This window comes from Colias eurytheme, chromosome 7, assembly GCF_061535395.1.
Source record: "Colias eurytheme isolate Ceu_HAF_F1 chromosome 7, ilColEury1 Martin Lab GWU primary, whole genome shotgun sequence".
Classification (NCBI taxonomy): Eukaryota; Metazoa; Arthropoda; class Insecta; order Lepidoptera; family Pieridae; genus Colias; species Colias eurytheme.
In genome coordinates, this window is record NC_142986.1 from 9,199,551 (window position 1) to 9,712,072 (window position 512,522).

A 512,522-nucleotide genomic window follows, 5' to 3' on the forward strand; every position below is an offset into this window, starting at 1 on the left:
ATTCTAATTTGCGCACTAGATTTGAGCACTGCAAAATAATTTGGATATAGAATATTAAAATAAAGGTATATAAAGGTATGTGCTACTGTTTTGATTTAGAACGATTTTTGTTGATTTTTAAAATAAGAATAGAATGTTTAAAGAAAATCGTTACATACAATATTTTGGCACATTTTTTTAATTTAGTTTATTTTATATTAATTGATCACAAATTGCAAATCAAAAATTAATATGAAATTAAAATGAATTCACTAAAATCGACATAAAAAATCGAACGTTTTAAATTTTTGCGCGGTTATTAATTATCTGTGACGTATATATGCGTATACTCTATGACCAAAGAACTTACAAAGGTCTTCATGTTTGTTAGTACACTGTACACAAATAATGTTACACTGATATCCACTGGAGGGCACATTGTATTTATATAAGAACTGAACCCCACTATACGAGGGAGGTAGATCGCTTCGCAACTGTATGTCAGTTGCATGTTATAGGCGTGTGGGAAAACTGACTTTTCTAGAAGGATTGAAGTGTTTGTTTCGACTTTCGAGGGTTAAACTTAGGTAATATGTTATTCATATTAGGCAAAACTGTAAAAAGGGCATTGATTCCGATAAACTAGCCTTATTTATTTTTGTAATCTGGACGAAATAAAGACTGGCATATATTTTGTCATTTAATTAAATTTCAATTTATGGACCCACCTTAAAATAAAATATTTAGTATTTTAAAAACACTTATAAATATACATAATATATCAAATTCCTTAAACAATCATTAAATGACTTTCATAACCTGAATAAACACACAAACACACAAACTGATTATACTATACATTCAGTTGACACAAACAATTAATACCAACAATCAAAAAGCTAATGCAATAAAAAATTAAGATCTCTCAAGCATCAAGATCTCGGACATTTCTAATAATCCCGTTTTCATATTGCACTGCAGCACAGTCCAATCGCTTCCTGAGCTTTAAAAAGGACAGTAGGTACAGAAACGACCCACATTTAAGATTAAACCGTTTCAAATTCCTCGCCTGATGCAAGGGTTATTAAGTTAACCTATAACTAGAAAAGCTTTTGTAATTTTACGCAAATTGGTGATAGATTTCTGCATAATTATAGCAAGTTGTGATATTGGTGACATTTAATATGGGACCATAGTTTCCGCTAAAATTTATTCAAGTTAATACTATGTAGGTATGTGTTGTGTTTTTTTCGATTTGACCCTACGTAGTTCATAATTCTGTAGAAAATTACAGAATTACAAGTCATTAATGTTATCATAAAGTTCACGCGCGAAAAGTTCGCGCCATTTTTTGTTATGGCTACAAATTGACATAATACATTTTTAATTCGATTAAAAATGATTGTACTCAAGCAAAAATTCGTATGATTTATCATTCAATGATATTGCAACACTGTTTTCTTTTTAATGTATCATTTATTAGTATGATTTAAAAATTAATAACTATAATATTTAAATATGATCTGTAAATTCGTGCTGCACAGCTTAAAAATATTTTCATTCTTAGAAGAGCATAGTTTTGGTTGAAATGATTTGAGATTAAATTCAGAATTTAAATAGGTCATAGGAAAAATGAACGTACCTCGTATTACATGTTTATCAAAATATTTTCAATAGTAAGTTCATCACTACATAGTATAAAACAAAGACGCTTTCCCTGTCCCTATGTCCCTATGTCCCTATGTCCCTTTGTACGCTTAAATCTTTGAAACTACGCAAAGGATTTTTTTAGAAGGATTTTGAGGAGGAAGGTTTATATGTATAATAACATCCATTAAATAGTGGAAAAGTACTGTTATTTTTGAGATTTCTAATGTGATGTCGTAAAAAATTACATTTTCTCCGCTTACATTGCAAACGCAGGCTAAACCCTACGAGTTTTATCAAAATAATGTACTAAGTTATATATAATTATACACATTAAAAAGATCTACAGAAAAGTCCGCGATGGTATATGTCTATCTCTTATGGATAACCCACAATAACTTTTTTTTGTCATTTACTTTTTACGACAAATAATGGCAAATTTTCGATGCGATTTTAACCAATACAACATTAATCCTTAACAAATTAAATACCTTGAATACATTGTTCATTTAATATAGATCTATATGGCCCTTTACACCGTATGATTTAAGTGAATATTTTCGAAGATATTACAGATTTAAAAATTGCGGGACGTAGCGTTTGCGGCGGTACCGGCCGGCCGCCCGGCTATCTATTTTATACCCGTGCGAAGCCGGAGCGGGTCGCTATGTTTTTATATACAACGTTCACAGTTTTTCTGTAGTGTATTTAGTATCAGCATTGCACCCGTGCGAAGCCGGGGCGGGTCGCTAGTAAGTCATAAATTAGGTATTAATAATATATTATCAAGTAATAATTTAAAATCAAACTCTCTTTCGAAAAAAATCAACCAACCTAGTCCTTTTTCAAATCCCTTAAAAATATAAAGAATTTAGCAATATCAACAATGAAATGAATGTAGTTTTTAGTTTTATTGTTTTAACTACAATACTGATTATTGTGATTTAATAAGCATTGTGTCGATGTGTGACACATTGTCTCGTTGTGAATTGATCTCATGATAGTGAGGTAAGTATGGGATTAACGTAATATGAATTATCTAATATGCATAATGTATTGCTTTTGTAAAATACGCCAATTCTAGTACGTATAAGAGGTACGAATCAATTCCAAATGATTTTGAATTAAATAGTTTTTCGTAATGTTTTCAGTAAAAGTTTTTATTTTGATATGATCAGCTGTATGAAACTTCATTTACTAGATGAAATTAAATTTTAAACTAATGACCTTCTGCCCTGGTTGCCTGGAAGAGATCATTATAAAGTGATAAACTGCTCCTTGCTTTTATTTGTGTATATTTTAGTATGTAAGTCTGTTTAGTTGTATTAAAGAGTAAAATAATAAATAAATAAATAAAATAACAATTAGTAATAACCTACAAATCTGGAAGAAATCGCTATTTAGCGATAAGGCCGCCGTTTGTTTTAATTTATAATTAGATTAAGTTCCTAGTTAAGTTATTTCAGAGCAATAAAGAAAGATGAAAATGAATAAATAAATAAATAAATAAACTAAAATATGTGTCATCTCATTTAAAAATAAAATTTAATAAATTGAATTTTTAGCAATAGTTATCACTGAGGCGTTTCGTGTAGAGCCCATAGAGCTGAAAAAAATAAAGTGGCATACCTAACTTCTTAACTCTTCTATCAAGATAAATATGATACAATTATTAGTTAATGGTCGAATAATGCATTTTGATTAGCATTTAGCCATCAGAATATGGTTTTTATCACTACCATACACCAAATACAACATGTCCCTACATTATTGATTGTTATGACCATACAATTATGTCGACCTGCTCCTCTTTCATCCAAGTCGGTAAAATTCACATTATTTCAAGAAATTCGCATTACAAAGGGCTATTATAATCTGGGCACGTTCATTGCATAACAAGTGACCGCGACTCGGCTTGGTCTCACATTTTAGCATTCAAAAACTGAAATTAGCCAATAAAATGCTATCGACTTGCTTCATGCAGGCGATTCCCTAGTTATTGCATCCGGAAAGTATTATAGCAATTTCTGTGTTTTATGGACGTCTACAAAAATAAAAGAATTAAATGGAGCTTAATATTTTTTAATTAGATGTTCTCAGTATTATATGTATAGATCTTGGAAAAATATCTCAAATAGTAAAATCTTAATGATGAATCTTCTTTTTTATTTCCCTTGCTAAATGCATCCATAGATTTATTTTTGAGAGTTTTATTTTACATATTATAAGTTTAATTTTACACATTGAATAGCTACCTAACGACAAACGACGTAAGGCTTCTGTGCTCTACAATTTTTTGCAAAATATAATTATTATCAGGCATCCACGACTGGCATCCGTGAAATTCTAAACTAGTAAAACACGCATAACTACGACAAGTAAGTAATTATTGCGTATAATATATATTATTAATTCTTGCGTCTTGTTACAAGCTAGCAGTTCTAGATTTGCATAGATCTAAATATTATTCTTCACTTAAAGAAAAGCAACAGTATCTCATAAGTATTACATAGTTTTCATTAGTGCCGTGTTATACGTCAAAACTGGCTCTTACATAATCGATCTACAGGTTATAACCAAAGATATTCCATTTATCACAGAAATTATAACGAAAGTATGACGAAACAAGTCGTTGTATCAATTATTCCAATTTACATATTGATTTACTGCAAATGTTCCGTAAATAACACGAAAGGGACACTGTTCCCACACTTAGTACAAAATCATTTAATCTATATGTTTGACATTGTAAACAGAATCCTATGTTGACACAATTAGGTTAGTAATTAATTGAATTAAATTTGCACGGATTTTACTGATAAATGCAAGAAGTTACAACTAGAGATAAAACGATTAAAGAAATATAAGTCTTCTCGCATAAAGTTTAGGTACATTTTAGGTTGTGAGTACACTTCGATGACGCTCTATTTTTGAAGCCTACATAGTCAAGGTCTAAGTTTGGCTGCAACCGTGCTAAGTGGCTCAGTCCTTCACAGATGCAATATTTACCGTTGCCTTTATTAGAAGGTTCTGAACATTCATTGAAGAAGTAATTTGCAATGTGTGAATGTTTTCATTCAACGTACGTTGGTGTTTTGTTTGCTGTAGAGATTTATAAAGTTTAAAATTAGTAGTAGTAGTATATAAGTATAAGGTGTATAAAAGTAAAAAGTATAAAATGTGGTTAAAGTTAAAGAAACAATTTTTAGTTGTACCAAAACACTATTACCTATTTAAAGCCCGCGGATTCGCCCGTTCCCGTGGGATTTCCGGGATAAAACCTATCCGATGTGTTAATTCAAGTTACCTTCTATATGTAGGTATGCTAAATTTCATTGTAATCGGTTCAGTAGTATTTGCGTGAAAAAGTAACAAACATACATACACATACACATTACATTACAAACGTTCGCATTTATGATATTAGTAGGATAGAATAGGATAATATGCCCAAAGTTTTGTAGCTAGAGGAACCGCGGGGCAACGCTACTTTGAACTAATTGTTTAAGTAATAAGTGGAAATCGATCCTGTCCCTCAAGCAATAATGAAACCATTTGAGTGACACATTGCGGAGGTTTTTTGTAGTCGACATTTTGTAATTGATGTGTAATTATTATTGGCATGAGTGAAAAATAACACCGCTTTGTCTTTATTTACGTAAATATCAAGTATCATAGTTGAAATATTTGTGTTTCGGTTTATGGGGATTTCTCATTATTTGTCGGTTTAATTTATTTTATTTTCAATTTAATTTAGTTGGTATAAATTAATTTTATATTATATAGCAGTAAAATTTTGTGAAAAATAGTGAAAAATAGTGAAAAGTGAAAAATAACACCGCTTTGTCTTTATTTACGTAAATATCAAGTATCATAATATTTGAAATATTTGTGTTTCGGTTTGTGGGGATTTCTCATTATTTGTCGGTTTAATTTATTTTATTTTCAATTTAATTTAGTTGGTAGATTCACGCGGTAAAGGAAAAAACGAAACCCCAACCAAGAATTTCTACAAAAAAGCAACTATTCGTAATTCTTTAAAACGTCGTGTGTGCTTTACGAATACTACCTAACCATAAATATTTTTCTTCTATAAAGTTATTTTACAGTTACATTGGTAATGATTAAAATACAAAACAGCTAAACCTAGGTAATTTTGGAAGTCTATCCAATTTCCTAAATAAATCCTACTCTGATGATGGTCGTCCTTTACCTACATTTATGTTTCGCTTTCCTGCACCATAAATAGTAGAAACGTTTTGACTGACTTCAATAGTTAAGTAAGTGTTTGATTATCTAGTCCAGTATAATTGAGATCCAATGTAAATGATGCGGTTCAACGAGTGGTTACCACATATCCAGGAATGTTTTAAGGTTCCGTAAACTGCAGTAGAACCCTTTTTTCATACTTTAAAAATAAATTTATGGAATCTTAAACTAGGTTATAAATAATGTTTAGTTGTGAGAAAGAGCTTTAAAAAACCCTTGAACATTGCTTTAAGCGAGTAAGCTGAGGAGTGTTGGTTTCGATTCTCTTTATACTATGTTGAAAATGAATGATCTAGAATGACATCCATTTTCATATCCAAAAATATTAAATGCGCAACAGTGTTTAATATGTATGTTGAATTATTAAAACATAACAAATCCTTGTAAAGATCTACTGACTCATAATATGCTATGTGTTACGACCTGTACGTTTATTTTGTAAAGTGATTTTAGAATGTAGCGCATCTGAGCTTTGATCCATGGCTGGATTCGTGTGTTGTCCCGGCGGTAGAATAAAAATTATTATCTATTTCAAAATTCATTCAAAATCGATGTAGTTTTGACTGACAAAGTTACAAAGCATCCACCCTGTCATATTTTCGCGTTTACAAAAGTAGAGATACATTGTACATCCATGTATTTGTAATTTGCACATAATTTGCAGGTTCCCTAAAGCGTATTAAAAGTTATCAATGATTACTCAATTGAACTTACGAATTATGAGCAAATACTATGTAATAATAATAATTAAAACCCGTCAATGCGTGAGTTGCGCTCGCGCTTGACCGATCTTATTCACGTACATAATAATCGGTCTTCCTGACTGGTTAAATGTACATAATGAGCAATTAATTGTGACTAGACATTACGTATGTTATTAATGTAGGTTAGCTTTGACATTTTTATGTACGGCTCGCTCGGTTCGGTTATACAAGTTGCATCGGTGAAATAATCGATTTATTTATTAATAATACATCTCATTTGTTACTGATATGGGTATGACTTATTTGTTTTAATTAGGTATGAAAGGTATGTTTTTGGGTTTGTGACAATAATTTTATAAAAAAAAATCAAATGTAGAGCACAATTTTGAAATATTATGATATACCTACTTAAAGAAAATTATACAATTGCTCTCTATAACCCTGAGCTATATATCAGTGTAATTCTAATCAAAATCAGTTCATTTATTTCAGAGATTATACGGAAATAACAGACAAAAACACGGAGATCGTAAGTCATTTCTAGCACAATGTATGAATACTAAATATCCATGTAATAATAATTTATCTGAGCTAAGATTAACTGATAACTATTCCAAACATTTGTAAATTCAAATTTATATACATTCTATGTAAAATCAGTGTTTTTTTACAATTACTATGTAAATGTAAGTAAAATATAGTGGCAGGTTACACTAGTTACTCAAACGGTTGATCGAAGCTGGCCAAATAAGGCCGGTTACACATAACTTTAGCAATCCAATACCTGACTCATCATAGAACTGTTATATTGAAAATTTTACTGCTATATAATATAACTAGCTGTTGCCCGCAGCTTCGCCTGCGTGGAAAAGATAAATTTTCATGGTACAGACTTCCATCCCCTATTTGATCCCCTTGGGGGATGAATTTTCTAAAATCCTTTCTTAAGGGACGCCTACGTTATGACATCTACCTGCATGCCAAATTTCAGCCCGATACGTCCAGTGGTTTGGGCTGTGCGTTGATAGATCACTATATCAGTCACCTTTGAGTTTTAAATATAATATAGATATTAATTTCTATAATTTAAAATTGTTTCGTGTAAGTAAAAGCTTGTCCATCGTTATGGTAAACCAAATAATGTGGAAAACGGTCAGAATTTTGCATCGTGGCTCTCCGTGATAGCAACGCAAAGCATTGTGACTTGTGAGCAATTTTTTCGCTCAATTCGTTGTCGGTTTTTGAGCGTAACATTTATTTTACGCTCAAAAAAAGTCGATTGTAATTTGCCTCCTGGGAGTTGTATTCGATTATAGATTGAGTAGAAGGTTCGAGTCTCTTGTTATTTAAAATATTGTTGTCTATTTCATTAATTGCAAACTAGACATATTTTAAACTTTAGTAATAATACAGGGCAACGACAAAAGAAGGTGGCGGTGTAGTATCATCTCCGTTTTTTGTAGAGAAGTTATAATATGAAGATGAGATCAAATTAATGAATGAATTTGTAGGTCTGACCGCGAAAATCTACTAAAAATACAAATAAGCTATTTGCAAATTCAATTTTCGGTTAAATTCACAATGACATCTTGCAATTCATTCACACTGTTTCATTTAGCATTTAGCGTTCAGTAAAAAAAATGTTATAATTAGTGCCAAAGTGGGCATTTCATTCAATCGTGATGAAACCATGGGTTATGTAACTACACTTAGTATGTATATACTGTACAATTTCGTGTAATCCATATGACAAATCTATAGTATTATATTTGTCAGACAGATAATATAATACTGTATTATATTATCTGTGGAAAATATAGAATTCATTTAGATCATACATTATGTTTAGTTTTCCTTAAACTTATGTTATTATGAGTTTAAGTTAGGATTTAAGTTGTAACTTACATAGTAAATGTGTGTTTCGATTTATATAATAACCAGTGGTATTATGAATTGGTATATAATTAATAAATGTATTTTAAATAATTCGTTCTATAAGTTCCTAGAAGAGTGTAAATATAATGACGTACAAATAAGTATACTTATTACTAAACTAGCTTTGTCCCGCGGTTTTACAAGCATTGCTACGTTGCTATTGGTCTTAGCGTGATGATAATATTATATAGCCTATCTCGATGAATAGGCTATGTCACAACGAAATAATTTTTCAAATCGGACCAGTAGTTCTTGAGATTAGCGCGTTCAAACAAACAATCAAACTCTATATAGATATATTTTCGATTCGATTTTAGTATAGATTAAGACAGAGGTATACATTATCAAACATTTTTGTTAGACAATTAATGCTTATTAATTCTTATTTGTTAGGTACCTATCGCATGTTAATTTAATACTAAACACGTGATCAGTAACACATTAAATATTCATGTTTGCTTGAATGTAGAGCTAAATTGTAACCTATTTATTTATTTATTTATTTATAATTTTTATTGCATACAACACAAATACAAATTTCACACACACAGACAGGACATTTGATGCAAAGGGCGGCTTTATTGCTTCAAGCAATTTCTTCCAAGCAACCTACCTATGTAGAAAGAAAAAAATAAATGCACGTTGACCCAGTGCTCTACATGTAATTTAAAATTGAATTAATTGTATGATATTTTTTATTTTCTTAAGAATCCTAAACTTATGTACTTACTAAAACCAGACCATGAATATTATTATATGCATTAACGTGACTCAGTCAACAGTTAATAGTCAGATTAGAAAATATTATATCTCCTCAATTACCAAAACAAGGAAGTATCACAAAAATAATCAGCCTAATTGAAACACTAACTTACATAATTTAAAGGAAAGCTGTGATTAAGAAAAACCGCCGGGAAATCTCGTAGCCTTTTAAGCAAGTGTGACAGACAAATCGACATTCCGACTCACGTAACATGTTACTTGAGCATTTAGTTTTTGTAACATGTGGTACATATTTCGCATTTTATTATATTGTTAGTACTGTGACCTGGATAGCTGGGCAAAGGGCATGGATAATAAACCGCTTTCGTAAATAGAGATTATTACAAAATATGTACCATAACTTAAATCATTTACTTCATCTGTAACAAGACAAGATTGTAAACTATATGTATATACATTTTTTTCAGTAAAGCCGTAATTAAACATTTATAGCCCAGGATCATTTCTTTCTCATGATTAAGAAGCTGTGAATATCACAAAACGTAAAATTTGTTTGGAAACTATAATCTAATTGAAGTAATAAATATGAAAAATAAAATAATACTCTATCTGCGATAACTCATGTGATAATAACACACATGGCTTAATATTTTTACAATATATGTAGAAGTCTGGTTTGTAACTGGCTTTGGAGTTGCTATTCGAAGGATATCAAAGGTTTACAGACAACTTTGTTACGGGATTTTTAAGAGCGCGCCTTCAAGTAAAAATCCGGTAATGGGACGAGAATGATGATCTCCAAAAAGTATTTTTGCTCTAAAAAGTATTTGCCGTTTTGGATCTGAGTAACTAACCGTACAGACTGAAACCTTAACCTTAAAATGCATTCTATTCCTAATGTAATACTACGAGTAGTTTTTGCCCTCGTATTTACTCCCGTTCGATTTGTAAATCTAAACCACCGGAAAACACTCAAAAAATTCAATTAAAATCGGTCTAGCCCTTTAGCAGAAGTTAAGTTGCACATGCACAGAATATATATAAAGATGTAGGTCTATGTCTGCGTAAACTAGTTCAGTAGAATAATAGAAATGCCGCCAACTGCACATGCTCGTACGTGGAGTGAATGTATCCAAGATTTGAATGAACAACTTTACTGAATGACATATGAGATAGTTATGCTCTTTAGATTGATATTACAGTCATATGAGAGTTAAAATTTTTGCATGTTTAAAACCTTTTAACTCGATAAGGAGGCATATAATTTCCGACAATGTATTACGTATGTATATGTAAATAATTGGCACGTAACATAGCTTAAACAGAATATTAATACCTGATGTAAATAATAAAGTAAGACAAGCTTTATTTTGGGATAAATAAATTCCGAAATAATTTTTCACTACCTAATTTTGTTTCTTGCACTATTCAGATGTAAGTCGAACAACGCACTCTTTGCGACTGGCGCTATTGCAAATACTAAGCCTATTACTAAGAAAACCTAATTCAAAGTATCTAATAACACTTATTTACGTATCGATCTCCGTAGACAATAATTACTGTGTCAAAAACACAATTTCTCGCAGGATGCATTTCGACATTTGAAGCTTGCGTAAACGGTTTTCTTATAAGGCTGTTCCTTGCTCATTCATAGATATTTTAGGATTCCATAGATGTGCATGATACTAAACAAGTAATTTTAGAAATAGGATGTGTATCCTGTTGATAATTATTTTCTATTTATATGGCAACTTAAAATATTATACTTGATTTTGATATTTAGTTTTATAGCATTCAATTATAATTATATATTTTTTTAAAGAATAGAAAAATTGATTACGAGGTGGGATGCGAACCCACGTCTCTCACCTCGAAAATATATTTATCATTTAATTAACATATACATTTAACATAACTCTACATAGAGTCAAAATGCAACAAGGGAATGTGAATTTTTTCATTGTTAGAGCCAGATCACTACCACTTTTTAATGAATAAAGGATGACTGCAAAATAAAAATAAAAAACAATCATAAGTAAGTATATCAATATATTTATTAAAATATAAAACTGCATAAATATACAAACAGTAGTTTTCCAAACAATTGACCAGAAAGTCAATCAATGTAATGAGATCATTACGCGAAGCAAATGTATATTCACCATATGCAAAGCCGATTGCCAAAGCAATAGTGCTCAGGATAGTGATAATAAATTCAACTTTTGTTTCGCAACTGTTTCGTACAATTGCGCAGTAACCGCCTTCGCTAATAAAGGCCAGTCTATGGGATAGGTTATAACTATAACTGTGCCACAGATAATATAATATTATAGGTACTATAGTAAACTGTAGATAATATACTCTAACGAAGAACACTACGCTATAACGAAGCTTTAGGACGTGGTTTTATTCCCGTGATCAGTGGATAGAGTAAAAACTTGTGTACTAGGTACTAAAGATAATTGGCTATATCTGTCCCCTCTAATCCTAGAAATTTTAGCATTTATTATAGTTTTAGGACAGGATTTTTTTTAATTCGGAAGTAGAGCACGCTTCAGCCAGCTTACTCCAAACGTGAATGCTCCAAAATGAATGTATTTTTGGTGCGATGAGTGGAAGAACCTGTGGGCCTTCTCAGTTCATTCCTTTATTCTCGTTATCAGTTCTTTCCTTATCCCTTACTTCATAAGGGACTGGCGTGGGACTGACGGGCTATGAGACTCTATGCTGCAAATGTTTATGGGCGGTGCAGTGATCGCTTATCACCTGCATCAGGCGAACCACGATGTCATTATTTTAATCAGTGTTCTGTCGCTTCGCTTTTCTGTTATTTGATACAAGGAAATAGGGACTCTTAGGCTAAAAATAAGTTTACAAGTGATCGTTTTGTGTTGTCAGATTTTTTGGACTCTACATAAAAAGCGCTAAAGTTCGTGTAAACTCTAAAGTTTAGTCGAATTAATATTAACACTTTGTTAAAAATATTTAACACAGAATTTGGGTGGGAATATGACATTTGGTGATGTGACAGGAAGTGACATTTATTTGGCTTGTCATGTTTAGGTCCCATATAACGAAGGACCTATTACCATAATCATAGAAATCTAAATAACAAGACATATAGAAGTGCTATAATGTCATAATTCGTATGAAAACCGCTGTCGCCAAAATCAACACATTCAAACCGAAAGCTAAATAGTACACACAAGTAAACTATGCCTTTTATTGGACAGCTTGATTTTAGTGAAAACTAACTTATCTATTAAATTAAGCTTTTGAATATGTATCCTAACGCACGAATTTACGGTTTATTTTAGAATAGCATCCCTAAGTATATGAGACTTTTTGCTCCAATACGAACAAACGTGATAATAAGAATGGTCGACTGTGTCATTCATTGTTATTTCGATTACTATGGTGACACTCGTAATACTTGTAAATATTCTATAATTTTAAGGAAAAACGGCATTATTTCTAAAAAAAAATATTTTCCGATGAAATATTATTCCTTTATAAGTATAATTACAACTTGTGGAAGAATTTCCGCAATGGGAAATGCTGAAACACACCATGTATACACTCATACGTCTCCAGAGCAACTGAACAGTGACGAATGCACTGGTGATGTGCAAATCACCTGATTGGCGACAAGGTCACGCACGCTTACGACTTCTAGTGTCTTGTTATTTAGATTTCTATGACCATAATCCATTCACTGTGGAGCTATAAGTGTAATAAAGACCTTACATCAACGAACAGTACGGTTGAATTTGCAATGACAATTAATAATGCAGTTATTAACTAATAAGATGACCTGATGAATTAAATAGTCTCTGCTTTAAATTGTCCGTTTGTTTCGGGATTATAATACATTCAGTTATTATAAAATCACGACTCACGTAGTGTTGATATAGGTCTTACAATTTTCAAGAATTTGTTTGACGTAATAAAATTTTTATAGATATGTATTTAGTTACTGTCTCTAGTTATCTATCAACAAAATATTAAAATATTTTTTATTATTATAATAACACGTTTTGTATTGTGGGGAACAAAAATAAATGACAGCATTACTCATGAGGTTTTATAACTTAACTTTACAACTTTTTATAAATATAAATAAAATACATAAATTATGTGTACATTTTGTATTTATTTAAATGTATTAACGGCTACATGTTAATTAATTATCAACGCAAATTCCACGTCTAAATTAACTACAACTTTACGGTATCGGCTAACCGCGGGTTCAAGCATTTAACCCTTACATAATAAGAACTAACGATTACGTCTAGATCTAGTACAGGCTAGACATCGCCTTAAATGACTGTAAATAAGTTACGGGGGCAAGTAAAAGTACACTACTAGAGCTGTTAATACCACATCGATTTTGAAAATAAAATACAAACAGTTCTAAGTTAATTAAATATTTAATATTTAATTAGTGTTTGCTGTAAAATATTTACAAAAATAAATAAGTGGTAAATAAACGTGTGATGTGATATTTCACATGAATACTTTAAATTAAAAAAAATAATAATAATATAGTGATTTGTCTATACGTTTCATACATATTTTAATTATTAATGCAATAAAATAAATGTTACATGAACAAAGAAAATATTTAATATGAACATATTATAGAAATTATTGGCTCTACAACTTTTCCTACTTGTTCTACAAGCTTTAAATTGACATAATGTCGTCGAATAACTAATAAGATGAAGCTTTCTTTAATGCTGCTGATTATAGAAACATATAGCACACTGTGATCTATAAATACAGATAAACGTTCAATAACCTTTTATCAAGCCACAATTGATTTAAAATAAAAGTCAATGGGTGTATTAACAGCTCCAATAATTATCAACTTTCTTCGTACCTAGAGCTTTTCCGCTCAAGCCACCACACCACATGTCATTTAACATATAAATACGATAATGTGATATGTTACACCACATTACTATCTGGCATCGATACACTTACTATACCTGTAGTTTCGTGACAAAATGACGAAAATATACTTTGTGAGTTTTATTTTTTTACGTATTTTCAAATTTTAGATGGCTGTTATTTACTTTCAATAACCATAAATTTACCTTTCTCTCTTCGTTAAAAATGATGATGACTTTTTTCTCCTTATTTTATTCTTACTTTTCCTTTCAGATATTGCTGGTAATCTGTCTCCACTCGGCATCCAGCTCAGAGCCAAAGAAGCGATCCGCGTCCATACCAATTACACAAACCTACTCAGAATACTACAACAATGTCGCCATTCCCGTGCCCCATCCAGTGCCTATTAGCGTGCCTCGTGCAGTTCCAGTGGCTGTTCCAGTGGGAGTCCCTGTAGACAGACCTAGACCCGTTCCTGTATCTGTGCCACATCCCGTAGCTCATGTGGTAGCGCGTCCAGTGGCCGTTCCAGTTGACAGGCCGTATCCAGTGCCGGTGGCTCAACCAGTTCCTGTGACTGTCACACAAGGGGTTGGCATTCCAGTGCCACAGCCATATGCAGTTGGAGTGCCAGCTGCTGTTCCAGTGAGAGTGCCTGTTGCAGTGCCTGTGGCTGTTGGATCGATTGGAGGTGGAATAGGCGGTGGATCGCTCGGTGGTGGAATTGCTGCTGCATCGCTTGGAGGGGGTCTTGGCGGTGGGTCCATCATTGCTGGCTCGCTAGGCTCTGGGGGTATTATCTCTAGTTCTATTGGCCATGGAGGTATTGTAGGAGGAGGAATTAAGGTTATAAGTGGCTCGAGCTATTCTGTTCCTTATGGAGTATATGGATCGGGCCATGGTTATTATCACCATTGATTGAGCCAGTATGAAAAATTTAACGTTTTTATTAATAATCGTTTGGTTTTGTTGAGTTAACATATAAGATTTGAGAGGAAGTTTGTTTACAAATTATGTCGTCCTTTATATAATGTTTTGTTCAATTTTGTCACATGTGTAATTGCCGCCCTTTTTTTGTAAGGATATCAAGGTTATGGTATTTCCTGGGTTTTTGTTAATCTAGTCTTAGGGTTGTATGTATGTTTGTCCCATCGATTAATGTATGCAGCTTTAATTATTGTAAGTGTATTTGATATTATAGTATAGTATACCTAGTATATATTGTATCTCCATGTTATGTAAGTTAAACCCCACTATTAAAATTAAGGGAATATGTATGTTTATTATTTTAATAAATTTTATTTTATAGAAAATTGATTTATTTATTCCTCGATTTTCATATTATCTATACTAATATTATAAAGAGGAAAGGTTTGTGTGTATGTATGGATTTCACGCATAAACTACTGGACCGATTTTGATGAAATTTGGCACAGATAATCTTTAGACCCTGAGAAAGAACATAGGCTACCTTTTATTGCGAAATATGTACCACGGGCGAAGCCGGGGTGGACCGCGAGTATTATAATAAAGATATATAAAAAATAACTTTTTTCATCTGATGGTTCGTCACAAGGTCTGAATCTATTTCCTCTTATTTTCATAGGTTTATAGAAAAACCACAACCAAATTAGAACTATTAGGTACATTTAAAAAATTCGATTTAAGACATCACCTCTTCACTTCGGGTTGAAATTGAGTACCTACTTAAATTATTAAGGTGCCGCGATTTTTCTTCCGTTCTAAATCTATAGTCTTCTTTATGCTTTTAGAATAGACCGTAAAAAATACTCATAAAACATACGAATCAAACATTCGTGATTCGTCATAATTATTGAAGTAACATAAAACAAAAATAACCAGTCATGGCCTAATCCACAAGAAACTGAAATAAAAATTTACCACTTACACTAAAATCTCTGTACATGTACACGTACATATGTACTATGTACTGTATTTAGTACATAATATGTACGTGTACTTGTGTATAGTATGAATAATAAACGATACAGCATATCAATTACAATCCTTTACACATTCGTCACATCAGTATTCCATAAGGACAAGATATTGTTATCGCTAAATTTGGATAACGATATTTCAAATCCTGATTAGACCATTTGTTATCAGTATCTATTGTTTGGTCAGACAGGACGTTAGTGTGTTGCAGTTATGATGAAGTCAAGTAAGTTATATTGCGACAATATTTTTTACAGTAAATATGCTTTTAGAATGTTGTAGAACGTTCTAGAATGTTCTGGAACTTTCGCGTCTGTTTAATTTTGGACACGCGTTGTAATTATATCTAGTATCTATACTATAAGTTGTATAGCAATGGGTATCGTGTACGTAAGAGGCTGAAAAATTATATTATAAATAAAAGGTAGAGTCACTTATGATGCTCATCTAATAATTGCAATGCTAGTCTTGAATTAATAAGAAATACATCCAGTATTTAACACCTATTTGATATCCTGTGTTTACATTATACTAATTAGTTAGGTATAAGTCACAATGATTATCATTTTCGAATGTATATTTATGAAATTTTATCAATCACAGATATAAGAGTCAAAGTGTTTGATTGTTATCTAACAAACACATTTATATTTTTTTGGATTATACAAATATTAATAAAAAATATATGGCAATATTCATTAATAGGGCAACACTGAATACTCTACGTACTGTAGTCTGTAATATCTTTATTAGCGAGTACTATCATTAAGATAATGTATTTGAAAGTGTTTTAGTTATAATTAACCAAACTTTAATTGATTTTGATTGATATGAATCTATTAGTTTTTTTGTATCGCATTAGAAGCGAATCATGCATCAATTAGAGTTGAAATTAATCATAACATCCGAAGAGTTAATAGTAATATTTCCGGTTAGCTGAATGTACTACAAAATGTAGATTAGGTATCATTGGTAGTTACAATTGACCTATATTATTCACATCATAGTCCGGACTTAAAAAAATTTTTAGTTCCTAAAATAAAAACTATAATTTCTAAATCTTATTTCGGAATTAGAGATGGATATGTATATAATTTGAATGTATGACACGTTAGACGTTAAAAGAAAACAATAATTATTTTATTTTACAGGCAATATTACTTATCGTTAATAATCACACATACCAAGAAATCATTGTCTGCGAACGATAAACATTTACCTTTACTCCCATCGCATTTGACACAAGAAAAAAATGAAAAACCATGTTCAGATACGTGCAGCTCCAATGCGCGGTCGTTATTGGGAATATACATTTCTTTACGCGTGAATACTAAAACTAAATAGAGTGTATCTTCGGACAAAGAAATCAATCGTAATTAACAAATCATTTATGTGGTAATGTTTTGTTTACAAACCAGACCTCGTTAGAGCCAATTGTTCCCGGATACTTATGACCGATTCGTTCATTACCTATAATGTACCAACAAGGTAAAACGAATACGGCAATTAATAAAAATATTTAGAAATCCAAGGACTCTTGATTTATGGCGTTAATTAAATAAATTAATGGATGTATCGCTTCGTAGTTTAGATATAGAGTATAATAGAGCAAATATTATTACTCTTTCAAGTAAAAACAGTTCAATTAAAATATGCGGATGACATTTCATATAGAAATGCATTATAGTACCATCTATCTGTACGCACACACGTGAAACTGATGAAGTAGTGACGGCAGTTGAAACTGTGGTGGCAGTCGGCAACCCTTTAGAAGAGCATGGGTAAATTATTTTAACAACTCTACTATATATTATAACGTGAATAACGTATTGTAATTATTATTACATGTTTCCATCTGTAATCTTCATCTTAAAAAAATATTTTTATACGAATGGTAGTATTACCTAAATAAAAAAAATCATCTAAAATCTAAATCGATACAGTAGTTTAGTCTCAAAAAGAAGACCATATAAGTTTTATTTATTATTATAAAAAATAAACCATAATTATTATTATGGTTTATTTTTTTATTTATGGATCATTTTAGTTCTTATAATTTAATGTATCTTTTATGTTTTCCAGAATTTTCCAGTTCTCTGGACGTAATCCCACGACAGCGAAGTTTCGCCTGTCTTTCCTTGAAATTTGGCAGCATATTTTCGGGTATTATTGTCATTGTAAGTGTAATAAACATTAAATCTATTTATCGTATATATTTCTTCGTAAATTTTGTATTGATTTTGTCTTGATATATACGATAATTTTATGTATCGTATATATATCAAGTTATTTCTAAGTTTTTTTCATACTGAAATTAAATAAACTTAAAAAGATTATCATATTATAAGTATCCAATTTGTAATGTGTGCCCGTCGTGCTGCAAAGAAAGAACAATTTTGGGTGCGTGCCAACTTGCGAGTTGCGAACCTACTTTTCGTTTTCACCTGCATGTTTGTCATTTTTACTAAGATGAATAATACATAAATAAAACTAACGAACACAAAAGTAATCATGTCAAATGACAGACGAATAGATACATTCAAGAAGCTTATATCTAATACACTGGAGATTGCACTATGACCATTAAATTGTAACAAGAAAATATGACGTTGAATGACGCCCGTATGTTTTTTTATCCCTTTCACACCTAACTTGGCAATTTATAATATATATAAGCTATATACATTCGTAGTATCTAGTTGAAAGAATCATCTTTCGACTAAATACTTGGTCCATGTAGTTTAAAAACCACGGAGCTAAAAGTGAAGACGCTTCCTTATAAAACAGACGCTACAAATAATCCCCATCTTCCTAGGGATCATTAGATACCTTCTATCCCCGATCACGTTAGTAACTAACAATTCCTGTATTCCAGCTATACTCAATACTAGCGCTAGCTCAATGCCTCAAGTCCATCCTGCACCTGCCTGCTGAGTTCGACGTCAGCGATTTTAACGTGGCCTTTGCGTATACAGTGGTCATAGGGCTGACGCTGACACATGCCTTTACGCTGTTCCTTACCGCTATATTACTGGTTGGAGTTATTAGGGTATGTATATGGAAGTAAAAAATAAATAAGTAAATAAAAAAGCAAGTATAGTGGTAGATACTAGATAAATGAGGAAACTACTAAGAATTTAAATTTAACGAATCCATAAGATTTCGCTCTACCAGAAATTTTAACGAATTTTATTGGACATAGTTAGTTATGGATATGTTTTGTTTTCTAAAGAAAATATTCTATAAACATAAACATTATAATATGTACAAGCATTAACACTCAATGTACCTATATGAAAAGGCTAAAGAATAATTTTTTTTTTCTTAACTTATTGGTCAAATACGTAATTTTTTTCTAACTTATTTTCAAGGACTAATAATTATGAATTATCAATACTAGGTACTTTGATTAATAATTGGGACTAGTACTATTTGAATCTGAAATATTAGGCTTGTATACTTGTAGTTATTAGAAAAGTGGTAATCAAATGTAGATTGAAGTAATTTTACTATCTATCAATAAAACAAATAGAGTGTGTCTGTCAGGTTGTTAATCAACATGCAATGATTATTTAGCAATGCAAAACCCGCCTCAAATCAATTGTCATATTAATTATGTCCAAACATGTTTCACTGAATAAAATTATAATATACTAATTATAAATGAATAAATTACTGCGTTTTATTGAAGGAATGGAATATTTACGAAAAAAATACCAATAATAGATTAAAGGGTGTGGCCCATCTCTCTTTTTTATGTATCGATTTTTTTATAGCTATAAAATAAGGCCTTCTGTGACCAACAGGCGCCAGACTAAAGCGCGTCACACACGGTGAAGATACTATAATATTTTATCTTAAGATACTGTAATATTTTATATTACAGTGTCTTAAGGTATCCGGTATCAGCGTTCTGACCATCATTTTTCTTATTGTCATTGCGTACTAAGACCCCTGTAGAATCGCCATCCTGTTACAAATGACCCGAAATTTTGTGGGTCAAATTTAACTGACTTGACTAATTTGGTATTAAAGATTACCTTAGCAAAATTAACTACTTCGTACGTTATATTTTGCTGAATGGTCCTTTATTGTTTTGTCGTAATTGTGTACAAATAAAATAAAATTCATTTTCATATTTCATTAGCAGTGTTTATGACTGTTGAAATTTAAAAATAGTTATTAGTACTGCAGTTCCATCAATACCATACCCCAATACTAATAAACAAATTAAACAATTTCAGGAGAAACTCAAACTAATAAAGCCCTGGATCATCTGGACATCCATACAAGTCAGTGTGTCCGTCCTGATGTTCGTGCTATGGAGCACCACGAGCCTCGTCAATCATTCTAACGACAATTCACTTCTGCTGTATGCTATCGAGTTCTTAGCGTTGAGTAAGTATCTGAATCCTTGAAAAATACTATAGAAATATTCGATCATAATCTGGGATTAGAACCTGCGTCTTTTGAAGTAGGTCCCTTTTAAATTTTGTAATCTTAAAAATTTCTAAAATGTTTACAGCATTTTAATGCTATATCTCTAAGGCTATATCTCTAACCTAAACCTAATCCTTATAAACTAAATCATAATAATACGGAAGTGCAAGTGCAGCTTGTAAAATATAATTACTTTACAAATACCGATTAAACATTAATCTTCATCTTCATATCCATCTATTTTTCTTCTTTCTTTACGTTTGTCCAAAAAATATATGAAAATAGCGTCAATATTATTTACACCCCGACTCAGTTATAAACTGTCCTTGTCCTGGGTTGCCTGGTAGAGATCGCTTCCAGCAATAAAGCCACCTTCTGTCCATGTAGCTGTCGTGGCCATATCGTAAATTTGCTCATTTCATGATATGACTGGCCATTTCACGAAATGGTCGCATTTCGTGAAATGGCCAATTTAGTTTGGCCACATCATGATGTGGCTTGAGCAGATCAATGATAAGAAATCGTTTCACGATATGGCCAACTAAACGCGCGGTTTTTTCATGAAATGATCAAAATTATTTGATCATTATATCGTAAAATAGTTACATTAATCATTGGTAGAGGCGCTGTAAGCTCTGTGTTTATGTGATAAGATGGCGGCCGCTGGCGAAAATTTAATTATTCGCAGTTAAAAACTTCATATCATCGTTCATTCTTCACTTCATCGTTTAATAACAATATGAAGAGTCATAGCAAAGAATTTACGACGGTTCGAACTTCGAGTACTATGGAAAATGTGGATATCTTATATGTATTGAAGAAAAAATGCGTCTTAAATAAAATAATTTAAGACGCATTTTTTCTTTTAGGATATATATTTATATATGTATATGTATGTTTATGTATTATAATTGTTTGTTTTTTAAAAAGCGATCCGCTTCTGGCACTCGCCGGCCGCTGCCGCGGCACGCTCGCTTTGCTCGCTCGGCTCGTGCGTTGTTTATCAAAGTCTAACCTAACCTAACCTAACTGTTTTTTTTTGCAAAAACTATTCGCTTCTGGCATTCGCCGGCAGATGCCGCGGCACTAACTTAAATGACATTAAACAAGTTTTTAGAGTATACTGATTTTTTTTTAAATTTTATGGACTCTTTATATTTTATACGATCTGGCCAAATGTGGATGGCCAAATCGTGAAACGTTGACGATTTAACGATCTGATCAAACTATGTTGGCCATTTCATGAAATGCGACCATTTCGTGAAATGATCGATCATATCATGAAATGAGCAAATCTACGATATGGCCACGACATAGCTAAGTTTAAAATTATCTTCAACATGGTGTACAATAAAGATTTTTGAAGTGAAACTTCTTTAGGCGCGTTGAGAGTAATGTTTCACGGTCGTGTCATGGCAATACCGTCACGTCATGGAGTTAGGCGACGATTTTGGTATCTTTGAATCTTGCCAAAGAAGTTTCACTTCTGACACGTGTGCTCGACACACGCTTTTTCATTTCATTAATTATTCATTATTCATTTTCATTATTCATTATTTTTTATTACAGTGGTACGTTTCTACATGCTCATGATAGTGGCGAGCTTTTACAAGCAATTGGAAGAAAATGGAGAAGAATCAGAAAGACTGAAAAGTTTGCATCATATCGATAATTGGTATACTTCAGCTTAGACCTTAAATCACGCGAAATACTTATCAAATTAACTTATTTCTACAATGCATGCTGGAAAACTACATTATATTTCAGTATAAAACCTAGTGCTTATGGTTTTATTGTACATATTTGATATCGATATTAAACTCTTACCTATTTATCAAATTGTTTTGTTTCTTCTAATATTTAGCGAATCGAAACCGATGTAATAGTATCACGCACAGAATTATTTTATGACGACATCACATCGTTGTCACCAACTCACCACGGAGCAAGTAATAGTTGTCACAACTTTCAAACACAATTTAACACAATTTAACACAATTTAACACAATTTAATCTAATTCAGAAGCTTTGTGTGTGTGTCTTCTGAATTAGATTAAACACAATTTAATCTAATTCAGAAGACACACACACAAAGCTTTTTTACACAGAACAGTGTTTTTATGTCAATTATAGTTGGTACTTAGCAGTCACTTATTGATAATATTTTCAGCGTGAGTGATAAGACAACAAAATTACGGTGCTCTACATTATGTAAAATTAACACGTAGGCGTTGGAGATAGAAAACTGTATTTCTTTATTATAAAGCATGTATAGATATAGTTTTTTATTTATAATTAGAATTTCAGAAGTGAATTTCACACTTAAATTTTTATTGTGTAATAAATAAAAATAATAATTTATTTCATTCGAGTAGTTTTATTTTTGGCATAATCACTTAAATCTATGATATACTATTTACAATGTGTAAATATTTCTATGTTTAGAAAAATAACAGAATAATATAAAACTATAAATTCTATCATAAAGGCACGAAGCATCTGTAAATACTAAAAAATATATTTCATTAATTCTTTAATAATATTTAACATCTAAAATATTTGTATCACAAATTGCTTTTAATTTTTTTTATGTTTTTTTTTTTCGCATAGCATCCGCGAAGAACTACAATAATAGCAAATTGTTATGGATATAAATAAAAATTATTAATATAAAATGCTTTCTCTTATCAAACATAACAATAATATGAAATGAAATTACGTTAAACCAACTGTCATAATATTCTTTTGTCCCGTCAAAATATTCTTAGCTCTGCAGTCAGTATAAATTAGAAACATTTAGCTATAGCTGTCTCTTTTTTACACATGGTAATTCAAAGTAGTAAAAAGTTCAGACATGACATTTTATAAAAAAAAATAACAAAGTACACAAGTTAAGTTTTTAGATAGCTCTTATCAGTATTCCTACTGATTTTTATCATAGTTTCTTAACAATATTTGTATTACATAATTATGAAAAAAATGAGCAGATCCATTTTGTATAAAATTCTATAAAAAATCTTCTAAAAGTCTTTAACACCACATCATAAAAACATTTTTGTACATAATTTGAGGTTTTATACGCTAAATAATAAATTAAAAGACGAACGATTACAAAAAAGTATTTGAAAACCACAATTTTAGAAGTTAAAAATTTCTGAACGTATTTTTTCACGATTTACGACATCTTGTATAATCATAAGTACAATAATTATGATTTCATTAGTTTCAATACATATTATATAAATACATATTATGTCCAAAATTTTTGGATAAAAAATAAACAATAAAATAAATAAATTAAACAGTTTCTCTATTCCGCACGTACTTCACGGAGTCATCTCTCGTCATCTTCACTATGGAGCTCCAAATTAGGATCACCAGATAGATTTGTACCACTGAAAAATAAAATAATAATGTTAAATTTGTACCAAATATAATTAAAATTAGGATAAAATTGTTTTTTTTTTTTCATGATCTTTGAAAATATTATTGACTACAAGAATTTGAAATTATCAACATCAAACAGCATTGGAATCAAAGTACACATTATAATACATTAATTTCACTAATATTTGATCGTTTTGTAAAGATTGACTGATATTTTCTACTCGAATGAGGAAGAAGGAAATTCCTACTTAAGGTTTTTGTATTTATTATAATTTCTAAAGTACGATACAATTTTGTAATGAGCTAGATCCTGCTCCTTCTTTTCTTTGACAAGATTTAAGAATTATGGACAAATGTAGAGCATATGGAAATATTAATAAACGTTTATTCAATTTATAGTTTGATAAACTAATGTATTTATAGCTTACTAGCTTTCCGCCCGCGGCTTCGCCCGCGTTTTCAAAGAAAAACCCGTTCCCGTAGGATTTCCGGGATAAAACCTATCCTATGTCCTTTCTCGGGTATCAAAATATCTCTATACCAAATTTCATGCAAATTGGTTCAGTAGTTAAGGCGTGATTGAGTAACAGACAGACAGACAGAGTTACTTTCGCATTTATAATATTAGTATGGATATCGGTATATATGTCTTATATCATCAATACTATTGATGATATAAGACATATACCGAAATGCTATTGATTCAATAGCATTTAACTAATCTAATCCTACCTTAGAAACCTGTTCACTGCTTTCTCTTTTATGATTCTGATATGGCGACGACCGACAAATTTTCTACGACATTTTTTTAGCGAAATTTAATCGCGCCAGGTGTGTATTCTAGCAAACTATTAATTTCATCAAAATATTTGATCATTTTGTTAAGATTATCTCATTATTCTGACTTATAATATTTTCTACTCAAATGAGGAAGAAGGAAATTCCTACTTAAGGTTAAAGACAGACGTCTTCAAATATTGTTTTATCCACTTAAGCTTATTTCTCATCCATGCAACAATAATATGCTACAACGAAGCGTGGCAGAGTACAGCTAGTTATTCATAGATTCAAGCAGGGGCGTAGCTACCGCCGTATCTGCCGTATCAATCATACGGGGCCCCCAAACAAATTTTTATACGGAGCCCCGCCAAGGCAAGGCTTTTGGATTCAAGCCGATGCGATGGTCTGAATCCGATGTGATGCGTTTTTATTAAATTATTAACTTCACCTGAATGTTTGTATAATTAATCGACAACTTTAGTCTGCATTATAATCCACTTTAAACGGGTAGATTTAATTCAAACTACACTACTATTCATAATCTAAGAAAGTCGCGTTAGTTACTCCACTTATAACTCAAGAACGGCTGAACCGATTTTGCTGAAAATTGGCAGGGAGGTAGTTTAGAGCCAGGAGAAGTACCACGGGCGAAGCCGGGGCGGACCACTAGTATACAATATTTTATGCAATTAATCTCAAATTGTCTGAAAGACTGATTTACCGATTTTGAAGATATTTTGTACGCCGATACGTTAAACGTCGTAAATATCGTATAGAATATTTGTTGTAACGCTTACCCAAGAATAAACCCAAGGAAATTGGGAAAGTACTACTTGAAATCCAAAAATAAACATGCCCCAGAACAAACTCAATAAAATGTGCAGAGTATGTACTACTAGAAATTAAAGGAAAACTTACTCAATTGGAACAATATCAGGAACAGTTCACCAGCAGACTCCTTGGTGAGGAAGACCAGGCTGTACACGAAACCAATGGCAGAGAATACTATTTCGAAGTACAGGTACACTTTCATGAGGAGCACGTGTTTCTGGAATGTTCCAACATCGAATATGTTAAGCTTTATCTCTTACAAAAGTGCATTTTTGTAAATACATCCTAATACAGTGAATGAACAAAATACGAAGGCCAATTAATGACAAATTTTCGCATGTGAATGCTTTTGTTACACCCAATACGTGAGTTAAAATCAAATTAATAATTATTTTTGCAGTACCTAATGTGAAAAAGCAATGCCTTTTAACACACTTTTTGAATCTTGGCCCTTTCGTTATTTAGTCATAAAAACATCTTTTATCTAGCTTTAAAACTAAACCAACTATTAATAATAAAGAGCAGCATCAAAGTCCGCTGTGTAGTTTATGAGATCTAAGCATACATAGGGACAGACAGACAGTAGGAAACGACTTTGCTTTGCTTGCTAGGGATGAATCCAAAATTGCAATTTAACTTCAAATCCCTCTTTATAACATATAAAAAACTCACCTTATGCAAAGCGACGATGAATACCACAGACATAGCTGCTTCCAACACCAATGCTGTGGTATCAGCTATAAGCCGCGGGTATTCCGTGCTGTTCGCTTGATCTGAAGTTCGCATGTAGGAGATGTACATTGATAGCATGATGGTGACTGCGATGGTTAGCAGCTGAAAGGAAGCAGCAATGGATTACGTTAGTGTAGAAACTATCGAATGGAGAGCGTAGGAGGTGTACATTAATAGCATGATTGTCACTGCAATTGTTGACAGCTGAAAGGAAGCAGCAATGTTGCGTTTGCGTTATTTGGACTATCTTTATGTATTTTTTGACATTTAAATAAACTTTTTGTAAAGACATTGAGTCTTTGAAATTGTGTTTCATTTCAAAATGACCAAAGTATAAAAAAAAGTGAAGTCCCGTGTCCCCGTAGTGGGGTAGGGGGCAGATGCATTATTCATACATCTGTTTCACTGATCGATTTTTCTTTAGGGACAAGTAGGTGATCGGCCTTCTGTGTCCTGCCAGACTGAGACATTTTTTTTTCGTCTCCACCGGGAATCGAACCCAGGACCCCTCGGTTCTACGCTCACGCGTCAACCACTGTACCGAGGAGTCGGTCCTATGAAAGTATACTATCATTCTATTTATACAAAACTATACATAATATATCCAAGTTTACTGCCAAGTAAGCCAAGAACCTAATTTTTAACTATGCTGCATAAGTAAAACCAACTTTACAGTAACTTATCTTGAAAGATAGTTGGAAATGAAGAACAACTTCATATTTATTCCTAAATTAAATCGAAATTTTACACTCCTCGTTCTTGAGATGAAAATAACAAAAAGTTTAGAAAAATAACAGTCACATAGAGTTTATATTAATTATATTTTATCGATGTCAGTTATAAATGACACATAATATAATAACTGTAGATGCATATGGGCGTGTAAAATAAACTGTGTTATTGACCTCAACGTAGTTCGCAAGAATTGCATAATTAACACATTATAATAGCAGATCGCGCGAACAATTTCACTTTTGAGAAAGTGGTCGAAATTCAACATGGACGACACTTATTAGAAACTTTTTTTTCTTTTTTTGCATCTAGATATAATGTATCTATGCTTAAATCTATCTATACTTAATAATATAAAGTTGAAGAGTTTGTTTGAACGCGCTAATCTCAGGAACAATTGGAACGATTTGAAGAATTCTTCATTGTTGGATATACAGTATGTACGTGATCACTGATCCCTGAATGCTATCCCTGAATGGTATAGGCTATCCCTGAATGGTATATATCCCTGAATGGTATAGGCTATATACATAATATTTACCACGGGCGAAGCCAGGGCGGACTGCTAATTATTATAGGTACGTTTTAAGTTATTAAAAAAAAATCTGTTATAATGGATTGAAATCATCATTATGTTCCATAAAACGTAATTTGCTCATTCAATGTACGACATTATGTAATACATTGTATGAGCAATGTATGTAAGATGATGATTTTCCATACCTATCAAAATTATTGTTTTGGTTTTTAGATTACTACTTGCCTGTAATCTATATATCTACTAGCGGCCCGCCCCGGCTTCGCCCGTGGTACATATGAAAAATAGATGTTGGCCGATTCTCAGACTTACCCGATATGCACAGAAAATTTCATGAGAATCGGTCCACCCGTTTCGGAGGAGTATGCAGACTAACATTGTGACACGAGAATTTTATATATACTTAATTACTATTTTCTCAAAATAAAATATAATACTTACAAGGTTCACATAAGCGAAGGCAACGAGGCCTATTCTCAGCGGAAAGCAGAAACAGCATCTTGTTAATATCGGTATTTCTACTGACTCCCGGATTTTGTCTCTGAAAAATAAGATAAAACAAAATTATACAAATGTTAGTTATATCTATATGATATAATTATACAGAAATGCGATTATTTTTGTAGTGAAACTTCTTTAGAGTAAAATTCCATGTTCGCGTCATGGCATGGTAACATTGAATCTTGCCAAAGTTTCACTTCTGACAAGGAACACACACACTTTTTTTTTAAATATATGTAATTTAGTCGTAAGGCAATACAACTTGAGGGCAAAAGCAAGTGTTTCTATTTTCTATAGCTCATCTACTGATTTAGAACATCAGAAATCTCAACGAAATATGGAAGTATCAGTATAAATTATGTAAAAGCGTTATATAATAATTATGCTAAAGGGGTCATACAATTATATTCATAAAGTACCTACATGAAATACAGCAATATAAATGATTATTTTTCCGACCCAAATATCGACCAATAGAATTGCACCATTCGACGTCACGTGGTACAACCTACATGGTATTATACTGATAATTTTTTGAAAATTTTCTCTGGTCGTTGACGTCAAACTGACAGGTTCAATTCAATTGTGAAATTATTGGCCGACATTTGGGACGGAAAAATAATCTCCCGAATACCACACGAGCTTCAAAATTATCAAATTATCATTCAAAAGTATCTGGCATTTCCTTCAAGGTTCCCTGCAAACAAATAAAGTCGTCAAGTTTTTCAGGAAAAATCACTCGCGCTTCGCGCTCGTGATTTTTTAACCTTGACTAAAAACTTGACTCCTTCATTTGTTTGCAACGAACCTATCGGAAAATACCCGATAATTTTGAAGCTCTTGTGGTAATATAAATGAATAATCTACCCTTTTAACTTTACACAATATAGAGTCTGTTTTGATAATTACAAGTCGATAAGCATAGAGATAGAAAATTTTCTATGAAAATACATGATACTGTTATCAAGAGGATTTCCGCCGATACAACGATCGACAATATGGCTATTATGTCCATAGTTTCTATTCTAAATTAATTATTAGTTGTGCTCCGCGGTTTCACCCGATGATATATAGCCTAATAGCCTTCCTCGATAAATGGGTTATCTCACCGAAAGAATTTTTCAAATCGGAACAGTAGTTTCTGAGATTAGCGCGTTCAAACAAGCAAACAAACTCTTCAGCTTTATAATATAAGTATAGATTATTCTATTAATATTATAAAGAAATTTTGTAAGAATGTTCTAATGTATGAATGTTTCTCCTTCACGTTAAAACAGTGGATCGGATCTGGATTGGCACAAAGGCAAAGTATAAAAGCAAGTTATTAAGTATTTAGGACAATACGGAGATTTGCCAGAACTACACAAAAACGCGTGAATATTTTTTACTCAGTGACTGATTCTGTTTCTGTTTCATTTTTTTTTACTTCTAAGCACTGGGGCAGTATGATCACCTTTTATTTCCAGACAGTTTACGCCCTGAATTAAACTAACTGGCAAATTCAACTTATGATCGCAATAGCCATGGCTGGTTGTTGTGTTAATTTGCCAGGCATTTCCATTCGTAAACTGTCTGGAAATAAGAGGTCATACGGCCCCTGGATCTCTCTTAACCATGCGCGTAAAACTATGATAAAAATCATAAACACCATCTTCATGTGCCTAGAGTTTCGGTCGACCGACTAGGGACTAAATCCGACTAGGGAAGACTACCCAAAACTTAAAATGTAATCTTAGTTTAATTATTTGGAATAAGATTTTAGAGTAAACAAAAAACATCGCCAATCATTAAACGTAAATAAATACATAATAAGTATTCATCAAACAACGCGTTTATCTAAACTTCAAAGGTCCCGCAGAAATTCTTTTAATTTATTGATAAGAAATAAATAATATTTGTACAACAAATAATTTCATGTTGACTAGAGAGAATAGAGATAATATTTTAGTATTTGACGTCACCATCTTTTCCAGGATTTTGTTATCGTTTAAACTGCACACTGATTGTTATGTACGTCATTCCCTTTAATTTAACATTTTACTATACAGCTGATATAGCATTTAGTAAATCATAAATAAAATTACTTTGTTTGATATTTATATTAATTGCATATCGGCAAAATCAACCGCTTTATTAGGTTAGTTTAGTAAGTTGATAAAAGATTTATTAAAATACTGCGTAGGTAGTTATGATTTAAAATAAATTTCCAAATAATTTAATAAACATTTTTTTCTTTTGAAACCAAATTGTTAAAGGTTACCTCTAGAAACAGGTAAAGGCATTGGATCTATTATTTCCTCATGTGGAATAACTTGAAAACGGAATTACTTACGACACTAATTGAATTAAGATGAGCTAATTTTAGCATTGATGAGTGAGATGAGTTAAAATTACCTACCTATTTTATATTTGTGTTTAAAGACTACTATGTCTCGTAAAATAAAACACACGATCAATTTTCGTAGATTATTTTTCCGACCCAAATATCGACCAATAGAATTGCACCATTCGACGTCAAGTGATAATTTTTTGAAAATTTTCTCTGGTAGTTGACGTCAAACTGACTGGTTGAATTCAATTGTGAAATTATTGGCCGACATTTGGGACGGAAAAATAATCCCCCGAATACCACACGAGCTTCAAAATTATCTGGCATTTCCCTCAAGGTTCCCTGCAAACAAATAAAGTCGTCAAGTTTTTCAGGAAAAATCAACTCAGACAACTTTAACCTGAGAAACTTGACTCCTTCATTTGTTTGCAACGAACCTATCGGAAAATACCCGATAATTTTGAAGCTCTTGTGGTATTATAAGTGAAAATTTATAATGTACAAGCTGTAAAATTTCAAATCACTCAAATTCATGTCAAATACTTGCATACCTAATTTTGTTAGTATGTAATTTTGTATTCACATTATTAATAAATGTTATGTGAATTAACTCAGGCTATAAACTCTCTAATATGTTAAACAGTGAATAGAGGATAGTGTCAATATTATTTCACTACGTCTTCACTATCATATTGTAATCAATGTAATCTATTTCTGATAAGGTTAACGCGTAGTAAGATGCACTAAGTTTTAGAGGAACTGAGAATATAAAAATTATAATAAACTATAGCTTTGTAGGCATGCGCTTCAAGAACACGTTAGTTTTACTAAGATTTGGTTAAGCAAATTTTGAAATTATATAAAAGCCCATCCAAATATTGATTATGAGGTTTTTATCATTATACAAGCAACGAAAATAGTCACATAGTTACTAGGCAAACAAAAATTATGAAATAAAAAATGTGCCACATTAAAGTGGTAAGTAGTGCTGACTACAGATATAGTATCCACTGTATTATTTATTAATGTGAAAGTTTTTAGCTATATGTAATCGTAGTGACATCAAGCATAGTCTAAATATTAAATTCTGATAAAAATCTACACAAAGACATACGATGGGCACTTTCTCATGACCTACATTAGCATCTGTCCTACTGTCCGGTATTGGTATACTATGGTAGCAATTACATTTCAATTGCTATATACAGGGTTACTTGTAAAACACCAGCAACCTCGCAGGACAAGATAGCTAACATCATAAGTAACAACATTTGTTCTACGACTTTTGATAATTTATTAGATTTTATTTTCATACAAAAATAAATATAAAATATTCATTTAATTTTCTGTTTGAATATTATAAACTCTACACGCATCCCAAAAATTACGTAAACAAGAAGCGAACGAGAGGGGAAAGGAGGCGTCGCGTCGTCCTTTCGATAATGAATAGAACATAGACTTACAAATGTTAGGAGAGTACAATAAAAACTTTAAAAAAATCATTTAAAAATAATGTATTGCGTTATGCCAAAAGTCGTGGAACAAATGTTGTTACTTATGATGTTAGCTATCTTGTCCTGAGAGGTTGCTGGTGTTTTACAAGTAACCCTGTATAATGCGTACTTTGTATTTAAATGTGACTTATTGATTGATTCAATTTGTAACGTTTAATTTAAATAATGAGATGTTCCCGTGTGGTTAGTTTAACGAGCAGATAAATAAATCAATGGATGGAAAAAAAACTGAAAGTTTGGTGAAAACAAAGACGTTATATGGGTTGTATGTATGTTTACTAGTCAATCACGTCAAACTATATTATGAACGTATATATATATGTATTTAGTCTGTACAAGGATACACAGACAAGATAATGAGCTAGTTATTCGAGGAGTAACAGTAGGTTCATTATTTAGAAATTAGATTATATTTTTAATTAATGTTGGTAATCGAACTTCTGTTTCTGTAATTTTTTGCTTGTTGTTACCAGTAACTGCATTTCGATTATAATGCTAATATAAATCAATTTACTAAGAAGATGACTGTGTTAATTATTTTAAATGAATAAGGCTATGTAAAAAATGAAATGTTTTGCATTAACCACATATAGTGGGGAAATCCCAATTTTTTGCGTGTAAATATTTAATTTTTATTACTTTATAAGATGTCTTATTTATTATGATTACATACATAGTTTATATTACATTAAACACAAACCAAGTTTATACATACAATACCGTTTAGTTAGGATTTGTTTTCTTAGCCAACCACTTGTCCTGAAAAACTCATCTAAGTATATTAATACATATTATAAAGCTGAAGAGTTTGTTTGTTTGTTTGAACGCGCTTATCTCGGGAACTACTGGTCCGATTTGAAAAATTCTTTCGGTGTTAGATAGCCCATTTATCAAGGAAGGCAATATATCATCACGCTAAGACCAACAGGAGCGGAGCCACGCGGGTGAAACCGCGCTGCACAGCTAGTACCTAATATGTATCTCAATTATTATAGTGAAACTTTTATTACATCGTCTCAAACATTTTGGTCTGTGTAGCGCATGTCGCGTGTATCGCGGCTGCCGAGTAGGTATACCTAACCGGTAGGTATACCTCACAGACATGTATCTTGATTACATCTTGATACATGTCTGTGGTATACCTATTCGGAACCGTTCGAACAGTTTCACTTTTACCGTGGTTTCATAAAACCACACAACATTTTTTTGTTAAACTAGCGATATTTTTAAGCATTGTACCTATTAAAATAACGGTTTGTAACGACATAATAAAAAATGTTTGACTACAGGGATAAAAAAATAGACTTTATATTGTTATTTGATTCTACAGTATCTAAGTACGCTGTACGAGTATAATATGATTACAGATAAATCAGTTAAATATATTATGAGGTGTTTTGAAACGCAATATATTAGTAACATAATAATGGTTTTGCGGTTGTTGTTACGTCGTGATTATTGCGGTTAATGTGTTCAATGTCAAGCTTTAGTTTCATCTTCCTTTTTATTCATAACTAGCGGTCCGCCCCGGCTTCGCCCGTGGTACATGTTTACGTTTTCTTTACATAAGAACCATCCTCGTACTTCAAGGAATATAATAAAAAAAGAATTATCGAAATCGGTTCAGCCGTTCTCGAGTTATGCGCTTACCAACACATTTTGCGATTCATTTTATAAGAAGATAATTATTACTGGTTTCATATATTAATTAATACATAATTATCATACATGTCATGTATTTAGTTGCAATCATGTATTGAAATTATCATAAAAATTTCATTCTTCTCTTGCCTACGTCTTATCTATATACATAATATATGTAATATTTTAGAGAACTGAATCTTTCGTACACTTTATTTTGAAATTTGAATGTTATAAAAACTGAATCATAGGCTTAATTTTCTCCGTGTAAATTATCAAGTTTCTATAAAGAATGACATAAAATATAGAAATTAAATTAAATTCGGTATTTGTTTACAGTTTTCTGAGAAACAGATGAAGGTATATGGAATAACCAGTCTAACTGGAATGAAGACAATTTCCATCATTTTTTATCACACTTTGGCTCTAAAATAAAGCAGTTACCTATAAGCAATTTAAAATAATTACAAATGTAGAGATTAATAATTATTGAATTATGTTTTTATTCATTTATTTCTTTGACCATCGCTCCTCCCAATTTTGGGCGGATTCTGTCAATGTGAAATCGAATGTCAAATGAATGTATAAAGATCGTCATTTATTACATTTAAATACATGCGATACTTAACAACAAAGTGCACAATGCATAATTGTACTCTTGGTACAAATGTATTCGACATGCTAGGGAATAATGAGGTATCATTGCGTAGAAAAGTGCTTATAAATTATAATCTCTCGTTGTTAAGTATTACACGACTATAGTATGTTAATACACGCATTTTTGGAACGAAATGAGTAAAAATTTAGTCCATTATTGTATTAAGACGCAAACATGATAAAAAGAAGAAAATATTCAATCTTGTAAAAAGTGAAGTCCCGTGTCCCGTAGCCGGGGTAAGGGGTAGATGCATTATTCATACATCTGTTTCACTGATCGATTTTCTTTAGGGACAAGTAGGCGATCAGCCTTCTGTGTCCTGCCAGACCAAGACATTTTTTTTCTTCGTCTCCACCGGGAATCGAACCCAGGACCCCTCGGTTCTACGCTCACTCGTCAACCACTGTACCAAGGAGGCGGTCTCTGAAAGCAATACTATTAATTGCTACTTAAAAATATTATACCAACTAACATAGACACATTAATATTTATCTGAGTTTAACATCCGTGTTCACAACGTCAACATTTATTATCAAACAAAATAGAAGTATTACTAGTTAACATAAAAAGATGCAACTGACATCACAGTTGTTCCTCATTATTCAAGGATGTAATACTAATTAACAAAATTCTAATACTTACGTAAAACATTTCAATTCTTCAATCGTACGAAACTGTTATTCAAAAATGAAATTTAAAAGTATCATGGTCAAATTCCAAAACTCTAAAATAATCATTTTAAAACTTTCATCAAAATGAGTGCAAAAGAAACTTTATTTAAACTAATTTGAGTAAAAACCAAAGAGCTACCCAGACTTCGAACTAATAACTGTGTCTCGGAAGTCAGTTTCTATCCTATCATCATAACAAAATATGTCAAATACACAATATTTAAATTCATAAAAAAAAATAAGGTTTTTTAGCACAACAGTACACATTGTCCCAGTCAACAGATGTTGTTACGTAAACAGCGACAAGAATGTCTTTCAGTCTAGTTGTAGATGAGACGACATTTATTTGATTTTCACAATAGTTATTGGCCTTAAATGTATTCCAAAGTGATCGGTAAGGGTTCGATGCCCAGCATGATCAAAGCTAAGAATTTATTGAAGTGAAAACTTCTTTAGCGGCGTTGGGTATAAAATCTTAAACTCGCGTCAGGACACGTGGCCAGATCGAAAAAGCGTAAGACGGATGTTTTTTTTTTTAGCCCTTATATTCCATGTGTAAGACGGATACAATTCCAAAATATCAAACATGCTGAACGTTAATAATCTAGTTTTCACTTCTGCCGGCACTCCCGGAGTGCAACCCGTCTTTTTTTATTATATTACTAGCGGCCCGCCCCGGCTTCGCCCGTGGTACATATGAAAAATAGATGTTGGCCGATTCTCAGACTTACCCGATATGCACAGAAAAATTTCATGAGAATCGGTCCACCCGTTTCGGAGGAGTATGCAGACTAACATTGTGACACGAGAATTTTATATATAAGATATTTTAAATTGATTATTGATTCTGTTTTGGTAGAGTTATATTGTTACATATCATGTTAAGTATACCTAGATCAGTAGGTATATGCAAAGAGAATACAAATACTACAGTATATGTAAAGGTGTAATTAATGAATTTTACGAAAGTAACTCCTTATCAAATGTAGATTGAAAAGTGTGAAACACTAAGAAATAAGAGCCATTCAAAATAACAAAAAATGCATATATACGACGATAAGAAAATGCACAATTAGTGATTCTGAAATCGAAATAACTCAAATAGTATCGTCATATTTTAAATAATTAATAATTAAAGGCATATTTGAAATAAAAATAGATTATTATAATGTTAACAAAATCATATAAATGTAAAAAGGTCTCTAGTAATTTTAAAAACATATTTCATAAACGCTGCTATTTCCTACTTCCTATTATTATAAACGTTATCAAAATCACATTGATAAAAATCCTTCAAAATATTATTATAATTAATCAAAAAATCCTTCAAATTATTATTACAATATTAATCAAAGCATCCTGTTGTTTAAATACGCAGTAACTATTTATAATATGTTCAAATGCGGGTTCTCATTGGCTTAACTGTTTATTGGAAGGCTGTGTTTTTAAATATAGGTGCATCGTCTGAATATATAAATAAACCAAACCGCAATGTCTGTTCAATTTCTTTGTGTTCATTTTGTGTTATCAAGTTTTTTTAGACATTAAAGAATTAGGTATATAAATCTACCATTTCTATCGAGTAGAAAACAATATCTTTAATGAACATTTTGTATTAAAAAATCATACACTAAATTAGTGTAGAAAAAACGTGAGTAAGCACAGCATAGGAACTTATATTTTTAAAACCGGTCATAGCAAATTATAGCACTATGGCTGTTACATGCATAGTTTAAATATTAATTTACAAAGCTAAAGAAAAAAGTAAAATATGATCAGACTTGTGTTTCCTAAATGCAACTTCAAATAAATACAATCCATTTTTGTTCACGTTGTCAAACCTCATTAAAACATTAAACCTAGTCAATTTAGCATCAACATAAATAGGTACAACATGCAAGGGAATTATAGCTTCCTAGTTATTCACGAAGCTATTGCATTTGAGCCCAATTTTCTCGTAACTGTGACGTTATTATGCAAATGTTTTATGTAGGGATGTAACGATACATGATTTTGCCGATACGATACCGATACCGATATTTGTAGTAATGTATCGGCGATACCGATACCGATACCGATATCGATGGCTTGGTAGAAAAATAAATAGTGAATTATGCATAAAAAGTTACCAACATTTAACAGAGACAACTGTTAATCGTATTCTTTTAAATAAAAATGCCAAATCAAAAAACAACAAAACCATTTATTTTAGTATTATTATTTTACGAAGTCAGTTAAACTTTAAGTAATAGACATACAATCAGTACCTAATAAAAGTTTACTATTGGTAGAGTTTTTTCAGAAAACAAAGTGCGCACGCACGGGCGGCCTCCCGCATCGTTCATTGGGCGCGGGTTTTTGAATTATTTGATATCAAAAAAATTGGTTGTTTGTAAAGTAGGTTTACGATCGAGATGTTTACGTGATAACATAATGCAGTGGCAGCGCTCGAGATGAAACGGGAGATCGGTCCGTCTCTCTCTCGTTATACCTGCGATCGCGCTCGTGAGGTTTTGGTGTGACACAAGTTTATGAACATGTCACCCGACTAAAACGATTTTAAAAACGTTATCACGTTAAAAATTAAAAAAAAATCAAAAATATTTATTTCTTTCCTTTACATAAACAAATTTGTGATTGGAACACTCCTATAGTCTGTCCACTATAAGAATTGCTTTTTGACAGCTCGACGGGTGATACCAGAAGTGATGTTGAAAAGATTATCGATTGTGATACCATTTCAATTATAAATTCAAAATATTATCATAAATCGAATCAGGTACGTAAATAATAATAACAACGTAAACGTACTAATAACTAATAAGATATGTTATAATGTGACCACATATCTATGCATTGTATGTTAAAACTAAACTAAACTAATATTTTATTATTTATTGGTTTCTATCTTACAATTTGGTTGTCTTTACGGTTAAATTATATAACATAATAGAAGAGTTTTTCTGTATCGGATATATTTTACAGAGTATTTCTATCGATTATTATAATCTATCGACCCATCATTGAATAATTCTGTGTAGACATCACTAAGTGGGCGGGACCTGCCCATGAAGTACGATAATTATTTGTATGACATTTTAACATAGACAATACAATCCTACATAGGCGTGAAGCTGTCAAAAAGCAAATAATATAATGGACAGAGTATAGTAATAGACCGGGAGATACTGACACAAAATTTCGAGTCATTTGTAACAGGATGGCGGTTCTACAGGGGTCTTAGAACGCAATGACAAAAAGAAAAATGATGGTGTGAACGCTGGTACCGGTGGGTTAGTCGCGTGGGCGTTAGTCGAACTCGTCGGAAAAATAGCGAAAGTCAAACGATTTGTAACACAAAAATTTTAGAATTTACCGATAGCCCATAAAAAAGAAGTAGGCGGTAGTGTCATGCCATACTTTTCCGGTATGACTTACAGCCCGCCATACCGACGCGAATGTGTTGATTTAAAAAAAACAATTATTCAACCATTTGTACCAAGCTAACTTTTGCACAGGTAACCATCGTCGTGCAGCCATTTACGAAAATCGCCATGCCATACTTTTCGGACGATTCCAAATGGTCGCCATACCGCCGAAAATCTGCAAAATTTTTTTATTTCGTCTATCTTTTTGTACCAGTATTGCATTTGGCTTTTTGGAGAGTATTTGATAAAATGTGACCATTATTATATTTGCCATACTTCTAGTAGGGGGAAAATGTGCTGTCATACTTGAAAAATAAATTTATTATTAATTTATATAAGTGAAGATTTCCAACACCTAGATCTTTGAAATTTTGTATTTATATTCGTTGATCCTCAAACTTACAGGAAAAATAAGTGCCATACTGTTACAAATCGTTTGACTTTCGCTATTTTCCGATGAGTTCGACTAACGCCCACGCGACTAAGCCGCCGGTACCAGCGTTCACACCATCATTTTTCTTTTTGTCATTGCGTACTAAGAACCCTGTAGAACCGCCATCCTGTTACAAATGACTCGAAATTTTGTGTCAGTATCTCCCGGTCTATAAGCAAATAAAATGCTTGTGTCAGGAGGTTCCGCTCTTCCTTAACACTATTACAGAAACAGAAATAAAACAATATGAATGAATACAATGCAAAAACATAAAAGAAAAGAAAGAATTTAATAAAAAAATATCGGTATCGGTTGATTTATTATCGGCGATACCGATATATCGGCTTGCCGATATATCGGCCGATATATCGGTATCGGTATCGGTATCGTTACATCCCTAGTTTTATGCACACTGCTGGTTTTATATGGGATATTTACGTGGGTTAGTAGATGGAAGCTTCAATGGAAATCCTGGATTTTTTATGTTTGTGTTGTTTTGTAACTAGCCTTTTTCGGAAAAACTTTTAAATACGTGTCCGTCATCAGCTTATATTCGTTATTAACAAACTAAAACTAAGAGGCAGTATTTAAAAGTTTTCTAGTCATATAAATATTATTTAAGTATAAATTTATAATATTGAAATACGTTTAAGATTTAAATCTTTATTATAAATTTCGTGGAAAGTTTAAAAAATTTAATACGCCTAGTTTTCATTTAACGCAATAGGTATGTAAATTTTTGCATTATCTACACTTGAATCTAGGTTGTTTGATGACGAACAAATTTATTCAGATTACCTACATATTTCTTAACTACTTTATACAGGGTGTCCCAAAACTCAACGTCAAGCCAAAACGGGGCGACAGGATTGATTGTAACCATCATGAGAAAAATCTAAAAAAAAATCTATCCCATGCATTTTGAAAATTATGGGCATTTAAGAAAAACCTAAAAATTTGGTCAACCTGTAACTATTTTTCGGTTATTGTGGTTAATTTTTATTATTTTTGTTCATTTAAACCTTGGAACCGTAACCCTAAATAACATTTCTAGAATTACAGTAAAAAATAATGACACAATTGCCCCAAGTTTCCTTGAATTGAAGACTATTTGTTAAACTATGAATTTAAAATTTTCTAAATTTGTCGACTTTGACGGCCCCTCCTTTAAAAAAAATGTACTAGAGTGCCTTGGCAAGTGCCATTAAAAGTTGGCGCATTTAATCAGGATTGTAAAATAGTACAATATTTGTTAGTTTCATACAAAAAAAAATGAATAAAAAAATAAAAACCTCAAGTAACCCGATTTTTGCTAACCCATTTTACTCAATTAAAATGTTTTTTATTCGCAAAAACTCTAGGTAGGTTCTTAATTTTACGGCAAAATGATGAGAGAGATAGACAGTGGACATGTTTGCCATGAGTGAGCGAGACAGATAGTGACGCCACGCAGTGAGACGAAGATGCGTCGTTTAAACGAGTGCGAATGAAATAGATACAGACGCCATACCAAGCAAATGGCTACGCTACCAGTTTGACATCAGTTAGTACGTTTCGCTCATTCGTCTACTGCGCACCTTTCCGTATTCGCTTGTGTTGATTTAGTACTGACAACTTTGGCTTCTCTTTTTGGACTTGGATTATTGTGAATTGGACTTGTTGATTACATACCGGCAACTTTGGCTTCTTTCTTTTGGAATTGGACTTTGGTATTAGCATAATACCCTTGTTATCTACGATGCCTACTCGCTATACTTCACAAGAATATGCAAACATGCACCTCATTTATGGGGAATGCAGATGCAACGCAAGTGCCGCCGCTAGACTTTATCGTGAAAGATATCCAAATTTAGAGCGCTATCCGGATCACCGCGTGTTTGTTAATGTGCACCGTTCACTCACGGAGAGCGGCCATTTCCCGAATCAAATGCGGGCTGGAGGTAGACCTCGCATTCCTTACGAGGAAGAAGTGTTGCAAGAGGTCGCAGATGACCGAAGTATTTCAGTTCGTGGAATTGAAGAAAGAACGGGAATACCCAAAAGCACAGCACATCGTATTTTACAAAGAGCCGAAATGCATCCGTTTCACGTACAACGAGTTCAAAGTCTTCTCCCTCGAGATTATCCTGAAAGGATTTCATTTTGTAGAACAATGCTACAGAGGCATAATGAAAATCCCCAATTCATCCAAAAAATTCTCTGGTCAGATGAATGTACATTTAAAAAAGATGGCTACATAAACTTACACAATTTTCACGAGTGGCATGTGGAGAATCCACATTTAATGCGAGAAGACAGATCCCAGTATCGCTTTAAAGTAAACCTGTGGACCGGAATTTTAAACGGCAAAATTGTTGGGCCTTTTGAGCTGCCTGAGAACTTGAATGGCACGAATTACCTACATTTTTTACGAGAAAATTTACCAACTTTGTTAGAGGACGTACCACTAGCAGATCTTCGCCACATGTGGTATCAACAAGATGGCTGCCCAGCGCATTACGCAGTGCAAGTAAAAAATTTCCTTGACCAGAAATATCCGGGAAGGTGGATTGGACGTTCAGGCACTATCTCGTGGCCAGCCCGTTCCCCAGATTTAAATCCCCTGGATTTTTTTTATTGGGGCGTTCTCAAAGAAAAAATTTATTCAAAGCCCATTGAGAGTGTAGCCGATCTGCGAGAACGAATTTCTCAAGCTGCTGAGGACATCAACACTCGAGGATATGCCCGGCAAATAAGTAGATCTTTTTTAAGAAGATGTAGGGCGTGTATTGAGGCTGATGGCAAACAATTTGAACATTTGTTGTAATAAATAATGTTATTTCCCTATCTGACTTTTATTTCAATAAACCTAAAGTAAACTAGGTCAAGATTTTTAATTATTTTTTTAATTTTACTTACTTTTGTTGACTTTGGTAAAAGTGGCGTCACTATCTGTCTCGCTCACTCATGGCAAACATGTCCACTATCCATCTCTCTCATCATTTTACCGTAAAACTAAGAACCTACCAAGAGTTTGTGCGAATAAAAAACATTTTAACTGAATAAAAAGGGTTAGCAAAAATCGGGTTACTTGAGGTTTTTATTTTTCATTCATTTTTTTTAGTATGAAACTAACAAGTATTGTACTATTTTACAATCCTGATTAAATGCGCCAACTTTTAATGGCACTTGCCAAGGCACTCTAGTACATTTTTTTTAAAGGAGGGGCCGTCAAAGTCGACAAATTTAGAAAATTTTAAATTCATAGTTTAACAAATAGTCTTCAATTCAAGGAAACTTGGGGCAATTGTGTCATTATTTTTGACTGTGATTCTAGAAATGATATTTAGGGTTACGGTTCCAAAGTTTAAATGAACAAAAATAATAAAAATTAACCACAATAACCGAAAAATAGTTACAGGTTGACCAAATTTTTAGGTTTTTCTTAAATGCCCATAATTTTCAAAATGCATGGGATAGATTTTTTTTTAGATTTTTCTCATGATGGTTACAATCAATCCTGTCGCCCCGTTTTGGCTTGACGTTGAGTTTTGGGACACCCTGTATATTATGAAATATTTTTTAAATTAAATGTAATGATGATGTCATTGCAATTAAATCCGAACGCATGATTGAAACTCACACCTACCTACATAAAAATTAAAAACTTTCCTATGTAACCCTAACCTGTTTTTTTTTTGCCACCTCCTTGGTACAGTGATGGACGCGTGAGCGTAGCACCGAAGCGTAGCTTCGTCTCCACCGGGTTCGATTCCCGGACCCCGGTGGAGATGAAGAAAAAAAAATGTCTCGGTCTGGTAGGACACAGAAGGCTGATCACCTACTTGTCCCTAAAGAAAATCGATCAGTGAAACAGATATATAATGCATCTGCCCCTTATCCCATTGGAACTTCACTTTTTTAAGTTGTTTTTTTTTTTTAATTTATTGTTTTCAATGGAAAAATTCAACATAAAACAACGTATCATATGTTTTTTCTCAACATAACCCTGACCTGATATTAAAACAAGCATACATGTTTGGAAAATTACAACTCTATCAAGAAAACTGTTGCACGAAGTTTGTAATAACATGCGAGTATTGGATTTCAAAGTTATTATACAATATTATATTTTATAATCATGTTTTATTTTATGCATTCAAGATTAAGTCTTATCATGACATCGTGAACAATAAAAAAGGTAATAATATGTAGTTAATTTTATAACGTAAGTATAATATTTTTTTCTATTTAAATCAAGGTCTTGTATTTACTCACTTTTACAAAAAAATTAACAAAATATGATAAAAATATCGCTAACATAATTACTTTGTCGCTAACATATTCAATAAGAACTGGTTTGATGAAAGAAATCAATTTCCTAGAACCGAATACCAGTAAATTACGTCCATTAGAATTTATAAAAAATATCCATAATTTTTAAGCTTTCTCCATAACTAAAATGTTCATAATATAAAGTTACCTTTTATACTTTTGACCTTTGACCTTTGATCTATAGCGAAGCGTTTAGAAATACCACAGTACAAATGCAGATGTTTGACCTTTAGATAGACACGATTTGTTATCACCCTTTAACCCTAGAGTTACGTATCAAAACAACTACTAATTATTTGTTTACATTCGAATGATAATCCTCGATAACACGGAAGCGGAATTTTTTTTATCTATCATAAGGCTATTATACTAGCAACATTGTGTGCCTGTACAAATTAAAAAAAAGTAAATTACTTTTTTTTCTGCTATGTCAAGAAGATATAACTATTTGCCAGTGTCAAGTAAAAAAAAGTAGAACATACAGAATTGCCGCCAAGTTTCTTCGTGCATTTTAATACTCTATGGTACACAGTAAAAAAAGGTTGCATATATTTTGATGTTTTTATAGAAAACAGAATGCTTTTAGTAACTAAATAAATAAAATAAATAAATAAACTAAAGGTATATTATATAAACTGTAATTCAAAGTTTAATTAATTAATCAAAAAGCAATCAACTCTACATTTAGTTACGAGCGGTTAATTTGTTCTATTACTTATTGGAATTTACTTAAAATGATTGCAAAAATTTTCTAAAAGTAAAATGTGTTTTTTCTATGTTACTCTACATAACGGTTTTCAACCTTATTTATGGCAGTGGCTGACCGTGACTATGACCGTGACCGTGACCGTCAACTCGGTTTATAATGCTCAGTCGTTTATATACAAATTATAGTATTTATACTATATAAAGACACAAATTACTATATCTATACCATTGAGATATACATATAGAGACGACACCGCCTACATCACTTATGTTCCGATCAACATAAGCCATATGGCTTAATTGCACGCTCATTTTTTATTTGTTTTAAAGTGAAACGCATCAAAATATATGCCTTCGTGTGTTGCACAAATAATACAAATAATACGGAAAAGTGACTAACATAACTTTTCATCGGTAAGTACCTAACTAGATAATAATTTTTAAAACTTATTTAAAGCAAAAAAATGGCGCACAGATTTTGTTCGTGGTGTCTCCTCCATACGTAGTAATATTATCTCAATGATCCATACTAATATTATAAAGTTGAAGAGTTTGTTTGAACGCGCTAATCTCAAGAAATACTGGTCTGATTTGAAAAATTATTTCGGTGTTAGATAGCCCATTTATAAGTTCCGCAGGGCACAGACAGTCGATATATAATTCAGAATGTTTGTTTTATTTAATGTTGAGAGCCACAAACACTGGATAAAATAAATTTAATCAGTACTTATTTATTAGTAGGAAGTAGGAACAGTAATTAATATGTATAAAAATGTATTAGATACTAGATTTCCGCCCGCGGCCTCGCCCGCGTTTTCAAAGGAAAACCCGCATAGTTCCTGTTCCCGTGGGATTTCCGGGATAAAACCTATCCTATGTGTTAATCCAAGTTACCCTATATATGTGTGCTAAATTTCATTGTAATCGGTTCAGTATTTTTTACGTGAAAGAGTAACAAACATCCATACAAACTTTCGCCTTTATAATAGTATTAAGATACAATAAATAATTTATGTATAACTACTAAAAATTGTGTACGTGAAACGAATTTTCTTGAAGACGTGTATTAGAAAAGCGCGCGTACAAATATTTTACTAATAATTGCAATTTAGAAAGGTTTTAATAGCTATTTAATAATTTAATTTCCTCAAACCTAGCCGTTAATAATATATTTTTTGAATCATAGAATACTAGTTTTCCGCCCGCGGCTTCACCTGCATTTTCAAAGAAAAACCCGCATAGTTCCCGTTCCTGTTTGATTTACGGGATAAAAAGTAGCCTATGTCCTAATCTGAGTCTTCAGCTACCTACATACCAAATTACATTGTAATCGGTTCAGTAGTATTTGCGTGAAAGGGTAACAAACATCTATCTATACTTAAAAACTTTTGCATTTTAATCACTACTATAGTATAAAACAAAGTCGCTTTCTCTGTCCCTATGTCCCGTTGTATGCTTAAATCTTTAAAACTACGCAACGGATCTTATGCGGTTTTTTTTAATAGATAGTGATTCAAGAGGAAGGTTTTAGTATATAATTTATTAGGTTTTAGACAAAGCGGGCGAAGCCGCGGGCGGTAAGCTAGTATTAGTATAAGATACGAAGTCAAAAGATATTTTTACAGATAACATTAATGTATTAAATAAAATAAAGTACTTATAAATTTACTAAGTACCTAGATAAAATATGTACGTATGTAAATATTTACAATATAAGAGCAAAATACTAATTAGTATAACATTAATTGCAACGTAATTAACCTTACATTACTTTTAACCTCTGTTTCTATGAATTCGCTTCTTATCTTATCGGTATTATTTTCCGTATTTCCTTTGATTTATTTACGCATTTCTTTATGTATATTTTTTTGTTATTTATTAAACAACTAGCTTACCGCCCGCGGCTTCGCCCGCTTTCTCTAAAACGATTTGAGATTTAAAAACTATCCTATCTCTCAAGTTGGATCGAACTGCACATGGTGTGCGAATTTTATTATAATCGGTTAAGTGGTTTAGGAGTCCATTGAGGACAAACATTGTGACACGAGATTTATATATATTAAGATTTTATGTACCATAAAAAGTTTAAGAATACATATTTTAATATGTACAAAACAAAACAAAAGTAAAACCTAGTAAGTATATTATTATTAGTCTGTGGTAAAACATACATTCATGTAACATATTATAATTTTTATTGCGTATTAAAATGCTCTACTTCACTATTTGATAACATCAACTTATTATTATAATATTATGTTCTTTACATGAATATTAATACCTATTCCGTTGTTTTATAATCTGAGTTCCGGATAAGACGTAAATGACGATTTTTTAAAACATTTATTTAACTGTTTTGCTATCGCAATCTTAAAAAATACACACAAAAATCTGTATGAAGTCTATTTATAATAGTTAAAATCATGTTCCAAGAGTCATTTGATAACTAAAAATTTAATATTCATCAATTTTGATTCCTATAAAACTACACATCATACATCTATGCATTTACAGGCTTTTCTTAGAAGCGCTTAGGCATCGTCATATTACATAACAATTTTGTACCACCGGTACAGAAAGCAGGTTTTGTAGAGAAGGAACTTGATCTCTGCATTGATTAGTAATTTAGTAGTACTTGTACTATTAAAATAAATAATAACTGCGTTAAAAACAACCGACTTCAAACTTGCACTTGCAACATTTACAAATATAGACAAAAATGCTCATAAAAGAAAAACTACTTCGCCTATCCGAATAAAATTTTTATGGGACCAATTCGACACCATCCCACATCGAACAAAAAAAGAATCACGTAAATCGGTTCAGAAACCACGGAGTAATCGGTGTACATACATAAAAAAAAAAAAAAAACATACCGGCCGAATTGATAACCTCCTCCTTTTTTTGAAGTCGGTTAAAAATATATACTAGAATCTCGTTCGTACGTACATAGTATAATGATTGTTCGAATCATTAATAATATAATGAATAAATCGTATTTAAATTCGTTAAAACGCTCTTAATTATAAAACAAATATATCTTTTTTTATGTCAGAGTAGAAGACCCCAATGTCGTAGACCTACTCGTAAGACCAAGATATAACATAGAACTATAAAAATTATTTTATAATAATAATGAAAGTTATTATACTCTATGATTTTTTAGACTGTGACTCTACACAGAAACAAATCAGTAAAAGCACTTTTAAGATTTAATTTTTTTGTTTGCGAGTTAATTACCTGTATATATAATTAACAAACTAAATACAATATTGTAATATTTATTTTTGTTGGAAACCCCAAAGAGTTAGAGCCTTCTAGGATTTAATATTATTTGATTAATGATAATATTGTTACTCCTTATCAGTATTTAACCCGATCCTTCATTTGTCATTCTGATGGATAGCATTACAAATTTAAGCATTTTAATTATCTTGAAAGCGTTCTCCGATTGTAATTCATTTTGTTAATTATTTTAAATAATGAAGGTGTTGTTTTACCATTAAAATCAAGTATATTATGTATTTTGTATTATCTGTATTGTAAAATTGGCGGGAAAGTTTGTTAAACTTGTTTAATTTTATAATTGTTCTTAAAAATAAAGTGTTTTATCTTGAAAGTATTAAGGTAATAAATTTACATTATCGCAATACTATAACTAACATGAGAAATAATTTATGAGTAAAACGCAAGAATCTATTACTTATAAAGCTGAACAGTTTTTGTTTGTTTGGTTGAAAGAGCTCAGGAACTACGGCTACGGGTTCGGATAAAAAAAAATTCAGTGTTATCTAGCCCAGTCATCGAGGAAAGCTGTAGCCTAACATCACGTTAAGAAGTGAAGAGCGGATAAATACGGGTGAAACCAGGGGACACAGCTAGTGAATAATATAGGCCTTGTCATTTGTCGCCAGCCAGCGATTTATTCCAGGCAACCTGTGGTTTGTGAAATTTGAGAGCGGCAATAATAAACCACACAAATTACGTAGAGCACTAAATAAAAAAAATACTTTTATAATAAAAACTTAATACGCATAGGTATAGGAGTTATATAAAAATCATCCGTTTGATAAAAAAATTGAAACATCTTGCGATAAAACGCGCTACGGAAAACTTTTCTCTAACGGTCTATTTCAACAGAAACCTTAATACGTAACACACGGGATGTGACGTGTTTCATCATTTTTCTTAACCTGAAGGCAAAACGCATTATCCACATCAACAATGCTACTGTAATTACGTTCCTCATTTACGCGGCAATCGCACATTTCCTTGCACCACTGACCCGGCGATTAAAAAAGTAAACCACAGAGTAAAAATTAATCACATAGTATAAAAAGCGATGCCCGCTATCGTCGGAAAAGGTGTCAAATTCAACTTTCGCTCGCACTTACTTTAAACTCGTTTGTACTGTGGCGGACATAATGGATGCGTCTTTCCCGCGTCGCGATTTCACGATTACTGGCTCAGGCAGTCAGGCTCTGGTTCTTCGCTGTAACTTTGTTTACCATAGTCGAGTTCACAGTAATTTTGGTCAGCGGTAATGCATTATTTGTGTACGTAATCGGTTAATTATGTGATTTTACAGCGGATTTATCTGATGTTTGTTATTGCATTTATTAATTTTTAAGGCCTTTATGCTCACTAGTTGATTCTACAGTTGGGTTTTTCTGGATTCAATCTGGAATGAATGGATTAAACACATTTTCTACTCACTTACTTAACTTAACTGTCATACAATTTTCTTTAATTTGAATACTGAGAAGCTTTGCTCGGTATTGATAATAAGATTTTAAATAGGTATCTAAGTCATAGATCTAGTTAAATAAGAAAAATACTCTACAATTAAGTATAGGAGAGCCTAATAACAATTTGAATTACATTTATAATTAAAAAATAATATTCATTTAATATTCTGAATCATAAATGTACATAAATCTATAAACATAAACTTGCTTTTTTAATATGGAATAAGGTTTGATTATATTTTAGTAGAGTAAATATCTGTACGTAATTAAGAATGAATTTCATTAGGTAGGTATATGTTTTAATTAATAATTATAAACTGCGTCTGCGATCATTCTCAGTAGATATGTAATATGATATTTGCTGATAACTGCATTTCTACACTTAGCTTGAAAGCAGAAATTCACAGGTCATTTAGTATTATATTATTGATGACGCTATTTAAATACGCTATGTAACTCTGTGCTCTGCTATTTAGAGCAAAATTACTTGTAGTACAGATAATATGAAACCTTGGTATAGTTTCTTAAAAAATCTTTGACCAGCTGCTAGTTGTTGCTCCGTAATCCGTATGACCGCCTCCTTGGTACAGTGGTTGACGCGTGAGCGTAGCACCGAGGGGTGGAGACGAAGAAAAAAAAATGTCTCGGTCTAGAAGGACACATAAGGCTGATCACCTACTTGAACCTAAAGAAAATTGATCAGTGAAACAGATGTATAATGGCATCTGCCCCTTGGCCATTACCGCATATTACGGGGATATGGGACTTAACTTTAGTTTACAAGTTTCGGGACGCGGCTTTACTTGCATAAGCTCTATCTGGGTTTATGCAAGTAAAGCCGCGGGAAGGGATAGGCTTATATTCACACAGTACATATAAAATTTCAGCCATGTAGCGCGATTTAGCAAAGCAACAAGTATAATTATAATAATGTTTTATGAGTGTAAAAACATCAATAAAACTTGTAACTAGATAACCTCATACACCTTGTTTACTTTAAATTACCGTGCACGATAATTTTTGTTTGATATAAAAATATTCCAGGAACCGTGTTTGAAACTCTTCAAAAATGGCTTTACCAATTTTTGCTTATTGTGTCTACACCTAAGTTATATGCTGTCCTAACAAAACAATGTTTACCAGGTATATTCTATATTATTTTGTATAATCTATATACTAATATTTAAAGCTGCAGAGTTTGTTTGTCTGTTTGAATGCGCTAAACTCAGGAACTACTGGTCCGATTTAAAAAAAATCTGTCGGTGTTAGATAGTCCATTTATTTATCGAGGAAGGCTTGGCTATACATATATCATCACGCTAAAACCAACAGGAGCGCAGCCACGCGGGTGAAATCGCGGGGCACAGCTAGTTTTGTATAAATTTATAAATATCAACACAAGCTACTCTATAATGTCTATGAGTAAAATGCTCTTATTGATGTGTATGTGATGTGTATCTAAATATCGAATAAGCAAGCTCTTGCTTTTGCAAGTCTATCGTTTCATTATTCAAAACAATGAATAATATGGTCACTTAGAAAGTGGTATTAACATCTCCATATAAGTACATGACTCCTCTAAAGTTAGCAATCCGTGGGAAACTGCGGATCTGTACATTATTGAATATAACATGTTACGTAATCTTCGTTGTGTGACTGCACTTCGAGATGGGTTCGGATGTCGTGTTATTACAATATTTTCTTTAAGAGTTTCATCATATACATCATGCAAGAGTGAGCTCATCCCCATACTCTTTCAGAGACAGCCATAATCCACCACGCTGGCCAAGTGCGGATTGGCAGCTATGTAATGTTGATTTGCCTTTCCTCATGATGTTTTCCTCCATGCAACTTATATTGTTTTGCCAAATAAACTTTTTTTAACAATCAGCTCGTGCGTTTTGTTTTGCTATCACATAAATAAAGGTAATCACCTAAATTACATTAGCTATGTATTTAATTCCTGTGAGCCTAATAAATAACTACAATGTTAAATGCAAGATTGAAATTCTATTATACGCTCTAACGTATATAAAAACTGATGGAACAAAAACTTAAAAATTATTGGGGCAACCTATACCGTGCCTTTCTTTCGCACCGTATCGAATGAACAATGACCAAGGTCACGGGCAGAGAAAGTCGATTGTTGGCATCCTTTAGCTGCCGTTCTTTAAACAACTACTATTTTAAATGAATCTAATAAACCTATCTTATAATTTTTATATAAAAAAAGCCGCCTGTTTAAAAAATTTGGTTCTAATATTAATAAGCCACAAATCAAAATATGTTTATTACATAATATAGACCGTCATTTGAGAATCTATAGAGCAATGAAAATAAATTGACCTTCTATTTACTCGCGAAAAAATAAGCTCTTGTAACCCATAAGTAAATAATTTATAGAAACAATAAAATCGCGTGGTGTTGTATTTGTTAAATTTTATGTTTGTTCCTTTTACTCGCTTGACTGTTATAAGAGCTTGACTTGGTTAAATTTTGGCATGCCTTAATTACGCCTAAATATCGTTTCTTTTATTACGCAAGCAAACCTGCATGCCGTAACTAGTGTAATTATATTATCATGATAAAACTAAACTATGAGATATATTGCGGTGAACGTAAGATATCTGGAAAGTCAACATTAGTGAGTTGAATTCAATTAATCTCATTTTCACTTTTATCGGAACCCACTTAGAAAATTATTAGAACTCTACCACTCTACGGATAGATTTATTGTTTTGTCAACAGATGGCGCTGAATAAAGATTGTGAGTATAATTTCAAGGTCGCATCTTGTAATACCGTCACGTCATGGAGTAAGGCGACGATTTTGGTATCTTTGAATCTTGCCAAAGCAGCTTCACTTATGACACGTGTGCACTCGGCACATTAGGTATGTGCCGAGTGCCGCTCCTACGCTCTTATTTTAATAATTTAATATTAAGTATTAGTTCACTATATTTGTGTAAGTCTGTTTGTAACACTTTGTATGATCAAGTGCTGAACCGTTTTCGATGAAATGGCATGGGATATAAAATAATTATAAATACTTAAATTCAAATGTCATCAAGATTGCTTTAATCCTTCCTTATTTAATAAGATCTAATATCGCAAATTACTAATGTTGGAATCGTATTTCAATATCAAATATAATGTTACTAAAAAATAAAATAAAAAAAACTATCGCATATTTGCTACATTGAAACTTTGCCTGTAAATCTTAAAGGAGTAAAAAATTACCTGAACTATTGACTCTACATAAACTATAAAAAGTATATTAAAGTAGGAATCCATACTAATATTATAAATGCGAAAGTAACTCTGTCTGTCTGTCTGTTACTCAATCACGCCTAAACTACTGAACCAATTTGCATGAAATTTGGTATGGAGATATTTTGATACCCAAGAAAGGACATAGGCTACCTTTTATTGCGAAATATGTACCACGGGCGAAGCCGGGGCGGACCTCTAGTAATGAATAAAATCTACATACTATTTAAGAAAAAATAAGGGTAAGAAGAAAAAGGGCATTGTCTCAAATAATATTTTATTTTTTCGCTTAACTTACTTATAAATGTACAAATAACTATAAACATAGAATAGCGCTTAACAAATATTTGAATTGTCATAATAAGTGTAACGAAACAGTATTAAATACATAGTAAACAAAGTGTCAAAGTGCTAAGTTCATATTATGTAAAAACTTTTTCAAAACATCGCTATTTTAAAAGAGAGAACAATCTCTCTTTTTGAACCATAATCTGATCCTTCAGACATACATTTTTTCAGTTTACTACATATTATGAGATTCTTTTCCTTACCTTTACAACAGATAATCTTATAATTATACTACATCTACTCTCGATAATATGAGAGATTGCTCTAACCAGACAACATAATACTAAAATCATGATCAAAATCACTCAAATTTTATGCAGACAAAATACCTATTTATTTTGTGTTTAGGTACGTTACGTTTGTTACATTTTTTTCCCCTTAATGGCAAGAAGATGGGACTATTTGCTAGTGTCAAGTATGTAAATAGGAGCTTTTATTTGCCATGTCATAAGCGATTGTTGCCAGTGTAAAACCTATACTAATATTATAAAGCTGAGGAGTTTGTTTGTTTGAACGCGCTAATCTCAGGAACTACTGGTCCGATTTGAAAAATTCTTTCGATGTGAGACAGTCCATTTATCGAGGTTATCGATATATCATCACGCTTAGATCAAAAAGAGCGGAGCAATGCGGGTAAAACCGCGTGGCTCAGCTAGTTAAATATATTAGTTGGGAATGCAGGAACTAGGCGATAATTGTCGCAGAAGCAATATCAGCTGTACACCTGGCTTCTTCCAACTGATTTACGAATTCAAATTTTGCGTTATTCTTCAGTTTCTTGAATTCACTTCTTGATAAAATCAGGAAGTATAAGTGGATAACTGAAAATAGATATTTAATTAATAAGTGAAGTTGACCAATTGTTTATTGTAAATAACATGTGTATTGTGTAGCTCTACACTTCGGCTCTACATGGTAATTTTTATGTTTTTGTACAGCCTTTTTCATTTTAATAGTTTTTGAAAAATAAAATATTGTTTCAGTAAGTACTTTTTGTGAAAAAGTAACAGTCAGTACTGGATTTAATAATCGCTTTTATACAATTTTTCAAATTATCTGTTATCTATCATTAATATGAGCTAACAATAGGTAGTTTTTAATCTTTTTTATTATTTAACAAAACAAACGACGATTCATTTTTTTAAATTAAAAACGCATTTAATGAATTCTTCACATACTTACATTGATAAAATATTATAAACAGTAGCATAGGCATGGCAAACGGTAGGAAGAAAATGACGAACATATATTCTCTTAGCGCGTCCAGTAAATAGCTGATATAGACTAACGAACAGATAAACACTGCACCTAGAACCACTAGGTTATATCTGAAGTAACATCGGATGTATTTGTAGTTTTTCTGTAACAATAATGTTTGGTATTAGTACATGAATTAATAAATACTTACAAAACAAAATCTAGACTTAAATTATTATAATAAATACTGCAAATACGGTCTCTCTGTTGGCAAAGAAACACAACACCCATTTGGATTGAATTTTGAAATGAATAGATAGTTTGGAAGAAATTTAGAAGATCCATGGTCAAACATACATGTTTTTTTTCCAAAATTAATCTCTATAAAATTTAAAGGGGGATGATGGTTTTGCTAAATAATTCCCCTGATATATTCTTACCAATATGTAGTCGGTTATTACGATAAGTATTTAAATATGTAAGTACTACATTTATTAATTTAAAATTACTAACCTTATGAGCGCTGACGATAAATATGATTTGGAATATAGCGTCTACAACAAATGCTAGAATAATAGATATTAGAACACAAATGCCAGGTATCGACACACGGCGATGATAAATTATTATCTCGCATAGATGTGTGCACATCAATCCAGTCAACATCAGGTTTATAATCTGCGAAAAAAGAAAAAAAAAACATTTATCAAGAAAACAACTTCACAATTTAACAATTATGTACAATGTTATACGTATGGTTAGGATTAGGAAACGTTCCAATGCTAGGATTACGTCAGTACTCATTGTTACACTATGCTAGGAGAGCACTGTGTTGACAATTGTGTATTCATGTTATATATTTTACTAGCGGTCCGCCCCGGCTTCGCCCGTGGTACCTACACGTTTAAACTATAGATCTCTCAAGTTGGGTCGAACTGCACATGGTGTGCGAATTTTATTATAATCGGTTAAGTGGTTTAGGAGTCCGTTGAGGACAAACATTGTGACACGAGATTTATATATATTAAGATAATGTATGGAAAACTTATACCTAATTTTGGACTTTAGGATAGATCTATTTTACTACTTAATCGATAATGTTAACGGTCCTTGATTTTTAGTGATATTTTATTATGTTTTAAGTAAAATATTTTTTTAAACACGATATATTTTCTTCAAAATGAAAATCAGCGAAATTGTTTATTTACGAAACATTTTTTAACAGTGATAAAAATGTTTTCAAGTCATTCTCGTACACCTACAGTCAGTGTTATCTATAAAAACAAGAAATAAAGCAAAAAATAAATACAGCTTGTATGATGTATCACTAAGAAATAATAGTATTCTTTGTATTTATTACTATAGTAGTAAGAAAATATTACTTACCAATTTTAAATATCCCCACGCTAGCAAACCCTTTCGCAATGGTAAACAAAAACAACATTTTGTAAGTTCTGGCCACTCACACCTCATTTTTACAAAAAAAAAAACACTTTTTTCAAATAAAAAACCACTACAAATATTTATTTCTCCGCAAAAGTGCCACAAACTCTTTGTGTCACTTTTTTGTTCATAATAAACTTATCACTAGTTAGTTTTGTTATATATTTATAACAATCACGTGCGGATGTATGGCCCACGCAAGTGATTAAAAATGAATGGGAATAACGCATGCAAATCTGCAAAATACCCTGACGTCGGTGGGATGTTAATGCTCGTAAAAGATGGAATCAAATTATTTTGTATTGATAACAGATTAAAATCACATTTTATTGTAACGGCGTGATATATACCTACAACTCTCATATTTTAAAAACATTTTTGTTTCGTGTAAGCAGAATAAAAACACAAAACACATCATGATATCAATTAAAAACAATTAGATATCTGCAGGTGAAATAATTGTCATTATCAATATAGATTTTAAATTTAAATTAAATAGTCCCATTTTATGCGAACTTTTTACTAGCTGTATGTACCCTGCCACGCTTTACCGTTGCATACACAGGTTGCATATTATGATTACATGGATGAGACATGAGGAAAAGTTCTATATCGTGTCAAAGTTTGAGCATGCGATGCAGGTTTTTTGGGCTTTTTAGATCGTCCAGGAACTTATTTTTTTACGTGCATAGAGTAACGTAACTATGTAGTAAGATATATAGTCTATTCTGTATTTTCTATAATGCATATAGTTATACATATTACAATTAAAACTGATTTTAATTCTTATAAATATTCTTAGTTGTAGGTACTATATAATGGATATTATTAATTCTGTGAGGCAATCTTCGTGTTAAAACTTTAACTTGACAATGTTAGACCAAAAAGCTACCCCTGCCTGCGAATTGCGATACACTGTAGTCCATAAAAACAAGGAAAATATAAAATTATTAATTTTAAAGATAATAAAAAGCATTTTTATTGCATAATATTCATTTATTATCCCCTCGATCATCAGAAGGTCCGGCCACTGCTGTATCAGTATGTACTATTATATCTTCCATATCACCTCTCTTCATTATTTTTAATTGACTTCGAATAAGTGAAATTAGATAAAATTGCGTTGCTGAAAAAAGAGCACATTTATTGACACAAATAATGGTTACAGAATCTTATTATTAATCTAACTAATTAATAAAGATACTTCAGTCTCAGATGTACATAGTATAAAGCAAAGTCGCTTCCCGCGTCTGTCCTAATGTCTTAGGTGTGCTTAAAGTTTTAAAATTTCTCAACGGATTTTGATGCAGTTCTGTTTTATAGATAGAGTGATTCAAGAGGAAGGTCTTTAATTTATTAAACTCAAAACTCAAACTCAAACATTTATTTATTCAATTAGACTTCTTGGAGAAGCACTTTTGAAACGTCAATACATATTTTTAACATTTACCACCGATTCGGAAAGCAGTAGGTATCTATGGAGAAGTAGATAAGTATCCATAGTTGCTCTTTTAAATCATTTCAGTTTTACAATTTAATTTTACAAAATATGTAACTGTATATTAGATTTTTAGATTAAGCGAACGAAGCCGTGGGCAGGAAGCTAATGGTTGAATAATGTAACATATTCTTTTAGGCAGAACTGGATCAAAATGGAATGAACTGCCGCAGATTTAAATCTAGATTAGCTAATAGGTTAATTTTTATAGTACCATGCAATAAATGTCACGGATTGAATTTAACTTACTCATTAAAACGAATAAGATCGTGATTCATGGAAACGCTTTGGGGAGGCCTTTGCTCAGCATTGGGACACAACAGGCTAATACAACAACAATTAAAACGAATGTAAGCTTCCTTTCTCTGAACCTCTTTTATTTTGCTTACTTCTCTTATTCGATAAGAAATAATAGTTAAAATACTTACTAATAATAACAGCAGCTACAATTATCATGCCAACAGTGAGCTTAAACATTAGATCCTCTCTGGGGCGCCATCTATATACTTGTAGAGGAATGTAGAAGAGGGCTACAGTCGTTTGTGTTGCGAACATACAAATATTACACTCGTAGTAGGCTTCTAATAGTTCTGTACTGTTCTGAAATAATTATTAAATTATGTAATTAATAATCAAATCATTGATAATTAATTATTATAAATTAATTAAAGCATGTTATAATAGAAAGTCAGTTATTGCTTAAAAAAATACAAAATATACAATAGCACACAACACATTTAAAACAAGTAAAAGGCGGTCTTATTGTTAGGTAGCGATCTCTACCAGGCAATCCTTAAAGTATAGGAAATAAACAAAACAAAAAATCCGGTAACACAAAGGTTACCTCATACATTTTCGGGAACCCCATATTCACTCAATCTGGGTAATGTGCAGTGGGGTGCACGCATTTTGTACAATTCAGAAACAGATACGTAATTACAGTATTGTTTGTATTTTTATTTTTGAAGTGAAACTTCTTTATCGGGGTTAGAAAAAAATTTAGTGTAACATTTTTTCGTTACGCGTGACATTTTGCCGTTACGCGCCATCTTTTTTTATCCCTACCAAGCGTGATTCAACGTATTTCTGTAAAGTTGCATATAGTAAATTATTTTTTGAAAAATAAGGTCATAAAGAAGTTTCACTTCTTACGTGTGTACACACACACACATTTTTTTTTATCTATGTGTGTTGTAAACGCACACATTTTTTTTTATCTATGTGTGTTGGATTAAATGTTTTCTTTCTTTATTTTCTATCTAAATATTAGTGGTATACCTTATGTAGCGCAGTGATCAATATAACGGTGAACAGGAGTTGTATCGCCATCACTCCGAATGACAAAGAGAGGATGATGTAATCCATCGGATCGGTTCTAACAGTCCCTTGGAATATGTCGTTCATACGGAATATCATGTGTAATAAATTGACGTAGCTTATGATCTGAAAGGGTAAATATAATTAGGAGGTTATGCTAAGTAAGACTAAAGATGTCGTTTAAGTATGATAAAGTACATCTATACTAATATTATAAAGCTGAAGAGTTTGTTTGTTTGTTTGTTTGAACGCGCTTATCTCGGGAACTACTGGTCCGATTTGAAAAATTCTTTCGCTGTTAGATAGCTCATTTATCGAGGAAGGTTATAGGCTATGTATCATCACGCTACGACCAACAGGAGTGGAGCCACGGGGGTGAAACCGCGCGGAGCAGCTAGTTTATAATATTTAATAATAATAGTATGTATATTTGTGTACTCAGACAATAAATGATCAGAGAGAATAAATGATCTATGATAGACGATTATGATGATGAAATATGTGTACATTGACGATGGTTATAAAGAATATTGTATTAGGTATTTGTTATAAAGAAATAGTGTCTTACCGCCATAATATATCCAAATGTAAGTAATCCTGGCCGTAAAGGAAAACAAAAGCAACATTTTGTTAATTTAAAAAACATAATTGAATTCAATTATTAATATTATTGAAGTATGATTGTATCTCACAAGAGCATTTGCGAATAAAACTATAAATACTGACACAATCTACAATCTACATAACCTTACGATTGTAGTGTCAAGTGACGTTTAGGTTTTTTGTTAAGGAAAACTTTGTCTTTTTTCTAATTTCACTCTTAGTAAAGTTTCATTATTATGTAGCTCTACGGTCCACCTTAATGTTGACTTCAATAAACAAGTTAAGGTATATATTAATATAAACTACTAATTTATTCGTAATCTGTTTATTAAGCGTAGTAATTTAAAATAATTTGGAAAATCCAAAAGTGCACGCCTCATAATTTTTTTTTAATAAATATTTATTAATTATTATTTTTGTTTATTTAATAACAATTAAACCACATCGAATCAGACCCTGAAAAATGAAAGGGTATTCCTGAGTATACTCAAGCGTAAGAGAAAAAAATAATTTGGAAAATCCAAAAGTGCACGCCTCATAATTTTTTTTAATAAATATTTATTAATTATTATTTTTGTTTATTTAATAACAATTAAACCACATCGAATCAGACCCTGAAAAATGAAAGGGTTCTATTCCTGAGCATACTCAAGCGTAAGAGAAAAAAAAAGACTCGATTAGTAAAGTATTTCGGTCGCTATCGTGTTAACAAGAAAAAGGATCCGCACATACAGACACACGGACGTCCAAGACAGAACTTTTTTAAACTGTTTTTTAACTAGTTTAAATAACAAAAATGACATCAAAAATATCATGAACGTTAAAAATAGTGTTTTTTCTTAATATGTGTGTGTATGTATTATCTTACAAGTGCAATGTATGATACATAAAGACATTTTAAGTTTGAAAAATCAGATGTTTTGCGCGAAGCGACAGTAGTACCCACCTCAACGCTTCGCTTATGAGGCGTGCAAAAGACTCGATTAGTAAAGTATTTCGGTCGCTATCGTGTTAACAAGAAAAAGGATCCGCACATACAGACACACGGACGTCCAAGACAGAACTTTTTTAAACTGTTTTCTAACTAGTTTAAATAACAAAAATGACATCAAAAATATCATGAACGTTAAAAATAGTGTTTTTTCTTAATATGTGTGTGTATGTATTATCTTACAAGTGCAATGTATGATACATAAAGACATTTTAAGTTTGAAAAATCAGATGTTTTGCGCGAAGTGACAGTAGTACCCACCTCAACGCTTCGCTTATGAGGCGTGCAATAAGTAGACCAATTTTAGCTTATCTAAAAAAAAATTGATGACATACGCCCTGATCAGGTTGTCTGGAAGCGATGGCTGCCGTAAACTCAACTATTGGATTAATTTTGAATCGAGAATTGATACTGGATATTGTAATAACAGACGACCTGGTGGCAGGGAGTCGTACTGGAAATCCTAGAGGGAGGCCTTTGTCCAGCAGTGAACGTCCCACGGCTGAAGCGACGATGACGACGACGATTGTAATAAGATCTTCTTTCACATTAGGTACATTGCATGTGGAATAATTATTGAATGTATGATTATCACACTAAAAAACGCTTGGCCTGTAAGGTCACCTTATCACGATTCTTTGTTGGAGCTAAGTACTTTAATATTTTATATGCTATTAAGTCAAACTTATTTCTATAATACCTAGTTATGGACGCGACTTTGTCCATGTTCTATTATGGGATAAAATTTCAACTATTCGCATTAAAATCGGTTTAGCCATTTCAAAGATCGCATCGTCTTTATTTTGAACATTTGAAATGAAATAAAACAACATTTTTTCTGTAAAAGGCGATTTATTTTTAATAAGATAATACATTTAACATGATTTGCCTTTTTTTGGTGTATTAAATTCGTTACAGTTCTTATTTATTGTTTTTATTAAACATTACACTAGTTTAAATATTACAATAAAATTTAAATCTATCCAAAGTACCTTCTTATTTTGTAACGAGAAGTAAGGCTGCAAGAGCTCGATTCTTATATTTGTATACCCAGAGCTTTGTAGACGTCTTTAGCAATAAATAATCTATTAATGTTCTTACAAAACTATTTCAGTTTTAATATAGAGCATTTACAACATACAAATATAGGTGTCTTACGTTCTAATAAATGCAATGTTTATTTCATAAATACAATAATATCATAAATAAAATATTAAATAACACATAAATACAATGAAGTAAATAGTTATGACAAAGGAAGGCCCAAAAAAGGGTAATATTTTCATTAAACAGTTTAATAAACTGCCAATCCACACCATGAAAGCATGTGTTTTTATTTAGGTATTCACTATTAAACATAACGTTTGCAATTTAAAAAAAATAACAATTTTTTTATCTGTTTGCCATTTATGAAAAAAATCCAAATGTCATTTTGACAGTGAAGTACAGAATTGAGGTTACCGTCTTCATTATTGCACACAATTTATTACTGTAATAATTATCTTCTTTGTTTTCACAATTCTAGAAAGTTCTAGTAAACAACGTAAGGTTTTCTATTACAATATTCTGAGCGTTTTGGATCAGATACACACTGTTTTCGCATGCTGCAAACCTGGCTTCGAACTAGCACCACGGTGTAAAGTTGCAACACTGAAAACAAAACAGAAAATAATAATTATTTATAATACAAATTACAAACATATATAGAAAATACAAAAAAATTCTCAATAAAATTAATAAATACATAAGTACAACAATTATTATTAGTATGATTTTACTGCAATGGCACAAGATATGTGAATATATACCTACATTTTGATATTTTCGCTATAGAAGCAAATTTCTAAACTTTTAGATAATTATCTAGACGTTCTTAATGTAATTTCATTATTATTCGATACACCATCACCATACCAATACTTATAAGTACAATGCATATAAGTCTGTAGAGTCTAGACAATCGTGTCATTGATAATCTAAATTTTAACCTAAATTTAACTTAACAAGAACGAAACATAGTGCATCAACGGGTCAAAGGTCAATTATCTCTTTACTAAAATAGGTGTATCAGATTTAGGGGCGTACCTACTATCCAATATGTTTGCGTCATATTTTGTTGATTCATAGAGAATGTAATTACCTATTTCATATAAAATGTTGCATAATTTTTAAAGTGGGAATTGAAGGCTCTTATCATCTTTCTTTGTAGAATAACTGGTTCAGTTCCTCCATAAGAAGAACATAATTGGATTATTTTAATTGAGTTTTAATTTACCTAATATCCTCCTCTCCTCCTCCTCCTTTATATACTAACTAGCTATGGTCCGTGGTTTGACCCACACTGCTTCGCTCCTATTCATCTTAGCAAGATGATAATATTCTAATATGTAGTCTAGCCTTCCACGATAAGTGGGCTATCTAACACTGAAATAATTTTCTAAATCGGACCCATAGTTCCTAAGATAGGCGCAAACAAACAAACTCTTCAACTTAATAATTCTAGTACAGATTATCTACTTACATATAAAGAGTAAAGCCAAAGACATCAAGGCGATAAGTAAGAACCAAACATTCTCTTGATCGTACACATATAAACGATACGATTGTAGTGGAATATACACCACGGCGATGAGGATTTCGACTCCCAGCATCAGTACATTGTATACATATGAGATACGGACTATCGTGATCCTTTGCTGAAAAGAAATGGTAATTTTAAGAAAATTCACTGTAAATCAAGTCCTTCCATACATAACTGTTAAGATAAACCAAGTCAACTGGTTAGTATAAGAGGACATTTAAAATTCGAATTTAAGGGTATTAGTTTATATTATTTATTTAAATTAGTGTGTGAACAACAGGTTCCAAAACATGGTAGAAAAGGAAATGTTGCAAAAAGTTTAGTAAGATAATGGTAAATAATAGATAAGTAATAATATGGATGATAAGAAGCAGAAAATATTTTAAAGGCCGGCAACACATTCGCGGTGCCCCTGACAACGCGAATGCTAATGGGCGGCCGCGGCGGGCATCACTTTCCATTAGGTGACCCGCCTGCTCGCTTGCCCGCTTAACTATAAAAAAAGCAAGTACCTTATGTATCCCAACTATGAGCAGAGTGGTGAAAATAATTTCAACAACTTGTGACACGAGTCCTATGATGTATAAAACTAAATTAATTTGCGCTGTATAATCGTCTATATTTGATGGAGATATGTCCGACAGCATCCAATAGATACAGTTGCTGATAATCGCCACCTAAAACAAAATCAAAAAGTCCTTGTTACTCCGAAAATAAAGAATTAAAAAAAAAACAGGACGTGCATTCGGTGCAACATCTCGTCGTCGACTGACTCTTTTTTAGAGTATAAGTATTCTTTGTCGACTGATTATTATCTAGCTTGGCTTGACGTATATTTGTCTAAAATATCGAAATACCCACATAATTGTTGTTGAAGTAATTGCTCTGCTTCGAATCGATTTAGATCAAATCCTGTTCGATTCTAAGTTGGAAAAGTATTGGGTTATAAAAAATTATTTATCTTGTATGTGTGTTAAATATGAAAAAAAATTATAAAAATCAAATTGGCTATTGGTCAAGGCTAGTAAATATAAGCTAAACTTCTATGTATTCAAAAATGTAACGAAATCAAAATCAGAACAACTTTATTCAACAACAATAATGATGTAATATGTATATGTAGGTATATTATGGAAGTAAGCAGCGAAGAAAAAAAATATGACGGCTTTTATCGATAATTGCCCATTGAAATTGCTCTTCACCCGAAAATATTCAATTTCCTTCATAAATCTGATCACAAAATAAAAAAAAACAGGTACTTACAATTTTTAAATAAGAGAAGGCCAAAAGTCCTTTCCTCAAAGGTACACAAAAACAACACTTAGTTAAATACATTGTTAAAAGTTAATACACACAAGTAATTGCTCCAAAAAATAATTACGAACTGATTTTACTTGACCCCTTGGTCTTAAACATCGAACGATATCGTTACGACATTGCTGCGATATCGTTATCGTTGGACCTTAAAGGGGCGTTCACTTTGTGTTCAGGGAGCAGGGGATAAGTTTCACAATTAATTTATAAGTCCTTACATTAATAATTTAAATAAAAATAATTTAAATCAGTACAAAAGTAACTGGGACTTCTATTTCTTATAAATAAAAATAAAATATATCATAATAAAAATGAATCGCCAAATGTGTCGGTAAGCGCAAAATTCGAAAACGGCTGAACCGATTTCGTGAATTCTTATAATAGGTAGAGTTTAAGTATACTATATAAAATTACCTAGAAAAAAATATAATATTCTAAGAATACGGCTGTTTAAAATGGAATCAAGATCACAGGGTCATGATCGTTTGTTATTTTTTCGTTATCTAACGTAAGTAATTGGAATTATTTTGTGAAAGTCTTCGTTTTGTGAAAGTATCGTTTGCACAAATACTTATGCACTTTTATCTATATTTTAATTTTTAATAATATTTTACTTTTCAATTATCATCCATTAAAAACAACCAGTTAGGTACATACTTTTGGTTTATATCGGAAAGATAAGAAAGAGGTAAACCTTGATTGTGATGATAAATTGGCCTTGATTATATTAAAATAAGTTTATGATAGAAATTTCAAAAAATGACATTGAATGACCAAGCAAAGAAGGGAGAAACAGTGCACATTAAAGTACTAATAGGACTTAATTCTCGGATGGTCCAATAAACTATAATTTACACTATTATCAGACTCATAAAATCCATAAAATGAATAAAATTGTCGTAATTAATCACAAGGAACAAAGTAAATAAAAGGCAAACAAAGAATGTAATTATGTTTATTGTATGTAGCACGTAGGCACATATACAGGGTGTCCCACTATTGGTATACTAAGCGTGAAGGGACTTATAGTTTTGCATACTGCATTACGTCAAAATTGTTTTGCTAATTTTTTCCTTAAAATCCATGTTTTCTTCTCTATCTTCGCGCAGCCGGCATATACCGCTTCGATAATGTGACCATTTTATCAAAGAAAACATAATCTTAAAAGACAGCTCACGTGCGGGTGGCAAAGTTGGGCGGGTTGCTTGTTAGGGGTGTACTATGGGGTGTACACGTAGAGTTTTAAGACTTCATCTAATTGAAAAAAAAGTGCGTCTGGAATTTATAAGTATTTTTTACGTACTCAGCGTATGCAAAACTATAACCCCCTTTGAGCTTAGTAAACCAACAGTGGGACACCCTGTATAAAATAAAATTATAATTAAGTTATTATAAATGAAGAGATATTTTCAATATGAACTATGTATTTCACATTTGTCATGGGTATGTTAAAAAGTTACAAGTTTAGTAATACAAAAATAGTTTGAAGAATTCAATTGAAAATGTTGGATTTGATTTTAAGCTCCAATTAAATTTTCATCTTTTCTTAGCGCAGAGTTTCTCTTTGCTATGAAATTCCTAATGGGTTCTAGAATACCGAAGTGGAGAATATTTATAGAGTGAACAATATTAAGGCTCTTGTCAATATCACTTTATAAAAACATATTCGTCTAAAATTAACTACCACTGTCTATATCCTATTAAATGCGAATTAAACCAACCATAGAAATCTAAATAACAAGACACATAGAAGTGCTAGGTATAATGTCATAATTCGTATGAAAACCGCTGTCGCCAAAATCAACACATTCAAACCGAAAGCTAAACACTACACACAAGTAAACTATGCCTTTTATTGGACAGCTTGATTTTAGTGAAAACTAATTTATCTATTAAATTAAGCTTTTGAATATGTATCCTAACGCACGAATTTACGGTTTATTTTAGAATAACATCCCTAAGTATGTGAGACTTTTTGCTCCAATACCAACAAACGTGATAATAAGAATGCTCGACTGTGTCATTCATTGTTATTTCGATTACTATGGTGACACTCGTAATACTTGTAAATATTCTATAATTTTGAGGAAAAACGGCATTATTTCTAAAAAAAAATATTTTCCGATGAAATATTATTCCTTTATAATTATAATTACAACTTGTGGAAGAATTTCCGCAATGGGAATTGCTGAAACACACCATGTATACACTCATAGGTCTCCAGAGCAACTGAACAGTGACGAATGCACTGGTGATGTGCAAATCACCTGAGTGGCGACAAGGTCACGCACGCTTACGACTTCTAGTGTCTTAAGGTCTTGTTATTTAGATTTCTATGAAACCAACCAACTGAAGCGTGAAGTCATTCCTCTCCTCTTTCCTGTCAATGTGAATTTATCACGCATGATGTCAGAATATTTTAACTTTACTTAAAACTATAAAGGATTTCTGTATCGTTCCTCAGAGGATTCCACTAAAACCTCAGACACGTGGTTCACGAAGCTCAGACCGCTCGATTGTCGAAGCTTCCTTATCAAACTCCGCACCATGAACAACATGTAGATATGAATCACTGTAAGATAACAAAAACGGGAGGTTGGTATTTATTACATTTTGACGTGACAACGTCTTATAATTCGATAAAGCCGACTGCACGCACGAAAAAACATGACTCATGCGGCGTTACCTCGCTCTGAGGCGTTCCATGTAAGGCTTGAAGTGCGAGCGAGAGCGCGGAACGAGCGACAAAGAAGCACAATCGGCCGTTGTCACGTTCAACTATCGTCAGTAAACCGACTTTACAGACAACCAATTTTCAACTTCGAATATCGTTGGCCACAAAAGCTTTCCGTTCCGCTTTTACAACAGAATTAAAAAAGATGGAGAATCTCTATTCGTTTGTTTTGTGGGTTTGTTACTTGAGTAGATTCCACTGGATGAACGGATTTTGATAATTCTTTTTTTTTAAAGCTCGTGCTCTCTTTTCTAATACTTAAAGGAAGTTTGGTTTTTTGTTAAAAATATGTAATACGATTTCTTGTAACTCAATAAATAAAATTATACTATTAATAAACGAAACTTACCAAGCGCCACAAAAATAAAGCATACATCAACTATCACATACATTGAGTCCCTAGATAAATCAGTTACGGTTATCATCAGAAAGGAAGCCAGCGTGGTGGTGATGCCATAATAATAATATATTGTAAGCAGACGTACTCGTTTCTGAAAATAATAATAAACACTTATATTAAAAATGTGTGCGTGTACTAGTGTACACACGTAAGAAGTGAAACTTCTTTGTGACCTTATTTTTCAAAAAATAATTTACTACATGCAACTTTACAGAAATACGTCAATCACGCGTGGTAGGGATAAAAAAATGGGAATGGGAAAAATGTCACGCGTAACGAAAAAATGTTACACTAAATTTTTTTCCAACAACGATAAAGAAGTTTCACTTCAAAAAAACTTTAAAAAGACTACTTATGAAATTATTGTCAACGATCCTTGATAAGCGTACAAAGTTTGAATTAAATCTGTCCGTTATAAGTAGTTCAAAATCGAGTCTAAAGGACCCGTTACATACAAATATACAAGTGTAAAATTGTGTTAAAAACATCCATACTAATATTATAAAGGCGAAAGTAACTCTGTCTGTCTGTCTGTTACTCAATCACGCCTGAACTACTGAACCAATTTGCATAAAATTTGGTATAGATATATTTTGATACCCGAGAAAGGACATAGGATAGGTTTTATCCCGGAAATCCCACGGGAACGGGTTTTTCTCTGAAAACGCGGGCGAAGCCGCGGGCGGAAAGCTAGTACCAAATAAATGAATACGTAATGGTTTTTTCGAGATTATATTTTCCATATTTTGTATGAAGATAAAATGATAATTACGTATTTAGGGTTGAATTGGGATTTTTTAATGACGTAGTTGGCTCTTTGATAGCCAGTATCACCGTTATTACGGAGGCTTGCTTTGATTTCTGTTTGTATAAAAAATATTCGAATATATGTATATATGTTTAAGTATATAAAAATATTTATTATGTCCTGTGAGTTTATCATTAGTTTCTAAAGAATTTAGGTTTAATTTCTCTACATAACTATTTTCAGAGTCGATAAAATGTTTTTACTTTATGTGTCAATTAAATTATTAAAAATAAATATTTGTTTTGTTAATTAAAAACTATCGTTGTATAAACGAGTGCTGATGATAAACAACGAATGCTTTTTGTTTTCACAATTAACCATCACGATAATTATGACATGTCAGTCAATGGCAATAAAAACCTTTTTTCCTAAAAATTGTTTGAGAAAAAAGAAAAAAAGAGTACAAACCATATGCGCTCCAAATAGCAGCACTATGACAAAAGCAATATCCACCAAGTAAAGAAGTATTGCCAACCACGAACGTGTAAGGAAATCATTTCCTCGGTATGTTATCCTGGTAACCCCTCCTAAATCATCTATACCTAGGAATATTTCCAGAGCTATGCAGAGTATCGAAAACACCTGGAATTAGGAAAATTTATATCAGCGCCATCTATTGATACAAAATATAATATGTAATTCGAATTTTTTTGAGATGTGGATATTTATGTACATTTATACATATATTATTTCCGTCTAATATCATTGAAAATACATACTTAGTAAATATATTATGTATTATTTTTCAACAAATGCCCTCATTTTAAGAAACGAATGAAAAATTATACAACTATCACACTATTTCATCCTAGGCTATCTACAGCACGTTACAGTAGGTATGTAAGAAAAAGCTTTACGTATAAAATAAAAAATAAAACAAAAATAACTCAACTTACCAGACTAATATATCCAAACGTGATAACACCATAACGCAAAGGCATGCAAAATAAACATCGTCTGCACTCCGGGATTTCAATCCTCATTTTTTTATTAACCCAGGGAAGGTTCCTAATGTCAGATTTGAAAAAGGAACATTAACTTTTTAATAAATGCCGCGCAGATAAAAATCAGATTTGAAAAAGGAACATTAGCTTTTTAAGCACAGATAACACAGACTATTCGTAACGGTATCATGCCAAGATCGATATAATTTAAGTACTAAACACGAACACCGTTTCAGAACTAATCATGTCAATTGTCAACTGCTCAACTCTTTTGCAATTATCTTGTTTATCGTTTAAGACTTGCGGAAATTCTATTGTGGGCTGCTTACTGAATGTTAGTCATGATTTTTATTCCCAAAGGTGGGTTAGCATCTTCCTTTAGTTTATTCTTATGGGATATACCGTTTTAAAACTATGGCATGAAGTCTTATTTTGAGTGAAAGATCACGACTGCATTAACGATTATCTAAACATGAATTATTGCTCTTGCGCGCTAGCTCTTATTTTTCCTATCTTTTCAGGTTACATGTCACACCGTTGACAGCTATGGAGTTTTTAGGACCTCTCATTGAAATGGGTGTTGAAGCTACGAGCGAAGCTGTGAGTTTCTTTTTTTTATAATATAAAGTAAATATTTTTATGTATGTTTGTTAGAGACCACAGGAACAACTGAAACACAAAATAGAACAATAGGTATGTTAAAATCATATATCAGGATATAACAATAATAATTATAGTGATGTTATCATTCAATACTTTTAAATAATGATAATTAAATGTAATAAAATCATTCTCATTTGGCAAAGAAAGAAGATATCAAGTGTAAATAAATTGACACACATTTTTTTTTGTTACGTAAGTATAATATTATAATACATACTATTAGGAAGAACAAAAGAAAAAGCGAAATAAATAAAACACCATTTATTACTTTCAATTGATAAACATTAGATAATAAATATAAATTGTGACTGTGACTTCTTTACATCCAACTACGTTAACAAGCTAAACATCTTAGTAATTAACGCCCTAAAACATATATATTATAATAAGTAAAAATAACTTAAATTATATTTACAAAATATATTAAACACAGCCTTATTAAGCGAGATAATAAGTATAAGCTTCAATAAAAACATTTAATATTTTAAATTTAGGAAATGAGAAAAAATACATACAAAATTTCGAGGAACCCGGGCTAAAAATATTTCGGTATAATGCCGGTTATGTAACAATAAATTAACAATATTCTGATCATATGCAGTATTTTTTATTAGCGTTTTTTAAGGTTCCGTACCGGCAGTCTGTCTGTCTGTCTCCAGGCTGTATGTCATAAAACGTGATAGCTAGAAAGCTGAAATTTTCACAAAATGATGTATTTCCGCTGCCGCTATAACAACAAATATTAAACATTAAAAAAATGTATATTATATTAAGGAGGGGTTCCCATAGTACGGAACCCTTCGTGCGCGAGTCTGACTGGCACTTGGCCGGTTTTTAATTATTTCAGTTTTTTCAGCAGTTTGACACCGACATTTCTGTTGCTACCTACTTATCCGGCCTACAACTCGTTGAGTATTTAATCCAATTTATACATTACAACAACCTGTTCTAAAACATAGATCAGTCTATAAATAAATATTTCCAAAGAAAAAAATGATTTTTTCATTTCAAGACAAATCCTAAACATAACTCGACTCTCAAATAAATCATAGATTCTACTCCGCTTTTTTATCCTAATTTTTATAATCTAGTATTAAATATTATTCCGTCATGTTATTTATACAGTCTCATTAGGTATAACAGTACTAGGATATACTCCATTTACTACATTCGTTTCAATTTTTATTTCTCCATTTACAAACTGATGAAGTTGGTTCTCATAGGAGTGACCGGAGTTCTCTAATTTCTTTAGAAGACTTCTGACGAGGAGCACTAGGTATATATGTAGAACTGCAACAAAACATTATAAATTATATAAAGATTAAGGATTAAGAAATAGGGGAGATATATTATTACTTACAATCGTGAAATAAAATAAATCTATAGAGCTTTTATTTAACGATAATTGAACTATGTTTTTAGGCAGATTGGCTATTTTTCTGTTTACATCTTTAGTTTATCGCAATAACAGATAGCCGAATTAAATACTTCGATCACGAAATACAACAATAACAATGTTGTTTTTATTATTGAACGAATATTAAATTACAGTTATTTCTAAAAATCATCTTGAGGATGACGTAACAAAACCGAACGTGGTTTATATAATTTTAAAATAAAAGTGGATCAATTGAATTGTGTTCTAAACTATAAAATGCAGGTCCATCAAGAGATAAAAATACGAACTGTAAACTTTATAGGTAATATTTAAAAGTGATTAAAAACTTACGGAACCCAGTAACAAAAAGTGCAGTGGCTTCCATAACCCACATTAGGAAGTATCTCGTACTAAACATTCCAACCATTTGCAGAATGAACATCGCTAGAAGCGTTGTTAGAGCGTAGTAGTAGTATGACTTCAAGCATAAAATATGCCTCTGAAAATATAAAAATATGTTATGAAAATATGTCTGAAAATATAAGAAAATGACTATAATGAAAAGTTCGATTCCACGAGACTTGCCATAGATTAAAATTATATTTTTATAACTTGTCTACATTTTACTGGAGACTTCTACTTTTAGTAAATGTAATAAAAACAATCTATGATGTTTGTGAATCAAAAATTGACCGCATTATTCCAAATCAACAAAATACTCCCAATTTATTGAACAGGGATCATGATTAAGACCATTACTTTACAATTCTCTCAAATAACTGTTCCTCTATATGGTAGTTCAATAAACTTTAAATATATTTACGAAGCTGGCTGTACACGGATGTATTGACCAAAGCAATCATCCAATTATCCTGTTTATTTTGTCTCTGCTGCGACGAAATTTTTAAGGATCACATGACTTCTTTAACCTCGCATTTAATACGGTTAACTTGTAGTTTTGTTTATTTTTAAAGCGTTTTTAAAGGATTAAATCAGGCAGGAGGTAGAACAAGATCAAGATCCTTTTATACATTAGGATTTATTACTTCTTATTACTGCGCGTTACTATAATCAATGATGTTTTACGAAAGCTCGCAAGTTTGAAAAGTATGAAAAATATAGAGTCACTTGTTCAATGTTTTCCCGCCTCTCTATCTTTATTTTAGACATAAAAAGACTAAGCTTTTCAGGACATAACTAATAAAATATGCTCTTGATTTTGTAAAACAAAAAATTTTACAGCAATTAAAAATAATTCGTTTTTTTTACTTCAGGACCTTAAAATAACCTACCGTATGAGCTCCATAAAGTAGTGCCAGACCGAAACAGAAGTCTATCAAGTAGAGAATAAGGCAAATTTCGTCTTCCAACCCAGATAATGTTCCGTGGTAGATGAGAATGAAGCCATAGTCGTTGTGTACTGCAAAACTGTACACCCCTATCATGAACGCTGCGAAGAGCTGAAAAGTAGTACATAACATTCAGTTTTATAACGTTAAAATAATTATAAATATTTAAACAATTTTAAAGAACATAAAATCGTATCATTATCCAAATTGCGCAAGGTATTCTTAAATTTTTCGAACAATGCTGAAGTTACATAAATTAATATTAATTCCTTCACTTTTCTTTATAATCTATAATGTTAGTTCTTGTCTAAACAGATATAATGATGATGAATACCTACGTATTATGTATTTAAAGAAGAGAAATTTAATATTTTGTTTGGAAAGCTTAGATAGGAATAAAAAAGGGGAAGAAAATGTTTACAATTATTATTGTATTGAAAAAAATATATTTTAACAAAGCTATTAATATGCTTTGGAATCTAACGTAAATACTAAATATGTATGATAGATATTCAGAGTCAGATTTCAAGCAGAAACATAAGCTGAACTATGATTGCCCAGGGGACGAAATTCGACCTTCTCATTGTAACGACTCAATCACATCAAACAAATCTGTATTTTATTACGAAAACAACTTTATAATCTACGAATCGAATCTTTACTAATATTATAAAGCTAAATAGTTTGTTTGTTTGTTTGACGCGCTAATCTCAAGAAATAGAGGTTCGATTTGAAAAATTGTTTCGGTGTTAGATAGCCCATTTATCGAGAAAGGTATATCAGGGCAGGGAGGGCTGTATAACCAACCAACAAGAGCGGAGCAATGCGGGTGAAACCGCGGGGCAGATACATAATAGATTTTTCCAAAAAAAAACCCAAAAGAATTTTATTAATGCGAATGTCTGTTACATTTTCACGGCAAAACCACAGCCCGATTTGGATGAAATTAGGAATGAAATTAATTCAAGACCAAGAGTCAAAAGCTTTTTTTGGAAAAACTTCTAATAACAATATGCGAATGCTTTTGTAAGCAATATAAATTGAACAGTTTTACTTATTAACTATTGCGTTGTATTAACAGGAAGACCCTCTGACATTGAACTAGACACCAGATATGTTATCATTTATTATAATTATCTATGTCATACTAATGTACGAATAACGTAGATTTTTTTTCTTATATAGACTACAAGCCCACATAGGACAAAAATATGGGTCAAATGAACCACCAGGGGACATATCTAGAACGATAGCAGAGCAAAAAATAATAAGATTCATCACTATGCCGTCACTTGTAAGCTGTCCAACTGAGTACAGATGAGAATTGAAAAGTACAGGTAGACTCGGTAAATTTTGGTCATATATTTTTGTACGGCATTCTTAACCATCGATAGATCCATTAAAAATAATAAGAAACCGCTCAGTGCCGTACAAAAATGTGGGTCCACCAAGTCGGAATTTTTATTTAATTTCCGAGAGTTACCGGGGGTAAATTTGGTCATTTGACCATGTACGGCATCTGTGTCATACTACTGCTATACTGCTTTTAATCCATTATTCCGCAACGCCGTACAAAAATCATGGGGACAAGGGGAAAAAATCGAGAGATGCAATCCCCTCTCTTTCCCCACTCCAGGGGGTCATTTGACTAAGTACGGCTTCGGTTCCAAAACATTATCTAGCACTCAAAAGTACTATTAAAAGCAATGCCGTCAAAAAATAATTGTTCTTTTAAATGTATACCAATAATCATCTTAATTTCATCGAATTCTTGATATAAAGAGCTGTAAGGTCATTTGACCCTGTACGGGAACTTTTTTTTTAACATGATATTGTAAAATTCAATTGTTGTATAGTATTGCCGTTCAAAAGAAACCGTTCTAAAAAAAGTTATAGAGCAATGCAAAACCAGAAATTTTGTTAAAGTTTAAACATCGTAGATTAATGAAATATAATAGTTTTCTACACTTTATCCGTTGTTTTAAATAGTATTAACATAGATAAATTAGGAAAAAACGATGCCGTACATTTTTGTGCAGACCACATCTTTTAGGCTGATGAAAGCGACGAAAGCTACAATTTTAAGAGTGCTTTATGGCCATTTGATACAGTACGGCATTAACATATTTTTACCCAACTACGGTAAAGCAAAAGGAGGGTTATGGTTGTTTACAGGTCATGTATGTATGTTCATCTATTCCCTCGTAACTTCTAAACTACTTATCAGAATTCGACAAATGACATATCATTAGAGGCGTCTGAATTGTTCACTGGATAACCAACGACCAGCTAGCTAAAGGCTATATGGGGTTTCACAAAATCTAATGTGGCGCCCTCTAGCGGACAAAACATACAGAGTAAAAAAATAAAGTTAAGATAAATATGCAGTGTTTGGTATCATTTGAAAGCGCTTTACTTGTACATTTTGAATATGTATATATTACTAGCATTTGCTTGTGACTTTACCTGTATTCATGGACTGATTGCATATAATTCACATCTTTTCGTTCATAGCTTTTTTATTAGTTCATCAATTTAACGGAGTCCATTCCACCTGACACCGACTTTCCAAGGTGATAATTAACCACCTCGAGCTTCTTAATATTAATGTATATTTATATTTTATTATAAAAATATAAAGCAAATATTTCGTTATATGGATTTTTTTCTTTTTCAGATTTTTCCCCTTTGAACCAACGAAAATGTACGGCACATGAAAAAATATTATCTATGCATAAAATACTTTAAAAATAAATTTATTTCGTGTTGTGTCAAATGACCCCCTGGAGTGGGGAAAGAGAGGGGATTACAACTCTCGATTTTTTCCCCTTGTCCCCATGATTTTTGTACGGCGTTGCGGAATAATGGATTAAAAGCAGTATAGCAATAGTATGACACAGATGCCGTACATGGTCAAATGACCAAATTTACCCCCGGTAACTCTCGGAAATTAAATAAAAATTCCGACTTGGTGGACCCACATTTTTGTACGGCACTGAGCGGTTTCTTATTATTTTTAATGGATCTATCGATGGTTAAGAATGCCGTACAAAAATATATGACCAAAATTTACCGAGTCTACCTGTACTTTTCAATTCTCATCTGCACTCAGTTGGACAGCTTACAAGTGACGGCATAGTGATGAATCTTATTATTTTTTGCTCTGCTATCGTTCTAGATATGTCCCATGGTGGTTCATTTGACCCATATTTTTGTCCTATGCGGGCTTGTAGTCTAATAAATTTGTAATAGCTTAACTGTATTGCACTTTCCAGTTACAACTGATTTATTTTTTCATACTTAAAGCTGTAATAGCTTATGACAAAGAATTTAACATTTTTTTTATCTGTATTTGATGATAAAATGAAACAAATACCTTAGCAAATTTAAAGCTTTTTATAGCACTTAATTCCAATATAGCGTATAATTGCACTTTAAAATCAAAAATTGACTGCCAATTAAATTCCTTGATATTTTTTTTTGTAGGCCTTTACTTGAATCGTCATACTGTGGTCATAGGTATTACCACAGAATACATAATACATAGTAGCTAAACGCTAATACTACAATCAATTTATATTTATAGGTCACTAGATTTCCGCCCGCGGCTTCGCCCGCGTTTGCAAAGGAAAACCCGCATAGTTCCCGTTCCCGTGGGATTTCCGGGATAAAAACTATCCTATGTGTTAATCCAAGTTACCTATCTATATGTGTGCTAAATTTCATTGTAATCGGTTCAGTAGTTTTTACGTGAAAGAGTAACAAACATCCATACATCCATACATCCTTACAAACTTTCGCCTTTATAATATATATATTAGATATATTAGATACTAGCGGTCCGCCCCGGCTTCGCCCGTGGTACATAATATTTACGTTTTCTCTACATAAGAACCATCCTCGTACTTCAAGGAATATAATAAAAAAAGAATTATCGAAATCGGTTCAGCCGTTCTCGAGTTATGCGCTTACCAACACATTTTGCGATTCATTTTTATATATAAGAAGATTAGATTTGTATTATGAACATGAAGTTTTTCAACGACTTCAGTTGGACTGTGGAATATGATTTTCTATAATTTTTTTGGGTTTGTTATCTCAAAACTCGACTGACCGATTTAATAAAACGCAACAACTCAAAAATAAAAATAAACATTTGTTACAAAGTTCCTATTCAATATAAATACATACATACGGTCCCTTAAATACATATTATGTACCTACACCAAACAAGATAAGCAATAAAACAAAACAATACTCACAACATTGATATATCCAAAGAACAGAATGCCCCTCCGCAAAGGCATGCACATACAGCACCTTCCAAACTCCGGTATTTCACAGAACATTTTAACACTTTTCTGTTGTTTATTACGTTGTATATAAGCGTTTAACAGCTGTTGTATAATACGCTGTATATTAGTGTTGAACACAGTTGTTGTATATTATGTTGTATTTTTTAACACACAAGTTGCATCTGTTCAACAGTCCAGAACACACTGATGGTAAGTCGCTCCATTTATCTAATAAAACGATCGGCTGATGCTGCGTAAATAATCAAACTTGGTATCTCTAAAGTTTAGTGTTATGACTTACAGTGCGATATGTATAAACAAAGCAATAACAGACCCATTAAGTTAGTAAATAATAGGTAAACTGGGACTTCTCAATTTGATAATGATGTTATTGTATTTATTTACGGAAATTTCGCAAAAATCATTATCTTTGCTTTTGAATAATAAAACGTAATAAGTGATGAAGATAAAACAATTAGAAGCTCTTCATTTTTGTTTACTGATTTTAATTTAAAAATATATTGTAAGTTGTAACTAAGAGGATCATCATTTCAATAAAACTACAAGTTTTTTTTATAAATTTATTTAATACTTTATAATATAATAATACTTTATTAATATACACATTAAGAAGAAATACTCTTATAATTATTATTCGAATTAGCTTTCATACATTCTTAACTTAAAAAAAATACATTGACATTTTACACACCTTTCCTTTCATTCGTAGATAATATCAAGTTTTTAAAAGTACTGTTTTTTTACCCACAAAATTGGTATTTGTTTTGAACTGGTAACCCTAAAAAGATGTTTTCATTTCTCGGTGCAGCAAACATATGTGATATTTTTTTGGAAATCTTAAGAGATCTTTTTCCAACAGTCAAAGTTGAATTAATATTACGTTTTTATTTTAAGTTTCTACAGGTATAGCAACACTGTCATTTTCTTTCACGTTAATTTCACCGTCTTCCAGATTCACAAATTGATTCAATTGATTCTGGTAGCCATCTTCCGGTGTTGCTGTTTCGATTTTCTTTATCAAACTCTGCACTAATATCAATGTGTAGCTGTGGATGCCTGGAAAATTATTTTTATATGCATTAGTTTTGAAATAGAAAATTATTGACACGTATTCGAGTTTTGGACAATATACGTATATTATGTGGGAACTATTTATTAATCTTCTTATAAGTATATAAAAATGAATCGCAAAATGTGTTGATAAGCGCATAACTCAAGAACGGCTGAACCGATTTCGATAATTCTTTTTTTATTATATTCCTTGAAGTACGAGGATGGTTCTTATGTAGATAAAACGTAAATATGTACCATGGGCGAAGCCGGGGCGGTCTGCTAGTCTGATATAAAGCTGATATTTATATATTCTGATGATTGCATACCTACATTAAATTTTTCGGAAAGAAAGCTTCATACAGTGAGATCGACTTGTGTTTTTTTATAGTTACCTACATATAAAAGTAAACAAGCAAAATATTTTGATTAATTAGTCTCATATTCTGAACCATCTATTTATATAAAAATGAAACCCGTTTTCCGTTGTCACGGCATCACGCGTGAACGGGTGGACCGATTTCGATAATTCTTTTTTTATTATATTCCTTGAAGTACGAGGATGGTTCTTATGTAGAGAAAACGTGTACCACGGGCGGACCGCTAGTTTAATATAAAATATTAAATAAGAAGGTATAGAAAATAACACAACTTACATGCACTGATAATGAAGCCGATTAAACTTGAAATCTCCATTAGAATATAATTCGTCTTGTAAAATTCGGCAAGATTTAAGATAAACAACACAAGTAAAGAAAACAATACGTAGTACATGTACGCCTTCAGCAGTTTTACGTGTTTCTGAAATAACGGATAAAATTTAATTGTTATCATTATCGAATAGTTTTTCTTAAATTATTTATGGTCACGAGTTCTATGTGGCGTACGTTCCTACATAGTACATATTTGTGTATACTTGTATAGGTAGATAAGTATTCTGGACCAAAAAAGTCAAGTTCAAGAAACTTAAAAATTAAGGATATGTAATAAAAAAATAGGCCAGTTATAACAAATTTTGTAGACCGTCTTAAAAATAGACTAATCTTTTTTGAGTTTTTCATTTCTCGTAAAATTACTTATCATTAGCTAAGTGATTGAATAAAAACATCTTAAATATCAAATTAAATCAAATTTAAAAATACAAAAAGAAGATTATTTTAATCTTCTAAACACTTACCAAATGCGCACCAACTACTAGTACGAGGCTTACGACAATGTCAATACTGTAGAGAGCTATCGACGCCTCCCATCCTATATTCAAAAGCAAATTTGAATATAAAAACGCAAACTCCAAAAACGGATTGTAATGTGCGAGCAATAATATCATTATAGCTGACCAGACCTGGAAAAAATATTTACATGTTATTTTTATGAAAACTAGCCTTGTCCAACAACACCTCTTAGAAATATTACCTATTGAACTCAGTCGCTTTCTCCAGGATTATTAAGGAATCATTTAGATTCCTGTCGTAAGTAAAATTTTTAAGGTTGGTAAGTACCTAAATTATTAATTTAATACTAGATTTCCGCCCGCGGCTTCGCCCGCGTTGTCAAAGGAAAACCCGCATAGTTCCCGTTCCCGTGGGATTTCCGGGATAAAACCTATCCTATGTGTTAATCCAAGTTACCCTCTATATGTGTGCTAAATTTCATTGTAATCGGTTCAGTAGTTTTTACGTGAAAGAGTAACAAACATCCATACATCCATACATCCATACATCCTTACAAACTTTCGCCTTTATAATAGTATTAAGATTAAGATTAAGATTGCAAACAGACAATCAAATTCGAATTTCCTCATATTGAGATTCATCTTGTGAATGTGTTGCAAAAAGTAAATTCCCATTCATTTCTGAGAAACATACTTGAACACTCTCTTTTTTGTCGTTTTATAATTTAAATTATTGAGAACTTATCATTGAGATAATATTACTACGTATGGAGGAGACACCACGAACAAAATCTGTGCGCCATTTTTTTGCTCTAAGTTTTAAAAATTATTATCTAGTTAGGTACTTAACGATGAAAGTTTTTCTTTTGCACTTTTCCGTATTATTTGTGCAATATCGTAACACACACGAAGGCATGTTTGATGCGTTTCACTTTAAAACCATTAAAAAATACCGCTCAACATACGTCACATGACGTATGTTGAGTGGAACATAAGTGATGTAGGCGGTGTCGTCTCCATATTAATATTATCTCAATGGAACTTATGTTGTTTATTATACAAATCTTCAAAACTGGTTTGTCAGATGTTAAAAGTTGAGTTGGGAGGTTATTAACTTATCCGAATTTAATATGATGGACACAAATATAATATTGCCCATTCATTCCATAGATTTTACGGAAATAAAGTCCATAAAGACAATAGTAATAAGTACCAGTAGATTTAGATGGCGTATAAATAATTTTTATTCCTAACGGTGCATTGAGATCAAACGAATATTAATTCTAACCCCACTATGTCAAATTATTTTAGTGTAAACAGGCGTATAGCATTCTTTCGCTGTTCTTAGTGCATTCGAAAAGATTATATGCAATGTTCTAATACTGAAAATACTGAATACGAGTTTTTGTTTACATTATAAGATCACGAAAGAATGCTCTTGCTCTAGCTCTATGTTCGTTTGGTTTAAATGCACCGTAAGAGAGCATTGCTCTACACAATAAAATATTGACGGATTTAATTCAAATTTTGTTCGCTAATATAATAATTTAAATTAAAAAGAGTTGGAGTAATAAAAGCGTTTTGTTGACTATGTTTACATGTCTGTGTTTTTATCGTCCCATGTTATTATTTAAAATAATTAGTACAATGTATAATTATTGTATAGTTACATTGAACTCCCTCATCTTTACTCGCAGATCGCAAAATATAGGAAAATCTTAACAACATTTCAACCATTTATTTACGCTTTAAAAGCATAGAAAACATACAAACAACTAAGAATAATTATTTGTACGTTAAAAATAACAATTATTATCTGTGAGCCCCATTTTGTGTCTATGCATCAACATAAATAGAATGAATCATCACATAAATAGAATGAATCATCAAACTCCAATCATGAAAAGATATGAAGGATATACTTAGTTAAAATAGGAAATTACTAACTTACAGATTTGTAATTGTTGGTAATTTACCGAAAAGCCAAAAAAAATTAAAGCGTCACTTCACTAAATAGTATAAAACAAAGTCGCTTTTTCTATCCCTATGTCCCTATGTCCCTATGTATGTTATCTTTAAAACTACGCAACGGATTTTGATGCGGTTTTTTGTAATAGATAGAGTGATTCAAGAGAAAGGTTTCAGTATATTATTTATTAGGTTTTAGACGAAGCGTGCGAAGCCGCAGGCGGAAAGCTAGTTTTATTTATAAACTATTAATGCTTTGGTGAAAGGAAATATAACTCTTAACAAAAAATGTCCTTTTTTGTCCTTTGCCTGAAGGTTGCCTGGCAGAGATGGCTTTGAGCCATAAGGCCGCCGTTTGTACATTTTAAATTGTTTTGTTTTATGTACTTTCATTGTAATATGTTGTACAATAAAGAGTAAATAAATAAAAAATAGTCCTTGGTACTTACGATATTCACATATCCATAGGTAGCAATACCTCTCCGTAAAGGCATGCAAAAACAACATCTTCCAAGCTCAGGAATTTCAATAACCATTTTTATTATGTTTCAATCAACACGACACGTCCTGACAACTGATGATACTATGTTATCACTTCAGTATTTATTTTAATTTTCACCCACGCTGTGTAATTCTATTCGTATTGCTATTAAATTGATATAAACCCTTGACGTCAAAGGGAATTTGTTTTGCGTTCATCCTTTTTGCTGTTAGATTTTCTGTTTTTATTTTCGTCTGTTTATTAGATTACGTTTGAAACTATTGACATTAATAATTAGAGCATTGTTTTTATATATGATACTAGCGGTCCGCCCCGGCTTCGCCCGTGGTACATAATATTTACGTTTTCTCTACATAAAAACCATCCTCATACTTCAAGGAATATAATAAAAAAAGAATTATCGAAATCGGTTCAGCCGTTCTCGAGTTATGCGCTTACCAACACATTTTACGATTCATCATCATCACTACATAGTATAAAACAAAGTTGCTTTCCCTGTCCCTATGTCCCTATGTCCCTATGTCCCTTTGTACGCTTAAATCTTTGAAACTACGCAACGGATTTTGATGCGGTTTTTTTTAATAGATAGAGTGATTCAAGAGGAAGGTTTATATGTATAATAACATCCATTAAATAGTGGAGAAGTACTGTTATTTTTGAGGTTTCTAATGTGATGTTGTAAAAAATTACATTGTTTCCGCTTATATTGCAAACGCAGGCTGAACCCTACGAGTTTTATCAAAATAATGTACTAAGTATTATACACATTGAAAAGGTCTACAGAAAAGTCCGCGATGGTATATGTCTATCTCTTATGGATAACCCACAATAACATTTTTTTGTCATTTACTTTTTACGACAAATAATAGCTAATTTTCGAAGCGATTTTCACCAATACAGCATTAATCCTTAACCAATTAAATACCTTGAATACATTGTTCATTTAATATAGATCTATATGGCACTTTACACCGTATGATTTAAGTGAATATTTTCGAAGATATTACAGATTTAAAAATTGCGGGCGTTTGCGGCGGTACCGGCCGGCCGGCCGCAATGTTTTTATATACAACGTTCACAGTTTTTCTGTAGTGTATTTAGTATCAGCATTGCACCCGTGCGAAGCCGGGGCGGGTCGCTAGTTTTTATATATAAGAAAGATGATTAAAAACAACGTTCATTTAGTTGTAGGTACGGTGACGTATGTAGGTACTTATGACGAAATAAATTCGCGAATATTTCGCAGAAAAATTATCAACTGAAATAATATCTGCTATAAATACTACGTCATTTTCGTGCAATTTAAATTGTTATCTATAAATGTCTAATTATGTCCAATAGTACTGTTTAAAACAACAGATAAATTTGACGCTCAGTTCGAAAAAAGATAGCAGATTATCCCATAATATTCAATCAACTTTTCAAATAGATTTTATAGAAATATCTAATTAAATAAGTCACTGATAAAGAACATTAAGAGATTGAGACCTAATATACCACCTTGCGGGATGCCAAACTTAAGCCACCCATTTGAAGGAAAAAAAATACAGGAAAAAAATATATTTATTGCCATTTCTAAGAGCAATGTTATTTATTTATGTTATTAATAATTGCGGAAACAGATATCTGGGAAAATGTTTTTGTAGTTATAATAGAGGAAATTCCTAATTGAATAGAGATTATATTTGTAGTCCGGGATACATCGCCCATTTTTGCAAGTGATTACTATCAAGCAAATTTTTCGTGAGTAGCTTTATTTTGATGAGATGCCCAATAATTTCATGTACGAAACTCTCGATTGTGGTAGCTTACAGAGGTAACAAGGATAAAAATTTTTGATTTGACGGTTCTCAAATATTTATTACGCAATTTGTAGGACCTTATGTCTGTTGAATTATATAAGTATTAAATAAGTGAAAATAAAAAAATCAGCTGGTTAGTAATCATTTATGATGACTTCGTTATCGATACACATTGGAAAGGGGGACTCTTTGATCAAACCATAGATTTTGTAGGACAAATATTTTTTCGAATAATTTAGATAATTATCTTGAGATTGAACAAAAAAAAACATTCAGTTAGTAATTAATATTTGAGAACCATCAAATCAAAATATTTTATCCTTGTTTCCTCTGGTAGCTACCACAATCGAGAGTTTCGTACATGAAATTATTGGGCATCTCATCAAAATAAAGCTACTCACGAAAAATTAGCTTGATAGTAATCACTTGCAAAAATGGGCGATGTATCCCGGACTATTGCAATTTTGCAGTATTCTTATCGTTTCCATGCGTTGTAAACAATGAATGTTATGAATGTATCATACTACAATAATATTAGAAAGCTTGAAATAATTTTAAAAGTACTAAAAGTTTCATTAATAGTCCTATTATAGAACTATTAGGATAAACTCCTCAGATAAAATTATGTTTAGGAAGAATTAACGCCCTGATTAAAAACAACAATTTTGAGAACTCTTTCTTTATCTCTCGCTAATAAAGATAAAATACTGCAAGGACATTGTATATCTATAAATAAGTTTAATTATCTATATTCAACAATACTTTCAGGTATAATAAATGAAAACCAATAAAAAGACAAATATTTTGAAAATTATTTTTTCTTAATACTGTGACCATACTATGAAGGATTCAAAATCATCTGGTACATAATGCTTCTGTAAACAATAAACTTTTAATCTTTTACATAAATTATTATTTTTTTAACCGTAAAGATCTTTTAAAAGGTAATGTTCTTATGCAGGAATGAAATCCAGATGTTAGTTTCTTTGAAAACATCGTTTATTATCAAAATTACTTTGTCATAATATTATAAAAATGCGAATTTTATTCCACTGAGTTTATAAAATACAAGATCTTTCAACACACGTAAATTATATTATACTGAACACTGGTACAATTCTGCAGATTCTTTATTTTAATAATAATTATGAAATATTCCTATTCAACCTTGATTTGTTTGATATGTTATTTTCAAAGTATATACTCCGCAAATTCTGGTTTTGGAATTATTCTCTTAGTGACTATCTGAATTTGAACACATACTGAGGATATTAAAATCATTTGCTAGCCGCCCTATCTAACGCTGCCTCTTCTTCTGAATCTAATATATTGGATTAACTATTCATTTTAAATGAATTCAGCGTTTCAAGGCTTTAAGAATGTTCACCTTCAAGTTGTTCCTGGTTAAAAATAATAGGGCCATCTTTGAAATTCAAAATCTTCTCTTCGTTGTTTTCTTGTGGATTGTCTGCAGCATCATTATTAGTGTCTTCAGGTGTTTCTATTGGTATATTTACTTGTGGTATATTTACTACATCAGATCTATGTTCAAGGGGAACGGAATTGTAGCAAGTCATACATTGATATAGTGTTGTTTCTGCGAACGGTGTGACTGTTGTGGTCGGAGTTTCTGCACTGTTGTTTTGATTGTTGAGAACATCGCCTGGTACGATCCTTGATTTTCGCGACATTTGCTTATAGAGACTGTTAATTGCCATGAGGTTGTAGCCGTCGTAGCCTGAAAGCAAGAATAGTTATCTGTTATAATTTATTATTATTGTATAAGTATAATATACATATAAATAGAGATCGGAGGAATATCTCTACTGACTTTACTGTACTCTTTAAGGTAATTAAATTATGGCTCGTTTTTTAATTTGACTATTCATAAGAAAATATATTTACAAAAATTATTAATGTTACAAATTTTTAGTTCAAGGTAGTTTAAATATAAATGAAATACATCAGAAAGATGCGAACAAGTAGGAAAATAAAGAAATTATTTTACCTATTATTAATTCAAAGTAAAAACGAAGGTACTTAAATAATTGTATTCTGAAAATGCGTCTTTCCAAACTATACAAGGCCAGTACGCAACGGTGTGAAACTAATCACGTATAGTTTGGAAATAACTTTTTTACAAAGTTCTTCCAATCTATACAACAGCAGTACGCAAATACTCGCGTATACTTTGTAGTAAAGTAAGTAAGAATAGCGCTCCAAAATATACAGCGCCAGTACGCATGCGGACTAATCGTGTATGTTTCGGAGTAAGCGCGGCGTCTTTTGCATTGCTCGCGTTTATATTATTGTATTGCTGTTTTGAAATCTATTATTAAAATGCATGTGTATTGTGTATATAATGTTGCGTACTGATCGTATATTTTTTGTATCGAGGATGCTTGTGTCTTCGACTATACTGCACGGCTTACAATTTACAATAGTGCTAAAATGTAAGAATCTAATAAGTCCAGAAGAAGACGGTTGCGAGGCGACGGAGCCCCGCTTTGCAGGGCTCCTATTTTTGTGTAGTTAAAAAAAACACGAACCTAACCTAACCAATAGGTAACCCTTATATCTGTTACCTATTTAGTTTTCTAAGCTTACCTAATAATATTTTTATTCCATATTTTACTGAATCAATCAAGAAGAATAAAAGTAGATAGATATAGCTGTACAAGTCTCTGATTGCCTATATATTTATTATTTCGCTCAAGCGTAAGTGGTGTAGTAGCTATATTTAGTTATACATATTTTGCGTACTGATCGTGTATAGTTTGGAACGAAGAAGCATGCATCCGCGTTACAAAGTATACACGATCAGTACGCAAAATTCGTGTATATATTGTAATAACAAACTTAAAATCAGCATTACAAAGTATACACGAGCAGTTTCCTATGGATGCGTTCTGGCTATGTATAGTTTGGAAATACGCTCTGAAAATACTTACATGCATCTACCAAGAAGAATATTTGAAAGTACGGATCGAGAAAGAACTTGGAAGAGACCATAATAAGAATATCCACCATCCAGTTGGGGAGGATTATATAGAAAGCTACTTGCAACAATCGAGGCTTTTTCTGAAATAAAATTGTTCAATTTAATTTAAAAAGAAACTATTTCTAGTTACTATTTCTTTTAGTAGGATACTTAAATTTAAAACCGCTAAAATAAAAGTGATACAATTATTATCTTGAACTAGTCCAATAGATCGATTTTATTAAAGACGTTAAATGTTAGATTTTGTTTTATTTGGGACCTACATTCACGTTTTACCAACTTTTTACATTCACATTTTACCAACTTTCTAGCTGGCATATCTATAAATCTCGTGTCACAATGTTTGTCCTCAATGGACGCCTAAACCACTTAACCGATTATAATAAAATTCGCACACCATGTCCAGTTCGATCCAACTTGAGAGATAGGATAGTTTAAACATTTAGGTACCACGGGCAAAGCCGGGGCGAACCGCTAGTTATACTACTAAAAATATAACAAACTTACACAACATATTGAAAACAACGTAGCAAGCACTGCCCAAACGTGCAGAAACTTCAGAGCGATCCACATTATCTCGTAAACAACGAGAGATATCAATGTATCTTGTATGGAAAATAAATCATCATCCGTTAGCGTGATATTTTCTTCCTGACTAACTAATATAATGCTTACTGAATTTAGCACCCATTTCGTTTTAAATATCCGGATAAGAATGAACACGCTGTATATGACTACTGCCACAATCCTAACCTGAAAATTATATAATTAGTCATAAATTATTCATAAACCTAAGATAAGAGCGCAGCTTCTAATGAATGTCTTAGAATTCAAAAATATCAAATTTCGTCATGATGATGATGATATGAAATGATGAAAACATTCATGAAAATATCGAAATGATCACGATACCGTCTTTATCCTAAAAATGTTTAGAAAGCAAGACTTTTTGATAGTTATACCACAGACTAATAATAATATACTACGGGTTATACTCTTATTATTATCTAATTATTATATTAAACGTATGGCATTAAAAAGATTAAGTATCATTTCCAGTATAAATACATAATCGTTCTGAATATCTACGGGCTGTCCCATCGTCGGTAGGTACCTAGTACCTACACTAAGCTCAAAGGAGGCTATAGTTTTGCATACGCTGAGTACGTAAAAAATAATTATAAAACTCCAGACGCATTTTTTTTCAAATAGATGGATTCTTAAAACTCTATTTGTACACTGTACACCCCTAACAAGCAACCCGCCCAACTTTGCTACCCGCATGCGGCATGTCAGGTATCGTTTAAGATTATGTTTTCATAGATAAAATGCTTTAGCGAAACGGTTTATGCCGGCTGCGCGAAGCTAGAGACGAAAACATGGATTTTAAGGAAAAATGTAGCAAAAAATGTTTTATGTAATTTTTTTGTTTAAGTACTTTTTAAGTGATCAGTGTATGCAAAACTACATGTCCCTTCGTGCTTAATAAACCGATAGTGGGAAACCTTGTATATGTTCATGTCGATAAACTATTAATAGCGTAAATTTATCAAATTCAAGAACACACTTACCAAACTTATAAAACATCTTATTGAGATCCCGACCGAGAGCGGACAGCATCCACAGTACCTGCTCAATTCTGGCCAATTTAACCTGAAATTAAAAAAAAATCACATTAGGTACTTACGTTAACTAGGTCTATTAATGTATTTTGTGGAAGGTTTATTTCATAAATCTTATATATAAAATTCTCGTGTCACAATGTTAGCCTGCATACTCCTCCGAAACGGGTGGACCGATTTTCATGAAATTTTCTGTGCATATCGGGTAAGTCTGAGAATCGGCCAACATCTATTTTTCATATGTAGGTACCACGGGCGAAGCCGGGGCGGACCGCTAGTATATCTATAATAAAACTGCTTATAGTTAGTAAACAGGGCTAAATATTGATCATTTGGTCATCGAGATATATTACTAGAGGGGTTATTCCAAACAAAAACATTGCGCGCGGCCGATGTGGTGGGGTACGTGTGGAACGAGCGAGGCGTGGCTTCAAGTTCAAAGATTAAGCAATGCGTGCAGATGCGACACATTGTGCAATCTGTTTACTCGGTACTATCTGGTGGTACTGATACTAGGGAATTAATAAAACGAGGATTTTATATTAAACTATGTATTTTAATTTCCTTTAAATAATATCAATTTATTAAGCTTTTGTCGTTTTGTGTAGTAATCAATAGTTTTATCAGTTTTTGCTTCATGATGTAATTTAAATGGATACGATGATTCAATGTTGATGGCGTTTACGTATAAGAAACTCACATTTTGAAAAATCTCACGCGAGATTCGAGGATGGGGGAGGGGTTGAATAAATTCTCACGACATCTCACCAGGGGGGGAGGGAGGTGCAGAAAATTTAAAAAAACACCTCACGTAATTTATGGACGCCCCCTTACTCGATCACAATTTTTGTAACTTTACTATAAACGGAACTACATTTAAAAATATACTTTATTTATTGAGTTATAAGGTTGCTTCCATTCTGTTTATTTACGTTCTCAAAAACATCAATCGCTGCAGAGGTGGCTTGCGACAAAGGCGGCTTGTGTCAAAGGCCTCGGCGATATCATTTAAGAACATAATATTATGTACTTTAGGCAAACTTGTTATAAGATCTATTTTACTTTCTTATTAGTCCATTTGACAAGGATATTGGGTAAGATACCTATTGGAATAATTTTATTATTATGTATGTACTTATTAAATCCGCGAATAAAAAAAATTTTTAGTCGTGAATATAGAAATTGGGTCGCATTTTTTTAATCCGCGAATAGTAAAAACACGAATAAAGGAAGCGCAATTAAGGAACTTTTACTGTATTAGTTTCTGTGAATGTTGTGTTTATTTGTAATTGTTGTGCATAATAATTTATAAATCCTATTGGAACAACTATTGATTAGGCTTTTTTTAATAAATAAAAATAGGTAAATAAATAAATATTACTTAATATAACCTACCGTTTTACTTTGCGTAGTCGGGTAAAAGTATAAATATTTAGGTACTACACCACGGTAATCTTTCCTAGTAGATATTGTATATACATAGTTAAAAAAATCCAGTTACATTTTTTTAACAGACTCATCGATAGTGTCACGTCTGTGCTGTTAGTCTATGAAAAATGGCGCGAAACGCAGAACGCGTGGTGATTTTTCGCAAAATGATAACAATATTAGTAAAATGCATGACTTACTCATAATAAGGAAACTTACTGGTGAAAAGTCACTCCTCGGGCTTTGTTTGTATTATGGGAACTGTTAAAACAATATCTAAGCAAACACGAAGGCATTTTGAACAGAGCAATAACACGTGTTGACGCGGCAAGCGGGGGGCACAGTCCGACACAGACTAAAGAGACTTGTGATTCTTACCTCTAGCTCGTGTTAAAGAGAGTGTAGTAGCGATCGCCTCTCTAGTACGTAGTACATTCTATCTCGATGCATTTGGTTGGTGAATTTATTAATGTTGTAGAAGATTCGTAATCAATGAAAAACAGGTGTTTTTTTAAGTAGGTACTACAAAACTAAGCGAACGAAAGTAGCATTGCAGTGCCATACATTTTACAGTTCAAAAAAAAACAAAATTGGAAATTTTGAATAAATCAAAGAAAAACAAAGACACCACTACAATGTGACTACAATTTTTCTTTGTATGTTACAAAATAATGTTTACTAAACAAAACATCTTGTGTGAAACAAAACATCTTGAGGAAACTAGCATCAACGAAGATGTACGAGGATTCAAATTTCAACGACTTGTGACTTTCAGCTCTTTCAGGGTGGTGGATCTGGGCCTGGGCCTTCATAAGAGGGTCGTGTCCCAGCAGTGGAAATAAATATGGGCTGATAATGATGATAAAGGTGTTGATTGTGCCCTAAAGCGTGAAATGTCTATGGAAATATAAAAACAGCTGGTAACAGTTATCTAAGAATAGAATATACAAAATAATTACGCAATACATGTTATCTGTACATAAAAGAAATTTTTAACTATCTAGGAATTTCGCGTCAGATATATTGCCGACAATTTTATAATATGGGAACTTTACATACTTATATCACATGCCCTAATGAATAAAGTTGTGACCTGAAGAATATAATAAATTTCAACTATTTTTCAGCGGTGGTATTACTGATGGTCAAATACAACTCGGGCGCCTTTCCATCTGCAAGAAAACTTCCGCGAGAAATGTCCACAGTCTGTCTGACAGCAACTTGTAAGTCTAATTGCAGGTGAAACGCGGAATTAGACTTACAAGTTGCTGTCAGACAGACTGTGGACATTTCTCGCGGAAGTTTTCTTGCAGATGGAAAGTCGGCCTTAGTCATTCCATCAATGATTTTTTTGTGCATGAGCATTAAAAAGGTCACCGACAGATTGTCTCATGGTATTAAATATATTAAAAATCAATATACCTACAATAAAACTGGATTAATTACTTTCATAATAATTATTTTAAATTAATTTAATGGCAAATTATTCGGGCCTCATTTTATCTATTAAAGTCATCAATCATTTATCTTGCAAGAATTAAAACGATTAGATTACCAACATCCTATTAACAATGAGATTTTGTATTTCTATTTACTCTAAATAAATTTATTTTTAACTCGATGAGAAGACAACTTCATACTACAAGTGGATAAATTTAAATTCATCACTACATAGTATAAAACAAAGTCGCTTTCTCTGTCCCTATTTCTCTATGTCCCTTTGTATGCTTAAATCTTTAGCTACGCAACGGATTTTCATGTGTTTCTTGAATAGATAGAGTGATTCAATAGGAAGGTTTTAGTATATAATTTATTAGGTTTTAGACAAAGCGGGCAAAGCCGCGGGTGGTAAGCAAGTAACACATAAAGGAAAACCGTAACATAAGAGAGAGACAAAGTTTTAACAATAATGATAATTGATTATGATAAGTTTGATGATTATTTCTAGAATACAGTAGTATTGTCATTGCATTCGTATAGGTTAAGGTCTTACCTTTGTAAAGACTTCATATTTTTGTTAAATATCGCAACAATTTTGAGTCTAAGACTCATTTTGCTGTTCTCAAACGCATATGTTTATTTTATTTACACATAGTCACTATTAATAATTCCTCACAAACAATCCATTTCAATGAAATAAAAACTAAACGAGACTGCTTACACGTTGAGTAGAATTTACTAAATATCCGTCTTATCTGAGTGTCGATAATTATATCTTATCAATAGTAAGGTAAATACAATTATTTGGCGATGTTATGTGGATTTTTTATTAGTGTAATTACGGTTGAAAATTATTTTGAATCCTGTAGTTTATTGTTTGTAAGATCATCTTTTGAATTAATTTTATGTATATTTGTTTTATTATGATACGAATAACATTTTAAATTATTATGTATGTGTTTCTCTGTAAAGATTAATTCTTATAAGTTTTAAATACTATAGAAAGACTGTAGCAGTCATAAAAAGATTTTTATTTCGATTTAAAAAGACTGAAGTTTTGAACTAAAATGTAGAGTGCAGTAACTAAAGGTGATATTATATGATGATAGATATATTTTCTTTTATTAACAAATTCCAAACAATAAAACAGCAATTTATTGGTTGTTAATCAACTTGGAAACATTTCATAAAACATGTTGATAAGTTTAGATAAATATAAAATGTTCGTGCGCAGTTTCTTACGTTTTATCTTGAGATAATTTAATGATTAAAAATGTGATAAAGCTCTGCGTGATACTTTTGTCTCTTTAATATAATTATTAGGTTTCCATTTTTTAATTTTAATAATAGTGTATCTATTCGATTGTAGCTTAGATTACTAAAATTATCTAAGGATTGTAGCTACTCTATCTAGTATGTATCTACTTGGTATCTACAGTTATCTAAATTTTTTTATAACTTGGTATTCCATTGGTATACAATAGTTCTTGAGAGTAGTAATTATAAGTATTTACATTAAACCACTGTATTAATAGTAAAGTTGAGTAAAAACTCAACCTTTTTTTTAATACCAAGGATAATAGAGTTATAGAGCCATAAACATTATCTACTATATTACTGTCAAAAACCTGTGATAATTGTAAATAATGTATTTTATAGATACATATCTATTTAATGAATGAAAAGGTATTTCATGTTCACTCATAATAAATAATTTTAATTTAGTAGGTAGATATATTACGTTTACAGTTGCTATCATAGAATAATTATTATTATTTAATTTAAGTAATGCCTGACAATAGCCTATTAAAATAGACTTATAGATAAGTAGTTGGATAAGTATTTAATATTGATAAAAAACAGCAGCAGCAGTAACTTGAGGTATTTTTGCCACAAAAGTGGTGAAATGAAAAACGATAGAATATCAATTTCAAGGAAAGCTAGGATTGTATATTTTCCTGTATATTTTCAGTTATGAACCTTAGGTAATAAATACATTTTCGTTTCAGTTATGTGTCTTAATATAGAAGTAATCTTGCCGACTGTGAGAAAGTTCTTATTATTGTACCCTTTACGAAATGGATGTTTATTAATATTTGTGTGGACGTTGGTAAATTATTAATTCTGATTTTTTATATACCATTATATTTCAAATATTTTAAAATAAACCTTAAGCTGTCTTAATATTGGTTTTATAATGTAGTTTTGTAGATAGGTACTCATACCTTTTACTCATTTTCAATTTTAATCTTAAAATTTGGATTTATAAACGCTCTGAAGGAAGAAGCCTATGTTCATAAGATTTATTAAACACACTTGGCAATAAAATTGTTACCTAGGATTATTATCTATTACCTATAATAATTTTCAATGTAATAAATAATAATTGTTCTTAATTTCAGCTCAGAACAAGTTTCGACGTCATTCTATTCTCAACAGCCTTGCTAGAGTCTCTAATTGGAAAGCCTTTTCCTCTCGGCACCTTATTTATTCAAGGAAAGTCATCAGATGACAATTTATACCTTGTATACTATTCGTATATAGTGCTAATTATTAACGAATCTTTGCTACTAGTGTATACTATTCATTTGGGCATTGGAGTATGTCAGGTAACTAAGTTTTTAAGGGCTGATTTTTCAATCCTTGGTTAAAACTTATTCGTCGAATAACGTAGTAAACTACCATTTATGAAAGGTATTCTAATTGCCCGTATTTGACAGTTTACGTGACATTTTAATATTATCGTGTAATACTTTATTGGACGGGTAAGTTTTATCCAAGGATTGAAAAATCGGCTCTAAGTAAAATTTTTATTCCTTCCTTTTTTGTAGTGTCAATGATATACTTATACCTAGGACTTTAGGGAATTCATACGATTGTATAGAAGCGAAAATTAGTGTTTTGTAAATTGTATGTAATGATTATATTAAAAAATTAAATCTATCCCAAAAAAACCAATCGAAACTATATATCAAGCCAATCTGTGAAGCCATTGCATCATCAAAATGTGTTCAGTGGTTTACGCGTGAAACAGTAACGAGTACATAAATCATACAGTTATATTAAGCAAAATTTAGTAGCTATATTGAAATTAGTATAGCCAACGTGACGGGCGTTTAAATCAGTTGCCTTTCCGCACCCTGGAAACCTTGGCAACCCGGGGCTTACCCCATAATATGGTCAAAAGGAATTAACAGTAATAGCACCATATGACATATCTATCTGAATTTACAAAATTTGGAGTGATTCAAATAGGAATCATAATGGGTCTTCCCATACAACGAGAATATGATAAGAAATATCGCGATTATAAAATACATACTAGCTTTCCGCCCGCGGCTTCGCCCGCTTGTCTAAAACATAATCTATACTAATATTATAAAGCTGAAGAGTTTGTTTGTTTGTTTGTTTGTTTGTTTGAACGCACTAATCTCGGGAACTACTGGTCCGATTTGAAAAATTCTTTCTTTCGGTGTTAGATAGCCCATTTATCGAGGAAGCTTATAGGCTATATTTCATCACGCTACGGGCAACAGGAGTGGAGCCACGGGGGTGAAACCGCGCGGAGCAGCTAGTAAATTATATACGTACTACAACCTTCGAAATCCGTTGCGTAGTTTTAAAGATTAAAGCATACATAGGGACATAGGGACATAGGGACAAAGGGACACAGAAAGCGACTTTGTTTTATACTACCTATGTAGTGATGGTGTATCCTTTATCGCTTTAATACCCTCCTCAGTCCTTCATAACATAGAAGTGATACTACAAAATCACTCTGTTGCGACGTGAATGAAAGACAAATATGCCTTGATAATACTACACTTAATAAAAACTTCTAATATTATGTGTATTTCTAAGAAAAAAAATATGTATTATCAATACCATTTTGATGATAAGCTGGAACAAGCAGATAAAGATTTATAATTATTGTTTTGATATAAATATTAAATACCGTAATATATGGGTACTAATAGATAAAACACTTAGTTCGATCCCATGAATAAACCATGCTTAAATGCTGCTAAATATTTTCTTGTATGTTTCATAAGCTTATACACTGGGGTAGATCCCTTTAAAAATAATAAAAAGTGCAAAAAAATCGCAGTCGGATGAAACCCATTAGAAAAGGAGGGGAATATGATGAAAATTAAAGGAAAAATAAATTACGGTCAATCCGAGTTCGGGAAGTGGGGGGGGGAGCTTTTAAGAGAAAAAAATGGTTTCTCTCGATTTCCGACAAAACTACAAGTCCTACGGAAAAAAGTTCAATGGCAAAGTTGTAGGTAATAAAAAAATCTACAACTTTTGTATTGACAATTTTTTCACATAACCTCAAAATTTAGGTGAAAAATTCAAAAAACCAAGTTTTTGGTTTTTTATTTTTAACTACTTCAAAATTTATTTTTATTCTACGACATTTGGTAGAAACTTGCTTTATTATGTCCCAAATACACTGTAATTTATTTGATTGAAAATATTTATTTTTTCGCCTTATTTTGAATTAATACCAAAAAAACAACCTAATTTTCAATCGAAAAGTCACCCGTCAAAATATCAGCTTTTTTCAAAAACTTTGGGAGCCTTTTATTAATCAAAATCTCTACTTTTATATGGTGTAAAAAAAATAAACCTTACCATAGTAAATGTTCTCAGGAAATGCTTACAAACAGTGTCATAATTAGCTTTTACTAAATCAGGCACACTTCTCGAACTCTATATCTTCTTTTGTATCGGCTTTTCGGTATCGGTCAATTAGGGAAAGCTGGCATGTTCACAGTACTCACACTTATGCAATTTCACTTACAGTATGTTCAAAAATAAATGCGACTCTAGTTTCATTTTAGACTTGAATTGTAAAATGGGTGCGTTGTAGATATATATATATATATATATATATATATATATATATATATATATATATATATATTTATATATATATATATATATATATATATGCAAATATAATTACTTATGAAAGCTCTCATAATTTACCTGTAAAATTATAATTTAAAATTAAATCAATTGATGAAGTTAATTATTTATTCTAATAATAATCAATTGGATAAAAGTATTAATAATCATTCAATTATCAAATAATAATTAAATTCCTGACTTTGGTCGAGTAAAGATATCTAAGAAATATTATATTTGTAGTAAGTACGTAATACCTACCAATACGCGCTAAAAAATATGTGTTACATGTTTATTGTATAATTTTCACACTATTGGTTTTAAACTCAAACTCAAACATTTATACAATTAGACTTCTTCTAGAAGCACTTTTGAATCGTCATAACAGTTTAACAGTTTTAACATTAACCACCAATTCAGAAAGCAGTATCTATAGAGAAGAAGAAGAATCTATTTAATCATAATCGTAATCTTCTACTTCACTGTAACTTTCATCGCTCGAAGAACTCGATGTTTCGTTGTCGGAATTTCTTAATGTTATTATAAATGAGTCAGTGTAATTATTATCTACTTTTGGTTCTAATTGAATATATTTTTCCTCATGTTCTCGCGTCTTTCTCCAAACGTCACTAAACATATCCAGACTAATAGCATTTGCTTCCTTTATAAATAATTCTTCCACAGTTTTCAAGTTAAAGTTCACATTTTGTGATGCTACTTTCCCTTTAATTATGCCTCATAGTAACTCTATTGGGTTGAGTTCTGGATGGTATGGTGGAAGGCGCAATACACTATGTCCATGATCTTTGAGGATTGCATCAAGTAGGTAAAAATTGTGTATAGTTTGGCTTATTTTTTTTAATAATGTGATAACTCTGATTATTAATTAGTAATTTGATTTTTGAAAAAAAAATGCCGATTTTAGTCAAAATTTATATTTTTCTAACAAGATCCTTATCATCCAAATTTCCACCTTGGTGAGAAAAATTGACATTTCTGATGAAAATGAACAAAAAATTAAATGATTTTATTAAATACCGTAAAATAGTCTATAATTCTTCCATTTACTGTATCACAAAATTCTTCATAGATTTTTAGATATTCGTACTACACCAATTACATCACCCTGTATTTATAAACAATTGCAAAATATGACACATACATAGGCCGGGAGATACTGACACAAAATTTCGGGTCATTTGTAACAGAATGGCGGTTCTACAGAGGTCTTATTACGCAATGACTAAAAGAAAAATGATGGTCAGAACTCAGAACGCTGGTACCGGCGGACTAGTCGCGTGGGCGTTAGTCGAACTCGTCGGATAAATAGCGAAAGTCAAACAATTTGTAACACAAAAATTTTAGAATTCACCGATAGCCCATAAAAAAGATGTAGGCGGTAGTGTCATGCCATACTTTTCCGGTGTAACTTACAGCCCCCCATACCGACGCGATGCGTTGATTAAAAAAAAAAACAATTCAAACATTTGTACCAGGCTAACTTTTGCACAGGTAATCATCATCGTGCAGACATTTACGAAAATCACCATGCCATACTTTTCGGACGATTCCAAATGGCCACCATACCGCCGAAAATCTGCAATAAAAATTTTTTTTCGCCAAACAATTTGTACCAGTATTGCATTTGGATTTTTGGAGAGTATTTGATAAAATGTGACCATTATTATATTTGCCATACTTCTAGTAGGGGGAAAAAGTGCTGCCATACTTGAAAATTAATTTATTCGTCACGTTTCAAAAATACGACTGTACAATACGTAAAATAATTTTTTACAGTATGGGATCATTATATTCTGTTTGTTTGTATACAATTCTACCTAGAAAAAAATATCGCAGATTGCAAACATGGGGCGGATGATTGTAAGACTTAAGCCAAGACGTAAAAAAAAATGAAAAGAATTGGCGATTTGTACCAGTACGGCATTTTTGGAAAGTATATGATGCAACGTGACCATTATTATATTTGCCATACTTTTAATAGAGGGAAAAATTAGTGCCATACTGCTACAAATCGTTCAAACTACGAATAAAATCTTACAATAAGAAAAAAATCTTATATACATTCGCCACCTCCCACAGGTATGGCACTATCACACTTCTATTTATAATCATTCAGGAGTTGTTGAAAAAAAAATTTAGGGTGGTACAAATCGTTTGGCGAGAAAAAAAAATTCAAAAATTTGCAGATTTTCCGCGGTATGTCGACCATTTGGAATCGTCCGAAAAGTATGGCATGGCGATTTTAGTAAATGGCTGCACGACGATGGTTACCTGTGCAAAAGTGAGCCCGGTACAAATGGTTGAATTGTTTTTTTTAAATCAACGCATTCACGTCGGTATGGCGGACTGTAAGTCACATCGTAACTGTATGGCTTGACACTACCGCCTACATCTTTTTTAAGGGCTATCGGTAAATTCAAAAATTTTTGTGTTACAAATCGTTGGACTTTCGCTATTTATCCGACGAGTGTGACTAACGCCCACGCGACTAGTCCGCCGGTACCAGCGTTCTGACCATCATTTTTCTTTTTGTCATTGCGTACTAAGACCCCTCTAGACCGCCATCCTGTTACAAATGACCCGAAATTTTGTGTCAGTATCTCCCGGCCTAACATGTGCAATGTGTAAATGTGTTGACGTTCCAGCTCTTCTTAATATACCTATAATATTTCAAAAGAAAAAAAATTATCTGTTCTAAGTATAATATTTTACAGCATATTCAAAAGCAAAATGATGTCGATAAAAACATTTCAGGTAGTTTGAGAAGTGTGCCTGATTTAGTAAAAGCTCATTTTCACACTGTTTGTATGCATTTTCTGAGAACATTTACTATGGTAATGTTTATTTTTTTTTACACCATATGAAAGTAGAGATTTCAATGAATAAAAGGCTCCCCAAGTTTTTGAAAAAAGCTGATATTTTGACGGGTGACTTTTCGATTGAAAATTAGGTTGTTTTTTTGGTATTAATTCAAAATAAGGCGAAAAAATAAATATTTTCAGTCAAATAAATTACAGTGTATTTGGGACATAATAAAGCAAGTTTCCACCAAATTTCGTAGAAAAAAAATAAATTTTGAAGTTGATAAAAATAAAAAACCTAAAACTTGGTTTTTTGAATTTTTCACCTAAATTTTGAGGTTATGTGAAAAAATTGTCAATACAAAAGTTGTAGATCTTTTTATTATCTACAACTTTGCCATTGAACTTTTTTCCGTAGGACTTGTAGTTTTGTCGGAAATCAAGAGAAACCATTTTTTTCTCTTAAAAGCTCCCCCCTCCCTTTTCCCGAACTCGGATTGACCGTAATTTATTTTTCCTTTAATTTTCATCATATTCCCCTCCTTTTCTAATGGGTTTCATCCGACTGCGATTTTTTTTTGTTTCAAAAATTATCTACTCTAGTCTATTAATCGATTCTCAATTCAGAAAACGAATGGGGTTTATCAGATCTAAAAACTAAAAAGTCTCCTCTAAAACGAATACAGAGCTTATTCGCGAGAATTTTTGACAAATTCATATTATACCATAATTAACCATGGCTGGATATTGCGTTCATAATACGGATTTTCCAGTCAGTTCGATTCACGGCGTACTCTCTGGAAATAGGAGGTCATTTAATACGGCTCCAGATCGGGTCATAATACCGTAAAAAGCATATCATTCATATGAACTCTACATATTTGCCACATAAACTTGTTATTGTTCTCTTTTAGGAAATCCCATACTTATTGAAGCAGTATCTAATATGTCGGTCTATAACATGGTTTACGGAAATGCTGTTTCTATCAATACTTTGTAGCGTACACAAATCGCTTATCGGGTGGTATTTGGGTATTTTAATATTTGTTGGTAAGTTTTGATCTTTTTTTGTTATTAGATCAACTGACGTAGGTGTTTGAAGTCGACTCTTCTCTATAGAATGAATTTGCTTTCTATATGGACTGGACGATTTAAAAAAGCTTACCTACAAACGAAGTCTGTTGTTAGATTAATCCATTTTCAAATACCCATGAAAAAATATAAGATTTTACCAGCAATCAGCTTCTATCCTGACTTCTGCCAGAAATAAACTCTTGGTGACCTACCGGAATACCACACTTTCTACAATCAAATTATAAGTTGTATTCCTGTCAGTAAGTATTATTCCTCTGTTTTACTTTCTATTTTTTTTGTGTTACAGTTTTAGAGTTCTATGCGTTCGTTGTGGTGTATAGTTTTTACAGCACCCTAGTGGATGATTGTAATATGGATAAATAAAAATAATAAATATGACACGCCCAATTATTGTATTGTAGGTTTGATTAGCCTGCGAATACTTACAGGTAAGAAATTCTTAAATAATAATAGACTTATGAAAAATGTAGGGCCTTACGAATTAAATTAGCTATGTAGCTTCTTGTAAATATTATTTCATTGTTATACGATATTCACACAATAATAACATACCTACCTAATATTATCGTGAATCTGTTCTATAATATTATAACTAATGTACTTACGTATTTACAGAGATGTAATTTTATTTGTTGGAGACACCTTGCTATAAAAATAGCTGCAAAAAATATAATGTATACATAGGTATTATAATATTATAATCATATTATGAGCATAACAAGCGTTTAAAAGTTAGGTATGTACTAGCTGGACGATATTCTTCCTATTGCAGCATTATAACACATGTCATATTTATATGTTATCTCTGAATAGGTATGCTATAAATAAACGCTGGGTTCTGATAAAAATATGGGCAAAATACAATACTTAGGTACCCACTTATCTGACTAGTAGGTATATACCTGTCTATTGGATATTGTGTTTATGACCAAACTCCTCACAAAAATGATAGACCGATTTTTATGAAGTCTTTTGTGTATATTTGAAAGATCTGAGAAATATAGGTCATCATTTTTTTATAGGAAGCAAACTACTGGTTTAGCTAAACTAGCAAGCTAATAAAAAATTGCATCAAAATATTTCTACTAAATCGGTCAGCGTTATCACCGCGTTTGTAATCCTATCTGATAAGAATACAACGATAATATGTCAACCCGGCTACACCTTTCCTGCAGCGAACTAAACTTTGTGTAAAAATTACTAAGGTGTAATATAAAAATAGACGAAAGTATTCATTAGTACGTGCATTAGCTATCAAGAGACATATTATTGACTAGTTCTTAATTAACTGTATGTGATTATAAAATGGGTTTTCAGTTGTTCCCTACTTTCAAATCGTGTTGTTTTTGCCTTTCCCTGAGAAAGGGATCGCTGACGATCGGATATGTTTCTACAGTGAGTAATTATGATTCATTATTTTTATTTATTAGCTGTATTTTTTTATCTAAATAATAGATGTTGTTATTGTGTATGAGCAGTCTTCGATAACCTCTTTAACTCTATGTGAAAAATACCTATTAGGTACTACATATTTAGTTTGCTTATTAAACAATAATAGACAAAATCATTTTTTCAGTGTGTAATATTGAAGTTTGTCAATAGTTTATTAGTTATTACCACCTATTGCGCTAAACCGTACATTTTAAGCTTTTCTCATATATGTATTATTAATAAACCAAGGGTCAACAAGACATTAGACAAGGGATTCCTATCCTATCTATTTGGATTTGGGCTGACAGATGACATTGACATTTGACATTTCTCAAAGTACGTAGTATTGCCATATTTACATTTAATTGTATGTAACATGAAACTAATACATATATTAACTATGTGAATGGGGAAGACAACTGTCAAAGTGGCGCTGTATACGATTGTTCCAAAGTATCTGTCAAATTGTATAGCATCTTAGAGAATTTCTTCACAAATATCATCAAAATGACTAAATGTTGTGTAATTGGGTGTAAAAACGTTGGCATTCACAAATTCCCAATAAATCCTACTATAAGAAGAAAGTGGATAGCTGCCGTAAGGATTAAAAACTTTGAGCCTAAAAAAACGACGAGGTTATGTCGAGATCATTTTCATGAAAATGACTATCAATCATTAAGTGTGACTACAGGTGAGTGTTATAAACGTTAGTTCTTTCATTTAAGATAGCCTCTGTAAACCTAAATTAATAACATTACATAATGTCAAAAAAACATAATAATAATAATTGTTCATCTTGTTTTTAGGTTTGCCTTGTGCACACAAGTTTTTAAAGAAAGACGCAGTACCGAGTCTCTTTTCATGGAACCAAAAAAAAATATCAGCCAGTGCTTGTGCAAGAGACGAAAGACATGCAAAAAGGAACCTTCAAAAGGTTTTTCAACAGCAATCAAGTGAACATCCATCTACTTCAAGTGACCCACAGCCTTCAACATCTACAGGCCCACAGCCATCGACTTCTCAAGATCCACAATATATAATGGAATATCAAAGAGAGTTAGAAATTTCTTCCCTTGATCCACCTGTTGATTGTGGTGACAATGTTAATCAAAATAAACAATCATCAGTTGCTACTCAGACTGCCACAATGCTGTCTCTTTTTTCAGCAGATATTTTACTAAGCGATGAAGAGTCAGTAAAGTTTTACACTGGCTTAGAAAATTATGAAAGATTTCAATTTGTTCTATCAACATTACTGCCAATGGCAAATCATCTTAAATACAGGTGGAGTGGGGTAAGTGGAGTTTCAACTGAAGATCAGTTTCTTATGATGCTGATAAAACTTCGAAGAGCAAGTACTGATCTTGAACTTTCTAAAATGTTTGGTATCAGTAAGACACAAGTTTCAAACATTTTCATCACGTGGGTGAACTTCGTCAATGACTTATGGTCAATGATAGACATTTGGCCTCAAAGAGACCTTGTTCATTTTTACATGCCAGCAGAGTATAAAGAAAACAAAATGCCAACAAGGGTGATTATAGACTGCACAGAGATAGCCATCACAAAACCAAGTGACCCAAAATCACAGCAAATTACTTTTAGCAATTATAAAAATAAAAATACAATAAAGTTTTTAGTGGGCTCTACCCCTGGAGGATTGTTATCCTATTGTTCTGAGGGCTTTGGTGGCTCAATTAGTGATCGGCAAATGATTGAGAGAAGCAAGCTGTTGAAATTGTGCGATGAAGGAGATAGTATAATGGCAGACCGAGGCTTTAATGTTCAGGACCTATTTGCATCCAAAAATATTGGTATAAATATACCTAGTTTCTTACGTGGGAAAGCTCAATTGCCAGGTCTTGCTCTTTTACATGACAGGAAAATAGCCTCACAACGTGTACATATAGAGCGCTTAATTGGATTAACCAAGACATATAAGATATTAAAAAATGACCTTAATGCTTACTATGTGCCGTTAGCTTCGAAAATATTTTTTATATGTTTAATGTTGTGTAATTTCCGAGAGTGCATTGTAAAATAAAATAAAACTCATAAATAAATTTTAGCTGTTTTTATTTTATTATAATAATCTTTATATAAATATTTATTTATGATTTCAGGCTTCACATAATCATTGAAAAAATAATCTAATTTTAGTAACATGTCTTTTAGGAATACCTCATCTTTTTCAATATAAATTACTTTCATGTCTTTAAAAGTATATATAATAAAATTGCAGAATTTTCTGCCACTGCAATACATTTGTCCTTGTACTTGAAAATAATATGGACAGGTTTTTTTTAATAACAGTTCTCCATTTTGAGTCTGAATGTATGGTACAGTTTCAGGACTAATAAGCCTGTTTCTGCTTACATTTTATTTCCAAAACAGTATCTTCGCCAAGTAAGGCATCTGGTGAGGCACTTAGGTAGGGCCTATCTTTTGATATAAACATGCCACACTGCACAGGAACCAGCCCATATGTTTCTGAATATTTCTTCAGTGCATTTGGTTCATTTATTAGACCATGCGCTGTGGCTCGGGATGAAAATTTTTTTTGTTTGAGTAACTGTTTTGCAAATGATTCTAAAGATTGTGCTCTTAGATTACAAACAGTATGAAAAACACTAGCTGTTATCCTACAACTACGATATTCATACCAAAGACAGTTAGAATTTTGATTTCTTGTTTCGTTTTCTATTTCTCTTATTTGATCTGCAGTAATTTCTAATAAATTGAGGCTTTTCAAAAGCATCACATCTGAAGTATCTTTTAAATAATCATGATCTTGTATAACCGCAATGGGGTTAGCAGGTCCATACAGTTGTTTCATTGGCATGTTAGAGTTCAAATTCAGAACAAGGTTTCGAATTCTGTTATTATAGGCTATTTTATCTATAGAATTCATAGGATATGCCTCAAAAATAACATTTTTGCTGTATCTTCGTTTCACAAGATTTTGAGCCTTAACTGGAGTTCCTGTAAATATTCTTTTTGGTCTGTGGAACGTTTGGAGTTGCTGCGTTTGTGACTCTGTTATTAATATTATTTTATCTTTGCGCATATGCAGTATAGCAAATAATACCACACCAACATGTTTGCAGTGTGCTTCAGTACCTGCTCCGGCAGGACATTCACAATGACATTCCTCAATACCACCCTGGTCATCTATCTTGATGTCAACTTGATAAGAAAGTTTTTTCATTGTCTTCTGGACAAATCCTTTTATATAGAAGTATCCACTGACAAATGCAGATCTTATCAATAAGAGGAATCTGGCTTCATATAATTTCTCTGACGCATCGGTTTTTTTGTTGAATCTGCAAAATTACAGAAAACGTTAGTATTCTTGTAAAATAGCAACAATCATCACAATAAATTAAAACCATTAATTATAGATTTACCTTTCAAAATAATATCTAATAAATTGTCTTTCAATTGGTGGTAACAAAGAGTTACTATTTATGTCATGGTACATCTCCAGTGGTGGAAGTACAATAGAGGGTTCCATTGCATTTGGAGAGAGTTGTGGTGTATTAAAGTTAAAGTTTTTGTCATACAGCTCCAACCTGGAAAAAAAAACTATTAAACATCACTCTATAGCCCTGAAAGTTAAAAAAGCCATAAGCCATAGCCTTAGTATGTATAAATATAATCCTGAATTACTTTAGCCTCAATAATTCTAACTTAAATACTTAAGATTAGTTACACAACTGTATTCTTTGCCACCATAGAAAAATGAGGAAAAACATAATAAATTTACAAACTATTGAATAATAAGTTACTCAGTTATGATATTAATTGTTCAAACATTGTAAGAGAATTGATTTCAAAGGTCCAAGTTGGCCTAGACATATGCAAAAACAAACATACAGAATTTTCTGTAGGAGTCCTACCTTTCCACTAAATCAGCTTTTCTTCCTTTTACAGAGGCCCCTCTTCTCTTTAACTCAGCTTTGAGTTCAAGCACGCTCCAAGTAGCATACAGTTTCGCATCCATGTTGTCGAATAATCGACAGTAGTCTCCCCAGAATGTGTTTTTTTTGCTTTGTTTACACGCTTCAAGATTGTCAAACTGACGCCATTAAGAACAACCGTACGCAGCGCCATCTGAGATTAGTTTTATCTTGCCATCCCCAATACCCACTCAAGTGCTGAACGACCGGGAGCCGGTCGATCCACATTCAGGGGCTTGTGCGTTGCGACCGGCTCCCGGTCGATCAACAGTCGTGGGTTTTGCGTTCGCTTTATAAAACGGTCTAATAACCTTCCTCTTTCTAACTTATATGACATGTTAAGGAAAGAACAGGCTAGCTATAAATCAAGATAACAACATAACCACATGATTTAAGTGGCCCACTTTTCATGACACATTGAGTAGGTAGTTTTTTGTACAAAAAAATAAACAAGGAATGTGTAAAAAAAATGTATGGGAGGGTATGATGTTTTTATTTTCTCGTAAGAAGAGTGTAACAAAGGATCAATAAATATTAAAATCTCACTGAACAGCTGTTTTAATTTTTTATTAGCAGACAAAATGTAACAAAAATTACAAGGGTACATTTGCTTTGACTTACAAATTGTTTTTATTTATTTAAATGTTACCATGTTTTGACAAGGCATAGACTATTTTATTATCTATGAATATACATATATACTTGCAAATGTGCTAGATAAAGGAATCTGAGATAATCGACTTTAAAAAAATATTGGACCGCCAAAAACCCCAACTGCGGCGGCACCGGGAGCCGGTTCCGCACAAGACCCGATTTTTGCAAAATGGCTCCCGCACTTGAGTGGTTAAGTTCTGTATAAAAAATAACATTCAAATGTCCAAAACATTTGTTTAATTTTTATCACTATAGATTACTTCCAATTTGTTCTCTTTACAAATCGTCCTAATCATGGTGTTTAAAATCTGACTAAAAAATAATATACTTTCTTGTTGCAGGTGTTGTGTACATTCGCATTGGCCATTATTTCACTATCTCTGTACAAAGTTATAATTTTTGTGAACGAAAAAAAGGATGACACCACCTATGCGGAACATACACCGGAGGAATTGAAAAAAATTGCCATAAGTTTATACATCACACATGCGTACTTGATAACAGTGTTTATTTACAACATAATTATTTGCATTGTTCTAATTGTTGGTGTGCATAAGGTTGGTATGTTTTTGGTAAAGCTTTTTGTTAATGTGTGAATTTTAAATATAGCATTAATTTCCTAACTATACCTACGTCCTAGTTTCGTACATTTTATTAAATTATATTGTAATCTATAATATTATATTTTATAATTTCAGAATAATACAAAGTTTATGCGAGATTATTTTAGAGCTGGATTGTTCTTATTATTATTGGCCCTCGCTAATGTTGTCGTATCAACGATTTTTCTACATTTTGTTGTTACATTGATGCTACTTATGTGGAGCGGTTGGTATTTACTTAAATTATTCAAAATTATGATTGTATTATTGTTAAATATATTTTGCTATATAAACTTATGAGGTAGGGAATAAGATAATTTATGATAAAAATGTCTAGGGAAAGATCCGACCTAACTCAACTTTGTTAAATAAACTAACAGTTACCTAACTAATTATTATGTATTTTTTTTTTTGTTTTCAGTGGTCATTTTTTACTGTCTTGTTATTGTAAGAAGCTGCTATCTGGAAATAGAAGAAGAAAATAAGCCTCCGTCTTTTGAAATGCAAAATTTATACAATCCACCGAGACACCCACCAAATTTTTATGCCTAGTCAAAAAATATATTTATTTTTTATTAATATAACAATAAAATAAGTCTGGATACTTTTAATAACAAATATAAATACATCTACTCCTCAAGATTAAATAAATATGTTTATATAAGATGCAATACTTCTAAACAATAATATAAATATGGCCGATTTATACTAAAACACTTGAATGAATCACAATTATATGAAAAAGTAGAGAGTTAACAGGAGTTAATAATTGCTGTCTGTCAGTGAAAGTCCCATCAAAATCGGGCCAGCCTGGTCCAGCCATTCCTGAGATTGAACAATATGACAGATAAAAATTGTAATAATTACTATTTTGGTATATGTACAGGTACAGTGTATCCATTCCTATGCATTTAGTAAAAATCGGTAATTTCAGTATTAAAAACAGACACTCCAATTTTATTATTAGTTTAAATATATTTGAATCAAAATTCATAATTTATACATTTTGATGTTACAGTCCCCGTTTTCCAATTAACAGCACTAGAGCGCATTATGCGGCATAATGCTTAACGTTGAATGTTCCAACTACAGCAACGCTTCGCACAATCGAGCACTAGAAAAAGTAATGCGCGTGAATTGATGCGTGCAATCGATTTATCGTTAGTAATTATTAATTGTTGGAAAAAAATTTAAAGCTTTCGTTTCATTGTAGTTTTTTCGAAATAATCAAAGTTAATTCAAATTGTGTTAAAAAAATAAATATAAGTATGGATGAAGGTACAAACATTGAAAAAAATGTTAATGAAATAATCAAAATCCAAATTACTTAAAATAACCGTTAATATTTTTCAACCAATTATTATAATGTATACCACTTTATTTACACATTAACGAGGTTATTGCTAACTCTATGAATATTTTTTTTTCAACACTGAACTTAGCGCAACCTGCTGGTGCGTTTCACGTTCCAATTAAGCATCAGCATAATTCGGCATTGTGCGGCACTGAGTCGCATTATGCTCTGTAATTGGAAAACAGCCAGTACCTACGTGTTACAGTTAATTAATAGTGTAGGCAACTGGCAACACCATCTATATTATCCGTCACATGTCAGAGCTTCAATGATTATTAACCACCCGAATGAAAAAGTCGTTAAGTGTCATCATAATATTCACTATTCCCCTTCAATGGCGCCTACAAGTGGTGTGCTAGAAAGAGACGCAACATTAAAAATAACGTCAATGTCAGCCAATTACGTTTTCTATCATTATTTGACGACGCGAAATGTCACGTTCACGTATAGTAATTAGTAACGCAATTCGCGTCGCATTCGTGTTTTCGAATGATGCTAGATTAATTTAATTTTAAAGTTATTTGTCTAGGAATTATCATACAATGAAATAATTGTTCATTTAATTATTATAATAAGTTGCAAAAATGTCGACTAAATTTCAGCAAAATCCAAATGCGGCTTTGGAAAAGCAGGTTCGTTGTAACGTGAATTGTTTTGTATTTATACGATTAAAGTTATTATAATTGGAATTGTTTTTTATTTCCCTTTTCATTTTCAGCTAATACAATGGATAAATGAGGCTGGTATGTCCGACGGCGGGAAAAAATGTGGACTCCTACGAAGGATCGTAGAATTACTTTTGCATCAACTATCACCAATGATTCCTCTATACATGGAGAACGTGTTAAGTTTTGTGAGCGATAAAAGTACTGAAGTTCGCAAGATCGTTATTGGTTTTATACAAGAGTTGAGGTGAGATGTGGTACAAGTACCCAAATAGCTTTAGACTGGAAGGTTATGGAGGATGAACTCAAACTCAAAACCTATTATATGTATATCGAGTTGCGTAGGTGTACCCAACAGATAACATAATATCAATAACAGATAATAGATATATGTATATGTAGGTCCAAGTCATTTACATTGTACGGTATTCTTTATAGGTACGCTATTAATTGAATTGCTAAATAAGTTAGTTGACTGCTACTGCTTTTTACTGAATTTAAAGACAATTTGATTTTAATCTGACATCATGCTTATTTGTAGACAGTTTTGATTGTTGTAACAAACTCAAAAACTACTGTACTGTACTGAATCTGAATTCAACCATTTTCTCACAAGAAGATAGCTATGTTATCCCCAAGTCAGTGTGGACTTTATTTTTGGCTATCTAACATCGAAACAATTGTTCGAATGGGACCAGGAGTTTCTGAGATTAGCGCATTCAAACAAACAAACTCTTCAGCTTTATAATATTAGTAGTTTTATTAAATTTAATATACACTATACAAACAAATGTTATAACTAGTCAGGATATAGATAAATAACAGAAATATGCCCTAGATAAATGATAACTTTAAACTATGTTCTTATATGTACTATATATTCTCTTATTTGAATGCTATCAAACTGCAAATCCACCTTTTCAGCACAAACTTCCCGGACAATCTGCCCAAGGTGATCAGCCAGTTACAACTCCTGGTCATAGATCCAGTGGTTGCTGTGCAAAAGAGAGCCATACAAGCGGCCAGCGTTGTGTACAAGAATGTACTCGAATGGTTGTGTACTTCCTCGAACGAGGCTGACATGAAGTTTGTGTGGGAACAAATTAATAAGTCTAAGGTCGGTTGATTTTTTTTTAAGTGAAAACTTCTTTAGCGGCGTTGGGTATAAAATCTTAAACTCGCGTCAGGACAGTTTTTTTTAGCCCTTATATTCTATGCGTAAGCCGGATACCATTCCAAAATATCAAACATGCTCAACGTTAATAATCAAGTTTTCACTTCTGCGGGCACTCCCGGAGTGCAACCCGTCTTTTTTTTTTAATATCACTGGCTGTGCTCTGTGGTTTCTCTCGTATTGGTCTTAGTGTGATAATAAATAGTCTATACTCTATAGCTTTTCTTGATAAATAAACAGTGATTTTTTTTTTTCAAATTGGATTCTGAATCCAGATTTAAGCGCATTCAAGGACAAGCAAACCTTTAATATTAGTATCGATATAATCTTTTTGTCACATGTGGTTGCAATATAATTTTTAATTCTTTCTACTTTTACTAGAATATTCTCTGTTTTTTATGTGAATGCATTTTATATATTTTATCTTTATTTGAAGTTAACCAACCATTATTGCTATTTGCTATAAAGATCACTATTCACAGTCATTAACTTTTCAATATTTTTTATGATTTTTAATAAGGTTTTTCGTAAATCCCTAGTTGCTGGTACTCAACATGATAGACAGTGAGAATGAAGGAATACGGACACACGCAATTAAATTCCTTGAAGAGGTGGTTTTACTACAAACACCTGACGTTGAAGGTTCCAATGATTTCAGTTTAGATGATTTGCCGAGAACACTTACGTTCTTAAATCGAAAATCGTTAGAAGAAGAAGCTGAGTGAGTATAATGTGATTGAATTTATAAAACATTTAAAAATAATTTTGTTTAAAAGTTTAAAAAAAGTAATGTTATGCATTGAAATAACTGATACTTACGTATTTTCTTATGATCATAGTTATGAGTGTTCAAACAAACAATTTGCTCTGAAATAGACAAGGGTTCTGAATAATTTTGAAATATTTTTTTTATTCTTATTTACAGACACATATTTCAATTATTGCTCAAATTCCACAATTCACAACACATATCAAGCGTCAATCTAATGGCTTGTATGACAACAGTAATATCTCTCGCGAAATTCAGACCCAGATATTTACCGAGAGTGGTCCAAGCGTTAGGCGATCTTCACACAACCCTGCCTCCAACGCTATCACAATCGCAAGTGAACTCTGTGCGAAAACACCTTAAAATACAGATCATTAATCTGGTAAAACACCCGTCTTCTAATGAAATGATTCCTCAGTTGTTACAACTTCTATCCGACATTGGAATGACGCAACAAGAGATCAACAAAGTCATACCAAAAGACAAGAGAAACAAAAGAATGGCTGACGTTAAAAATGGGGACACACCAGCTAAACGCTTCAGACTAGATTCTCCACAAAACAGTCAAAGTAGCGACAGTAACAGCAGAACAGAATTATTCGATGACGACAGTAACCAAAGTGCAAAGACGAGCCCAGTAACCGAGGATTCAATTTACGAAGGATTGAACAACATAGATTTCGTAATAAACCTCGTAACAACGACGTTACTTACTCAGTTACCAACTGAAATGCCACCGAGTTTCTTAACAACTTACAAACCGATTCCAAACTCAGGGACGGCCCCACAAAAACGTAGTTTGGCGAAAATGATCCTTGCAGTGATCAAAGGTGAACCAGAAGTACTGCCTCCGCCACCGATAAGTCAACTGGCAACCACAAAAATACCACTTCTCTCGGAAGACGATGAAAAGATAACCCTAAAGAATGCAGTAGCGAAATTACAAGAATCAACTAAAGCTGATCGTCAAGTTGAAAATGCGGTTTCTAAACTTATGGAAGAAACAAGACAAGAGTTCCTTAAAGAAGAAGAAAGGAAAACGAAAGAAAAGGAGAAGCAAGTGCCTCCACCGACGCCTTCTGTTCCAAAATTGAAGCAGAAAGTCAAACTTCTAAAACTACAAGAAATAACGCGTCCCGTACCGAAAGAAATCAAAGAGCGACTGATGATACAAGCTGTTGCGAGAATTCTAAATTCAGAAAAGGAAGCGGCTATCGGTGGAGCCGCCCAAATTCGCGCGAAATTCATAACGATATTCGCATCTAGTTATTCTCCAGACATTCGGGATCTAGTAATGAATTACATACTGGACGATCCTGTAAGCAGGATAGATTTAGGTTTGTCCTGGTTATATGAAGAATACGCATACATGCAAGGTTTTAATCGACACCCGGCTACGTTACAAAAGGCGAATGAAAAGCCCGATCAGAATTACAGCCAATTACTCTGCGCTTTGGTGACGCAGATTTGCGAAGGGGGGAAACCATTACTGGAGAATAGTAAAGAGGTTTTATTGAGGAGGATATACACAGAGGCTCCGGTAATTACTGATGAGGCGGTGGATTATTTGAAGCATTTGGTGATAGAAGATAAGCTGGTGTTGGCTTTGGAATTGATTGAGGAGTTGTGTGTGATGCGGCCGCCGAGAGCACATAAATATGTGCCAGCACTTGTGTGTCATGTTTGTGAGTATTGTTTTTATACAGAAATTAGAAACTACCCTCAAATTATCAGATATAATTAACTGTTTATTCAGAAGTATATGAAATGTTGTGATTTCTGAAAAAGCTAATTAACGATAAATCAATAATAATGTACATTTTATTAATTTTATTGGCTACAATTTAAATGTATTCAACAAGTAGGTACTATTGTTTTTTATGTGAATAGAAAACTTTATAATATCTTCTCAAACTATAGTATTTGAAATAGCAAATCTGCTTTGTCTTTAGACATTGTTACTAGTTCTAAATATGAAACATAAAAACATAAATAAAATTTCAGTGAATGAAAACGAGGAAATTCGGGAATTCGCATTAAAATCAACAATAAACATCTACAAAAGTGGATCAGACGCTGTCAAAAAGGTCATAGAGAAGAATGCGTTGCTATATCTTGGTTTTATAGCTTTGGATTCGCCGCCATCAGAGCTTATGGGATCGCGTCATAGCTTAAGGGTCTGGTCAGACGATTTGTACAAACTGTGCCTTAATTTGGTCATGGCGTTGTTTTTGGAGAATGAAGGTAAGATTTTTGTACTTTTTGTTTGGTTCCTATAGTAGGAGATACGGATTAAGATCAACCTTCATCCATCTAATAACCAGATTTGACTATTTTTTTATGAAATATAATTTATAAAAAAATATGCCTATGATAACTTATCTAACAAAAAGTGCTTTTTAAATTATTTGCTTCTCTCATTTTGTGTGGTCTATCGTGTGGTTGTTTTTAATTTTCTTTCTTTCTATTATTAATTATGCACTATTAATGTGTGCATGAGTAATGAAAAATTTCATGGTATAAAAATAAATCACAAGTTTTTTGTACACTGTATATTATTAAAACAAAATTTATACATAAAAAAGCATTTCAAACTTAAAATAAGTAACTTCATTAAACCTTATCAAAGTTTTAATTGTAAAAAGCAACCCTGCTCTGTCATGGTCACGGCACTGTGCGCTATGTTATAATCGCTGTGTTGCAGCTGCTCCCTTTCTCTCTTATATTTCTGTCGTGGTCATATCGTAGATTTGCTCACTTCATGAAATGATCGATCATTTCATGAAATGTGACCATTTCATGATGTGGCCAACTTAGTTTGACCAGATCGTTAAATCGTCAATGTTACACGATTTCAGTTTTTAGTTTCCACATTTGGCCAGATCATATGAAATATAGGGAGTCTATAAAATATTTAAAAAATTCTGAATATTTTAATAACTTGTTTAGTGTCATTTATTCAGTGGGCTGAAACAAATACCAATCTCCGCCTCTACTAATAATTACTGTAACTACTTTATACGATATGATCAAATAATTTTGACCATTTCATAAAAAATCCGCGCGTTAAGTTGCCCATATCGAGAAACGATTTCTTATCATTGATATGCTCAAACCACATCATGATGTGGCCAATAGACATTCAACCACTTCATGAAATGCGACCAATTCATGAAGTGATCGATCATTTCATGAAGTGAGCAAATCTACGATATGGCCACGACATTTCCAACATTCCAGAGCTCAATAATGTCCGAGTTTAACGCTAGTTTACAATTTGCATCGATTCTTTTGCATTCACAGGTTTCTAGTTTTCATTCCATGTATTATATTTTGATAATAAGTCATATTTTGGCGTCCTTTCTCTACTGAATGTTTAACTATGATATATTCCCGACATTCCAGAGCTGATAATCGACGTGGCTCGCGTGTACGGGTGCTCCGGCGCGGAGGCGAAGCGCTGCGTGCTGCGCGCGGTGGAGGCGCCGCTGCGGGGCGTCGCGCGCGCGCACCCGCCGCCCGCCGCGCCGCCGCCTTTCCGCGCGCTGCTGGCGCACTGCCCGCGCGGCGCCGAGACGCTGCTCACGCGCCTCGTGCACATCCTCACCGACACGGGTGCGCACACACCCCGCACACACCCGCACACCCCGCGCGCTGCTGGCGCACTGCCGCGATACACGTATACACACCCACACGTGTACACATGCGCTGCACACATACGCACACACCCCGTGCGCCTGTGGGACTGCCCCGATACAAGAATACATGCACAATTACGCACACATGCACCACAAAAGATACACGCACGCGTTCCGCGTTCCTAATTCCTATTGGACTGCGTCAATATACAAACACACACACATATATGCGCATAGACCATGAAGTATATATACTTCATTGATGATAAGTGTGCTTTACTTCGCTGCATACGCACTCGCAAAAACAATTCCACAATATATTTCATACTTTATTAACAATCGCCAGTCACAAAAATTGAATTACGCACACACACACACACACACAATACCTAAAAATACACAAATGTGAATTATATCATAGTACGAAGTTCGAATTCGAAAACCCCCCACTTCACATAAACATGATTTTCCACTATTTTTGCTATCACACCCAGTTTTCCATACATTAGTACTAAACAATAATACTTAATATATTACAGCTCCCCCATCACCAGAGCTAGTAGAGCGAGTGCGTGAACTATACGCGACGAGAGTCAGCGATGTTCGCTTCCTCATACCTGTACTTAATGGACTTAGTAAACGAGAGGTATCTATTTTTTATATGTTTTAAAATAACTTTTTAACTCTTTCATACTTATAGATGTAAAAAAAAACAGTTTATACTGTATAAAAAAGCAGATAGTATAAAAATTTTTGATGAAAATGAATTGTAAAATTATTGTTTATATTTAATAGATGTAATAAGAAAATAGTTCAAACAATATAAATAATACTTATAACTTTTTTGCAGATCCTAGCTGCTCTACCGAAATTGATCAAACTGAATCCCGTGGTTGTCAAAGAAGTATTCAACAAGTTATTGGGTTTGCAGAATCCGAATAATGAACAATTACCTGGTAAGATTTCTATAAGAAATATTTTATTAAAAAAAATGCTACAATAATCTTCTTAATTGTATTTTAAATTCTAACTTAACTAAATTAAAGACTTTATTATAATGTTTTTTCAATTAAATCAAAAAATATTAGATTAAATTCCCGTAATTACAGAATACACAGAAATGATTTGTAAGTAACTGCACCTAATTTTTGCAATCTTTTTCTATCTGTCTTCTATTTTCTAAGTGTGATATTTTTAATGTGTGTTTTAAAAATAATATTCTTACAAAATCTAGAACACAACTTTAAATAAGCGAAAGCAGATAAGAAATCTAATTTCTATTTAGTTATATGTTAAGTAAACTTAAATCAAATAAAAAAAAACTTCTTTTCGTTCTTTTTATTACGTTTTTACTAAATTTTTGTGGTTCTTCTCATATTTAATATAGGTAATTTATGCGTAGGTGTAATATATTTTTTGATTTCAGTTACCCCTGAAGAGCTACTAGTAGCATTGCATCTCATCGATCCCAACAAAGCAGATCTCAAGTATATTATAAAAGCTACTGCGCTTTGCTTCGCTGAGAAAAATGTGTATACGCAAGATGTAAGTACATAATTACAAAAAATAGTGATATTTCTAATATTTTAGCAAGCTTTTCTTATTTTTTGTATTCGTATAAAGGCCTGGAAATATCGTGGGTATTAACACATATGCTTTTAAAACGATATTATGAGGTCTGATTGCCTGATTGATGTCGTTGCCATATCGTAGATTTGCTCACTTCATGAAATGGTCGATCATTTCATGAAATGGTTGAATGTCTATTGGCCACATTACGATGTGGTTTGAGCAGATCAATAATTATAAGAAATCGTTTCTCGATATGGGCAATTAAACGCGAAAAATATCATATTATCGTAAAGTAGTTACAGTAATTATTGGTAGAGGCGCTGCAAGCGCTGGGTTTATGTGTGAATATGGCGGCTGCTGTCGAAAATTTTATTATTCGTTATATTGTTAAAAACTACTAACTAAACATAATTCGTTTAATTACAATATTTACGACAAAGAGGTTCGAGTACTATGGAAATTGCGGATATCTTGTATTCAATAAAAAATGCGCCTTAAATCCTATAACTAGGTGTTTATTATATTATATCCTACAATATTATTATAATTGTTTATTTTCTAAAAAGCGATTCGCTCCTGGCACTCGCCGGCCGCTGCCGCGGCACTAACTTAAATGACAATAAACAAGTTCTCAAAATATTCTGATTTTTTAATATTTTATGGACTCTTCAGTCTTCATCCTAAATTTTATACAATCTGGCCAATGTGGATGACAAAATCGTGAAACATTGACGATTTAACGATCTGGTCAAACTATGTTGGTCAATTAATCATGAAATGCGACCATTTCATGAAATGATCATTTATTAACTGATAATAAATGTTATTTTCAAGGTGGTATCAGCAGTACTCCAAAGGTTGGCAGAGGAACAAGACACTCCAGTCCTGATGATGAGGAGCGTCCTCCAAGCGTTGACTTTATACCCGGCTTTGGGGCCGCTAGCGTTGAATATACTGCAACTGCTTATTGATCGAGAGGTTTGTGAAAAAATATAATTATACATTCAAATATTAACTTTTATATAGAAACTAGCCGCTCCGCGCGGTTTCACTCCCGTGGCTCCTCTCCTGTTGGTCGTAGCGTGATGGTATATAGCCTATATAATAGCCTTCCTCGATAAATGAGCTATCTAACACTGAAAGAATTTTTCAAATAGTACCAGTAGTTCCCGAGATTAGCGCGTTCAAACAAACAAACTCTTCAGCTTTATAATATTAGTATAGATTAAGAAATTTATGCTAAAAAAGAAAATTTTAACCCATTTTTTCTGCATTTTTCATTTATGATAATAACGGTCTAAAGTCTAATTGGTCGTAACATAATGTTTTATAGTCGATAAAATATGGTCTTTACAAAGTAGAATTTTAGTTTAAATTCGAAATAGTAAACATTTTCAGAAAAAGAGTTCTTCAAACAATATTTTAAATCACAAGACTAGGTAGAAATACAATAATTTCAGTTGAAGTTTGAATGTAGCTTCCTAACCGACTTTCAAAACATGGAGTAGGTCCTAAGATATTTTATTAAGGACCGATTATTCAATTCTTTGTTATAACTTATCCAACCACGTTAATACATTAATATGAAATTGACACCTGTAAATAGATAGCAATGGAACATTTTTTAGAAAAAGTTGTTTAACTTTTTATCCAAAGAATAAGTTTAAACTGAAGATTGAGAAACCGTCCCTAAATGCATTACAATATTTATCATTTTCCTCAGGTATGGACAAACAAAGTGGCCTGGGAGGGTTGGGTCAAGTGCTGCGAACGTCTCGGCCCGTGTGCCTCCACAGTACTGGCGGCTTTGCCCCCGAGGGCAAGGGCGGCTTTGCCCCCACATCTTGCCCACGCTCAGGTAAGGGCATTTTAGTTATTTTTTTTTTTTGTGAAAGGGATGTTTAGTGAAATAAGTTGGTCACGTTTGCCTACCAATATTATGTTTAGTTATGCCAGCAATATTTGTGTAATTATTATTACATAATATGAAATAATGCTTAATCTCTAAAACGTTATTATACACAAATGTCAAATGAATTTGATGACTAAGTCCGGTCGCGGAGCAGAAAGAATTTCGTACAATGACCTCTTTACCTACTGACAGTGGTCACAAACATTTTTGAATGAAGTGCAGTTTACATGAAATATTTGGAGGAGAAAATGTTTTTTACTAATTTATTAAATAAATGTCCTTTATTCATTTACAATACTTATTAGTTAGTTACATTTTAACTTTTTCAATAACCACGATATATTATATAAAAAAAAGTGTGCGTGTACACACATAAGAAATGAAACTTCTTTATGGCCTTATTTTTCAAAAAATAATTTACTATGTACAATATTGCAGAAATACGTTAGTCGCGATATATATAGTACGCGATTACAACTTAGGCGGATTTTGATTGGACATAAAGAGTTTGAGGTTTATTCTTGTAAATTTTGAATTCACAAAATCATAATTGAACACCTGACACCAATCAAGCAAACACAAACCTTACGCTCTCAGGTTAAAGGTTTACAATCCCTAAGGACGGCGGTCATTGCACCTGTGCGAGCAAGACACATTATTTTTACAAGGGAGTGACAGTGACAGATAATAACAGGTTAATGTACGAAATTCTTCCTGCTCCGCGACCGGACTTTACTTAATTGTGTACGTGTTTCTAATTATACGTCCACCACTGTATAATGAAAATTATTTTATTTCAGGAGACGTTCCCTCAGCCTGTGCCGAAGCCTATAGAGCCTCTACCTCCCGGCATGGAATGACACTACAACTTTATCACGCGTCTATTAATAACAATAGTCCTGGCTTTATTTTAAATCTTTAATTCATACGAAAACTTGATTTTAAAATCAAATAAATTTTGTATTATATCCAGCCTTTGAAACGTGATTCCTTGAATAATCATATATAAATGATTTTTTAAATGTATCGATGAATTTATGATGCGCGGAAAATTTACTTGGAAGCAATTGGTGGACTATAGAAATAACATAAGACAAAGAAGAGCAGAAATACTATGTAAAACAAAAATAGCCAGCCAATACTAAAATAACTTAATAAAAGGGAATCAAAACGCACATCGATCTATTGAAAAAACTTAATAATCCTGCAAGCGTGATATAAAAATGGATTGTATTATAATGTGTTGATAATAAAACATTCATTACATAATTGTATTTTTATTTATTACTAGCTTTCCGCCCGCGGCTTCGCCCGCGTTTTCAAAGAAAAACCTGTTCCCGTAGGATTTCCGGGATAAAACCTATCCTATGTCCTTTCTCGGGTATCAAAATATCTCTATACCAAATTTCATGCAAATTGGTTCAGTAGTTGATCAGGCGTGAAACAGACAGACAGACAGAGTTACTTTCGCATTTATAATATTAGTATGGATTCATATATTATACATTTTTTAAATAACAGTATCGAAATTTACTCAAAATATTTATAACATAACATTTCGCTAGTTTCACAACTCATTCGCGTGCGTATGGTCATTGGTAGGTCTAGCTATGAACGGTTTTATGAATTTCCATACATTATACATATGACAAGCGCGACTGACGTACACACTGATGGTCGGTGAAGCTCTGCAACCGGCCTAAGCTGAACAAAGAATTTTTAGAAGTTGTGAAACTAGCGAAATGTTATGTTATAAATATTTTGAGTAAATTTCGATAATCTCACTATGAATATGACAATGCTCAAATTAATATCTTAGCAGGTAACATATTACACAAGTACACATTATTTTATAAATTGTATTAATTTCTGTGTTATTTCTTTGCAATATATACTATGAAGTCAACAATAGTAATATAACTAATTAACTAGGTATAAGATATGTACTTAATACATATTATGCATTGAATACATTATAAAATTATATTGCATTTGTTTTCATATTTAAATGATATAAATAGGAGCAAAATACTAATTAATAATTCTAAATTGTTGTAGTACATCAGGTAAATTAAACAAAATAGTGGATTTAGTTAATTATTTTGTCTTTGTTGGTTTAAAAAATTATCAGTATCAGCTAAAGCTGTGTGAAGACTTGTAACAGGTAAACCTGTTGAAATTCTTCACTTCATGATAGTATGTGTGATGGAAATTAGATTCAAAGGGCAATAAAATAAAAAACGAGGAAAAGTTCATAGTTTATTGGGGGAGCCCTGATGAGTCCAGGGCTCCCCATAATCAACACGTTGTTGGAGCCCTATTTGCCACACGCTGCGTGCCGGTGCTGCTGGTACAGGCCGGGGTCGGTTACTAAAAAAAAAGAAATTATGATTAATAATTAATAATAAAAAACTTTATTGACATAAAGAAATAGGTACAGCTTATATATGAATCCATAGACTCCTGAATTAGTTAAATACTGTGTCTCAGGAGCCAGTGGCTTCTCCCATTAAATTCTTAACAGTATACCTACGTTATACAAAAGAAAATTTTAAAAATTACAAGTAAAGGTGGAAAGCGCTTTAATGTTTGTGTGTGTGATAGTGTGAGTGTGAGTATGTATGTGTGTGTGTGTGTGTGTGTGTGTTTGCGTGTAAGATGTGCTTTTATGTGTGAAGTATATCAATATAATATTTATTTATTACTATAATTTTTATTTCCTTTCTTTAAGCACGCTTAAATTATAGATCCTAGCAAGGTTTCAATTTCGTCGTAGTCAAACTTCTCTAGCCACATAAGTATACTTTATTTTATTTTATGATTATTCAATTTTTTAATTTTAATTTCCTTATTAATTTTATTGTAAAGTAGTTGTAAGGTAAGAGGTAAAGTAGAGATTTGTACAATGTCCTTGGTAGATCATATTGTATGTGCAGTCAATCAAATCCAATAATTTTGCCAGGGAAGCCACATATGTGTTGAAGGAATTATTGCCAAACTTCCTTGTCTTCAATCATAAAATATGCATTTTTGATAAGGACAAGTTTGATGTGGGTTTTGAACTTTCCATCGCTAAGTTCTGTAACTGACTTTGGCAACTTGTTATAAAAGCGGATACCTATGGGTATCACAATCTCATGTTTACTGCATGTAAGTTTTGCGAACATACAAAATACTTTCTAGGATATAAAGAAAATACAGTTGAGCAAGTATATGTACTCACCGCATTTCCATGTAACTCCATCTTCCGGCCTGTATAGCAGCAGATGCAGGTTTGTTCCAATCGCCACATGCGATCCGGCATATCGGCGATTGGAACTAACAGTTCCCGCATCTGCCGAAGTAAAACAAATAATGTAAGGATCGTAGCTGATGGCGTTCTGTGGTTTTTGGGCTTCCCCCATGGGAAAGTAGCGTGAGTTTATGGTGTATTATTATTATTCCGTAACTTATACCGAATGGCAAACTATTGAATCATTGGCACTATAGGTACAATAAAAAACGATATATACAAATTTTACTTAATAGGACATATTTAGTCAAAAGGCGGCTTTCTTGCTACAGGCAATTTCTTCCAAGCAACCCATTCGATCAGTGACATAGTTAAAAGTACTAGGGATGATTATGTACACAATAAAATAGAACAAAAAAAGGACATCACATAATATATTAAGTAAAAACATAATTATAAAAAAGAAAACAATTAGGTTTAAGCTAAAAATAAAACACGATTTACTTCAATCTGAGACGTGGGAAGGTTAGGTTAGGTTAGGTTTCCCAGCGTTATAATAAGGGTTAAACTTACCTGCACCTAGGGTTGCCAACATTTCATCATCAAAATATAGTATTTTCCAAAATAAGGTGTAAAAAATATAGTACATTAAAAAAATATATAGTATTTAATGGGAAATACAAAAAAAATAGACAAATATATTTTATTACACGCTTTATATTAGCTTCACCTGTATGTTTGTAACCGACTTCTTTGGGCGCGATTTTGACCCACTTTAAACGGCCAGATTTCGTTCAAACTTTGTAGATTTATTGAGGACCGATGACAATACACTAATTTGATAAAATAAATAATAGTAAAAAAAAATAAAAAATACGCTATTTATAGAAAACCGACCTAAAAGCGTGTTTTTTAGTTTTTTTAAACTATTATTATTTTTATAAATACTATATTTTTTGCACTTCTTGCACTGTGTAACAGCTTTTTGTTTAAAATAAACTAGCTTTCCGCCCGCGGCTTCGCCCGCTTTGCCTAAAACATAATAAATATATACTAAAACCCTCCTCTTGAATCACTCTATCTATTAAAAAAAACCGCATCAAAATCCGTTGCGTAGTTTTAAAGATTTAAGCATACATAATACATAGGGACATAGGGACAGTGAAAGCAACTTTGTTTTAAATTGTCACATTCAATTTTTAGATTAATATAAATCAAAAGCTCATTTTTTATCAATGATACACTACTTCTGTTTCTTTCTTCTCGCCACTGGTATATATTGCGTATATCATCATGATCATATCATATCATATCATGATCATATCAGTATCAAATGGTTTACTGCACGCCAAACAGTTTGGTTTCACAAAGGGGCGCTCTACCACTGATGCTGGAATAGCTCTTTTGTCACATATTATATATAAAGCATGGGAAAATTCAAAGAATGCTTTGGGGATATTCTGCGACCTTTCTAAGGCTTTTGACTGTGTAGAACATACCACTCTATTACGGAAACTAAATTTTTATGGTATTAAAGGTTTATCTCAGGACCTCATAGCTACATATCTTCAGAACAGGGTACAAACCGTTGTTGTTAATGGAGAGAAATCTCGCGGTGTGCCGATTAACATAGGTGTTCCGCAGGGATCTATCTTAGGACCGTTTTTGTTCTTAGTATATATTAATGACCTACCTTATTATTTGCAGGATATGTGTGAAATAGTACTGTTTGCAGATGATACCTCATTAATATTGAATGTGGATAGACATGACACAAATGTTGACGAAGTAAACTCTGCTCTTTTAGTTTTTACGCATATCCAATTGGTTCACTGCTAATAATTTATTATTAAATGCAAAAAAACAAATTGTGTAGAATTTATCCTTCCAAATGTAAAAAAGGTGAAAAGGGATATTATTTTAAACGGGGAGGTATTATACCCTGTGGATTGTGGATTCTACTGTTTTTCTTTGTTTGACACTAGATGAGAAGCTACAATGGGGGGCCCATGTTGCCACCACCGCTGCTAAGCTTAGTTCAGCTGCATATGCAGTTCGAAGAATAAGGCATCTCACCGATGAAGACACGGCTAGATTGGTTTATTTTAGCTACTTTCATAGCATTATGTCCTATGGAATTCTGCTATGGGGCAGGGCTGCAGATATAGAAACTATATTTATATTTCAGAAAAGAGCCATACGCTCTATATATAATTTACGTGCTAGGGACTCACTAAGAGATCTCTTTAAGAATACTGGTATCCTCACTGTACCATCACAGTATATATTTAATAATATTTTATATGTACACAAAAACGCAGACTTACACACAAGAGTAGGAGATAGACACCGATATGGCACAAGGAACAGAAATAAAATTGAAATGCCATTTTATCGGTTAGCTAAAGTTAAAAATTCATTTATGGGCCAAGGTATACTTTTTTACAACAGAATTCCTCATAGTATTAAAGAGTTTAGTAGTGCTAAATTTAAAAATTATGTAAAAAACGTATTAGTTCAGAGAGCCTATTACAGCATTAAGGAATATATGGAAGATAAAAACCCATGGAGGGTTGTCGCGTAAAAACCACAGGTCAGTTCTTTGGCATATTATGATAATATATACGTACAATTACTTACATATTTTGTAAAATTAAAATTGTAATATTGAAATGATTTAAAAGAGCAACTATGGAGTTTCTTGCCGATTCTTCTCCATAGATACTGCTTTCCGAATCGGTGGTAAATTTTAAAATATGTATTGACGTTTCAAAAGTACTTCTCGAAGAAGTCTAATTGAATAAATAAATGTTTGAGTTTGAGTTTGAATAGGTTATATGACTTAGCCATCTTAACAATGAAAAGGAGTGTTCTTATTTTTTTTAATGAAGGATTTGTTTGTTACATTTGTCGGTGTTGAAAATATAGTATTTTTGCGTACTATATATGTTTTCAACAGTATATAGTACGCAGACCCGAAATATAGTACAATACTATATATTATAGTACGGTTGGCAACCCTACCTGCACCGGACAGAATAGAATCATTTTTTCGATTGAAATGTCTGCGGAACGTTGCCATTAAAACTTCTTTTTTATTCTTCAGCTCCTTGACGTGTCCTTGACACTTTTATTCATGACAACGCTGAGGTTAGTCCAAGCGTCATTAATCTTTTGCCGATTCTTAGATCGGCATCTTTGATATTCCAAAGACATGGCTTATTTTTATACGCCTCCAAAAATTTCAGTGTCATAGTTGCTGACCAATCAGACATTTTTTTACAATATAATCAACGAAAGTGTAGCAAATCACAAATAAATACGTCCGCCTCCCACAAGCTCGTGCGCATACGTGGCGGTGGCGCCAGGCGCATACGGGCTACGGCATACCAGAGTCATGGCTGGTTCACACTTTGATTAGTGCGAGTGCAGGTGATGAGTAGTACTACGTGTGGACAGCGACTGTTTAGTGCGAGTGTTTAGTAGGCTGTGTAGTAAAGTGAATAGAAGCGTGTTCTATTTTTTTGCGAGTGGACTGCGAGTAGCCACGTCCCGCGCGCCCTCCCTTCCCCCTCACTCGCAGCGTGCCTGCACTCGCACTAATCACCTTCACTCGCAGTCAATTGGACACTACTCGCACTACACACCTGCACTCGCACTAATCACCTGCACTCGCAGTCAATTGGACACTACTCGCACTACACACCTGCACTCGCACTAATCACCTGCACTCACACTAATCAAAGTGTGAACCAGCCATCAGTGTTGCCAACTTTTTTTTTTCGAACCCACATATTGGAGCCTCGTGGGCCGTGGCCCACCAGAAATCCACTAAAGTATTCGGTCTTTAAAACCACCAGAAAAAACACTAAAAGATGGATATCTTTTTCTCTGGATAGAGACATGTAAATATTGAATGCCCGTTGGCGAATTTTTTGCGATTTTGTAAATAACATCTATTTGAACTAAGTAATTTTTATTTTTGTTACAATATATGTATTTAAAGATCATCTTCAGAAGAATCTGCTTCTTCTAGAGTATGTGAAGAATAAATTTCTGTGAAAGAAATTTTTGTGTGGTTTCGGCATATTTATTGTGAAACCATATTACTTCACAAAATTAATTAAAATACGACAAGCTAGAAGCTACCGGCCGCGGCGTTACCAACCGACTGACAATTATTATTGTTTTTGTACACAAATACAGAATAAACATACATATAACCTTTTGAATCAAATCATACTTTAGATCAATAGTAATAAATTCTATAATCAAAAATATTCAAGCAATAGACAAACAACTTTCGGGGAATTCCCGAATCTTCGTTCTGTTACCACCATGACACAAAATCATACCCTTGTTTCACATAGTTCAAGTCGTTCTTTTTGAGTATTTATGTAAATCTTTCTAGTGGTTGAAAGTCGTACCTTACCACTAATTGAACTCATCTAAACCACTAGGAAAATCCACCAGCCACTAAAACCAATATTTGTCCGCTAAATGGGGGAGCTAAACCACCAGATGTAGTGGAAATTCCACTGAGTTGGCAACACTGACCAGAGTAGGTACAGTGCTGTCAGCACACAGAAAAAAAAATCTCCAGCTTTCTTCATATTTTAACCTAAAAAAATCTCCAAAATTCACTAACTAATTAATTTTATCAAGGGTTAAGTATTAAATAAAATTACAAGTTATTTGTTAAGGAACATAATTTTAATCATAACAATAATAATTATTAATCTTAGTTACAAGTTAAAAAGCAACATAAGTATTTAAAAAACAATTTTACTTAAGTAAATCAAAACGTTAGGTTAGAAATCCACATTAAATACTTCGTTTGGTATTTCTTCGTCATCTTGACACGGTGACGGATCCACTGATGTAGACGGTTGAGATGGATCAATTTTTGAGTATTTCAAATTTCTGCCAACAGCAGAGATCACATCGCTCGGGAGCTCATAGCTATAACAGGTTTTCTTCATTATTTTTAGTTGGTTTCTTATGAAGAGAATACTATTTAAAGTATTTACAGCCATTTTGTTTCTTAGTTTATTTTTAACAATATTCATAGCACTAAATGCTCTTTCCACTTCAGCATTTGAATGAGGAAGGGACATTGCAGATAAAGCGAGATCAGATAACTCTTGAAAGGTATTAATTCCTGCAGCGTTTCTGTAATTTCGAACTTCAATCCAAAAGTCAATAACGTCATGTGTCCATTGCACAAAATTTACTCCATGCCACTGTTGCAGCAATTTGTCTATTGTCTCGTCATCAAATCCGAGTTCTTTGGCTAGATCTGCTATTCGGTTGTCTTTGCCCTGACGAAGAGTATTAATCTAAAACCATGAAAATTGGTTCAGCAGATCTCGAGTTATAAGTGTTGGAACTTGGAACATACACGAGTACACGACTTTCTTTTATATAGTTAATATAGATTTATATAGAAGCTTTATTGCACACAAACAGAAAATACAAATTTTACTTAATAGGACATATTTAGTCAAAAGGCGGCTTTATTGCTACAAGCAATTTCTTCCAAGCAACCCATTCGATCAGTGACATAGTTAAAAGTACTAGGGATGATTATGTACACAATAAAATAGAACAAAAAAAAAGGACATCACATAATATATTAAGTAAAAACATAATTATAAAAAAGAAAACAATTCTCATCGAAATAAAAAAAACTAACCAAAAACAAACAGAGAAAAGAAAAAATTATAAAAAAATTATACACACACACACTTAAAAAAACAAACACACTTAAAAATTATACACACAGCAAAAAAGAAGTTGATAAACAATAAAAATATAGCAAATAAAAAGAAAATAAAAATTAATAAGCAAAATTTTTAACAGGTTGTATATGTATATACATATATGTACATATATGTATGATATAGACACATCACTACATAGTATAAAACAAAGTCGCTTTCTCTGTCTCTATGTCCCTTTGTACGCTTAAATCTTTGAAACTACGCAACGGATTTTGATGCGGTTTTTTTTAATAGATAGAGTGATTCAAGAGGAAGGTTTATATGCATAATAACATCCATTAAATAGTGGAGAAGTACTGTTATTTTTGAGGTTTCTAATGTGATGTCGTAAATAATTACATTTTTTCCGCTTACATTGCAAACGCAGGCTGAACCCTATGAGTTTTATCAAAATAATGTACTAAGTATTGTACACATTGAAAAGGTCTACAGAAAAGTCCGCGATGGTATATGTCTATCTCTTATGGATAACCCACAATAACTTTTTTTTGTCATTCACTTTTTACGACAAATAATGGTTAATTTTCGAAGCGATTTTAACCAATACACCATTAATCCTTAACGAATTAAATACCTTGAATACATTGTTCATTTAATATAGATCTATATGGCCCTTTACACCGTATGATTTAAGTGAATATTTTCGAAGATATTACAGATTTAAAAATTGCGGGACGTAGCGTTTGCGGCGGTACCGGCCGGCCGCCATTGCACCGGGCGAAGCCGGGGCAGGTCGCTAGTTTATAGTGCCTCTCTTTTATTCGTTTTATAAACAATGTGTCTATATCATACATAAATAATTTCCTGTCATTTGGAATTTTTTTTCATTTAGTCATTTTCAAAAACTGAACTTTCAGTTCAGTTTTTTTGCTAATAATTTCCCATAAAGGTCGCAGTCATCGTCTTCTTTTGGTGGTGGTGGTGGAATCTGCCTTTTCCTTAAAATATTAGCCAATTGCCCAAAGGCATTGGACATTTGCCGTTCCGGTGTGTTGAATGACACAGCGGAACGACGACGGAGCACGGACGGTTTTGGTGTGGCTCTCCCCACTTCACCAACTTCTTCATTATCAACTTCACCAACTTCTTCTGGCAATGTTCTCTGAAATAAATATATTATTTACTTCATTTTGATTGTTTTCAGATGCCAACAACGGCTGATGCTTGGATGAATATAGAAAGAGGGTATAGAAGAAAATTTCCACACTATCTTGGTTCCATAGACGGCAACTCTGAAATCGCGAAAAAAAAACAGCTGTTCCATACATGTTGGTTGAGTAGGTTTAACTGTGTATGATAGTTTAAATTTAATTAAGAATTAATAAACCATAATGAAAAAATGTTGTTTTACTAACTTCCTTTGAATGAACGTTATTTGAGCAGCCTGTCCTAAAAATGGTCTAAAAATGACTCCTTCAGATCATAAGCAAACCAGACCGGTCATCAGATCCTGAAAAAATAAAATTAAAATAAAATTTTGTTCGCAAGGAACATAGCAGGGGTGTTTAGACAAATATTTATTGATTATTTAACCCTTATTCAAACGCGAGCCTGTGGAGGAGTTAACAAAAAAGGAAGATATATGTTCCTGGGTAATTTTGGGTCGTAGATTTCAAAAGTACACACAAAAGAGGGGTTAGTGGTGGGGGTAGTTAATGGTTAGGGGGAAGTATATATTCTCTCTTGTAAAAAGGTTGGAAAGGTGGGAACTATAGCTCCCAGTGTCCAATAAGACACCAATATTTAAAAAAAACTAGCTAGTTGCCCTGAATCCACTTGTGAATTAAATTTTAAAGTAAAAAATTATATACCTAAGTAGATCATATTTTTTAATAAAGCAGCTGAAAGTACTCATCAATGCAAGTTTCTTTTACTAAGGGAAGAATTCGGGAATTGAAAAATGAATGACTTCAACATAAACATGGCATTTTTCTAAATCAAAATAAAAGCGATAGGTAAATGCTAATGTATTGAGTTAAGATGTCTAATTATCTGATCAGTCTATATACATCTATACTAATCTATACTCTATACTAATATTATAAAGAGGAAAAGTTTGTAATTATGTAAGTATGTATGTATGTATGTATGGTTTTCACGCATAAACTACTGGACCGATTTCAAAAATTCTTTCACCATTAGAAAGCTGCATCTTCACTGAGCAACATAGGCTATATTGCATTTTCAAAAAAATTAGAGATCCTTACCAAAAATGCAATAATGTAACCCAAGGTGTAAAAAATTCCTTAATAAAAATGCTGTCATCGCGTGCGCTGCGGAATCTATTGAAGATAGAACAAAAAAATGTTCTACGGTATTATAGAATGGATCAATATCTACAAGAAAGTCCGCGATACCATATGTCCATCTTCAGTAGTTATGTTACTACAACAACTTTTTTACGTTTTCAAAGAAAATGGAAGTGCCGACAGTAATTAAACCATGTTATCCATACACATATATCAATCCTTATCCCATTAAATGATGCTTTATTATAGACTGTTTCAATACCAGCAAAATACTTTTTAAATGAAAAAAATTGGATATTCTATTCAAAAGATATAACGAATCTACAGAAAATAGTAGGTATAATGTTCAATACAATGAGCAGGCCGTAGCACAGGCCGTAGTGCGGGACGGAGTAAAGGTGATTTTCATGTGATTAAAAATTAAACCTATAGTCCGACCTATAGATAGTAGACTTTTCACTGTCACGATATCGCTATCTATGCGGGTGAAACCGCAGGGCATTGCTAGTATATCGTCGGTTAAATAGAAAAATGACCTTATTCAAAAAGTACAAATTTTACAGTACAACCGTTTGAATTTTTTAGTTTCATAAAAATTCGTTTTTCTATAAAAGTGTTATATTTACATAGAAGTGTCATATATCATTTAGAAGGTATTTACGAGGGGTTTAAGGTGGTGTGTGTGTTAATTATTTATTTTAGAAATAGAATCATTTCTAGCAAGAAGTGTCTTTTTTCTACATAAAAAAAAAATATGACAAGCACGGATTTTCTAAAAAAAGATGAGAGTCGTATTTGGTTTTTAACGGCTCTTTATCTTCTGCATTATTATAAGCTGCGCAATCCTCACATTGATCCTTTTTTGGAGACCAAAATGAAATATTGAACTCTTTGGTAAATATATTGTAATATATTTGATAATCAGCATGATGAACATTTTCTGTACGACATTTTGTAACATAGTCTCTATGTAATTGTACAATAGAGAGACCTCCTTCAATGTATTCCCGGCTCGTACTAGCTCGACAGTAATGACTTTCAATTCTAGGTATAGAATTGATATGTTCTTTAATCCCATCAATAATTGCAGTGTCAAGCTTATTGTGTTTACCATGCTTGCCTCTTTTGTCATCTTTCAGAAAACCCCCAACTACAGAGTTTTGCATTGAAATTACTGTTCTAATCGGTCTGTCTGATATACCCAGAGTATTTTTAAAAAAGTCTTACAAACTCGAATTAAATCTCTGTCAACTTCAAAATTAAATGCATGATTATAATCTTTTCTTGTACTTCCTTCGCGAATATATCTGTACTTCGGTTTAATTGCAGTTACATGTTTATTGATAAATTGACGTTGCTTATCTAAATCTCCCAGTTTCCAAAAATTCATAAAAATAAGTTGCCTCTTCTCCTCACTAATCTTGTTATAACATTTCAGTTTACATTTTTCAGTACATGTTGGTTTCATTTGTCTTTCCGGCATTGGTTTTTGTGACTTCGATGTCGATATATACGCTTTTCCACAATTTCTTAATAGCTTAGCTTTATTTTTTCTCCATTCTTCAGGAACAGCTTTTCTTTTTCTGCCCTTCTTCGCTTTATCATTTCCATCCTGAACTGTATTATCATTAATTGTAGCGGTTTCATCCTCCGAAGATGATGACACTGCAAGATCTTCGCGTAGTACAAAATCCGGGTCATTATCTGTATCGTCAGGCGAGAAGTCATTTTGACTATCAGGTATGGAGTTGGAACAACTATCGTCATCATCAGAGGATATATCCGATTCCGATATTATTATATTGCTTGAAATCTTGGAATGGAGAACGTCAGTACTTTCTTCTGATACTGAATCACTTACGGGTGTTCGCACAATAATCCTACTAGGCCCAGGTTGATCAATCGGCAGGTATGGAGTAATTTGTGAATCCGAAAAAGAATTTTTGCTAATAAGATTCGACGTCTGAACATTGTTATTCAAATTATTCAATGGAGTGCGTATGGAATTAAAATCAGTTTGCAGTGGCTCTACGTTAATAATCTCGCAAAATTTGGATGTGGATACTATGTTTGATGGTTCTATATTCTCTGTAGCTGAGATATAGCCCTGGACACCTACTTCAGATACGTTAGTTATCTGTTCTTCATTCTTCTCAAGATTATTTTCAGAAAGTCCCTTGGACATAATCATTTTTATCATTTTTTCACCACGCTTCATCCTAAAACAAAGAATTAAACTCCTTATAGTCTCGGAATAAAATGGCTGTGGCATACGAGACAGACAGACAATCATGACGAATCTTTATGGGTTTCGTTTTTTGCCATTCGGCTACGGAACCCTAAAAAGTATAATAAATATAAAAATGAAATAAAAATTATAAAATAATAGAATCAACAAATCCTAATCCTTACTAATATTATAAATGTGAAATTAACTCTGTCTGTCTGTCTGTCTGTCGGTCTTTTCTTCACGCCTAAACTACTGAACCGATTTGTGTGAAATTTGGTACAGACATAGTTTGGAACTTGAGAAAGTACATAGGATAGTTTTTATTACAAAAAAAAATTATTCCGGACATATAGCGCCCTCTATTGGTCAAAACAAAATACTGCCGAAAGTAACTTTTCCCCGCGAACGAAGTCGCGGGCAAAAGCTAGTAGTATAATAATTATTAACATGTACTTTTAACGCTAAGATCTCATAAAATGCGTTTAATTTTACAAGATACACGACATTTCTTTACAAAATCCATACAAAAAGTATTTTTCATAAACAAACACAGTCATATTAAAAATTATGACATTTTTCTGATAAACTTCATGCAACTAAATGTGCAAAAACTATATAGAAAAATGTAATTTGTCCAAATATGTCATGTTTCACTAACTCCATTTCACAAAACGTAGTCACATTTTTAAAAATGACCTTTTTCTATTTAAGATATTGTCATGGTTGGAGTTCAATTTCAAAGTAACAAGGTAATTTCTCAAAGAAATACATTTTTCTATAATATTTCTTACCTTTTATAGTCTCATCCAAACATAATTTTTTAAGAAATGTCACTTTTCTTCAAAAACGCACGTGTGTTCAGTGTCGTGGCCGGTGGCAAATGAAAGAGGGACATTTTTCTACAATCATAATGGCGGATGACCACAGAGAATCGAAATGACACTTGCGACATCTAGTGAACTTAGCGTGAACTTTTTAAAGTGTCGTTTTTACATATAAAAGAATCATATAAGTAGACTCGTTTTAGGTGATAATCTTATTTTCCAAAAAATTTGAAAAATGTCATTTTTCCATTTAATCGACGATATAATAAATCTGTAGAAGGGTCAATTCTGTACATTGAAAATATTGAAAAAATAAATAGCAGGGGGTGTTACTGGATCGTTACCAAACCCAAATATGTGATTAAAAAAATTTTTGTCTGTCTGTCTGTCTGTCTGTATGTGAAGACATCATGTGAAAACTAACGGTTCGATTTCGATGAAACTTGGTATAATAATTATACCTTATTATCCTGGGCGTAAAATAGGATACTTTTTATCGTGGAAAAATACGTAGAAAAAAAATTAATCTTAATTTTTCAGTTTTATCCATAGACGTTGTTCTGTAGAACCGCGAACACACGTTGCGTATTATTATAGGCCTAGCTGTATTTGGGTCCAATAGATATTTATAAGATGTCATTGTCAGAGTAACTCAAAATGGAGAAATAAACCATCCACGCGAAGACCGACATCCGCGCGGACGGAGTCGCGGGCGGAAGCTAGTAACGAATAATAATAAATAAGTTGCTTATACCAATTAAAAATAAAATAAGCATGTTTTATAGAAAAAAACTTTTTCTCTAAAATCAAAAACGGCCGAGATATTCGCCCTCAGAGTTTCAAGGGAGCTAGGACTTGGAAAATTTTCAATGGATGTTGGTATCATTAACACCTATTTATTATTGTTTTATCGTAATAAATACGCTGAAATAAGCATGTTTTGTTGGGGCAACTTTTCTCTAAACTTGATAATTACCAAGATACATGACGGATTGTTGTAAAATGTTATTTTTTTCAATGATGGAATATTATGTATTCAATATTAAGCTGCGAAAGTCCGAATCTAGCTAAAAAACGTTACGCTAAAATAAGCATTGCATTATCATAAGACTTGCCACAGAACCGAAGCTGTCAACCCCGATTCCAATTTCCACGTGGTCTTGTCTGCCCTACCCCAAGCCTCCAAGGGCCAAGAGTGTATGTAAAAAGCCGGAGGCGCGGAGGGAGAGCAGCCCTCGCCCGCCGTGACCGTGCTTTGTCACGCAAGGGCGGAAGGGCTACACTTCCCGTAGCGCCGGAGCTAAGGCAGTGTCTGACACAATATAAAAAAGACATGAGGAGATAGGGAAAGTCACTAGGTTAGGTTAGGTTTTATCATCAATCTTTGAGGGCGAATATCTCGGCCATTTTTGATTTTAGAGATAAGGGTTAAACTTACCTGCACCGGACCGAATAGAATCATTTTTTTCCTTCAGAATCTGCGGAACGTTGCCATTAGTATTTCTTCTTTGGTCTTTTTACGATTTACGTGTCAACGAAAAAGTGTAGCAAATAAATAATACCTTATCTGTGACGTCCGCCTCCCGCAAGCTCGCGCGCACCAAAGAGAATACAATATTATGGCCTCGGAGCAATTAACAAGCCTGGAGAAGTAACAATTAATTGAACGTTTCTTATATAGTGGCTCTCTTTTATTCAATACCCTAATTAATGCGATAGAAAGAGACAACACACTGTATGTGTGTTTTTATCCCTTTCACACCCACTTGCCAAGTTAGGTGGATAAAAAACATACAGGCGTCATTCAAGGTCATATTTTCTTGTTACAAGTAAATGTTCATACTGAAATGTCCAGGTACTCGGGCGCGCTCTTATTTATTTTATTTATTTATTTATTTAACATAATATTAATTCTTGTGATCTAATTTACATTGATGCAATCATAAACTCATTCAAGTTTTTCTGTGCACCATAAGCCCACAAACCGCTACATATGTTTTAATACTTATTGTTAGTTCTCAATCCTAATAAAAACTTTCTAAGTACCCTCTACTTAGAAAATTTTTAGTGACGAGCGACATCGGTAATCTTGCTGGCCGTGTAAACATACAGTATGATCCTTCCGTGAATCTATAATTTTGTATTATTTGTATTTATATTTAGATAAAATTAGTAATAAGTTCTTATTATTTTATGAATGAACAGTTTAATTATATTTTAGAGTAATAGAAGGTTTTTTTTATGATAGTTTATTTATATTCACTAAAAAGTATTGCTTTAGTTTGAATTTTAGATTTTTGTGAGTAATTGAATCTCTTAAAGATATACGGCACTGCAAATTGCAATGGCTGATCACCGTATGATCGTATTGTCGTGCATTGGACAATAATTAACACAGGTACAGGGTGACGTTAAAGCCATTCGAAAAATAGATAACAATGTGATAACAATAAACTTAATAATTTGCTTAAAATCATGTTAGCTGGGATGATTTTACGAATACAGAGTGTCCATATATAAATTATATGATAACTTAAAAACTACCATCCAAAATTGTTATAATCAATCACAATTTGAACAAATAATTTCCACATCAAGTAAAAGAAACAAAGATCCTTAGATAACTACCACCATAAAAACTATGTGTAAAAATAAGGATTTATCTTTTATTGACTGGAAAAATGACCCGACTAATAAAATACTTAGACTAAAATACAATAAATTACGTAACAAAACGCGCAAATTCATAGAAAAATCAAGAAATAATTACTATCTTAATCAAATTAATCAAAACTACAACAACAGTCATGCTTTATGGCAAATTCTGAATTCATTAACAGGTCGCTGCAAAAATTCTATTGACAATTGTATCTTAAAAACATTTAATAAAAATAACATAGACATTAAAACAATAATTGCTAACAATTTTGCACAAGAATTTTATTATAGTATTAAACAAATTATTCCTAAATGCAATAAGCGTCTATTATGTGAAAATGATTATTATTATCCACAAAATAAATCAATGCTACTTAAAAAAGCTAACAGAGAAAAAGTATGTAATATAATAAAAAAACTTAATATCAACAAAGCTCCTGGACTCGACAACATTTGATGTATTGATGTCGTGGCCATATCGTAGATTTGCTCATTTCATGATATGATCGATCATTTCACGAAATGGTCGCATTTCATGAAATGGCCAACATAGTTTGATCATTTTACGATAGGATCAAATAATTTTGATCATTTCATGAAAAAACCGCGCGTTTAGTTGGCCATATCGTGACACGATTTCTTATCATTGATCTGCTCAAGCCACATCATGATGTGGCCAAACTAAATTGGCCATTTCACGAAATGCGACCATTTCGTGAAATGGCCAATCATATCATGAAATGAGCAAATTTACGATATGGCCACGACATTGACATAAAAAATATATGCACTAAAATCGTAGACATTATCGTTAAATTTATTAATGCATCTATGCTATTTAGCATAGATGCATAGGATATTTATCCTATAGAGTTGAAAACTGGGATAATCCGACCTATTCACAAAAAGGGATCGCGAAGTGAGTATGAAAATTATCGCCCGATTACCATTCTTCCGGTATTAGACAAAATCGTGGAAAAATTTATAGCCGAACAAATGCAGAATTTCTAGTGTATGCCGTAAATAAAATTTTATCTGTCTCTCAATTTGGATTTCAACCAAGTAAGTAAACTTCACAACTTTTGTCAAAATTTACAGATGAAGTAAACTCATGTCTCGATAACAAAAAACATGTAACTACTTCTGTTATTTATCGATTATAGTAGGGCATTCGATACACTCAGGCATGACACTCTTATACACAAACTAGATAACTCTGGTATCTGTGGACCTCTTCTGGGATGGTTTAAAGATTATCTTGCTAATAGAAAATTTCGTGTTAAAGTAGGCGATGAAATGAGCAATGAAATGACCGTCACCGAGGGTACAGCACAGGGCTCTGTGTTAGGACCTTTATTGTACTTGGCGTATGTTAATGATATGCAACATGTCATCAACAACTGTTCTATCTATCAATATGCTGATGACACATGTCTCATAGCCTCAGACAAAAATATTAATATTGCAGCTCAACAGTTACAGGAAGATTTTACGCGTATCTTAATGTGGTCGCACCATAGAAATCTAAATAGCAAGACACATAGAAGGGCTATAATGTCATAATTCGTGAAAACCGCTGTCGCCAAAATCAACACATTCAAACCGAAAGCTAAACAGTACACACAAGTAAACTATGCCTTTTATTGGACAGCTTGATTTTAGTGAAAACTAACTTATCTATTAAATTAAGCTTTTGAATATGTATCCTAACGCACGAATTTACGGTTTATTTTAGAATAACATCCCTAAGTATATGAGACTTTTTGCTCCAATACGAACAAACGTGATAATAAGAATGGTCGACTGTGTCATTCATTGTTATTTCGATTACTATGGTGACACTCGTAATACTTGTAAATATTCTATAATTTTAAGGAAAAACGGCATTATTTCTAAAAAAAAATATTTTCCGATGAAATATTATTCCTTTATAAGTATAACTACAACTTGTGGAAGAATTTCCGCAATGGGAATTGCTGAAACACACCATGTATACACTCATACGTCTCCAGAGCAACTGAACAGTGACGAATGCACTGGTGATGTGCAAATCACCTGAGTGGCGACAAGGTCACGCACGCTTACGACTTCTAGTGTCTTGTTATTTAGATTTCTATGGGTCGCACGATGCGGGTCTTGTCATAAATGTTAAGAAAACAAAAATAGTACATGTACACTCGAGCCATTTGAAAAACTTTAATAATTTTAAAATCACTGCACATGTGACTGCACATAATCACGTATGTCTTCACAAAGCTACATATTATAACTCGGACTGCTCGTGTGAATGTGTGGACCAAGTACCTTACTATACTTACTTAGGACTAATTGTTGATAATAGGTTTAATTGGAACCATCATATAGATTATCTGTGTGATAAACTTAGGGCCATACTCTCAAAATTATATATCATCAGAAATAAAGTACCATACAAAATTCTTCTTTGTGTCTACAGATCATTGGCAGAATCGATAATACAGTACGGTATCACAAGTTATGGACGCACATTTAATACTTACATAGATAGGATCGCAAATTTACAACTAAGAATAATCAAAAAACTTGTACGGTCTATTAATATTAAAAACAAGTTTAAAGATAAACCTCTCGAACTATTTAGCTATTGTAATGTACTGCCAATAAAACAAATGTTTCAAAAGTTTTTCTCATAGAACAATTTCATAACATAAACTTTCAAAATCCCATTTCGCATCAGTTTGCTACCAGACAAATAACTAACAATAAATTAATGATTTCTAAAGTAACTACATAATTTTTATGGGAAGCGTAGGTACGTCAAATCTCTTATTACTATACTTAATTCTATGCCACGAAAAGTCACGAAGGTCGTTAATATTAAAAACTACAAAAGAATATACAAAAGATATTTTCATGAATTAATAAAAACAATATAATAAACATAAAAAACATCATTGCAATGAACACCCTGTATTTGTATGTCATGAATAGATAAGGAACTGGTTTAGTAGGCACATCCAATTTGTCTTCCTTGCGAATAACAAACGGTGTTTATGCGACTGTGACTGTGAGCGTTGCTACAAAGTACAAACCTTCTACAAACCTCGTAAGGTTTCGCATCGCAAAATTGTGTTTTAAGAGGGGGCATAAAGCAAAATAACCAATCTTCTATTAGATGATACGTGTAATATTCAAGACCAAATCTAAAAAATAAAATATGTATCAAACTAGATGATAAAACATAAAATATTAAAATTTACTCGATAAAAAAAATCACCAAGTTAGCTCTAATTTTCACACTTTTACGTTTTCTACTTGACATGGTAACTAATACTTATTATGATTTTTTTTTCATAAACAATTATATTAAAACATTTGCAAGATATTTGTCAGTGCATTTTGTGTAATTACATGGTAATTACTTTTAGTTTTGGTTTTATCTGCGATAAACCACTTTTGGCCATTCTTTTGGCGCTCTTTTTTTCTCGAGATAAACGTTTGGTTTTGTCGCGATAAATATAATTATATTTATACGATAATATAATTTATAAATATTATAAGTTATAAGTTATGCATGACTTGAATATAATGCCAACAAAAACATAAATGTAAAAATTGGAGCCGAGTTCAATCATTGACTTAAGTAATTTGCCAAAAAAAGAAATGAGATCTAAATGTGGGCCAAGTTCTGTAGACAGTCCAGAAATTTATTTACAAAGATGTAACAACGTTTAAGCGCGTCACACACGGTGAAGATACTATAATATTTTATCTTAAGATACTGTTATATTTTATATTACAGTATCTTAACGCTTCCGGTTTCAGCGTTCGGACCATCATTTTTCTTTTTGTCATTGCGTACCACCCACCCCTGTAGAACCGCCATCCTGTTACAAATGACGCGAAATTTTGTGGGTCATTTGTAACAGGATGGCGGTTCTACAGGAGTCTTAGTACGCAATGACAAAAAGAAAAATGATGGTCCGAACGCTGATACCAGATGCGTTAAGATACTGTAATATAAAATATAACAGTATCTTAAGATAAAATCTTCACCGTGTGTGACGCGCTTTATTCTAAAATATGATTCTTTTTAATTTAAATTATATATAATATATTGAACCTCATGAATGACCTATTGAACCTCATAATTTGACTTGGCTAGTTTTTAGAACCTCACAAAATATAAACAGTATGTAAAACTAGCCTCATCAAATTATGGGGTTCAATAGGTCATTAGTTGTTTGCTTTACGCTTATACTTTTTATATAGGTACGATTTTTTTTTCTTGCGCTTTCTCTGTATGGTTTGTTTAGTATTAGTATTACCTATGTTATGAATGTCAGCGCACATTGCCCTGTCATTACCTGCAATTTTTTAGACTCGTTTTCTACAATTTTGTGGATCGGCAAATATGGCGGACGTCGAGCTCGAGGTTGTGGCAGCAATCACTTTCGGTTTGAGTTATTTTTATTATAAGTTCAAACAAAATGAACTCAAAAAAAGAAGACGAAGGCGATGGTGGAAAATTCACAAAAATCGTACAAGGTAAGTCGTACAAATAGGGTATATTTTCAGTGTTCGTATTATATCGTAATTCTAATTCACTAATTTTTTTTAGCGGCACTGAACGTATACCAAGCGTATGGAAACATCGCGAACTGTTCCAAACAACCTTTCCTGTGAAGAAAAACCGACACCGGCGCCGAACAGTGGCAAACACCAACACAAACAGACAAACATATACAAACAGCTCTCCACATGGTCGTGTTTGGTGTTTGCTGTTTGCCATTGTTTACAAAGCGTATGGATTAGCCTCAAGATTTATTATACAATTAAAAACGTTTGTTGCAGGTCGAGCCTACCACCGCCGCCGCCGCCGGACAGCGCGTCGCCGCCGCCCGTGAACGACACGTCGCCGCCTCACCGCACCGCAGTCGATGCGCACCTGGATGACGGATCACGGCATGACGACAGTATCCATCAATGATCGTATTAAATGTTGAGAATACGCATTTTTATTTATTTTCTATTGTTTCACGTATGCTTTATCGACTCAGAACAGAAATATAATTGCGAATTCACGTAAATACATGGTTCGGGGTTCTCCGCGCCAACTTTATACAATCATTTCTTATTATTTTCTCGCTTGAAATAATTACTAACACATTTTTGAGCATTATTTTTATGTGGATTCTCACTGCAATACTGCACACCACTTATAAACTTTGAAATTCGTTTCTATAAAACATATGAAATAAATATTTTTTTAATTTTCTTCGCAATGCGTACAAATAATTACGTATTTACCAAAGAGTGACGTCACGCCTACGCCATGACACCTGCGATGCCTGCGAGCTGTTTTGGCACAGTTAATAAATAATTTTTGGAAAATGGCTTTTATCTTCATTAAATTTAAGTATATTACCAAAATATAGGGTTTTTGTATAGTAAACGTATACATGCGTATACATCTAAGGTATACACACATTATGGAAGAGGATTTCAAAATCTTTCGTCATACCTAAAGTGTTTCTATTTGTGCATTAAAGTTAAGATTGAAAATAAACATGAATATCATTTAAGACACATTTTAATTATTGTACAGTTGTTTGAATAGTTATACATATTATATTTTCATTTGAATTTCATACAAAAAATGTTATATACCTACTTAATACAATCAATACCTACACTTTTTTTAATAAAATTATTAAACTCGGATCATATTGAATTTAAATTCTTTTGTGGTACCTATATGCAATATCTTTATCACAGAACAGTAAAAACATATAGAAGTGCTATAGTGTCATAATGAGTATGAAAACCAGTGTCGCCAAAGCCAAACCCACACATATTTTAATTTTTTAAACCGATAGTTATACAGTACACTACAAGTAAACTATGCCTTTGATTGGACAGCTTAATTTGAGTAAAAACTGACTTAGGTTATAAATTCAGCATTTCAATATGTACCCTAACGCACAATGTTACGGTTTATTTTAGTATAACATTCCTAGGTATATTAGCTGTTTTGTTTCTCATTGCACAGAAATTCCAAATTCGAAAACATTCAGCTACTCCACAACAGAGGGCGTTAGTTTTCGATTGATATAACTTTGAAACTCAACACATAGAGATAAGGTTGAAATTTGTGTACCTAAGTATTACTATGTATGTAAAACAAAAATAGCCAGCCAATACTAAAATAACTTAATAAAAGGGAATCAAAACGCACATCGATCTATTGAAAAAACTTAATAATCCTGCAAGCGTGATATAAAAATGGATTGTATTATAATGTGTTGATAATAAAACATTCATTACTTGTATTTTTATTTATTATTCATATATTTTACATTTTTTTAAATAACAGGAATACAATATATTCCTTAAAATACTGTGGGCCAGTTTCACGACTTGCTAATAAACTCACTATCTATTAAAATATACTTCTTGAGTTAAATTTTCATACATTATTATTTTCATGACGGATAAGCTGAACAAAGAATTTTTAGAAGTTGTGAAACTAGCGTGATAAGTTATAAATATTTTGAGTAAGTTTCGATAATCTCACTATGAATATGACAATGCTCAATTAGTTAATATCTTAGCAGGTACATACATATTACACAAGTACACATTTATAAATTGTATTAATTTCTGTGTTATTTCTTTGAAATAGTATACTTGGAAGTCAACAATAGTAATATAACTAGGTATACCGTATAAGATATTATGTAATATTAAGTATTGAATAGATTATAAAATTATGTTGCATTTGTTTTCATATTTAAATGATATAAATAGGAGCAAAATACTAATTAATTCTAAATTGTTGTAGCAGGTAAATTAAACAAAAAATTTGACTTTGTTGGTTTATCGTTTTGATGCAGTTTTCTATTTAATTTTATAATAATTTATACTGGGATCAATTCCTTTGATGATATTTTCGACGCAATATGGTGTATCTGTAACAAAATAGTAGAAATTAAAATCACACACGGAAAATTTTTCTCAATTTTCATTCTTTGTTTGCACGCCATCTATTATTTTTAAATCGAACTACTTTATAATTTTAAGAAAATATTCAAGTAGTTTTGCAAAGCATCGATAGATGGCAGTAAAATTGAAAATTACTATATGTAATAGCTCCTAGATGGCGCCACTAAATTTAAGTCTAAGTATACATCGCGCTTATGAAATTTTTTTTCGATGTATTGATATACCCCCAAAGACCTTGTTCGGGTATCGCTTCTCGGCCTTTTGGCTAAGATCAAAGTGTAGTATCTGTTCTTTTCAGCTTAATATCTGAAAGTTCCCGCACAGCGGGACCAGTATATTAAACTGATTTTTGTAAACCGACGGGATGTTCGGGGCTCGCTCCACTCCCGTCACGGGTCGGCCCGGCATTGCAGTGCCGCCGGGATCGGCCCACATAAATAACGTTAAGATGAAATTATCATCTCAAATCTTAGTGATATTAACCCGCCATTGGTGACGTGAATTTGACTTACAGCGTTGGTGACCCCGGTCTCACGCACCGGGGTTTTTGACTACGAGTTTATCTGTAATTTACGGTTCATGCTACTTTTCATTGGGATAGATATAAAATTTGATCTTTTATTAAACACTTGACCGTAATTTGAAGCTTACTTCATTGAGAAGGTACCTAGCTTTTTCCGCCTATTTTTCCCTCTCTTTCCGTTGTATATATGCTATCTCTCTCGCACACCTCTCCACCAGGTGGCGGGGCGCACGATAATGTCGGGCGCTGGATGTTTTTCATTAAGTATTGCTTAAAGCAAGTGCTAAAAGTGTTAAAAAGTGTATCCCGTCGGATCGGTACAGTGAGTTATTTTTACATCTATTCTAATAATATTTTACTTAAAAATGAGTAAAAATCTTTAAAGTCAACGGTATAATCGTTGGACTTTATTTAAAATGCTGAGGTTTTTAATGAATCCTTCAGCAATAGTTTATTTTTCAATATGCTTAAATACTTAATAGCATGAATAAAGATATTTAAAATTAACGATACATCCGTTACATTTTACTTGAAATAGTAACTTTTCTTTTGAAATATTTCATTATGCAATATGTACTAATTAATATTTGAATTTTTAATACTGTGAGTAAAGCTATTTTAACGGTGTTACCGTTCGGCTTTACTCGAATCGTTAATATTACTTTTGTGATTATTTGATATTACTAGATATATCAAATACCCTCTCTTGTATATAGATATTTTTAATATTTTATTTCATTTTTAATAATGTGTTTTTATTACAAGGGTACAAGTGAATTTTTCGTGGAAAAATTACAATTAATAATACTTAGTATGGATATGAGCCAACTCAAAGCTTTACAGGCATACAATCCATTGCTACGACTTTATTACATTGTCGTTATCGCTAGGAACGGTTCGGAATTCCTATCATAGTTTATTACTAAAAATTATCGAACGAGATGAGTCAGCTCCAAGAAGTCACGACATGTCAGAACACGTTGTGATATTATTTTATAAATCGTACGGGAGTTACCGCTCAACTGAATAATGATGGAATTCGCTCATGTATAGTAGATACGTACCATGAATGTTCCACACATTCAAAACTATCCGTAGTCTATACGTGTCCTTTTATGAGTATTATTCTGATCCGTTTTTATGTGAAAATAGACATATTACACACGGCTAATTTGATTGAAAATTACGTTTCCTATGTTCAAATGATGCAACTTTTTTGTTAAAACGAGTAAGTACCAAAAATTTTACAATTAAATTCTTTGGTTTACTGAACTTGTGCTGAAAGGGTTATCGTATAATAATTATCGAGATATCTTAATATAAATTAGATTTAGATACACTTATTTCAAAGGATTTACAATTCACTTCTAACGTTTTAGAATAATATTATAAACTTGTACACCTTGACAAAAAGTAAAAAATTGCGGGTGAGTGGAGATTATTTTGTGCAATTAAATATAACGTCCTACGACGGTATGGTTGCGTTCGTAAGGAATGTTAACGGATATAAAGCAACTAAATGTTACATCGATTGCATGAACAAAAATAAATATGAATCGAAGTTCATTTTAAAATTTAGTGAATTGATTTGAATTATGAATTTATTAAATGTCGCTAACATTGGAAAATAAGTTAAAGGACCTTGTTAATTGCTATATTATTTAAATGATTATTTACTGCTATTTTTATATTAGCACTAAGGTGTATTCTTGCTCGAAGCAGAATACATAAATGTGGCCACTACTCCTCGCAGGGGTTAGCCAGGTCAAATTCACCCTCGCAGGGTGTCTCTTAAGCATTTTTTGGCAGGCCCTACTTATTTCTAGTTACAAACATCCCTCGCGCAGCTGTCGCTCGCAGGGAAATGGTGCAAATATATATCGGCCCTCGCGGGGCTTTGATTACAATCGTCCCTCACGGAAAAGATGGTGCGAATATATATCAGCCCTCGCGGGGCTTTGATTACAACCGTCCCTCATGGAGAAATGGTGCAAATATATATCAGCCCTCGCGGGGCTTTGATTACAACAGTACCTCACGGAGACATGGTGCAAATATATATCAGCCTTCGCGGGGCTTTGATAACAACCGTCCCCACGGGGAAATGGTGCAAATATATATCAGCCCTCGCGGGGCTTTAATGGCGATTGGTGCAAATATACAATGGATTGATCATTAAAATGATCATAGATATTTGCTTTTGTCAACGAGGACCCACGAAAGAAGTTTTGGATATGACCGTATCGGATCTTCACTCTTCTAAGGTAGGTAGAAAAAGGTTTTGAAATCTACTTCACAGTGGGCAGTATAGTAAATGACCTAATAAATACAATAAAGGTTAGATACGTCAAATAATGGGCGCATGAAATTGATACTTCGTATCCTAAAAGTTTACGCTTCAGGAATCAGGAAACCACCATTGGTTTACCAATTATGGAAATTGGAATTGAACAAATTGTATTTACCAATGCAAAGCCTAATCACAACAAAGGAAGGCGAGTCGGATCAAATATCATCTCGCAGATGATTTGTGGCGGTGGTTTCGAGGATTGTCACCAAGCCTTGTGTCAACGGTATGTTTGGTATCGTAATTAAATGGCACTAGCCGACCAATTTACATATACAAACATCGGAAGAGATTTTTTAATCGCAAAGCGATTGAATGTAACAAATGACGATTGATTACGTATAGTTGACCTCTCATAGGCCTATTTTAGTTGCCCGGTCTTGTAGGCAATTTATTTGACTCGTTTTTTCAACCCATTTGACCTCATTATTGCACCCATGAGGTTTTTTCTTCGGGGCTCAAACAATAAATCGCTGAGGGATTAGGATAATCGTTTGTTAGACAAGTTTTTTGTCATCCCACCAGGATTATTATATTGTATAATAAAGTTATATACAACTATTAACGTAAAACGTTTAAGTACTCAACGAATGCTGAGAATACTGACTGTTGAGTTACATAGGATAGAGGATAAATAACGGAAAGTCAATCTTTCCAAACAAAAGCCTCTTATTATTAGATATTACTTGGAACCCCTACCCTTAACGAGAAAGCTCTGCCAAATGACTTCTCATTTCTTTGCTTTGAGGGGGGGGGAGGCAATAAATGAAATGTACAGGCTATACGGCTTTTAAAATATAAGTCTGGTAAGCGAACTAAACTTTGCTGGTTTAGTTCTTGCTATATCGCTATCCGTGCCTGCTTCTCGTGTTTACGGGTGAATTAAGTTTATCAATAGTCATAAATGCAATGCTATTCAGAGGATATACTGCATTTAAAACATGACAAAGTCTGGTAAGCGAACTAAACTTTGCTAGTTTAGTTCTTGCTATATCGCTGTCCGTGGCTGCCTCGCGTGTTTACGGATGAATAAAGTAATGTCCTGTCTTCGCATCCACAGCTAACTGTCCTATACTGTCATAATCTTAACACAGATTCATTCGACATAGCTCCCCACGAGCTCAGTTCTTCATTTTTGCACTCGCACAACTGTGGACAACACAAGAGCAATGCCTCCATTGGTAGCAGTTACAATCAAGGGATAACTAACCTTAGGCTAGCCATATTACGGATGTTGGAACAACCGACTATATTCAGGGCAATTTTCTTTGTTCAGTGTAACGTTTAGACTGTCGTAGCATTCCTACGGAACAAAGATGGGATCAGATCTGCATCCTTAATGCAGTTAATCGAAAGGAGATACTTTCAGACGACGATAGTATTCAAAACCCACCATATTCCTTAACATAATATTGCATAGTTAAGCTTATAATCTCTCTTGCCATTATCCTGCAGCAGAATTCCTTGGCGATAATTTATCCTCGTTAGAACGAGCGAGGGTTGTTACGATAATATGAGAAATCCTAGTCAGTTAGAGACCTGAACGACGCGATAGAGTACCGCTATTTCAGTAGTAGTAACACCTAGAAGGGTGAAGGTATTCTGGAAAGCGGAACTGAAGGCCCGGTCAGCAGCATCAGCCACCTAATAGACAGTGTTCAGTGCTGCACCACTATAATCTGCAAAATGACTCTGACGGTATGAAAATGTGGAGTACATTTTCAAAATATCAAATGATATAGTTGGAATAAAAATCCTATTTGCCTCCGTCTATCCAAAAGACATACGGAGTAGCTAGTAGTAGTTGGTTGAATTAGAATAAAGTAACTATAGTTAAAATCCTTTGTTACTGACTGGATAAATTTGGCTCTTTTCCTATCTGACGTTCATATAGCTGTTGACTGCCTAGTGTTGTGCACAAACACTATTATTATAAACTAGCGGTCCGCCCCGGCTTCGCTCGTGGTACTTACGTTTTCTCTACATAAAAACCATCCTCGTACTTCAAGGAATATAATAAAAGAATTATCGAAATCGGTTCAGCCGTTCTCGAGTTATGCGCTTACCAACACATTTTGCGATTCATTTTATATATAAGAAGATAAGTCACGTTATGTAGTCCCGAGGCTTTCGGTATATAAGTTCTTTTGTAAATCATAATTATATCTTAAAACCGAATTGATTAAAAGTAACGTACTTGGCTGTAGTAATTGCAGTTTTGGGACACAGATAAGCTCCTTATCATTTTAGTCTCTTAAGAGTTAAGTTCAGTATATTTGTTTCCAGTACAGAGTTTATGACCTATCAGTTTTAAATAAATAATTCATGCATTGTACTGAAAGTACTAGCCATGTTTAGATTATGATTGGTGGCGTTGGCTCTAAACATTAATAGATACCGCACGGTTTGGTTTGATGTTAAAAATCTGTATTATAATTAAAACCGTTTACCTGTTTTGATATTTTATTGCCTTATTCAAGGGGTGACCTTTTAAAGTAATAATAATTAATATTTCTGACCCCAAAAGTAAGGACCAAGTTCTCTTCTTGTCCGCTTGTAGCAGGTTGGGTTAAAACTGTGTGAGTTGAGACAGGTGGTAATTCTATGTAAAGATGATTCAATTGTGCTTCTACAGAGTTCTAATTGAATAAATAAAGGTTTGAGTTTGAGGTATTTTTGCCTCGTCGGGATCAGCTGTTGCTTCATTTTGTAAGTAACATCTAAATGCGTAATTGAAAGTCGTTACTGGCGCTTTCGCAGATTTACGCTAAAGATAGTGAAAATTGTGTAACTTTAACTTTTCAAGCCCAAAAGGTTAACTAAGGTACGCTTGAACCAATCTCATAAGTTCTAATACTTTTAATCATTATGATTAACTTTTTGGTTCTTATTTGATTAACTTTTCATCTGGGATTGTTAATATATTATATAATATAAAAATTTGTGTGATTTATTGGTAGGTATACTATCTGCACACCTTACTCTTTCAAATAAAGAAATAAGTAATTACTTATGTATTCAAATTCACATTGGCGTCCATATATTGTACACCAGGTGGGTAACAAACAGGTCTCAATGAAGTAAGCTTCAAATTACGGTCAAGTGTTTAATAGCTGTGTTTTACCTGAAAATAAAACACATATTAAATACTTACCTATATTTGAAGCTTACACTTAACGTCCACCTGTTGTGGATTTCGACTCAATGAAAAACATCCAGCGCCCGACATTATCGTGCGCCCCGCCACCTGGTGGAGAGGTGTGCGAGAGAGATAGCATATATACAACGGAAAGAGAGGGAAAAATAGGCGGAAAAAGCTAGGTACCTTCTCAATGAAGTAAGCTTCAAATATAGGTAAGTATTTAATATGTGTTTTATTTTCAGGTAAAACACAGCTATTGTCAATAAAACATAGGTATTTAATAAATCAAATCTCTTTTATTAGCATAAGACAACATCTTTGAAATAACTAAAATTGTCAAGTATTTTAACAAAGTTTTTTTAAAACTCAAAAATAAAGCATCAATCTTTATTATTTAACAGTAAAATTAGGCTTAGTCAGTCTTATGACACTGAAAACATAAAATGAAGTAACAGAAATGGTAATACTTCGACCAAAAAAAAAATATATACAATACTAAAATCATTCATCTTCAACAGCCAAACAACTAGAGCAAGTTATTGGTACTACGTGCGATCTGGTTCGAAATTATCTGGTTCGAAGTCACTTCCAGATTCACTTTCCGATGACGTTTGTAATCTGTCCTCATCAGATACTGCTTCTTGCAAAAGAGCCTCGAGACGACACTGATTACTTTCGTAAGACATGCTGAAACAATGTTCACAATTTGAACAAAAAACACGGAATTTCTTGTAAAATATCGATCAAATCTAGCAAAACGCTTACTAATAATAGAATTATATGATTAAACTATAAATTACAACAATAGCTTTATCAAAATAAGTAAAATAAAAAAAATACACAATAACCATTTTACTTACTTAGTTGGTGACGCCGGTCTCACGCACCGGGTTTTGGCCAAAACTCAGTAACGTGCGCCCGCGTCGCTGTCGTGGGGTAGGGGTAGGGTAGGGGGCGCGAAATTAGGCAGCTACTCGAAATCACAGTGCAATTCGATAAACGGTGACAAAAATATTTGGGTTTCTTTAACTGCCCGGTCTCACAGACATATGAGGTCACCAATGGCGGGTTAAGATTGAAGTGATTAATGTGGATTATTTTGATCCGCAAATTACCAAAGCTTCGTAGAAAATAAACTAATTACTTCATATTTTAATTTAAATTTTAAACGTAAAATATATTATTAATATCATTTTTCATTAACCCTTAAACAGGCCCCGAAGAACTGCTGTAAGATATAAAGTGTTATATATGGATTTAGGCTTTGAATAGCGGCCTGTATGATTCCTTATCAACACACTCTGAAAAAAAAAAAACACTGAAAGTCCTGAAAAAAATGCGGGAAAACATATTCCCATTGCCTGGGTAGAGACTACCCTTTATGTGCCATGACTATATTATATAAATGTCGAATGTTTGTGTGTTCATAATTCTAGTGTTTGATTACTAGATCATTATTATGTATTTTAAATTGTAATTGCTAGTTGCGTAGTTTTCAGTAAAAAAAATATATTTAAAAAAAACACAAGAATCGTCGGGTGCAAAGGCTAGTATAAAAATAATAGGTGATTTGAATAGGCAAAGGATATATAGCTCCCACAAATAAGTTCGACTCAACAGGCTTTGGTCACATGTTCCCCACATTATTATTTGCCTTGTTTTAGACAATTTGGCAAGAAATCGACTAGAAATAATGCAAATCCTGCTAGGAAAACTCAAAATTTCTAACATATCAAAAAATTGCACGACTTAGCTTTCTTTGTTTCGCCATAATCTGAATAAAACTACCATAGTCACTCAAAAACACGTCTATAACGGACCGACGAAATTCGAATGGCTGTCAGTGTCACAGAGTTTGCAAATTCGAAACCATAGAGTATGGTATTTACCAGTATTTACGATTAAATTTTGACAGATCGTGGGCTCTTCATTACCAAAACCTGCTACAGCATCGAAAAATCTATGTGGGACGCATCCGTCCTTGGCCTGCTTAAAGCGCATCACACACGGTGAAGATACTATAATATTTTATCTTAAGATACTGTAATATTTTATATTACAGTATCTTAAGGTATCCGGTATCAGCGTTCTGACCATCATTTTTCTTTTTGTCATTGCGTACTAAGACCCCTGTAGAACCGCCATCCTGTTACAAATGACCCACGAAATTTCGAGTCATTTGTAACAGGATGGCGGTTCTACAGGGGTACGCAGTCGGCAGTACGCAATGACAAAAAGAAAAATGATGGTCAGAACGCTGATACCGGATACCTTAAGATACTGTAATATAAAATATTATAGTATCTTAAGATAAAATATTATAGTATCTTCACCGTGTGTGACGCGCTTTAGGGTTAAATTCTATAAACATTTTCATTTCCCACAACTCACCAACTTGCACCCAATCCGTATCAACATGGCCGTACTCCTTCCGAGCCTCACAGATGGCCTCATGCAGCGCGTACGTCACCACCACCGCAAGGACAAGCGCAGGTTCACCCGTCGCTGGAAATTTATTACATTTTAAATTTTAATAATTATTTTTGGAATTTAAATATTTTCGGAACAAGGTTTAAAAAATGTTGATATTACTTTGTTATAATAGCAGCATGCAAATAATTATAATTTAAAAAACATGATACAATAAATTAAAAAATGTTGTTTGGTTTTATGAAACCACGGTAAAAGTGAAACTGTTCGAACGGTTCCGAACACTGCTTTGTGTAGCGCATGTCGCGTGTATCGCGGCTGCCGAGTAGGTAAGTTACCTACTCGGCAGCCGCGATACACGCGACATGCGCTACACAGACCAAAAAGTTTGAGACGATGTAATAAAAGTTTCACTTTAAAAAAAAATGTTACTTTCCTTAGGCAAGTAATGTAATCAGTTTTTTTTTTATTATTGTAACACTATTGATGTTTATAAATATTTTTTAATGTTCTAAGATAAAACACAAGCTTCTTATTTTTTCTATTTAGATAAATTTAGATTTTGCCAACATACCTACAATTTAATAGTTATCAGAAAGCGACACATTCTAATACAACAAAAGTAACTTACTTTTCGACCGCAAAACCCCATTATTATTAAATGAATTCCTCTTAAACGTAATCCTGAAGTCAGCAGGTATATCATTAACTCCTGGAGGCTTGTACGTCCACGTCCGGTCCGTGAGCAGCTGGCCTGATGGAGAGAATATCAGCTTCTCTGAGGTCCAGAGACCTAGACCCATTATGAATGCACCTTCAATCTGAAATATTATTACTTATCCCATGTATTCATAATAATTTTCAATCCTATTTGAAATGTCTGACAGTGAAGTCCTCGGTATTCTAGTTTAATAATTATTAATCTAACGTGAATTTAGGTATAAAATAAATTAAAAAAAAAATGCACTCCGGGAGTGCCGGCAGAAGTGAAAACTTGATTATTAACGTTCAGCATGTTTGATATTTTGGAATGGTATCCGTCTTACGCATGGAATATAAGGACTAAAAAAAAAAAATCCGTCTTACGCTTTTTCGATCAGGCCACGTGTCCTGACGCGAGTTTAAGATTTTATACCCAACGCCGCTAAAGAAGTTTTATTTTTGTTGTTAGTTACCTCCATTACAATTTAAGAAAGCTTGTAGTACTTACAATTTTTATTACATGATAAATTTGATAAAAACGTAAATTTAATTCGTAAATAATAAAATAATACATTGTTTTAAAGCGTGATACCATGGTGATACTATAAGCTTACGTTCATAAAAATCTTACCTGTCCAACATCCAACGCGGGACTAATACTCTGCCCTGTATCCTCAACGATATCCACCCTCGATATCTGGTGAGAACCCGTCAACACATCTAACACTATCTCCGCTGAACCGACTCCATACACTGGGTACGGTTGTAAAGCGCTTTCTTCAGATGTTGCCGCACTTACTTGCAGGTTTATACCTACAACAATCAATCTAGTTTTGAAGATTAAATGATTCGATAGTGCTTTATATTTTTTTGAAGTAATAGCAAGATTAAGTTATATTATGGTAACTAATTTATAGCTTTTACGATTAAGTTTACAACTTTTAAATGCCTACCTATGATATTATGTTGAAATATAGTAATTTTCCGCCTAGCTGTTCTTACAGTAAATTCCTGATATCTAAATAAGATACCAATTCCTTATTTAGGCATCTACTTAGGAGTAGATATAAAGGCATAAGCAGATAGAGATAATGCCGAACAAAATCCTTACCTTTCTCAAATGCCGCCTTAACCACCTCTTCCCACGTCGGTTCATTTAGCCCTTGCCTCACAGGTTCCAATCTCTTTGACAATTCATCACAAGCCTTAATAGTTGCAAATGCTACACTCTCACTAGTAATACTACCACTACTGGCCATCGCATTGGGAGACACAAAACTATCAGCTCCCTTCACCTTTACTATTTCTAAAGGCACCTTCAAGCTATACGCACAAACTTGAGCAACCTTCGTATTTATACCCTGCCCCATTTCTATACCACCATGGGAAATCAGTATTGTACCATCCGTATGATAAACTGATATTGTGACTGGGAAATTCCCGTAATAATTTATAGGATATGCCATTAAGGAAACCCTTAGTGACTTCTTCGTCCATGCATTTTCAGAATTGAATTTAGCAATTTCAGCTCTACGGTCGTCGTAATTGGTGTCCTTTTTGAATGTGTCTATCATGTCCTTGATCGAACTGTTTGTTGATGATATGTGAAGCAATTTTATGTCCAGTGAATCCTTTTTCATAGTATAAGCTATACGTTCCATTAAGTGCTCTGATACCGCTGTCCCTTCAGTAGTAGCTGTAAAACACAAATCAATTACTGGAATAATGTTTTAAAAACTATAATTTTTGACTTGTTCTTTTTTGGCACTTGACCCTCTACTTCTCCTGTCCCTCTGATTTAATACCATCTCCCGTAATATCTGCTTCTATTTAATTAATTAATAATAATATATAGCAACTTACTTGGCGCCCTTGCCCACGTGTTACTAGCTTTATCAGTAAGCACACTATAAGTTTTGATGCTCCATCTCGAAGTATCGTATAAGTTGGACAAAGCCGAGGGCAGGTCACTAGCTGAGGTATCGTTGAAGGAACAACCATTGTCTGAATAGCATGAGAGGTTTAGGTATTGGATAACACCCTCAGCGTTGACTGCTATCTGTAAGAATTAACACTTTTAGCTGATTATGAAGATGTTTAGACTAAAGACAATGAGGGACAGGTTGTATACAAACGATATAGTACTTTAATAGTCGTGTCCTTTGATTTGTTTGTTAGTCTTCTCTTTTGCGCATAAAACAGATTGTATATCTCTATCTCTACGTACATGAGTCGGGCAAAACCTGACTTTCAAATTGCCATTCAAGACATCTTTTTTTAATGCTGGGAAATGGTACGGGAGTGAGTACATCCTATCTATTAACTTAAAAAACATCATAGCTTATTTCATATTTCTTGTCCGAAAATTATACCCATATCATGTCCTATACACTCACCTCATACTCCGCATAGCACGGCTGCCGTTTCCCTATAGCCGCCATGTTGTGTGTGAGCGGGAGCACCATAGTGGCGTCCCTGTTCAGCTTGTGCGCGACGAGTGCACATGCGCACGCGATTAGCGACGAGCGGCCCGCTTTCGCGCCGTAACCACCGCCTATGCGGGTCACTTCTACTGTAACACTAGGAAAATAAATAAATGAATTAAAGGTTTTTAATTTCTACAATAAAATGTTAAAAGATCTTTGAAGTGTTATTATTAGTCGTCGGACACGTCTGAAGTTTTATTTTAACGTACTTTAACGCACTTGTACTTGTACTTGACCAAAAATAAATGGACCACACGAGAGTCAGCTGTGACCTGATTTCCTGATCTTTGGAAATTAAAGTCAAATCCAGTGGAAAGTTCTAAGGTATCAAACCCAAAATAATTGAATTGAGATTGAGAAGATCTTACCTACTTATAATATTGAAGTCGTGAAAATGATTGAGTACCACTTCATGCTGCTTATTAATAGGGCGCCTGAAAGACCTGTCTTTTTTTTCTAGCATTAATCTACTATCACATCTACTTTAGTAAATTTAACACACACCTATTCAACGGCAAATTCAAAGATTTAGCAACAGCAGACTGCACCAAATCCATCCACTGTGTTGCCGACCGTACGACCAGGCCGCGGCGCGTGTTGCCCACCGTACAGCTCTGGGTTTCCATGGTGAAGTGATACTGGTCAGGGACGTAATACGAGCCCTTTATAACATGTGCTATGTCTGTTCCTTTGTCTGTTGGTTTGATTGAGTTCTCTTGGCGTATCTGAAATGTTCGGTTTTATATATATTACGCATCTCTGTGCCTGCACTTTTTATTTAAGTATTAAAAATATGGACACAACAGTATGGTTTTGTTGTATAGTTTTCTTGAAATCATCATTTCTGTCTCTCTAAATCCACCACTAAAATCTTACCCTCTTATCTTTATCCGGAGCTTTCAAAGCATCCTGAATACTCAAAACTGGCTTCTGTTTCGATTGATTATATTTCACTTTTACAAGACCAGCAGCTCGAATGGCCAATTTATGAGTTGTTGCGGCAATTAGAGCTATAGGCTGACCGTGATAGGACACTTTTTTCTCTGGCAAAATCACTTCATCTTCTGCTTGCAAAGGAACTTCAGTGGGCGTGAACGTATTTCTCCCTGGAATGTCTTTTGCGGTGAAAAAACCTACAACTCCGGGAGTTTTCTGAAAGATAATATTGTCTAGTTACATTTATCGGTCTTGATATCTACAAGCAAAATTTAGCAACAGAAGAATAAACGTTTTAGGCATCTATAATTATTGTAATTCAGTCTCGCCTCCTAAAGAAGTTTTAATTTAAATCTTACCAAGGCTTCAGAAGGATCAAAAGATACGATTTCTCCCACGCATATAGTGGATAGAACAAACGCAACATGCACGTCCCGCGGGGCTTCGTGTCTGTCACTACAGTACCGAGCCTCTCCTGAACACTGGAAGAACAAGAATATTATAGTAAGTATAGTAAGGAAGCCTTTGAGAAATGATTAGAGAATTGGCCAAATGTTTTTGTAAAACAATGAGGTGCGTAGTCGAAATGGAAAATCTTCAGCTTTAGGTGTCTATTGAGGTTTCTTTGATATTTCCGATTGAAAAGAGGTTATAAAGCTTCATAAATTTTAAATTGAATAAATAAAACTGCAGTATGTGTCATGTCTTCCTTTACTTTTTTGTACAAATACGTAGAATACCCCATTAATCTTAACTGTTAAGAAATTTATCTACTTTGGGACCAAGCTACATACTTATCAAATTCTTCAATAACTGTTATAACTCAGGCCCCGGAACCACAGACACAATAGAAAATCTATTGTGTCATGGACCGAACGGGCCGCTTGGGGCTCAATGGGTTAAAACTAAGTCATATGATAAATTAAAATGTTATATTAGAGCTATACCTGCGACAATCCTTCCAATTTCTCCACAGGTTGATTGAGAGGCCACAATGACTTGTCTGTATCGTAGGTTTGAGTACCCGTAGCGATGGGGCGAGACAATACTTCGCCACCAGACTTGTACCGTGGGTTTACTGATGGACTGAGTGATAATACTGCCTGTAAAAAAGCTTTAACAGTATTCCGAAAGACATGGATAATTCCTTACTTTTTTAAGTCCAATTTTTGACCCTTCCCAATAATTTATTTATATCCCTCAGCTATAAACATTTCTTTAGATCAAATCATAAAAACTCGATTTGATTCCTCGCTTTTTATTTTTTATAATTGTTAATTAAAATTTAAAATAAACATGCGTATCCTTCGAAATTACCTTATAAAACAACCCCAAAGCAATAGCTTTCCTACAATACGGTGAAGGTTCAGGCGGATTGTCCTCAGGTACCAATTCTTGTTGTAACTTCTCTAGCGCTTTTCTCAAAGTTTCATCAGTAAATAAATCCTTCCCTTGTATACAATTTTCAGTTTCTTTTGCGTGAATAAAATCTGGGCTTATATTCCCAAAGACGATGTTGGATGACTCTATTAGATTCTTTTTATCTAGATGGAAAAGAAATCCTGCGTTCACAATCGCATGCGCGTTTTGAGCTCGAGGCATTATCTAAAAACATAAATGTGTACACGACATTAATATTGTGAAAATATATTATTATAAGGAACCATTTCATATATACCTACCTTTTATAGACGTAGGCATTGCTTTCTAATGAAAGAAAATAAGTGATAAAATCATCTAGATTCTAGAGAGATTCTAGACCTCTTCATAGAATGACCATTTAATTATCATTTAGTTAATGCATTTTATAATATGTATATATAATAATTATTATAAATAGTAATAACCATTTACCTTATAAGTTCTTATTAAATTCTTTGAAGACAGAGGCGGTAGTTTCACGTTTATCACCAGCTTATTGCTTAAATCCATTTGCACAAAATCTTTCGCTCTTGTAACTGTTTCTTTTTTGTTATTATCGACTGAAAAATACAAATAGCCATATTATACAGACAAAAATTTCGGATGCATTCTGTAATCTTTTTAGTTATTGCTTTATAGTTATAAATTACTGGAGATCATTAACTTACCTGTAGTTACGCAACCCTGTACAGTTTCCAAAAGAAGAAATACATCCGATGGGAAATCATGATGCTTATTCTTAAGTACCAAGTTGCCTCCAATTGTACCAATCTGTAACAAAACTTGTTGTTAATCTCAAATCTCAATTGAGCTTATCTTAAAGCAAACCATTTTAAAAATTACGTCATCATAAACCTTTTAAGGTAGCAGGTCACTTCCACGAAGGTAAGGAACTAAGGACATGGTTTAGAGCAACATTTTAGAAAGTATACATCTAGTCATACAACGTCACAACTTATGAAATCACCATGTCAATCACAAATTTATTAATGGACTTACATTTCTAACTGGCACATGGGCAACCAGCTCCAAATGATCCCAAAACAGTTTCAAGTAGGAATACTCCTGATTCGCTTTAGCTCGAGCCAGGCAAGTGGACATCAGATCAGTGAGGGTCATACCAGCACCTAGTACTAGATTGCCATCTGTAAATGTGTCCCTTAGAGTTTCTATAGATGATATATCGATGTATACTCGGGGTTCTGGTGTGTTTGGGTATACTCCTGGAAAAGGCGATTTGTCATGAATGGACTGTTGACTGAAGAAATTCATTTTAACTGGTACAAGATAGTAAAAAAAACTACCTTTCCCTGTATTTCCTGCGGCGAGAATATAATTATCAGTACCTTCTTTAGTTAAAACCTGGAAACAAATAGGTTCATTAAAATAAATAATAAGTTACATAGGTGGCAAAATTTCAATGTCTTAATGTCACAGACCCTCCATGAATCGTAACTAATCTTATAAATGCAAAGTTGTGTTTGTTTGGTTGTCTTTCTTTCACGTCGCAATAGTTTTAAGCTATGATTTTTTGTCTGGAAATAGTCAGGAGGCTAGAGAGTGATATAGGCGGCAGTCAAAGGTATGTGACTGCGGTGGAACATCTCATTGGAATTGGCATTTCTTTAAAATGAGCGAAAATCTATAAACTTAATGAATCTTAAGTATGCAGATGACAACTAAATCTAACCTTAAAAACATCATCAACAGTATACGCTTTGTACCACCGGTTAGCTCCCCCTAGCTTCATAAGACTATCACTTGTTTCTTCAATGATGCACCAATCGTCTCCTTCAGAGCATTTCCTTTCGCAATTCTTCCTGCACTTCACTTTGTCCAGTTCTTCCAGGTCCTATAACAAATTAATTTTAATAAGCTGGACACAGATATTTTGACTATAAGATAAAGCACTTAACAATTAATGAAAGGCTTTAAATTGGCCACCATAAAAGACTAGAAGTTTATTTAAAGACGTCCTGAATTTTCCTGTAAATAGGTACCTAATTGGCCTATTATTCTCGTAGTTGTGATATACCTAAATTACCAAAGAATGTATAGCAACACTCTGCAAATAGAACAGCTGATCTTCTTACTACCACCTACCTGAACTCTATCCTTCAGCCTGGAATCTCTATCCACAGCAAAGCTCTTAAACGCATCCATGATTGGTCTATAACCTGTACATCTGCACATGTTTCCACCAAACGATCTCTCTACTTCATGCATTGACAGCTTATCTGTGCTGTTTTGAAGGCTAAAATAAAAGGGAGACACATGAAATTATAATATTCAGAAGCTATGAATACAAGTACGTAGGCATTATAGTAGTAACAAGACTAGCCCATCAGCCCGAGTTTTCCCAGAATTGGCCTGGTTTGAAAAAATGTTTATGTAACTCAAAAATGCAGCTTTCCTGAATTGCCGAAATTGGTTAACTAATTGTGGATACCATGTTTTGTTTATCATCGTTATTTTCTCATCATATAGTACAATCATATCACTTATTTTCATATTACCTAGTAGGTACCTACATAATTACCAAGGCATAATTTTTAATTCAATTATGTCTTGTGAACCTTGCAACCAAAATTACTGAATTTTCAAAACATCATTTAACTTCAAATGACAGGTTTTCCTAATGTATATTTAATGTGTTTACTTAATTCTGTTTGGTTGTAATGTATGCTTATTTAAATTATTTTTAGCAAAAATAACATCGTCTACACAGGACAATATGTTAAGTCACGATCTGTGATTGATCTGTATTCAAAGCATGACTACGTGGAATGCCTATGTTTAGGCCTCACTGATACTCTCTCTACTTAAAGTTCACAATATACTTTTTAGTTGTTATTCATTTGAATAAGAATGAGCATTTGCTCACATGTTACTTTCAAATTAGTAGGTAGGTATTTATGGGATATGCAAAGATTATGAATTCGATAGCTGATATATAAATGAAATAGGTACCTATAATTTTTTTCCTTAATTAGTTTGGGCTAAGAAGAACATAGAAGACTGAAGATTTTCAATTGTACTATTTTAATATTTTCGTATAGGAGTACGGCGTTTCATCAAAAGGGTTATGACAAATGACTTTTAGCAAAAATAGTTTTACCTATACATGTTCATAACCATTCCAGGAGTACAATAACCACACTGGGTTCCATTGAAAGCTGCCAATCTGGTCTGCAGCTTGTGGTAACCGTCCTTGCGGTTGCCGATCCCTTCGATGGTTGTTATGTCCCATTGATGACATGACAGAATGTGGACGAGACACTGAAAATAATGAAGGGGATTTTATAAACATTTTGGACTTTATAAATATTTTTATTTTTCTATATTATCGTGTCTCCTACAACTTCAATATCCTAAATTTGTTACAATTATAGTGAAACTGACTTCGGAGACACAGTTATAAGTTCGGGAGTCAGGGCTGTGGTCAGGGTCGCTTTTTATCTGTTTGGAAACTTCATTTTATATTTTTGTATCTTTCTCGTGACTATGTAGGTATGTGGAATGTCATACAATGGTAGTGAAACATGGTTTAAAGGCTGTGGGAAAATCGTATCAGTCTAATAATATTATAACCTTGTTCTCATGACTAATATAAAGGAATTATAACTTAACATTATGCCAGCTCTGAGTGATATTAGTTCCACCTATTCTTCATAAGGTTTCATTTAAATAGTTAAGATAATTGAGCGCTTAGACACACAAGACAGCTTAGTACAAGCAAGTAGGTACCTAATTATAATTATACGCTAACTATATTTCCGCTAATATGTATTATTGTCGAGGAAATAAGATGAAATGATTAAAACCTCATATGCATAAATACCGGACATGACATAGCAAATTCAAAAAGACTGCAAGGTAATATTTTTCCTCAATCATTTTCTTTTTTTGTTTTTTTACGATGATACAGATTAAATGGCATTTTAGATATGATAATTGATAAGTATAATGCAGCATAATTTATAATTATCACAAGGTGACATTGGTAAATTTGTTGAAAGAAAATAAATTATTTCATTTAGTTTTGCTTGTTATTGAAGGACTTGAATTTAATTCATCATAAATAAAAGATAATTTGGAAAATCCAAAAGTGCACGCCTCATAATTTTTTTTTAATAAATATTTATTAATTATTATTTTTGTTTATTTAATAACAATTAAACCACATCGAATCAGACCCTGAAAAATGAAAGGGTTCTATTCCTGAGCATACTCAAGCGTAAGAAAAAAAAAAGACTCGATTAGTAAAGTATTTCGGTCGCTATCGTGTTAACAAGAAAAAGGATCCGCACATACAGACACACGGACGTCCAAGACAGAACTTTTTTAAACTGTTTTTTAACTAGTTTAAATAACAAAAATGACATCAAAAATATCATGAACGTTAAAAATAGTGTTTTTTCTTAATATGTGTGTGTATGTATTATCTTACAAGTGCAATGTATGATACATAAAGACATTTTAAGTTTGAAAAATCAGATGTTTTGCGCGAAGTGACAGTAGTACCCACCTCAACGCTTCGCTTATGAGGCGTGCAATATATATGTCAAGATATTTCGTTCCAAAATATAGTACCTGGGCTTTTTTCAAGTATTTTAATATTTCATCACTACATAAGTACCTAGTTTAAACAAAGTCGTTTTCTCTGTCCCTATGTCTCTTTGTATGCTTAAATCTTTAAAACTACGCAACGGATTTTGATGAGGTTTTATATGTGGAGAAATAAATGGTTCTTGAGAAATAATTTAGTAGGTAGGTACCTAGATAATTTCTAAAGTTCTCTACAAAGCAGGGAAACCCGCGCACGGAAAGCCAGTTGGTAATAAAAGTGTTTCTATAGCTTTTAGTTTACGATTTCTGAATTGGTATTCGATTAACGGAATTGTGCCACAATGTCATTGAACTTACCGTCTGATAACGGTCTAACTAAATATTTACGATTTATTTGAGGTACCTACCTATTTTTAAATATTCAAAAATTATATTGTATTGTCCTTAATTTAACATTTTATTTTTATTAATTACTTACTTTCATTTATATGTAAAAAATGATTACTCATATATTTTGTTAATCATTTATTACCTATATTATAATGTGTACAGTAATAAAATGTTATATTACCTTTAATATATTTTATTATAAGTCTTATTTTCCATCCCACTCCTCCCCCGAAAATTTCAGGCTGTGACCGCGCCTGGCTTATAGTCGACTTTTTGACCAACCTCTCTATTTACATACTATCACATGTCCTTATACCAAATAGTTATCTATACTTAATATTATAAAGCTGAAGAGTTTGTTTGAACGCGCTAATCTCAGGAACTACTGGTCCGATTTAAAAAATTATTTCTGTGTTAGATAGCCCATTTATCGAGGAAGGCTATAGGCTATATATCTATCATCACGCTAAGACCAACAGGAGCAGAGCCACGCGGCAGAAACCGTGATACACAGCTAGTATTCTATACTAACCGAATTAACAGCAAACACCCGTTTCTCCTTGGTCCCAGGGTGTGTCATGGAGACAGACACGACGCAGGCCCCACAGCCGCCTTCATGGCACATGGCCTTCGTGCCGTGAAGACCCAGGTAGTTACGTAGGTAGTCATTGAGACTGGTCGTTGGAGATACTTCGGATCCGGCTGAAAATGTTGTTATGATTTGGGTATTTGATATCTAAAAATCTGAATATGGTAAGGTAACGGCACCAGTGGTGGACAAGCATCCAGTAATGGACAAAATAAATATTAAATTTAAATATTAAGACCAAAATTAACGTTATATAATTTGGCAATACTTAAAATAAAAGTTTGGTTCATAAGCTATCAAAAAACGACACTTCATCTTATTCGGCCAAAATGTTTGAAGATGGCAGAACGTTATGTTTAGTTGCTGCGACTCGTTTCGAAAAAGTCCGTTTTTACTAAGGAAATCCTTAAGGAAGTGAGGACACAATTTTGGTTACAAGAATTTTTTTATAAATGTTAGCATAATTTGATATTACTTTTATTTATAGTAGTTAATTGTATGAAATATTACACGATTTAGTATCATGATAGGTTATGTTGTTTAAATAAAATTCTTCAGTGTCCATAACTGGATTTAATTCTATGGATATATCCATTTATGGACATATGTCGAAAATAAACTTTTTTTAAAGGTATTAATTACATGCCCTTTTCTGTATTGTCTTTTCATTCTGATTAATAATATACCTATCACGACGATTTCAAACAAAGGGTTCCAATATTGTACAACAATTGTCCATGACTGGATTTGCTTTGGTTCCTATAATGGACATTGACATTTTTTGTTAAAATTACACTAATGGGTCCAACAACATAATATATATCTACCCATGAAGAATATATTTTATAACAATGGGTCATTATGTGCTGTGCGACTCGTTCTCGGCTTCATTCTCTATTACTGCGTAGAGAAGTCGCATACTTATGCGTATTGTAACGTATCTATCATAGAGAGTTCTCTGATGAACTGTTTGGATCGCTGTCTGCTGAAATTCCACCACCATATAGCACACACGCTTAAATTTCATCCACACCATCTTGACAACAGTTTAAAAAAAGCTTTTTGCCTCGTGCTACAATTTGGAATCCATATCGATGGACCGATCAAATTAAGGCTGCTGGCGGATTCAGATTGGCGATTCACTTCACGAGTGTAGCGGAATGCCAGGAAACAGAGAGATATGGCGGAATATCGTGAAGCGGGTAACATTTACCCCCCCAAACCTCATGTTGACCACGTTCGCTCTGACAAGAGTGATATGACGAAGAAGAAGAAGTCCCAAAATGGATGGAATGGCAGTACTTTTTTTAGTTATATTTTTCATCCCTGACTTATTGAGAAAAAAAACCTATATTGGTGTTTCTTAACGGACATAACTCGTATTTAACGATGCATTTGTCCAATTTTTGCCTAGAAAATGGAAATTAAGACTGTTTTAAATATTATAACTATGCAAAATAATTAATAAGTACTATTTTTTATAAATACATCCCCGATTTATTATATTCCAATCATCATTTTCAAGATTCTATTGATGAACTATAAGTCTTCTCCAAGTGTAAATAACTGGAGAAAAAATATTAGGTACAGTCCATAAATGGGTGTTCATAACTGGATGTTGTCCAAAACTGGGTGTCCATCATTAGATTTTCACTGTCCATCACTGGTGCAAAAAAGTGGTTTTTTAATTTATAAATAACTTCATTATTTATGCATTGTAATCTTTTTTCTAACATTGGTTACGTTAAACTAACATTGAACTAAAGGTATAACTTAACAATATCCAATAAAGTTAAAAAACCTACGAGAAATATGCAAAAAACTTCAATTTTTTCCTTAATCTGTACAAGACTGGTGCCGTTACGTTATGTATAAAAAATTGACAAGTATTTTCTGCGGGTGGCGGAATACCTATATCGCTATAATTATACTAGTCTACAAGTTAAATTACTAGACAAAATAGAGCTTTCATATAAAATACAATGAATTTGGAAGATATAAAAAGCACAGTATACCTAGTGTTAAGCATAATATTCTTTGTGTTTACTGTTTATTCCACAAAAGTCTGAATCTATCCTAATATTATAAAGCTGAAGAGTTTGTTTGTTTATTTGTTTGTTTGTTTGAACGCGCTAATCTCGAGAACCACTGGTCCGATTTGAAAAATTCTTTCGGTGTTAGATAGCTCATTTATCGAGGAAGGCTATAGGCTATATATCATCACGCTACGACCAACAGGAGTGGAGCCACGGGGGTGAAACCGCGCGGAGCAGCTAGTTAAAGGTAATCTGTCTACGAATTCGCACCGTATAGGAAACAGTGCTTTATAAAAAGTGTTAGGTACCTACAAAAAACGCTTAAATCGATGTAGATGACGATGATATTCGGCCAAAAACATAGAAACATAGACAAAACACATTTGCAACGCATATTTTCAAGGATCTCTAGTTTATATTCAATGCTTGTCAAGATTCCATCCAACAATGGAATAAATTATTATTAAATTTGTTACCTACGCATAATTTTAGCGTGATAAATAATAACGGATTATTATACAATGTAATATATTTTTCTAAGTATTGCAGCTGGATTATATTATTCTATAAGATGTGGTTTTATTGAACTGTTTTATCTATACTAGGTAACAGATTACAGAGGAAACATTTGTACCTATGTAAGAATGTTTACTAACGAATTGGCTCAAAAAATACTTGACGCATTGAAATGAAACTTTGCGGTAATATAGAAAAACACATGAGCTATAGAAACACCTAGGTATATATGATTTTGCCCGCGGCCGCGGCCGCGGGTGAAAACGCGCGGCAATTAGGTATAGGTACCTAGGCTAGGGCTAGTTTCATAATATTTTACATAAATGTTTATCTCAAGAAGTATTAATGCATGTGCAAAGTGCACATGATTAACCAATATTTTAAATGATAGGTAGGTATATAAAAAGTCATGATAGTGATAACATTATCGTAGTTAATCCATTAATTAATTATATTTTAAAAAGTTACTATTGATTACTCTTTGTACTTTTCTTTTGTATATTTAAATTTTAAACTATCTTGTTATTAACCTATGTTTTTATCTTACAGTTTCTATGAATTTTTATTATTTATTTAGAGAACTCAAAATTAATGCAGTAGGTACCTACTTATTTGGTATATAAACAAGGTCCATTTGTAAATTATTGTAAGGTAACTAAAGAGGTCATGGACTGTCGTATTATGTAAAATATCAGGGCCGTTTTCTATTTATTTACATTTACAAATATAACAAAAAAACATACTTTACATTATGTTGATTGTACCTATTTAAACGAATAAATCTGTTTATACAGTAAATAAACTAGAGATATTTTCAACATGGTGTCAATGTCTAGGATCGAAGTACCTGCCTATATTAATTATTTACATAGAATTTAGATATAAATAATATTGTCAGAAAAAGTTTAGGTATACAAAAATCTGAAAAAAATAAATTGAGCATATTAATATAATATTATTAAACATATCTCGAATATTGAACAAGAAATACACTACAAACTAATTAAATACACTTTAAAGTAAATAATGAATAATCCGAAAAAAAAACACCAAAAGAGATGCTTCAGTCAAAAGTCAAAACCTCTTCTACAAAAAGCTATGCTAACTGCCTAACCGGTTTGAATATTCTTGTGTTATGTAAATATTATTGTATATTAGGTATCTGTATTTGCTTTGAGAAGTACCAGTTCTAATTCGCATGTATGCTAAATTTGAACTCATAAATAATTGACTACCTAGTACCTACATACAAATAGATTACTGGAAAATAGATTCGTGAATATTAGATATAAAAATATACCAATTGCAAAAAGTTTGGAATATTCCCGAATATTTACTAAACAATATTAACTAGAAAATGCGAAAATTTGTAGTATGTATGTAGAATGTGTTCGGAATAGGTAATAATTAATGTTGAGGGTAGCGTGTGACGCAATATCCATACTAATACTATAAATGCGAAAGTAACTCTGTCTGTCTGTCTGTTACTCAATCACGCTTAAACTACTGAACCAATTTGCATGAAATTTGGTATGGAGATATTTTGATACCCGAGAAAGGACATAGGCTACCTTTTATTGTACCACGGGCGAAGCCGGGGCGGATCACTAGTATTCAATAATTAGTCGACGCGGACGGGAGCGGCATTCGCGTTCGTTTTTTGTTCTGTTTTCCGTCGTTCGTGGAACTCGAGATTTTGCACTGGTAGCAATCACGCGCGATTTTTTTTAATTTGATACGGATTATCAAAAGCACTTCTCGGGAAGTTTTGGTTGCTTCTAATTGTTTTAAGTTTAATATTATTGTGATATTCATAATAACGCCACGGTTTTTACATAACGCGAGAATTGTTCGATATATGAAACGTAGTGTGCCTGGCTGTACAACGGTGGTGACGTATATCGTAAATTGCATCCTTTTATATAATATTTTGCTTAATCTATTATTCCCGTAAACTTAGTTTTCTTCCCCAAGGGTGTGTGGCTAACACACGATATTTTAGTGTATGTATTTTATCATGTACGTATATATTACACACAACAAGTATTTAAATATTTTATTTCATATTTATATTCGTATTTAATTATAACACAAACATTCATCACACAAAAACACAAAAAATACAGACATGCATTACACTCATACAAAATAATTGTAATATTTATTATTCTATGACATAGTCGCGTTATTTGCGTAGTATGCGTGCCGCGACTAAATTATCACGGATCCAGCGGGTAGATCGTAAAACTTAACATCAAGTTTCGAACATTGTAAAATTAACTAGTTCGATCTTAGCTATTGAATGCGCTTATTGTCAGTCTTTTTCATTTGGTATTTTTAATGTTCAAAGTGTTGTTTCTCGTGTATAGTAATTATTGTATGGAATACTTTCTCCTTCTGTGTGGAGTTAATAAACGATTAAATTGTGAGTGTGTGTATACTTTGTGTATAACCCAAAAGGTGCTGTGCTTTCGTATTCATTTACACGCACCCCACAAATTGGTGACCCCTCTGAACACTATATAATACATATATAAAAACAATGTCTAGTGCAAGTGATTCCGACAACGCTGATCGAGTTAATAGCTGTTAATACTCAAGCGCGAAGGTACGTCAAAATGGCGGAACGACCGTCGCACGTGTCGCCCGCCCAGCAACCATCCGTTAATTTACGGATCCCACCTTTCTGGCCTGAAAAGCCTGCAATATGGTTTGCACAAGTCGAAGGACAATTCGCTATAATGAACATAACTGACAACACTACCATATTTTATCACATTTTGGCAACATTAGATCGACAGTATGCGGCCGAGGTTGAAAATATCCTTACTGGCCCTGCTGACTACAACAAATTAAAATCAGAATTAATAAAAAGATTATCCGTGTCTAGAGAAAATAAAGTGAAACAGCTGTTGATGCACGAGCAGCTGGGACTACGCAAGCCGTCTCAATTCCTGCGGCATTTGCAGCATCTAGCTGGTCCCGAAATTCCAGAAGATTTCTTAAAGACAATCTGGATCAGCCGATTACCTGCTGGATTACAGCCTATCGTTGCGTCACAACCTACACTGTCCCTGGACATTATTCGTATTCGTAGGTATTCATTTACACGCACCCCACAGGTGCCCTGTTGTCTTTAATCTTTATATATTATATTTGACCGACCGACACACCACATAATATGTACCTATGTGCTACGCAACGTGGTATCAGGTATGTACCTAGGGTTTGATTTCGGTAATGTATTATTGTTATTTTGGAAAGTGCGTATCAACCGCCAGGCCAGGCCGCCGATCCGTTCTTTGTGCTACACATTTTTGGTAACAGAGCGTGGTTTATATACCTAAACGTTCTATGTGATACAGTATGTATGTTTGTAACTCTTTCATGTTAGAATAATAATATGATAATATTTCACGAGGTTACAAGTGATACGTTGAGGGTAAAAAAATTGATTAAAAGGCACTATAATATTTCACAATATTGTTATGTTTCATGTTACTTATTTCTATGTTATGTCTTTTGTTAGTTATATTTACATTTATATTATAAATGTATTTTAAGTTTATATCATGAGCACTATTTAAGCTTTTTAAGCTTTTCTATATTCAAACCATCGAGATATATGTACTACGTACTGGAGAGGCGATCGCTACTACACTCTCTTTACAACGCGCTAGAGGCAAAAGTCACGAGTCTCATTAGTCTGTGCCGGACTGTGCTCCCCGCTTGCCGCGTCAACACGTGTTATTGCTCTGTTCAAAATGCCTTCGTGTTTGCTTAGATATTGTTTTAACAGTTCCCATAATACAAACAAAGCCCGAGGAGTGACTTTTCACCAGTAAGTTTCCTTATTATGAGTAAGTCATGCATTTTACTAATATTGTTATCATTTTGCGAAAAATCACCACGCGTTCTGCGTTTCGCGCCATTTTTCATAGACTAACAGCACAGACGTGACACTATCGATGAGTCTGTTAAAAAAATGCAACTGGATTTTTTAACTATGAATAATGAATATACAATATACAGGGTGTCACACTATTGGTATACTAAGCGCGAAGGGACTTATAGGTTTGCATATACTGATCATGAAAAAAATACTTAAACAACAAAATTACGTCAAAAATTTTTTGCTAAATTTTTCCTGAAAATCCATGTTTTCTTCTCTGGTTTCGCGCAGCCGGCATATAACGCTTCTCTAATTTGAGCATTTTGTCTATGAAAACATAATCTTAAACGATAGCCCACGTGCTGGTGGCAAAGCTGGGCGGGTTGCTTGTTATGGGTGTACACATAGAGTTTTAAGATTTCATCTATTTGAAAAAAAAATGCGTCTGGAATTTTTTAAGTATTTTTTACGTACTCAGCGTATGCAAAACTATAACCTCCTTTGAGCTTAGTATACCAACAGTGGGACACCCTGTATACTAGGAAAGATTACCGTGGTGTAGTACCTAAATATTTATACTTTTACCCGACTACGCAAAGTAAAACGGTAGGTTATTTTATTTATTTGCCTATTTTTATTTATTAAAAAAAGGTTCATCAACAGTTGTTCCAATAGGATTTATAAATTATTATGCACAACAATTACAAATAAACACAACATTCACAGAAACTAATACAGTAAAAGTTCCTTAATCGCGCTTCCTTTATTTGCGTTTTCACTATTCGCGGATTAAAAAAATGCGACCCAATTTCTATATTCGCGACAAAATTTTTTTTTATTCGCGGATTTAATAAGTACATACTACATACATAATAATAAAATTATTCCAATAGGTATCTTACCCAATATCCTTGTCAAATGGACTAATAAGAAAGTAAAATAGATCTTATTACAAGTTTGCCTAAAGTATATTATGTTCTTAAATGATATCGCCGAGGCCTTTGACACAAGCCGCCTTTGTCGCAAGCCGCCTTTGTCGCAAGCCGCCTCTGCGGCGATTGATGTTTTTGAGAATGTAAATAAACAGAATGGAAGCAACCTTATAACTCAATAAATAAAATATATTTTTAAATGTAGTTCCGTTTATAGTAAAAGCCACTTTGCGTATTTATTGTTTCGTCTTTCACATTCGTTACAAAAATTGTGATCGAGTAAGGGGGCGTCCATAAATTACGTGAGGTTTTTTTTTTAAATTTTCTGCCCCTCCCTCCCCCCCTGGTGATATGTCGTGAGATTTTATTCAAGCCCCTGCCCCATCCTCGAATCTCACGTGAGATTTTTCAAAATGTGAGTTTCTTATACGTAAACGCCATCAACATTGAATCATCGTATCCATTTAGTTAGGGCTATTATAAACCAATACTCCAAAATTCGATAACATCATGAAGCAAAAACTGATAAAACAATAATTACTACACAAAACGACAAAAGCTTACTAAATTGATATTATTTAAAGGAAATTAAAATACATAGTTTAATATAAAATCCTCTTTTTATTAATTCCCTAGTATCAGTACCACCAGATAGTAAACAGATTGCACAATGTGTCGCATCTGCACGCATTGCTTAATCATTGAACTTGAAGCCACGCCTCGCTCGTTCCACACGTACCCCACCACATCGGCCGCGCGCAATGTTTTTGTATGGAATAACCTCTCTAGTAATATATCTCGATGATTCAAACTGGTTAATTATCTCTTACTGGCTTTCCGCGCCGGCGCGGCGGCTCCGCCCGCGGTTTCAAAGAAAAACTCGCATAGTTCCCGTTCCCGTGAAATTTCCGGGATAAAACCTATCCTATATTACTCGTGGATAATGTAGCTTTCGAATGGTGAAAGAATTTTTAAAATCGGTCCAGTAGTTTATGAGCCTATTCATTACAAACAAACAAACAAAGTTTTCCTCTTTATAATATAAGTGTAGATAGTGTAGAATGAAGATTATAATTCAAGAATTTACGACTACTATCGTAAAAAAAATCTTTTCGATAGTCGCATTTCTACCTAAAATTATAGATGCAAGTAAAACTCCAAAGAATTATTAATATGATTTTATTTTCATACTAAAGTCTAAAGTATCTAAAATACTATTAATAAAAATAATAAATTCTCATACTCACTCAAAGTAAATCGGTCTCCGTTTATCGTGAAATATATTTTATCCATCACTGCTAGATCATCACTAGTACAAACTATATAAATCACAACACTATCCACGTCTTTTCCTTATCAACAATCTAATAGTACTAAATGCAGATATAACATTCAACAATGAATAAACATTCAAACTTGAATCGCTTGAAAAAGATAAGATGGTATGTCCTAATGGAATAGTATTCGTACGAATTGTGAAGCGATCAATTGAAAGACCGGTTGTATACACGTCTTGAGCTTGGAATAAACGCGGCCGCGGCCGCGGCGGGAGAATAATTTGTATGCGCTGTCCTAATTTGTAAGCTTTTCGAAGATTTAGTAGGATAGAAGGGGTCTATTGGTTTTATTTGTTACACCATATTTCAGATTATATTATACCTACTCCTTTTCGTAATGCAAATTAATTTAATATGTTAGGTAGTAGTATCTTGGTAAAGTTAACTTGAATTTGAATTTAAAAATAATGAATCAAATGTTTAATCGTATCAATAAATAATTTTTCTATAGATATTGTTTATTTATGCGTTACATAAAATTCTCCTTATCGTATCGTATAATATAGATACTTAAGTGTGAAATTATTTTTAGAGTTAAAATTTAATCAATCTTATCTAACGTTTAATAAATAAATCCCGTTTAAAATCCGATTCATTAGTTAAAATACAATTTTATCTAAAAAGACAAACAGTACTGCTAATTAAGTAGGAATTTTATGAAGGCCAGAGTTTTTGCTTGAAATATTTGTAATGATTAAACTGTGGATTAAACGATTCTTAGACCATGTTCAATGTTCGTAGTTAATAACATTCTAAGACAGGTTTTAAACGTAATTACTGTGTATAAATAACATAGGGTTAGTGCAACATAGGATATTCGCTATCTCTTTGCATGTTGATAATAATAATAAATGATTGCATGATAGGACAAGATTGTTATGAAGCATTATGAACAATTCCTTTCAAGAATGCTTAAATTTTGTACCTACTGCATTATTGATAACATAATAATATATGCAAAGATTAAAATGACTATTAAAATTACATAGGTACTTATGTATAATCAACAACAATTAGCATTTAGCATTAAAAGTTATAGTGGATATTTATAGCCTCATCTGTTTATCAGATCAGATTACAAAGATCCTTATATCACTTATATTTTGTTTATTTATAGGGGCATCCACACGCTGGCTGTTTGTCACAAACACCGCAAATAGAAAACGAAGTCCCAACAACCACAACACCCAACATAAACAGCCATCCACGTGTTTGGCGAACGTTCATAACATTCCGAATCGGCAAACATGGCGGACGACGAGATTGTGGCAGCTAATACTTTCGGGTTGACATATTTTTATTATAAATTAATGCAAGAGAAAGAAAAAAAGGAAAAAAAGAAGAAAGCAAAGACGAATGTGGATGATTAAAATTTAAAATACATAGAAATCGTACAACTTACAAGGTACTGCTTTAGACCTATTATTTGGGCTTTAATTTGCCGTGTTTTTATGGTTTTTACACGCTTTTTATTACACGCTTTATATTAGCTTCACCTGTATGTTTGTAACCGACTTCTTTGGGCGCGATTTTGACCCACTTTAAACGGCCAGATTTCGTTCAAACTTTGTAGATTTATTGAGGACCGATGACAATACACTAATTTGATAAAAATTTTCTATTTTTTAGTTCGGTTTTCTATAAAAAGCGTGTTTTTTAGTTTTTTTTTAACTATTATTATTTAATTTTACTTAAAAAAGTTTTTGTTCGTTTCAGACAATTTATAGAAGAAAAATTTAATGAGCTTCTTTACGAACCATCAGGGGAGTTTCATAACTTCTGCCGCATGAGTTTCACAGATTTTGAGTATTTGCTAGACAAAATTTCTCCTCTGATTTCGAAACAAGATACGGACTTCAGGGAAGCTATACCAGCGAAATATCTTAGCAATAACATTAAGGTTTATCGCAAGTGGTGAGTGGTGACAGTTATAAAAGTTTACACTATTTATTCAGTGTTATAAAAATTTCAAAAATTATACCTGAAGCACAGGCAATTAATGATGTTCTAAGAAATGAAATAAAGGTGAGTTGTTTTTATAATTATTTATTTTTATTATCAATAATTTGAAATGAAAAATAATTTTTCATTTCAAATTCTAGTCAAATTCAAGTCCAGTCCTAAAGATAGTAATTTTTCAAAAATTACTATCTTTAGGACTGGACATTTTAAAGATCTACTCAAGATTATGTTTTACTTGGCTTTATTTTTCATGATTCTTGTAATTAGAAAAAACTTATAAAAGTGGTCGTATTGTATTATCTCAATTTTCACAATCAAAGTCTTCATAGACTTAAGACCAGTAATCAGCTGTGCGCGATTACGCATGGCCGCATATTTTGTGACCGCTGATTTAGTGCCGAGGACAATGACCTCTGATATACTTAAGTGCGAGAACTGTAACATCGTGATTAATGAATTATTATCGTTTCTAAAAAATGTACTGGATTACATGGATGAAGACAGTATTCATCAGCTGTGTACCTACTAGTTCGTTTTCGGCTGACAAGATTGCTAAAGCTAAGTCGTTATTATCTGCATCGCTACCCAACGCTAGAAAGCTACCACCTCTTAGAAAAGAACCAAGCAAGAAAATGTCCCGAGACCTGGATCATTGGATGACATAAGACATTATCTGCATTTTGAAAAATAATAATTCGGAATGTTTCCCTATATTCGTTGCGAAAGAGCTGCATAAACTCCCGCCAGTCACTTTTGATTATGTGGATGCAACACGAATCCTCAAGGATATCTTATATGTACTCACAAACGAAACTGAATTTATTAGAGGAGAATGTTGTAACCTTTGACAAAAGAGAATGACCACGGGTGGTATCGGTAAAATTTTAGTTGTGCCACGTATTCGTGATATTGTTAATTCCTATTTGTATTTATAATAATCATATGGGTATATCTATTAAGTCTTAATTTTATTATACCGGATAAATTGAAACAATAGTAAAAGTTTGTTTTTTAAACATGTAGCCTATGACCACGGATGGAATCGGTAAAATACTAGTTGTGTCACGTGTTCGTGATATTGTTAATTCCTATTTGTATTTATAAATTATAATGATCATATTTATCACTATTAAGTCGTAATTATACCGAATAAATAGAAATAAAAGTAAAAGTTTTTGTTTTGACACATATATCTATCTCTCTTGCAAGCGTCATAATTATTATTATGTTCCTATATTTGTAATTAATGTGTTCGACGTTATTTATTTTGAAATAATGTTTATTACGATTTACTTTTCACATTTGTCTTGTAAATTAAAATATTACCTATGTAATAAATGTTAAACTTAACGTTCATCGTTAGTTTAAACTCGATAAAGTATTTTTTGAAGTGTTGAATAAAACCATTGTTTTATTTTTATTGTCGCGAACTGCGGCTTATTTACATAAAAACTTTAATCATATCTAAAAGTACTAACATCAAGCTTTAAATTGAGCTATATTTCATCTTGACACAATAAGTTTGATTGCGATACCAATACCAAGTGCCATAGTCACTTGAGCAATCTCCTATAACACACTGAAGCTGAAAGGTAGACAGCATTCGACACGGCTCAACAACAGATTCCTGCAGGAATATAAATACAATCAATTTTCACAATCAAAGTCTTCATAGGCTTCTTTTACACGGTTTGTTTCTGTTCTTTGGGAAATCAACTCATTGGATATTATTTGAATGGTAGGAGTAAAATTTGACGAGCCCGATTGGTTGAAATAAACGTGATTTTGAGAAGTGAATGGTGTGGCTAACACACAATATTTTAGTGTATGTATTTTATCGTGTATATATTACACATAACAAGTATTTAAATATTTTATTTCATATTTATATTCGTATTTAATTATAACACAAACATTCATCACACAAAAACACAAAAAATACAGACATATGCATTACACTCATACAAAATAATTATAATATTTATTATTCCATGACATAGTCGCGGTATTCGCGTAGTATGCGTGTCGCGACAAAAATATCACGAATCGAGCAGGTAGATCGATATACTTTATCATCAAGCTTCTTCACAATTTAAAATAAAACTTGTTTGATCTTTTATCATTGAATGCGCTTATTGTCAGTCTTTTTAATTTGTACTAGCTGTCCCGGCGAACTTTGTACCGCCCTGTCAATGAATTAGATCAAGAGCCCACGACGGCCAGACATTCCTTTATTAATTTCTGAAAACACGCGTAAACACAAACATTTGAGGAATTTTTATGTATCTGCTTTTATTGCACTTTTTAATATTTGATTTTAAAATAAATACAAACAATATTTATTCACCCTTTTTACTTTTTAATTATTTTACACATAATACATTTTTGAACGCATGAATGTCAAACATTATTCTCCGTATTTGACAGGATTGACAACTAATGATTGACATGTACGAAAATCAAAATTTTGTGAAAATATTTATTAGTCTAGTTTTTGTTGTTTTTATGATTTATTCTTCTATTCTGGACGGAGACAAATCCAACGAATCTAAAACCATGAAAATTGGTTCAGCAGAACTCGAGTTATAAGTGTTGGAACATACAGACTTTCTTTTATATATATAGATTTTTTATATTCAAAGTGTTTCTTGTGTCTGTTAATTATTATACAGAATCCTTTCTCCTTCTATGTGGAGTAATAAACAATTAAATTGTGAGTGTGTGTTTAATTTGTGCATCACTAAAAGGTACTGTACTTTCACATAACTATCTACACGCACCCCACAAATTGTTGGGGTGAATTGATTACCAATGGTAAATCTGTGACGTTTGGGCGGTTGATGGGTGGTTTGAACCTACTTTGCCAAAGGTTCAGAATACCAGGTTTCGGAAGATGACGATCGGTATGGAGCCGATGGTGAATTATTTGGCAAAAGTTCGGAATATGATGTTTGGGAAGTTGATGGTCGTATTGAAATTGGTGAAGTTTTTGGTAATAAAAAAAATCTAATTTCAAATTTTATTTATTTTTCACAAAATTTTTACAAACTTTTACATAAAATGTAAATCCCTGGTTAACCCACTAGGAAAACCTGTGCGGGGTCAACCAGTGACCTCCGTCGGCTTTGCATATTTTTAACAATATAATTTGTATTAAGAGACATCAATTATTACAGTACAATATTTAAATTTAGTTAGACTTAACTTAGAAAAAAAAATAAGATTATAAATTATAATATATATATATATATATATATAGGGGCTGAGTGGGGAGATGAACATGGGGTTTGTCGGTTAAAGAGCCTCTCTTTGATTTTATTTATAAACAATGTGTCTAAGTATATTATACATAAATAGTTTCCTCTCATCTAGTGAAAGTTCACGCAGTTTTTTTGCTAGTAATTTTCCATAAAGTTCGCAGTCATCGTCTTCTTTTGGTGGCGGTGGTGGATATTCCTTCTGTCTTTTTCTTAAAATATTGGTCAACTGTCCAAATGCAGACGACATTTGCCGTTCCGCTGTGTCGGAAGCTGGACGACGGCGCACTGGTTTTGGTGTAGGGAGAGGCTGCTCTAAATCATTATTTTCAACAACTTTATTTTCAACAACTTACGTACTTACATACATGTTGGTTGAGTAGGTATAACTTTGCTATGGAACAGGTGTTTTTTTTTCGCGATTTCCGAGTTGGTCCCATAATGAAAGTTACTCAGTATGTCGGGTACAACCATAATGAAAAAAAGTCGTTTTACTAACTTCCTCTGAATTTACGTTATTTGAGCAGGTATATACCGGTTCTAAAAATGACTCCATCAGGTGATAAGCAAACCAGACCGGTGTATAAACATCATCGGATCCTGAAAAAATAAAATTAAAATAAAATTTTGTTCGCAAGGAACATAGCAGGGGCATAGCATGGTGTTTTGACAAATATTTATTGATTATTTAAACTTACCTGCACCGGACCGAATAGAATCTTTTTTTTTCTCCAGATGTCTGTGGAACGTAGCCATTAGTATATCTTTTTTGCTCTTCAACTCCTTGACACTTTTATTCATTAAAGTGCTGAGGTTAGTCCATGCATTAGAAACCTTTTGCCGATTTTTGTGATCGGCATCTTTGTAATTCCAAAGACATGGCTTATTTTTATAAGCCTCCGAAAATTTCAAAATCACAGGTGCTGACCAATCAGACATTTTTTACGATTTACGTGTCAACGAAAAAGTGTTGCAAATAAATACGTCCGCCTCCCGCAAGCTCGCGCGCATACTGATCGCTGCCTCGATGATGTGCGATATGGCTTAATAGTGCAAATTTCCGCCTGCGATTGCACTCTTTCTAGTTTTCCTGCTGTTTAGGTTTTTTATTCCAAGCACACGGTTCTATACATTTGTTAGCTCTATGATAAAATCGCGCGTGGTAATAACAAAGACTGTCGGCGCTCCGCGGCTCACGCCGTATCATGTTTCGTCCACGGGATCTTGAACTAGAGCGATTACGATATTTATAATTTCGTTTTTTATGTTGCAATCTATGAATGTTCTGTAATTCCATCACTTGTAGAGTCAATTGAGCTATTTGCTCTTGCAGCACGGAAACGATATCAGCTGACGTCGACGGTTTGCTACTAGCCTCCGATATTTGATTAGGTCTTATATTTTCCATAATTTTGTCTGCAATCGTAGCTAAATTTTCCAAATCTTTTACGTCGGTAACGGCGAGCAGCTGGAAGATGACCCTGCCACATGATACTCAGCGTTTCATCGGGAATTTTTCCGCGGGCCAAATCTCGCATGCGCCTCAAGAGTTGAGAGGGTTTTTCGTCGCCAAGGTCGATTTCGCTCAAAAGTTTTTGGAGTTGCCGGTTTTCTGATTCTTCATACACTGCTAATAATCTTGCTTTTAAGGTGTCATATTTCTTCGTTTGGGGCTGCTGAAATAATATGACGTCACTTACTTGTTGAATGACGTCTTTTCCCAATTTAGTGACGACTAAGTTAAATTTCGCCTCGTCGCTTAGTTTTTGTTTTTTTAGGTGTTAAGATGGCTTCACACTGCACAAACCATAAGCGAGCTTGATCGCACCAAAATTCCGGTATTCTAGATGATACTGTTACTGTTGCTAACTCGGACGCTGGGCTTGCTGACGGAGCTCTATTTTCAGTTGTCATTTTTATATTCCAAAACCAAATTGTAGCGGCTTTATATATTTCGGATAACGGAAATGAAACAACGGATGACAACCTCTTTATATTGGAGCCAATTTTCGACTGAAGTACAATTAGTAGAATACATATTAATGTTACATGATGCCTGACCTAATAAGTAACTGTAATGTGCTGACGGCACCACAAATTAAATTGAATTGATTATTTAAATTTATCTGCACCGGACCGAATAGAATCTTTTTTTTTCTTCAGATGTCTGCGGAACGTAGCCATAAGTATTTCTTTTTTGGTCTTCAATTCCTTGACACTTTTATTATTCATTATAATGCTGAGGCGAGTCCATGCATCATTAACCTTTTGCCGATTTTTGTGATCGGCATCTTTGGAATTCCAGAGACATGGCTTATTTTTATAAGCCTCCAAAAATCATTTATTATATCGTCGTACGAAATCTTGTTGATTAGCTCTGACTCTATGCACAATAGAGCTAAAGCGTTTAGCTTTTCTTGACTTAAAGTCGATCGTAGGTAGTTCTTTACTCTCTTCAAGCAAGAGAAGCTTCTTTCACCTGAACAATTTGCCGCTGGTGTACAAAGAGCCATACGAAGTGCTATATCCAAGTTTGGATAAATGTTTCCTAGATTCTGTTCTTGCAGGAATGAAGACAGACTTATTAATGATCCAGAAATTGGTTTTATTAAAATTCTTTCAGACGAAAGGTAGCTTTGAAAGTGTAGTAATTCCTGAACTAAGTCTGTTTCTAAATCATTAGGATACATTACTTTTTATAAAAAACTGGCTTTTTCTGTCAGAACTGATGGTAACAACTCATTCATTTTGGTAAGAAATGAAAATTTTTCGTTAAATCCTTGATAAGCCTCTTGCCGTTTTGCTAACTCGGATATAGTCTATCTATGACAACGAGAAACGTATTAAGCCTGAAGTGATCACTCGCAGCTATTCCAATATCTTCATCTGGTGTCTCATGAAATCTTTTTTTCTTTTTGGTTGTCTTTTTTTCATCTCTTTTGTATGTTCTTTCGATACACTTAACTCGATCGCCTTTTCTTCGAAGTACTTGAAATACTAACGATATTAACGATAGCTTCCCGCAAGTTATCGTTAATTTCTCACAGCGCTGGATCTTTGTTTAGACTTATGGTTGATTGTATTTCCACGTTACTTGTACTTGACGTCTGATTCTGAGACATATCTTCAACTGTGAGGCTTATAGATGATTCCTCTTTTGCCTCTCTATCAAAAACATGAAGATCTGTTTTTTCAAAATCAGAATGTTTAATGGGCAACGGTTGTTCTGGAACTGCGGAATATATTATATCGATCACATCTTCTTTAGATTGTGTTGTATCAAGACATATTATGTTCCATCAAGACATAGCTTCCGGCCTCAAAACACTGCTTTTACTTTCAGTTTTAAAAAAACTGTCAATTTTTACTGCCTGTCGAATGTCGATTTATTTTTCTGTTATCTTTTAATTTTTTCTCTTTTCTTGTACTCAGCTCCACTAAGTCGCTTTCGTCCATCACTCATTCTAACAATTTTTGATTGAAAAACTGAAACTACATATTTAACTATTTTTATTTCTCTCGAATTTTCGAAATTTGTATTATGTGTGTGTATAATAATTTTTTTTTAAATTTGTAAACCGAAATAATAAATTAATAAACTAAATTTGCTGCCCCTTAAAATTTGCCGCCCTAGGCTCCAGCCTACTCAGCTTGCTGATAAATCCGCCACTGCGCACTGGTTTTGGTGTAGGGAGAGGCTGCTCTAAATCATTATTTTCAACAACATTATTTTCAACAAATTCTTCGTCCTTTATAGCTGCAGTTTCATTTTCTACGGGCAACGTTCTCTGAAATAAATAAATTATTTACTTCATTTTGATTGTTTTCAGATGCCATCAACGGCTGATGCTTGGATGAATATAGATAGAGGGTATAGAAGAAAATTTCCACACTGTCTTGGTTCCATAGACGGCAACTCTGAAATCGCGAAAAAAAAAACAGCTATATCATTCATGTTGGTTGAGTAGGTATTTAACTTTGCTCGTATCGTATTATCTCAATTTTCACAATCAAAGTCTTCATAGGCTTCTTTTACACGGTTTGTTTCTGTTCTTTGGGAAATCAACTCATTGGATATTATTTGAATGGTAGGAGTAAAATTTGAAGAGCCCGATTGGTTGAAATAAACGTGATTTTGAGAAGTGAATGGTTGGGGTGAATTGATTACCAATGGTAAATACTGTGACGTTTGGGCGGTTGATGGCTGGTTTGCACCTACTTTGGCAAAGGTTCAGAATACCAGGTTTCGGAAGATGACGGTGAATTATTTTTTTTTTTTTTTTTTTTTAGACAAACTGCTAAGGCATTTGACCGCCATCTCACCTGATGGTAAGTGAAGATGCGGTCTTTCAGGTTAGCATGTCTGATCAGTAAGGTAAAGCCTATTCACTTTGTCCTTGAATAGATCCAAATTGTATCTATCGGGAAACACGGATTGCGGTAGGGAGTTCCACATCTTCGCGGTTTTTATTAAAAAACTGTTTTCGAAGCGCTTGGTGCGCACATGGGGTATCTCGACCACGAAGGGGTGGAAACCAATATTCCGTCGCGAAGTCCTGTATTGAAATGGAAAAGGTGGTATAAGGTGGTGTAATTCAGTCCCACATTCGCCGAAGTGAAGCCGGTAGAAGACTGAAAGGCAAGTAATTTTGCGTCTGTGCTCCAGAGTGTAGAGTTTGATTTGGCAAAGGTTCGGAATATGATGTTTGGGAAGTTGATGGTCGTATTGAAATTGGTGAGTTTTTGGTAATTAAAAAAAATCAAATTTCAAATTTTATTTATTTTTCACAAAATTTTTACAAACTTTTACATAAAATGTAAATCCCTGGTTAACCCACTAGGAAAACCTGTGCGGGGTCAACCAGTGACCTCCGTCGGCTTTGCATATTTTTAACAATGTAATTTGTATTAAGAGACATCAATTATTACAGTACAATGTTTAAATTTAGTTAGACTTAACTTAGAAAAAAAAATAAGATTATAAATTATAATATATAGTTATATGAAGATACTAGTGGTCCGCCCCGGCTTCGCCCGTGGTACATATTTACGTTTTCTCTACATAAAAACCATCCTCGTACTTCAAGGAATATAATAAAAAAAGAATTGTCGAAATCGGTTCAGCCGTTCTCGAGTTATGCGCTTACCAACACATTTTGCGATTCATTTTATGTAAGAAGATTAGAACATTTCTATAGTCGAATTACCAAACAAATTTATTATACAACTAGAACAAATAGCCCCAACGTGCGAAACTATGGCATTGTCAACTATGACATTTTGTTTCGGGCGGTTTAAAATACGAATGAATGATTCGTGAGTCGGTCAGTTAAAGGTCGATTTGTTAATGGTCTTTTAAATTTCCTTCTTGGAACCTGTAGAGTTGACAACCGACAACGATGTTAAAATACATGTTTATTTTGAAGCTCCGTTAATAAATGTCTGATTTAGAAAATATTGGTGAAATTGGGTCGTAATATTACACTGCATTAGGTTTAAGCTAAAAATAAAACACGATTTACTTCAATCTGAGACGTGGGAAGGTTAGGTTAGGTTAGGTTTCCCAGCGTTATAATAAGGGTTAAACTTACCTGCACCGGACAGAATAGATTCATTTTTTCTCTTGAAATGTCTGCGGAGCGTTGCCATTAAAACTTCTTTTTTATTCTTCAGCTCCTTGACACTTCTGTGCATGATAACGCTGAGGTTAGTCCAAGCTTCGGTGATTTTTTGTCTATTCTTATAGTTGGGATCTTTAAAATTCCAAAGACATGGTTCATTCTTGTACGCCTCCAGAAATTTAAGTGTCATTGCTGCTGACCAATTTGACATTTTTTTACGATATAATCAACGAAAGTGTAGCAACTTTTTACGATTTACGTGTCAACGAAAAAGTGTTGCAAATAAATACGTCCGCCTCCCGCAAGCTCGCGCGCATACTGATCGCTGCCTCGATGATGTGCGATATGGCTTAATAGTGCAAATTTCCGCCTGCGATTGCACTCTTTCTAGTTTTCCTGCTGTTTAGGTTTTTTATTCCAAGCACACGGTTCTATACATTTGTTAGCTCTATGATAAAATCGCGCGTGGTAATAACAAAGACTGTCGGCGCTCCGCGGCTCACGCCGTATCATGTTTCGTCCACGGGATCTTGAACTAGAGCGATTACGATATTTATAATTTCGTTTTTTATGTTGCAATCTATGAATGTTCTGTAATTCCATCACTTGTAGAGTCAATTGAGCTATTTGCTCTTGCAGCACGGAAACGATATCAGCTGACGTCGACGGTTTGCTACTAGCCTCCGATATTTGATTAGGTCTTATATTTTCCATAATTTTGTCTGCAATCGTAGCTAAATTTTCCAAATCTTTTACGTCGGTAACGGCGAGGACGGAGCGTACTGCAGCTGGAAGATGACCCTGCCACATGATACTCAGCGTTTCATCGGGAATTTTTCCGCGGGCCAAATCTCGCATGCGCCTCAAGAGTTGAGAGGGTTTTTCGTCGCCAAGGTCGATTTCGCTCAAAAGTTTTTGGAGTTGCCGGTTTTCTGATTCTTCATACACTGCTAATAATCTTGCTTTTAAGGTGTCATATTTCTTCGTTTGGGGCTGCTGAAATAATATGACGTCACTTACTTGTTGAATGACGTCTTTTCCCAATTTAGTGACGACTAAGTTAAATTTCGCCTCGTCGCTTAGTTTTTGTTTTTTTAGGTGTTAAGATGGCTTCACACTGCACAAACCATAAGCGAGCTTGATCGCACCAAAATTCCGGTATTCTAGATGATACTGTTACTGTTGCTAACTCGGACGCTGGGCTTGCTGACGGAGCTCTATTTTCAGTTGTCATTTTTATATTCCAAAACCAAATTGTAGCGGCTTTATATATTTCGGATAACGGAAATGAAACAACGGATGACAACCTCTTTATATTGGAGCCAATTTTCGACTGAAGTACAATTAGTAGAATACATATTAATGTTACATGATGCCTGACCTAATAAGTAACTGTAATGTGCTGACGGCACCACAAATTAAATTGAATTGATTATTTAAATTTATCTGCACCGGACCGAATAGAATCTTTTTTTTTCTTCAGATGTCTGCGGAACGTAGCCATAAGTATTTCTTTTTTGGTCTTCAATTCCTTGACACTTTTATTATTCATTATAATGCTGAGGCGAGTCCATGCATCATTAACCTTTTGCCGATTTTTGTGATCGGCATCTTTGGAATTCCAGAGACATGGCTTATTTTTATAAGCCTCCAAAAATCATTTATTATATCGTCGTACGAAATCTTGTTGATTAGCTCTGACTCTATGCACAATAGAGCTAAAGCGTTTAGCTTTTCTTGACTTAAAGTCGATCGTAGGTAGTTCTTTACTCTCTTCAAGCAAGAGAAGCTTCTTTCACCTGAACAATTTGCCGCTGGTGTACAAAGAGCCATACGAAGTGCTATATCCAAGTTTGGATAAATGTTTCCTAGATTCTGTTCTTGCAGGAATGAAGACTTATTAATGATCCAGAAATTGGTTTTATTAAAATTCTTTCAGACGAAAGGTAGCTTTGAAAGTGTAGTAATTCCTGAACTAAGTCTGTTTCTAAATCATTAGGATACATTACTTTTTATAAAAAACTGGCTTTTTCTGTCAGAACTGATGGTAACAACTCATTCATTTTGGTAAGAAATGAAAATTTTTCGTTAAATCCTTGATAAGCCTCTTGCCGTTTTGCTAACTCGGATATAGTCTATCTATGACAACGAGAAACGTATTAAGCCTGAAGTGATCACTCGCAGCTATTCCAATATCTTCATCTGGTGTCTCATGAAATCTTTTTTTCTTTTTGGTTGTCTTTTTTTCATCTCTTTTGTATGTTCTTTCGATACACTTAACTCGATCGAAGTACTTGAAATACTAACGATATTAACGATAGCTTCCCGCAAGTTATCGTTAATTTCTCACAGCGCTGGATCTTTGTTTAGACTTATGGTTGATTGTATTTCCACGTTACTTGTACTTGACGTCTGATTCTGAGACATATCTTCAACTGTGAGGCTTATAGATGATTCCTCTTTTGCCTCTCTATCAAAAACATGAAGATCTGTTTTTTCAAAATCAGAATGTTTAATGGGCAACGGTTGTTCTGGAACTGCGGAATATATTATATCGATCACATCTTCTTTAGATTGTGTTGTATCAAGACATATTATGTTCCATCAAGACATAGCTTCCGGGCTCAAAACACTGCTTTTACTTTCAGTTTTAAAAAAACTGTCAATTTTTACTGCCTGTCGAATGTCGATTTATTTTTCTGTTCTCTTTTAATTTTTTCTCTTTTCTTGTACTCAGCTCCACTAAGTCGCTTTCGTCCATCACTCATTCTAACAATTTTTGATTGAAAAACTGAAACTACATATTTAACTATTTTTATTTCTCTCGAATTTTCGAAATTTGTATTATGTGTGTGTATAATAATTTTTTTTTAAATTTGTAAACCGAAATAATAAATTAATAAACTAAATTTGCTGCCCCTTAAAATTTGCCGCCCTAGGCTCCAGCCTACTCAGCTTGCTGATAAATCCGCCACTGCGCACTGGTTTTGGTGTAGGGAGAGGCTGCTCTAAATCATTATTTTCAACAACATTATTTTCAACAAATTCTTCGTCCTTTATAGCTGCAGTTTCATTTTCTACGGGCAACGTTCTCTGAAATAAATAAATTATTTACTTCATTTTGATTGTTTTCAGATGCCATCAACGGCTGATGCTTGGATGAATATAGATAGAGGGTATAGAAGAAAATTTCCACACTGTCTTGGTTCCATAGACGGCAACTCTGAAATCGCGAAAAAAAAAACAGCTATATCATTCATGTTGGTTGAGTAGGTATTTAACTTTGCTCGTATCGTATTATCTCAATTTTCACAATCAAAGTCTTCATAGGCTTCTTTTACACGGTTTGTTTCTGTTCTTTGGGAAATCAACTCATTGGATATTATTTGAATGGTAGGAGTAAAATTTGAAGAGCCCGATTGGTTGAAATAAACGTGATTTTGAGAAGTGAATGGTTGGGGTGAATTGATTACCAATGGTAAATACTGTGACGTTTGGGCGGTTGATGGCTGGTTTGCACCTACTTTGGCAAAGGTTCAGAATACCAGGTTTCGGAAGATGACGGTGAATTATTTTTTTTTTTTTTTTTTTTAGACAAACTGCTAAGGCATTTGACCGCCATCTCACCTGATGGTAAGTGAAGATGCGGTCTTTCAGGTTAGCATGCCTGATCAGTAAGGTAAAGCCTATTCACTTTGTCCTTGAATAGATCCAAATTGTATCTATCGGGAAACACGGATTGCGGTAGGGAGTTCCACATCTTCGCGGTTTTTATTAAAAAACTGTTTTCGAAGCGCTTGGTGCGCACATGGGGTATCTCGACCACGAAGGGGTGGAAACCAATATTCCGTCGCGAAGTCCTGTATTGAAATGGAAAAGGTGGTATAAGGTGGTGTAATTCAGTCCCACATTCGCCGAAGTGAAGCCGGTAGAAGACTGAAAGGCAAGTAATTTTGCGTCTGTGCTCCAGAGTGTAGAGTTTGATTTGGCAAAGGTTCGGAATATGATGTTTGGGAAGTTGATGGTCGTATTGAAATTGGTGAGTTTTTGGTAATTAAAAAAAATCAAATTTCAAATTTTATTTATTTTTCACAAAATTTTTACAAACTTTTACATAAAATGTAAATCCCTGGTTAACCCACTAGGAAAACCTGTGCCGGGTCAACCAGTGACCTCCGTCGGCTTTGCATATTTTTAACAATGTAATTTGTATTAAGAGACATCAATTATTACAGTACAATGTTTAAATTTAGTTAGACTTAACTTAGAAAAAAAAATAAGATTATAAATTATAATATATAGTTATATGAAGATACTAGCGGTCCGCCCCGGCTTCGCCCGTGGTACATATTTACGTTTTCTCTACATAAAAACCATCCTCGTACTTCAAGGAATATAATAAAAAAAGAATTGTCGAAATCGGTTCAGCCGTTCTCGAGTTATGCGCTTACCAACACATTTTGCGATTCATTTTATGTAAGAAGATTAGAACATTTCTATAGTCGAATTACCAAACAAATTTATTATACAACTAGAACAAATAGCCCCAACGTGCGAAACTATGGCATTGTCAACTATGACATTTTGTTTCGGGCGGTTTAAAATACGAATGAATGATTCGTGAGTCGGTCAGTTAAAGGTCGATTTGTTAATGGTCTTTTAAATTTCCTTCTTGGAACCTGTAGAGTTGACAACCGACAACGATGTTAAAATACATGTTTATTTTGAAGCTCCGTTAATAAATGTCTGATTTAGAAAATATTGGTGAAATTGGGTCGTAATATTACACTGCATTAGGTTTAAGCTAAAAATAAAACACGATTTACTTCAATCTGAGACGTGGGAAGGTTAGGTTAGTTTAGGTTTCCCAGCGTTATAATAAGGGTTAAACTTACCTGCACCGGACAGAATAGATTCATTTTTTCTCTTGAAATGTCTGCGGAACGTTGCCATTAAAACTTCTTTTTTATTCTTCAGCTCCTTAACACTTCTGTGCATGATAACGCTGAGGTTAGTCCAAGCTTCGGTGATTTTTTGTCTATTCTTATAGTTGGGATCTTTAAAATTCCAAAGACATGGTTCATTCTTGTACGCCTCCAGAAATTTAAGTGTCATTGCTGCTGACCAAATTGACATTTTTTACGATATAATCAACGAAAAGCAAATCACAAATAATTACGTCCGCCTCACACAAGCTCGCGCGCATACGTGGCGCATACCAGAGTAGGTACAGTGTTGCCAGCACACAGAAAAAAAAATCTCCAGCTTTCTTCATATTTTAACCTAAAAAAATCTCCAAAATTCACTAACTAATTCATTTTATCAAGGGTTAAGTATTAAATAAAATTACAAGTTATTTGTTAAGGAACATAATTTTAATCATAACAATAATAATTATTAATCTTAGTTACAAGTTAAAAAGCAACATAAGTATTTAAAAAACAATTTTACTTAAGTAAATCAAAACGTTAGGTTAGAAATAAAAATAAAAAGTATTTACAGCCATTTTGTTTCTTAGTTTATTTTTAACAATATTCATAGCACTAAATGCTCTTTCCTTCAGCATTTGAATGAGGAAGGGACATTGCAGATAAAGCGAGATCAGATAACTCTTGAAAGGTATTAATTCCTGCAGCGTTTCTGTAATTTCGAACTTCAATCCAAAAGTCAATAACGTCATGTGTAGCTGTCCATTGCACAAAATTTACTCCATGCCACTGTTGCAGCAATTTGTCTATTGTCTCGTCATCAAATCCGAGTTGAACGCGAGAAATGAACGCCTCTCTTTTATTCTATTTATAAACAATGTGTCTAATGTCTATATCATACATAAATAATTTCCTGTCATTTGGTGAAAGTTCACTCAGTTTTTTTGCTAATAATTTCCCATAAAGGTCGCAGTCATCGTCTTCTTTTGGCGGTGGTGGTGGATATTCCTTCTGTCTCTTCCTTAAAATATTAGATAATTGTCCAAATGCAGTGGACATTTGCCGTTCCGGTGTGTTGAAAGACACAGCGGAACGACGACGGAGAACGGACGGTTTTGGTGTGGCTCTCCCCACTTCACCAACTTCTTCACTATCAACATCACCAACTTCTTCTGGCAATGTTCTCAGAAATAAATTATTTACTTCGAATGTCGTGTTACCTTTGGGCTTGGAACTTATTTAGGCTTTGATGAACGGAATACAATGATACAAAATAAATGTAGATATAGGTTATATATATACATATATATGTATGATATAGACACATTGTTTATATATGTGAGATTTATAGTATGTGACTGATTAGGGGCTGAGTGGGGAAATGAACGCCTCTCTTTTATTCTATTTATAAACAATGTGTCTAATGTCTATATCATACATAAATAATTTCCTGTCATTTGGTGAAAGTTCACTCAGTTTTTTTGCTAATAATTTCCCATAAAGGTCGCAGTCATCGTCTTCTTTTGTTGGTGGTGGTGGATATTCCTTCTGTCTCTTCCTTAAAATATTAGATAATTGTCCAAATGCAGTGGACATTTGCCGTTCCGGTGTGTTGAAAGACACAGCGGAACGACGACGGAGAACGGACGGTTTTGGTGTGGCTCTCCCCACTTCACCAACTTCTTCTGGCAATGTTCTCAGAAATAAATAAATTATTTACTTCGAATGTCGTGTTACCTTTGGGCTTGGAACTTATTTAGGCTTTGATGAACGGAATACAATGATACAAAATAAATATAGATATAGGTTATATATATACATATATATGTATGATATAGACACATTGTTTATATATGTGAGATTTATAGTATGTGACTGATTAGGGGCTGAGTGGGGAAATGAACGCCTCTCTTTTATTATATTTATAAACAATGTGTCTAATGTCTATATCATACATAAATAATTTCCTGTCATTTGGTGAAAGTTCACTCAGTTTTTTTGCTAATAATTTCCCATAAAGGTCGCAGTCATCGTCTTCTTTTGGTGGTGGTGGTGGATATTCCTTCTGTCTCTTCCTTAAAATATTAGATAATTTCCCAGCGTTTCCCAGCGTTATAATAAGGGTTAAACTTACCTGCACCGGACAGAATAGAATCATTTTTTCTCTTGAAATGTCTGCGGAACGTTGCCATTAAAACTTCTTTTTTATTCTTCAGCTCCTTAACACTTCTGTGCATGATAACGCTGAGGTTAGTCCAAGCTTCGGTGATTTTTTGTCTATTCTTATAGTTGGGATCTTTAAAATTCCAAAGACATGGTTCATTCTTGTACGCCTCCAGAAATTTAAGTGTCATTGCTGCTGACCAAATTGACATTTTTTACGATATAATCAACGAAAAGCAAATCACAAATAATTACGTCCGCCTCACACAAGCTCGCGCGCATACGTGGCGCATACCAGAGTAGGTACAGTGTTGCCAGCACACAGAAAAAAAAATCTCCAGCTTTCTTCATATTTTAACCTAAAAAAATCTCCAAAATTCACTAACTAATTAATTTTATCAAGGGTTAAGTATTAAATAAAATTACAAGTTATTTGTAAAGGAACATAATTTTAATCATAACAATAATAATTATTAATCTTAGTTACAAGTTAAAAAGCAACATAAGTATTTAAAAAACAATTTTACTTAAGTAAATCAAAACGTTAGGTTAGAAATCCACATTAAATACTTCGTTTGGTATTTCTTCGTCATCTTGACACGGTGACGGATCCACTGATGTAGACGGTTGAGATGGATCAATTTTTGAGTAGGTATTTCAAATTTCTGCCAACAGCAGAGATCACATCGCTCGGGAGCTCATAGCTATAACAGGTTTTCTTCATTATTTTTAGTTGGTTTCTTATGAAGAGAATACTATTTAAAGTATTTACAGCCATTTTGTTTCTTAGTTTATTTTTAACAATATTCATAGCACTAAATGCTCTTTCCACTTCAGCATTTGAATGAGGAAGGGACATTGCAGATAAAGCGAGATCAGATAACTCTTGAAAGGTATTAATTCCTGCAGCGTTTCTGTAATTTCGAACTTCAATCCAAAAGTCAATAACGTCATGTGTAGCTGTCCATTGCACAAAATTTACTCCATGCCACTGTTGCAGCAATTTGTCTATTGTCTCGTCATCAAATCCGAGTTGAACGCGAGAAATGAACGCCTCTCTTTTATTCTATTTATAAACAATGTGTCTAATGTCTATATCATACATAAATAATTTCCTGTCATTTGGTGAAAGTTCACTCAGTTTTTTTGCTAATAATTTCCCATAAAGGTCGCAGTCATCGTCTTCTTTTGGCGGTGGTGGTGGATATTCCTTCTGTCTCTTCCTTAAAATATTAGATAATTGTCCAAATGCAGTGGACATTTGCCGTTCCGGTGTGTTGAAAGACACAGCGGAACGACGACGGAGAACGGACGGTTTTGGTGTGGCTCTCCCCACTTCACCAACTTCTTCACTATCAACATTACCAACTTCTTCTGGCAATGTTCTCAGAAATAAATAAATTATTTACTTCGAATGTCGTGTTACCTTTGGGCTTGGAACTTATTTAGGCTTTGATGAACGGAATACAATGATACAAAATAAATATAGATATAGGTTATATATATACATATATATGTATGATATAGACACATTGTTTATATATGTGAGATTTATAGTATGTGACTGATTAGGGGCTGAGTGGGGAAATGAACGCCTCTCTTTTATTCTATTTATAAACAATGTGTCTAATGTCTATATCATACATAAATAATTTCCTGTCATTTGGTGAAAGTTCACTCAGTTTTTTTGCTAATAATTTCCCATAAAGGTCGCAGTCATCGTCTTCTTTTGTTGGTGGTGGTGGATATTCCTTCTGTCTCTTCCTTAAAATATTAGATAATTGTCCAAATGCAGTGGACATTTGCCGTTCCGGTGTGTTGAAAGACACAGCGGAACGACGACGGAGAACGGACGGTTTTGGTGTGGCTCTCCCCACTTCACCAACTTCTTCACTATCAACTTCACCAACTTCTTCTGGCAATGTTCTCAGAAATAAATAAATTATTTACTTCGAATGTCGTGTTACCTTTGGGCTTGGAACTTATTTAGGCTTTGATGAACGGAATACAATGATACAAAATAAATGTAGATATAGGTTATATATATACATATATATGTATGATATAGACACATTGTTTATATATGTGAGATTTATAGTATGTGACTGATTAGGGGCTGAGTGGGGAAATGAACGCCTCTCTTTTATTATATTTATAAACAATGTGTCTAATGTCTATATCATACATAAATAATTTCCTGTCATTTGGTGAAAGTTCACTCAGTTTTTTTGCTAATAATTTCCCATAAAGGTCGCAGTCATCGTCTTCTTTTGGTGGTGGTGGTGGATATTCCTTCTGTCTCTTCCTTAAAATATTAGATAATTTCCCAGCGTTTCCCAGCGTTATAATAAGGGTTAAACTTACCTGCACCGGACAGAAAAGAATCATTTTTTCTCTTGAAATGTCTGCGGAACGTTGCCATTAAAACTTCTTTTTTATTCTTCAGCTCCTTAACACTTCTGTGCATGATAACGCTGAGGTTAGTCCAAGCTTCGGTGATTTTTTGTCTATTCTTATAGTTGGGATCTTTAAAATTCCAAAGACATGGTTCATTCTTGTACGCCTCCAGAAATTTAAGTGTCATTGCTGCTGACCAAATTGACATTTTTTACGATATAATCAACGAAAAGCAAATCACAAATAATTACGTCCGCCTCACACAAGCTCGCGCGCATACGTGGCGCATACCAGAGTAGGTACAGTGTTGCCAGCACACAGAAAAAAAAAATCTCCAGCTTTCTTCATATTTTAACCTAAAAAAATCTCCAAAATTCACTAATGGTGGGTACACACGTACGTACTTGCTAGTCGAGCAAGTCTCTTCGAACAAAGCTATAGCACAGACATGCTTGAACTTGCGTCTACACGTAAAAGCTTGCGCGAAGATCATGTTCAGTGTGCGTTGAAACTCTTCGAGCAATGGACGATACGTTGTTGTGTTTGGTGGGAATCGCCTGCTACATTAGAGAGTTAATTTTTTTTATCACTCCATTTCTGTCAATGTTTGGTTCCACCGTTTTGCATAATAAAATTAAACGATCATACGCAACGTTTCTTTTACCCTTGCCGCTGTACTCTTTTAACGTTGTTTTCCATAAACACTCTTCTTCTCGATACATTTTTATAAATTGTTCAACAAAATCACGAGTAAACGCTCGAAAGTCCGACATTTCAGCTGCGTACGCACAACCTTTTCGAGTAATCACTCGCTCACGACTGACATGCTCGAAGTCGCAGCTACACGTACAAACAAGATTGCTTCGAACATCGAGCAAAAATTATGGAGGTTTGAATCTTGCTCGAATCGAAGTTGTTGGATTGAAATGGTTGGCTTCGAGCATTTGTCTTGAGACTTGCATGGTACACACGTTCGTACTTGCTCGAGATCGAGCAAGTTTATCGAGCATGTGCGTACGTGTGTACCCACTATTACTAATTAATTTTATCAAGGGTTAAGTATTAAATAAAATTACAAGTTATTTGTAAAGGAACATAATTTTAATCATAACAATAATAATTATTAATCTTAGTTACAAGTTAAAAAGCAACATAAGTATTTAAAAAACAATTTTACTTAAGTAAATCAAAACGTTAGGTTAGAAATCCACATTAAATACTTCGTTTGGTATTTCTTCGTCATCTTGACACGGTGACGGATCCACTGATGTAGACGGTTGAGATGGATCAATTTTTGAGTAGGTATTTCAAATTTCTGCCAACAGCATAGATCACATCGCTCGGGAGCTCATAGCTATAACAGGTTTTCTTCATTATTTTTAGTTGGTTTCTTATGAAGAGAATACTATTTAAAGTATTTACAGCCATTTTGTTTCTTAGTTTATTTTTAACAATATTCATAGCACTAAATGCTCTTTCCACTTCAGCATTTGAATGAGGAAGGGACATTGCAGATAAAGCGAGATCAGATAACTCTTGAAAGGTATTAATTCCTGCAGCGTTTCTGTAATTTCGAACTTCAATCCAAAAGTCAATAACGTCATGTGTAGCTGTCCATTGCACAAAATTTACTCCATGCCACTGTTGCAGCAATTTGTCTATTGTCTCGTCATCAAATCCGAGTTGAACGCGAGAAATGAACGCCTCTCTTTTATTCTATTTATAAACAATGTGTCTAATGTCTATATCATACATAAATAATTTCCTGTCATTTGGTGAAAGTTCACTCAGTTTTTTTGCTAATAATTTCCCATAAAGGTCGCAGTCATCGTCTTCTTTTGGCGGTGGTGGTGGATATTCCTTCTGTCTCTTCCTTAAAATATTAGATAATTGTCCAAATGCAGTGGACATTTGCCGTTCCGGTGTGTTGAAAGACACAGCGGAACGACGACGGAGAACGGACGGTTTTGGTGTGGCTCTCCCCACTTCACCAACTTCTTCACTATCAACATCACCAACTTCTTCTGGCAATGTTCTCAGAAATAAATAAATTATTTACTTCGAATGTCGTGTTACCTTTGGGCTTGGAACTTATTTAGGCTTTGATGAACGGAATACAATGATACAAAATAAATATAGATATAGGTTATATATATACATATATATGTATGATATAGACACATTGTTTATATATGTGAGATTTATAGTATGTGACTGATTAGGGGCTGAGTGGGGAAATGAACGCCTCTCTTTTATTCTATTTATAAACAATGTGTCTAATGTCTATATCATACATAAATAATTTCCTGTCATTTGGTAAAAGTTCACTCAGTTTTTTTGCTAATAATTTCCCATAAAGGTCGCAGTCATCGTCTTCTTTTGGTGGTGGTGGTGGATATTCCTTCTGTCTCTTCCTTAAAATATTAGATAATTTCCCAGCGTTTCCCAGCGTTATAATAAGGGTTAAACTTACCTGCACCGGACAGAATAGAATCATTTTTTCTCTTGAAATGCCTGCGGAACGTTGCCATTAAAACGTCTTTTTTATTCTTCAGCTCCTTAACACTTCTGTGCATGATAACGCTGAGGTTAGTCCAAGCTTCGGTGATTTTTTGTCTATTCTTATAGTTGGGATCTTTAAAATTCCAAAGACATGGTTCATTCTTGTACGCCTCCAGAAATTTAAGTGTCATTGCTGCTGACCAAATTGACATTTTTTACGATATAATCAACGAAAAGCAAATCACAAATAATTACGTCCGCCTCACACAAGCTCGCGCGCATACGTGGCGCATACCAGAGTAGGTACAGTGTTGCCAGCACACAGAAAAAAAAATCTCCAGCTTTCTTCATATTTTAACCTAAAAAAATCTCCAAAATTCACTAACTAATTAATTTTATCAAGGGTTAAGTATTAAATAAAATTACAAGTTATTTGTAAAGGAACATAATTTTAATCATAACAATAATAATTATTAATCTTAGTTACAAGTTAAAAAGCAACATAAGTATTTAAAAAACAATTTTACTTAAGTAAATCAAAACGTTAGGTTAGAAATCCACATTAAATACTTCGTTTGGTATTTCTTCGTCATCTTGACACGGTGACGGATCCACTGATGTAGACGGTTGAGATGGATCAATTTTTGAGTAGGTATTTCAAATTTCTGCCAACAGCAGAGATCACATCGCTCGGGAGCTCATAGCTATAACAGGTTTTCTTCATTATTTTTAGTTGGTTTCTTATGAAGAGAATACTATTTAAAGTATTTACAGCCATTTTGTTTCTTAGTTTATTTTTAACAATCTTAGATTACAAAATAAAATACAGATGGAGCATGACAACCACCCGTCGCCCTTTTTCGATCGTGAATGTGATTATTTGTATAGTGCAATAAAGGTTCATGATCATTATAAGATAATTTTAATAAGCATAATACTTTTTTTTTGTTACTTTTATATAGCTTAAAAACGTCAGAGTCGTTTTCGCCCGCGATTTAATTCATTTGAACTCCGTGATGGATATGACAAAATTATTATTATTCAGGAATTATATTTATTTATTATCCAGTAAAGCAGCTGACAGTGTGGATGTCGTAAGGTGTCACTGAAAATCAGTGTTAAGGTATTATGCCTCAGGTATCCTGAGTGGCTTCCTTTTTTAGCGCAAGCAACCATACATAAATTTATGTTTTCTATTACCTATTATTCATAATTTACAATGCTAATGTTGTGTGTTTGTGTGTATTGGAATAAATGGTTTCTTCCTTCTTTCTTTCTAAAAATAAAATGTCCCGTGTTCCAGACTAAAAACTACCGCTATCCGCATTCATATATTTTGAAAATAAAAAATAATATAGGTAATATTGTAATTTTGAAACATTTTTTTTATGTAATTTATTTAATTAAAAATTTATCGTTTATGTAACAAAAGAATTTTTACAATATTATAAAAAATTATCATAAACAAATATTTATATTAAAATTAAACCCTGACAGCTAATTTATGTAGCCAACGTCACTAACACCACTACCATAATAATTCAGATGATTGCAATGTCACCTCATAAATCAAAATCGGTTCAGCGGTTTATACTGCAGGGCGTGCCAAAGAAATATTATACATAGATACACTCGAAAAACATAACCCTCTTTCTTCCGTAGTCGGGGAAAAATTTCGGAAAATTTTCAATATCTGGTAACATAACACCCACACAGAAGCACCGTGTACGTACAGTGCAGCGGCGAAATGACAGCACACATAGCTTTATGGAAATGACGATAAATTATTCGGTTTTGTTCGGCAACGCTCCATCTGTCTTTTATTTTGTAATCTAAGTTAACAATATTCATAGCACTAAATGCTCTTTCCACTTCAGCATTTGAATGAGGAAGGGACATTGCAGATAAAGCGAGATCAGATAACTCTTGAAAGGTATTAATTCCTGCAGCGTTTCTGTAATTTCGAACTTCAATCCAAAAGTCAATAACGTCATGTGTAGCTGTCCATTGCACAAAATTTACTCCATGCCACTGTTGCAGCAATTTGTCTATTGTCTCGTCATCAAATCCGAGTTGAACGCGAGAAATGAACGCCTCTCTTTTATTCTATTTATAAACAATGTGTCTAATGTCTATATCATACATAAATAATTTCCTGTCATTTGGTGAAAGTTCACTCAGTTTTTTTGCTAATAATTTCCCATAAAGGTCGCAGTCATCGTCTTCTTTTGGCGGTGGTGGTGGATATTTCTTCTGTGAAAGAGATAAAAATAATAAGCGTGATTTACTTCGCTCCATACGCACTCGCAAAAACAATTCCACAATATATTTTATATACTTTATTAACAATAGCCAGTCACAAAAAGTGAATTACACACACAAAACCTAAAAATACACAAATGTGAATTTTATCATAGTACGAAGTTTATAATTCGAAAACCCCCCACAGGAAATACACTTCACATGAAAATGATTTTCCACTATTTTGCGATCACACTAAATAATAATATTTTATACATAACAGCGCCCCCATCGCCAGAGTTAGTGGAGCGAGTGCGTGAACTTTACGCGACGAGAGTCAGCGATGTTCGCTTCCTCATTCCTGTACTCAACGGACTTAGTAAACGAGAGGTATTTATTTTTTATATGTATGTATTAAAATAAACTTCAAAAATCTTTCAATATGTAAAAAAAAAACGTATCCATACTAATATTATAAATGCGAAAGTAACTCTGTCTGTCTGTCTGTTACTCAATCACGCCTAAACTACATAACCAATTTGCATGAAATTTGGTATGGAGATATTTTGATACCCGAGAATGGACATAGGCTTTCTTTTATTGCGAAATATGTACCACGGGCGAAGCCGGGGCGGACTACTAGTACTGTATAAAAAAGTAGGTAGTATATAAAGTTTTTTGGTGAAAATGAATTGTAAAATTATTGTTTAAATTTAATAGATGCAATAGGAAAATAATTTGGAAAATCCAAAAGTGCACGCCTCATAATTTTTTTTTAATAAATAAGTATTTATTAATTATTATTTTTGTTTATTTAATAACAATTAAACCACATCGAATCAGACCCTGAAAAATGAAAGGGTTCTATTCCTGAGCATACTCAAGCGTAAGAGAAAAAAAAAGACTCGATTAGTAAAGTATTTCGGTCGTTATCGTGTTAACAAGAAAAAGGATCCGCACATACAGACACACGGACGTCCAAGACAGAACTTTTTTAAACTGTTTTTTAACTAGTTTAAATAACAAAAATGACATCAAAAATATCATGAACGTTAAAAATAGTGTTTTTTCTTAATATGTGTGTGTATGTATTATCTTACAAGTGCAATGTATGATACATAAAGACATTTTAAGTTTGAAAAATCAGATGTTTTGCGCGAAGTGACAGTAGTACCCACCTCAACGCTTCGCTTATGAGGCGTGCAATAGTTCAAATAAACGCAATAATATAAATATAATGTAATTATTAATAATAAACTTTTTTGCAGATCCTAGCTGCTCTACCGAAATTGATAAAACTGAATCCCGTGGTTGTCAAAGAAGTATTCAACAAGTTATTGGGTTTGCAGAATCCGAATAATGAACTTACCTGGTAAGATTTATATTAAAAAATATGTTATTAAAAAAACGAAATAAAAATCTTCTAAGTTGTATTTTTAAATTGTAACTTAACTAAATTAAAGACTTTATTACAATATTTGTTAAAAGTTCAAAAAATATTAAATTTCTAATATTTAATATAGGTAATTTATGCCTAGGTGTAATATATTTTTTGATTTCAGTTACCCCTGAAGAGCTACTAGTAGCATTGCATCTCATCGATCCCAACAAAGCAGATCTCAAGTATATTATAAAAGCTACTGCGCTTTGCTTCGCTGAGAAAAATGTGTATACGCAAGATGTAAGTACATAATTACAAACAAGTCAATAACTGCGTTAAAAACAACCGACTTCAAACTTTCACTTGCAACATTTACAAATACAGACAAAAATGCTCATAAATAAAAACTACTGGGCCTATCCGAATAAAATTTTTATGGGACCAATTCGACACCATCCTGCATCGAACAAAAAAAGAATCACGTAAATCGGTCCAGAAACCACGGAGTAATCGGTGTACATACATAAAAAAAAAAAACATACCGGCCGAATTGATAACCTCCTCCTTTTTTTTGAAGTCGGTTAAAAAACTACTGGGCCTATCCGAATAAAATTTTAATGGGACCAATTCGACACCATCCTGCATCGAACAAAAAAAGAATCACGTAAATCGGTCCAGAAACCACGGAGTAATCGGTGTACATACATAAAAAAAAAAAAAAACATACCGGCCGAATTGATAACCTCCTCCTTTTTTTTGAAGTCGGTTAAAAATAGTGATATTTCTAATATTTTAGCAAGCTTTTCTTATTTTTTGTATTCGTATAAAGGCCTGGAAATATCGTGGGTATTAACACATGTGCTTTTAAAACGATATTATGAGGTCTGATTGCCTGATTGATGTCGTTGCCATATCGTAGATTTGCTCACTTCATGAAATGGTCGATCATTTCATGAAATGGTTGAATGTCTATTGGCCACATTACGATGTGGTTTGAGCAGATCAATTATAAGAAATCGTTTCTCGATATGGGCAATTAAACGCGGTTTTTTTTATGAAATGACCAAAATTAGTTGATCATATTATCGTTAAGTAGTTACAGTAATTATTGGTAGAGGCGCTGCAAGCGCTGGGTTTATGTGTGAAATATGGTGGCCGGTGTCGAAAATTTTATTATTCGCTGTTAAAAACTACTAACTAAACATTTCGTTTCATTAGTAGTTTTTAAACAACAATTCGTTTAATTACAATATGAAGAAAGTTATAGCAAAGAATTTACGACAAAGAGGTTCGAGTACTATGGAAATTGCGGATATCTTGTATTCAATAAAAAATGCGCCTTAAATCCTATGACTAGGTGTTTATAGCTTCACGCGTCCTACGTACATTATTTGCTCGCAACTACATCAGTATGTTATAGTAGGACGCGGGATCGGTTATTATATATATCCTACAATATTATTATAATTGTTTATTTTCTAAAAAGCGATTCGCTCCTGGCACTCGCCAGCCGCTGCCGCGGCACTTAAGTTAGTGCCGCGGCAGCGGCCGGCGAGTGCCAATAAACAAGTTCTTAAAATATTCTGACTTATTTAATATTTTATGGACTCTTCATCCTAAATTTTATACAATCTGGCCAAATGTGGATGACAAAATCGTGAAACATTGACGATTTAACGATCTGGTCAAACTATGTTGGTCAATTAATCATGAAATGCGACCATTTCATGAAATAATCAATCATTTCATGAAATGATCATTTATTAACTGATAATAAATCTTATTTTCAAGGTGGTATCAGCAGTACTCCAAAGGTTAGCAGAGGAACAAGACACTCCAGTCCTGATGATGAGGAGCGTCCTTCAAGCGCTTACTTTATACCCGGCGTTGGGGCCTCTAGCGTTGAACATACCTACTGCAACTGCTTATTGATCGAGAGGTTTGTGAAATAATATAATCATACATTCGAATATTAACTTTTATATAGAAATTAAGAAATTTATGCTAAAAAAGATAATTTTAACCCATTTTTTCTGCATTTTTCATTTATGATACGGTCTAAAGTCTAATTGGTAGTAATGTTTTATCCCTACTAATATTATAAATGCGAAAGTAACTCTGTCTGTCTGTCTGTCTGTTACGCTTTCCCGCTTAAACCTCTCAACCGATTTTGATGAAATTTGGCACAGACAATCTTTAGACCCTGAGAAAGAACATAGGCTACCTTTTATCAAAACACCACGCGGGCGAAGCCGCAGGCGGAAGCTAGTAGTCAATAAAATATGGTCTTAACAAAGGAGGATTTAATTTTAAATAAGAATTAGTTCTATCTCAATTAGCATTTTCAGCAAAAGATTTCGCACGTCTAGATAAACATATAGATGTTCAGTTGATTTAAATTTTTTAACCGACTTTCAAATAATTTAATAAATATATTATATTATTATATTATATCTTATATATAAAATTCTCGTGTCACAATGTTAGTCTGCATACTCCTCCGAAACGGGTGGACCGATTCTCATGAAATTTTCTGTGCATATCGGGTAAGTCTGAGAATCGGCCAACATCTATTTTTCATATGTACCACGGGCGAAGCCGGGGCGGACCGCTAGTTTATTATATATATATTCTCCTAATTATACATATACATAAAATTTTGGTTTCATCAAAAAACTATGAACGAAGTAATCCTGCGGTACTAGATCCCATCTGGTACTAAAATAATCTATTACGTCAAGAAACAAGTAAGTTTATTGTGTGTAATAATAGTAATAATTTACATACAAGTTATGTGGTATTGTGCTACACTATTGTTATTTGAACAAATGGGTTCAAAACCGATAAATCAGCTTTAGTGTTTTATTGTCGAATACTTAAAAAATATACTCGTGAATACTAATTTCTGCTTTTTTTTACAGGACCGTCTTCTTGGTACAGTGGTTGACGCGTAAGCATAGAACCGAGGGGTCCTGCGTTCGATTCCCGGTAGAGACGAAAGAAAATAATATGTCTAGGTCTGGCAGGACACAAAAGGCTGATCACCTACTTGTCCCTAAAGAAAATCGATCAGTAAAACAGATGTATGCATAATGCATCTGCCCAAACCACCAGACTAGTTGACACAGGACGTCACTTTTTATTATACATAGACGCGGTTTAGTAGTAGAATGGTGACAACTCTTCAAAAGTCATGTAAAATAAATGCCTACTAAAATCTGTCACGTACAAACATTCGTACAAAACATATTTTAATCTATCTGCGGTAAGTCACGTGGTAAAATGTTATAACATTATTGTCTTTTGATTGTTTTACTTATTAATGCCAATTGAGAAGTTAATTAATAATTTTGTTTTTGGAGCAGATGTAGATTTGAATTGTTATTATAGTGTGTGGCTTCAACAAGTAATACTGTCTGTTTAATTCAATTTTGTAAGTACTTTTGTTTTTATTTTTATTTATATAAAATACAAATTAAAACAATGAATTCCTTGAAATTTATATTTAACTACTTGTTGTATAACAAAATATTTCTATTAACATATTATATACCGTGGTATAACTCATCTAGAATTTCTAGAAATACAATGACAAGAAGTAGGTACCTACCCTTGTACTTACTTTTGTAGATAATAATTATTTTTTCCAAAAAATTTTTTTTTGTCAAATATCTTTCATAATTAATTAATTCTTATTTTTTCCGTACAACTGATTGTCTGGAAGAAATTGCTATTTAGCGACAATTTATTATTTATCCAGAGCAATAAAGCATGAATAAATAAATAATATATTATCTTATAACTATGATGTTTATTTAGTTTCGTAAATTGTTATCGAATAAATATACTTAGTTTACTATGATTTCTTCTAACTTATAATTAATATCCTAACAGAAACACAGACAAAGAAATACACCGAAATGTCAATGCTAACGTTTGACTACTGCTGCTGCTGCTTCGACCTTCGGATTGGAAGCTTAATTATTGGATACCTTAATGTGGTAAGTAAATGAATAAATTGATACCCATTTGATATTCCCGAACATTGTAGAAAGCGCCACCTAGCGGCGAATTAGGTAAAACTCAAAGCCATGATTAAATTTCTGATAGGAAAAATAAAAATTGTTTATTTCTTTTAAACAAGTTTTCATCTTGGGTTGGAGGTAAGGAGAATAGGAGAAAAGGAAAAAAAATGTTGTGTGGTTTTATGAAACCACGGTAAAAGTGAAACTGTTCGAACGGTTCCGAACACTGCTTTGTGTAGCGCATGTCGCGTGTCGAGTAGGTATACCTACTCGGCAGCCGCGATACACGCGACATGCGCTACACAGACCAAAAAGTTTGAGACGATGTAATAAAAGTTTCACTTTAAAAGATACATATCATTCAATAAATAATATACACCAACATTTGAGATAAATGTATTTTTAACACGCTTTTATAAGCTACACCTGTATGTTGTATGTAACCGACTCTTTAGACTCGATTTTGACCTACTTTATCCGGACCGATTTTAATCAAACTGTACACTTATCAAGGATTGGTGATAAAACATACAATAAATTTATAATTTTACCTTATTTAAAAGTGTGTGTTTTCTTATAGTTTGAAGTGGAACTTTTTTAGGAGTGTTGAGAGTAAAATTTCAAGGTCACGTCTTGGCAATGCCGTCACGTCATGGAGTAAGGCGACGATTTTGGTATCTTTGAATCTATCCAAAGAAGTTTCACTTCTGACGCATGTGCTCGGCACACACGTTCTTTTTGTTACTATATATTTACCTTACCTACCTATCGAATGATTAAAAATATAAAACCTTTCAGATTTTCAACCTAGTGATCACCGTGCTCTGCAGTTTGAAGATTCGCGATGGATTGGCTATAAAGAGGCTGGGACTAGATTCCGTGTTCGACATCTCGACACCGATCATTGTGACCAACTCCATCGAGCTCGCCTTCGCGCTGCTGTTCGTTATATTCTCGCTTATGCTGATTTATGGGATTCATAAGGTAACACATATTAAAATAGTAAAATTTGTATTTTCTGTTTGTGTGCAATAAAGCTTATAAATAAATAAATAAATAAATAGATATTTTCTTTTCTGCTAGGGTATGGGAAAGTAGGAATTGAGAACTAGAACTAGAACTAACTTAGAAGTTGATTACAAATACGCTCTATTTCAGCTTTATAGTTGTTTAATTAAAATTCAACTTACAACTTCGATATAGTAATTTTGGTACAGTCTATATTATAGTTTGAAAATTGAAATCTAGATTTTTTTAACTGCTGGAATGGGGAAAAAATTGTTACCATTTAAGATATTTTTGGAAAATTCTACACAACAATAATTGTTTCTTATTAATGCACTTTTAATTACTTTTATACAAATTTTATTTCAATTAAGTTTAATTTTATCTATTTTTCCACAGTACCAACGCCTCTTCGTGAAGTCATACCTAATCTACTCGTTTGTTTTCATCATACTGGTAGCGGTTATATTCTTCGTCTGCCTGGGAATCGAAACAATGGGCCCAGGACAAATTATCACATTTATTATTGCTGTTGGTAAGTATTAAAGCAATTTCTTGCTAAAATTTTTGTTAAGTATACAGGGTGTCCCGCTATTGGTATACTAAGCGCGAAGGGACGTGGTTTTGCATACACTGTCAACTGATCATGTTAAAAAATACTTAAACAACAAAATTACGTCAAAAAATTTCCTGAAAATCCATGTTTTCTCTAGCTTCGCGCAGCCGGCATATACCGCTTCTCTAATGTGAGCATTTTGTCTATGAAACATAATCTTAAACGATACTCACGTGCTGGTATCAAAGCTGGGTGGGTTGCTTGTTATGGGTGTACACATAGAGTTTTAAGAATTCATCTATTTGAAAAAAAATGCGTCTGGAATTTTATAAGTATTTTTTTCGAACTCAGCGTATGCAAAACTATAACCTCCTTTGAGCTTAGTATACCAACAGTGGGACACCCTGTATAATAATATTTTGATCGTTTCCTATAGCTATTTTATTATTGTTTGAGCATATCTAAGGATAACTATATTTTGGTATACATATATAGCAAGCTTGGAATAAAAACACATTTGTTTAGATGTTTCTTTATATATGACTAGTGGTCCGCTCCGGCTTCGCCCGTGGTACATATTTCGCAATAAAAGTAAGCCTATGTCCTTTCTCGGGTATCAAAATATCTCCATACCAAATTTCATGCAAATTGGTTCAGCAGTTTAGGCGTGATTGAGTAACAGACAGACAGACAGAGTTACTTTCGCATTTATAATATTAGTAAGGATTAAAAAATGTAGACGTAGGTACATTGTCTTCTCAGTCTTTTTAGTAAATGTCTTTTCAGTGATGATGATGATGATTATAACAATTGTGATTAAATTTTTTTCAGCGATCAACATATACTTCCTACTTGTGGTCAGAAGCTACTATCTCACGATGGGCGAAATTCAAACAAACTACAACGGTTAGATGTCATCAAAAACCAATCAATGTTTCGTTTCTTTCACTCTCAATTAATTATACATAAGTTAGAACGTGACAAAATAGTGATTTGTTAATTGACTGAAGTTAGGGGTTAAATCGTTAAAACTGTAATTACATTATCTTTATTACATTTAAATGATTAATAATAATAAATTGGTTTTATTGCATCGCAATATTTTTAATTTGTTCAGTTGTTAACCTTCATTTCATGTTATCTAATAAAGTGATCAAAACTGAAAGTTGTTTTTGTGAATCCCCTTTTTATATAATTTTGAATCATAAATGTATGTAGCTGTAGCTACTAATCTTAAAAAATTCGGAGAGGTTGATTGAAAAATCCGTAAGCTTGAGCACCCTGAAAAATAGAGATACAGAAGTCAGAAGGGATATTAAAGAATTTGATAATATATTTTCATAGTACCTAATAACATAACTCATACGATACTTAATAATATGCATTTGGTCTAAGTTCTAACCCTTTATTCACAGACCAATTGTTTCGTGTGCTAGCCATATTATTTTAAACTCAACATACTTTTTTTCATACTAAATATTGTATTAATTTTAATGCAACAATTTTCCAAATATCCGACACATCTCTTTACCACAGATAATCACAACATAGTATAAAACAAAGTCGCTTTCTCTGTCCCTATGTATGCTTATAACTAAAAATAATTTATTAGGTTTGAGACAAAGCGGGCGAAGCCGCGGGTGGAAAGCTAGAATAATAATATTATGTACGAGACTTTATAAAACATTCCAAATGAAATTAATCCTTCATTTACCATTCCAAATAAAAACATAGATACTTTCCGTGTTCTACATGACCTACATTCAATACAGCGCCATCTATGTGTGGGGTCGGATGACAGTTTCCTCCCTATTTTCGGTGCCATTGATTAAAAAGCTAGACTTGGTGACGCCTGGGCATTACAAAGAATATGTTCACAGATGTGACACTAGAATATATTTAAAAAATGAATTTATTTAGAATATATACATATCAGATAAATACATATATTGTTTACTGTGTGCGTGGAATGCACGTAAATAAATATTAAATACTATACTATCTTGAAATATCCTTGAAAAAAGCAAACTTATAACTAACAAGGTACAGACATGAATTTTCAGTAGAATGAGATTTATTTCTTTATATGTAATGTACTTTATATGTATTAGTAATCGATTATATTTTATGAAATACAGACTAGTGGACCGTGGACCGAGTGGTACTAATATTATAAAGCTGAAGAGTTTGTATGTTTGTTTGAACGCGCTAATCTCGGGAACTACTGGTCCGATTAGAAAAATTCTTTCGGTGTTAGATAGCTCATTTATTAAGGAAGGCTATAGGCTATATATCATCACGCTACGACCAACAGGAGAGGAACCACGGGGGTGAAACCGCGCGGAGCAGCTAGTTTATCATAATACTGTTATAATGGTAGGAATAATGTATAACAAACTATGCAACAACTTTATGAAATGCTTAATAATATTCTTATAATTATTATATATAATGAGATCGTCTTTTTGACGTGACAACGTCTTATAATTCGATAGAGCCGGCTGCACGCTCGAAAAAACATGACTCATGCGGCGTTACCTCGCTCTGAGGTGTTCCATGTAAGGCTTGAAGTGCAAGCGAGAGCGCGGAACGAGCGACAAAGAAGCACAATCGGACGTTGTCACATTCAACTATCGCCAGTAAACCGACTTTACAGACAACCAATTTTTTTTGTATATAAAATGTTTTTATACCTAAGACATAAGGGTTTCTTTTGATCCACGATTTCTGGATAAAGCAAAATATAATATAATATTACCTAATAATATAAAATAATAGTATTAACTATTAAGTAATAATATAATAGTAAGTATCAAGTATCATATATCGAGTTTGCCCTGTCTGCGAAGTGTAATAAAAGTTAACTCTTTGACGCAATCTGGTAGTATTCATTCAGTTTCTTTTCATCCCTTGTGCAGCATCCCGGATATTTTATAATTATTTTTACCCTTAGGAATATATCAAGTAAGTACATGTTTTACATATTATTATGTTTCTTTAAATTATTAATCCCAAAAAATTCAAGTGAAAATAATGCTGTGAGAGTTTTAGACTGTAGCTCTTTGTTTTTTTACTATTAATTCTGCTTGCCATTGAAACGGCTCGTCCGATTTTCATGAATTTTCTACATACAATTTCTGATAAGCACACCTATTTATTTATAGGCATAAACCTTTAATAAGAGCATTGCTAATAAATATTATAAGGAAAGACAAAATTCACAAATATTAAAATTGAGCATGAAATTTCAATTAATTATTTAAATTGCAGATTTGTTCGCAAAATGGGATTGCCACAGCTAGAAACATGTTGTTTTGTGCTAGATTTAAAAACTGGTAACATTGTCATGGGATGCCTTAATGCGGTGAGCGAAATAATTACCTGTATGTATATTGTATAAGTATTTATGTATTACTAAAATTATTTACATTCATTTTTAGAAAATATTTTCATAGCATAGCAAATGCACTTTCAAATAGGTACCAAAAGATTTAAAACTACCGTATCTATGAATATTTCCTGGTTCATATGTTTATCAAAAAACTACCTAAGCGAAATATACAGCTAGCATTTTATGCGTTAAGCACACTTAAGTCTCATATCTCCTCTTACCAATCACACATTACAAACGTATGATGTCCCCATCATATGCCCATCAATGCCATCTATAACCCTTTCTAAACCAATAAACTACATTGTCCACTTTTTCAAACAATTTCTCACACAAAAACAATCTTCAACCCTTTTATTTACAAACTATCATCATCAATAGCCCATATAGGTACGTTCCCACTGCTGGGACACGGGCGTCCTATGAGGGTACAGGCCATAATCCACCACGCTGGCCAAGTGCCGTTTGGCAAATGTCACACGTCATCGAACTTATGATTCTTCGACATGTCGGTTTCCTCGCGATGTTCAAACCATACTATATTAAACATATGCCATATTGTAAATTAAACTACCACAATTTTCAGGTCCTATCCTTCACTCTGTTCGTCATAATGATAGTGGTAGCATGTACCATAGAACCGCTAGAAGTAGAGGCGTACAACGACGATGACGTCAGCGCGGAGGCGGCGCTCACGGGGCTATATGCCATGTCCATTATACTTGTGATAATGTTCCTGGTCAAACTGGGTTTCGATCTGTTCTTCGTGTATGGTGTTATTATGGTAAGGGTAGGGAAAAGATAATGGTGAAAATGTCTAGGGATCGTTATAATTATTGAGATTCAAGAGACTGTTATAGAAATCATACATATAAAATTTAATGTCGTATCCATTTTCAAATTTTACTTAGTTTTAAAGAAAGTTTCCGAATAAATTATATACATTTGAAGTTTTCTTGTAATTATTTAAAGTGAAGAAGGTATCTATTTCAATGCAGCATCGTTATATTTTATAGAATAAACAATTTCAGGATTTTAGTAGGGCATCAAAAATACGTAACATAATGTAATCAATGTTCAACAATCAAAATTCTAACTGTTAAGTCGAATTTATAAAAAATTCTTACATAAACATACATAAATCTTACTTAGCTAGTTTTTCAAAGAACGAAAAATACTTGAAAACGAGATGTATCTTTTCGAACGCATGGAAAAATGTAGTTGGCCTATTTTTCTTTAACTCTGTGTATGTTTTATAATGTCACTTTTCTAAGCAAAACTATTCTTTAAAACGATTATTTGATTACAGGAGAAAGCATCTATCATCCGAGCTTATTTCATCATGTGGATTGTGTTCTTCCTGCTATCGATGTTCACCTTTTTCCTGAACTCACCACATTATAGCGCGGGTACTATATGCATGGAAGTGTTTTATATTAGTAAGTAATTCTTTTTCATATTGTATTAAACCAGTAGTTAGTATATTTAACCGACTTCTAAAAAAAGGAGGAGGTTATCAATTCGGCCGGTATGTTTTTTTTTTTTTATGTATTTACACCGATTACTCCAAGGTTCCTGAACCGATTTACGTGATTCTTTTTTTGTTCGATGCGGGATGGTGTCGAATTGGTCCCATAAAAATTTTATTCGGATAGGCCCAGTAGTTTTTATTTTATGAGCATTGTTGTCTGTATTTGTAAATGTTGCAAGTGCAAGTTTGAAGTCGGTTGTTTTTAACGCAGTTATAATAACTCCACTTGTTTAACTTATGTTCAAAATTTCTCATGTAAGTGACTTCATTTGTTAATGAGATGTCGACTTTATTGTCTCCGTGTTATATGTATTGATCAAACGACGCATGTAAACCAAACCAAAATCAAAAGGTTTACAATACGTGGTAGAGATAAGAAAAGTTTAATATTATAGAGTCAATCAACTGTGCTGCTGAAAACTTTGTTTAATTAATGTTGTTGCTTTTCGGGACATTTCAACATAAGTTAACAACTCTGCAACTGGTTGACAGGCGACAGCATCTCTGATTCTCTGCAACATGTGGATTCAACTTTGTTGCTTTATATTATGTTTCTGATCAAGAGGATATTTGGCCGAATTATAAATTAGACCCGTAAAATAGATGTGAGATATATTTCCCCGTTCTTTAGTAAATTTGAATATAATTTCTTTTCAGGTATGAATGTCTACGCCATTCTTCTAAGCCACAGTTTCTATAAAATGCTGAATACTCGTGAAGAAGTTTAGTTTAAGTTTATATTTATAGAAATTTATGTATAGAAATGTTAAAAGAATGTTGTATGTTTCAAATTATGTAGACAAATAATTTAATTGTTGTTGTACTCGCATTATATAATTTTGTTGGATTATGTGTGTTTAATTTCGTTATTAAATCCCGTAAATAATCACATCGAAGCATAAATTTATCGCAAATTATGTCGTAATTTTTAAGAAATTAAACAGTATCCAAATTAATATAAACTATAGGTATCAGAATAATGTAGAATTTGGGAAAAATAAAAAGCTTCATCTTTGTAAAATAATATTATATTAGTATTATACAAATTCAAATTTTACAATAATAGTTATCTATACAGAAACTCCTCCAAATTAACTTGTGAATGCAGAACATTCGCTTCAACAGAGTAGGTACCTTCTGTAAATAAAAAGAAAATTACTATATTGCAGGTACTCATTCTAATATGAAAAATATCCAAATAATTATTAAAAAAAAATCAAACATTTCGCCATAGAAGTATTTAGTCTTCTATAAGTTGAAATTATCCCTCAATAATGAAATATGATAAATTTAATTTACCCCAAGCTTCTCAAGTAATATTACACGTCTTATAAATGAATTTTTCCTTACCAACATTAAACCACTGATTTCTGGGAAATCCCGTTTCTTCTCTAGAAGCAGCAATGGCAGCTTTTAAAGCGAAGGCGACGCTTACAGCTAAACATGTTGCTGGTTCAGCCACCGCTAAAAAGTTATATTAAGCATAAATAAATCAATATACACAATGTACTAGCAAACCTTAAATACTAAGCTTCCTTATTGCGATTTTTATGCGGAGAATAACTGAATAACACACAACTACAGAGGTTTCTAAGACAAAATATAATATACCAGAGGTCCGCCCCGGCTTCGCTCGTGGTACATATTTCGCAATAAAAGGTAGCCTATGTCCTTTCTCGGGTATCAAAATATCTCCATACCAAATTTCATGCAAATTGGTTCAGTAGTTTAGGCGTGATCGAGTAACAGACAGACAGACGTTAGACGAGAGTTACTTTCGCATTTATAATATTATTAGTACGGATTTTGTCTTAGAAACCTCCTTGTGAGTCTTAGAAACCTCCTTGCTGATATTATTATATCAGAAAACATGGCGTTGTAAAATGTTTACAATATCGAATAACCATTTTATCAGTCCTCAGAAAATTTATAAATTCAGAAAAGCAAGAAAAACACAGGGTTAAGTTTAAAGTAAAAGTACCTAGTTAAGTGAAAAATCGATAAGGATATCAAAGTTTTAAAAGATCCAATAAAATTATCTAAAACTTACATCGAGAGCCCAAAGTCCCAACAGGATTGTGATTCTTCCGCAACTTTATTCTGAAGTCAATCGGTATATCCTTAGCCTGAGGTATATGGTAGTTCCAAGTCCGATCCGTCAGTATCTGACCTGTCTCCTTGTCATAAATTAATTGTTCTGTCGTCCAATATCCTATTCCCATTGTAAAAGCACCTTGGATCTATAAAAAACGAAATTTTTTACACAATTTTAAACCGATTATTTGATTAATCTTCTACTATGTAATTTTTCCCACTCGAAAGTTTGTACAAATATGAGTATTCATTTAAATTTGTGAAATAATGTCTTATGTCACTAGATTCAATGATATTCAGGAAATTAATACTAGATATTTTTTTATTTTTACCTGGCCAATATCGATCTCTGGGTTGACACTAGTACCAACGTCTTCAACTAAATCAACCCTTCGTATATGACATTCACCGGTTAATATATCCAATTCTACTTCTGATAGAGCAATACCAGCAGTTCTATGAGCTTCCTGATCATTCGAGTTAACCTGATAACTCGTTTGTAGATTGATTCCTTGCTCAAATGCTTCTTGCACTATATTTTCCCATGAAGGATCCTTAACTGATTTTCTCACGGGTGCTAGGCGATCTAAAAGCAACTGGCAACATTTTATAGCACCAAAACATATTGCCTGAGTTGTTCGACTCGCAACAGTTGAAAAGTTATTTGGAACAGATGCTACATCTAGTGGTTTTATTTTTATCTTACTAATAGGAACTTTCAGTATAAAAGCAACGGTTTGTATCACTTTAGTATTTATCCCTTGACCTATTTCTATTCCCCCATGTTTAATTACAATGCTACCGTCTCCATGATAGATGGATATATAAATATGAAAGTCTACCATAGGTGTTCCCGGCCAGCTCATGATTGCAACTCGGAGTCCCCGTTTCAACCACCTATTTTTAAGGTTAAAATCTCCTACTTCCATTTTACGTTTTTCATAATCACTATCCTCTAAGAGTGTTTCCAATACATCTTTTACATCTGTGTATTCACTATTGAGATTACACATACGCACTTGCAGTGGATCCAAGTCTAATTCGTATGCTATTCTCTCCATCACGTGCTCTGTCATGCATACACTTTCGAAACTTCCTGAAAAAAACTTGAGCTCTAAGAAAACTTTTTGATCAATCGAATAAATATTTAGAAAACAGTTAAAATTGAACGCTTTTAGTCAATTGGTACAAATTGTTACCTCTATAAAATACACAAACTAAATTTTATTTAAATTAACTAGCTGCGCTCCAAGGTTTCGACAACGTGCTCCACTCCTGTTAGTCTTAAGTGTGATGTTATACCTATAGTCTATAGCCTTCCTCGATAAATGGGCTATCCAACACCAAAATAATTTTTCAAATCGGACCCGTAGTTCCTGAGATTAGCGCGTTCAATCAAACAAACAAACTCTTCAGCATTATAATATTATAGTATAGATCTCACCAGGACTCCTGGCATATGTATTAGAAGTAGTATCAGTTGTAACAGTGAACACGTTGAAGTTCCACCGACTCTTGTCATAACAATTCTTAACTCCAGGGAAAGCTAGAAATGCTACGGGATCGTTGTCTTTGTAGCCAGTGTCTTGATATAGATTATAGTGTAAATACTGTATTTCACCAATGCCGTTTACTGCAACCTAGAAAATATGTTAATAATTTGGCGCTTTTGCTATGGTAGTACATAAAATAATATAATTGCTCTATTAGTTGAGTAAATTCAACTTTATTTATTTCCTTAAATATGGTAGTGGTTTGTATTACAAAAAAAAAGTTATAACAATAATAAGGTCATTTATGAGGAGGGTTCTATTTTATGTATTAATTATCGCAGAATGAATTCTTGCAAAAAATCAAAACAGCACTGTACCAGAGATAACAAAAAGAATGCATTAATTTGTTAAGTTACCTCATAATCAAGATTACACGGCAATCTTTTGCCAATGACTCGAATGTTAGGTTGGATATCCATCACAAATCTGCACGGTCTGTTGAGCAAATATGTGACGAGTGCACTGGCTGTGGCCGTGTAGCTACTCCTTGTTATTTTTGCGCCATAAGCTCCTCCACACCGTGGTACTTCTAAGTTTATTCTATTAATAAATTATTGATTTAAAAATAATGTTTGTTTAAGAATTGTAATAATCAGTAATAGTATATTTCATCGTTAAAATAGAACAAAATATAGAAAAATTTAAGAATTTCTACAACCGCAACATTTTAGGTTAATATATTATTATTTAAAATTATCTAACCGCTGAGGTTAATCTTGAGATGATAATTTGATTAATTTAAAGGCTATTTACATACCTACTTTGCTCTATATTCAACAATTCTGATATAGCCAGATGCATCATGTCAGGGTATTGAGTTGACGATAGTACATCAATACCATCCTCACTTGGAAGAGAAACGCAACTCTGGGTTTCCATTGTATAGTGGTACTGCCAGAATATATTCTCCGTGTCTCGTATTACTCTATGCACATCTTCTCCTGGTTCTTTCTCAGCTGGGTTCGCTTTATACAACGTTATTCGACTCGGATCTAACATCTTCACATCACGTATATCTAGTAAAGGTTTCTTGTCATCTTTTTTATAAGTTACATGTACTAATTCGACTGCCCTGTTTGCTAACACTTCTGTTTCAGCTGCTATTATTCCAATGGGTTGATCGAAGTGGGTAATCCTATCTTCCGCTAATAGTATTTGAGGTTGGTAAAGCGGCACTTTGCCACTTATAAGAATGTTATTTCCAGGAATGTCTTTGGCTGAGTAAAAAGCTAGTACTCCTGGGAGGGACTGTATATGAAAATGAATATAAAATTATAAAGTTTAAAGTGATAATATCTATTAAAGAATAAATATTTTTTTTACTCATTTTTTACTTTATTAATTAAAACTATATACACTTTGTTAACAGAAATATATCTAAATATTGAAATTGCGTTTAAATTTGTCAGCCTTCACAACTTAAAAATAAAACATCTCAACTCACCAGGGCCTCTGATGGATCAATATGCGCGATCTCACCGGTCGCAATCTTCGCAGTGACAAACGCACAATACACTTCTTTTTTCTGTGTGGGTAGATCGTTAACATACAAAGCTTCCCCAGCACACTGTATGAGTGCTTCCACTTTTGGCATAGGCTCATTTAGAGGCCATAACACTGGGTTAGTGTCGTATATTTCGGTACCTTTTGATAGTGGTCTGTATTTCCGGAGATCGATTGCACCAGATGCATAGCGTGCGTTTAATAGTTGTGGCGGTATTATATTGAGTAATCCCTGTAAAATTTAGGCAAAGATGAATCTTGTTCGTATTAAAAAAGAATTCATTAATATTTTTTCATTATTTTAAATTTCAGAAATGAATTTTTTTTAGGGTAAAAAAAAATATAGTGCAAGTATGTTACTAATTGACATCTATACTAATATCACAGAATACATAATAGTAGCTAAACGCTAATATTATAAAGAGGAAAGGTTTGTATGTATGTATGTATGGTTTTCACGCATAAACTACTGGACCGATTTTGATGAAATTTGGCACAGATAATCTTTAGACCTTGAGAAAGAACATAGGCTACCTTTTATTGCGAAATATGTACCACGGGCGAAGCCGGGGCGGACCGCTAGTAATATATATACTATGATAGATTTTATCCCTGTACCTTATAAAATAAACTCAATGCTGCTTTCTTCCTAAAATCAGGTGAGAACATTCCTGGAAATTCTTCTACAATTATTTCGTCATTGAGAATATTAAGTGCTCCTTGCAGAACATCATTTTCGAACAACTTCTTATCCTTTAGATACAATTCAGTTCTATACGCATGAGTGAAGGCTCTTGAAAGACCACCGTATATTATTCTTGCGGATTTTACTGTTTCTCTGTCATTTGGATCTAGTTCATAGAGGAAAGCTCCGTGGACTTGTGCTACAGCGTTTTGAGATCTGGGCGTAACCTGAAAACATGTTCAGGTTATGCAGGAAATTACTATGTTTACTCTTTAATAATCATGGTAATTTCCTGCGTACCTTATGATTACTACTTAGTAATCTTATGATTGCTACTTAGTAATCATGGTAATTTCCCTATAGAACACGAATAAGATGTAAAAAATGTTTATAGCATAGTCAGGATAGTAATATACCTAACCATCTCAGAAAATTGAACATGATTGCCAATTCCTGACTTTTTTTTAGGTATAACACGATGTTGACTTTTGAAGTGAAACTTCTTTATCGGGGTTGGAAAAAAATTTTAGTGTAGGTAACATTTTTCGTTACGCGTGACATTATTCCGTTACGCGGCATCTTTTTCTTATCCCTACCACGCGTGATTCGACGTATTTCTGTAAAGTTGCATATAGTTAATTTTTTTTTATATAAGGTCATAAAGAAGTTTCACTTCTTACGTGTGTACACTTTTTTTTGTTATAAAAAAGTTACGTAACTATAAAATTATAAATTATTCATTAAAAATGTTCAGTATGAAAAAATTAACACACTTTGAAAGAAGCGAATTTATAATTATCAGATAGCGGAGGTATTTTAACAGCAGTGATGATCTTTCCTCTCATATCAATCGACAGAAACTCTTGCAATGTTACGTCTATCGTACTTTCTGGACTTACTGGAACAAACATATAACAACATGAATATTTATACTATCGTGGCTATTTATTTTACGGTCAGTTAGTTTACGACCTTTATTTATGTTTTGCTAGGTTTCGATCTGGCTTAAAGCTTAAGTGTCGACTCAAATATTATTTATTATACTAGCTTTCCTGCACTCGCGGCTTCGCCCGCGTTTTCAAAGAAAAACCCGCATAGTTCCCGTTCCCGTGGGATTTCCGGGATAAAACCTATCCTATTTCCCGGGGTAAAAAGTAGCCTATGTCCTTTCTCGGGTATCAAAATATCTCTATACCAAATTTCATGCAAATTGGTTCAGTAGTTTAGGCGTGATTGAGTAACAGACAGACAGACAGAGTTACTTTCGCAATTATAATATTAGTATGGATTATTGAACTAGATTTCCTGTAACAACATATTGGAATCGTTATATTATGCAATGCGTAATCCTTTAGGCAAACAAGATTTTATCATATACGCTACTACATACCTACTTATCTATACTAATACTAATACTAATTACTAATCCAGGTATAATAATATTATAAATCTGAAGAGTTTGTTTGTTTGAACGCGCTAATTTCAGGAACTACTGGTCCGATTTGAAAAATTCTTTCGGTGTTAGATAGCCCATTTATCGAGGAAGGTAGAGTATAGGCTATATATTATCATTAGTCATTACGCTAAGACCAACAGGAGCGGAGGCACGCGGGTGAAACCGCGAAGCGCAGCTAGTAAAATATAAAATAAAATATATACTCATCAATCAGAAATGTTTCTATAATATACAAATGCATTATTTTGGAAAGTTAAGAAAATATAATGCAATAGAGAGTTTATTCTAATTTACCAATAGTGATAAATGCGCCAATCGCTTCCAACAACAAAAATAAATCGGATTGGAATCCCATATCTCTTTGTTTCAACATTAAATTCCCGGCTATTGATCCAACCTGCAATGGAAATAAATATATGGATGAATCACAGAGTTTATTCATGCCAATACACTGCAAATAAAGTTTTCAAATAAGAAAATATTACTACAGAAACAAACATCTTCGGAATTATTATCTTTTTAATACAACTGTTTTATAATAGTAAGTAGTTAAGTTTCTTTTTTGTAAAATAGTTCATGTTAAAAACATTAGATATAATGCTGCAGCTAAAAATATGCAGCCAAAATAAAATCGAATAACCCTTCCTTTTCGTGGACCCCAAAACTAAAAACTTATCATAATATGTACATACATTTCTAACAGGTATATGAGCTACCAAATCCAAATGTTCATACAGTTTTTCTAAATAAGAAAACTCTTGATACATCTCAGACATGTTCTTAAATATATTCATAGTATTTGTCAACGAAGTCCCAGCACCGATTATTAAGTTTTGGTCGAGGTAATGTATTTTTAGTTCATAGACTGCACTTATATCGATAAGCACTCGAGGAAATTCAAATATGTGGATCGCACCTAGAAAAAGACATTTATATACCTATAGTAGGTAATAAAACATTTTTTATTGTTTTCCTTGCAAATTTGCATCTAAAGCACCCCTTAAAAAATGGTGCGTTAGATACTATGAAAGAAAAGTTATAAACAACTTCAACATTATTAATTTTACAGATTTATATCCTCACCTCGTCCCGTATTCCCATCCACTAACATATAAGAATCTGTCCCTTCATTTCTCCACACTTCAAAAACGTCATTGATTTCATTTACCCTGTACCAAGTCTTATGATCGCTCAAATATATCTTTTTAACCTTTCCTCGTCTGGGAACAACACACCAATCTTCTTCACACGGTTTATTACAAGTTCCTTTGTTTTTGCATAGTTTTAAATCTTCGATATCGACAAGGTTGGGTTTAGGAGCATCTTTAGCAAAGCTTCTGAAAGCGTCTAGGATGGATCTGTAGCCTGTGCAGCGGCATTGGTTGCCGCCGAAGGAATTCTCGACTTCATATTCGGTTACATCGTAGTTCTTGTTTTCTAGTAAACTGCGAAAGTAAATGGTATTGGACAGAGTATCTACATAATCTGTCATTAAACGATTTCCTTTGCGGACAAGCAGGTAATCTAGGTCGATATGTCCGCTTAATATAAATTTTAAAACTGTGTAAAAAACTACCATTATCATTTAATTTTTATTGTATTATGTAAATCAATCAAATCGTGCCATACCTAATTATATTTACCAACTAATAAATTTTTATTTCACATGTGAATATTTTTTTTCTTCGACCTTTCCTCCGAGCTTTCAAGCAATTCTCCGTTTTCTAAATTTAAAAGCTTCCATGAACAAGAATGTACATAAATATTTTGGAAAACGCATTTATGCATTCGTTTTATATTGTAACACACTTTAAATACTACTTACCTAACTAAACCTTTATAGAAAAAGTTACTGATAATATAGTCATGGAAATCATTACCTATACATACTCATAATCCATCCGGGTGTACAATACCCACATTGAGAACCATTATACTTCGCTAGAGTCCGTTGTATCGGATGGTACCTTTGTCGGTTCCCTATCCCTTCCACTGTGGTGATCTCCCAGTCTTGGCATGATAAAATTGTTGTTAAACACTGAAATTTTACACTACTATTAATACACTGTAATCTAAAAAATAGCGTTTCGTTTTCCTTTTCCAGTTTCTGAAAGGTGGAATCAATTTGTTTGATGATGACTTAATGAACGAAATTGCTATAAAAAATATATGTAAGTAGAAATTTTAAACTATAGCAAACGCAAGCAAAATAACGATACTACAAATCAAAAAAATGTGTGCGTGTACTAGTGTAAACACGTAAGAAATAAAACTTCTTAATGACCTTATTTTTCAAAAAATTATTTACCATATTATGCAACTGTACAGAAATACGTCGATCACGCGTGGTAGGGATAAGAAAAAGATGGCGCGTAACGGAAAAATGTCACGCGTAACGAAAAAATGTTACACTACATTTTTTTCCAACCCCGATAAAGAATTTCACTTCAAAAAAAAAGTAAAATACACATATAACGCAAATTAAAACCTATAAGCAGAGCAACTCTATTTCATCCACTCTTTCACGCAAAACAGCCCTGAATCCTATAACGTACGTAGTAACCACCTATTTAGTAATCTGTGCTTAAACTCCAGAATCACTGGAAAAGCTGAAACTTACAGAATCAATAGACAACGTGGTCCTCTTGCCATCAGCATCAGGGATGGTCACAGAAACGATACACACTCCACACCCGCCCTCCTTGCACATGTACTTCGTGCCTCGGAGGTTCAGTCGCTTGCGTAGGAAGTCGTTCAGGGTCTCGTCTGAGTCTACCTCGGAACCCGCTGCAAAATTTCGTGGATAATTTTAGTGTTAACATTTAAAAAAATATACCCTGAATTAAGAGCATGCTTTTTGAAGTCGGTTAAAATGACCTTAATAGTAAATTTTATATGCTAAGATATTTAGTATTTCTATTTTTCGTAAATTTATAAATTCAAGTTGCTATATCGATAGAAGCGACATCGGAAAACATAAAAAAGTAATCTTGAAATAAAAATATATAGAGCATATTATCTATTTATTAGATTGTTGTTTTTTTTTTAATTTTGGGTTAAAAAATTAAAATATTATAAATGTATGCACGTATTTTTGGGATAAGAAAATGAAAACGTAAATCAAGATCCTCAGAGCTTTTGCCTTAAGTTAATGGATTCTTGAATAATCTTTTAAATAATTAAACGCATTTTTACCCATAGAAAAAAAGCATGTGTAACATCATCATTTCTATATATTTTTTTAATATATATAAAATAACAAACCTGAACAAGGCTCCCCATTCACACTGAAAGTTATTCTATCCATAGTCCAAACACTAGGCGGAATGACTGACACTCAATCAAAATGTAAATAACAATGTTATCGTTCACTGAATATAGTCGCAGGTAATGTTAAAAAGCGGTACAAACAAAAAATGTCTATTATTAGTCTATACAGTTTTCTCATAATATTATTTATCTGTGGTTTTCTCTATCTTATAGCGGGCTGCAGGTGGTAAGCGATCACAACCGCACATGAACATTTGCAGAGGCATGCGCATGACAAAGTCTCAAATGGTCTCTGGAAAAGTATTGGCGGCTTTTAAAGAGAAGAATCCCTAAAAATCCTTCACAATTTTTTTTAATTTCTTTTTTTATCTCATGGAATTGGAGCCATTTTATAATGTTATTTTTGTCTCTGGTTGGTAGTTATGAGACGAGAGCGTGATATAGACTAGGTACTTTTTACAGCGGTGGGACATCTCATTGCCATAGGAATTTCCTTTTGACAACGGGCGAAGCCGCGGGACAAAAGCCAGTAGGTAGTTTATACGTACATTTCATACTAAGTGGCTTGTTTTGAGTGCGTACTAGCATAATAATGCTACCAGCATTTATGAAAGTTGTAAAACGATAAAATGACGATATTACTAACTGTAACACGATAGTGAAGAAATACCCTTTCGTGATATGAATCCGTGTTTAATTAGTATATTCGATCATTATTTGTTGCTGCCTAATAACACGTCAGTTGTGTACTATATAAGTAATTAATTAATTAAAAAATTATGTAGCAATACATTTCCGGGATGTACATGATATAAGTATACTTTATTTTTTTCCGGCAGATAAAAAGTATGCATAATTTTCCAAGATAAATAATGGGTAATTTGAAACCTCAAAAAATATGAAAAATTGTCTTTGTTTTTTGTAGTATTAGATCTCAAGGATGAACAATTATTCCGAAAACGAAACTCAATTATATTGTGCCTCTAAATAAAAATAACTTCTTTTTATTTTATAATTATTGATCACTCAATTGTAAGTGATTAACAACAATGAATATGCGAACAGCCATTTGTTATTTCATAGTTCTTGATGCGTATAATTTTCTGTTGTGGTAACTTTTTGCACGAATGAACAAATAATTTTTTATAATGCAATGCAGTTTGGTTGCGAAAATATTATGAAGATTCAAAATTTCCAAACCTTTTCTGAAATAACATGTTTGTGTAAAACTTGTTTTTCTTTTTAGGAAAAGGGGTTGTTATGTCGAAAATTGATTAATGATTGTCGATTAATGATTGTTCAATGAAATGTATGTGGACACAGTCACTAATAATAATATTGTATATGCGTATGTAAATTGCAGTAATTGAGACATTATTGGCGCATTGAAGAAAAATATAAATAAAAAGTAGTAGTAACTAGTGTTAGTGTAAAATGATAACATCATTATACCAGATACCTATACTCCCGATGGTCCTACTCATTGATAATTAATTATTGTACGTATTTGTATGATATGAATTCTATACTGTCACAAGTCACAGCATATTTTAAAACGCCAGCTCTCGAGCTTCTCTAAAAGACACGGCGTAAACTGAAGATGTTCTTCTTTAGAAGATCGCATTGTTTTAATTATGTAAACTGAAATTAATGAAACCGAAGAATGGTTTCCATTTGACCATACCATAAAATACAATTAAATTTTAATTGCATACTATAAATATGCCCAATTGCCCAATATAGAGCAGGCTCCAAGGAGATGTTCGTTTGCAAAAATCGCGGACCTAAATCTGACTTCTGATATATATTGTATAGATCCCAGACATCCTATAGACAGATGTTGCCAACCAGTTTTGTGGTCCCCCTGCCCGCACCCCGGTAATTAAATATGGCATACAAAGAAAAAAATAAAAATTTCCAAAACATGCCGTGTGGGGTATCAAATGAAAGAGCTTATTGAGTAGATCACGAATATATAGCATACTATATACATTTCTTACACTTTCTCTAAGATTTTTTAGAAAATTTACGAAAATGGTCCATTTTTGAGTTAACTTTAAACCACTACAGATTGAAAACTCATGAATATATTTTTTAAATTATAATTTTAAATAATTAACAATAGTCCATTGTTTGTGATTCAATAGTTCGTAATATAATATAAGTGAGCTATGTGGTGGATTTGATGAAAATAACTATATACTATATGAACTTGAAAATATACTCGCCATCTTTCAATGCTCCCCCCACTCCCCCATGCAACTATTTCACTGTACGAAATATTGAATCGTAAACAATGGACTATTTTTAATTATTTAAAATAATAATTTAAAAAATATATTCATGAGTTTTCAATCTATAGTGGTTTAAAGTTAACTCAAAAATGGACCATTTTCATAAATTTTCTAAAAAATCTTAGAGAAAGTGTAAGAAATGTATATAGTATGCTATATATTCGTGATCTACTCAATAAGCTCTTTCATTTGATACCCCACACGGCATGTTTTGGAAATTTTTATTTTTTTCTTTGTATGCCATATTTAATTACCGGGGTGCGGGCAGGGGGACCACAAAACTGGTTGGCAACATCTATCTATAGGATGTCTGGGATCTATACAATATATATCAGAAGTCAGATTTAGGTCCGCGATTTTTGTAAACGAAACTCCACTGAGAGTCCGGTCTAATATGTTGTCGCAGATGTTTGTTTGCCTGGATTTTCTTTTGAAATATTTTAACTATATTTTTTACGTATTTCTTCGCTTTCTAAATCTCCATATCTTTGATTTCCTATCTTGCGACGAACTTATTAAGATTTAATGATATTGTTGATGGATTATTAACAATCAATATAGGTAATAAAAACTGCTACGCCCATATGAACAAACATCATAATTTTTCCTTTACAATTCACAATATTCATTTCTAGCTCTCGACTGCTATTTTAATTTATTTGTCAGTACTTGGAGAAAACTAAATATATCTCAAGACCACGTTCGACTATCAGTATTCTTCCTGATTCTGCCACATATAAGTCGTATTTGAACCGTGTAATCAGTATACAAAAAAACCAATGAAACATTACCATTTGATAAAATATTGCATAATTATACCGCACGTCGTCCATTGCTCGTATAATTAAAGAAGCTGGTTTATTTGTATTTTGAAGCGTCAATGTACACCGTTATATAATATATAACTCAGTGATGACATGTGTTAACATCATCCGCTTAATTTATCTAATCGTGCAGTTGCCATTCATGCGGCCTGTGCGGTTTAAACATTATGAATATTAGCGACGATTTCAAAAACGAAAATAAAGAATCTAAATGTGATGTGTTTTATATTCTGTGGTCATCCGGTATATTAGTGTCTGTGCTGTGTTGTATAGTGCAATGTGCTTTCTTTATATTTCTTGCGAAGTGCAGGAAGTTCGACGAAATTGTTTTGTGCCAAATGTCAATCGCAAGACTGCTGAATACCTCGTTCGAATATTTAATCATATACCACAAACCGGATGAAATAATATCTCATGGTGCAATTTATGTTATTTACACGCATGCCGATTTTGTCCTATTAATTCTGATGCTGATCTTCTCTAAGCATTTGTTCGACAAGATTGTTATAGTTTTCTCCAGCGCGAAGAAGAATTTAATTTTAACGTCGTTAGCGGTTTGGACTCTACCGCTCCCTTTGGCTTTTCTCTGGCCAATTTTATTTCATTTAAGCAAGAGAAGTTTCCAAATATACTTCAGTATTTACGTGCATGTAAAATTCTTAATACTTCTTATAAATATATGCATTTTTATTGCTCTATTTCGAACTGTGTTAAGTCGAAGGTTCAAAATAAATAGGAATTTGCGGAACATTGTAAAAACTGCTATTGTAGCTTTTATTCTGATATCAATAACAAGTTTGCAAGTGTTGATAACAGATTTGATATCGTTTTATTACAAACAAATTAATAGTAGTGTATTAGTTTTCAGTTTTTGTGTTGTTAACTCTTATCAAGTTGTCGTAGTTACGATTATTTTTGTGACGATTGTCCGCCGAAAAATAAATATAGCATCTAACTACCGTTCTTCGCTTATGAAAATGAGAAGCTTAACTCTCAGATCTTCCGTTTCTTGACATTCAATTGTTAGTAATAATATGAAATATCTTAGTGTATTATACTAGTTATAATATATTGTAAAACATCTTGTATAATGGTGAAAACATAACATGCACTATTTGTATGAATTAAATAATACACCAAAACGGGTTTTGTAAAATTAAAAATGTAATAATATAATTGCTGCAAATTTACTGAAATCAAGAAGTTACATGAGTAATTTTCACTGTAAGGCGCGGGTCAAACACAAGCGGCGCGGGCGCAGGCGTGCCATAAGCGCACCTCTTGAATCTGTTTTGCACCACGTCCTCCTTATACATTTTGTATGAAATAATTTTGGAAAGGCGTCGAGACGGCACGCCACGGGCACGGTTGTGCCGCCTTTCCAAAGTTATTTCATACAAAATGCCAATAGCGCACCCGGCAGTGCGCCCGATGCGCGCCGCGCCGCTTGTATATGTCCCGCGCCTAACGTCTTTCATTGTGATAAGATCAACCTATTACCTTTTCCTTGACAATGTCGGAAAAGAAAACCAAAAATTTCCATGAACTGTCAAAATTTTTAAATATTCCTACATATTTAATGAAGAAAAATGTTCAAGTAATTTAGAAGTATGGTACTAAATGACGTGGGTTTTGTTAAAATTAATGACGAAAATGTCAAAGTATTAAATACGCATTAATTCTAACGTCACTAAAGAAACGAAATAACAGCTGTGGTTAGAGTCAACCCTGAATGTTGATAACCAAGAACATAATCATTTGGCAATGTTTTTGGATGGAATACGTAATACGTATGATAGATAGGGCTGCCAACTTGTAAATAAATCTATGAACTGTAGACATAGTGGAAACACAGTGTGGAAATGTATATTTAATAAAATGACACACATAGGTACATGTGTCATCATGTAATCAAGAACGTTTTAATTGTTATATTAATTTATTCAGCTGTATATACATTATGAAATATAACATGCACATAACAGAATAATATTTACTATATTTATTTTTAAAGTTTTGTATACGTGTATATTTTAGAGCGTTTAGTGAAGTAGATATGCAAAAAATTGGCAACCCTATATAAGATAGCGTTGGCATTAGAGATGACTTCTTCAAGGGCCATTAACCTTAGAGATCGATAAGATAAAAGTACTTAATTTTAAATTAAAATATGTTTTAGTATAAATAAAGAAATATGTACCTATACTTACAATAAAACTCGTTTTAAACCAAAGATTAGCTTTAAATATTATCATGGTAATCTTATTTAGTATTATTACGTAGTATTAAATATTTTTAAGACTTCTGTGTTATTTTATAAAGGTAAATTTTTCTTTATAATGTTTAATAGTTTTCAGATATAATGTTAACTTAGGTATTGTATAAAAGTTATGATTGTATTGCTCTATCCTCTATATGTAAATTATTATCAATAAATATGAATATAAGCTTGGATACCACTTTCATTGTTTTTCTTTAAATCTACAAGTTCACTTCCTTTCAGCCTAAAAATTTTCTTCAGTTATTTTCACCAAAGAAGATATAATATATTTATCTTTTGCTACTTATAATCATTTCATGTCATCGTACAGTTATTTTCATAATTCACATAATAAATATTCAGAGGCAATCAAATCCTCGATTTAATAAATGACGTTGGCTGTAGACAAGGCCAGGGTCGTCTGTAGGAAGCGACCAGCGTCAGTCGCCAACTGAGCAGCACACGCTCTGTAGTCTATATTTATTTCAGAGAAACATTCCAAATTCGAAACCATTGCGCGTTCGATATAAAAAAATAAAAAGTTCAGTGCACAGATGCAAAATGACAGTTCAGAAACCGTAAAACCATAATGTGATTAAATATAAAGGTGCGTATTTAATTTACAATTGTTAAACAGTGTTTATAGTTTATTTATTGTCTGTTCATTTGAGTTTTCACTGCTTTTCCAGATGACAGATGATTAATTATTATTTACGTTATCATGTAATAATAGAACAATAGAATACCTATTATAGTACCTACAATAATTCGAGTTAAATGAAAGAGTAAAAATTTTAAATGAATATGTGACTTCATTTATTAAATTATTCTTTAAATTATTATGGAGTTATTAAAATTTAAAGCATGCTTTTTAACAATGAACGAAGTTTTACACATATGTGTATGTATTGTGTAGAATCGTTATTATTGTAGCATTACGTGGGAAGGTATAAATTTAAAATGGTTTTGCTCTTCAGTTTTTTGTCGTATAAATAATTACGAGTCTTACATAGTTTAATGCGTTTTACATTGAGCTCGCACGTTATTTGTTTTTGTTTATCATCTTATGACTTGATAGTTCCCCTTTATTTCCTAAGTACCTATATGCAAATACATAACTAAAGTACAAGTATAAAAAGGTGAGAGTTCAATTAGCATAAAAGAAAAGAAAGAAACATTAAAAATTGTATAATATATTAATTTTTCTCAATGAAGATTGAAATTCAATCAATGTAAACCTAATTATCTGAAGATACAATTACTTACAATTCTAAACATAGGTACCTATTGTAAATTCATTTCATACAGTTAGAACGTGCTTTGAACAAATGCAAGCCTGCATCATTGATACAATTGTTTCTATAATCAACAAGACCGACTCACAAAGATCAAATTGATCACATACGCTGAATGATACTAACATATATCTATCCTGAAAATATAAAGAGATTGTGCATTACAAAACAACCAATTAAAAAAATATATATATACATATATTGTATTTTACTCATATTATAATTATGAATCTCGAAGGCTATATTTTATTTTATTTTTATCGCGGGCGGAACCTGGACAAACAGCTAGTATATACTAAAATGCAACCGATGCATCAATGACGTCACTGACGAAAATATTTTTCAAGGCATGCGCTTTTATTCTTATTTTCATCTCTGGTGCTTTAAATATCGCACGATAAACGAGAAAATCTAAAGAAAATTGGTTTATATCAATTAAATACGATTTGTCTAGTAATTATTAATCGGAAGCCATCGAACCAGCGTCTGCATCAGTGTTTAGAAAGCATATTTCTAATGTCACCCCAGCTATCTTTCTATTGCCATTATTCATAAGAACCGAATCCAAAATTCTATCTTTCTTCTTATTAGATAATGAATGAATTTCTTCTCACTGTTCTAAACTAGTCTAAATGATTTCTTCGATAAGTCTCATTTCTTTATCAGTTTTGAATAGTTAAGAATTTCAGCTTGTTTGTCATACAAGTATCTCCGATTTACAAGTTATTTCTCTACAAAAGAAATCATTAAGCATTTTCGTCTTGGTAATCGTAATGATTGATTCTAACGAAGTTTTTCAAATTATTCTGCTTCATTTATCATTCCTCAAGGTTTAATATGAAAACATAATGGGAAAAATAGAGGATTAGATCTTTCATTTTACTACACTCTAATTGACAAGCCCTAACTCTGTCGGCGCCAACATTCTCTGGGATAATATTATATTGTATTATCGTTTTATTATTATGACTTCGAAATCTATATGTTAATTATTAATGTCTGCCAAATGCATTATCATGAATTTATCTATTTATTTATTTATTTACCTAGACCGTAGAAGTAAAAATTCAAATATAAAGGTGTCAAATTATTTTGATAATATCATTAGCAATCGTAAATTAAGTTGTAGAAATAAATGTATGTAGGTATAGTACGACATAAAAGAGATGAAATTAATTATTTTGGAACTAATTCGTTTTTCATTACCTGGCAACCCTGAATTGGCAATGTAGCTGTCAAGTTGAATAAAAATTTGTTGTTTTTTTCGTGAAGTGGAGAATTATTGAGATAAAATTGTTATTTAGAACAAGAAATTTAAATAAAAAAGGAGACATCACGAAAAAGGTTAAACGTAGCGGTGTCCGTGATGTGGTGTATAAAGTTTTTATTCGGTGTTTGTCCGAATTTCAAGCTGGAAATTTATTGACTGATTTGGAAAACGTTTACAAACGTACAGCAGAATATACCGGTGAGATTCCATTTATTTTTGCTCAGTACTACGTAAAATAGAATATTCCATTAGTGACGAGTGTATAATGTATGTATGTATGGCGATTATTACGTTTTCGCAATTTAATTTGAGGTTATTTGTATGTAAACAAAAACTAGTTTTTATAGTGCGACCAGCACAATTTGAGTCAAGAAGTTATATCCAATCCAACCAGCCTCAAATAAAGTACCTAGTTTAGATTTTACTACATAGTTTAGTGATAACTGTTTTCATAAAGCTATCTATCTATTAATCAATCAAACCATAAGAAAAAAATCATATTTACTGTATCATATTTACAGATACTGAAGATGCCCCGTACCCTCTTGCCAGTACTTCGAAACAGAGTGATGATCAGTCCTTTGAAGGAGTAGAATATTTAGATTTTGATGAATTATATTAATGTACAAAATTTATGTACAAAAAAAATAAAAATATGTGGTTTTCAAATCGCCTTGTTTTTTTCTACCCGACGGACCCAGAAAGAGGGTAATGTGTTTGAGCTGCATGTATGCTTGTTTGTTTGTATGTTTGATTCTATGTGCGCCTCTGCAGTCTAAACACTTGACCGATTTTGATAAAATAACTAATTCCAAATACATTTAAGTAAAATTTGACCTAGGTAGGTCAATTAAAATACTAATGTATTTTTGTCTTAAATAACACTATTGCTACAATGAAACAATTATAACGGTTTAAATCGCGGTATTTATTTTAGATTATATTATATAGATTTTTGGATTTTTATTCTATAGTATCAAGATCGCTTGCGTCGCAGTATCAGTGTTGCTATATGAGCGACGGTGGCGCCCTCATTTATTTTCATCTCTTTTGTGTCGCACTGTAATAGGTAATTGTAATACTAACACAAGGATAAGATTTTACTTATACTATAATATGGGCTATGTGGCCTGAAATAAATGAATTTTATTATTTTATTTATTTTATTTCTATTTATTCGTAATCATATAGCATTACAGTACAGTATATAGAAAATATGGTTTGTTAGACTGTGATTACAGTAAATAACTATCTATCCTCTCTTCCGATTATAAAAGCATTAGTAGGATTATTATTTAATCTAACAACTTCTGGTATAATCCGACTTATTTAAAACGCACCAGAACTTAATAAAAGTGAACTTAAATTATGACCATCTCATTTAGAGACATGTTGTATTATAATAGCTCGTCCTACATTATGACTACGCGTCAGAATTTTTGATATCATTAATTCGTCCGTGCCCTACATATTAATGTGACTTATAGCTCTTTGTAAATGTTAGAATTAAAAAGCTTTTTTCATTTGTGGTGTGTTTTCATTCTATCATAAATTTACATAAGTCTAAATTAAGTTTTATACTTACCTATGCCTAATTTGCCCATACATTTTGGCTCCCTGAGACAAAAGTAAATTTTACGCAAGTCAATAACAAAATTATGAATTGAAATTTTTTTAAATGTTTATTTAAATGTTCTGCAGTGACATTAATTATAATAATAAAAGATAGTTTGGTGATAATAGCCGACAAAGAACAAACAAATTAATTCAAAGACTTAAAAAGCGCTGAAAGAAATATCGCTCTAAGAATAAGAATAAAATAAAAACTGGCGTCGAATCAAAAAAATAGAAAACATTTTATTCAAAACAAAAAGAATATCTATATGTATTAAATATTAATAAAAATGAATCGCCAAATGTGCTGCAGCTAACCATAAACTCGAAGTTCGTCTCGTTTGACACGTAAAAGGGACAAAAGAACGTCTGCAGGAACAGCTATTTACTACTTGACACAACATACTAGTAACTAATTTTATAATTTTTTGGTCTTCTTTAATTTTTTATTTCATGTTTCAGGACAAAATGGCGCTACCTATGTTGCGCCACTGCTGCGGGTGCTTGTCCTTAGAGAGAGGATGCCTTGTACTCGGAATCGTTTCTATTGTAAGTATCTACTATTCATTTTTATAATTTACCTAAATATATCTCCAATACACAACAATTTCATTTTCGATGAACAATTTAGTGTGATTATAAACAATATTATTAATAATTTAATCACATCTCTTCACTTCGTGGTTCAAAAGATGCAATGCAATTCCCATTTTTTCTAAATATTTTTTAGCGCGAAAATCCTAGTTTCCCATTGGATAGAGCAAGCCTCGTGCGACCAATCAATGCCAACGGCGGGAAATTGGACAGTTGCGACAGAAAAATTATATACAGATAATATAGATTAATAATGAATCAGATGAGATTGCCTTTCCCCATTATGCGTATATTCAAAATGGCAGATTATTATGTACCTACTAGAAAAATGGTAAAGTTTAATACTAAAATAATTATTGTGCAGTGACTTAAATATGTACATCACAGGTACTATATTATATTTATTAACAATCCTTTTATAATTAACTTTATTCTCTTTTGCATAAGCTAGTCATTTCACACGCGACTATGTCGTGTGAATTTATTTATAGACCAATGCAAAAATTCGTATAATTAGATTAACGAAATTGTTTTCGACTTGTTTACGTTTATATGCCAATTGCAAATTATATTTAGCTATACATGTGTAGGCTCTGCAATACTTTTCTCTGTGACGTCACTATCCGTACCTATAAAACAAAGAAATTGAGTAGATACCTATCTTATATCTCTATACTAAGGCAGATAGTAGATACCACAGTAGATACATACCTATAGGCTATAGATACTCGTTTAGAAAAGAAAAGGTTAGCTACACAAAAGAACAACTGATAATTTTTCTATGACATATTTTCATAGAAACATTATTATAATTTATAAAAAAAAAATTATCGGATCGTTCTATTTTTCATTAGCGTCTGTAAAAAAGGAAACCCTTACGATAAAAAAAAATAAACCTAGTAAGTATGTGTATCACATATTAATGTAAACATAAATACCTCAGTGTTATTCCTGAAAATATACAATAGTAAACCGTTTCATTCATATCCCACCTAGTCAGTGCAGTAATAACTGCGTTAAAAACAACCGACTTCAAACTTGCACTTGCAACATTTACAAATACAGACAAAAATGCTCATAAAATAAAAACTACTGGGCCTATCCGAATAAAATTTTTATGGGACCAATTCGACACCATCCCGCATCGAACAAAAAAAGAATCACGTAAATCGGTTCAGAAACCACGGAGTAATCGGTGTACATACATAAAAAAAAAAAAAACATACCGGCCGAATTGATAACCTCCTCCTTTTTTTTGAAGTCGGTTAAAAATAGATGCAATACAAATATAGGTATAGCTAGCGGTTCTCGCGAACAAATTGTAATCTAAATAATACCGTTTATTGTTAGTTTTATGGGTTTCACATTTGTTTCTTAAATGCTGTGTAGTTTTACGCATATTTTCTGTCTTATATAGCTCTTATGGTGTGAAGACAAATACTGTAAAGTTATTTTTATCTATTTACTTATGGAGTTCACACCTTTCAGTTTGGTATAATTAATTACGTGTTGTATGAACTGTATGTGGTATGTCTGTTCTATAAAATGTGGTGCACATGTCACAATCAGTTTACTAGTAGACTTGAATATAGGTAGGTACTAAGAATGAAATCTTATACTAACTTGGCAGAGTACTATATCTAATAATATAAATAATTAGCAGAGGCCTCGCTTCGCATTCATTGTACCAGAATAAAAAAGATGGAATTTTACTTACTTACAATAAATAGGTAGGTACACAATTAAAATGCAGTTTTTTTTATGCTATTGGATAGCAAACGAGCAGACGCGTCGCCTGGTGTTAAGCGATACACGCCGCCCATAAGCATCCACTTCACTGGGAAGTGGATGTGTTGCTGTCCACAAGGAAGGAGTTAGGTAGAAGGGGCGAGGATGGGAGGGAATGAGGATAGGGAAGGAGAGGATGGGTAGGGGATGGGAAGGGATGTGGGCCTCCGGACCCCTCACTCACCGTACGGAACGCGACAGTAAACTGTCACTATGGCGCCGATATTCTGTGAGGGTGTGGTACCTTCCCCGGTGCGAGCGTGGCCCAATTCGTGCCGAAGCATGCTCGACTCCCACTCTTTTAAGAGGTGGTAAAACTATTACTCTAGTCTAAGTAAATCTTTTCAAATCATTGTAAAAATAAACGACAGTAGGTACTCGTACGTGGAAAGAAAACTAAAGAAATGTTAAGGTTATATTGAGTTATTCATGTGCGATAAGCATTCTATATTAGCCGACAACTGCATTGCCCCAAGGTTGTGACTACTCGATGCAGGTGTACAAATATTATTGTCAAGTGAAAATATCAGACTTCTTATTTAGCTATTTAAATTAACAATTAGATAATCGCTTATACCAAACACGATATGAAGTATTCAAAAAAATATACAAACATTCTCTACTATTTAAAATCTCTCGAAAAGGGAACAATAACCACACACGCACACAAACACACACAACTTATTTGCCAAATTAATATTTGATTTCCTTCTGAGCAGATAACATGTATTATTTAAACTTAGTTGAATATATTTTTGTCGTTTGATTACATTATTGGAAAACATTCCTCATATAATTCCAACTCCATCAATTTCAATAGAATTTCTTTTAATCAGACAGATATGTTTAATGTTAACATTTGAAATTATAACTTCATATCTTCCACCAAATATTTATTAACTAAAAATAAATATCATCTTTGACGTCCATCAATCTTAATACTATTATAAAGGCGAAAGTTTGTATGGATGTATGGATGTATGGATGTATGGATGTATGGATGTATGGATGTATGGATGTTTGTTACTCTTTCACGTAAAAACTTCTGAATCGATTAAAATGAAATGTAGCACACATATAGAGGGTAACTTGGATTAACACATAGGATAGGTTTATCCCGGAAATCCCACGGGAACAGGAACTATGCGGGTTTTCCTTTGAAAACGCGGGCGAAGCCGCGGGCGGAAATCTAGTATTAAATATATACAAATATATTTCAGCAAGCGTGCGTGCTATACATAATCGCTGGGTCATGGAACTTGCCAAACCACAGAGAAAGGGAAAGAGAAGATAATCTGATCTCCATGACTATGGTCATGTTCTCCACCCTGTCTGCTATTAGCAACCTGGTGGTGCTTATTGGGATTTGTAGGGTGAGTTATTAAATATTTATACAAGTTTAATATATATTGTATTTTTAAAAACTTGAAACGTGAAGACTATGAAAAAGACAAAATAAATAAATCTTCATTGCTAAGCTTATCGTCTTGAAAATATTACTTAGTCGTACTCTTTGCTAAGCTGTGATATTCTGCTAGTTAAATTTTCGGAACTACCTCTAGTCTGTAGATTAACAAGTACTATAATAGCTAGACCTATTGCAAAAAGCGTCCGGATATTTACGTGATGTTTCAAACCGTTTTTTGTGGATTAGAACAAACTAAACTCTAAACCAAAATTAAAAGCGTGGCTTATTAATCACTGTTTATATTCCTTAAACGAATTTTTTAGATTATAATTACCGAAACGATAAATGTTAACCTAGCTTGACAAAAATTGACGTAAGAAATCAATTAATTATAATGTAATAGAATGTAATCTAATGTAATAATCAAATTGTCATATATTGCTATATTATAATTTATAATGTAAAATGAACTAATGTAAATAATATATTGTTTAAATAATAACTTACGTGAATTAGTTTAAATTATAAAATTAAAATATTTGTATGCCAATTGTTAGCGAATTGTGCGGACGTGAAATTTATTATAACTTTGTAACCACAATTCATACAAATAAATCATTTCATTTCATTTCATTTCAACCAACAAATACTTCCAGAGACGACCGAACTACCTGCAGCTCTCGCTACTCTTTAACTCAGTGTTCATTCTATGCATCTTCCTGGTTGCGGGCGTCACTTGCCTCTTCAGCCCGGAGTTCAGGCCCGTGCTGCAGTCGCCAGGCAATGTGACCCTGGTGGTCGTGTCGCTTGTACTTGGCGCAGGTAATTTGTGATATCGTTTAGAATAGGAAGATATAAACTGACATAAAAGCGGTCTATACAAATAAACTAGCATTTTAATTCAAGTGCCCGTAGACCCACTCTCATATCATTCTATAGCAGTGGTTCCACGGGGAGAAAAATATTACCCGTAGACCCACAGTGGGTCATAGCGGGGGGACCACGGGTAATACGCCCAGTTATAGCCGTTCCGCGTTATCTACGTGAACACTCCACACACCCAAACATAGTTACATACGCATTCACTTCAATCTGGCTTCAGGAGGTCTCGTAGTACTAGCACAGCTTTGCTAAAGGTAGTTGATGATATCCTGTCTGCCCAGGATAGTGGCAGTGCATCTATACTTACACTCCTAGACTTTTCGCGCGCTTTTGACTCTTTAAATTTATCCCTCCTTATTGGTAAACTTTCCTATTATGGTTTTAATGACGCGTCGGTTCAGTGGTTCGATAGCTACCTCAATCATCGCGCCCAGAAGGTTGTCATCACAAAAAATGATGGTACATCCTCTTTCTCCTCGGTACTCCCAGTTACCCGCGGTGTTCCACAAGGTTCGATCCTTGGGCCCCTTCTCTTCACCATCTACGCCGCGGACATAACTGAGTGTATTAAATATTCAAATTATCACCTTTACGCGGATGATTTGCAGGTATACGCGCCAATAAGTCGTGTAAATGCCTCAGAGTGTTTAAATGGGTTGTCGCAGGACTTGGATCGCGTATCTACATGGGCTTCTGAGAACTCACTGGTATTAAACCCCAACAAGTCCAAATTTATGGTAATTGTATTAATACTTACGGGCCATGTCTTCTACAGCGATCACAACATTTGATTCAAAGAATTCAGAATGCTTGCATTAGATATTGTTTCAATGTTCCACCTAGATCTCACATCACACCTTTCCTAAACTCAGCAAATATTCTAAATATGAAAAGTAGACAAAAACTATTTATGGCTAGCTTTCTATTCGACCTCTTGAAGACCAAACGCCCAGCTTACTTATTTGAGAAGCTTATGTGGCGAAAAGATGGTGGTTCTAACCCAGTAAGACTCGGATCCAATATTTTCTCTATACCAAAACATAGAACTATGGCTTTCCGCGGCAGTTTCAAATACTTTGCAACAAAATGTTGGAACGACATTCCTCCACCCATGCGCAACATTAGTAGCAAATTAAGATTTAAAACTGTTTATCGGGAGTACCTTTTAGGTATCCAAAAATCTATTTAATAATAATTTTCAATAGTTTTTATTTTATTTATTTATTTTCCTCTTTTGCCTAGTTCTGTTACTGCCGTGATCCATTAGTATCGTGTACCATCTGACTGATTATATTTTTAATATTGTCCATTGCTATTTATTGATATTTTATATATACTAAAATTGTTTTCGTTATTTTTCCTTTATCTCTCCATATATCTAACATTATTTATACTTGTTTATTTATTTAAGTTTTTTTTTATTTTTCTGCCCTCTAGAGGCATTGGCAGAATATCAGCGTTGGGGTTTTTCAACCCTGACATATATGCTGAGCCAAGGCCTGTTCGTAGAACACTGTGCACATTAAATGTATCCGTTTCTTTTTTATACTGTGTTTTTTGTGTCTTTTAATTGATTTTATGTTTTGTGTTTGTATTATGTATATTTTCTTGTGTTCTATGAATAAACGTGTTATCTATCTATCTATCTATCTATCATTCACGTACTCCATAGTGAGACAAAGATAGAATATACATTTAAACCATTAGTCAAAATACCTGAGTATATTGTATGTATAATATATATATGTATTCTACGTGATATCGTTATTATTTGATTGAATAGCGTAGGTATGGAAGGCTCAATATAAGCTTTTGCAATTAGTATATTTTATGGACTCTAAATAAATTATTCTTTAATAAATTAATAAAGTGAAGTCCCGTGTCCCAGTAGTGGGGTAAGGGGCAGATGCATTATTCATACATCTGTTTCACTGATCGATTTTCTTTAGGGACAAGTAGGTGATCAGCCTTCTGTGTCCTGCCAGACCGATCATTTTTTTTTTCTTCGTCTCCACCGGGAATCGAACCCAGAACCCCTCGGTTCTACGCTCACGCGTCAACCACTGTACCAAGGAGGCGGTTAATAATAATAAATTAATAGTATTTATTTATTTAAATGCAAAATTACCTATAAGCTATCTAATATGTAAATGCAGTCTGAAAACATAAATCAATATGACTTACTGGGGCCAATTTTGATGGAATATCAATGGTACAATCTGTGTCTATACTAAAATTTATTTCTTTCAGCTTATTCGCTGTACTACCTGATCGTCGTAAATAGTCTTTACAGGAAGATGAAAATGTCCTACAGTGAAACAGCTCTGCCGATGTGATTGACTTTTAGTGCCTTATTTATACTTTTGTAATGCTACGTGTATGTGTAAATAAACTATTTATTTAAATTAACTTTTGTTTAGTCATTTTTCATCATTAATCCGAATTTATTTCCACGGTAAGATACGCTAAATGTAATGACTCTAGTGTCTACACTGAAACCACAGTAAACTGATACGAACAGTAGCGAAACTCCGTAAATACGTTCGAAACGGTTCATTACACAAACAGACCAATTTCGACGAGCTACTTCGTTCGCTACTTTTGATTTTAATTGAAGCCAGAGGCCTTAATCTACAGAAAACTACTTATTATTCAATACATATAAAAGAAATAAAGTAACAAAAGGCATAGCATATAACATAATTAGAGGCTACTTATTATTGTAATGAGTATTAGATATGAATATAAATCTCATAATTTTCGCTACATAAGTTTTGTTACCATTTTTAGTTCGGTCTTTTACTGTTAGGTATTTTAGTTAGAAAATATTATATTCTTAATTCTAGTCATATAATGACCCACGAGAGGTATCACTTACTAAGATATTGGGTCACATCTTCAAAATAATAAACTCAAATCATTTTTAACGTTTTTATTTTACCATCGCATATAACAAAGCATTGTACAACAATCACAAACATCAATATTCCTAAAAAAAATCATTTAAAATTCACATTATAAATAATAGGACAACATTTAAAGCGTAGATATAATTGATCATATAATTGTGCCGACATAGATTATAGAGCGAGGTCTATTCAAACATATTCAAATAAATATATTTTTGTAGAAAAACCATAATATTTTATAAGAAGGTATTATTTGTCCGTGTTTAGTAAATGTGTTTGTTCTGTTTTCATATTCAGAGGTAAATATTTTACTTTATAATAAAATATATGATATGTAATATAGGATATGTAAAATAGCTCCAAATTTATATTTAATTACAGACTGTAAAAGCTTTATATTCAAAGCATGAAATTGATAAAAAATAATTTTATTCATATAACTTGGAACGTCATCTTTCGCTTAAAATTTAAAGACGATTGAAATTGTTAGTTATTTGCTAATAAATATAATTTTACATATAATGTATACATATAGATTTAACTTTTAAGCAATTATTAAAATATTCTTGTCTACGTCTAAAACAGATTTTCGATTATTTGAATAGACCTCTACACATTTGTAATTTGTAAACCACTTCTAACAAGTATCTAAAAGATAAACATCACAAGAATACATCCATAGAAAAGGGATAGCAATAGGGTTACAAACACCGAGACAGAGACAGGTATATTATTTTGACGGATAATATTTGCTTTTGAGGAGCGAATTATTTGTATAGCTTCGAGAATATTCTATTATCAGTATGAAAATATAGATTGGACCAATGATTGGACACAACTTTTACCACGAGTAAGGTAGATGTATATTCGGTAGTGATAAAATAATAATCACTAAGTGATTATTATTTTTTCGGCTTCGGATATAATTTCTAAACTGGTACATTTTCATTTTCAGATTAATCTCTTACGTTCGGAACGTGTGTATCTATAGTCTTTGGGTTTTTGGTAGATGTGCCACCACAGATAATTATTAAATAGTTACCTACAACGTATATGAGTTATATCATACAAATAATTACGTTTATTTATCTTCATAGATTTAATTCTAACTGAACCATCCCAATTTTAGTACACTTCGCAATTAAACAAATGAATGTGCATATCGTTGGCACAATATATTATATACAGATACAACCAGTAGGTAAACGTGATACAATCGTTCGAAATGGCACGCTTGTATATATGTGCGTGAGCCATTTCGAATGTTTGTATGAAGTTACCCTACTGGTTGTATAGCTGTATATTGTGTCGATGGTACACATTATTAATTATGTTATTTTATTAGCGACTATAAATAGCAGAGAATAACCCATGGTGGCCCCACAATACTATAAAATACAAGATCCAAATTCGATAGAATTTATAGAAAGATATGTACCTAAATATTATTTTTATATAGTATGCATTCGCTCCTCAAGAACAACATCTATTGACTAATTAAAGCAAAGGACGTCTTATTGTCATAATTTCCTACACACATAATAATGGCTTCTTTTAAATGAGTCCACATCAATCACTAAAATTTGTGTATAACATAATATTTTACACCTAACCGAATAGCTATTTGCATTTTTTTTAATTAAAACGGAGCGAAGGACTTTATTTAAATGTCACTTTGACAGATGACAAAAATATGAATAAAAACCGCGCCAAAAACACAAGAAGCGATTTTTATAATATTGTAACGTTCTAATAGAATATGATTTGCTGCGAAAGGCTGCGAATTTATACCTTTTTAATATATATACCTACTTGACACTTTCATGCATTTTCTTGCGATGAAAAAATATTACATAAAATTAACAATCTTTAACAATATGCTCGGTATTGATGTGGACTCATGTCTCATCGATTAGTTATATGACTTGGTTATATGGATAAACTTCTATGGTTACATACAGTTTCTATCTATACACGAATAACCACTAAGTATGTAAATACATTAACGATATATGCACATTTCAATTAAAAGTTTGGTGTTTAAATAAAAAAATGATAAATATTCAATTTGATTATGGAGTAGACATATTTATGGAGTTAACTTGTGATAATAAACAAATTTAAAAGTTTATAATTATTTTTACTCATTATGTAATAAATTTCAACAAAAATATTAAATTTAATATAAAACAATTAAATACTATTCTAACATTCACATATACTTAATAATAATTGTTTACAACAATAATTGTGGTATTTATTAAATATACTTTTAAACATATTATATTATTATAATAATAACTCGTTGATAATAATCAATTTATGCGCAAGCTCATAATTTATAATAAGAAAAATTATTTATTTCATGGACCTATTATATCTTAAATTAACAATATTGTCACATTGATATGTTGTTTATTTTAAGTTACGTTATTCCTGGTTTTTACTTTTTAACGCTAAACCTTAAAAAATAAATATTTTTTAAATATGTCAAAGGATATGTTAGGACTTGGTTAGGACAGAATTTGGCGCTTCTATTCGATTTCATTTTATTAAGGGTTGACTTTTTAATGTCCAAAAATTTGAAGTCAGATATGTTGAAAAATCTTTCAATATGTAGTTTTTACTTTCATTTTTCGGCAGAACAAATAATTAATAAAGTAGGTAAATAATTAATAATAGATATTTTTTTTTAATGTGTGAACACTTTTAAGATTCCGACATAAATAATTCATTTAAGATATCATATTTTGATAATTAGTACTTCAAAATAATCTTAAAAATTCATAAATAAATGTAAAACTTCAAAAGGGGAATACATTTATCCTATTTAGGTACACATGACACATAATATAATTTATAACTGCAAACTATAATTCTATCGAACGAATTGTAAAAATATTTTTAATTTACAGCATAAATACATATAATAGTAATTATAATTTTACATTGGAAGACAATCTACAAACAAATAATCTTGCTTCTAAAGCAATTTTTTTTCTTGATATATATTTTTTAATACTGGCAAGCGAATATTTGGTTTTTTACTCTATGGTCCAGTTGAAACTACATAATATGCAAATAGGCTGTTTCATTTTGAAATCGTTTGATTATTTTTATACCTCATAATTTTTGGTCCATCTAGAATTATAAGTCATAGTCTTATAATTTTGTTACATTTTTGAGAACATGGTTTAATTATTAGTACTTTTTGACTCTGGTGGATTTAAAATAAAATAAATTTACAACTATGATTAAATTTCGTTGTTTAATACAAGATTTCAGGAACTTCATGGGATTAATCTTACACAACAAAACGTCACAACCAGTGTTTAGGATAAAATTTTAATTAACCAAGGGTAATTTTTCTTTGAGATAAATTTGTTGAGTGGATTCGATAAGTTTGAGATTCATACGATTTTTCATGAAATTACAATAAATATTGTTTTAATCGAATTAAAAAGGTTATCTAATCTTTCTAGTAAACTAAAAAAACTTACATTTATTGATCCTGTGTTTTTCTTGAATAAATGATTCTTTAAAAAATAACACTGTAACGAAATCTTTTCATTAATTATGAAATAAATACCTCCTTTCGCAATTCTTCAAATTTACAAGACGCCATCTTCGTTAATTGACAGGAGATAGCTTCGGATTACAACGATGAAGTAGAAATTCTCCGCTGAAAAAAATACCTTAGTGCTATTAAAATAGATTCTAAATTGGTTTACAGGCAGTTCTTGGTACTGATTGGTGGAAATATAAGCAGGCGCGAAAACATTTTCTATATAGTCATTACAATTTGCAAAAATGTTGTTTATGGACATGTATTTATAGTTTCAATAAAAAATGTTCTATACGTAATTAGGGAAGGATTTATTATAAGTACATTTTAGTGAGATACATTTTTAAACGAAAGATGCCTCTAGGAGACAACCTGGGATAATTATATAAAGATTCAAGACCATACTTTTGTGCCCATCAGATTAGTACCTAAAAAGATGTCTAGGGAATGGTAACGAAAAATTTCTTATTGGAAAAAACATTCGTATATTCTGAAGAATCTTCGCGTTTGCAATAAGTATTATGTATTTTTTTATTCAACCTTAAAATACACGCTATAAATGCCATATTTACCCAGGAAAAGCAGTTGTGCAATCACATGGCCAGCACCCATGTGGAACAGGGTCTTCAGGAAGCTGATGATGAACAGCACCACGAACACGATCCAGAAGATGCAGTACTTTCTTATTATTCCGCATTTTTCCTAGAATAAAAGAAGTTTCTAGTAAAAAAGTAGTTTGTCTCTAAGCACATCATTGCTATAGCCCAAACTGTCAATGCTTTAATCAGGCTTTAATATTAGATTAAACAGATTTTAATAATATTTTCAAAGCACATGAGTTAGACATGGTTTAAAAGCAGATAGCAATTTTACGTGTGTTTAGTGAATTTGAAACGGACGTCCAAATATAGCGTTGCGATATCTTTATATTAATGACTATAGTACTAAGCTTTTTCTACTTATAAGAATATGTTTGTCTCGACATCTCTATGAAAATCTCACAAACGTAAGAGATAATAATTATTACTGTATGACATAGTAGTATATTATCTGTACTAAAACCAAACATTTCCAATTGTACTATTTACCTTATGTACCGCGTACACGAAAATCAGATCCAGCAGGAACTTAACAAACAGCAGCACGACGAGTAGCACCACTATAGTGTACACTACAGACGACATGCCGCTGTCTACTTCGTCCTTTCTGGAGTCTGATGCGTCCTTTATGTCAACCGCGAAGGTAATCAGGATCACTGCTAGCACGAATGTTATTATCTGTAAAATAATGTGTGAATTATTAAAGGATATTTGGTAATAGCTGTGGTCGGCGGTTTCACCCGCATTGCTCCGCTCCTGTTGGTGTTAGCGTGATGAAATATAGTGTAAGCATTCCTCGATAAATGGGCTATATTTATCACGGAAAGAATTTTTAAAATCGGACTAGTAGTTCCTGATATTAGTGCTTTCAAACAAACAAACTCTTCAGATTTATAATATTAGTAAGTACCTATAGATTCACTGTTACTTAAATTGGTAGGCAATATAGGAAAGCGCCAAAGTGGTTGGAAAAATATCCTCAGACATATGCAATGTCTGTTACTTAAACCCAGTGATATAAAATGTATTTTTTCAAACATTTTACCCATGTAGTTGGGGAAATAGATTTTAAAATGGTATAAGCGTTTATGAGTAGTAAAATGTACCTAATGTAATAGCCCTCTTGGGTAAACTTGGGAGTTAAAACACGCGAGGGCTGTCGAGGGCTAGTTTAACTTTAAATGCAACGGTTTATTTAAAGTGTTCGTTTATTTCTAGTTAAATTGTGAAAAAATACATAGTAAATTATTGACGTTACATTATTCGTTGATAGAAAAAAGGGTCGATATTGATTTATTTATATTTTTCCTATTTATTTCCAACATTCCTAACATTCAGACGAAAAAAAAATAATTTAAATAGCAGTTTTCGAGATTTTTCGAGACAAGCGAATAATTTCATACAAATATTTTACAGAAATACTTACTGAATTTATAATTCCCATAGCGATGCATCCTGTCTTCAAGTGGAATATAAAACAAAATTTTTCCAAAACGGGTAACTCCATCCTGGCCTAAAATATATTATAGAAAAAAACGAATAAATAGACCAAAATCAGTTTTCAATATTTTTTCATTTTCAATTAAATATTAAGTTTACATTTAAAAAGCACAAGTAGGTACCTATTATTATACATTAATCAATTATTCTTTTGAATGCCTATTAAAAACCAAATCAAATAATTTATCCAATAATTCTTCACAAAAATACAGAACAATCAAATTACCAATAACCAATAATCAAAATTGTATTAACAAATCAACTCACCATTTTAACAATTCAACAATTTAGAAATTCACAACACAGATTACGTTTTATCAACACAGAAACAACAATTAACAGATAATTGAAACAAGATATTTAATAAACGATATTTGAAGACATGTTTGTGTCACAGACGACTCGGAACACCGCTTTGAGCAGGCTTGATTGTGAGGGTTTAAGGGGAGGACGTGCTTTAAGCTCGGAGGGCCTTTTTACTTGAATGAAAAGATTTCATTATATTTTTTCTGTTGGAAAACTAAATTGAATATAATCGCTTAAACCTACTATTGGGAAACTAAACTCAAAAGAAACGCTTGTTAGTCATTAAAAATAATATGTAGTTAAAAAAAACTAAAAAACACGCTTTTTATAGAAAACCGAACTAAAAAATAGAAAATTTTATCAAATTAGTGTATTGTCATCGGTCCTCAATAAATCTACAAAGTTTGAACGAAATCTGGCCGTTTAAAGTGGGTCAAAATCGCGCCCAAAGAAGTCGGTTACAAACATACAAACATACAGGTGAAGCTAATATAAAGCGTGTAATAATAAAAAAAAAGAATTCCTGTTATAATTATTATTAGCGTACGGGATACATGTATTTTACACCCCTTTTCACAGATTTTTTACGAATTATAAAGTGCCGAATAAAATAAAAATTTTATTAGTGTTTCCCGGGAATAGCACTCAGAACTTTCTGATTCGCATCGTTAACCGCTATTCCTTATTTTTAAGTAGATGGTTCTTTCGAGTAAACTTTTGATGATATAATGCTTATCAATCTTTATGACATTATGACAGTACAGTTCAGAAATAAAACTATTTCTGAAATGAATTAGTTCATAGCTAGATATTTTTCATGACATATACTTATACATATTTATGTTTATTTTGCAATATTTACGATATTTATTCTTCATTCGTGAGGAAGTTTTGCTTCTTATTTAGTCCTAACAAACAATTACAATATAATAATGATCTCTTTTACTATCTTTGTACCTGAGAACCCACCCAACAATCCTACACATCATACAAAAATAAAACATTTCCAACACGAAAAATAAAACTCCATTTGGGATATAACATCGCCTTAAGAGAGGCTGCACCGGCCTGCGCAATCGTGTCGTCATCGATCGCGTTCCCAAATAATATAATAGCATTTAACGTTAACCTATATATCTAACCTAGATAGCGGATCACCTTAATGTCCCTGACAGTTAACATTTGTTTCAAAGGTATTTAATTGTAGCAGTTTGGAACAATGGAACGATACTATCCGCCCGCCCTGACTCCGCCCTAAAGTATAAAACTTAAAAGTAAACGATGTGGTAAATCCGTTGGGACATCTCAATTGTAGGGTTTACTTAATGTTTAAACTTATGAATTTTTGATACGTTTGTTGTTGAAGAAGTAATAAAATCATTGCGTTTATCTACTATATAAAAATAGGTCGGGTTTTCCTTCCTGACGCTATAACTCCAGAACGCACGAACCGATTTCCACAGTTTTGCATTCGTTGGAAAGGTCTCGGGCTCCGTGAGGTTTATAGCAAAGAAAAAGTGTCTCTGGTGGCGAAACGGAGTTCGCCGGGTTTGCTAGTGCTTTATACATATAACGTTGATAAAAGCCAGAGGCATTATTTATTGCTGGAGCTCAAAATGGAATTGACTCATTTTACCAAATCTTTTATGAAGGTATAATAAATACTAATAATAGATATACTATTTCGTATATACTATTTCGAAGCGCTGATTTTAATATAATTTGAAGATAAAACGAACGCTTTTAATAAGAAATATATTATTTTTATTATTCCGTTTTTGGCAGACTAACTATAATAATGCGAATGAACACATCACCACAACTTTGGTCTTTGTGCCTAAATAATTTATCGAGAATTTAATAAGTCTAGGACTAGGAAAATAATTTCCTTATATAGTTACCAGTTTCACTAAAATAATTAATATAAGTACTTAGTTTTAAGTTTATATTAATTCTTATAAAACTTATCATTATCTTTTATAATATTACGATACGATACCTTATTATTTGTTATTTTAATTTGATAAAACCGATAAAGTACGAAAGGAACTTTATAAAAAAAGAATAAGACATCACTTTTCATTCCGTTTATATGAAGTCGGTTAAAATGTGGCGCGGAACGAATCCAATATTCGCGCGCTTTTTTATGTCGTTGTGAAATAATTGATGTGTCATTGTGACTTAGGACTTCATTTTGACATTATGCTGACGTTTGTTAATTGTTCAGTTGTCAATATGTACGGGTTACGTTTGGTTGTGTTTTTTGTTTTTTATTTGTCTCTCGCTCAATCTTCGTTACGAAAAGGTAAGTTGTTCTACATAATGATAAATGAAAAGTCATCGTTAGTTTGATAAATATCTTTCACGGTATTTTTTCTTGTTTTTCATGATTTTCTTTACCTTATTGTTACAGGTATTGCAGCTTGAAATAATAGATATTGTTGAGGATGTTATGAAAAGTTAACACGAATTCTAAAAATACCCAAATACTGTTATGATTTATTAGAATGCTCTATGTTATTTTATTATTATAAGTAACGATACGGCTAACTGATAAGACGGAAATGAACTAGCAAGATCTAATTCTTATTAATGATTTTAATTGTCACTATTTGCGTATTTCGCATTCAATACGTTTATTTTAATTCATATTAGATACCCACTTTTGCAGCTACCTTCGTCACGGCTGGACCAATTTCCATTTTATTTGTTAGGTCAATTTCTATCCCATACAACAGATTAGTAATTATCAAACTAAACATCAAAATAAAAGATCGAAAATAAATAAACATTTTGCCTATTTAACACGCTTACACAAATGTAACCGGCTACTTTAGACTCGATATTGACCCACTTTAAACGGGCAGATTTAATTCATACCTTGTACACTTATCAAGGATAGATGAGAATTCGATTATTTCACGAGTTTAAGCTTGTTTTTTAGTTTTTTGAAGTGAAACTTCTTTATCGGGGTTGGAAAAAAATTTAGTATGTATAACATTTTTTCGTTACGCGTGACGTTTTTCCGTTACGCGCCATCTTTTCTTATCCCTACGACGCGTGATTCGACGTAGGTATTTCTGTAAAGTTGCATATAGTAAAATATTTTTTGAAAAAGTTTCACTTCTTACGTTTGTACACTAGTAACTACACGCACACATTTTTTTTAAATAAACTAATTATTACTAAGCGGCTTTCACGTATGCGTACCACTGCACGCATTGCGATGAAACTTACATTCCACCCATACACCTTTCTCATACCTTATATATAAAAAAACCGATACACTTAGTTATCGTGGTAAGAAGAATCATTACAGAACCGTCTCAATTCTTTAAGATACACATAATATGACCAGAAACATACCTACTGCATAGTAATAATATAGCTGGTCAAGGAATCAGAGGTAATACACATTTTTTGCTATTCTAGATAAAGATTATTGGAAACAACTCAGTTCAAATGAACTAGAAGAGGCTTTAGCAGTAAAATGGAATGTCGGTGAAGCAAAAAACGTGATACTTTTCGTAGGAGACGGCATGGGACCTAACACTGTTACAGCCACGAGGATTCTTAAAGGGGGAGAGGGACATAGGCTGACGTATGAAAAGTTCCCGCATATTGGGCTTTTGAAGGTGTGTATTTTATAATAATTACGGGAAAATCTTGGGATACAAATAAAATCAAAACTATAATCGTAATCAAGTTATATGCAAAACGATTAGTTTGTGAGCTTACATTTTATAAGTGGGACTGGCGACCACACGTTAAACCAGACGTGACCAGACGCTCCCCAAAGACCAAAGTTCTACAACGCTCTACTATTCTAAATTCTTCTATTCTACAATTAAAGTGACCTCGGCACAGGACCTCGACCATCACTATTTTTTTTTCTTTATGTTACCTCCTTTCACGATAACCCGTATTTCACCACATTTTTCTTCTTTAAACGATACTTTAATCATTAACCCAGTTAGTCCTAACATATAGACATATTCAGCAAACAAAATGGTTCCCGATTCGACGTCTACGGCTACCGCTCTGTTCTGTGGTGTTAAAGTGAACTTTTACACCATGGGAGTAGACGCGAGTGTTGAATACAAGGACTGTAATGCGTCTTTGCGACCAGAAGCTAGGCTGGATTCGTTGGCTGCGCTTGCTTTGAAGGCGGGGAAGAGTGCAGGTAATATTAAAATAAAAAAATGTAATAAAGACGTGTTGAAAAAAGCTAGAACATTTTCTTTTATGGTTTTTCGTGTCATGAAAGAAGTAACAAATAAGTATATTATGTTCTTTTACTATTGGAATAAATTATTGTGTAAGTAATTTTACAGATACTACGTCATACGTGACTATAGAAATAATCAACAGAAAAAAAATCTATTTAGTCTATAAATAATCTATATATGTAAATAAATAATAAATAATCTATAAAATATATTTAAAAAAAATTACGACAATGTCCAGACCAAGTCCAGACTGATAACGTGATGTGCACACATCAGCCAATCGCATCACCAATGACATGACATCATTCGCCATAAAAAGGACACATTTAATTTCTATTAAAATTCACGAAAAAATTACTCCACAACAAAAAATATTTTTTACAAAAGGTTTCGTAACAACAATGCGCGTGACGCATGCGACGCCCGGCCCACTATACGCGCACAGCGCGAGCCGCCTGTGGGAGTGCGACAGCGCTCTGCCGCGCGACTCCGCTTGCAAGGACGTTGGCAGGCAGCTGGTGGAGGACTGGCCGGGCCGCGACTTGCATGTACGTTGTAGTTAATTTACTATAGATAGTTTCCACTACAAAAAATCACAAAAAGAAAAAAAATTCAGAACAACAAGACTTTTTGCACGGATACCAGCAGGCTTCTAGTTGATGGTAGGTTATAGTTACTTAGTGATTGTTCACTTATAGCGTATGGATAGTTTTTATTACAAAAAACAACAAAAAATCAACATTTTTCGTAACAACAATGCGCGTAACGCACGCGACGCTCGGTTCGTTGTAGGCACATACTTTTTTACAGTAATTTCATACATCAGTTATTTTAAAAATTAAGGAACACATCCACAAGTTGTTAAGTCGGCCCTTATCTTTATCAACCGACATTTCTAAAAACGAATAAGTTTTTTAAAGTACTTACTTAAATCTTACAGGTAATTCTAGGAGGTGGTCGCCAAGGACTCGTCGCAAACGCTACAGATAGACCCATGGACCCCATCAGCTCATGGGGATGCAGTAGATCTGATGGGAGAGATCTCATTAATCAATACAAGAGGAATAAAGAGGAGAGAGGACTGAAATATAGTGTTGTTTCGAATGCTGCTGAATTGAAGAATGTTGCTGATAATAGTGATTATTTATTAGGTAAGATAGTACCTAATATAATAGCTTATAAAATTATTAACATTTTCGGAAAAATATATATCATTATGCATTGTTAACTGAGAATAAACTTATGGATTTATTAAATATGTCTTATTTAAATTTTACAATTAACTGCCATAATTTATATAGTCCTTATTAAAACGCCAGTAACCAAAAATATAAATATAATTTGCAGGAATTTTCTCCAACGCTCACATGCCGTATGAGTTCGAAAGGAACAAAGGACCAGACGGCCCGCCCTCTATCGTAGAGATGACAGAAGCTGCGATCAAAGTTCTAAAGAAAAACAAAAATGGATTCTTTTTGATGGTAAGGCGAAATTATGTCACTTTTAAATCAGTTCAAAATAGAAAAATCTCACAGCAAATAAATGGAATGAATAGAATTAATATCGCAATATATTTTTGCCTTTAGTTTTTTAAATTTTAATTTTTATCTAATGTAATAATATAAGTACAAATTTGTTTTTATTAGCCTGTGGTCTCTTGTATAATTTCCTTGTTTCGGTTTTCTTTGTTAATTTTTTTGCTTTTATATCGTTTCTTTGGAGTTTAACAAACATTCCTTATTTCGATGGATTTGTATGGAATTCTGAAAAATAATGTGATCCTTCTTTTTTCCTTTTTTTATGTATGAAATGTTGAAGAATAATATGCTCTTAGGTTGAAGGTGGTAATATAGACATGGCCCACCACCGCGGCAGAGCTAGGACGGCGGTAGACGAGTCACTCGCTATGGAAGAAGCGGTGTCTATGGCCGTTAATATGACCAGTGAGAAAGATACCTTGATTGTGGTCACTTCGGACCATACCCATACACTGTCTATTAACGGTTACCCAGAACGAGGGTCGGATATATTTGGTAAGTCGGGTTGCACTCCGGGAGTGCCGGCAGAAGTGAAAACTTGATTAATAACGTTGAGCATGTTTGATATCCATCCGTCTTACGCTTTTTCAATCAGGTCACGTGTCCTGACGCGAGTTTAAGATTTTATACCCAACGCCGCTAAAAAGTTTTCACTTCAAAAATATTCATATACATACTTAAAGCTTCACGCGTCCTACGTACATTATTTGCTCGTAACTAAATCAGTATGTTATAGTAGGACGCGGGATCGGTTAACTAGGCTAAAAAAATCTGGCAGGATTATCGCTTTAGAACAAGAGCCTCTATATATCGACGGATAAAAATTTGAGCAATATGAGATAATTCCCATATTATAATATTATGATGATGAATTGAATTATACTACATTAAAGCATACCTTATCCATCATTGAACTAAATTGACACATAAAAATTAAAAAAATACTTTTCCAATGAAATACGAATAAAATCATCTTAAACCCACATCATGTTATTTTTAATTATTACAGGCACAACAGGCCCCTCAAAATACGATGGCCTGAACTACACAACCCTCACATACGGTGTCGGAGGTCCAGGGTCCAACAAACTGAAGGTCAAAACTGACCCGACCAGGATAGTCAGGACCGACCCGACCACTGAAGATACGACCAGTTTTAAGTACGAACAAGCGGCTGCTATAACCAATGATGAAAATATACACGGCGGTGGTGATGTTGCTGTTTATGCTAGAGGTGAGATAAAAAAAACAATTTTTTTACATAGTCATTTTCTTGTAATTTTTGTAATATTTTTATTAGATCAAATATTTATTTGCACACAATTTCGTCTATTCTGTATTTTTTACCGTGGCAACATTTTTTATTGACTTGCTCTATTCGCTGATAGTAGCGTTATGTTGCTTCCATCATTCCATGTTGCTTCTCTCAAAAGATTTTTTAAGCTATTGCATAGCTTCTATCGCGGGCCTTGAGCGCGGGGACCGAATCCAGAAATTCCGTAACGAAAAAACCTCACGATCCCTACTCCGACGGGGGCGGAGGTGTGGCTTGAAGGCATAGTATGCAATAGCTTTACCGCGGCAGTCCCCGAGTGCCACACGTCTTTTTTTTCTATTTTGTGTATAAATGCATGTTGCTCCTATTGGTTTTAATTCATGAAATTAGTGCCAACAACATTCAACCAAACTCGTCAGCTTTATCAAACTCGAGTAACTATAGCTATATAGTTACTCGAGTTTGATAAAGCTGACGAGTTTGGTTGAATGTTGTTGTTGTTGTTGTTGTTGAAATAGCTGTTCGTGCTAACGAACAGCTATTTCTTTTTCTCAAACATTTTCAATAATAATTTTATATCGCTAGAGGTATAAATGATCAATGAATTTCTCCCTGTAGTTTTATACATATAAACCGAAATTAATTCAATAAAGAAAATCCATAAATATATATGTCATCATCATCATCAGCCCATATATGTTCCCACTGCTGGGACACGGGCCTCCTATGAGGGTACAGGCCATAATCCACCACGCTGGCCAAGTGCGGGTTGGCGGATGACACATGACACACTTTTTGATTCTACGACATGTCGGTTTCCTCACGATGTTTTCCTTCACCGTTCGAGCAGTGGTGATGTTACAACATGCGCAGATAAATTGAAAAATCAATTTATTTCCTGCGCGCTCGCCCGGTCTCGAACCCCGGACTTATCGATTCGAAGTCCGAGGTCTCACCACTGAGCCACCACTGCTCTGCTCTAATATATATGTATTACCTAACATTTAACATATTATTTAGTTTAATATTTATTCCAGGTCCCCACGCTCATCTATTCCACAACGTTCACGAACAGCATTACGTGTTCCACGCTATATCTTACGCGGCAAAAATCGGCGCGTATTCCAAAGCGACAACACAATATAATAATATTTATGTTTGTTTATTAACTTTGGTATTAGGTTTGATGTTTCGAATGATAAATTAATTTAGCAAGAATTATGTTAATAGTCAATGAATTATAGATAAATGTAATTTACTAAATACTATTTTGAAATCGTGAATTTTTTTACAAAACCTCGAAATTGTAATTATAATTGGATCTTATTTCTAGAAGTGTTAACAAGCAAAAAAAAACGGTCGGAATTTACAGCTCTCGTTAGCTAGATTGTAGAATTATATTAAATGTTAAGTTTTTACATGTTAAAAGATTATGAACAAAAATTTAAATAAGTATAAGAATGTATTTTCTTAGTTTTATATAGACATTAAATACAAAAAATGAACGTTTTGTTTTATTGTTTAACTCTATTGCTTGCAGGAAATATTATAAAAATATCAAATTGGTTTCTTAAAGAATAAAACAAGATTTAGTAACTAATATTAAACTGTATATTGCTCAAAATCTGGAATACTTTCTAAAAGCATCACATATTTGAAACGCTCCTCATATTTATCATCCCTTAGATATTTAACAAATTGTATACAATTTTAATATTTTTATTGCTTCAAGTACAGGCTTTTTCTTAATATTTATTTATAAAAAAAACATTTTTAAATGCATAAAACAATCATACGTAATATTTTCCTCTAAAACAAAGATAAATAAATGCATTAAATCATATTGCTTGATATTCCAAAAATCAAATGTGATATAAAAACCAAATAACATTAATACCCGTAAAAAATATATAACATCAAAACTAAAACGAAAACAAGTATGTAAAGAATATATTACATATATTATATTGTCTATATAATAATATAAAATCAATATTTACATAGAGTTGCGTTTCAAAATAAATTATTACATTAAATAGATATTTTTGTACATTGCTTAGATAATTCGTAATTTGTATATAATTACTGTAAGTTTTCCTATTTATTTAGGTATTTCTTAAGCGCAAATCCTATAACAACTGCCCCCGCCAGCGCCAGGACTGCCCATTTCAATTTGGAACTGAAAATAAAAAATAATTATAAATATATTAAATATCAATAACTAGCTGAATCAGCAACTTGTTCGCCCTCAATTTTTTTGAATTATATCATTTATGGAAACATTTTGCAGTCATTGTCCATTCCTATTACTCAAAACGTAATGTTTTGAATAACCCCCCTGTATCAATTTTTTGAAATTAGCGTATTACTGTACAAACAAACGGCCAAATGTACTGCAGGAGATTTCATTGCAATCAGACATCTACAAGAAATTATAGTAATTTTTATTGTAGGTATATTTAGTAGTCACAAAATATAAATATACATTTTTGAAAAAGGCAAATGGAATAAACAATATTAAATACAAATTTAAATCTATTCTATTCACGCTATTTAATTGCGAATTCAAATAAAAAAAAATCAACATTTTAGATTGTCTACTAAAACGATATATTATACGAAAATATACGAATTGTAATAATTAATGATTATATAACCAAGATTACATCCAAAAGGTACATTTTTCCACAATGTCGTCACGATAATAAAAAATATTGTATTGTGATGCCATTCCACAATAAATGATACGTATAAAAAAATAGTAGATAAGATAGCTTTCGTACGTATACATATTATCTGGTTAAAGTCTAGACATACATATTATAAACCCGATAAAAAGAAGTTTATCTTAACTATCACGTGTCTGAAAATACGAAGAACTGTTAAAAAATATGAATGATAATTCTAGACGGGGACTAAGAGACTCTAATGATGCCTAACTGTCGACCAGCACTTAACCAAAGAATGCCAGTGCAATGAATATGAAGACATTTAACCATATATCAAAGCATACAAGGAACTGCCTCAAAATTTAATGCAAAAAAAATAAATCTTTCTATAATAAAAATGAATCACTTATTGTGCTGGTAAGCGCAAAACTCGTGAACGGCTGAACCAATTTCGTAATTTTTTTTATAATATTCCTTGAAGTACGAGGATGGTTCTCACGGAGAGAAAACGTAAACATGTACCACGGGCGAAGCCGAAACGGACCGCTAGTTAAAAATATCACAATTTCTGACAAGTAAATTTTCATTCCATTTTATTTCTTTTATTTGGTTTTTAAGTATAATTTCAAAAAAGATACGATATACTTTTTATGGTATCTACAAAATATTTACGCTATTTAATAAAAACTAACCCAGGCGGAGGCGGTGGTGGTCGCGGGCGCCGTAACCTACACGTACCAAAAATATTACTACTAAGCTACTAATCTACTAAAAAAAAGAATTAATAACCTTCCACAAGGCGGACCAGGTGGACGTCTTTGAAAAAGAAAAAAAAAGATTAAACAATCATTCTTGTAAGTCAAATAGACAAGTTTGCTTTTCTGGCAAAAATTATGATAAAAAATTGTTTTTAATTATGTTACAGAAACTAGGCAATATGTATTAACTATTTAAAAAAAATACTGAGGCATTATTTTAATATTTTGGGTCATTTAAAAATCATACAATATAGAATATGTTAAATGTTCAATGTGCATTTCCATATTACCTACATGATTTTAAATATATTTTGTGTAACATAAACGAAAAATAATAACCTTTCCCGTGGTACAACGATTGACTGTACCCTTCTCTCGGCCCTTGGGGTGGAGGGCGCTGACGTATCACATTTCCTTTCAGGTGGTTTACTGTTACATACATTATATTAATAACAGAACAACTACCAAAGAATAAAAAAACGCATATGTAAAGATAAACACCTGGCTGGCGCTCCATCGAAAGTTCTCCAAGTTTTTTCATGTTTATCCATTCTTGGTAAACTTGGACAACTAAATATTTAAAAAAGAGCTCGTAAAAAAAGTTGTTTGATAAAAAATACAACGTATTCTTAATTAAAATAAAGAACGAACCTTCTGGCCGAACACATGGAACATTGTGAACTTTGGGTTGAACTGCCAAAAACATATTATTTTCATTTATTTGTTTGAATAAATAGTAATGAATAGTAATTTAATATCGTTATGTGTATTAGGTATGTAAAAACTACTATGTAATTGTATCGTTGCCAATTTGTCAGTCAGGCAGTCAATTTGGTTCAACGAATGATATGATGAAGCTTGCTCTGTGTTTATTTTGGCTATTGATTAGTCGAAAACTAATGTTGACTGATTTGTAATATTCTTTACTTAAAAAATATGCTACACATCTGTGAATACTGTAGATACGAATCCAAGTTCTATTTATTAAATACATCACAAAATATACATATATTACATGATTATGTTACAGTACGAAGGTGTAAAATATAATAAAGAAAGTAACCTCTTCGTGTTCTTCAGTTTGGGACTGAAAAATAACGTTTAAATTTAACATATGAATACACAGTATACATAAATTGGTTTTGGCTACTTAATTATTTCCAGGTACAGCTACTTTTTTTTTTTTTTTTTTATATAACTTTAAGACAAAATCTTTATAAAACTATTAAATTGTTTGGTCTATTATTTAGTCACATTTTTTATACATTACATTTTAATAAATATTATTGTTTAAGAGAGTGGAGGCATACACCTTTCTACCACATAATTTTGTAAATTTATTAAAAAAACATTGACTTATTTTGAATTTTGTTGATAAATATTTCCTTTGGCTTTCTTTGATGTGGAATGTCAAGCTATCATTTTTTCAGAAGACAAAATGAAATAGGTTTAATATGTATTTGAAAAAAAGGCGCGAAATTGATAATAAAAAAAACAAATATAAAAATTAAAAATGTACACTTTCAAACGCAAAATGTAGACTCAGTTATAACTTCAATCTAGCCTAAAAGTGCATAAAGTTATAAAATATATTAATTGAGAAATATAGTGGAGTCCCATAACATATTTTGAAGAATCCCCATCTATGTCTATGGTATTGTAAAATCTCACAAATCTCCAGAAATCTTTATATATATAAAACTCAAACGTGACTGATATAGTGATCTATCAACGCACAGCCCAAACCACTGGTCGTATCGGGCTGAAATTTAGGATGCAGGTAGATGTTAGGACGTAGGCATCCGCTAAGAAAGGATTTCCCAAAATTCTTGCGGGAACGGGGAAAAACGGGGATGCACGTACAAAGTCGTGGGCGGAAGCTAGTTCACAATAAAAGAGATACTTACCACTGCTCAAGGAAAGATGTTTTTTCTTCTGGTGCCAATATTCCTATTTTGAACTTTTTCATTATTTCCCTGAAAGAGTTAACCGTAATATTAAAAAATATATATAAATCCTCTACTTATATTGTTTGTACTAAAATAATTTCATATTATAGCAGTTTCAATAACTTATATCTTGTAGAATGTAGATTATTTTTATATTATGAAAAGACACTTGAGCTTAATATTTACTGGGGATATTTTTACACATTTATCGTGAGGCAATTAGCAAGCTAATATGAATTAACATACAATAAAATGGCCTTCAATATTGAACATTTAATAGTGATTTTATATGGCAACCTATTTATTAATATATATATTTTTTATGTGTGAACTTTAACTCTTAACTGTTTAAGTAAACAGAATATTTACTATTCGCTTATGAATAGAACAAACAAAAATGTTGTCAAGTGTCGCACCAGTAAGGCAAAAGAAGTTTGAATCCTGTCTTATGATAGACTAGCTTTCCAGACCCGCATAGTTCCCGTTCTCGTGGGATTTCCGGGATAAATCCAAGTTACCCTCCATATATTGTGTGCTTAATTTCATTATAATTGGTTCAGTAGTATTTGCGTGAAAGAGTAACAAACACACACATGTACACATCCTCACAAACTTTCGCATTTATAATAATATTATTAGTAGGATTTTTTCTATTCTTAAATAATAATTTATTATTATAAAGCGTTTGAATGCTCTAAAACTAAAATATCAACCAACCTAGCATCTTCACTATGACCAAAATCTTCAAATGCTTGTGTGCCGTCTTCTCCTCCATAGTCTAATAAGGTATTTTCACCACCAGGATGCTTAAATAAATACATAATATTAGTATTTATTGTATCTGTAGAAATAATTATTAATAATATCTTAGAAATTAATAACTATTGTTGAGAGTAAATCTGTTTCTATTATAAATAGCTGCCCCCAGCAGATGTTGTTCTGCCCCATTGCCGCTTATTTGTATTTTCCCTCAATAAGAACCTTCCTTGCACCTTAACAAAACCGTATAAAAATTGCCGAATTGGTTTTGCCATCCTCAAGTTTTCTCTTTGCAACATTTGGCGATTCTTTTTTGTTGGGCACACCCTGTTATTGATGTCCTATCCAATATTTGTTTTTTAATAGTTTACCAAACTGACTTCAGTATAAATTATACTTAAGTTTAGCCCAATTGGGTATAATCACATTTATCATAACCTCAATTAATTATTTCATGGATCATGAAAGATTAAGTAAAGAAGACATTATGTACAATAAACTCATATTTTCTGTAACTACACCTTGGTGCCCCATAGCTCCTCCATAAGAGGCAGAATTTACTGTTTTATGTTTTTGAAATTGAAAGAAGCAATACAATTCAGCACATTACAATGTGACACCAAAATAAACTTTGTTGCATCATCCATACATAGTATAAAGTGAATTTGCTTTTCACAGTCTGTCTGTAATCTGTATGCTTGTGTATATATGCTAAGGTCTTAGAACTATCCTATGGATTTAATACATCAATTTTTTAATAGTTTATCAAGAGGTTTATGTGTAAAATATATAGATATATGCATAATACGGTGTATTAGACCGTTTATAGCTAGTGTATTATAATAATTAATAAGAATTTATTTCACAATTACAACAACAGTAGGTCAAGGCCTCAAGACCTATAGAAAACTAAGTAAAAAAGTTATAAGATTAAAAAATATATATTTTATAAATTATAATTAACAAAAAACATATTATAAAAATACTCTCTCACCTCTTCCAAGTATGCCGTAACGTCGTAAACTTCATCGTGTATTACGATCCAAACACTGTCTTGTTTACGATGTTTTCTAACTTCTTTGAAAGTAATTATTCTGTCCATGTTTGTATTATTTAAATCACTAACCATTTTCTAAAACTTAAAAAAGGTTATTTTATAATTTACCACTTAAAATACGTAGGTACTTAGAAATTATTATTTATAAATTTTTCCAAGTTGTAACTTAATTAAAATCAGGTGATTGTGATAATCACAGTCGATATCAAGTGGATAACAACACAGGTTAACAAGAGTTTATGTTACGAGTAGTGACAGTTCAATTGAATTTTGGACAATCGCGATTTATCGCGCCTCGCGAGTCGCGGCCCGCCAGGCCATCGCCAGCGGCCAGGCATGTGATTTGACATTGACGTATAGTTGCAGGGCTGTCAATAATCTGATATTTCAAATAACAATAATGAAGAATGTTACTAGGTATGCCAAATCCCTTGAAATTGTGTCTCAGTAAAGCCTGTATGTATACAAATACACTAGTTTTTGTCGTAGTCAAAAATACCAAGTAGTTTTGATTTTATACGCATTCAAAGTTTCGAAAAATATCGAGTCCCGCTAATAGTCACGTGACCGCTTGTGACGTCACGTCACAACGCACCGCGCGGCCGCGTCCCCGCGCGGTGTGTATAAAGCAAAATTACCAATCTTCTATTGGATGATACATGTAATATTCAAGACCAAATCTAAAAAATAAAATATATATCAAACTAGATGATATGTTCAACGATTCTGTTTAATCAAAAACATAAAATATTAAAATTTACTCGATAAAAAAAAATTACCAAGTTAGCTCTAATTTCCACACTTTTACGTTTTCTACTTGACATGGTAATACTTATTATGATTTTTTTTTCATAAACAATTATATTAAAACATTTGCAAGATATTCGTCAATCATTTTGTGTAATTACTTTTAGTTTTGGTTTTATTTTTGGCGCTCTTTTTTTCTCGAGATAAACGTTTGGTTTTGTCACGATAAAAGTGGTTTATCGCAGATAAAACCAAAACTAAAAGTAATTACTCAAAATTCTCTGACAAATATCTTGCAAATGTTTTAATATAATTGTTTATGAAAAAAAAATCATAATAAGTATTACCATGTCAAGTAGAAAACGTAAAAGTGTGAAAATTAGAGCTAACTTGGTGATTTTTTTTTATCGAGTCAATTTTAATATTTTATGTTTTTGATTGAACAGAATCGTTGAACATATCATCTAGTTTGTTATATATTTTATTTTTTAGATTTGGTCTTGAATATTACACGTATCATCTAATAGAAGATTGGTAATTTTGCTTTATACGCACCCTAGTATCAAGTCGGCAGCGCTGAAGTAGGTGTTATAGCTTGCGCAGTATTTTGATGGGTTTTCGTCCGCGAATTTCGTTAATAGTCCAATAATAGTAATTATTATTCGTTTAATAAAATAACAGTCATACCAAAGTTTCATCTTTATTTAATAGTTTCTCAAAATATTCTATACGATTGCGTTTTTGCACTGCTGATCTCTGAGGTTTATCTTCATTTTCCTGTTGACATTTGAATTTGTGTGGAACTATACCCTGTTTTTGTTTAATTCTTCCCCCGACCAACTTATATTTTAGTATAGTTCTCCATATCATTCTCAACTTAAAACAAGAAAAAATCTTACTAGCCATCTACCTATACTTAGCCCATACGAGCAGAGCAGAAGCACAGTCTAGTATAGATTAAAACTTGTATAGAAAACAAAGGATAACGCAAAACAGCTGCAATGTTCTCAAAATATTATAATATGTAGCTTACTTCCTTTGCAACTATAAAAAACAACTTATCCGGCGAATTGAAAGAAAGAAAGAAAGAAAGAAAGATCATTTATTTGACTCCACAATAGGTAATAATTAATAACAAACACAATTGACACTGAATACAATACTTAATTCAAATTAAAACAACACAACATGAAACAAAACAATACAAGTATAATAAATGAAAGAGTAAAATAAAATAAAATGAAGCCGAAAAGTGGAGCCAAGTCAGGTAGCCACTCAGCATAAGTTGCAATATAGTTGCAATATAATTGGTAGTTGTATTTTTACATTTAGGAACAACACATGATTTTCTGGTATTTGGATTGGACATTTTTAAAAGTATTTAATTATAATTTCGACGGCGCGGGCGCGCGATCGCTAGCGGACTGAGTGAGCCAGATTGAGCGTGTTGTAGTGTGACGTCACACCATCACCGGGCGTTTACCACTTGTTTTACTTCTAAATCGGAAAATAATTGACGTATCGAAGTAATTTTTTCACTAGTATTATTTATTTTTGACAGAGAATATGGAGTGCTAATAATCAAAATTAGTGAACATTCTCCATTATTACAAACCACAATAATTACAACAATATTATTTATTATGCGTCTTTCAAACTGACAAGAATCTGCGCGAATGGCTCAATGCTCATAATATATGATATTACCTTAATAAAAAAAATATTAAATAATAAAAATATGCTACTCTTTGTCTAATAAGTATAAAATATTTGAATATGGCTCGCTCGCCTGAGGTGGTTCATTCCCGCGCCGGACGTTATTTTTATTACCGAATTTGTAAACACATTGCAAGAAGAATCTCAACTCTCAAGAGGTGAGGAAATGTTATAATCTATCGTCTATCTGAATTACGGTAAAATCAATTAATATATTATGATGAAATTGTTCATTTTAATATTACACTATTCACTAATTAACAAGATTCAGCGGTATTTCATAAAATTATACATACCTAGGTAGTTCACCTGAATTTCAATTCAACAACTTGGCACACCTGAATTATGTTTTTAAGTATTATGGTGTTGATAAAAAAAATCATCATCTATCAATATCTCTGCTACCTATCTGTTTATCCTTTATTTATCTAGATACCTAATCTGAGTTTTTAATAATTGTATGTCTATTATCTAATTATTATCTTGCACTCTTTTACATTGCGCAATCTTCACGTCAGCTTATGTATTTTATGTGCACAGTCGACTCTCGTTAATTCGAAACTCGAGGGACTCTCAAAATCTTCTAGACACGCGGCAGCGTGTCAAGCCAAGTTCAAGCGAAGAGAACTGGCGAACAGCAGCCGTGTGTAATTTTACACGAACCATTTGGATATATTATAGTAGATAATAAGTTTTAAGTGTTAGTCAATTACTTATGTAACTTACTTATTATTTATTAATTAATGATAATCTAAAAAAATGACAAAAGTTTAGAGGTACATGCGTGTAGTACCTACATTCGGGACTCGGGTACATAAGGGTACATGTGTTACAATGTGAATTAATTAATTTTTCAAAAGAACTCGATTAAACTGGTTTGCTTCAAAGCACATATTTTCTGGTGCTCAGACTGCTTAATAATTTTTACCTGCATAAATAATTATTATCTTTCCGCCTCTTTCTCTCTTCAACTTTGAATTGTCCAGTGTTGGATGGCCTATGAGCTCGAAATTCGAATTCGCGTCGCTTGTTTTGTTATGTAGCAATGATATTTTCATTCGAATTACCAAGTGCATAAAAATGTATTGATTTAAGTATGTAGTTCGAGTTTTATAGAGATTTTGCAGGGCCATTTACGAAAATCGCCATGCCATACTTTTCGGACAATTCCAAATGGTCGCCATACCATACCGCCAAAAATCTGCAAAATTTTTTTTTTCGCCAATACAATGGTTGAATTGTTTTTTTTTTTAATCAATCAAATTGCGGGCTGCAGCCTGTAAGTCACATCGGAAAAGTATGGCATAACACTACCGCCTACATCTTTTTATGGGCTATCGGTAAATTCTAAAATTTTTGTGTTACAAATCGTTTGACGCGCTCCCGCGCTCATCTATTCCACAACGTTCACGAACTGCAGCATTACGTCTTCCACGCTATATCTCGCGGCAAAAATTGGCGCGTATTCCAAAGCGACAACACAATATAATAATAATGTACATACTTAATAAATGTAATATTACTAAATACTATTTTGAAATCGTGAATCTTTTTACAAAACCTCGAAATTGTTATTAAAATTGGATCTACAGAGTATCCCAAAAAGTAGTGATGAACGGAAGCTGGGAGGACCTAGAGGGCTATCCGAATTCCGAATCACCCCCATATGTATGTTATGCGATTTTTTGTATTTTCGAAGTTATGAAATTTTTTTCAATTTTTCATCTATCGCTTCGTACGATGAGATTTTTATTTATGGTGACGTCAATTATATATAAATCAAGCATCTAGCGCAATAATTAGCCTCTTATAAATAGCCCTCTAGGTCTTTTATCTCCCTGCTTCCCTTTATCACTACTTTTTGGGAATCCTGTATTTCTAGAAGCAAACAAAACGGTCGGAATTTATAGCTCTCGTTAGCTATATGGTACAGTTTTTACAAGTTAAAAGATTATGAACAAATAATTATTACCTAGAATATTTTTATAACTCAGGCCCCGGAATCACAGACACAATAGAAAATCTATTGTGTCGTGGCCCGATCGGGCCGTTCGGGGCTCAATGGGTTAAGTAAGTATTAAATAAATATAAAATATACACAAAATTTACATTTCGTTTTATTATTTATCTCTTTTGCTTACATTTAAAATTATTTAGGTATCAAAAATATGAAATTGTTATCTTGAGAAATAAAACAAGATTTAGTAACTAATATTAAACTGTATATTGCTCAAAATCTGGAATACTTTCTAAAAGCATCACATATTTGCGCTACTCATATATTTTATCATCCTAGATGTTTAACATTGTATACAATTTTAATATTTTTATTGCTTCAAGTACAGGCTTTTCCTTAAAATTTATTTGTAAAAAAAACATTTTTAAATGCAAAAAACAATCATAAGACGTAATATTTTCCTCTAAAACAAAGATAAATAAATGCATTAAATCATATTGCTTGATATTTCAAAAACCACTTAACATCAATACCCTTAAAAAATATAAAACATCAAAACTTAAATAAAAACAAGTACCGTATGTAAAGTATATATAATATATGAATACATAATATATTATATTTTCTATAAATCATATAAAAACAATATTTACATAATATTTACATAGTTACATATTGCGTTTCAAAATAAATTATTACTCTAAAGATATTTTTGTACATTGCTTAGTAAATTCGTCGTTTGTATTTAATTACTGTAAGTTTTCCTATTTATTTAGGTATTTCTTAAGTGCAAATCCTATTACAACTGCCCCCGCCAGCGCCAGGACTGCCCATTTCAATTTGGAACTGAAAATAAAATTAAAATTATTCTTTAACCTGCCCCTATATCAAGGTGTCTTTTTTTTAAACAGACAATTTTCAGCTTATTTCAAGCTTCACGATGATTTCAATTTGTATGAGGAAATTACATGTATTCGGTTAGATGATGACGATTTTGCAATAATGCACGTTAAAAAATTATAGTAGTTTTTATTCTATTAAATTCAATTAACTACATGCAATTTTTTAAACCATATGCTATAAAATATTTGAAAAAATCTGTAAGTAAATACCCACATTTATCATTGTAACAAAGGCAATATGTAGTATAAAATAAACTATAAAAATTACATACATATTTAAATCTATTCTATTCGCGCTATTTCATTGTGAATTTTATCTACAACTAAATATAAATAATCAACAGTTTAGATCGCCTGCTTCACCGATAATAATATATTATACGAATTGTAATAATTAATGATTATATAAACAAGACTACATCCAAAAGATACATTTCCACAATATCGTCACGATATTTGAAACAGTGGTCGTGTTGTGATGCAATTACGTATAAAAAAATAGTAGATAAGATAGCTTTCGTACGTACAAATATTATCTGGCTAAAAACAAGTTTATCTTAACTATCACGTGTCCGAAAATACGGAGAACTGTTAAAAAATATGAACGATAATTCTAGACTGGGACTAAGAGACTGTAATGATGCCCAACTTTTTATCAGTACTTTACAAAAATCCAATGTTAAACTGTATACATATAATATATTATGTATAATGCACGCCCTTAGTGCACGCCATTAGCTACTTGATGGCGTGCATTACCTACATACGCCAGTGTAGGTAATGCACGCCAGTGAAGACATTTAACCATATACATATCTCTGTGTTTATTTTGGCTATTGATTAGTCGAAAACTAATTATTGTAATATTTTTTACTTAAAAAAATATGCTACACATAATAAACATCTATTAATACTGTAGTGTAGGTACTGCATACGAATAATATAAGTTCTGTATATTAAATACATCACAAAATATACGTACATATTATGTACATGTATTTTGTTACAGTACAAAAGTACCTATTAAACTTATTAAAATATACCTAATTAAGAAAATAACCTCTTCGTGTTTTTCAGTTTGGGACTTCAAAATAACGTTTAAATTTAACATAATATTATGAATACACAATATACACAAATTGGTTTTAGCTACTTGATTATTTTCAGGTACAGCTACTATAAGGTATACATATCAAAAGTACAATTCGTTCGATCTAGTTTAACGATGTCCATACGATAAATAAACCGATATTTTGTCGTAACGATGGAGTGAAAACGAACTTTAAGATAAAATCATATTAAATTGTTTGGTCTATTATTTAGTCACAATTCTTTTATACAACATTTTAATAAATATTATTTTTTATGGGTGTGGAGGCAAACACCTTTGTACCACATATTTTTTGTAAATTTGTTAAAAAGCATTGACTTATTTTGAATTTTGTTTTAAAATATTTTGGCAAATCGTTTGGCGAGAAAAAAAATTTGCAGACTTTCGACCGAAAAGTATCGCATGGCGATTTTCGTAAATGGCTGCACGACGATGATTACCTGTGCAAAAGTTAGCCTGGTACAAATGGTTGAATTGTTATAATTTAAATCAACGCATTTATGTCGGTATGGCGGACTGTAAGTCACGCCGGAAAAGTATGGCATGACACTACCGCCTACATCTTTTGAAGCGCTATCGGTAAATTCAAAATTTTTTGTGTTACAAATCGTTGGACTTTCGCTATTTTTCCGACGAGTTCGACTAACGCCCTCGCGACTAGTTCGCCGGTACCAGCGTTCTGACCATCATTTTTCTTTTTGTCATTGCGTACTAACCCCTCTAGAACCGCTTTCCTGTTACAAATGACCCGAAATTTTGTGTTAGTATCTCCCGGTCTATGTGGAATGTCAATCTATAATTTTTTCAGAAGACAAAATCAAATCAATGAATAATTAAAGAAAAAATTTAAATGATAAAAACGTGCACTTTCAAACGCAAAATGAAGACAGATAAATTATATTATAAACTGACTCCCCATCTATGTCTATGGTATTGTAAAATCTTCAGAAATTCACAATAAAAGATATACTTACCACTGCTCAAGGAAAGATGTTTTTTCTTCTGGTGCCAATATTCCTATTTTGTACTTTTTCATTAATTCCCTGAAAGAATTAACAAACAAATATATAACAAATTTTTACGGGTGGACAAGTTGTCAAGTGTTGCCCCAGTAAGTTAAAAAAAGTTCGAATCCCGCCTTATACTACACCATACTATATATATATATATATGCCATTACTCTTTAAAAATTTACAATTATAAAGCGTTTGAATGCTCTAAAACTAAAATATCAAATCAACCAACCTAGTTTCTTGACTATGACCAAAATCTTCAAATGGTTGTGAGCCGTCTTCTCCTGCAAATTCTAATAAGTTATTATCAGCACCAGGATGCTTAAAAAAATACATATTATTAGTATTTATTGTATCTGAAGCAATAATTATTAATAATATGTTAGAAATTAATAACTATTGTTGAGAGTAAATCTGTTTTTTCTATAATAAATAGCTGCCCCCAGCAGATGTTGTTCTGCCCCATTTCCACTTTTTTGTATTTTCCCTCCATAAGACACAATAAACATAACCTCAATTAATTATTTCATAGATCATGATAGATTAAGTAAAGAAGACATTACAACAAACTCATATTTTCTGTAACTACAGCTTGGTGCCCCATAGCTCCTCCGTAGGGGGCAGAATTTACTGTTTTATGTTTTTGAAATTGAAAGAAGCAATACAATTCAGCACATAACAATGTGACACCAAAATAAACATTGTTGCATCATCCATACATAGTTTATACTATGAATGGATGATGCAACAATGTTTATTTTGCAACTTCACTTTATAGTGAAGTTGCTTTTCACTGTCTGTCTGCATGTCCGTGTGTACGCTTAGGTCTTAGAATTACTATCCTATGGATTTTATACATCGATTTTTTAATAGAGTTTATCAAGATATATATGCATAATACGGTGTATTAGACCGTTTGTTTAGTATCTACATTGCAACCATCCGAAGCCAGGCTAGTGTATTATAATAATTAATAAGAATTTATTTCACAATTACAACAGTAGGTCAAGGCCTCAAGACCTATAAAAAAACTAATAATATAAAAAAAGTAAAAAGTTATAAGATTAAAAAAAAATATATGTATATATATATGTGTAAAATTTTAAATTATAAATAACAAAAAACATTTTATAAAAAAACCTTCTCACATCTTCCAAGAATGCCGTAACGTCGAATACTTCACCGTGTATTACCATCCAAACACTGTCTTCTTTACGATGCTTTCTAACTTCTTTGAAAGAAATTACTCTGTCCATGTTTGTATTATTTAAATCACTGACCATTTTCTAAAACTTAAAAAGGTTCTTTTAAAATATACCACTTTAAATCTACTTATAAATTATTATTTATAAATTTTTCCCAGTTGTAAACTTGTAACTTAATTAAAATCAGGTGATTGTGTTATAATCACAGCCGCTAACAACAAAAATAATAAATAATAATAATAAGAGTAGTGGTGACAGTTCAATCGGCAATCGCCGCCCGCCGGCCGGGCATCAGGCAATCAGGCGTAGCAATCAGGCATGTGATTTGACGTATAGTTGCAGGGCTGTCAATAATCTGACATTTCAAATAACAACAATATTATTTTAATAATAATATTAGATTATTATAATAATATTAGATGACGTAAATTTTTATAGTGGAAAAAAATAATTTAACACATTTAAAAAATATTGTAACTACTGTGATATTTGATGAGTTTCTTGGTTTTTTGCTTTAAATTAAACTAGACATGAACGCGACCATCGCACTAAAGAAGCACTAAAGCGACTGAGTGCAGATAAGCCATATGGCTTATATTGAGCGGAACATATTATATGTATGTGATGTAGGCGGTGTCGTCTCCATACGTAGTTGTAGTATTATTATCTCAATGCGCGCCGATCGTTATTTTTATTACCGAATTTAACATATTATTGCAAGAAGAATCTCAAGAGGTGAGGAAGTTTTTTTAGCGTTACACACTCAGTTTTCTCAGTTTATTATCTGAATTACGGCATTGACAAATATATATCTAGATATTTATTGGGTCTATGATTACGGTAAGAAATCAATTAATATGATATGATGAAATTGTACCTACATTTTAATATTATTACGCTCTTCACTAATTATTAAGATTCAGCGGTATTTCATAAAATTTGACATACCTAGGTAGTTCACCTGAATTTTAATTCAACAACTTGGCACACCTGAATTATGTATATGTAAGTAAGTATTATGATGTTTTGATGTTGATAAAAAAAATCATCATAACAATATCTCTGCTACCTATCTGTTTATCCTTTATTTATCTAAATACCTAATCTGAGTCTTTAATAATTGTATGCCTATTATCTATTTATTATCTTGCACTCTTTTACATTGCGCAATCTTCCATATTGTATTTTTCGTATTACGTCAGCTTAAGTTGTGTACCTCTGAGTTGTGTACAGTCGACTCTCGTTAACTATTATTTGAAACTCCAGGGACTCTCAAAATATTACGAACTATCAATTGTTTGAAATATCATAGGCTCGAAACATGGATTTCTGCTGCTCAGACTGCTCAATAATTTTTACCTGCATAAATAATATTATCTTTCCGCCTTTTTCTCACTTCAACTTTGAATTATTATTCAGTGTTGGATGGCCTATGGGCTATGAGCTCGAAATTTGAATACGCGTCGCTTGTTTTGTTATGTGTATGTAGCAATCACAGTAGCAATGATGTTTTCATTCGAATTACCAAGTGCATAAAAATATATTGATTTAGTTTAGTTTGTAGTTAGGAATTTTCAACATGCTGTAAAACTTAATATGCCATTATTTATAGGTACCCATAGGTACCCAAAAACCATTACTTCAGCCTTCAGCTGTCAGCATGCATCTGTTACTTGATCTGTTACCACGTGAAGTTGACATATGACAAATTACTGACAGTAAGTTGTTTTTTGAATTTTTAGGTTATGTTTTAACTTTTATGTAAATAGTCTTGTATTCATAAAATTGTATTATAATCGTACGTATGCAAACCCTTAATAACATACAAATTTTTCCGTAAATGGCTGTAGAACGAGACTTCAATGATATCCTTGATGATATTGTTATGAGCGAGGATGCTCAGGAACAGGAAAGTTACAAGGAAGGTTTTCGAGCTGGTGTAGAATCTGGTAACGCTGAAGGGTTTCATTTGGGATATCATAGAGGTGTACAATTGGGAAGAGAATTAGGTAATGTACTATTTAAAAATAAGTCGGGTTTTCCTTCCTGACGCTATAACTCCAGAACACACCAACCGATTTCCACGGTTTTGCATTCGTTGGAAAGGTCTCGGGCTCCGTGAGGTTTATAGCAAAGAAAAGGAGTTCGCCCGGTTTGCTAGTATAAATATAGATACTTACTGCTTTCCGAATCGGTGGTAAATGTAAAAAAATATGTAATGACGATTCAAAAGTGCTTCTAGTAGAAGTCTAATTGAATAAATAATGTTTGAGTTTGAGTTTATAACGCGTATTTATAATTAATTCTTATAAGATGAGTCTGTGTGAGTAGACTCCACACCAAAACAAAATATAGTGTTTTTCATGAAATTTATATTTATTCATAATTCCAATGTTGAACTTATTTTTTGTAAATCTATTTAAGGTTACTATCTAAGAACTGTAACTCATCATTTAAAGGTTAATGAGGAATCTGAAGAAAAATACTCTGAAAAAATTATAAAACAACTGAAAAAAGTTAAAGAACTAATAGATGAGTTCCCACAGACCAATTCGGAGGAACATGATATAATTAAAATGGCTGAAACTATAAGAGCTCAGTTTAAAAAGACTTGTGCTTTGTTAAAAATATCATCAAATAACCCATATGAAGCTGGCATCTCTTTTTAATATACTCAGTAAGTCATTTCAAGTTTATTTATGTCAATTTCTAAATAATTTATGTAATTGATCACTATTTCCTGATATTAGCATGTTCATGGTAACAATATCTACAGGTTTTTGTAATTAGTATAATGTGCTGTAAATACAATAAAAAACAAATACACTAAAATTATATTTATACATAAACACTAGTTTATTGCCTGCCGCTTCGCCCACATAGACAAAGAAAAACTAGACTAGACAAAGAAAATTCCCAAAGACTAGACTAGACAAAGAAAGTGCTAAATTTCATGAAAATTGGTTCAGCAGTTTTTGCGTGAAGGAGTACCAAACAAACCAACAACATACACATTTATAATAATATTTATATAGACATAGATTATTCTTTTATCTCATTACAGAAGCTTCCAAAATGGACACCAAAATATATAAAATACAAAAACATCTTGACAGTATTGTAAAGTATCTTAAACCACTTTTACCCCTCGCTAATTGTCACATGGTGGAATTCTTTACGGACTCTCATTGGGACTTGCTGCCGAGGAATTTGAGGTTGTATTTAGATAATTTGGAGATGAATGATGCTGTGAATAGGTTTTGGAACGCTGCAGATAGTATTTATATGGGTATGTTTTCTATTTACCTATTATACATAATACTAGCTTTCCGTCCGCGGCTTTGCACGCTTTGTCTAAAACCTAATAAATTATATGCTAAAACCTTCCTCTTGAATCACTCTATCTATTATTAAAAACCGCATCAAAATCCGTTGCGTAGTTTTAAATATTTAAGCATACATAGGGACAGAGGGACAGAAAAAGCATCTTTGTTTTATACTATGTAGTGATTATATCATCAAATATCAACAAATTTATGTTTTTAATATTACTAGGCTGCAATGGCAGTATATTGTGAAATTTTTAGGTTCATGTCGTTCACAAAATTGAATATTTGTTTTTATCTACACAAAAAGCTTAAGAGAATTAAATGAATTATTTATATCCAGTTAATCCAAATAGGGTAAATAACATTTATTTAATCAAGTACAAAAAATAAAACTACATACTTGTGTAACAAATTTTTAAAATCTAAATGTACATGTCTCTAATTGCTTTTTCGTTCAACAAAAAGAAGGAAATTTTCATTAATAAATATAAATTTTTATAAAATCATGATCATGGTAATAAAATCTTGAAAATGATACCATATTATCACAATATTGTTAGTTATCAAAATATTGTTTATTTGTGATATTTATTTCAGATAACTGTGAAATTTTCGAATGGGTGACTCAGGCACGGAAAAATTGCATAATAATAAATAATGATTACATAATATCACCTGAGAATCTAAAAGACTATATAAAATTAAAAGGTGGTGAATTTCAACCAGAAATTAAAGTTACACAGTTTATGACCACTAAAAAAAGCTATGAAGTAAGTATTATACCTAATATTCTTGAAAATACACAATAGGTAATCCTATATTTTAATCCAATAACTAAATTTACGAGAGTTTAAAAGTAATTTAAAAGTTAAGAGCTTATAAAAACTACCCTCAATATAATAAAAGTTTAATTTCTCACAAACAAATCTACATACACACACATGCATTACAAGTACTGGAAACATACTCATCCTATATGTATTAACAATTTTATAACAATCATTTTAATATGAAATTTCTCTAAGGGCTGATTTTTCAATCCTTGGTTAAAACTTATTCGTCAAATAATGTATAAAAAATGTTGCCCGTATTTTTTTTTTTTTTTTTTTTTTTTTTTTTTTTTTTTTCCCGTTTAATCTGCAATCAGTCGCAAGACTATAAGCAGATGTGTTGCCTGCGCGAGATTATGTAGACGACGAAACCAGCGTCTCGTCTGTCTTCTAGAAAACATCCTTCCTTTTCAGCCTTTTGGTCATAGGGGAAGGTTTTACGAGTTCATGGGCAAGGGGGTTGGGGTGACGCGACAGGCGGTCGGCATATCTATTTTTAAATTTGTCAATTTCAGCTTGAACGGTCGGTACATTCAGATATTCATGGATCTCCACATTTCTGGTAAACCAGGGGGCGCTTGTGATGGTACGCAGTATGTGATTCTGGATACGTTGAATGCACATAATGTTACTTTTACTGGCAGCTCCCCACAATGGGACACCATAGGTCCAGATAGGTTTTAAAACGGTGTTGTAGATTAATAGCTTATTATCCACAGACAGGACAGAGTTTCTTCCCATAAGCCAGTACAGGTTGCGAAACTTAAAATTTATTTCGTCTCGTTTCTTTTTGATGTGGGTGGCCCAGGTGAGTCTTCGGTCTAGGTTGAAGCCCAAGTATTTAACATGTTCGCTATCCGTCAGCACATCATCACCAAATTTGACTGGGGGGCAGTTGCCTCTCCTTAAGGTGAATGTAATATGGTGTGACTTCTGAGCACTTGCACGGATGCGCCACTTCCTCATCCATTCGCAGGTAGCATCCAGTAAGCGTTGAAGCTTATTACTTGCCGCTATTGGAATATCATCTCTAGCAAGGTAGGCTACATCATCAGCATAAGTTGCAACGGTTACGTCACTAGCTACTGGTAGGTCAGCAGTAAATAAGTTGTATAGAACAGGGCCGAGAACAGAGCCTTGTGGAACGCCGGCATGTATTTGGCGAAGTGAGGATCTATCATCTCTTTGTTTCACTCGAAAGAGTCTCCCTTCGAGGTAGGACTGGATGATAAGAAAAAGAGAGTGAGGTAGTTTATCTTTCACTTTGCATAGTAAGCCCTTGTGCCACACTCTGTCGAACGCTTGTTGGACATCCAGAAAAGCCGCCGAGCAGTATTGGTTCATTTCAAAGCAGCGTCTGATCTCTTGGTGGACCCGGTGCATCTGCTCTATGGTGGAGTGCTGCTTTCGAAATCCAAATTGATGACTAGGAACAAGATCACAGTTGTCCATATGCTCCATCAAGCGTACTACGAATATCTTCTCCCATAGTTTCGAGAGAACCGGTGTCAGGCTAATGGGACGGTACGAAGCAGCCTCATGGGGAGATTTTCCAGGTTTGTGGATCATGATGATTTCCGAAATTTTCCATATCTTCGGAAAATACGACAATCTGAGAATCGCATTGAATAGGGAAGCAAGAAATGTTATGCACTTGCGAGGTAAGTTTTTTAAATGTTTTGGAGTGATCAAATCAAAACCAGGAGCCTTGTTGGAATTCAGTCTTCTTATTTCGCGAGCGATTTCTTTTGGTGATGCGGGTTTAAGTGGTAAGCAGAGCTGAAGATCCTGACTGAGAATGTCGATCACATCAGGTTCGTCGCTACCATCATTCGGCTTGAAGACATTCTCTAGATGATTTGCAAATGCTTCTGCTTTTTCAGCGTCGGTTCGCGCCCATGAATTTGAGGACTTGATGGGATGCAGATGTTCTTGTGGCCTTTTATTGGTTTTAATAGCTTTCCAGAGCGAAGCATCTCCTTTTCCTTGCGGTGACATTCTTTCTATAGTATTACGAAAGCTGGAGTTTGCAGAGTCTAGTAAAAGCTGCTTTAATTGTTTTGCAGATTTATTAAAGGCAGTCTTATCGGTTGGATGGTGAGATTGCTGCCAGATACGTCGTAATCGCCTTTTCTCTAAGAGTTTTGTCTTGATGACTGTAGATTGGGATGCCGTCAATGGGGGATATGTTATGCAAGGTGAGTTTTTCCATGAAGAGACCTGGATCAGATTTGTAAAGGACTCACAAGCGTTGTCAACATCTTCTGGGGTCTTCATGGAAATGTTAAGTTTAATATTTTCCTCCAAGAAGCTACGAAACCCTTGCCAGTCAGTTTTATGATTATACAAGGCATCTGTCTGCTCGACGTGAATGACAGAAGTACTCAGGGTAAGAATAACCGGTGTATGATCGGATGAACCATCCAGACTCGATTCCACAGAGGTGTAAAGATGGCTGACTCCCTTCGTTACAAAGAAGTCTAGGAGGTCAGGGGACTTGTTGCGATCAGCTGGCCAGCTTGTCGGTTCACCGGTAGATATGGGAGTAAGATGGTGAGTATCCAGACAGTTTTTAAGAGATCGGCCTCGTGGTAAAGAAATGCGGGAGCCCCAGTATGTATGCTTAGCATTCCAATCCCCTCCAGATATGAATTTGTTGCCTAGTCGGCAAAAGTAGTTGTCAAACATTTGTGGGGTGATTGTATGTTTGGGTGGGCAGTATATCGCGGACAGTGTAATGTCACCCGCTCGATCATGTAGTTTAATATTGGTAGCTTGAATATGCTGTGTTGCATAGTTCTCTAGTACAGTGTGCTTAAGATTTGATCTAATGATTATGGCAGTGCCTGCATGCGCTTTTCCACTAACGGGATGAGGAGTGAAATAAATATTGAAACCCTTTAGTCGATAGGAACTGGTTTTGGTGGCATGAGACTCGGAAATCAAGACTATGTCGAGTTTGTTACTATGGATCACTTCCTCAAGTTCTTGAATGTTCGACGATAATCCGTTGATGTTCCAGGTTGCAATACGTAGGGGAACTATGAATGTGATTTCGAGACGATGGAGGTCAATAGGTTAAGAAGGGTACCTATTTGCTGAATGAGTTGGTCTATCTTTTCAGATTGCTTTATAAGAAGTTGTTCAATACGACTTTGTTGAGAGTTCGTTTCATTTTTTGAATTTTTCAGGTCATCGTCAGTCTTGTGTCTGTTTGCAGTGACATCCGAGTAGCTGCAATTGTCACGCAGTTTAGTAGAATGAGGTGGTATAACTGTCGTTCTATAGTGTTCTTGTGTAGGTTTAATTTCTATTTTCTCCTTCATTGGCTCGCGAGGAGTATTATATCTTCGGTTTGCCTTTCTGGATGAGATTTCCAGGTAAACTTGACAGCCTTTATAATTCGCTGGATGGTCGCACGAGCATAGAGCACATTTAGCTGGGGTGTTGCGGTCCTTTTTTGGACAGTCTGCAGTTTTGTGACCTTCTCCACATTTGACACATCTATAGGGCCTCATGCAGTTGTTCTTCGAGTGGCCATATTGCTGACAACGATAGCACTGAACAATTTTTGTTGATTTGCGAGGATCTTCTATTGTAACTCGTTGGTGGTAGATATATTCAATATCTTTTACAGCTTTATTATTATCACTAGGTTCTAAATTAACAAAGAATGTAAAAGAAGGCGACTTGTCTGGACCGAAGCGGGCATTAATAATTTCACCACGGACTTTGTTTCCTGTAGCTTCTATCGCATCGATTATTTCTTTGTGAGGTGTCGAATAGTGAAGCTTCTTTATAACAATGCGATACGCCTTCTTTTCTTTTGGTGTAAATGTGTGACCTATTAATCCCTTAGCCCTAATTATTGATATAACATTCTTATACGTGTCTGAGCATTCCACAAGAACTCGGAGCAAATTTTTATTTATTATCCTTATTTTGAAGAGTTTCGGATCGCAAACCGATTCAATTAATTTTGATAATTCATTTACATCTTCTATTCCATACAGGACAATAGGAGGAGGTTTGTTTTTACCTAGATAAGAAGTGTTATTATTTTCACTTTCAGGTTGATCTATTGGGAGAGATGTAAATCTATTAGATACTGCCACAGATGTGGGATTCGGTGGAGATTCGCTTGTTCTCTTACGTTTATAAGAATTAGGTACCCGCTGCCAAGGTGGTGGAGATCTCTGCTTGGATTGGTTTACTGTTATTTCTACAGTATCTGCTGCTTTTGGTACCATTTCAGGTTTGGTCATATCGCTCAGAGATGCTGAGCGTGGTCTATTGAAAAGTCCTGGGTGAAAAACTTGTTGGGTTAGATTTTTTTTTATTTGTTCTGGTTGAAGAATTTAGGGTAGGTTCGCTCATTTTTGTTCCCACGAGTAGGGTCGAATTATACGGTCGCTTACAGGGTGACGCCCATTCCTGTAAGAAGGCGCAATTCAACGATGTTAGCCTGTCACATCGAGGTTGGTGCTAAAAACTGGAGTCCCTCCAGCCATTCATCCCATCGGCACAGTCCACACCTTAGGATTGGGGTAATTATTTTATAGAGATTTTCTTTCTCGTGGCACAGACAATGAAGCCCAGGCCCCCAGCCTCACGAAACATTGCCCGTATTTGACGGATAAGTTTTAACCAAGCATTGAAAAATCTGAGAGAAATAACAACTACTGCCATTCATAATGGTGACATTGTTATCATTAATATTTATAACTAGCAGTCCGTTTCGGATTCACCTGTGGTACATATTTAATTATTTTAGTTTTCCCTTCATAAGAAGCATCTCGTACTTCAAGTAATATTATAAAAAAAGAATTAATAAAATCGGTTCAGCTGTACTCGAGTTTTTCACTTAGCAGCACATTTGGCCATTCATTTTTATTATACATATATAGATGACTAGCTGCTCCGCACGGTTTCACCTACGTGGCTCCACTCCTGTTGGTCGTAGTGTGATGATATATAGCCTATAACCTTTCTCGATAAATGGGCTATCTAACACCGAAAGAATTTTTCAAATCGGACCAGTAGTTCCCGAGATTAGCGCGTTCAAACAAACAAACTCTTCAGCTTTATAATATTAGTATAGATGATGATGATAATTGATAATTAATCACACAGGTACAAACATTGTCTCCATATGTAGCGTCCCTACACAAAGCATGTTCCACAACCCATTGTATAGAAGCCGGTGGAGGCAAGGGCAACTTACTAGTCGCTTTATCCCTCGGGTATAATATACCCAGCCTCACTGTGGACTGTGATGAGAAAACATTAAGGAATGCAGAGACGCGGGTGTCAATTATACGAGTATGTAGATTATGTTATTTTTTCGATTTAGTATGTTGTAGTTGGACCGCCTCCTTGGTACAGTGGTTGACGCGTGAGCGTAGTACCGAGGGGTCCTGGGTTCGATTCCCGGTGGAGACGAAGAAAAAAAAATGTCTCGGTTGGTAGGACACAGAAGGCTGATCACCTAGTTGTCCTTAAAGAAAATCGATCATCATCTGCCCCTAACCCCACTAGGGGACATGGGACTTCACACATGTTGTAGTGTAGAATTCTTCGCATCAATGATGTCGTTTTGTGAAGTGAAATTGTTTTGTTAATATTTTTGATATTGAATAACTTATCTATATATATATTGAAATAATGATGTATATTATGTAGTCAAGTCATTGTTTTGAATAACTGGTGACAGTTTGTAAGTCGATTAAGTTTTAAATTACTATTTTTATAAATTCGCAGTGTTAATATTTTAAAGTAAGCATGTTTTTTTTTCTTTTTAGAAACAATGGAAGGCCATAGCTAAAAGAATGAACAATGGTACAGAAGAAATAATTTCGGGAAATATAAAAACAGACTGTCATAGATTTGCTAAAGCTTTTATAACTAAGGATACTGATTTTATACAAACAGTCAAACAGGAGTTTGACTGCGATAATGTAAATGTTTTATTAACTGGTATGTAATATTATTTTAAGTTTTTAACGCTACAATTTGTTTATCAAGAACTAGCGGTCCGCCCTGGCTTCGCCCGTGGTACCTACATGTTTTATAGCCTATGTTGCTCAGTGATGATGCAGCTTTAATGGTGAAAGAATTTTTGAAATCGGTCCAGTAGTTTATGCGTGAAAACCATACATACATACATAATTTAAACCTTTCCTCTTTAATTTAATAATATTAGTATAGATAGATATAGCTGTATTTTATTGTAAAACATAACTAGATATATATTTTTTGAAGATTGCCATTATGTTAAAATTGTACATACGCACAACTCGGAGTATTTGAGAGGTTAGTTACAAATGAAAACGATAAATATATAAATAAAATTAACATTATTCGAATTGTCTCCTCGAAAATGTTTACGCAATTAATTATTACATTTTACGCAATCGTAAACGCTTCTACATTTTCCAAATTCCCATAAAAATTTTCTCGATGACGATATGAATACTTTGTCGATAGTTTTGTCCTCTCATGTCTGATTGAATATAAAACATACATTAGTATAAATTTATAAAGAATAGAAAAAATTCGATCACGAGGCGGGACTCGAACGCGCATCCTTTTGCGTCATTCCGGGGCGGATGCCCCGAATTTTTTCTATTCTTTATAAATTTATATTTATAAAGCATATAAATGCCATAAAATAATAAATATCAATTACTACATACATTACTTTCAAATATCCATTCAGAGGTAAAATTGCTTGTAGGTACCATGTACATGTTGACTGCCTCCTTGGTACAGTGGTAAACGCGTGAGCGTAGGACCGAAGGGACCTGGGTTCGATTCCCGGTGGAGACGAAGAAAAAAGGTCTCGGTTTGGCAGGACACAGAAGGCTGATTACCTACTTGTCCCTAAAGAAAATCGATCAATGAAACAGATGTATAATGCATCTGCCTTACCCCAGTTGGGGACATGGGACTTCACTTATGTACAATTATAATTTTTTTGTCTTTACATTCTATAAAATGCTATAATAAAACTTCTTTTTTTAGGTCTCCACACTTGCGGAAACCTAGGTCCAGATAGCTTACGTATATTTACAAAAAGTCCAAACATAGGCGCAGTATTCAATGTGCCGTGTTGTTACCATCTCTTGAACGAAGCTGTGGATGTTTGTATGGTCGATGTGTTCCGGGAGTATGGTGGCCATATGGATGGTTATGGCTTCCCTATGTCGGAGTATTTGAGAGGTTTGTTGTTAATTTTATAGTGATTTTTGATGAGGTGAACAGCTGATCGATTTCGTATAAAATTGTGATTGAAGACGCAGCCTCCTAGTAGTTATCCCTATTAATATTATAAATGCGAAAGTAACTCTGTCTGTCTGTCTGTCTGTTACGCTTTCCCGCTTAAACCTCTCAACCGATTTTGATGAAATTTGGCACAAACAATCTTTAGACCCCGAGAAAGAACATAGGCTACCTTATTGCGAAATATGTACCACGGGCGAAGCCGGGGCGGACCGCTAGCGATTAAAAAAAATCAGTTATCATTAATTTTATTTAAATAACGAAGTAAAGTATACAATATAATATAATTATACTTTTTATTGTACGAAAGTCAAAGTATTAATAATTGTCTTAAATATTTAACTCTATTTATAGCTATGCAAGATGACTTAGATTTTTCAAACCGCTGTTTTGTTTTAATTTTCTCAGAAATTATGTGGGTATAAGTTTATTCTAAAATCGACTCACGCTTGTCCGCTTTTCTCATTCAGGTTTCAACATCGGACGGAACGCACGTATGCTCGCTTCACAGTCCATACACAGATTTGTGGCGCAAAAAACTCTTCCCGATATAAGTCTGTTATATAGAGCGGTACTACAGGTAAGAAATAAGCTGTCTTACCACAAAAAACTTTAGGCAGGGTTTAACTTTAAGCGAGGGTTCTCTTTAATCTGCGTTTATCGTATAGAGAGACTATTAAAGTGACAGATCCCTGGTTTAAAGTTAGACTGTGTTTAAATTGTTTTGTGGTAAGACCAAAGATATTTATTAATACGAAGATATTGAGATAAGTGGGAAAATATATTTAGTTATCAAAAGATCGGTTAAAAGATGCTATCATCTTTCGAATTAGGTCAAAAATGTAGGTAATCGAGAAACTGTATAGAAGGTATGTCCATATTTAGTCTGACACGGGACACCTATAAATTGTAATGAACAAGGAATATGTAGGTATTGAAAACACCAAGTCTATTTGACAACTGTTTTATTGAAAATTATTTTTTTACTACCTTCAGAACATCATAGTTACCACACCTATTATATTTTATAGAAAATACTGAATCCATACTATATTATACTATATATACTATATAATATTATAAATGCGAAATTAACTCTGTCTGTCTGTCTGTTACTCAATCACGCCTAAACTACTGAACCAATTTTCATGAAATTTGTTATGGAGATATTTTGATACCCGAGAAAGGACATAGGCTACTTTTTATCCCGGGAAAATGACGCAATCCCGGAAATCCCACGGGAACGGGAACTATGCAGGTTTTTCTTTGACTGCGCGGGCGAAGCCACGGGCGGAAACCTAGTTTATTATAAATGTCATCTGACCAAATCAATCCTGTCAATTAATCGAATTTAGAATGTGTTGCAAAATCTTCAGTCATTTTAAATAAGTATATTTTTTGCAGACTATAATAAAGAAGCATTTACCGCAAGCATCTCTATCGGAAAAGAAACTAAAAGGACTCTCAGCGAAATGTACAAATTTCAAGGACTACTGCAAAATGGCGGACAAAATATTACAAACTGGTCTTTTTGACACCTGTCAAAGTGAAACTGTCAATTTGACAGATGAAAACATGGATTGCCAGTGGAAAAAAATTGTGTTGTTTTACATGATGAGACTGTGTTTAGCTCAAGTTGTTGAAAGTGTTATTTTGTTGGATAGATTGTTGTTTTTGTATGAAAATGGGCATTATGATGCGTTTATAGTGAAGATATTCGATTCGGTATTGTCGCCAAGGTGTCACAGTATTGTTGCAATTAAATGATATCTATATTTTATGGAAAATAAAGTTATTTTATTATCAATAATTTTTCTTTTCATGTTCAATTAACACAAAAATGATAACAGTATAAAACGTTAATATTAAGGACAACTTAAAATTTAACACTATCAACAAGAAAGACTCCCCGGCAAAGCAGGGATGAGAAGCAATCCTTCCTACTATATTAATATTTATTAATAATTAATCCTACTAATATTATAAATGCGAAAGCTTGTGAGGATTTGTGTGTGTGTGTTTCAAGTTACTCTTTCACGCAAATTCTACTGAACCGATTACAATAAAATTTAGCACACATATAGAAGGTAACTTGTATTAACACATAGGATAGGTTTTATCACGGAAATCCCACGGGAACGGGAACTATGCGGGTTTTCCTTTGAAAACGCAGGCGAAGCCGCGGGCAGAAGTCTAGTTCTATAATAAAATCTACCGATCCACATTTTATATGCTTTTATAAGAAATCACTTCGAAATTAAACTCGCAAACAATCAACTACCTATCTATTATTGTCTAAACTACAGAAAATAATCATCTTTGTTCTATACCAATTGTTCCACTACTACGTCAACATGAAAAAATAGATCTCATATGTTAACTAGAACGTGCAAAAAATCACATTCACAGAATAAAATGATTAGTTTACGAATTCAGAAAGCCCACAAAAATAATTGAACGACGGGACAAAGTTTTGATTACAATGAAATCCCACTGCGTTTTAACTTCAACTAGCATGTTTGTACCCCGTCTAGTCTATGAAATGGTTACATTAGCATGTGTATGGAAATAAAAAAATGCAATGAAGAGTTGTTTTTAGATGTGTTGAGTTGTCCATATATAATTTTCATTCTATAAATAAGACGAGTACTTAAATATATTTTATTAAATTAGATGCAATAACAAACTTAGTACCTACCTATTCTCTATATAAGAAAGAATATGTGTGCCGTGCACGCGTGTCAGGAGTGAAACTTCTTTGGCAAGATTCAAAATTAAAAAAAATCGTCACCTTGACGCGACGTTGAAATTTTACTCTCAACGCTAAAGAAGTTTTACATAAAAAATGTTCACAATGACCAAAATACAATCACTCCTATTAAGACTTACCTATATGAAGCCTATAGGTAACAATTTAATACTCGTATAATATTATGTTTTATATGAATAATAATATAATGTTTGAGGAAATGTTGAAAATTAGGTTAATTTATGTGGGTAATATAAAACCAGACATCACATCTCACTGAAAAGTAAACGACATTCGCATAAAATGAACGCAAATTGGATATTTTTAAAACGCCACATCTCAATCTTGTAATGCTTTTATTCAGAAATGTTATTTTATTCCTTTAGTATTCCGTTTTATTTCTTGTTTATCGCATTTCAAAGGACATTCTTGGTGCTCATTTGAAAGATGTAATTTCAAGGGGAAATTCCGATAGCAAAATGCTTAGGTTACAGTTTCTCTGAGGGCTTTGTTTGTTGCGTCTTCCATTGACGAAACTTGCTTTGATAACTTGCAATCACATTCAAGTTTTGATATCATATAACTAAATACTTAAGTAGTTAGTAAGTTTGCTCTAGTTATTTTAATTCTGAATCATAAATAGTAATTAAATAACACCGCTCTAACTACGTACTAAAACTAATTTTATAAACGACTTTTGGATTGTCTTCACTATTGTGCAGGAATTATTAATTATTACATATCTACACATAGTTAAATATAAAGGTAGGTATGTTTGTATTACTTATGAAAATCACACGTAAAAAAATTAGAACAAAAACGAAAACATAACTCTACCTGAAACGACACGTTTAATTTTTAAGCAATAATACATATTAGGTATACTTACTTATTAGGTATACTTACCAACAACATTGAGAATAAAATAATAAAATACGAAAAGCACTTAGACTAAAACCGCCATAAATGAACCATATTAAAATGGATAGACATACCCTACGCTAACGTGGAGAAAATATCATTTATTTATCGCGATGTGAATTTAATATATTAAAAGAAATACGTACCTAAGCTTATATATATCTAAATTAAATGATTGTACTTTGCCATTTTCTTTTATGATGCTGATAGAGACAACTGTGTCTATTTTCTAGTTAACCGACACTACAAAAAAACAAGGATTTAGATTACCTTCATTCGTAACTTAAGTTTTAAGAATTCTGTGTCAGCTAGCTCCCTTCACTCTCACTTAATTTTTTGTTTTTGGAAATTAAAGGGAAATTATCAATTTTCGCTTCATACCTACCTATCTACTATTTTGTATTACAAAGGTTTCTTGTCCTGCTAAAGAAAAGAAATTGAAATTGGAGATTGTTACGAGAAACGGATACAGCACAAAAATATCTACATACCTGTCGGTGCAAATTATTATTTATGGAGCGAGGCCTTTAAGTATTCACCAAAGAGAAAGATATTAAGTTTACCTAAACCATCGAAAGGAGCAATCTTGTTAGCAATTTGACACCAATAAAACAATAAACCTCACTGATCCCTAATAAATCTAATAGTTGTTGACTTGATATTGTTTATGTATTTTTTTTGCAAAAAGCAAGGCAAAACTAAGTTCAGATGATATGTTTATACATATACATAGAAGGACTCTACTTATTATTAGAAAGCTAATAATAAGTAGAGTTACCCACGATTACCTTCCCTTACTTTTCAAACTTTATATCATTAAATGTCTACTTATAACATTAAAAAGTAAATGTTTTTAAGGCTTCATTTAATATATTAAAATTAATCCGAATCCGTTAAACGGGTCTACAATATAAGCAAACGATTACGATAGGTAGTTTTGCATTTATAAAATTAAGTTTGATAATTTATTTGCAACAAATAAGTAATAAAAAAATAGAATGAAACCGAACAAAGAAACCGTATTAAATATTCGGAGAAAATTGTCGTGACATCAATTTCCATTATCCGTATTATGCCACTAATCCTTCTCTCTATGTATATAACTAGCTAATTTTTATATCCTACGTATGACCCAAAAGCTTCCTACAACCACATACGTCATAAATTACCCCATAATACTTCGTAATAGTGACGTGGCTATATCAATGACGCATAATAAGGTCATCAGATAAGCACATTAGGCTGGTGTCCATAGAGCGAGCAGCCTCGCGAACAATGACATTATAAGTTAAAAGTTATAGATAGGTTATTAGCAAGAGGCTTATATCTAATACACTGGAGATTGCACTATGACCACCTTTCACACCTAACTTGGCAAGTTGGTGTGAAAGGGATAAAAAAACATCCAGGCGTCATTCAACGTCATATTTTCTTGTTACAAGTTAATGTTCATACTGAAATCTCCAGTGTATTAGATATAAGCTTCTTGGTTATTAGCGCTCCGGGAGTGACACATAGCTACAACATCAATGTGGTAAATAATTAACCGCAATCACACGCAATTCATTTCAGTTGTCTATATATCTCAAGATAGTTGAATCATGTCATCTTTGACGTCTAATCGCGTATTCATGTAGGTGTTTTTTATTATCGAATATTGTATTGGTCACCTAATTGTACCTTTTTACTTATAATATGGCTGCGTGAAGCCGCTGGGTCAGTGTGGACGTGTCCCGACTGAAGAAAAGACAAGCTCGCGCAGCAATTGATTCGCGAGGCTGCTCGCTCTGTGGACCCCACTTATTGACTTTTTTCTCACCCTGTGACGTAGGCGAGTGTCTCATTAGATGCTGTAATTAATCCTTAAAGCTCAGATAATTGCCTATTACGATTGTTTAGACTCACGCTAATATTTAATGAGATATATTTGTTATACATCTGCTTTGACTATTTGTTAAATAGGTTAATCTTCGTTTATTTTAAATGTAATCAAACCTGTCTTACCTTTATTTACTTAACATGAGAAGAGTGGAGATCGAAAAACTGAAATAAATAGGTATCAAGTACCAACTTTAGAGGTACCAACTAAAAAAAAAATAATTACACAATACCTTCTAACTAGGTAATAACTATATCGTTATCATTAAAAAAAAAGACGGGTTGCACTCCGGGAGTGCCGGCAGAAGTGAAAACTTGATTATTAACGTTCAGCATGTTTGATATTTTGGAATGGTATCCGTCTTACGCATGGAATATAAGGGCTAAAAAAAAAGTCCGTCTTACGCTTTTTCGATCAGGCCACGTGTCCTGACGCGAGTTTAAGATTTTATACCCAACGCCGCTAAAGAAGTTTTCACTTCAAAAATAAAATAGCTAAGTAAATATTTTACTGATCTAAGCTAAAAATGTTAACCGACTTCAAAAAAAGGAGGAGGTTATCAATTCGGCCGGTATATTTTTTATAAATTATTCTGATGTAAGTATGTAGATCGTAGGTAGATACTGCTATTTCGAATTAGGAACTCTAATACAGGAACCTAGGTAATATCTAATATCGAATAATAATATTATGAAAAGTATTTTCACAACTATACATTTCTGAAGAATGGGAAAACCTAATAAACTTAAAATAGCCTGCACAAAATTGAATATTTCGTAATTCCGTAATATTTTTGTAATTCCGAAATAGCATACGTAGGATGAATCTAGGCATATACTTGGAAATATCCAATCTTGCACAATAAATGAGATTGGATGGAAGTTACTTGGAATATTATAATTTTGATGCAGGCGGTCGTTATTGAAAATCCAGCGGACTCTACGATGAATTTTCTTTTCATATTCATATTAAATGACAAACGTAGTTATTCGCTGATGCATTTATTTACTTGTTGCTTCCCCCGACTTCGGTTCGAATATTTATTTTAATATCCCTTTCGTTATCTACTTACTATTAATTGATAATTCTATGGAAAAGGGCGCTGACTCCTGACATACAGGTTTTTTTCTAGTTTGGGAGTCAGAGACTTAAATATCTCAAAATGTATCATTTCTTTTGTCAATAAAGAATTTTATTTATTATTAATTAAAGCAGTATCAATTTCAGTGTGGTGTGTGAAATAATACTGTTTAAGACATCATGGTAATTCACCCACAAGTTTTTGTGGCAAAACGCTTCACCGTTGGGCTTTAATCATAAGAAGTGCGGCATAACCTTTTTTATTGGTAGGGTTATAACCCGCTCTATGCTGTGGCTTTACTCATATATTTACTTATTTTTTAAGGGATGACCTTAGTCCAAAATATTATTTAAGTAAGTATATTATTATTATACAATATCTTATCTACTAATCCCGACCAGATAATTAAGAGTCTGACTTATTTTACTAAACAGCATCAAAATGACAAAATCTTCAATATTTAAGCATAATCTGTGGCTTCAGGCTTGTACAAACTAAAACAACAGTCTATAAAATTGGCTTAATGCTCTAAGTATAAAATCATGGGAGCCGCAACAATGCCTTTCTATAAAAGAAATACACCGAAATACACTGAGACGTGTCAACCATGGAATTGATGGTAAATGAAAAGAGCTGTCAAATTGTCCATTTGCACCCACTAAACTAAAAGCCTTTACGCTCTCATATTATTTACAATGAATAATTATGTTCGAAAACCCATTTCAATTGAAATCTCTTCCTAAAATAGCCACGTGACTTTATTTTTATATTATCTATACCAATATTATAAAGCTGAAGAGTTTGCTTGTTTGTTTGAACGCGCTAATCTCAGAAACTACTGGTCCGATATGTTTGAAAAATTCTTTCAGTGTTAGATAGCCTATTTATCAAGGAAGGCTATAGGCATCTTAACGCTAAGACCAACAGGAGCGGTGCAACGCGGGTAAAACCGCGGGGTACAGATAGTTCTAAATAAAACAAAACCAACACATATAAATAATTAAACAGATACTTACATATTAAATGATACATATTATAGGTAAATAGTAAATCATAAAACTAATTTCATTATAGCAACGAGAAACCGGTATTGGAATTTAATATGAAATCCATGAACATTTGCTAATAATTCATGTTCAATAGTAAAATTACCATTATTGCTCATAAATTAAACAGCTTTCATTTGAATACGTACCGATTACAGCTTTGAAGAGCTTCGTAGGCGGAAATGTTTACCTAGATTTAGATTTTCTTTAGGCGCACATCTTGAGAGTAAAATTTCAAGGTCGCGTCATGGCAATACACTCACGTCATAGTGTAAGAGTGGGCGACAATCTTTGAATCTTGCCTAAGAAGTTTCACTCCTGACACGCTTTTTTTATACTATCTGCCCCAGCAGACGTTGTTCCGCCCTATGCCCCTTTTTCATGTTTTCTCTGCATTAGAACCTACCTTGTGCTAAAAAGATAGCCGAATTGGTAGAGCCATTCTCGAGTTTTAAGCTTAGCAACAAATTTGGCAATTCATTTTTATTTATATAAATAATTATGTAGATAGATAGACTGTATATCTCGGTTTTGCCCAGGTTGATCCGGGATATAAAATGTTACTATATAAATACTTACACAACTTTCCAAATAACAATTAATTTTTAAAATCGATCAACCAGTTTTGGGTAAAATCATAACAAATAAACGAAAATTCGTTCCTCTTTATAATATTAGTTTTCCTATTGAAACGTGATTAGGTACTGACATTGGAAAATAGGAAATTTTCATATGATGAAAATCTATAAATAAACAAGGCTTTTGGATATCTGATTACCAACCCACAGTTTTCTTTGATTAGTTACAGAACATAAATAGATAATAGATTGGTACTGTAGACATATTATTATCTATGATTTTAAATAATTTTATTTGTACGTATCATCTAAATCATATATTATAACACCAAAAATGTAATAAGGAAAGGATGGAGGGAGGATAATCAAAGAAAGTTCTTTCTTTATTAAAAATAACTTATTATCTTTACCGAAATATTCATTGGTTCACTGTAATAAGAAAAAATAATTACATTAATTACCCTGAATACTTACCTAATATTATAATTTCATGATTTACATAAAAAGTTACTATCTGAAGGTGCCTACTTTTTTACGACAATAAAATAAAAAATACTTAAATAAAAATAATTTTTCCTTTATTAATTTAAAAAATAGGATAAACGACGTTGACAACATAATTAAGTTTTATTTATAAAAGCGTAGGGTGCACACTTGCAATTTCATAGCGGTTCTACAAATGGCATTAATTTTAATTTGTTCTAGTGGCTGTTAGACGCCATGTTGTTTTTATTTATTTAGCAACCACCATCCATCGTATGAAGCAATACATTTCCCAGATCAGTCCGTAATTTTATATGTAATTGCTTGTTTTGATTGCTTTTGTAGTTTCTTTCAGATTTTTTTTTATAAGTAAATTACAAAATCACATACGATGCGACAGATTTTTTGTGTTTAAAATAACCAAAGAATATTAATTATTATAATATTTTATTGTACCCCACTCCCCATTTGGTATTTAATTTCATACTGAATATAGATTCAAGCAATAAAACCAATTAATTTCACCTATTATTAAAATAAAGAAGATGTAATCCTCAAGACTTTAATTAATCCGTCAGTCCTCGGATCACAGACACAATAGAAAATCTATTGTGTCTCGGCCCGATCGGGCCGCTCGGTGGTCAATGGGTTAAAAATGTTGAATTTCTTCCACACTACGTGAAAACTTTCACAAAACTTATTCTTGTTGACATTTAATTTGAATGACGAAGCTTATTGAGAATTAATCGCTTTATAAATACCAAACATGAAAACCTTACAACCAAAGAGAGCATCAGCATTTTTTTAACACCAACGCACCCTTTCGCAAGCCGATGGGCGGACCATCCCTTGTAAAAGGCGGGAACGCACAGTTCGCGCGGCATTCGAGTGGCAAAAATGACACCGTATACAGTCTCCCTAATCTTCGCGCTTTTGCTGGCTGGTAAGTTTGACAGAAGTTTTTTTTTCTTTTACTTTTTTTTAAGTTATTCGCGCACTGGCTGGATGTTTCTTCTGACAATTTACGATGAGGTTTTAGGGCGGAAAAATATTTAATGCTTTTTTTATTTTTATATTGGATAAAGTACAGACTTTCAATGGGTATAAAAATATAGTAGGCATCTAGTTCATGTTTAACTGTGCATTTAATCTGCATAATATCTTGATCCCTCGCTCAAATTTAATCCTAATTTTAGGGAGAGCTAACATTATAATTTCGTTCATTATAATTCACGGTAATTTAATGTAATAAGCCTAATATGTAATAAAAATAAATTATATAAACTATTATTTACAATAAAAAAAATCTGCTACGTCAATAAGGAACATGATTAGTTATTGCATGAAATTCAGTTTCAAGGTACCTAATACAGACTACGAGATATATTATTTAAACCGGAACAACGTTATATTCCTAAAGTTATAAGAGCCAATAAAAAGTGAAGGATTATTTATACATTTTAGAGCATTGAGTAAACGTTGTGAAAGGATAATTTTTTACAGAATAAAAAAGCTACCTATAACTTTTTCATGAATCCTTTTACCTAAATTATGAAATATTTAATATGTATTGACATACAATGAGAGCTAAATAATTATAAATCGGATTTCCCTATATAATCTAGATATACTAAATCGAGATAGGTATATCATCAGAATTAATATATTATGTAGTAAGTAGTTGTAACATCTGCGTTGTGGGTTGTAAGTTGTAACATGTAGCTAACCAAGAATTATATTGTGGTAATCAGACAAAACATTTAATAAGAACCAATAATACATATTTAATTTTTAAATAAAATAATAGTAGGTAACATACATATTACCAGTTATCTACTACATGAAAAGCATTTCTATTACAATTTTCTTTTATTCGAATAACTTAAAAAGGCTTCAATATCATCCAAAATATAACCAAAGAAAGTGTACGAAATGTTATAAATAACTCAAAACCCAAAAGAATTTCAAGTATTTCTTAACCGCTTCAATTAAAAACCCTCGTAGCGCATCGGGGTTGCTTCTCCATGAAAAATTAATTTTCAAAAAACGTACGTATCAAATGTTTGAAGGCTTGGATACATTATTAATTTTAAATTTCCTGTTTTTATTGCTTTACATATTTTTATGCAAGGATAAAGAAATTTTATTACGAAGGAGGTTCATTTTATAATGAAAAATTTAATTATACTACGACAACATAATGTAACGCATCAATGAAGTAGGTACATAAAATTTTTAAATGTTTAAAGGGTGCTTAAATTTAAAAAAATTATAATATTTCGGGCAATTAACTTTATTTCAAACTTTTCCTTAGGTACCTAAACGCGTAAATTGTTTCATCAAACGCAAAGGACACCAAAACTAGGTGCTAATAGTATTTTAATAGTAATTAATTACAATCAACGATGAGAGCTTTTATACTAGGCTTCATAGAAAAATATCAATTTCTTAATATTCCCTCTTGTTTTTAAAAATAATTAACTCTATTTTGAACTAGAAAATATTCACGTAAACGCGTAAACTGTTCACCAAAGGAAAATTAGGTGACTAATAGTCTTTTAATATCAATTAACTGTAACAACTATCTATCTATTACAGATATTACAGTTAATTAATTATTTGTAGTCAACGACAAGAGCTTTCATACGCTTCATGGAAAAATATCAATTTATTAATATTTCCACTTGTTTTTCAAATAATGTTTTTTCAAACCAAATTTCTCAAAAATGATGAATTCACTCAAACAATAATGAAATTTTTAATAACTTTTAGCACAAGAAATAGTATTAAATTTAATATGTAATACCTATCAAGAAATTGTAATCACGCGTGATACACCAAGAAATAAAATTATTTTGGCTTTTTGAAAACCTTACAATTTCTTTCATTTTGCAAGAATGCCGCGTTATAGAACTGCTCCTGTATTTCTTAGTAATGAAAAAGTAAAACTAAATAAAAGGAATAATTTATGAAATATTCCTGTAACAAGCCGAGTTGCATTCTAACAACGATGTATTAAAAATATAACAAACGATATACATATTGAAGGAAAATGTACCGTACGTACAAAAATGTTTCTCATTTTTAGAAGTTAATTTTGTGACGTACTGTATGAAATATGCTGTCTTTTTGCAGCTACATTATCAAAATAACAAAATATGTATGACATAAATATTTAAAGAAATGACCCACAAACATTTTGAGGAAATTCCTATTACCAATAAATTGCAGAAAATGGTAAAAACAATTACCTAATAGTATTTAACCAACCTTTTCCAACGATACAAATGTGTCTTATGCGTTGCTCCACTCCTGTTGGTCTGAGCGTGATAATAGCCTTCCTCGATAAATGGGCTATCGAACACCGAAAAAATTTTTCAAATCGGACCAGTACTTCTTGAGATTAGCGCGTTCAAACAAACAAACAAACTCTTCAGCTTTAGTATAGATTTGTTTAGATCGTCGGAATCGTACTTGTATAATATTATGACGTAAATATTTTTCAAGAATTTACCCACATAGGATTTGTAGAAATTCCTTTCCCTACACATTGAATTAATTAAAAACAATTAATAGAATTTAAACATAACTAACCTTTTTTCCAACGATCTAATATTTATTATAGTGTTTCTGTGTAATCACCATTTGTAGTTCCCGCCCACCTGTTTGATTCATTAGTGACGCTGGCGTTCCTATCGCATTAACGATTAATAATTAATGAATGAACAATCCGTATGGCACGTAATTAATGAATAAAAACCATTTGTGTCGTAGAAAACGTGCATCCGTTTCATTTTTACTTAATTGGGTTGAAGATATAATATTGAAATAACGTAAACAATGCAGTTTTCCAAAATTTTTCCTTTTTAATTTCATATGGTAGTAGGTACAAGTATTTATATCCTGTTTATATGTCATTTTCGGTCAAAAGCAAAGGAAAAGTTTACGTAGGTAGAGTTTTTATTCTCGCTTTAATAAATAGTCAAAGAATAGGTACGAAAAATATTATGTTCTCATGAAAGAGTGACGGAAGACTTAATAAAAAAAAAAACATTTATTTTCATCACGTAGCATTTAGGTTCAGAAGGTAGTTTCAGTTTAGCTGAGAATAAATTTTACCTAGAGCTGACAGGAAACTGTGTCTAGTTTAACTTTAAAATACAATAGGAATCATCATTAGGTTCCAGAATCCTATCGTTTCTGTAGATTTTTAGATTTGACTAAATATTTGAGTGAGTTGAGTTTAAACGAATTGATTCTATAACTTATATTGACTTATGCGTCCGATGACATCAGAACTAGGACTAAAAGCATTGAGCAAAATTTATCTAAGTGAAAAATACCAGAACATAAAGTTAATATCTTAGCTGTAGTTTAGTAAAAGTCCAGAAAATTATTGTTTATATCTCACATTAACTAGCTGTAAACTCCCTTTACAACCATACGTGTATTAAGTCCTCATAAAACACTTTTATGACGCGACTGTTCCGACTAACGATATCATGTTTTACATTACACGACAATAACGACATATCGTGTCGTTATGTCGTGGGTGGCACTTATTTTGCTATTAAAAAAATTATCGTCTGACGAATCCACGTTGTTTTTTATTCAATTAAATGTATTTTTGACATTATATAACTTAACAAATTAATCGTAGGTACTATTCAATATGTAATTTTGTATGTATCGGTTTTATTGATAATATGATATGAAAATAAACTAAGTATTTTCATTCAAAAATAACTTTAATTTGTTACATTTACCTTAAATCCACGATTACGAGCCGTCAATAGCACATAAGCTTCATTAATATTTCATTAATTTCGTTCAAAAACATAATTACGTATTCAAATTAAACAGGTAAATATTAAATTATAATCTGTAGTCACCGAAAAAGCCCACTTATAACGATGTAAACTGTATGACAAAATAAGGTACATTTTATGAAACTGTTAACTTTTTTAGAAAATATGTAGGTGACGTGTCTTCACAGTGCTTTTAGCTTTAAAACCACACCAATAATAGGTAAAAGTGATTATATTTGATAAGATTAGCTACGAGCAGTAGAAAATAATTTATATTTTTAAGTCTCAGACGGGAAAAGGCAAATCTCTGAATCAACTAAAATAATTATGGTTCGCTTAACTATAGGTACTGTATATAACTTTCTCATATTGCACGCCTCATAAGCGAAGCGTTGAGGTGGGTACTACTGTCACTTCGCGCAAAACATCTGATTTTTCAAACTTAAAATGTCTTTATGTATCATACATTGCACTTGTAAGATAATACATACACACACATATTAAGAAAAAACACTATTTTTAACGTTCATGATATTTTTGATGTCATTTTTGTTATTTAAACGTCCGTGTGTCTGTATGTGCGGATCCTTTTTCTTGTTAACACGATAGCGACCGAAATACTTTACTAATCGAGTCTTTTTTTTTCTCTTACTCTTGAGTATGCTCAGGAATAGAACCCTTTCATTTTTCAGGGTCTGATTCGATGTGGTTTAATTGTTATTAAATAAACAAAAATAATAATTAATTAATATTTATTAAAAAAAAATTATGAGGCGTGCACTTTTGGATTTTCCAAATTATTTTCAAATATTATAATCAAAAATCATTTTGAGGTTCACGCACTCAACGTAACCGTAGGCAATTTTATTAATAAAAAATATTAACAAATACAAAAAAAGAAAATGGTAACTCTATTTTTGGTTCAGATTACAAATTACACATAGCTATACTAATATTATAAAACTGAAGAGTTTGTTTGTTTATACGCGCTAATCTCAGGAACTACTGGTCCGATTTGAAAAAATATTTCGCTGTAAGATAGCCCATTCATCGAGGAAGTCTATAGGTTATATCATCATCACGCTAAGACCAACAGGAGCGGAGCAATGCGGGTGAAACCGCGGAGCACAGCTAGTTTGGTATAAAAATTCACCGTCCTTCGTGGGCGGAGTCGTAATAACTTTTATAATTGTATTTCAAAAACAAACACAATAGAATACAAAACTTCATTGCAACTGAATGTGAACAATTTTTATAATAACGTCCAATAACAGAAACCAATTTGAATATTTATAAGAGAACAGTTTTTTGACGTAGGAAATCGACTCTATGGTTATTTTTTAATATGGATAACTTTATATGTTGTGTTTTTATTGACTTGATTATAAGCTCATGGAAATGAAATTTTTAAGATAGTGTTTATAGTGTGTTGGTTAATATGAATGCAAAAAAGTTCTTTCGCTTATGATATAAGAAAATTATCTCTACATTTTCTTTTAACGCGAGTATTATACAGAAATATAATATGGAGTAGATACAGGATAAGTATATGGTTTAGATGCCAACGATTCATAATGTCTTAACTTATTTATTTTCATAAGTAGAAACAATCATCTATAAATCAAAATTGCTATAACTAAGTACAAGAAATAGCAATTATATTTAGTTTGAATAAAATTATTGATATCAATGCATATTAAAATTAAAGCTGCAAAATTCTATTAATTACTCTATCACGATTAATTGGAACTAATCGTAACTAGACTGTCATAGAAAAAAATAAACGCAAAATGCAGAAAAGTACCGTCAGCAGAAGCAAGCAATTGTATAACAATACTATTGTCTTTTCAAAAACCTTGGCTTTTTATCGCAAATGTATGAAGAAATAAAGAAAATTCATAGAGCATCAGTATTCCAATGCTTTCTAGAATGTCCTAGTAAAAACGATTCAGAAAAATAAATATATTTGTTCGATTTTTGTGATATATTGTATCAGCATAAAGTAGAGTGGAAGATTATTCATGTGTACATATAGCAAAAATATTTGGCGACAATAGCTTTCCTAGTTAGCATTAAAATAATACAATAAGACAATAGACCATAAGTACATCTTACAATAATTACAATACATGTTATCTGTAAATTCTTAATTTTTCAGCTATGTATAATTATATTCATATTTAGGTAGGACGTTCAAAATACCTAATTTTTTATTATACTCAATTAAAGCTCTACATTCTTAAATGAAGAACATCAAAAAATACAATATATAATTTTTAAACTCTGATTAAATATTGTCAGCAATATTGTACGGACATTAGAACTAAAATCTTAATCCAATAGTAAATCCATCGAGAAATATAATGCTAGGCGTCCATTACAGGCGGATCGGGCCGGGCCGCATCGCAACGGGCCGTCTCTAATGGACGCGCTGTTTGCTCCTGCGTCCACCTGTACGGGGCGCGGCGGACCGCCTAGGCGGATTTTTATCTAACAGACGCTCGCCGCTCACATCCGCCTGCCTGCGTCCACTAGACGGGTCGGGGCGGGCCGGGCCGCAGCGCACCGCCGGCAGAAATCCGCCTGCGAAGCGATATCCGCCAATGCGTTGCGGCCCGCCCCGGCCCGATCCGTCGCTAATGGACGATGTTTCATACAAAACATAGGCCGCCGTATTTTTGCGTTGCGATGCGGCCCGGCCCGATCCGCCTAGTGGACGCCAGCCATAATCTAACAGTATTCGAAAACGTTACAACAAGCATAATAATATTGTTATCACAGATATATTAGTAAATTCAGTAAGTCAAGGTGACTTCAAAAAGCCCGTATTGATCCCCTAAACTATGAATTAACATAAATTATTTTCTGTTCAAATATGCGACGTCATCTAATCAGTAATCTATTCAATCCTTTAACACCACAAAATAAACGTACAGACAACATAATGCCTCATTTAATATGAAATATTCTAAGATATCAAGTTGAATATCTTTATTAGTTTGACAGTAGCTTCGATTGCTTTCTAGAAGCACAAGTTTGAATTAGTTGATAGGAATTGATAAGATTTCACTTTAGTAAGTTTGATTTAAATTCAATTATGAAAGATTTTTACAAACAATTATTGTAGCATACAGTAATCAGTTATATATTTAACTAGCTGCTCCGTGCGGTTTCACCCCCGTGGCTCCTCTCCTGTTGCTCTTAGCGTGATGATATTATATATAACAATTTTTTAAACGCAAAAATTGAAATTCAAGACATTAATTGTTGTGCTCAATATGTCAATTTTCAATTTACCCGAAATCTCGTGAAATATCTAATAGCGCACTACAATCACCTAAGTCTGATAAAATATTCATTTTTCCAAGCAATAAATCACATAACTAGAGTGTCAAGTTAACAATTCAATCAAAATGTAATAGGAGCGTTGGGTTCAGGGACCCTTGTTATCGAGAAATCGGAAAAGCGCGCGTAAATTACGCAAAAAGGTCATAGACAATGCTAGTGACGTATTACTTTTTTTCTTTATGGCAAGATGTGTGACTTTAAAAAAGGTTTCATATTGTTTCCGAAACAGGCTTTTTGGATTTTGGTACAGATTAGAAAAGTTTTGAAAATATATTAGTAGTAGATTTTTGATTGGACAGTTGGTTTTTCTTTGTAAGAGTGACTTCTAGATATACAAGCTTCATATTTATAAATTTTCTTTTATCTGTCACGTTCCAGGTTGTCATAAAGTGGAATTATGTTTATAACGGAGAAAATAAAACATCCCAAAGCGCTATAGTCATACCACCACTTTATTCAATTACACATTTGTTGGTTTGGATGAAACTTTAATACATCACTTTCTTCTGGAAAAAATATTGCATTAAAAAGTTCCAATTTAAAATTTAATACAAAAAAACAGGACATAGTATTGTATATTGTAATTGAGTAATCGTAAGGTTACTAGTTGTTGTATACGTAGTATATTATTATTAGTCTGTGCTAGTAGGTAATTCTATTTTTAGAATGGCGTGCCAATATTTTTCATTTTAAACATTCCCTGAATGTATTATTTTCGAATTATCCCGTATATGTTTGCTATCATCCCCAAAGGGCCTGCGCTCTGTTTGACATCCGCTAAAAAGTCCACAGATTATAAAAGGTTTGTATCTCAGAGCAATGTTTGTATGATATACGTGACCGTTTAATTCGAGAGACCAGTAGTTTATTATCTATATCGAAAGATCGTTAAAAATAAAAATAAAATTTCCTTTACAAAATTCTGCATAAGGAGATACGTAAGCATGGTTAGTTAAAAAACTGGGTGCCATTGCACGATTCATAATGCAAAGCATTAGAGAGTGCTTCAGGATCGAAAATGTGTTTTTTTATTATTATTTATCTAAACATTATAACTGCAAAAGATACAATTATGCATGTCATTAAAACTTTGACGCCATGAGAACTTTCTGAGATCTGTGTCCCTGCAGGCTGCACTGAAAACGAAATAATCTAATGATTGTATAGAAAAAATATAAGTAAAAAATATGAAAAACAATAATAATTTACGTAAATATCTAATTATTGAGATGATCTTTTTGAAAGGAAGCTCTCATGCTTTTCAGTTTAAAATTACGCTTTCCTATTTTAAATGTCTATTTACAACATCATTAAAAATATCTTTTAGTTGCTCTTTTAAAAGTTAATGCATATCCACTTAGCATTATCCCATATTAGCTTTTATTTTAATGCTATAGTATAAAAATACTGCTGTAATAAGGAAGAGCTTTTTGCAAGCTTACGATAATAAATTGAATATTAAACTTATATGGATAATATGACAAAGGTAATGTATATTATGGGATGCACTCCGATATAATATCCGTTTTAATAATAATACAGAAATAAACTATAATGGTTTTACATTAGCGGTATATTGACATTATGTATGCAATTAGTCGCGGTTTATTTTTAACCGACTTCATTATATTGGAATGTTATTTTTGCTCTTTAATATTTTTTCATTGGTAAGATAGATAATATCATAGAAAGTTACTATGATGAAACTAAAGCTCTAAATATAGTACATATTAAAATTCGTGTAGGTATCTACTATTTTTACAATTTTATCGTCGTTCATTACTTTAGGTCAGGTTATGACAATTCTATTTTCTTAATCATTAGATTAACAGAAATAATTTCGTTAATAAATACAACTGTTACGTAATCTAATTATAACTATAAAGATTAAGTAACTAATAAAAAGTTTTATACAAAGTGTAACAAAAAAAAACCTGAAACTAACTAAGGTTGTTAATTGAAGAAAAGCGTTTTACGTGTTTTGTTTGTAAGAAATTTTGGAATATACATCCATGGATTATTTAGAGTAAATACTCTAAAACATTCACACCTGTCAACAAAAGACATCTGTAAATTGGTTCTCATAATTAGGTCAATTAATTTGTATTTGTTCTCAAAAGGTCAGCTTTTACACAACGCGGAAAACTCTTTTTATAATTAAATTGAAACAGGATAAAGGTTTCCCTTGATATTACTAAACAAACATAATAAAACACAAGAGATTAATTTTGCCACGTGGAAATGGCTGTTAAGTAACTATGAAATTAGTTTCTTGTTCTCCCGCTTTTCATTGTAACATGTGTTCTGCTTTATTCTTAACTATCTTTGTGTTCTTGGCTAAGCTAGCAGTTTTTGAGTTAATCGCGAACATACAGATAGTGTTATGTAGACAATAATATTATGTACGTAAAGATAGAAAAGTCATAAAAGGTATCTTAAAAGTAATAAAAGATGTTTCTATTATAATATCTCCTTGGTACAGTTGTTAACTCGTGAGCAAGCGAGAGGTCTGGGGTTCGATTTCCATTGGGGCTTAAGGAGAAAAATGTATCCGAGTAACACAGAAGACGGTCACCTACCTACTGGTCTAATAAAAATAAAATCGGTCAGTGAAACTATTGGGAAACAGAGCAATGCGTCTATCATAGGATAGACGCATATTGCTCTGTTCTTATGGGGGTATAGACCCCCATAAGAACATACAATATTTAATTTATCTTTTAATTTTTAGACGTAAATCGTTCAATCGATCTTATAAATCTGTAAAAGAAGGTTGATACCTTCATTGCCTAAGGACAGGGGCGCAAAAATCATCATTCATTCTTTAGTTACTTGTTGCCAGTCACAAGACATAATTAGATGTTTAAAAATCCTTCTCTACATTACCAAAAAAAAAAAAAAAAAATTTGAACCTATATCGTCTTGTTGTTTTTTGGAACGTAGACTAAATGTGATCCATCGGTCTGTTTTTCTTCAAAGATATTTGATAAGAACAATTTTTTAAATGAAATAACGCCCACCTAAATTTCGTTGAAGTTATAAACAGGATTAATACATGAATTATAGAGAGCTTGAATAAAATTTGAGTCCCTGTGGTGTTGTAACGTGTAGGGATAAAATGAACAGTTTCATCGTGGATGATAAAATACACGAATTATAAGACTGAACGTTATTTGCGTTGAGAGACCAAGATTTGCAAAGCTTTAATTTGAATCTGTTTATCTTGAAGATAAGGTAAGCACAGATAATGTAATAATGTATTAAACGCAAGGGAAGTTACGATTTCATGTTCAGTTAAATTTATTTAAGAAATTGTTTTACATATTATAAAGGTAGGTATCCAATACTGTCACATTCATCCAATTTAATAATGCAGGAACTTTATGTAATTATTACCTACTTTTTAGATAATATCACTACATAGTATAAAACAAAGTCGCTTTCCCTGTCCCTATGTCCCTATGTCCCTATGTCCCTTTGTACGCTTAAATCTTTGAAACTACGCAACGGATTTTGATGCGGTTTTTTTTAATAGATAGAGTGATTCAAGAGGAAGGTTTATATGTATAATAAGATCCATTAAGTAGTGGAGAAGTACTGTTATTTTTGAGGTTTCTAATGTGATGTCGTAAAAAATTACATTTATTCCGCTTACATTGCAAACGCAGGCTGAACCCTACGAGTTTTATCAAAATAATGTACTAAGTATTATACACATTGAAAAGGTCTACAGAAAAGTCCGCGATGGTATATGTCTATCTCTTATGGATAACCCACAATAACTTTTTTTTGTCATTTACTTTTTACGACAAATAATGGCTAATTTTCGAAGCGATTTTAACCAATACAGCATTAATCCTTAACCAATTAAATACCATGGATACATTGTTCATTTAATATAGATCTATATGGCCCTTTACACCGTATGATTTAAGTGAATATTTTCGAAGATATTACAGATTTAAAAATTGCAGGACGTAGCGTTTGCGGCCGCCCGGCTATGTATTTTATACCCGTGCGATGCCGGAGGCCGGAGCGGGCCGCTATATTTTTATACCATACAACGTTCACAATTTTTCTGTAGTGTATTTAGTATCAGCATTGCACCCGTGCGAAGCCGGGGCGGGTCGCTAGTTGGTAGATATAAAAACCCTTTTTAAATAGGTTATATCAAATTAAAAAGTTTTAATTAGGGTTGTTGAGGATTCCTCTTCCGCTTCCTCATAATGCGGAAGTTCCGCAATATTTTGGGTTCCTCTACCGTTACCGCATCCTCACAAATGAAAATAAAAAAATCCTCTTCCGCTATCGCTTCCTCAAAATTTAGAGGAAATTTATGAGGATGCTGATCCGATCGGGCGGCGAATTTACAAAGCCTATTTAAACTATGTATTTGAGTTACGAGTCGGACTCTACTAACGAACAAGAGTAGAGTCTTACCGCCATATTTATATCTGCGCCTAACACTTATCTCTAAACATAATAATATAACATTTTCTCTCATACTCAGAAGAAACATATTTTACCAAATAATGTTTGTCAAAAGTCATTTTAAATTAAAAAACAAACAAGTTGTTTAAGCTTACATAATAGTATCTACCAGTTAGTTTTTTTTGTGGAAATCGCCTAATGTCGCTTCTGGCACTGATATAGATTAGGTTTTTTATGTGGGTTTTTTCGAGTAATATGCATAAACAAAAGCTCATCTGAGTCCGGCTCGTGACTCAAATAGTACTTACAGGCTTTTTAAATTCGCGATCGGGTGAGCTAGCCTCCCCTAACCTTAAACATCAATATGTAGAGACAGGAGAATGGCTTTTGTTTTAATTTTAAAAGTTTTTGTTTTTTAATTTTGATTATAATTTCCTATCATCCTCATCCTCATCCGCTTCCTCATCCGCATCCTCTTCCTCAAAAAAATATCCTCTTCCTCATCCGCATCCTCTAAATTTGTGTTTGAAAATTCCTCTTCCTCCTCCTCTTCCTCATAATCACTTCCTCAACAACCCAAGTTTTAATGCAACTTTTTAAACCTAATACGTAAATAGGATATTCAGACTGCAAGAATGCGATAACATATTTTAATGAAACGTATTTATCCACATTGCATTTCTGCAGCAAATATCATGATTAGTTTCTATAAATAAATACAAACACGTGGCCGGCAATGGCTCGATCATTTATCTTTTACCTGGACGTGTGCTCAATAGAAAACAAACAAACATTCATGAAGTACATCCAATAAGAATGGGAAATAAAACTTTCTTTGTAGCGCTTGTAATAACGATTTACAATTTATTTTTAACTAGCGACCCGCCCCGGCTTCGCACGGGTGCAATGCTGATACTAAATACACTACAGAAAAATTGTGAACGTTGTATAGGTATAAAAATATAGCGGCCCGCTCCGGCCTCCGGCATCGCACGGGTATAAAATACATAGCCGGGCGGCCGCAAACGCTACGTCCTGCAATTTTTAAATCTGTAATATCTTCGAAAATATTCACTTAAATCATACGGTGTAAAGGGCCATATAGATTTATATTAAATGAACAATGTATCCATGGTATTTAATTGGTTAAGGATTAATGCTGTATTGGTTAAAATCGCTTCGAAAATTAGCCATTATTTGTCGTAAAAAGTAAATGACAAAAAAAAGTTATTGTGGGTTATCCATAAGAGATAGACATATACCATCGCGGACTTTTCTGTAGACCTTTTCAATGTGTATAATACTTAGTACATTATTTTGATAAAACTCGTAGGGTTCAGCCTGCGTTTGCAATGTAAGCGGAATAAATGTAATTTTTTACGACATCACATTAGAAACCTCAAAAATAACAGTACTTCTCCACTACTTAATGGATCTTATTATACATATAAACCTTCCTCTTGAATCACTCTATCTATTAAAAAAAACCGCATCAAAATCCGTTGCGTAGTTTCAAAGATTTAAGCGTACAAAGGGACATAGGGACATAGGGACATAGGGACAGGGAAAGCGACTTTGTTTTATACTATGTAGTGATAGTGAAGCAATCGTTACAATAACTTTGATTCGAAAATAATTTGGGTTGACAAGAAGGCATTCATTAGCTTCTGGACAAACTCTACATCTTCTTCTTCTTCTTATATATAAAAATGAATCGCAAAATGTGTTGGTAAGCGCATAACTCGAGAACGGCTGAACCGATTTCGATAATTCTTTTTTTATTATATTCCTTGAAGTACGAGGATGGTTCTTACGTAGAGAAAACATAAATATGTACCACGGGCGAAGCCGGGGCGGACTGCTAGTTATTAATAAATTTTAAAACTTTATTGTATCGAAAAACAGACAGAACAATGATTAATTAATATTTAATCAGTAGGTACGGATTGTTCATAATATCATAGTATAAAGAGAAAATATATTACTAAAAAATGCTAGTACTAAATAAAACAAAAGCAAAAAGTTTTTGACGATTGGTAAATTTTAATATTTTGCAGTATAAAAAACTACTTAAATACTTATACAAGACAAGGTACTTTTAATCCAGGAACTAAAATTCTAATTTGTAAATGAACAATCGGGATTTTCTCTAAAGCTTTCCTTTTTGATTAGGTATCTTTTTTTAACTGTTATAAATTTATAAAGAACTAGCTTTCCGCCCGCGGCTTCGCCCGCGTTTTCAAAGAAAAATACGTTCCCGTAGGATTTCCGGGATAAAACCTATCCTATGTCCTTTCTCGGGTATCAAAATATCTCTATGCCAAATTTCATGCAAATTGGTTCAGTAGTTAAGCCGTGATTGAGTAACAGACAGACAGACAGAGTTACTTTCGCATTTATAATAGTAGTATGGATAGAAAAAATTCGATCACGAGGCGGGACTCGAACCCGCATCCTTTCGCGCCATTCCGGGGCGGATGCCTGACCAATTACTGTTATAAATTTGCTCTCCTTTTTTCCTAGGCGCCCTAGCCCAGACAAAGGATCTCAGGCCTCACGGTCTGGACCTCATCCGCCTCCTTACGGAGAAGTCATGGCTCATTCGCAGACCAGAACAGAATGTTGGCTACCGTGTCAACGAAATTGACTGGAACGACGATAGAAATGACGATGAACTGAGGTAAATCTATTCATTTATTTATTTATTTATTACATTTTGAAATAATTACAATTTACAATTGATTACAGTTTGTTCTTAATTACTTACAATTTATTAAATTTTCTTGAGTCTGTAAGTGGAAGGTATGCATTTACAAATCAATTATTAAAGATTTCTTGAAATATCTTCTTACATGACTACGTTCGCTGGAAAGTCGAAACATCGAGATAAACAATATTACAGAGAGCCTACAGTGAATAAAGCGCGCTTAAAATCAGTTAATTAGTCGTCAAATTTTAAGATGATATATAATGTTGGCTAATGTCTTGGAACTTGATAGTAGGTATATTAGATACTTGAACTGTGCTGAAACAAGAAGCAACCTCGTTTCCGTGATAAACCGTGAGATATACTCGTAACAGTAATGGAATATTTTTGAAGTGAAGCTTCTTTAGGCGTGTTGAGGGTAAAATTTCAAGGTCATGGCAATACCGTCACGTCATGGAGTAGGGCGACCCTTTTCGTATCTATGAATCTTGCCAAAACAGTTTCATTTTCACGTTGCTCGGCACAGACGCTCTTTTTTTGAAGTGAAAACTTCTTTAGCGGCGTTGAGCACTTTTTCTGTAATGGGTATAAAATTTTAAACTCGCGCCAGGACACGTGACCTGATCGAAAAAGCGTAAGACGGACCATTCCAAAATATCAAACATGCTCAACGTTAATAATCAAGTTTTCACTTCTGCCGGCACTCCCGGAGTGCAACCCGTCTTTTTTCATAATTGCTTTTATTTTGCTTGATGTTTAAACACTACTCATTGTTAACAGGGCGATGTCGGAGAAGCGATCCGCGGTAGCGACAGCGCTGAACGGCCGCCGCCGCCGCCAGCCGACGCCCGCCCTCGGTAAGGCCGTCACGCCGTATGTCGGCGTCGGTAAGCAAGCGACGGTGCGGCAGGATCACTGTCATACACAATAACATGATATACATACCTATAAATGATTAAGATTGATGCAAATTTTCAAAAAAAATGCAGCCACTAGATATTACCACCGTTTATGCCAGATAGTTGGTATTATTAAGTACTTTTTGTTTGTTAAATACATGACTTATCCGCCCGTAAAACAAATGACATGAAGCTGGTGTTATAAAAAAAAAATGCATTTTTGCATTTGAAATATAATTGCAAAAGGCAGAGCATTATGTAATATTTTCTTGAAAGTGAATTAGGTTCAATATATCAGCATTTTCTCAAACAAGAAGACGCCTCTATCAATTTTACTTGAGTCTTTCAAACATAGATAGACAAAGACAACTCAGAAGCTTGCTTGAATTCTTGAAATCTAACAATGCCGAAGACAGCTCAAATGTCCAATGGACATCTAAAGACATAGAACACCTCTTTCTAGACGTTTCCAAATCATTATATTATTATACTCGAATATCGTGTTTCTCAGATCCAATGCATTTTCTAATGATGTTTTGAAGGGGACTCTGCCTTTGTAACATCACACCGCTTTGCTAGTTTCTACTTGGGATTTCAGAACCCTACCGGAATTTCGAATGCAATCTATTGATTTTGATTCTTGTTTTGGTGTGTTTACGTTATAGTTTTCTATATTGACTTGTTCTAATAGAGCTTTCGAAGATAAACTTTTAGAAACAATCGGAGATTTACTAGTTTTAATGAACTTAAAGATAAAACGATTATCAATTAGTTTATCTAGGTTTAATACGTCAGTTATTTAAATTGGTTCTAATACAATTTTTTTTTTACTTATACTTAAACATTTAAATAATCAGATGATAAAGGCATAAAGCGGTTGGACATGATAATATGTCCAACCGCAGCAACCATACGTACATCATTATATTATATTATAACCTAACCTAACCTAACTAATTACATAATTATCTTTCAATATTAACTTAAAAAAATAATACTTACATAAAGTCTCTTTTGTCTCAAAATTATTTTACTTTCAGAAAAAAGACACAATGCCGTGATTATTTCAAAGTTCACGAAAATTAACATGAAACTTTTCTTACAAAATTAAACATTGTAAATTATATTGAACTCTAGAATATATTTAACTGCTGATTAACTAGCAGAAATCATTAACCTTAATATATATTAACCACTGTTCCACAAAAATCAATTTGAGTGATTTAAAAAGCCCATAAAAACAATTTAGTTTTTCATATCTATCGGTCAAAACTACATACAAAACAATACAGGTGTATTGAACGACGTGGGCTCGTTCCTGGACTCTCTCCGTGATAACCTGGAGACCCTCGCCTCCCTCTCCCCGGAGCAGCGGTCCACGCTGTTCCAGGATCCACCCACTGTTGTACATGCGTCTTCTGTTGGTAAGTAGATATCAATAAATAGTAGTAAATTTAAGTATCAATTAGTAAAATTTAATTATTTGTGTGTTAGCGAAGTACCACAGGTTCTCAAACTATAGATACTATATTGGTATAGCCGTCTATAAAAGTCGCTTTGTATAATTTAGACCAGAGATGAATTAAATTCGCCTAGATTAAGATTCATTTTTTCAATTATCCAGATCAATAGTGGTATGAACATTTAATATTCTTGTTTCACCCTCAAACAAAATTAAACCAAAGGTTCAGATCATCATTATTTATAAATCCACGTCTAAAAATAACCTAAAATTACTGAAATTTCATCCTTTTATTTTTCACGTAAATATGAAAGATATAAATAATCGTATAAAAGGCTCATTAACATTAAATGATTGACGTATTACGAACGTGTTGTCTGTATTCGCGATGAATCAGGGAAAAACCCATTGTCTTAAAAGGCGTACATTATAATCCCCTAAGGAAACGATGCTTTGTAAAAGTATATGTAGGTTGTATACCTGTATAATATCTAATAGTCGTTTATGATACCGGTAGGAATACATAGGTATATTATTTTAATGAGTTTTAAATACTAATTAATCTATAGGTACATAAAATAAAGTCGTAAGAAAGTCAAAACTGTACATTGAATATTTTTTAAGGAATACTTGGGCCTTGGGGCATGATCTAAAATAGATATCGAAGCCAAAAATATAGTTTTATTTTTATTTTTTGTCTATTTGTCTGTATGTATGTACGGGCTAATCTCAAGAAGTACTGCATGGATTTACTTCAAATTTGGTACAGAGATAGCTTGAGACCTGAGGGAGGACAAAGGTTTTATCCCGGAAATCCCACGGGAACGGGAACTATGCGGGTTTTACTTTGACTTTGCGGGCGAAGCCGCTGGCGGAAAGCTAGGAGCATGTACGTAGGTGTACGTATGTATTCTGTGAGTAAACATAGGTATGAATTACTATAAGGAATGTTTTATAAACTCATTGGAGGTTCAGATTTCCTTTTGTTTTGCTCAATTTAATTTATCAATTTAGTAAAAAATGTTAATAAAATATAATTAAACTATCTTACGGTTTTACCCGTACGCTTCTATTGGTCTTTAGCGTGATATATTATACTTAGCCTCGATACATTGGCTATCTAATACTGAAATAATTTTTCTAATCGCACCCGTAGTTCCTGAGATTAACGCGTTCGACCAAACACACAAATAAACAAACTCTTCAGTTTCATAATATTCGAGTAGATTATTATGTTAGCTTTATAAATACAAATAAAAGGTTTAGATTTTTTTTTGTTTTGTTCAATTAAATTTTCAATAGTAAAACATTGTTTTAAAACGTATATTAAATAATGAATGTGTAGAGTCGTTATTCGTTGCCGCCTTTCAGATATCCCATTTAAGAGGCTGAAGAGAGCCTTCCTTCACTTCAAAATATAGAGTACCTACTCTAATAAAAGAAAAAAATTGCCTTAATTTTAAAATCATCTTTTTATAAGAAATTTCCTTAACATGTACCTACTTAAATTAAAAAAGAACAATAATATTGATTGATATTTACGAATAATATTAGCCTTTAATATTAATATTTAACTAAAAAGGATCAGTTATATATTTTACTAGCGGTCCGCCCCGACTTCGCCCGTGGTACATATTTCGCAATAAAAGGTAGCCTATGTTCTTTCTCAGGGTCTAAAGATTATCTGTGCCAAATTTCATCAAAATCGGTCCAGTAGTTTATGCGTGAAAACCATACATACATACATGCAAACCTTTCCTCTTTATAATATTAGTATGGATAACATCAAGTCAATCGGGAAAAATCGGTGGGCAATCGACAATCATCTTTTTAAAGTTGTTTAAAATTCAAATTGTGTTATTGTTCCGACATAAATAATGCATACAATGTTGTGCATGCGGGTTTTCCCTCTTCCTTTATAACATAAGGATAGGAAGACCTTAACCGATCTAATTGACGAACGGACAAGGCTAAGGACTGTTTTAAAAAGTATTCAAATATAAAAAGGTTTTACTTGTATAATATATTATTTAAATGTTTTTACAAGGGAGTTTATGAATACGATGTAATTTTTTTAAAACTAGCGGACCGCCCCGGCTTCGTCCGTGGTACATATTCACGTTTTCTCTACATAAGAACCATCCTCGTACTTCAAGGAATATAATAAAAAAAAATTATTGAAATCGGTTCAGCCGTTCACACGTGATGCCGTGACAACGCGAAACGGGTTTCATTTTTATATATGTACATAGATTATTTTTTATAAATTAAAAGTTCAATTAAGATATAAATTAAGATGCAGTAAAGAGGGAAGCTTGCCCTTCGATAAGATTATAGTATTACTACAGATAATGTAATACTCTGTATTACGTACCTATACCTACTTATTACTTATCGTGATTTAGAAATAGAAAAAGTAATATAAGTAATAGAAAAAGTGTTTAGATAGAGCATAATATATGCTATGTTTGCTATATTTTGTGTTTTATATGTAGTATTACAGTTACCTTGAAGGTCCTTCCTATTGAAGACCACGCCAGTTCGATGAACTGCGTATCATTCGAAATTGAATAGACCGGAAATATAGCTTTTAATAGATTTATAGAGATTTCTTTAAATGTACTCTACATTTAAAAATTAAAAAAAAAACAGAGCCCGAGATCCGTGTTTTAGTTAAAATTCATAAAAAAACTGTTCTAACTGAAAAGCATTTATAGGTTAAAAATAAGATATCACATAGTATAAATAAAGTCACTTCCATGCCTAAGTTTGCTTAGATCTTTTACGGGCATTTTTGTATCTTCCCTATCTTAAAACCTTTTATTCTGACAAACCATGACGAATATGTACTGAATACCTAGTACTAAAACAAAGTACCTATACTACATAAATAATAAATTATTTACAGTAGTTTTTACTATCTCTGTATGTTTCTAATAAAAATCTTATTAGCACCACTTTCGAGATTGTGTCGCTAAATTGACCTTTTCGGTTACTTTCTGCAATTACTTTGTAAATGAGAATTAGATTAACATTGCCTTCAATTATTTAAACCTATTTAGAATTTATATACATTTCTTAATACTAGTAAATTATTGAATTTAATTAAACAACGAAAAGCAGGTACTTATAGATGTGTATTAAGAAAGAAATTATGACTTTCTCCAATTGATACCTAGATTTAGATTTATTTTTTTATTTTTCAGCAAATCATTCTTTAAGTAAGAAAGTTCAAAGCAACCTCTTAATAATTATAAAAATGTTTCAAGTCATAAATTTATGAGACATTGATTGATTCGCTCTTTATTAAATTTTGTAAATGTCCGATAGGTACCTAATTAAGGGTCATCATTGATTTTAAGGATTTCCTACTGAACGGATAATTTATAATTCATACCTAGACCGTAAAAATATACATTTATTATATTAATATAAGAGCATAATGCAGAGCTTGTAAGCTTTTTGATTGCCACATAATTAACCTGCCAGACTGGTAATTAATCGTACAAAAATTAAAATAATTTACAAATAAAATATTTATTTTGAAAATAAACTACTTTTCTTTAGAATAATTAAGTGAAAAAGCAAATGCAAGGAAACCAAAGAAACATAACTATACCTCGTCATAGTTAAAGTAGGTGACTCGTTTATGAAACTTTCTCACAGACAGACGCGGACGGCACGCTGACGGTTGATATAAAGTTTAATTAGTTAGTTTATCTGTCCAGTTATAGTTTTGTAAAACATAATATATTAACTAATTTATTCTATACTAGCTGCGCCCTGCGGTTTCACCCGCATGGTTCCTCTTCTGTTGCAGGTCTTCTATATAGCCTTCCTCGATAAATGGACTATCTAACACCGAAATAATTTTTCAAATCGGACCAGTAGTTCCCGAGATTAGCGCGCTCAAACAAACAAACAATCAAACTCTTCAGCTTTATAATATTATAGTATAGATTAAAAAAAAAAACAGTTTTTTCATTAGAACTAATGATCAGAATGTCACTCAATAATATGGCCGAAACTCCAGATAATAATATGTACATAGAATGTTTCTTTGTTATGAATTCGATGAAAATAATACATAGAAATGATTATTTAATCTATGTTCTAATACTGAAGCACTGAATACGAGTTCAAGTTTACACTTAAAGATCACGAAAGTATCTATGCTCTTGCTCTAGCTTTAGCTCTATGTTCGCTCGATGTACATGCACCGTGGTCCGTGGGACATGAGTTCTGTCTTAAAAAGAAGCATGCATTAAAATTACCATATTCAGAAACTAATACACAAATAGGTACTTATTATTTAAATAATTTGTAAAGGACAACAATCCCATATAGATAAAATATCTAATATCTAATATCTAATATCTAATATTCTAATATTTCTAATATATATTATAAAGGCGAAAGTTTGTAAGGATGTATGGATGTATGGATGTATGGATGTTTGTTACTCTTTCACGTAAAAACTACTGAACCGATTACAATGAAATTTAGCACACATATAGAGGATAACTTGGATTAACACATAGGATAGTTTTTATCCCGGAAATCCCACGGGAACGGGAACTATCCGGGTTTTCCTTTGCAAACGCAGGCGAAGCCGCGGGCGGAAATCTAGTATTTCAATAACATATTCTATACTCACTTTTTTTATAAGGTTAGAATAATATTTCACTTAGGCACTAAAATAAAAATTTAATTAAAATAAAATTATTATTTACTTACTTATAATTAATAATATATTACGTATTTCATAGGCGGAGGTGGAAGCGGCATGAGGCGACTGCACGCGCTTCGGCCCCTACGTCCAACTGGTAATATCAGGTGCGCTATTTAACACCCATAAACAATAAACACACATGACAGTTAATACTTATTCAGCTTTTATAAACAACTAGCTTTTGCCCGCGGCTTCGCTCGCGCATAAAAAGTTTCATACAAACTTCTTAGGGGACGCCTACGTTATGACATCTACCTGCATGCCAAATTTCAGCCCAATACGTCCAGTGGTTTGGGCTGTGCGTTGATAGATCACTATATCAGTCACCTTTCAGTTTTATATATATAGATAGATTCATTAAACTTTTCATTTCTTTCTCATAAATCGAAGTCATTAAAATATGACGTAATGCGTATGCTAATGTGTATTGCTTCTTCACGCAAACTACTGAGTAGATTTGGTTGAAATTGTCATTTTAGTTATCACATTAACTACATAAAGAAGTTAAAATTAATGCTAAGCTATTAAAGCATCATTCTTCGAATCTTAAGACTTCAGAGACTCAATTTAAACAATACAGTCAAAATTCCTGGATTCCATAATTGTATTTTGACCTTGCATTTTTATTACACTGGACCTTTAATACCTTTATCCTAAACAAACTGTTCCTAAAAATAACCAGGCAAAGTTTACATTGCATTTCTCTCATTAATTAATTTTTATTGCCGTGGCTTTTCCCGAGAAAACGGATTAGGAACAACCAAGTAATAATTGGTGTAAATTTCCGGGATACTTTCGCCATAATAGTAATTGGCTCATCTTGTTAATAATTATGGAAAATATAGTACATTATTATAATGATAATATCATTAGGAGCATAATAATAAAGTGTAGATGTCGGCAACAAAACTCTAATACCTACTCTACACCTACTAAAATTTTGTTCTAAGCATCTTACTTACCAATTTTCTGCTTCACATAAAAACGATAAAATACGGAATATATTTTCATCCTAATTCATATTTGGTATAGATATTAATTATATCTAGAGCTTTTTGTAATGTTCCTAAAAACGAAATTCCCAGCTAAATATTGCATATATACATATTTGTATTGCATGTTGTACATCGACAACTAACCGTTGTACAGATCTTACAACCGCAGATCGGGTGCGGAGGCCTACGGAGTCTACCCGGGGGCGAACAGCCACGATCCAGGACTGCTGTGGACTGGGCTCGGCCGGTAGGCGGTTTAGGGCTCCGCTATGCGACTTGCAGACATGTTACTGTCTATAGCTATTAAACGCTTTTTAAACCTATCCGAAATTGTCTGCACATCTTTATGTATAGTTTGTTGTTGATTTCGTATATATTTAGGATATGTTTTATAATTTTAATGTTGTTTAATTGTAGCACAGATTCTATTTGTGTGTTTATAATATTGTTTAGATTTGTTAAATTGTTTTAATTAAAATGTGATAAAAGTTAATATGATTTGCTTCAAATATCAGGCTTGAAAATTGACTCGCGCCAAATCATAGTTAAATTTATCACATTATGTGTGTGTAATTATTAAAAATATTTAAAATGTAATTTCCTAACTAAGCAATTTTAATTGTTGGTAATTTTTAAATACTATTTATGATCTAGATAGGTATTTATGAATATCATTGTCAAATTAACTTAGGTTTAAGATTATATAATAAACTTAATAAATACGTATGCATCTTTATCATTTATTTGAATCATCTACATAATATAATATTTAATACATACTGAACTCTGAACCCTTTATTCACTTTTTACATGCACCAATAAAACTTCTTTATTTTATAGGTATATTCAAAAGCTTAACAGGTATATATCTATATTTAATATTTATTATGTTTTTTTTTCCAGTATCGTATAATTTAAAATAATTTTTATTATATGACTTGTGCCTCAGATCATTACCAAATCTTTGAATTAGTAAATGCATACCTATGGACATAATTTTTTGTTCAACTTACCTTGATATTATTTAAAATTGCATTCATGAAAAACAAATCTCTTATTACTACTAACTTATATTATACATATTTATCAATCAATTTATATAAAATTCCTGCATTTATTATTAGTATAGAGATTAAGGCTGGTGTCCAAACATTATATTGTACATAACTATTATTATATTATCGTATTTATAAAATTGTTTCACTCAAACTATTGGCTTTTAAACAATTCTACTACATGTCGCATATTTATCGAATAAACACGATGTGAATGCTTTGATGTTTTATTTACTTACTTACTCCTGTTGGTCTTAGCGTGATTATATATAGCCCGATAAATGAGCTATCTAACACCGAAAGAATTTTTCAAATCGGACCAGTAGTTCCTGAGATTTGCGCGTTCAAATAAACAAGCAAACAAACTCTTCAGTAATGTCCAATGGTTCCTATGCTCCTACACGTTAATCCTTCAATCCTCTTATCGAAAAGATCGATTACTATACTATGTACAAATTACAATATGTTTTAGCAAGTAAATGTAAAAAGAAACAATAATCAATTAAAAAAAAAACCTAAGAACCTAATTTATAAATATTGCCAATTAATGACTCTACATTTTAACAATATAATAATTTCCATATTCAAAGCCATAATCACGTTATAAAAACACATCAAGATAATAACTACACCTCGAAAAAAGGTAAATTGCCAAAATGTATTTATAATAGATACCGTAGTTATGTAATTGAAACCGTTTACATGCTTAAGCAATTTATAATACATTAGTTTTATTTGGCCTTGGTTAATTCCATACCATGTAATTAGAAGCTTTGTTTTATATTATAATTTTGTAATGAAAATAATGATCAACTTATGGTACAACAACGTACATCCATTTCCTGTAATGTTAAACAATTCCTTGATCAGAAATTATGACATATGGAACCCAAAATAATAATTGTTTTATGAATAACTGTATGGCCACTTTTGAAAGTATGTCGCTATGACTAGTCAGACGGTCACAACCAACTTAGAAAGAAAGAAAGAGCTGCTATTTATTGTCATAATTAATGCGGCTAACGGAGTTAGCGTCAGCTAGATGTGCATAAATGCAAGAAATATTCGAGCAATATTAATAATTTAGAAGAGGAATAAGCAAGTTCAATACGCCAATACTAACTCACTACAATAACAATCATAATTTCTTCAAGCCTACCGAAAATAATAACTGTTTATTCTTTCAATGCTTTTAGTTACTAATAATAATAATAACAGCTAAAGAGTAATGAAACAAAACATAAAGCAGGCTATTCATCACAAAACAGTAGCTAAATAGTCCATCATGCGCAGTACAAGAATCAATTTACCGAAATAGTAAATTGATCAGTTATATCCGATGGTTATTACTTCGCATGGAGAATTGGACGGATATTAGTAATTGTACACGCCCACGGAGCGTCATGGTTGTACAATATTCGTAGATTATAGGCCATGTGTCATAGGAACGATAGAAAACTAGCGTAGAAACCTTATCAAATAAACATTTACGGTATAGGTATCTGTCTGCTACTAACAATCACATCTCAGCTTAACATCAGGCGAGATTGTGGTCAAGCGCTTCCCTACTACCAATAAAAAAAACGTTCATGTTCGTGCTATCACAAATATTATAATAACATACAGGACTCTACCCACTACGTATCATACTATGACCGTAATAAATAAATAAATAAATATTTCAGGACAATTTTCACACATGGCACGATCTGATCCCATACTAAGCTTTCGCTTGTGTTATGGAAACCAGATGGCTGATAAACATACAAATATAATTTTAAATAAATACTTTATACAGGGTGTCCCAAAAAGTAGTGATATACTGAAGCTGGGAGGTAGAGGACTTAGAGGGCTATCCGAATCACCCCCATGTGTGTTATGCGATTTTTCGTATTTTCGGAGTTATTACATTTTTTTCAATTTTTCATCTATCGCCGAGTACGATGAGATTTTTATTTATGGTGACGTGAATTATTGCGCTAGATGCTTGATTTTTTTTGTGTGCTAAGCTGAAAGATAGGCCAATTCAGTATGGTAACATTTACTATCGTTAGATCTTCGAATGGAATAAAAAAAAGAATTAAATGCCAAGAAAGATAAAATTACCCAGTATGTTCATAACTTCAAGGGCCCATAAAAAAATAAAATCACATAAAAAAGGTTTTCCATTTGGCTTTTAAAAACTTGCTCTATCGATCAGGTAGCTACCCTAAAAATTTCATTTTATTATTCTGAAGGCTTCAATCGAAAAATTGAAATCTAAATGTGGTAAGTGCAAAATTTTTATTAACATGATGATTATTAAAACCAATAAATAGGTGTTTAAAAATGAATTTTTTTTAAATAGCCCCGCTGTTGCTCAATGCAAGTGCGACATCACCGTAAAAAGTTGTCTTTTTAATGTCTGAATGCTCTTTTATCATTTTTAATGGTTTCTTCTGCTACTATGAATTTCCGGGTTATTTCGTCCCAATTGTGGCAGTCTCTCGTCTTTGTAGTATCCCCACGGAAAAAATTCAATAGGGTTTACGTCCGGAGACCGTGGAGGCCAGGCTAAAGGGCAAAAATACCCTGAAAGATGGATTGGTCGTTGCAGCCTGCGCATGCGCCGGTGACGCCTGCTTTAAAGCCTGGCCTCCACGGTCCCTCGACCTAAACCCCATTGATTTGTTTCAATGGGGATACTAAAAAGACCTCGGCTACTTGAGAGAATGCCCCAATTTGGACGAAATAACCCGGAAATTCATAGTAGCAGAAGAAACCATTAAAAATGATAAAAAAGCATTCAGACATTTAAAAGACAACTTTTTACGGTGATGTCGCACTTGCATTGAGCAACAGCGGGGCTATTTAAAAAAAAATCATTTTTAAACACCTATTTATTGGTTTTAATAATCATCATGTTAATAAAAATTTTGCACTTACCACATTTAGATTTCAATTTTTCGATTGAAGCCTTCAGAATAATAAAATGAAATTTTTAGGGTAGCTACCTGATCGATAGAGCAAGTTTTTAAAAGCCAAATGGAAAACCTTTTTTATGTGATTTTATTTTTTTATGGGCCCTTGAAGTTATGAACATACTGGGTAATTTTATCTTTCTTGGCATTTAATTCTTTTTTTTATTCCATTCGAAGATCTAACGATAGTAAATGTTACCATACTGAATTGGCCTATCTTTCAGCTTAGCACACAAAAAAAAATCAAGCATCTAGCGCAATAATTCACGTCACCATAAAATATAAAAATCTCATCGTACTCGGCGATAGATGAAAAATTGAAAAAAATGTAATAACTCCGAAAATACGAAAAATCGCATAACACACATGGGGGTGATTCGGATAGCCCTCTAAGTCCTCTACCTCCCAGCTTCAGTATATCACTACTTTTTGGGACACCCTGTATAGATAATTAACACCCAGACACAGAGAAAACATCTAGGTATGTTCATCACACAAATATTTGCCCCGGGTGGGAATCGAACCCACGACCTCTGGCTTGGAAGGTACTACCAACCAAGCCAACCGGTCAATCTGAATAGGAATTTGTAAGGATCGGAAAGCAAATAAAGCGTATTAATTAAGAATCAAAGCATGTATGGACAATTGTTGACGCTCCGTGCATGCCGCGTGACGGTATCTACCACAGTTGACAGATATATACTACGTACATATGTATATTGTGGTATCTACAGATCAATGACGGAACCATCTAGTGGACAAGAGTGGACATAGTCCATACTTTACAAGACAAATATTATAAATTTATAAAGAATAGAAAAAATTCGATCACGAGGCGGGACTCGAACCCGCATCCTTTCGCGCCATTCCGGGGCGGATGCCTGACCAACTCAGCCACTCGTGACCCGCCAGAGCAATCGAATTTATTCTATTCTTTCAGTTTTATGTGTCTGGAGGGACACACCGCGAATTTTTTCTATTCTTTATAAATTTATATTTATAAAGCATTTGAATGCCATAAAACCAAAAATATAAATTCAAGACAAATATTTTTTTTTTGCCTGACACCTTCAGATCGGTCATTGTATGATGTTATAATTGGTATAGACATAGTCCTTTAAATATAAATTATATGGCTAATGCTCTACTTTTTTGGCTCCGACGTTGCCTACGACAACGCTACGAATCAAGAACGACTGTACTTGGGATCGTTACTTTATATCTTTGTTCTAGCGGGCCACATAGCTGATTACATATTTACGGTTAAATAAAATCAATGTACCTAATAGCTCTACTCTACTAGGTGTCACAGAATTATATACTTAGGTGCCCATACTTTTAAATCGTCGTTTGAATGACTTAAGTAGTATATTATGTGCTTAAACACAGAAGGCTGCAAATCTAGTTTTATAAACACAGAATTAAATGAAGCTTTTACTTCTGAAATTTGCCTTCTACCAAGAAAAGACTGAAAAACAGTAGACAATCAAGATTTATAGCAATTGTATATTAAAAACTTGCACTTGCATTTAATAAAACGTTACAGAGTTGTATACTTTATAGACAAGAAATATATAGTAATAAGGTGTTAGTGCACGCGATTAAATAGATACAATCTATAAAGGGGCGCTAATCCTAAGAAAACAACCCCCTGTTTATTACACAGTAAGCAAGCTAGTAGCCGCTAAGTTAATGTTAAGTTAGGGTGACCATTATTCACAATTACCATGTATTGCTAATACATATGATACTTTAACTTGGTTTTTATATTGGCCAGTGTCCCAAACAACTTGTTCAATAACCTTATTATGTCAGTTGATATAGTGTAGATATGAATTATAAGTCGATAATCATTATTTTATATAGAAAAACTAAACCGCCTTAAAATGGTCAGAACTGGACAAAATGTTAATGGGACGAACCAGAAAACACTACCATTAAATAAACAAAGAATCATCAAAAACGGTTCAACCAGTCGAAATTAATTATTTCTACCTTTTAGTCTATCGTAGACTCTACTCTAAGTGTGGGAAAAAATCTTAAAATATGTCCTCCATAACATAAATCCATGGTCAACCTGTGTTGTAATACATTTTTACGAATACGCGTTAAATTTATGGACTTACTAAGCAGTTAATAACCGTCCACAGAACTATCGTAGATAAATATTATGCGTTTAATGGTTTCACTTTGCATTGACCCCTAATATTATATTAAAGTACTTACGAGGTATATTTAATTGAGTACCTACCTTAGGAGATATACAAACCCCTTTGTAGAGTTGAATATATAATATATAGCAATATGTACTAGATTTTTTTTGTTAAGAATGGTTATAGGTTTTGAGTGGTTGAACTATAGAATTGAAATAATAACCTATGAGTAGGTATGTTAAACTTACATAATACAATATGTTGCATTCACCTTGTGTCGTGATTACTCCCGCTATAAACTTCCAAATAAAAAAACTTAAAGTTCCTTATTATTCTAGGTTTTTAGTGTTAGAATAGAGCAAAGCAACTAGCAAATTTTTTTGACTGAATAGTAGAAATAATATTGTAATACTGTGACAGTAGCGGCCGACGCGTAGTCCAGAATCGACTTTTTGCATGAAATTAAAATTGATTCAAGTATTAAAAGCCTGTCATGTTAAAAAATACTTTGGTAATAAGAATCCGAGTATTGGTAACCATTCATAAGAATTTCCTTAAAAATTATGTTAAAAACTCTGGAATAAACAATATCTTTAGGTATCAACAATAAAATTTATGCATTTTTCTATCTGCATTTCTAAGCAAGCAAGCAAATCCTAATTTTTCGTAAGTATTTTATTTAAAAATGCGCCAACATTATATATGTACTTGCATTACACTCGGCTCACCAAGTTTGTACCAATTAGCTGCGAAATGTTCCCTTCCTCTGTTATGTGCTCAAGTTAGGAGCGATAGCAAATACATATATTTAAAACTAAGTGTACCGCGCGGTTTCACCCGCATTGCTCCGCTCCTGTTTGTTTTAGCGTGATGATATATAGCCTATAGCCTTCCTCGATAAATGGGCTATCTAACATCGAAATAATTTTTCAAATCGGACCAGTAGTTCCTGAGATAAGCGCGTTCAAACAAACAAACTCTTTAGCTTTATATATTAGTATCGATTAACGTTTCGCCTGCAGATTCATCCGCTTTGTCTATGACATATACTAATAGGTACGTTCTTCGAGAATTTCTCAATGTATTAAAAAACACATCAATATCCGTTGCGTTGTTTGAAAATAAATCTTTTTGACAGGGCAGCAAATTGTTTCTTTGGAATTTCAATTATTCTTTAAAGCAAACTAAATCGTAAAATGTAAATGTTTTAAAAGCTCTGGAAATATACACGTGAGATCATTATTCTAACAACGACAAATAGGTACATACCACTATTTACTGCAAGGCAAATTAATTTAATAATTACCTGAACTGATGATTACTAGAGCTCTTGTAAAATGTATTGTAAATGATAACGTCTCTATAAGACTAAGGCATCTTTATGAAGGTATTTTATAATTTTCACACTGTTGTTTTTTCAACCTGTAGTGTACTTCAACGTCTGTGTATTAACAACATTGTAATTATCAATTGTCAACATATTGCAATTTAATCGATTTTACAATATCCAAAAACAAATATTTGTTATATACTTCACTTATTTGTTATCGTAATAGTTGTTATTTTTAATTATATTGTAACTTGGTTTTTAATGGATCGATCAATAATGGTGCAGTGTAAACAATGCATTTGTAAATAAATGATCTGACAAACATTAAATTAGCAAATAAACGTCTGTAATTGCAGATTAACCATAAAGATATAGCTGGGATTAAAATTAATATGCATTAACAAATTCCTTATTTACATATTTTAATTTCTAGTTTTTATAACCAAAAAAGAAGATGAACTAATATTTATTTAAGGGTTCTTCTGATAAAAACACACACAATAATTAAAAATAAAGTAGGTTCCAAATGTAAATCTAAGTAGAAGTGTGTATCTTAATCGCTCTTGCTCCTTATTTGGACGTCAAAATGAAGGCAATGTGCTCTCATGTAGGTGTATCACGAAATTCTGTGAATTGTCACTAAAAGAAATTATTTAATAAAGCTTAGGAAATTGCCATTTAGCTGTAACACTTTAATGCTAGTTTAGTTGCTGTTTAATTGGATTAAAACGCCGGTTTTCTAACTTAATAGCTTTTAGCTATAATTCCATAGCTTAGGTGATGTAGAGTTGATTTTTATTTATAAACTTATGTTAAGACCCGAAACGTAATTATTTGTAAATAAAATTATTTATTTTGTCTACTTTATATGTAAGCAGCATCATCATTTCTGGTGACCATTTTGTCGGCATCTAATAAGGTAAAATAACATGTAGCTTGAGTAAATATAGGAATGCTTATGATATGAGATACTAATTCATCTTCATTCTTTATATTATTGCTCCACCGCAGACAATGGTGCGTAATATGAGATCAATTGTGGTCAAATGTATAAGTAATATGAAAATAAACTAGAAATCAAGATAACATAATTTATTTTAATTTACATAAATCTAGCAAGATTCGGCTTCTAAAAGGCTTACTTGCAGACGTAGGTTACGTATTAAATAACTAATTACAAATCTGTGACATAGGCAAATGAAAAAGGTTAATTTCTATTTGTATCTAGATACCTACTATAATAGCACACAGGTACATAGATTACGTAAATTATCTTATCTATAAATTATGCCGCATCAACTTTTTAAATAATAAACCAAAATATTAATTAATACATATGTTATCAAATTTAATGTATTTGTAAACAAGCAATCTGAATACATTACAATAACAATAATCGTTTATTCGCAACATGTGCGCGCCATTTTCCTGAAACATTTGCACGGCTGTAACGCGCTTCCGGTCCAACATAGATTATTAAAACTATTACAACAGATAGGTACTTCACTATTTTACTAAATTATAACTTTATTTCTTGTTAATTTCAATAATTACATAGTGTATATCGTTAAAGAATGTAGGGCTGGGTATGGGAATTATTTAATAATTGAATATTTTTATCGTTATTCTGGAAGATTTTATTTAAATAATAACAAGAATCTGAAAACCTTGCAACAGTGTCACCTCTCGTAGTTCGTTGACAAAACTATTATTATCCATGAATGAATCAATACTACAATTGCCTCTCATATCTATTATACGTATGTGTGCGTACTCTTTGACCGGCGCGGACGCATTATAAAGAAGTATAAGGTCGCATTACTCAGCCCATCCGATCGGTCAGTTAGCCGCGAACGCGCGAGTCGTCAATTTCGTTAGCGCGCGAATTTCCACAGATAAAACAAAAACATGTTGTTTTACTTTTTCACAGCTGTGTTACTGTCCAGTGCACACGCCAAGTTTTATAAAGATTGCGGTGAGTAAAAATTTTTATATCTACAATTATTTATTTAAATTGGCATTATTGATAAATTGCTCCAAAATATTAACTGCTAACTGCAGTAGGAATGATTTCAGTGCTGTGAGTCATTTAACAATGTTTAAATTGGCCTAATGCGTATTTATGCAAGATATATCTTTTGTATTACCTTTTATAATCAAATAATTCATAATTCAAGCAAAAAATATGTATGTATGATTATCTACACCAATTAAAAAGTATTCGATAAATAAGTAGATTTAATTTTAGGTTCAATGTCCCTAAAAATAATACAAATGGGAGATAACAAAAATATAATAATAACATATGCAATGTTTGTGTTTATTATTTAAGCTGTATCTGAATGGGTGTCGCCAAGAAGTTTATATCTAATACACTGGAGATTGCACTATGACCATTAACTTGTAACAAAAAAACATACAGGCGTCATTCAACGTCATGGTCCGGGAGCCAGCAGCAGATTTTATGACCAAGTTCCTCTCAAGCGGTAATTAGTAAAATGCATCAAAGTATAGTATTATGAAGCCTCGTGAACGTCAGCTGGAGCTCGGTTGGGGGGAAGAGCGGTTGTAGCCTCCCGTATCAGCTGACGGTTTTTCCACCAAGATACAGCCAGCTGACATATATATTTATCCACAGTTACATATAAGCTATCATCAGGTAAATTTTTGATTGAGAGGAAATAACGGAAAATAAATTTTTCTTTAAATTTAACTTTCATGTTCGAGACACCAGCTGACGTATAATACACCATGTTGTAACCAGCTGACTATTTTTTTTCGTTGAGATATTGGGTTAGCTACAATTTGACAAATTTTTAGCTGAGAGGAAATGAATGAATGAATGTATTTTTTTTCCTATGTGCGTGGGAGGCACCCCCCCAACCGAGCGCCAGCTGACGTTCACGAGGCTTTATAATACTATACTCTCATGCGTCTGACGAATTATCTCTTGAGAGGAAATAGTTAACCAAACCATCATATTTTCTTGTTCATACTGAAATCTCCAGTGTATTAGATATAAGCTTCTTGGGTGTCGCACATACACTCTGTTGTAAATTGTAGAGTGCGGAGAGCAGAATATTCTTTTGTTTTCCTTATTTCTTATGCACCTATGCCTTTTTTTATGGGATGTTCTGTATGGGTAGAAAGCCATTGCAATCATAAAACGTGCATGCAAGTAATAATCTGGAAATAGAATGTGGGATTGGTTCTTTGCGAATTGCAAGCTTATATGTAATTACCTATGAAAAATTTGTTTTGCAAACTAAAAAGTTAAAAACCTATAATTTATTGTATCTTAAATGATTTTAAGTTCTGGGTGCAGATTCTTTTAGTCTATGGAATTTGAAATACGCATATCTAACAACAAATATCTACGAACCTAAAAAATAGAAAAATAGAAAAATAAATTCAAATAAAGTTTGTCATAATTGCACTGTCATTCTGCGTACGCAACGCTACAATGGGAAACTATTTTATTTTATTACCCTTAGATTACAAAATAAAAGACAGATGGAGCGATGCCGAACTAAACCGAATGATTTATCGTCATTTCCATAAAGCTATGTGTGCTGTCATTTCGCCGTTGCACTGTACGAACACGGTGCTTCTGTGTGCGTGTTATGTTACCAGATAATGAAAAATTTCCCAAATTTTTGCCCGACTACGGAAGAAAGAGGGTTATGTTTTTCGAGTGTAGGTATGTATGTATAATATTTCTTTGACACGCCCTGCAGTATAAACTGTTGGATCGATTTTGGGTTGTGACTTGTGAGGTGTCATTGCAATCATCTGAATTATGAAGGTAGCTGTGGTGGTAGTGACGTAGGCTACATAAATTATTAGCAGTCATGTTTTAATTTTTATTTTAATATAAATTAAGGTTTTTGATATTATTTTATAATATTGTAAAAATTATTTTGTTACATAAAGCACCTATCTACTAAAGTTAAACATGGACAAAATAATTTTATTCAATTTTTATTAAATAAATTACATTAAATTTATTAAATAAATTACATTAAAAAAAGTTTTTATTTTTCAAAACATATGAATGCGAATAGCGGTAGTTTTTAGTCGAGAATGCGGGACATTTTATTTTCATCATATCCATCATGGAGTTCACATGAATTAAATCGCAAGCGAAAACGACGCTTTTTATAAAAGTAACAAAAAAATGTATAATGCTTTTTAAAATAATCTAATAATGACCATGAACTTTTATTGCACTATACAAATAATCACATTCACGATCGAAAAATCCAACAGCACTACCCCAAATATCTTTTAACCATTTTACCCCTAAAAATGGCAAATTCATTTTCAAAATACTGGCAGCACACGTTGAAGTTTTGAATTCCTTCGTATTTGTAAAATTATTAATTGTATACAAAATTAAATAAGCCAAATAATCTACAGAAAATCTGTAAAACGATGTTTTATCTTTTTGTTTGTTTTCGGGAACAAGTTTTACAGCGTTTTAATATCACAAGACAGCATTTTTTTACTAAAATATCAAACCCCTTTTGACGTATTGCATGACACTAGAATCGCTATAGCACTAGCGGAGGAACGTATTCGTTTTTGATTTCGTATTTTCTTTGACAAGGGCGATGAATGATTGACATGCTCCATCTGTATTTTATTTTGTAATCTAAGTTATTACCCATGTGTTTGTTCCTAAAATTTTATTTCCTAACAATAATATAATTTGTCGCGCTTCATAGTTCATTGTTTGCATAGAATTGTTTGCCAAATTGACCTTTATCTTTCGTTTCACCATAGATAATATTATAATACTATACGTTCCGCTACATATCGGAAGCGTAATCACTGGTCATTGTTGTTGTATTGATTAATTTATAAAATAAAATTGGGTTACATACTCTTGAATAAAACTTTTATTGTTACTTCGTCTCTTTTTTGTTTTTTAGGTTTTAGTAAAAAGTATGAGGGTATTTAATGTTGACTACCTACCTACAAGCGTATTCCTAATAGTTATGTAATTTAAAATTTGTAATCAAAATTAAATAATATGTATTATGTACTTAGATATCAATTTACTAGCTTTTCATCTCTCGGTAAGTGAGCTGCAATAATCTGCAGTACATTATAAGTACGCTTTTCCTATTCCAATATCGAAGAAGCCGAAAAATATTAATTTTAAATCTACTAACTAATAACTAATTATTTAAAATTAACTAATTAAAGGTTACTAGAACATGAGTAAAGAAATACTTAGTTAAGTATATAAATTCCTGCATTTCAGTGTTAATCATTTCGTAATATAACACGTAGGTAAAATATATCGTAAGACACATTGTTATAATTCTTTCACGCACGTGGCAATGGACATTTGAATCTTTGTTATAACACACTATCTTTTGTTATCGGAATTAAAAAAGATTATCAATTTAGTGATAAAAGAATAGATATTATAATGAGGCTTTGTTTTAACTTTTAATAATATAGTCAAAGGTTTCGGAAGAATAGAGAAATGGAAATGCAAATAGAAACATAAAAAATTTACAAGTCGAATTGAGGGCCTCCTTTTTCTAATTCGTTTAAAAATTACCTACATATGAATAAAATTATCAAACATTCTCTTCAAATACTAGTAGGTAGATAGACTACTCATATATTATTATAGTCAAAATAATCAATAACAATTTCTTTAGATCGTCTTTATTAATTGATCTCTACACAATTATTATTTTATTTAAATAAACGAGATAATCTAATAATATTATTTAAATAATATGTCCTGTAACACAAAAATGGTGTCTACTAAAAGCTCATCAGCTGATTCTTAAATCTTAAAAGAAATTTTTGAGATGAACTTTTAAAGAAAATTCATCTATCTATAAGATAATTCTACTTTCAACAATAAATAAAGTAAACTGAATTAATTCAAAAAACGATTAATGTAGATAATAATTAACTCTTTGATGGTGTATTATTAATGAAAGCTATGAATAGCAAATTATTCTAAAAAGGAGGCGCGAAAATGTATAAAAGAATATCCGCGTAAAACGGTATTGTAATAACGTTCAAAAACCAATTTCGATCTTAATTCCGATTATTTTTATGACAATTACAAGTCGTTTCATTTTTCGTGAAATTTAATATTTTATTTACTATACATTACATATTTAACATTATATTATCTGATATCTTCTTTAGCTATTATTTCTATCCGACTTTTCCAAAGCATTTTCTTCAGTCAATGGTAAAACAAAGTTTATCCATGTAATTTCTACGTCTTAGTTCTATTCCAAATGATATTTCTTTGTTTATTTATTTAATACTCTTTTTAGAACAACTAGGTAAATGTTATTATTATTAATACGAATGAATTTATTCGTTTCTATGTGTGAGAAACACCAAACAATTTTTAAATAAAATTAAAATAAAATCGTATCAACCCTCATAAGATAATACCAAAACCCTCATAAGATAATACCTATCTAATAACCCACACATTTATTAATATTAAGGCCATTTTCTTTTTAGGATCAAAGCTAGCTACAGTCCAGGATGTGGGCATCACGGGATGCGCCCCGGACGCGAAGGAGTGCGTGCTCAAGAGGAACACCAATGCAACTATATCTATTGACTTTACACCTAGTAAGTAATACATAATAATAAGTACTACAGTACACAACAAATAATATCTGTGTATCTAATATCTATTAGCATAGCATTTATATTTTACTAATAGAAATCTATACAGGTATATTAATATTTTTAAGCTATTGCATAGCTTCTATCGCGGGCCTTGAGCGCGGGGACCGAATCAAAAAATTCCGTAACGAAAAGACCTCACGCTCCCCACTCCGACGGACACGGAAGGTGTGACTTGAAGGCATGCTATGCAATAGCTTTACCGCGGCCACAGACTAATAATAATATACTACGTATACAACGCGGCAGTCCCCGAGTGCCACACGTCTTTTTTTTATTATACATAGGTATATTGTTGTGCTGAAGAGTTTGTTAAGTAGAACGCGTCAATCCCGGGAAATAGATGGTTCAATTTGATTGTTTTTGTATTAGATATATCGAGAAGTACCTACTGCAGAATCACACTATGTATGACCGATAGCAATGCAATTTTCAAAGCGAGCAAAAATAGAGCAAAGTTGAATGGGTCAGCCAGTTTACTGTTTATAAGCAATAATTAAATTACTATAGAATAGCATAATCGTGTCATTCTAATATAGATTCGATGTTGATATGTTTAAACATAAACCAGCAAACTTATTCGACCGAATTTCTTAATTTTAAATAACTTCATTTTTTGGGGTTTATTTTTTAAACCGGGATCCATTTTAACAATTTAATCATTTATTCAATTTTAACATGTTTTTACAACTTCCTTTGATCTGCCTTTTCAGATATGGACGTGAAAGCCATCGACACAGTGGTGCACGGCGTCATCATGAATCTGCCCGTGCCATTCCCCATGCCCAATCCGGATGCCTGCAAAGATGAGGGCCTAACCTGCCCCATAAAGGTATAAACAATATACATATTTAATGACAGTATAGTCTTATATGTATATCGTAATATGTAAATTTCGCATTACTGAAAATTTACATATCAGAATTTACAATAAAAGTAAGTCGTGAACTAACTTTTCCTAAATATTATTAGTGTCATGACTTGAAATAAAAACAAAATTATGAACTCTACCTCGTACTTACAGGGACAAATAATCAAACGAAAACATTGTAACCAACATTACAGTTTTAAACCAGTGCTTAATTAAAGGGCTTCTTCACTTTAGACACGTAAATATTAAACACGTAACTAGGTATTTCTAGTAGATAGTTTACTTATATCAATTGAAACTATTTTGGGCCAGCGCTATTTATATAAAACATCATTATACATTATTGGCTATAAAACTGAGCAATATTAGCCCATTAAAAAAGTTATAACGATAATAATTTCATTTAAGTTTCCCGTTTTCCCCCTTTGATAGCTACACAAGTACCTATTACAAATAAGTTCTCACTACAGTCTTTTTTACTAATACTAGTTTGTCTTTCTTTCATGTCGTAACGGAGCTACTTTGCCTCTGCCTTTCGGACGAAGTCGCTAGCTACTTTTACTTATATTCTTACTAGCTTTCCGCCGGCCGCGGCGGCTCCGTCCGCGGTTTCAAAGAAAAACTAGCATAGTTCCCGTTCCCGTGGAATTTCCGGGATAAAACCTATCCTATGTTACTCGTGGATAATGTAGCTTTCGAATGGTGAAAGAATTTTTAAAATCGGTCCAGTAGTTTATGAGCCTATTCATTACAATCAAACAAAGTTTTCCTCTTTATAATATTAGTGTAGATAAGTGAGGGTGTCATAGAAGTACAAATTATCGTTTATAAGCAAATTGTTTTTTTTTTTTTCAGAGCGGTGAAAAGCAGGCGTACAGGGCAACGCTGCCAGTATTGAAATCATACCCAAAAGTCAAAGTTGATGTCAAATGGGAATTGAAAAGCGACGAAGGAGATTTAGTCTGCATCATGATACCCGCTAAAATCAATTAAATATTATCTTTTTAGAGGTTATTTTATTATCTGTAAACTGTTTGAGAATCACAATTTAATTATACGTAAATTCTTAAATTAAGTTACCATTGAAAGCTTCTTAATAATTGTTATCTGCTTACTACCATTCTTGTTTTAGTTTTCATAGTGTTACAATAATAATATAACATAATATTCCCTAAGCTAGCAACATCGGCAGTTTTTAAGTGGATTTTTTATTGAGGCAATATTTTATATATGTGTTATAATATATTACAAAAAGGTTTTATAAAATAGGTATATAATTAAAGGTGTAAGCAAGAAGTTTTATGGTTAACATTTAAAAGTCTTGCCTTAATTTCACCAAAGTTGTACAATACTTTATGAATAGTTTGAATAAAATTTAATTATTTAATTATTGTTGTTTCTTTTACCCCTATGTCCCTCCCTTAGATCTACTGTTATTATTTAAGCTTATGATTAGTATATTTAAACTGACTACCTACCCTGCAACTAAAAAAAAATTTCATCCAAATTTGGTCAGCCATTTTTTTTAATGTTTCAAGAAAACATGCAGATGTTGTCTTCGAAGATATATCATGTGCTAAATATTAAAAAAATCTATGGGTGTAAGTTTGCTCTACAGTCATAATATATTGCAAACTGCAACATGGTTTAAGCTGATGCTATCTTGAAATTCGAACATGGGTTTATTTCCCGCCAATTTCCATAAACAATTAAAAAATAATGTTTATAAATATTGATAGATGTAATAGACAATAAAAAACATATTTAAAAAAATTATCTTATTCCATAAAAAAGCTTATAAATGTAAAAAATATACATGCACATTTAATATAATTTTATAGTTAGTCAAATCCATATTTATGTTGACTAGAGTTTGAGAATTTATTACAAATATACAGCCTAGAGAGGAAAAATTACTTTGAAAGCATATACAAAATAATATCTGCACACTAAAATTAGAAACCGTGAAATTTACAATATTAATGCATGGGCCGGTTTAGTTCATTACTTATCACTTTTAGAATTTACCCATTTATAAATTAAATATTTTATCGGATTTTAAACGCCATTTTATTCATTATATTATTATAGCATATGCCAGCCCCTGTGACCATGCTTGCTGCAAAGTGTGCAAAACAACAGGATAATAATATAATGAATAAATCGCGTTTAAAATCCGTTAAAATATTTAATTTCTAAATGTATAAGCTAGCGTAAAATCAAACACAAGAATTTATCACACAACAGTTAAATAAATACTATATTGTTTCTTCTCTTAAATAAATAGGTAGTCATATTCTTCTTCTTCTATATAAAAATTTCACGATTTCATTAATTTGGAAAACCCGACACACTTGTTTTTGAAACATCACTTTTTCTTAACGGGCCCTCTACACTTACAACAAAGCTGTCCAGTCTTATCTTTCTTAAAATGCAAGTTAAATTCAAGCTTAAAAATCTTCCTATACATTGACTCTTTCACTGGCGTCACACTGTCTCTTTCACACTCATTGCAATACATAGTATACATTTGTTTTATATTCATGTTCGCTTCTAAATACTGTTTCTTAGTCGAAAATTGCTTTATAGGCTTAGAATCAATAGTATTGAATGACATAATATGCCTTCTCACTCTGTCTTTAAATTCGTTGGGTATAGAATGAGTGCTTGCTTCGGAAAGCCCTCGACCATCTGGTTTTGGCAAATTCAAGTCAGTTTTATTCAAATGCACATTATACACTGGTTTCTGTGATATTGCTAACGTCCCTAGATAAAAGTTCTTGCACACCGCGTATCGCACTGCGCGAACTAAAAAGAAATACTTGAACGAATAATTCCGTTTAGAATTACCATCACTATGCTTGTGATCTTTATGTCTCACTGAGTTTCGTTCCGTAGTGTTTAACAAAAAGTGTTTCTTTTCGTTTGCGTTTAAAGAATAGAAAGCTTTGAAGATGTGTTGTCTATCAGTATCGTTTATTCGTTCGTTACACTTGTAACGGCAGGATTTTAGGCAATCTTTCGTGTTTCGGACACATCTTTCAGGGACATATTTTCCTCGGCGACTGATGTATGCTTCGCCGCGTTGGTGCTTTTGCTTGCGGACGTTACTGGCCCATTTACTTGGGTTCGGAAGCTGGCTGCGCGTTCGCTTCTTTTTGAGCACTATTTCTATGTTCACTTGTTGATTGCTCTCTGGCTTTGATCTGTAACTAACATGTAAACATTTAATACTATGTCTAGTAGCTAAAATTATATTTATATTAATTATAAGCAAAATAGGTGATTATAATTTACCAATCTACTGTCTTGAAAGTCTTGATCTTTTGATCTAGACAAACTGAGCGCTGAACCAAGAAAACAATTGAATGATTTTTGCACTACAGGCTATGTTATGACACAATTAATTTTTTTATGTACACTATTAAAGTTATAACTTTATATTGTAGACTTGTTCTATGTTTGATGTTCAACATTATCTGTAACTTTCACTAACAAATAAGCATAACAGAACAACAGGAGCTGAGAAAACAGCCATCTTTAATGCTCTAATAATGTTCTACTAAATTGATCTTATTACTACATGCAAAGATACTCACTCATCCTGCTTCTCCCCAATCAACTGCAATTCAGGCTCAACTTTAGCAATAACGCACTGTTGCTCCTTCAAAAATGTATCATACTGTCCGTAATACTGCTGATGCACAGTACCAGTTAATAAATGCTGTTTAAACAACGGTACTTGCGGTAGAATCACATGAGATGTGATCTGTAGCGGACAATCACCCTGTATGGGTTGAATAGTTTGATGTACGTTCTGCAAATGTATCTGCTGACATGACATGACCGTTTGGTTTTGTGTGAGAACATTCTGTATGTTCGTTTGTATGTTGTGGACTTGTGTTACAGGGTGTAATGTGTCGGTAGTTATGGCGTCTTGGTATGTGAGCTTTCCTTGCGTGTGTAACGATGGATGGATGGAAACTGAGGGCTGGTACACTTGAACTATGTGCGGCAAGCTCGCCGGCACCGTTTGTAACTGTTCCATTTCTCTGAAATTATATTTAATACGGTTTAAGAAAAGTTTTGTAAACATTTTTATTTTGTAATTTTCATACGAAAATTTTAGATGTTACGATAGAGGAATTATTATAACATATTATATATTAAGTATTAAAATAGTAGTTCATTAGTATTTACAAGGCGTTTATTTATTTATGCATAAGCATTTATGCAGACTATAATTTATGAAAATAAAAAATGTGAACGTGTTTAGCTCGATAGTTACGTTACGGTTTGTTTAGTTCCTTTTTTTTAATTATTTCTACTTCAAAGCAGAATTTACTTCCACTTAGTTCAAAATAAACAATAAATGCGCCAATAATTTTAAAATCATATCTAATTTGCCATAGTTCCAAGTTTCATCGCTTTTTGTCTTAGCTCTTTGTGATCAAAACAAAGCAATATAGATGCCAAATCAGTGTTAAATGTCAAAAGTTCAATAAACTTTTGTTTGAGTCGTTCAGAAATATTACTATTTTTCTGGATTTGTCCATCAGAAGAATCATCTAAATATTTTTATTTTTCTATATATTTCTTTTGATTATGTGCATTTATTTCATTTAATTAAAATTTAATTAATATTATTCTACACAAATAAATTTTGTAGTGACGTGCTGTTGAATCGGTAAAACGCACAGATAATATCTTGTGGCTAAGTTTATCGTGGTTTTTACGAAATATAAAATTGATAAACTTTTTGAATATCTCAATTAGTAAAAATATATAAATTAGGTCTAGAGTTACTCATGAAAAATTAAAAGCAAGATAATGTACAAAACAAACATTGCCCTTAGACTATGTGTCTATAATTATAAATGATGCAACAGCATGATCTTTATGAAGTTACATACATATTAATATACATACTATGTAAGTACACCTGCAGGTACTTAGCTACCTAGTTAGTTTCACTGTATAATAATGTTACATATTCTATTGCTGTAACAACTTTGAAAGTGAAACTCGTCTTGTTTTTAATTAACGATTTTCCTGTTGGTTATCCATGGAAATGTCGTAAATTTAAGATTAAAAAATACAAATACATATTTAATATCACAACATTTATTACAATTACTAATATTGACATAAAATTATCGTAACACCAATAGTACAAATAGCAGGTCTTATAACAATGATAAAAACAGTCAACGCTATTTTATTAGGTATCTCATATTTATAGTAAATGCTAAAGTTTGTATTTCTCTATAATACAAATGACAATAACTAAAGAAATATATTTCTTTATAATACATTATTAATCACAAAAATAACAACCATCTTATAATGTATCACAGCACAATCACACGTAACTCAATTTACAAATACCTACACAAGTTTACAATTACAAAAAAGAAGTTCATCTTCTTTAATCTTTACATTATCCATCGTCAAAAAATAACATTTTGTAGGTAACAAAAATATGTAATTAAAGGCCGTAACTAAGTCACCTTAATTATTCTTATAAACAAAAATATGTTTACAATCATTAATTAATAAATACTGCTAAATGTTTGGCTTGCTTTCAAACTTAGTTTCTAAGAAATTGTAAACATAGTCATACACGACTAACATGATTGCGCCACCCGGGCCCAATCGGAGTACTTTTGGCAACAATCCTTTGTACAAGGCTCGGAATCTGAAACAAAAAAAAAGTACATTATTTACGCTCATAACAATAATTTTAAAATATCATTATGTATTAAATATAATAAACTAGCTCTTTACCCCGTCTCCGAAACGGGATTTTTTTTTACGTTATTAGGTACTTAATTATGTGCCATAATCCAAGTGGAGACAAAGACCAGACAAAAATCATTAAAATCCGTTCAGACATTCTTGAGTGATAAGAGGTAGCCTCACTAACATGACTTTTTCTTTTACTATGCAATTTACAACATTAGGTTCATTTAAACATGATAGGAAATTATGCTTATCGTTGTTACACATAAGATATGACTTGAACAACTTATAAGATTCGTTTCTTATAGCCGAATATTTGTTTGCTAGGCTGCAGTGGAAGATTTTGCAATTAAATACCTTATTTGATTGTATTGCGAATGTTCAAAGTGAGACATACAGCTCGTCATAAAGTTATTTATTCCAATAATATCTTTGTTGTGTCTTTGCGTTGGCAATATGTCATACAACTTCATGATTAGTATGGGCTAATTATAGCTAATTCATTCAACTTTATCGTATAGGAGCTACCAACGTTGACAAGAGAGCATTTTAGTATAGTTGGTTCTTTGATATACTGTTCCTCTTGCTATTTCGGTTAGAGTCCGGGCTGTCTGGCTGGTCGCAGTGGTTGCGTTTAGTAGTGCGCATGTCATCTGCACAGGATAATTTCCCTAATTTGAAGTCATTTTTTAACGCGTAATTTTTAATATTTTACCTTTAGATAGATCCATCAGACATAATTTTTTTATTGCAAGACGTTTTTTTCGTTGTTAAATAGGTGCCAGACGCAATTTTTAATTTCGTTTTTATAAAAAATTCAAATTATTTTAGAATGTCTGTAAATTTCATATTATGTTCTTCAAACATAATATAATCTAAAATTAATTAGCCAGACGCTAATTCGATTGTTAAGTATTAAATAATGTGTATAAATAAAAAAAAGTAATGAAGCATGCAGCTCATCAGCTAGTGTATTTTAACTATGCGACAGGAAATAATTGCAAGAATACAATATTATTTACACTTGTTCTTATAAATAAAAGCTAAAATGAAAAAAAAAACATAAAAGTGAAAAATAAATTAAAGTTACCATACATTGAAAAGAATGGAATAAAAACTACAGTAGCACCTCGTTAAGTCGAACCTCGATAAGTCAAAAACCTCCAAATCTCGAAAAAATGTCTTGTTCCCTTCCCTTCAAACCCGAAAACCTCCGTTACTTGAAATCTTGACCCTCTGTTAGTCGAAATTATCACTGAGTCCCTCCAAGCCATTTTGGTACATATTTTCACTCTATAACTCGAAAAATTAAATTTGACCTCTGTATCTCGAACATAGCAACGTTTTATTTTACAACCTTTATAACTTGGTCATTTGGAATTTATTACCTCTATTGTTCGAACAAAAATAAGTTACCGACTTTAACAACTTGCCGACAGTACAAGTACACTATTGTTTCTTAGAAAACATTTTAGGAGTATACGATAATAAATTTATGACTCACGTAAACACTTGTTTGCATTAAGTTTCTAATGACGAAATTCTCGATTCAGTAGCTCAGAAAAACCGATACTAATGATTAAGATGACATAGAAGACGTGAATAGTACGCGCTCCATAGGTTTCCATCAAAGAGGCAAGAACTGCATTGAATAACTTACGAAATTTTATAGAGCAAACCAGTTTCTCTGAAGAAGAAGAACTTTCTACTCTTTATAGATTAGACAATGCTAGAGAACAACCAAATTATCTAAAGCAAATAATATAATAAATACTTTTTTTAATGCCATATTTTTTATTTTAAAATGATTTGAAATAATGTTGATTTGTAATAAATAAAAACATTTTTGTCACCTCTGCAAGTTGAATTTTAATTTATTTTACCTCTCTAATTCAAAATCTATAAGAATAAACCTAAAACTCTATATGTCGAATCAAAATCCGCCTAAGTCGAAATTCTCCATAAGTTGAAAACTCTATAACTCGAATTTTTTGGCGTATCCCTTGATATTCGACTTATAGAGGTGCTACTGTATATCAATGAAGGTTAAATAATTACATTGTTAAATTTAAAAAGCCATCTTCATAATCATCATCATCATCATCCTCACACTGTCAGAATTATTTATGTTATCGTCTAAGGAATTGTTATTGTTTTCCAATATTCCATCATCTGTAAACAACTAGAAAGTTTGTTTCAATATTGATGTACACACGTACACACACACAACACACACACACACCACACCACACACGACACACACACGTGAACACACACACACACGCATGTTTAAGTTTGTATTGAATTTAACTAAAGTAGTTAGCATGAATTTATATAGGTAGGTATACTAGCGGTCCGCCCCGGCTTCGCCCGTGGTACCTACATGTATAAACTATCCTATCTCTCAAGTTGAATCGAACTGCACATGGTGTGCGAATTTTATTATAATCGGTTAAGTGGTTTAGGAGTCCATTGAGGACAAACATTATGACACGAGATTTATGTATATATATTAAGAATTAAGATTAATGAATTAATTAGGGATGTAACGATACCGATACCGATACCGATATATCGGCCGATATATCGGCAAGCCGATATATCGGTATCGCCGATAATAAATCAACCGATACCGATATTTTTTTTATTAAATTCTAAAATTCTTAAATTCTTTTATGTTTTTGCATTGTATTCATTCATATTGTTTTATTTCTGTTTCTGTAATAGTGTTAAGGAAGAGCGGAACCTCCTGACACAAGCATTTTATTTGCTTACTAGGAGTGTTCCAATCACAAATTTGTTTATGTAAAGGAAAGAATTAAATAATTTTGAATTTAATTTTTAACGTGATAACGTTTTTAAAATCGTTTTAGTCGGGTGACATGTTCATAAACTTGTGTCACACCAAAACCTCACGAGCGCGATCGCAGGTATAACGAGAGAGAGACGGACCGATCTCCCGTTTCATCTCGAGCGCTGCCACTGCATTATGTTATCACGTAAACATCTCGATCGTAAACCTACTTTACAAACAACCAATTTTTTTGATATCAAATAATTCAAAAATCCGCGCCCAATGAACGATGCGGGAGGCCGCCCGCGCGTGCGCACTTTTTTTTCTGAAAAAACTCTACCATTATAGTAAACTTTTATTAGGTACTGATTGTATGTGTATTACTTAAAGTTTAACTGACTTCGTAAAATAATAATACTAAAATAAATGGTTTTGTTGTTTTTTGATTTGGCATTTTTATTTAAAAGAATACGATTAACAGTTGTCTCTGTTAAATGTTGGTAACTTTTTATGCATAATTCACTATTTATTTTTCTACCAAGCCATCGATATCGGTATCGGTATCGGTATCGCCGATACATTACTACAAATATCGGTATCGGTATCGTATCGGCAAAATCATGTATCGTTACATCCCTAGAATTAATATTGTTATCATCATCACTACATAGTATAAAAAAAGTCGCTTTCTCTGTCCCTATGTCTCTTTAATCTTTGAAACTACGCAACGGATTTTGATGTGGTTTTTTTAAATAGATAGAGTGATTCAATTGGGAGGTTTATATGTATAATAACATCCATTAAATAGTGGAGAAGTACCTACTGTTATTTTTGAGGTTTCTAATGTGATTACGTAAATAATTACAATTTTTCCACTTACAGTGCAAACGGAGGCACCCTACGAGTTTTATCAAAATACTTAATGTACTAACTACATTGAAAAGGTCTACAGAAAAGTCCGTGATGTCTATCTCTTATGGATAACCCACAATAACTTTTTTTATCATTTACTTTTTACGACAAATAATGGCTAATTTTCGAAGCGATTTTAACCAATACAGCATTAATCCTTAACCAATTAAAGACCTTGAATACATTGTTCATTTAATATAGATCTATATGGCCTTTTACACATGGATTTAAGTGAATATTTTCGAAGATATTACAGATTTAAAAATTGCGGGACGTAGCGTTTGCGGCGGTACCAGCCGGCCGCCCGGCTATATCTACACTAATATTATAAAGAGGAAAGATTTGTTTGTTTGTTTGTTTGATTGTAATGAATAGGCTCATAAACTACTGGACCGATTTTAAAAATTCTTTCACCATTCGAAAGCTACATTATCCACGAGTAACATAGGCTAGGTTTTATCCCGGAAATCCCACGGGAACGGGAACTATGCGGGTTTTTCTTTGAAAACGCGGGCGAAGCCGCAGGCGGAAAGCTATGTTTTTATATTCAACGTTCACAGTTTTTCTGTAGTGTATTTAGCGATTATTGCACCCGTGCGAAGCCAGGGCCGGGCGGGTCGCTAGTTAATATTAGATATATTTTAGAAAATTTTTTTCTCCGGTGCGAACGTCAACCAGTAAACACCTGTCATTGTTGCTCTTAATTTAAAAATAAAACTCACGATCATCTCCACCTAAATCGGTCTAAAAGTTATCTCAAGATTGATATCATCGATCAGCGAGCGGAAAGTGATTAAATGTGGACTTGTGAATTGAATAATAATAAAATATTTCGCCAACTTCATCAACAACAAAGGTTAGAAATTCTGTCAAGTATCATATGTCAAATCAAATTGCGAACATAGACAATCAGAGTCATCATTGCCATCTCCAAACCAGTGTTGCCAACCCTAAACCAGTGTTGCCAACCTCAAATTAGTGTTGCCAACTTCAAATAAGTGTTGTCAACCCAAATAAAAGTCTAATATTATGGAAAACATGGAGATATTCTTTGAACGTATGAAGATAGAAATGACTAAACAGACTGAAGACATAATTTCGAGAATGGATGAAAAGCTGGCCCCACTATCACGTGAAGTCGAAGATTTAAAGTTAGAAAACCAAGAACTGAAGAAAAAAATTACAATTTTAGAAAAAAATCGAAGATATAACAATTTAATTTTATATGGGTTAGAAGAATCTGAAGAATCTACCATGGAACTCCTGCAAGCGACAACAAAAACAATTAGCACTGATTTAAAGATTTCTTTGGATATTAAAGACATCAATGAAATACGTCGAATTGGTAAAAAATTAAACAGCAACGATAGGGCCAGACCAGTTCTTATATCATTTGTTAATAGTTGGAAAAAAGGAGAAATATTAAAAAATAAGAAGAAATTTAGAAACGTCTATATCTCTGAAGACTATCCCAAGGAAGTACAAATTAAAAGAAAAGAATTAAGAGAGAAAATGCTAGAAGAAAGAAAGAGGGGGAATTTCGCGGTGCTAGATTACGACAAATTAGTTATAAAAGAAAAACCATTAAACAGCGAGAAGCGTAAACGAGACTTATCAATAACACCTGAAACCTCGCAGCAACCACGGAAACAACATGCACCATCTAAAACTTGCAGAGCAAATGCGTTTGATTTAATGAGAGGTAGAAGCAGCTCTCTCTCCTCCATACACAAACCCAGCGATCAGAGACAATGACATACATACATCAGCCACCGGAAAGAGACAACTACAAAAACTAAACGCAATAAAACAAACAAAGAACCATTCCCCAAGCCGACTGGTCATCGAGGGGAATTAGACCACTACCCTCCAACAAACAATTCTATTACAAAGCACAAATATTGGAATACATATACAAAGATGGACAATAAAAACGCCATAAAAATTGGAACATTTAATGTGAGATCCCTTTCATCCACCGAGAGATATATTCAACTAACATACGCACTTGAAAACATAAAATTTGACATATTAGGACTGTCTGAAGTGAGAAGGCTCGGTTGTAATATAGAAGAGTATGATGATTACATTTTATGTTACATTGGTGAAACGAAAGGCCTTCATGGTGTTGGATTTCTGCTAAACAAAAAATTTAAAGAAAATATACACGATTTCACTGGAATCTCTGAAAGGGTAGCTTTGCTACAGCTAAAGCTAGAACAGGTCACCATCTCTATAATCCAGGCATATGCTCCTACGGAGACGTCCCAAGAGGAAGAAGTCCAAACATTCTACAACGACATGGAGAAAGCACATCTTCTGGCTGGTAAGAATCTCATAGTAATGGGAGACTTCAATGCAAAAATCGGCCATCCTAAGTCAGAAGAAAGTTTGTGCATGGGAAGGTATGGTTATGGGCAACGCAACCAAAGGGGACAACAATTAATAGATTATGCCATTGAACATCAACTATGTATCATGAACACATTTTTCAAGAAAAAACAAAATAGAAAATGGACATGGATGTCACCTAATCAAAAAGTTAAAAACGAGATCGATTTTATTATGACCAACCAACCGCATATGATCAGCAACATCGAAATTCTTAACCAAATCAGCTTTGCTTCTGACCATAGGTTACTAAGAGCAACACTCACCATGTATCCTAGAACGAAAAGTAGGAGAAACTTCAAAAACTCTATAACAAACCTAAAAACCGAAAATGAAATTAAAATATACACCAACAACCTGAAAGACAATTTAAAAGACACAAACTTAACCAAAAACGTTCAAATATATTACAATTCATTGGAAAAACACATAAAAGATAGCCTACAAAGTGACCCTAAGATTGAAAAGAAAAAGAATAGAATACTAAGTGACCATACCATAAATCTAATTAAAAAACGCTCGGAATTGATACTTTCTAAAAATAAAACCAAACAACAGAAAAAAGAACTTACCCAACTATTTAAAACCACGAATAAATCAATCAAACTTGACTACAATAAACATAGAGAAGAAATAATAACAAGGAATCTAAATACGAATAGAAGCGCTAAAAGAGCTTACAAAGAATTGACCCTTCAAAAGAAATGGATACAAAAACTAAAATACGAAACAAATGAAACCAAGACAAGAAAAGACGTGATAGACCATGCGACAGAATTTTACAGAGAATTATACAGCAAAAAAGGGAAGGAGATACAATACTATGGACACAATAGCGAAGACAAATATTCAATTGAACCAATAAGAGAAGGAGAAGTATACTCACAAATAAAAAAACTTAAAAACGAGAAGAGCCCTGGACCTGATGGATTGACGAATGAATCTCTTAAATTAGGAGCTCCTTTCTTACTGAAACACCTAACAAAACTATTTAATATGATACTAGATACGGAAACAATACCGAAACAATGGTGCTCATCTGACATAGTTTTGATATATAAAAAGGGGAATCCGCTAGAATTGAGTAACTACAGACCCATCAGCCTTCTACCTAGTGCATACAAGCTCTTCTCTTCTATTATATTAAATCGAATTGCTAATAAAATTAACCTCACGCAACCAGTGGAACAGGCGGGTTTCTGTTCAGGTTTTAGTACAATCGACCATATTCATACAGTGGAACAACTAATCCAAAAATACGAAGAATATAATATGCCTCTTTATATAGCCTGCATCGATTATAGTAAAGCCTTCGACAGCATTAGCCACAATTCAATATGGAACGCACTAAGAACATCAAACGTGGAAGACAAATACATTAACATTATAAAATGCATCTACTCCAACAGTACCAGCAAGGTAAAACTAGAAAGAAGAGGCGATCCTATTAGAATAGAAAGGGGAGTTAGACAAGGCGATCCTTTGTCGCCTAAACTTTTCATAGCTGTGCTGGAAAGTATATTTTCTAACTTACAGTGGGCAAAATATGGTATTAATATTGATGGACGACGCTTGACGCATCTCAGGTTTGCAGACGACATCATATTATTCTCTGAAACAGCCAAACAATTACAAGAAATGCTCCGGGAGCTTGATAAAGAAAGTGGCAAAGTAGGCTTACAGTTGAATAGAAGTAAGACAAAAATCATTACCAATAGCATTAAAATACCTATCAACATAAATGGAGGCACAATAGAATACGTCAATAATTACATATATTTAGGAAAACAAATATCATTCAATAGAAACAATAACGAAGAAGAGGTAGAAAGAAGAATAAATATTGCATGGAAAAAGTTTTGGTCACATAAAGAAATACTAAAAGGAAACTACAGTATGAAGATGAAGAGAACGGTAATGGATACATGTATCTTGCCTAGTCTACTGTATGGTTGTCAAACATGGACCTACACCAATAAAGTTAAGCAAAGAATAAATACAACACAAAGGGCAATGGAGAGAAGTATCTTAAATATCAACATTAGAAACAAAATAAGTAACACAACAATACGCCAAAAAACAAAAATTTTAGATGCACTTACCCACGCCTTGAAGTTTAAGTGGCAATGGGCAGGTCACATTTCGCGCTACACTGACAAAAGGTGGACACTGCTAACTACCAGATGGAAGGGACCAGTATGGGGCAAAAGGAATGTTGGACGTCCATTCAAAAGGTGGTCTGATGATTTTATAGGGGTCGCGGGGAAAAATTGGATTTATAAGGGAGAAGACAGAAATCTTTGGAAGAAAATGGAGGAGGCCTTTACTCAAACGAGATCCATACCTCAACTAAATATACAATAAAACTAACACTTACTAACTAGCATAATAATAAATACCTACTAATAATACTAACACCATTTGAAATGTAAAAATTTGAGTTATGGAATAAAGAAGGCTTTATTATTATTATTATGTTTCTCATTTCCATAATACTCGGGTACCACCAGAAGGACAGCACCCGGATCTTTGGAAGGCTTACGTGGGGACACGGATCCAACACGCAGAGGCCCTTTCGAGAATTTTAATGTGTTGTGGGACACCAGCCGCAGCCTGCCCATGACTGCACTATAGAGATACAGCCCTGGGCAGTCCGCGGCCGATGTAGGACTATTGCAGGGTATGGAAATTTAATGATTGGGCTATGGATTGGGATGCTAAATGGACTGGTACTGAGGACTATGGGAAACTATGGCACCTGCCTTTCTACTAAAAGAAAGTAAAAATATGTTGGCAGGTGGTGACTCGCCCTCTCACTGTATGGGCCCCCGAAATAAGTCGCTGCAGTAGTGCGACAAGGGGGCAACATATTGTGAGCAGCTAAGGGTGGAGAGGCGTCCCTGGACTTTAAACTACGATCACGCGCTCCCTGAGGGTCCAGCATCACGTGCCCACTCGCCACTTACGCTTCGCATCCACCCTTCGAGCTAAAAGCTCTCGCGACTCCACTCTGGCCGGCCGGTTAAGGCAAGCCAGAGGTGGGGGTCCTGTCCTCGTCAGGCTTCACTCCGACCGGCCGCTGAAGGCGAGCCGGAGATGAAGACAGGGGCCTCCCCCGGGAGCACTCGGTTCCCGCGGGGTCGCTACTCCCCGACACCCCGCCACAAGGTGTCCTGCGGGTTGACTGATTGCACGGGTGGAATATCTATTGTCACGTAGACAATAGATATTCCAACCGTGGGCGATGGGGTCGTCACATCCCTACGCCCTTATTATTATTATTATTAGAAAATTTAACTTGTATTGGCAACACTGTATTTTGTTTGTGGTTCTTTTTCTTCCTGTACGCGGTGTGTAATGTGTGGTATTAGGCAATGTGCTATTGGAAACAATATACATAAGTTTATGTAATCGCTGTTTTCATTTAAACCCATAACTTAATAGATAAGTAATAAAAAAATTGTTTTGTATAGAAGATTGTTGATGTACCCTAATAGTTTATTTTTTAGCCTAAGGAATAAAATGTACCAATGGAAGGTACTTGTTCCCACAACACAGGGAATCCTAGAGTAGGAACAATTCAATTTCTATGCATCTTAGGTATATTTTCGAAAAAAAGAAGTTATTTTTTATTGTTATTTAATTTTCGCGGCCGACCCTTTCTATCTCTCTTGCACTTTAAACTATCTCTCCATATACACAATCATCAAATTGTTATACTTACCTACTTTCACTACGTTTTTATTTGTACATATTTAATACTTAACAATCGAATTAGCGTCTGGCTAATTAATTTTAGATTATATTATGTTTGAAGAACATAATGTGAAATTTACAAACATTCTAAAATAATTTGAATTTTTTATAAAAACGAAATTAAAAATTGCGTCTGGCACCTATTTAACAACGAAAAAAACGTCTTGCAATAAAAAAATTATGATTGATGGATCTATCTAAAGGCAAAAGTTTAAAAATTACGCGTTAAAAAATGACTTTAAATTAAGGATAATTTCCTGTGCAGATAAGATGCGCACTACTGAACGCAACCACTCCGGCCAGCCAGACTGCGCGGACTCTAACCGAAATAGCTAGAGGAACAATATATCAAAAAACCAGCTATACTAAAATGACTTCTTTTTCAACGTTAATAGCTCCCGTACCATTAGCGGTTGCCATTTTTGTACCTATATGGGTTCACTTTTGTTTTGTGTATGCTCCAAGTGTACATAACCAATTATGCTAAGGAAATTTATCGAATTTGTTTTTTGTCAAAAAAAATTATGGTATCTACCATGTAGGTATCTACCAATCAGAAGGCCGTTTCGAAGAAAAAAAGGAATTTTTAAAATTTGTTCTCCCAATAGAATATTCTGAGGGCATAAACCCAAAATAACCCATAATACATTTCAATTGCAAACCCTCATTTCTTTTTGAAGTTGGTTAATAAATAAATAAAAATCGGCTCAAATCAGTCTAAAATTAAAATTATTTTTTCAGTTGAAAAAGACTTAAATACAAATCTGTAAATAACACCTTGCGGAAATACCTACTTAAAAACGTTGACCTATTTCAAAAGAAGTCAAGTAAATACGCGAAAAAAATCTTTATATTTAGGTAAAAACAAATATTTGTTCGGGTAAACACTTGGATAGCATCCAATTATTATTGCAATGCCGTGACGAAGTAATTTACGTAAATTGTAAATTGCATCGCTTCTAATTCAGTGTTCAAAGTTCACTTTCACACACCTATGTACCTACATATTATTATGATTGCTATACAAGTGAACAAGAGTATTGAATGTAGCAATTTGTATGTAGGTATCTATTTGGGAATAATAAATTTTTAACAAGCAAGTTTATAAACTGTATTCATTAAAATCAAAACGAAGGTTATATAAGGTGAATTAAACATAATATTGCCCATAAAATTTATAGATATGTATCTACACATAGACTGTTCCAAAGGTGAAAGTACTTAAGATAAAAAATACCTAATGCTATCGCCCATCACGATAATAGTATCATCTCACTGGTGGTGATAAACAAAGATAAAGTAATGGTAAACACAGGGGGCATATTATATAGATAAGGTGAGGCATTTTTGTAATTTTTTGACCCCCCTACCACACCCCTACGCCCTTGATGAGATTTCGCCTTACTACTTAGGTAACTACATATATAGTTTCGGGTACGATGCGAGTTCAGTTACTCACGCGTTACAAGTTTAATTTTGGCAGTACTCCATGCTAAAATTGTTTTAAGATTATCGAGTGTAATTGATTTTCCTTTTAGAATCTGATCATGATATAATTAGCAGAACTTCGTATGATTTATGAGACCACGAACATAACCTAACAACTAGTTAGTTTAAAAAAAATGTTGTTAAAATGTATTTATTACATTACTTTATGAATGATATTTATTACACAAAGTAACATAAAATGCTATGACATAGATTTTATAGCTATGGGATTTTTTGTATCCTGTTGTATAGTTTACTCATTCATCACGACAAACAAATCAGGCTATAATATGTACGATAGTATCAGACATTGTAAATATGAAAAAAATAATTCTCCCTATATGTAAAATTTATCAACTCAACATGTATGGTTTCTTAATTGGAATCTTGAACCCAGACTGTTTGATCACCTGAAGTCTAAACAAACATAAATGGGCTGATTCAAGTGCATCTGATCAACAAATAATAATTAATATTATGTGTTACTCACAGTCTAAATCAACACTGATTACATAGTTCTGAATATCAACGTTAATCGTATGTAGTAATTACCCTTACCCTTCTTCCTTATAAACAAGGTAAATAGCCCCAGTTGTGGAACTATATTTCACTACACCGGGCATCGGCTGCGGACCCTGAATTCGACTCTTAGCTACATCGAACGGTATGTTCACACAGGATCCAAGTACACCAGAAGTAAATCCAATTAATACTTTACGTCCAAATTCTAGGAGAGGATCCTGGAAAGCAATAGAATCAATAAATATTTCAATAGGTGCATACTGTCTCGAGAGCTAATTTATCATCCTACTGCAGATGTATGACATCATAAATGATGTTTTAGATAAGATATCACTAGAGTAAATAGTAGTCAGTAATTAATACACTGTAGCCTGTAGGATTTGCGATGAATATTTTCGGAATTTGAGCAGTTTTCTTTCGTATCAATAACTACTGTATGAATGTTTCCTTGGAGAAAAAAAAATATATAGGACTTAAGAGTATGCTCCTTACAATCCCGTACCATGATGTCTCAAAGCAGTATTTTTTCCAGTGTGGAAAAATGCATCATCACTTCCACAATGGAAATACTACTGCTACAATATAAATTATCATGGTATCCCTTCAGATGTTGTGAATATCCTATATTCACTATTCAATATCATATATTACGTTTCATAACTTAGAAAGATAAACAAATATGCTATTTTCATTAAGTATCTGAATTTTTCATACAATAGTAAAATGGCTTCGATACGGAGTACTTATTTAGATCAACAGAGGAAGCACAATATAATGATGCCGCGATGAATCACTTTAAGTACGTGACCTAAATAGGTATTGTGGTATTACCAGCTATACTAGCTATACAATAGTTTATGCTCTAAAATAACTGCAATGAGCATCAGCATGCATTTGTTTGTAGGAATAGTTCCATTTCGTATCGGAAATTGTACTTGTAGTTTAGTATAGTAGCGATATTGTTAAACGTTTCATTGCTTGTTTATTGTAAAAATGACTCGTTTGTTTTTCTACGACTGTGATAAGATTGAGATGAAATGTTACGATGAACGATCGAGTCGAGGTTATCTCCGTGTAGGTATCATGAGGTGCAAAAATACGATATTCAGAAACATGAAATGCTGGAAACAATGCACTATTCGATCACAATGGTGCACATTTTCCATTTGTTTTTGTAATATTGTAGCTTTTAAGTGAGAAAAATTATCAAAAAATGTTTTTTTTTGTTCCTGTCTAAAACATAAGTAAAAGTTGACTAACCTGATATTCCGGCAGGTACCCTTTAACACTATGGTAGAATCCGAAGTAAACCATATTGAACACGCCATTTCGCGCTATGGTTGCCGTCAATCCCTTATTCAGCCCTCTAAAGCCAAGGCCACTCTCTCTGACAATTTCCCTCGTTACTGTCCAAGTACTCGGTACTTGGGCAGCTAATTGCCTGTTCGATTGAAGAGTCACTTTGACCACTTCAAAGGGATTTACTAGTATAGCTTCAGTTATGCCCGCACCAAGGCCAGCTAATGCGAATGTCTGGAAAAAATATGGTAGTAAAGATTTCCGAATTTGATTGGCAAATATAAAATATTTTATCCCGACATCTTATTCTGATGTTACGGAAAGTTTGCGTCTGAATTGTTACGTATGAACTGTTGAATGGATTTGGATGAACGTAATTTAATAAAATTTCAAAAATGAGGCTTAGGAAAAAATATAGGTTATTTTAATGGTAATTAAGTATTTATGTTGTCACCCAAAGAAACATCATAAAGAATATAAAACTTGAAAGGATAACGGCTTTCACGGCTAAATTGCTTGGGAGCAAGCGGGTGAAAAACTAGTAGAAATACGTTACGAATTTTTTTTTATATATCTTGAGACTGTTATTGCTGAATTCTGTTCAAGTTTCAACTTAAGTATCGTTGTTGTTTGCTATGCAAGTTCAATTTAAAAATATTGCTTATATAAATAGGGTCAGTGTACCACTAGCTGACCAAGCGCCAATACATGACCGAAATTCAAATATACGCGCCAATTAAGAAAATAAGGCAGCCCCAGATGATAGTTTGTTGTTTTTTTCTGTATAGCAACATCATCTATAAAAAAAAAACAAATCTTGCTGCCATTGGTCAGAAATATTGACATTTTTTCAACACGAAGGTGGCGCCCCGTTAGTAATCACATTTTTTACTAAGAGATTTTTATCGGGAGTTGATTGGAAAATCTTAATTAATCTTGAATGCAATCGATTACTTTTTATATCTCTTGTTATAGGCATAATGTTAAACCATTCTGTTATAGACTTTCGGCTTCATTTTTGGCATGAACAGTTTTTCATGATTTTTAGCGGCCTGGTTATCTTTTGGAGCAATGAAAACAACTTTTCGCCTATTGTTGACCAGTATGATCAGCTCTTGGTTCTTTATATTTTGCTAAGAAAGACTTGCTTTGTTTTGTGCTTATACCTAATTTAACAAACCATATATGCCGTAGTTAAGTCATAGCTTTATGTTGCATATTTCCAAAAGCTGACCACCGTAAGATTTTGTACCGAACTTAGTTGGTCAGGTTTCGGGACCGAGAATATTATTAACCTTGAGTTGTCCCCTTGATTTCCGTGACCAAGTGGTTTGATTTCATCAACCTATCCACAGACCTGAAGATCTTTAACGCATGGCAGTGTGGAATTTATCCATTTAACATTTCTGCAATAGACTTTATGAGATGTATGGACCACGAAACTAGAAAAGTTGCGCCTGTCATGCAATCTACTCTACCTACATTGGAGACTGAAGTTGGCGTAGAGATTTATGATAGAATATAACATTTAATAAAAAAAACTTCAATTTAAATACAGCCTTTTTTTATTTATTAAACAAAACTAATGTTCGAAGAAGGACATTTTATCCATTTTGAAAATGGTCAACTTTTAGAGCAATGATGGTCAGATATTGGTGATCAGTGGTCAGGTAATGGTGTTTTTAGCAGAAGTAACTTTCAGAGTAGTTTTCATAAAACCTTTAAAGGTTATCAAATTGATACTAAGAACAATAGTTGCAGTGACTATTCAATTATCTGTGTCCCAAAAATAACATTGAACGTAAAACAAATAACCCGTTTTTATTATATAGCTAAAGATAAAACCGCTTAAATGGTCAACTAGTGGTACATCAACCCTATATACTTACCTACAATTATATCAACTTTTCTGCATAATTATTAATAATTGTACCTACACAATAGTTCGTAATATAATGTAAATAAAATGAATACGATAAATGGAATCAAATCTTCTCAGAGGTGATCTCGTCCATTCACAGATCACTAGATCTGTGCGTCCATTTAAATATATGTACTAATAACATGTAGGTAGGTAGGTTCCTAGTACCTAGATATTCAATTCTAGAAATTATATTTTATAAGTATGTTTTTTAGTCAAGGTCATTAATATTTGAAAGAGATAAGCATGGTGTTTACGTAATTAATTCATTTTTTATTTATCAACACATCTATTTCATTATTATTGCATAACATTTCAAAAATGAATTTTTCGTTAAATGTAAACATATTATATTATTATAAATTATCAAGTACGGTCTACTTACAATAAAATTTACAAGAAAATAAATAAATTTAATTAATTAAAACGTGATTATGACTGAATCTTTTATGTACAGCCAACAAGATTCAAGTTATAAATAATTTGCAAAAAATTACTAATATATACCTACGTTTGCGCGATAAATAATAAGTAGATAGGTAATTAGGTACCTATGTGATGAAATGTAAATAAAATTAATTACTTAGCAAATACGAAATAACTGATATCGCATTGCAAATATTTGAATAATTAATATCAGTTTAATTATGAACTGTGAATGTAAACAATCACAAAAAATAAGATTTTAGTATGTTATTATAAAAATATTATTTTTGATTAGTAGAAAATATTAAAATGAACAAAATAAAACTAACTATAGGTGTTGGTGTTGGTGAGCCAAACATAAAAAATCTTTTATACTGTTCAAAAGTGAGGAACTTCACAGCTCTTTTAGGAGTTTCCGCTAATATCGGCGGTAGAATTCCTTTCCAAAAAGATAGTAATCCTTCATGTCTGTGCATTTTTTTCATACAGTCTACTATCCCGTTGTAATAATGAGGATCAGAATGGTGCTGTGATGATCTCGTTGCTTGTAGTTGTAGCCTTGTTTTTACTAAATCTAGAGGATGCATAATGCACACTTCTATGAATCCTGCACTACCACCAGCACCAACTTGCATAGCAGCTTGTTTTAATAGTTTCTCAATATCCGGCATATTGATAAGAGTTTAAAATATCTTAAAGAAACCACTACACTATTTTACAACTTATGAATTAACTTTAAATTGCGCTTAGGACGGTTTTGTTGTAACTCTGCTTTTAATTTTAAAAATACACAAAATTGCGCCTTTCGTGTCACATACCATGAAGGTGAAATAGCAAACTGTGAATGAAAGACACAACAAAATTACTACGAATATAAACTGTTCTATTTACGTTTATCGGTTTTTAAAATAAAGCGCATCTCTATAGTCAAAGCTAATGTCAAAAAATTGGCAGCATTATAGCACCTGTCGGCTGTCACGTTGAAACTTGAAATTTAAATGTGTCAAAGAATCGAAAGTGTTGTTTCGACAATCGAGTGTACCTATACTTTAATTCAATAATCTCTATATTTTGAAAATTGTATTATAATTAACTTAGAATCTATTTTCAATCCCGCCCCCTTCTAAGTTTAAACAAAACTACAACATATTTTTGCGTAAACCATATGATTGCAAATTTTGTTATTGTATTGCCCATACAAAATGGCAGTAGGAAGGAAAGACCTGCTTTTGGACATAAGCTGATGTAAAATATGAATAAAATTGTACTTTGGACTGTTTTGTGTGAGTGGACAGTGAATTAAAAGTAAATATGTGGTTATAGCGTGTAAGATGGGTTCACAGACGTTAGAGATATTACGCCAAGGTATTTGGGCATCTTTGACTGGCGGCTGGTTTTACGACCCACATCAGAATTTGTTTTGTAATACGGTGCATCTTTACATTTGGCTGTTTCTACTCTGCCTACCGTTCTCTGTGTACCTAGTGAGTAATGATTTTTTTAACCTTTTATAACATGCTACCACAAACCAGGTCAATGCACCAAGTTGTTTTCATCTTACGATTAGTCATCGTTGTCCATGGATTTTAAAAGATACAATGATTATGTATAATTAACAATTATATCAGTAAACATACATTATTATAAAATTATCACTTCTTAAAAAAATAATATGATTTATTACAGTGATTATCAGAACAATAAACACTTTGTCATTAGAATTGGTTTGCCAACTCTATGCACGAAACCTTCTTAACAAATACCTGTTAAAACATCTTCTTACTTATAAAACCTTTTACCCATTACTATGTATTTCTACTTATTTTCCAGTACTTCCCACCAGCAAGCGTTGGTTGGCTAGTATACTGTGCCCTGGTGGCCGTGCTGTTCACCATTCTCAAGTTGATCAACCATGGTCTGCATCACATGTATGATACAAACGAACTTATAGTTGTTCCATCTACGGACGAGGCTGGCAACCCTACTGAGAATGCTGTGTAAGTAGACAATAATATCTATATAGTCTAGTAAGAAAGATTAGAATTATTAAAGTATATAAAAATGTGAGCTGATAGACTGTATTTCACTATTTATAGGTTGTATTTCATGCCATAATATAGTAGTTTAGAAATATAAGTAGAACTAACATTTTTGGTAAATGTAATCAATGTTGACTGTGTATGAAGTTATATTTTGAAAACATTTAAGTGATTTTTATTTAGGTTATTAATCTAGATATAACTAGATAATTAAATACTTAATTATGCAGTGATGTTTATGACACCTGTAACTGTTCTTTTAACCTTCATTGGACTATAATAAATATTTCAAAATTAGCTCAATTGACTCAGCCATTCACAAATTTTAGACTAACAAACAGTAATTGACCTAAATTTTACAAATACAAGACTAATTTCATAATTTCAATAGTATTTTGATACAATGACAAACAGTACAATGTTACTACAGCTTTCGCATTGAGATAATAATTATAAATAACCTCTTTTGATTTTAACCTTGTTCAACTCATATTTTGCAAATTTATCCTCAAATGATTTATTTAACAACTTGATTTTCATTGTAATAGAAGTTCAATAAGCAATTTTAGAGAAGTTTACATAAACACACAACCTCATTATGCCCCTAAATTGAAAACTTATTTATTCAATGTTTCAAATAAATTTTTTGATTACACATTATGTTATGAACATTGTATGGTATTTTGACATTAAGAAAAAATAGGTCAAAGAATTTTATGGGAATATAAACAGGCATAGATTGAATAACTTAGTATTTATAATAATATTTTATTATTGTCAATACATAGTAGAGTAGTGCATGACATTAACACAACTGTAGAAAATGTAATCTGTACTGTGCTTTCTTTAATAGAGAAGAAAGACAAAATAAAAAATTAGTTGAATATAATAAGTAATTAGTATGCAAACTAAGCATTGAATAAATAGATGAAAAGCACAAAATATAAGTAGCCTCTAGTTGTAAGTTGCAGTTGAAACTTATAAAATGAAGTAAAGCCAAATAAATTTAAGTGTTGTCAGTTAACACAGAGTTCTATCTCACCTTGAATATAAAATATTGATTGTATTTTTCTGAAACAAAGGATTTTTTTTTTAGTTTGGCAAACCATATTTCGCACCCACGACCACTGACTGTCATCCAAGTGCCAAAAGATCCTCATAGCACTCTGCTGAAATAGTTCTTCTTTTGGTTTTACTTCATTTCTAAAGCTCAGTGTGATAATATTAACAAAAGTTATTCACAATAAATTTCATTCAAAATAATATTTAAAAGTATCTTTGCACTCTCAAATATTCAATAGCACACTAAGCTTAAAATAGATTTTAATATATTTTGCATTAAAAATAACCAGCTTTGTAATAATTTTTGTTTGCATGTATATAATTAATATCGATTTACTTACAATTGTTTAGTCTACTGACATCCCGCAGGGCTGATGAGGGAGTCGAAATGCAGACTCTGAGCGCAGCGGCGATCGCACCAAGCGATAATGACTCTGTCACATCTTTAGAGTACCACAAACCTAATAATAGTACTATAGGTAAATAAATCTTGCTTATCTATATGTACTTAATATTGAGCTGAAGAGTTTGTTTGTTTGTTTGAAGGCGCTAATCTCAGAAACTACTGGTCCAAATTCTTTCGGTGTTAGATAGCCCATTTATCGAGGAAGGCTATATACCATCACGCTAAGACCAACAGGAGCGGAGTACAGCTAGTTTTAAATAATACATCCTACAATTAAATGCAAAATAAAATTAAATGCAATATCAAATTAAGAGCCATGTTTATTGAATGTTAATTAAAAAATAAGAGTAGTAATTGTTCAAATAAATCTTATTTTCGTTATTTCTTTACAACAGATTTAAAAGTGGATGTCCACCGAAAGAACAGCTCGGAATCGAGCATGGAAGACAGTGCCATGTCAGCCAAGCAAACAGAACCAGTTGCCATGACCAAGTCAGACTTGTGTGTGGCGCAGTCTGCAGAAACCGCGGGGCCTTCTAAAACCCGTCCAACCAGAAACCGATCGAAGTCCGGTCACAGAAGAGAACAGAGAACGAAGAATCGTCGAGGCCACGGCCGTATTGACGAACTTATTATTGAAGAATCACGGAATGCAAGAACAGAAAACAATCTACCAGTGCACATGCTCACTGATGATGGACCGTTCGCGAAAGTTAGCCGACGATACCATGAATGTCCGCATCGACGAGGATCTAGCAATAGGGACTTTTTCAAAGAATGGCTGTACTTAGATGGCAATGAAGCTGCGGGCGAACCATATCAATCAAAGTTTGCGAGACAACTGAGTTTCGATTCAAGAGACAATTCAGAGCCAAGCGTCGGACCGCCTTCTCCAAAGAAAAGGTTGGCCCAGCGACGACGATACACAAATTATCCGGATGAAAGTTGCACCAAGTCTGCTATGGCGCTTGCGACTGCGCAATCATCTAATATGAGAAGATATTCGAACTCAACTATGTCTACAATACAGTTACCACTGTTAAATTCCACTGCACAACTAGTATCGCATATGAGACGTCATTCTAACAATGCAGATACACAGTTTTTCGCAAGTGTAGAATTAGGTGAATACATGATGGTAAAAGCGGAAGCTCCAGCAGGTGAGACTGATAAAAATAAAGGCAAAAGCCCAGGTGTACGCAGGATCAAAAGTGCCGCGTTGGAAATCGGTTGTCCGCCTCCAAGTGTTTCGAACTTATCACCCCATCCCAACAGTGCAGAAACTATTGGTGGTCAAATGCTCAAAAATCCTAAAAGTGCTGTCATTCCACCCCCTAGTAAATGTTTAACTCGAGGTCCTCACCTTAATTTATACCCAAAAAATGAAAACGGAGAAGGTCCCAGTTACCCATATTTGACGTATGGATCAGAAATCGTTTATCCTATCGCGGAAATATCCGATGAAATGCAAACTTCCCAAAAGGAAACTGATTTAGATTCAAGTGGAGAAAGTTACAGTGATTATGAAGATGAAAAACAGTTTCGCGGGTTCGATTGGGACGCCGAACAATCATCAGCGATGCGCTCCAGCGATTCTGACTACGAAAATAATGGTTCACGATCACCGTTACTCGATAGACCCAATGATGTGCGCGTCGTACGTGCAAAAAATCATCATGATTGCAAGAAACATTGTTGTGAAAAGATACAAGTACCTAAACACAATCCTGGATGTCCAAATGATAAGAAACCTATAAGACTGAAAAAATGCGCCAAAGTAGAGTCACGACAAGATCGTCAAGGTAACTTATGTGAATGTAAATATAATCCGAACGGTGACTACTTCGATAAGGCTAGTGCTAGCTCGAAAGATTTGCTTATAGAGAAGTCCAGCTTAGAATCAAACGATACCGGCGATCAATCGGAAAAAAAGACAGAGGAAAAGAAACCAGTAGAAAAGAAAGTTTGGGACCATGATATATCTAACTCTAGTAGTAGCAGTGAAGAAAGGCCCGATATTAAATTTGATAAAAATAACCCACCGGAAACAGAAGAATCACAATTAACCTGTGATAGTAAGAGTGCAGACGAAAGGAGTGTATACAGCTTAGATTGGCTCTTTGAAGAAGCAGAAGACAAACAAATCTATGGTGCAGAAGGTACTGACCCTGAAGAAGTAATATGTCAGAAACTTGCTTTAGTTGAATCATCGTCAAACGTGTCAAAAAACTTGGGCGCTATACCAAAGCAGATAAAAAACTTAGCGCGTTCACGGGCTTCCTCACAGAAAGAGAACAAGAAGAAAGATTCTAGGAAAGAGAAAGATGAGAATCAAAACGAGGAAAGAATACTCATGGATGCTGTAGAAGCCCAGGCTGCTTTGGTACAAGGATTGGAATGTTTATTCGCTGCTACGAACGCCAACACGGTTGTAATGCCGCCTCCAAATAGAGACGAGAGGTCTCGTAGTCATCGGCAAAGTATAAGAGGTGAAAGGGAAGGTTCCCATAAAACTAGAAAAAGGTCTATAGAGGAAGTTGCACAAACATCAACAAATACCTTACTACCTACTTCCATGCCATTATTAGCCGCCTTTCTCAATTCTAGAGTAGATTTTATGCCTTGTTGTGTACCTGATAACAATCCCCCTCAAACAGAGGCACAACCTGTTGAAGAAGGACCTAGACTTAGGCCGTTAATGGATAGAAACCATAGAAATAGAGTTAGAAAAATCAAACGTTCCACACGCCAGCGAAATAATCCATCGTCACAATCATCAGACAAGAAAGATAAAACAGCGAATGTGGAAAATCCAAATTCAGGCAATGTTCATTTTGCCACTTCGTTTGACGACACAACTGATGGTGCTATCCATTGCTTTATGGATGAATATGGCAACTGGATGTCATACACATTCGATAAAAATGGATCCGGTCGTACTCAAGCGTTACCTATACCACTGCCCGAAAAGGAAGATTGTCGGACATTTACAGTTAAACCTGTGGATGAGAATTCACTAGAAACTACTGGTGAAGGAAGCTGTGGGTCTTTGGAATCGGAGGCGGGAACCAGTGAAATTACGAAACCAAAACGAGGAGACAGCGTTGATCACAGTTCTTCAAATCAAGGGAGCAAGAATCCACTTCTCTCTAGTAATAACAACGTGTCAACGATCGTCCCGATTAATACAAATAACACAAATAAGAGATTCTACGTTTTCGATGGAGGGACTGGGTCGCATCCGGACCAAGCACGATCACCTGTTGCCTATGTGACTGATAGTTTATTAGAACAAATAGAAGCTGAGAGACAATCGCGAATGGGATTGCCCAGTATGCATATCAACTACCTAATGAGCCAACAACGGGCCCAGCAACAAGCGCAACAACAAGCAGAAACAACGCAATCAACGCATATACCCAGTCTAGTTCAATCTATAGCTGACGATAGCTTAGAGATTAACATGAGGAGTAAATTATGCAAACTCATAGATGAATTGGAGAAGAACAACAAACCGAAAACGAAAAGTTATTACAAGTTCAAACTAGCCAAATATTTAGAGATAAAAGTAACGATGGATCGGCTGAAATTGATGGCACTTTTTGATAGAAACTTGACGTTTAGGGAAACATTTGTATCGATAATGCTTGCGATCGCGGTGGCCGTTTTGGGCTCGATGGTTTTGAACCTCGGATTTTACAGGGATATCTACGCTTTTTGGTTCTGTTTTATCATGGCTGGCAGTCAGTATTCCTTACTGAAGAGCGTACAACCCGACTCCGCATCGCCTGTTCACGGATTTAATAAAATGGTTGTATTTTCCCGGCCGGTGTATTTTTGCTTATGTACTGCGATACTAGTTGCAGTGAGTAGTCATTTACAGCAGTTACCCGAGGCCGACAACGCACACACGCGAAGTAGACGAAGTATAGACGAAACAAAACCGTTGAATATATACGGTATAGACATAAACGAGAGAGACTGCCTGTATATAATTCAAGAAATCTTATCAAAGTTCCTATTATTTTTTCCTCTAGCTTTTAGTTTGGGTTTATTTCCCCAAGTGAATACTTTTCTTATGTACTTATTAGAACAAATCGATATGCATATATTTGGTGGTAACGCGACGAGCAGTTTGAGCGCTGCAGTGTATTGCGTAGTCAGATCTTTAGCTGCTATAGGAACGTTATACGGTTTCGCATACAGCGGATTGATCGAAGGAAAGAAATCACAGCACCAAAAACATAATATCCTTATTTCCATATTCTGCGGCCTACTTGTACCCATAGCATATCATTTAAGTCGAAGCGCAAGCGACTATACCTTAATATGGAACTTAATTAAAAAACATTTGTTGCCACCGGAGTTATATATTGTGCATAACCCTGAATGTTCGCCAGATATAGAGAAAACGGAGCCTAATACGCTATCGGAGAATAAAAACAATAATTCCGAAAGCAATATTTCTAAACAGAACTCCATTGGCAGTTCGGCGTCTAAAATTAATTTTAGTTCCGAAACAAATATATCTAAAACGCAGAAACGATCTCAGGCATCGAGTGTTAGCTCTCTGAAAATGGATCCAAAAGGAGACACGACAAATTCTACGACTTCTCTCAAAGTGGATCCGCCTACTGAAAATGATGACAAGACTCGTGATACAAATACGTTGAATTCAAATATAAATAAGACTGAAGGTGATAAAACTGAGGAAGATATGGAGGATCCTTTGCCGAAGAAATTGCAAGAGACTGTGAACGCGAGGTTGAAGAATGACGTCATAGTTTGCACGTTTCTAGGACTCTTGGTGTTTGGTCTGCACTGCACAACGGTCTTCACTACACTGAAGCCACAGCTGAACACAGTAAGTATAAAAAATACATTTTAAGTCTTATTGTATTAAATTTTAAATGAAGTCTCTCGTCTTAAGTTTCTGTTTTAAATTTATCTATTGACCCTGTTTATTAGACGTTTTTCTATATAAATTACAAGAATTTCCCACAATAAAATTAATATTTTCTGGTATCATCGCCTTATTGTATACATACCATCCATAGTTTTGTTTGATTTCGTTAAACACAAATTTCTACCTACTATTATTATTACTAACCTACCTTTGCAGCTTTCTTTTGCGTTGCGTGTCAGTGTGTTTCGATGATTCCGTCTTTTATACTTTGACCATTTTCTGTAATATTCTATCTTTACTTGATTATTATTATTTCAATTTCAAGGTACTCTGGATAATAGCAGGCATCCTAGGTTGGATCCTGCACTACCTAATACCACAACTGCGTAAACAACAACCGTGGTTATGTCTTGCTGCGCCAGTGTTGAAACAACATGAGCACGCGCAGTTTGAAGTTACCGAACCGGCGAGGCTTATGATCTTTGAAAAGGTAAGGTGATGTTTTTATATCTTCTTATATCTTATCTTATATATAAAAATGAATCGCAAAATGTGTTGGTAAGCGCATAACTCGAGAACGGCTGAACCGATTTCGATAATTCTTTTTTTATTATATTCCTTGAAGTACGAGGATGGTTTTTATGTAGAGAAAACGTAAATATGTACCACGGGCGAAGCCGGGGCGGACAGCTAGTTTATTAAAAATGAAGATATCGTCGAAAAGATTAAATTGATTCTTCATTGATCACATTATTCATCATTGATCATCATTGATCACACACTTTTTAAACTGAAATATATTTCATCAGTTAATTTTAGTGTAAAAAGAGGAGAAAGTTCAACACTTCTTTCTTAAAATATAATAAAAGAAACTACTTTAAAAAATATCGTGTTCTTAGTTATTTACAATTTGATATTTTTTTTAGGAAAGCTTAAATGATATGGCCTGATTTACAAGTTATTTTATACTGAAGAATTTTGAAAGTGACGAATGTATTGGAATAAACTCAACAACTTTAGATCAATTATAAATAATAACAGAAATATATCGCACTTTTTGTTTTCTATACGTATATCCATTTTAATGAGACAACAAATAATTACGTGCTAAAGAACTAGAACTTAACTTAGAATTCAATTTTTTTGTGGAAACTGCTGATATCTGTATGGTTTTTATCTCTTATTTATAAGAAACTATAGGTCCGCCCGTGGTACATATTTCGCAATAAAAGGTAGCCTATGTCCTTTCTCGGGTATCAAAATATCTCCATACCAAATTTCATGCAAATTGGTTCAGTAGTCTAGGCGTGATTGAGTAACAGACAGACAGACAGAGTTACTTTCGCATTTATAATATTAGTCCATACTCCATACTAATATATATTATAATATATACAGTGGTGGTCACATAATTAAAGACACTAAGAACATTTTATACTACCCAAGACACTTCTCTCAACATTTTTTTTTACACTACCATTGGAACTTGTTAAATAATTTTAAAATATTCAGGTATGTGTTGTCTAATGCTAAACTAAATTTTATCTACAAAACTTGTCGGTTTGTTAGATTTTATTCGGTTCATCCTTACTACTAGCAGTTTTAACCTAGCAAAGGTCTGGCCGTATAATTAAAGACATTAGACTCGCTTATAAGAAATATAAAAAAATATTATTTTAATGAGATTATTTTTACAACACAAAATACCTGACGTATTTACAAAACATTTTTACACTTTTTAATATTTGGTTGCATGTCCTTTGGCAGTAATGACGGCTTACATCTCTTGGGCATTGAAGCAACTAATTTTGTTCAGGTTGCATCACTAAATTGGTTCCATTCTTCGAAAATGCTTTGCAAAGTTAGTTGACGTTTGATGATCGCTTTGCCACGACTTCTTTCTTTCTTGATTTCATAAGTTTTCGATCGGATTTGAAACCGGACTGTAGGGGGGCCAATCCAAAACAGTTACAGATTGGTTCCTTAACAAGCACTTCACTACTTTTGCAGTGTGCTTAGGATCATTATCGTGTTGAAAAGTCCAAACAACAGGTAAATTTTCCTCTGCATAGGGCAGCATGGATTGCTCTTAAATATACTTGTACTGGAATTTATCCATGTTGCTTTCTGTCTTTTTGACAGGTCCAACACCAAGTCCAGAAAAACAGCGCCACACTTTGATATTTCCACCCCCATGTATGACTACTTTTTAGAGTATCTTGGATCCATTTCCTTATTAAGTTGGCGTCTTATATATTCTTTTCTGACAGAATTAATCATATTTATCTTAGTTTCATGCCAAAACAGCACATGCTTCCATTCTCGTTCAGTCCAGTGTTCGTATTTTGTAGCAAAGTGAAATCTTGCCTTCACATTTTGTTTTTTCAAAAGTGGTACTTTCCGAGATACTCTTCAGTGCAAGTTTTCCTCACACAGTATCCGTCTAATTGTCCTTGCAGACACCCCCTTCAAGCCTGCTGCACCATACAACTCTGAACTGTATCAGTTCCGAGTTCCGACCCTTTAAATGGATCTTTTTAGCCAACAACACCATTTTTGAATCTTTCGGCCGAGTAGTTTCACTTGGTTTTGCTTTTCTGAGTACGTTTTCGGTCGTATGGAACATCTTGTCATGTCTTATAGCATTCATAACCATATCCTTGAAACAGTTTAATTATTAATTATTATCATGGAAGTTAAAAATATTTTTTCTTGTGGACGAGTCGCAACTCTTGTTTTTAACCATAATAATTGATATTAAAACTATTAAACGTATGAATTTTAATTTTAAAAGTTAAAAATACCCAAAAAAATTATAGAGTGTCAACGATTTATGAAATTACGCGACAAACCGAAGTAAAGCACAATGCTGTTTCTTTTTATTCATAAAAAATTATAACTCATTTCTTGTTGTCTTTAATTAAGTGGCCAGCTACACGTACGTTAACAAAGTTTGTGTTACATTCCCACATAGAGAAAGTGTAGAAACTAGCAAGGAATATAAATATTTTTTGTCCCTCATTTTGAAGAACATATTGTCTTATATGGTTTAATAAAAATAATACTAGATTAAATACCTTTTTCAGATAATTGTACTTCCTAATGTAAATATTTTATGGACAATTAGGGGGTGTCTTTAATTATGTGACCACCACTGTATATATATATATATATATATATATACTAAAATATCCATATATTGTATTGTTTGTTTCCCAAAGATGAATAAATAAATAAATTACGTGCAACTTTCATCCAATAATAATAAGTTATCATTTAAATCCATTTTATTCGACAGATATACGTATACCTATGTTTCCTGGAGCGCAACGTGCTATTCCCGGCGGTGGTGATAGCGGCCATAACGCAGGACGCGCCAGCTATCGCGGACAAGTATGGCGACACGTTTGGCGCGCTTATTATTTGCGTGTGCGCTCTTAAATGTGAGTTGAATTGTTTTATCTTAATGTTTTGTTGATTAAAAATTTGTTGAAATGTAAAATTTGTATAATCATTTGTTAAGTTTTAGATAACGCGTGCGCGTTTCTATGTTGCAGGCGGAAAGCTAGTTTGTACACCTAAATAAGTTAATTTCGTTGAATTTATATTTTTTGGTTTTATGGCATTCAAATGCTTTATAAATATAAATTTATAAAGAATAGAAAAAATTCGATCACGAGGCGGGACTCGAACCCGCATCCTTCGCGCCATTCCGGGGCGGATGCCTAACCAACTCAGCCACTCGTGACCCGCCTGAGCAATCGAATTTATTCTACTCTTTTCAGTTTTATGTGTCTTAAGGGACACACCGCGCGCCATCTATTGAGATGATTTAACAACCATCTCAACCAATATGAAGCACTTTTCAGTGAATACAATATTGTAACGATGGAACACGACCTTTTTTGTTGAATTTATATTTTTTGGTTTTATGGCATTCAAATGCTTTATAAATATAAATTTATAAAGAATAGAAAAAATGAGAGGGTTCGAGTCCCGCCTCGTGATCGAATTTTTTCTATTCTTTATAAATTTATATTTATAAAGCATTTGAATGCCATAAAACCAAAAAATATAAATTCAACAAAAAAGGTCGTGTTCCATCGTTACAATATTGTATTCACTGAAAAGTGCTTCATATTGGTTGAGATGGTTGTTAAATCATCTCAATAGATGGCGCGCGGTGTGTCCCTTAAGACACATAAAACTGAAAAGAGTAGAATAAATTCGATTGCTCAGGCGGGTCACGAGTGGCTGAGTTGGTTAGGCATCCGCCCCGGAATGGCGCGAAGGATGCGGGTTCGAGTCCCGCCTCGTGATCGAATTTTTTCTATTCTTTATAAATTTATAAGTTAATTTCGGTTTCAAATTAATGTATGTATGATTTATGTTCTGTATCAATCGGTATATGATCTGAAAATTGTTATGCTTGAATTATTATTGTCTGTCGAGTCAGATCGTTTATTATATTTAATATTTATCAATAGTCTTCAAGCGTAGAGTGAACGGGTACAATTGCTTACCGTACTTGCGTACCATCTTAGAGCACATCTTAGCTTAACATCAGGCGAGATTGTGTGCAATCGCTTCCCTATTAACAATAAAAAAAATCTGACTCTTTAAATACAATCAAAGTAATTTAAAAATATTTGTAATATTTAACCTTTTTTATATAAATTTTAATATTTATTTACAGGCCTCAGAAACGCATACTCCGATCCAGACAGTCAATACTTAATCATCGTATTTGCTGTACTTTTGTTCCAACGGGATTTGGGCAGTCGCAAGATTTCTGAAACTTTCCTAGTTGATTACTTCATCATGGCGATCATATTTAACAAAGTCTACGAGTTTTTGTTGAAGGTAAGTTTGTTATAATGAGCTTTTTATGCTATTTTTTTAAATATTTGTAGCGTTCACCATGTTAAAATGTTTAGTAGCAAAAATTCGATAAAAAATTATCTATATTCTGAAAAAAATAATTGAATAATTACGAGTAATTTTATAAAACATGTCAATTTAAATAAGTTATATTTAAATTGGCACGTGTATACCTATATACATTTTTTTTTACGAATATTTCATAACCAGTTTCAATATAAAAGGTCTGGACTGCCAGACCTTTTATATGGAAACAAGCAAAGAATTATGGTATCACAGTGTCTGTAAACTGTATTTCTTACATTTTAAATTCCTTCATTTATTCTGTAGTATCACAGATCTGCGAATGGATCATAGATTATAAAACCCCTTAATGACAGGAGGAAGCGATTTTGTTTTATAATATGACTAGCTTTCCGCCGGTGGCTCCGCCCGCGGTTTCAAAGAAAAACTCGCATAGTTCCCGTTCCCGTGGGATTTCCGGGATAAAACCTATCCTATGTGTTAATTCAAGTTACCCTCTATATGTGTGCTTAATTTCATTGTAATCGGTTCAGTAGTATTAGCGTGAAAGAGTAACAAACATCCATACATACAAACTTTCGCCTTAATAGTACTAGCGGTCCGCCCCGGCTTCGCCCGTGGTACATAATATTTACGTTTTCTCTACATAAGAACCATCCTCGTACTTCAAGGAATATAATAAAAAAAGAATTATCGAAATCGGTTCAGCCGTTCTCGAGTTATGCGCCTACCAACACATTTTGCAATTCATTTTTATATATAAGAAGATTAGGATTAGGATAATATGTAGTGATTTGTTAATATGTATATATCGTTTCTAGGTCCAATTCGTGGTAACATACATAGCTCCATGGCAAATCACGTGGGGTAGTGCTTTCCATGCGTTCGCGCAACCGTTCAGCGTGCCGCATAGTGCTATGTTGTTCTTGCAAGCTGCATTGTCTGCTATGTTGTCTTCCCCCCTTACACCGGCGTTGGGTGAGATATACAATACAATATCCTTTATTAAATAAAGAAAAAATAAATAAAAAAGAGAAACATATTAGATATATAACATGTATGCAGTGTGGAAATTTTCGATGGGCCCTGGGGGGAAAGTACTTGAAGTACTGGAGATAGCAAATTTTGCTGAAAGTTTTGTAAAACATTAATTTATTTTTTAAAAGAAATAGAACTGCATTCAAATATTTTCAAAAATTCACTTGCTTCGACTGGGAATCGAACTAACTAAAAATTATATATTATTTCTTTCTTCATACAAAATAATACATTTTTTTAATTAAAATTATTATTAACAGGAAGTGCAATATTCATGACGTCATACGTGAGGCCGGTTAAGTTTTGGGAGAGAGATTACAACACAAAGAGGGTCGACCAGAGTAATACCAGACTATCTTCACAATTGGAGAGAAATCTGGGAGCCGGTAAGTTAGTTTATTTAACTTAATTTTCCACATTCATAATACCTATTGTTATGTAGTTACTTGCACGTCTGACGTCTTATTTTCGATTACAGATGACAACAACTTAAATTCGATCTTCTACGAGCATTTAACTCGCTCGTTACAACATTACCTGTGCGGCGATCTGATGCTCGGCCGATGGGGCATAGTGCAGCAGGGGGACTGTTTTGGTAAGAAAATCGAGATTATTATTATTGTGGAAATATACTATACTAGCTTCCGCCCACGACTTTGTACGTGCATCCCCGTTTTTCCCCGTTCCCGCAAGAATTTCGGGAAATCCTTTCTTAGCGGATGCCTACGTCCTAACATCTACCTGCATGCCAAATTTCAGCCCGATACGTCCAGTGGTTTGGGCTGTGCGTTGATAGATCACTATATCAGTCACCTTTGAGTTTTATATACAAAGATAACAAAACGAAATTAATACACGAAAGATTTTTTATAGGGACATAATAATGAGAACATTATAACAATAAAGTATTCGGAAGATTTTTTCTTATAAGTTGACTGTAGAAAACCCTATTTTTATTATCAACACTGTAATAATTATTAATATTTACCCAGGTTTGATATAATAAAGATCATTGTTACTGAATTTCTATTACACATGAACACTTAGAAAAAAATATTCACACTCATTTGCATTGAAAATAGCATAAATTTTGTCCCTTTTACTTTTAATAACTACGTATTTATTTTATGCTATGTTTCCTTCATAATCCAAGTTTTGTACTTATTTTGTATAAATTTCCACATCAGTGCTCGCGTCAGACTACCTGAACTGTCTGGTGCACATAGTGGAGATGGGCAACGGTCTGGTGTCGTTCCAACTGCGCGGTCTGGAGTTCCGCGGCACGTACTGTCAGCAGCGGGAAGTAGAGGCGATCTCTGAAGGGCCTGAAGAGAATAGCGGTATGTGTAAACTTGCGTCAGACCACCTGAACTGTCTGGTGCACTTTTTTGCTCCTTTTGATGTTTTTCTTTGTAAATATTGTTTTGTTGAAGAATCGTCATCACTACATAGTATAAAACAAAGTCGCTTTCTCTGTCCCTATGTCCCTTTGTATGCTTACTTCTTTAAAACTACGCAACGGATTTTGATGCGGTTTTTTTATACATAGAGTGATTAAAGAGGAAGGTTTTAGTATATAATTTATTAGGCTTTAGACAAAGCGTGCGAAGCCGCGGGCGGAACGCTAGTATTGTAATAAATAGGTATGTATTCTTACGTTCATAATTTTGTGTGCCTGCATCACCTGGTCATGTAGGTTCGATATAGTCTATTTTTTTTATTTCTATTTCTCTCTTTAATTTTTATTATCAAAAAATGACTGCGTCTGTTAGCTTGGCGAACAGCACATATTTGATATGTCTATGTCATAGTTGTATGTTTATTTATCCCTAAAGAAGACACCCGTGGTATTTTATCACACGGGAAATGAATTCATACGAGTTCTTTTCACAAAATATTTGACTGTGTCTCTGAATATATTTATTTATACAGACGGCACTTGCGGCACCTGGTCCTTCAGGAGACGAGTTGTTACATATTTGACATGTATTTTATATAAATTTATAAATAATAGAAAAAAATCGATTACGAGGCGGCGTCTTTCCAAACTATACAAGGCCAGCACGCAATGTAGTTTCACACCATTGCGTGCTGGCCTTGTATAGTTTGGAAATAACTTTGTATTTATAAAGCACTAGCTGCTCCGCGCGGTTTCACCCCCGTGGCTCCACTCCTGTTGGTCGTAGCGTGATGGTATATACCCTATAGCCTTCCTTGATAAATGAGCTATCTAACACCGAAAGAATTTTTCAAATCGGACCAGTAGTTCCCGAGATTAGCGCGTTCAAACAAACAAACAAACTCTTCAGCTTTATAATCTATACTAATAGTAATATTATAAAGCTGAAGAGTTTGTTTGTGTGAACGCTCTAATCTCGGAACTACTGGTTCGATTTGAAAAATTCTTTCAGTGTTAGATAGCTCATTTATCAAAGAAGGCTATAGGGTATATATGATCACGCTACGACCAACAGGAGAGGAGCCACGGGGGTGAAACCGCGCGGAGCAGCTAGTATAAGTATAGATTTTAATGCCATAAAACAATAAATATCAATGTATTTTAATCTATACAGAAGGCACGTGCGGGGCGTGGTCGCTGGGGGGCAGAGTGCTAGCGCCGGGCGCGTGGTGGGCGCTCCGCTGGCTCGCCTGGCAGCTCGCCACAGCGCGCTACGTGCTCGAGGGGTACTCCGTTAGCGACAACAGTGCGGTCTCCATGCTGCAGGTGTTCGACTTTAGGAAGGTGCTGCTGACGTATTATGTTAAGGTGAGTATCACCCGTGGTCCCCCGCTATGACCCACTGGTGGGTCTACGGGTAATATTTTTTCCCCGTGGACCCACTGCTATAGAATGATATGACAGTGGGTCTACGGGCACTGGAAATAAAAGTACTTTTTACCCGTGGTCCCCTGCTGCCATACTTTCCAATTTAAAGTGTAAATTTATATGCAAAGTAAATGAAAGTGCGTGAAAATTTTCTGTTTTTTAGGTATAGATATGGTAAAATAGATTGTAATGTGTTTTGGGTGATTTAAATAGTGTGATGAAAGTGTAAGTTAAAAAAAGTGATGTCTTATGTAAATTTTAAGTGAGAAAGCCGTGAATTTTGATGACAATATGGTTATTTTGTTGACTCTTGTTTAAAATAATAGAAAATTAAATATAACATGCTTTATGAAATATTATCGTCAAAATCGTGAAATATCAAGCTGACTCGAAGGACCATGTTCTAAAAAGTATTTAAGGATGATTATCACATAATAGAATAGAATAGAATAGAAAACACTTTATTGTACAATGCACACAAAAACAAAATTTACAAAAAACGATATTTAACTTAAAATAAATAAATATTATGTTACTAAAATCAAGCTTTATCGTTATGTATTAATAAAACGCATAATGTTTATATTTATTCACAGAGCATCATATACTACACGATACAGTCAAGCAAACTAGAGGAATGGTTATCATCGCCAGAATTGATGGAAGCCCTAAAGCCCATGAATGAGAGATCATTTGTCGATTTGGATCCTATTTTCAACGTCAATCTGGATGAGGATTATGATTTTCGAGCGTCTGGTATTACTAGGTTAGTATAAATGGGATTTTAATAAAATATAGATAAAATAGAGGGAGAGGGCAGTGTCGCCAGACTTATTTAAGAAGTTTAGAATTAATATATCTTAGTGGTTTCGAAATTAAAAACCACACATTGCAATCTGATGTATGTGTAAACTAAAATTTAGAATATTTTTTTGGGAATTTTAAAACGTCTGGGGGAAGTTATGAACCACCGAAAGTTTCTGATTATGTTCAGTATTCTTTTATAAATCTTTCTCGCCTGATACGAATTTCCATCTCTTATTTATTCTTGTGAATGTAAATTATTAAAAAAAACACTATTAATCCACACTAATATTATAAATGCGAAAGTAACTCTGTCTGTCTGTCTGTAACTCAATCACGCCTAAACTACTGAACCAATTTTCATGAAATTTGGTATGGAGATATTTGATACCCGAGAAAGGACATAGGCTACCTTTTATTGCGAAATATGTACCACGGGCGAAGCCGGGGCGGACCTCTAGTAGTATATAAATTGTGACTCGTTAAACAACTTTCCAAAATTTCCAAAATATACATACTTTAAATGTTTTTCCAGGAGTAGGTTCTGCGCGGTATACCAAGAGTGGATAGCACACTGCCGCGCGAGGAGGGGGGGAGGTTGGAGGAGGGACCCCCCACTACTCACGCTGTGCTTTGCGCTCAGCTTATTGGGGAGGAGGGCCCTAGCAGCTGCCCAACATCTGTCTGCTTCTAGGTAGGAAATTTTATGTCGAATAAGACAGTTGAAGAGATCTATTTTTCTATCTGTATTTGCCATAGCAAATATAATAATTTATTTTAAATATTGTGTACGGTGCAACCGTACAGAGTGCGAAATCATCATTTTTTGTATGTCACAGCATTTTCATTTTCATATAGCGTTAGTTCACGTTAAAACGTCGCGAGCCGCGTACGTGTGTAACTCTTAGCATAACAGCATAGCATCATTAAAGCATATAATCATAGCAGCTTAGTTTTATTAGTATCTAGCAGCAGCATCCCCAGGTGTACGAACTGTACATATTGACTGAAAAATCGTCCCCGACTATTCTGAATTAATTCGGAAATCGGAAATTAACTGAAATACTGTTCTTAGAAATTTTGTAAAAATTGAAGTAATTCAATGTTACAATTTATAATCACGACGTTATGTTTGTTGCATCCGCTTTTCACGAAATGAATTTAGAAAAACTATTAACCACATGTTTTTATTTCCAGCGTGGAATTCTTCCTCTACGGCCTGCACTCGTTGTTTAAAGGCGATTTCCGTATAACCTGCGCACGCGACGAGTGGGTGTTCTCTGATGTGTCGCTGTTACATTCTGTGTTAGCGCCCGCTATACGAATGGCGCTTAAGTTGCATCAGGTTTGTGGAAATATTGTACTTATTGTACTTTGTAAATTATAAATCAAATATTTGATTGTGTAAATGATATAGGAGTTTAGTGGAGAGGATTTCGTGCGTATATTTTATATCAAAAAAGGGCCGTTTAACCTGTCTGGCACGGAGCAGACGCATTAAATCGTCTGCTCAATACCCTACAAGTCTAGTTCAGGATTAATTTACTGATTTCTCTAGACTTTTTTGATGTGAAACTTCGGTAGGCGACGATTTTGGTATCTTTGAATCTTGCCAAAGAAGTTTCACTTCTGACACGTGTGCTCGGCAAATACACTCTTTTTTGTATATGACATAGAAGACTAGTAGGGAAGAATCCTCTCTTTCAAAAAAATGTTTTTCGTGCGGTAAATTTTAGTTTTTATTTTGTGTTCAAATGTGTGTTGTCTGATAGAATGTCGTGCAGATATTTTATCTTTAAAAAGGGCCGTCTAAAATATCTGGCACGGAGCAGACGCATTAAATCGTCTCCAGACCCTACAAGTGGGGTTGACAATCTGTTTTACTGATAATTTTTGTTTTACCAATTATGCTATTTTCATTATATTTCCCGTGTCAAAAAGTGTATTTTGTTGGTTACTGAAACGTTTACACATACGCATAATGCATGCCTGTGTTTGTTCTTATAATGACATACAGATTGTTTACGTGCACTTGTTTGTATGTGCGTGCGTGTCATACTAATAACCTGATATCCGATGGCTCTGTACGTGTATGTGTATTAATTATAACACACATACGTCCACCACCTACGCGTCTCCACACGTTGCAGCGTATGTGTATGTGCGTATATTCATAATAACATACACGCCTACGTCCGCCACGCACACGTCACTACAGGTGTCAGCGTGTGTATGGGCATATATTCATAATAATACGCACGCAAACGTGCGCCACGCACACGTATCCGCACGGGTGAGCGTGCGTATGTCTGTATGCGTATTCATAATAACACGCACGCACACGTGTCCGCACACAGTACAGCATGCGTATATAAGCCGGCGGCTCTCGCCCGCAGGACCACTTCATGTTCCCGGAGGAGTACTGCAGCAGCGCGGCGCTGTACGCGGCGATCGCGTCGCACGCGCAGCGCCTCGTCATCTGCCACGAGGCGGCGCCCGCCTGGCGGCACAACGTGCTGCGGGGGGCTCCACACCTGCTGGCGCTGAGGTATACACGCGCTATTCGTTCATTCAATCATTCGTCGAGGCGCACAGACTCTAGGCATCGCCATATGGTGGACGTTCCATGTACCCGGACTAAGCGGTTCGGATCGACAGTCTTCATTCGAACATCATAGGCCACATCTCAGCTTACCATAAGGCGAGATCGTGGTCAAGCGCTTCCCTATCACACAATAAAAATAAAAAAAACATTCATTCATTCGTTGATACCTTCATTCGTTCGTTCATACATTCAAATCATTAATCATTCTTTCATTCACCCATTCTTCCATTCTATTGTTCAATTGTTCGTGAATGATAAAAACTAACATCGATAACTTTCCTTATTGACGCTACGGTACTATACGAAATTCAGTTCAGTAGTTCATTCATTCAATCTTTCATACATTCGTTCATACATTCATTCAATCGTTCATACATTCAATAAATTTTTATTCGATTTATTATAGCAATGGTTGGTGGTAATGAAACACTTGACTCGACTGTAAAGTGTATAATAATGTATTGAACTGTTGTTACAACTGCACTTAAACTGAAGAACCACAAGACTATATAGTATGACGCACACATACATAGCATACATTATATATTACACACTACAAGTCATTCCTTCATTCACCCATTCTTCCATTCAATTGTTCAATTATTGAATGATAAAAACTAACATCAATAAACTTTCCGTATTGACGCTGCGGTACTATACGACATTCAGTTCATTAGTTCATTTGTTCATTTTTTACATACAGTGATTCATGAATAATTAAAAACTAAACGTCAATAAACTTAACGTATTCAAAAATTTACTCATTTTTTAATTCATTCGTTCATTCATTCATTCATATAACAACACACAACAATAAACATTACATATCTTCATTTCACTCGTTTATTCTATCATTAATTCGTTTGTTCATAATGAAAACAGACTATACGTCAATAAACTTTACGTATTCTATCAGTCATTCTTTCATTCAATCGTTCATTCATTCACTCAATCGTTTGTTCGACTCATTTTATTTATTCACATATACCACACACAAAATACAATAACATCGATAAATATTCCATCGTCTGTCGATGTCTGTTATATTACTTTCTTTAAATTGTCTCTATTCCAATAAATATTGTCTTTCCTTCTTGTCTATACTAAAGTTATAACAAGCGTTATATCAAGCGTAGAGTGAACAGGTACCTCCTAGGGAAGCGCGTTCCATCTTAGGCCACATCTCAGCTTAACATCAGGCGAGATTGGGGTCAAGCGTTTCCCTATTCCCATTAAAAAAAAGTCATTCTTTCATTCATTCATTCATCCAATCGTTTGTTCGACTGAATTTCTTTATTCACACCCACCACACACAAAATACAATAACATCGATAAATATTCCATCGTCTGTCGATGTCTGTTCTATTATTTTCTTCAAATTGTCTCTATTCCAATAAATATTGTCTTTTTTATACTAAAGTTATAACTCTCTAATGTAATTGTAACTCTAATGTAATTGTAATTATAGTCATTTATTTTGCGCTATCCCACGACCTTCTTACATTTCTTTTCCTACCAGGTTGCCTGGTAGAGATTGCTGTTCAGCAATAAGGCCGCCTTTTGTACAAATGATGCCTTTGTAATTTTGTTCTTTTTTTTGTCTGCTTTGTCCATTCATGTTTGTACAATGAAGTATTATAAATAAATAAATAAACTCGACAGGCACGTAATGGACGAAGGCAACGACGACTACAAGATAATAATGCTGAACAAGCGGCACCTGGGGTTCCGCGTGATCAAGCTGAACCGCGAGTGCGTGCGGGGGCTGTGGGCCGGCCAGCAGCAGGAGCTCGTGTACCTGCGGAACAGGAACCCCGAGCGGGGATCCATACAGAACGCGAAACAGGTGGGGGAATGATATTAAATATTAAATTTATTTATTTTCTCATCACAAATGTACAATCATCACATACATTGTTAATCTATATATCTTAACACTAACATTTGTGAGAGACTGGTGCCCGCGATAAGTATAAAATACTTGTGTTACGGGTCACCAGGCCTCCAAGCATTAACAATCACATCTATCAGGAATAAGTTGCGTTTATGTAGATTATAATATGAGCTCGTGTACCTGCGGAACAGGAACCCCGAGCGGGGCTCCATACAGAACGCGAAACAGGTGCGGGAATGATAATAAGTTGCGTTTATGTACATTATAATATTTATCTATAATGGTTTCGGTGTAATTTTTTGTGCAAAACGTGCTTTTTTATGAGACATTTTTAAAGAATAGAAATGATAATAAATCGTTTGTGTTGTTTATAATGTGATTTACAATGGGAACGTGGTTTGGTTGTTTTTTTTTGGGGGGGGGGGGGGGGGGGGAAATACCTACTTGTTGATAATTTTTCAAAGTTTTTTCATCAATCCAGGATAATTGTCATTATTTTGTGGAATACAGCTCATTTCATTCGTTCATTCAAGATTATAGGGTTATCTTTAGTACTGATTAATATTCTTACTTCATACTAAAATAAAAGCGTTACTTTTAATTGATATAGTTTCAGAAGTGAGATCATTTTTTGTTTACTTATTACAGTTAATTTTCACAGCGATTCGTTACATCAGTAATAATGACAACACCAAAAACTAGTTCTAAGTTTTTCACTTAACATCTATCTATAGTATATAAAACTCAAAGGTGACTGATATAGTGATCTATCAACGCACAGCCCAAACCACTGGACGTATCGGGCTGAAATTTGGCATGCAGGTAGATGTTAGGACGTAGGCATCCGCTAAGAAAGGATTTCCCGAAATTATTGCGGGAACGGGGAAAAACGGTGATGCACATACAAAGTCGTGGGCGGAAGCTAGTTATTACTAAATTTATATTTCTTTATTTGTCCACAGGCACTCCGCAACATAATAAACTCGTCTTGCGACCAACCAATCGGCTACCCGATCTACGTGTCCCCGCTGACCACTTCATACGCCGACACGTCAGCGCAGCTGTGCGAGCTGGTCGGCGGGCCGCTCACTGTCAGCGCGATACGAGACCGGCTGGCGGCCGCGTGGCGACGGTATGTTTGTTTGTTGCTGTCAGTGGTAGGGCGTAAGCTTTATGTCGTTCGTCAGCAAAATAGTTAAGAACACGGTAAAAAGCTATCAAACATTTGACTGGCACTTTAGTGCTAGTAAGTAATGTTCAAGCTGTCTTTGGGGTTTAATGAATATCCCGTCAACAATATTGCAGGTCTGGTTCGATAAATAGTTAGGCAGCAACACAACTAACTGTCTGGTTCGATAAATAGCGAGGAAGCAACACGTCTGAACGTCTGGTTTGATAAATAGCTAGGTAACAACTGACTGTCTGGCGCGTTAAAAGTGAGTGAAATAGTGGATGAAAGTTATACTTGCCGCATAATAAGAATATAATATATAAATATAATAAGATAACATGAACCTTTTTTGTGCAACAATGTTGTTTCAACTTGTGTGTGGCGTATTTGACGCAATATCTGCATCAACATTTGAACAAATCAGCAGCATTATTGTTGAAATGTTGCAACAAATGTTAACTATGAAAAAGTTTGTTTAGCTTGCACGCAAATGAAATGAAATGATTTATTTTGCAAGAAAAGATTTCAAGGTGTTACATAATTCATTGTTCAGCACAAATCGCCAATTGATTGGCATGCAAAAATTAACAATAGAATGTCAATGTACATACTACATAAATATCATTTTTTACAATTATATATGTCAACAATTACCCTTTTCCACTTACAATTATATGTCAATTAATACAAATATCATTTTTTACAATCACTACATAGTATAAAACAAAGTCGCTTTCTCTGTCCCTATTTCTCTATGTCCCTTTGTATTCTTAAATTTTAAAACTACGCAACGGATTTTGATGCGGTTTTTTTTAATAGATAGAGTGATTCAAGATGAAGGTTTTAGTATATAATTTATTAGGTTTTAGACAAAGCGGGCGAAGCCGCGGGCGGTAAGTTAGTTATATAATATATATGTCAACTGTTCGCATTTACTTATATCCATATATTCCAGTATCCGCCGTCGCTGCGGCGAGGGGTGCTCCAGCGGGGGCGCGTGCGAAGCCCCGAGCGCAGCGGAGCGGGGCGAAGCCCGGGTGCAGCACCCCGCACCGCCGCAACCTTCGAGGCCTACGTTAGGTGGGTTTTGACGGATTTAAAACGGCTTTTTATATGTATATTGAAGTGAAAACTTCTTTAGCGGCGTTGAGCACTTTTTCTGTAATGGGTATAAAATCTTAAACTCGCGTCAGGACACGTGACCTGATCGAAAAAGCGTAAGACGGATACCATTCCAAAATATCAAACATGCTCAACGTTAATAATTAAGTTTTCACTTCTGCCAGCACTCCCGAAGTGCCACCCGTCTTTTTTTTGGTCAAAATTTGGTGCTATAAGTAATTTTTCTAAAGAGTTATTTAACAAAGCTATTTTGACGCGTTAAATACATAAACACGTTGAATATATATTTTTTTGTTACATGCTTTTAAATTTATGCACAAATTTTTACAATAACTGTTATTACCACATATACCATATTCAAGACTTTTAGTTTTAACATTTTAAGAACTGGAAAAAACATTAAACATCCATTAAAATCACTTAATTTATTTGGTTCGTAATATGTTTATTATTTAGCGTTTTCTTAAAAAAATAATATTTAACCAACAATTAAGAAAAATTTATGCAACATGATAATAATAATATTCTTATGAAACTTCCAGTATTTTCTATTCTATATTCAATATTACTTAATAAAATCGTTTTATTCGTAGCCGGCACTAGAGGCAGTTTATCAAGCGCGGGAAAACAAACTTCATCAACACTAGCCTCGCTCGCGGGTTTGCTTCGAGAACATTCGCACGAACGCACACAAGAAGAACCAGGTAAATTATTATTATTATAAAATAATTATTAAAACTATTTATTAAATTATTTGTAACGTAATTTGATTCCTTATTTGTACTTTTCTCTGTGGTGAACAATAACCAATTTTGTTTTTCTGTACGTTCATATTTCAATATGTTGATAACTCCAAATAAATTCTTGCATACTCTTTTTATTTTAATTATTGCAAAACATACTAAAAAGTTCTCTTAACTACGTCAACCACTGTACCAAGGCTCGCACGGTGAAGAAAAACGACATGTCGAAGAATCATAAGTTCGACGACATGTGTCATCCGCCAACCCGCACTTGGCCAGCGTGGTGGATTATGGCCTGTACCCTCATAGGAGGCCCGTGTCCCAGCAGTGGGAACGTATATGGGCTGATGATGATAAACTACGTCAACGAAAATATGTATTGTTAAGTTTAAAAATTAACAACAACACATGGTCACATAATATTACTAACTAGCTGCTCCGCGCGGTTTCACCCCCGTGGCTCCACTCCTGTTGGTCGTAGCGTAAAGAATTTTTCAAATCGGACCAGTAGTTCCCGAGATTAGCGCGTTCAAACAAACAAACAAACTTTAGCTTTATAATATTAGTATAGATTTAAATGTGACTTTATTTCACAGTGTACGCAAATCAAAGTCAAGAAAATGAATCCCGACGACGCAGTGAGGAAAGAACTGCGCGTCGGGAACGACACATGCGTGCGCGGACTCAGGTATATAATATATTTTAATTAATTAAGGGCCGATTTTTCAATGCTTGGATAAAACTTATCCGTCCAATAAAGTATTACACGATAATATTAAAATGTCACGTAAACTGTCAAATACGGGCAATTAGAATACGTTTTTAAAATGGTAGTTTTATACATTATTCCACAAATAAGTTTTATCCAAGCATTGAAAAATCGGCCCTAATTTGTAGATAATAGGATCATTATGTAAGTATTATTTTTTTACTTAAGTTTTGTAAACTGAATTTTTAGTTTTATAGCATGCGTTATTAATGATTTTATTTTTAATAAAAGATAAAAATTCGATCAGGAGGCCTGATATACACCCGCGTCTTATGTCGTACCATGGCAAAAGACTGCTATAAATGTATTAGTTTGTGGATTATTAGAAAAAACAATATTAATAAAACATTGCACTGGACATCTTTGGGGTAAGGCGTCTTTGGGGCTTTCGTTTGTACTAAACATTAGAAATAGAAATACTTTTTATTTGCCACCATGAAAAAACCAATACATAATATCTTAAACATCTAAAACAAAAATAGCAATAAAGGCAAAAAAGACGCTCCGTCAGCAAAACAGCAACTATTAATAAATAAAACTTAAACTAATTAGATTTATGTACCTGTTTCCATTTTGACGTGACAACGTCTTAAAATTCGATAGAGCCGGCTGCACGCACGAAAAAACATGACTCATGCGGCGATACCTCGCTCTGAGGCGTTCCATGTAAGGCTTGAAGTGCAAGCGAGAGCGCGGAACGAGCGACAAAGAAGCACAATCGGTCGTTGTCACGTTCAACTATCATCAGTAAACCGACTTTACAGACAACCAATTTTTTTATCTCAGCCGGGGAACAGAACCCGCCCCCGTCGCGATCGAGGCCTACCAGCTTCTTTTCGCCTCTTAGCAGCTTCAGATAGTGCAAGGCTCGCGGCACAACACGACGAACATACAGACGAACAGGTTTGTTTTATTACGTTTGATTTTACGCGAGTATTATACATTTAGAAATTAAACACTTTTTAACGGATTTTAAACGCGATTTATTCATTCTATTATTTTCCCGACGTTTCGAAAACTTTGCAGCGAGCGTGGTCACGGGGAGACTGGCAGCAGTCTAAAGTGTTCGAAACGTCGGGAAAATAATAGAATGAATAAATCGCGTTTAACATCCGTTAAAAAGGTACGTTTTATTTACAGGGTGTAATCGTTAAGTGTGCACAGGCGATTATTACGTAACTATTGGAGGTATCGATAAACTATAAACTGATATCGATAGTACTTAACCTAATTAGTAAAATGACAATAATAACTTTTTAAAAATATAACGAGAAATATCCAAAAATGTTATCAGGTTAAAGTTTTTTTGATAAGTATATGCAGTATGCACTAATTACGGAATAATCGTCTGTGCACATTTAACGATTACATCCGGTATGATATTGGGAAAAATCCCAAAAAGTAAAAAATAAAAACATATTTTTTGTAATTTTTAGTGTGGTTGTGTACAGTAATACTAAAGAGAGGAATGATTTGATGTTTTTTTATTAGTAAGAAGTTAGTTATATAAGAATTTTGACAATTTTTTCACAATAAAAATGGATTTTACTCTCAAATAACATAGGATATTATTTTCAAGGGCTCTACTGGCTGGGAGTACGGCTGGTGTGAACAGCCTCGAAGGGCAGCAAGTGCTAAGGTAAAATTATCTATCTTTTGTATTCTGTATATTTATTATGGAAAAAAAGCGTACGTGTCAGAAGTGAAACTTCTTTTCAAGATTAAAGATACCAAAATCGTTGCCTTACTCTCGTCACTTACTTCGTCTCGTCTCTTATGACGTGACAATATTACCATGACGCGACTTTGATATTTTACTCAAACCTAAAAACACGCGCCTAAAAAACATTCACTTCAGAAGTTGAGATTTTTAAGCTCATTTAACTAAAGACTAGATGGTTTTGAATGATTTTTGGTTAAATGCTTTTGTCTTGTTGTCTTGATAAGAAATTAGTATTTATAATTATTATATCACTAAACCCAGGTATCATCGAACCAACCACAAAGTGGTTCCTCGTCCCTAGAAGATGTACTGCCTCCTGGAGGTAGTGGGCTTGATATGTCACTGCCCGATTGCAAGATCATCGCCAACAGGAACGCAAGGCAAGAGATTAACTTCAAAAGGTATCATTATCACTAACACTATCGTCATCATAGACAAAATTTGACATTTATTAAATTCTTTCTACTCTTGCTACCTACTTCTGTAACCAAATTCTATTTAACAATTCAAAACTATGATTTAACCTAACTTTTTTCATAACATACAATTATATTACCTTATGACACAACTAAACATAAACCAACTGCTATCTGTACACATTAAAAAGTTAATTATTAACTTATTACTCAAATTCCAGGTACTTCATAAACGAGGGAACTTCAAAGGACCTATCCAAAATAAGCAAAGAGATCCGCCACGAACGCGAAAGCTACCGCGAACTAACCGGCCGATATATAGAAAAACCGGAATCAATACCGCTAAAGGAAACGCACTACACCGACGCCATTAATAAAGAAGCCTTACTAAAAAAAGAAGCGAAAAAAGACTCTAAAGCCAAGGAAATAAAGACGAAAATCAAACGCTCTGATTCGGGGAAAAGTGACGCAAAAGTGAATATATGTGTGGGGAGTAAAGTGTTAATATTGGAACCTTTGGGGGTGTACGATTGTATCAATTTGGGGAGGAGGATCGATGTGTTGTGGCCCTCGGAGTATCAGAGGGAAAGGGGGGGGAGGAACTCCTGGGGGAGTTGGGTGCCGCAAGCTGGGATGGACGGACTGGTAAGATATTCTATTTTTGAAGTGAAAACTTCTTTAGCGGCGTTGGGTATAAAATCTTAAACTCGCGTCAGGACACGTGGCCTGATCGAAAAAGCGTAAGACGGATTTTTTTTTAGCCCTTATATTCCATGCGTAAGACGGATACCATTCCAAAATATCAAACATGCTGAACGTTAATAATCAAGTTTTCACTTCTGCCGGCACTCCCGGAGTGCAACCCGTCTTTTTTTAATAATACATACTTTGATTCATCGATTGATTAATATTTTATACTAGCTTTCCGCCCGCGGCATCGCCCGCGTTTTGAAAGCACATAGTTCCCGTTCCCGTGGAATTTCCGGGATGAAACCTATCCTAAGTGTTAATCGAAGTAACCCTCTATATGTCTATATGTTTGCTTAATTTCATTGTAATCGGTTCAGTAGTATTTATGTGAATGAGTAACAAACACACATCCTCACAAACTTTCACATTTATAATATTAGTAGGATTAGTAGGACTTGATTTAGCACTCTATTTAGGTACACGAAACAAATGTTGGTGAATTTATCGATTATATTCAAACATTTATTGTTTCAATTGGACTTCTTTTAGAAACGCTTTTGAATCGTCAAAATACAATTTAATAGTTCAGAAGTAAAAAATAACTTTTTATGACAATATTCATAAGGAAATTTTTAGGGTGTACTTCAATCGCAATTTCGCTTGCGTGTACTTTATCTTAAATAAAACTAATCTAAACCTATTTTTTTATTAAATCAATTTAGAAATACTTCTAAAGCGTAAATTACTATTATCAACAAATAAATATAATTTACTACAGAAAACATAACTCCTTCTTTTTAACTTTCAGGTGGTTCACAAATGGACGCCAAACCATCGAGACCCGAAACTTAGATCTCACGTCGACAAAAGTATACTATTAGTTCAAATCGAAGACAGGTTCGTGCCTATCGCTGAACACTGCGTTCAAGACTTGGGCGATGAAGTTTGAACCTTATCTTATCTAAACAAACTATTTTTCTGGTCGACAAAAGTAATATAGTTCGAATTGAAGATAGGTTAGTACCTATACCTATAGAAGACTTGGGCGATGAAGTTTGAACCTTATTTCTATAGAGATAAAGTCGAAAATCGAAGAAAAATTTGCCTTCTCGTCGACAAAATATAATATATAGAATTCCTTCGTAAATATTCTTGAGCGATGAAGTTTGAACCTTATTTCTATGGACATAAAGTCGAATATTTACTTATGAAATTGCATTCAAACACTGGTGAAGGAAAATGGATCTTTTGTAGGTGGAATTAGGACGAATTTAAAACGGCATATATTTCATGGTGTTTTTGATTGGTCCAAAGTGATATAAGAATTTGAACTTTAGCAAAATGTAATAAAGATGAAAATGCTTTGATTAAAATGTTGATGAAAATTAATGATAATATTTTTAATGTTTCTAGTGAATTATTCTTATGAGTTGGGTCTTATAATTTTTTAGTTTTTTTATTTCTATTTTTTTAATAAATGATTGAGTTTAAAACAAACAAAATATGTAAGATGATTTCGGCTTATAGTATTAAAACATGTAATATAAATAAATCGGTTAGTCTAAGCGTGTATATATGTACTTGCGTTAAATTCTGTACATATTGTATATAGTGTAAAGGTATGTTTGTGTAACTCGTAATAAAATTATCTAATGTAAGTTAAATTTTGACCTGTTAAATATGGGAAATATAAATAATTAATTTTTTCAATATCTCTGGTGTAAATGGTCTCATAGTTTTTATTTATTCGTTTAAATTTTGAATCTTTTCGTATCATGAAAATTGTATTATCCAACTATAAAATTATGTATTACAACGTATTTGCATTACATGTACATATTTATTTTCTTATTGTACCATGTTTTATAATAAATTTAAATTTGAAATCCTTAAAGAAGTATTTTTTAATAAATCATTCTTATTTTAACAACGACAATATGCGCATTACAAAATAAAAATATGAAATTTAATGCATTTTTAATTTTTATTGTATTACATATTGAGCTATTATAACAGACTGTATTTACTTAGAATATGAAGTCCCATTTCTCTATGTGGTATGGGGAAAAATTCACATTTGTTTTACTGTAAAATACATGCTTTAAAAACAATGACCTAAGTTCGTTATTATTAAAATATATTTGCCAAAATATCTCCTGTTTAAAATTACACGTAATAATTATTACCCTACTTGCCCTTAAACTACGGAACCCAAAAGTGATTATGACCCTACTTTCCCTTTAACCACAGAACCCGTTGAGGCGGAAAAGAAATGTAAAATACTTAAGTGAAACAGATGTGAAATGCATACAAATTGTACATATATATATCTAAAATGTAATTAGTTGAAATGTTCTGTGCGGACGTTGAGTTTTTCGAATTTATAAATTATTGCAAGTTGATCGTTTAAATGTAATTGTATTGATGTGATTTAAAATTAATGACGCGTTTTTACGCACAAATATATATCGTCGTGTTGGGAGTTCTTGATTAAATAAAGGGGTTCGTTTTGTTGTCTGTTCGTATAAATATATGTTATTCATATATGTACCTTCGTGTTGCTCCGATTTTTATATCATAACTTGGAAATTTCTCTAAAGCAAGTTGGAACTTGCTTAACTTTACAAAAAAATCTTCAAATAGAATCAAATCTATAATATAAAAATGAATCTCAAAATGTGTTGGTAAGCGCATAACTTGAGAACGGCTGAACCGATTTCGTTAATTCTTTTTTTATTATATTCCTTGAAGTACGAGGATGGTTCTTACGTAGAGAAAACGTAAATATGTACCACGGGCGAAGTCGGGGTGGACCGCTAGTAATAATATACATTCTTCCTATTTTTTTGATAACCAAATAACTGAAACGTGCTTTCAAACTTTCGTTTACAATTTGATTTGATTTGATGTGAAAATTAATTTGATTCAACATTGGTTGAACAACAGACAATGCAACAAACCCAATTGAATTAACATCGTTCGTTTACAATTTAACGTCATCAGAAACGCCTCATTTCTATTAAAAAATTAAACGTTGAATTTAATCGATTTGCATATCATGAAAAATATATAATATATTGTTTTAATAAATAATTGAGGAATTCTAAATTGCGTTGATCAGTATTTGTTTGTCAAAACTAAATGATTAGATGTTCTATCATGTGTGAACTCTGCAGTTGCCTTATTTAAGACTAATTTTTATAATCTAGATCAATATTATAATTATGTACTTGCGTAAATATAGAAAATGGACTTGTGAAAGAGACAGAACCATCGTGCGGCCAGTATTTGTCTCTTTCTTATGTGTAGATTTGATTCTGCGTCTATTGAGGCCTAGAAATAATAAAATTTTTGTAAAAATTGAGTTTTGTGGTTTCTTTTGAGTAATTAAGTCCATTTTTTATGTCTATGATGTTAAGGTTTTAATGTGCTGTCCTAAAATGTTCTGGATTTTTACCAAATTTCGAAAATGAGGGTAGTTAGACAAATTATCTTCAATCAAAATTAAACTTCTAATTTCGTTCCTATTAAAATTGGTATTTTAGGTATCCCAATTTGATTTTTTTTTTCATAAATTGAGTTTAATACCAAGAAGGCACAATCCGTCCACAAAGATGTGTTTTCTTACGAAGTTTTTTTTTCATATCTCCTTCTCTTTCTATCACACACAAATGAAAGAGACAGATATAGATATATCTTCGTGGTTTCCAAACACACGGACAGTACCGGTGATGTGTATTATATTATGTATATTATAATGTTAAGTTTAATTGCACAATAATTGTTAAATGTACTGTATGTTGGTAAAAATCTTATTAAATAATGTGTCCCGAGATTAAGCCCATACTAGGAAATATTAAACTCGTATAGCAATAACATCAGACTTGCCGGTTACGTTGCTTTTGTTAATTTATAGATTCTTAAATAGGGACAGAATAATAACGAAGGGTTCCGTATGCTATTATTTTTACTTTTTCTCCTGTACAATAACTCAGAAACTTCACTGGTTGTGTGTAAGCTTAAAAAATCTACTTTATCTGTATCTGTTTTTGTTTATACTTTCTGTAAGACTATTTTTATAAATGAAAGAATCTGTAGATTAAAAAAAGTAACGGAACGCGTACTTAGTGATTCCAATTTGAGTACTGCCATAACGCTATGCGATAGCCTCACCATTACTTAAATCATAATAAATCACAGCTTGACGTGATTTTACCCTGTATGTATATTATGCCAAAGTAATCTTGAACAGTTGTTGAGACTCATAGAACTGTATCAATGTGGATTCAGAAATAAAGTGATAAAGATATGTACTGTGTTTTATTTTATTACTAGCGTATTCCAAGGAAAACCCGCATAAATCCCGTTCCCGTGAGATTTCCGAAATAAAACCTATCCTATGATTCCTATGTGTTAATCCAAGTTACCCTCTGTGTGTGCCAAATTTCATGAAAATCGGTTCAGTTCAGTTTTTGCCTGAATGAGTAACAAAAATACAATCTTTCGCATTTCTAGTATTATTAGGATGCTAGTAATTTTAACATTGTAGCGTGAAGAAATTACATATAAAAAAGGATTAAGGAAACTTACTTATGCAATTTGTAGGACAATGTGCATTGTGCGTGTAAAATATAAGCCATAGAAAAAGTAGTGTACTTAGTTTAATAATCTAAAAATAATAAGAGCGAGCGCGCACGAGCAACTTTGTCTCCGCAACTATTTTGTCTCTCCCATCAATTTGTATGGGGAGTTGCGTCGCTACGTGCGCGCACTTTCATACTAGCCCATGGGTGGGAGAGACAAAATAGTTGCGGAGACAAAGTTGCTCGTGCGCGCTCGCTCTAATAAATCCATGCTAATAATATATGATATGTTATAAATAATGTAAAAGTTTGTGACGATGGATATAATATTATGCTTGTTACTTATTTTGCTTGGAATGCCTATCTGAATTCAGATTCTTAATTCATAATATAATTTCTAGTAGTCTCACATAATATAATATGTATTTACAATTATTAGAATCGGTAGTAAGTTGGCTTTTGGCCAACAATAGCTGAGACGCAAACTTGCTTTCTTCAATATTACAAAATGGTATAGTTACACATTTTTAAATAAATATTTTTTTACTAATTTCGTTTTATTTACCATCTCTCTGTTACAAGTATGTATTAAGTCTTACAACTATAGGTACACAGTCGAATAATTATAGCGTGATGTAGTTAGGATGAGCATAAATTTACTAGAGTTTATGAGTGCAAGGTGAAAAAGAAGCTTAACGAAGGGTAACATTTTGAATACAAACAACAGGTGTCAAAGAAAATATATTTATTTAGTGAACACTTAAACAATATATAGAATAAAGTCAATTTCATATCTATTTAACTGTAGGTTTGGACGATCGGAGCATACATTATAGGTATAGCTATTATAATAAAGGTAATAGTTAAACATTAAATAAGAATATAGCAGTACAAGAATTACTTCCTCATATAAAACATATTAAGCTGAACATATAGATAAAAGCAACAGATTAGCTGTCAATAACAATATTATTTTAATTAGTTTTCTTATACATAAAGGATCACACAATATTCCATAGATTGAGACGTTTAACGTATTATTATAGGCTCTACTTATAAGATTTAACTTCTTTAGGAGATGAGTGTTAGAATATTTATCATTTCACATTTAATTCATAACTTTATCGTGTAACTTTTTACTTATATTCAGGGGGCGTTCAAGTATTACGTAAAGCAATTTAGGGGGAGGGGAGGGGAATTTAGCTCTTGAAAAACGTTACGATGCGTTACTGCGGTACGGAAAAAATGTTACGGTGCTTTACAAGGGGGAGGTCAAAAATCTTAAAAAATAGCGTAACGTAATACTTGAACGCTCCCTCAGGAGAATAAAGAGCTAAACTCGCTTTGCTACTAAATCTATTTAATAGTTCAACAAATTTGTTTAATAAAATCACACTAGACATTACATTATATTTTAATTTCATAAAATTTTAAACATTGAAATTAATATACAAAAGTATTAACTATTTATTGTACTAATGAAAGTGTAATATAATTCTCGATTACTATACAAGCAAAACTAGGCGCTATTCCACTAATCATAAGATAAAATTTTCTATATGGACCCGCACATGGTCGCCTACACGTAGACACTAAGCTCAGGGGTTTGGGTAAAAGCTAAACTGTAAATTCACAACATTTAGTATTATCTACTTTCTACAAATATTTTTTTTATAGAGCATCATTCTTATGTACAATTCCCGCCAAAACTTGGTGTTGCAGTAAAAGGGTTTGATAAATTATTATGTCAAATGGATATTGATTTCCAATTTAAGCATTTATTGAATTAACACGTTTAAAAGCACTTCATTTACAAAGCAAAATATATCGATCGGCATTTTTTTGCAATCGTCCAATATATTATCCTATTTCTTATTATACCCGTAAGAGTTAAATTTATGACCAACTCTTGTTCGCGGTTAACCTCTGACCAATTCAACAGACATAACTTTTTATTATATGAATAAATCGTCATTTATGCAGATAATCTCTAGTTTCATTTTCCATTTTTCATAATTTTTGATACCATAGTATTCCTTCAATATAATATAATTGTTACTCGAATCTTCAATAGCCGGTCTTAATTCAAAATTACTTTCATTTTCACAATATTTCAAAGATAAATTCTTCTTTCACAACATACGAATTCTTTACATGGATGGATACATTACCAAAATCCACTTAAAATATGAATTTATATTGTATATTTTGTAAATACGGTGAAATAAATTTGTACCGTATACACATGGCAGGGAAATATTTTTCAATCTATTTTAAACCTTAGTGCTTCTTATATATGGATTGCATTTGTTTATCCTAAATTTTTATCTATGAAAGTGATGTACAGTACTTTATTAATATTTACATTATTACATTTATTACATGAATATAAATATTTATACTTAGTAGAAGATCCGAACATAAATCGACCTTCACCGGGATGTAGATACATATTAAAATTTGCTGGAAAAATCCTGGACAGGATATTTTTAATTAATTTCCCCGGAATTAAGGTTCGGATCTTAGACTATAATATTTCTTTATCTCAACAATTGAGGTGAATGAAATTTATTAAAAGGTGTTGAATTACAAAGGGCTTATAAAACTCATGAAGCAGTCTTGCAAACCGGATATGTTGAGTAATAATCAGATATACAAGCTTTCCGCCCGCGGCTTCGCCCGCTTTGTCTAAAACATAATAAATTATATACTAAAACCTTCCTCTTGAATCACTCTATCTATTTAAAAAAAACCGCATCAAAATCAGTTGCGTAGTTTTAAAGATTTAAGCATACATAGGGACATAGGGACAGAGAAAGCGACTTTGTTTTATACTATGTAGTGATATTGACAGCTGTACAATCTTAATATAACGCATATCTTTAAAGTACATTTGTCGCAGCTATACAGTTAGAGCGTATACGCACTATGCGGGTAGCCGCATTGCGGGTAGCCGTCCGGCTGACCGCAAGCACAATTATGAACGTAATATTCATTTCTATGCGCACTGCGATGCGGCTACCGCAGACCGCACAGTGCGCATAGAAATGAATATTCCGTACATAATTGTGCTTGCGGTCAGCCGGACGGCTACCCGCAATGCGGCTACCCGCATAGTGCGTATACGCTCTAAATAGTTTGCTGCGACAAATACATAGTTTTCGATACAATATAAGTGAAGTTAGGCGTACAGTTCATAGCTGTTTTGATATTGTAGATTCAACGTATTTCTAATTTCTATAAATAATATTATTTCAAGTAATTTTGTCACTTATAGCTACATATAGGTTGTCTATATTAAATAGTGAAAATAATCTATAATACTACATAATAGTAGTTTTAATTTCGCTCTAAAGTGAATGTACACTAGTTTTCACAGACATAAGTATCATTAATATGTATCATAGAAAGTAATAAATTCTAATTTTATTTTGTCAGTATTCATTATTTGTAGTTGATTGTGTAGAATTTGATTTGTATGAATTATTATAGTACCCATATTATTTTATTGCTACTTACATTACTATTTAAAAATCATTTTTGTAGGTTAAGGCAAATTAAAACTATTTTAAACATTATTCAATTATGTTTATAAACATTGACTAAAACAGTCGAAGAAGTAATAAAAACTTAACTATAATTATTCTACTTCTGTGATAACATAAATTTGTGTCTAATATAAATAAAAAAAGATTATACATCGATTCGCGTAAAAAATAATAAAGCAGCCATTCACGCCATAAAGCTTCGTATTATTTACACTTTACATGATAAAAAAACAATAACAAAATATATTTAATGGCAATCCTGTTAGCATAGAGTACAGACAATTTCCGGAAGTTACGCATCGTCCTTCTTTTTACCGGACATCCGGTCTATGAGACTATTTATCATGTCTGCATCGACTAGGCCGATAAACTTGTCAACTATTAAACCGTTTTTCACCGCTATTACTGCTGGCACAGCTTTTACCTGAAAATGAAACATTTGGAAACTTAAATTATGTACTAATTAGTAATCTATAGACTAATCTTAATAATATTTTTATATTTTATTAGTTAACGACAATAGAAAGAAGATACCAAAAACAACAATAACAACTACGGTCAGGTTCAAAATTTGTCTCGAAATTGACTCGAAAATCAATTTTTTTCGATTATCCGCATTAAATCAATTTCTGCCTAAATACAAACGTCCAAAAACCTCTATTCTAGGACCATTTATCAGTGATTTTTAACGTTTTTAGTAATCGTATTTTATTCGGAATTAGTTTTGTGTAGAAAATAAAATTGGTAATATAATGAAAATATTTTTTAATATTACTTCTGCTCAACTACAAACGAAAAATATTGCAATAAATACAATCAACTACAAAGGTTTATCTTATGAAACAAACGGAAAAAATTTTGAAGTGAAAACTTCTTTAGCGGCGTTGAGCACTTTTTCTGTAATGGGTATAAAATCTTAAACTCGCGTCAGGACACGGGACCTGATCGAAAAAGCATAAGACGGATGGATATCAAACATGCTCAATTTATTAATCAAATTTTCACTTCTGCCGGCACTCCCGGAGTGCAACCCGTCTTTTTTTTTAAATTTGGCGGTACAACTTTTTTTGATGCCTATAACATATATCACATACATCAAACAAACATACATACAAATACATCCATCCTCACAAACTTTCGCATTTATAATATTAGTAGGATAGGACAGGACAGGATAGGATAGGATATTTATACTATATACTAATATTATAAAGAGGAAAAGTTTGTATGTAAGTATGTATGTATGTATGGTTTTCACACATAAACTACAGGACCGATTTTGATGAAATTTGGCACAGACAATCTTTAGACCCTGAGAAAGAACATAGGCTACCTTTTATTGCGGAATATGTACCACGGGCGAAGCCGGGGCGGACCGCTAGTATTTTATAATATTGACAAATAAATACTCACTTCAAATGTGTGTACCAGATCAGCATTTTCCTCCACATCAACGATAGCAAGGTCTAGATTATTTAAGGGCTCAATTAGTTCCTTCAGCTTTGGAGTGAGGATCTTACACGGCTCACACCATTCTGCATGGAAATTTACTATTACTGGTTTGTCGTTGTTCATTACCTGGAAATATAGCATTAATTAATTCAATTTGAATCATTAGATGTATTAGTTTATTTGTTTGTTTGAACGCGCAAATATCAGGAACTACTGACGAAAAATTCTTGTCGGTGTTAGATCGCCCTTTTATCGAGGAAGGCTATATATCATCACGCTTAAACCAACAGGAGCGGAGCCACACAGGTGAAACCACTAGCCCAGCTAGTTTTCTATATGTATACAATTATGCATACTAAGATCAAAGAAAAATACAGTTGTTTAGATGATGTTTACATTTTAATACTTATTAATATGTGTGTAAATTATTTTTTGCATTGTTGGATTTATTTACACATGAAAAATAAACTGCCATGATAGAGCTAGAGCGAGCCATTGCTTTCCTACCATTCTGTGCCACTTTGTTAAATTTATTGAACAATTTAATATGTATGATTAAGAACTTTAAGCTAATTAAAATATTAATCCTTTTCTAGCACCTTTATTATTTCCCATAAGCACCAGATATAACAACTAATTAAAAAAGTAATATTATAACACATACCTTATTAACAAAATCATCATTATTCTTAACTAGTATGGTCTCATTGTGCACTATTGAAGTTGATATATGTTTAGCTCTCCTCAAGTTGGCCAGCCTTCTGACTGGCGACTTTAAACCTTGACACATGGCACTACACATTGTCTGAAACAAAAACACAAATATTTTAAAGTATTAAAAACAATATTAAACTTTATTCACGGGTAAATGTTAAAAATATGTAATGACGATTCAGAAGTGCTTCTAGAAGAAGTCTAATTGAATAAATAAATGTTTGAGTTTGAAACAATAACAAATAAATTGACAATTCTGTACTAAACTTGTTACAAGAACACTGCAGACATAATCACAACAGTTTTAATAATAATAGTCATTAGTTAAGTACAAAATAGTAATTACAATAGTTTGTAAATAACATATTATTGCTTTCAAATTCAATTTTTCATTCTTATTAATTAAATTTGTATTATGTTGCCTTGATAATTTTGAAATTTGGCAAAAGTTTTTTTTCTACAATAAATCAGATGAAATAAGTTATTAGACATATCATTAAATTTGAGTAAATAAATTACTAACAATAAATTCAAAATCAAATGGTAAAATTTAAACCTTATACAAAGAATTAAATCTATATTCAGTGAAATTTATAAAAAAAAACGGTGAAATGATCATAAATGTATGAAACACATGCTAGAAGCAAATCAGCCCAAGTATCATCTATACTAATATTATAAAGCTGAAGAGTTTGTTTGTTTGTTTGAACGCACTAATCTCAGGAACTACTGGTCCGATTTGAAAAATTCTTTCAGTGATAGAGAGCCCATTTATTGACAAAGGTTATATTTTATCACGCTACAGGCAACAGGAGTGGAGCCACGGGGGTGAAACCGCGCGGAACAGCTAGTAGAATATAACAATACCATATTTAGTGTTGTTGGTGGTAACCAAGGAGATACTAATAGTAACACCTAAGCCTATGAAATATAACATTTTTTTTTCAAATAAATAATTATGCACTATAATTTAAGAGTCAAGGAAACTTATTTAAGAGCTACATGTAGGGCATAGAACTACAAAGTTGATTTTAACAGGCATATGATATGGTTAAACCTTAACTTTTAGTTGTGTGATTGTGATCTAATGAAAACTTTGTAAACAAACAAAGTACTTATTGAAAACAAAAGTTTTGTAATAAATTCAAAATGAATATAATTGATGACTATTAAAATATAATATATTTTACATACCCAAAGTTTGTGTTTTTCTAAATAGTTATGCAATAAGATAGTCTCAGTAGAAGAAATAAAATTTTATCACATGATAATACTATAATATAGATTAAAAAGTTAGATATTTTTAATACTAGATACACAAAACTACATGATGAATGTTATATCATATAAGCTTTTTTATCTTGAGTCAATAATGATAAAAAAATCTGAAATTTTGTCTGATTCATTCATGCAGTGTTTAATTGTTATTACTATGATTTTATTTGTCTTTTTTTAAATTTAACAATTACTAATGTATGTGTGAATGGACTGAAACCTTGCAATCTATTTTTGATAATTATTTGTTACATAATTTGAAGATTCAAAAGTTCTTTTTAAAGTAATAATTGTATCTAATGTTTGTGTATGAGCCTAAGAGAACTGTATTTTTTTTTTTTAATATTAAGTATTAACTCATTATTAGGTTTTTAGAAGGTAATCTACATAAATAAAAAAATATTAATATTCATAATATACCTAGTTCTTACATATATTATATCCAAAATGCATAAATAAGAAATATCATTAGGTGTAGACTGTAGACCATAAATTCTATGGAATTTTTCTTAGTTTACTGAAAAACAAAATGTAACTTCAGTTTCATAAATAACGATAACTCACCACTACATGTTTAGTTTACCAAACCAAACTTCTTTATCTTTTTAGTTTCCACAGGAGTTAAGCAGACATAAATAAAACAATACACAGCACCCAATATAGCACTTAATATAAGGAATGTTAGAATAGCATAACGAGGGATATAAGTTTTATCGTAAAAATTGGCAACCGATGACTCAATATCATCTCCCCTAGGCAATGAGACCAAAATAATCGTTAGAATAATGGCAATAACTACCGCAATTTTACCAACGTAATGACCGGTCCGCACAGATACCCAGCAAAAAAATATAGCTACAAGCCAGATAACAGACAAGAAATATACGCCCACGCCAAAATAAGACATAATAGTATGAAATGATGATCGTTATCGGATTACAAAATATGTATTGTTATTCATGCAGTACATATAGTAAACTTATTACTATTTTTCTTTGTTGGACGAATAAACACACTTGAACACATTAATTTTTCATTAAATTCACTTTGTCTGGGATACGAACAAATTGTAAATCTATGAATATTTTATAAGCGCGTTTGTATGTACATTAAAATGAAAACAATGGTAAATAAAAATTATGAAGTCAAAGTCATAGAGTAACTTATATAGGATGGGTAGTAGATGGTAGTAGATGGTCAAAGTTCAAATACGACTTACGAAACTTCAAATTGCGCTTTGACATAATATTGTGTCGACCTCAGAGGAGTGTCGACAGTCGAATGTCCATGTGACTGGTGACAGATCAGTGGTCACAGATCATTATTTTACAGTTAGAACCGGTTAGAACTGAAATAGTCTAGGGTAAATAGAAATCACAACAGAATTCTGAAATTCTTGACTTAGATCATTAAGTACCTAATTTTTTTTTTATTTTTTTATTTTTATTTTTTTATGTTATGGGGAGACAAACGAGCGGACGCACTGCCTGGTGGTAAGCAGGTTGCGTCGCCCATAAACCATAACAGAGGTTATGGTTGTTGCCTACCAGAATAGGGTAAGGGGGAAGACGGAATTAAATAATATATAAAAATAATGAAGCGGAAGCTAAGTATGCGTGGATTGGGAAGCGGCGGGAATTTATTGGCCTTTTAAGAAATGATATGCTTTTTTCTTAAAATTTTCCCAATCATAGCTCCTAGGAAACACAGCAGGTGATAGACTATTCCAGAGCTTACAGGTTCTTGGAAGAAAAGTGCGAGTGAAACGCACTGTGGTGCTCCGCCAGCCATCCAGGTGGTGAGGGTGGTAAAGATTTTTATGGCGGGCTGTGCGATGGTGGAATTGTGCGGCAGGAATAAGATCGAACAGCTCCTCAGAACACTCCCCATTATATATATACGATAGAAAATAGAGAGGGACCCCAAGTCCCTTCTTAGAGAGAGGGGATCAAGCTTATCAGTTAACCTATGGTCGTCGATAATTCGAGTCGCTCGACGTTGAATGCGGTCAAGTGGAAGAAGTTGGCACATGGATAACACTCGCAGGCGTTTCCCCTTTTGCCGAGGTATAAGATTATTCGAATCGAAAAATCTTATGCTTTCATAAAAACTACTTGCGTAATCGATTACAAACACTGCGTATTCGTAAAACATCGAAAGGACGTCTGCGAGTGCTCCGCTAAAAATGCCGTTTTGCACTGTCAAGACTTGCAGAAGCAATTCAAACATGTCGAATATTAAAAAAGATGGAATAACCTTTCATTTGTGTATATTTTTTTATTTTTTTAACGTACATTTCTAATTAAATGCAATTTCTAATAATCGTCGATGTATCGTTTAGCGATTTGATCAAGACAAATAATCGAGTCATGTTTACTCGATCATTGATGCGGCCCCACGAGACTATCAAGGAAAGAAAATATATAAATTTAATCTTTATGAACTAAGAGATAAAGTTGAATTTAAAACGCGATAATGAACCGCATTCCTAACGAGACTATCTTTTAAAGAAATACAAATTTAATCTTTATAATCTAAGTTATAAAGTTGAATTTAGAACGCGATATTGAACCACACTCCCCACGAGACAACTTGGAATGAAATACAAATTTAATCTTTATTAACTTAGAGATAGAGTTGAATTTAAAAACTCGTCGCTTAAAAGGTCGTAAATTTTTACGACTTTCGTGACACAAATTATTTTTGTGAATGTGTGATTGTATTTCAATAGTGTGAGTTACCCTCCCCGCACCAAAATCAACAGAAAGTTTAGTTAGAACTTTTGCCAGCGTACTCCATCCATTACTTAATGATCTAAGGCTATTGAAGAATAATTAATTAAGATGTTTCTTTTTAAGCTATTGCATAGCTTCTATCGCGGGTCTTGAGCGCGGGGACCGAATCCAAAAATTTACCGCGGCAGTCCTCGAGTGCCACACGTCTTTTTGTAATATTATATTTATAATATATTATCTAGTTATCACAAATATTTTTTAAACAGCATTCTAAAATAAAAAATGCCGTATCTAGACAATAAATTAGTAACATTCGTAACATTGACTTAGAGGTTTATGGCCTGCGCAGACGGGGGACTTTAGTCCCTGGCGGAGAAAAAAGTACGCTCCGCGAATAAAAACTCCGCCGCGAATTTACCTCGGGCTCAACGCACACGTATTGCGGAAAAAAGTACGTTACGGAAGCGAATATGAATAGGTTACAACGTGGACTAAAGTTTTGTTTCGCCTAGTCACCGGTGTTATATTTATATTTTCGGGGACTCCTGCGTACTATCCGGTCCGCTCCCTGCATGTCTGCCGTTATACGGGGGACTTTTAGTACTTGGTACTTTTAATACCTCGTTTGCGTTACTCGATACAGTTGTAAGTATTCTATTTTAGCGGACAAAAAAGTCCGCGGACTAAAATCCCTCGTTTGCGCAGGCCATTAGATTTGAAACTTAAAACTAATTTACATATAATTTACTTTGGAATTACCCACGAATCATCGTTTAATTTTATAGATAATAAATCTGAAAAGCAGGGAGGCAACATAATGAAACAAATATTTTTATTCTGTGGATGGTATGTCGTTGTTATTTTTTTCTTAATGTTATCAGTACTGATGTAACAGTGATTCCATAGTGCTGTGTACTGTCAAATTTTATAGAAAGGTAAGTTTTAAATTTAGTTTTATTTCTATAATAGGCCCTAATTTGATAAATTGTGATATCAATTATTCGTCTAAGTACATTTTATATCGCAAAGTGATGTTTTACCAGTGTTAAAAGTACTTATAACCGTCAATTTATAACGCCATTTTACTGACTGCACCAGTCATCTGAGACGTTTTTTCTTTATCTTTGATACAGTTCTTCAGAAAGTAGCATTGAAATTTTCGCAAATATTAGGAAAAACGTTCCTGCAAGTTGTGTACATGAGAACTGAGATTATCGACGCGAATTTGCCGACTTGTTTAGGCTAAATTTACGATGACTAATCGACTGTCCTTCTAATGTAGACCTCAAACGAAAGGTCTAAACTTATAGTTTTTCAGTCATTGACCTTTATTTCGAATAATATAGAACTTTTGACCGAATTCTGAATGAATAATAGATCAAGGATATCTGTACGCTGTAATCTAAAGATATAATTTGAATTTTATCAGCTTGCATGTTCACGATTACGTTGATTTTATGTATGAGGATATGCAGGTTTATGCATTTAATATCATTATTATTGCTAGGCACTGAATTGATAACAGTAGGATATATTACTAATGTATACTTAATGCTGTACTTTTCATAAAACTTAAACATTAATTCTGCATGCAAAAAAAATAGTCAAATGATGTTGATACGTCTGTCTGTAGCATATGCTCTAGTAGTTATTCTATTCATTATAGGGATGGATAAAGTTATATTGGTACTTGATATTTAATATGTCTATTTAGCACTATGTTTTTATTAAATAAATTATGAGTTCCAAAACCTTATTTTATTGACAACAGCCTAATAAAATATGTGTTTTGAGATTAAAAAAGACTGTATCTTAATTTTACGGAAGGCATACACACATTAGAAAATATATCATTCATGTATTTATCAACAAAACAATGGTAAGAATTATTACTGCTTTTCCAATATGATAAAGTCCAGTCTAATCACCACCACAAATTAAATACCCTCATTATCGTGCAACTTATTGTTTCAGTAATGCAAAGTAATCAACCTTAATATTAAATTGTGTTTGCCATATGATAATGCATACAAATCTTCTATAGGACTGAACTTATTCAATAAAACTACACACACAAAGGCATTCTACTTAGGGCCGTATTCAGAAAGAAAGCTGGAAACTTATAAGTGCTTACTGGCGCTTGTCAGCGCTGCTAACCCACACAGGAAAATATATGAACACGCGCCAATAAGCGCTGAACGGCGCCGACAAGCTTCAATACGCGCTGGTCAGCGCTTGGCGCTGCCTTATAAAATTTGTCTTGGCTTCAACCTGCTTCCTTTGTGTAGAACGAACCAGCGTTGACAAGCGCCGGTAAGCGCTTATAAGTTTCCAGCTTTCTTTCTGAATACGGCCTAGGTCTATATATTTTGTGGAAAATGCTCTTCAGTAGTAATGTACGCATACAGACAACATCGTTTCATTTATCAATGCATTTAATAAACGTCTTACAAGATATTGGTTCACAACATTGATAAAAGTCCAGACAATGCTTGCTTTATATTTACAAGTTTTGTAACAATCACATAACTTTAAAAAAAATGTTTTAAATCTGTTACAAAGATAGCTCATTGCTAATGATTGTGTCAGAAGTATATGATATCATAATGTGATGTAATATAGTATATTACATAGTATAGTTTGTATGGCTTCTGTAACTACTATTATATATTTTATAGTGTTAGTTTAGATTGTGACCGACAGACGGCTTTTGACAGAAAATTAGGAACTACATAGTATAAAACAAAATCGCTTTCTCTGATGTGTGTCCCTATGTTCTATGTATGCTTAAATCTTTAAAGCTATGCAACGGATTTGATGCGGTTTTTTTAATAGATAGAGATTCAAGAGGAGGGATTTTGTATATAATTATGTTTTAGACAAAGCAGGCGAAGCCGTGGGCGGAAAGCTAGTTGGGAATATTTTTGTTTAAATTAAATATAGTTTATTCATTGCATCTGGTGCATAGTTGTCTTCTATTCTAAAATTTGTTTTTATGAGGATGATATTCCATTTCCTTTTGTCCTCATTTTGTATATACTACTTATAAAAGATTTTTGTAAACTATAGACAGGAAAAAAACAGTATGAAATACGATACTGCCCTAATACTATGATATCTTGTATGATATTAATATACATAGTATCTGTCTCTTCCTGTTCCCGTCATGATTTGATTTTAATATTAACGCATATGTTTTTTTATTGATTGCTTGATAGGAAGTAGCCTATATCATATTTCAAGCAAAAATGAACTACGGCCATACTAACATACAACCAAACTGCTCTAATCTGACATATTTTAAGATCATTACCTGTATCATCTTTCGCTCACATACTACGGAGTGATCTTATGGTAAGATATTATATTGGCTTCTTTTTAGCCCAGTTAAATATCTCATTCCAATGGGAATCTTCTTAGACTATTTGGGTAAAGCCACGCTTAACAGCTCAACTCGGATCCTATCTTACCTCGTACCAATTGTAATATAATAAACGCAAAAGTTCATAAGAATGCATGCAATGCAACGCACGCAAAAAAAGCTGATAGGATCTGTATTAGTTAAATGTAGTATTCTACTAAGAGTACCCACTAGCACATTTTTGCTAGAGTAATCTTTGCCTGGATAATACGAGAGTGTCGCCCTAGGTTCGATCAAGTATAATATTATTGTCAAAGGAACAGGACAGCGAACAATGAAGCGGCGCGCCATCAGAACCCGTTTCTGTTGTCCACCCGAGGTCACGGTCGTGCATGACTCAGTGTTACACTCGATTGCTGACAACGTCGTCTCCGCTAATGACGGGATTGGTTTGTGAATACAGACATCCGTTCTGGTGGTTACGAAATTGTCGCTTATTTTTATTTGGTTCACTGGAGTTTAGTATTGATTTAGTCTGCCAGTTCGAAGCCGCCCTGATGAAATGTTCATTGCATTAACCCATTGAGCCCCGAACGGCCCGATCGGCCCACGACACAAAAGATTTTCTATTGTGTCTGTGATTCCGGGGCCAATAAGAATTAGCATAAATCTTAATCAACTAAGAATTATGGCTGGTTCACACTTCGATTAGTGCGAGTGCAGGTGATGAGTAGTACTACGTGTGGACAGCGACTGTTTAGTGCGAGTGTTTAGTAGGCTGTGTAGTAAAGTGAATAGAAGCGTGTTCTATTTTTTTGCGAGTGGACTGCGAGTAGCCACGTCCCGCGCGCCCTCCCTTCCCCCTCACTCGCAGTGTGCCTGCCTAAACACGTCTGGACAGGAGTGTTTAGTGTTTAGTGTTTAGCGTAGTGTGTAGCGTCGCGAATTTCACCATTGTCCTGCACTCGCACTAATCACCTGCACTCGCAGTTGAATTGGACACTACTCGCACTACACACCTGCACTCACACTAATCACCTGCACTCGCACTAATCAAAGTGTAAACCAGCCATTAAGATTAGTAATGCCTGGCCGTGTCGCGTTTGTCTCGTTTTCGATTTCATTTTAAAAATGCCGGATACGGTTCCTTGAAAATATTTTATATAGGTACGTTTACATTAACAAATTCACATTTCGTTTCAAAACCGATAAAAAAATTAAATATTTAATTAGGTACGCAATAACTCATTAGTTATGTACTTACATTTAAAATAATGAAAGAGATCATCGGATAATATACAATTAGCCATTTTTTCTCGTTGCAAATAGTAAGAAATAAAAGTAAGAATGCAATACTTAAAATACAATGACAGCATGACGAATCACTTGCCACGTAAGGTCACAATGCACCTGCCGGCAAATAAAACCATTTACAGCTGATGAATATCAAATTGTAGCAAGCTGCGAATTATTTTTAACTTCGCGTAACATTTTTTGCCAGTCTCAAACGACTGATTCAACGCTTCAGTAAATATAAATAAGCACAATTCACAATAGTGTCGTGTTGTGTCGTGATGTAATGTATTTGAGTGTTGTTAAAGGTACATAAAAATATTAGATGAACGTGTAGATGTTACCTAAATTTTCTCATATATTTTAAAGCTTATTAAAATAGATAATCATGTTCTCTGAGATTCAATCTTGACAAAATATGCAGCAGGGGTTTTGCGACAATACAGCATTGCGTTAATACGCTTTCTGACGTCTGTGATGCATCACGATACAACACGCATGCAGGAAGTATGTTTTAACTCTGGACAATATGCAATATTTTTGCATCTGATTGTTTAATTCTCATTTCTCACGCATTTTGAATAGATACTACGTAATACAATTGTATTTAAAACTACGTATTCATTATGATGATCCGGTGACCTTCACACCATTTGTTATTGGTGTGAACTTCTTGTGCAGATTTTTGAGGCTAAATTTTAACATTCGTTAACATTAAAATTTTAATTTTCGTTAACATTATTTGTCCAAAATTGAAAAAGATCCATACCCATTCATATTTCATGCCATAAGACCTAGAAATTTTAAACCCTCCCGTGAATTTTGAAGATCTTTGTGGACCGTAACTATTAGTTTGCTTTCTACCATCGACATTCAAAACGTTTCTATAAGTTTCATCTACGCAGAGAAATATGAACGTTGCATATTGATAAATTACACCGGTATGCGGACAGACGTGTCTGCGCTATTTATGTACCCATTGCACTTGCTTTTTTGTCTTATTGCATCTCTCGTCGTACCTGTTTAAGTTTTTGAACTTATTTTACAACTAGCTACGGTCATTCGCATTTGGAGTATCGGGTCCGGTGGGTTTTCAAAATGATGGTGACGGACAGGTTTTAGTTCCGGATGTGGGGTTGTTTTTAGACTGCATTTTTTAGCATGCTCTGGCTTGATGAGAGGTTGACAGGTGTCGTTGGATTTAAATCAATTAAGAGAGAATGTGCTAAAATTATCTTAAGTGAAAGAACAGGTACTTTTGATTATTGATTTATTTAACTAGGTAATAAATAATGATCTATTTGGATCTGATTATGCTGAAATGAACTAGAGATATATATTATAATTGAAAATACTTACCACTGAAGTAACTGGTTTACTGATATCACAAATAAATAGCTAGAATTTGCAATTTGTCTTTCAGAAAACTAAATATCTTGATTTATGTTAATGGCTCTTCTTTAATTGTAAACGTATTAGCGCTTTCAAATAATTTGAAGTCAATTGTAAAGTTACAAGTTCACTTTAAAGTTTCACAAACAGACCAGAAGTAAATCAATATGAAATAGCAAGATTATCCCTAAAAATAGTGTACCCAAAAATATAAATTTCATTGAGCATCATTAAAAAACAGACGAGACCACAACTTCCAGTGTCCGTAATGACGACAATGCAATTAGTTTTTTGTTGCATGCAACCGTCCGCCATTTTGGTATGTTGTCCTTGCGCGATAGACACGACACGCCCGGCACACGGGGCTAGCTGGAATGTGTTGCTTTTTAATCGCGGAAGCGGTTTTTGAACGAAGAATAAAAAAAAACAGTTTTTGAATAAAGAATTAAGAAAATGATAAACTAGTGATGTGGCAATAAGCTTCGATTGATATAACTCGACTAATGAGAAATGTAGTGATGAAAACTAGCTTGCCAGCTTGCCTATGGGGGTATTGTTAGAATGTATATATATTAAAATCTTAGGCAGTTTCTTTTCTTTCACGTTTGTAAGCGCTCGTTATAAGAAGGATTATACGTCTGTCTGAGAAGGGAGTTATAGAAGCGACAGAGCTTAGGAGAAAATGCATTAGACTCATTGTTTTTAAATATGTACTTAACATTTCTGACCAAATCGTGAACATTATTTTATTACTTTTGTATCGAAAGATGATTGAAAGGATGTTTTAAAATTCCGTTGGAATTTTAAAACAACCTTTCAACTTTCGCGTAACCGGCGTAACGAATAAGCAGACTGAATTTTAGTCGGATGTGTTCAGGAGTTTTTGCACGAAATAACATTAAAACTCATATCATACATTTTCAAAATCAATATTTCGCATAAATTATATTATAGGAACAACTTGTAGTAAACTCCTTTCAAACAATATTTTTTTAAATATTGTCTCGTCTGATATCCGTATAATCCGGACGCGTTTAACAGAGAAGCCAAGCGGAGGCTTAAATAAAACGACAACTGTAGGGTATCTTGAAATTTCCGCTTCTTCCCCTGCGGAAACTTTCTTAACTTTATTTTTTAGAGCAATATCCTCAATATCCTCTTTGGATACTCGTTTTATACAAAAACTTGTTACTTCAAAAGTCTACTCTTTGTACAGAAAATGGAAAAAATCGCAAGCACCTTTCGCTTTAATCAATATCTGATAACGTATAGATAAACAAATGTTTACATTTTGGTATCTTGTCCTTGGCCACCGCGCTCGACGTCTCAATAGGTATTAATAAGATGCAATAACTAATTAATTAATAGATATGGTAGGAAGTTTCTGTCAATGACTTGACCGTAATCAACAATGTTACGAGGAAAGTACAATTTTGGTCTTTGGATGTGATTGAATCTAATTGTACCGTGACATCTGTAAATATGTACAACTATTTACCCATTAGTTTTCTTTATCTACCCCTACTACACCCTGCAATCTACTTTCAACAGTTGTAATGTATGTAGTTTGAACATTATAGACTCTTTTGATTCTTGAAAATATTTGGTCGTTGATAAAATGGGTGTTTTTCTTGGTTATAGCCTTTTCTAGTTCAGCCTTTGATTTTACCCGAAACCTTCCCTTTATTGTGCCTTTTTAGTAAGATTGTAACAAAAACTTGAATTTCAAAAAAAGTTAAAAACTAAGAGCAAATAGTAGTAAATCATTTAATAAAAAATATAAGGAGTACTAACACTCCTAAGAAAAGATCATTTCTATAATAAAATCCATAGAATCTTGCTAAAAATCGTTCAATTGCAAAGTAAATACGCGGCTACAGAAAGCACATTCGCCTACATCGGGAGAAGGTACAATGAGTGTAATTTCGTACCATTTCATCTAAAGGTTAGATTTATCGGGCGCCCGTTGTATTGTTACTTTTACTCGATTATTTCACAAATTGTATCGACTCGTGACTTTCTATACCATTGCGGTTTTGTAATTATGTTTGATGAATTGTGATTAAGATTCTTGGCTGATTGAAATAATCTTATCCAAGAGATGGTGAAATTTTAAGATATCGTCATTTCGTGGTTGGATTTGGCCGTGTCATGCCGTTTCACCGGATTTTTAAGTTATTAAAAATCTAATTGAATAAACGATTTTTTTCTCACGGCTTTAGGGATTCAATGAAAAATTGTATTTTAAAATTAAATTCTTAAAACAGTTCAGGAGATTTTGTAATCTTTGCTCATTCGTGTTAGAAATTCACGAAACTTACTTACCTGTGGTTAACACCTATGAGAGTTTCAGAGGTCTTTACTCAAGTTACAGACTAACTACATTACGATTTAACTGTTCAACTAACCAAGTGCTAAGTTAAACTACCAACTCAGGTACTAACTTTAATTGTACCTACTTGCAAAAAGGTTGGAAACATTTAAATCACTAGTACGTAAAAAAAAGACACGATACATTAATTTATAATATGTATTCATAATTTATGTATACTAATTAAGCTGCTGACTTTAGCGAAATAAATATAATATCGTAATTCGTAATAAGTAATTTTTTTTTACGAAATAATACACATAGAAGAGATACCTAGACACATCTATACATATAATAAATCTGTAGAAGGGTCAATTCTGTACATTGAAAATATTGAAAAAATAAATAGCAGGGGGTGTTACTGGATCGATACCAAACCCAAATATGTGATTAAAAAAATTTTTGTCTGTCTGTCTGTCTGTCTGTCTGTCTGTATGTGAAGACATCACGTGAAAACTAACGGTTCGATTTCGATGAAACTTGGTATAATTATACCTTATTGTCCTGGGCGTAAAATAGGATACTTTTTATCCTGAAAAAATACGTAGAAAAAAAATTAATCTTAATTTTTCAGTTTTATCCATAGACGATGTTCTGTAGAACCGCGAACACACGTTGCGTATTATTATAGGCCTAGCCGTATTTGGGTCCAATAGATATTTATAAGATGTCATTGTCAGAGTTACTCAAAATGGAGAAATAAACCACCCGAGCCAAGACCGACATCCGCGCGGACGGAGTCGCGGGCGGAAGCTAGTTGTGTTAATATTTCCGAAGATATTTAAATCTTCAGAAATATTAACACAATAATTTTTCAATATATTTATAACACAATGGCCGACACAACAAATCTATCGATACGTTTGAGCAAGTTATATATGGAATTAAATGTACCTTCTAGCTAGTATAAAAGATAGCTAGAAATATTAATAATTAGCTAAGAAACTTAATTAGCACAAACTACCGTAATCCAACTCCAAGCAGACACTAAATTAATCGATACCACAAACAAATATTTCATACGTTTAATATGAAAAAACTGACACGGATTCTTCTTTGGTAATATTCTATTTAGAAAAAGCTCAAAACTAGTAATTATATTATCTGTGCTCAAACCATAATGAAGATAATTTTCAAACACAGATGCTTTGTTGTCTGTAATGTTGATTAGTATGGGAAAGTAGATAGTGGTTTGTTCGTATGTATGTTTATCTGGTCCAGAATTATTCCATAGCAGAGTATGCTTGGTATAATTAATTAGGTTGTCTTGCTTTAGGATAATTAATATGTACTTAATTTTTGTAGATGTAGATAAGAATGCCAGATTATGTATTATTGTGGTATCATGATATGTAGAGCGCGACTTTTTCATAGGTTGGTTTTAATTTTTGGAAAGATTTTATAACTAGTGGCACGCTTCGTATTTTGCCATATCTAATATTTTCCAACATTTATAGAAATGAAAGGAGATACATTCATGTTTTTATATACCGGCGTTTTCGACAACGGTATTTAAATTAACATTTGGATTTATTTACATAATATAATTATGGCAATGATTAGTAGGGAAACATACGATAAAATACGTAAAGACGATCATATTTCTCAGTTAATAGTTAGTCACTTATAGGTAGATAAATATAGTACCTAACATTACTTAGAAATCATCTATAGAGGCAAAAAAGTGATTGTGAAAGTAGCTAATTGAGTTAGTCTGAAGCGCACATGAAAATAAATAGGGTGAATTTCTAAAGAGTGAATCATAGAACAGTGAATCAATAGGCTGTATGAATTTCACTATATAGTAGGCCTGATTGTACAATGTACAATACTAGGGGTAGAAAAAGATTTGGCAGAAATAGGTATGCAGATAGATTAATTTTGTTAAATGGAACTACGTTGTAGGGATAAATTTGTATTTTGAATCAATTAAATGAATCTGATTATCTTATATCAAGATTGGAGATTTATAAGGAATAACAGGTCGATGTTTTATCGACTCTCTTATTGAAATATGTAGCACCATTTAAAAATTCAACCACTAACACTTAAATAAATATAACATAGGTGAGACATCTTGCGCAAGACTCGGCCTCACTATATTTAATGACTGGTTGGATATGCGTAATCTATTGTAACCACAGGAATATTATATCTTGTGTATTATCTTTCGATGTATATAATATGTTATGTTATTTAAATATGTTAGCCAACAATGTTTCTGTAAAATAAAGATTTCTATAAGGGTGTATTTACACTAAACTAACATAGAGCAAGAGCATTCAGCGATCTTTTAGTTTTAGTATAAACGAATAGAGTCAGCTGAATAGAGCCGTTTCCTATGTATTTGCTATGTATAAGCTTGTTGGGCTCCTGATAGAAATTCGAATTTTAATTGGGCGAAAAGTACATTTTAGGACAGACATTTAAGTACATTTTAGGGCAGATATTCGAAATTCTCAAGGATAAGTAGTAAGATTGTAAAAGTCTAAATGTATTTAAAAAAATACTTAAAAATCACATTTACTGTAATTTAGAATAGTACAGTAGAATTTATGCTTATTTTGTATAATTATTGCATGATAACTAAAACTAGAGAACTAAGTTAATTTAATTTAAGATAGCATGTAACTCATTTTAAGTGAACAAATTGTTCTTATGAGTAATAAAGTCTTTAAACCTAAACCTATAAGTAGTAAGATGGTTGTACACATTGTAGTTAAAATAAATTCAATGTATCTAAATTACCATCGCGCGTGATCAAAGAGCATTTTCATAGGAAGATGTTTGACCTCGGTAAAAAGTAGCTTTCTAGCCTTTTAATTATCTCCAGACACAAAAACAATTGATATAGAGACGTGATAGGTCCGTGAAACAAAGATAAATAAACACACTTTCGAATTTATAATACATATATGTATAAGTAAGGATTATCTTAATGTTGCTATATTTTCAATTGCCTTTATATTATTCCAATACATTGTTATCTCGAACAATTTTGCTCTCAATAGCTTACAAGAGAAAGCCCTGGTTCTTTACAAATATACATTGTCTTCGGCCTGGTGTATAATCTATTGTCTGCTATCCAATCGGTGGTCTGCCAATACTTTCTTCTCATTAAAAATTCAGCATGAAAGTAAAATTGATGTGTTCGTGAGTTTGAAACGACCGTAAAAATTTATGCTGTCTCAATTAGTCACTGAATTTGCTTTATTACTTATTTCAAAAAGTGTAGAGAAGTTTTAGAAACAAGTTCTTACAATCTTTCACTACCTTTCTACTGACGTTTGGGTAGCAAGGTTTTCTGATATAATATGGGGACAAAATCCTATCTTTTTGTCGAATTTTAACCAAATCCAGCTATTCTGTCGTGATAAGAACCAAATTCTATCCTAACTAAACAGTAGTTGGTACTCTTCAAGTACCACATTTATACACAGGTTTACAGGATTATGAACATTCCACAGAAATATCGAGTTTTTGTACTGCTCCTAACGGAAAACTTATTTGCAATTGAAATCATAACTGTGTTGTGTGTTCTATGTTGCGTTACATACGTTAAAGCATATGCTTATTGATTTATCTTCTCATTATTCTTGATTTAATTCCCTAGAATAAATAATGCCATCTTCAGATTTTTAGAATATAGTCTGTCACAAACAATTTTTCACTGTGTCCTAGCAATTTCATTCAGTTTAGAATTTTCAAAGTTATATTGGTAATCAAGCATTAGAATTTTATTAATGGAGCAGTTCAAATTAAATCCATCTAAACTTATATAACACTTCAAATGTCCTTCATGATTTCAAACTACGTTCATACATTATACCCATATATCCTAGGTATTACACAATAGGTATCTATATTTAGAATAGTAATAAAATGACAGTAGATGAAAAATAATGCCCCTCCCGACACATTGAAGTTACACAAGAGTCCTTGCCGTATTGCGGTCAACTGTATGTTCTATGTAGATGTATTTTTCCTTAGAAACGTTGGCTCGGTATTCCTCCCTGATCTCGGAATGTGTCATTGTTATCAAGTTTGATATGATGAATCTTTTCGTCGGACTTTTTCGTAGTACCAAAGTCCGAATTGTAAAGGTAGGTTAGGTAATGGCTACTCAAGTAGTCTGATTATTCTGATGAATGAATGAATACTTTGTTTAGCATACAATATGTTAACAAGAAATGCCTTATTTCTAAAAGAGCGATATATTCCAAGCAAGCAATGGTAGAGCATGCTATAGAGAGTCTGTAATATGTAAACATACTCCGTCACATAATCTTCTTATATATAAAATGAATCGCAAAATGTGTTGGTAAGCGCATAACTCGAGAACGGCTGAACCGATTTCGATAATTTTTTTTTTATTATATTCCTTGAAGTACGAGGATGGTTCTTATGTAGAGAAAACGTAAACATGTACCACGGGCGAAGCCGGGGCGGACCGCTAGTTATTAATATTAATCCAACCATTTCTTAGCGTAACTTTCAAATTTAAATGAATACATTCTGTAAGAAACTTATCACATTGAGAGTCAATTTAATGGTATTCCTGTTACGTCTTTAACAATTTAGGAGTGTTCAATGCAATCACATTTCAAGTATCTATTGTTTTTGTTTATCATTTACCATAGTATTATATGGTAACCTTTAAACGGTCGGCTTGCCTAATTTACCGTGTGTTTGTTCAGCAGACGTGTCGGCGTCTTTCGTATTGATTATCCTGACCTTGTCTTACGTAAAATCCGTTTTGGCAGCTTCTGCTGTATTTTAAAATATGCTTTCATTGGTTTGAGAGTTTTTGTTTTGAATAATTTTTCTTTTATGTCTAGCGAACTAGTCTAGTGAATCTTTTGGAAAAATTAAAATTGTCCTCATAAATAATTTTATTTTAATTGCTTTTGTATATAAACAGCCTCTGAATTAACTGAAAAAGGAGCAAATTGTTGGTCGTAATTTTTAAAACTGTCATACATTATGAATAGGACATTTAGTAGCACTTTATGTTATCACATACTTGGCATAGAATAATATGTACTGTTTATTAACTATCATTACATTTGAACATCAATAGACCGCTTCTCAGCAAATTGCCATCTCCAGTGCATTTTAATGCTGTAACAGTAATATAAATTATTGTCTGGTCTTCAATGTTACGCTACCATCACTATAATCGTTAAGTATTTTATTGTACGTCGTTAAATGTATGCAAACATTGACTTCCTTATACGAAACATTCGTATTTAATGTGTGTAGTGATAGTTGCATTACTAATTTTTTTATTATTGCACGCCTCATAAGCGAAGCGTTGAGGTGGGTACTACTGTCACTTCGCGCAAAACATCTGATTTTTCTAACTTTCGATTAGATTCAGCTTAGTCAGTAAGAAAAAATTATCTTTAATTTATTTCAATGTGTAAGCTAAATATAGTTACTACGGTAGTCTCATATTTTACTAAAAAAACCGGTACAATTTTCATCACTTAGCTGCATACGCATTAGAAATGTTCATTAGAAAAGAAAATTTCTCAAACACGATCCTTTGTTTGACTGATGAAGTGCTTATTATAAACACTGGTAGGGACACTAGGGACTCTAGTTTGCTCTATCAATTTGAGCGTCATGATTCATTGCCGCAGTGTGTGTGTACTCATGATATTTTGTACAATTGCGCATGTGTGGTGGGGTAGACGAGGGTGGCTACCCCACGGTATAGTGATGCGCGATAATCGATATGGTTTTTTGTTTGGGGCTTAGTTGTAGTGCGGCTATTGTTATAGATATTGTTTTTGGGGTGCTAAAAGGATGCAGTTTTAGTAATTTAAAGGAGGTAGGGAATTATAATGGAGCACTGCAATACAAATTGCTGCTATCGTGGATACTATGTTAGTCTGAAATTGACTATGAATTCTTCCATGTATGAACTACGCGTTTTTGAACATTTATGAGATAAAGTTTATTTGATTTTCACTCCAGTTTATGTTTACCCATAGCTCCTATGTAAGCATATTAAGATTTACATAAAATATGACCCAATTCAATAACCGATAACGCATTGTCCAAGTTGCACTTATCGATAATCTAGCCTGTCGATAGATGCCCAACCCTAGTCCTTCAGTCGATGCACGCTAGTACGCTGCCAGCCACCACCGGAGCTGGACGTGTCTCGATCGCTCTTTTATACCGGCATTCGAAACGCTACTGAATTACGCGTCCATTTTCGCCGTCCCGGTTTTTGTACTGGAATTAGTGTTAGCCTTTGTATGTTCTCCCTGACTTTATTTCTACAGTGTTTGCTTTATTAGATTTGCTGGTGTTCTTTATTCTTTGTGATCGCTACAAGTCTTTGTTTAATAGTTGTAAATGTAATCGCGTGTTTGAAAGAGGTATTATTTATTGATTGGTGTTGTTTCTATTATACTAGGCTGTCGAGCGTTTTGTTGACTGCCGTATGAATGTATGTATAATAAATACAAAATGTTGGATCATAAATATTTTCTGTTTTCCTTCGTGCATTGTTGTCGCTGCATCGCAGCAATTTCTAGTTCAATTAAAATTCTTATTAACGCTTCGCTTAGTTTGATTGGATCTCCTTTATACACGACAATAGTTGTTAGGTCGTTGATTTTTTTATGAATTGCTTTATGTTTCTTGCTTTTGTCCTGTTCTATGATTCTCTGTATATTTTTCTGTCACTGAATTATTTAATTTTGGCTGTTATCGAGAAAGTTGCAATATTGTTTATCAAAGTTTTGTGTCATTTAGTGACAATAAATTGTTTAATCGTGTGAATAATCATTCGATATCGATAAAATGCGCTAATCTAAAAAAAACCTGATATAATTTAAACAACCGGATCACTCTGTTCAAACAGTTCACTTTCACATTAACCAATAAAGTTGTTAATTCTTGTTTTAATTACACTGCTATTATAACTATTATGTTGTAAAATACGACGTCGTAAAATATTGATTGCCGTGTACAATAGTCTAAAAGCTGTATGTGTTAAATAATATCTCTTACATCATACATAATCAGATTTTCGTTCGAAAAGTTCTGTAATTGAAGAAGTATGACTACAGTTTCAGGACGTATCTCTGTTAGCAATCGATAGGACTTGATATGCTTTGAAATCCTTGACTAATCGATATATTCTGTAGTCACCAAAATGTCTCTAAAATTTGAAAGTTTTTAATTAGACACCAATGATTTATTTCCATAGAGTATTTCAAAATTTCAATAAACAACAAATAATTTCGCAATCTCTATATGCTTCATTATGTTGATATTATTTGAAATGCACTGAAACCAATTGATTACGCTCGTTGTGTCCAATAAAACGAATTCGCAATTCTTAAAATAAATCGCTCGAAGCAAAATGTTCAGTGTTCACATTTGTGTGACCCATTTGGTTTATTTCTGTTTAGCCTTTTATTTCATTAGCAGTTTAAAACTAGATTGTGACAACTGAAATTGATAAGAATGATGATTTGATTATTCCATTACTCATTTATGTTATATCTAAAAGTAGAGCCTTTAATTGCTTTGGTTGAAGTCTAAAACGTTGTAGGCACTGGACATTAAAAATCCATCTATCATTGTGAAGGTCTATTCATAGAATTTTTATGTGCATTTGAAGAACGCAGTAAATAACGTTTAAAAGTAGGCTATTTGTACGATTAGTTCAGTATCGTTTTAACTATTAAGATAAGAAACAGTGATATATAATCGAAGTGAATAAAAATGTTCATTAATGCAATATTATTTCATACTGAAATTTGATATTAAACAATGTTAATAACTTTGCCTTTGCGTGTGGCGAACAGATGACTGTTGAATATCAAAGCTTAAATAAAAAGGGGGATTATTTCTGCGCTTCAATGGTATTATTATAGAATGGAAAAGTTTTATTCCAATAAGGATAAAACGGAATACAAGCGTATTATAGGTTTACGTTTCCTTTTTTCATAATAAATAGGTACAAAAAACAATATTACTATTAAAATTAGTCTGATATTGTTCTATTATCGATTAGCGTTTATATTCTGAGCATACTATGGAGTTCGAATATAAAGAACGAATTCCTACGTCATCCCAAAACGAGGCATTTATGAGTTTTTAATTACTTGATTCTATTATCTAACCTCAACGAACAACCTTTAAATGTTCGTGAAATACGATCGTTGCACTAAATAATAATAAATCTGTGTTCACCGTTTCAACATTCGGATCGTTCTGCATTGCTGCCTTTTTAGTTTTAATTGCTGCATTTCTCAAATGGACACTTTCTTTACTTTCTTTGTCAAGTCGTGAACGAAGATAGTTATTTTCTATGTTGTTTTCTTAGATTCCTCGCTATGGAATGATGGCATAGTTTAGAAGAGATGTTCTTGATCAACTCTTTCTATCACAGCAAGATTTATACTTAAGTCAGTAAAGTTTTTCTTCTTTATTGTTATATCTAATTCAAAACATACTTGGTCATTAAAGTGTGCATAGAAATGAATGGGTACTACATATTTTTATAATAGGTCAAGTGCAGTAGGGCGTTTGTCGTTTGATGTCCCTTTGTTTATAATCTCGCCTAGTTCAGATTCTAAACAGAAGCTAACACTTGTCCTCAATAGATGATATAAGAACGAAAACAAACAAACGAGCCAATCTAAAGGGATCAACGACACAAACATTGCGTAGGAGTGGATCTATTTTAAATTGCTCTCCATTGTCTCTTTCTGACTCACGTGTCAGTCATATGTCTGTTTCGTTTATACGTTGGGCAATTATTGGCAAGGATATGATGTGTGCCAAATTACACGTGGATACGTTTGAAGAGTTTGTTATTATTGACTTTTGCTTTTGTAGGGCGTTGCTCGAAGTGATTGTGTGATAGATGTAACTAGTTGTGTAGAGGAAGTTGTTGTAGTGCTTCCAATTGTGTGGTGTTACGCAGAATCTTCTATCGCCGTAGTGATGTGGTTTCAGTGTTATCATTCGTTCAATTAATATTGGATGTTAGCGTTTGCGAAACCGACCTAACGTTTCGTTCCTCTTTCATAATATTCTAGTACCCGTAGTGTAAATAATGATCGACGTTTATGATAATTTTTGTTTGGGCAAAAATAATTGCACTTAATTGGTAGATTTGCATGATGTACAGTAGCGCATTTACAGTTTTTGCTTATTTTGTCGTATGTCCTTAATTTTGATGAGGTTAAAACGTTTAAAACTTTTTTGTCTGCTATCTCATTTTTATTTCCGACATAGACATTAAAACCGTTAATTATTTTATAGCTCTGTTTGATTTTTAGTGTTTCTTAGTTTGTTTTTAAATGTACATAATGTTTGTTTCTATCTTTTATCTCTATTAATATAAGTGTTATTTTCTTCAGCTAGTCAGCGTGTCATTTACAAGTGTATATTAGACGTTATTTTTATAAGATTTTTTATTAGTGTATACGTGTAAGTGTATAGTGTATAATAGTGTAAGTGTCGTGGAATGGATACGTTTTGTTAACCGTCTGTATAATGTCGAAGACTTTGAACGCATATAGAATGTGAGTATTATAGTTTAGTTGGTCTTGTGTTGTATTTATATACGCTTTTTATCATCTTCACATTTTACTTTATGTATATTAGCTGTTAAGTGTTCTGTTTCAGTGTTATCAAACGATCATAATTCATAATATTATAGAATGGATACTGGCCATAACTTACGTAAAAGTTACAAATTCAGAATTTCCCCTTTTTCTCAACTTCTTTCATTTTAAACTGATCTGAATTAGACATCTTTTAACAATTTTCATTATGAGGTATTAGGTATTTTCATAATAAAGAAGATAGTGACTAAAATAAAATGGATCCTGAACAGAACTAGCGTCAAATAGGTGTGATAGAAATTTTTAATGACCATTAATCTGTCTCCCCTTTTGGCCAGTCTAGACTCATCGATTGGTGTTCGTACTATCTCTAGTGCTTTTTAGTTTTCATAATAATTATTGGGTGAATTTCATTTATCATATTTGTAGAAATAAATTGAGTTAGTTCATTTACCTAGATGATTTAGAAAAATAATTCATTATCTAATTTTAGTTTATGCCTTAAGTTTAGTAACGAAACATTTGAAACGATCGAATCAATCATTTATAAATAATTGTCACTATTTATCTTCCAATCACATTCAAATTAGGGAAGCAGTAGCCTTTGTGGAAACCCACAACGATAGTATTGTATTTATGTTATGTTACAGATATTTTCAAACAACGCTTTATATCGATTATAGAAATCCATTTAATCCAATATTGTATTGGATTAATCGGTATTTGTAAATGTAAACATAGTGATAGAGGAGGAGGTATGCATTATTTTAATGAATAAACAAAGGTCCACATCAGGATTTATTTCGTCTAGACACATCGATTCGTTTGCCCTTTTCCTGGTTTCACTTGAATCTGTGTTTTCATGCTCTGCTATTTAGATTATTTCATTAATCAAAACTTTGCCTGTCTGTTTTAGTTTTGTTTAACTTACCATTTTAGCAATAATTAAAAGTTTTCAATGTGGTCCGATTTTTGGATCATGTTACGTTATATTTTCAGTTCGACTTTTATGAAACTGAAACTTATTTACGCAACTAATAAGTATAAGGTAGTTGAACTTACGTTACTTTTTATTAGTAACAAATTTATTTACAATTCATACTTTGGAATAACTCTAATGGAATGATTATTTGAAAAGAGCCACTACAAAGTTTCTTGCCGGCCTCTTCTCTTTAGAAAGCTGCTCCGAACCTAATTGCTAGGTAATATGAATTTTCAAAAGCACTTTATAAGCCTATTTGACTAAATATTGAATAAAGTTAAAGTCTGAATTATATTCTGTTGGTCCTACGATTAACGTATCTATGAATTCCTGTTGAATAGAAATTTATCAAAGAAGAGGCTTCGTTTCATACGCATTATCGTCATTATCTAATTATCTTTTACACAGTTTTTTGCTTATTCTCTTTATCCTCGCTTAATCCATCCTGTTTTCGGTCTTTTTCTGAGAATCTCGTACACGTACATTATAGATGTACTTGTACGAATATGAATGATGATGTACGTGTATGAATTTAACCTAATATAACCGAATATGGTCATCACAGTTGATATGGAATTTCATTGCTAACAGAACCAATATTAGCACTCGATACGGCGATCAAACACAATATATCGGGTATATCAATTCGGAAACAAAGGCGGGGTTATTTCCCCTTTTGGAAACATGCCAAATGCAACTGGTACTCTTTTTTTGTTATAAACCTTCGTGATTTCTCGAGGGTTGCCAATATTAAAAAGTGTACGCCTTTGAGATTTTAACTGGTATACTAAGTACTGGAAAGGTTCTTATAGACGTCTATTAAAGGTCCTCACAAATTCTGCTTAACCCCATATTTTTCCAAGAAAAAGTCGTTCATTTTTCCAACATCTTTTATGTAATGGACAGCAGCGGAGTCATATTGTTAAGATCTTTTTATCACGAGGAATGATAAAATTACTATCAATATAATACAGTATATTATTATTCTATAAATAGTACAGTTGTATCATCTCTTCGAAATTCATATACCCTTAAATTATATCTAGTAAGTCGAGTCTTGATTAGAATTTTTCGTAGTGTACAATATACTCTTGTGAGTTGCGAGGGCTTAATAACTGTATAAACTCATAGAAAAATACCTTTATTATCCTAAATTCATTCTGTCTTGAAAATAAAACGTACCCTGGACATTAGGAAGGTGGTCGCCCTTGGTATCCATGGCAACGGGGCTATTTTATGCGGCTCATGTCGCCACTCCCCACTCCCAAGGAGGCTATAACTTCGTGCCCCGGAATTACTTGGGGGATCCGGGTTGTTATCCTTGAAACTTATTTAAAAGTAAGCGGCTGGTGGTTGGTTATGTAAGTTGAAAATTTATGATTTAATTTATATAACAACTGGCATTGTGTTATCCTAGATGTTAATGTTGAACATGGAAAATAAATTTTAATCTTGACTCAAGTGAATAATAATAGTTAGACAAAAGACCATTTTGAAGAAAGCATCAATTCGCGAGTTCGCTTCTATTAACGGTCGGTATTAATCCATACTAATATTATAAATGCGAAAGTAACTCTGTCTGTCTGTCTGTTACTCAATCACGCCTAAACTACTGAACCAATTTGCATGAAATTTGGTATGGAGATATTTTGATACCCGTGAAAGGACATAGGCTACCTTTTATTGCGAAATATGTACCACGGGCGAAGCCGGGGCGGACCACTAGTAAGGTATAAATAAAGAACAATTCGATTTCCGATTCCTGAAATCTCGTTAACATTCAATAAAGTATTCAGCAAATGTTAATAATGAAATGAAAATTATTTAGAAACAGACATATGGTTCAATATATGCTGACAATGATAGCTTGAAAATCGTGTCTAATGAACTATGAAACACGACAAGCGGCAATTAGGTCCAAAGTACGCGACTAACGAGTCGATATTGCTGTCTCGGTCTATTTTTGGATGAAAGAGAGAGATGCAAGATCCTAGACAGAGGCTTTTATTTTAGGCAGATATTGTAGACCCCAATAAGGTTTGGTTGGTTTGGTACATAATTAGTGAAGGGGAAGTTATTTGTGCCAATGTAGATAGAGATATAGTGGATGGAGCTGTAAGGTTTCAGATGCTTTCCAATGATGTCAATGTAAGGAAATTTATAGTAGTCGCGTAAAATAATTACATTCGTTAGAGAACTTCGTCTGCTTTCAAAAGGTATTATATTTTCCATTTGTCGTTAATGTTCTATGGGTTGTAAGATGATTTTTTATCCTTGCTCGATTAATGAACTATCTGATACTCAAAATATCTTTTCATTTCGAACCTGTTCATAGTAAGAAAAGTTAAGTAATGAATCTTTGCTTTCCTTCATACTGTAATTAAGCTGCGTTAAGTGTTCTTAGGTAACATCCTCCATCGAATGACCAATCAGTGACAAAGTTGCAAATAAGTAAAATTCTTCATCAGTTGGAATTAAATGTAATTTCTTACAAATTTTATTAACATCTGTAACTTCCTTCTCAATGAATTTACGAAATAGATTCAGATATAATATGGCCATTTATCACGTATATTTTGATGTTTACTGCAAATTTTAGAGTAACAGGTTTATAAAAAGCAAAAGTGTTAATAAAACGAGCAGATGAAGGCTACGTTATATCGTGTTTTTTTATATTTACCGGTTTTTTTTATCACTACTATGCGAACTATTTAGTAGTAAATTATTAGATACACCTTTTGGTGTATCTTTTTCGTAATCTCCACTAGGTTGTTATCTCACTTATGTTTGAAATACACTTTATCTTTTAATATTTTAATGAATAGTTTTTTCGAATATTGTTATGAATATTGCATTATTTTTTTAAAATAGTGTGAAAGTGTGATGGAATAGTTCTGTTGAAATAGTTTGTCTTAGCCGTTGATTATATTAAGTTATTAAAAAATGCTGAAAATAAAGTTATTATGAATACCCGCTGTATTTTAAAAGGGAGTATTAAAAAATAAAGTGATTATTAATATCCGCAGTATTTTTAAAGCGAATATTATAAAGCTGAATCATATAATACGGAAGAAGGAAAGGAAGCCTGGAAGGCTTAACACCGCTATACTGCATTCCTAATGCACGACGCATTTGTCCTAGATATTCCACATTGTTGCAGACAATTTAGTAGCCTGAAGTATTTTACACATATGGGAATAAGGTTTAAAGAGCATTTTAAAACAAGGTGTCCCAGTCCTGTTTTAATATTCGTAGGTTGGATAGTATAACATCATAATGCAGGTTACTGCTCAAAAGAAAATTATGATGGGCGGAAAGCTACCGCCCGCGGTTTTGTACGCCTGGTCAACTCGCATTTCCGGGATTAAAACGTGGTTTAAGCGTGAAGAAGAGACAGACAGACAAGCAGTGTTATTTTCGCATTTATAATGTAGGTATGTTAGGATAATGTGTAAAAAGAATATAACAAAAATACAAAATTAATCATTTTCAAGGCCACATCTTATATTTACAAAATTTAAAAACATTAAATTTCGCATACCGTGAGCGCATTCCCATTTAAGTTTGTTTACATATTTAATTAAATGGCATTGAGTGACTTCTCACGGAAGAGATACTGGTTCTCGTTGACGTATAAAATATAGTATATACGCGTGCTGTTTTTAGGGTTCCGTAGCCAAAATGGCAAAAACGGAACCCTTATAGTTTCGTCATGTCCGTCTGTCCGTCTGTCCGTCTGTCCGTCTGTCACAGCCGATTTACTCGGAAACTATAAGTACTACAGTGATGAAATTTGATGGGAATATGTGTTGTATGAACCGCTACAAAAATATGACACTAAATAGTAAAAAAAAGAATTGGGGGTGGGGCCCCCCATACATGTAACTGAGGGATGAAATTTTTTTTTTCGATGTACATACCCGTGTGGGGTATCAATGGAAAGGTCTTTTAAAATGATATAAAGTTTTCTAAAAAACATTTTTCTTAAAGTGAACGGTTTTTGAGATATCAGCTCTCAAAGTCGTAAAAAGTATGTCCCCCCCCCTCTATTTTTATAACTACGGGGTATAAAATTCTAAAAAAAATAGAGGTGATGCATGCTAATTAACTCTTTCAACGATTTTTGGTTTGATCAAAGTATCTCTTATAGTTTTTGAGATAGGTTGATTTAACTGTAATTTATTATATTTGCTGCTACGGAACCCTTTGTGCGCGAGCCCGACTCGCACTTGGCCGGTTTTTTTTTTTGTTAACAGCTTAGGTTAACAGCGACAGTAAATATTGTCGAGCGCTTTCAATTTCATATAACTCCCTAATTTAAATCCATCACGTAGATAATCTGCGGGTGTGAATTTAGCCAAGGAAATTGCGAACTATTGACCCATTTCTTTGAGCTCATTGTAATGCATGCTACATGAGTTCCTGTGGAGTCTTCTCACGTACCACACTGACCATATTATTTGTCAGTTATGACAGGTCTATATGAACCGTTATTTATTACGAGCTCTGTGGCTAGACATATTACGTTTGGTTTGGGTATAGGTATGTGATTGCCGAATATGTTTTGTAAAGTAATTTTAAAGATCTACTGGGAAAAATACTCTACAGTGTACCATTACCATGTGTGAAATTACATTTTTACATATAATTTGCAGCTGAAGCAATGTTTTGAGCTTTGTTGTTGAAATTGAATTCATGTCGCTTCCTAATTCTGATGTGAAATTCAGTATTGTTTACTAACTTGCGAAATTTCTCGTCAATCGATCTTCTTACTTTCGTTAATGTCAACATATATGACAAGCGTGTTATTCTAGCTTTACTCATCAAATTGAGAGAGTAATCAAAACAAGTTGACTCGGAACGTTTCATACCTCCGTCCTTGTGTGTAACCCAATTCCACAGATTATGTCACTAACAACAGTGTCACGTTACGAACGTCAAACTAGATTTGCTTCATTGGATTCGGATAAACAGGCGTAATTTGATACGTGTTTAACTTCATGAAATGCTGTTATGAATAATTGCATATACGTGTTGTGATTAACGTTCTAAGAACTGGAAAAAGTTGATAGAGGTTGTAGGAATGTCTGAAGATCTATTTGGAACTAGCGGTCCGCCCCGGCTTCGCCCGTGGTACATATTTACGTTTTCTCTACATAAAAACCATCCTCGTACTTCAAGGAATATAATAAAAAAAGAATTATCGAAATCGGTTCAGCCGTTCTCGAGTTATGCGCTTACCAACACATTTTGCGATTCATTTTTATATTTGGAATAGAGTTTATGTTAGAGCTTTTTTTCAAATTCAAATTCATTTATTTGCCAGTAAACACGATGTACAAGGATGTTACAATTCAGTTTTCCAGCATGTTTAGCCGTTATTAAAAGCATGCAAATCCTACTAATATTATAAATGCGAAAATTGTGAGGATGTGTATGTATGTGTGTGTGTGTTTATTACTCTTTCACGCAAATACTACTGAACCGATTACAATGAAATTTAGCACAAATATAGAGGATAACTTGGATTAAAACATAGGATAGGTTTTATCCCGGAAATCCCACGGGAACGGGAACAATGCGGGTTTTTATTTGAATACGCGGGCGAAGCCGCAAGCGGAAAGGTAGTTATTTATACATGTATAAAAATGTATGTCACTTAATTTTAATGTTTCATATAAATCAAAAATATCAAATGTTTGGCTAATTACACATCGTAAATCTGTAGTCTGTAGCTGAATATATACCTGGAAAATATTTTGTGAATATACGATAGTAACCTAAGCCATCTATGGATAGAGGACTAACAAGTTCAGATCGTCGGGGGAAATTCATAGGAAACGAAGTAAAACTTTACTTGTACTATATGGACTAAACGCGCTTTGGAAATAAGTTCCACTGAAGAAGACATGTTGGTTTAGTTTAAAAACTGTCTAGGGAGTAACATGCGTCTGCGTATTGAACGAAAATTACTCTATTAATAAAATCTTTATCATAAGCATTTGTGCATCTAGCCTGATCTCTTTAGCATTAATAAATATGCCTATCTATGATTATGTAAAGACAAACACCCAAAAAATTGATTCATATAACAATCAGAATAGATTAGTAGTATCTACCTATCATTTAAACTCACTAGAAATGTTGAGAGAAGAGTATTTTAAGCGGTTGATTAGTCACCAATATGCTTTATGGTATCCGATATCGGATATCCCTATAATGACCAATTGCGAAACAAACTGGTTCCGACCTGTCACTCCCACGCTGCGCCCTGCATACGTTTCCTGTATTTCATCATATTTTTTACTATATATATTGTTATGTCGTTTTTACGGCTGTTTCCACACCTATAGATGTGTGGGTATAGAGCACTAAAATAATTTTGATACTTTAACCGTGTGGGTAGTGGCATACAGCAATTAACTGATTAAGGTAGTTTAAATTATATGATATTAAAAAATTTGAACCCTTACGTATAGATGAATGATAACAAAAACAAAACTTAGTTTGTGTTTCCTATGATTATTTTAAATTCGAATACATTCAAAGCATTTGAAAAAAAAAGTTGTTGAATTTTCCCTTTTTAATATGTGTAAATGGACAGGTCTTCAGCTCGTATTTCTAGAAATGCAAACGTATGAATAACTGTTTTTAATTTCTACTTTCTAATAAGAATTTCTCGTGTGTTAACGTTCAAGTTATCAAAATGTGGTAATTTTCGATTAGGTTATCAAAGATAAGTTTTTCCTATTTTAATATGCTTGATTTTGGAAATATAGTTGTGATATCGTCATTTTATGAAATTGGTCATACTGGGTTCAGACACAAACGAAAAAGAAATGGATTGGATAAAGCTATGTTTGAAAGAGCTCAACAACCGTCAAAAAATACTTAGTTCGGGATTACCCAATTTTTAAATGAGGTTAAAAATGCAAGATAAACGGCCGATCACAGCTCGCGCTAGTGTGGATTTTTTTTAATTTTTATTTTGACAGAATTGTTTCAATTCAGATTTCTAAAAAATTTCTCTGAATAGATTAGAAACTACAGTAGTTGAATAATGAAAAAAATCTATAGAATTTGTATGGTAGGTATATAAAATGGCATTTATGCTAAATGTAGAAATTAGAAACTGATTTTTTTTAATACATAATATATTTTTAATTGTGAGATAGAAACTATGACTTTAAGGAAAGTTTTTAAAGTTTTAAACTTTAGACGTAGCTTGAAGTTTAATTTGTGTTCTTGCGGTTTGTGCAAACAAATGGTAGAAACTTCACTTATATAACTTCATCCTGCTTAGTTACTGAATTTGGTTCTGTTCTTAGGTAAATATACTTATTCTGTTCTTAAGTATCGACTGTATCTGAAACATGTACATGTATGTTTTTGCCATTAAATAAAATCGATTTTCCAGAATAATTAGGTTTTAGAATTAAAGTTATGTTGTCCTACTTTGTATTTAAAGTACTCGTATTTAAAAAAGTGATGGTACTTTTAAATAAAAATGATACGCAATAAAAACAGTAGACACAATAACATAATGTTGTCTCGTGATTGCATTTATTACATATCGGATTGAAAACGACATGCCTTATTATTATCATTGACTTCTCTTTTATTGGAGTCTATTTAACATAGTGATTAGTCTATAAGGTCGATGTCACCTTTACTTTGATTACACTACTTTTCAGTCATTCCTTTTCAGCTTTTTTTTTGTTCTGAATCTTCTGTTTCTCGTAATTTATGAAAAAGAAATATTCCGACGTACAAATATCGATCGATAATTTTACTCTGTTTTGGTTTTCTACATTAAAGTTTAAAAATAAGTAGCATAATTCATACTTATTTATATAACATAATATGTACATGTTTATTTATATAATATACCAAGGCAAAGTTCATACTAATAGGTCAATGCAGAAATCTATTTATCCTACATATAGCATAGAACTATAATAGTAAACGCTAAATTTAACACCTAAGGTGTGGATTATTTTTCTAGAGTAAATCAATACATGTTATACAAGGTCTGCTGCATGGTCATTGCGTATCTTGTTTGTGTATTTATTTGTATTTATCTTAGATATTCTAACTTTATCAGCTACACATGTGTGTATGTTATTTTCAATAACCGGTTGTATTTCGAAAACTGATAAATTTCGGAATATCATCACTTTCAACGTCGTAATACTCCTAAGAAGTGTTTCACAATTTTGTATCCGTTATTAGATTACATTATTTTGCAAGGTACAATTTAAACATTTTAAGGAAAAAAATTGTAATAAGTATGCAACTTTAACAAGGATATTATACGAGGGCACTGGTAAAACATCCATATCGTTCTATAATAGACTTTAACAGCTCGCAACTTACAGTCCAATCTCGCTTGTCCACAGAAAGAAGATCGAATCGCTGGGCAGAATGACGGCTATGACGCAGGAGGAGATGGTGGCCGGCGCGCGGACGGTCGCCGCCGGCCTGGAGGCGCTAAGGGCGGAGCACACACAGCTGCTGGCAGGCCTGGCTGCGAACACGGACCATGAACACGAGAAGGCGGCTCTTGTGAGGAAGAGCATTGATGCTATAGAACTGGGGCTGGGAGAGGCGCAGGTTGGTAACGTTGCAGCAAATATATTAATCGAATTGAGTGAAAGTAGATGTTAAGGAAAAATCGATAATGTCAATAGTAGGATAAATCTTCGATAAGTTAATTAGTTTAAAAATACTATTGTATAAAAAATTGCTTGTACATATATTAACCTTTTAAAGGTTGATAAAAGGTTGTTTAGTCATATTTGGAAACAGTTGAAAGAGCAGCCTTATTAGTCCGGGATACATCGCCCATTTTTGCAAGTGATTACTATCAAGCTAATTTTTCGTGAGTAGCTTTATTTTGATGAGATGCCCAATAATTTCATGTACGAAACTCTCGATTGTGGTAGCTTACAGAGGTAACAAGGATAAAAATTTTTGATTTGACGGTTCTCAAATATTTATTACGCAATTTGTAGGACAATATGTCTGTTGAATTATATAAGTATTAAATAAGTGAAAATAAAAAAATCAGCTGGTTAGTAATCATTTATGATGACGTCGTTATCGATACACATTGGAAAGGGGGACTCTTTGATCAAACCATAGATTTTGTAGGACAAATATTTTTTCGAATAATTTAGATAATTATCTTGAGATTGAACAAAAAAAAACATTCAGTTAGTAATTAATATTTGAGAACCATCAAATCAAAATATTTTATCCTTGTTTCCTCTGGTAGCTACCACAATCGAGAGTTTCATACATGAAATTATTGGGCATCTCATCAAAATAAAGCTACTCACGAAAAATTAGCTTGATAGTAATCACTTGCAAAAATGGGCGATGGATCCCGGACTATATGGATTTCCTGTATGAACTCCAAAGTACATTAGGTACTTTGGAGTTCATATATATATATATATCATAGGTTTAAATATTAAACATGGCAATGGCTGCCAAAATTCGAGCATACGTAACTTACTGCAAAGTTGGATTTGGCTCAAAGTTTATAGGTTATTAGGTTTATAGGCGGACACTAGCAGAATTTTATGCAAAGAATGTCAATGTCCTTTAAACATTTCGTCGTTAACTTTAAAGCCATTTCTGTGCCAGGTTCCGAGGATATTGACTTGTTTTTTGATACGGAAGTGCTTTTATAGCCTTGTTGCACAAATACTCCTTAAGAGGTCAGCTCGAATGCGGACGAAGTTAACGGTGTTCAATGTCACGGTCTTATCGCGCAATAGTTTAAGTAAATGCCGTCGTGACTCACACATTTAGCGCCGTAAGTCGATTATGTAACACTGAATTGGATTCTGAAGTCTTTCAGAGATTAATGTTGTCATTGTACTACATTGTATAGAAATTTTTATCGTTACTAAGCTGGTCAGTGTGGTGGAATATGGTCTAAAGTCGCAGGTACATGATTGCTGTGACGTTGCATTAGAAGCAAAATGATAACGATAGGATATTAGGAAGAAAAAATCCGTGTCTCCCTTCGACATAACATTCTGATAGTATTAACTTAGAAACCTAGTGCAGCCTTCTGACCGTATATTTAGCTGAAATGGACTAACAAATGTTTTAAGTGGGTGGTTAAATTATCGCCTTACATCGAACTGAAATTGAGAAAAAAACATTGTAACCAACAGAATGTTATGTTTACGTAGATAATCAATAAATTAGACTTCTTCGGTCCGTTACGCCATAAAGCTGACAACTATACAAGTACCCTTATCCTATTTCTCGTATCCTGTTTCGTTTTTGCTGTTATGAAAACAATAAAGAATTAATTCGTTATTACGCAAGCATTTCCCAAAAGTCCTGTATAATAAGCATTTCAGTATCTCAACAAGCGCTTGGGAAGTAATTAAAACTGGAGCATCGTCAGGCCACTCGACCCGTCGGCCATACGCCATAGTGGCTGGAGTACATCCAGTTTGAGGTTTACATATTACGCTCATAATTCGGGACTGTTAGGGTGTTTGCTGCTTTCATTTGGAATATTAATCTGAATACTTGATGGTTTTATTGCGAAATTGTACAAAACGGTTATTGATAAGCAAAGGAATCAAAAACTATAGTGACGTAAGTTGGGGTGTTGTCGCAAATAGATTTCCAAAAATATATCAATTATAATTGGTATAGGTATTATAGGTACACAACTGCCATGCTCTATGAAATAGGTCAATACGAAAACCTTATATGGGAAACAGCTAAATGCTAGCATTAATTCCTTCAATTACGTAATGTCCACATCAAAAAGATTCGGACGAGGTCGGTTATGGTCTAGTAGCTAAAGAACGATTATTGTTCGTTAAGAATGTTAAACGTACGCAAAAATATTTATTATACTATAGTCAATATGCTATTTATTTTTTATAGTATTTAATCTGAAAATTCCAACTCGGTCATGGAGAAATATTGTATAATAAGTTGCGTGAAATCAAATACTTTATTTAATATAGTTTAATAAGGTTAATTGTTTCTATAGATGGTAAGATTTGGGTGATTTCGGCATAAATCTTTAGAAAAGAAAAGTAACTAGTATTATAACGTATTTCATGTCATAAAACAATTTTTTTTAACTCCACTTTACCATACGTGTTTGGTATACATATTCAAAGTTGTATTTAGTGTCAATTGTGGAGGCGTTAATATATAATAGTTAAGTACTTACGTATCTATACTAATATTATAAAGAGGAAAGGTTTGTATGTATGTATGTATGTATGGTTTTCACGCATAAACTACTGGACCGATTTTGATGAAATTTGGCACAGATAATCTTTAGACCCTGAGAAAGAACATAGGCTACCTTTTATTGCGAAATATGTACCACGGGCGAAGCCGGGGCGGACTGCTAGTAAAAAATAAAAATTATTTCAAGACTATATTTGAATCACAACAAATTCAAAAATTATTTTCTATTAACCCAGCAGGCTTAATTTTGTAACCATGGATTAAAATTCAATATTCCCCATAACCTTATATCGGCAAGATAAACGCGGTGAACATGAAAGCAGTATCTATCCCCACTATCGAAAGCTCAATACTCTATTCGGGTCGCACTTTTCATGCATAACCTCAAAGAGCTTTAGCGCGTGCCCTATATTCTCTTAAAGGATCGTGTGTTGTAAGTGGAACGGTTCATTTGCATGTAATACTAAAGGTAGATTGGAAAGAAAGAGGTAATTTGGTGGAAATTCGTCAGTTTTTAGGTTAGGGTCTAATTATGATGGATTAGTTGGCATATTTTAGTGATATGAGGTAAAGAGTCGAGTAAGGAGAACTGACTGAAACTGCAGTGAATGGCCGAGATCTAATCTAATAAAAATAGACATTAAAGACTTTTTAACGGATTTTAAACGCGATTTATGCATTATATTATTTTCCCGACGTTTAAAATCCGTTAATTTCTTGATGTAGAAAACTAGAAAACTACTAAAAAATACTAATAAAAATATTTAATTCTTAATTATAACTAACAGTATTAAAATTACATCTTTTTATCTTACATCTTGGTAAGAATTCATTCTCAATGGAACAGAGATGACATTAAATAAAAAAAATAGTGCTAACAAAATTTCGCTTCTTACTTAGTTACGAATTATTACAAAAATCCCTCTTCTTAATTTAGATCAAACAATTTTTGTGTTTGAAAATAAAGTGTAACATTTTTGAGCTAAATATGAAGAAATATTATCTTTAAATCTGATGCCATCTGCTTGGCAGACGCTCCTAAATATTATCGTATTTTATTTTTAATAATGATCTTGAGCAATTTTCGTCTAACCCCTAAATGTTCCAAGAATTATTGAGACATTTATGTCACCTCAAATAAAGGTACATATTTATTTCGTGAGCAACAGAATTTTCTATACCTATCCTCTTAATATGCAGTAATTAAAACGTTTATATTAATCTTGATTATCTGCTCATTAAAATATAGGAAAAAATCCGCAACCGATTCATTATTAATTATTATACCTTAGCAAACTTATTGCATAAACAAAACACAAACACAAAGGGCTAACTCGTTCTCTGTGTACATACAAAAATGTGATAGTGGTGCTTATCAACCCCTGTGTGCGTAAGGGATGCACGGGGTTGTTGAACTCTAAGAGGGTGGGTAATTGTTAGCTGGCCTGTTAGTAATTGGTCGAGTGATGTTTATTATTGTGTAATGCTATTTGATAAATGTGGAGGCTTGAGATGTATGGTGGGTTTTGTTCCATTCATAAACGTATACGAGACGGGAAGCATGATGAAATCATTTTATGATTAGCAAAAGACTAGAAAAGTCATATAAAACATAAAATAATATAAATTGATAAAGTACTTCTATCGTATGTTGTTATTGTTGTAAAATAAATCTAGTATAGTATGAAGATGTCATAAAAATGTTTTAATAAAAATTCAAGAAATATTGATAAATCGGCTAATTTTTTGGCATTTATCTATTTGTTGCAGAAATGTACGATTCTTTTCTTCCTAGACCGTTCTTTTCTTTTAACATTTGATCACATTTTTAACATACACAATGATTTGTTTGTTCTATTAACAATCGAGTACAATCTTATCACAATTCAAACGCAAATTAACTGTATCTATTATTCTTTCAGGTAATGGTAGCGCTCGCGTCCCACCACCAATCCGTAGAAGCAGAGAAACAAAAACTCCGCACTCAAGTGCGTCGTCTCTGCCAAGAGAACGCTTGGCTCCGTGATGAATTGGCCGCAGCTCAGCAGAGGCTGCAGGCCTCCGAGCAGAGGGTCTCGCAGCTCGAGGAGGAGAACAAGCATTTGGAGTTTATGGCCTCCATACGGTAAGATAAACAAAAGCTCATCATTATAATACGGCTTCTAGATTCTTCTAGATTTAGGCTCGTGTTCCACTACCTGTAGAAGAATTAAACTCAAAAAACTCAAACTCAAACATTTATTTATTCAATTAGACTTCTTCGAAGAAACGAACGAAGCACTTTTGAATCGTCATTACATATTCTTTACATTTACCACCGATTCGGAGTAGAATTAGGAAGAAGATAAACACTAGCTAAAAACCGCTAGAGTATCTGTTTGGAATATCTGTCAGTTAAAATTTTAAAATAAAGATTACCAATGAAAAAATACGCTGTTATTATATTTTGGAATATTGGTTACAGCGACTAATAAATAATCTTATATATAAAATTCTCGTGTCACAATGTTAGTCTGCATACTCCTCCGAAACGGGTAGACCGATTCTCATGAAATTTTCTGTGCATATCGGGTAAGTCTGAGAATCGGCCAACATCTATTTTTCATATGTACCACGGGCGAAGTCGGGGCGGACCGCTAGTAATGTATAAAATCTACATAAATATGTGTTTACTAGGCCCAAGGGCATCAGCATGTGATAAAACTGGTACTTAATATTGGTAATGAAACTTTTACACAGATTATACAAATCAGTTTGATTAATGTGAAATAAAGCAGTCAAGTTCATTAATTTATTTATGACACGTTGAGATTAATCGTTATTATCATGGGTGGCTATAAATGTGTTGAAAGAATTAAGATAAAAATTATGAATGAAATTTTTTAATTTTATGATATAAATCTTTAACTTCTTTTTTTTTTGTACTGGTTTCGTCACATCATTTAATAAATTATGGTACCAATCCCACCAGCACCACTAAAGCTCGTATCTTTATGGTGTTTTTTATGGAGCCATCGTATTTTATTATACCTACACTATAAATCACACCATAAACATTATATTCTAATACCAATATAAAATTCTCGTGTGTTTGAAGTTGAACTTCTCCGAAATGGCTTGACCGATTGTCATGAAATTTTTGTGCATATCGGGTAGGTCTAAGAATCGAAGAACATCTCCTTTTCATTCCCCTAAGTGATAATAGAAAGGTAGAAAAACATTTGTTACAAGCTAATTTCTTTATATGTACCTGAATACAAAAAGCATATTTTTTGGATTTAATTATATATTTGTTTGTTTAATTACAGTAAATACGACAGCGACATAACAGAAGAGAATGATACCAGCCGAAGTGGACAGGCGGACAACAAGCGGGACGATCCGATGGTCGATCTGTTCCCAGACGACGATCATGAGGACAATAGGAATAATAAATGTGAGTTTTGACGTGATAACGTTTTTAAAATCGTTTTCGGGTGACATGTTCAGAAACTTGTGTCACACCAAAACCTCACGAGCGCGATCGCAGGTATAACGAGAGAGAGACGGACCGATCTCTCGTCTCATCTCGAGCGCTGCCACCAATAACACGTTATCACGTAAACATCTCGATCGTAAACCTACTTTACAAACAACCAATTTTTTTTATATAGATTATCTATGAAATATAGCCTAAAATGTGTGGTTAAAGTAACTTGTGTGTACCATGTCGTAAAGTTGAAAAGATTCTTTTCGGCTGGAAAGTTGTCGCTGAAGTGTAAGGCTAGAAATATAAATATTGGGAGTTTGGTTTTTGAATTGTTTGATTAAAGAGCTAATCTGAGAAACTATTGGTTGGAATTTAATAATATATTTTTGTGTTGGATAGTTCATTTCTATGGACAGACCTATGTACAGTACACGGCCAAAAGTGTAGCAAAAATGGGAAATATAGCAAAAAGTTATTCTGTATCGGTTATTCTTTTAATGAATATTAGATTTGGTTTATTATTGAAGAGATATGCAAATTATCGTAAGGTCATTGCAATAAATTACGTTACGTTTTCCATTACCTACATTATAAAGTGTTTGTTTTTCTTGTCATTATAGAATACAATAGATTTTCATAGTAACAGATTAAACATAATATTGAATAATACCTTTAAATTATTGAATAATACCTGAAAATCAGCGTTGCAACTATGTTGCAACTTATGCTGAGTGGCTACCTGACTTGGCTCCACTTTGTTTTATTTTACTCTTACACTAGCTTTCCGCCCGCGGCTTCGCCCGCTATGTCTAAAACCTAATTAATTATATACTAAAACCTTCCTCTTTAATCACTCTATCTATTAAAAAAAACCGCATCAAAATCCGTTGCGTAGTTTCAAAGATTTAAGCATACAAAGGGACATAGGGACAGAGAAAGCGACTTTGTTTTATACTATGTAGTGATTTATTATTCTTGTATTGTTTTGTTTCATGTTGTGCTGTCTTAATTGTATTCTGTGTTAATTGTGGAGTCAAATAAATGATCTTTCTAAATTCCAGCCATGTCCCCCACACCGCCATCTCAATTCGCGCAACAAGTGAACGTCGGCTATGAGATTCCAGCCCGTTTGCGAACATTACACAATCTAGTGATACAATACGCGTCACAGGGCCGGTATGAAGTGGCCGTACCACTGTGTAAACAAGCCCTTGAGGATCTGGAGAAGACATCTGGTCATGATCACCCCGATGTGGCCACTATGCTGAATATTCTGGCGTTGGTTTACAGGTAAGAGATGGTTATGGCACTTTTGGGCATTTTTGGGCACTAAAAACGACAGAAGTTTGGAGAAAGGCATGATCCAGCTCTAATATACAGGTAAGAGATGTTTTTAGCATGTGGTTTCTATGAATTTGACATTAAACTACCTCAGAAACTTTGTCATATACAAACTTTAATGCACTATGCACTATGTGTCATTTCATCATGATCTTAAATAATTATTTTGCTTGCTATGAATGATGAGTCATAGTTTGGGACTCTGTGATTGTCTTGTAGATTAAGATTTATTTACTGACTCATATTTATATAGCTCGAACTAGTATATATAATATACTCGAACTAGTATATCTTAATAATATAATCTCGTGTCACAATGCTTGTCCTCAATGGACTCCTAAACCACTTAACCGATTATAATAAAATTCACACACCATGTGCAGTTCGAACCAACTTGAGAGATAGGATAGTTTAAACATGTAGGTACCACGGGCGAAGCTGGGGCACACCGCTAGTATATATATATAAACGATGCACCTCAAAGACAACATGAATTGTATTATGGTTTGTAGTTTGTACCTAATTCGTCCAAGATAATTAGGATTACTTTGAACGATACCTTAGCAAATGTTTTTTATTCACACATCTATACTAATATTATAAAGAGGAAAGGTTTGTATGTATGTATGGTTTTCACGCATAAACTACTGGACCGATTTTGATGAAATTTGGCACAGATAATCTTTAGACCCTGAGAAAGAAAATAGGCTACCTTTTATTGCGAAATATGTACCACGGGCGAAGCCGAGTCGGACCGCTAGTAGGACATATAGAAATATGTACTTCGCACTCCAAACTTTATTGTATTTTACTATTCTCTGTTTTTTCCTGTGTGGCAAGACATTAAAATAAATGTATTTTCTTTTTTCTTCTTTCTTTCGAATAATACAATATATTTTGTTTATAGGGATCAAAACAAATACAAAGAAGCGGCTAATCTACTGAACGACGCTCTGTCCATCCGTGAAAAGACGCTCGGCGAGAACCATCCAGCTGTGGCCGCTACTTTGAACAATCTAGCCGTTTTGTATGGAAAACGAGGTATGGATTGTTTGTATGTTTGTATGTGTACCTTGTTTAGTACCCTGATGAGTTGTCTATACTAATATTATAAAGAGGAAAGGTTTGTAATTATGTATGTACTAGATTTCCGCCCGCGGCTTCGCCCGCGTTTTCAAAGGAAAACCCGCATAGTTCCCGTTCCCGTGGGATTTTCGGGATAAAACCTATCCTATGTGTTAATCCAAGTTACCCTCTATATTTGTGCTAAATTTCATTGTAATCGGTTCAGTAGTTTTTACGTGAAAGAGTAACAAACATCCATACATCCATACTTACAAACTTTCGCCTTTATAATCCATACTAATATTATAAATGCGAAAGTAACTCTGACTGTCTGTCTGTTACTCAATCACGCCTTAACTACTGAACCAATTTGCATGAAATTTGGTATAGAGATATTTTGATACCCGAGAAAGGACATAGGATAGGTTTTATCCCGGAAATCCTACGGGAACGGGTTTTTCTTTGAAAACCCGGGCGAAGCCGCGGGCGGAAAGCTAGTAGTATATATTAAGATTAAGGGTATGGTGTTCACGCATTAACTACTGGACCGATTTCAAAAATTCTTTCACCATTAGAAAGCTGCATCTTCACTGAGCAACATAGACTATAAAACGTAGGTACCACGGGCGAAGCCGGGGCGGACCGCTAGTAGTGTATAAGTAACTCATATACAGCGCGCTGTCTGTCATCTGTTCGATTTTATCGAACTTTCGATACTGAATGTGGCTTCTACACAAAGTATTTAGGTACCAAAGATACGTTATAAATTACTTTTTTTGGTAATTAAGTATACCATTTTCGAATACTTTTTAATAAGTATCTATTTTTACCAAGATTTATATGTAATACCTATTTTAACGCTTTTATTAGCTTCATCTGTATGTTTGTATGCAACTGAGTCCTTTAAACTCGATTTTGACCCACTTTAATAACTCAGGCCCCGAAACCACAGACACAATAGAAAATCTTTTGTGTCTGGGACCGATCGGGCCGCTTGGGGCTCAATGAGTTAAACAGACAGGTCTAATTCAAACTTTGTACACTTATGAAGGATCGGTGACATTATAATAATTTTACCATACACACGTACAAAAACTATTTTACCATATCTTTTTTCGTTCACAGGCAAATACCGCGAAGCAGAGCCGCTATGTAAGCGTGCGCTGTGCATCCGCGAAGCAGTGCTCGGACGTGACCATCCAGATGTCGCGAAGCAGCTTAATAACTTGGCGCTGCTTTGTCAGAATCAGGTGGGTAGTTTTGGACAAAAAATCACAAAAAAAACAGAAAAAATTGCAAAAAATGTTTTTTTTTTTGCTTGAGATCGTGTTTCTGTTACAGAATCACATGATAATGTTTGATAAGTTTTCGACGTTTATAGAAGAAAAAATAAAAAGAAAAACACTGATAAATTTTTTGCTCGACAAAACCACATTGCTGTGAATCAAGAACGAAGCCGATATTTTTTGGTGTTTTTTTATAAATATGTATATGTATAATATTTTTATAAATATATATTATTAATTTACTTATTTCCAGAACAAATACGAAGAAGTCGAACAGTATTATCAACGCGCGCTTGAAATTTACGAGAGTAAGCTCGGCCCCGACGATCCCAACGTCGCCAAGACGAAGAACAACCTCGCCTCTTGCTATCTTAAACAGGTGGGCTTTTTATATATTTGTTTTTGAAGTGAAAACTTCTTTAGCGGCGTTGAGCACTTTTTCTGTAATGGGTATAAAATCTTAAACTCGCGTCAGGACAGACGGATGGATATCAAACATGCTCAACGTTAATAATCAAGTTTTCACTTCTGCCGGCACTCCTGGAGTGCAACCCGTCTTTTTTTTATGTATGTACACCGAATACTCCGAGGTTTCTTAACCGATTTACGTGATTATTTTTTTTGTTCGATGCAAAATGGTGTCAAATTGGTCCCATAAAAATTTTATTTGGATAGGCCCAGTAGTTTTTATTTGTTTTTTATTATTGTTTTATTTTAGTAAAAACTTCTTTAGCCGTGTTATAGAATATCAAATTTTGATAAGTCTTTACTAAAATATTATTTAGTTTTCTACTATTATTACTGCTTACTTCGTAGAAGATCCGCGACGGAATCCGAGGCGAAGGCCTTACAGTAATTTTGTGTATTGATTTTATACATTATAATAATAACGAGCTGACCCGACAGACGTTATCCTATCTTTTCGCGAATTGTCAATTGCGTGAAAGTTTTATAGCCGTTAAGTTTTTTCAGTTTATCTTAATTTGATTGGCGCGAATTTGGTATTTTTTTTTTCTTTCATTAGGTCAAATTTTTACAATTATTAATCTATATATAATATATATTCTTATTTTATTATCAAACAGGGCAAGTACAAAGAAGCGGAGACGTTGTACAAGCAAGTGTTGACTCGGGCGCACGAAAGGGAATTCGGAACTATTGATGGTAAGTGTTTGTAAAAAAATATATACATTTTAGGTGTTTTTTTGTCGATGAGATATTTGGGGATAATGATGCTATTTTATACATATATGCATTACTTGTATCTCATACTAGCTGCGCTCCGCGATTTCACCCGCGTGGCTCCGCTCCTGTTGGTCTTAGCGTGATGATATATAGCCTTATAGCCTTCCTCGATAAATGGGCTATCTAACACCGAAAGAATTTTTCAAATCGGTCCTGTAGTTCCTGAGATTAGCGCGTTCAAACAAACATACAAACAAACTCTTCAGCTTTATAATATTAGTATAGATAATGATATTATTCTTGTTTCTTGTTTTTGGATAGCACAATAAATATTATTTAAATAATTCTAACAATTCGCTTCGTTTGATAAATACATTGTTTTTTGTTCTGTAATGTTTTACTGTATTAATTATATTATTATTTACTTAACTTAACAGTAACTATTTTCCATTTACATTCAAATATATTCGTTGTTTGATGAATCTAATATTTATTTAACGTTTTAAGTATATATTTATTTTATAACTGTACCCTTGTCCTTTGTTAAGTGTCATCTTTAATTTACTTTTGTTGTTTTAAATTTTTATTGATTTCAGAGTATATAGCGTCATTAAAAAAGCCAAAAAAATAACAAATCGTCCCTATAACATAATTATCTGCAAACTAAAAGAAGATGTGCAATACGTTATCACTGCATTCCTTTATTTTTATAGTTTTAAGAATTATTTTAAATAGTTAATAGTATAAAGAAAGGGTGAATTCAATATATTAATAATATATAATATTGTCTTGTAAATAATACGAAGTAAGAATGATACAATCGAATTTTCTTTCTATATCCTTGTCTTCCATTTTATAGTAAACCAATAATTTAAAGGAAACTCGAAAGAAATTCATTTTTATAAATAAATATAGGAAATTCACCCTTTCTTTTTAAAATAGATAAATAATTGTCTATAGTGATAAATGCCTCGAAGCTATTTCATATAATACAGACAGCCAAAGTTTTTAATAAAGTCTGAATGATACAGATTATACAAAATACAGGGCTATGATATATTTATACTGTATGTAGATTTGAATTAATTAAATATTTGTTTTACGACAAGCACGTAATAATTGGAGTAGGTAAATCATTCGGGATTGTATATAATTTTAATATTTTATTCAAAAAAAAAAAAAAAGTTAATGTTATCGACACTAATCTTAACCAAAAAAAAAAAATGCAATAAAACACGGAAAAATAATAAAACTATGAATATTGTAACTAATGCGAATAAAGGATACAAATATTACTATTTCTCGAGTATATTCCATCCCTTTCACATTGTTGCGTTACACTAGTACAAGTGAGATAGCATGCTGCTTCGATAGTAGAAAAAAAAATAGATTTCTTGTGATTTTTTAATGAATTATGTCGGATTTATCTGCTCCAAATATTACAATAGCATAATACAAAGAAATATATTATTTTGGTAATATTTTTAATACTGAATGAATACTTAGTTACCTGCATGTGATTTTGTATGTAGATATTATTTATATATAACAAAAAAAAATCCCTCAATGTATAATGAATTCCTATTTTTTATTTTTCCTAGATCTCTTGTTGCATTTGGTTAATACTCGAATGTTTTTTTTTGTAGAGATAGACTTTGCTTGCCTTAGAAAACGTAAAAAAAAATTACAAAGCTTTTTATTGCTCTTCGGACTTATTATTCTTAATAAATGAGTTTGTTTTATAAACATTATAATAATGAATCAATTAAATATTTATCATGAAATACATGTATTATCCATAATAATGAAATGATTAATTATTTGGAATATTTTTTTTCCCCTTTTTTTACAAAAAGGACCATTTTTTGCATAATATATTTTTTTATACATTGTACAAATTGTAAACTCGTAATCATAGGGTTATGTCATTATTCTGGTACAATATGTCTATGGATATTTTTTTAATATTTTTTGTAAGAAATATGACATTTACAGATATGAAAAGATATGGCGAATAATTGTAAAATGTTTTATGCATGTGATAGAATTTTATTTAATAGTAAAAATCCGTTATTATTTAAATACAATTTTGCGGAACCATAGAGAATATAAACTTATCTATATCAAAACCATAAACGAGGCCATAGAGCATAGAACTTGACTGTGAAATTAGCGTTTCGCAATCCAAGTAGAAAATTAAATTAATCACGAATACTTTTCCCGTTAAAAGTGTTATTGTGAACTCGATCATAGCTTTATACTGCCGGTATGACGATTCAAAAAGTATACAAGATAGAGTTTAGGGGTTATAGACGTGACCGTTTAAAGATTTTAAAATTTATAGAGCTGCCCCGTGTTTATTCAAAAAGTATACAAGAGTATTTATTTAATAAATTCGAGAATATTAAAACCAATGAATTGTATTGATTTTTAACTGTTAAAATTAAGTGTTGTTTTTCTTTTTATGCAGATTTTAAAATTTAATAGATGATTAATTTATATCATATTTTAACAGATAATTTACTAGATTATTCATATTCTACATGACAAGATTATTTATTTTTATTAAGCCAAAATTATGTGTCTCTCTAATATACTTTTTGAATCGATAACGTTTTATTTTATGTTTTACCATTGATTTACTTATAAATGGACTGAGAGTTTAATTTTTCATTGTCATATCGAAATTACGTTAAAACGGGATGCATACATTTTTATAACTTAATGCATTGTCATAAAGCTGAGTTTAGTTTGTCAATCATGTGTCGAGAATGTTTTTAAAACGTCCATTTATAAATACATTATTTTTACATTGTTTTATATAAGCTTTGCCAAAGTATGTGATGTTTGAATATTGTGATTAATGAGTGAATTTGCCAAAAATGTGCCTTAGTTTTATTATAATTAAAAAAAAAATGACTAAAAATTTCGTTGTTGTAGTGTTTTTTTCAGAATTTATATCGAGTTTGCGTTAAATATAATTATTGTACAGTTTATTTAGTTATTTCATTTACCTAATTTTGTTCGTTCGGGATGGCTTGTTATTTTCATTAGGTGAGTGACACAAGTTTGGATTCTTTTGACAGTGGCACAGGTAGGAAAGGTTGCCATATTTTGTTGGATTTTTTGTCAAATTATAATATTTTTTAATTTTTCGTCGATATGTCGAATGTGTCACGCCTTCCCAGCTTGTGTCACTTTAAATCTTGGACGGACTCAAGTTGACTGGCCCTGGAAACTCGGTTTATATCATTATATCTCGCTCGCTCTAATGACTCGGGGAGACGTATAACATGAATAATTACACTGCCTAGTTTTGTATAAGGGCTAGAGTACTTTCCCTATTAATGAAAATAAATATTTTAGAGATAAATTGTATGTCGTATTGAATAACAAGTAGATAATGTTTAGCTTATAATTGTGGACTATTTTTCCTTCTATAGCATTAGAGTGAGATGTCCAACAAAAAAATAAAGATTTCAATATTATTTAGAACATAATTGAGTCCGTACAAGAGATAAAACGCTTTATAATTAATTAGTTAACCGCTTTTTAAATTTATTTTTATTTTAGCCTAAAATTATAAGAAATTAATTTATGTTTTTTCGAACAGGCGACAACAAACCGATCTGGCAAGTGGCAGAGGAGAGGGAGGAAAATAAACATTTGCAGAAGGAAAACGCGCCTTACGGGGAATATGGCGGATGGCATAAGGCTGCTAAGGTGCGTTGATAATTTTATTCTTCAAATTGTCAAATTATAACAATAAATAAATCAAATATTATAGTGTTTTATGTCGAAAGTAAACTTATAAATGCACATGATAATTAATACTCGAGAATTTAAGATTAAATATAATTCGTTTGTAATCCAAAAATACCGTTGTCGTGTACAAATTGTCTTTACTATTTCAAAATCAGAATAGAAATTAATAGCCAAGGTTTTAACGGATAGTTAAGTGTAGTAACGATTATAAGAGCTTCTAATTATTAATTGTATCGTTATTGTGCATAATTTTTTTTGTATGAAGCACAATTATACCAAAAATGCATTTTTAAGCTATTGCATAGCTTCTTTGGCCTTGAGCGCGGGGACCGAATCGAGAAATTCCGTAACGAAAAAACCTCACGCTCCCCACTCCGACGGGCGGAGGTGTGGCTTGAAGGCATAGCAATAGCTTTACCGCGGCAGTCCCCGAGTGCCACATGTCTTTTTTTTTTTGTAACTCCAAGCTTCACAATCGTATAATTTCCCCTATAACGTTTCCAGGTGGACTCGCCAACAGTGACCACCACGCTCAAGAACCTCGGCGCACTGTACCGCCGCCAGGGCAAGTACGAGGCGGCCGAGACGCTCGAGGACTGCGCGCTGCGAAGCCGCAAGGAGGTAGCGTGATTATCTGTGCCTCTTTTGTTGTCTGTGCGCTGTCACTGTCAGTGTCAGAAAAAGATTGTAAAAAAGTTAGTGGCCAGGTTGTGTCAAAAAAAAATAAACTTGTCAAAAAAAATTTAGTGTCGAAAAAACAAGGTTTTTGTGGGTTTTATGTCTTGTCATAAAGTCAAAAAATATATGTGGGAAAAAATAAGGCCTGTTATAAAAAATGTTAGTGGATAGGTTTTGGCGGGCCTTATGACATGATATACTAAAAAAATTAGTTGTCGAATTTTGGCGGGCTTTATAACAGATGTGGGAAATAGGAAAGTCGTCCATAAAAAAGGTAATTTTCATATTTTGGCGTGTTTTTTTATGACATTATATGGAAAAATAGCTAGCCATTTTAAAGTTTGTGGACAGGTTTTGGCGGGCGTTTTTATGACAAGACATGGTTGACATTGACAGTTGTGGCATTTTTTATTTATATACAGACAAAATGGTACCTATAAGTTTCTTTAGGTAGATTTTTTCGAGGTTATGCATGATATTTTTATTGAATATTAAGTAGGTACATATTATAGTATTTTAAATATGTAATATTGTATATTATATTCTAAAGAAATTACTATTTCGTAGTTTATAACTATTTATTATAATCAATAGTAGAATGCATCTACCTATCTATATTTAGATTGAAACATTTACATTATATTTTTGTGACACATTTTTTAATGTATTTTTCATAACTTCTGTAGAATTTGAATTCAGATACTTATTATTTTTTTCATGACATGATGGGGCATTGAAAGAATTATATTAGGTATTTGCTAATTGCAAAATTATGTAGGTACCTAGTAGATTTATTGATCGAAAATATAAAAATAATGGGCCGTACAAAATTTTAAGTGAAAACTTCTTTAGCGGCGTTGAGCACTTTTTCTGTAATGGGTTTAAAATCTTAAACTCGCATCAGGACACGTGACCTGATCGAAAAAGCGTAAGACGGATACCATTCCAAAATATCAAACATGCTCAACGTTAATAATCAAGTTTTCACTTCTGCCGGCACTCCCGGAGTGCAACCTGTCTTTTTTTATTCGTCGTAATTCGACACAAATTGGCAATACAAAAAAAAGTAGGAAAAAACGTTTGAATTCGGTTTAAGGCGTTGGACATGATGAAGGCGTCTCGCGGTCGGTCAGCGCGCGGGCGGGACGCGCTCGAGCCGGAGCAACACGACGAGATACCGGTGCGTGCGTGATGTTGTTGTTGTTTGGTGTTGTTTGTTGGTTGGGGGGGGGATTGGTGTTGTGTGGGGGGAAGTTGAGCGCCTCGTTTGTTGGTTGGTTGTGTTGTGTTGTGTGGTGTGGTGTGGGGTGGGGTGGGTTTGTGTTAGTTTAGGCGGGATTAGTTTTTTTTTTATTATTTTTGTTCATTTCTATTTGTAAATCGTAAAATAGGAGTATTGATTAAAATTAATAAGGTTATTTGCACTTTTTTAAGCTTACGCCTCAATCAATTGGATTAGAACACAATATAAGATATTAATTAGTTACAACTTATATTTGAAAAAAATTGGTCTATCGGCCATTTTATCTGTTATAGAGAGAGAAATAGTATTTATGTCGTGTAGCGTTACTAAAATGTTTAAAATGACATATTGGTAAACGCATTATCGGCTGTTAAACTTTACATAGTTCTTGATCTGTTAAACAGTCATAAATTATTTGAATTATTTGAGATGTTTCGTATTGCAAAGGGAATAAAGTTTGTGATTAAAAACATGAATAATGGCAATAACGATATTTCTAATCAACATACGAGGCTACTTAAAAACGACAACGCAATACAAAATTTATGTGCAATATCGTTTGGCAAATCGCACTGTATCATGTCCACAATGCTTTATCACTGTATGGGAAAACTCATTGGCTGTCTAATACATGTTTTGGAGGGAAACTTTCGCGCGGTTTGACCTGTCAGTTGCGTTTTTTTGGAACTTTTTTTTTTCAATTTGACACACGTCAAATGTCATTGTCATTATGAAAAAAGGTTTTACCTACTTTTTTATTGATTTAAAAATATCATTCATCGACATGGTATCGTTTAATATTTCATTAAATATTCAGTTTAACAAGAGTCGCGGTCATTTATCAAGTTAATGCTTCATGCTTTTATTTATAAGTGTACTTATTTTTATCATTTTTTGTTTAATATTGTTTAACCTTTGTATATGTATTTGAATTTATGTAATTGTGTATGTTTTGTATTTATAATTATTTTTCTTAAATCTCTCGAGTTAAATATTTAGTAGACAAATTCTTTTGAACACCAGATAACTAATGTTTTACTCAGAAATTTTACTTGAAAATTACATTTTTTTAGTAATTCAGAGTATAAAATCTTTAATTTCAAGTATCTGTACTTGTGCCAATAATGAAATGATTGAATATTTATTTACCATTACCCATAAACTGATTTTGATTATATTGAGAAAATTACTGTACATACAATATTTGTGTTTCCCAATTTATTTTGACAAGCTTTTTTTTGTTGATATCTTTTCCAGTGTTGCCGTTTTACGTCACCGCTTTTATTTTGTTGATTTGCACATTTATTTGATGTTTTTGTCCATAGGGCACGAACCAAGCAAGCGAACCACGCATGAATCTTAAATCGAAACTTTTCAATGCGCTAGGTATCAACACGGGGAATGCGCCGCACCAATAGCCTAGATATAGACATAGCCTAGGTTTAAGTTATAGATGCCTATATTAAGTGCTCACTCGCTTTTCGCGTGAATTCTTTACACTTTGGATCTTTAAAACAGGCAAAATAAGACAAATACAGAAAGAAACTACATATAACGTTTGTTATAAAAATATTATATACTTTTTCCAAAGTTCGCTCATTAAAAAGAATTCACGCTTCACACTCACTAAAGCCCGCCTTTTTGTATTTTGTAGATTATACTTATATTACTTTTAGCATATACGTCTTATTATTTTTAGCATGGTAACATTAGTGAACTATAAAACGCAAAAGGGCGGGCTCACGTAGCATAGATTTATTTATTAGCATGTGTTAGGATAAAAATAAGAACAAAAAATAACAAAAAATATATTGTTTAAATAATCATATTGTATACCGTCCGGATGAGATATATATAAATAAAATGCAGTTATGTTTTAATATCATGACATTTAGCCAACGCATCTCAAAAATATTGCTATCGCATTAATCGAATTTGCATTTATCTGTGGCGTATTTTGAGGTTATATTGTATTTTATAGTCTGTGTGTTGAAACAACGATTTTATTTTATTTTATTTGCTTATTTTAAAAATCATTTTGCTGTTATATTTTTATGGTTGATTGTGTTCTACCTAGTTGAGAATGCATGTGATTTTATTGTAAACGTCAGATTTGTGTATATTTATTATTATTGTCTATGCAGCCGAGATTTTTTTAATCTGTTTTAATGTCATTATTTTTATTAATCTTCATTCCAGTGTAGAGTATGTTTCGGTATAAGCTTTATGTTAGAGATTTTAAAATATAGTATTTTTTATATAATTGATATTTTAATTTTATCCGTACGTGGATGCTTGAGAATTTAAAAGTTTTTAATACGAAAAAAATTATTGCAAAGTAAATATACGAAGAATCTCTGTATTTCTATATCCCATGTCACAATAGTACTAAACCGCGTCGTCGAATGATAATTTTTAATTGTTAATAAATATTTATATAACAGAATGTATTTGGTTTTTATTTTTTGTTTATAAGGCGTCTACAGTGTTATGCAATTTATAGCCCATACGCACGCATGAACGAACATACAAGTTAAAATTAATACTTACAGCTTAAAATTTTTGCACATGCGTCGTTATTGCCATCTCTCAAAATAAGTCCTTTTTTTAGAAAAACAAAAATACGATATTCAAATCAAATAAAACTTTACATTAAGTGTTTTTTGGAATATCACTTAACTTGACAGAATAGCACACCAAAAAAGTGATCGAAAAAAGTGCCAATTTTTATATGTAAGTCTGCGTGACGTCATCGCTTACCTTGCGTCATATTATGACAAGATATCACATATTATGTGTGTGTGACTGCGTGTAATCTAGGAATAATTATAAGCCAACAGTTGGTTACTAATTTTATCATAATTATAAACGAATCCTTAAAAAAACAAGAGCTATTTCGGATCTTTATTTCCTAAGAGCTGTCCATGATTCTCATTTTTATTGTTATATGTATCATATCTCATTTTAATATTTATTCTAGCCGTGTCAAATATTTAAAATTGTATGTACAAATTTAAAATTAAATTCAGTTAATGTATTTATTTTTGTTTATTTATTTTTCGATTAGACACGTGTTAGATCTATACAACATATATGCATGATTCATTCGCCTACCCTTACTATTTCTCATTTGAAACATTTCATATGACCCAATAAAACATATTTTCAAACATTTATATTCTTCCTAAAAACAATTACCTACATTCATCGTATTATAAAAAACTTTTATATATATTTCAATCTATCGAATCATTTTTGTGTCAACCCTCGATATAAACAGCTTTTCGTAGTTGTACCTAAAACAGCTTATTTAAAATCAGTAGCACAAAAGTCGTAGTGTCGCATCAGGGTTCCCAACTGTTAACAACGATATTACATTATAGTTTTGCCTTATAATGTACTTTTACTGTTGAACAAAAATTCATTAAAAAATATATCAACACCATTCTATACTAACATGCAAGAAATACTTTTTTTACGCAATGTCTGAAGATTATCGATCTCAGACCTTATATATTATTTTGTAAAAAGAGTTGGTAACCCTAGCATTTGCCCTTGCTTGAACATGTCCCTAAAATGGAGTATAAGTTGCATAACACGGGGCAGGCTCCCGCGGTGTCGCGCAGCGCTAGTTTCTCGAAAATCGGACAGTCCTTGAGGCGATCTTCCGTCAGACTTTTCAATCGGCTCGCTGGAAGACACTCGGTGAACTTGCCTGACGTAGACTTCTCTGATCCTGACAGGTTTGTTTAGTCACGCTTTTTTGTTGTTTAATCTATGGCGCGTCACTACACGCTCTGACAGCTGTCAGTTTGGTGTGCGCTTTTGTGAACAGTGACGCAAAGGCTTTTTGATTAATGCAAACACTTATAATTTTATATGATTGATTATTCGAAAAGTTTGGAGTAGTGTGCAAATTAGTTGGTAAGTTAATGTATGTACATATTTCATTGCATTGTTACATGTAGAATAAAAAAGTAAATTTATATAACAGTAAACTATTCTGGAACGTTATTTACAGTAATTTCTGTAGAAGCTATAATAATTAATTATTAAATTCACAAATGAATGTTTTCGCAAAAAATACACCAACAGAAATAACAACCTTTACTAATTAAGATTTTTATTTAACAGCATGAAGCGCGCAAGCTCCCTGTCAGAGCTCAATAAACCGAGCACAGATAACCAACGGTAGCGACCATCGACAACAGCGCTGCTGGTCTACGTCACTACGACCCTCGTTCGGATACTCTCACTGCAATCATGATAGTACCACGAAATACATTGAATAGTCATGTTTAGATACGATAGAATACCATATAGGTAAAGGAAAGACAATAGCACGTAATTGTAGCACTCATTTGAATTGAAACAATAATCTTTGATCGCAAAATGTTTGTCATGAATGCGCAAGGATATTTGTGGGGATGTAACGAGTGATGGCCTTTAATTATTCTAAATGGGCAGGATTTTAAAGATGGCGGATATAGATTGGTGTGGGAACTGATGAAGAATTGAAATTGTATTCGTAATATTGTGATATAAGCGCAATTGGTGGTGAATAGTTATCGAAAAAATGTCAACGTAGTTACATAATCCGCTTGGCTTTTAATCTATTGTCGCTCACGGATCATTTTACAAAATTGAAGCTTACGTGATTCTTTTCATAATATTTCCATCCTCATAAATTACGGTGATATTTTTGATAGGCATACAATTATAGAGTGAAACACAACACTTGTGTTTGAATGAATGCAACATAACATAATATGCACGATTCTATAAGACAAAAAAGAGCGTGTGTGTCGGTCATATGTGTCGGAAGTGAAACTTTTTTGGCAAGATTCAAAGATATCAAATTCGTCGCCTCACTCCATGACGTGACGGTATTGCTATGACGCGACCTTGAAATTTTACTCTCAACGCGTGTAAAGAAGTTTCACCTCAAACATATTGTTTTATTTCGTATAAAAATATTATTTTATATAAGTTATTAGTTACAACATAATTATTGCAAGACCAAAATAATAAAATTTATAATAACTGTAGCAAAACACACCTACAGTCATTTAAAGGTGTCTTAAAGTTACCTATAGTATCTGTATTGATCTAATTCTCAAAAATATTTTTGTTTATTTCCAACATCCATACAGTTATTGCCTATTATTAGCTATAGCTTGTATGAAGAGTTATGTTTGTACCCACTTTGTATTGAGTAAACATTTCACGTCACTTACTTTTATATTTTCTTAAAGATGTGTAGAACAAGATCAGACAATTAAAAATTAATATAGCGATTATCATAAGCTTTATTCTGAAAGACTTGAACATAAAGCTTCCGCACATGTTTTAATTAGATGTACTTAGAATTAGACGAAATATTTCGTGTAACGTCTGCTAATTATTATCAATAACTTTTAAGTATTTTATAAAGCATTAAAAAATATTTTATTATTTATAAAGAATTGGTACCTACGTTATGACACATGACGGTAAAAAGCGCGGGAAATATGGCGAAACAACAAACTCTTTTTTAAAATAATTTATATACATATTAAAAATCATAGTTTAGTAATGCTGTTTTTTTTTTTTGAAATTTTATAAAAGGTAGGTATTTATCCTAATGAAACAAACATGGAGAAATGTTTGAAAGTTTAAAATAAAAGCGAGAAAAAAATGTGGAATGAACTTAAAAGTTATTGGTAATAAGAAGATACGTTATTAATTAATTACTTAATAGCTGGATATTTATTTTTAAATTATTCTTACTTAGATAACTGGAATCTGGATGAAAGAAATATAAAATAATTGCTTTTGCATTGTTTATAATAATTTTAGGCCTTTGTGGCTTATCAATGTCTAAATTAAAAATGTAACACTGCGCAATTAATTCAAAATTCAGTTTGATTTAATTATTTTTTTTCATCATATTATTTAACAACCTGATATAAATAATTTATCTATTATAATATTTTATCTTTTGAGATGAAATCATTTGGAAAAATAATTACCGATGTATGTAATAAAAATAACTTAATAAGTAAATAACATATCGATTGTTAAAAAATATTCATCTAAGAATATTTGCGCAGTGTAACAGAAACGCATTTTAACAAATTGATCTCAGTCAACGTTATTTTAAATAAATAATATATTCTTTAAAATATATGATGTTTTATTTCTCACCTATTAAATAACATGATACCTAGATCATCATCTCATAAGCACTTTTTAAAACTGATTAGTTAGATTGTTTGAACGAGCTAATCTCGGATTCAAATTTAAAGATCAATTGTTATGCTGTTTATCGACGAATCCACGTCAATCTAATTATAACGTAGTAGAGACTCTAGAGAGTATAAATTTTTACTAGAAAACATATTACCTACCATATTATCTATGATATTATCTGCTTAATTAATTTTAAAAACAGATGAATTGCCTGAGTCAGCTAATATTCAAAGAACTATTATTCAATATTTTCATTGGGCTAAACTTACGTAAGTAGGTACATATATTTAAATATTGCTTATTCTGAATCATCAAATACAATGTCGTAAAATTTTTAACAGTTATTCAAACGAGTGTGGACATAATCTAAAATAAGTCATGTTAAATTTATAGAGTGCGTTATAATAAATAAGAGCGGTTGACTTTAATCGTATCTGCTGCGCTCATCACGCCTTCAGTTCCCGAATGACCGAAATTATTCACTGCTAACAGGACCGCTTAATTGGGTTTATTTTTATTTTTTAAGACATGTTATGAGCTGCTGTAATGTTTACATAGTTGATAATACATACCTCGTTATTACTTATTACATCTAAGCTTATTACTATACTCTGGTACATACCTATCTATGGTATTGTAGGCAAAGAGGCTTTACTACATATTATTATAAAACAAAGTGGCTTCCCGCTATCTAAACAGCTTATTTAAAATCAGTAGCATTTTGATTAGGTACTTGCACAAATAATCAAAATGCATTATTATGTTATATATAATGCATTTATCAAAATACATTATATATAACATAATTTTTTTGTTATAAATAATATCAATGTTACATAACATTATGTTTATGTAACAATAAATATACATACATAACCCTATGTATGTTTATTGTTATTTATTAACAAAGGAAATGAATATTACATTCATTCGTTTATTGCTTCTAAATAAATTCACCCAGGGCCACAATTTGCTTGTTTTCAGTCGCCCAATGTAAAGTAAATATCTGATAATTCATAATCTCGTTAGTTTTATTTTGCCTAATTGCAGAAAATCTAGTCAGCTAAAAAGCAAAAAATATGAGTACTTGGATTAATTATATCTAGGATTACCAAAAATTGCAATGTCGCAAGAACCTGCTAAAGCTCTAAGAGCAAATGTGAAATGGTTTTAACTAGACTTATAGTACCAATACTGCTTAATTAGTAATTACCTACCGACGATAGAAATAAAACACAAGAATATAAAATAATATGAATATATTGATCGTCGCACGTGTTGCAGCTGCCTAAACAAGACTCAGTGAAAACTTTATGGATATTAACGAGCAATACCAATGTTTACACTTTTTACTGTATGTTTGTTCATGCATCACATAGATATTATTATATTGATAGCTATGCCGCCAAAGGATGTTCTGCTTTGTACTCTTATCATTGAGGGGGATGAATAATAGATGTTCGAATCTCAGACTTACCCGATATGCACATGTCGTGGCCATATCGTAGATTTGCTCAAGAAGTTGGCAACATCATGAAATACCTAAGACCATTTCATGAAATGATCGATCATTTTATGAAATGGTCATGAAGTGAGCAATTCTACGATATGGCCACGACACACACATAATTTCATGAGAATCTGTCAAGTCGTTTCGGCTGAGTTTAATTTCAAATACCGCGACCTGAGTACCTCATTTAATAGACATTCCATAATCAAAAACTCGAACTCTCTTCACTACATACAAAGCATTTGACATCTGTTTCACTGCTACCTAATTAACTTTACGAAGCTGTGTGTGTGACTTAACTCACCTAAGTGATAATGATAAGGCTTCTATTTCCTACCAGACTACATAGTATTAGGTAAGTGAAAATGACATCTGAAAGCTCTCTGCACCAAGAAGGTGAAACAGCAATAGATCCTTTCCGAAGGTAAAGCTACAGCTTAATCCAATATAGGTACCTACAAACTTGAAACCTTTTATGTTCATAGATCAGTACTTATTCATTGTTCCTATTATTCCAGTATGTATATATAAAAAAACCTTAACCATAAAGTAGTTACGCAAATTACACAACTAAATTGTAATGTCTACTTAGGTACCTACATGGTACCTAAGTAGACATATTTGTTTTTCCAAAAGCACGCAATTAGATACATAAGATATGTACCTACATTATTACTTACCAACTCTAATCCGCGGTATTTTAAATTTTACACATACTGAAAATACATAATACCAGCTACACTCACAATAATTTACTATTCCGCAAACTTCAATGATCCTTGCTGAATGATTGATGGATGATGAAACTGATGATGCTTGAATAAAAGGTCATCTAGACAAATACCTAGTCATCTCTTTGACTGAAGGCATACCGCCTGGTTATACAGACCATTAGAGTTTCCTTCCAGTTTCTATCTAGATGCGAAATTAGGTTAAGATTCGATTTTGTGCATAGATGCTGTGTAGATATGCGTAAAATTAATTATCTACGAACCGGTAATTACTTATTATTGAAGCGATTTTCAAACAAAAAATAATAAATCAATAATAAATATACTTAAAATAGTTACAAAATAAAAAAAAAAAACAATCATAAATATTCATACTTAGGTACATAATATTTAAAATCTCGGTAGGTCATATGTAGATAATAGATATACTTAATATGTAGATTGTAGAGACATAGATGATTGCTGCTTCTGTAGCATGTATAAATTAAGGATCCAATTACAAAAACTGATTGCGCTGAAATTTCGTCCGTAAATGGTATAGGTACCATTGCATAATATACATAATCTATACTGACTTTTAATTTCATATTGGTAAGATTCTAACAAGAAAGACATTCAAGGCTGGGTTTGATAATTGAATTCTAAAAAATGTTTCAATATATTTTTTACATTTTTTGTAATTGAAAGCCATCGTAAAGTATTAACCTTTTATAATTTAACTAGCGACCCGCCCCGGCTTCGCACGGGTGCAATGCTGATACTAAAATTCTAGAGAAAGTAGTGTGTGCGCAGGTTAGGCGGTACTTGGACGAAAATGATATATTACCATTGAGGCAATCAGGCTTTAGGAAGCAAAAAAGCACTACGACAGCACTGTTGGATGTGGTAGACAATATGCTTGAGGCTCAAGATCGAGGAGAAGGAACTTTGCTGATTCTCTTGGACTACTCTAGAGCCTTTGATTGTATTAATATACAATTGCTTCTCAGCAAGCTGTCTTACTACGGCTTTGATGACAATACCTTGCAGTGGTTTAAAAGCTATCTCTCTTGTCGCTCACAAATGGTCGAAATAAAAGGGGATAATGGACAAAGGGCTTGTTCATCTGCGTGGGCGGAAGTTACTAGAGGAGTACCGCAAGGCTCCATTCTTGGCCCCCTTCTGTTCATACTGTATACGGCCGATGTGACACAATGCATAAAATATTGTAAATACCATCTCTATGCGGACGATATTCAATTATACCTTTCGTTCAAGGTCAGTGAGATGGATATTGCTCTAGAAAGGCTCCATGAAGACTTGCATCGCATATCAGTATGGTCAGAGTCGAATTGCCTTGCTCTTAATTCCAGTAAAACCAAGTATATGGTCATAGGTTCGCCTCATCAAATTGGTTCAATTGTAGCTCAAAAACCTACTATATTTCTTAAGGGAGAACCTATCGAAAGAGTAACTGAAGCGCGTAATCTCGGTGTTATATTCGATGAGGGTCTGAGATTCAACAAGCATATCTTAAACATATCAAAAAATTGTTTCTATCGGCTAAAACTGCTCTATCGTATTAGACATTCATTAAGTGTTACTGTTAGAAAATTGCTATGTGAATCACTTATTTTATCCAAATTTAATTATGCTGATACGGTAGTTGGGCCTAGATTGCTTACATCCACGAAAAAAATTGCGCAACGGGTGCAAAACGCCTGTGCCCGTTTTTGTTACGAAATACCCTACCGTGATCATGTAACACCATTTTTGTCGAATAACAATTCACTAAAAATGGAGTACCGTACCCACGTGCACCTGGCTACGCTCCTATTTAATGTTTTAAAGTACAGAGTGCCTGTGTATTTGTACGATAAACTGAAATGGCTGGCGGATCATAATACAGCCTACCAGACTCGTCACGCAGGTTCTCTATTAGAAATACCTCTTCACAGAACATCCGCATTTAGGGGGAGTTTTAGATTTCAAGCTTCAAAATGCTGGAATGACCTACCGCCGCCTATTCGTTCCCAACAAAGCGTATTCTCTTTTAAAAACAAACTGAAGTCTTATCTTCTCGACATTCAAAAGCGCAATCAGAAATTTTAACCCCATCCAATAGCCTTTTATTGATTAGTTTTTTGTTTCAAAATATGTATACACTCACTTATACAAATTTCATATATTATGTATGTATCAATATCTAAATATATTATATTAATGACTATTATTTAAATGTAAGTATATTAAATTTTATGTGCACAAATTTAAATTTAATTTAATACACAATATACGTATATTATTCATACTCATTTACTTATTATATTTATAAAGTATATATATCGATTAAATTATATTTAATACAGTTTGCATACCGAACGGAAATACATCCACTGTCAATAAGACATCCTAAGGCGGCCACTGAAAATCAGTGATGACACACTGAGTGGTTGGCCTAATTATGGCATATGTATTTTTTTTAAGTTCCTTTTTTTTCATCTATATTGTATCTTTTTTTCATAATATTATGTCCATAATAAAGTTATTTCATTTCATTTCATTTCATTTCATTTCATTTCAAAATATATGCACTACAGAAAAACTGTGAACGTTGTATATAAAAACATAAGCGGCCCGCTGGCTTCTATTCGCACGGGTATAAAAATATAGCCGGGCGGCCGACCGGTACCGCCGCAAACGCTACGTCCCGCAATTTTTAAATCTGTAATATCTTCGAAAATATTCACTTAAATCATACGGTGTAAAGGGCCATATAGATTTATATTAAACTAGCTTCCGCCCGCGACTCCGTCCGCGCGGATGTCGGTCTTCGCGTGGATGGTTTATTTCTCCATTTTGAGTAACTGACTAGACAATGACATCTTATAAATATCTATTGGACCCAAATACGGCTAGGCCTATAATAATACGCAACGTGTGTTCGCGGTTCTACAGAACAACGTCTATGGATAAAACTGAAAAATTAAGATTAATTTTTTTTACGTATTTTTCCAGGATAAAAAGTATCCTATTTTACGCCCAGGATAATAAGGTATAATTATACCAAGTTTCATCGAAATCGAACCGTTAGTTTTTACGTGATGCCTGAACATACAGACAGACAGACAGACAGACAGACAGACAGACAGACAAAAATTTTTTTAATCACATATTTGGGTTTGGTATCGATCCAGTAACACCCCCTGCTATTTATTTTTTCAATATTTTCAATGTACAGAATTGACCCTTCTACAGATTTATTATATGTATAGATGAACAATGTATTCAAGGTATTTAATTGCTTAAGGATTAATGCTGTATTGGTTAAAATCGCTTCGAAAATTAGCCATTATTTGTCGTAAAAAGTAAATGACAAAAAAAAGTTATTGTGGGTTATCCATAAGAGATAGACATATACCATCGCGGACTTTTCTGTAGACCTTTTCAATGTGTATATCTTTTATACATATATGTAATAAGTAGATTATTTTGATAAAACTCGTAGGGTTCAGCCTGCCTTTGCAATGTAAGCGGAAAAAATGTAATTATTTACGACATCACATTAGAAACCTCAAAAATAACAGTACTTCTCCACTATTTAATGGATGTTATTATACATATAAACCTTCCTCTTGGATCACTCTATCTATTAAAAAAAACCGCATCAAAATCCGTTGCGTAGTTTCAAAGATTTAAGCGTACAAAGGGACATAGGGACAGAGAAAGCGACTTTGTTTTATACTATGTAGTGATAGATACCTAATTTCTATTAAAAAAAACTATAGGTAAGCTTATAAACAAGGACTGGAGCTTTAGGAAATAAGTAATAATTTGAATTTGAATTAAGTAACATTTGTATTGTATCATAACAGCATTGAACAAAAATATCTAATAATTTAGGTAAATACCTATCTACAGCTCATAAAAAAGATAGTATTAACCATATTTTTAGGAAAAACTGATACAGTTTCCGCTATTTGTTATTCACGAATAAATCGCCAGTTAAAATAGCAATTAATCTATCATCACATTTCGTCGTGAGAATGAAGGGACGCTCCAATCCCAAGGGATTTCGCTAACAAGCACCAACTACATCACACACTTAAATCTTAATTATGTTTATTGATTTGTTATTGTAATTGATTATTGGATACAAGTGTCATTAGACTCTACAATAGTTGCTACCGCACATATTATCAAAAAAATATACCGGCCGAATTGAGAACTTCCTCCTTTTTTTGAAGTCGGTTAAAAAATTCCGGACGATGATATGAAAATCTGAATATTCTTATACTTATTTACAGTTTTCATTACAGCTAGGTTTCCTTGAAGATTTTAGGATATTATTTTTTTAATAAATTGTTAGGTTAGGTAAGGTAACGGCACCAGTCGTGGACAAGCATCCAGTAATGGACAAAATAAATATTAAATTTAAATATTAAGACCAAAATTAACGTTATATAATTTGGCAATACTTAAAATAAAAGTTTGGTTCATAAGCTATCAAAATACGACATTTCATCTTATTCGGCCAAAATGTTTGAAGATGGCAGAACGTTATGTTTAGATGCTGCGGCTCGTTTCGAAGAAATCCGTTTTTACTAAGAAAATCCTTAAGGAAGTGAGGACACAATTTTGGTTATAAGAATTTTTGTATAAATGTCAGCAAGATTTGATATTACTTTTATTTATAGTAGTTAGGTGTACGAAATATTACACGATTTAGTATCATGATAGGTTATGTTGTTTAAATAAAATTCATCAGTGTCCATAACTGGATTTAATTCTATGGATATAAGTATCCATTTATGGACATATGTCGAAAATAAACTTTTTTTAAAGGTATTAATTACATGCGCTTTTCTGTATTGTCTTTTCTTTCTGATTAATAATATACCTATCACGACCATTTCAAACAAAGGGTTCCAATATTGTACAACAATTGTCCATGACTGGATTTGCTTTGGTTCCTATAATGGACATTGATATTTTTTGTTAAAATTACACTAATGGGTCCAACAACATAATATCTATTTATACATGAAGAATATATTTTAGAACAATGGGTCATTATGTGCTGTGCGACTCGTTCTCGGCTTCATTCTCTATCACTGCGTAGAGAAGTCGCATACTTATGCGTATTGTAACGCATCTATCATAGAGAGTTCTCTGATGAACTGTTTGGATCGTTGTCTGCTGCTAAATTCCACCACCATATAGCACACACGCTTAAATTTCATCCACACCATCTTGACAACAGTTTAAAAAAAGATTTTTGCCTCGTGCTACCATATCGATCCATCAGTCCATCCATATCAATGGACCGATCAGATTAAGGCTGCTGGCGGATTCAGATTGGCGATTCACATCACGAGTGTAGCGGAATGCCAGGAAACAGAGTAATATGGCGGAACATCGTGAAGCGGGTAACATCTACCCCCCTAGAGTGATATGACGAAGAAGAAGAAGTGCCAAAATGGATGGAATGGCAGTACTTTTTTTAGTTATATTTTTCATCCCTGACTTATTGAGAAAAAAAACCATATTGGTGTTTCTTAACGGACATAACTCGTATTTAACGATGCATTTGTCCAATTTTTGCCCAGAAAATGGAAATTAAGACTGTTTTAAATATTATAAGTATGCAAAATAATTAATAAGTACTTACTATTTTTTATAAATACATCCCCGATTAATTGTATTCCAATCATCATTTTCAAGATTCTATTGATAACTATAAGTCTTCTCCAAGTGTAAATAACTGGAGAAACGACATTAGGTACAGTCCATAAATGGGTGTTCGTAACTGGATGTTGTCCAAAACTGGGTGTCCATCATTAGATTTTTCACTGTCCAACACTGGTGCAAAAAAGTGGTTTTTTAATTTATAAATAACTTCATTATTTATGCATTGTAATCTTTTTTCTAACTTTGGTTACGTTAAACTAACATTGAACTAAAGGTATAACTAAACAATATCCAATAAAGTTAAAAAACCTACGAGAAATTTGCAAAAAACCTCAATTTTTTCCTTAATCTGTACAAGACTGGTGCCGTTACGTTACCTAACCTAGGCAGTAGCTACTATGTTTACCGATGCTAAAATAATCAATCAAAAATTATCACAACAAAAAATCTCAGTAGCAAAGTAGTTACTTAACTATATTTTTTGTTTGGTATAAATTTCCTTAAACTACGCGGGTGAAGATGCGGGCAACAAGCGAGGTACCTATAAATAAATATGGGTTCTTAGGAAACATTTTTTCATATCTAACTATGTATTAGATTCAGTATAAAAAATAATAATACATGTCAACAAGTTTCAATATAATAATAAAAATTCCAAGCGCTCCAAATAAAGAAATAACAAAGGGGCCGGCATAAAATTGTCTGTTTATGACTTAACAAATGATCTTGTTCGAGATCTCCGCCCAAATAGGCCCCGCCTACAGCCGCACGCGCTGATCTCAACTGAAAACATCACAGTTCAATCCTGAAAGTTCAGAGGTTAACACGTATACATGAATATCACATAGAATTTCACAATGGAATACATTCGCACAAACTTCCTAATTCAAAATGAAGAAAGCTTTGACCCGAAGCAAGAAGAGCTTTTCAATAGCGAACATTTTGAGCCAATTTACCAGGAAGTATCATCGAGTTATGAGCAGGATTTTAACCAAAATTTCCTGCAAATGTTCTACGATTGTCGAACGAATGTACCAGATGGGAGTTGGGATTGGCAGTGGTGGCAAAACAGCCAAGTACTTAAGGAAGAAACTGAGGTGGAATCAGCGGGAACTATGAGTTACAGCGAGGAAGGTAAGTCATCTTTATTTACCTTATAACTACTAATATCTATACTAATATTAAAGCTGAAGAGTTTGTTTGTTTGAACGCGCTAATCTCAGGAACTACTGGTCCGATTTGAAAAATTATTTCGGTGTTAGATAGCCCATTCATCGAGGAAGGCTACGACCAACGCTATACTACTACGATCACGCTAAGGATCACCAACAGGAGCGAAGCCACGCGGGTGAAACTGCGGAGCGCAGTTAGTACCTAATGAATACAAAAGGGCGTTTATCTATCTGTCTTTCTTTCAAGTCGCAACGGAGCGACTTTATGATTATGGCTAAAAACAGTGACAAATCGTATAGGCTATTTTATTCCGCGGTGACATCTTATACCTTTTATACCTATGGAAGTTTCCTTTCACAAGTCGGAAAGCTCGTAAATCCATACATCTAGATACTAATATTTTACTAGTTCCTGTAACTGTTTAAGTACCTACCATTTATATAGTGATCTTAAAACCTCAGTAACAAATCAAAATATATCATCGAATTCCATTCAGCCGTTCCTGATCTTGGTGTAACTAACGCTACTTTCTACGTAATTGTAATCAGTATTATTCTAACTTTGTTTTCCATTATTTTAACGTTTGTTGTATTTATTTCAAGCCTTCTTACGATACATGTATTAAAATTACATAATATGCTATAACTATCTACTTACAACAATAAGGTAGTTATGTAGGTGATGAAACGCAAACTCTCTTCTACTCTCTTCTCTACGACAAAAATGAATATTTTATAACTATTTGGTGGGAGATAGGTATGTATACCTACTTAAAAAAAACTCCTGTTAGGTAAATGCCTACCGAAGATCATAAAAACACGTCTCTACACTCTCTCTACGTCTCTAAACTCTTCAGCTTTAGATATAATATTAGTATTAGATTTGAATGTAACAATTTTGCCTTTTTCGCACGAGACGAACGAGCCCTAACGTGAAAAGCTAGTTTAGACTATAGTAGACTATCAACTATGTAAAACGGATAAGCTAAACAATGCTAAACCATAAAACCCACCTGTACAGGAAAGCAATAAAATTATAAACACTAGGCGCCGGCGCTTGACACATATGGCAAGCATCAAAGATTAGGTACCTACGCAATTCAAACTCAAACATTTATTTATTTGATTAGACTTCTTCGAGAAGCACTTTGCAATCATCATTACATATTTTTAACATTTACCACCGATTCGGAAAGCAGTAGGTATCTACGGAGAAGAACCGGCATCTCAGTATTACAATTTAATTTTACAAAATATGTAACTGCATAACTATATTATCATAATAAAACCTGCACTTTTTACAAAAGTTCTGTGTCTTCTTGATTTTTTTTAATCTTTACAGAAGTTCGTTCACCAACTGCTTCCAGAAAAGAGAGGACTGCGTTTACAAAAACACAAATTCGCAATTTGGAAGCGGAGTTTTCCCGCGCAAATTATCTGACGAGGTTGCGACGATATGAAATCGCTGTCGCACTGAATCTAACTGAGAGACAGGTATTTTTTTTATTAGTATTTATTTTATTTGGGAGCAACCTTAATTATATTTTTAGCAGCTATTTTATCAACACTACAAAATATATAAAAAAAATTGCATGAAAGTTGTCAATTGACAAATAATTTTCATAGAAATAATTCTTGTATTTTGTTTCTAATCTCTTTGGTTTGGTTTTGAATAGGTAAACTGTAGGTATTGTACTGAAAATCTCTTGTTTACAGGTTAAGGTTTGGTTTCAAAACCGAAGAATGAAATGGAAAAGAACGAAGGGGCCTAAACATGCGAAAAAGGATTAGTTTATATTTACCAATTTAAGTAATTATTTGTATTATTTTTACGAAATTACGTTTTATTATAGTAACTTAATATTTCTTTGTTTTATAGTAGGTAGGTACTTAGTAGGAGATAGGTATAATAACGGTATAATACATACATAATATTATATACATGCGACTAGCAAAAATATTTTTATAAATTTCTTTGTATAGTTACTTAAGTATGTATATAGTTACAGCATTCTTACATTTTTAAACATTATCGTGTTCGATAGAAATATATTATTAATAAAAAAATGGAAAACTGAAACTTCTTTGCGTTAGTGTTGAGAGTAAAATTTCAAGGTCGCGTCATGTCAATACCGTAACGTCATGGAGTAAGCCGACGATTTTAGTATCTTTGAATTTTGCCAAAGAAGTTTCACTTCTAATACGTGTGCTCGGCACACACGCTCTTTTTTAATTTCGCGTGCTTCTATGGTCAAAGGTGGCAATATTTTCGTTGGCAAATGGCAAATAAGCAAAAGAACGAGTGTATGTTTTGCTGCAAATGCAAAATTAACAAACGGCATAAAAATGTGGAAAAGAAATAAGAAATGACTTTTATAATAATACGCTAGAATTAATTAATCAATTTTATCACCATATTTAATATTTTCAGTGTTTCCTGTGTTGTAAATTGTAATTTAAAATGTCTTCAATAAAGTATGTACCTAGTAACTACCTAAGTATAAAAATATTCTGTACGAAAATTGTTAAAAATTTTCTGACATCCATCTCTGTAAAATATATGTAATAAATTATAATTCACTCCTAAATAATTGTTTTATTTCGAATAACTTTAACTCTTTATTAGTAATCTTACAACATCTACTAATAACAAATTAAGGACCTACGTCAATGTACTTGAGAATACATATAAGAAAAATCGCTCAAACACATTACTGAACCCATTTCATTAGAAGTAGTTGACTAATCAAATTGGAAAAAAGGCCTGATAATGTAAAATAGGACCTTTAATGAGGAAATTACTATTAATATTTTGAAGTGTAGCTTCTTTAGGCGCGTTGGGATTAAAACTTAAAGGTCGAGTCATGGCAATACCGTCACGTCATGGAGTAAGGCGACGATGTTGGTATTTTTTTTTTATTTTGTATGGACAAATAGGCCTTCTGTGTCCTGCCAGACCGAGATATTTTTTTTTCTTCATATCCACCCGGGAATCGAACCCACGTTCCGAGGTATCACCCTCGGTTCTACGCTAGAGAGCTTCTAGAGAGTTAACCACTGTACCAAGGAGGTGATGTAAACTCAAAATCACAATGAGTACCTATATTTTAACCCATCCCTGTATTTAAGAATATTTTAATATTATTCTTAAATACAGGGATGGCATACAATAACATAATGACCATAGACCATCGACCACATTTTGTACAGTAAAAGAAAAACAACAAAATCATGAGATAAGGATATGTTTATTAGACAAATTCATACCTCAGGCACATAACACGGAGTGCGCTGTAAAATAAAAACTAAATCATAATATTACTGTAAACTAAAACGCTATCTTTGGAAGAAACTAAACATTCGGGCGGTGGCAGCCATTTTGTTCTTGTGAGCACAGATAAACAACATTCCATCAAACTTCCAAATACTAAAATACAGTTATATAACAATTTCTCTACGTGTTAGGGTGTTTGCTTTATTTTTTATTAAAGTGAAACTTTTATTACATCGTCTCAAACTTTTTGGTCTGTGTAGCGCATGTCGCGTGTATCGCGGCTGCCGAGTAGGTATACCTACTCGGCAGCCGACCGTCACGCGACATGCGCTACACAAAGCAGTGTTCGGAACCGTTCGAACAGTTTCACTTTTACCGTGGTTTCATAAAACCACACAACATTTTTTATTATTATCGTACAATCTAAATGTAATACAAATTTTGATGTTACAACTTCATACAATATAACATAGGAGTTACATGAAGTCATTATGTATGCATTCATACAATTAATCCATCACATTTAAAGCTTATTACTAATTACAATATATAAAAATAATGTAATCTGTAACCAAATTAAAATAAATAAATTTACTGCTACTGTGATTGGATGTAACAACCTACATCGAAATTAACAAGTACACAATCAATAAATTACAATTTTAGGCAGAGGTTCATTAAACATAGAAAATATTAAAATCAAAATTTAACTGTTTCCTTTTACAGTAAAAAGAAAAACACACTATGATACCATAGGATAACTACATATTATATGTATGCAAAAGTAATCATAAACAATTAAGTGTTAAAAAAAATACATGGAGTTACCTACATGAGGCATTATCTGTGTCTAGGCCATATAGTTTGAGATCTTTACGAAATAAATAGCATTTGCATACAAATCTTTTTATTGCTATTAAAATTGATATGCACAATAGATACCAACTTGAATCAGCAACACCCCAACACATGTAACTTCTAAATGTAACATTGGATCATAATCTACAAAATTGAACCAAAATAATATACTATATTTATTAATTCAACAATATATAACGTATTTCACTTACAATCAACCATGAGCCTAAAATACGCGTATTTACATTGCGACTCGCACGTCGTCACTTGAGAACTTACTATATTGGTCAGTGATTTGTAGATTGTAATAAAATATTGTTTATTCTCAATGAATATTCTATGGTATTTGGTTGATTAGTGCGCTATGTACTATGCTATCGATACATGTATTAGTTTCTATGAAACATTAATTATTATGATAACAAATGGAAAAATATGCTTCAGTGATATATTCATAATTACACGCTATACAAAATTGTTGTTTGAAGTTATTACATTGTGTTCCATTTTTTTTAACTTCAAACAGAGTCTCTTTCTCATATTTTTTACATTTTTAATACAGAAACAGTTTTAATAATTTTATTTCTATACAAGATAATATCTGTTAAACATTGTGTTTATATACATCATGAAAGTCTATTCCATATTTTGTCTCAAGTTGTACCAATATATAGGGTTTAAAATAAATAGTAGGTTGAATGTTCCTTCGTCCTTTTATAGAATACATACCTAAAGAATAAAAAAAAAGAACAGTCAAGGTGTTTAACGTTTTTTATTGTATCCTATAACTATATTGTAATAACTTCGAAACAATATAAATTACAAGTAAATTGTCTATATTCTCGCAAATGTTATGAAGCTGATGAACTCATCGACAATAAATTATAAATGCATTTTTGATCCTGACTAGAGAATTTTGAAAATAAAAATTTCGATAATCATAGGAACAAAGGGATGAAAAGAAAGAGGTCGATAATCACAGTGAATGTATTCGCTAGCTTACAAAACTGAATCAGATGATAAATATCAATAAATAATGGATGACTTCATACCATTTGCGGATCCCGTCGTCACCATATTCACAGCTCGATATTAAACTAATATTTACAGATAAGGCTCCTCTGGTTCTCACTTTAAAACATTCTCACTTTGTCACACGCGAACAAAACCGCACAATCACTTCACTATTTTACAATCCACACCGGTTTTGCCGCGTAGCTTGGTTGTTAGACAACCAAAAAGAACAGGTTTCGTTATGGTCTCGGTTCGACCTGAGACGGGGCGGTGGTCACAACTGGAACCACTTGGTTGGCCACCACTGTCTGAGGGATGACCGTTAACGATTTAGGAATCTTCGGCATTACAACCGGACTCGTGATAAGGGGGTTGTTTTGTATCGTTTCACTCGTAATCGATACGGCCGTCAGGAGCTGTGGCATTTTGATCGGAGTCGACAGTATCGAGGGGGAGGTCACTAAGGAGAGCGTTTGTGACGTCATAGTGGAGGTTTTCGGTGGTATCGGGGCTATTGTAATATTCTTCAAACCGACGTTTTTCAGTATCGTCGCTGCGTTCGATCCGATCTGCATTTCGGATAGATCCTTCTTGTCTAGTTCTTTATCTGTGGTGATGTTTTGTACGACCGTGCCTCCGTTTCCGAGCATGGCTGTTTGTATCTCTGTAACGATAGTTTCTTCGGACGATCGTTTGTTTTTGGCTTCTTTCTCTTGCAGTCTCTGTTGTCTCTCGCGGCGTATGAGACACATTTTGTTGTAATCTTCGAAGGTGATGTGGTAGCGATTGCCGGCTGAAAGTACTTGAACCAGACTCGGCAAGTTGTGACCGTCGACTGCTGTTTTGAGCGGCTCCCGCGCTATCTTTGCAAGGTTCTCCTGGAAAGTAAAAATATAATGGTTGAAACAAATTGTTGAGAAATAAGATAACTATACTTTGAAAAATTCTTGTAATGTGGAATATTTATATATTTTAAAGCTTAAGATATTTCAATAAAAAAATTCACGGAAATAATAACGAAATTTCAATAAATGAATATTTTTTTTATAAAAATTATATTGGTTAAGACTTAAAAGTATGCTATAATAATTAATTATAAAAACATAACTTACCGGAGTAATTGGCATTAACGTAGGTCTCCAACCCCCCTTGTTTTTCTTAGGCGTGTCTTTTTTCCCTTCCTTCTTATCTTTCTCTTTCGGCGCGGGCGAATCTTTTTTATCTTTATCTATCTTAGAATCTTTCTTTTCCTTATCTACCTTAGGCGTCGGTAGAGGCGCGGCCGCTACTTCCGTGGGATCAGATGCCGACACACCCTTGACCAACTGTTGAATATTATGCAATACATTCTGTATTGCCTTTCTTCCTTGAGCATTAGGAGTATTTATAGCTATTAACTCCGGAGGTAATTGTTTCGTTTTCTTTTCTTTGGGTTTAGGTTTCGCAAACTCAGGCGGAGGCATGAACTTTTTAGTCTCCGAGTTTTGACTCGACTTCAACAAGCTTTTACCGTTCATTGACGGTTTCTTTCTGAATTCAATCAGGCTTGTTGGTTTAGGCGGTTCAACGGTTATGTTGTCGTAGGCGCGTAACCTACTCTGTACCGAATTACTATAATTCGCGGCATGAGGAGACGCATTATGAGATAGGACTAAATCACCACTTCTAAAGTACTTTTCTAGAAGGATCAAATGTCGCAGAAAACTCGATTGGTTTCCGTACGGCCGTTGTAACTCGTTCCAAAGCTTTTTAGTCTCCACATCATATTGTATCAGAGTGTTACACTTTTCCCAACCTTCGGGAGTAACGCCTTTAACGTTATTGAATTCTATATTACATTGCAAGTTCATTTCTTCCTCCCCAGGGAACAATTCTCGGACCGAAATCGACGGATTCGTCTCCAATCGCTTCACCGGATTTGAGTATTTCGAATCTGAACCTTTTTTTGGTTCCTTATCAACTAATTTCTTTGATAGCTCACTCAAATTCTTCTTTACTTGACTGAAACTTTCCGACAACTGCCATTTGTTTTTAAGTGTATTTATATCAGCTGGTTTTTTGTTTGGTATTGTTTCAATCGTACATTCATCATTGAGCGAGATATTTTTGATGATAGGAGCTTCTTTCGCTTTGTCAGGATCAAATATTTCCAATTCTCCATCCTTTTTAGCCGTTTTCTCTTTATGTGCTACAATTTGACCTAGCTTCTGTATTCTTTTGCTGTTCTTTTCGTTGATTCTATTTTGCTGTCCGACCTTCTGAATTCCTACATTTTGGACTTTGAGGATATTTCGGCTTTTCTGTGTCAAATTTGCTTTGTGTTGGAACTGCGCTGGGTTATTTTGTTTCTGGAGTAGGTAGCGTAATTCTGTCTGTTTGTCTACCGGTATGAGCGGTGTTTCGTCGGTAGCCATGTCAGATTCTGAGCAGTCACTTTGCACTGATTCCGGTGGTTTTGCGCCTGGAACTGGTATTTTATTCGACGAAATGAGACTCTCGATATCTTCTTCTAGCGGTTGAGTATTTTGAGCGGGTTCAACTATTTCTTCTTTTAATTTCTCTTTTTCAGGGGAACTTTCTGTTGTTCGTTCGGAAGATTCGCTGTCCTTTTCTGGTTCTGTGGATTTCCTTTGTTTTGTTTTTATCTTTGTCTTCTTCTTCTGTTTGCTTGCACTATTGTTGCAGTCTTCTAGAACAGCGTTGTCTTCCGTTTCTTGTTCTAACTCAGGCGGTATTTCTACATTGTATATTTGGAGTAATCTGAAAATACAATTTGTTTAAATTACATTTTGTTGTCTTTTTTATATTGTCTGTAAAACTTGGCTACCAATTAACTGTATTCTGAGTTATTTATAGTGAAGTTATTAATGTGATAAGTTAAGAGTTTTAAAATACTGCAAAAAATAGGTATTATACAAGTGTTAATTTCACATCCATTGAAATCCTCAATTTTTTTATCCAAAAACATTTTTTAAAGCACTCAATTTCACAATTTAAATTAACTTATTATCAAATTTGGACTGGAAGAAAACATGAAAACAGAAAATTAAAATTTGAATCAGAAATTAGCAAAATTGGCTCTAAAAAAACATGAAACAAAACACATACTTGCGTCTATACGCCCTAGCGTGGTTATCATTATGGCCTGGACGTTGCAGCAAAGTGCAGTAATATCTGCACACTTTGCACAAAACTGGCCGCTCTGTGAATTCCACCGGAATTCCGGCATCTTTGAGCAGCGGGTTTAGGTCCGTGTAACCCTTGAAAAATAAATAAAAATATAATATAATAAATAAAAATAAAAGTGTAAAACTTAGTTACCAAAAGTTTTTGTTTTGCATGGTGTATTTTACAATCAAATGATTAGAGACACTTAAACAATTACATTACATTATTACGCATAGTGTGCAAGTGTCACTTGGTGAATACACCTAACTATACTAAACACAAAAATTCATAATGTATAAATTTTATTGAAAGTGTGGAAAAGTGCAAACTAGTGTTGGTAAAAAATACTTAATTTTCCACAAAAAAGTGACTGGTAAAAAATTGTCAATAAAATGTATTTTATTGACAAATTTTTAGCAGTCACTTTATAGAAAGTGTTGCTTAAAGTGTCACCTATACCAAAATTTCCAATTTACGATATTTTTGTTTTTTACCATGTAATATTTCCGTTATTAAGACACTTACATGGCATATATAGTGTAGATTATAAAATGCAGGTTAAAAAGTGTCGATTAGTGTCAAGTGTTGTTTAGTGTCAGCCATGTTCAACTATAGCTAATTTTCCATCTAAATTTACGTGAATATACACTTACATGATGTATAAAGTGCAAATTATGATGTTTGGTGAGCCTACGCCGACATAACACACAAGCCATGAGCGGCGTGAGCGCTCAGTAGTGTTCCCCGCAGAGTGGGATCGTGTATGGGTATTTAGTTTTATAAAGTGTTTGATTCTTTGTCAGGGATGGTAAGAGTAAATCTTAGTGAAAATTTACGTTTCATTATTTGACAAATTTTCAACAGACACTTTATCGAAAGTGTTGCGAAGTGTCGCTAAGTGTTGTGAAGTAAGTGTTGCTAAGTTTAGTGTAGTAGGAGAATTTTTAACCTATAACAAAATTCCAATTTAGGTTGTTTTGTTTTTTGACACTTACATGATGTATAAAGTGCAAATTATGATGTTTGGTGAGCCTACGCCGACATAACACACACGCCATGAGCGGTGTAAGTGCACGGTAGTGTTCCCCGCAGAGAGGGATCGTATGTAGACCCGGGTAATCGCCTTCTAGTTTTAGCTGAAATAATGTTTAAATTACTTATTTTTATTTATTTACTAGAGGTCCGCCCCGGCTTCGCCCGTGGTACGTATTTCGCAATAAAAGGTAGCCTATGTCCTTTCTCGGGTATCAAAATATCTCCATACCAAATTTCATGCAAATTGGTTCAGTAGTTTAGGCGTGATTGAGTAACAGACAGACAGACAGAGTTACTTTCGCATTTATAATATTAGTATGGATTTCAGGCAACAAATGTAGTTACAGTTAAAGATCTTAATATAACTTAAAACTATTAAATATTTGAAATTGAAATAATAGATAAAAGGGTGGGATGTCTTCAAATATTTGAATTGTATATACATCAAATCTAAAATGTAAATAAAATATATTTACATATTGACTTTCACTTTTCAGTTAAAGTATATTACTACTATGACTAAATGAATAAATAAAAATTATTAATGAACAATGTTCATTACAACAAAATATAGATCCCAGACTCGCAATATACCTTTCGCTACTACTTTTACAAGGTTTTATTTAGATCATTTTTATGATTTCTGATGATAAGCAATTATTATGATAAGCAAAGGAGATAATTGGCGACAGGAGTAAAGAAATGGACTGAAAAGAGAAAGGAGATGTCCAAAAAACGACCAATGTACCAATGGATTGATAATTAAATATAATATAATGTAGCTAAACCCTGAAATCGTTATAGTATAGGAGCTAGGAGCAAAATAAAATAAGCAAGAAATTCGTTAAAAAACAATCCATTGATATACATTTCATTCCTATCGATGAAATGAAAGAAAAATACTTTATTGCACACTTAATACAGGATTATAAACTAAGAACCATACAACAACATGTACAGAGGGCGGTCTTATCGCTGTAAGCGATTCCTGCCAGACAACCCGAAAATTTAGAAGGATTACATTTAAGGTGGTGGTGCATTACAAACTTAAAATTTTGATTTATAGATTCTGGGTTTTTGGTTCATACATTTTTGGACATGTCCTTTACGGAATAAAAATTGAAACAATAGTTAAGATAACTTACCAGCTTATTAACACTGGATCGCATCTTAATAAGCCATTTCCTCCGTATCGAGTGGTCTGCCGGCGCCCCGCACCCGCTCGTGTGGCACGTGGCCAAGCGCCCGGGAGTCTCTGAGGGTTCCTCCTCACTTTCCTCCTCTAGGGGAGGACTTAGCGGCTTTTCTGGACCACTGGGGGATGATAAATAGTTTTTATTTTTAACAAAAAGTAGTTGTCAAATGTTTTGCATTAACCCATTGAGCCCCGAACGGCCCGATCGGTCCACGACACAATAGATTTTCTATTGTGTCTGTGATTCCGGGGCCTTAGTTATTAAAATAAAACATGTTTGTACTATGGTATAATATTTTTTTTATACAAGCACCATAATAAAAAGTAAAAATACACTAATGTGAACATCGTCGAAGATAAGCATTTGCAAAATGGCAAAACAATAGTGTTTAAAAAAGAGCGTGTCTGCGCACACGTGTCAGAAGTGAATCTCCTTTGGCAAAATTCAAAGATAACAAAATCGTCGCCTTACTCCATGACGTGACGGTATTGCTATGATGCGACCTAGAAATTTTAGTCTCAACGCGCCCAAAGAAGTTTCACTTAAAAAAAATATAGAATTAAACAGTGTAGCACTTTACTAGCACTGTAAGCAGGGTTCAAAAAATTCAACGTGTCACACGAAACAGCGCCTTATTGCTATAGCAATAGCGTATACTCACGCGGTGTTGGGCGGCGAGGGCGGCTGCGGCAGGTCGAGCGGTTTGCCGACGGGCCGCTTCCTGTACGAGGGGCAGTTCGCGCGCCGGTCCACGTGGCGGTAGCACGCGTCGCAGAGGCAACTGTCGATTGTTAGTTTCTCTTCGTCTGAGGGACGAATGGTTATGAATTATTACATTACAAAAAAAAATTATGAAAATTGGTTGACTGATTTTCAATGATATATGTTATCAAAATACATCATGATGTATAAAACAAAGTCCTGCATATCTGTTGGCGATAATTTCTAAAATAATGCACCTAGTTTCAATTCGTTATCACCAATGGATAGCGTGGTTCCCGGTTTTGTATTTGCATAATTTGTTAAGTTTTAGACAACGCGAACGAAGCCGCGGGCGGGGAAGCTAATTATTTATATAAGTAATCAATATAAAAAGAAAAAAACTTTTGCATTTACCACTTCGATAATAGTAATTAACCATTTTATACCTCCATACATAAGAATAAAATATAATAATAAATATTTCAGGACAATTTTCATACACGGCACAATCTGATCCCATTCTAAGCTTTCGCTTGTGTTATGGAAACCAGATGGCTGATAAACATACATATATATAATTTTTAAATAAATACTTACACCCAGACATAGAGCAAACATCTATGTTCATCACTCAAATATTTGCCCCGGGTGGGAATCGAACCCACGACCTCTGGCTTGGAAGGCAGGGCCACTACCAACCAAGCCAACCGGTCAGTCCATAGAATATAAAGATTACTCACTGTCCAGCACTTTTTTCTGCCTCTCGCTGCTCTTCATCTGCGCGATGTGGCATGGCGTGTCAAAGAGACCGAACTTGCCGCCGCAGTAGAAGCACTGGTCCATGCACAGCCTCCCAGGGTGGATGCTGAACGAAGACGCCTTCTCCGGGATGACGAGGTTGAGGGTCTCTTTCGGTTCTGGTTCGGGAACCGCTTCGCCTTCTGTGTGGAAGAAGTGCTGTTTATAATTTCCTTTCAATTATTGATGGTCTGGATAAAAGAAACTTATAAAGTACTAAATAGTTACGACATGTATTTCGATCATGGGCAAATAAATTCTTACGGGCGATAACTTTTTCCGTATCTTAACGTTTGCTCCAAAGCCAAAAAGCTTTCCTTTTGTTTATTTTATAGATTTTGAGTGGATTTATTTTATTACGTCTTATCACAATCTAACAAGTGCTTATTAATAACTCTTTGATGGTAAAATCCGAGTTATCTTTATTGGAAAAGACATTAGAGAATGACAATATAACAGAATAGAATTGGTAGTGAAACTCAATTGTGAAATTGAACAACAAACTGCCAACATTTACAGCTGACATAAAATGAAAAACTTGAAGTGATTGAAAAATGAATTTGTCAGTATGATCGCTTATACAAGCGAATAAAACAGTTTACTAAAACAGTTTATTAAAACAATTATTAACTCTAGGTATACACCTAGAGTTAATAATACAACTCAAATTGGCTATACGTTATCAGGGTTTATAATTAGCAAATAAACAGGAAATAAAAGTAAATTTAGAGCTTTCAAGTTCGTATATTGATTATTGAGCTTATGAGTCGTTTGAAAATATGTACTAAAAATCTTATATGACCATTCTACGAAAAACATTAAGAATGTTGAGTATTATGAAGCATAAATTAATAAATTTTAAAAATCTTCTCGTAGAAGGCTATCAAAAATGTTGTCTAGAGACAAACCAACATTAAAATAATTAAATTTGAAAATTGGACTTTTTTCAAATAACTTACTTACTTATAAGTTATAACTTTTAATATACAATACCTTATATTATTAAAACAATGGATATAGCCAAGTATATTATGTGCTACGCTAGTAGAAATTACCTACAGTAAAGACAAAATTAATCGGAGTAATTGATAACTAAGTTTTATCGGCGCATGCGCATAGTTTCTTGACTTCAAAGTTTCATGTTATTTGATGGAAGCTAGTAGTCCAGTTAGAGAATATTATTAGTTAAATATGTTTATTTTGGACTAGCGGTCCGCCCCGGCTTCGCCCGTGGTACATATTTCGCAATTAAAGGTAGCCTATGTTCTTTCTCAGGGTCTAAAGATTGTCTGTGCCAAATTTCATCAAAATCGGTCAAAAATCGCTAATCTCGGGAACTACTGGTCCGATTTGAAAAATTCTTTCGGTGTTAGATAGCCCCTTTATCGAGGAAGGCTATAGGCTAAAATATATCATCACGCTAAGACCAACAGGAGTGCCGCATAAAACCGAAGGGCACAGCTAGTGTATTATAATTTTCTTAACCATTCTATTGTTTTTATTATTATTACACGCTTTATATTAGCTTCACCTGTATGTTTGTATGTTTGTAACCGACTTCTTTGGGCGCGATTTTGACCCACTTTAAACGGCCAGATTTCGTTCAAACTTTGTAGATTTATTTAGGACCGATGACAATACACTAATTTGATAAAATAAATAATATTTAGTTAAAAAAATAAAAAACACGCGTTTTATAGAAAACCTAACTAAAAGAGTGTTTTTTAGTTTTTTTAAACTATTATTTCATCTTGCTATTATTAACTTATGTATTTACACTAACTTAGATACTTCAAATAATATTTATTCTATAAGTATCTAAATAAGTTTGTAGATGTTTGTACAAGTATATGGGTGAATAGTTAAAATATTCAGCTATAACCAATAAAATATTAAATAACAGATTTAAAATCAACTCACAGGCGCCTAGCTTCGCTAAGGATATTAACAGTTGTAATAGAAAAAAGGGAATTATCGTACTTTAGGACAATTTTCACTTGAATAAATATGGTTAATGGGTGAATTGTTATAGGTAATTATTTAATTAATTTGTCTGTGTTTTTATTAATCCCACCACCTCGTGCTATAGTTGTTATATTTGAATTTTGAAAATATAAGAATGAGATTATTTCTCACTTCAATGCCTAATTTTTATGCTTAAGTATTGCCACCATAAAAACATATACTTACTAATTACTATGTAAAATGTATATATATATACCTACCTATGTTAAATATTTTTTATTATTAAAAACTAAAACAAATAGAATATTATTATTTGTTGTTTATTTTAATAACACGATGAATAAATAAACCAGTTATAAGATATATTTAAAACATGCAATTAATAGTTGTTAGAATTTAATGTTATTTGTAGCATTCGGATTTGAGGAAAACATTAAAATACAAGATAAAAAAGGTGAGTTAAAACAGATGTTATTTATAAGATTATATATTATATAAACCCGATGCTACAGATCGTTATGGGCGAAACAATTATTGAATAAAGAATTTAAAGATTTCAAAATACAACATTAAAATTATAAATACAATAGCTAAGAACGCAAGTTTTTAACTTCGCGCAAGGAAACCCGAAAAATAAACGAATAAAAAATATTTGCTAGCTTGCTAAAACCAAACAAGTTTATGAAATAGCTTCAAGTATGTAACTTTTCAACCAAAACTCAATTTCGATACTTTTACTTTAATTAATAGAATTGATTTAATCTTCTGATTTTACTTATATTCCCAAATAGAGCAGGCTCCAAGGAGATGTTCGTTTGCAAAAATAGCGGACCTAAATCTGACTTCTGATATATATTGTATAGGTCCCAGACATCCTATAGACAGATGTTGCCAACCAGTTTTGTGGTCCCCCTGCCCGCACCCCGGTAATTAAATATGGCATACAAAGAAAAAAATAAAAATTTCCTAAACATGCCGTGTGGGGTATCAAATGAAAGAGCTTATTGTGTAGATCACGAATATATAGCATACTATATACATTTCTTACACTTTCTCTAAGATTTTTTAGAAAATTTACGAAAATGGTCCATTTTTGAGTTAACTTTAAACCACTATAGATTGAAAACTCATGAATATATTTTTTAAATTATTATTTTAAATAATTAACAATAGTCCATTGTTTATGATTCAATAGTTCGTAATATAATATAAGTGAGCTATGTGGTGGATTTGATGAAAATAACTATATACTATATGAACTTGAAAATATACTCGCCATCTTTGAATGCTCCCCCCACTCCCCCATGCAACTATTTCACTATACGAAATATTGAATCGTAAACAATGGACTATTGTTAATTATTCAAAATAATAATTTAAAAAATATATTCATGAGTTTTCAATCTATAGTGGTTTAAAGTTAACTCAAAAATGGACCATTTTCGTAAATTTTCTAAAAAATCTTAGAGAAAGTGTAAGAAATGTATATAGTATGCTATATATTCGTGATCTACTCAATAAGCTCTTTCATTTGATACCCCACACGGCATGTTTTGGAAATTTTTATTTTTTTCTTTGTATGCCATATTTAATTACCGGGGTGCGGGCAGGGGGACCACAAAACTGGTTGGCAACATCTGTCTATAGGATGTCTGGGATCTATACAATATATATCAGAAGTCAGATTTAGGTCCGCGATTTTTGCAAACGAAACTCCACTGAGAGTCCGGTCTAAAAAGGATATTGTATCTTTCGTTAATTTTATACTTCTCTTTTAGTCATCAGTATAAACATCAATCTTCACGTAACGTGAAGACTTCAAAAATTGACATAAAACTGAAATACTTTTTTTTTATTTGTTTCGCCCATAGCAATGTTAAAAATACAGTTATCCACACACCGTGGTTGTTACTTCGGTTACTGTAATGTGACTTTCTGTGCGAACCATCCGATGCTGCGCCGGCGACGCCCTGCGGAACGAAAAATATACAAATTTATTTTTTATTTTTTTCTAGAAAAAACACAAAATATGTCACTTGAAATGTTCTTTAGAGGGATATATGTACATAAGTTATCCTAAGTTAGGCTAAACTTCATCAAAAACTGTTATAAACAGTCACGCCAAAAATTCATAGGAAATTTCGCGTATAAATCTTCGACTAAACCCGTGTTCATGAACTACTCTTATCGAATTTAAAATCTGCAAACACGTGTAGCACATTTCGTGTAGAACTAACTCTCAATGCAACATCTAAATTAAATAAATAAATAAACATCTACGATATTACCTATCTTGTTTTTATCGAGTTAGCGATTACATTTTTCATTTGTATGAAATCCCTTTTTCCCTTGCTCACGATCGTGTGGACTGATTTCGATAATTATTAATTTGTGGTTGTGTGTGTTGGCTACGAGATATATAGTTCCAAAATGAAAAATCTTAAAAAAAGTTGCGCCAAACACTAACGGTCTTACTAATAAAATGTTACCCATTCGCTATGCAATGGATTAGTTATTGCAATAACCTGTCTTGTTTTTATGATTGACGTTTCATGTGAGCAAGAGCAGGACACAGGTATGGTAGAAAATGCTTGAAATTTATCCATTGTTTAACTTTTTATTAGTAAGGCCGTAATAAAAGTTGTTGTTAAGTAAGTAGGCTGTTTTAAGCTTCACGCATCTGACAGTTCGCGCGAAATGAGGAAAATGTTTTCCACGACAACGTCTTTCAGGACAGCAAGTTAGGGCGTTTGTCCACTACAAGGAATTTTACGGTCCGGCATTCCGATTTTTTACGGTCCGGTATGGCACGCAATTAATCTAAATACTAGCTTGTGCACTATACGTAATTTTACTGTCCGACATTTTACTTTTCCCTATTCCGGATGGTTTTTTGAGTTTACGAGTCGCTGTAGGTATAATTGTTTTCGAGTGCCCACTTGCTTGGATTTTACTCTTTTTATTGCATATGCCAATTGAAAGCAAGCTCTTGTTTTACTTTCTTTTAGCTGGCAATGAGATTTGAGAAGTCGGTATTGTTATTTTATATACATTGACCAAGCATTGACCTATAATTATTATCTAAGTAAGTGTTGGTAAGTTAAAGTTCAAGTGGGAATAGATTTAGCTCCTCGTCACCGATTAAAATAAATAAGTGAAACACGCATTTTAAATCTCTTACGGAACTTTACTTTTTATTATAACGAAGTAATATAATATTTCACCTTCTATATTTTTACTCGTTTCTTGTAAAAACAATCATTTATGATAGCATTATACCGCCATACTTCCTTGAACTGTACCGCACTGATCCGAGTAAAGACGGACAGGTGCACAAGCAATTCATCGGTTTTTTCATGCCACACCGGACCGTAAAAAATCGGAATGCCGGACAGTAAAATTCCTTGTAGTGCACAAGCGCCCTTACTATGTGATGATTGATAATACAAATTATATGAATGCTTTTGCAGATTTTTTAAAATATAAACAAATAAAGAAGGCAACATTATCAACAATGTTAAACTATAAAAGAAATGAAACAAAAAATAAGAGACATTAATGCTTACAAACTAAAACATTTATCATTGAACTAAAATTCTTATAAAGAGCTTTGTTTTATAATTTCATCTCAAATTGTACATTATTTTAAGTTTAAATGAAAGAGAGCAAATATATAGACAAAAGCTTATGTGCTATAAATACTCTTTGTTTCTTTTTTTTCAATTTTAAGAGAAAAATAAAAACTCAATGGACAAGAAAAGGTTTTCACTAAAGTTCTACAATTTACTTAATTTGGAAAGCTTATTAATGTGGAATTCAATTAATTATTAAAGAAAAAGAAATCTTGTTATTATAGTAAAACTTTAGCCAAACATACATGTTTAATTGTTTAGTTTAATAGTTAACTAAAATATAATAAGATGTTACTTATGAATTTAACTGTAAACTAGACTCTCTTTCTTCACATGAAAAGTAACTTATGTAAACTAAAAATGTGAATCAAAGAATGTAACTTGCTACTTAGAAATAATGTAGCTTTCTGTTGGTGAAATAATTTTCACACTTATTGTTTTTGAGACAAATATTTCTTCTTTATATTAAGTGTAGATTTTTACTATAATATTTTTTATAATATTATTCTCCTTATCTTTACCTTAATAAATAAATATGTAGTAACATAAAGCTGTTTGAAGCTTTAAATGCTTTAATTCTTCATAAATTATAAATGAGCTTTATATTACAAATCAGTATTGCTTTCCACACTTTTAAAGAGAAATACAAATTAAATATTAAATAATTTTTCTTTCTTAGTTAATATAAGAATTATGGAATTTGATATATTTTTTTAAGAATTAATATAATTGAAGTACACCTCTCTGTGCTTTTTTTATTCTTCCTACATACGAAAATAATCAAGTTTAGTTTTATTACTTGTTACTATTTAAGTAAATACTGAACTGATTTTATTGTAATTCGCCTTGTCTATTATGAGTGTTGTAAAATACATTTAAAATTGTTCAATAAATTCCATGTTTATCCCTCATAAAATAAATATTAGGTTTATTAAATTAGTATCAGAATACTTTATAAAATTAGTAATAAAATAGATCATAGTCTCACCTCTCGTCGTTCAATCGTGTAGTAGGCGTCATCCTCCCCGCCCGCCTCGCCGACCTCCATCGGCGGCTTGCCTCGATTCTTGCTCTTCTGGAACGTCATCTTCAACGAACTCCTATGTTTCTTCTTATCCCCATTCCCCCTATTCAACTTTATCACAGTCTTGAGCGTGCCAGTGTAATCAGACTTCGACGCTTTCCCCTTCCCCATTATATTATAATTCGCGCCATATATCAACTCCTTTTCGCGTAGTTTCTTTATTTTAGCCTCATTCGCCGCCTTGTGCGTTAGAAGACCCAACGTTCGTAGCACGTTTTCTTTACGTTTCTGACTCTCTGGAGTCTCGTGTAGCATGTTACTCGGCCCGGCTTGTACTTCCGTCGAATTACGCGCCGATTTTATCTTGGGCGTTTTCGGCTTGACTTCCTCTACTTTAGCTTCAGGAATAACCTCAGGTTTTGTTTCACTTTCGACTTCCTTTGGAGGACTTGTGTCTTGTTTTATCTCAGGTTCAACTACAGCTGTTTTTGGTTTATTATCTTCTTCAGATTCTTGTTTTGCGGGTTCGGGTGCAGGTGTTTCGACTTCCGTTTTATCCGCTGATTCGAGTTTAGTTACGCTCTGTGCCGCGTTATCTAATTCTTCAGGAACCGTCTTAACATCCTCTAATGGAGGTGCAAGAGCCTCTGTTTCCATTGGCTGTGTAGATTCAGGCGATTTAACTGCCACTGGTGTTGGCGTAATAGAGATTTCAGGCGATTTAATTTGATGTTGTGGTGACTTGATTTTTTCGATAGTAGCCATCTTTTCATCTAATTCCGAACTGGATGATTTTCTGGATAAGGAATCCCTTGAGCTTCTCTTTGTTATTTGTACGTCATTACTGTTTAATTTGGCCTCTACGCTTCGCGGTGTTATAGATATCTGACTAGAATCTAAAGTCACACCTCCTATTGTTTGTGTTAAGTTATTAGGCTGTAAGGTGGCAAATTGGTGTAAATCAATCTGTGATGTGGTCACAACTGGTTTGTCCACTGATTTCCTTATTTCCGTCAATGTCACATCTTTACCAAGTGACTTTTCAAATATACTTATAGCATCAGACTCTCTGGAGTGATTTGAGCTTGTGGATTCTTTCCGCGCGCTAACACTATTCCTCTTAATCAGTGTCACCGAATTAGGAAGTTCCACGTCAATGGATCGACGAACTTGATCTCTTTTCACTATAGAAATAGCAGAATTGTTTTCAAAACAACTCAATACATTTTCCTTTTCTAACACCTTCTCTGGAGATTTTGCAGGTTGCATATCTTTTAATGGTTTAATATCTGCTCCAGATTTGGGTATTAAAACAACATCATTAGTGACCATAACACTTTTGCTGTCTGTTGATTTGGACTCAGACTCTTGGCGTTGTCTTCTCTTATCAAACTCTTCAAATTCCTTGAGCCTGTCCATTAATTTGTCTATACTAGCTACTGTGGTTCGTTTATAAGTAATCTCTTGCCTATCTGTAGATTTTTCAGCAGAATCCTCTTCATAGTGTAGTCTTATATTTTCACTGTCATCATTCTTAGATGGTGTGCACTCATTAGTTATTGCTATGATACCATCTTTATCTTTAACAGGTGTTTCCGGGGTTACAATACTATTATTGTCCCCGAGTGGTTTTGATAATCCATAGAACTGTCTGACTGGTTTAGATTGCATCTGGTCCACTACTGTTGTGCTAGGTTCACTAGGTTGATCTTGATCACAGTCTATATTCTGATCCAAGTTATTAATGAGATCATTAATTTCCTTAGTAAGACTATCAACAGTGTCAGGTTTGTCATCAGCTAAGTCATTTGCTAGAGTACCATTTTTGGCATTTTGGCCAGCGGTAGACCTCGGGGCTGCTGCGGCCTTCTTCCCGCGTCTCGCCTTCCTTATATTCTTCGAAACTTCCTTTGAATTAAATGTCTTTGACATACAATTTAATATACTACTACGGTCCTCTAAAAGCGTATCATTTTCAGTCTCAAACAATTTGAGTTCAATGTCTGATGAATTTAAATTGTTTATCTTAATCCTATTACTATTATTGTTGTCGGAATCTAATGAAGTACTTCTTTTTAAGCTCAATCTTCTCTTGTCCTTGGTCAAGGAACTAGGCTCAGAGTCGGGTTTGTTTTCTGTTTTGGAGTCAACATTAAGGGAAGGCACTTTTCCAATAGTCGAGATCTGTACATTAGTATCAATATCTACATCTAGTTCAGTCTTAGGTTTGTCTATTTGTTTGTTGAGCTCCTTGTTTTCAGTTTCATTAAGCGTTTCATTGAGACTAACGTCTGACTCTGTGATGTCTGAGCATTTGGATATCTCACTGCCATCTCTTGAGCAGGAGCGGCCCCGCTTTAACTTTTTACATTCTTCAGAAGTCTCCGCAGTCTCAGGTTTAGAATCTGATAATAGTCTTCTCCTTTTCTTCTGTTCTTTGATAACAACTTCATTGAGTAAATTGTTTTTAACTTTCCTTGGTTTGCCGCTCCTTAAGTTTTTGCCTTCAAACAAGGAAGGACTATTACTTCTTTCAGAACGCATTGAATAAGGGCTTGTCCGTGGACCCAGAATGAGGCTGCTTGGGGAGTCACCTAATACAGACTTCATCATGACCATATCAGAACTCAATCTAGATCTTCGGCCAGTTGTTTTTGGACTGGAGGATCTGGAGTTAGGTGTTGCTTCGTCAACAGGCTCCTTTTTAATTTCAGACACAGGTATCAATGGGACGGCTTCCTTATCTTGAGAGTTATCTGGTTTCTTTGCAGCTGGTTTTCTACCCCTAGCTGTTGCTGGTTTGATTACATTTTTCTTTGCTAATGCCACCTTTTTGCCTCTCAAATTTTTTGTTTTGCGGATACCAAGTGGCCGTTTCTTCACTACTGCCTTTGGTTTGGCTGCTGGCTTTTTAATTTCTTGTGGAGCCTTTGGTTCATCTTGACTCGTCTTTGATTTCTCCTCTTCCAAGTCGGAGGCCTTTTTCCTGGCTCGTGTCTTTGGTTCCACTACAGTTTCCTCATCAATACTCTTGTCTGACTCTTCCTTGGGCTGTTTGGTTTTCATGTTGGAATGTTAGATGAAAATTTGCCCTGTACTTCCGACATTAGGTTGATAGTAGTTAACTTTTGTTATATAGCTAACTTGAATGTTTATAAAGTCAATTTCAACAATAAACAAATAGTGTGTAAGTAGATCTACTATTTAATTGCTTCCTTTTCTTTATAATATAATTTATAAAATATAAATTAATCTTCCTATAAAACAGAATTCACTGTTTCTAAAATTGTTTGAAGAATAAGCTCTTTCAAGTAATATCTTCTCTTGTGACGTCATTTAATCATACTTCTAATTGATGCTTAATAAATCTGAAATGAATAAATTAACATATTTAGCAGCAATAATTATTAAATCACTATCAAAGTAACAAAATTAAGTTCGTTTACTTATTACGTGACGAATGTTGTTTGCAATCAATGTTTTGCACTAATACTTTGTTATTCTCTATGTTATGCATATTTGTCGACTTAATTATTAAATAATAACTTACGTAAATCAGTCAAAAGAGGTGCTTATGATTTGTGATAAACAAAAGCAATGCAATAAGATCGCCAAGTTCGCGCACAATTTTGACATATTTATGTTTTGAAATAGTCCATATTCACTCAATAAAATGAAATATTAAACTCTAAATAAGCCTAATATGCAATAATAATAACTTAAAATGCGTCAAAAGCGCAAAAATAATGCTCGGAAAAGTCATGAAAATCTCATGTTTTGGTGGTCGTATGACCGCAACGCCACCTACAGCTGTGCGCTGCGTGTGCGTCGGCCGAGAGACAGAAAGCACCAAATCATTTCCCTACCCGTGGCGCACCTCCGTTATGTACTCACTAAATACTCACATTTTATCCCACGAAACTGTCAAAAACCACAATAAAAAGTCAATTAGACACTCAATGCACCATAATATGCGAAAAAGTTCAATAAAAACACGCAAATAAACTTAGAAAACGATTTTTGAAAAGCCCAAATGTCTGCAGGCGTCCGCCATAATGTTTCCTTCGAAACGAATAATATAGTTCTTATTGCTCTTGTAGCAAGCAATCGCTCAGCGCTCTATTCGCTATTCAAAATGGCGACCGTGTGGCGTTCACAGTGCGCGTTTGCACGAATTTTTGTTGGAAAAACCGGGTTGATCCTGAACAACACTGCTGATTTGGGTACAAAAGTCGCACCGAAGTTTATATCGGTAATTATTTAATTATTTTCACCCGCGTCGCGATGTAATGTCGCTTTGGCCGCGACATGTGACAGAACTATGGCTGTACACCCTTGAAAACAGGTTTCACTGTTAATCTGGCAAAATATAATTTTCAGGTTTTATTGAAAGCTGTTTTTTTATTTGTGATATAGTTTTTTTTTTATGTTATTCCAATTTATATTTAATAATAGAAGATTATTTTGTGTGTATAACCTCTAAAAATATACCACGTGTATATGTGTATGACGTAATTAAATTTATTAATAAAAATAATAATTTATTTTTTTATTGTTACAGGTACACCCATCAAGTAGAAATTATTCAAATTATGCACATTCTCCATTTGTGGAAAAAATTAAAGAACAATATGATTACGAGATAGTAAAAAATCCACCCGAATGGAAATACGTAGAAAGGCTTATGCCTTTTGAAAGCATTCCCAAAGTGACACCAAAAGAATCGTATCCTTCGGGATGGATCCCACCAAAAGAAGAAGCTAACAATTTACCATTCTTCATTCAAAGAACGAAAAACCATGAACTTCCCATTTACTTAGGTATAACTTATAGAGGGATGCGAAAAATATCAAAAATAAAAAAAATTGAAGGTGATATTTGGTTAATGAATGATGAAATTAAAGATTATCTGAAGAAGAGATATAATAGATATGTTGAGACAAGAGTTCATGAATTAGGCAAATTTATTGAAGTTAAGGGCGACTTTGTCAACGCTTTATCAGAATGGGCTTATTCAAAAGGATTTTAAAGTAGTTCAATAGTAAAATAAAAATTATAGATGAACTTTTTGTTTTATTTTCTATACTTACCATCATATTTTCTATTTTGCATAAATATAAGATTAACAATGTATCTATTAATTTCATTTGAATTGCTATAAATAAATTGTATACATAAATTTGAATCAAATTATTAAATATTATACATAATACCGAAAAATATACTTTAAAAAATAACTTAATGAATAATATCCTCTAATTATAATGATTTCTTACTAATAATATTTTAAATTAATAACTCATTAACGCTTTATATAAGAATGTTTACGACTGTAATCAGTCATCACTCGATAATCATTATTTGTCATCAACACATCTTTAAAACACAGTATATGAAAAAGTTATGAATAAATAAATAAATATAATCATGGAGTCCGCCGTCGCAACTTATTTTGCCTAGTGTACGCGGCATGAAGAATGTTTCGCTCCGTCGCCACTTGGGGCGCTGGCGACGGCGGAAGGTTTTATCTACGTAGCTATATAACATCCGCTCCGTTCTGGGCCTCACGAAGATATATTTTATTTTCGACTCGACCACACTTCTTTGTTCAAAACAACTTTTCTATATCTTACTTCGCCCACTTTGCGCTTCGATGCGACTTTCAGTCCTATATCCCTTGTCTAAGCAATTTTAGGTTATTAACTTTTATTACAAATTAGGTTAGTTATTTACGCAATTTAGAACGGTTTTGTAATATTGTAAAGTTAGTAAAGTTCCGTGTAACGCTAGCGAGTTGCAAGGAATCAATAATATAACATTTACGGTATGATTACGTAATGACATAAATGATTAACTGGTATGTAATTTATGGCCAAGGTCATACGCTTTCAGACTGCCTATTGTAATTTTTAAAGCGTTTTGTTTTATATAACTGTAAGTATTAACAAAATGCGGGGTTGTATCACGTTCCGTGGGAATCTTTTTGTTATATCGAGATCGTTGAAACGGTATTATATACAAGCTTCTATTTATAACTTGGACTAATAAAATATATAGGTAGGTACCTTTTGCCTATGTTTATGAAATGGCGACGGCGGACGTACTGTTTCCTTCGATTATTTTCTACTTTGTGTTTGAAACTGTTTAAATTAATAGATATTGACAGTTTTACCACGAAAATTGTTGATGTAAGTGTTAAGTTACACCATATTCTATTGTAAATCGATGTTTTAAACCAAATTTTATTGGTTTGTTGATGTTTTTACGTTTTTATACCTACCTAGTTAGATACCTTATTCAATAGTTTATGTTCTACATTTACATAGAGATAGAATGTACTACGTACTAGAGAGGCGATCGCTACTACACTCTCTTTAACACGAGCTAGAGGTAAGAATCACAAGTCTCTTTAGTCTGTGTCGGACTGTGCCCCCCGCTTGCCGCGTCAACACGTGTTATTGCTCTGTTCAAAATGCCTTCGTGTTTGCTTAGATATTGTTTTAACAGTTCCCATAATACAAACAAAGCCCGAGGAGTGACTTTTCACCAGTAAGTTTCCTTATTATGAGTAAGTCATGCATTTTACTAATATTGTTATCATTTTGCGAAAAATCACCACGCGTTCTGCGTTTCGCGCCATTTTTCATAGACTAACAGCACAGACGTGACACTATCGATGAGTCTGTTAAAAAAATGTAACTGGATTTTTTTAACTATGTATATACAATATCTACTAGGAAAGATTACCGTGGTGTAGTACCTAAATATTTATACTTTTACCCGACTACGCAAAGTAAAACGGTAGGTTATATTAAGTAATATTTATTTATTTACCTATTTTTATTTATTAAAAAAAGCCTAATCAATAGTTGTTCCAATAGGATTTATAAATTATTATGCACAACAATTACAAATAAACACAACATTCACAGAAACTAATACAGTAAAAGTTCCTTAATCGCGCTTCCTTTATTCGTGTTTTTACTATTCGCGGATTAAAAAAATGCGACCCAATTTCTATATTCACGACTAAAATTTTTTTTTATTCGCGGATTTAATAAGTACATACATAATAATAAAATTATTCCAATAGGTATCTTACCCAATATCCTTGTCAAATGGACTAATAAGAAAGTAAAATAGATCTTATAACAAGTTTGCCTAAAGTACATAATATTATGTTCTTAAATGATATCGCCGAGGCCTTTGACACAAGCCGCCTTTGTCGCAAGCCACCTCTGCAGCGATTGATGTTTTTGAGAATGTAAATAAACAGAATGGAAGCAACCTTATAACTCAATAAATAAAGTATATTTTTAAATGTAGTTCCGTTTATAGTAAAGTTACAAAAATTGTGATCGAGTAAGGGGGCGTCCATAAATTACGTGAGGTGTTTTTTAAAATTTTCTGCACCTCCCTCCCCCCCTGGTGAGATGTCGTGAGAATTTATTCAACCCCTCCCCCATCCTCGAATCTCGCGTGAGATTTTTCAAAATGTGAGTTTCTTATACGTAAACGCCATCAACATTGAATCATCGTATCCATTTAAATTACATCATGAAGCAAAAACTGATAAAACTATTGATTACTACACAAAACGACAAAAGCTTAATAAATTGATATTATTTAAAGGAAATTAAAATACATAGTTTAATATAAAATCCTCGTTTTATTAATTCCCTAGTATCAGTACCACCAGATAGTACCGAGTAAACAGATTGCACAATGTGTCGCATCTGCACGCATTGCTTAATCTTTGAACTTGAAGCCACGCCTCGCTCGTTCCACACGTACCCCACCACATCGGCCGCGCGCAATGTTTTTGTTTGGAATAACCCCTCTAGTAATATATCTCGATGTACATTTACGATTTTTGATAATGAATTTGATTTTATTACTTAGATAGGTAGGTACCTACTCCCCTAAACATGTAAAATATTATACCTAGGTAGATACCTACTTACTATATACCGTAGTTATATATCTTTGTGCTATGTATAAATTAGAACCTATAGAGATCGCATAAATTGTACATTCCTATCTAGAAATAAAAATATTTACTTGAAAAATTCAGGAATAGAATGTATTTTTGATCTCGGAAGATTGAAATAAGTTTATATTGAATGACCTTTGAGAGGGAATTAGTTTTATACGCTTAATTTCAAAATTGGAGCTACCTACCTTTAATGTAGGTAATAGTCTTCGTTCATAATTAGCTCTTAATTATTAGTTTAAATAATATAAGTAGGTACATAACTATAAGGTCTTTTGTATATAGGTAGATACGTTCGTAGATTGTAAGTTTCTGACCCTCATAAGAGGCCCGTGTCTCAGCAGTGTCCCAGCATCCCAGCAGCACGTGGGCCACGTGTAGGTAAGGCTAAGGCCTAAGGGCTGATGATGATGATGATGATGAGATTGTAGTCTTCATATTCTATAACCATTTCAATAATAAAGCTAGTTAGGTACCTTTGTTAAAATACGTTTCGATAAATTATTATTAGATAATTTTTGATAATAATGAAAAGCCATATTAATTAATATCGTTCGAAAACTTTTCAAGAACTAAAAAGTTAAAATGGAAAATTTGTGACACGCGAGTGGGGAGCAGTGGGAACGTAGGTAGTAGGTACCTATATGGGCTGATAATGATGATGATGATGATGAGTGGGGAGCTGGGGACGCTTTGCTGATTTAGTTTAAATTTTCTTGATGATTTAAACTAAATCAGCAAAGAGCTTTGAGCTTTTAAATAATAAAGCATACCTATTATACCTTTGCCTGATCTTAGCCAAAAAAAAATGATTGGTAAAACGTATTTGTGTATTATTCCCCTTTTCACAATGGTCAACATTGGACCAGTAGAAATAATCGTGGCTATAGAAGTGTGAAGTCCCGTGTCCCCGTAGTGGGGTAGGGGGCAGATGCATTATTCATACATCTGTTTCACTGATCGATTTTTCTTTAGGGACAAGTAGGTGATCAGCCTTCTGTGTCCTGCCAGACCGAAACATTTTTTTTTTCGTCTCCACCGGGAATCGAACCCAGGACCCCTCGGTTCTACGCTCACGCGTCAACCACTATACCGAGGAGGTGGTCCGTCGTGGCTATAGAGAGGGTGGTTATAGATTAATTTATAGAGTCCGTCCATCTTGGGCAAAGGAGGTTCTTCTATTAGCTTTTTATTATACATATACATACTAGCTGTGCTTTATCTATACTAATATTATAAAGCTGAAGAGTTTGTTTGTTTGAACGCGCTAATCTCGGGAACTACTGATTCGAATTGAAAAATTCTTTCGGTGTTAGATAGCCCATTTATCGAGGAAGGTTATAGGCTATATATCATAACGCTACGACCATCAGGAGTGGAGCCACGGGGGTGAAACCGCGTGGAGCAGCTAGTAATATTATATTAGTACTAGCGGTCCGCCCCGGCTTCGCCCGTGGTACATATGAAAAATAGATGTTGGCCGATTCTCAGACTTACCCGATATGCACAGAAAATTTCATGAGAATCGGTCCACCCGTTTCGGAGGAGTATGCAGACTAACATTGTGACACGAGAATTTTATATATAAGAGAGATAGATAAACAAAATATTCAATTCATTTAATATTCAAAACGATGTTTTCTCGGGTTAAGTCTTTGTTTAGCTCCGAACAAAACCGTGGTAGCTATAAGTACCTAACTAGATTATAATAACTTTCAAGACTTTCGTCATGAATTGTCATGCCTTTAAATGAAACAACAAAATTTTTTTCATACATGTATTATCCTTTTATTATAATATGTGTAACGTTAAATTTATGACTATCCCAATTTTTCCAATCTGTGCTATAAGACGAAAAAAAGAAAAAAATAAACAGTGAGACATTACAGCATTTCGCAAACCATGAAATTGTGGCTAACTGCTAGTTTAGACACAGATTAGATAATAGTGGTTTGGATCTCTCTGTACCTACATAATTCGTACACTAATCTTAGATACCGTTCCTATACCTCAACAATGTTATGTGTTACTTTTAAGCACTTGGTAAAATGGTACTGTATTTCATAGTAGCGACTGTATTTCATTATATTAATGGAACAAAAATGTTGGAAGTACCTTTGCAAAATGGTAATACATACCTACTTACATGTAATTAACTACATACTTAAAAATACCCTACTAAATTGAGCCTTAGATTAAAATGGTTTATATCACAATTTTAAGACACACCTTTACGAGGTTTTCATTTAACAAGCAATAGATATAAACAATAAACATAAAGGTATTTTATTTAGAATATATACATATAAGTGTTTCTGCACGCCCATCCCATTTCGAAACCTCGACTTTTTAAGAGTAAATATGTATATGCATCCTAAATTAAATCAACTTAACTACATAATAATTTATTAACAGTATGTTTCATACTTGTTTCATTATTAAATAAAAAATGGCGCCGATTTTCTGTCAGGGTGAATCACATACTCCGAGTGTATGACCTAATCGGTGTCGACATTCGAATCATGCAATATCCGTTGATCTTCCTTTCAATAAAAAAGATTGAAGTTTCACGAGTACCTAAATATTTTTATATGTACTTAACTGGCTGCTGGCTGACCGCCTCCTTGGTACAGTGGTTGGCGCTTGAGCGTAGAACCGAGGTGTCCTGGGTTCGATTCCCGGTGGAGACGAAGAAAAAAAAAATGTCTCGGTCTGGCAGGACACAGAAGGCTGATCACCTACTTGTCCCTAAAGAAAATCGATCAGTGAAACAGATGTATGAATAATGCATCTGCCCCTTACCCCACTACGGGGACACGGGACTTCACTTTAACTGGCTGCTAGACCTGGCTTTCCACGGGATAAATAATAAATTGAGTTTAAAAAATATTATAGCCACCTTAATTTGGTAGAGATGTGGTTTTCTAAACAAATACATAAACAAAAAAGAAACACGTCATCTTTTTATTCACATTATTATAATATTGCTCGATTTACGTTGTCACGATGAAAACAATATTTGATTGATAGATACTAAAGTTAAGAATATTATTATAATTAATTTTACAACCTTATTATACAAAAGTAATCAAATTAATCTACAATCTTAAACTCAAGCATTATTACTCAATTAGAATACTTTTAGAACTAAGAATTCTAATAAGTAATTGTAAATTGTAATACATAAAATTGATTTAGGTACTAAGTACTTATATCCTTACAATATGTAGGTATAAGTTGTGCTACAACAATGATACATTTAATTAAGTATATTTCTGACCACGTACATTTTGTGAAAGCTAATATTTGTAACTCATTAACATCCTAATGTGAACAAGTTTATGAAAAATGAATTAATTAACTAATACCTAACAATAAAAAGGTTAGCAATTAGTATTTATAAAAAAATATTGCTTGTTGTAGTCATATTTACTCAGATTAACAGACATACACGTTATCCCTACTAATATTATAAATGCGAAAGTAACTCTGTCTGTCTGTCTGTTACGCTTTCCCGCTTAAACCTCTCAACCGATTTTGGTGAAAATTGGCACAGACAATTTTTAGACCCTAAGAAAGAACATAGGCTACCTTTTATCAAAACACCACGCGGACGAAGCCGCGGGCGGAAGCTAGTAAGAAGTATCAACGTAAAAAATTGAGCTGGTTTTAAAATGAAGTACATATATAGAAAACATCATACTTACTTGCTTACTTCAACGGCGCAACGACCCAAAGCGGATTTTGGCCTCCGACACCAAAAGTTTCCAGGTTTCGCGCCTTAGTGCTGGTGTTGAGGTCTTCTATTTGAATTTATTTTAATTATAGTTCTGGTTATTTAAAACGCAATTTATTTAGCTACAGCAATTACGCTCTTGCGATAATAATAAGCACAGAGCACTTTTGCACAAGTATTTCAATCTGCAATAGAAAAAAAATCATCCAAACTTGATTAGCAGTTCAGCTATGAAAATATATAAAATTTATATTAGATAAATAGACAGAATTTCTTTCATACTAATTATACTATTACTAGACATATAATATTATGTATTATCCGCCCGCCCTAACTTCGCCCTAATTCAATGATATTATATTTAGGCATGTTATTTCGATAGAAAGTACTTTTTCGGTCCATTTGGTATATCTAAATATGTGCAGTTTTTGCTTAAAACAATAATCACAATTCACTTATTTTCATGAATTTGTAAATTTCAATGATATCAAGGTGACAAATTCGAATAAATATTTACATCGACTCTACTAATATACAATACATGTATCTAATGTATATATAATATCAATGGTATCTTATGGTATATTTATATTTTCTTAACTTCTAAGCTGTCAATCACAATCCTGTAAGAGAAACCCTCTGAAAGTAAAGCGACTTGGATTAAAAAGTAGTCGATATACGATAATTATTAATAAGATATACCTAAGTAATAGATAAATATTTAAAAATATTACAGACAATTTCATTAAACAACAATTTAGATCAGATCTAAAAATAAAGGTGCATATAGACACTCAGTATAGGTACAATATAACTTCACAAGAAAAGATTATTTTCCTTATTGCTCAGCCTCAACACGTATCAAGATTAAAATAACCTATGACAAAGAAAACAAAGGTTGCTCAGAAAAAGATTTAACTTTTCTGAAATAAAACACAGCTAAGCGTTTCGAACGTCTAATTTTAGATATTAGTCAACAAGACGAATGAATATTGCTTTTCGGCATAATAAAGGTAGGCAGTAACCTCTTAATTTATGTAACAACTAACAGAATAGAAAATTCATTTATTAGCTAGTATAATTTAATGACCATCAAATATTCTTTAATATTGATTTTGATAAATAGGTAAATGTTGGCTGATTCCCAGATCTACCCAATATAAATAAATAAATAAATATTTCAGGACAATTTTCACACACGGCACGATCTAATCCCATACTAAGCTTTCGCTTGTGTTATGGAAACCAGATGGCTGATAAATATACACATATATATTTTAAATAAATACTTATATATAGATAATCAACACCCAGACACAGAGCAAACATCTATGTTCATCACAAAAATATTTGCCCCGGGTGGAAATCGAACCCACCTCGACCTCGGGCTTAATGGAAGACCAACTAAGCCAACCGGTCAGTTTAATATGCACACAAAACTTCATGAGTATCGGTCCCGTCGTTTCAGAGGAGAATGGTAACTAACATTTCTACACTATAATCTATCCTAAATCCTAATAAGTACTATAAAGCTGAAGAGTTTATTTGTTTGAACGAGCTAATCTCAGGATTTGTAAATGCTTTCAGCGTTAGATAGCCCATTTATCAAGGAAGGCTAAATTACCTATATGTATCATCACGCTAAGACCAACAAGAGCGGAGCAATGCGGGTAAAACCGCGGGTCACAGCTAGTTTTATTTAGAGAACAGAAGATATAAACTGGTTGCTTTTATAAGCCCTATTTAAGATTTAGTAAAATTTTCTTTACGGGCTGGGTAGTTGCTGAGTCATTCCGTTCTTAATTTCATTAGTGGCGTTATTTTTCAGCGGAACCGCATAATTTAATTAAATATAACCGTAGGTATTTTTGAATAACATCAAACAGTACTCGGTACATGATGAAAAATATGTAGTGACAAAAATTGTAATTGTATGATACAAATTTGTTAAAACTACGCAACGGATTTTGATGCGGTTTTTTTAATAGATAGAGTGATTCGGGAGGAATATATAAATAGGAGTATATAATTTATTAGGTTGTACACAAAGCGGGCGAAGCCGCGGGCGGTAAGCTAGTTTATAATAATTATCTAGAATGGTATAGGTACTCTGATTTGTGATGAAATGTATAAGATAACATATAACTATGTAAGTTTTTGATGTAGATTCATTTCTTTATTTAATCTAGATATAAAATTATCAACAAGCTCGGTCTAAACGTTAAACAAATATTTAAAGATAGTGAGAGAAAATCAATCAATCAAATATCGAAACATTGGGAAACTCTTGCCATATAAATTAATTATTTCTAATTTTTAGACTGGGCATCGGGCAAAATCAAATTTTGACCTTTACTCGGACCTACTGAACTACTTACAAGTTACAAACACAATTATTTTTATAAAAATCGGTCAAGCCTGTGAAAATTTTGCTACGAGAATTTATATTTTACAATTTCATTAACACATAATCGTCCAAGGCAGATTTTATTGTAGGTAGTTTTCGAATGTTACAAAAATTTCAACCAAAGCAAAACATTATTGTACCACTCAATCTTGAAAAGAAAAATATTAAAAAAAAACTTCAAAATACTTCGTTGTTACCACAAAGCAAAGATAAAAAAAAGCTTATTGGTTTTCTGTGGTCTGTAAATCTGTAATATCTGTGGTTTGTGTTTAATGAACCATAGCTTATAAATAAAATGTAGGGTAAATTAAAATCTGCAAGAGTTTAAATTCAAATTATTTCTTTCACGGTCACATGTTTATTGCTGTTATTTATTATAGACGTGCGTTCGCAAAATACTTTTAAGTCTGTATAATATGTACCTGCACCTGTATATTAGCTACATAAAAACTGCTTTTTTCGAAGGAAAGAGTCGTGGAACAGACATGGTACAACCACAGAATACCTAATACTAGGTACTACAAAGTTAAATAACATTGGACATCTACCAATCTGTAGAACTCGGCAGTTTAGACCTCACTTTAGTAGACACCAACGCGAACGGTGTTCAATATGTCCTACAGTGAGAAAAAGACGGATTTCGATTGGATTAACGGAGAAATGGTAATGATGTTTGTTTCTTGCAGTTATCTGTATAAAGTTTCCTTACATTTATAGAATTCCGGTTATTCATGTTTCAGCAAACTATTGTTAACTTACACTGAACATGACAGGTGCGTTGTTAATAATTGTTTTGTTTTTTATGATTTAAAAATAAAACATAATACAAGTCAAATACCATTAAATACAAACGTCATTACTTAACTATGTTTTTAACACATTTCTTCGTTTAAAACAAGTTTGTAGTTACGACAAAATAGCTTACTGAATAAAAACAAAAATAAAATAACCCTAAAGAGGTTATTTTTCGTCTAAACTTTTATGTTTTGTAAATTACATTATATTCTGTTGTTATGTGGTTGTCATATAGATTTAAGACTACATAATACCTAATTACATAAGACCTTGTAAATTTAATGTGCAGTTTTTTTTAATGTAAGTAGGTACATTAAAGTATGCATGTGTATGATGTTATAACTTATAAGCTTTTACATGGTGCTGATTTTATTCCTTCGTCGACTGTCGAAGGTACTAATGTCTATTGTTTTGCAAATATATAGGAAACAGACGAGGAGACATTTATGAGTAATGTTATTGCGAAATAGATCCATTTTATAATGGCAATTTCCACTACTGATTTTGAACGTGATCAGGAGCATTCATATTATGATCGCAATTACTAGCCAGGGTTAATTATGGTATTATATGAATTTGCCAGTCAGTTCAATTCACGGCGTAAACTGACTGGGTATAAGAGGTCATAATACGGTCCGCTGAGTCCTAAATGAGTTAACTGTGATCAAAGATTGGGATTACATTTACATAATCTTTATAAGCAAATCTAAGTTCAAATCGTGAACTTACGATTATATTGCTTCTGTTATATTTGAATGCTTTTAAAGAATCCCCGTTATTATTAGTTCCTTTTTAATACTAATAACTTGATGTAGAACACCGAAGAGGGTTAAAAGTTAAAATAATTTCTCAAATAAATAAGTTTTTTTTTATTTAATCAAAGGTGTACGTGTTTATTGTGTTTAGTTTTATGCGATTATTCATTTAGGTCGTATTTCACAATAACACGAAAAGCTGTTGTGTTCAATAAAGCTCAGTTTTACTTAGAACTCACTTTCTGTTAAATTTAAATAAAGCTTTTAGATTTGTTAAGTGCAATGTAAAAATGGCAAGTTAAAAGCTTATAAAAGCTTGCAAAAAGTTTATAATAATGATGACGCAGCTTACGATTTGTATCTAATCTTAATTGACATTTACAATATCACTACATAGTATAAGGCGCGGGACATATACAAGCGGCGCGGCGCGCAACGGGCGCGCTGTTGGCGTCCGAAAATGATATTTATATAGAGTGGTTAAATGCATTTTCTTCATGCATAATTTAGTAAAATTATGTTTTTTGTGCTAAAAGAGATTAACATTAATTTGAAAGTAACGATTTTGTTTTGATAATTCCTTGTAAGTAAATAGCGAGGATAACCTCACGATTGCAAATATATTATCTTTGTTGAAAATGTTGGAATTTACTTGGAAAATTTTATAGTACTTTTAAAGTAATTTTAAAGTAGTACTGGTGTAATGATGGAAGAAAAGAAGGTTAAAATAACACAAAATTTATATTGTACTAGCGGTCCACCCCGGCTTCGCCCGTGGTACATATTTCGCAATAAAAGGTAGTCTATGTTCTTTCTCAGGGTCTAAAGATTATCTGTGCCAAATTTCATCAAAATCGGTCCAGTACCTAGTTTATGCGTGAAAACCATACATACATACATACATACATACATACATACATACATACAAACCTTTCCTCTTTATAATATTAGTATAGATAAAATATGGTTTTCAAACACAGGTTTACATTTAAACCATATAAATCTTATCATTAAAATCTCAGTTCAAAAGTATTTACAGTACTGATCATTCCACAATATTATTACAATTACAAATAAATAAAAAACACAATCAAAATCAGGATTATCTTTATTTCTGACATTGTAAATACATGGGAACTTTCATTATGCTCTTCTTCATTTTCACTTTCCCTACTGCCATCACCTGTGTAAATCATTTCATCGATTAATTCAATTCACCTTTAAAAACAAAACGAAGAAGGGTATGTAATAGCAGCTCTATATAATTCCACACAGAGAGAACACATTTTTGACTGACAGGCTACCATCTCCTACCACCCGATTTGTTTTTGATTGTGTATGACCGTGAATTGACCTCTATTTGGATGCGATGGGGGAAGCGCGCCTGCGGTACGCCTGCGGTACGCCCGCGGCGCAACGGTGGCGTGCCGCCTCGACGCCTGTCCAAAATTCTTTCATACAAAATGTATAAGAAGGATGTGGTGCAAAACAGATTGAAGAGGCGCGCTTATGGCACGCCCGCGCCCGCACCGCTTGTGTTTGACCCGCGCCTAAGGCGCGGGACATATACAAGCGGCGCGGCGCGCCTCGGGCGCGCTGCCGGCGCGCATCGGGCGCGCTGTTGGCGTCCGAAAATGATATTTATATAGAGTGGTTAAATGCATTTTCTTCATGCATAATTTAGTAAAATTATGTTTTTTGTGCTAAAAGAGATTTGAAAGTAACGTTAATTTGAAAGTAACGATTTTGTTTTGATAATTCCTTGTAAGTAAATAGCGAGGATAACCCCACGATTGCAAATATATCTTTGTTGGAAATGTTGGAATTTACTTGGAAAATTTTATAGTACTTTTAAAGTAATTTTAAAGTAGTACTGGTGTAATGATGGAAGAAAAGAAGGTTAAAATAACACAAAATTTATATTGTACTAGCGGTCCGCCCCGGCTTCGCCCGTGGTACATATTTCGCAATAAAAGGTAGCCTATGTTCTTTCTCAGGGTCTAAAGATTATCTGTGCCAAATTTCATCAAAATCGGTCCAGTACCTAGTTTATGCGTGAAAACCATACATACATACATACATACATACATACAAACCTTTCCTCTTTATAATATTAGTATAGATAAAATATGGTTTTCAAACACAGGTTTACATTTAAACCATATAAATCTTATCATTAAAATCTCAGTTCAAAAGTATTTACAGTACTGATCATTCCACAATATTATTACAATTACAAATAAATAAAAAACACAATCAAAATCAGGATTATCTTTATTTCTGACATTGTAAATACATGGGAACTTTCATTATGCTCTTCTTCATTTTCACTTTCCCTACTGCCATCACCTGTGTAAATCATTTCATCGATTAATTCAATTCACCTTTAAAAACAAAACGAAGAAGGGTATGCAATAGCAGCTCTATATAATTCCACACAGAGAGAACACATTTTTGACTGACAGGCTACCGTCTCCTATAGACCGGGAGATACTGACACAAAATTTCGAGTCATTTGTAACAGGATGGCGGTTCTACAGGGGTCTTAGTACGCAATGACAAAAAGAAAAACGATGGTGTGAACGCTGGTACCGTCGGCTTAGTCGCGTGGGCGTTAGTCGAACTCGTCGGAAAAATAGCGAAGTCAAACGATTTGTAACACAAAAAATTTAGAATTTACCGATAGCCCATAAAAAAGAAGTAGGCGGTAGTGTCATGCCATACTTTTCCGGTGTGACTTACAGCCCGCCATACCGACCGCGACGCGAATGTGTTGATTTAAAAAAAACAATTCAACCATTTGTACCAGGCTAACTTTTGCACAGGTAACCATCGTCGTGCAGCCATTTACGAAAATCGCCATGCCATACTTTTCGGACGATTCCAAATGGTCGCCATACCGCCGAAAATCTGCAAATTTTTTTTTTGTAAAAATTGTAACAGACAAATGACTCGAAATTTTGTGTCAGTATCTCCCGGTCTACTACCACCCGATTTGTTTTTGATTGTGTATGACCGTGAATTGACCTCTATTTGGATGCGATGGGGGAAGCGCGCCTGCGGTACGCCTGCGGTACGCCCGCGGCGCAACCGTGGCGTGCCGCCTCGTCGCCTTTCCAAAATTCTTTCATACAAAATGTATAAGAAGGACGTGGTGCAAAACAGATTCAAGAGGTGCGCTTATGGCACGCCCGCGCCCGCGCCGCTTGTGTTTGACCCGCGCCTAAAACAAAGTCGCTTTCTCTGTCCCTATGTCCCTATGTATGCTTAAATCTTTGAAACTACGCAACGGATTTTGATGTTTTTTTTAATAGATAGAGTGATTCAAGAGGAAGGTTTTAGTATATAATTTATTATGTTTTAGACAATGCGGGCGAAGCCGCGGGCGGAAAGCTAGTCAAGAAATAAAACGAAGACAATGAAGATTCTTTATAAATAACTTACTAAAGAATAAGTACGAATGCTTTATTCTAAATTTAATCGAATAATAATTTATTTCTTATTATTTTACATCGCTTACATCGCTTTAAAATATTTATTTGCTCTAACATTTTATAGACTAGTGATTATATTCTCGTAACTAATATGCGAAAATGATAATCATTTTTCATTCAATGAAGGAAAAGCATGGAAAAAGGGAGTTTGTCTATCTCCAGGCTTCACTTAGAATTAAAATTAAAATTTGTGCAGGCGTACTGACATAATCCATTACCATTTAAGTAATTAATTTCCCATTAATGTTATAGTTCTGCCCATGGTTTCTCTCGCGTATACTTCACGATATCGTGTGAAAGTCGTAGATATTTTTGAGATTTTCTTCAACTTCATTGATAAAAATCATACCAGGTTTTTCCAAATTTCTAAGTTTAATCCTTAGAGTTTAATCAATATTTTTTAATATTTGTTCACTGGTCAAGATCCGTTCATTGGATTGGATTAGAAGTGAAAGCGTAACAGACAGACAGAGTTTTAATAATATAATTTAAGTTAATAATGAATGAAGTATGTAATAAGTAATTAAGTCACTTTAAATATTTAAAGAAAGTAACTGGTATGGTAAACAAAGCATAAATACCCAAATAAAATCATTTGACCTTATCAGAATAAGTCTAGAAGAAATAAATCTTGTTACCGCGGTATTTCGAATAACTGCATTTATAAATGTTGTGAGTTATTTTTAAAAGAGCAACATTTATTTTTGTTTCATATTAACTCGGGTATGCGTTTGCCATTCTTAGTAAATCAGCATTATGGGTTATTTTAAATGAATATTTCTAGTTTTGTCTGCTTCCGATATTGTACCAATTATGTATAAGGTTACTTATTCGTAGTGTATTTATACTATACTAGCGGTCCGCCCCGGCTTCGCCCGTGGTACATATTTTGCAATAAAACCTATGTTCTTTCTCAGGGTCTAAAGATTATCTGTGCCAAATTTCATCAAAATCAGTCCTGTAGTTTATGCGTGAAAACCATACATACATACAAACCTTTCCTCTTTATAATATTAGTATAGATTACTTCTAAATAAAACTTACAACTACATGTCTTAGTATAATGGTGCTTTTACATCAAACGAACATATTGTCTATACATTCAGAGTTCAGACATTCTAGGTGTTACAATAAAGAGTAAGCGCAAAACTCGAGAACAGCTGAACCGATTTCGTTAATTTTTTTTTTATAATTTTCCTTGAAGCACGAGGATCGTTCTAATGGAGAGAAAACATAAACATATACCATGGGCGAAGCCGGGGCGGACCGCTAGTTGTTCATAAAAATGTGTTTTTGGAGCACGTAGCTTTCCAGCGTAGTTATTATATATTTTACCATTTAGGGCCGATTTTTCAATCCATGCTTAAAACTTATCCGCCCAAATAGAACCTTTTACACGATAATATTAAAATGTCACCCGTAAACTGTCAAAATGTCTGAAATGTTATTTTATCGTTATTCGACGAATAAGTATTAACCAAGGATTGAAAAATCAGCCCTTAGGCATCGAATTGTCTGTTCTATGTCTATGGCATACCTACTATTTATTATTTTATGGGCCGATTTTTCAATCTTTGCTTAAAACTTACCCGGCCATCAAAGAATTACACGATAATATTAAAATTTAAAATGTCACCTGTAAACTGCCTGTAATTTGTAAACTAGATATCAAATACGGGCAATTAGAATACATTTTTTAAATGGTAATTTAATACGTTATTCGACGAATAAGTTTTAACCAAGGATTGAAAAGTCGGTCCCAAGTCGAAATACGTACTTATGTACATTGAAAGAGAAAGTTTTAATTTTAGTTGTGTTATTAGGTAGGTCTCTCTACATAGCGACATCGTGGTGCAGAATTTCATTAAAATATATAGTTTAAACTTGCAGGTAGGTAAGCGTCACATCACATGTTAAAATATTTTATGATATACATAGTATAAAAATAACAATTTTCACCGCCTCCTTGGTACAGTGGTTGACGCGCAATCCATCATCGGCGAGCGGGTGGCGTGAGCTCGTGTACAGCTTGCGCCGCCCCGGGGTGGGCATTTGGTGGAGGGCCTGGAAACGGGCAAGTGGCGGAGGGCCTGGAAACGGGCAACTGCTGGGCGGGACATGCGGAAGATTGCGAATGTGTACCCGCATCCCGTCTAAAGCAGCGCGTTCGTACACGGTGGGGTTTTGGTCGGTAGGAATCCGACATAACCCACGGCTCCTTCCCCGGGAGCCGTGGGTATCTTAGGCAAGATTTCCCCACTTGAAAAAAAAAAAAAAGTGGTTGACGCGTGAGCGTAGCACCGAGGGGTCCTGGGTTCGATTCCCGGTGGAGACGAAGAAAAAAAAAAATGTCTCGGTCTGGTAGGACACAGAAGGCTGATCACCTACTTGTCCCTAAAGAAAATCGATCAGTGAAACAGATGTATAATGCATCTGCCCCTTACCCCACTAGGTGACATGGGACTTCACTTTTATAAAAATAACAACCTGAATTCAGTTAAAAACGTTTTTGAATTCATTTAATACGTGAACTAAGAAATTACAGTGGACTTAAAATGCCAATATTTTATACGGAAGAAGGAAAGTTATCTAGGCCGAAAGAAAGATTAGCTTTCAAACGACCTAGAAACTGGATCAATTAATGGAGAATAATGGATTGTTTGAATAACGTGCAACGTCATATTATAAAGTTGTATTATAAAGTTTAATTTTATTAAAATCACGATAAATACTATATTTATTTCTTATAGACACTAATAATTTAAACATTTAAATTATATGAACCTACTATGAACAGGTAAGATCTGTATTTTTATGTTTTTAAACGATTGTATCAAATACATTAATTAAAAATATGTCAAAACGAATTAATTAATTATTATTACTTATAATATTTCGTTGGTTTGTAACGAATCCATTAAAAAGAAGTCATGCAATTTAAATACTTAATTCTTTCATTCACAAGAAACCTGCGATATTTCTGAGTGACAAGGCTGTATATTTTTTAACCTTGGCGGGGCCGGGACAAGCGGCTAGGTAGGTACCTAATTAATATGCAGTTATATTTAACAAGTGGCATCTGTGTCATACTACTTATTTATATACTGCTTTTAATCCATTATTCCGCAACGCCGTACAAAAATCATGGAGACAAGGGGAAAAAATCTCTACCTGTACTTTCGAATTCTCATCTGCACTCGGGTGGACAGCTTACAAGTGACGGCATAGTACTGAATCTTATTATTTTATGCTCTTATATCGTTCTAGATAGGTCACCTGGTGGCTGGTGGTTCAAATGATCCATAATTTTTTCAACATGGGCCTGTAGTCTATATCGTGAATGAAAATATACGAGTTAGAACGGGTTTGATATTAGCATTCATATTTGTTTAATCAATCACTAGTTACGAATTAATTAAATATTATTAATTTTACTCTGTCATCCGGAATTACCCCAATGCACCTTGTCTGTATGTAACATGTTTGTTTTTCAAAATTCAAAACTACGTAACTGATTATAATGCAGTTTTTTAAAAGATTTTTCTCGAGGAAGGTTTTAGTACTTAACTATATAATTTATTTATTTTTATGTTTTAGACACAGCGCATGAAGTCGCGAGTGGGAAGCTACATATTCTGTATATGGAAATTAGAAAAGCCACCAACGAAAAATGTTAAAATTTGCAAATGGCTTGAAGAGTATGATGTGATGAAGAATTGAATGTATGAAAAAATAAAATTTATTGAAACATGACCCATAGGCCATAACAGCCAACAGGCAAGACAAAATACTAAAATAGTCATATTATGTTAACACTAACATTATGTTTATTTTGGTGTCAACAACATTGCTTTTTTGTCTAATTATCCATTACACCTATTTACCTACAAATTGTGCTTTTTTTACAAAAAATTTGAAAGGGACAGAATAGGCAGACAGTTTCCACAGTAAATATTTATGTAACAGTTGTAGAGCTTGATATTTTTGATCATTTGATTCTCGGGCGAGTAATTCATGTTCAAACATCAGTTATCACTTAAAGTGAATTTTCTAGAAATCTGTACCATCCACCTGGGTGGTATAGATTTACAAATAAACGAAAATATAACCAATTTAAGATTTTACTTAGGATTATAGAAGTTTTTGAAGAGGTTGAAATAAATTGTTTTAAAAACTGTGCGAATGTATTTTAAAAAATGAGTTGGATACTTCTGAATTTAGTCTTATTGTAATTACACAAATGTATACTTTATTTGAAGTCGGTTAAAGTATTAAATATATTCGTTTGCGAAAACAAACCTCGTTGAGTTCACTGGCTGCTTAAAATACTCTTGTTATTGACTCCACGCCAAAACATTGCATGGATTTTCCTTCGAGACTGGGTTTATTCCGTTCTATATGTTTAAAAATAATTATTTACTAAAACTTATAATGCAATTCTGTAATTATTTCAGTAATGCAAAAATGCGTAGGAATCACTACTCACTACATAGAATAAAACAAAGTCGCCTTCTCTGTCCCTATAACCCTGTGTATGCTTAAATCTTTAAAACTACGCAACGGATTTTGATGCGGTTTTTTTTAATAGATAGAGTGATTCAAAAGAAAGATTTTAGTATATAATTTATTATGTTTTATACAAAGCGGGCGAAGCCGCGGGCGGAAAGCTAGTATTTAATAATATGTAAGTGATATGTGTTACTGCAAATTTAATATTTTTCTTGTAAGTACCTACGTTAATATTGGTAGGACACTGGACAAGGTTTATAATACAAAAAAGTCGAATAGAACTTACATCTTTAGTAAAAGTATTTATTGAAATTAAGTTATCTATATATTACTTAAATATCCCCTTAATTTCGAAGGATATAAATTTAAATTTTTTACGTTTTTGCGGTAGGTACAATACAATACAATATACGCGTAGGTAGGTACAAAGTCTATTTTATTTATTACTAGCTTACTGCCCGCGGCTTCGCCCGCTTTGACTAAAACCTTCCTCTTCCTCTATCTATTAAAAAAACCGCATCAAAATCCGTTGCGTAGTTTTAAAGATTTAAGCATACAAAGGGACATAGGGACAGAGAAAGCGACTTTGTTTTATACTATGTAGTGATGTCGGTAGCAATTTGTTTCTGTTTAAGCATCCTTTGATTAAATACAACGTAATATTCAAACAATTCTATAACCTTTACAATTAATGGAAAATTTTCCGACAGAAATTCGTGGAAATTGTTTTTCCGTTGTGTTGATACGAAGGTATTGTTATTATTAATTATCCTGCTCACGTCATGTTCCTTTTGAAATAGTGTACATACTTTATGTTTATAAATTACTAGCTTTCCGCCCGCGGCTTCGCCCGCTTTATTTAAAACCTAATAAATTATATATGTACGTACTAAAACCTTCCTCTTGAATAACTCTACTTATCTACTAAAAATAAAACCGCATCAAAATCCGTTGCGTAGTTTTAAAGATTTAAGCATACTTAGGGACATAGGGATTAGGGACAGTGAAATCGATTTGTTTTATACTATGTAGTGATGCCTTCTGGTAAGGACTTAAGGATACTGCCATAAGCATAACCATCAAGAAATCCTAGTTCGAATCTCGTCGGAGGGGAAGCACCGAGTCTCGAAATACTGTAGATAGAAAAATTTTACTAAAAGGAAACATACATACCTTTATTTTTAAAAAGAAGTAGAAAGCCAGTAGGTAAGTACTTTCCCTGTAGGGCCCTTTGAAAATTTCCATCCTGTATTACTAACGCCACGACCAAAAGAAGCGGGGCAGAAAATAAAATGGATGCAAAAATATTCCTTTGAGAGCAGGCGAAGAAGCGTGGGCAAGCTACTTATTTGATAGTAAAAAATGTGTTCATTAAAAAATATGAATCCATAACATATTATCTATACTTAATACTATAAAGTTAAAGAGTTTATTTGTTTGTTTGTTTGAACGTGCTAATCTCAGGAAGTACAGGTAGGTACGTAGTACTATTATATATCCTGTGCTACAGGTCCGATTTGAAAAATTCTTTCGGTTTTAGATAGCCTATTTATCGAGGATGGCTATACCTAGCCTATTTAACATCACGCTAAGATCAATAGGAGCGGAGCAATGCGGGTGAAACCGCGGAGCACAGTTAGTATAATTTATATTGTGACAGACTCATGTTACAATTACATTAATCAATGAATAAACAATTAATGTACGTTTAATAGTGTTAGAGGACCAAATTAAATGTGTTCGACCTGTAAAAACTATAACAACTACTTAAAATGAGTGGTTAGTATAATTCTTATCAGCTACGTAAATATTCCTTAAAGAGCCCCGATTAAATAAATAACAAGACTGTTTTTTATAGAACCCAGTTAAATGGCAATTGAGATAAATAAGACTATAAAAATAATTAAGCATAAATAAATAAATAGGTGTTTTATTTTTACAGGATATTATGAATTAATTAGCTTATATCTGTCGCAGGCAAATTGTATTATTTCGTTGTTACAAAAGCTCGGCACATTTTGTAATATGTCGAGAATTCGTAATCAGAAATTTATCGTTTGGATAAGGGGGTGTGTAAGGTTAGGTTCGTGTTTTTAAATCTACACAGAAATAGGAGCCCTCCTATTTCTGTGTAGATTTAAACCATCAAATCAAAAAAAAATATCCTTGTTACCTCTGTTAGCTACCACAATCGAGAGTTTCGTGCATGAAATTATTGGGCGTCTCATCAAAATAAAGCTACTCACGGAAAATTAGCTTGATAGTAATCACTTGCAAAAATGGGCGAAGGATCCTGGACTAATAAGGCTTAGGCATTTAATAAAAAACAAAAATAAAAAGCATTTGATTATACATAATTATTTACTTTTTTATTTACATAAAACTTTTAATGTCTTATAACTTGTCAACGTTAATTATTATAATTGCAAAAATCTTGCAACATCAAATTATTTGCAATCAGTGTTGCCACATTTTGTACATAAATTATTAATTATCCACATCCGTATGTATTACTTTACTCTTTGATCCACATCGATGTTGATGACTGTCATGAGGTGCTTGAGGTCCGATGTTCTCTGCAAAGAAAAGTTTTTGCACCATTGAAATAAAGAGATGTATGAATTAATGAAAATAACTGCAGCAGTCAGGATTAGTAAGTATAAATATGTCCACTAAATAAGTAATTTCTTTCATAATATTACGTAGTTGAAGTAAGTTATTTTGTATATTTTATTATTTAAACTAAAATTGTATCTAATAAAATTCAATTGTTGGTAATTTTGTGATTCACGAAGAACTACTAAAAGAAAACATTTCACCGTTCAAACTCAAACATTTATTTATTCAAATAGATTTTGTTTAAAAGCACTGTTGAATAGTCAAAATACAGAAATATTATATGTAATTTAAATTATTGTAATCAGCGTGCTGCTACCGCCAACAATATAAAAACTAAAAAGTAAATGTCATCTTATTTATTAGTTTGATAAATGCTAGTAAGCAAAGCAAGCTTAGAACACCCTCGTATCTATCAATAAATGTTTAAAATTAGGCCACTTGGCCAAATAACTATATGTAAATAATTTTTCAATAATAACATATCTTTTATCGGATACACTTTGGTGAGTACGCTGCGGAACTGCACGATCTTGTTCCGCCATCCCCGTTCTTCCATCGATCGTCGAGGCGCACAGATTCTAGGCATCGCCATAATATGGTGGACGTTCCATGTACCCGGACTAAGCGGTTCGATTCCACATTCTTTATCCGAACCGCAAGGGACTGGAACATGCTTCCTGAATCTGTGTTCCCCGACGAGTAGGTACAATATGGGGGTCTTCAAGCGTAGAGTGAACAGGTACCTTCTAGGGAAGCGCGTACCATCTTAGATCACATCTCAGCTCAACATCAGGCGAGATTGTGGTCAAGCTCTTCCCTATCGTCAATAAAAAAAACACTTATGTAATAAGTACCTATATAACGTAAAATAATTGCAATAATATATGTCACTGTAACTACGATATTTGAATCATTCACCAATAATTCAATCTAAAATATCAAAAATACTTATGCTTATACCTAGGTAAGAATTTGTGCTTTGTATGTCAAAAAATTGTATATTCTCCAAATTTATTTAGATGAGACAATTATTTATTCATTTTCCCAAATTTCTCTAAACTTTAGAATGCGTTGCATTATATTCCTTTATCTATTTCAATAGATCCAAATTTATGAGACTTTACATATATAATAAACTTCGCTTAACTCTCTTAAAACCTGCAGGATTTTAGGACCTTAAATACATAAAATACATCATAGTACGAGATCCGGCTGCAGGATCAGTGCGTTCATCTGTTTTTTGCTGAAAACCGAATTTTTATGTATATTTATAACTAGGAGAATATATATCGACTAGGTTGCCAGTCAAAATTTGGCCGCAAGCATGTTTAATTAAAATTTTACTAATCGATTTTTGGGAAAAAAATTCGTTCACTTGTTTTTTGAATAAAATGTAGTCTACATCACGTCAAATGATATAAAAATTCTAAAAAATCACGATTGCCGCTTTTCACCTGGCCGCAACATCTTGGCAGCCTGGTGCAAACAGGTATGATTTCGATTTATTTTTACGTTCATAACGCACATTTATGAATCATATATCAAATTAAAGCTAATTTTTTTCTATTTATTATCATATATGGTTGCCTAATTAAATCCGGCCGCAAATAAGGGTTGCTGGCTTATAAAAATTATAAATATAAGATAAGTGTGTTCATCGGTTTTTTGCTGAAAACCGAATTTTTATGTAACTATATGTATTTATAATTAGGAGAATATATATCAACTAGGTTGCCAGTCAAAATTTGGCTGCAAGCATGTTTACACTCAACCTTAAATATTCAACATCTTTAACAGCCGGCAACCCTTATTTGCGGCCGGATGTAATTAGGCAACCATATATGATAATAAATAGAAAAAAAATAGCTTTAATTTGATATAATTATGATTCATAAATGTGCGTTATGAACGTAAAAATGAATCGAAATCATACCTGTTTGCACCAGGCTGCCAAGATGTTGCGGCCAGGTGAAAAGCGGCAACCGTGATTTTTTAGAATTTTTATATCATTTGACGTGATGTAGACTACATTTTATTCAAAAAATAAGTGAACGAATTTTTTTCCCAAAAACCGATTAGAAAAATTTTAATTAAACATGCTTGCGGCCAAATTTTGACTGTAAACCTAGTCGATATATATTCTCCTAATTATAAATATACATAAAAATTCGGTTTTCAGCAAAAAACGATGAACACACTTATCTTATATTTATAATTTTTATAAGCCAGCAACCCTTATTTGCGGCCGGATTTAATTAGGCAACCATATATGATAATAAATAGAAAAAAATTAGCTTTAATTTGATATATGATTCATAAATGTGCGTTATGAACGTAAAAATAAATCGAAATCATACCTGTTTGCACCAGGCTGCCAAGATGTTGCGGCCAGGTGAAAAGCGGCAACCGTGATTTTTTAGAATTTTTATATCATTTGACGTGATGTAGACTACATTTTATTCAAAAAACAAGTGAACGAATTTTTTTCCCAAAAATCGATTAGTAAAATTTTAATTAAACATGCTTGCGGCCAAATTTTGACTGGCAACCTAGTCGATATATATTCTCCTAGTTATAAATATACATAAAAATTCGGTTTTCAGCAAAAAACAGATGAACGCACTGATCCTGCAGCCGGATCTCGTACTATGATGTATTTTATGTATTTAAGGTCCTAAAATCCTGCAGGTTTTAAGAGAGTTAAGCGAAGTTTATTATATATGTAAAGTCTCATAAATTTGGATCTATTGAAATAGATAAAGGAATATAATGCAACGCATTCTAAAGTTTAGAGAAATTTGGGAAAATGAATAAATAATTGTCTCATCTAAATAAATTTGGAGAATATACAATTTTTTGACATACAAAGCACAAATTCTTACCTAGGTATAAGCATAAGTATTTTTGATATTTTAGATTGAATTATTGGTGAATGATTCAAATATCGTAGTTACAGTGACATATATTATTGCAATTATTTTACGTTATATAGGTACTTATTACATAAGTGTTTTTTTTTTTTTTTTTTATTGACGATAGGGAAGAGCTTGACCACAATCTCGCCTGATGTTGAGCTGAGATGTGATCTAAGATGGTACGCGCTTCCCTAGAAGGTACCTGTTCACTCTACGCTTGAAGACCCCCATATTGTACCTACTCGTCGGGGAACACAGATTCAGGAAGCATGTTCCAGTCCCTTGCGGTTCGGATAAAGAATGTGGAATCGAACCGCTTAGTCCGGGTACATGGAACGTCCACCATATTATGGCGATGCCTAGAATCTGTGCGCCTCGACGATCGATGGAAGAACGGGGATGGCGGAACAAGATCGTGCAGTTCCGCAGCGTACTCACCAAAGTGTATCCGATAAAAGATATATATTCTCCTAATTATAAATATACATAAAAATTCGGTTTTCAGCAAAAAACGATGAACGCACTAATCCTATATTTATAATTTTTAAAAGCCAGCAACCCTTATTTGCGGCGGGATTTAATTAGGCAACCATATATGATAATAAATAGAAAAAAATTAGCTTTAATTTGATATATGATTCATAAATGTGCGTTATGAACGTAAAAATGAATCGAATTAATCATACCTGTTTGCACCAGGCTGCCAAGATGTTGCGGCCAGGTGAAAAGCGGCAACCGTGATTTTTTAGAATTTTTATATCATTTGACGTGATGTAGACTACATTTTATTCAAAAAACAAGTGAACGAATTTTTTCCCAAAAATCGATTAGAAAAATTTTAATTAAACATGCTTGCGGCCAAATTTTGACTGGCAACCTAGTCGATATATATTCTCCTAATTATAAATATACATAAAAATTCGGTTTTCAGCAAAAAACCGATGAACGCACTGATCCTGCAGTGGGATCTTAGACTATCAAATATTAGTTTATTGTTACTAGCTTGTCCTTCAGAACCTCACATCGAGGTCATGACCTAACCCAGTTAGAGCCTACATCGCTAGCCAAATATTCCTAAGAACGATTGATTACTTTCAAAATTTAGTTTCGGTAAACAAGGTCTTTAATAGAGTTAGATTCAATTTGTTCGTCTAAAATATAATAAAACTTATTTATTTGGTAAGCATTATTGAAAAACTAGGTTTCCGCCCGCGGCTTCGCCCGCGCAGTCAAAGAAAAACCCGCATAGTTCCCGTTCCCGTGGGATTTCCGGGATTGCGTCATTTTCCCGGGATAAAAAGTAGCCTATGTCCTTTCTCGGGTATCAAAATATCTCCATACCAAATTTCATGAAAATTGGTTCAGTAGTTTAGGCGTTATTGAGTAACAGACAGACAGACAGAGTTACTTTCGCATTTATAATATTATAGTATGGATTGAAAAATTGTGTTTATGTGGTGTAATAATGAAAAAGGAAAAGAAAAGACAATAAATGTGTCACGAACTCAACAGATGTTATCTATACTATAGTCCTTTCCACCTAAGATGATTTCTGTGACACATCGATTTTTGACACGTGTAGAGATGTCGGTTACTGAAATCGTATCAATTGTTTCCGATAATCGATAATATTCTATATGGAAATGAAATCGATTTGAATAAAGTACCAAAATTAGTTTTTTCGGCATTTCGCCAACAATTAACTAAGGAAGCTTAGCAAACAACAGCAACAAAAAGTCAACAATAACAATTAGTAAAAATAACAGAATACCACGTAAAGTATCAATATAAAAATGCAACTTGTATACAAGGCTGACGTACTCGTACAGACGATTGACTCGATTGACAAACGATCACAAGATGGGCGCCGATTATATGATTTTCCAACTCTATGATTTTTCAACGATCCATTTCATGTACACGAATTGCGTAGGTATTATATTTTTGTGTTATTTTATTTTATTTTTCATTATATTAAACTAAACAATACTGTTTTTGATTTATAAGCTTAAAATGTTTCATTTTTATATTTTTGGTAATAATGCCGCCATAAAATAAAAATATTATGCACTAAAATTATTTTGACTTTTTAAACATAAAATACGTAATTCGGAACACGTTGAAGTGTCACAGGAATCATCCTAAATGAAAAGGACTATAATATGTATTACTAAATTACTAAAGGGTTAAATAAATAAAAATAAAAAAATAAATGTATTATAAAGAGGAAAGGTTTGTAATTTGTCACTGATAATACCCTAGAAAGAACATAGCGGCTATCTTTTATGTACCACAGGCGAAGCCGGGGCAGACCGCTAGTTTTTATATATTCACGAATGAATCGAATTAATTTATTCGTACATAATACATAGGTATTTTATATATTTCATGCTCATGTGTTATTTTATCTGATTTCTTATCTTATCTTTATTACTGTACATTGTACAATGTACACATCCAAATCCGACCAGTACATTTTCGTGAATCCTAACAAACTTTCGCATTTATAATATTAGAAGGATATAAGTAATGGTTATTAGATTTTTATGATAATAGATATGACTTTTTTGGTCGTTACCATGGACCGCCCGGGCGCCCGCCCGCCCATCTCAAATGAGCGTCAGGTTTCGAAGAAGATCATACATAATTTGTTGTGCCCAAATAAATGATATACTAACTGTATAGCAATCCAATAATATATAATAATTAATAATATTATTCCAAGTCCAATAATAATTAATCCATACTAATAATATAAATGCGAAAGTAACTCTGTCTGTCTGTCTGTTACTCAATTACGCCTTAACTACTGAACCAATTTGCATGAAATTTGGTATAGAGATATTTTGATACCCGAGAAAGGACATAGGATAGGTTTTATCCCGGAAATCCTACGGCAACGGGTTTTTCTTTGAAAACGCGGGCGAAGCCGGGGCGGACCGCTAGTAATATTATAAAATTATAAATGCTAACGTTTGTGAGGATGGATGTAAGTGTATGTTTGTTATCTTTCACGCAAATATTACTGATACAATGAACCGATTACAATGAAATTTAGCACACATATAGAGGGTAACTTAGATTAACACATAGGATAGGTTTTATCCCGGAAATCCCGGGAACGGGAACTATACGGTTTTTTCGTTGAAAACGCGGGCGAAGCCGTGGTGGAAAGCTAGTATTATAATAAGGATATACGTACACATAAAACTTTTGAAATCACAGTATGGTTTATAAAGTGAATATTTTGACCTCGATTCTCGAATATCGGTTTGTTATTGTTATTGTTACTTGAACTATAAAATCTCTTGCAAGATGACAATTCTTTTTTATTTGCAACTAGCGGTCCGCCCCGGCTTCGCCTGTGGTACATATTTATGTTTTCTCTACATAAGAACCATCCTGGTACTTCAAGGAATACATATAATAAAAAAAAGAATTATCGAAATCGGTCCACCCGTTCTCGAGTTATGCGCTTACCAACACATTTTGCGATTCATTTTTATATATAAGAGAAGAAGAAGATAGATGACAATTCTTTTTTATTTGCAATAAATTGTACAATGTTAATTAATCAACAAAATCAGTAATTACATAGGCTGGAAAATGATGTACCCACTTAGCAGCTATTTAGACTTATATTCAAACTAGCTGGTGCGTTGTGCGCGGGCTGCAAGCAGCCCGCGAGCCCCTTTCGCCCCTGGGTTGAAGCAATAGGGCAGTCATTTGAAAATGCATTCGAATTTTCTGTCCATTTGTTACATCTGCTAACAGCGATTCTACAGTCAGTCGTTAATGCTTATAATTCCCCATTCAAGTATTTTCCACTCCGGGAGGCTGTCCGCCTTCGAGGGAGCGTGGTGCGGAAGCATCCCAGGGCAGAAATCTTCAGTCATTTGATAATGCATTAAAATTCCCCGTCAATTTGCTATTATCTGCTTAACAGCGATTCCACAGTCAATCGGAAGTGCTTATAAATTTCCCATTCAAATATTTTCTATTCCGGGGGGCTGTCCACCTTCGAGGGTGCGTGGTGCGCGAGCTGCAAGCAGCTCGCGGCTCATCCCAGGGCAGAAATCTTCAGTCATTTGAAAATGCATTCGAATTTCCTGTCCATTTGTTACATCTGCTAACAGCGATTCTACAGTCAGTCGAAACTGCTTATAAATTACTTATTCAAATATTGGTTAAATTTTTGAAATGTGATCCCGAATTTCATTTATTTGAGGTGTCTAATCAATAGCGGTGACTTTTCATAATAAACTATTCAAAACAATAAATGTGTGAAGATGTATAAAACAAATTGAAAACTTCAAGTCTTTTTAGTAGCTTCGTTTAAAATCAAATTGATTATGCTTTCGGCACTAAAAATAAGAACCTACTTTTCCGTTTTTGAAGTCGGTTATTTTTAACGTAGTTTTAATAGTTTTTAACCTACGTAGTTTTTTCGTTTGAGTGGGAATCGCCCTAAAGTCGCTTCTGTTCAAGAGTTTACTTAACACGCTCGTCGCTTCGCTCGTCGCTTCGCTCCTCGCTACCTATTTGAATATTTACGCCGGCCGCTGACGTGACTTGCTCGCTTCGCTCGCTTGGCTAGTGCGGTAGTTCAAAAGTTAACCTAACTCGCTCGTCGCTTCGCTCCTCGCTACTTCTTTGAATATTTACGCCGGCCGCTGACGTGACTTGCTCACTTCGCTCGCTTGGCTAGTGCGGTAGTTCAAAAGTTAACCTAACTCGCTCGTCGCTTCGCTCCTCGCTACTTCTTTGAATATTTACGCCGGCCGCTGACGTGACTTGCTCGCTTCGCTCGCTTGGCTAGTGCGGTAGTTCAAAAGTTAACCTAACTCGCTCGTCGCTTCGCTCCTCGCTACTTCTTTGAATATTTACGCCGGCCGCTGACGTGACTTGCTCGCTTCGCTCGCTTGGCTAGTGCGGTAGTTCAAAAGTTAACCTAACTCGCTCGTCGCTTCGCTCCTCGCTACTTCTTTGAATATTTACGCCGGCCGCTGACGTGACTTGCTCGCTTCGCTCGCTTGGCTAGTGCAGTAGTTCAAAAGTTAACCTAACTCGCTCGTCGCTTCGCTCCTCGCTACTTCTTTGAATATTTACGCCGGCCGCTGCCGTGATTCGCTCGCTTCGCTCGCTTGGCTCGTGCGGTAGTTCAAAAGTTAATACATATTTTCTGCTCCGGGAGGCTGTCGACCTTCGAGGTTGTGCAGTGCGCGGGCAGCAAGCAGCCCGCGGTGCCATCTTTTTCCGTTGCTATATTCCTATTACCCTTCCTACTATGGAAATTTCCATACAAAATTTTCAAAAAAAAAATTTCTCTTTTTACCAAAAATTTTTATGTGCCTGGAAGCGGACCAGGTTTTGAAGCATTTTTTACTTCGACGACCCCAACCTACCTGCCACCGGTTCAGAGAGCCGTTGAATTTCGTGATGTATGGAAAATGGAAACCAGGGGTTGGAGAGAGATTCTGAGTATGCAGTTTTGTGAATATGGCCGATTAGAGCACAAAAGTCAATTTTTAGACCCATCGTAAAGTAACCGGCGCCACCATCTTGCTTTGAAAAATTGGCCATTTTTGAAAAAAAAATGGCGTCCAATTTGAAATGTCTCCATTGCCCAGGTAGCGCCCCATCTTCCTGATCATTTTTTAGTTCTACACCCCCCACCTATCTCGCGCCGTTTTGGAGAGCCGTCGAATTTTGCGTTGTATGAAACTCGGAAACCAGCGATGGAAACTCAATTATGAGTATCCCACCTTAATGTGCGGCTCGATTAAAGCCCTTGTGCCAAGTTTCAGCGCGATCGGCCCAGCAATGGCCGTTTTAGAATTTGTATGGCGGCGGCCATTTTTTCCGCCATTTTGAATTTTTTTCACTATCTGTGGTAATTGCTTGAGGTCTACTACACATTTAGTTTGAGCATCCCAGATGTAGCTGCTACCGTTTGCGCGGGCCGTTGACCGTCTCCGCGGGCTGTGAGAAAGTTCAGGATTTCGGATTTTTCTGGATATCCTGGGAGCTGGGTGAGTATGAATGCGTCATTGGTGTGTTTCTCCGTCGTGCCACCTTGGCTAAATTTACGTTTTTATGTTTGCGCCAAAAATGGAAAAATTCCAAAATCGAGCGTCCCACTACGGCTCCCTGGTAGCGTCCCAGGGTGGTGATCATTTTTAGTTCCGGGACCCCCCACCCAACTCGCACCGTTTCCGCGGGCCGTTGGTTTTTCCAATGTATGAAAGTCGGAAACGGGGGCCCGGAGCCACTCGAAAGAGGCACCGATCGATTCGCCGGCTCGAACAGAGCACGTGTGCCAAATTTGAGACGTAAGGATTCATAAATGGCGATTTTGGCAAAGTACGGCGGCCATCTTGTTTTCGCGAAAATCGCCATTTTTCCACCTCCCCTGGTAATTGCCACCAGTTCCGAGCATTTTTTGTTCAGACACCCCCCCTCCAAGTACCACTGTTTCTGCGCACCTCCAGGGGTCCACTCGGTATTCGAAGATGATCGAGATCGCTATATTTTTCCTCTGGTCACTCGGCGCACCTCTACAGGATCACGTCATTATCCCCCCCACTTTCCGCGTAGTTTCCGAGAAAAGCGATGTCAGTCAGTCAGTGAGTGAGTGAGTGAGTGGTAGTGTAGCTTTATATATATATGATATATTATAAAAGCTTGAATTTAAGGTTAGGTAATTATGTATGTCTATCAAACTATCGTCTAACACCTTGTACTGCTTTATTATAGCTCGAGAAAATCAATCTTCAATTGTAGCAATTTAGTATCATTTTTAACCGACATCAAAAAAAGGAGGAGGTTATCAATTCGGCCGGTATGTTCTTTTTTTCTCATAACTAAATGGATTCGAATCATCAACTTTCTTTGAGTGACCTTAACTTTCAACCACTCAGCAATAAGGTAATAAGTAATATTTTGCGTTGGCCTCTCTGAAGCCCCACAGTGCTATCTTGTTACAGTATCGATCGTCACGATTCATGATACGTTTCGTAGTAAAACGAATAGAGGATTATCCGTGAAGTAGGGGTCTAAATCGACTAGAGGTTTGTATCGATTAGGGGCACAATTTTTATATAAAAAAATAGATTCACGCCCGCGGCTTCACCCGCATTTTCAAAGAAATAGCATTGTTCCTGTTCCGGTGGGATAAAAATTTCCGCTACCTACTTAAACTTCACCTACCTATATAACAAATTTCATTGTAATCGGTTCAGTAGTTTATTCACAAACTTTCTGATTTATAATATTAATAGGAATATTTAAACAGTATATTTAGGCCTTTATACGCACACTCTATCGCGCATGAATCAGCAATCGTGCGTGAAAGAGCGCGCGTATAAACGGTGTAGGGCGCGGAAGGATAGACCACATGCCGCGCTCATCAGTCGTGTGCGCAATCGCACTCACGATTGTACTGTGTTACACATAAATTCTTTCGCGCACGAATAAGATGGCGGACATACGCACGTGGAGCAAGGAAATAGTATTGGAGCTTATTACTTTATACAGATCTTTCCCATGTCTCTGGAAAATTAAATCGGTGGAGTACAAAAACAAGAATTTAAAAGACCAAGCATATAAAAAACTTGTCGACTTTTGTAAAGAAAAAGGTTTTATTGACGCCAATCGTGATTTTGTTGTAAAAAAAATGCAAAGTTTAAGGGGCTCGTTCCGAAAGGAATTGAAAAAAGTTATAGACAGCCAGCGTAGTGGAAGAGGAACAGAGGACTTATACAAATCTTCCCTCTGGTACTTTGACTATATGCTTTTTACTAAGGACCAAGAAGTACCTACCAATAGCATATCAAATATTGATGAAGATCTAAAGAATGAGATTATAAGTGACGAAAATCTTGATCACGATGTTCTTTCGCCTCAGGAAGAAAATACTGTTGGCGGAAATGAGCAACAAAATAAAATCGTAAGTGAACTTAATAAATAATAATTAAAAAAAATAAAATCATTTTTATTTATAGTAAAGTATGTATAGTACAGTCTAGTAACATTACAAGTCAAACATCTTACTTTTTTATCACCACGCCCGTTGTAGCCCGCAGGAGTGGGCAGAGGTGTAATAATAATAGGTACACCCGCATATCGCTCAAGATATATTCAGTCCCATCGAAGCAGGGAAACAATTTACCTACTTTAGGCGCTGACTCCACGAGCGAGAGAATCGCGGCGATATTATCGTCGTGCCACGTATTTCTATACACTCTCTATGGAACCGTCTCCACACGGCGATATTATCGCCGCGATGCGACGAGTGGCAATGAGCGCGCGAAACGTCATTAGTCGCTAGCCCGCCGCGACCAGCAGCGGGCTAGCGACGAGCGCGCGGCGGGCCCGCTGTCAAACGCAGCGTCATTTCAGCATTGCCTCTGGTCTTCTCGTAGTTCTCTTCAAGGAAACGTGGCGATACCGTTACGAGTCGCCGCGGAAACGCTGCGATTCCGTTACGACTCGCGACGATACGCGGCGGAATTATCGCTCGTTCTAGTCCGTTTTCTTATGGGAAAAGGTATACATTTTTGAGTAAAGCAATGCCATTTGGTACGAATGTTGTACTCGTCCACCTAAGCCCAAATCGCCTGGTAGCCAGTGTCTACTCCCCGGCAGAAGGGAGGGAGGGGGGGTTATAGAGCAGAGCGCCCGGCGCTCGGAAAAAAAATTCTGGCGGATTCATTTGGCCCTTTGAGTCGAGTTTGGTGTCGTTATCAGGTAACTAGATGATGCCCGATTCATTCTCCATACCAGTTTTTTAGGGTTCCGTAGCAAAATATGTCACAATCTTTAAAATAATAAACTTTTGGCAGTGGCAAAATCTTAACAAACCAGTATATTTTTATATTTTTGTATGAAACTTGGTTTATAAAAAAATACTGTTTGAAAGGCCATTGCATGCAGATTATAAAAACATTAACATGTAACATATATCTTACCATTTTCAATGTGAAATAAATTATAGAAAGTACAGGAACGTTCGTCAGCGCAGCGTAGGGGACGGCTAATAGACCCGAAACATAAGCAATAACATAAAACAAAAACCAGTCAAGTGCGAGTCTGACTCGCCCATCGAGTGTTTGGTACTTATTTGTCCTATACCATGTTATCTTGTCTGGTAGGACTTGGTTAACTGATACACACATACTTTCGTCTTTATAATATTAGTGTGATTTTTAATCATCTTTAAATTATAAATGAAGTCAGGTAACATTGTTAAAAATAAAGATATATAATAATAGAACGTTTTTGTATTAATAATAATGACAACCACCTCCACAATTCGGTACATTTGAGCTGGTGTATAAAACACTTCAATCTGGAATTGCAAGATTTCACGCACCGACATCTTATCAATTCAAAGCTTCTCTTTTCTTTTTATTTCAGATGGGCAAGGAATATTTTGATTTTTTAGGTTCCTAAATATATATTATACAGCCTGTAAACTGCCCTTAAGGTGTGTTGTTTAAGGGCAGCTTCTGTGGGAGGCAAATTTTCGATTTGCCTGTCCGTTTTTGTTAAAAATTTGTTTGCGACCCTCATTTACTGTCACATCGGGGTACAATGTGAAAAACAAACATGTACTTATAATTATTATAAAAAAATATAAGTTCTGGATAAGAGTATCCTTAAAATATCGTGACCGTCCTTACCTATCATGCATTGTAATCACAAACTTTTCAATTTCACTGTCTGCATATTTGCCACTGTAAAGTGCTTCAAATCCTCGTGTGCCATTCGGATATGCCTTCCATACCTCAAATGCATGTGTACCTATAGTTATTTTAGACCTTCTAGCTTGGAATACATGATATTCTGTACTAGCCATATCTGTCGACTGTTCTTAATATTATTTTGGCTACTACTACTATATCGTGTGTTCCAAAGCTGGAAGGTCTAAAATAACTATAGGTACACATGCATTTGAGGTATGGAAGGCATATCCGAATGGCACACGAGGATTTGAAGCACTTTACAGTGGCAAATATGCAGACAGTGAAATTGAAAAGTTTGTGATTACAATGCATGATAGGTAAGGACGGTCACGATATTTTAAGGATACTCTTATCCAGAACTTATATTTTTTTATAATAATTATAAGTACATGTTTGTTTTTCACATTGTACCCCGCTGTGACAGTAAATGAGGGTCGCAAACAAATTTTTAACAAAAACGGACAGGCAAATCGAAAATTTGCCTCCCACAGAAGCTGCCCTTAAACAACACACCTTAAGGGCAGTTTACAGGCTGTATAATATATATTTAGGAACCTAAAAAATCAAAATATTCCTTGCCCATCTGAAATAAAAAGAAAAGAGAAGCTTTGAATTGATAAGATGTCGGTGCGTGAAATCTTGCAATTCCAGATTGAAGTGTTTTATACACCAGCTCAAATGTACCGAATTGTGGAGGTGGTTGTCATTATTATTAATACAAAAACGTTCTATTATTATATATCTTTATTTTTAACAATGTTACCTGACTTCATTTATAATTTAAAGATGATTAAAAATCACACTAATATTATAAAGACGAAAGTATGTGTGTATCAGTTAACCAAGTCCTACCAGACAAGATAACATGGTATAGGACAAATAAGTACCTAACACTCGATGGGCGAGTCAGACTCGCACTTGACTGGTTTTTGTTTTATGTTATTGCTTATTTTTCGGGTCTATTAGCCGTCCCCTACGCTGCGCTGACGAACGTTCCTGTACTTTCTATAATTTATTTCACATTGAAAATGGTAAGATATATGTTACATGTTAATTTTTTTATAATCTGCATGAAATGGCCTTTCAAACAGTATTTTTTTATAAACCAAGTTTCATACAAAAATATAAAAATATACTGGTTTGTTAGGATTTTGCCACTGCCAAAAGTTTATTATTTTAAAGATTGTGACATATTTTGCTACGGAACCCTAAAAAACTGGTATGGAGAATGAATCGGGCATCATCTAGTTACCTGATAACGACACCAAACTCGACTCAAAGGGCCAAATGAATCCGCCAGAATTTTTTTTCCGAGCGCCGGGCGCTCTGTTCTATAACCCCCCCTCCCTCCCTTCTGCCGGGGAGTAGACACTGGCTACCAGGCGATTTGGGCTTAGGTGGACGAGTACAACATTCGAACCAAATTTCATTGCTTTACTCAAAAATGTATACCTTTCCATAAGAAAACGGACTATTCGTGGAGATTGTCCGACGATATAAGGGCAGACTCGTCGCGATTCTCTCGCTCGTGGAGTCAGCGCCTTAGTTTTATTATTACAGTTATGTATTTTTTTACAGTTATGTTTTTTTTTTGACCAACTAAGGCCAGCAATACGATGCTATAAAAGTTTTTGTAATTATAGTAAACGGCTCCGGAATTCGGTAACGGCACAATGCTTATGTGTTTGCCATCCATGGCTCCCCCGCATTTGATAAATTGCCATTTCGTTTCAAATTTCTTTGCTACCTTAATCCATTCTTCCTTCGTAGACGGCATCTTAAGAGTGAAACAATTAAATTTTATATTTTTTTAGGCTGAAGCTACTCCAACTGAAGCAGCGACACCTCAAAGAAATAAAAGGAAGGCTACAACCAACTACCAGGCAGAGTTCTATAAAGTCTGCTCTGATACAATTATATCCAGTAACAAGGAACTTTCGGAGTTTGATGTTGCTGGAATAAATATGGCCAAAAAATTAGCCAAAATGGATCCGTTACAGGCCATTTATGCGGAATCTATAATAAATAATGTTTTACGCAGAGGGTTATTAAAAAAACTAACAGACGATACTGATATATGTGACAATTTTTGTAACAAGAATATTCAAAGAGCATATCCTACAACATCCTCACACTCGAGAAGTTCTTATGAATCACCATCCTTGGTAAATCAGTACCTTCCTTCTACCTCTATTGAAACATTAAGGGACACAGAAGAAAATATAAATTTAGCTTAATTATTAAGAAAATTTTATGAACATTAAAATTTAATTAATGAATAAATGTTGGTATCGGTAAAATTTTAGTTGTGCCACGTATTCTTGATATTGTTAATTCCTATTTGTATTTATAATGATCATATTTATTACTATTAAGTCGTAATTATACCGAATAAATAGAAATAAAAGTAAAAGTTTTTGTTTTGACATGTTAGACCAGGGTAGAAGCCTTTAAAAATAATAATAAGTGAAAAAAAATCGCAGTAGGATGTAAAAGCTCATTATCACACTGTTTGAATGCATTTCCTTAGAACATTTACTATGGTAATGTTTATTTTTTTTACACCATATGAAAGTAGAGATTTCAATGAACAAAAGGCTCCCCAAGTTTTTGAAAAAAGCTGATATTTTGACGGGTGAGTTTTCGATTGAAAATTAGTTTGTTTTTTTGGTATTAATTCAAAATAAGGCGAAAAAATAAATATTTTCAATCAAATAAATTACAGAGTATTTGGGACATAATAAAGTAAGTTTCCACCCTGTGTTTCCACCAAATTTCGTAGAAAAAAAATTTGAAGTAAATAAAAATAAAAACAAAAAACATTTTTGAATTTTTCACCTAAATTTGGAGGTTATGTGAAAAAGTTGTTAATACAAAAGTTGTAGATCTTTTTATTGCCTACAACTTTGCGATTGAACTTTTTTCCGTAGGACTTGTAGTTTTGTCGGAAATCGAGAGATACCATTTTTTTCTCATATAAGCTTCCCCCACCCACTTCCCGAACTCGGATTGACCGCAATTTATTTTTCCTAACATTTTCATCATATTTTCCTCCTTTTCTAATGGGTTTCATCCTACTGCGATTTTTTTTGTTTCAAAAATTATCGGCACTGGTCTATATATTGTTCGACGTTATTTATTTTGAAATAATGTTTATTACGATTTACTTTTCACATTTGTCTTGTAAATTAAAATATTACCTATGTTATAAATGTAAAACTTAACGAAAGCTACATTATCGTTTGTTTAAACTCGATAAAGTATTTTTTTAAAGTGTTAAATAACACTATTGTTTTATTTTTATTTCCGCGAACTGCGGCTTATTTACATAAAAACTTTAATCGTTTCTAAAAGTACATCAAGCTTTGAATTGAGCTATATTTTCTTGCAATACCAAGTGCCATATGTCACTTGGGCAATCTCCTTTATATGTTGATTTTTAATATGCAATTTATGTTGATAATAAATATTAACAAACTTTGCAATAGACTTTTATTTACCTTTAAATATTCCAGCTTTAACCAGCAAACATGATAACCTCGCCACCCGATATCTTGTCTCCATTTTTTCACTTCTATCACCCGCGGTTGTCGATAAAACCGTGTGCATTGCACACACTCCAACACTGAACACACGCCTCTTTCACGCGGTCTGTCACGTGAGATTAGTCTTTACACTCATTCCGCTCATTCCGCTAAGGAAAGCAAACACGAATAATCGCGCGCGAAAGAACAAGTATCGCAAACAAGACATACAAAGGTAATCGCGAGCGATTGAGCGTGCAGGCTTTCCGTGTAAAGGCCGCTAATAAGTACCTACAAGTTCTTAAATTGTCTTTATATTCGGTTTAAATGATTACGGCCTGCTTTTTGTGCTTTTTGAATCTCTCAAAAATAGTGGTTATTAATGTAAAAACCTCGACGCAGAAAGTTAATTAAGTACGACTTATAATAATTATTAAGTACTTTTAACGAATAAAGTGTGAATAAGAATAAGAGAGTAGTGTAGAATAAGAGAGATATGGAAATATAGGTGTTTATTAAAACCCCACCAAACGAAAAAAAACCCCATTTAAAAATATTAAAGGCCGTATGCTTAAATTTTTAAAACTACGCAACGGATTTTGATGCGGTTTTTTTTAATAGATAGAGTGATTCAAGAGGAAGGTTTTAGTATATATTTTATTAGGTTTTAGACAAAGCGAGCGAAGCCGCGGGCGGTAAGCTAGTTCTTTATAATTGTGTTTTTGCTAAAGTTAAAACGTTTGCTTACCTATATATTTAATCCTTGTTATATTATCGGGTGGTAAATAATAAACGCGATTAATTTTTCAACGTGTTCCCGATGCAAAATATCATCTCTTCACAAATATTAAACTTTTCAAGCTAAGTTCTCTATCTATGAAACAATTCACAAGTCTCGGTATATCTATATACATTACTAATATTATAAAGAGGAAAGGTTTTTACCTATGTATGTATGTATGGTTTTCACGCATAAACATGTGTTTATGGGCGGTGGTGACCACTTAACATCAGGTGGCCCATCTGCTCCTTTGCTTGCTCTGATATAAAAAAATAAAATAAAAAATAAGCTACTGAATCGATTATAATGAAATTTAGCACACATATAGAGGATAACTTGGATTAAGACATAGGATAGGTTTTATCCCGAAAATCCCATGGGAACGGGTTTTCCTTTGAAAACGCGGGCGAAGACGCAGGCGAAAAGCTAGTAATTTATAAGCTAGAATACGGTTTTGAACAGGCATTTTCGCATTTATAATATCCGCCATTCTTACTGATTGAATTTTACATCAAAATATAGCTGGAGCTATTAATAAGTCAGAAGAACTGTATTTGGCAATATCACAACTAGATAAATCACACAACATTGACATCATATGTTTATGTGAAACGTTTATTAAAAAGGGAAATGAACAGTTACTTAAATTACCAGGATATAAGTTAATATCATCATTTTCTCGTAAACAAAGAAGAGGTGGAACATGTATTTTGGTTAAGCACGACATTCCATGCACCAATCTAGACTTTATAAGGGATTATGGTTGCAATTTATTTTTTGAATGTTGTGGTATAGAATTAAAGCACTTAAATACAGTGATAATTTGTATATATAGAATCCCTAGTCAAAACATAAATATTTTTATAAGAAACCTTCAGGATATATTACAAAGGATTGGACTTAAAAATAAAAAAAATAATATTATGTGGAGATTGGAATATTGATATTCTTAAAAAGACTAAGTTTTCAGATGAACTCATTACTTTACTACAGAACTTTAATATTGAATGCTTAATAAAAACACCTACTAGGAAAAATGCATGCATAGACCAAATAGCAACAAATATAAAAAGAAATGTGAACACAGAAGTACTACACCTCGGTTTGTCAGACCATGAAACGGCACAGATATTAAAAGTTAGTATGATAAAGCGCAAAACAAATGTATCCTGGTTTGAAACAAAAAGAGACTACTGTAATGAGAATATTCGTAAATTTTGTGAATGTATGTCATCGTTAAGCTTCTCTGAAATACATGAATTTAATAACTTAAATGAATGCTTCAATGCTTTTTATGAGTTATTCAAACTGTTTTATGATCTTTGTTTTCCTATTATTAAGATAAAGAGAAGTACAGGAAAATCTAATCTTAACTGGACAACAAAAGGATTGAAGAAATGTTGTATACGAAAGCGACAACTTTATCTTAAAAATATATATACAAAAAAAATGTATACTCATAGTTGGAATCATTATGTGAAATATAAAAATATACTAAAAAGGTGCATTCTTAAATCAAAACAAATTCAAAGTGAAAAATTTATTAAATTGGCAAAAAATAAAAACAAAGCATTATGGCAAATGATATCTAATAATATTAATGACGAAACCAATATTACAGAAATTGAAGAGATTGTAGTTAATAATAAAATATACGACTCAATGAATGAAATTTGCGAACAGTTTAATAATTTTTTTATTGACATCACAAATCAAACAAAATTTAATTTGGATGTAAATGCCATAAAAAAGACTTTGACTACAGAAAGTTGCAATACTATTTTCTTAACACCTACAAACAGTAACGAAATTTGTAAAATAATAAAATCACTTAATAACACTAATTCAGTAGGAACAGATGGAATAAGTACAAAAATATTAAAATCATGCAGTGACCATATTTGCGAACCGTTGTCTTTTCTTGTAAATTTATCGATGGAACAGGGAACTTTTCCACACGCGCTGAAAACATCAGTGATAAAACCATTATTTAAAAAAGACGATCCGAAAGATATTAAGAATTACAGACCTATAGCGTTAATACCAGTGATATCTAAAATATTTGAAAAAGTAATCTTAGAAAGAATTAGAAATTATATTGATAGAAACAAGATCTTATGTAAAGAACAGTTTGGATTTAGGAAAAATAGTTCCACTTCATTAGCATGCTTTGATATGGTGAAAGAAATAATTCAAGCCTTCATCGAAAAAAAACCCGTAAGCGCTATATTTCTAGATATGAGCAAGGCATTTGATTTTGTAGACCATGAATTACTCTTGCTTAAGTTAGATAAATATGGTATAAGAGGAATTGCCAAAGAATGGATTGCTAGTTATTTAAAGGATAGAGATCAGTTTGTGGAAATACAAAAAATAGTAAATCAATCAAGAAACGTATATAGATCAGTAAAAAAAACTAATAGATCAGGTGTACCACAAGGAAGTGTGCTCGGCCCGTTTTTATTTCTCTTGTATATTAATGACCTACCGAAATCAGTGAAACACAAATCAGTTTTATTCGCAGACGACACTACCCTAATTGTTAAATGTACTGAAAAGGAAACGTACGAGAGAGATATAAATGAAGCAGTTAAAAATATTGTAAAATGGTTAGAAGACAACAATCTTAAAATTAACTTATTAAAAACAAAAATAATTCAATTTTATACAAAAAATTGCTCCAAAATAAACCTAAATATAAAGTGTGATAACCAAGTAATAGAACAAGTAGATCATCATAAATTCTTGGGTGTTTTGTTGGATGAAGGTCTAAAATGGAACAAACATATTGATTACGTTTGTGACAGAATTAATCGTTTCGTTTACGTATTACGGCGTTTAAGAGATACTGTTTCTATGAATGCAGCAATAAATGCTTATCATGCCTACGTTTCCTCTGTACTTTCGTATGGAATCATTCTTTGGGGACAATCTTGTGATGTGCGGAAGGTATTTGTCTCACAAAAAAAAATGTATCAGAGCTCTGTGCGGTTTGAACCAAAGAGACAGTTGTAGACCTCTGTTTAGTAAATTACGGATCCTTACTTTAACTTGCATGTACATAAGAGAAGTATGTTTATTTGTAAAATATCACCCGGAATACTTTAAGAAGAAAGGAGATGTAAATTTGCATATGTTGACAAGATACCAAAACAAATTACATTTCCCAACGTGTAGAATTAACAAAGCTAAAAACAGTGTAATATTTATGGCTATTAAAATATATAATAAAATACCGGACAATTTCAAGGAACTACCAGTAAACTTTTTCAAAAATAAACTGACGAACTGGTTGATGGTGAAACAATTTTATGACATTGAAGAATTTATGACTTTTAAGTAGTGTAAACTGAATTGTGTGTGATAAGTGTGTGATATAATCGTGTTAATCGTAGTGCGTTCGCGTAATTGTGAAAATTGAATTGTGTGTACATTTAAATAATTAGACTAATCAACTTTCTTTTTCAATATTTGCACACCCAATCAATGGGTAGAATGTATTAGCCACATAATATTGTAATTAAAAACATCTATAATTTGTAACTACATTCTTGCAAATAAATATAATTTGAATATGAATTTGATTTGAATATAAAGCTACTAGCTGAGCCCCGCGGTTTCACCCGCTTGGCTCCGCTCCTGTTGGTCTTAGCGTAGGTAATGATAGATAGCCTTCCACGATAAATGGGCTAACACCGAAATAATTTTCAAAATCGGACCGGAGTAGTTCCTGAGATTAAGCGCGTTCAAACAAACAAACGAACAAACTCTTCAGCTATAAAATATTAAAGTAAAGATTCAAACTGAATAATCCATAAATACCAAAAAATATATCTTAGGTAGTAACAGATCACATGAAATAACGAACCCCTCGAAACATAATAATACCACGGCTTTGTCTGCCTTTTACCTGAGTCACCCTTGCGAAACGAGAGATAAAAACGTTCTTATTATTACCTATGAACAAACACACGGATCCTATTTATAAATATCGACAGGGTTCATATGAAAGACACCCTTTTTGATACGTTTGTAATCGGCTAAACTTTATTTAAATAAATCGATTTATCTACACTTTTACGGTACTTTTAAAAAGATTTTTGTTTGTTTGTACTCCTATAATTTTATTTAAGGAAATTCTATCAGAAGGTGAAATCTGTTTTTTTTTATGTTTTTTATTCTAACATAATTTAAATTTCCTTTAAAATATATTAAATACTAAAAATTATGTTTTATTTCATTCAATAATGTCGTCGCAAACTATATAAAGAGCAACTATGGAGTTTTTCGCAGGTTCTTCTCCATAGATACTGCTTTCCGAATCGGTGGTAAATGTTAAAAATATGTAATGACGATTCGAAAGTGCTTCTAAAAGAAGTCTAATTGAATAAATAAGTTTGAAATATCGTAACTTTATAATGAAAGGGCATTGTTTATTTATTTATTTATTTATAACACTTTACTATGCTAGTTATACAAATTATGTACTTACTTAAAAACTAAAACTTATAGCTAAACTAGCACAGAGGGCGGCCTTATCACTAAAGATTGATCTCACTTGTTTCGTTTTGGACCTAATTAACAACCAAAAATTATTTTACTTATCACCTAGATCAGAAAAAAATATGAAAGTAATAATAGTAAAAGTAGATTTATGGAGATAAAAACAATATAATAAGAGAATGTGTAGCGTGTGATACAATATTTAGTAGACTATTGATTGTAGAGGTAGTTATATTTCTTGGAAAACACGCTATATAGATTATCATTTCATTCGCTCATGCGTGTTTACTTTCTATCTAATAAATACTTTATGGGCAATATAATTTAACAGTAAATGTGTGTTTGTCAACCGACTTCAAAAAGGAGGATTCACAATTCAAATGTATTTTTTTGCTTTGTTATATCAGCACTTTCGACTGGATGAACCGATTTTGATGATATGTATTTTATTTGAATGCTGGGCCTTCCAGTTGGCCATTCCAATTTTGTCTAGAGCATCTAATTCGTAACTAAATAAATAATTATTAATTTTATTTCTACATAATTGTAACAGTTTTTATTATTTGGGTCATAAGTGGTGTGGAAATTACGTATCTATTGGAAATAAAAGATTTATTTTGTTTAATGGTTAAAGTAACTAAACAGTTATGGCTGTAAATATGTATCTTGAAAAATTATTACTTAAATATGAATTGTTCTTTTGCCTGGTGGAGATCGCTACCTAGCTATAAGGTCGCTTTTTGCTTATTTTAAATATTGTATGCTTATATTATTTGTATTTCTATAGCAATAAATGATTTTCATTCATTCAATCCATACTAATATCACAGACTAATAATAATATACTACGTCTAATATTATAAATGCGAAAGTAACTCTGTCTGTCTGTCTGTTACTCAATCACGCCTTAACTACTGAACCAATTTGTATGAAATTTGGTATAGAGATATTTTGATACTCGAGAAAGGACATAGGACAGGTTTTATCCCGGAAATCCTACGGGAACGGGTTTTTCTTTGAAAACGCGGGCGAAGCCGCGGGCGGAAAGCTAGTATCTCATAATTTTTATCAATACATATTACTGTTTAATTCTTATAACAAGGTTTCGCCATCATAATAAGTGAAGCCAATACCGCGTAGAACCTGGGTTTAATACCAAAATCTTCTTTCCAGAAATTGGATATTACTGTAGTAACTAAGCTTTTGATTTCTGTAAATAAAGTTTGTCTCTACGGTTCTTTCTCTACGGATCTATATTTTCCAAGTCATTAGGCAATAAAGAAAA

The 512,522-nt window shown here is 33.1% G+C and overlaps 35 protein-coding genes, 4 long non-coding RNA genes, 1 other non-coding gene and 1 pseudogene across 59 annotated transcripts in view; 20 read left to right on the plus strand and 21 right to left on the minus strand.

Annotated features, from left to right (window-relative positions):
• The window catches only part of LOC149907245 (uncharacterized), a 4,020-nt gene extending 3,518 nt beyond the window's left edge, over positions 1–502 (minus strand). The window contains exon 1 of the mRNA XM_090103613.1: positions 350–502. Coding sequence (XP_089959739.1) covers positions 350–490 — 141 coding nt within the window. The 5' untranslated portion in view covers positions 491–502. The remainder of the gene's footprint in view (positions 1–349) is intronic.
• Positions 503–14,125: 13,623 nt separating this feature from the next.
• LOC149907246 (uncharacterized) lies at positions 14,126–15,463 on the plus strand. The gene is made up of 2 exons (XM_090103614.1): positions 14,126–14,284; positions 14,424–15,463. Exons 1-2 carry the CDS (start codon positions 14,267–14,269, stop codon positions 15,066–15,068), a joined length of 663 nt encoding a protein of 220 aa, XP_089959740.1. The 5' UTR covers positions 14,126–14,266; the 3' UTR covers positions 15,069–15,463.
• A 433-nt stretch (positions 15,464–15,896) lies between these two features.
• Positions 15,897–22,327, plus strand: LOC149907247 (uncharacterized). 2 transcript variants are annotated; one of them, XM_090103764.1, is made up of 5 exons: positions 15,897–16,335; positions 18,192–18,286; positions 18,985–19,158; positions 20,354–20,507; positions 22,119–22,327. In XM_090103764.1, exons 1-5 carry the CDS (start codon positions 16,323–16,325, stop codon positions 22,238–22,240), a joined length of 558 nt encoding a protein of 185 aa, XP_089959890.1. In that variant the 5' UTR covers positions 15,897–16,322; the 3' UTR covers positions 22,241–22,327. The 2 variants fall into 2 exon arrangements, with proteins under 2 accessions (XP_089959890.1, XP_089959891.1); XM_090103765.1 differs by lacking the exon at positions 15,897–16,335 and adding an exon at positions 17,825–17,890.
• Positions 22,328–22,918: 591 nt separating this feature from the next.
• On the minus strand, positions 22,919–48,236 carry LOC149907248 (uncharacterized). Its single transcript, XM_090103617.1, has 5 exons — positions 48,141–48,236; positions 27,991–28,090; positions 26,220–26,381; positions 25,635–25,764; positions 22,919–23,944 (listed from the first exon to the last, which is right to left on the minus strand). The coding sequence occupies exons 1-5, from the start codon at positions 48,167–48,169 to the stop codon at positions 23,847–23,849; spliced, it is 519 nt and encodes a 172-aa protein (XP_089959743.1). The 5' UTR covers positions 48,170–48,236; the 3' UTR covers positions 22,919–23,846.
• Positions 48,237–52,473: 4,237 nt separating this feature from the next.
• Positions 52,474–54,948, minus strand: LOC149907249 (uncharacterized). Its single transcript, XM_090103812.1, has 4 exons — positions 54,695–54,948; positions 53,822–53,986; positions 53,294–53,471; positions 52,474–52,932 (listed from the first exon to the last, which is right to left on the minus strand). Exons 1-4 carry the CDS (start codon positions 54,779–54,781, stop codon positions 52,796–52,798), a joined length of 567 nt encoding a protein of 188 aa, XP_089959938.1. The 5' UTR covers positions 54,782–54,948; the 3' UTR covers positions 52,474–52,795.
• Positions 54,949–55,743: 795 nt separating this feature from the next.
• On the minus strand, positions 55,744–82,201 carry LOC149907250 (uncharacterized). The gene is made up of 5 exons (XM_090103867.1): positions 82,027–82,201; positions 58,135–58,157; positions 57,528–57,692; positions 56,678–56,849; positions 55,744–55,877 (listed from the first exon to the last, which is right to left on the minus strand). Exons 1-5 carry the CDS (start codon positions 82,046–82,048, stop codon positions 55,744–55,746), a joined length of 516 nt encoding a protein of 171 aa, XP_089959993.1. The 5' UTR covers positions 82,049–82,201.
• Positions 60,040–63,205, minus strand: LOC149907251 (uncharacterized). Its single transcript, XM_090103929.1, has 4 exons — positions 63,005–63,205; positions 62,254–62,418; positions 61,682–61,856; positions 60,040–60,810 (listed from the first exon to the last, which is right to left on the minus strand). Exons 1-4 carry the CDS (start codon positions 63,074–63,076, stop codon positions 60,692–60,694), a joined length of 531 nt encoding a protein of 176 aa, XP_089960055.1. The 5' UTR covers positions 63,077–63,205; the 3' UTR covers positions 60,040–60,691.
• On the minus strand, positions 65,397–68,125 carry LOC149907252 (uncharacterized). Its single transcript, XM_090104113.1, has 4 exons — positions 67,894–68,125; positions 67,406–67,579; positions 66,139–66,280; positions 65,397–65,627 (listed from the first exon to the last, which is right to left on the minus strand). Exons 1-4 carry the CDS (start codon positions 67,978–67,980, stop codon positions 65,491–65,493), a joined length of 540 nt encoding a protein of 179 aa, XP_089960239.1. The 5' UTR covers positions 67,981–68,125; the 3' UTR covers positions 65,397–65,490.
• On the minus strand, positions 69,292–75,768 carry LOC149907253 (uncharacterized). The gene is made up of 4 exons (XM_090103767.1): positions 75,594–75,768; positions 71,275–71,442; positions 70,334–70,481; positions 69,292–69,894 (listed from the first exon to the last, which is right to left on the minus strand). The coding sequence occupies exons 1-4, from the start codon at positions 75,678–75,680 to the stop codon at positions 69,722–69,724; spliced, it is 576 nt and encodes a 191-aa protein (XP_089959893.1). The 5' UTR covers positions 75,681–75,768; the 3' UTR covers positions 69,292–69,721.
• Positions 76,216–80,427, minus strand: LOC149907254 (uncharacterized). The gene is made up of 4 exons (XM_090103970.1): positions 80,286–80,427; positions 77,875–78,039; positions 77,354–77,498; positions 76,216–76,703 (listed from the first exon to the last, which is right to left on the minus strand). Exons 1-4 carry the CDS (start codon positions 80,370–80,372, stop codon positions 76,537–76,539), a joined length of 564 nt encoding a protein of 187 aa, XP_089960096.1. The 5' UTR covers positions 80,373–80,427; the 3' UTR covers positions 76,216–76,536.
• A 1,253-nt stretch (positions 82,202–83,454) lies between the features above and the next one.
• On the minus strand, positions 83,455–90,361 carry LOC149907255 (uncharacterized). Its single transcript, XM_090103625.1, has 5 exons — positions 90,185–90,361; positions 86,713–86,794; positions 85,649–85,894; positions 85,092–85,221; positions 83,455–83,878 (listed from the first exon to the last, which is right to left on the minus strand). Exons 1-5 carry the CDS (start codon positions 90,241–90,243, stop codon positions 83,514–83,516), a joined length of 882 nt encoding a protein of 293 aa, XP_089959751.1. The 5' UTR covers positions 90,244–90,361; the 3' UTR covers positions 83,455–83,513.
• A 9,260-nt stretch (positions 90,362–99,621) lies between these two features.
• On the plus strand, positions 99,622–105,724 carry LOC149907256 (uncharacterized). Its single transcript, XM_090103626.1, has 4 exons — positions 99,622–99,857; positions 104,848–105,063; positions 105,205–105,334; positions 105,530–105,724. The coding sequence occupies exons 1-4, from the start codon at positions 99,768–99,770 to the stop codon at positions 105,658–105,660; spliced, it is 567 nt and encodes a 188-aa protein (XP_089959752.1). The 5' UTR covers positions 99,622–99,767; the 3' UTR covers positions 105,661–105,724.
• Positions 100,304–101,939, plus strand: LOC149907257 (uncharacterized). The gene is made up of 2 exons (XM_090103809.1): positions 100,304–100,584; positions 100,700–101,939. The coding sequence occupies exons 1-2, from the start codon at positions 100,401–100,403 to the stop codon at positions 101,935–101,937; spliced, it is 1,422 nt and encodes a 473-aa protein (XP_089959935.1). The 5' UTR covers positions 100,304–100,400; the 3' UTR covers positions 101,938–101,939.
• LOC149907258 (uncharacterized) lies at positions 102,247–104,029 on the minus strand. The gene is made up of 3 exons (XM_090103830.1): positions 103,793–104,029; positions 103,301–103,465; positions 102,247–103,216 (listed from the first exon to the last, which is right to left on the minus strand). The coding sequence occupies exons 1-3, from the start codon at positions 103,894–103,896 to the stop codon at positions 102,247–102,249; spliced, it is 1,239 nt and encodes a 412-aa protein (XP_089959956.1). The 5' UTR covers positions 103,897–104,029.
• LOC149907259 (uncharacterized) lies at positions 105,496–168,448 on the minus strand. Of its 2 annotated transcripts, none has more exons than XM_090103621.1 (21): positions 168,312–168,448; positions 159,632–159,801; positions 157,259–157,419; positions 156,244–156,394; positions 155,831–155,992; positions 155,445–155,502; positions 155,140–155,363; positions 154,809–154,911; positions 154,573–154,700; positions 154,036–154,323; positions 153,666–153,821; positions 153,078–153,200; positions 152,659–152,934; positions 152,287–152,507; positions 151,693–151,876; positions 151,160–151,355; positions 150,408–150,992; positions 149,928–150,109; positions 149,226–149,415; positions 148,556–148,669; positions 105,496–105,570 (listed from the first exon to the last, which is right to left on the minus strand). In XM_090103621.1, the coding sequence occupies exons 1-21, from the start codon at positions 168,355–168,357 to the stop codon at positions 105,551–105,553; spliced, it is 3,738 nt and encodes a 1,245-aa protein (XP_089959747.1). In that variant the 5' UTR covers positions 168,358–168,448; the 3' UTR covers positions 105,496–105,550. The 2 variants fall into 2 exon arrangements, with proteins under 2 accessions (XP_089959747.1, XP_089959746.1); XM_090103620.1 differs by lacking the exon at positions 105,496–105,570 and adding an exon at positions 139,020–140,118.
• Sym (symplekin scaffold protein) lies at positions 106,923–197,895 on the plus strand. Of its 2 annotated transcripts, XM_090103622.1 has the most exons (13): positions 106,923–107,094; positions 107,181–107,374; positions 108,052–108,244; positions 108,841–109,022; positions 109,227–110,755; positions 111,075–111,314; positions 112,476–112,685; positions 113,248–113,354; positions 113,559–113,664; positions 114,135–114,253; positions 115,115–115,258; positions 116,004–116,138; positions 116,993–117,461. In XM_090103622.1, the coding sequence occupies exons 1-13, from the start codon at positions 107,047–107,049 to the stop codon at positions 117,050–117,052; spliced, it is 3,267 nt and encodes a 1,088-aa protein (XP_089959748.1). In that variant the 5' UTR covers positions 106,923–107,046; the 3' UTR covers positions 117,053–117,461. The 2 variants fall into 2 exon arrangements, with proteins under 2 accessions (XP_089959748.1, XP_089959749.1); XM_090103623.1 differs by lacking the exons at positions 116,004–116,138; positions 116,993–117,461 and adding an exon at positions 197,775–197,895 and having other exon boundaries at positions 106,933–107,094.
• Positions 118,439–122,776, minus strand: LOC149907261 (uncharacterized). 2 transcript variants are annotated; one of them, XR_016456931.1, is made up of 3 exons: positions 122,449–122,776; positions 119,416–119,526; positions 118,439–118,562 (listed from the first exon to the last, which is right to left on the minus strand). It is a non-coding gene; the product is annotated as an uncharacterized LOC149907261 (long non-coding RNA). The 2 variants fall into 2 exon arrangements; XR_016456930.1 differs by lacking the exon at positions 122,449–122,776 and having other exon boundaries at positions 119,416–119,995.
• Positions 125,039–132,111, minus strand: LOC149907262 (uncharacterized). Its single transcript, XR_016456916.1, has 3 exons — positions 132,073–132,111; positions 126,563–126,657; positions 125,039–126,309 (listed from the first exon to the last, which is right to left on the minus strand). It is a non-coding gene; the product is annotated as an uncharacterized LOC149907262 (long non-coding RNA).
• Positions 137,536–138,559, plus strand: LOC149907263 (uncharacterized). Its single transcript, XR_016456914.1, has 2 exons — positions 137,536–137,695; positions 138,002–138,559. It is a non-coding gene; the product is annotated as an uncharacterized LOC149907263 (long non-coding RNA).
• LOC149907264 (U2 spliceosomal RNA) lies at positions 140,398–140,590 on the plus strand. Its single transcript, XR_016456973.1, has one exon. It is a non-coding gene; the product is annotated as a U2 spliceosomal RNA (small nuclear RNA).
• LOC149907265 (uncharacterized) lies at positions 164,835–165,380 on the plus strand. Its single transcript, XM_090103831.1, has one exon. It carries the CDS (start codon positions 164,859–164,861, stop codon positions 165,378–165,380), a length of 522 nt encoding a protein of 173 aa, XP_089959957.1. The 5' UTR covers positions 164,835–164,858.
• Positions 173,442–174,986, minus strand: LOC149907266 (uncharacterized; annotated as a pseudogene). Its single transcript, XR_016456915.1, has 3 exons — positions 174,319–174,986; positions 174,120–174,220; positions 173,442–174,014 (listed from the first exon to the last, which is right to left on the minus strand). The product of XR_016456915.1 is annotated as an uncharacterized LOC149907266 (transcript).
• An 83-nt stretch (positions 197,896–197,978) lies between the features above and the next one.
• On the plus strand, positions 197,979–201,604 carry LOC149907267 (uncharacterized). Of its 2 annotated transcripts, none has more exons than XM_090103628.1 (5): positions 197,979–198,118; positions 198,748–198,854; positions 199,677–199,862; positions 200,283–200,418; positions 201,271–201,604. In XM_090103628.1, exons 2-5 carry the CDS (start codon positions 198,774–198,776, stop codon positions 201,348–201,350), a joined length of 483 nt encoding a protein of 160 aa, XP_089959754.1. In that variant the 5' UTR covers positions 197,979–198,118; positions 198,748–198,773; the 3' UTR covers positions 201,351–201,604. The 2 variants fall into 2 exon arrangements, with proteins under 2 accessions (XP_089959754.1, XP_089959753.1); XM_090103627.1 differs by lacking the exon at positions 197,979–198,118 and adding an exon at positions 198,154–198,286.
• Positions 201,605–203,332: 1,728 nt separating this feature from the next.
• LOC149907268 (uncharacterized) lies at positions 203,333–206,156 on the plus strand. The gene is made up of 5 exons (XM_090103699.1): positions 203,333–203,403; positions 203,710–203,803; positions 204,417–204,614; positions 205,140–205,269; positions 206,019–206,156. Exons 2-5 carry the CDS (start codon positions 203,723–203,725, stop codon positions 206,087–206,089), a joined length of 480 nt encoding a protein of 159 aa, XP_089959825.1. The 5' UTR covers positions 203,333–203,403; positions 203,710–203,722; the 3' UTR covers positions 206,090–206,156.
• A 215-nt stretch (positions 206,157–206,371) lies between these two features.
• Positions 206,372–215,989, minus strand: LOC149907269 (uncharacterized). Its single transcript, XM_090103630.1, has 16 exons — positions 215,917–215,989; positions 215,273–215,439; positions 214,533–214,690; positions 213,736–214,097; positions 213,345–213,568; positions 212,947–213,049; positions 211,970–212,094; positions 211,130–211,423; positions 210,453–210,743; positions 209,766–210,256; positions 209,365–209,548; positions 208,900–209,095; positions 207,788–208,551; positions 207,412–207,601; positions 206,712–206,825; positions 206,372–206,498 (listed from the first exon to the last, which is right to left on the minus strand). The coding sequence occupies exons 1-16, from the start codon at positions 215,957–215,959 to the stop codon at positions 206,428–206,430; spliced, it is 3,777 nt and encodes a 1,258-aa protein (XP_089959756.1). The 5' UTR covers positions 215,960–215,989; the 3' UTR covers positions 206,372–206,427.
• Positions 215,990–221,734: 5,745 nt separating this feature from the next.
• Positions 221,735–232,560, plus strand: LOC149907270 (uncharacterized). Of its 2 annotated transcripts, XM_090103801.1 has the most exons (5): positions 221,735–221,907; positions 225,942–226,028; positions 229,082–229,234; positions 229,926–230,091; positions 232,402–232,560. In XM_090103801.1, the coding sequence occupies exons 2-5, from the start codon at positions 225,948–225,950 to the stop codon at positions 232,485–232,487; spliced, it is 486 nt and encodes a 161-aa protein (XP_089959927.1). In that variant the 5' UTR covers positions 221,735–221,907; positions 225,942–225,947; the 3' UTR covers positions 232,488–232,560. The 2 variants fall into 2 exon arrangements, with proteins under 2 accessions (XP_089959927.1, XP_089959925.1); XM_090103799.1 differs by lacking the exon at positions 221,735–221,907 and having other exon boundaries at positions 225,933–226,028.
• Positions 232,561–236,016: 3,456 nt separating this feature from the next.
• LOC149907271 (uncharacterized) lies at positions 236,017–239,317 on the minus strand. The gene is made up of 5 exons (XM_090103816.1): positions 238,992–239,317; positions 238,651–238,737; positions 237,714–237,902; positions 237,198–237,327; positions 236,017–236,742 (listed from the first exon to the last, which is right to left on the minus strand). Exons 1-5 carry the CDS (start codon positions 238,992–238,994, stop codon positions 236,672–236,674), a joined length of 480 nt encoding a protein of 159 aa, XP_089959942.1. The 5' UTR covers positions 238,995–239,317; the 3' UTR covers positions 236,017–236,671.
• Positions 239,318–241,260: 1,943 nt separating this feature from the next.
• On the plus strand, positions 241,261–247,508 carry Alp12 (Alkaline phosphatase 12). Its single transcript, XM_090103631.1, has 9 exons — positions 241,261–241,335; positions 242,463–242,665; positions 243,021–243,213; positions 243,647–243,807; positions 244,200–244,410; positions 244,607–244,740; positions 245,094–245,292; positions 245,807–246,031; positions 247,111–247,508. Exons 1-9 carry the CDS (start codon positions 241,266–241,268, stop codon positions 247,278–247,280), a joined length of 1,566 nt encoding a protein of 521 aa, XP_089959757.1. The 5' UTR covers positions 241,261–241,265; the 3' UTR covers positions 247,281–247,508.
• A 153-nt stretch (positions 247,509–247,661) lies between these two features.
• On the minus strand, positions 247,662–262,054 carry LOC149907273 (cytochrome b5-like). 3 transcript variants are annotated; one of them, XM_090103632.1, is made up of 6 exons: positions 260,944–261,432; positions 260,673–260,741; positions 253,203–253,346; positions 252,167–252,255; positions 251,408–251,476; positions 247,662–248,252 (listed from the first exon to the last, which is right to left on the minus strand). In XM_090103632.1, exons 3-6 carry the CDS (start codon positions 253,335–253,337, stop codon positions 248,171–248,173), a joined length of 375 nt encoding a protein of 124 aa, XP_089959758.1. In that variant the 5' UTR covers positions 253,338–253,346; positions 260,673–260,741; positions 260,944–261,432; the 3' UTR covers positions 247,662–248,170. The 3 variants fall into 3 exon arrangements, with proteins under 3 accessions (XP_089959758.1, XP_089959760.1, XP_089959759.1); XM_090103634.1 differs by lacking the exons at positions 247,662–248,252; positions 251,408–251,476; positions 252,167–252,255 and adding an exon at positions 261,860–262,054 and having other exon boundaries at positions 253,206–253,346; positions 260,944–261,032; XM_090103633.1 differs by lacking the exons at positions 247,662–248,252; positions 251,408–251,476; positions 252,167–252,255; positions 253,203–253,346 and adding exons at positions 258,203–258,531; positions 261,860–262,054 and having other exon boundaries at positions 260,944–261,032.
• Positions 262,055–264,428: 2,374 nt separating this feature from the next.
• Positions 264,429–275,157, plus strand: LOC149907274 (putative methyltransferase-like protein 25). Its single transcript, XM_090103635.1, has 8 exons — positions 264,429–264,593; positions 264,981–265,205; positions 265,843–266,015; positions 271,209–271,397; positions 271,877–272,051; positions 273,099–273,296; positions 273,827–273,936; positions 274,761–275,157. The coding sequence occupies exons 1-8, from the start codon at positions 264,563–264,565 to the stop codon at positions 275,121–275,123; spliced, it is 1,464 nt and encodes a 487-aa protein (XP_089959761.1). The 5' UTR covers positions 264,429–264,562; the 3' UTR covers positions 275,124–275,157.
• A 7,832-nt stretch (positions 275,158–282,989) lies between these two features.
• On the plus strand, positions 282,990–305,853 carry LOC149907275 (uncharacterized). The gene is made up of 6 exons (XM_090103639.1): positions 282,990–283,036; positions 297,204–297,360; positions 298,168–298,244; positions 299,579–299,710; positions 304,518–304,584; positions 305,630–305,853. The coding sequence occupies exons 1-6, from the start codon at positions 282,991–282,993 to the stop codon at positions 305,724–305,726; spliced, it is 576 nt and encodes a 191-aa protein (XP_089959765.1). The 5' UTR covers position 282,990; the 3' UTR covers positions 305,727–305,853.
• An 8,932-nt stretch (positions 305,854–314,785) lies between these two features.
• On the plus strand, positions 314,786–321,916 carry LOC149907276 (ecdysteroid-regulated 16 kDa protein-like). The gene is made up of 4 exons (XM_090103768.1): positions 314,786–314,948; positions 319,487–319,600; positions 320,371–320,489; positions 321,384–321,916. The coding sequence occupies exons 1-4, from the start codon at positions 314,882–314,884 to the stop codon at positions 321,519–321,521; spliced, it is 438 nt and encodes a 145-aa protein (XP_089959894.1). The 5' UTR covers positions 314,786–314,881; the 3' UTR covers positions 321,522–321,916.
• A 559-nt stretch (positions 321,917–322,475) lies between these two features.
• Positions 322,476–324,958, minus strand: LOC149907277 (uncharacterized). The gene is made up of 3 exons (XM_090103636.1): positions 324,822–324,958; positions 324,128–324,582; positions 322,476–323,734 (listed from the first exon to the last, which is right to left on the minus strand). Exons 2-3 carry the CDS (start codon positions 324,574–324,576, stop codon positions 322,897–322,899), a joined length of 1,287 nt encoding a protein of 428 aa, XP_089959762.1. The 5' UTR covers positions 324,577–324,582; positions 324,822–324,958; the 3' UTR covers positions 322,476–322,896.
• A 1,008-nt stretch (positions 324,959–325,966) lies between these two features.
• LOC149907278 (mitochondrial 2-oxodicarboxylate carrier) lies at positions 325,967–342,632 on the minus strand. Its single transcript, XM_090103637.1, has 4 exons — positions 342,109–342,632; positions 339,394–339,666; positions 338,170–338,351; positions 325,967–326,226 (listed from the first exon to the last, which is right to left on the minus strand). The coding sequence occupies exons 1-4, from the start codon at positions 342,448–342,450 to the stop codon at positions 326,094–326,096; spliced, it is 930 nt and encodes a 309-aa protein (XP_089959763.1). The 5' UTR covers positions 342,451–342,632; the 3' UTR covers positions 325,967–326,093.
• A 158-nt stretch (positions 342,633–342,790) lies between these two features.
• Positions 342,791–371,852, plus strand: pcx (pecanex). Of its 2 annotated transcripts, none has more exons than XM_090103640.1 (26): positions 342,791–343,263; positions 343,610–343,776; positions 345,232–345,359; positions 345,682–350,150; positions 350,518–350,682; positions 353,491–353,635; positions 354,889–355,055; positions 355,919–356,075; positions 356,396–356,521; positions 356,614–356,730; positions 357,323–357,475; positions 358,709–358,902; positions 359,559–359,728; positions 360,302–360,460; positions 360,964–361,111; positions 362,163–362,314; positions 364,034–364,217; positions 365,228–365,397; positions 366,392–366,516; positions 367,152–367,262; positions 367,898–367,989; positions 368,857–368,973; positions 369,650–369,709; positions 370,055–370,194; positions 370,431–370,854; positions 371,708–371,852. In XM_090103640.1, exons 1-26 carry the CDS (start codon positions 343,111–343,113, stop codon positions 371,846–371,848), a joined length of 8,334 nt encoding a protein of 2,777 aa, XP_089959766.1. In that variant the 5' UTR covers positions 342,791–343,110; the 3' UTR covers positions 371,849–371,852. The 2 variants fall into 2 exon arrangements, with proteins under 2 accessions (XP_089959766.1, XP_089959767.1); XM_090103641.1 differs by having other exon boundaries at positions 345,250–345,359.
• Positions 371,853–378,622: 6,770 nt separating this feature from the next.
• LOC149907280 (thioredoxin, mitochondrial) lies at positions 378,623–383,617 on the minus strand. Of its 4 annotated transcripts, XM_090103771.1 has the most exons (5): positions 383,458–383,617; positions 382,892–382,988; positions 381,147–381,287; positions 380,444–380,608; positions 378,623–379,454 (listed from the first exon to the last, which is right to left on the minus strand). In XM_090103771.1, exons 3-5 carry the CDS (start codon positions 381,282–381,284, stop codon positions 379,323–379,325), a joined length of 435 nt encoding a protein of 144 aa, XP_089959897.1. In that variant the 5' UTR covers positions 381,285–381,287; positions 382,892–382,988; positions 383,458–383,617; the 3' UTR covers positions 378,623–379,322. The 4 variants fall into 4 exon arrangements, with proteins under 4 accessions (XP_089959897.1, XP_089959895.1, XP_089959898.1 ...); XM_090103769.1 differs by lacking the exon at positions 382,892–382,988; XM_090103772.1 differs by lacking the exons at positions 382,892–382,988; positions 383,458–383,617 and adding an exon at positions 383,271–383,435.
• A 2,465-nt stretch (positions 383,618–386,082) lies between these two features.
• Klc (kinesin light chain) lies at positions 386,083–431,926 on the plus strand. Of its 5 annotated transcripts, none has more exons than XM_090103654.1 (14): positions 399,762–399,890; positions 403,019–403,183; positions 412,607–412,820; positions 417,371–417,573; positions 418,757–418,884; positions 419,979–420,207; positions 421,166–421,299; positions 422,449–422,573; positions 422,863–422,988; positions 423,695–423,773; positions 427,408–427,517; positions 428,064–428,180; positions 429,334–429,417; positions 430,806–431,926. In XM_090103654.1, exons 2-14 carry the CDS (start codon positions 403,155–403,157, stop codon positions 430,896–430,898), a joined length of 1,671 nt encoding a protein of 556 aa, XP_089959780.1. In that variant the 5' UTR covers positions 399,762–399,890; positions 403,019–403,154; the 3' UTR covers positions 430,899–431,926. The 5 variants fall into 5 exon arrangements, with proteins under 5 accessions (XP_089959783.1, XP_089959780.1, XP_089959784.1 ...); XM_090103655.1 differs by having other exon boundaries at positions 399,767–400,015; XM_090103656.1 differs by having other exon boundaries at positions 399,792–399,880.
• Positions 431,927–432,851: 925 nt separating this feature from the next.
• LOC149907282 (uncharacterized) lies at positions 432,852–434,927 on the plus strand. 2 transcript variants are annotated; one of them, XR_016456918.1, is made up of 2 exons: positions 432,852–433,223; positions 433,615–434,927. It is a non-coding gene; the product is annotated as an uncharacterized LOC149907282 (long non-coding RNA). The 2 variants fall into 2 exon arrangements; XR_016456919.1 differs by having other exon boundaries at positions 433,083–433,404.
• A 9,552-nt stretch (positions 434,928–444,479) lies between these two features.
• On the plus strand, positions 444,480–446,585 carry LOC149907283 (uncharacterized). Its single transcript, XM_090103832.1, has 3 exons — positions 444,480–444,756; positions 446,137–446,288; positions 446,511–446,585. Exons 1-3 carry the CDS (start codon positions 444,480–444,482, stop codon positions 446,583–446,585), a joined length of 504 nt encoding a protein of 167 aa, XP_089959958.1.
• A 1,438-nt stretch (positions 446,586–448,023) lies between these two features.
• Positions 448,024–467,505, minus strand: east (enhanced adult sensory threshold). Of its 2 annotated transcripts, none has more exons than XM_090103643.1 (10): positions 467,366–467,505; positions 463,425–466,828; positions 460,750–460,774; positions 456,782–456,982; positions 456,001–456,145; positions 455,289–455,457; positions 454,104–454,244; positions 453,049–453,200; positions 451,053–452,700; positions 448,024–450,818 (listed from the first exon to the last, which is right to left on the minus strand). In XM_090103643.1, exons 2-10 carry the CDS (start codon positions 466,524–466,526, stop codon positions 450,180–450,182), a joined length of 6,222 nt encoding a protein of 2,073 aa, XP_089959769.1. In that variant the 5' UTR covers positions 466,527–466,828; positions 467,366–467,505; the 3' UTR covers positions 448,024–450,179. The 2 variants fall into 2 exon arrangements, with proteins under 2 accessions (XP_089959769.1, XP_089959768.1); XM_090103642.1 differs by having other exon boundaries at positions 460,705–460,774.
• Positions 467,485–468,524, plus strand: mRpL49 (mitochondrial ribosomal protein L49). Its single transcript, XM_090103644.1, has 2 exons — positions 467,485–467,712; positions 468,022–468,524. The coding sequence occupies exons 1-2, from the start codon at positions 467,494–467,496 to the stop codon at positions 468,487–468,489; spliced, it is 687 nt and encodes a 228-aa protein (XP_089959770.1). The 5' UTR covers positions 467,485–467,493; the 3' UTR covers positions 468,490–468,524.
• Positions 468,525–512,522: the final 43,998 nt, after the last annotated feature.

Coding starts and splice junctions, on each gene's coding strand:
- LOC149907253 (XM_090103767.1), bottom strand. CDS start 75,680: ATGTTCTGTGAAATACCGGAGTTTGGAAGGTGCTGTATGTGCATGCCT. Junction 71,443..75,593: donor TCTTTGGATATATCAATGTT/GTGAGTATTGTT, acceptor ACTACTTTTCAG/CTCTTCGCAGCGTTCATGAT. Junction 70,482..71,274: donor TACTTTATGGAGCTCATACG/GTAGGTTATTTT, acceptor TTATATTTTCAG/AGGCATATTTTATGCTTGAA.
- east (XM_090103642.1), bottom strand. CDS start 466,526: ATGAAAACCAAACAGCCCAAGGAAGAGTCAGACAAGAGTATTGATGAG. Junction 456,146..456,781: donor GCAGAAAAAAGTGCTGGACA/GTGAGTAATCTT, acceptor TTCGTCCCTCAG/ACGAAGAGAAACTAACAATC. Junction 453,201..454,103: donor ATTTGCACTTTATACATCAT/GTAAGTGTCAAA, acceptor TTATTTTTCAAG/GGTTACACGGACCTAAACCC.
- Alp12 (XM_090103631.1), top strand. CDS start 241,266: ATGTACGGGTTACGTTTGGTTGTGTTTTTTGTTTTTTATTTGTCTCTC. Junction 243,808..244,199: donor GGCCGGGCCGCGACTTGCAT/GTACGTTGTAGT, acceptor TAAATCTTACAG/GTAATTCTAGGAGGTGGTCG. Junction 246,032..247,110: donor TGTTGCTGTTTATGCTAGAG/GTGAGATAAAAA, acceptor TATTTATTCCAG/GTCCCCACGCTCATCTATTC.
- Sym (XM_090103622.1), top strand. CDS start 107,047: ATGTCGACTAAATTTCAGCAAAATCCAAATGCGGCTTTGGAAAAGCAG. Junction 108,245..108,840: donor AACAAATTAATAAGTCTAAG/GTCGGTTGATTT, acceptor GTAAATCCCTAG/TTGCTGGTACTCAACATGAT. Junction 114,254..115,114: donor AAAATGTGTATACGCAAGAT/GTAAGTACATAA, acceptor GTTATTTTCAAG/GTGGTATCAGCAGTACTCCA.
- LOC149907267 (XM_090103628.1), top strand. CDS start 198,774: ATGTCAATGCTAACGTTTGACTACTGCTGCTGCTGCTTCGACCTTCGG. Junction 198,855..199,676: donor TTATTGGATACCTTAATGTG/GTAAGTAAATGA, acceptor AAAACCTTTCAG/ATTTTCAACCTAGTGATCAC. Junction 199,863..200,282: donor TGATTTATGGGATTCATAAG/GTAACACATATT, acceptor ATTTTTCCACAG/TACCAACGCCTCTTCGTGAA.
- LOC149907251 (XM_090103929.1), bottom strand. CDS start 63,076: ATGTATTTAACTAAGTGTTGTTTTTGTGTACCTTTGAGGAAAGGACTT. Junction 61,857..62,253: donor TCATAGTTGGGATACATAAG/GTACTTGCTTTT, acceptor ATTTCTTTTCAG/CAAAGGATCACGATAGTCCG. Junction 60,811..61,681: donor TTTGGCTTTACTCTTTATAT/GTAAGTAGATAA, acceptor TTTTGTTTTCAG/TGTTGCAACTTTACACCGTG.
- LOC149907274 (XM_090103635.1), top strand. CDS start 264,563: ATGAAGCTGGCATCTCTTTTTAATATACTCA. Junction 266,016..271,208: donor CCACTAAAAAAAGCTATGAA/GTAAGTATTATA, acceptor TTAATCACACAG/GTACAAACATTGTCTCCATA. Junction 272,052..273,098: donor TGTAAATGTTTTATTAACTG/GTATGTAATATT, acceptor TTCTTTTTTTAG/GTCTCCACACTTGCGGAAAC.
- LOC149907259 (XM_090103620.1), bottom strand. CDS start 168,357: ATGGATAAAATATATTTCACGATAAACGGAGACCGATTTACTTTGA. Junction 152,935..153,077: donor TTGATCCTTCTGAAGCCTTG/GTAAGATTTAAA, acceptor ATTATCTTTCAG/AAAACTCCCGGAGTTGTAGG. Junction 148,670..149,225: donor TGGGGTTTTGCGGTCGAAAA/GTAAGTTACTTT, acceptor ATAAATTTCCAG/CGACGGGTGAACCTGCGCTT.
- LOC149907265 (XM_090103831.1), top strand. CDS start 164,859: ATGGCGGAACGACCGTCGCACGTGTCGCCCGCCCAGCAACCATCCGTT.
- LOC149907250 (XM_090103867.1), bottom strand. CDS start 82,048: ATGGGCGATGTATCCCGGACTA. Junction 58,158..82,026: donor GGGCGATGTATCCCGGACTA/CAAATATAATCT, acceptor GGCCAGGATTAC/TTACATTTGGATATATTATG. Junction 57,693..58,134: donor CATTTGGATATATTATGGCG/GTAAGACACTAT, acceptor TTACCCTTTCAG/ATCATAAGCTACGTCAATTT.
- LOC149907278 (XM_090103637.1), bottom strand. CDS start 342,450: ATGCCGGATATTGAGAAACTATTAAAACAAGCTGCTATGCAAGTTGGT. Junction 339,667..342,108: donor CACCAACACCAACACCTATA/GTTAGTTTTATT, acceptor TATTTTTTCCAG/ACATTCGCATTAGCTGGCCT. Junction 326,227..338,169: donor CTTGTTTATAAGGAAGAAGG/GTAAGGGTAATT, acceptor TTTTTGTTTCAG/ATTCCGAGCCTTGTACAAAG.
- LOC149907248 (XM_090103617.1), bottom strand. CDS start 48,169: ATGTCCGCCACAGTACAAACGAGTTTAAA. Junction 28,091..48,140: donor ACAGTACAAACGAGTTTAAA/GTAAGTGCGAGC, acceptor CTTATTTTTCAG/AGACAAAATCCGGGAGTCAG. Junction 26,382..27,990: donor CCTTCGCTTATGTGAACCTT/GTAAGTATTATA, acceptor GCTTCCTTTCAG/CTGCTAACCATCGCAGTCAC.
- LOC149907280 (XM_090103772.1), bottom strand. CDS start 383,378: ATGTCTTATTTTGGCGTGGGCGTATATTTCTTGTCTGTTATCTGGCTT. Junction 381,288..383,270: donor ATTACGTTGGTAAAATTGCG/GTAGTTATTGCC, acceptor TTTTTGTTTCAG/ACAATGTGTAGTGCCATGTG. Junction 380,609..381,146: donor ATGATGATTTTGTTAATAAG/GTATGTGTTATA, acceptor CTATATTTCCAG/GTAATGAACAACGACAAACC.
- LOC149907275 (XM_090103639.1), top strand. CDS start 282,991: ATGACACCGTATACAGTCTCCCTAATCTTCGCGCTTTTGCTGGCTG. Junction 283,037..297,203: donor CTTCGCGCTTTTGCTGGCTG/GTAAGTTTGACA, acceptor CTTTTTTCCTAG/GCGCCCTAGCCCAGACAAAG. Junction 304,585..305,629: donor CGTCCAACTGGTAATATCAG/GTGCGCTATTTA, acceptor ACCGTTGTACAG/ATCTTACAACCGCAGATCGG.
- mRpL49 (XM_090103644.1), top strand. CDS start 467,494: ATGTCTGCAGGCGTCCGCCATAATGTTTCCTTCGAAACGAATAATATA. Junction 467,713..468,021: donor TCGCACCGAAGTTTATATCG/GTAATTATTTAA, acceptor TTATTGTTACAG/GTACACCCATCAAGTAGAAA.
- LOC149907252 (XM_090104113.1), bottom strand. CDS start 67,980: ATGAGGATTGAAATCCCGGAGTGCAGACGATGTTTATTTTGCATGCCT. Junction 67,580..67,893: donor CGTTTGGATATATTAGTCTG/GTAAGTTGAGTT, acceptor TCCTAATTCCAG/GTGTTTTCGATACTCTGCAT. Junction 65,628..66,138: donor CTTTATTTTTGTGGCGCTTG/GTAAGTTTCGTT, acceptor GTTATCTTACAG/TGATTCATATCTACATGTTG.
- LOC149907269 (XM_090103630.1), bottom strand. CDS start 215,959: ATGGATAGAATAACTTTCAGTGTGAATGGGGAGCCTTGTTCAG. Junction 215,440..215,916: donor GAATGGGGAGCCTTGTTCAG/GTTTGTTATTTT, acceptor GAAATTTTGCAG/CGGGTTCCGAGGTAGACTCA. Junction 209,096..209,364: donor CGTGTAATCTTGATTATGAG/GTAACTTAACAA, acceptor CATATTTTCTAG/GTTGCAGTAAACGGCATTGG.
- LOC149907271 (XM_090103816.1), bottom strand. Junction 237,328..237,713: donor TCGTGTACGCGGTACATAAG/GTAAATAGTACA, acceptor CTTTTATTCTAG/GAAAAATGCGGAATAATAAG. Junction 236,743..237,197: donor TGCACAACTGCTTTTCCTGG/GTAAATATGGCA, acceptor TATTTTTTTCAG/CGGAGAATTTCTACTTCATC.
- LOC149907270 (XM_090103799.1), top strand. CDS start 225,933: ATGTTTCAGGACAAAATGGCGCTACCTATGTTGCGCCACTGCTGCGGG. Junction 229,235..229,925: donor TGCTTATTGGGATTTGTAGG/GTGAGTTATTAA, acceptor AAATACTTCCAG/AGACGACCGAACTACCTGCA. Junction 230,092..232,401: donor GTCGCTTGTACTTGGCGCAG/GTAATTTGTGAT, acceptor TATTTCTTTCAG/CTTATTCGCTGTACTACCTG.
- LOC149907256 (XM_090103626.1), top strand. CDS start 99,768: ATGGGTTTTCAGTTGTTCCCTACTTTCAAATCGTGTTGTTTTTGCCTT. Junction 99,858..104,847: donor CGATCGGATATGTTTCTACA/GTGAGTAATTAT, acceptor TTCTTGTTGCAG/GTGTTGTGTACATTCGCATT. Junction 105,335..105,529: donor GATGCTACTTATGTGGAGCG/GTTGGTATTTAC, acceptor TTTTGTTTTCAG/TGGTCATTTTTTACTGTCTT.
- LOC149907277 (XM_090103636.1), bottom strand. CDS start 324,576: ATGGAACAGTTACAAACGGTGCCGGCGAGCTTGCCGCACATAGTTCAA. Junction 323,735..324,127: donor ATTGGGGAGAAGCAGGATGA/GTGAGTATCTTT, acceptor TGTTAGTTACAG/ATCAAAGCCAGAGAGCAATC.
- LOC149907276 (XM_090103768.1), top strand. CDS start 314,882: ATGTTGTTTTACTTTTTCACAGCTGTGTTACTGTCCAGTGCACACGCC. Junction 319,601..320,370: donor ATCTATTGACTTTACACCTA/GTAAGTAATACA, acceptor CTGCCTTTTCAG/ATATGGACGTGAAAGCCATC. Junction 320,490..321,383: donor GCCTAACCTGCCCCATAAAG/GTATAAACAATA, acceptor TTTTTTTTTCAG/AGCGGTGAAAAGCAGGCGTA.
- pcx (XM_090103640.1), top strand. CDS start 343,111: ATGGGTTCACAGACGTTAGAGATATTACGCCAAGGTATTTGGGCATCT. Junction 358,903..359,558: donor TGCTGACGTATTATGTTAAG/GTGAGTATCACC, acceptor ATTTATTCACAG/AGCATCATATACTACACGAT. Junction 370,855..371,707: donor AAGCTGGGATGGACGGACTG/GTAAGATATTCT, acceptor TTTAACTTTCAG/GTGGTTCACAAATGGACGCC.
- LOC149907254 (XM_090103970.1), bottom strand. CDS start 80,372: ATGGTTATTGAAATTCCTGAGCTTGGAAGATGTTGTTTTTGCATGCCT. Junction 78,040..80,285: donor CCTATGGATATGTGAATATC/GTAAGTACCAAG, acceptor TATTTTTTCCAG/GTCTGGTCAGCTATAATGAT. Junction 76,704..77,353: donor CGGCTTCATTATCAGTGCAT/GTAAGTTGTGTT, acceptor ATAATTTTCCAG/GCATCCACAGCTACACATTG.
- LOC149907257 (XM_090103809.1), top strand. CDS start 100,401: ATGACTAAATGTTGTGTAATTGGGTGTAAAAACGTTGGCATTCACAAA. Junction 100,585..100,699: donor ATCATTAAGTGTGACTACAG/GTGAGTGTTATA, acceptor TCTTGTTTTTAG/GTTTGCCTTGTGCACACAAG.
- Klc (XM_090103654.1), top strand. CDS start 403,155: ATGTCGAAGACTTTGAACGCATATAGAAT. Junction 420,208..421,165: donor ATTCTGGCGTTGGTTTACAG/GTAAGAGATGGT, acceptor TTTTGTTTATAG/GGATCAAAACAAATACAAAG. Junction 429,418..430,805: donor AGCAACACGACGAGATACCG/GTGCGTGCGTGA, acceptor TTTTGTCCATAG/GGCACGAACCAAGCAAGCGA.
- LOC149907255 (XM_090103625.1), bottom strand. CDS start 90,243: ATGAGTCTTAGACTCAAAATTGTTGCGATATTTAACAAAAATATGAAG. Junction 85,895..86,712: donor TAAGATGTTTTATAAGTTTG/GTAAGTGTGTTC, acceptor TATAATTTTCAG/GTTAGGATTGTGGCAGTAGT. Junction 83,879..85,091: donor ATTCTTCTTGGTAGATGCAT/GTAAGTATTTTC, acceptor TCTTGCTTTCAG/GCTACGACGGCTACAACCTC.
- LOC149907247 (XM_090103764.1), top strand. Junction 19,159..20,353: donor TACTGGTTGGAGTTATTAGG/GTATGTATATGG, acceptor AAACAATTTCAG/GAGAAACTCAAACTAATAAA. Junction 20,508..22,118: donor TATCGAGTTCTTAGCGTTGA/GTAAGTATCTGA, acceptor TTTTTATTACAG/TGGTACGTTTCTACATGCTC.
- LOC149907258 (XM_090103830.1), bottom strand. CDS start 103,896: ATGGATGCGAAACTGTATGCTACTTGGAGCGTGCTTGAACTCAAAGCT. Junction 103,466..103,792: donor AAAGCTGATTTAGTGGAAAG/GTAGGACTCCTA, acceptor TTTTTTTTCCAG/GTTGGAGCTGTATGACAAAA. Junction 103,217..103,300: donor ATTAGATATTATTTTGAAAG/GTAAATCTATAA, acceptor GTAATTTTGCAG/ATTCAACAAAAAAACCGATG.
- LOC149907283 (XM_090103832.1), top strand. CDS start 444,480: ATGGAATACATTCGCACAAACTTCCTAATTCAAAATGAAGAAAGCTTT. Junction 444,757..446,136: donor TATGAGTTACAGCGAGGAAG/GTAAGTCATCTT, acceptor TAATCTTTACAG/AAGTTCGTTCACCAACTGCT. Junction 446,289..446,510: donor TGAATCTAACTGAGAGACAG/GTATTTTTTTTA, acceptor TCTTGTTTACAG/GTTAAGGTTTGGTTTCAAAA.
- LOC149907249 (XM_090103812.1), bottom strand. CDS start 54,781: ATGAGGTGTGAGTGGCCAGAACTTACAAAATGTTGTTTTTGTTTACCA. Junction 53,472..53,821: donor TTATCGTCAGCGCTCATAAG/GTTAGTAATTTT, acceptor TTATTGTTACAG/AAAAACTACAAATACATCCG. Junction 52,933..53,293: donor GTTTATAATATTTTATCAAT/GTAAGTATGTGA, acceptor ATCTATTTTCAG/TTATCCACTTATACTTCCTG.
- LOC149907273 (XM_090103632.1), bottom strand. CDS start 253,337: ATGGTTAGTGATTTAAATAATACAAACATGGACAGAATAATTACTTTC. Junction 251,477..252,166: donor GGTCATAGTGAAGATGCTAG/GTTGGTTGATAT, acceptor TAACTCTTTCAG/GGAAATAATGAAAAAGTTCA. Junction 248,253..251,407: donor ACATCTTTCCTTGAGCAGTG/GTAAGTATCTCT, acceptor TTTTATTTTCAG/TTCCAAATTGAAATGGGCAG.
- LOC149907268 (XM_090103699.1), top strand. CDS start 203,723: ATGGGATTGCCACAGCTAGAAACATGTTGTTTTGTGCTAGATTTAAAA. Junction 204,615..205,139: donor TCGTGTATGGTGTTATTATG/GTAAGGGTAGGG, acceptor ATTTGATTACAG/GAGAAAGCATCTATCATCCG. Junction 205,270..206,018: donor CATGGAAGTGTTTTATATTA/GTAAGTAATTCT, acceptor ATTTCTTTTCAG/GTATGAATGTCTACGCCATT.